The sequence below is a fragment of the Prionailurus bengalensis genome, chromosome A3, assembly GCF_016509475.1.
Source record: "Prionailurus bengalensis isolate Pbe53 chromosome A3, Fcat_Pben_1.1_paternal_pri, whole genome shotgun sequence".
Taxonomy (NCBI): domain Eukaryota; kingdom Metazoa; phylum Chordata; class Mammalia; order Carnivora; family Felidae; genus Prionailurus; species Prionailurus bengalensis.
In genome coordinates, this window is record NC_057354.1 from 34942108 (window position 1) to 35468625 (window position 526518).

Consider the following 526518-nt stretch of genomic DNA (forward strand, 5'->3'; position numbering starts at 1 on the left):
GGACACTGGGAAAGGAGACCTGGCTATGTGGCAGGATGTAAACAGAAAAGATCTTTGTCAACCCATAGCAGTCTACATATCCCACTCACAGTGATTGGTTCAAGTTGTGGACATGTGACCCGAGGCAGCAAATCAGAGTTCTTCCCTGAGATTTACATATACTGAAATGGAGTATAAGAAGTCTTGTTTTATTTATTTTTTTTAAGATTTTTATTTTTTAAGTAATATCTACACCCAATGCAGGGCTTGAACCCACAACATGAGATCAAGAGTTTTATACCCCATGGGGCACCTGGGTGGCTCAGTCAGTTAAGCGTCTGACTTTAGCTCAGGTCATGATCTTGCAGTTTGTGAGTTCAAGATCCACTTTGGGCTCTGTGCTGACAGCTAGGAGCTATAGCTTGCTTTGTATTCTGTGTCTCCCTCTTTCTCTGCCCCTCCCCCCCTCTAAAATAAATAAAAATTAGAAACAATTTTTTCTAATTAAAAAAAAAAAGAGTTGCATACTCCAGTGACTGAGACAGCCAGGCACCCAAGAAGTCTTGTTTTAATTCAAGGTCATTAGTTTGGATAAGCCTAAAGTTGTATGTCCAATACTGTTCCTTTCCATCCTACCCACAGAGTAAGAAAAAGATCCCAATGCACAAAGAAAATCTGTGCCAAACAACTAAGTGAGTCTTGAGTTTGTCTGGAATCCTGCATCAGTTGCCCTACAGATCAGTTCCAAACTCATCCTTTCTAGTGACTTGAGCCAGTAAGGTCTCTCTTCTCTCAAGCAAGTTTGAATTGAGTCTTGATATATACAACCTTGATGAAATGCTTGACTGTTCTCCTGATGTAGCTTATCATCAAGTCATAGAAATTCATCTATAATATCTCCACTAGAGTGGAAAGGGAGAGAAAAGGCATCTTTAGTTGAGTTTGAAGCAAGTAAGTCTTTTTCACTCTTTTTTTTTCCTGTATATTTCTTTATAGCTTTAAAACACATATATTTGTTGTATATATAAATAAAAACAGAAAATGTAAACACAAGAAGCTCATTTTACAAAAACCACTAAGTTTAGTGGTATGCCACTAAGTCTTATCAAAATTCTTCTGCTATTAGTGATTTTTAGTGCCCCATCCAGATGCCCAACTGTTGCAAGTGTTAGCTGCTTACAGTTCATAGGTACACCCTTCTCTGGAGACTTGCCCTTGGCCTGTGGGAGTCACTTTATCTGGAATAGCTTGGGAAGCTGTGCCTTTTTCTGGAGGAGTCTCCAGTAAGTTCCTGAGAAGGTGGTAGGAAAGGTGCTTTAAAGAACAACTCTGGGGTGTCTGGGTGGCTCAGTTGGTTGAGTGTCCAACTTCAGCTTGGGTCATATTTCATGGTTTGTGGGTTCAAACCCCACACTGGGCTCCTTGTTGACAAGTGCAAAGCCTTCTTGGCATTCTCTCTCTCTCCCTCTCTACCCCTCCCACATGCACTCTCTCAAAATAAATAAATAAACTTAAAAAAAAAAGAAAGAAAGAAAAGAACACCTGTGTGGTTGTATTCATGCCCCAGAGTTCCCCATTAGATCAGGCTGAGTCTAGACTTTCAGTGAAGCTAATCCTATCTAGCTACTTTCTTGGTGCTATCCTGAAGGTTTCTCATGAGAACATCTCATATTCTGCTTCTAGGGAATCTGAGCTAAGACATCATCTTTAGACCCTTCATATTTCATATCCACCTCTTCCTTTTCATTCCAATTGAAACTACCTTCATCCTACCTCTCAAGGTGCACAACCCAAGTCTTCCCTGTACAGAATAATTGACTTTAGTGCATTGTATTCCCACTAAAACGCTTTGAAGAACCTGGTTGAGTTTAAGGGATTTTATACTGTCCATCCGAATACTCCCTCCCACGCCTACACCCTCTAGGTTTCTAAAGTATTCTGTGTTGACCCTTAGAATATTCTGTTATTATATTTATGTGTGAGCATGCATGTCCTATTTGAGAAGTGAGTTTATTTTTCATTCATGTCTCATCTCATGCATCTCAGGATGCAACCCAATAGTATGCACTGGTAAGGATGGCTCTGCTATAGCTTTAAGGTCCTTTACATTCCCCTAGCTTATAGCAGAGCTGGCCAGAAGAAAAGCCCAGAGAAGAGCAGAAGAATCAGGTGACATGAACTCACCTAAAGTGTCCATGGAGATCCTGATGGTAAAGGGGACAGAATAAGGGGGAGACGAGAGGGAAGGCTGATTTGCAAGAGCCTAACAATATGTTCATGGACAGAGAAGGCTTTTACCATATAGGAAGATGGGATCTAAGTCTTCTCCTGTGTCAATCACATGATAGGAAAATGGTGGCACTAGGTGGCTATACTCACTAGATGGACAGAATGTACTCAGATCCTGATCAGAATTAGGTTCTAGATGAAAGCGACCATAGCTTTAAGGCCGGTGAGGCCAGCTGGGGACAGCAGGCACTGGTATGGCTCCCTGCCTTATTCCCCGATGGGTTTTCAGGGTATAGTATAAAGTAAGAGACAACTATCCATGAGACGATGTCATCCTAAGTTGAGACTCATAAAAGGAAGAATGTGTCATTAGGGTATAAACTATGACTTGTTTCTGGACTTCTCCATGCCTTGTCAACCAGGGACAAGAGGCAAACCAAAGAGGCCTCTGGAAATTCTCCCACAAATACCCAGTACTAATGAATCAGGGCACTGGTATTTGGAGACATGGGCTGGGTAATTTGGTGTCACTTTTTGAAACACTATCTTGACCTGGGTCTAATATTTCTTCAAGGTATGCTTTTGTTTTTAAGATACTTTGTTACATTATTATTTTATATGCCTTTAAGGGGGGAAAATGCTGGCAGGGAGGCTTTAACATGTCACTGGCTGTTAGTTGCATTCTGATTCCAGAGATAATAAAATATAGAAAGATACCTCTTACAACCAACATAATGCAGGAATATCTAGACTTTGGTTCAGAGCTCTGACTTTGGGAGAAATGACTGCTGGAAAGAGTGGCATCAGCCACACAGCAGAATAAGACATCCCACGATTGTGTCTCCATCCCAACAACAAAGATTTGGCATCCATCCATGGACAAAATGGGAGCTGTAGGATCCAGCACAGTATGCCAATATGGGAGGAATCTCGCCCTTCTGTGCATCAGGCAGTAGGCATAGACATGTTGTTCTCAGCTGTGGACCCTGCCGTGACATATGAAGCAGCTCAGCCCCTTTGGCCATAGTATGGGAGACCTCGAAGAACACTGTCCCAGATAATCACCCCAATGACAGAGTCTTTGTGGAAATCCAGGTTTCCAGGGGAGAAATTCCAGTGCACTCTTGGAGAAAAAAAAACATATATGGGTTCAGATTCGCTAGAGAGGGTAAGAGGAATATCTTGCCTTTACCCACATCAGCCCTCCCCCAACGTAGCACAGCTCAGGGTCAAGCGAGATTTTCTCAGCCTGTGATTTCTCCCATGGGGGGAAAGTGAGAGCATAAGAGTGAGTGCCCAGCTTTCCTAGTTATACAGGACATTGCCAAAATGGGCCATTTCTATGTCACCCCATACAGACTACTGAATCATGACTTAGGGGTAGGGAGTGTCTGGGAGGGTAGCAGATAAGACTCTGCATGAGCATTAAAGGGACACAAATACTACTAAATGCACCATGGACTCCATCAAGAGGCCATCCCATGAGCTGCTGGAAGCATCTCACCCTCAGATCCCCTCAGCACAGTGGCCGCCACATAATAAGAGATGGTGACAGGCATTTTGAGTGCCTACCCAACAGCCTTACTTCCCCTTTCTCCCTCATTAACAGACCCCCAATTTTATTTACATGCCTCAGAGCACCATGTGTAATGCCCGAAGTTCTGAAACCTCCCACAAAAAGTCCACCAGAGTCGTAAGTCAAAGCCAAGCGGCAAGGGTCGTTTATTGCAGGTTTGAACCTGGTCCCCCGCGCACTCGTCGCGGGTGATGCAAGAGGCCACGATCAGGGTTGGTACAGCGCTTTTATAGACAGAGACAAGTAGCACAGGGGAGGTTTTAAATTATGAGGTGCCTGATTGGTTGATTTTAAAGTAAGGACATTTGTTGTTCTCTGATTGGGCGTCCTTTGTCTGTCCTTTGGCGGGAAGGCTTTGTCCTTTACTTGTGGTGGGAGGAAAAAGGGGGAAGGGGGAAGGAGGTAGGTGAGGAATGTGTTAAGCAAGCAGGTTTACAGAAGCGAGAAATGCCGGTTAGTTTATGTACAATCACTCATTCCATCACATATCAGACCACATTTAGGAAGGTTTACAACCCATTCTACTACACAGCGGGTTACATTCAGGAAAGGCCTCACAATGCTCGTAGCAAACAGCAAGCAAAACAGACTTCTCAGCAATTGTATTTCTTATCAAAGATCCATAATAAGCAGAAAAGAGAACTTTAGCTTTAAACTAAGGCAGGGCTGTCATTTGGATTTAAAGCTGTTCTTTTCACATGTCCATTAGAAGTCCAGGATTCTCCTGAGTCCGAAGAGTGGTAAGTCATAATTTGCCTAAGTCAATCTGACTTATTTCCCTCTTGTCAGGTGACTGCTTTAAGCATAGGTATAGAATATAATTATGGCTAATGGGATATGAAGGAAAGTGTTTTGTGAGGACTTGAATCATGGGATACATAAGAGGGAGGTTTTGGAAGTTGTCGCCTGCATGTGAAGCCTGGGATTGTTGTGACTATCTTGCTAACAACTGATGAACAATAGGTGCCTGGGGGGCTCAGTTGGTTAAGCATCTGACTTTGGCTCAGGTCATGATCTCACAGTTTGTGAGTTTGAGCCCCACAGAGTCTGGGTTCTGTGCTGATGGCTCAGAGCCTGGAGCCTGCTTCAGATTCTGTGTCTCCTTCTCTCTCTGCTCCTTCCTCACTTGTGCTCTGTCTCTGTCTCTCAAAAATAAGTAAGCGTTAAAAAAAATTTTTTTTTAATTAAAAGAAAAAAAAAAACCTGATGAACAATGTCCAGATTCAGAGAATCATAGGACAGAAACAAAGAGGCCCCTGGGTCTTTGATGATACTGATGAACTACTGAAATAATCAAACCTAGGGTCCCCTACCTCTGGACTTCTTGCACAGTAGTAATTAATGGCATGATTAAATTGAGTTCACTTCAATTTCCCAGTATTTATAGCAGAAAAGTTTCAAAATTGATGTAATGCCTAATCATTACAAACTCATCTTTATGTTTGTTTCTGTTGTTACCAATTTACTTGGCCTCTGTGTTCCGAAGGTGCCTCATTTATCACATGAAGGATAAAAAGACATTTACTTTTGAGATTTGTCAAGAGGATGGATGATGACATAATGCATGCAGTGTGCTTAGCCCAAAGAAGGCATCCAACAAAGGCTTTACCCCCCTCCTCCTCTTTGCCCTTCTCCTTCCCTTCCTCTTAGTATTATTTTCTTAATACTGTATAGGCCAGTGTTGCCGATTGTATTGTTTCTCCACAATTCTATCTTTGCTCTGGGGTCATGCCTTGGTTCACTATGAGGAGACAATACTACTCCACAGCTTACTGACTTTGACCTTGGCCACACTTTGGCCAATGGAATATGAGTAGATATAATCTACACCATGTCTGTTCAAAGGTTTGAAAGGTGCTCATCTTGTTTGGCTTGCTTTCTTGTCCTCCTGTATTTTGCCACAAGAACAATGTGCCTTGAGTCTGCTCTATTCCTCCAACCCGAGTCCTAGAATGATAGACACGTGGAGGAGATCTAAAGCTGTTCTGCTGTCTAAAGCTGGTCCAGCAAGCTCCAGGAGAGAAATTTGACTGCAAAAATGCATATTCCTTCAAGTCACTGAGATTTGGAGACTGTTTGTTATGCAGCATGATGGAGTGAGAAAAAAAAATCAAAAACTAATAGAATTAAAAACCAAACAAAACAAATAGAACCTGAGTCTTCCCCAAGTTTGTTTCAGGGTCCACAAAGACCCATGGCGTCTGGAATAGGCCCTGAGACAGTGACAGATGCTGATTGGACCTGTGGATTTGGGATTCTGCAGCTGATTATCTTCTAAGTGGTGGAAGGTTCATGCTGCTAGACAGACCTCCTCTTCATGTCTGTTAATGGCCAGGCATGGTGCAGATTCTTCCTACGGCAAGTTTTTCTGGGACTCCCAGTAACGGGAATTGAAACAAAGTAGCCTAAGGTTGGCTTGGAAGAAGGTAATAGTTTGGACGCTATCGGAGGCATCTCTTCATTATTCTGTGTGCAACATAAATTACTCCACGGGAAGCAAATTCAAGAAGCTGGAAGCAGTGGCACGTGCGGAACACAGAGAGAAGTCAGCTGGTGAGGAATAGGAATGCGAGGCCAGAACAACAAGAATCAAGATTCGAAAGTGCCGAGCCCAGGAAGCTCAGTCAGAGGAGCAGCAAATGCTCCAAAACCACACACTGGAAAAAAACAGATCCAGAGTTGAGAAGCACATGGAGGTCAGTCCTGGAGAATGGGTGAGGCCTGCATGTGCCAAAGGAGACAGGTAAGGGTCTTTCAGGTCAGAGCCATGGCCCACTTGTTCTAAGCCATTTGGGCTTCAGACCACCTGCTTCTGAGTGAGCCCTGAAGCCAAGAAATTGGGAGAATGTATCACTAAGCTGCCAGGCACTACAAGGACAATGGTGACTCCTGACTCTGGTCTAGAGTCACTAGACCACTAGCCACACTATCCTGGCTAGTGCCCCAATACCTCTGGCATGCGACTTCAGAACTCTTCACCCCGGTCCTCTGGAACACTGAACCTGTCTGAAACCCCAAAGCCCCAGGGAAGTCTGTGCTCCCTGGCACTGCTTTCTCCTTGTCGGGATGTCCGAATATTGCCTGTTCCCAGATTCCCCTCCTGTCTGCCAAGGGCCCCACTGGTGTTGCTTTTGCTGGGCCTCTCCGGTACGGACCCCTTCCAACTGCCACTGAGCCTTCCCATCCTGTGCTCCACCTCCCAGTGTGCCCTGCCTCACCCAGGAACACCCACAATGTTCCACTGCTCTTCAGCCCCTGGCCTGCTCCTCACAGACCTCGCTGGGCTCCACTCTGAAGGATCTCACACATGTAGGTTCAAGAAACGCCTACAGCCACCTTCTCTACTTCACTCTCTGATCTCTGAAATTGTATTTTTATAGATGTGGTCCTCTAGTTTACATGAAAATATAAACTCCCCATGGGAGAGACCCTATTAAACCTTGCAGGCAATTGCTAATTTACATCTCAATGTGAATGAGGTTATTGGACTTTTCCCCCTTACAGCAATCTTTGATGGGGGTCGGGGGAAAAATAAAGAAAGCATGAACACCAGGTGGAAATGTAAGAGGGTCAGACGGATGGCTGTGGAGACAGGGAAAGGACACAAGGGGGGAAATTTTTGTTCACAGTTTTGTCTGGAGCATTTAGCGTGACTAATGATTCCAGGTGCTTCTTTTTTTAGCCTTGGGTTTTTCGTTGTTGTTTTGTTTTGCCTTGCTGTTTGAGATTTAACTCTTACTGAATTATTTCTGTGATGGAGGGATATAAAACATTTGGAAAGCCTAAGAATTAATGAGAAATATGGATGCATCCTTATGATGAAAATCAGTCAGTATGTGGAGGACACTAAGCATACAGGATGATGGATAGCAATGAATAATAAAACTGGCTAATGTGTCAGCTGTAGCTAATGCAACTCAAGAGACTGTGTTTCTCCAGGAAGGTTGATCTCTTCGCTTAATAGTACAGCGAATGTCTTACTTGCTCATTCCATTTTAGGGGCTAGTCCTAAGTGTGCATTTTCCAAAACTCAGTTTGGCTGGTGCATAAAATAGATCAGCCTCAAAAGACTGACTCATAGTTCTCAAACTCAAAAGAGTATGATGAAAGGTAGACCTTTCTAGCGTGTATAATATTTTAGTCACTGTCAGCACACCTGCTTCTTAGAATCAGAATCATTGGGAAGTCAAATCAGTAGCAAGATGATAACCTGGTGGAAATGAGTGGTGAAGAAATCCTTATCTTTACAACTACAATTGAGTTCTCATAGGTGCCAGGAACCCTACTGAGCGCTTTTTTTTTTTTAATGTTTATGTATTTTTGAGAGAGATGGAGACAGAATGTGAGTGGGTTAGGGGCAGAGAGAGAGGGAGACACAGATTCCAAAGCAGGCACCAGGCTCTGGGCTGTCAGAAGCTGTGAGATCATGACCTGAGCTGAAGTCGGATGCTCAACCGACTGAGCTACCCAGGAGTCCCTAGTGCCTTATTTTTCATTTGATTCTCAAAACAATCCACAAACAAGGTGCTTTTTTTATATATATATCTCTGTAACAGATGAGTAAGTTATCAAGAATTAAAGTGTTTCTCCAGGTCAATGCACTAGAAAGAGCCTGAGCCAAATTCAAACTCAGGTAAGTCTGTAAACCCTCTCTGGCTGCATGGAAGACCTGGAGGTGGATCTAGACATGTGAAGATGGGCAAGATGTGAGCAAACAAAGGGAAGGGAAGGCAGCCAGACACACGTCCAGGAGGAGTAAACCAAATAGTCAAGTGTGGATCTGAAGGCTGAGTTGACTGTATAAAATTGGTGGGTTAAGAAATGCTCGGGGCGCCTGGATGGCTCAGTCAATTAAGCATCTGACTTTGGCTCAGGTCAGGATCTCGTAGCTCTTGAGTTCAAGCCCCACATCAGGCTCTATGCTGACAGCTCAAGACCTGGAGCCTGCTTCGGATTCTGTGTCTCCCTCTGTCTTTGCCCCTCCCCCGCTCACACTCTGTCTCTCCAGGTCTCTCAAAAATAAATAAATGTAAAAAAAAAAAATTAAATAAAAAAATAAAGAAATGCTCTTGGTCTGCACTGATGTCAAAAGAACCATATTTCATTTTACTTATACATGTGTTGTGTTCTGCCTATGCTCAAGAAAATTATTTGGGTGAATTGGAAAAAATAAATAATAAAAATAATAATGATATTAGCAAAAGAAAAAAAGAAAGGGAAAGAAACAAAGCCTCTCCCAACACCCACGTCCTGCTCCACCTCACAGCTTAAAACAAACGGGAAAGAGAAGATAATTTGGGAGTTCTCTAGAAGTGAATCTCTACTCTCAATTGTTAGTTTTGATATTGTTGTTGTTATCTGTATTTATTTTGTAAATTTTAAGTTGAGCTTCTTAAAAATGTATGAAAAACTATAAAAATATAATTTTAATAAAATGGAATAATCAAGGATTGAATTATCATGGTATTCTTTTATGTCTAAGGATATTTTAGGTTTTGGGGGGAAAGATACTTCACACACACACACACACACACACACACACACAAACCCTATAAGGTATGTGTCAATCACATGGAAGAAAGCATCTAAAATCTTAGATACACCAAATATCCTTATTATTTAAAAATCTTTCCCATTCTATCTATTCTATTCACTGAGGTGACATGAAAATTCTATATTAATTGGGGAACCAAATTCATAGAATTGTTCAAGCAGAGCAATATGTCCAATAAGAAGTAAGGGAGATTATTTCAAGCTAAGTTGATTGTGACTAATTCAGTGATAACTTCTTTGTTTTTTCTTTTTAAACAACTTGTTTCTCTCTTTCTCTTTTTTTTTTTTTTTTGTTTATTTTTGAGAGAGAGAGAAACAGAACATGTGCAGGGGAGGGGCAGAGAGAGAGAGAGAGAGTGAGACACAGAAGGTGAAGCAGGCTCCAGGCTCTGAGCTCTCAGTGCAGAACCCCATTCAGGGCTGGAACCCACAGACCGCAAGATCATGACCTGAGCCAAAGTTGGATACTCAACCGACTGAGGCACCCAGGTGCCCCCAGCAATAACTTCTTCAAGAATTGACTGAAAATTGGAAGAATCAAGAGGTGACTCTGTCTAATATAACTTAAGAAAAATGAGGAAACCCAAGTAAGAAGCAATGAAAGTTTTATAATCACACATATGGCTTGGTGGTTGTAATGTGATCATTCTTCTGCTATAGTTGAACTTACAATTTTTCCTAAATGAATTTCAGGAATAATTTTTAGAAGTCAAAGTATATTGTCAAAATATAGATGCCTAAAAAGGGTGCACAAGTTTTATTTTTTATCTACATTAGAAGCATTCTTGCCATTTACTACTATATTCTCCTGTCTTAGTGTTTTCAGTGGGCTTTTCTAGTTTAAACACAGAAAGACTCTGGAATAGTGGTATCTAAAAGAAACTACTGAGATAACAAAATGTTCTATATCCACACTGTGTCCAGTATGGTAACCACCATCAAGATATGGCTACTGAGAGTTTGGAATGTGGCTAGGGCAACTAAGGAATTAAATTTTAAATTATATTTACTTTTAATAAATTTAATCTAAATAGCTATATGTGGCTAGTGACTACTGTATTGGAGAGCGTAGCTCCAGAACATTGAAATTTGTCAGCTTAGAGAAAAGCAAAGTGGAGAAAGTTTTTTTGAAACCTTTGTCATACAATTTCCATGAATCTTAGGTATTATCGTTCCCATTTTTCAGATAAGAAACTGTGGCGTTCAGAGAGACTGTTATGCCCAAGGTTTTATAGCTGGGAAGCGAATCAAGGCCTAGCCTTTTCAAAGAATCCATGCTGCTCTAATTGTGTGAAACCACACTTCTATGGTTGGACATTTATATTCATTTCAGTTTTGTTTTGTTTTGTTTTGTTTTTCAGAAATCATTATTCATTGAAATGACTATTTTAATGCATAAGTCATTGTCCTCAGAACTAATGATATTTTTGGAAGAGACTACTATAAGTGAACTTACAGTGACAGAGTATATAATTATTGCAAAGTATTGTCAGGAACATTTATACTCCCACCAGCCAGGTTACAGTCTTTCATCTGCATTCAGTATGGTCATTGAAGAGCGTCTTTGCTGAGGCACCTGGGTGCTTAGTCTGTTAAGCATCAGACTCTTGATTTTGACTCTGGTCATGATCTTCTGGTTTGCAGGATGGAGCCTCACATTGGGCTCTATGCTGATAGCGCAGATCCTGCTTGGGATTCTATCTGTCCCTCTCTCTCTGCCCCGCCAGTGTATATGCTTGTATGCACTCTCTCTCAAAATAAATAAATAAACTGAAAAAAAAAAAAAGAATGCTTTTGCTGATTCAATGATTAAAGGATACTATCTTGCTTTAAATTTTAATATTTATTTAATTACCACAAGTGAGGCTGAACATTTTTTCTTTGTTTATTTCTTCTTTAAACTGTCTGTCCTTGTCTTTTTTTTTTTAAACAATAACATTTGTTTTTCATGAGGCCTTCTAAGTTATAGATCTTCCAAGGCTACAAACAACTGGAAAAGCATATTCAAGAGAAGCCAGCCCTTTAAAGAGGCTTTTTCTCTTTTGAATTCAGAGACATGCTTTTAAAAAAGGTACTGTTTGGATAATTGCATGGGCAACTTCCCAGATCTTTAGGGACTGCCCCCCAGTTTTTCTGTTCCTGGGTTTCTAAGTGCTAAAAGGTTCTTAAGAGGTTTGTGGGTATACATGGGGTGCCTGGGTGGCTCAGTCATTTGAGCATCCAACCCTTGATTTCAGCTCAGGTCATGATCCCTGGGTCATGGGATCAAGTCCCAAGTCAGACTGAGTGTACTGAGTGTGGAGCCTATTTAGGATTCTCTCTCTCTCTGCTTCTGCTCCTCTCCCCACCCCACCCCCCACCTTGCACACACACTCTCTCTCTAAAATAAAAAAAAAAAGTTTGCAGGTATACAAAAACTAAAACTAAAACTAATAATAATGATAAATAAATCAGCAGTGATCAGTGATTGAATTACATAGATGAATTATCCTAGTATATCTAAATGTTGATTTAGATCCTTAAACTTTTAGCAGATTAACCAGGATCCAGAGAAATTTATTAGCTTAAAAGATACTACCACTTGAAGATTATTAGTAGGAGAAGATAAAACAGCTCCAAAACATAAATAAATGTAATTTGACAGTAAAAAAATCACATTTGATAAAACTTCAGCACTATATCACTGAGTAATGTGAGTTACACCTACGAACTGAAATTCAGTAATGAAGATTGGGGTTAATTTTGCACTGAGGTTAATAACAAATTATTGAATCAAAAGTGATAATTACCTATAAAATGAAAAGTGATTTAAAAAAGTAAAATTAACCTTTCTCCACTTGCTTCTCAATCATCTCAATATGAAGCAATACGTTGGGCCATTCTGGCCATCACCTTGTTCAAACCAAGATTCTTTAAGAGGGTAGTTCATTTAATAACTAATTAAAAGGCTGATATTTGGCAAGACGTCGATTGATTTATTCGCAAAGAAACTTGACTCTGTTTGAGTCCTGAGGTTCACAAGGAACACATTCCATTTGTTCGTCAGCACCATTGTATTTCTTAAACATTATGTAATAAATCCAAATGTTCATTTTTATGGTTTTTCCTCCAAGTCCCTTAAAAATATATACATGTAGCTAAACAGTCTCAAATAGGAGTACAAATATGAAATTATTTTTATTTTTCCCCATTGCAACCCCAACTGTTCTGGGTTGGGTTGCTACCCCTACTCCTAGTGATATCCTGGAAATTCTCGAAAGCTTACTGCCCACTTTCTGCTTAGGGTAGACTTGGTTAGGCCAAGGTGATAAATTAACCTTAAAATCTCAGCAGTGTAGCACCTCAAGGACATATCCTTACTCGCTCAAACTGTATTACGAATCTGATGGCTCTTCAGGGCAACAGAGGTCCAAGTGGCGATTGGGGAATCTATGTGCCTCCGCACTGTGCTTCTCAGCAGAAGCTCCCAACAGGGGAGAGAGGCTTGCCCTTGCACAGCTCCCCGAGTGAGGGTTTCACGGACCACACCCTCATCTCAGTCCATGGATAGTGTTTTAATTAAAAATGGTGATGTTTTCAGTTTGTGGGTTCAAGCCCCTCGTTGGGCTCTGTGCTGACAGCGCAGAGCTTGGAGCCTGCTTCGGGTTCTGTGTTTCCCTCTCTCTCTCTGCCCCTCCCTTGCTCACACTCTTTCTCTCTCTCAAAAATAAATAAACATTAATTTTTTTTTAAAAAAATGGTGATGTTTTGGGGTGCCTGGGTGGCTCAGTTGGCTAAGTGGCCAACTCTCGATTTCAGCTCAGGTCATGATCTCACCATTCATTAGATCAAGCCCCACATCAGGCTTGACACTGACAGCACAGAGCTCACTTGGGATTCTCTCTCTCCCTCTCTTTCTCTCTTTCAAAACTAAATAAACTTAAAAAGAATGGTGATATTTTATTATTGGTTTCTTTACATTAATTTTCATTTTTAAAAATGTTTTAAAAATTTGAAATACTTCAGAGGCACCTAGGTGGCTCAGTTGGTTGAGCGTCCAACTTTGGTTCAGGTAACGATCTCACAGTTCATGAGTTCGAGCCCCACATTGGGCTTGCTGCTGTCAGTCTGTCAGAGCAGAGCCCACTTCAGATCCTCTGTCCCCTTCCCTCTCTGCCTCTCCCCCACTTGCACTCACTCTCTTACAAAAAATAAATAAAACATTTAAAAATTTTTTAAATACTTCAAATTTTAAATATTAAATTTTAATAATAAAATATAAATTTTACATACTTTAAAAATGTTTTAAAGCATTAGTCATCCTGATTACCGAGTTTGTTGACATCTCTCTAAATTTGGTGTCGGAGGCAAGTGCACCACTTGCCTTGCCTTAGCCCCAGCCTTGTCCTGGGTGGAGAACGTTCTTAGATAGGCAACATGTCCGTGAGAACTGTGGCCATGGGCTCTGACCTCTAAAGCTTCTTATTCTAGCAACCTTTTCAGCCACATTTGAGACTGACATTTGAGAAAACTGTCCTTAGGGGCTCAAAGGTTGCTTAATATCTAAAGATTTATGTTTTCTTGGCAACACATTTCTCTCAAAAACCTAGCAGGCTTATGATCTATTTGCCTGCCATCAAGTTCCATGTGACAGAAGACCACAATGGAGGTTTTCTTGGTTATGATTCCAAAGCCTATTTCACTTCACTGACTCATCATCAGCTCAACAGGGCCTATCTTTTTTTTAATTTTTTTTTTAAGTTTATTTATTTTTGAGACAGAGAGAGACAGAGCATTAACGGGGGAGGGGCAGAGAGAGAGGGAGACACAGAATCGGAAGCAGGCTCCAGGCTCTGAGCCAACAGCCCAGAGCCCGACGCGGGGCTCAAACTCACGGACCGCGAGATCATGACCTGAGCTGAAGTCGGACGCTCAACCGACTGAGCCACCCAGGCGCCCCTCAACAGGGCCTATCTTGAAGGTATAGGGCTTCAGTAAGAAGGCTATCCACTTACTCTTATCTTTGCCTTCAGTCATTTTAATCAACTGAAAAGCTTTACTGGGTGCCATACTCTTAGAGTCTTCATTGCCTTGAGGCAAAACAACTGGAAGTTTATCCTAATATTTTGTTGCATAACATCTCTTTCTTAGATCCCATCTTTTTCTTTGGGGAGTGGAAGCAGAAGCATTTTCCAAATCATCAAAGTCCTGAATTTTTAGAATCATTTTCTCTAATTTCTAGTTGCAAATTGCCAATTGTTTTCTGAGCTCATGTCTTTCTTGTAACATCTTTGCCAGATGCAACCAATAGCAATCAACTCCTAGGGTTCTGTTTTCCAATCTCTACCTCTGGAGCACAAGTCCATTAGGCTCATATGCCACCTGGTTAAGCAGACCAATGACTACAAAAGATGTCCACATCCTAATTCCAGGAAGCTGTGAATATGTTCTTTTACATGACAAAAGGGAATCGAGGTTGCAGATGGAATAAAATTGTTAATCCTGGACCTTACATTAGGGAAATTATCCTGAATTACCTAGTGGTCCCAATCTAATCACGAGTTCTTAAAGGGGGAAGAGGGAGGCAAAAGACTGAATCAGAGACCTTCAGTATGAGGATTATACCTACCCTTGCTGACTTTGGTGATGGAGGGAGGGGGCCACAAGTCAAGAAAGGTAGGGGCCTCCAGATGCTGAGAACAACTCTTAGTTCACAGCCAGCAAGGAAATATAAAACTCAATCCCACAACTGCAAGGAACTGGATTCTGCCAACAACCCACTGGGCAAGGAAATAGATTTTCCCCTAGAGCCTCCAGAAAGAAATGCAGCCTGCTGCCATCTTGATTATAACCTGGCAAGATTTGTGTGGGACTTTTGATCTATAGAACTTTGAAATAATACATTTGACTTGTTTTAAGCCTAAGTTTGTGGTAATTTGTTACAGCACTAATAGAAATCTAATATATCCCCCAAGTTACCTCTGATAAATGTTTTAACAAACATTTTGCTCTTACATGCATGCTTTACTATCTTTCTAGTGAAACATGTTAACTTATTGTCCACCACTTGACTAACAAGCCTTTACCAAATATTTTAAGTTTTTTGTTATGGTGGCACCCCATTTCTAGTATCAATAGGTTGTCATCTCACGGTTACAGATTGATTAGGAATCCCAGTGACTCCAATAAAAGCTTATTTCTTGTTCATTAAAAACCTGCTGTAAGCCCAGAACTCTACGTATCTCCCTTCCATGAGGTGATGGAGAGATCCAGCCTGCTTACTTCTTAGGACTTTTTTAAAAAAATTTTTTAATGTTTTTATTTATTTTTGAGACAGAGAGAGACAGAGCATGAGCAGGGGAGGAGCAGAGAGAGAGGGAGACACAGAATCTGAAGCAGGCTCCAGGCTCTGAGCTGTCAGCACACAGCCCGGCGCGGGGCTCGAACTCACAAGTTGTGAGATCATGACCTGAGCCAAAGTCGGACACTTAACGAACTGAGCCACCCAGGCACCCCACTTCTTAGGACTTTTTAATCTAATATGTATGTTTCAGGGAGCCACAGCCCAGGAAGAAGACATTAGAGGGGCTCCAAGGAATTTCACTTTCTCAGTCTGGAAACAATGCTTGTAACTTTTGCTTATAATGAACTGGCCAAATTAAAGCACTGCTCTGCATAATTCCTGGATGAATGAGAAATGCAGTTTTATTGTGTACTCAGAAGGAGAAAACTCAGTACTAGTGGTACACTAGTGATATCCTACTATACTTTATTATTTAAAAATAATTCAGACTGGTCCAATGTAAAGCTCTATTTGAAATTGTTTTTAATTTAAACCTAATTTATAGAGTATCTTCTTACTTCCTGATTTGGAGATTTGGAGAGAGAGAAGCATCATGGTAAGCTTTAATTTCTCTTCCCAAACTAGCACCCTAAAGTGGAGGAAAGGAAATAATTTTGGGGGGAATGTTTCCTTTTCCTCCTTCTAGGTTCCAAATCCTTCAGTTTATAGGGAAGATGAGGAAAAAGGAGAAATGGAATACAGACTTGGCTGTCTTGATGGTGGAATGTGGCCCAGTCTTACTCAGGTTGGGTATGCTGCTGACAGTCTACACTGAGGGGATCTCCACTAGGATGGTGCTGTGTTGTTTTTTGGGATGATATCTAGCATCCTTTTGTCTCTGACCCACTGAGGTCCCTTTGGAGAGTAGCAAGTCTCCCTCTGTCCCTAGCCACTTCACTCAGTCAGGCATTGCAATGCTTAAAGCAGCCACATGATTTGCTTCCTTTTCTGTCCATGCTTCAAGTAGAGCCCTGGGTATTGCTGAGGGCTTTCTGGGTGCCCTCTAAGGGTCTCAGAGAACAGGATATGCTGACGATTGCCCCACTTTCATATCACTGTACTACATCACAGTCCCTTCCTACTTGGCTCCCTTCTCCTGTGCCCTTGGTTCTCGTCATTGATATCTATCTGCTTGTGAGAAGCAGAAAATACACTTAATATCCATTCAGTCTCCCAAACCCTGGGGCTACATCTCAAGCTTGCATGAACTTCCTCCCCAAACCCTACTTAACTGTAAATAGCTCAAAGTGAGTGTTCCCTTCTAATGGTCAAACCCAAATCTTTCATCATGGGTTGTTCAGAGCATTTTCCTTTCCTTGGTTTGATGTGGGGTAAGGTCCCCTCTCCATTCTCTCATGGGCAGGGAAGGAAAAGCCCCAGTTCTCTTCACTCATTCGGCAGCTGAAGATGCCGATGATTTCTTTTTTTTCCTCCCCAGCATATCTAGGAAAATAAAATGGACATAAACAGTCAATAAAAAGTATTACTGTGCTACATGTACTATGTAGCATAATTCCTTCACAGTACTCCCACCAAAATGTTATAGTGAAAGTGACATCTCAGAGGAGGAAAGAGATCATGAGAACTAGCAGTACAAAGGCTCCTGAGTAGTACTCACTGGATTCTTACGGGTGTCAGGTACTGTGCTAAGCACTTACAATGGTCAATGTTATGTGTCAACTCGACTGGGCCATGGAACACCCAGACATTTGGCCAAACATTATTCTGGATGTTCCTGTGAGGGTGTTTCTGGATGAATGGGTAGAGGGAATATAACAGATTGCCCTCCTGAATGTGGGTGGGACTCATCCCCTCACTTGAAGACCTATTCAGGACAAAAAGGCTGGGTAAGAGGCAGCTCCTCCTGCCTGATCCATTGAGCTAGGTGTTTTCTGGCCTTCAGGCTCAAACTGAAACATGAGCTTGGGTCTCAAAAGCCTGCTGAACTTCCAGACTGGCTTCTAGACACCATCAGCTCTCCTGGTTCTCAGGCCTTGCGAATTAGACTGAAACTACACATTGGCTCTCCTCGGTGTCCAGCTTGCTGCCTGCAGACTGTGAGGCTTCTCAGTCTCTATAATCATGTGAGTCAATTCCTTAGAATAAATCTCTTTACATATCTCTACCTATCTCCCTCTTTCTCTGTATATCTACTGTTTCTCTGGATAACCCTACTAAAACAGCATTTTATTTCATTTAAACCTCAAACCAACCTGATGAGTAAGGTGATTTCATTATCCCCCTGTTACAGATGAGTGAGCTACATATGATTCAGGTCACCCAGCTAGAAAGAGGTCCAGGTGAGCTTGTCTCTAGCACCAGCCAGCCAGCAGCCTCTGGTTTTATGGAAGAAGAAATACCTACAAGAATGTGAAAAGGCAGTTTGGAGGGAAAAGGGCATTTCCTCGAGAGGACCTCAGCAGAATGGGGAGGGGGGGAATGCTGTGGGTCAAGGATTCCAGCAGACTGCCCTGCCTGAGGTCCCTAGGAAGCTTACAGGGAGGTGCAAAAGCAGGAATTCTTGTGTAAATGGAAAAAAAGACACTGTGGTCTTTTGCAGATTATAAAAAAAAATAATAATAATAATAATAAATCAAGCAATGTTATATGTAGATGAAGTTTCTCTTGAGGATAAAATCTTTTTGAGGCATGCTTTGCACTGTCTAGATAATGGGGTGTCTGTCCCCATCAGATGTGGGCCCCCAAATGTGGGGTGATGATTGGGTGGAAGCCTGTGGCACAAGAGGTGAAAGGATTCACCTGAGGCAGAACAAAGGAGATAGAAGTTTGGTAAATACACGCCAAGGGAGCAGGGGGCAGGACTGCAAAGGAGAGGCTGTCTGCCAGGAGGCAGTGGGTGGGGCTGTATTTTAAAGAGGGAAGATGAGAAGTTATGGCCACTCATGGAATTCTCCCTTTCTTGGTAACTGTGCCTGGTTGTAAGTAGCCCATTGGTCAGTTAGGGCCTCTGGATTATTTTTTATTTATTTATTTATTTATTTATTTACTTACTTACTTACTTATTTATTTATTTATTTATTTACATCCAAGTTAGTTAGCATATAGTGCAATAATGATTTCAGGAGTAGATTCCAATGATTCAGCCCCTATGCATAACACCCAGTGCTCATCCCAACAGTGTCTTCCTTAATGCCCCTTGCCCATTTTGCCCATCCCCCCACCCACAACCCCTCCAGCAACCAACCCTCAGTTTGTTCTTTGTATTTAAGAGTCTCTTATGTTTTGTCCCCCTCCCTTTTACATTATTTTTGCTTCCCTTCCCTTATGTTCATCTCTTTTGTATCTTAAATTCTTCTTGTGAGTAAAGTCATATGATATTTGTCCATCCACATAGTTGCAAATGGCAAGATTTCATTCTTTTTGATTGGTGAGTAATACTCCATTGTATCATATACCAACCACATCTTCTTTATCCATTCATCTGTTGATGGACATTTGGATTCTTTCCATACTTTGGCTATTGTTGATAGAGCTGCTAGAAACATTAGGGTGCACTTAGGGCCTCTGGATATTTTGGGGTGGGTCGCCGGATGGGTCTGTCTGTATTCAGCCAGGTGGTCATTGTGGTCCTTTTTTACATTCCATCACTCAAGCCTGTTTGCCTAAAAGCTGCCTCTACACCATAGAGCTCAACATCAGTCCGAGCATCTAATAAAGAACCAACATTTTTCCTGATATCGACAAAACTGTGGAGTGTATAGCTGAAACTAATATAATACTGTATGTTCACTATACTGGAATCAAAATTTTAAAAACAAAAAAAATTAACAAAAATAGTGCTTTATAAACAACTTATGTATACATGTTTTTTAAGCATTTTTGAAAGATTATTTATTATTTTGAGAGAGAGAGAGAGAGCAAGGGAAGCGCAGAGAGAGAGGGAGAGAAAGGATCTCAAGCAGGCTCCCCATTGTTAGCACAGAGCCCAATGCAGGGCTCAAATCCACGAACCTCTAGATCATGACCTGAGCCAAAATCAAGACACCTAACCGACTGAGCCACCCAGGCACCCCTGTGTGTGTATGTTTTTTTAAGAAAACTGACTGGAATATGATACACCAAAGTGTGTATTTATTCATGTAAAAAAAATTTATTAAGCCAATACTTATTTACTGGGTCTTGTTTTGGTGCTCAGGGAGATAAACTCCCTGCCTTCATGGACTTTATGTTCAATTGAGGTGGTCAGACAATAAGTAATAGTAGCAGTAGTAGTAGTAATGAAATAAGAGGACTATAAACAAATATAAGACAGGATAAGAGTATAGAGGGCATTGGAGAAAGGATGGTGGGTATCTCAAGATGGCAGGATCACAGACGATTTGTGTTGTTTTTCTTTGTGTTTTTCTCTATTTTGCAAACTATTCGCAGTAATCACGCATTCCTTCTGTAATTAGGGAAGAAAAGTGATTTGGAGAAGTGTTCTATTAAAAAAGAGAGAGAGAGAGAGAGAGAGAAACTGGAGAGAAGCTACCTTGATGGTCATTACCAATATTCACCAAAAGGGCACCTGGAAAACTCCATTGCGCTAGTGAGTCCCTTGTCTGTACGTACTTAAATCTACTTAACTCATTTCTGCTTCTATTTATTGTTATTTTTCTAAATTTAGCCCAAGGGCTGAATCTACTCAGCCTTAATGTTCATAATCAGTTGGGTCTGGCTCACTGAAAAAGTGTAGCTGTGCCCTCATGGAAATGACATTGAAGTAGGCAAAAGAAAAATGTGCCCAGAGCTGTTCTGGATATTCAACAGATGAAAGTAGAGTCATACTTCCTTATAAAAGCATCGGTGCAGGGGCACCTGGGTGGCTCAGTGAGTTAAGCATCTGAGTCTTGGTTTTGGCTTATGTCATGATCTAGGGTTCTTGAGATCAAGCCCCACGTCAGGCTCTGCACTGGGCGTGAAGCCTACTTGGGATTCGCTCTCTCCCCCTCTCTCTGCCCCTCTCCTGCTCATATGTGATCTTTTCTTTCAAGTAAATAAACTTAAAAAAAGCATCAGTGCAGTATTGAAAATAGTGAGGAGCAATGCGCAAGCTGTGTGTCACCCCAAGCTTCTAGATCTGTATTCTTCAAGCAAGCAGGCACAGCACAGAAGCTACTCGCATTTCAAATAGAATCTAAACAAAACTAAGAACCTTTTCCACATGCTATATGCAACTTCAGAGAAATGATTTGCCTTGGGATTTTCAGTAATCTACATGGAGATTCTCAGAACTATTCCTCATTCCCTTTTTTAGAAGAATAAATTTATCTATTTCAATAACATGCCAGGGAGTTAATCCAAGTTGTAATCGGTAGTTTACTTCTTTCAATATATTTTATAGCTAGGTTCTAGATGTTTTCATTTGCGTAATTTCTGACTGTCACTTTTGTTAATATTTTTGTACAGTTTCCCATATGTTTCATCTTATTCCCAATGATAAATTCAGATGTCAAAAGGTACAGTTAGGAATGCCTCTTATCTTCATAAATTTGAAATATTTCCTCATTTATTCTCAAGGTTTATTGTTTATCATTTTCTTTTATATCTATCTGCCTTTCTACCTGTTTTATGATATATTTTAATTTATATATCATATTTATATATAAACTAAATACACTACTTTCTATTTAAGGTCAATTTTACATTTATATTTGACCTCTTATCCTGTTTACTACGTTGGCAACCAAGACATCTAGGAAATGCTTTAACAGACTTTTCAAATAATATGTTTTAAATCATATATTTTATTTCTCCTAAAAACAAGATTAATCAAGGCATATATTTGTTTATACGAATCACAATATAATTTTCAACTTCCCTCAGGAAAGTACAAGATGTTTTCACTTACCTCACATATAGGCCAGGTGCTTGAACACTATGAAAATTTAAAGCCTTGTTAATGTCAAATAGAACCTCACTATTACAATATAGAATTAAATTTGTGTAAGAACAGGGAACTTACTTACCTTTTCTTTCACTCCCTTTTTCCCTTTGTGGTAGACAGAATAATGCCCTTCCCCCCAAAGGGGCCCATGTTTTAGTCCTTAGAACCTATGAATGTGTTTCCTTACATGGCAAAAAAGACTTTGCCTTATGTAATAAATTGAAGGATTTTGAGAAATGGGAGAATATTCTAGATTACCTAAGCGGGCCCAACGTAATCACAAAGTTCCTTAAAAGTGGAAAAGGGAGAAGGAAAAGGAAGTACTAGTGATGCCATATGAAAGTGCTTGACCCTGTCCTAGGCTTTGGAAATGGAAGAAAGGGTTCAGAAGCCCAGGAATGAGCCCAGGAATGCCAGCTGCCTCTAGGAGCTAGAACAGGAAGGGGAATGGATTCCTGCCCCCACCCTCACCACCGCCAAGCCTCTGGAGGGTATGGCAGCCTGCTGGTATCTGGGTTTTAACCCAGTGAGACCCATTTCAAACTTTTTTTTTTTATGTTTATTTATTTTTGAGACAGACAGAGAGACAGACCACAAGTGGGAGAGGGGCAGAGAGAGTGGGAGACAACAGAATCCGAAGCAGGCTCCAGGCTCTGAGCTGTCAGCACAGAGCTCTTTGGGGAACTTGAACTCCTGAACTAAGAGATTATGACCTGAGCCAAAGTCAGACGCTTAACCGACTGAGCCACCCAGGCACCGGACCCATTTCAAACTTCTAACCTACAGAACTGTGAGATAATAAATAAATGTTTAAAACCACTACATTTATAAGTTGTTACAACAGCAAGAGAAAACTAATATAACTCTCTCTCTTCCTTTTCTTTTAGCAAGTATTTATTAAATACAAAATAGAAGAAAAATGAGTTACAAGATTGGAAGTGTTACCTGGGTGGATTGTGGAATTCCTCAGTGGTTCTTGTCTTGCTGAGACACCCAGGGGAGATTTAAAGTAGCAAAGAGTTTTCATTTAGCAACAAGTCACAGGACACTCTAGAGGCAGAGGAGCAGGCTGACCCCAGGATGGGGAAGCCGGATGAGTTTCTCCCTGGATCCTTTTATGAGGGTTTATTTGGTCTCCTCCTTCCCATTCTTGGACCCACCTTGGTTTCCTCCCCTCCAATCTTTTGTGCAAGTTTGTGTTAGTCACCTTCCCACAAGTGCTTAAGTGCAACCCACGGTGGAGGGGCCCAAACCACAGCACAAATGGTATTATAAGGACATTATAATCGCCTCAAGGGTTACTAGCCAGCGCGGTCTTAGGTGCGCATGCTCCAGAGTTGGGGCTGTCCCCGCCTCCTGTTCTGTCCCAAACCGGTAGGGGGCCGGTCTAAGGGAGAAGGGGCCTCTCTGGGTGGAAACTGGGTGGACCCTGGCAATTGTCCATTTGTCCTCCTCCTTTCTCCCTTCCTGCTCATGTCTATCTAACTGCCTACTCTAACAGAAGTATTGCTGTTCTTTTCCTGTTTTAAAATGTCCTAGTAAAGAAAATGCTATGTCCCTTTCCTGTTCAAAATCACCCTAAAACAAAAGAAAATTAGAAAAAGAAACACGACTCCATAACTCTTTATAAATATGTAACTAAGGGTTGCCACATCCAATGAAGATCAAATAGGGGTACAGGAAAATTCTGAGAGAAGACCCCTCCAACCTCCCCCAGCCCCTTTCACCTTCCCCCACCCTCCACCTTCCCCCACCCTCCCCCTCCACCCCAGCAATAGATCTGAGACAGGCAGTAGAGGACAGCTCTCCAAAGCAGATTGGCCCACACTGGGGGCGGGGTGGGGTGGGGGGAGTGTTTGTTTGTTTGTTTTGTTTTTCTTTTGATGTAATTTACATATAATTTTTGTTTTGAACAACAGGAAGGCGGATTATCAACTGGCGGTGAGGGCTTTACTGGGCCAAGTTTGTTACCAGAGAGTCAAGGCTGATGAAGATTCACACAGACACAACACAGCTGGAGGAAGCAGTTTCTTATAGCAGACAGGAGAGAGACCCTGCCTCAGGAATAGCCCTGAAGCTGCCTTTTTCGTGGGCTGAAAAGGGGAGAATGTAAACTTATTTCACAAAGATCTCAGAGAAGATGTGAGACATAACAAGAAGAGCAGATATGAGAAAAAATGAAAGAGAATGTTAACAAAGAAGATGGAATTAAGACACAGCGAGCAGAATAGAACATAAAAGAACAAAGAATTAAAAAGGAATAGAAAAGTGATAAATGGGGGGTGCCTGGGTTGCTCAGTTGGTTAAGCTTCCAACTCTTGATCTCAGTTCAGGTCATGATCTCAGGGTTCCTGAGGTTGAGCTTCACATGCCTCTCTGTGCTGATGGCAATGGTGTGGAGCCTGCTTAGCATTCTGTCTCTCCTTCTCTCTGCCCCTCCTATGCTTATGCTCTCTCTCTCACTCACTCCCTCTCTCTCTCAAAATAAATAAATAAACTTTTAAAAAATATTTTAAAAAGATTAATGGAAGACCAGGCAAGGCAATCAAATGCATATATATCTCATCTCTGAAATAGTGAACTAAAACAATAGAACATAAAATATTTAAAGATATAATCCAGGAAAATCTTGCAGACGTAATAAGTTTAAATTCACACCTTGAAAAGGCATACTATCTCTCACATTTAAATATAACCATTGATGCAAAAATATTCTGGTAATGTTTTACTTCAAAGATCAAGATTCCTTTGGGAATGTGTGTACAAAAATTAACCACCTGAAGGGAGGAAATCATCAAGCTGGCCTGAGACTCCCTCCCAGAAACATCAGATGCTAGAAGCAAGACCTACAAAGTCTTAAGGAAGGAAAAGATAACTAAGAATTTTATACAAAGCAAACAATCATTTAAGTATACAGTGAACAGACAGACATCCTGACATGCAATCATTAGGGAATATGGATCCTATAATCCCTTTAAAAAGAAATTCTTCAAGGCCAAATGTCAGCAAACTTGAAAGGAAAAGAAAAATAGAGCAAATAGACCACTGGTGAATCCATTTATTCCTAAGGATAGGACTAAATCAAATGCCAATCAATCCCTGAAAATGTAGGAATAATGGAAATAGCATTCAGGAAAGGAAGGGAGGAGGTAAAAAGTGGTATAAGTCTACCGATAACCTTATCAGTCAGATGTCCAAGATATTATTATACACCGAATAAAGCAAGCCAAGGAAGTGAAGATATATTTAAAAGCTATAAACATAAATACTACAAAAATAATGCAAACAACTAAAATGTTGGATGGAAAAGAGGCGTAAGAGGAGTGGGAAGGAAGTGCAAACTTACTGCTTTCATTATTGCTTCTAGCAAGGGGGAGTAACTAATCCCACAGATCCAATAAATTTTGGCACATCCATACAATGAAATGACATGAAGCTATTCAAAAGATTAAGACTGCTTTACATGTGTAGATATAATTTCCAAAATAGAATAAGTTTAAAAAACAGAGTAGTGTGTGAGAAAAGGGAAGAACCCGTGTTGTAAGTTGGTATGGTAAACTCACAGGCAGAATAAATAAGGCATGGGAATATGAGTTCCTCTCTGTACTCCAAGGTTTGGTGGTGGGAGGCAGCCTTGCTTTTCACTACATGCCCTTTTTTACGCCTTTGGAATTTTGAATCTTGTGCGCGTACCCCCTATTTTAAAATATATACCGTTATTTCTCTGGCAAGAAAAAGAAAAAGAGTTTGAATCCTGATTTTGCCCTCCAGAGTTTCACACTTCTTTCAGGTGAAACAGACAAACGGAGAAGTCTACAACAATGAGGCAAGTGCTATAAAATAGAAATGTACAAGGTGCTTTGGGGAGCTATAAGAGGTTTAATTTCTCCTGGAGGGTTTGGTCTTTAGTCCTGTGTCTTGAATGGAAAAAGGAATGATTTAAGAGATATTTTTTAAATGGAGTCAATCAATAGTACTTAATGGCTGCTGTAGGTATAACATGAGGCTGCGGAAGAAGTAAAAACTGACACTGGTTCTGGTTTCAGCCACTCAGTGGATTGCAGGGCCATTCATTTTTAGTTCCCAAAACATTTGTTACTACCTCACTATGTTCCAAGCACCGGGTTGAGCCCTGGGGATTAAAAGCTAAAAAAGAAATGGTCCGTGTCCTTAAGGAATGCAAAAATTTGGATAATGCAAGGTGGTAGATGGCAATGATGGCCTCAGTTATTCACCTTTCCCTTTGCCACACCCTTCTACCATGTTCAGGTCACCCTCCTCTGTCCCTAACACTGGGCCCCACCCCGTGACTTGCTTGGGGCACTGAGATGTTAGCAGACATGGCACTAGCCGAAGTGTGAAATGGACTTGTGCATTGGTACTTGCTCTGTTACTCTGTCATCACCATGAAGTTGAGATGGAATAATATGTGATCCACCAAGATGGACACAGTCATTTCTGGTTGCATTGACATTATTTTGAAATAGGAGTGGGGCAGAGGGAAGCACAAATATTACACAGATCCTTTGTTGTTAATTATTTGCCTGCAAATCTGCTTTAATTAGCAGAATATTATACATATAAGGGGAGTCTGGTGGCTGCGTGTGCCCTATAGGGTCTGGCCTATGCCATGACTTTCTGCAAATTAGAAAAATGTATCCCTTCTCTGATGGGTAAAGACAGCCCTGTGTCAGGGAGAAGGCATGGAAAAGGGAGCACCTCAGCTGCCACTTGGCCCTCTGCCCGTGCATTATTGTGCAGTGGACAACCTGGCCTACCATAGTGGTGGCCCTAAATCCGAGGTAGTACTTTCTTTACTGTCAGAAGCTCATGTTGGGGCCAGAAACTCAGTCTTCTCATTAATTCTATGCTAATGCATTTGTCACCTTATTTTATAAAGTTTAGAAAGGGAAACTTCTTTGAGGAAACACAAAATACAAGGAGAGGGGAAACACTTATAAAATACAAGGAGAGGGGCTCTTGGGTGGCTAAGTTGCTTAAGCATCCAATTTTGGCTCAGCTCATGATCTTGCAAGTTCACAAGTTCAGTTCGTCAAGCATCTGACTTTGGCTCAGGTCACGATCTCATGGCGCATGGGTTCGAGCCCCATGTCGGGCTGTGTGCTGACAGCTCAGAGCCTGGAGCCTGCTTTGGATTCTGTGTCTCCCTTTCTCTCTGTCCCTCCCCTGCTCGTACTCTGTCGCTCTCTCAAAAATAAATAAAACATTTAAAAATTTTTAAAAAATACAAGGAGGAAAAAAATTGATCAAGAGGTAAATTCTAGGCTTTATAGATTTCTGTCAATATTCAATTAAACTTGTCTTTGTTATGTGATTGGATTTTGTTGAACTGATGTTCCTACAACTTCTGAAATGGAAGTTGGGGACTGAACACGTCACCAGCTGGGCATTTAACCTGAACAAAAGCCACACAGCATCTCTGAGACTTAACACAATCATCAATTAGTAGAAGTGACTGGATCCAGAAGTGACTGGATCAGTGCACATGATCCTCTAAGTCACTTCTAGGTGGAAATTGTAAGAATCCATTGTTTTAATCTCAACCTGCATGAATCACAATGGCAGACGTGACTGAAAAAATCAGAGAAATTCATTCTTGTGAATGGATGAAAATGTTGAGCTTCCTGAGACATAGAGGAGCAGTAAATTTAACTGAATTATACTTTTGTTTTGATTCCAACCACATGGAGTCAGTGAAGGAAAGAAAAGAACATTGAGTCTTGCTGAATGTGCGATTGATATTTATATTGTAAATTAATGTATTTTTTCTAATCTTGCTGCAGCATAACAGAGATGGTAAGAACAAATCATTGTATTTACAAAACTGATCTGTTCACATTTAAAGAGTGGAGAGAAATATAAAGCCATGCAATTAGGCCAGCAGTGTGGCAGCCTCATTAAGCAGTGTGTATATTTTCCATACGCTCTCATTTCAGTTTATGTAATCTTGCCATAAACATCAGGTAAGTAGGAACAGTGTTCTCATTTGTAAATCACATCCTGTAGGTTACATGCTGACATCCATGTGTGAGGCTTTTTAATTTACATCTAACAGCACGAATTCATCACACTTGAAGGAAATGATTACAAATGTTTGGGCATCAGAAAAAAATAATTTGCCTTTTGAATTATTTGGGGAAAAATCCTTTATTTTTTTTATCCAGTAATAGGACACAATTTTACTGTGTTTCATGCATGAAACACTTAGAAATTCACACGACAAAGAATAACCTTTATTTTCACAGAACAACCCATTAACACAAGTACTGAGTACTTAATATACTATATTGTATTAGTAATGGGAAATACAAAGAAGTAGTATGGGAATATAGGGCCAATTTTCAAGGACCCTCCAGTGCACTTTTTAAAAACTGCAAAATTTTACCCTCATCATAGATCAGATGAATATATTTTGATATATTCATGCAGTGTATGTACAACAATAGAAAGGTATAAACACTAGATACAAACCACAAATGGATGAATCTCACACACATAATAATGAATGAAAGAAACCAGACACAGAAGAGTACGTTGTACCTGATTCCATTTATATGAAGTTCAAAAACAGAGAAGACAATTCTATGGTGTTAGAATAGTGATTACCCGTGGTGGAGTTAGTGGTGGTGGCAGTGTGTGTGTGTGTGTGTGTGTGTGGCACTGACTGGGAAAGAGCATGAGAGAAAATTTTGGAAATTGAAAATATCTTGATGCAAGTGGTGATCACATAGGAGTTTATGGAAGTAAAAATTCCTTGCACTCTCACTTGGAATTTTCATATTTTATTGCATATATGTTATATCTTTATAATATCAATCATCATCACCATCACACCAGTGCTTTTGAACTTTTGCAGTCTAGTCATATTCTAGGCCTAGCTCACAGGTAGAAAACTCCATTTTTTTCAGAAAAAAAATTATTTTAGAAAGAGAGCGAGAGAGCGCGAGCAGAAGCGGGAAAAAGGGTAGAGGGAGAAAGAGTCCCAAGCAAGCTCCACTCTCAGTGTGGAGTCCAATGGAGCCTGACTCGGGGCTCAATTCCATGACCCTGGGATCATGACCTGAGCTGAAATCAAGAGTTCCACATTCCATAGACTGATCCATCCAGGCGCCCTGACAATCCCATTCTTTTTTTTTTTTTTTTAAATCTAATTTTTTAAAATGTTTACTTTTACGAGACAGGGAGACAGAGTGCGAGTGGGGGAGGGGCAGAAAGAGAGGGAGACACAGAATCCAAAGCAGGCTCCAGGCTCTGAGCTGTCAGCACAGAGCCTGAAGTAGGGCTCAAATTCAGGAACTGTGAGATCCTGACCTGAGCCACCCAGGCGCCCCGCCCCCCCCCCCATTCCATTCTTAAGCTAAATTGTTTGGAATGGAATTAAACTGTCCTCTTTATTTTGCTTTTGTTGCTATTCTCTCTTTAGACCCCAATCAACAATTGATTTAACAGAAACTTTACTAGGTTTTTTGGTGACGTCATATTCTACATAAACCTAATCCTTGGGCGATTTTACCCATTATCTTTTTCTTTGGTTTTCAATGCCTCTAAACAAGTTGTTTTTTCCTTCAGTACACAGTGGAACAGGATGCAGGTTAGGGAGGAGATACCCTGGGGCTAAGACCGCTTATGTCAGGCTGGTCCTGCGCTGCCCACTTTCAAAGCTGTATGTCCCTAATTAACGCAAACTGGACAAATGGGCCAGTGGTGATCTTTTCATTTACAAAGGACAGCATGTAAAAAGCTAAGAGGAAGCAGTGATTAATGTATCACTTTAAATCAGGACAAGAGATGTGCTGCCCTTTCTCTAAAAAGAATACAATGTGATCTTTTGCTAGCACAGTTGTGGCTATTAACCTGAAGGTCCTGATTATCTACTGTCCTCCTTTCATATAAAGCAACAATAACAAGTAAGACTTTATGAAAATGGTGAGGAACTGGTGACATTGACAGTTTGCTTGGGCCTTTCTTGTGGTGAATGTTAATTCTCATAACAAGATGTGGCCCTGAAACTGATAACTAGAACCTGCAGTTGAACACAAAGAGGTGCTCAGGGTCTCCTACTCTGGAGAAAGCCCCATAATTTCTGCCTCCTCAGGGCAGAAATAACTCCATTTTACCCACATTCTTTCTTACCAGCCTTTCAATCTGGTGCTTCCAGTGGGCACTGTGGAAGGCTGCTCGGCTTAACTTTCTTGTGGGTGGCCCACCCAGTAGGCGCACCCAGTAGGATGGCATGTGAGTCCTGGCAGTAAGATGCACTGGGCTGGGCCACCGTGGACAGCGTTGTGGGCTTGGACTAAAAGGAACAGTGCTGGGGGTGGGGTCCAGAAGGACCCTCCAAGGGCCTTATGTCCTTTATAGCAGAGTACTGGCAATGGGGCACTGCCCCAGTGTCACTGGTGTCTTAGAGAAGCAGCTACAGTGAACTGAGAGAGGACCACAGTGGCCACAGGTCAAGAGTAGATACATTCATTCATTTCCTTCTTCTTCCTTCCTGCCCAACATGCTGGCTGAGCTAGACCTTGAAGGGCAGGTGGCATGAGAGAAAGTGTTTAAGGACTAGATCCTGTAGCACCAGCCTTCTGGTTCAAGGAGCAGTGGACCCAGCTAGAGTGTGCAAGGCCTAAAGAGAAGACTGGACTTAAACTGAGTTTAAAGTTGAAGATTTAACATAGTCTGAGGTTTTTTTATTATTATTATTATTTTTAATGTTTATTTTTGAGAGAGGCAGAGACAGAATGTGAGTGGGTTAAGGGCAGAGAGAGAGAGGGAGACACAGAAGCAGAAGCAGGCTCCAGGCTCTGAGCTGTCAGCACAGAGCCTGCCGTGGGGCTTGAACTCACGAGCTGTGAGATCATCATGACCTGAGCCGAAGTTGGATGCTCAACCCACTGAGCCACCCAGGCGCCCCAGCATAGTCTGAGTTTTAATCCTGAAAGTGATAAACTCTGTCCAAGTGGAACCACTGCTGTGTCCTTTTACTCAGCTCCCCTTTTGAATTTTTGTCTCTACAGGCAATCTCAACGTGAGCTGGCTAAACCACTGATAAGAATATGTCCTGACCTTGCTCAAAATACTTCAATGGGTTTATATCACACTCGGACTGAAGCTCAAAGTCCTTTCTGTGGTCTTCCAGGTCATGGCCCCTGCTGCCTCTGTGACCCCAATACCACTCATTCTATCCCTTGCTCTGCCAGTCTGGCCTCCTTTCTGTTTCCTGAATATGCCAATCACATTCTCATCTCAGAGATTTTGCTGTTCCCTCTGCTGAAAATGCTGTTCCCCAGATATTCAGATCTCTGTCTTCATTTAGGTCTCTATTCAATGCTGCATCCTCAGAGAAGCTGTCTGTGACCCCTATCTAAAAAAGCGGCCAGGCACCTTGGTGACTCAGTTAAGCGTCTGACTTCGGCTTAGGTCATGATTTCATGGTGTGTGGGTTCGAGTTCCACATCAGGCTCTGTGCTGACAATCAGAGCCTGGAGCCTGCTTTGCGTTCTATATCTCCCTCTGTCTCCGCCCCTCCCCCATTCCTGGTCTGTCTCTGTCTCTGTCTCTGTCTCTGTCTCTCTCTCAAAGTTAAATAAACATTAAAAAAATAATAAGATAAAATAGCTGCCATTGCTAGTCACCTCATGCAGCTTTTGCTTATCCTTTCTACCCTCTCAATACTACTAGATGTTATACACTTTTATTGATTGATTGATTGATTGATACTTTTTAAGTTTACTTATTTATTTTGAGAGAGAGCACATGCACAAGTTGGGGAGGGGCAGAGAGAGAGGGAGAGAGAGAGAATCCAACCAGGCTCCACAATATTAGCACAGTGCCTGATGCGGGGCTCCAACTCAGGAACCGTGAGATCAGGGCTTGAACTCATGAACCGTGATATCAAGAATTGGACACTTAACCTACTGCACCACCTAGGCTCTTAACATACTTTTAATATAATATGCTACTTCTTGTCTTTCTCCTCCAATAGTATCTAAACTTCATAGGGGCAATGATTTTGCCTCTTGTTTACCTTGGTATCCTGGGCAAAGAACAGTACGTGGCACATTTAAAAGTTTCAAAAAATGTTTGTTGAGTGAATGGCTATCTAAGATGGCATTAAAGGGAGGGAAAGAGAATTTAGAATTGAATTGAACTCAGTACTTTGTGCTAAGTACAACTGAGTTAAGTAAGATTCCTTAATAAACTCACTATTAGATTGAAGGCCTAAGCATAACAACAAATTATTGCTATGGCATGGTTTAGCAATATGTAAAATTAAAGATAAACTTAATCTATGCAACCTTCAGTGAACTCTAGGGCAAAAGGGCAAGTTTTATGGAAGTTGGTGTGTGTGGTAGATTGGAAAAACAAACAAACCCTTTCATCATGCATCTCCTTTCATCAAAGAATGAAGTTTATTATTATTTTTTTTTCATGCTTTGCATCTGGACATAGCCATGCGGCTTTCTTTGGTGAATAGGACATCAGCCAAAGGAAGTATGAAATGCTATTTTAAGTTGAGGCTTGCCCTGCCTTGCTGCTGAAAACCAGAGGTTCTCCATGTGAAGAAGCCATATAGAGAGAACACTCTTTCCTCCCAGCCATCTGATGAGGCTCCAAGCTTTCCATGTCTGCAACAGAGTGAGTGGGCCCAGCAGAAAACAGTGTAACTGATCTGTTGATTCCAGCCCAAACTGCTGATTCACAGAATTGCGAGCTAATAAATAGTTGTTTCAGGCTACTACATTTTGGTGTGGCTTTATACAGCAGAGGCTAAGTGATGCTATATGTTTAAGTGCACTACATACTCAATGAAATTCCACTGTAAAAATGGTCAAGACACATAGATGATAGCTTGTAGCTCATCTGTGTATGAGTGAAACTGGGGGAATACAGGAACACCAACAGGATGTCCTGGAGGCACTGGGTTTGACACCAGCTACACTACTTATTGGCTGTGTGACCCAGGGCAACTTGCTTAGCCTTTCTAAACCTTAGTTTTCATAAATATAAATAGAGAACAGGCCTAAAAATACTGCCCTAACCTTTTGCTACTCAGAGTCTGATCTGAAAACTAGTAAGATCAGCGTGACATGGGTGCTAGTTAGAAATGCAGAATCTCAGGTCCCACCCCAGAACTGCTGAATCGAAATCTGCTCTTTAACAAGAGGATCTGTGTGCACATTACAGTTTGAGTAGAGCTGCTGGAGTACCCTGGCTTCACTCAACATCACCACATCTTGAAGACCCCTGCACAGTGAAGAGCCACCCAGCTTTTCCCCGGGATCTGTCTTCCCTTCCTTTCCAGACTGGCTGGGAAACTTGGTTTAGGCTATTTTTCTTGGCTTGTGCACAAGCAGACGGGCTCAGCTCACTTAGGCGCTTGTTTCAGGGCTCAGCTAAAATTCCAGCTTAGCCGCTCAGCTGGGGAGTTGTCAGTGGGCGCTCAGCCCCCTCCCACTTAAGAATACCCAGCTGGTAAACTTTTGATCACCCCCCGCCCCCCCCCCCCCCCCCCCAGCTGCCAGCCCCCTTTTAGCCCTGCCTGGAAAAGGCCAGGATGTGCCGGAGGAAGGAGACTTTGGTATCTACAACTGCTTCTGCCCATCAAGAGCCTGGACACACACCGCACCCCCCCTTCATTCCCCACACTGCACGGGTGGTCAGACTCGCTCTCTCCTCCTAGCCAGCCGGACCTGCTTAGGCGGCTGAGCATGCCCAGTTTAGCTGCGAGCGTGGCCCCAGTCCCCAATGCGCAGGTGCCACGTCTCCGGGTTTTGGTGCCCGCCGGCCGGGAGGAGGAGGTGGAGTGGCCTGCGGGAGGAGGGAGCCCTCCCGGGAGTTCTGGAGCAACGCGTTGAGGGTCCACACAAAGAGTGATGCGAGACTCTGCTCTGTTAGGGTTTGAGTGCGAAGGGGACCCGGATCCACTGCGTGCCGTCGTAGGACAGAGGCAAGCCAAGAACTGGCTGGAGCAGAGCCCCGGCGTTCCAGGGACCAAAGTCTGGGGGTTTTGCGTCTCTGAGGTTGCACTTGGGGGAGGACTTTTTGGAACCACTTACTCTGTGGCTCAGTTTAAACCTCGAGAAAAAAAAAGGGGGGGAATAATAGCACTTGCTTTGTAAGATTGTTTTAAGGATTACTTGAATAAAAAGCGTTTAGAATAGAGCCTGAAGCCCTGTAAGCGCTTTATGTGTTTATAAAACAAAATGTAATCAAATAAACACCTCCCCCACCTCTCGCCAGCCGCTTTGGGGTACCAGTTGCCGCCAGTCCTGACCCCCCTCCACTTTTCACCGCCACTCCTGCCCCGGGGCCCACGCTGCTGGTCTCCTAGCGGAGCAGGGTGCCACTCCCCCCTACCCCCAAGGTTCTGCGCCCCGCGCCACTCAGCGCGCACCCCGACCCCCAGACACTGGGCACGTGCCGCGGGGTTGGGGCTGCGGTGGACAGCCGGGAAGACCCCCGAGGAGTGCGCTGCAAGGCGGCTTTCCCGGATGCCCCACCCACCTCCTCCCAGCGCGGCCCGCGACCCTCCAAGAGTCGCCCGCCCCAGGCCGAGAGGCTGCGCCCCCGGCCCGCCGGGCGCCCCCTCCCCGCCCGCCGGCTCGCGGCAGCCGGGCGGCCAGCCCTGCCCCTGCCCACCCCCAGCCCAGCCCGGGCGCGCCGCACTGGGCATGCTCCGTAGCCTGGGCAGGTTGGGGCTGCGAGGCGACAGCTTGGGCTCTGGAGCCGGGAGGCGAACCGGGAGGGAGACTCGGGGCTGGGGCGGAGGGAGCGGCCGGCCACGAAGCGGCGGCAGGGCCCGGGGCCGGGAACACGCCGAGCCCCGCGGGCGGGCGGGCGGGCGGAGCGGGCCGGCGCTACCCCTCGGGTTCGGCTAGGAGCGCCCGCGGAGACCCCCCGCCCTCGGCAGAGGTGAGGATCGCGCGCGGGGAGGCGGGGAGGCGGGGAGGCAGGGAGGCGGGGAGGCTGGGGGCGGGCGGGGGCCGGCGGGAGGGCGGGACCGGACGCGCCGGGAGGGGGCTCGGCGGCCCGCTCTCTAGGGGGGGAGGGGGCTGGTGGCGCGGGGAGCAGTAAGTGAGCCGCACCGCAAACAAGATCTCACACACATACGCGCGCACACACGCGCGCGCACACACTGGGTCTCCAGGCGGCGGCCGTGGCCGCATCCCCGGCAGCAGCTCCCGGCCAAGTGACAGGTAGGAGAAGGCATTTCGGGTCCCGCCCGAGGATGCTCCCGCCCGCCCGGGCCCGCCGGGCTTGTTTGCTCCCGGCGGGTGCGTCCCGGACGCGCGCGCGCGCACCCGGATGCCCTGCCGGGGAGCCGGTGCAGGTGCGGGGTGCGAGGCGCCGAGCGCGCGGGAGGCAGGGGTCCTCGCGCCACCCCCTCCTCTATAATCATCGCCCACTGGGTTTCCTCAGACTCGGTGCAGACGTTCACCGCTTCTGGCTAGAAATAGCTCGGCCCGACGTGTATATGATTATTTTGGTTGGAAATAGTTGGCACTGTGCAAAGCATGTAAATGTGTATGCATGGGGATCTTCTTACCTCTTCTGGAGAGGTAATAGAAATGATTGAGTATTTCCACTTAAAACAACACTGACAGGCCAGCATTCGGTGGGGGGCAGTGTTCCTGCCTCCTAAAGGCATATAAGTGATGGAGATTAAAGGCTGTCTTATTTTCAGAATTTTAAAGTTGCCTTTTCCTTAACTAATTAGACCCTGTGTATATAGTACAGTACTTCTGACTGTAGACTTTATAGGCAGGACAGTATAGAAATACGGAAATACAGAATTCAATTTCCAGTTGTTTCTAAATGTACCTTAATCTAGAATCATAAAACTCTCATAAAGTATCATTTTTCTACAGAAAATACAAATGTCCATTATATTTTTAAACACTTGCATGTATTTGAGAGATCACTTCCTACTCCTCTTTTTTTTTTATACTCTTGCAGTGAGTCTGTTGTTATAAACACAGATGTTTTAAGTTTAATTTCGTTCAAACCATTAATGGCAGGTCACTTTTTTTTTTTTTACCATAAATATGATACATGGTGGTCTATAAGTTAAGTTATGAGTGTGTGGAAATAGATGCTTAATAATTGTTTGGCTGGCAATAATATCATTCCAACATAGCTCTGTGATACCTAAAATTGTATTGAGTTTCCTCTTTAAAGGGAAATAAGATTCATACAGTAAACATGACTAGGAAAAGCAACTGGTGAATTTACCTGGGCCATCTACAAAGAGGGTAAGAAAGTGTCTAAGGAACTGTGTTCTTCAGGACAAACTGTGTGTGTGTGTGTGTGTGTGTGTGTGTGTGTGTGTGTGTGTAAAATTTAACTTTATCCTTTTAGTTTTTTCAGGACTCTTGGTTTCAAAAACATGTGGTTGAACTGAGAACCTAATGTTATGTACTCTTCAAACTTCAGTGGCCTAAGTTGTAGAGTCCTCTAGAAGCACAGAAATCCAGCTAGGTAGGGGCGAGTGGTTTAATCTGCCATTATCCATGTTATGTAATCTAGAATGCTGTGTTTTTCATAGGACAGTCTTGCATAGTTTTCAGCTGGTGTTTCAATCTATTATGTCATCTTCATTTTGAACTGTTGAAGTTTAATAAATGATTGCCATCTTGGGAGAACACCTGTTTTCATAGAATATACTTCTTAAGAGCATTTTTTATTGGCATTTTTATATTACGAGACTTGCTGCCAGAGCTAGTAACCCTTTGCATATAACATAGCAGAGCTAACGGCACCCTCTATTAGATTAATTGTGTTATTACTCAACCATCCGAACTTCGTTGTGATTTAGCTTTGATGATATCACCACCCAGCTTTGAATTAATGGCTGTTGAAAATGCTATTCTACAAGTAACTGTCAAAACAGAATTTCTAAGACTCTGTTTGATCACTGGATACACATTTCTATCTGTCGGAATAATTCTACCTTTATTTTACAAATGCACACCCACACAGAAGAGCTTTGTTCTCAAATACTGTCTTCTGAGTTTTATATTTGTGTGCCTAAAAATGTGAATGACATTAAACTGCTTATGTCCCCGGAATCTTGAGGTGGTATGTTTTTGCTTATGAGATAGCGAAAACTGGAGGTTTCAAGAGTGGTAGGGTTACCAAAAAGCTTTTGCAGAAGTGGACGTTGAAAATCTTTAAAATCTGTCACTTTGAGCTATTTCATGTCCAGCAGAGACCTAGCCAGTGCCTTTGACCCTGCTCTTTTGTCTTTCCCAAGAGTGCATCCAATTGTCTTTGCCTTCGTGTGTACTGCTGATTTTGGTAACATGGGCCAGTTATACTTATTAAGAATTGAAATGTGTTTACCTAGTAGTTATTCCAACCCCTTGAAGTTAAAATTGGGGTGAAAGTGACTTTTCTTGCTGCTGTATTTTCCTTAAACGGATCAAACTGGTGTGCTAATTTGTGAACGGATGTGATAGGAGTGAAGTTAGCTTCTGGATTTTGTGTTGCATTTCCATCCTAAAACTTTCAGATGTGGTCAGCAAACTCAAATATCACAATTAAGTAATACGTTTTATGGATTATGTATTTATTTGTTTAGTGTTTATTTTTATTTTTGAGAGAGAGACAGAGTGTGAGTGGGGGAGGGGCAGAGAGAGAGGGAGACACAGAATCTGAAGCAGGCTGCAGGCTCTGAGCAAGCTGTCAGTACAGAGCCCGATGCAGGGCTTGAACTCACGAACCATGAGATCATGACCTGAGCTGAAGTCGGACACTTACCAACTGAGCCACCCAGACGCCCCCTCCCGTTTTATGGATTATTTTAAAAAATTGTTAGTAATTAGCTGCTGAGTTTGATTGTTGACGTTTTTTTAAAGTCTTGTATTGAGAATAAATTTTTATCTTTTTGAATCACAGCATTTAATGTAGTCATAGAAAAGAAAGATTATTTCTCATATTCTCCACAAATGCCCTTAATAGTGAACTCAAATATTTTTGGAGAAGCAAAGATATTCTTTGAAACTTAAAATTATTTACCAGATTGCAGCTAAGTTGTCGTCCTTTGTGACCACTTGTAAAGTAGGGATGAAACCGTGTGTTTATTGGCATTCATGACCTAGGCTTTTAATAAACTGGCTATCACAGTAGGTCTTGTCAAACCAAGAACTTCTGCGTTTTATATGCAGAATGAGGTCAAGGACTAATGGAGACGCTTTAATGATCACACTTAGTATTTCATGTCCAGACTGAAGTTTCTAAAATAGGTGATTTTCCCCTCGTAATGTGAACTTGTAGGCCATTAGTGTCAGCCGAAAAGACCCACCGCCTATCGAGAAATAAATACAGCTTTTCATTGCTGACGGTGGGCAGCAGCGACTTTCTGTGGTTTTGCTGGTGGCGTTCAGGTGTTAACTGTGTCGGCAGGGACACTGCTTAGCTTTCATTACTGTCCATTCTGTGTTCTTTGTCTCCCCCGTGGTGTTTAGGAAATACAATAACCTTACATAGGTCTTCCCCCCATTCCTTGTTATTTGTTTTTCTGTGTCATAGTTTCTTTTTTGATAAAGCCTTCCCCTTTAAAGTAGAAATACTTCCGCAAGGTGTAGTATTGTTTGTGTAGTTATACCTTAGAATAATAGAAAGGTCTGGCACATTCAGAGGCTGTGATTCTTTAGCTAACCAAATATAAAAATGGGTAGTTTACTTCTACTCCCCCAGTGGAAGTAGAGCTGGGTGATAATGCATTACTGAGTAGGTGAGTGAAAAGTTTGCATTGCCCTCATGGGAATTAAGCCTGCTTTCAAAAAAAAAAAAAAAAAAAAAAAAAAAAAAAAAAAAGAAAAAAGAAATCACCCAGAGTCGCTTTTTATTCTGAAGGCCAATTTCACTTAATTGCAACAACCGCCCCCAAATCCCACTTTGTAAAAGTCTCTGTGGAAGCTCATGCCTTTGGATGCTTTTCATATGCTCAAGGTGTAATCCCAAGTTCATAGAGGAAGTGGAATCACTAAAACCCTACCTTCCAGGTCTTAGCTGGGAGATCCTTCTGTGCAAGGGGATGAATGGTCAGCAGTTTTTATTTTTCTCTGCATGAACTCTATCCACTTTTTCTTTTCTGTTCTTTGAGGAATCAAAATAGTTGAAAGATACATAAATCAAAAGAAAGTTTTTCTCTGAACACCTCTGTAGCCTACTACCTATAAATCCTTCAATGAGAAGGTCGCATACCAAGCGAAGGCCAGATAGCCTTATCTTATCCTGTTGACTGGGAGTCTCCTTCAGGGCTCCTCTCCCATGATCCTTTGGTATGCTGAGGGTTGGGAAATTCTACCTCTAGCTACCACACCACCCTTGGGCCAGGCAAATCACTGCTCTAAGATCCATTGCCCTTAAAGCATTCTTTTCCTCCTGAACAATTAAAGGATGTTTTTGGCTCCCTGACATGGCTGAAGTAGCCATTTCTTTAGAACCAGAGGAAGAAGGTCACTTGAAGTAATTAGTGATAAGCGGCTCATCCAGAGAGAAGAGACCACACAGACCATTAGATTTACACTTGACAGCTTGTGCTCACTTCTAGAACAGGAGTTCTTCGTCTTGGGTCTACCTCGTAATGGTTTCAGGATGGACTTTGGTGGGTCTGTGAGTATAGCTGGCAAATGAATTACATCTTTATTTGCACTTACTTCCAAGTGACAGACTAAGTATTATTGTCGCTCTGAATCTTGATGTTTAATGGGTTGCAAATATATTACTAGGTATGTCCAGTTTGTTTTTCTTTAATTATTTCGATAAGTATATTCCAATGTAGTTTCCTTTGCACTTGATTTTTTTAAAGTTTATCTATTTAGGGGCACCTGAGTGGCTCAGTCGGTTAAGCGTCCGACTTCAGCTCAGGTCACGATCTCAAGGTCCATGAGTTCGAGCCCTGCGTGGGACTCTGGGCTGATGGCTCAGAGCCTGGAGCCTGCTTCCAATTCTGTGTCTCCCTCTCTCTCTGCCCCTCCCCCGTTAATGCTCTGTCTCTCTCTGTCTCAAAAATAAATAAACGTTAAAAAAAAATTAAAAAAAAAAGTTTATCTATTTATATTTTTGAGAAACAGAGAGAGAGTACAAGTGGGGGAGGGGAAGAATGAGAGGGATAGAGCACAGAGCCCGACGTGGGACTAGATCCCATGAACTGCAAGATCATGACCTGAGCCAAAATAAAAAGTTGGACACTTTATCAACTGAGCCACCTAGGTGCCCCATTTTTTTTAAAAAAAAATTTTAATGTTTATTTTATTTTACTTTTTTTTTTGAGAGAGAGACAGAGTGCAAGTGGGGGAAGAGCAGAGAGAGAGGGAGACACAGAATCAAAAGCAGGCTCCAGGCTCTGAGCTGTCAGCACAGAACCCAATGTGGGGTTTGAACTCATAGATCACGAGATTATGACCTGAGCCAAAGCCACCCAGGTACCCCCTTCCTATTTTTTTTTTAAGTTTATTTGTTTTGAGAGACAGTGTGAGTGGGGGAGGGGCAGAGAGCCAGGGAGAGGGAGAGAATCCCAAGCAGGCTCCGTGCTGTCAGCACAAGCTTGACACGTGGCTGGATCTCACATATGGTGAGATCATGACTGAGCCGAAACCAAGAGTTGGATGCTTAACCAACTGAGCCACCCATGCAACTGTGCACTTAATTTTATGCGTTTAAAAATATTATGGGTGGCTCAGTCAGTCAAGTGTCCAACTCTTGATTTCGGCTCAGGTCATGATCTCGTGGTTCGTGAGTTCGAGCCTGGCATTGAGGTCCGTGCTGACGGTGTGGAGCCTGCTTGTGATTCTCCTTCTGTCTCTCTCTTTCTCTGCCCTTCCCCTTTTCATGCTTCCTCTCTCTCTCTCTCCCCCAAAATAAATAAATACACTTAAAAAAATATTATGCTCATAAGGGTCTATACAATTCACTAGATTTTGAGGGTGGGGTCTGTGACCCCACTGAAGGTAAAGAACAACTGCTCTAGAAACACTTCGTCTTAGAGACAGGTGGAGGGTAAGCACGGGGTGGCAGGGGTGGCAGGGGTTGCACACTTTCAGCAGTGTGATGTTGCTAAGACCCTGAGGTGTTGGAATCAGGCAGACCCGAGTTCAAATCTTGACTGTGTTATCTATTAGCTGTGTGACCCTGGGCATCTACTCAGTTCCCCCGTCTGTAACACGGGGAGAATGACTCCACAGGACAAAAGTGCCCGGCACTGTACTGTGCATGATACTGGGTATTGTGTTACTGTTGCTGTTGCTGCTACTGTTATCAGTCCTTCTGATGCTGCTAGGGTTACTGCTCACCCTCTCGTTCTCCTCCTCTGTAGGAGCAGATGTTGGACCTATCCTTACAAAGCAGGCTGAGTCAGTTCCTGTAGAACTTAGGACGCTTGCTCTGCTCTCCCTGCAAGTTACAGAAAGTTCTGGGCACCTTTTTTGGGCTGCTGTGAGGTTCTAGATCTTCCTCTGGATTCTCTGTGACTGCGGTTGGACAGGGGCATGTGACATTAATTCACCCCTAACTGCCTCAAATTTGGTGACTGTCACTCAGTGAGTCAGATGCTGTCACCAGGTCATCTGTGCCTCCCACCAGGCTTGTACAAGAGACCATAGTAAGCCACCGGGGCCTGGAAGGAGAGAGGTATCCACGAGAGCAGTTTGGAGATCGCTGGTGTTAGGAGGCTTGGTGGCTCCTGTTTTCCCACTGGGGCTTCAGTGGGTGCACTCAGCGTCTCCACTTTACATGGTAACAGCAACAGCGGCAACAAAACAATAGACATTTGTTGAGCAATTAAAGTGTGCCCTGTCACTTAATCCTTTTTTGGGTGGTTACTGGTAGTCTCTCCATTTTACACTTGGAGGCTTGGGAAGGTGAAGTGACTTCGTGGGGTTCAGTTTAGAGGTAGGATGCAAACCCAGGGAGACTGATGCTGGAACACCGACTTCTAACCATTGGGCTGTTATCTGCAGCTGAGGTACATGCTGCCGAAGGATTTGTTGCCATAAAAACTTTTGTGACCTGGGGCGCCTGGGTGGCTCGGTGGGTTAAGCATCTGGCTCTTGATTTGGGCTCAGGTCATGATCTCAAGGTTTGTGAGATCAAGCCCCACATCGGGCTCTGCACTGACAGTGTGGAGCCTGCTTGGGATTGTCTCCCTCTCTCTCTGTCCCTCTCCTGCTTGTGTGCTCTCTCTCTCTCTCTCTCTCTCTCTCTCTCTCTCTCTCTCAAAATAAATAAACATGGGGAAACAAAAGCTTTGTGACCATTATTTTAAGTGACTGGGGTGAGGGATGACAGAGAAGCTTCTGGCAACCCTGCTGCTGTAAACATGGCATTGAAATAGGAAGTTGAGCATCACACCATGGGTCTTCATGTAATCCTACATAGTTTTGTTTCTGCAGGTGCATGGGCCAGAGTCTGAGAGAAGGAGATTACTAACTACTACTCTGGGGTAGCCTAAAAAAGAATTTTAGATTTCTGCAGGGCCAACTTTTACCTGGTAAGGTCCCTCCTGGTGCCATCCAGGGTGTGGCACACTCTTATTTTTCTGAGGGCCAGGTAAACAACAGGTAGCTGGCTGGGTGTTAGAGACCTTAGGGAGTGGTAGGGGTCTCATGTATCCAGGAGGCCCGTAGTGCCCCTTCCTAGGGAACAGCTGCCATGCAGGGCTGACACGTTTGCGCCAGGTAGGCATGGAAATTCTCTACAATCTTAAGAGAAGCATGAAATCCAGATTTATTTTTAAGTGTGTGATCTCATTTAAAAATGTTTAGAAATGAATTAAAGAAAAACAAGCATGTCAACCCCTGGGGTGGCCAAACAAAACCCATTTGTGGAACGAATTCTGCCCATCAGGTCCCATTTTGGTCCTTTTGTCAACTGCACTGGGAAACACTGAGTACTAGAAAGGGTCAGTACTGTACTTTCATCTTTAAGTAAGCATGGCATCTTCTTTATTCATGAATGTTTTTTTTTTTCCTGTTAAATTTCTTACAAAGGTTGCTATGGCCATTTATTTTCAGTGCGTATAGATCTTAGATTCTGAATTTCTGCCTGTTTTTCCTCACCCTCATTATTCTAAGACGTTAGCAAATTTACAAAGTTAAGGGAGGCAGGACATGGTTTTCTCTCCGATTACATGGTGCTGCTTTAAATAAGAACACCTTGGGGTGCCTGGGTGGCTCAGTTAAGTGTCCAACTTTGGCTCAGGTCATGATCTCATGGTTCATGAGTTCGAGCCCCGCATTGGGCTCTGTGCTCAGAGCCTGGAGCCTGCTTCAGATTCTTTGTCTCCCTCTCTCTCTTTCCCTCCCCTGCTTGTGCTCTGTGTGTGTGTGTCTCTTTCTCTCAAAAATAAGTAAACGTTAAAAAAATTAAAAAAAAATAAAACAAGAACACCTTAAGTGTGGAGAATTAGGTAACTTCATTTATGGGGACATGCAGGTTTTTGCATACGTCACAGTCTCAAACTCAAACCAGTCCCCCACAACCCCCCAGCTATTTGGTGTTTGCTGTACCTGTCCTGGACATAGAGAATGTAGATCTGTTTCTGCAGGTTAGCTTTGCAAGGTGCAATCTACTTAACAGCCCTCATTTTCCTTTTGGTTCTTAAATGAGTGATCACAAGTGATCAAATCAGAGTAAAGTCCCTTTGAGATGGATTTCTCCCATATCTGCTGATGCATTATCATTGGGCAAATCACCAAACCCCTTCTAGGATATCTGTTAATTTTTTATTTTCACTGGTTTTGAAGATGATGAATGTGATGCATTAATACGTACCAATCCAAATGACAATATAGAAATACAGAAACAAAATGTAAAATACTCTTACCCACCTGCACTTATCCCCAAATATGATCATTGGCAACAGCTTAGAGTGCCTGTTTCTTCTCCCTTTTCTGTGCATTTATGTGTGTAAGTATATATTCATCTTTTTCTTATTATATAAGTACCATTATTCTGTCTACATTTTTTTGTGACTTGCTTTTGTCCAATTAAGGTATGTCATGAAGCTCTTCCCATGTCACTGTACTGGTTATCTTTTTCCTTCTAACATTACAGAAACTTTGGTAGTGCGGGTACACCATATTTTATTTAACCATTCACCTGTTTTCACTGTTGCACACTGGAAGATTGGAAGATCATTGTACATAGGTCTTTGTGCACAAGTGCAAGATTTTCTTGTAGCTAAGTTCCTAGAAATAGAACTAATTGGTCAAAGGGGTATGCATATTTTACATTTTGAGAGAACAATGCCAAATTGCCTTTAAGAAAGGCCTCCAAGGGATTTCTATCTCATGGAACCTCAAATTATGAACATATCCTCTAACTGAAGCCTGTCTCACATTGTTACATTGTTTCACTAATTCAGTGGGATTTCATTTATATATGTGCACCAGGAAATGACTTGAGAAATAGCCTATGTCCTTAAATTTCTTGAAAATGCAATACTTAATCAAAATGAATTTCTCAGTTCAGAGGCCGGTTTAAAAACTCCTTAGTAAAAAGATACCTTGCAGACTCTGAATTGAAAATCTGTATTCTGACCAGTTTGGTTAGCTGTGACATTCTAGATTTCTCACACCAGGGACATGTCATAAGCGCCCTTGAATATGTGGTCAGAGAAGTGAGGCACTGGAAAGGCAACAAAGGTTGATTTTGACCTGAGAAAATCAAGTTAATTTCATTGCTAAAAATTCTGTCCAGGCGTATTTATAGCTTTTGACTTTCAAATACTTACTTATTTAAGAATCTCATTTACTTTCTACTTAGAGAATTATAAAGTTCAGAGGTAATGCTATTTTATTGAGATTTATTATTTAATAGATACCTGAAGGTAATTTTCGTAATATTTAGAAATGATATATAGACAAATGATATATATACATTAGAAACCACTATTTATTTTCATTTAAAAGAGAGATACTGGGAAAATGCAGAAAATCCAGGTCACCGATTCTCAATTTTTTTCAGAAGTCACAACTTCAACAACTATAGTTGTGACCAATAACACGAAGTGAATTAGTACTTTTTAGAATTTTGTGCCATCCCTTGAAAGACTGACTTGCTTGACCTTAAAGTATCGTGGGATCAGGTTTAGTAATCTTGATCTGGGTAAAGTGTAGGAAAGTGAAATATTTCTGTTTTTAAAGATGGCTTTGGTTCTCTCATGTCTCTCCAGATATCCATTTAAAAAAATTTCTGGTTAGGTTGGCAGTGACATTCGGATTCTGATTGTGTGCCTTCTGCATGTTTATTTTTACAGCACGCTGAATTGTAGAAATATGGTAGGATTCATTTATATTTCCTTGGCATCGAAACCTTGCTATTCAAGAAAGTGTGTACTAGGTTTTGCTCATGGAAATGTTGCAATGATTTACAGTTTACAGACAATTTCCTTTGATAATGTCTGTGAGAGCCACAGTGGAGGGCCCCAGCTGGTCACTCTTTAACTCTGTGTCATTCAGGGCCTGCCAAGGAACAGATGGCATGTGTAAACTGAGTCCTGCAGAGGGTTTAATAAAGGGACCCTTTGGAAGGTATGGGCAGGTGTAGGGAACACAACCAGGTGGGTGCTGCAAAGGGACTTAGCAACGGTGGGGAGCTGTTCTTGTTCTGATTGAAGGGGCAAGAAGGGCTGTCTGGCATGAGCTGTGTCCTTTCGTAGGGGGACACAGTCGACCTGGAATGTGCCTGCAGGGACACTGTGGGGGAATAAATATGCCTGCCTCACGCTTCCCTTGCCCCCCAAGCTTCTGTCTGGTGCCATCCATTAGCTGAATCCAGTCAGAAACCAAATGGCACAGGGGAGGAGGATAAGGCTGGAGAAGGATGGCAAATGGGTCTGGGGAGTCAAATGTGGACTCCACCCACCTGCCATTCCATAGCAGAGGTATCAGAGGTCAGGCCAGGGTGGAAAGCCCATGACCTGGTTTGGTGGGCAAAAAAGAGCAAACAGCTACAATGATTACATTTAAATTGAAGATGGGAGTGTTCTACCATGCCACATGGCTAACATCAGTAAGATTTGTGTGGTGGGCCTTAGAGAAACCTTTTGTTTTTTTTTTTTTTTGGTAATTTTTGGTTCATTTGAAATGGATTCTGTTTCTTGGCATATGCATAGAATGGAAAACTTTATGGGTTTATCTGAAGAACCAAAAGTATAGGCTGTAGACAGCTAAGACAGAAGAGATTCATAAAGTCTGTCAATATGGAGTTGGATACCTAACATATAATTCTTTTGCTTTTAATATTTTATGAAAATATTTTACTTAAAATGTCAGGTACCTGGGGGAAGAGACGAGGAGGAAATTAAGGTTATTAGCAGTAATTTCCCTTCAAAGAAGTCAATTTAACTGAATCATTAGCATCACTGAATGGAAACGAACAAGCTTTATTTTTCCATTTGTTCAACATGGCAGTAAGACTCTGAGATTTTGGGCTCATTTATTTCCTCGTTTCCGTGGCCCTGTTGTTTGAAAAGGTAGACTGCTCTGTTTGGTTTGTGTACTTGTTCTGAATGAACAAGCAGTGAAACTTGATTAGAATCATAAAATCTTACTGCTGTAAGGAATATCAGAGTTCATCTCTTCTTACCTCCACATGTTATGGTGTAAGAAAGCAAGGCACTAGCTGTTAGCAGCTACCACTGTGCAAATTCCCTGAGTTGGTGACTCTGGGGAAGTCACGTCACTTTGCCAACCTGAGGGATTGTAGATTAGTTCACTTTTGCTGTTACCTTACACACTCCCGAAGTCCCTGACTGCAAGCGCTTGCTTGTTCAACTTCTACAATTTTATGTATTAGAGACAGAGCTTGCTGAACCTCTTGTCCACCAGCTCTTAAAATGGTATTCTCTGGAGGTCTCTTCCTGACTCCTCTTGCTCTATGTACTTTCTGTACAACATAATCGTCCACTTCTACCATTTTTACAACCTATTTGCTGATGACTCCTATATCCCCGACCTCTTGTCTGAGCTCCCCTTGTAGCCTGTTGTCTGCTGGATAGCTTAACATTCAAATCCTATGGATACTGTCACATCATTGTGTCCAAAAGAGAAGTCCTCAGCTTCACTTCAAATCCATGTCTCATCCTGGGTTTTAAATCTTCGTGATACAAGTCACTGATCTGTGGAGTCTGTCTCATTAGTACCTTGCAGTTCTGTCTGCTTCTCTCCATTCGTGTGCCTGAGTTTTGTTCTTAACATTCTGTGCATTGATTCTGCCTGTAATTTAAAAAAAATTTTTTTTTTCAACGTTTATTTATTTTTGGGACAGAGAGAGACAGAGCATGAACGGGGGAGGGGCAGAGAGAGAGGGAGACACAGAATCAGAAACAGGCTCCAGGCTCTGAGCCATCAGCCCAGAGCCCGACGCGGGGCTCGAACTCCTGGACCGCGAGATCGTGACCTGGCTGAAGTCGGACGCTTAACCGACTGCGCCACCGAGGCGCCCCTAAAAAATTTTTTTAATGTTTATTTTTGAGAGAACTGGCAGCACGGAGCCCGATGTGGGGCTTGAACTCACGAACTGAGAGATCACGACCTGAGCCGAAGTCTGACACTTACCCAGGTGCCCCTATTCTACCTGTAATGTTTTAATCTGCCTCCCTGTTGTTCTCTCATTCATTCCTTATCCTTGTGTTGTGCTGGCTATTAAGTGAGTATCAGGTACTGTGACAGCAAGTGAGTTGCAGCTCTTGCCCTCAGGGCTTTACAGTTTACTGGAGGAGGTGGATAAAAGGCTACTTTATAAATTTACATCTCTGCCGCTTTACCCCATTCTCTTTACTCAGCCAAAGTAATTTGCACAAAACAAATCTTTCCATAGTGTTACTTCTGAAATGCGTCAACAGCTCCTTATTGTTTTCAGGACTGAATTCTGTTTCTCTGATTTGCCAAATATAAGCCATCCCCAGCCAGACCGCAACCGTGAAGTTTTAATGCTTTAATTTGCATCACCTGTACTAAGCTACATTAAAATTCTAAGAACACGAGGTCGGTGGCCATAGTGCCTTTGCTGACTTTGCACTCGACCCCCTTCTGCAACTGGCCGAATCCTGCACACCTCCCACAGTTGTCTCCTTCCCTGACTGGATTTCAGCTCCAGGTTGGATGTCCCCACCTTAGTCCTCCTGTTGAATGGTTTGCCAATTTTAGCCACAGTACGACTTTCTTGGGGGAAAGGAAAAATCTGGCGCATATTGGAAGACTAAATCATCGTCTCTTAAGTGATTGAATAACTAAATGCCATTATCGCAGAGTCTGCAGATTGGGCAAATTAAGGAAGCAGTCTGATGAGTCAGCAGAAGAGGTGCCATGTTACATAAATTGAAACCATCTGCAGACTTACAACGGAGGGAAAGCATATTCCCTGATTATTTACACTGGCCTCTGAGAAGTAGCACAGTGATCAGTTTGGAAAGATGATCAGTAGTTTGAAAACTCTACATTCATTAATTTTGCTGGCAGAAGTTCTGATATTGATAGTATCCCAGAACCAGAGGAGACATTTCCCTGAAGATAGCTTATCATTCATTCCTGCTGGGCACACTCTCACATTGTTTTTTCTATGTTATGAGTTCGATTTTAATCAAGTTCTGCTTATTTTTCTTACGGTGTGTTAGATCTCCTAATCAGAGAAGCTTTTTTTTTTCCTACTTGACTAGAAACTCACAGGAAAAATGTATTTATTTAATCAGATTATTTTTATTAAGTGGGACTCTTGGTAATCTAAAATGCTTTGTATTTATTTTCTTGTAGCATTTTATTTTCAAAATGGCCTGTGAACATATCAGTGCCAGAGAGAGAGAGAGAGAGAGAGAGCGAGCAGGAGAGCTATTAATTAATTGAAGGAAAATACGCTGCTGAATATTGTTTTTAAGAGAGCATCTTTTGTAGTTCCCAAATCAGGAGGAGCATTTTATTTATGATGTTGGTTTGAATCCTATGATGATAGTGACTGTGATGGTGTTAACCTTGCTGCCCGTCCCACCAAGCTTACGGTGTCAGTTGTGGCTTAAGAGGTAGAGTTCCTGGGGTGCCTGGGTGGCTCAGTCAGTTAAGCGTCAGACTTCAGCTCAGGTCACGATCTCCCTGGTCTGTGAGTTTGAGCCCTGCGTCGGGCTCTGTGCTGGCAGCTCAGACCTAGAGCCTGCTTTGGATTCTGTGTCTCCTTCTCTCTGCCCCTCCCCACTCTCTCCCTCTCCCTCTCTCTCTCTCTTTCAAAAGTAAATAAGCATTAAAAAAAAGAAAGAGGTATAGGTTCCTTCTTTGTAATTGGCATCTTTTTGATTTAGCAAATTTCTTTTAGCTTTGTGTTGAAAAAGGTGCTGGTGAAGTATGTTAATTATTGGATATATCATTCTGATTTGAATGGAGATAACATTTAGAAGGATGGTAGGTTAGCTACTGTAGGTTTCACAACAGCACCATGAAAATTCAGATAGGGAATATTTCCTTTCATTTAGCCTTTTTTTGGACCTGTGAGGCCCTCTGAGAACCTTAAGGCTGGCCTCATTCTGTCCATTCTTCATTCCCTTTGAAAGAACTTCAAAGTAACTAGTTAGAAGTTCCTCTCCCCTCTGTATTCAGCAGCATACAGAGATCTCTTGTGCCGCTACCAGAGGGAAAGGAGTGCATTTGGAAGCGCAGATGATTTGGGTGTGAACCTTTCATGAAAGCGACCGCCCTTGAAGCCAGCTGTCCTGCACCCTTCTGCTACTTGTTAATTTTTATTTCCTCAGCTTGGATTGATAAATGTGGCAAACCAACAGCTTTTACATCAAGATTGATAACCAGGAAGAAGCCACTCCTCGATTAAGAGCAACAATGCGGTTTAAAAACCTTCTGGAAATGTTGCACTTTTTACCCAACCAAGGCTCTTCCAGGCTTTGTCAGAGAGGTGAAGGCATAAATTACCTGAAAGATACACCTCACTGCTGAATAGGGACAGTGGTTTGGAATATCTCAAGAAAAATTCCCGAGAGCAGCTGTTTGATTGCAGAAGGGGTATGATGCAAGGAACAGAGAGCTAGTGAATCAGTGCTTCCTCCCCTCACTCGAGCTGCGAAGACCATCAGAAAGGAGTTGTTACGCATGTGTACACACACATGCACAGTTGGGGACCGTAGGCTCGTAGGCCATGCTGTGGACCGGGATGTGTCAAAAGGCACCCTATAAAGAAATGGAGTCAGTTCTTTGATTATTTTGAGTCATTACAGGGTGGCTTTGTGATTTTTCAGAATGTTGTCATTTCCCAGGATACTTGAAGACCAGGCCCCAAATCCACTGTCCCTTTAGGGCTTAGACAGTGTGCCCTGGGCTTGACAAAGGAATGCAACCCTATTTAATTCTCTGAGTAATTCTGCAGGTTAGGTGTAATTACCACCTTTGAAAACTGAGTGATTAGAGCACTTACTCAAGGTTGCAAGGTTGATCAGTATAGTACAGACACACAGGCTTCCAACTAAGGGCATCCCTACAGCTACATCTGTGGTCAGCCAGCTGCGCAGGACGCAGTTCTTCCCTGTTGTCTGATGAACTTGTGGTTCTGATTCAGGGTAGCAGTGTGTCCACTTGAAAATATTCCCCTCCTTGGCCTCCTCTGCAGCCGAGACTGCTTACCCAGTTCTGGCCAGCAAGATATGGATAGACATCTTTGGGTAGACTTTTCCTTCCTGATTTCTTCCTTTCCTTCCTGGCACCTGGACGTGATGCCTAGACTTGCAGATGCCATCTTGTGGTTGTGACAGTGAGCACAGGAAGTAGGAGTCCAGTTTCCTGATGACTTATTTGAGTGGCTTTACCAGCTCTAATCAACTTACCTGTGAGTTTCTTGTGAATTGAGAAGGATAAGTGACTGATTAAGTCGCTTTGATGGGTATTATAGACTGAATTGTGTCCCTCCACAATTCATACATTGAAGCCCTAACCACTAACTCAGAATGTGACTGTATTTGGAGATAAAGGCCTTTAAAGAGATAAGTTTAAAATGAGGCTATTAGGTTGGGACTTAATCCAATCTGACTGGTGTCCGTATAAGAAGAGGCTATTAGGACTCTGGAGAGAAACCAGGGAGGTGCGTGCACGCACAGGAAAGGCCATGTGAGGACACAGTGAGAAAGTAGCTATCTTTACGCCAAGGAGAGTTTCCAGAAAACAACTGTGTTGGCACCTTGATTTTGGACTCACAGCCTCCAGAACTATAAGAAAAAACATCTCTGTATTAATTAATTAATTAATTAATTATCGCAAGCAGGCTTCGTGCTGTCAGCAAAGAGCCCCATGCAGGGGTGGTGGGGGGCGGGGGATGGGGTTCCATCTCACAGACTGTGAGACCATGACCTGAGCCAAAATCAAGAGTCAGACGCTCAACCGACTGAGCATCCAGGTGCCCCCAACATTTCTGTTATTTTATTTTATTTTTAATTTTTTAACATTTATTTATTTTTGAGAGAGAGACAGAGACAGAGACAAGAGTGTGAGTGAGGGAGGGGCAGAGAGAGAGGGAGACAGAATCTGAAGCAGGTTCCAGGCTCTGAGCTGCCAGCATAGAGCCTGACATGGGGCTTGAACTCATGAACCATGAGATCATGACCTGAGCCAAAGTCAGACACTTAACCAACTGAGCCACCCAGGTGTCCCCAACGTCTCTGTTATTTAAACCACCCAGTCTGTGGTATCTCATGTGGCAGCCAAAGCCCTTAATACTGGGCGGGGGGGAGGGGTTCTTATACATGCAGCTGAAAGCAATCCTATGAATAGAGTAACCAAAACAAATGGAAGTATACCAGAACAAAATAATTTAGATGATTTATTAGTTCTACTATTTATTTTTTAACAAATGCTGTCCCCATAGTATTCATGACACTATGTGTACTTTAACTGCCACTATTCTGTCTCAACACAGCCACGCATGTATGCACATGCACACCCACACGTGCGCGCGCGGGCGCACACACACACACACACACACACACACACACACACACACACTCTCTGAGCTCCCTTAGGCTGAGGTTGCCTGTTTCTGTTTCCTCATTCATAGCACAATATTTGCAGATAGCAGGTACCTTTTACTTGTTTGTAGAATAAAGTATTTAAAAGAATGTGCAGTTGACCCTTGAACAACATGGGGCTTTAAGGCACCAACTGGCTGAGCAGTCGAAAATTTGCCTGTAATTTTGATTCCCAGGAAACTTTACTAATTAATAGACTACTGTTGATCAGATGCCTTCTTTTTTTTTTTTTAAAAATTTTTTTTTCAACGTTTATTTATTTTTGGGACAGAGAGAGACAGAGCATGAACGGAGAAGGGGCAGAGAGAGAGGGAGACACAGAATCAGAAACAGGCTCCAGGCTCCGAGCCATCAGCCCAGAGCCTGACGCGGGGCTCGAACTCCCGGACCGCGAGATCGTGACCTGGCTGAAGTCGGACACTTAACCGACTGCGCCACCCAGGCGCCCCTATCAGATGCCTTCTTGATAACACAGACCGTTAAGATGTAGTTTGTGTGTTAATATATATTATATACTGTATTCTTACAATAAAGTGAGCTAGAGAAGAAAATATGTTATTAAATCATAAGGAAGAGAAAATACAGTCCTATACTGTAGAACTTTTTTTTGAAAAAAAATTTTGAAAAAAAAATTTTTTTTGAAAAAAATTTACACATAAGTGGACCTGCACAATTCAAACTCCTGTTATTCAAGGATCAACGGTACTTGGCAATATTTAGGAAAACAGAATGGTCAGATCAGAATAATGATACAAAACATGTGTGCTCTTTTTATCATTTCTAAATAAGAATTTTGGTGTTTGAACAGATATTCCTAATTTCAAAAGGTGATTTTTGTCTTAAATTGATTTAGTTTACAGGGGATTTGTTTCCCTTGAACTTTCCTGTCAATTCATTGGTAGGCAGGGATTTAGATAAATCATATATTGCCTTTAGTCTGTTTCTCTTATTTTTTTCTGTATGAATTTAACATGCTTCTTTAAGGAGTCATAGAGTTGAAACATTTCATGTTAAATGAGCTTAAATCATTTCCCATAATTAGGAACTTGAAGCACTGCCTGATTTGCAATTTGATAAGTAATGTGCACTTATTGAATTTTGCTGCTATCAATCTAAGTCCTGGGGTTAGTTTTTTAAAACAAAATAAAAATGCTTTTGGTTCTTCTTTCTTTGCTTTTAACTTCTAACTGAGCTTTTAAGTAGTTCAGGAGATACTTTAATTTCTTTTTAGGTAGTTGGTGCTTTTAATATTCTTTTGTGTGAAGGATAAATACTTTTGCACATGAGGCGCAGTATAATGCTTTGCCTGACTTGGTGCTGTTTAGACTGTATAGTACTATTAGTTAAGTCATGCAGAAACTTGACAGCTTAGATATGATATATTTTGTTTAGAATACTCTACCCAGAACCTGACAGAGCTACAGTATTGAATGGGGTCAAGGTAATAATGTGTCTTGACTCCTTTTATATGTGTATGGAATTTCCGTGACCACATGAATTCATCTGAACTTATTTGAATACACTAATTATGAGTCCTTTGGCTCTTTCAAGCAATCATAACTCATTCGTAATTTTTAAATTAGATTTGTGCAGTAGCTAACACACAGATTCTTAAATGTATCGTAAGATGAATTTGTAAGATGGGGACACTGACCATATGCTGTCATAATACTTCTCTTTATTTCACGGGTTTGTATGTCCTGTTTTAGATTTGTATTCATTCTGCTGTTTCTAAAATTGGTAGCTAAGCAATGCATTTTTTAACATTAATTATCAAGTTTGGTCTTACTCTTAAATTTCTTGTGGTTGCATGAGGCAGCACAGTGAGCATCTACCTTGGTGATCCCCACTTTCCTGGGTTCAAATTATATTGACCTTGACTATAACCTTGACATTTAGGAGAGTTGCCTAGACCCTGAAAATATAAAGTCCAATATGATCGTAAATGCCTGTTTCTATAATGTCCTCAATTACGCAACAAAAATAATCCAGAAAAATTGTCAGGATACATGAACATTTTATATAGGTATTGGCCTTGTATAGCCCAGACTTACCCACAAGAAAGAGTTCATTTTCTGAAGAATCCTTCACCAAACCAAGGGTTAGGTTTACAGTCCTGAGGCTGTGACTCTTTGGTTATTATAATCACAACATCTGGAGGAATCTGTTTCTTCCTTTGAACATAATGGTATGCTTATGCTTTTTTTTTTTTTTTTTTGCTTTGTTTGGTATTTTTTGGAGGGATGTTATCAAATGTGTCTATCACATGACTCATTTTATGGTATAAGAGGTTATTTGGATTAAATTGTCATTGCAATTTTTACCCTGTCTGCTTTACTCACTTAGACTATACAACCTTATGAAGAGTCAGGCGAAGCCAACATGACAGAAGAAAAAGTGATTATCTGAAACTCATCTTATCTAAATCAAAAAGGATGTATTTTATAGCTTAGGACATCACATAGAAAATATCTTTGCAGAGTTACTCTCTCAAGTGTGGCGTCAACGTATGGGAAGAAAACCAGCATTTTTCAAGTGCCTAGTGAAGGTTAGGTATTCCACCAGGGGCTTCTGGATGTAACTCATCGGGGAGACGGTTTCACAGAATGGTTGTGCCTGGAGTATTGTGGGGTCCCAGCTTTGTCAGAGTATCCTTGGGCAAGTTCCTGACCTCCTTCTCATTGTCACTTTTTACATGAATCCTTTGAGATAGGCAGTGATATCCCCATTCTATAGAAAAGAAAACAGGCTCATTGAAGTAAATTTGTTCAGAGCCACATAGCTAGCAAGTTGCAGTGCTTGAATCTGGTGCCAAACCCTGCTTAAGATCCAACTCCCTCTCTCCCATTCCATGTCATCTCCTTTCCAAAGCTGTGTCTCAAAGTTCAGTATGGCTACTGAGTTGAATGTTTCAACTAAGTAGGCTGGTCGCTTTCATGTTGAATGAGCCAGATTAGAAGTACTGGTTATAAGAAGAAGGCTCGGAAAAGGGGACTGGGAGAAGGGACTTGGAGCTGGTCATTCCCCTAGCTTGACTAAGTGGCCTTGAGGAAGTCACCTGTCCCACTTACCTCATAAGTGAACTGTTTAGGCTTACAGAACTTTCAGATCAACCCTTTTATCATTGTGAACTATTCCTCTTTGTCTCTGGTAAAACTTCTTGTGTTAAAGTGTGTTTGTCTTAATATAGCCAGTTCAGCGGTCTTTTGCTTACTCTTTGAATGCATGGTGTAACTTTTCCCTTTCTTCTGACCTATTTGTGTGTTTCTATTTAAAGCGTTTCTCTCTCTTGGGTGAGTATAGTTGATTCTTGCTTTATTATTGTTAATATCATTATCATTATTACTACTATTTTTATCCGTTCTGACAGTCTGCCATTTGAACGGAGTGTTTAGTCCATTATGTTAAAAAAAATTTTTTTTAACGTTTATTTATTCTTGAGACAGAGGGAGACAGAGCGTGAGTGGGGGAGGGGCAGAGAGAGAGGGAGACACAATCTGAAACAGGCTACAGGCTCTGAGCTGTCAGCACAGAGCCTGATGCGGGGCTCAAACCCACGAACTGTGAGATCATGACCTGAGCCGAAGTCGGACGCTTAAACAACTGAACCACCCAGGTGCCCCTAGTCCATTATGTTTAAAGGAGCTGTTGATATAGTTCTGTATTCTGGAGATAAAGTTTTAAGAGGTATATTACATTTGCATCTTGATTTTCTGTATCTTCTCAGTTTCTCATTTCTAATTAGAAGTTTCTCTTTCTAATTTAACTTTATGAAAAAAAGTCTTGTATAGGTTGGATGCTTATTAATGTAACTGGTTTGTTGTGTGGGTCACACTTAGTGAGACACAAGCAGAAAGCAGTTTTATTCTTTTCCCACCTTGATGTTGGGTGATATTTTTGGCAGATTCCATAGCTGTTGAGTCATTTTGTTTGAAGTATTGAAACCACCTAATTTTCAAAAATTAGAAAAATGTGTTTATAATATGAATCAAAACTTCCTTTTTCCCATCCAGGGTATAGCTTCTCCCATTTTCTGTCCTTGAGTCTGACCAGTGGCTTGGTGATCATGAGTGAGGAAGAAAGGTCATTTCTGGTCTTATTCTCCTCTCTGTTCTTCTCTCTATCCAGGGTCTCTGGCTCCTCCATAGTTGGCAGGGGGCAGAAAAAAGGTTTAAGACTGTTTTACTTAGCTGGTGCTGTTTGTTTTCATGGCCAGTTCATCCTCATACACATCCTGATGGGTTTTTGTGGAGGTTCCACACAAGTTCATTGACACCATGCCATTACTGGATGTGGGCATTGCAGCTCCTGGGTAACCATGGATAATCTTCAGCTCCTATCCTTCACTGGTGTATCACTGGAGCATCTCTGAGCCCTTGTCCAGGCTGCCTATTTGGGTGGAGATTTTTTAAGATCACTCAAACCTTACTACAATGTGTGGTATGCATTTGGTCTATAGGAAGACTCACATGTCAGCACCATCAAGCTCTGTAGCATAGCCCATTTCCCCTTTCACTGAGACTCTGTTGCCTTGCTCTAATATTGAAGGCAGCATCTGCCAGGCTTCTGTGCTCCAGCCTCACGCATGGCCCACAGAACAGGCGAGGAGTTTCTGTGCAGAGGCAAGCATTCAGCCAAGGGAGAGAATATCAGCCTCCCTCCTGGCAAGTTGCTCCAGCGTGTGAGGGGTTGTTGTAGGCAGTTGGTCTGAGCTGATGGGGAAGGAAAGGGAACCAACTCTTTGTTCTTGAGAATTCTTTCTGAAGAAGTGTCTTCTCATATGGAGACTCTGGGGGTGACCTCTGGACTGGTTTGGCATATGTAGCAAGTTCTGTGGTCACATGAAGGGAAATCCTCACTTACTGTCTTTAGCATTGAGACTTTAGCTGAAAATTTGAAACAGTAAGAGACTTCATCTTCTACTTCTATTTAAAAGAATTTAGAAATTACTGTCTCTACAGCAGAATGCACAGATAAGTGTTATACTTTCAGTTACATTTATAACTACCTACCACACTTTATAATCTGCTCCCTTCACAGTAATGAGAAATGGTAAGTATAAAATAAATGCTTAATGAATTTACTCATGGTGATTACAGGATATTGGTCTCTGGGGAAAGTAAGGATGACCAATACAATAAGAGGAATGAGGTTTCTAATCTGTAACACTTTCTGCTAATTTGATTAGCAAATTTGGTCACTTAAATGGAAAAAAATGTAATTTAAAACTATTGTTACCTTTTGGTTTTGTTGATGGTTTCCTTTGCTGTGCGAAAGCTTTTTTGTTTGGTGTAGTCTCAACAGTTTATTTCTGCTTTTCTCCTGGCCTGAGGGGACATATCCATAAATACATTGCTAAGAGTGATGTTTAACAGATTACTGCCTATGTTTTCTTTCAGGAGTTTTATGGTTTCAGGTCTCGTATTTAAGTCTTTAATTGATTTTGAGTTTATTTTTGTGTATGGTGTGAGAAAGTGGTCCAGTTTCATTCTTCTGCATGCAGCTGTCCTGTTTTCCCAGCACCATTTATTGAAAAGACTTGTCTTTCCCCCCATTGTATATTCTTGCCATAGATTAATGTCATAGATTGTCATAGATTAATTGATCATATATGTGTGGGTTTATTTCTGGGCTCTCTATTTTGATCCATTGATCGATGTGTCTGTTTTTATGTCAGTATATTGTTTTGATTACTACAGATTTGTAGTATATCATGAAATCTGGGATTGTGATACCTCCAGCTTTGTTCTTCTTTCCGAGGATTGCTTTAGCTATTCGAGGTCTTTTGTGGTTCCATACAAATTTTAGGATTATTTTTTCTAGTTATGTGAAAAATGCTGTTGGTATTTTGATAGGGGTTGCATTGACTCTGTAGATTGCTTTGAGTAGTATGAACATTTTAATGATATTCTTCTAGTCAATGAGCATGATATACCTTTCATTTGTTTGTTTCATCTTCAATTTCTTTTATCAATGTCTTGTTGGTCAGGTTGGCCAAGGCAGGTGGAACCTGAAACTGGGTTGAAGGCATCTGTGGTGGAAATCTCTAAACAGTTTAGATCATATATGTGTATTTATATATTTTATATATGTATTATATGTACACATCATACATATGTATATGTACTATATGTATAAGTATATACGTGTAGGTGAATGTTTATTTAATGTATATGTACACATACACATAAATGTATGTATTTATAGTTCTGATATAGCTGTCAGAGAAAGCAATGACATATGATGATGTTAACTCAAATATATTTTAAGAGTTGGCAATGAATGAATAGCATAAATAAAGCAGAAAGATTTGGAACAGGAAACAGGTAATTCTCCTAATTTATGGAGCAGATACAGATAAATATAAAATGTATTTATCAGTCTTTTGGTCAGTTTATCTTGAAGTAGAAAATAATCTCAAAATATTTAATATGCTTTTGTACTAGAGTCTATAGGTGACAGCATGATGAATTCATTTTAACGGTATAGATTTAATCCTGATTGGAGTTGATTACCAATATCCTTTCAAAATATATTAACATGTATCATTTATTACACAATAATGATTTATCTGAATAAAAAGTTCTAAATAGGTACTGTCTAATGCTTAAAAATAACCTTGAAGCTTATGAAAGTTATGCATGATCAATCTAAAAAGAGAGTAACTGAAAAGCACAAAGAAGGCAGGAAAGTGCTCTTAATCTAATCATAAACAGGTAACCATTAGAGGCCAGAATGAGAAACCCCAGATTGCTTTTGCTTATTGATACATTTTTTTTGCCATGACTTAGAAAAATTGGTCTTTTCATAGTAGAACTTCCTTTGATCTATATTTAATTTGCTCACTTTATTTTTCTGTTAAAGACTAATAAGAATTCCCTTTCATGGCATGACTTTATATGTGGGAAGCTATACCAGGATTGTATCCAATATAATCAGAAATCTGCTAAATATAACTTTCAAACATTATTTGTAGAGTAGAGTTTGATGTAATTTTCTGAGCCTTAGTCAGTTGTTAAGAATTACTTTAAGGTGCAGAAAAAGAAATAAGGAAAGTGAGCTGGTGCATAAGAAAAGAGGGATTTTAACATTTAAGACTGTTTTTAGTTCTAGCACTGGAAACTACTTTTGGCAGTTAATTTAATGTGGACCTCAGTATTTCATTTTGTAGATGGGGCAGTGCCTGATTGTGGGGTGAAATGCAAGGGGGAATATAAATGCTTTTGGCCTGTTTTGGGGGGTTTGCTTTAAGTAAGATAAGCATTCACGAAGGAGTCCTAATGTGATAGAAAGCTTGGAGTTTTAAGCAAGATATTTAAAAGAAGTTGTGTACAGAGTTATACTTTATTACCAGACACTGTCTTTGTAAAAGTGACTTCATTATCTTTTTTCTTTCATAATGAAGCTTGTCTATTAAAATCATTAGCCTTTGGTGAAGAGTGAATACTTAAAGTTTTTTTTAACATTTATTTTTCTTTGGGAGAGAGAAAGAGAGATAGAGAGTGCCTGAGTGGGGGAGAGTGGGGGGTGGGCAGAGAGAGGGAGGGAGACAGACCCAAGCAGGCTTGGCATTGTGAACACAGAACCCGATTTGGGGCTCGAACCCAGAAACTGTGAGATTGTGAACTGAGCTGAAATCAACAGTCAGCTGCCCGACTGAGCCATCCACGTGCCCCAGGAGTGAATACTTCAAAAAATAACTTTACAGAAGAAAAATTGAGTGCTATAGAGTTATTTAATTGAGAATACTATTTTTTTTTTTCTGTGTCAGGGGAAAGTATTGAAAGGGGTTAGCTTAAAAAAAGAGTATGTCCTTTTTTTTAAATTTTATTTTTTAAAAATTTACATCCCAATTAGCTAGCATACAGTGCAACAGTGATTTCAGGAGTAGATTCCTTAATGCCTCTTACCCATTTAGCCCATCCCCCCTCCCACAACCCCTCCAGTAACCCTCTGTTTGTTCTCCATACTTAAGAGTCTTTTATGTTTTGCTCCCCTCCCTGTTTTTATATTATTTTTATTTCCCTTCCCTTATGTTCATCTGTTTTGTCTCTTAAAGTCCTCATATGAGTGAAGTCATATGATATTTGTCTTTCTCTGACTGACTAATTTCACTTAGCATAATACCCTCTAGTTCCATCCACGTAGTTGCAAATGGCAAGATTTCATTCTTTTTGACTGCCGAGTAATACTCCATTGTATATGTATATACCACATCTTCTTTTTTTTTTATTTTTTTTTATTTTTAAAAAATTTTTTTTTCAACGTTTATTTATTTTTGGGACAGAGAGAGACAGAGCATGAACGGGGGAGGGGCAGAGAGAGAGGGAGACACAGAATCAGAAACAGGTTCCAGGCTCTGAGCCATCAGCCCAGAGCCTGACGTGGGGCTCGAACTCCCGGACCGCGAGATTGTGACCTGGCTGAAGTCGGATGCTCAACCAACTGCGCCACCCAGGTGCCCCTACCACATCTTCTTTATCCATTCATCCATCGATGGACATTTGGGCTCTTTCCATACTTTGACTATTGTTGATAGTGCTGCTATAAACATTGGGTTGCATATGTCCCTTTGAAACAGCACACCTGTGTCCCTTGGACAAATACCTAGTAGTGCAATTGCTGGGTCATAGGGTAGTTCTATTTTTAATTTTTTGAGGAGCGTCCATGCTGTTTTCCAGAGTGGCTGCACCAGCTTGCATTCCCAAAAGAGTATGTCCTCTTAAAGATAATCCAGCCATTATTTGGAAAAAGATTCAGCATCCTTATACTAAATTATGATTTTTTCCCCCAAAGATCTACGTACGGGAAAAATTTCAAATATACCTAATAACTAATGAAAAAGGAGAGGAAAAATTGGAAATGTGTTTTATCACATAATAACTATCCCAATTGACGTTTTTAAAAAAATGGGTAGAGGGGCACCTGGGTGGCTCAGTCGGTTAAGCGTCCCACTTCAGCTCAGGTCACGATCTCGCGGTCCGTGAGTTCGAGCCCCACGTCGGGCTCTGGGCTGATGGCTCAGAGCCTGGAGCCTGCTTCAGATTCTGTGTCTCCCTCTCTCTCTGCCCCTCCCCCATTCATGCTCTGTCTCTCTCTGTCTCATAAATAAATAAACTTTAAAAAAATGGGTAGAATCCATTTCTAGCTGTCCTGATGAAAATCATGACTTACAAAATACTCTGTATTGTTTAAAAATCAGTAGAAATGTTAACCTGAAATGGCAGAACAGAGAAGCTCATGTTTAGTCTAATCCACTGTGGTTCACTTTTCCATCTATGCACGTATATCATAGACTGTGCACATATTGTGTAAAAATAATTACCAAATGTTTCGGGGGTGGTGAGTCTATTTCTCCATCAGAATTTATGAAGTTGTTAAATTGGAGTCATAACAGTTTATTTCATTAAGATGTTTACTGGATAAATATTTTCACCAAATTTTCATCAACTTCGAGGAGGAATTATTTATTCAGTGAAAAGTGTTAGTAGTCTATTGCAAAATTTACCTATTTTAAAAATTCTTTCTGCAGTAGATTTTTTTCCTCTTTTGGTTCAAATGAGCCTATTATTTTAACTGCTTCAGTATATCTGATATCTTGTATGCTTAGAAACGATAGGTGTTATGCCCACCTGCCAACCAGTCTCTAAGATCTTGGGGCCATATGATCTATTAATGTGCCCTGGAAAGAGTAGCTCATGTGTGTCCCTATGTGGGTGGGGGTGTGGGGGCTATTGATTTCTGAGAGAAACTGAAGCCATCGACTCATGGGTTTATTTTGCATCATTTCTATGTCATATAAGTACATAGTACCTTGTTTTTAATATGCCATGTGTATAGAAATTTGGTAATTCCTTACAGCTGTAAGATGAGCTAGAGAAGGTCACTATCTGTGTCATGCCAAACCACGTCAGATTTCTGACATGGACAAGAAATAATTGTGCTTGAGGTTACAGTGGACCCTTACTTACCCTGCGTGTGCTTTTGAGGCCACGAACTGAAGGTTCTTGTGACTGTTACCTCGGCTAATGTGTACATTTTATGAACAATATTTGAGTAAAGATCAGAAAGAGGAAGCAGCATGGTACAGCAGAAAAGTGAGAGCTGACCTTTTTGGGTTTGAATATCAAGTCTGCCTTTTACTAGATAGATACGTGGCCTTAGGTGAGCTCCTTAGCTCCTTATGAACTTGTCCCCGTCTGAAAGGGGAGCCCCCAGTAACTAACTGGTGGGTCGTGAAGGTTACGAAATAGTGGCTGCAAAGTGCCTAACACATTGTCTGGCTTATCTAGCTACTTCTTGAGTGTAGTTCTTTCATTTCTCTAGACATTTGACAGTTGAATATGTCATGTTGGGTCAGTTGAACAGTTCATACCATCATTGTATTTCTAGATATGATGCTCACAAATATTTTTTTAATAAGGATTGCATGAGGGGAAAGTGGGTGATGGGCATTGAGGAGGGCATCTGGTGGGATGAGCACTGGGTGTTGTATGGAAACCAATTTGACAATAAATTATATTTAATAAAAAAAAGAAAAAATATATTTAAAAAATACTGTAAAAAATTCATACAGTAGTACATTTTACAGTAGTACCATCCCCATGCTTACTTCTATTCTGTCTGGAAGCGATCACTGTTATTAATTTCAAAAAATGTTTAAATATACACAAAATCTTAACTTCTTTTCTTTTCTGGTTTTTCTTCATGTCCTTCCTCCTTTTCTTCCTCTGGCTATTGCCCTCTGACTGTCTCCAGGTTATTCATGTTAATTACGTAAGAAGTAGCCTTTGCTGTTATCCCAGAGAAAAACAAATATATTTACTCATGAACTCTCATACAGACAATATATTAAAAAATCATGTTCAGGGTGTTTTAAGTTATTATCTTACAAAATTACGGCCATGTTATGTGCATTTTTCTGCATTTTTTTTGCTCATTCAGCAATATCACAGGAAAACATCTCCAAACCATTTGTCAAAGCCATCATTGTTTATTTTACATGGGTGAATATTTCCCATTCTGTGACTATATTAATTATTTAGTGAGTTTACTGTTAAAGTACTCTGTATTTTTCCCCGTCTTTGGCCATTAAGACATTTCTACATCAAAAAAAAAAAAAGGATTGCATACTTTTCATAAAGTCTCTTGGTAATGTGTAGTTTTACCCATTCATTCATTCGGTACTTGTCAGTACTTGTTACATGCCAGCTTTCCTCAGCTCTAGGAGTTTATGTTTTATCAAGAGAGGTCAATCTAAGAGAAATGACTAGAATTTTAAGTTCCACAGAAAGTACATCGCTAAGGCTCTGTGGAAGCACAGAATAAAGGCATCTGAACTAGGATGCAGGGCAGCCCTTCAGCCCTCAAGATGTATCCTCCTGTTCCTGTTTTCTGTTTTTTAGAAATGTTTCCTTTTTTTAAAAAATTTTTTAATGTTTATTTTGTTTTAGAGAGACAGAGAGAGAGAGAGACATTGTGTGAGTCGGGGACGGCCAGAGAGAGAGGGAGACACAGAATCCAAAGCAGGCTCCAGGTTCTGAGCTGTCAGCACAGAGCTAGATGCGGGACCCGAACCCAGCAACCGCGAGATCATGACCTGAGCCAAAGTCAGCACGTAACCCACTGAGCCAGCCAGGTGCTCCTGAGATGTTTCCTTTCTGATGTTGAATTTAGTTAGCCATACCTCTAAATATTTCCTTTTCTTTGTTGAGACATACAGATTTTGTAGATAGTCTTTAGGTAGAGCATGTTCCATTTCTTGATCACTGGAATAACATTGCTCTCTTTTTTGGCATCTTTTAATTTTATGTATTTTTTTAAATTTTTGTATCCCTGACAGAGTGAGGTGGTCCACAGGAGGGTGCCGTGTGGCTTGGTAGAATGACATGGCCTGTTGTTTGCTGATGGTTTTCCTTGTGACTGCTCACCCTCAAGCTTGTTGCCTTTTAGTATGAGGCGTGCTCTTAATGAGTGGAAACTGTTGATGAGTCAGCAATAGTTCCGTGACTGTGTTATTGGATAGTTCTGTGGAGCATCAGTCAGTGGAAATAGGAGGGGCTTTGAGAACATAGCATGGGGTGGGGGGGATGAATCGTATCTCGTGTTAGAATATTTTTGGCTGTGAGTTACAGAAAATGGCAACTTGAACCAGCAGAGGTTTGTCATTCCTAACATGAGATGCCAGTTTAGGAACCTAAGCATTTTGGGCAGGTGTAGCATCTCAGCAAAGCCACAAGAGAACCGGGTTCGTTCTGCTTTCTTTCTACTCATTTTTTTGTCTGCCTTTTGTTCTTGTGGTTGTGAGATGGCTCTACACCTCCCAGTAGCTATTCCCAGGAAAGAGGGAAGGGAATGGATTCATGTAATGAGAACAGACTTTGTTAGAGCCCTTTCTTTCGCATCTCATTGGTCAAAACTGTGTCACGTGCCTACTCCTAGCTGCAAGGGAGTCTGGGGCACAAACCATTTTAGCCTGGCATATTGCCGCCTACAAGAAAATTAAGGTTATGCATGTTGGTTAGACAAATAACCATAACTGCTATACCTGAGGATTTTATTTCCAAAAAAATTCTAATTTTATTTCTAATGACCTTAGGTTGAGATTTCATGATTGGTAGGTATTAGTTGCCACCTCATTAATGCATTTATTTGACAAATATCTATTAAATGCATAATTAAATGCCATTCCTAATTGAATAAAATATGAAAAATTTCTGAGTATGGATGTAAGCTAGTGAAAGTTTTTCTTAGCCTATATGTAGTAAACCACTGGAACTGTGATGTTTCAAATTGAAAACAAGTGAATTTTGTTTAGCTGACCTCCATCATGCAACTTGTTAATAATTATTACCCACACACTCCCTTCTCTAACCCTTGATCATTTTGCTGATAAATTTGGAAGCCTGCCCCATAAGGCCAGTTGCTCTGGTTTTCCCATAATACTCCCTTTTCCAGCTTTTATGTGCTTACCCATTAAGTCAGACAAATTTCCTTTTCAGAATTTGGCATTGTTTCTTCATTGGAAAGGAAACAGATTGTTTTAGGCCAGGAAAACTTAAAAAGGAAAATAGAAAACTATCAGCTTCTTTAAAAAAAAAAAAAAAAGATCAAATCTCGTGTTAGGACTTAGTGTTGGTCTTGTGCTGTTCTGTTCAGAAGGAGCCAAAGTTTGTTATTGCCCCTGGTTCATCTTTGGAGAAAACTTGGTAAAGCTTTACACATGTTCTTTTCCCAAACTATGATATAAATCCTGCTTTTTAATTTATGTCCAGTGTCAGATTTTCAATAGTGGTGTCTGGCAGGGTCAGTAAGTCAAATTCTGAGGCTGTAACGATGATTTTACTTGGCATGTGAGTTTCCCTGCTTATTGTGAAAGCTGCGACTACCCTCATATGACCCCTCCTAGTCTCTTTCAAATTCTAGCCGCATGAGTAGTGAGTCGTATGAGTGCCCATCTTTTGGCTGTTCCCCAGGAACAGATCATTCAGCTACATCAGTGGTTTGCAGATCTGATAGTTTATATCTGCAAACCCAAAATTTATACCAATAGAATCCCTCTGTCTCTCTCTCTCTTTCTCTTTTAATGATCCCCTCTTGGATCTTAGTTACAAAGATTTTTAGTTCATGGAACAGATCGCATTGATATTAATTATAGGTCATCCATTTTCCTACTTCTTTTAATCAAAGTCATACTTAATGAGCAACAATGTCTGACAATCCTGAGAAAAGCCATGCTTCTATGTTTCTGTCACTTAATTAAAAGCAGAGATACTTGAAATAATAATAAAAAAATAAGTTTATGATAGGTAAGTACATGCTTGTTATTTGGCTTTTAAAATATTTAAAGAAAGATTCAAGGCCATTATTACTTCATTGTAAAATTGTAACTGAAGGCTTTTCATCTTTTCTAGTGTGTTATTTAATTTAAAATTTTTAAATTTATTTCCCCTTTTTGATGAAGGGTGTTTGGAAAACAGGAAGATTGTGATATTTATGCTCTGTGCATTTCTTTCTTTGTCATATTTTCACACATAACTTTAATTGGATGACCATCATTTAATATTTTGTTATGGAAAATTTAATTATAATGTAAAAGTAGAGCAAATATTACAATGAACCTTCATGTATCCTTCATTGAACTACCACAAACTCACTGATGCTTTTTTGATTTGTTAGCTCTCCTTGTCCAAACCCTGACTGGATTCTTTCAAAGCAAATCCTAGATATCTTCTTGTTTCTGGGTGGCCAGTTTTATTATTTATTTATTTATTTATTTATTTATTTATTTATTTATTTGATAGAGTGCGTGTGAGCAGGGGGCGGGGCAGAGAGAGAGAGAGAGAGAGAGAGAGAGAGAGAGAATCTCAAGTTGGCTCCTTGCCCAGCACGGAGCCCGACGCGGGGCTTGATCTCATAACCATGAGATCATGCCCTAAGCTGAAATCGAGAGTTGGATGCTTAACTGACTAAGCCACGCGGGTACCTCTGGATGTCCAGTTATGAACTGAAGATCTATGAGGACCTCCATACAGTTGTTACTGGGCCGGAGATTATGATTTGGCTCAGCCTGTGCATGTTGAACCATGTTTCTGAATCAATCGTGATTTGTCCTGGCTTTTTGTTGTTGTTGCCAGCAGAGTTTACCTGCACCTATAAGACCTTAGGTAATTTCAGAAAACAGAATAGGCAGCTGTTACCCTAACTGTCCTGTGTTGGTAGTGAGAGAGCCAAAGTAATGCTGTTTCTAAAGTGAAGAGAAGCAGGAGAGACAAGGCCCCCGATGCTGGCAGACTTTGGGAGTCCATGTAGGGATTTGGTATTGCTTCTAAGGAGAGATGTTCTGGTTGTACCAAGATGGTCATACTCAGGAAGGGCATATGCAGGTATGGATGTGGTTACAGGATTCACATGCCTTTCAGCAAGATTTCTTACTTTAAAGGGGGTTTTTATTGTCTGAAAAAAGGGTGACAACTGGAATGAGCACAGGCTAATCTAGGGAGTCCCCATCCAAAGAGTGTGTATGAGTGATTCCATTTACTCTGGAGCGTGATCTCCGTGAATTAAATGCATTGGCAGTCATTCCAATTTTTGGAGTTCTTTTGGGTTAGAAATTGTGGTCATTGTTTTTCAAAAACTCTCCATATCATTATCCCCACTGGGAGTTACATTGCTTTACACATGGAATCTAATGTATCAGGGTCAGAGTCACAATTACATTCGTGTGGACGTGATTCCATTGGCTGTTTTAATTAGATTTGGTTGAAACAGTTTAAGGAGTAGATGATTAACTTAGGCTATAAACCTTTTACTTATTTGGACTTCAGTATATAAAGTTAAAATATTGGAATACTTTAATCTTTGCCAACAAGTAATTTTGAAGAGAAAAATCATATTTAGTATTTATTAGGGACTAGCAGGTTTTCTATGTCAATTATTTATTGAAAATAATAAATGTAAAATGAAACCACAGCAATCTTATTTTGATTTAGTTTCCTTTATATATTTTTCTTGATCCAAAAGTCTTAGCTAAGAAATACAGAGCCTGTAAATATGGCTTATTAGCTTGGAAAATAAAAAGTATACAACAGAAGGAAACAGCTGCTTATAATTCTGTTACCTTCTGTTACCTATGCAGGCTATTACAACTTCTTCACCTCATTTCCCCCTTGGAAAAATAGAAACAGGAGTGGAATTTTATACATTTACTTCATGGAATGAAAGTATTGAGTATATGTCATTGGGATAGATGGGAAGTAAATACTTTAATTCTAATTTTGAAAAAATCCTATTTTTTCTATATCCATTTGATTTTATTCATTTGCTCCTCAGAAATCAAATCATTGGAATCAGAATCTTTAAAATATTTCATTTAGAGAGAAATGAAGAAATATTTTAAGTCTAACTTGAAAGATTTCCTTTTGTTTAATATTATAAATGAAGGCATAACATAAGGAAATTATAGCGTTACGGTCTTAAAAGTTCACCTTTGCTACTTTCTGTTATTAGTGGATGGTCTTTCTTCTTTTCCACCCCCACAGGAAGAGATGGTTACTATATGATACGGAACCGTGAAACGTGATCTTTCTTAAAAAGGTAGGCGTGTGTGCTTTTTAAAATTAATTTGTGACATTTAAAAAAATGTGTTATCTTGAGTAAATTACCACCCAAGACTACTTAATCAAGAAGCAATTTTTATGCTGCTAATGCATGCCATTGTGAATTGAATTAAAACCTCAGATTCAGCTTTCTAAATTCAATACTGTGTTTCCCAGTCTTTTAAAAGCATGACCGTTTTGAATGAATTGTTGATGTCTATAGCAGTCAATGCACGTGAAGTGTAGTAAGTGAATGTCTTTCAGTAGATCCATTTTAAAAATTGAAATAGATTAATTTCAGCCTATCTTGATGAACTATGTTCCTCTTTTTTCAGTGGGTGACTTCATTGTAGGAAGCCCAGAGTTTGGAAGTATAAAATGGTCTGTGGCTCAATCTGTCATAGCTTATGTTTTCTTCTGTGAGACTTCTTTTTCAGAGTGCGGATTGTGATTTGCGTGATACTATGTTAGACCTTGATCTTCTTTGAAGCTAGAATAATAATTGGACTTAACTGCTACATAAATAATTTCTATTATACATCTTGATACTTTACAGCTGTAATGAAATTGTGGGCATTCTTAGGTTTATGGAGCTTTTTGTAAACTATGGAGTCTCCAAGAGGTGTCTAGATTTCATGGGCTGAGCTCCAAAACTAGCAGTTGCTTTTGTTTTCATCCGGTACCTTTTACTCTGTAATGTGAACCAACATCGGCCAGCTCCCCTGTTCTAAAAGGTTCTCAGGAAAGTGGCATGTCCTGAGAGGTCCTTGGAGACATGGGTTATGGTGGGGTCTGATGGGGCTGTCACCCAAACCACAGGATCTCCTCATAGGTTTTGGGATGTTCCAAGATCACAGAAGTCAAACCTGACTTTGTGCCATTATCCTTCTATGTCAGTTTCCTCTCCAACTGTAAGATTTTAGTTCTTTGGTCATTTCTGAGCAGAGAGGTTATAGTGTGGAAACATTTCTCCCCATTTTACAATCACAGACTTGTGGTGTTAATGGCATCTTCTTCATTCTTCCATCTGCTTCACAGAAGTGACTTTTCATCTTCAGGGGCACCTGGGTGGCTCAGTCAGTTAAGCATCTCTTCTCTTGATTTTGGCTCGGGTCATGACCTCACAGTTTGTGAATTCAAGGCCCACATCAGGTTCTGAGCTGTCAACTTGGGTTTCTCTCTCTCTCCCTCTCTCTCTGCCCTTCCCCTGCTTGCTCTCTTACTCTCTCTCTCTCAAAGATAAATAAATAAGGGTGCCTGGTAGCTCAGTTGGTTAAGCATCCAGCTTCAGCTCAGGTCATGATTTAATGGTTTATGAGTTCGAGCCCCTCGTCGGGCTGTGTGTGGGCTCTGTGCTGACAGCTTGGAACCTGGAGCCTGCTTCCAATTCTGTGTCTCCCTCTCTCTCTGCCCCTCCCCCACTCCTGCTCTGTCTTTCTCTCAAAAATAAAGAAAAACATTATAAAAAAATAAATAAACTTAAAAAACAAAAGTCACTTTTCACCTCCAGCTTAAAATGAACTTGTCCAGAACATGGCCAGCTCCAGTCTGGGAACCACTCAGTAAATGTTTGCTTTAAATTTTTTTCCTCAAATTATTTCTTTAGATTTTGGTTTCCAAGTTGACACAGAGAAATGAGTTAATCAGAGAGTGAGTGTATTTTTGACAAAATGATGATAGGAAGAGAGCTGAATAACATCATATAACTGTTGAGTTATAACAGTACACTTTTAGGAAACCCAAATTGTAAGACCTTGATCTTCTTTGAAGCTAACAGGATGATAGAGCTTAAGTACAGCATAAATAATCTATATTGTACATATGCTATCAGATAGATGTTGAAAATATTTGACTGCCATGCATTAGGAAAGTTACTTTTTCTCATTCTCCATTACTAATCCAAAGCCCCTCTTGTGAACAGAGACCCTCATTTGTGCCACATATCGTCACAGATCTGCTGACCACTTAGGGATGTGTCTTTAGAAGAGGTCTCCTAACCTGTGTGGGTCATGGAGCCCAGGATGCTGTGGGATATTGTAAGATGTCCTAGAATCTATGGTAATATCAAGGATTGCTCATGTATTCAATAAATTACCATCTCCTGTGTTTTCTATCTACAAAGCTGCTATCATGATGAAGAAATATGCATGAATATAAAGTATTACTGACTTACGAGGAGCTTTTTTTTACTCTAATGGGTTTTCTTAATAGGAGTTAAAGCACCACTCTTATAAATGGTTAATAATGTGTTTTGACATGAAAAATGGGTCACTGTAATCAGAGACATTGAGAAACATTGTTCTAGAACATAGTGAAGGTACCTAAATCAAGGTAGGGTTGAACCCATGATCTAACCAAAATGGAGCCAGAATGAATGTTCTTCAATAGTTATGGGAAAGAAATATCCACATTTTTAAAAAAAGATACTAGATAAGGTTACTTGGGGCAGTGGATTGGTTAGACACCACCAGAAAGGCTAGTCTGCACTGTCAGGTATGGATAGCCCGAAGCCACGTGTGGTTATTGAAACCTAAATTTGTATCTATCTATCTATCTATCTATCTATCTATCTATCTATCTATCTATCTATCTATCTATCTTCAACGAGGGCTTGAACTTATGCTCCTGAACTGAGATCAAGAGTTGGATTCCCAACCAAGTGAGCCATCCAGGTGCCCCTAAATGTAAATTTTAATGAAGAAAATTAATTGAGTTCATCATTGACACTAGTCACAGTTCAGATGCTCAGTGGCCACATGTGGCAAGAGGCTACATCCTGGACAGCGCATAGATAGAACCTTTCCATCATCACAGGAAGTTTTTTAGGCAGTGTTGGGGATGATGGTCCATACTTTTGTAGCTTCGCCCATGAGGTCCTGCCACTGAGTGGACATAAAGCCTGGCTTGCCTTATAGAATCTTGGGGGATTTTATGGACATGAATTCCCTAGTGCACGACTGGAAAAGAAAATTGTTCTCCCCATATTCTTTTTCCAGTTTTCTCTCTTATGACCGCTCCCATTCCATGACAACCAACAGGGGTCTGTGTGCATTTGATTTGTTAATATTTTATTGTGTCTGTAATAGACCTTTGTCACTACTGGGGCTGCCTGGCATCTGAATCCTTTTCCTGAATTTAGGGGAATCCATCATTGTGTGAAGCTGGGTGGGTGAGAGTACCCTGTTCTTAATTTCCCAAACAGAAACTCCCGTGTTTGTGTTTTTTCGGACTTCTGCCAGCTAGAGGAAGCACAGGACTTAAGGTCTGCCAAACCTGGGACTGTACCCCCTGGCTTGAGTGATAACTCAGTGAGGCAGAAGGTGCTTTAGAATTCTCCCCATCCCTGATGCAGTCAGCAGCCCTAGTGGCTGTGGACAGAGCCAGCTGTGGTGACCAGGGCCAGTGGCCTTGGTGGTAGGTGTGACAGAATCGATTGTGGAGAATGAAAGAGAAATGAGGAAAACAGCTTTTCTGCATATGTAAATAGTTTCACCTGTTCCAGCGGCCATCCCCCTCTGCGTGGAATAATGATAACAAGGTAACTAAAGAGCATCCAGAGAACCAGAAATCGGTGATTCCATAAATTAGCCAGGACACAAGTAAGATATTCTGATCTTCTTTTATGGAAAGAAATACTTTCATTATCCTTACCTGAAAGAATACATATATAAGAATTATGGACACCTCACTTTGTGTTAGTAGTGGGACAACTCTTTTTTATTATTTTTGGTAGAGATTGGTGTTTGTAATTCTGTTTCTTTACACTGAGAATCTAATCAAAACTGTTGCCTGTGAAAATCACATTTTTGATTCTTGCCAGCTAGGTCGATTGGCCTGTTTTACTTGTTTCCCAGAATAAGTAGACTGTGGCATGTTGTTTTACGTTGTGTTTGAGCATATAGTCTGTTCCTCTTGTGTGCTGCTTCCTCACTTTGAGGCACACAGCAGCTGTGTGACCATCTGTGTCAACATGGGTGTCAGAACTGGGACAAGGCTTCTAAACCCCATGTTCTACCTTCGTTCTTCCTCTGCTTGGATGGAGATGACCATGGACTGTAGTGGGTGGTGAGGGAGACAGGACTGAAGAAATCAGGTCTATATTGTTGTGTGAAGAAGCACTCTTCCCTAGCCAGGAACACCCACATATTCTTGAATAGAAAATCGCTGATGGCAATATTTGCAGTCTTTCGCAGTAACAACCGTATGCAGTGGAAGAAGGAGCATAAATTATGTGAGCATGAGAGAGAGAGAGAGAGAGAGAGAGAGAGAGAGAGAGAGAAAATTAAACTTCTTTTGTGTTGAGAGTTTGTTTATTTTTGGATCTATTTGTTACAAAAGCTGACATTACTCTTGTATGCCCTCATTCAGCACATAAATATCATTATTTCTTATCAGTTAATTAACTGACATTTTTCCTTGTTAGTTGCCCTTTATCTGCCTCTCCACTGAATTATTAGCATAGGTTATGTACGTAGTTATGACGAGGGTGTGGAAGAAGGTAGGGAACGTATTTCCCCACATTGCCTCATATTGCTTACAGATAGACCTAAGAGCCAGAAGACAGCTTAATTCTTCATTGGAAAAACAATTTGCCAGTTTTATAAAATGTAGATTCAGCATTTTGAGTGTGTTTTTTAGCCATGAGGATTGTAGTGCCCAAGTATCCAAGTTCAGTGACTAATTTTTGCTTCATTAACGTGTAGAAAATCTTTTATTCGTTTATTTGAGAGAGAGTATGTGTGAGTGGGGGCAGAGAGAGATAGATAGAGAGAAAGCATCTCAAGCAGGCTCCATGCTGTCAGCACAGAGCCTGACGTGGGGCTTGAACCCACAAACTGTGAGATCATGACCTGAGCCAAAATCAAAATTTGGACATTAACCGACCGAACCACCCAGGCACCCCTGTAGAAGATTTCTGACAGTCTTATTAGGAAGCATTTTTCCAGGCTTAAGGGTTTCAGGTAGGCTGTAGAGATAGTGAAGGTGGAAAGGATGCTCTGAAATTATCTCAGTTTAATGTGATGCTCATTCAAAAGCTTCAAATGTGGTGGTTCAAGAGATTATCCATTTTGTGTTTGGCATGATGTGTGAATGATTGGTGGGCAGAGATGAGGCATTAGGGATTTAATGTTTCTGTATTGTAGTTTACCGTGTATTAACTAATAAAAATTTCCTCTTCTAAAATGTGGAAACAGGAACTGTGTACTTTGTGAGGTTATTAGTGGAGGTTTTATGCATGCTAATACATTTGAAATGTTTGAGTCCTTTGGGGGAAAAGTGCTTAATAAACACGAATAACTACTTATATCAACAGTTCATTTCTGTTGACTTAAGTACACGGACATTTTTTTTTTTCTCTTAATAATGCCGGAGCATCTTAGAAGCAGTATGTAGCAGCTTGAATAAAGTAGAAGACGTTTTTAGTGTCAGCACTGTGTAACCTGTCACAGTTGATTCAGTCTCTCCTGCCATATTCTTTACTGTTTAAAGGCACTATTCAGCAGGATTATTATGAACAAAGTAAAAAGTTTGAATGGAAAAAGCCACATGGCTGTCACTTCTACCTAAATTATGAAGGTGATGATATTTAAGTCTAAGACCGTTCCTGTAGGAACCCCACAAACTCATGCCTATTGCTTCCACTCTCCTTAAGGTATGCTCCCCCATTGTACTTTTGAACGCATTGACACATACTCTGTGCCATAGTATGGAGTGTATCTCAAACTTTTTGGTCTTAGATCCCTTTATACTCTTAAAAATCAAGAGGGTCTCGAACAGCTTTACTTTATGTGCCTTAATATCATAATTATTTGCCATATGAGAAAGGAAAAAGGGGACACAAAACTATTTCTGTATCAATTAATTTTAAGTAAGTAATAAACCCATCACATAACATAAAAAATTTAAAAAAAAATTTTTAATGTTTATTTATTTTTGAGAGAGAGAGACAGAGCACGAGTGTGGGAGGGTCAGAGAGAGAGGGAAACACAGAGTCTGAAGCAGGCTCCAGGCTCTGAGCTGTCAGCACAGAGCCTGATGTGGGTCTCGAACTCACAGACCGTGAGATCATGACCTGAGCTAAAGTCGGACGCTTAGCCAACTGAGCCACACAGGTACCCCTAAAAAATATTTTAAAATGGAAAATTAACTATATTTTTCTAAAACAAGATACGTTTCGTAAGAAGCATGGCACTGTTTATATTTTCGTAAACCTCTCATTTCTGGCTTAATGGAAGATACTTGGATTCTCTTACTTGCTTCTGCAGTCCGTCAATGGAGATTTCAAACATGATGAGGCCTCTGTAAACCTCCACCTTGTGAGATAATGGGAATGCAAAAAGGCAAATAATGTCATAGGACCATTATGAAAATAGTTTTGACCTCCTGGCTTCCCTGAGGTGGCAGTAGGCGCCATACTTTGAGAGCTGCTGCTGTGCAATGAATCCCAAAAGCCTGTCTTTAGATATCTCCTGTTTTGTCACATTTGCTGCTTTGTACCAGAAACATCCCCCCCCCCCCGCCCCCCATCCAGTGAATGAGTAAGAAAGCAACGATGAGGACAAAAACATTGTGTAATTTACTAAAACATTCTCTTTTGGTTTCATGGACAGAATGGTGCCTCACCTAATAACCCAAATGGAAGCATTTGAATTATCAGTACATGTATCTACCCATATTTCTTCAACTAAGCGGTGTCCCTAAGTAATGATAACTAGGATTATGATCATTTACGTTTGTGATGAGATGGTGGGCCATTCTCAAGTATTAGTAAATGTATTTGTCAGACACCGTGACATCTATATAGGAAATCAGTGGCATACGACCAGAAGTAATTATTTATTTATTTATTGCAATGACTTATCACTTGTATTCTGTTGTTTATTACAAAAAGTATTTCTGGCCTGCGTGTTTGGAGGTTGGCTGGGGTTTGAATGACCTATGCTAGGCTCCACTGGGCTCAGCTCCAAGCTGTGGGTTGGATTGAGGATTGCTCCTGGTGTCTTTCTCCTGAGACTTGAATGTCGCATGGTCTTCTGCCATAGCAGAAGTGTAAAGAGACCAAGTAGAAACTTGCAGTGTCTCTTAGGGCCTGTCCTTGGAGTTGACCCAGTATCATGTCAAGCTCACATACCATTGATATAGCAAATTGCATGGCTAAGCTCAATATTGATGTGGCAGGAAAATACACTCTTCCAGTGGAGAGTGTGGGGGTGGGTAGGGAGAAGAAATTGCTAACTGTGGCTTTCACATATTCTAATTCACTACAATGTGCAATTCTAAATTATTAGTAAATACGTGTTTTTACCCAGTTAATTCTTTTTAAAAAAAGGTTTTGTTTGTTTGTTTTGTTTTGTATTTTATTTTAGAGAGCACAAGCAGGGGAGAGAGGCAGAAAGAGAGAATACAGAATCCCAGGCAGGCTCAATGCTCAGTGCAGAGCCAATGTGGGGCTCGAACCCATGACCCTGGGATCATGACCTGAGCCAAAATCAACTGACAGAGTCACTCAGGTGCCCCTACCTGGTTAATTCTTTTTTAAAAAGGTTTATTTATTTTGGAGAGAGAGAGTGTGAGTGGGAGAGGGTCAGAGAGAGAGGGGGACAGAAGATCTGAAGTGGGTTCTGCACTGACAGCAGCGAGCCCTATGTGGGTCTCGAACTCATGAACCACAAGATCAGGACCTGAGTTGAAGTTGAACACTCAACCAACTGAGCCACCCAGGCGCCCCCCAACCCCTGCCCCTGGTTAATTCTTAATCAGAAAAATAACTCAGGGGCTAAATTTTAATTTTAGGCTGCCATCTTCCTATTGACTGTGTCTTCAAAGTAGCACTGGTGTCTAGCCCTTACCCCCTTGTCACAGTTAACTGTTCAAGTTGTTCTTCATGCTATTGATCCGAACTATTGTGAGAACCTCTAAATTGGTCTCTATGCTAGTTACTATTGCTGTGCAACAAACCACCCTAAACTAAGTGCTTAAAACGACAGCAACCTTGAATCTGCAATTAGGGCAGGGATCAGCAGAGAAGTTTTGTCTCTGCTCCTTGTGGCAAATGCTGGGTCTTTGCTAGGTGCTGGAGGATCCACTTCTGAGATGATTCAGTCACATACCTGGCAAGTGGAGCTAGCTGTAGGCTGGGAGCTAAGAACCAGGAACCTCAGATTATCTCCAGGTAGGCTTTCCACAGACTGCTTGACTTCCTTAGAGCATGGTGGCTAAGTTGCAAGTGTGAGTGTCCCAAGAGATAGGATGTGAAAAATGTCAGTTTCTTTTTTTTAAGTTTTTATTTAAATTCTAATTAGTTAACATACAGTGTAATATTAGTTTCAGGTGTACAATATAGTGATTCAACACTTCCATACAACACTGGTGCTTATCTCAAGTGCATGCCTTGATCCTTATCATCCTCATCACTTCTGTAACCCATCCTCCCACCCACCTCCTCTTTGGTAACCATCAGCTTGCTTTCTATAGTTAAGAGTCTGTTTCTTGGTTTGTCTGTTTTGTTTTGTTTTGTTTTTTTCTTTGCTCATTTGTTTTGTTTGTTAAATTCCACATATGAGTGAAATCCTATGGTATTTGTCTTTCTCTGACTGACTTATTTCTCTTAGCATAATACTCTCTAGCTCTATCCATATAATTGCAAGTGGCAAGATTTCATTCTTTTTTATGGCTCAGTAATATTCCATTGTGTACTTCTTATCTATGTATTAGTTGATGGACACTTGGGTTATTTCTATATTATTGTAGGTAATGCTGCTATAAACATCGGGGTGCATGTATCCCTTTGAATTATTATTTCTGTATTCTTTGGGTAAATACCTAGTAGTGCCATTGCTGGATTGTAGGGTAATTCTGTTTTTAACTGAGGAACCCCCATACTGTTTTTTAGAGTAACTGCACCAATTTGCATTCCCACTACCAGTGCACGAGGTTCCTCAGAAAGGTGTCAGTTTCTTAAGGTTTGCCTGAGAACAGGTCCAGTGTCACTTCTGCTGGATTTTATCAGTCAAGCAGTCACAAAGTCCAAGTTCAAGGGGAGGGGACATAGACCCCTGTGTTTTAAAACTGTTACACTCTCTGCCTCAGTTCTTCTCAGCTCCAAATTGCCCTGCATTTGCATCCTGCCTCCAGATTCTTCTTCCTAAAGCATAGCTTTATTTGCGCCATAGCTCACCATTTTCTACCAAACAAGAAGCAAATTAATCTTATATTCAAAATGATCCACTTATCAACCTTTAGCATTCTCTGTGCTCCAGCCAAACTTTGTCTGTTTTTTTTATCCTCTTGCCTTTGATCATATGGGTTTTTTTTTTCTCTCTTTCTAGAATATTATCCCTCTGATCTTTTCACATCCTGACATTCTGTGCTTAAAATAAATGCTACTTTCTCATGAAGATTTCCTTAAGCTCTCCATTATTCTGCAATATGTCTTTCTGCATTCTTCCACAGTATATTTTAACTTTTAGAGACCTCTCAGTTTCTATCTTATACAAGAATATATGCATGTGTATGTGTTTTATTAAAAATTTTTTTAATATTTATTTTTGAGAGAGAGACGATGTGAGCGGGCAAAGGACAGAGAGAGAGAGAGGGAGACAGAGAATCTGAAGCAGTCTCCAGGCTCTGAGCTGTCAGGACAGAGCCTGACATGGGGTTTGAACTCACGAACCATGAGATCACAACCTGAGCCAGAGTTGGACACCTAACTAACTGAGCCACCCAGGCACCCCTATGCAATTTATATACACTAGTAGATTTTATGTACCTCAGAGGAGCTTCATGTTTTTATATATTAATTTTCAGTTGTACCAGTATTTTGAGATGTATGTAACTGCTTGCTTTTCTTTTTTAAATGAATGGATTGAAAGTATGAATGGAATTAACAGACCATGTTTAGACTCATATGAAAATCTGCTAAAAGCACTATGATTGTTGATTAAGGTTGCTGATTGGCTACAAAATAAGTAAAAAATAGATTGTTGAGTTAATTATGACATCAATGTTAGAAAAGATTTTTGAAGAAAAGATTCCACTTACAATTACAGTGTCATGGTATAGAAGTTGGGAGCAACTTACCTAGGCATCTGAGGGACTAAGTGAAGAGAGGTAGAAAAGTCAATTGTAGGACATAAAATCAGTTTCAAATAAGTGGAGAAGGATAGTTTGTTCTTGGAAAGTAAGTTTCAGTACAATATAAAAATATCAATTTTGCTTAATTAAAGCACAAACATGATGCAATCAATCCCTATCAAAACTGGGGAACCTGCCAAAATGATTCTGAATACGATCTGGAAGAATGAACCAATAAAACTCTCCCAGAATTATAAGAAATATTAAACAGGGTACTTGCCATCTCAAATATTAAAGAATAGTATAAGTCAGTAATGATTGAACAGAAGTATTGGCACAAGAATATATCAATGAATAAAATACAGAGAGTCTATAGGTAAGTATATATGGTAACTTAGTAAGTGATAGGGTTGGCATTTCAGATCGGAAGAAAAAAGATAAATTATTCAGCAAAAGGTGTTGGGACACCTACCTAGTCATCTGGGAAAATGAAACAGAGTCCCTACCAGACAACTCATTTGAAAATAATTCTAGAGGAAAGAAATTATAAATGTAAAAGGTAAGATATAAATGGATGTGCATAATATATTAGTCAATATTTTTACAATCTTATGGTGGGAAGGGCATCTGTAAGTAGAAAATATGAAGGAAAGTTTCAAAAAAAGAAACTATATACACATTTTAAGTCTTTAATATTTTAGTGTAGTGGAAAACCATCTAAACCATGAAACTTGTTTGCATAACACAGGATCAACAAAAGGCTGGTATCCCTAATATACAAAGTGCTCTTACCATAAGCTCTTACAATTTCATCAGTAAGATGAACGTCTTGGGGTGCCTGGGTGGGGTGGCTCAGTTGGTTGAGTGTCTGACTTCAGCTCAGATCATGATCTCACAGTTCGTGGGTTTGAGCCCCATGTTGGGCTCTGTGCTGACAACTCAGAGCCTGGACCCTGCTTCAGATTCTGTGTCTTCCTCTCTCTCTGCCCCTCTCCTGCTCACACTCTGTCTCTCTCTCTCAAAAATAAACATTAAAAAAAAGATGAACATCTTATAGAACTGTGGGGAAAAATATAAACAGGTAATTCATAGGGGCACCTGGGTGACTCGGTTGAGCATCTAACTCTTGATTTCAGCCCAGGTCATGATTCCAGGGTTGTGGGATCAAGCCCCACATGCTAAAGGTGGAGTCTGCCTAAGATTCTCTCTCTCCAACCCCCTAACCACCCTCCCAATCGCACACTTTTTCTCTCTCTCTAAAACAACAAAACAAAACAAAAAGCGGGTAATTCGTCAAATAATGGGTATAGGGCCAGCAAACATGAAAAGGTGTGCAAACCTGCTAGCTATCAAAAGTGTAGATTAAGTCAACACTGGCATATCTCTGTGACCAAAATGATGAAAAAAAAAAAACCCAAAGAAAATATGTCTGCAATTGGTAATGGTGTGGAGAAGCAAGTACTATAATTTAGTTTTTCTCAAACTGAGGTGAGGGACCATATGCCTCCACTCTGTTTTTGGCTGATATATTTGTAAAATACATTAAAAATAAATAGTCAAAAAAAGAAAATGAAAAGTTTACAAAATAAACTCTCAAATATATTTCTAGATATAAAATGTTTATCAGATATAAAATTATTCTGTCAAATACCTATACAAGTTTCTAAGTGTTTACTCTCAATTTCTGAACCTACCTGGTGGGCCAGAACTGTTTGCAGTCTGGTACCATTTTGTAGACCATGCTTTGAGAAGTGCTGCTTTCTTGTACTAATGGGAGCATATTTTGGTTCAGAATTTCTGAAGGGAAGATTGGCATTATGTATAATATTTTAAGTGTGCAAACTGTTCTGTTTCTAGAAATTTATTGTAATGTTATAATTAGATAGTTGTGTGAGATTTTTCTATCACTTCCTGTTACATAAAGAAAGGTGGAACACAAATATTTTTCAGTATAGTAGTGGTTACCTAATCATGGTATAATCAAGACTGTGGAATACCATATAGTCATTATAAATAATTAAGCAAATGTTGTGTATTAAATTTTTTTACTGTAGGAAATTCAAATATATGTAGGAAGAATAGTATAAAGAATCCCCATACAGGGGCACCTGGGTGACTCAGTTGGTTAAGCGTCCGACTTCGGCTTAGGTCATGATTTCATGGTTCGGGAGTTCAAGCCTCTTGTCAGGCTCTGTGAGGACAGCTCAGATTTTGGAACTTGCTTCAGATTCTGTGTCTCCCTGTCTCTCTGCCCCTCCCCTGCTTGTACTCTCTCTCTCGAAAATAAATAAAACACTAAAAAAAAAAAAAAAGAATCCCCATACAACCATTACCCAGCTTCAACTATTACCCACTCATGACCAAATTTGTTCCTAGCCCTTTGCATTAGATATGTATTTATTTATATGGAAAGATGATCATGACCTTTGTAAATAAAAAATAATAGGTTATAGAGGAGTATTTTTTCCACTCATTTAACAATTACTGATTGCATCCCTACCTCAGGAATGGCACTGTTCTAGGAACTGGAGCTTCACAAGTGGACAAAAAGAAGTAAAAACTCAGCTTGATGCTTACATTCTCGTAATGAAGACAGGACAATAAACTAATAAAATTACAGTATGTAGTTAGCAATCATCGTTCGGAGAAAGATCAAGCAATGAAAAGGGAATAAGGAGCATACAGGTGCTATAGTCTTAGGAAGGATGGACAGAGAATGCCTCCCTGAGAAGGTGGTCTTTGAGTCAAGACCCTGAGCTGCTAAGATAGGGACATGCGACTGTCTTCAGGAAGAGATCCCTGGCTTTTGGGGATGGGGATGGCAAATGCTAACACCCTAAGGCAAAAGTGAGCCTCATGTACATGAGGAAGAGCAGGGAGGCCCCTGTGACTAAGGCAGAAGTGGGCCTTGTGTGTGTGTGTGTGTGTGTGAGAGAGAGAGAGAGAGAGAGAGAGAGGGAGGAAGAGAGAGAGGGAGGAAGAGCAGTTGGGGCCCTCGGACTAAGGTGCAAGTGGGCCTCCTGTATGTGAGGAAGAGCGGGGTGGGGGGGTTCCTGGGACTAAGGCAGAAGTGAGCCTCCTGTACATGAGGAAGAGCAGGATGGGTGGGACTAAGGAGGAAGTGGGCCTGGTGTATGTGAGGAAGAATAGGGGGGCGGGGGCCTGTGACTAAGGCAGAAGTGGTCTTTGTCTATGTGAGGAGGAGCAGGGGGGCCCCTGGGACAAAGGAGGAAGCGGGCCTCATGTACATGAGGAAGAAATGAGAAGGCCCGGGACTAAGGTGGAAGTAACAGGCTCCTGTTACTCGTGTACGTGAGGAAGAGCAGGGGGGGTTCCTGGGACTAAGGTGGAAGTGAGCTTTGTGTACATGAGGAAGAGCAGGAGGGGTGGCCCTGGGGCTAAGGCAGAAGTGGGCCTCGTGTGTACCTGAGGAAGGGGGGGAAGTGCTGGGACTAAGGAGGAAGTGGGTCTCATGTACATGAGCAAGAGGAGATGGGCCCCTGGGACTAAGGCGGAAGCGGGCCTCATGTACATGAGGAAGAAATGGGAGGGCAGTCCTGGGACTAAGGAGGAAGTGGATCTCGTGTACATGAGGAAGAATGGAGGGAAGGCCCAGGACTAAGGCGGAAGTAACAGGCTCCTGTTACTCATGTATGTGAGGAAGAGCAGGGGGGGTTCCTGGGACTAAGGCAGAAGTGGGCCTCGTGTGTACCTGAGGAAGGTGGGGAGGTGCTGGGACTAAGGAGGAAGTGGGTTTCACATACATGAGCAAGAGCAGAGGGGCCCCTGGGACTAAGGGGGAAATGGGCCTCCTGTACATGAGGAAGAGCGGGGGGGGGGGGGCCCTGTGACTGGATTGAGCTGGGGTGTGGGGACTCCAGTGCAGAAGCAGTGGGGGAGACTGTCAAGGACCTCTGTGAACACTTTGGCTCCCACTCTGAGTGAAATTGGGAGCCACTGGAGAGATCTGAACCCAGGAGTGGCATGATGTTGCTTCTATTTTCAAGCATTCACTTTGCTGAATTGAGAATAGAGTGTAAGGGGGCAATCCAGAAGGAGGAAAATCAGGTAGCAGGTTATTGTGACAGGCAGGAAGGACATGGATGATACTAATTTGGACAAAGGTGCGAAGGGTAGAAATGGTTCGAAGGGGTCAGACTTTGATCCATTTTGGAGGGAGGGTCATTCAGTCGGATGGATCTGCTCAGGGATTCCACATAGGTTATGAGAAAGGGAGAGGTGGTAAGGGTATTTCTAAGGTTTGGGGCCTGGGTACCTGGGAGGGTGGAGTTGCTGTTTACTAGAAGGGGGAAGACCGCATCACCAGGGGTTTGAAAATGGGGACGATCAGGAGTTGGTTTTGGGTGTGTTAGATTTGAGACTTTCGTTAGACATCCAAATGAAGATGTCCTGCAGACAGTTGGATGTTAGGGTCTGGAATTCAGGGAGAGGCCTGGGCTGAAGGTGTGTATACGTGGGAGGTGTGAGTCTGGGTGAGGTCACTAAAGATGCAAATGCTTGTGGAAAGCTGAGAGGTCTGAGGGCTGAGCCCAAGGCCATTCACCCTAAAGGGCAGAGACATGAGGAGGAATCAATATTAGCAATCAGGGAGAGAGCCAAGGAAGTTGGAGGAAAGGCAAGGGCGTGGGGGTATCTTGGAAGCCAGCTGACAAGTGTTGCAAGGCAAGAGGAGTAAACAGAGGGCTGTCAAAGAGGAGACTGAGATTTGAGCGAACAGAGAGCTCAGAGGAAAGTCTGACCAATGGGATATGCAGGCTTGGATTCCTTAGTGGTGTGTGAATTGTGAAGCAGGGAGATGATGAGGATGAAGATACTAATTATTGTCATTTTAAGAATTGAAAGGGAACAGTGTCTTCTCATTTCTTTGTCAGGAATGTCAGACATCTACCCTGCCATTAAAATGGAATATAGCAGCCAAAAAAGGAAAGCAAGAAAAAGAAACTAAAATTACTGAAAGACAGTTTTTCCGTGTCCTGTCAGATAGTTTAAATTAATTATAAAGCTGGTTGATGCAGATGCAGCTGCCCAATCTTGGATGACGCTTTAGCAGGGAACATCCGTGGGGAAAAGCCCAGTGAGAAAGTGAAGTCAATTGAGTGAAAGAGAGAGAATAGCAAAAACCCGGAAAACCTGAGAGGATCGGGAGTGCTTGAAGCAGATACAGTTTGTTGAGTCTCCAGGAATAAAATACCAGACTCGTAGTAGCTGCTTTTAACACCAGCTTTAGCCTGAATAGACTTGAAAATGTATATACATTCTTTAGGGATGAATCATTTTCTTGACCCTTAAAACGATATACCGTGATCCCCTTCAAGGCAAAGGACCTGTGGACCTGTGTCTCCGAGGCCCTATTACCATGAGTGTGTGTAAGATGCCACCCCTAAATGAGTGACAGTAGTTGTGCCAGAGTATCTTCTCTAGGCGTTGATTTGATAAAAAGCTATCACATTTTTGGTAACTTGCTCTAGAGAATATTGATATAAATATTAAAGCATTAAAATATAATTTTAGTAGTTGCCCTATTTAGAAAGGAAATCTCAAGATTTCCACTTGTGGGGAATTCATGTGGAGTCTGAATACACAAGTTTGGGAAATAAAAAGATTTTTTTTTTTTTTTTGCAGTGGGCTAAAATGATTGCTGCTTGATTTAATAGACATTTTGAACTCCTCCTCCCCCTGCCCACCCTCCCCCCCCCCGAAAACCACACACAATACACATATTCCAGTGCTTATCAAATTATGAAAGCTGTGTTCAGGTAAAATAACAGGGTTTTTTTTCCCCCAGCATCAGCCAAGAGTTATTTCAAAAACAGGCAGAACAGGTTAAAGTGTAAGCCTGATAGAGCAAAGGGAAAGATGTGTGTACCAGGCACAGATGGAGTGAGTTCATTCTCACATAAATATGATCTCCTTGTTCCTCAGGGCCGAGATACCAGTCACTGTCTTAATTGACTCAGGGAGTTTTCAGTTAATGCCTCCAAAACCTTAGTCTACTGGAAACTGCCAGGGGATTGATGTTACCCTAGCTAGCAATGACCCTCAGTGGTCTCCATGATGGGTGGGGAGGGGCAGGTTCACTGCTTTCTTCCAGGTTTTAGATTCTGGGCATCCATTGTTCACATTTATGGACAAATTTCAACAGAGAAGCTTAGCAGTGTTTCTATTATTAATGAACGGATATGTTACTCACCAGAATTCAACTCTTGTCATGATGTGTTAATTTCTAGAACATTCTGAAACCCACATAGAAAGTGAAGGCACTGTCAAGGCTAATATATGGTCTTTCAACTATTTTGTTTGCAATTGTATTTTTTAAATTTGCAATAAAAATTACAATTGAAAATATGGAAAATATATATTTGATTGAAAAAATTTATACTGATTAGCATTTATTTCAACAAAATTCGGATTTTTAAAAAAAAGTTATTTATTTATTTATTTATTTATTTATTTATTTATTTATTTATTTTAAGTAATCTCTACACCCAGTGTGGGGCTCACACTCAAAACCGCAAGATTTAGAGTCACATACTCTTCCAACTGAGCCAGCTGGGTGTCCCAAAACTTGGATCTTTAAAACAAAGGATTTAAATATCTTTTCATTCATATGGGCTTTATGGTCTCAGATACATAGAAATATCTCTCAAGCTATGATTTCTCTTCTATTTACACTGCCTTTTGTGAGGGAAAATAAAGAGACTGAACAGTGTTTAGATTATCTCTACACGTTTAACATTTCTCGCAGAGCTTGCATGTAATGGTTGGCATCTGAGAAAATAAACAGGAAATTAGAGAGGCAGAGGTTCTCCTTCATCTTTTGCCAGGGCTGGACTCCTTGCTTCATTTATTTTCATAGGACACCCGAAATCCGAGAACGGTATTTAAGCTGACCGCATTTCTTTTATAGCTGGTCTACACGTGGCAATCCACAGATTGCCAGATCTTTCTACTTTCCTCCACATTAGCACATTGACATTTGAAGTACCAAATGTACTTTTTATCAATGAGTAGTTTTTCTTTTAATTTTTAAAAAAGTTTTTTATTTTGAGAGAGTGAGTGAGAGAATGCGCACAAGTGGGGAAGGGGTAGAGAGAGAGGGAGAGAGAGAGAAACCGCACTGTCAGCGCAGAGCCAGATGTGGGGTTCGAACCCATGAACTGTGAGATCATGATCTGAGCTGAAACCAAGAGTTGGATGCTTAACCGACTGAGCTACCCAGGTGCCCATTGAATAGCTTAAAATAAAGAAAGTTGAACAGTGTGGCACTTTAATTGTCCTAAAACTACATTTTATTTTCAAGTGATGAAAGTTGTAGATGTTGTTACAGAAAATTTGGAAAATTATTATAATCTGAAATTCTGCAACCCATAGATCCCCACTGTTAGTATTTTACTGTCATTCTCTTTACATCTATCCATATTCTTTTTTTTTAAGTTTCATTTATTTAAGCAGTCTCTATACCCCACACGGGGCTCGAATTTATGATCCCAAGATCAAGAGTTACATGCTCTTCTGACTGAGCCAGCCAGGTGCCCCCACATCTACCTGTGTTCTTTAAGTTTTTAGCTTAACACACTGTTTCCACCTGGAGCTGGTTAAGAACATTAATGGGTTTTCTGGGTGGGAAATAAAACATTTCCATGGTCACATATGTTGGGTGAATGCCAGGTTGAATATTGTTAGACTCAGCTTTGTCACAGACGCCCTCCTCAGAGTTAGATCTCCTCAGGACTCCCGTCTACCTGGAACGAGCATCTGGTATACCCCTGGACATATAGCGCACCTACTAACATGGTGCTGGAGTTGTCCTATAGACAGCAGTGCAGACTGGGCTTTGTTTTTGTTTGTTTTATAAGATTGAGTTCTCATGCTTTTGCAACCTGCTTTTTCCACTTAACGTATTATGAATGTTTTTGCACTTTACAAAAGATTGTTCTAAAAATTCCTTTCTCTGTTATTTTGCACAGTGTTCCATTTATAAAAGTTCTGTGTATAAAGCTGGTGCCTGAGCCAGGTGACAGATGATTTCAACCCTTGGTGATCATCTTGAATGATTCTGAGGTGTAAAATGTTTATACTCATTTCCGCCTTTTGCCCACCTGTTCCCATAAACCTTTAATTTTGGTCAACTGCTGTTGAAGCTTGTGGATTCACAGTCCCCAAAGTCACTGCTAACTGTTAGCTTTGGAAAGACCTGACAAAAATAGGCTGCCTCTAATGCAAAGGGCTCATTTTCTCCTGTTGGTGGGCAATTCATTTAGGAATAGAGTGTTTTATTTATTGTTATTGCAAAAATAGCCTCTTCGAGAAGAATAGCCTGCTCCAAGTAACTCCCACATAATAGATTTTCTTCCGTACAATAATGATTACGTTGATCTAGAATATTTATTGCCTTCCCAAAGTATTTTTTCCACGATGAAGTAGAAATGTACATTTAGTGTTTCTTAAAGCCTGCTAATGGGGAGTGTTACTAGTACCCTTCTTTCATGGTTGATTATCTAAAGTATTTTTCTACAATTAAAGGCAGACATGTATTTGTCTAGAATTTAGATCAAATGAAAAGTGGGTCTTCATTCTGGAGGTTCCCTTCATCTATTTCTTGTTTCCTTTATCACAAAAATATCCTTGAATCTGAGCTGAGTCCTTATGACTGTTTTTTATTGTCTAGTTGGAAATTTAAGAATCTAAGGAGAAACATGTTTCTCTGTCAAGACGTGTTTATCTTATGAACAAGAGTTTAGTTAAGTTTTGGAGACCTGTTGACACAGATGCCTTACTCTTTATTCAGTCTGATTGATAACCATCAGTTCGTTCACCATAGACAGTGCACCATTTAAATATTATAAATTACGTTGTGAAGCCCTTTCTTTTAGAAACAGTGTATCTGGGCCAGCCCTGGAACACATTCATGGACTGTTCCCCTATGCAATTCCTGGGCAAGTGCATCGCTTTTAAAGACTGGAGCTGAAAAGCATAATGTGTACTTTTGGCATGGGGACTCCTTATAGAGAGTATGCAAATTTCCCCAAGGAAAACTGAATTTGTATGCAAAAGCTCTCACCATAATTATAACGATTTCCTCCCCCCCCCCTTTTTTTTTAATTCAGCTTCTCAACATGCTCAGGATAAGGTTTTCTCCTTCCCACCAAGACAAGCCTTGCCAGAGAAATTGACTACTGAAAAACTTCCTTCCAGTTCCCTAAAGCAGTTAATGTGAGACATTGTAAGGTTTGAAATACAGTGTTGTCAGGGGCAGGCCTTGGTGGTCCCATGTGCCTTGAACATGATTTATGTGAGCGTCAAGCTATTATCCAGTGGTCCAAAGGCTTATACTTAGAGGAAAAACTAATGGATTCGTTAAAGGGGGGGGGGGGGGGAAAGTTTGATAATCAAGTCTTCTTTTTTCTGAGGGCTGTGCTCACATAGTTTAAATTGTAATAAAAATTAAAATGCCTGAAATGTTTCAGAGTTGCAGTCCTCTGCTGCTTTAGCTCATGGGCACCTCCCAAAATGTTTCCTCAGATAGCAACACAAAACGCTGGCAGCCCCCCAAGAGAACATTCTTTGAGGACCTCATGGCAGCTGGGAAATGGAACTTTGCGTTCTGGTTGTGCAGGCAGGATGTAGTCTCCATTCTAAGGTTGCTTTCTGTCTTCCGGGTAAAGTGTATAATTTTATTATTTTTTTCACATAATGTTATAGGTGGGACATTCAAATACACAGCTTTATCTTGGTCGGGAAATACAGGGGATGGGTATATTGGAGGAAGGTCACATATTACTAGAGACACTTCCCTTTTGTGGATTATTAGTTCACTAATAACCAAAATCATTAACATACATTTTGTTTTCTAATAACTCGTTACTAAATTGCTAAATGAGCTAATACACCAAGTTGCTATAATACTATAATCATTCCAAACATAATTAAGCTTCCATTTGTTTCTGAACATTTGATTCAGTGTCCCTGGGTCATTACCTATATGGTATTAATGGGAAATTCTAGTTGTACTGTATTCCCGTTAATAGAACAGCAAACAAACTTGGTCCGGCAGATATACCCAGCATTGTGTGGCATGCGGCAGGATAGAAAGGGCAGGACCTGAACCAAACTCACAGCGTGACTTCTGAAGAGGTGATGTATGATCTGGAGGGACACAGTCCTGTCGGAGGCGCACATTTCTAGCAAGATCATTTGGGCTCGACACAGGGCCATGCTGAAAAAGGTGTTCAGAGGGGTATTGCAGATGCAAGGAGCGGAGAATAAAGAGGGTAACTATGGCTGGGCTTTGAGCTAGGCAGTGGCCGATATGTGGAGCATTTGAAGGAGAAGTTAGAAAAGGTGGTTAGAAGTGAGAGGAGAGGAGGATGAGAGGAGAGGATTAGAGGTGAGAATGAGTATTGAGCATGTCGAGAGGGTAGCGATAGTTCGCCTCAGCTCATTCATTACACTAAGAGTTAAGTGCGAAATACCAAAATTGAAGCTCCTTTCCAGCTCTGAGCCTTCCCCCTTCTTCTATTCGGCAAGGAATTGAGCGATGATAATTCAAGATTGGTTAGAGGAGGAAGAATATCAAGTTCTGTTTGTGCGTCACAGGGAGAAGCAGCTTAGAGCAGTGGCCAGTGAGATTTTCACAGCCCTGGCTGGTGAAGGCCTCACTGCGGTGGGGTACTTTGCCTTATGTCACCTGGAATCCTCCCAGTTTGTTTTAACCGCCTGCTTCCCCAATTAAAGGCAGCCTTCTGGAACCCTTGTGTGGCACCCGGGGAGAATTAACACAGCTTCTGAGATGCCTGAGGAATGACAGTTCTTCCCCTCCAAGCACACTGCTGTACCAGGACAACCTTCTTTCTTAGGGCATTGACCAGCCTTACATTTAAGGGCCTGTGCTTACTGAGTTCTGCTGCCTGGAAAAGGGGAGCCGTGACACCAGCCTTTGGAAGTTGCTGATCCGCAGGAGTCCATGCTGGGGCTGAACTTCACACAGTACCTGGCTGCCAGGTCTCCCTTCCTTACTCTCCTGTCTCTGAGGCAGTTGTTGTGCACATAGTATCCTTTGTTGACCTGTGTTGCTTGACCAAAGGTCAAGGACTTTTTCTATTTTTCTCCTCCAGTTACTTCCTTATTTTAAGTAGTGAACCTTATTCCAAGGCTTAGTTCCTTTTCTAAGACAATGAATCTACATACTGTTTTAAAATTTCCATATATCTCATCTTAGCCATTTTTGAGTCCCCAAGTAATCATTTGAAACCACAGGAGTGCCAATGGTTCTCAAAGAAATTAAAGTGAAATATGAACAATTTTTAAATTGAGGTAAATAAGATATTTCCAGGTATAATACATATACGACTCTCCTCAAACTGTCTGCTTTAGTAATAACCATGCCTCCACACTGCAGGGCTCTATGAATAATAGGAGACTTAAACAATTTCTTATAGTATAATTAAAATGTAAATTTGGTACAGTTAACATGAATTTATTCAGTTATGTGATTTATTGACAGGCTGGATTCTCTTTAATCCTAGTGAATACTTCTAGGCAACATGGTGCTGTTCAGTATTGATAAAATTTATTCTAAATGACACATTGTAAGTATAACTGTAGGCTTTAAATTCAGTCTTTTTCTGGTTTATACTATGCTTTCTTTACTAAATATTAAAGACCACTTTAGAAGTAATGGAACAGGAGGTCGGAACATAATAACCAGTATCATTTTTGGGCATTTTCAGTCTGCCGTATTGACCACATATATTTATAGTTAAAAAAAGATAATATATAAACAATTTTGTCTCATTCTTCACTTATAAAATTAGCATTTCTGATGTTGTGTTCCACTTGTATGTATGTGTATTTATGTATGGCTTCAAATCTGTGAAATTGTGAGTTTATTATTAAATGAACTCACTAAATATACTCCTATTAAAAACTGTGAGTATGTTAGTGGCCTAATCCCCTCACTATACTCTGTTTCTCTCACTCTCAAGACGTAGCTCTTCTCCTGAGGGTGCTGTTTTTCTTTTCCATTTATATTTTGTATTCTCGCTTCATGTATGTGTCCTTTATATGTGTGTATATACACACATTTACACACATGCACACATTTACACACACAAGTGTGTGTACACATACATGTACGCAACATGCATGCACACACACATATTCACACACATACGGGCATATACGTTGCATACACACATATACACACACATGCATTGTGTGTGTGTATATATATATGTATGTATAATTAGAATCTTTCTATGTATAGGTATACACACACACACACCTACACACAAAGCTGTGTATTCTGAGACTTTACCTGGCTGGAACCATTTTGGCTGCCCACTTCTACTTTAGTAGTTTTGTTTCATCTATCCTTAGGTCAGTCCCACATTGCTAAGATTAGGGAACAGCAGGAGAGGTGCTCAGAACACCGAATTTAGGGAGTGCTTACTCTTAGGTGCTAAGAGCCTCACTCGCCTCACCCTCGTCTTAGCCCTGGCTATAGCTTCATGGTAACTTTTGGCATTTCATCGGTCAAAATCTTGGCTATTTTTCGCCCCTTTACTTGACACATGAATTTAAAGAAACAGCTTGTCAAGTTCCATGAGATATCCTAAAGGAGTTTTGAGTTGAATTACATGGAATTTATAGGTTCAGTGGACTTAAGCTTTCCATCAGTACTTCTGTACCCTGGCTCCTTTCTGCCTGCTAACCTCCTCCACCACTGTTCCTGCTGTGCCCCAGCCACACTGGCCTTCTTGCTGTTGTTCAAACTTGCAGACTTCATTTCACCTCAGGCCCTTTGCACATGCAGCTCCCCCTGCCTACATCCCTCCCCAGATCTTTATATGATCTTCTTATCATTCATGTTTCCTGTTCACATTTCACCTCCCCAGGGAAGACTTCCAAGGCCACCCTACCCCCTACCCAAGATATCCTATCTTGGTCACTCTGTCCTCTTACCCTGCCTTATTTTCATCATCCACTATTTAGTATCTGAAATTCCATAATATTGCTTACTATTTCTTTCTTTCTTTACCATGAGCGGCTTCTACGAAAATGTCAGGTCCTTGAAAACAAGGCTTTGTCTCAAGTCTTGGTCATCATCATATACTAAATTTTCTAGTTGCATATTAAAAAGCAGAATGAATATCTCTCTGTCCCTCTCTCTCTCTAAATAAATAAATACATTTTTAAAAAAGCAGGATGAGGGGCGCCTAGGGGCTCAGTCGGTTGGGTGTCCGACTTTGGCTCAGGTCATGATCTCATGGTTCATGAGTTCAAGCCCCACATTGGGCTCTGTGGCGACAGCTTGGAGCCTGGAGCCTGCTTCAGATTCTGTCTCCCTCTCTCTCTGCCCCTCCCCCACTCACACTCTGTTTCTCAAAAATGAATAGATGTTAAAATTTTTTTTTAAAAAGGCAGAATGAGAAAGGTCAAATTAATATTAATAAGGCTTTTTAACCCAGCATATCTAAAATAGTATTATTTCCACATGTAATCAAGATAAAAATTATTGAGATATTTTATGTTCCTTTTTTTTTTCAGATTAAGCCTTGAAAATTTGGTGTGTAATTGACACGTAACACATGTCAGTTTGGAGTACCCACATTTCAAGTGCTCGCTAGCCGCATGTGGCTGCTAGCTGCCATGTGGGATAGTGGAGGGCTAAGAAAATGCCTGACCTAAGAAGAAATCGATACATATTTGCTGAGTGGATGAACAGGTGAATGAATGAATGAATTTGACCTTTGTGTGTATAGGCAATGAAAGGCTGAGTCAGAGGAAGAGTGAAATCAAGTTCCCCTAAAGGGTGATTTATTGTTAGAGAAAAGCATGGAGGTAGCACTCGTCCTTTCTCCAAAGGCTGTTGTATCCTGGTGGTTTCAGTTTCAACTGTCACCTTACTCAAGAACCTCGTGTGTGGAGCCTCCAGACTTGGCACTGAGGGCATGAGAAAAATAAGAGTCCTCACGATGTCTGATGTCTGGTGAGTTGGTAAGCCCTTGCTGCTTCTCTGTGCTATGGGTTGTGTGTGTTACTGAAACAGCTTTGTGTGCTGTGGATTACATTTCTTGAATTTTTTTTTTAACATTTATTTTTGAGAGACAGAGAAAGCATGAGTGGGGGAGGGGCAGAGAGAGCGGGAGACACAGAATCCTAAGCAGGCTCCAGGCTCTGAGCTGTCAGCACAGAGCTTGACGTGGGGCTTGAACTCACAAATGGTGAGATCATGACCTGAGCCAAAGTCAGATGCTTAACCGACTGAGCCACCCAGGCACCCCTTTCATTTAAAAAAAAAAAAATTTTTTTTTTTTTTAGTGTTTACTTATTTTTGAGAGACACAGAGAGAGACAGGGATTACATTTCTTCGCTCAAACTGTTATTAATCTTTAAAAACTTAGACTACTAGTTGTAGATGCAGTTGCCGACCATCCACTTTCGATTAAACACATTTTACGGGCACCTAGCGTTATACGAAGGTGCTAAGGGGAGTAGATAATTGCCCTGGCGCTGGTTTTAATATGTATTTCCCCAGATTAGATTCTTAACTTGCCTGAACTATCCTCTAAGCAGGATTCTTAAGTATTTCAGCTATATTTTAGGTGCATTGAGATTCTAAACGTATATCCAGTGTGGTCTTTCCTTCTTTTTCAACTTCTAATTGGCAAGTTCCCATAGGAAAAAATCATTATTGGTGCTATAAAAGCACTTCTTATCTGTCACATTTGGGAAATGAAAGTTTTGTAAAGGTCAAAAGAAAGTGTGCCCCCAATTATGATGATGAGTTGTACATCACAAATAGTTTAATAGCTTGGAACCTATCTTGGTCTCCCTTACAGAGTAAAAGAGAGAAAGGGGTGGGGGGAGAAACCCTTGTCACTTGATAGCTATTTTACCATTTAGATTTAAGGATGAAAAAGGAGCCTATTTAAATGCTTTTATCGGCGTTTATTTATATACATTCTCTGATTTGGAACTACTTAAATTATGTAAGCCCTCAAGTTTATGAGTTCACCTTTATTAATTTGTCAAGGTTAATGAGTTGAAGATAATTAAGCATTCGTGGGCACCCATCTGCTAGTGTTTACTCCGTGTAGTAGGTTTTACAGCTCATCTTGGAATGTTTCCTGAGGAGGGTTCTTTGCCACGGAACCCATTTTTAAAACACAAACCACGCTGCTGCCTTAGGCGATGTCAGAATTCTTTTCCTCAGTTTTTCAGCGCATGACAGCCTGTTAGGGGCATCAGATGATGTACCTCCAAGAAGCGCAGGGCGTGTGTGCGATCCTGTTGAGAACGCAGTCATGCCAGCCGGTCAGACACATGATCGGGCGGCTCCGCTTTCCTCCGGCAGATGGTCTGCTGTGGAAGGCTGGCTGCAGCCGGCAGTGGAGCTCTAGGAGCTGCCCAAGGACGGAAGCCCCCTGTGCTCTTCTTCCGGGAAGGCTGATGTGCATCACTGAAGCCAGGGAGCGGACTGAGCGCGGTGCTTTCCTGAGGGCCTACTGTGTGCATCCTCCATGATGGATCCACAGTGCAGCGAGCCACCTTGGAGTGAAAAAATAGGAGGGTTTGGGGCACCTGGGTGACGCAGTCGGTTAAGGTTTGACTTCAGCTCAGTTCATGATCTCACCGTTCATGTGTTCAAGCCCCGTGTCGGGCTCTGTGCTGCTGAAAGCTCAGAGCCTGGAGCCTGCTTCGGATGCTGTGTCTCCCTCTCTCTGCCCCTCTCCCACTCATGCTCTCTTTCCCTCTCTCAAAAATGAATAAGCATTAAAAAAAATATGAAAAAGGAGGGTTTGGGGGAATTCAAGGCTGTCTGTGCATATCTCATTCACATTTCATTTCATCTGTATGGCCTTGATAAGGCTATTTTTCTAAGACTTTGTCTCTCCCTCTTTTCCTCTCTCCCAGCACCCACTGGCCGTCTCTTTTTCTCTTTCCTCATAGCCAGTAATTTTCAGTTGCTCTCCATTCCAGTTCCAAAATCTTTCTCACCCCCATCCTCTGACCATTTTCAGGGTCAGTATTACCCATCTCCTGCATGGATGATTTCATTTGCCTCTTGGCTGGTTTCCTGCATTCCTCTGCCCCCTTGTCCCCAGCTCACCTGCACTCACCCATCCTCTCTGGGCACTGGTCTGGCCTCCCAGCCCTCTGCTGACATTGCCCCTGATTCCCCAGAGCCTGGGGAATAAAGTCAGGCTTCCTCCCACGTGCTAGGCCTCTACCTTAGCTGCCTTCCCCAAATGGTGCGGTCCCTGAACGAACAGCTGCCCTGTCACTGTGTACTTCCCCATACACCTGTGCTCCCCTGACCTGAGCAGCACTGGGCCTCACCTGCGCAGACCCATCATGCCCCAGGTCCAGTGCTGCCTCCCTGGAGCCTGGCTCACAGTCGACCCCAGCCCGCCCTCGCCCCGTGATCTCACCTGTCTTAACAGTCTCCTGGCTCTTTAGGCCTCTCTGGAAGTCCTCTCAGCTTTTCCCTTTATGGTCATTCACCCACTATCACGGAGACCCTGCCAATCAAATTCTAGAAGGCAGCGTGGCACCAGCCTGCTTCTGTGTCCCCCACAGTTCCAGCGAGCCCTTGAGCGCTTGCCATTCTCTCGGCGAGGGCACAGATGCTTCTTTAAACTTCCACGCTCCCTGGCGTGGCGCATTTCCAGCTCTCTATTTTTCCCCCTTCGTTCTTTAACTGCCCTTTGCTGTTTGTTGGTTTGTTTGTTGGTTTGTTTATTTATTTATTTGCTCGGTAACCACCACTCACAATGATCAGACTCTTCTGTCTTGGCTTCTGGCTTCTCCGCAAGGTGCTGGGCTCCTGTTCTGTGTTAGTCCACCTGCTCCCTAGTTTTTGCCCTAGTTTCTCATCACTCCCGTGAACGGTTTCTCTGAGATGCTCGTTCTCTTTCCTGCAGACTTAAACAGTGCCAGTCAGGATGCTAGTTCCCAAGGCCTGGACCAGCTTCTGTCTGGTCTAAAAGCAGGAACTGGCTTGTTTGTAATTTCTTAAGACAAGCAGGCCAGTTATTGAACACTGTTATAAAGTGTTTGCTGGAATATTATGAAATTGTTCAGGGAGAGTTGTTTGCTTTTCCTGTGAGAGGCAAAGATGAGTCTTCAGCGGAAACAGCACTTTGCCGCAGTTTTGAATAAAATGTGTCCAACACAGGCAGCCCTGACAAATATGGGTAAGGGACATCAGTCTTAGGAAAGCAATGTTTGCAATCATGTTATTTCCATTTTTTCCCAGTTACTTATATTAAGTTGACCATCTTTAAGGTTTATTTCTGACACTGGATTTGTCTGTTCTAAACTCTGAAAATGATAGATAACATTACAGCGTTAATTTTAATTATTACCCGCAGTATTCCTGCCTACGTTGTTTTTTCCTCAGGCCTTTGTGTAGAAATGTTACTTGTTTAAGTATTTCTCTTTTTTTGGTGAATGTTTGCTCTTAAAGATAAACTTAATCCTGAAGGGGCGCCTGGGTGGCTCAGTCAGTTGAGTGTCCTCCTCTTGATTTTGGCTCAGGTCATGATCTCATGGTTTGTGAGAGATTGAACCCTCTGTGTATCGCTGTGTTGACAGCGTGGAGCCTGCTTGGTATTCTCTCTCTCCCTCTGTCTCTGCGCCCCCTGCTCTCTCTCTCAAAATAAATATATAAACATTAAAAAAACCACTTAATCCTGAAATACATTTTTGGGTCTTCCCAATTGTGGAGACACTACCACTAGTTTAGTGGTGATTTTTGATGTATGTATATGTACATATACACACACAATACACATATGTATGCCATATGTATATTTGTGTGTGTGTGTGTGTATATATTTACATATATATGTATATGCCAACAGGAATAAAGACAGAAGAACATTACTTTCATGACAATTTTGTTTCTAATTGTAAAAATTGGTTCTTATTGTAGATAACTTGGAATATTCAAGAAAACATAAAAGTGAAAACCACTCTTGCTCCATCACCCATGCACACACACACACAAACACACACACACACACACACAAACACACACACAAATCACTATAACTTAATGTTATCTGTATCACATAGGACATAGATTGTATTTTTTATAAAATTAGGATTATATTGGGCATATAATTCTTACCCTGCGTTTATCTCTTAACATTGTATTGTGATTACTTCTACATAATTGTGTTTTAAATGTGGCTTTTAATGGTTGCATACTTCTAAATAATGAGGAACTATAACGTTTCAGGAATGTTCTATTATTGGATATTTAGATGGTTTTACTCCATTGCTTTAAAGTCATTTCTACCCCTCTTCAAGATGTGGGTTCTTAGAAATTGTCATATTACAGTGTATTTCATAAGAAAACAGATTAATTAGGTGTGCACTCTTGATTTAAATACTCAGCATTTCGGACATTAGAAATAGGAAGATTAATTTTGAGTAATGTTGTGTCATACAGGCATTTAAAATCAAATGCATTTAAGGAAAAGCCCAGTTTTGCTTGCCTCAGTGTTGGCCCAAGTTTGGAGACGAAAGCATTTACAGACCATTAGCTATAATACTTCACTCTTGAGACCACTTGTCGTAATGAGCTGTCAATTATTGTGCATCTAAGTGTAGTTAAAGGGGCCATTGGGCTTGCAATTTAAAAGCCAGCATTTATAAATGTGCAGGAATTGAATTATAAATGTGGTGGTTCACTGAAACTGTACCGCATCATGCCCCTGTCTGGATGCACTGTCTGGCCTCTGGAAGATTTTAGTGTCCACTTAAAATTAAGAAATAGTAAAAATGTTGTGCACTTGAACATATGGCTTAATGATTTTTATGTTCCTTTTGGGGAAAATGTTTTTTTTTTTAAACCAAGAGTTATGAGCAGTATTTCTTTATTCAGCATGTAATGAATTAATTTCAACCAAAGCTATGGAGTGAAGACAATGGATATTGGAGATACTGAAATGTCCTTCGTCTCTATAGGTGATTCACTGAAGCTACAGTCCCTCGGAATATATAGCCTGCATTACCTGTTTATCATTAGTTTCTGAACAGTGTTTCACTCCTCGAAGTCTGTGTACTTTTCAGATTCCTTACTATGGCTTTTCTTCTTCTTAATGTGACATAACTGGGTAACATTTCACATTTTTTCCATGGTTAAAGATGCGCTTCACTGTGAAGGCACCAGTTCGAAATGATCATGCTGCTAAACTCTTAGAAATCCATTTTTTCCCCCTCTGTTTTCACATTTCAACTGTTTAATTTTATCTTCTTTTGAAAGGTCAATATTTGGTAAAGTTCCCCTTGAATTTTATTTCTTTTTAAAATCATTTTTAACACAAAAGTGGTACCTGTTTGCCAGGATAAAATGACATATGTCAGTAAAAAGTGAACATTTTATTTAATTTCACGCTGTCTTTAGTATCACTAAAGACATTTTGCTTGAAAGTATGTTGCTCTAGAGGTAACATCATTAGCACTTTGCTGAGTTCTCTTTCAGATCTTTCATCCCAGTTTGTACGAAATAGGTGGGTGAATAGGTAGGTAGGTAGATGATATGTAGATATTCCTATGCAAATTACCTCATTTCTTTCAAATAGGATACATAAAGCAGTAAAACCCAGGGACCTACCATCTGTATTATATGTTGCTATTGTGTAAACCAGAGCAGGAGTTGGGAACCTTTTCCTGAAACAGGCCAGAGAATATTTTTGACTTTGCAGGCTCTGTTTGTTCGTTTGTTCTTTCTTTCTTTCTTTTAAAAATTTTTCAACGTTTATTTATTATTGAGAGACAGAGAGAGATAGAGTATGAGCAGGGAAGGGGCAGAGAGAGGGAGACACAGAATCCAATGCAGGCTCCAGGCTCTGAGCTGTCAGCACAGAGCCCGACGTGGGGCTTGAACTCACGAACTGCGAGATCATCACCTGAGCCGAAGTCGGATGCTCTATCAACTGAGCCACCCAGGTGCCCTTGCGGGCTCTGTACTTTCTATTGCCGCTCTTAAGTGCTGCAGCACCAGACAGCCATAAGCAATAGATTAATGAAGGGGTGTGGCTGTGCTCCAAGAAAACCGTATTCATGAACACCGAAATTTGAATTCCTATAATGACCATGTGTTATGAAATAGTATTCTCCTTTTGATTTTTTCCACCATTTTAATATGTAGACACCAATCTTAGCTCATGGGTGCTATAAAAGCAGTTGGATGGCAGTCTGGATTGAGCCCGTGGGCTAGAGTTTGCCAACCACTGGCTATTGTTTGCCAACTTGTCTATAGTAAAAAAAAAAATACGCAATTAAATTATACTTTTTTCAGAGTTAAATATCACAGTGTGATGAATTAAGGCAAAGAAACAAAGAAATCTGGTTGAACAGTTATTTGACACTTTACCAGATGAAAGGAAATATTTGGGAAGCAAGCAAAGGTAAGAGAAAAAAGGCTGAGAGTGAGCTTGCGTGGGGTCTCAAGTACTGATGCGTCAAAGGGGTTTTTGGTGTTTTGACCAATTCACAAACTCCCTTAACACTTCCCCAGTGGGAAGTATTCCTGATCCTGTTTTTGAAGCACAGCGTTAATACAGCATTCTGCTTCACATGGAGACCTTTATTTGCACGTATCATCTTTTTATATGAACTTTGTTTTGCAGTGTTAGTTGACAAGTATCATCATTATAATGGACAATTTTTTGTATACCCTGAATCGGATTTTTAAAAGTTTATTGAGTATGAAGTTTTATATTGCTTGTTAGAATATAAAAGAGACACATTGAAGATTGCCTAGGAAATCCGTTTGTTACATTTTAAACCTCTCTGATGAGGCGCTTTCTAATGTTAAGGCTGGCCAGTTTAATTTATTTCAGGGGATGCTGTCTGAATACTTCTGATGCTCTTGATTTTATTCATTTGCCAGGTGTGTCTCTTGATGGCAATTCTGCTTTCAGACCAGTGAGAACACTGTGATCCAGTTTTGCTGCCTTCTAGAGAAATTGCTGGTTCTATTATAATAAAAATAAAACAATAGGACACCATTGTGATACCTGTGAAATTGTCATTTTCCACCATAATTGCAAAAACAACATATAATTTATAAAACCAAAAAATGTATTTTTTATTAAATAGCAACAGTTAATTAAGGATTATCATATCACACTTTATATGCTTGTATGGGACTTAGTGAAAGTGTGCAAAAATGGATTCATTGTGTTGATGTTTACTTTTTTTATTAAAAAATTTTTTAAATGTTTATTTTTGAGAGAGAGGGACGCGTGAGTGGGGGAGGGGCAGAGAGAGAGGGAGACACAGAATCTGAAGCAGGCTCCAGGCTCCCAACTGTCAGCACAGAGCCTGACGTGGGGCTTGAACCCACGAACTGTAAGATCATGCCCTGAGCCTAAGTCGGATGCTTAACTGACTGAGCCACCCAAGTGCCCCCATGTTGATTTTTTAAAACTACTTGTCCCATATTTAATTTTATTCACCTGAAGTGGAGAGTTAGTGTTTCATTTTTTTTCCCCTTTTGTATAACTTGACAGTTTGGGGAGTAAATGATATTCTTATTAGGTAGCCAAAAAACATGTGAAAATACATACATATACACACATATGCACACAAATGCACACATGCATATAAGAAAAGGGTTTATATCTTTTATCCTTTTGTTTAAGTATATTTATTTATTTTGAGAGAGAGAGCATGAGAGCTTATGAGCAGGGGAGGGACAGAGAGAGAGGGAAAGAGAATCCCAAACAGGCTCTGCACTGTCAGTGTGAGATCATGACCTGAGCTGAAGTCCAGAGGCAGACACTCAACCGACTGAGCCATGCAAGCATCCCTTTTATTCTTTTTAGAAGATGTTCTAAGATGTAGAAACAATAGATCAGCATCAAGGAGAAAATAAAAGCATGTGTGTTTTCACCACCCAGCCATAACCCTGTTAGTGATTTTGGGAATGTCTTCCATGGTCTTGTGTCTGTTTCTGTATGCCTAAGCTCCTATGCTTATATTTGGTCTTTCATTTATTTCTCAGTTCATATTTGTTGGGTGGCTACTACTTGACGGGCACCATGTGAGGCACTGGGGACCCAGAAGTGAATGCAACAATCCTCTTTGCCTGAAGTTTACTTTGTTTTAGTTGGGGCACATAGGCAGCAACCAACAGGTCACTATGTATCGGATGGTGGTGAGCGCTGTGAAGAAAGTTTAGAACAGGAAACAGGGCAGAGGGTCTGTGGTGTGTGTGTGTGTGTGTGTGTGTGTGTGTGTCTGTACTATTAAACATATTTTTAAAGCTTATTTCATTATTTATTTTGAGAAAAAGAGGGCATGGGAGGGGCAGAGGGAGAGAGGGAGAGAGAGAATCTCAAGCAGGCTCTGTGCTGTCAGCACAGAACCTGACACAGGGCTTGAACCCACACTGTGGGATCATGACCTGAGCCAAAGTCAAGAGTCAGATGGTTAACCAACTGAGCCTCAGGCACCCCTATTAAACATATTTTTTCAAAAACATTATTCTGAATGGTATACTCTACTTTTATGTGAGTGACAGTTTTATTTTTATTTAACTAGTCCATCAACTATTTTTTTTTCTTTTTTTTTTAAATTGCTGTTATAATCAAGTCTATGAGGAATATTATTCACTGAAGATAAAACATTTTTTTGCCCAATTTTAGGATAAAATCCTAGAAGCAGAATTAGTGAGCAGAGAATAATTATGTGTCAAGACTTTTGATATGTGCCTTAAGATTTAAAATGTTATATGGCTAATTCATAGCTCAGTCTGTTTTCCTTTCCCCATATACCTTCGCCCTTCCTTCCGTATTTTCAGTGTTTCAAATCCAAGCAAAAGTAGATAGTATTCCCCCAATTTAAACAACTCTACTATGATAGCCTATTACTTTAGTGGTGAATTTTATTTTTTGTTCCTGATATCAGATTCTTTTTGTGGGTGAGAGGGCTAATGCACTTATAATTGCATCACTGCACAAGCTAACAAAGTCCTGTTTGTTGCTTACAAAGAAGAAAAAAAAGACATTAAGCATAGCAGAGCAGCAGCCTTGGAAATGCGAGAGGGTCAGTGCAAGTTTCAACATGTCATTTCATTTACTTTTTTTTTTTTTCAGGTCTGAAAAAAGTCTAAGAATAGTGAACTGTATTACAAAAGAAGCATTCAGTTTTGGGAGAAAACCATTTTATTGTTTTTAGCTTGCCTGAGGATAAGTTGTTTTCTATTCCAGCAAAATAAAATAGAATTTGTTATTTCAGGTGGAAATTTTTAAATTTGCTGTCACCTTCCATGGGTTTTCTTTCAGGTGACATTGTATGTAATATTAATGCTAGCAATATTGGCCCACATTGGCCTGGCATCTCCTCTGTGCCAGATCCTGGATTACCTCATTTGAAAGCTAGACAGGGAGGTTGTTTTCCGCAAGAGAAGGTGGAAATTTTAACACCGAGGCGCTAGAGGTTCAGCGGCTCTGGCGCTTTTCGGAAATCATAGGTAGAAGTAGAAGGCCTGTGTTAGAGCAGCACTTAAACTCCAGAGCACACCTGAATCACCTGCTTTTTAACCCAAATGTTAAAATGCAGATTCTGATTCATCAGGTTTGGGTGGAGCCTGAGACTCTTCCTTTCTAACAAGCTCCCAGGAAAAGTGGATGCTGCTGGGCCATTGACCTTGAGTAGTGAGGTGTTCAAAGACGTTGGCACAGAGTCTGGTGTTTACGGGTGGGCAGAGCGGGATCCAGAGGAGTCAGCAGCCCAGCTCTGCCAGCCACAAGAGCCCGCTGGCGGCTGAGGTTGGGAGCTGCCTGATTTCCAGGTCTGTTCTTTCTGTACATGGGTCTCCATGTTGCACATCCAGGGAGAGCCACCCTTGTGATGAGATTACAGATTAGATTTTCTTCTTTTTACCTGTCTGCTGAGTTTTTAGCCGTGATCATGTATAATCAGAAAAAAATGAATAAATTTATTTTTTTACCTAGGATAGTCCCATTCCCCAAATCTCTTGATGGTTGTCCTCAGGCATCTTTTGCTTTATCAGATCCCTTTAATAGTAGGTTTGAGTACCTATCTTTGAAGTAGGTTTTTGAGTGGGGTTATTAGAATAAACCTACTTTGGGGGCTCTACCCATAGCACCCTGCGCACTTTAAAAAAAAATTGTAAAATACAAATAAGACGAAATTTACCATTTAGCCATTTTTAATGTACAGTTCAGTGGCACTAAGTATATTCACGCGTTGTGCAACCATCCCTACCATCCATCTTCAGAACCTTTACATTTGCAAAACTGAAACTCTGTACCTGTGAAATAATTAGTCCCCATTTCCCCCTCTCTCCAGCCCCTGGCAACTACCATTCTATTTTCTGTCTCTACAAAGTTGGTTACTCTAGGTTTCTCATGTAAGTGGAATCATACAGTATTAGTCATTTTGTGGCTGACCTATTTCACTTGGCATGGCGTCCTCAAGGTTCGTCCACATTGTAGTCTGTCAGAATTTCCTTCCTTTTTAAGGCTGCATAAAATTGCATTGTGTGTCTGTACCATATTTGGTTTATCCATTTATCCATTGATGCACATGTGGATCAAGAAGGAATCCGTGTACAAATACTCCAGCTCCCTTGCCTCTTGAATGGGATAACTGGAGAATGTGTCTATATCATCTTCCAGAGTTCCCCATGGGGTTAGACCCCAGTTGCCCACAATGATAACTTGCTTGATGTCATACCCTGTACTGGCTTTCCTGTGTCATTTCTCCATTCTACTACTGGCTTCCTGTGGTCACCTCCCCAAATAAACTACTCGTTCTCAAATCCTTGATTTAAGGTATGCCTAAGAACGAACCCAAACTGGACAATGTGGAGAAGGCACCCTGTGACTACCTCTTTATACCTAGAAATATTCAGTTGGTGGAAAGCCACACAGTTTTGGATATTTGACGTAGATTCTTAGTTGTATATGTTTGCTTTCTCACACCTTCCTGCTAGAGGTTCCAGAAGAAAATCGAACCTGTTCATGCCAGCATTTGAACCTTGTTGTAGTCACATCTTAAACATGAAATATATTTTTCAAAGCTCCCTTTTTGCCTCTTTACTATCTTAACAACATAGTCTCTTAATTTAATTGCCATACATGGAGCTAGATCCCAAAGAAAGAAGAAAAAGATTTCTTGTTGGTTAAGATAGTCCTTTTCTATATATAGATACTTGTTTCTTGCTTTTACTACCATGTTTAGCCTCTGGGACTCTTCTTGGTTGTATCTAGTTTGTTGTTTTTGGCTCATTTTGACATTCTCTGTGTATTGTATTTTTAATATTAAATTGTGTATTTAGCAACAAGCTTGAAAACAGATTAACTTTCTTGTACCAGAAATTGCTGCTCAGAATGCAAATGCAGCCAGAGGTCTAAGCTAGAGCTTTGCTTCAGTGTCTTTGGGGAGCCTGACTTCTAGCCAGGTGTGAACTTTCTCTGATGTTGGGAGCTGTTAATGTCATACCTCGTTGGTGCATTTGAGGACCAACCCTACTTAGGGCTGCTGCTGAAGAACCACAGAGTGAGTCCTAGGCTTGCCATGACAAAAAGAAAAAGGGTAGGTCTCTGAAGATTGCAGTTCACCAGCACCACCTCAAACCAGTGATGAATCTTCACCCATCTAGGTGACAACTCAGTAGATTTGGTGGGAGGAGGATGCATACGTACTTTGGAATGTCTGCTTACATCTTCCCGTCTCGAGTTTAAAAGATAATTACCTTAACCGATGTGCTATCTAGCCAGTTTACAGCAAATGAATAACTTTCAAAGTAGAAAGCAGTTTCCGCCATACAAAATAGTAATGTCACCACAAGTGTTTCCTCCTTACAGCAGTTGAAAGAGTATCTATCACAGCAGATGTTTCTTGTGTTTGAATTGTTTTCCCATCAAACCTGTGAATGATGTTTGCAAGTTATTGTTTAGTTCTCTAGGTCAGGAGCAAACTAAGCTGGTCTCACATGTTGGAGGTCGGAAATCTTTGTTGATTTTGCACCAGGGCCACTATCCGGAAAGAAATAATCTTTTTCTTAGTAGGATCAATTGCAGTTGTGATCAGGTCAGCAAGAAATTAACATAAAAGCCAGGCAAAGCAAATTTCGCCCTTGTTACTCTGTGTTAACACAGAACATCGTATTCATTATGCCTGTCGAAATACAGGAGGGCTAAATTAGACTGAAAAATAAAGTCATCTCTTCTTTGTGAAGGGAGTCTCTAAGGGTTTCCTGGGAAGGAAGCTCATCTTTTCTAAGCCTCTTGCCTTTCCTTCAACTGTGGGCCTCCTGGCCAGCACACAGTGTCCTGTGGAATTACATTAAATTAGAGGACACTCAGGGGTGGTACTAGTTGCATGTCTTGATATCTCTTCATGGCTCAAGGAGCAATCAGTAACATTATCTACTGTGAGTCAGGTCTGCTTTGTGCTGGTGATACCTGAAAGTGATCAGTTCCTTCTACTTGTCTGATAATCTCCCTATCCGTCTATTGACCAGTCATTTGATTTATAAACCCATTGACTAACTGATCTATGAATGTGATTCCCTCCTCCCTCCCTTTCATTTGGTTCTCTCTTATTCCAAACAAAAATCCAAAGTAAACTAAGAGGCAGCCTCCTGGAAGTTGAGCTCTGGATTCTAATCTTACCTCCTGTCCTCTGTAATAAGATATTGCCTAATCTCTGAGACCTGTAACTTCCTCACCTATTGAATGAAGGGACTAGATCTGCTCCTTATGATGCAGGCACTGGTTAAAGGCCTACTTAGCCTCTGGATCAGAGTGCCTCCTTTAGATCCCTGCTGTACGTTCCTGTCAGTGCGACCTTAGGCAACTTACTTAACCTCACTATGCCTCAGTTTCCTCATCTGTGAAATTAGGATTATAATTGTACCTACCGGCTGTTTGGAAGATCAGATGACACAATATATGTAAATTACCTAGAACAGTGTGTGGTGGATATTAAATGTTCAATAAATGTTAACATTGTTAGTACTGTCATCATCTATCTTGTCTGCCCACAATAGATGCTGGACCTCCTTTCCTCTAGCCCAGTTACCTTCCTTGCCCATCTTCACAAAGCTCACAGTCTAGTGTTGAGACAAGGATGATTACCTGGCAAAGATAGAGGAGGAAAATGATGCATAACTGAGTATCAAAGGACCAGAATGGTTTGTCAGGGAGAAAAGGGCCATTGTAAGCAGAGGGAAGTGTGTTAGGAGGCAGGAAAGAGCTCTGCATGCTTGGTCTACAGCAGTTAATGTGTTGTGGCTGGTGCCTAGGATGCTTGTGAGGTGATTGGGTGATGGCGGGAAATGTGATCCTGCACCTCTGCTCTGTGCCACCCAGCTGAGTGACACACAGTCCCATCAGAGACATTGGCTTCCCACCATGGTGATTCTGCTCCCTGTGGGGTAGGGCAGCATTGATTCTCCAGGAGATGGGATCTGAATCTTGGATAGGCTGGGAGGGACTCCTGTGCATTGTAAAATCCTTCCCATTCCCCTCTTGAGGTGCATGTTTCTGCCTTCATATTGATGCTTAATCTTAGGGCTCACGTAGCCACTGGCCACACTTTGGGGGATAAAGTGCCCCAGGTTTTATACTTAGGATGAATAGCTGAGCAGCTCATAGAGCCTCATCCATGTTGGGTATTGAGAGGCCTCAGGCCTGGGTTTGTGTCTAACCAGTGATGGGAGCATCAAAGCCTGTTTTCTTTTACTACCTCACCTTTCTTTATCTGTGGGATGGGAGAGGTGCTTCAGAGTTCTTATGGGCCTTTTTGGCAGTCTGGTGAAGACTCCATCGGCCCCTTCTCTAAATAGCTTTTTTCTTTTTCTTTTTTTTTTTTTCAACATTTATTTATTTTTGGGACAGAGAGAGACAGAGCATGAACGGGGGAGGGGCAGAGAGAGAGGGAGACACAGAATCGGAAACAGGCTCCAGGCTCTGAGCCATCAGCCCAGAGCCTGACGCGGGGCTCGAACTCACGGACCGCGAGAGCGTGACCTGGCTGAAGTCGGACGCTTAACCGACTGCGCCACCCAGGCGCCCCTCTAAATAGCTTTTTAAATGCATAAAACAAAATACCTAGAACTACAAAGGAAACCATTATATTTGAAATACAGATGTAAAAATAGTAAATAAATGTGTGGCATAATAATATATGTACATCTTATTAACACTTTAAATGAACAGTTACTATTGTAACTTGGAATTATTGGTGAGTACAATTATATTTTGCAAGATCTGCAATAATTTGATATGATAAAGTATCTGGAATTTCTGTCAAAAACCAAATCACAAGTACAATCAATACTGTGATTTGTGATGTATATTTTTGTTTGTTTATTTTACAGAGAGAGAGTGAGCAGGGCGGGAGAGGAGCGGGGAGAAGGGCGGGGTGGGGGGGGGCGGGGAATGAATCCCAAGCAGGTTCCATGCTCAGTGCTGTCCCCGATGCAAGGTTCAATCCTATGACCCTGGGATCATGACCTGAGCTGAAATCAAGAGATGGACACTCAACCCACTGAGCTACCCAGGCACCCCAATTTATATTTTTAATCACAGGAAATGCCACATTTCAGTTAGAGCTTAGTGAAAATACCCATGTAATTGTTTTTTCCTATCCCAGTTTATGGCACATTGGATTTTATCTATGAACCTCTCTGGTGGTCATGGAACTCAGGTTAGTAGCCTTTGGACTAGATATCTTCTAGGATGGTTCTTTTGCTGTTCTATTTTTATCAAATTAGGTAACAGGTCTCATAATACTAAAAGATTTCCAAACAAATGAGTAAAAATTTAAATCCCCATAGAATCGTGAGGCTCATGGCACTGGTTATGAGAAAAACCAAGGTGCTCAGTGAATATGGGAGTCCCTTTTAAGGTATTTACTGATATCTGGTTCAAGAGTACTAGTACCCAGTTTTCAAGGTCCTCAATAAGAACAACTATAGAGGTATAAGTTATGTACAGTTGATCTCATTGTTCCCAGTGGTTATGTTCTATAAAGCCTTCATGAACACACTGGGTTAGTGAACCCTGAGCCATTGCTCCTATTGGAAATACAGGGATAGGTTCCTCTGAACCTCTGGTCACAACATTTACATCAACTCATCAATATATAATCTTGTTTCATGAATGTTTCTTTTTTTTTTTTAATCTTATTTAATGTGTATTGTTGATTCATTCCCATTGAACTCACAGCCAACAGCACTATGACTCATGCCCGAATGATGCTTATCTAACACATGTATTTGCTCTGCAAGGCACATCACAGCCTTCTTGTGCTTAGGAACATTACATAGCACTTCAGCGCTATGCTGGGAGGCCCTTATTTTAAACAGTGAAATAACTAACAAAAATCACAAACTTGTGGTAAATGTGTCACTAAATAGATTGTGAAAAGGATGCTTGTTTACAGCATGAGAGCTGAAACCAGAAGGCAGAGCCTTGTACGACATCAGCTGGTATTGTGTGCATGGGAGCTGACATTTTTGTCTCTCTGTGCATGTCTAGCAAAGACCACCGAAGTGATGCCTGTATTGCTTTTGTAGTCACGATAAATTTTGGTGAGTAGGTGAATTTGCAAATATTGAGGATTGACTGTATAGGCGAGTATTTCTCTATGGACCTGAGGTCTGGTTGTGACACTGCCATTCTTTGTGTTTGACTTTGGTTGAGTTGTTCATTGCTTTGGGTCTCTGTTTTCTTATTCATAGAACATGAATGTTGGGATATATTAGTAGCAGTGGATTTTTTTAAATAGCAGAAGTAGCTTTTATTCATGTGAAAACCCAAGGTATAAAGCAGTAGTCTCCTCCCTGCCACTCCTGCATCTCCTGCCATCCCTCAGTTTTACCAAGAACTTATGGAAAACCATTGAGCTAGTTTCCAATGCCATTTTCCTGGTAGGTTATGTTTGATTCATTTGACCAGTATTTATTGAGCCAAACAGAATTGTAGGTGCTGTTCTTGTACCAGATTCCCCCAAAATGTTGCTTAGAACTGTTTGAAAGTGGCCTACAGATACTTTTTATTTGTAGTTTTTATTAAAAGGATTTTCATATTCTGAACTCTCTCTGAAGATTGAGTGGCCCAGATTCATCTTGCAACCTCATTGTTGTTTTCTACATGTCAGATTCATTTAGGAGCTCACCCAGGCTTAGTTTATCCTGGTCTGGGCATCCTTTATTTATGACATTGGGGCCAGGAAGCACCTCCTAAATGGTCCTGTCTGAAGGCACCCACCTATAATATAAACCCATCAGATGGATACTCAGTATTTTCCCAGGCATCCCTGCCATTTTGGGGGTTATGTTTATTGCTCTACTTTAGGGTTGTCACGTGGAGATGACTTTCTCCTCTAGAGAATGCATTTTTATAATACACATGGGTAAAAATAGTAAAATAATAAATTATATGCATTAGAACACTCTTGATGTAAATTACTCGTTTAACTAAAGCACATTATTATTTTACATATGAGAATTGGTAGGTGACTTTACATTCCAATTTCAGTGCATGAAAACCTAAAGCATGATTTGTTAGGATTGTACTTAGTTCTTCAAAGGAGGTTCATTCCCCTAAGAAGAAAACTGGGAAGAAGGGATTTGACAATAGATTTGGATGTTTGTTTTAATTCAGTGAGTGTCTTTTCATCATGGAATCTTCAAAATTATCCAAACAACTGCATCTAATCTTTAGTGAGGGAATCTTTCATCATTGGTATTTCTGTCCTTCAGGGAAAAATAGGGATTTTTCTCTGACATGCCTTTTCCATTAGGAAATATGAGATTGAATGATTTCTACTTCTGTACTAAGAGCTGGCCTAAGGAAGTCATGAAGATGTGTGGTAGCTTCAGTTGTAATTTGGTATGGATTGTTTCATATCTATAATCTCTGTGTTTTAATCTGTTGATATTTAGTTTAAGAGGTCTGGGTAAAAGAACATGATCTATAAGGAAACCCTGTTCCAACTGTGATTATCTTGGTGGTTCCAGTGGACTCGCCTCCCATCACTCATGCCTTTATGTATTCTTATTGACTCTAGACTGGGCCAAAATGCTTTGGTCAATGGGATATTAGCAAGCATGATACAGAGGCTTGATAAGCATATTAGGGCTTGTCCTCTGGGAATGCTCCTTCTTAGGAGCCAACCTTGGTTCTTTTTTTTTTTTAATTTTTTAATGTTTATTTATTTTTGAGAGAGAGAGAGAGACAGAGCACAAGAGCGGGAGGGGCAGGGAGAGAGGGTGACACAGAATCCAAAGCAGGCTCCAGGCTCTGAGCTGTCAGTACAGAGCCCGGCACGGAGCTTGAACCCATGAAGTGTGAGATCACTACCTGAGCCGAAGTTGGACGCTTAACTGACTGAGCCACCCAGGTGCACCAACCTTGGTTCTTTATAAAAGCTTAGACTAGATCAGCCATGTGGAGAAAGACCCCAAAGGATGTGAGGCCATCTTGAATGTTCTAGCCCCAATCAAGGTCCCAGCTGAATGTAGCCTATTGAGTGACCTCAGTTATACCACATGGAATAGAATCACCCATGAGCCCAGCCAACCCAGTGAATTGTGAGAAATAATAAATGATCATTGCTTTTGTCACTAAGTCTTACAGTAGTTAGTTACACAGCAGTAGACAACTGAAACCATGCCTTACTTCAAAAGGTCTGTGAAAAAAAGGAATGTTCTGTAAAGATACCCTTGTGCATGTTTTGGTTCATGGAAAACTGCATCTCATACTGCCATAATACCATTGAAAGCACAGGCAGGAAGAGTGGGAGAGAGAGCGTGTGTATGCAGATTGGGGGTCATTGCTTCTGTCTTTGCAACTGATTGTCATGCATGCAGTATTTTATTTTCATAGAGGAATTACCTAAGAAAGGTATCTTGAGAAGTAATTGTTCTTTTATTTGTTCAGGTCATGGAAGATACAGATAAATATAAAGAGAAGAACAGTTACCCAGAATCTTACCACCTAGAGGCCAACTTTGGCAAGTTTTTGCATTGTAAAGATAGCATAATAAAAAAAACTTTACTTGATTCTTCTTTGAAAGCCTAGTGTAAAAATTAGTAAATCAGAGCTAATTGTGAGTGTAGACTCTCTGACACTCTTATGAAAGTGGTTCTTTTTTAAAATTTATTTATTTATTTTTTTATTTTAGAGAGAGACAGCATGAACAGGGGAGAGGGACGGAGGGAGGTAGAGAGAAAGAGAGAGGGAGAGGGAGAGGGAGAGAGAGAGAGAGAGAGAGAGAGAGAGAGAGAGAAGAAAGGAAGGAAGGAAGGAAGAAAGAAAAAAGAATTCTAAGTAGGCTCCACACTCAGCATGGAGCTCAGTGTGGGGCTTAACATGGGCTCAATCCCATGACCCTGGAATTATGACCTGAGCCAAAATCCAGAGTCGGACGCTCAACCAACCTAGCCACCCAGGTGCCCCAAAGTGGTTCTACACGTGTACACAGATATACAGGTTCTTGTGCTGGATTGATGGTTCATGATGTCTCACCACCCCACTGTATCGTCCATACTACTATCAGATTCTGACTTAGTTCTGCCTACACAACAGTTCTAGACTGCCCCTAGGATGTGGTTCTCAAGAAGGGTGACTTTTCTCCTGAGAAACATCTGGCCATGTCTGGAGAATCACTGACTGTATTAGGGGTGTGAGGTGCTGCTCTTATCTAGTGAAAGGAAGCCAAGGATCCTGCCAGACATCCTACAGTGCACAGACCGCCCCCCCCCCCCAATAAAGAATTATCCAGCTCAAGATGTCAGTAAGTGCTGTGGTTGAGAAACCTGGCTCTGGGGTAAGGCCCAAGCTCTTGGCTGTTTTGCCCTTACTGACCTTTCATTTCTGACTTCAGACCTCAGACCTCTCATGCGTTTTCCATATGCAGTTTGAAACAGCCTCCCGTTTTCTTATTGTCTCATCTTTGTGGCTCTTTGCTTATGCTATGCCTGTAGTCTGGAAAACACTTTCCCCCGAGGTAATTATTTTCTGTGTATTTTATCATTGTGCCTGTACCTACTTCCACTTTTCTAATTATACTGAGTGGCAGTTACTTCTTCAGATCTGTTTTCCCTATAAGCTGGGAGTTAGGGTGAGCTTAGGACCCAGCCACCTGGCTAGTAAATATTTGAGTAAACAAATGGATGTTTGAATAAGACCAGGGAAGAAGGAGCTGAAGCTGCCTGTTTCGGTAGCATTGCTTGACCTACTCTCAGTGAGTTTTCTTTGCCATTGGGTGATTCCTAACTGCAAAGGCACTGCAGACACCAGTTCTCCCTGCTGCACACAATTTTGATGCCCCTGTACTTCCTGGTGTTCTGGTGCTCCTGAGCCCTGTAACTGGCATCAATGTCTGGTTCCAGGTAGGCTTGAAAGAGTAGAGAGGCAGCCTCAGGCAGGTGAGAAGTGGAGAGATGAAGCTTTGTGCTCCAGATGTCCCCCTGTAAGGACCAGGTCGGGGGGGGGGGCGGTTGAGAATTGAAGCACTCATTCAAGACACTGTCTTTTGCCTCAAGCCACATTAACATTAACTTAGTATAACATAGGTCACTTGTTCTGCACTGTTGTGCACATCACTGTCACCTAGGCAGGTTAAAAAACACTGTTGTTGGGGGTACCTGGGTGGCTCTGTTGGTTAAGCATCTGACTTCAGCTTAGGTCATGATCTCATGGTTTGTGAGTTTGAGCCCTGCATTGGGCTCTGCACTGGTGGTGTGGAGTCTGCTTGGGATTCTCCCTCTCTCTCTCAATCTCTCTCTCTCTCTTTCTCTCTCTGCCACTTCCTGTAACTTTCTCTCTCTCTCTCTCTCTCTCTCTCTCTCTCTCTCTCTCTCTCTCCCTCTCAAAAGAAATGTTGTTGGTTGTCCAGCCCCTAGTGATGTTGATGTAATTAGCCTTGGATATGCCCTGGGCTTCAGAACTTTAAAAAATTTCCCAGGTAATTTTATTATGCACCCAACTTTGAGAACCACTGATGAAGACAATTAGGTCCATTATAATTACTTGTGCTGACATTTCCAAAGTCCTGTAATAGTTTACTTCTTGGTAATTTTATATTTCTTAACAATTTTGCATTTCAGTATAAATAATAAATTAGTACTTATAACTTTGTTGAAATTTGTAACTGCTATATGGTAATTTAATATCTTGCTTTTTAGTGACATTGTATAGCCTTGTTTTCTTCCTTCTTCCTCCCTCTTGACCTTGAAACTCAGATGAAATATCATAGAGAAGCAGTTGCCATTCTTCATGTTGGAGGAAACTGGAAGGAAGCCATGTTTTTGATAGTTTGCCCACAACGATACAAATTTAGAACTTTTCTCTTGGTTCTTGCTGTGCTTCTCCTGTTTCCAAGATGCACATACTTTGAATTCTTTGTGCCCAAGAGAAAAAGTAGCAAGAGTGTCCACAGTCCCAGATAGTCCTTTCAAGAGGTTCATGGTTACTTTCAGGTTTTTCATTTCATTACAGATGTAATAGTATATTTGTTATGAATATGTTGGTTAAGAAAGAGAAGTAAACGAGGTTTTGAATACCTTCTTACCATGTTCCCTTCCCATGTCCTCTGCTTCCTCCCCCATTCCTTCCACAAGCTTTTTGTTTGCTTGTCCTATGTTTCCAGATAGTTCTGAGATGAGGTCTTGGTCACCAGTCAGAATGGCCTTGCTCATGACTGGTGGTTGGAATGACTTTTGCCATTATTTTAAATATGGAGGCTAGGAACATGGGCCTCATTCATTCCATGGCACTGCATGTCCAGCACTGAATTTTTGTTTTGTTTTGTTTTGTTTTGTTTTGTTTTGTTTTGTTTTGTTTTTGTTTTGATAACCAGTTTGTGAAAGTTCAGGATCCAGTGACTTCTGCCACTGATTAAGTAAGCTCTGCTCTAGGATGGACATGCTGGGCTGAGGCAATAGCTCTCAAGAGAGGGATCCAATCATTCGGAGCCACAGAATTTTAGGTCACTATATTCTGTTTCGTTTCAAGAGGGAATGTAGGGGCAAGAAGACATTGTCAAGATGATATAGATAGCACAGCCATCCCATTCCTGTTTTTCTGTTTAATAAAACTAAAGCTGAGAGCCATTTCTTAATTCAACAGTTGATTATTGTGTGTGGAATGCCCTAGGTCTGTCTCCCTCTCGTGGAGGTGCCGCTGGGTGTAGGGAATGAGGAAGTGAAATGATTTGCCCGAGGAGACACATGAAGTTACAGCAGGAGCAGAACTACAAAGCCAGTCCCTATTTATTTTCTGAGGTATTACTTTATAAAAAATTTCCAGTCTTGGTGTTTTTGTAGGTGTATCCTATAATAGACATTTATACACGATTTATGAGTTTGACAATAATTGATTATACGTATGCTGTCAAATCTAGGAAATTTGATTTAAAATAGGTATCTAATAGCCACTTGGTTGATAGATTAAATTCTTAGTTTCTGAAAGTTATTTTCTTTATGATGACGCAAAATTCCTTTGGCTTTTTGTGAAAATACTCCAAAGAATGGAATTTAGTGTCCATTCAAGTAATGGGCCTCATTATTTATATCCCTTTTACTGCTGCAAATCCTTAGCAAACTTTAAAATTGGACAAGAAACTTAAAGGACTTTATCTGAGTTCATTTGACAGATGAGGATATTGGAGGCCTGGGAAGGTGGTTATTTCCGAGGTTCACAGAGCTAGTTCAAAGCCAAGTCGGAGACTTGCAAGTCATGTTTTTTACTTCAAGTTCAGTATGTTTTTTTCTTTGGTGCAGAGTAAAGTAGGCAGAGTCTGTATCACACACATGCACGTGCGCATAACTCTTACACGTTCTTTGTGGCGAGTCTGTTCCAAGAGGGGTGGGTTATGACTCACGCATTGTCTTAGGTGCTTCTCCCAAAGCTGGCCTGAGACAGGGATTGGAGCCCAAGTAGCAGTCTCCGGAAGTAGTCCCTGGAGGCAGGAGTGGGGGAGTGGGGCAGTGAGATAAGGAAGGAAATGCAGCCAGTGTCGGATGTGCTGACAGGCTGATTCCACTGAAGGCAACTAAGAAGACTGCTGTTTGCTGGAGACTGTAGAATATACTTCACAGTAGTCCTCTGGAGGGGGTGGGGGGGGGAGGATCTGGGCTATTTATTTACCAATTCTTATGTCACACTCTGCGGGTTATTCCTGGAGGTCTTAACTCCCAGCCACTTCCTGCTGTAAGGTCTCTTTGATGTGCTTGGGGACTAACACACACGGAATGTAGAGAGGTGACTCCTGCATGCCCAGAAAGAAATGGGAATGGATGTAAGTGGAGCGTTTGCACATGCCATGTGATTCTATCAAACACCATGTCTTGGCTCTTTGTTCTTTCCATCTATACTCCTAGTGCTGTAGTCTGGGAAGGATGGGGCTGAGAAGTAAGTACCGATGAGGATTCTGGCTGTGTTGGCTTTACTGTTTGCCCTTCCAGGTCCACTCTCCATTTTCTCTGGCCTGCTGTTGTCCCTCAGGGGGAATGTCGTGTGCTGCCTTGGTGGGTTACCCTGCCCTCTGGCTTCTGGTCGCATTCATGCAGCTGGTGGCTGTTGCAGGAGATTGGAGGGCGAGGACCATGAGGTTGGCCTGTTCATTCCTCCAGGTCTCTTCTTGCCATTGGGCTGATGGCTGTCTCTATGGCCCTTCTGGAAGCCACAGTCCGTCAGATGGCCCTCTCCTATAGTTCCTCTACTTTCTCTGGGTCCCTATAGCTCTGTCCTCATACCCCTTCAGGCTTAGGGCACTTCACATTCCCTGGTTGTCTTCCCTCCACCCCACCCTCAAATAATCCCTTATTAAATGCCATCAGTTGTGTCCTGTGAGTGTTCCATCTGTTTCCAGCTAGGACCCTGACTGAGATACCATCTTTGAAGACTTTGCTCTCTAGACAGAATTGGATGAGATGAAACAGCCAGAGATGTTATGAAGATATAACATAATGAAGTGTAAATTGTACTTGAGCCCTAAGGACACTCAGCATGTAGGATGCATTAACAAAAGAAGGGGTACTTATTAAAGAAGACATTTTTGGAGGGGTGCCTTAGGTTGTAATTAATCATCTTTTTTTTTGTCTGCTCTATGGGTAGCTCTGTTTGAGTAGTGAATTGAAAATTAGAAGTTCTACCTTATTATGACCATGTGTGCAGTTAATTATAATGTATTTGACTCTATAAGGTGGAATAATATGTAATTCACACAAACAGAAGGGTGAAATGGATCTGTCCATCTGGAAATTTCAGAATTCTCTCATGTATTCTAATTTTAAATAAGTACATCTTTCCCTCTTAATTCCTTATATTTCTTATCCCTCTAATGGGTTATAATCCATTTTTTGGAGAGTTTTTAAAAAACCTCATGTGAAAGGCATTTCAGGCTGCTTCGAATAAGGCACTATAATGGCAGAAAGCACTCACTCCGTACATATTTACATAGGGCCCCTTGTGATTTAGGCACTTTGCTAAGCACCATGGAGTTAATAATGAATAGTATTTGATCACCGCTTTCAAGGAAATCACAATGTAGTTGGAAAAATAGAAGTTCAACCAAATAATTATGATAACTATTTTAAGTATTATAGGCATATCAGAAGATTGTGTGTACCTAAATGAGGGTGTAGTTGAGTCAGGCAGGAAAAGGCAGAGAGGTTGGTGAGTGTTGGATAATGCTTCATAGAGCAGGTGACATTGAGCTGGGTCTTAAAGGATGATAGTGGGCTTACCAGGGAGAGAAGGGGAGGAATGGTATGAAAAGAGGTGTGAAATTTCCTGGTGGGTTGGAGAATTAGTGATGCATAGGATTATTTGGCCAAGTGCTGGTGGCCTTTGGAGAGGTGCCTGGACTCGAGGCCAAGGGACAGAATAGTTATCTAATCCTTACCACTCATCACTTAAAATAATAGACAGCACATACGTTTTAAAAACATAAGGAATGAAGGCAAAACAAAACAAAAATAATGACTTTAAGAACCTTAACATATTGCTAGACCTCAAGGAGCACATGTTCTAAATACGGAGCAATGCGTGTTTTTAATTTGTGAGTGTCTCAGAGTCAGGGGACAGACCCATTGATACCTTCTCTCAGTGTGTGCCTTTACTCAGATTTGTAGGCACTTACACCAAATTTATCACTATAGACTCTCCTTGCATCGCTTTAGAATTACCTGAAATATGGAAATATGAGGGGTTATTTGGAAATATCATGGATTACCTTTTCAATTACTAATGATTATATTACCATCTGTAGTCTACAGTCACCTGTTCAGTAGAACATATCTGACACCTTTATTTACCGTAAGAGATACTTGAACCTTATTCCTTCTAATTATTCTAGTCTCTAAAATTTTAGGAGTAAGTAAACTTGATACCCTAAGGCAGATAGTTGGTGAAGACTTACCAGTTCTACACAATGAATTTCTGAGTGCTGCTTACTAAGTCAGACACAGATCAACAAGAATTCCTTTGCAGAGCATGAGCAAAATGGTGACTAAAATACATGGGTGTGAGGGTAGAAACCTTTGTGGATAGAAATCCTTTAAACTGGTTATGTTAAAGGTCATTTTATTGTCAAGAAATTGAGCTTCATGAATTACAAAGAGAGGAACAAAGTCCAGTGAAGTGTCAGGAATGCAGGTGGGAAGGTCCAGAATGAAGCTTGATCTCCCTGTCAGACAGGGGCTGTGTCTCTGCTTTTCTTTGTATATCTGCTTTACTCTTTCTTACTCTTACTCGCTACCTTGCTGTATATCTGTTTTAGTTATCTCTTGCTTTGTAACAATTACGCCTGAACTTACTGGCTTCAAACAACAACCACTGTTTGGTATCCCTCAGAAGTCTGGGCTGAATGGGCTCTCCTGAGCAGTTCTTCTGCTTTGTGTGGTATTGGATGGGGCTGCAGTTATCCAAGGGCTCAGATGAACTGGAATCCTCGGGGTGACTCTCTCCCAGGGCAGGCAGAGGATGTTGGCTCTAGGATGGGAGTTCAGCCAGCATGCCAGCTGGAGTACCTCAGTTCTCTTCTGTGTAGCGCAAGCCAGTGGGGCTTGGGTTTCCCACAGCATGGAGGCTGGCTCTGAGGAAGGAGTGTTACAAATGTGCAAAAGCAGAAATTGCCAGGGCCCTTAAGGCCAGGCCGCAGAAATCCCAGCTGACTGCTCCCACTGCATTCTATTGGGCAAAGCAGTCATGGGGCCAGCTTCCCGGAGAGGGGAAATAGACTTGACCTGTAAATGGGAAGAGTGACAATTTACACTCAGGGTTTTTGTTTGTTTGTTTGTTTTTGTTTTTCACATAGTTCAACATGACTAACATGTCCCTCCACTCTCACTATTCATGGAAACTTTTTAGTTCCATGTTTATCATCATTTGGCTGTAGTGTCATCTGTGTCTTAAGAACTCCCAAGTTCAAATGCTCTAAAGTTCACATGCTCCAAGAAAACATTCATATTGGTTGTTAGTGGTCCAGTCATCTGAGAGGGCCAATGGCCTTATGTTACTAAGTCTTTTCTTTGAGGGACTGGGGGTGGGGGGTGGGTTTTCACTAAGGAACTGTGGTCAGAGTAGGCAGTGGCAGGTGAGTAGAGAACATTTGGACACCAAGAATTATTTTATTTTATTTTTTAACGTTTATTCATTTTTGAGAAAAAGAGAGAGACAGAGCATGAGTGGGGGAGGGGCAGAGAGACAGGGAGACAGAATCCGAAGGAGGCTCTAGGCTGAGCTGTCAGCACAGAGCCTGACACAGGGCTCGAACTCACGAATGGTGAGATCATTACCTGAGCCAAAGTCAGATGCTTAACTTACTGAGCCACCTAGGCATCCCATTGGACACCGAGGATTTGAAGGAAGTCTTGGGGACTGCTCATTTCTCTGAGGCTAGAGATTTCTTTCCGTGTTCCACAAAGCTTTATTTGACCTACCTCTGCCTTCTAACTTCTTGAGCCATTCTCTCCCTGCTTTGCTCCCCCTCCACCTTTTTTCTTTTTTTTTTTGAAGTTATTCCAGTACACCACTCTCCCTCCTGCCGTGGTGTCCTTCCATGTCCCCGTGACAAGAAGTCTGTCTTCTTTCCTCCCATCTGTCATTTAACGTTTAGTTTACTCTTCAGATCTCAGCTCAAGTATCACTTCCTCAGGGGAGCGTGGAACCCTTTGGATTAAGTCTCATCCTCTGTTCCATCTCTGTTTCCTTCGTTGCACTAATTCTAGTTTGTGATTTTATGCCTGTGTGGCTACTTGATCACCATCTGCCTCCCACTGTAGATGCCAGAAGGTAAAGGAATGTGTCTGTCTTCCTCAGGGCCACAGTGGCTGCACATGGCTCACATTAGGTCCTGGCAAGTTATTTGTTGTTTGCATGCATTAAAAATGGGAGGTGGTTACCTTGAAGAAGTAAGGATTAAAAAGGGAGAGAATCTTTATCTTGATGAGAGAAGTTAAGAGTAGCCTGTTTTGGGGACTAAAAGGATGTAATTTCTCAGGGAGTCCCCCTGCAGTAGTGATTTATGAGTCAGTGAAGCCCTGTCATTAAGAACATACTGGTGGAGGCTACATGGTAGTTTCTGAGATGCAGCAGGAATTCCTGCCCAGAAATAGACCCTACGTGTCTGACTACACGCCAGCTTCATTTTCTTTTTGCTTCTGCCACCACGTGGCCCTAGTTCTATACCCAGAGAGCTCAGTGATGGCCATATTTTGTGACTGGGACCAGAACTGCTCATTCCATTCCTATTTACTCTCCCATGAAGCCAGGATCTCATTTGATTATAAGTCAGAGATCGGTGTGATTATCACTTGGGATATGATGTGCCTATGAGCGTAATCTCCACAAGATAACCCCAGCCATACTTCTCGTCCAGTTCTTCGGGGGCACAGTATCTAAGAACAAGTTAGTAGAATGATCAACATGGCGGAAGAAAAACAGAGAGAGTAAGAAATAACAGACCCTTTTAGTCAAAGATTCTGTCCTTTGAATTCTAGGGCTTTTCAATTCCCCACGTTCAGAGATTGAGATAAAGAGTAGGAGAATATTGTCTCAGCTAATTTATTTCACTCGAATAATTGAATTCAGTAAATACACATTGAACACTATGCATATGTATCAATAGAGGTGTGAAAACAGATACAAGTTGGTGTATGACCTTGAAGTTTACTCCTAGCCAGGAGATAGGGCATGTATCTGAGACATGAGGTCCTAATAAAAGGGTTGTGATAGGACCTGGATGGGGGCTGGATTAGTTAGGGGCATTTTTATAGAGGGGGGCAGAATTTGAGCTAGTGTCCACAGACGAGAAGATTTAAGAAAGGTTGCACAGAAAAGGGAGAGAGAGGGCATTATTGGCTGGGAAAATGCACGTATGAAAGTTAAAAGTGCAAGAAGGAGGGGTGTTTGGGTGGCTCAGTTGGTTAAGTGTCTGACTTTGGCTCAGGTCATGATCTCGCGGTTTGTGAGTTCAAGCCCCACGTCAGGCTGTGTGCCGAGAGCTCAGAGCCTGGAGCCTGCTTTGGATTCTGTGTCTCCCTTTCTCTGCACCCCCCCTTCAAATATATTTTTTTTTAAAGTGCAAGAATGAGCAAGAATGTCTCTTCACACTCCAGAGGCAGTCGAATTCCTGTTGGTAGGGACCAGAGATCAGAGAACAGAGGAGTATGGCAAGATCTATAGCCATTGGGTGAGACCCTTAGAGGCCAGGGTGCAGGGATTGAACCCTTGTAGTCAGGGTAAGTCACATCATAAAACCTGTACTTTCGGAATATTATTTTGACGACAGCCAGCAGGGTGGTTTTGGTGAGAGAGAGCTTGGAACCAGCAAGGCTACCTGCAAGATCGTAGGGGTTGGCACCCGAGGGCTGGCAATAGGAACTGAGAGGGAGGGAAGTGCACAAAATAGGGTCAGAGGAAGAACTGGTAGAGTTTCATATCTGGATTCACAGTGGGGAAGACAAAAGAGGGAAGAAACAAAGGGACGCCAACCCTGAATGAATGGAACCAAGACCACGGCTGGGAGTAGATGGTCATGCTGAGGTTGAGTGGACCAGAGGAATGCAGTGTCCTGGAAGCTGGGGCAGGTAACTGTGGGTCAGTTGAAAGATAAAGACTGGAGATAGCAATTAGTGCATCATCAGACCTGTTGGAGTAAATAAACGCAGTGAACACAGATTTGGGCTTTGGGCATTTTAACTCAGAAAATATAAAACTTTACCTTCAAATACTGAAATCCAGTTCATCAGTAAATTGTTTGTTCTGAATTCAAAACATATCTCAAATAAAATCCGATTCTGTTCCCTTCATCACTACCTCTGGTGCCATCATCATCCTCCTTCACCTGGATTGTGCCGTAGACTCCAAGCTGGTCTCCTTGCTTATGTCCTTGCCCACCTGCAGTCCATTCTCAAGACCGCAACCCAAGTAAGTGATCCTCTTAATAGAAGTCAGGTCCCGTTGCTCTGCTTCTAGCCTACAGTGGCTTCCTACATCATTCGAAGCATAGGCTACAGCCCTTATAATGGCCTTCAAGGCCTGGCATGACCCCTTCCATTTTATCTGTGACATCATCCATTACTACTCTCCCTTATCCACTCCATGCTGGCCACCCTTGCCAGCTGCCGTTCCTCACACACCCCCAGACACATCTCCCGCAGGACCTCTGTGCTCTCCCTTTGCCTGGGAAGCTCTTCTCCGTATCTGTAGGTCTGTAGGACATGTTCCCTTACTTCCTTCAAATCTTTGCTGACCTGGCCCTTCCTTTATCCTCCTGTTTAATGGTAGGGTTTTAATGGTAGGGCCCTTCCTTTACCCTCCTGTTTAATGGGGACTCTGGTCCCCTTTCTCTACTTTTGCCTCTTTCCTCTGTAGGCTTCAGTATTTCCTGGTGTCCAGACTGTGTACTTATTTGGGTATTGTTGGTCTACCCCAGAATGGAAGTTGCATGGGAATAGGGATTTCTGTCCATATTGTTCACTGTGGCGTCCTCAGTGCTTGGTACCCAGTAATCCTTTGTTAAGTGAATGAACAAATTTTGCTAGCAGTTTCTGTTTTTGGATCTTGAGATTGGTTGTCAGTCACTTTTATCTCTATATCCAGGGATATCAATAAATGTTGACCAAGTGCATGGAACCAGAAATAGGAAATCTTAATGTTTTGCATTATCTAGTTTCAGAAATTTCCTCTGCTAGATGGGTTTTTTGAAAAGTAAAGGGGGGAGGGGTGTAGAAGAATAGTTTTGCTTCATTTAGCTGAGCTTCCACTTTAGGCTTCAGAAGTCACATGGCAGTTTGGCATTTCTTTCATTATTACTACAATTATTAATTGGATGCTATTTAAAAAGTTGGCCCTTAAATGCTCTGCTGATGTTTTAGGAGATTATGCTATACAGGGCGCAGAAATTGCTGGGGCTGACCGTATTCATGGCCAATTAAGGAACAGCATTGGCAAGAAGCTCAGGGTGGATTTGGTTGTGCCTTGTGGGAGTCCTGGTGGCAGTGGTTCGTGGTCTCTGGGAAGCAGCTGCCTGACCTCCCTTCTGCAAAGGGGGTCTGGATTTGGTTACCTGGTTGGTGCTTTTTATTAAAAAAAGAGAGAGTAAAAAAAAACCTTGAGTGGTTTAAAGTTAGGGGGCGGTTAAAGAGAGAAAGGGAAGAATAAAGTAACGAAATGACTCTTTATTTGGGAGCACTTGCTTGAAAAGTGCCTCTGAAGTTCGCTTTTGGTTTATTTGATATCACTTTCATCTCTTCCCAGGGGATGCAGATGTCTTTTGAAAGAATGCATGCAGAAAAACAGGGTGTAGGAGGCAGAAATGAATTCTTGAAAGTTTAACAGGCTTCCAAAGGACAGAGCTGCTCCAAGAAGCTGGGCTGTTAACACATCTTTAATGTTGAGATTTGGGAGAATCCACTAGGGTGTTCCTTACTGCCACCATTGACTCAGTTTATGACAGAACTAAATGGCCAGGTTCTTATTTATATTTTTAGGTGGGACTATTTAAGAGTTCAGACAGTAGGGAAAATAGCACAAAGGAACTTGATAAACAGCAACAGCAGATTATGACTTTGCCTAACTTGAGGGTTAAAACAATCCATGGAAAATTGTTTTGGATATTTCTAGCTCGTGACAATACTGTACATCCCTTGTTTTCAAATATAGGGTCTATAAGGAGTCAAAAGAAAGTTCAAATAAAATGAAAGCCCAGAGAACAAGGCTGTATACACACACAGCCAAAAGATCATCCATGTGACATTCCCTAAGATTACTGAATGGTGTCAGTTGGCAGGATGTTTAAATCAATGGCAGAGCTATTTTCCAAGCTCTGCCTAAAAGTGCCAGAGGAATAGTGGGTATTTGGTCTGGAGTAGAAAGCCATGTGAGAAGAATCATCAGAGACAAGACTTTTTTATTGACTTCAAAGTTTCTTATCTGTGTCTGCATTAATTTCTGCCCCCATTGAAGAGGACAACTCATGGAGTAACAAAGCTCATGAACTTGGTGTCCAAGGTGAAAGTGAATGAGAAACAAAATATCTGGAGAGTTTTGTGATGGGAAGCAGGAGATCTGACCCAATGAAAGCTCTCTCCTGCATCTTCGTTTGCTACATCAGAGAAGTCACATTCATTATATAGTGCAGTTCTTGGAATGAGTCCTTCACTTTCAACAAATGGGTTAATAAACTGTTTATCTTCAAAAAGTGAAAGTTACATCTTCAGATGTTCTGTGAGTAGGAAGAGAAAGGCACTACTGCATCCTACTTTTTTTTTTCTTCTGATTATTTATATTTTTGACAAATGCCTTCACTTCAAACAATGTAGGTCTGTATTAATTCTAGATTCATAGTGATCAGTCTTATCCAGCTGATGATGGTTATCAATGTTCTTTTTTACCTTCTTTCCTCAGCTATTGCCTAGTGTTTGTAATTATCTTTCCTTGATGTTGGGCAGAGGAGAGGATGAGAGAGGATACAGCAAAAATCAGCCTTTTGTATTCAGTGGCTCATCCTGCTTGTTCATTTCTCCACTCATGCATCCACACATGAGCCCATGCGATATTCATTGGCATTATATTGGGCTCTGGATCGAAGATGGAATAAGCTAGGATCTTTTCCACGAAGCAATCTAGATCCAGTGATAGGCATTTGTATATTATCACGTAAATTCTATTATGGTAGGGTCTTGCCATCTGTTCTTGGGTGTTTCGGCGAAATTTTCCAGGCAGAAGTGCTGTCTCCATTGATGCATGAAGGATGAATTGAAGTTAGCTGGATTAATTCTGTGTGTTTGGCCTAGGGTGTGGTGAAGAGATAAGGAGGAGTCTCTAGCAGAAGAAACTCCACCTTCTAGAGGTCATGTTTTATGTGAGGGTTGTGTTTCTGAAGTCTTTGCAAATTCAGAACTCTCATAATTCAAGAATAATCCTGGCAAAAGATGGTGGGTATTTCTGGTTATCAGCTAATGTGGCGCCACCCTGTGGCCACTCTGTAAACAGAGTTTAGTGTTCCCTAGGTCCAGCCAGCTTCGAAATGATAAATCTCCAAGAATGTTAATGTTTTGTGTGGATTTAACATTAATTCAAATTAATGAGAGACCATATGATTGCTATTATAGCATATTATTTCAAAGCTGCACAGTTCAAGTTCACATCAAATAACACCAAATTCTGGAGACTTTCAGAGCACTGGCTCATGGCCCATGTGATGGAATTGAAAGTAGTTCATGGATAATATGTACACCTGAGAGTAGGGGTAAGAAATAAAAGTGATAGAGGGGAGGAAGACATTATCAAAGGCTTGTGAACCATGATAGGGGAGCCTCTGAAGAATGTTCAATGGCAGGTCAGCATTAGGCTTTTGTTAAAGTTTGAATCATGAGAAAGTTGATATTAGACTAAGGATATGTGGGTTTCAGATATTTTTGGAACATTCCCCTCATTTCTCATTAGACTTTGGATGTAAACAATAAAAGCTTTCATGATTTCGAAGTGCCTTTAGGTTCTTGTTTTGTTTATTGTTTTGTTTTTGAAGTGTTCGTTAACTGTCTTGGAAGAGAACCATAAAATATGTGGCCTAATAACTAGCAAGAAGGGTGGATAGAAGCTCAGTCCAGATGTGGGATCTGAGACTGGGGTGGGGGGGATTTTCTTAGCACAGCACACTTGTGGTAAAATACGTTGGGGAAAACATGAATTAGATGAAGTTAAATACATTTATTTGCTGTGGGACCACTTAGAGCCTTAAAGGCATTAATTGCGTGTTATGAACCGCTAATATAAATTTTAGGTACGCAGTGTATCCCAGACTTGTTTCATCACTAAAGAACTTTCGATCTGGAAACAGTCATTCAATTCCATCTGGTATCCAAAGAATGTGTATCAGTTATCTACTGCCACAATAATGCTGTGTAACAAGGAACTACAAAATATAAAACCTCAGTAGAACACAATAGTAAAAATGCATTTAGCTTACACGTTGGGGGTTCAGCTAATCTCACATGTCTGTGGTCAGCTGTGGGTTGGGCATGTAGCTCCTCTGATATTAGCTGTCTTTGCTCCCATGTCTGGAGGCTCAGCTGGCTGTTGACTGATCTAGGATGGCTTTAGGGAGACTCAGATGACTCATCTCTGCTACATAGGTCTCTCATCATCAAGCACACTAGACTTAGCATGTTCTCCTGGCCATGACAAAGGAGCAAGAATGAGAAATAGCCCAGTAGTATATGCACTTTTCAAGCATTTGCTTGTATGATGTTTGCTGATATCTTGTTGACCAGAAAAGGTCACATGACCAGTCCCAGAGTGGGAGGGCACTACAAGGTTACATGGCAGAAGGTGTAGATACAGGAAGGGAGAATAATCACACTCTTTTGGCAATCAGACTACCTGAGAACCCAACTTGAGAATTGCTGGGTGAGATCACAGTCAACTGAGAGTAAGGAATGAGGTCAGATTGTTTCTCAATGCCATGACCACAGATTGTACTTTTAATTTTGATAAGCAGTCTCCCCAGCAGATGTCCAGGCCATGTCAAGTGAGAGTTCATCTGGTTCTGCACAGGACTTTTATTATCTTTCTGTGGAATCATTTCAGGGCTGAAAGGATTGTGGACATTATTAGCTCCTTCTGGTTGCATCATGTTGGAAATGAGGAAACAGAGGCCCAGAGAGGTTAATTGACCAAACTAAATACACACAGCTACCTAGAAGCAAAGCTGAGCCTTGAACCCAGATCCTCCCTCAAGCTATTTGGGTTTTAATTACCTCAAAGTAGCTTTTTTTATTGGAGGGGAAGGGGCAAGACAAAATGGGGTTGGAAGGGACCAACATTTCTTCACAATCTCTATGAACAAATAACATTCCTTCAGGAGGGACTAGAGCATAAATAATTTTTAAAATAGATGTTAGAGGTCTTCAGAGGGGCAAAGTGGATACTTAAACCCTGAGTGGTTGCTGACTGTTGTGACTGGGGATCCATGTTTTTGGAGGAAAAGTTGGAGATGGAAGAAAAATTTGAAGTGGGAAGGGGCCCTCGACTGGATAAGTCATTTCACTTATCAGAGCCTGTTTCCCACCTGTGAACATTAGAAAAGAAGAGCAAAATATGGAATGCTTCAGAAGTTTGCACAGGGTCCATGCTAATCTTTGTATCACTCCTGTGTTACTATCTGTGCTGCCGAAGAGTCTTGGAGATTCCTGGTAGTGTGTTTTCATTTTAGGAGTTTTTTCTCTCTTCCGCCTCCCTCCCTCCCCCCAAGAATTTCTGCTGCATCAGACAGAAGTCAGCAGAGGACTTCTGAGAAGAGAGGAAAGAATTTGTGTTCTGGCTCCTACTTTGTCAGACAGCAGATAAAATCGTGAAGGCATATCTAGCCTTCCAGAATAGAGCTACATTAACACCTAATTTAGCTCACAGTGGTGGGGAACAATTCATTCTACGTTAAGTAAAATCTTGATCATGAAATTCTACCCATTTAAGCATTGTCCAGTAAACTTGCTATTTTTATGATGGAAATGCTTTCAGAATGTTGCATCTATTTCCCAGATTTACTGAACAGAATCACTGAAACTTCTCAGCATCATTTTTTTCAGACCACAGTGATTGAACTGTGCAGTAATTAAGCAGTGCGCCTTGTAAAGGGCCGTGTAAGTGAGTCATTATTGCTGTTTGCTTGGGGGCTGCTGAGGATGTAGGGCTGCCATGAAAGTAGGTTTTGACAGATCTGCTTTGTATTTTATTTTCAGAGTGTTTCTCTATACTACCTCATTGCCAGTTGATGTTTAGGCTGTATTTTCGGGCTGCTCAAACACAAGAGTTGTTCTTAGATCTACTCCTTGACCATCTCCTGTTCTCCATGCTACAGGGCACCATGTTTCCCGAGCTCCCTGGCTGCCTGGTGTGCAAGGGGAGACAAAAGGGTATCTCTCCTTGTTTCTCTCTGTTTATTTGGTATCTCTAGGAACAGCTGTGTGTCTCTTGCCCAGCTTCTGCCCCCACCAGACTGCCCTCCGGCTCTTCCACAGCAACCTATGCTGCTGTTCTAGTCTTGGCCAGTTGGGCCCAGTCTCCTGGCTTTCAAAACCCCACTTCCTTCCCTTATCCCTCTGGCCTACACAAGCTAGCAGCACCCCATGGTTGCTGATGTCCAGGCTGCCTCTCTGTTCCCTCTGTGTCCTGTCAGCCATTCTGTCACTCTGAAACCCATCCCTTGGTTTGAAAAATGTAAAGTAGCTTGTGTTACCTGGTTGTCTTGGAGAAGTTCATGGAGGTTGTTTTCTGTCACAGCTCTCTCATTCTAAATCACTTATTGAGGTCTACTGTGAGGACAAAGAAATACAGACTCCAGCGACCAGTAGAGCAGAATGATTTATAGCCTGGGCTCATGGCATCAGAATGCTTGGGTTCAAATACCAAGGCTGTGTAACTCTGGGCAAGTTTCTCAACCTCTCTGAGACTCACTTTTTTTTCATCTGAAGAATGAAAGTAATTAAAGTCCCTGTGCCGGGGCACCTGGCTGGCTCTGTCAGCAGACCATGCAACTCTTGATCTTAGAGTCGTGAGTTCAAGCCCTACGTTGGGCATGGATCCTGCCTAAAAAAGAGAGAGAGAAAAAATAAAGTCCTTATGCTTTCTCCTTAGATCAACACCTAAGAAGGAGAAAGGAAGGATCTGGGACTGGGGAAGAGGGAGAAGTTGAGTTGCAAGGCCATCTCAACAGAAGCCTTAGACCCCAGAGTAGCTCAGAGTAGTGCTTGAGCTTGGATGGAACAGCTTTCTTCAGCTGAGGGCTGTTGTCTGTGTTGTGCCTGCAGGATTGGCAGCAGCGGGGAAATCAGCTCTTTAGTCCCAAGACATTGCAGTGTCTATGGCACATCTCCGGGTGTGTAATTGTGAAAGAGAAGTAATTAATCCACAATGAGTGTATTGCCCGGTGCCCAGGGCGTGGTGAACGCTCAATCTTATCATTATTAATAAGTTAAATATAGCCAGTAAATGGACTTTACGATGTCTAGTTTAGCTATTCAGAGTTTTTAGTGACTTCCTTGCTGTGACTCTATCCTAGAGGGTCCCGACGAGCTAGGTAAGTGGTCTGTGGATAATAGTGTTCTATGGCTTCTACATACACACAGTTACCACCATTAGACTTTTATATTAATGGTGGTAAGATTTTAAACCATGGCTTATGTGTAGGTCCTTAAATCTTTTTTTTTTTTCTTTCTTTCTTTCTTTCTTTCTTTCTTTCTTTCTTTCTTTCTTTCTTTCTTTCTTTCTTTCTTTCCTACTGTCACATACTTTTATTTTTTTAATTTAAATCCAAGTTAGTTAACATATAGTTTAATAATAATTTCAGGAATAGAATTTAGTGATTCGCCACCTACATACAATACCCAGTGCTCATCCCAACACGTTTCCTCCTTAATACTCCTGACCCCTTTAGCCCTTCCCTACTAACACCCACCAGCAACCCTCATTTTGTTCTCTGTATTTAAGAGTCTCTTATGATTTGTCTCCCTCTCTGTTATTATATTATTTTTGCGTCCATTGTGTTCATCTGTGTTGTATCTTAAATTCCACATGTGAGTGAAATAACATGGTATTTGTCTTTTTCTGACTTATTTCACTTAGCATAATACACTCTAGTTCCAGCCACGTTATTGTAAACAGCAAGACTTCATTCTTTTTTTTATCACTGAGTAATATTCTATTCTATATATATATATACACACACACACACACACACACACACACACACATACACACACACACACACCATATCTTCTTCATCCATTCATCAGTTGGTGGATATTTGGGCTCTTTCCATACTTTGCCTGTTGTCAGTAGTGCTGCTATAAACATTGGGGTTCATGTGCCTCTTCGAATCAGCACTCCTGTATCCTCTGGATAAATACCTAGTAGTGTAATTTCTGGGTCATAGGGTAATTCTATTTTTAATTTTTTTATATATGAAATTTATTGTAAAATTGGTTTCCATACAACACCCAGTGCTCATCCCAGCAGGTGCCCTCCTCAATGCCCATCACCCACCTTTCCCTCCCTCCCCCCCCCCCATCAACCCTCAGTTTATTCTCAGTTTTTAAGAGTCTCTTATGGTTTGGCTCCCTCCCTCTCTAACTTTTTTTTTTTCCCCTTCCGCTCCCCATGGTCTTCTGTTAAGTTTCTCAGGATCCACATAAGAGTGAAAACATATGGTATCTGTCTTTCTCTGTATGACTTATTTCACTTAGCATAACATTCTCCAGTTCCATCCATGTTACTACAAAAGGCCATATTTCATTCTTTCTCATTGCCAAGTAGTATTCCATTGTGTATATAAACCACAGTTTCTTTATCCATTCATCAGTTGATGGACATTTAGGCTCTTTCCATAATTTGGCTATTGTTGAAAGTGCTGCTAGAAACATTGGGGTACAAGTGCCCCTATGCATCAGCACTCCTGCATCCCTTGGGTAAATTCTAGGCAGTGCTATTGCTGGGTCATAGGGTAGATCTACTTTAAATTTTTTGAGGAAACTTTATACCATTTTCTAGGGTGGTTGTACCAGTTTGCATTCCCACCAGCAATGCAAAAGGGTTTCTCTTTCTCCACATCCTCGCCAACATCTGTTATTGCCTGAGTTGTTAATTTTAGCCATGCTGACAGGTGAAGGTGATATCTCATTGTGGTTTTGATTTGTATTTCCCTGATGATGAGTGATGTTGAGCATTTTTTCATGTGCCTGTTAACCATCAGGATGTCTTTTTTGGAAAAAGTGTCTTTTTATGTCTTTTGCCCATTTCTTCACTGGATTATTTATTTTTGGGTTTTGAGTTTGATAAGTTCTTTCTAGATTTTGGATACTAACCCTCTATCTGATATGTCATTTGCAAATATCTTCTTCCATTCCATCAGTTGCCTTTTAGTTTTGCTGATTGTTTCCTTCACTGTGCAGAAGCTTTTTATCTTGATGAGATCCCAATAGTTCATTTTTGCTTTTGTTTCTCTTGCCTCCAGAGACATGTCAAGTAAGAAGTTGCCGTAGCTGAGGTCAAATAAGTTGTTGCCTATTTTCTCCTCTAGGATTTTGATGGCTTCCTGTCTTAAGTTTAGGTCTTTCATCCATTTTGAGTTTATTTTTGTGGATGGTGTAAGAAAGTGGTCCAGGTTCATTTTTCTGCATGTCACTGTCCAGTTTTCCCAACACCATTTGCTGAAGACACTGTCTTTTTTCCATTGGGTATTCTTCTCTGCTTTGTCAAAGATTAGTCGGCCATATGTTTGTGGGTCCATTTCTGGGTTCTCTATTCTGTTCCATTGATCTGAGTGTCTGTTTTTGTGCCAGTACCATACTGTCTTGATGATTACAGCTTTGTAATGCATCTTGAAGTCCCAGATTGTGATGCCTCCAGCTTTGGTTTTCTTTTTCAGAATTGCTTTGGTTATTCGGGGTCTTTTCTGGTTCCATGCAAATTTTAGGATTGTTTGTTCTAGCTCTGTGAAGAATGCTGGTGTTCTTTTAATAGGGATTGCATTGAATATGTAGATTGCTTTGGGTAGCATTAACATTTTAACAATATTTGTTCTTCCAATCCATAAGCATGGAATGTTTTTCCATTTTTTTGTGTCTTCTTCAATTTCTTTCATAAGCTTTCTATAGTTTTCAGTGTATAGATTTTTCACCGCTTTGGTCAGCTTTATTCCTTGGTTTTTATGGTTTTTAGTGTAATTGTAAATGGGATTTATTCCTTGATTTCTCTTCCCGTTGTTTCATTATTCATATATAGAAATGCAACCGATTTCTGTACATTGATTTTATATCCTGCGACTTTGCTGAATTCATGGATCAGTTCTAGCAGTTTTTTGGTGGAGTCTTTTGGGTTTTCCACATAGAATATCATGTCATCTGTGAAGAGTAAATGTTTGACTTCCTCGTTGCCAATTTGGATGCCTTTTATTTGTTTGTGTTGTCTGGTTGCTGAGGCTAGGACTTCCAGTACCATGTTGAATAACAGCGGTGAGAGTGGACATCCCTGTCGTGTTCCTGACCTTAGGGCAAAAGCTCTCTGTTTTTCCCCATTGAGGATGATATTAGCTGTGGGTCTTTTATATATGGCCTTTATGATCTTGAGGTATGATCTTTCTATCCCTACTTTATTGAGTGTTTTTATCAAGAAAGGATGCTGTATTTTGTCAAATGCTTTCTCTGCATCTATTGAGAGGATCATGTGGTTCTTATCCTTTAATGTCTTTACCCACATTAATAAAATTCCCCAAGGTATTCAAGGAATTTACATCAAATTTGATAAGAAAGAATACAGCTTTAATTTTTGGAGCACTCATTAGGTAGCCACTGTGCTAAGCATGTATTACCTCATCATTACTGGATGACTCTCTAGGGTCCACAGATTCCCACTTTCTGTGGAGGACCTGAGGTCAGTGAGGTTAAGTCATCTGCCCTAGGTTACCCAGCCACAAAGTGGCAGCTAAATTCCCTCTTGGGGCTGCAGCCTCAGACTCCTGCAAACCGACGCTTTTAACTAAACATTTCAACAATTTAAACAGCAGTAGGGGAAACCTACTCTTCTGAAAATAACTCTAGCAAAGTGTAGGTGTTGTTTTGGTAGAAACATTTCAGCTGCTGCCATAAAAATCTTCTCCCAAATGGCTTTGTGAGAGCAAAGCTGTGCAGCCTCTGCTTGTGTTTATGATGTGAGCCTTATGGCTCAGCCACAACACAAATGATTTGTTTTCCTGGCCTTGTTGGCGAAGCAATTTGATTTCTGGATTTCCCCGAGGAAGAAGCCTACACAAATAAATTTCTTTATAATTGCATGTTTAAAGAGGGGCCATGAGGAACAGTTAAGATGGGGAGCCAGATATGTTTTCATTTGCTAAGTGATACAGTAAGGGAGGTACCTGAGCATGGATGGAATTCATCTGGTAGTTTCACTTCCCGATATTTGACTCTCTGCTCTTTATTAGGAAATGATCAGATAATCAACTAAAGCCCCACAAGCAAAATGGGTGTTTACGTAAGTGGGTGTTCATCATTGTTGGGGAATAGCAAAGTAGGTTGCTTGCTTTCTTTCTTTCTTTCTTTCTTTCTTTCTTTCTTTCTTAAATTCAAATCCAAGTTAGTTCATATATACTGTAGGTTGCTGTTTCTTTTTATGTAAAATAAAGCAATGCCTCCTTTTCTTTGTAAAAGGTAATTTTTCAAAATAGGGTTGATGGTGTTGAGAAGTCTGGAAAGATATAAGGTAAGGGATTTCTAAAAGTGTGTTCTGTGGAGCCCTATTTGGTGTCGCAGTTAGGATTCATTTTGACTGTTTATAACAGGAAATGTAAAATAGCAATGACTTAAGATGGAAAGTTCACAGCAAATTCAGTTAGACACGCTAACGTGTCCTGCAGTGATCAGGAGCCCAGATTCCTACCTTTGTGTCCTACCATTCTAGCCATGTGGCTCCCTTTTCAGGGTCCCTCGGGGCCAGGTTAGTTCAGGCCCTCGTGTCCACAGCCCAGATGTGCAGCAAAAGGGAAGTAGTGAGAAGAAAGGAGCCTTCTCAGTTGAGAGGCAGCCCCCTCAAATTCTGCAGCCTTCCTGGAAGTTCCTTATGGCACTTTCATTTGTGCTTTGTTGGCCAGCATTCACGTACATAGTCACACCTACCTGCAAGACAGCCTGAAAATCTAGTCTTTCGTTGAGCACACTTGAGGTTGTCTTACTGACGGAGAAGAGAATGGACATGGAGTAATCATTAGCAGTTGTGCCACATTTGGGATGGTAATAATAATGCCTTGGCCAGAACTTTTGACATGTTGGAGTTACAAACAAACAGGTGAATTTTGTTGGCGTGGTGTCCGAATAAGCCACGGGGTCTTCAGTGGGCTGATGTTCATCAGAATATAGACTTCCTGAATGTGGCCCCCTTACTAGAGGAAATAATGTCTGGCCCCCTTTACTGGAGGAAATAATGTCAAGTAAGCACACTTACTTCATGTCATTCAACAAATATTGATCAACTACTATGTGCCATGTATTGTGCCAGATCTTAGCAGCATGTGGGAACTAGAGTGACATTTCACGCATATATTTGATTACCCAGCTGGAGATAAGACTTTTGTGTAGGTGGGTCTGTGACATCACTTGTTGCTCTTTGGGACAATGGTATTGCTCCATTTCCTGTGAAACTATCAGGGAGTAAGACACATGACACAAATAGGCTATAGCTCAGTCATGCCCACTTACTCTTCCTCACTTTTGTCAAGACTAATAAAAACCCTATGGACAAGCAGTCACACGTAAGGAGAGAGTGGTTTGAGCCAGCCAATAGCAAACATAATAACTGGTGACTGTTTATTGGTTGATTCCCCTTATCTTAGTCTGTAAAAGTGTTCTATTCATAGGTACTGTGGAATGTCAGAATAAATTATCAACACTTTAAAACATGATGACAGTCATTAGAAAGAAGTTTCTGTATGTGTTTTCAGTGCCCCTTCAGTCATCTGCTGTAGGTGCTTTTGCTTTTAATCTTCAGTTTGCTTCAGGTGGGGCAAAGGGTAGAAATGATGCTATTTCTTGGCTGATAGACTCTGAAACATTGCCCTTGTTACGGCCCTCTGAAATCAGTCTCCTTATCCTAAAATGGGCATGTGGTGATACCCATGTCAGTGCGTTGCAGAAGTCATGTAAAGGTCACATATGACTATGACTCATAACATCTAACATTGACATGGCACTAGCCCTGAGTACAGTTTTCAACAAACCTATGAGGTAGGGCACTGTTAATCCCATTTGTAAATGATGTAACTAAGGGACAAAAAGGTTAAGTAACATGCCAAGGTTTCACAGACCTGAGGTTTTGCACACACATACCTGGCCCCATGGTCCTGTTTGAAGAACTGCCTCAGAGGTGTGAGTGTGTAGTCATTTAAAAAACGAGAGAAGTAAAGGTCTAATTTGACAGAATTGAGAGGGATGGGAACAATGACTTAGATTTTAAAAATTAGCTTTGGACTCTTCATACAGAGCCTGCCCTGGAAATTTACATAGCTATTTCTTGCAGGTACATTTGACATTCAGAAGCAATCAGATTGTATTATCTGTTCTTGGAGGGATTACTGGCTCTGTGCATCTTGAAGGTTACATTTGCAATCATCATTAATTTCATTGTTAACCATTTTCCTTCACATTAGATACAGGGTCATTTCTTCTTCTTTTCTAGTTGGGTTCCAGCAGAGATGATAATTTGTGGGATTCAATGGGACAATTAAAGTTTATTGTTCAGGAAGCCACATTAGGCACAGACAGTGAAGTCGCCTTTAGGAGCTTGGCCAAACCCTGTGGAGAGCTAAACCAGTATCACAGAGCAGTATTGTCTGTCCTTCCTCATTTTATTCCAAAATGCCCATTAAACTGGAGTGGGGTGAAGAATAGGGAGTGGCTTCCCGACTACATTCTGTGATTCACTCAAGGGAGTCACACTAAGCTACATGAACATAGGGAGGAAATTCCCCTGGAGCCCAGGTGAGGGAAAATCATATGAAGAAGAAGATAAATAAGGGAGGCTCATTTGCTTTTATATTTGTCTTCATCCATTTGGGTGATAACAAAATACCACAGACTTATGGCATGTTTATAAATGTGGCTTATAAACAACAGACACGTACTTCTCACAGTTCTGGAGGCTGAGAGTCTGAGATCAGGGTGCCTGCTTCGTGGGGTGAAGGCCCACTTCTGGATCGCATACATCTGCTTGTGTCCTCCCATGGTAGAAGGGTCTAGGGAGCTCTCTGGAGCCTCTTTTATAAGGCACTAATCCCATCCATTAAGGCTCCAGCCTCCTGAGCCAGGCACCTCCCAAAGGTTCCACCTCCTAATCCCATCATTTTTGGGGGTTAGGATTTTATGAGTATTGGGGGACACAAAGATTCAGACCATAGCAATATTCAAGCAGATTTTTTATTTAAAAATTTTTAAATATTTTTTAAAATTTATTTTTGAGAGACAGAGAGAGAGAGAGAGAGAGAGCAGGAAAGTGGCAGAGAGAGAGAGGGAGACACAGAATCTGAAGCAGGCTCCAGGCTCTGAGCTGCCAGCACAGAGCCTGACACGGGGCTTGAACTCATGAGCAACAAGATCATGACTTGAGCCGAAGTCAGATGCTTAACTGACTGAGCTACCCAGGTGCCCCTCAAGCAGATTTTTTAAAAGCCATTGTGTGTAAGTGGCTCTGATTTAAGCAAAAAGTCATTTACTGGAGCCATATCAAGAAAACAGCCATTTTGGGGATGCTACATGGATCGGGCAGAATGTTAAAATGTTGGAGGAGCCATATGCCTGGTTGTAAATACATTTTGGTTGGTGTCATATGGAAAAGGAATGGCATCCTCATTTTAAACTCTTAGTAATTAAAATATTGGGATCTTTTAAGTAGAGAGGGAAGGAATAGATAATGGAATTCAAGACAGTGCACTTGACTTTCTGGCTTCCAGAGGATCACATGGGTTTAAAACACTTTTCAATTGGCTACATTTTTAAATAAACAAAACAAAACAGAAGGAGCATTTCTTTTTCCCTATACAGGAGCCCATGAAGAAATCTTTTTACCTTATAATTCACAGGCCAGAGGATCAAGTTTGAATATATCATTATTTATATCATTAATCCCTACACTATGGTATTTCCCAAGTATCAGTCATTTATGCTTTGTACCATGAATATATTCCACCTGTATTATTTAATGCTTTTCACTTTTTTGGTCACAAATAAATGTACTTAAAAAGAAAACATTAAATCACTACCTTTTTTTTTTTTTACATTCATTTATTTTTGATAGAGTGAGACAGAGCGTGAGCAGGGGAGGGGCAGAGAGAGGGAGACACAGAATCTGAAGCAGGCTCCAGGCTTTGAGCTGTCAGCACAGAACCTGACATGGGGCTCAAACCCACAAACCGTGAGATCATGACCTGAGCTGAAGTCAGACACAACTGACTGAGCCACCCAGGCACCCCTAAATCACTACCTTAAATGGAAAACTCTAGGTGCCAGAAATAGTAGAGACATCCAATAAAAGGTAAAAAATGAAAACCAAATAGTGTCATTCAATCCTAAGTAGATGCCAGTGTTTGCCCCAAACCCCTGAGTCAAAGTCCTGCCCTTGCTTTATTGAGAGACAGTGAGAGACAGAGAGATACAGAGAGAGAGAGAGAGAGAGAGAGAGAGAGAGAGAGAGAGAGAGAAGGGGAGGGGAGGGGAGGGGAGAGAAGGGAGGGGAAGGCAAGGCAAGGCAGAGGCAGAGGCAGAGGCGAGGGGAGGGGAGGGAAGGGAAGAGAAGGGAAGGGAGAGATAGTCACTTTTCCTGCTGGGAGATTCTGTGTTATTTTAGGTTCAATCCTTATACTACCTCAAATCATCCTGCAGTTTACCCGTGGCAGTGGCTCCTACAGCCTGGGAATCTCTTGTCTAAAATATGAAGATGTTGTGCTGCCTTCAGAATTATCTTGGGGAAAGTGAAGCAGAGGAATGTTGAAATGAATTCAGGCTTGTATTAGTTCAGCCAATCCAAGTAAAGCTATTGTCTGAATTATTAACCCTAAAGTATTCATCTGGTCCTTAGAAAACCTTTCAGATTGCTCTGTGGAAAGGACCATGGGTAATTTTTACCTAAGTTGTTATCTTTAGAGGAAGGTGTGGTTATCCCTGGACTTTAAAACAGACTACTTAGAAAATGGCCCTAAATGAGCCTTGCTTCATCCTTGACACATACCCGTTGGTTTGAAATATCAGACAGCTTTGGACCTCTTTCAAACACCCGTTATAGGATCATTGGGACTAATGTCCCTTTCTCGGTTACCAAGATGACATTTCCTTATATATGCACTCTCCATGATTAATATAGGATTATTATATTTTTTATTCTGTTGGGAAAAGTAAAAGGTATCTTTTCTTCTCCCAGTTTAACATAAATAAGGAGACTTAGTGTGTTTTCATGTAACGAAAAGGGATCTTCCAATTCACAGACATAATTAGTTATCAATGTGAACAATAAATTAATCTGCATCAGGTTTTGCTGATTATCTGATTGCATAATTTCCACATATTCTGATTACGTTTTTCTGATGTTCTTTATATGAATTCTTAATCAAGATGATTCTATTAGCAGTGTCTCTTCTGTGTACAATGAGTCTTGTAATAGAGCTCAGCTTGATGAAAGTTTTAATAGACTTGAATATGGGGGGAAAAAACTGGCTTCCTCTTTTTTAAAATATTATAGTTAAATGTTAAAATCAAGCATTATAGCTGCAAATAGGCATCAAGATCCTAAACGTGGCTTGTGTGGCTGGAGAAATGTCACCACTGTTTGCTGTTCACTGTGCTGGTGAACTTCAGAAAACTTCTGGTAAGATTTTAGCCTGGTTAGGTGCTCACGGTCAGGCAGAAGTTGGGGCAGATTGTGGGAACCGCTGTTCACACTAACGTTACTGTGGGGTCTGGGTCTCTGAGGGGCTGCCATGCCATTCCAGCCAGGACCGTGTTGTGGGCAGGATCGGCCACTATTTGGTGGCTTAGAGAAAACCACCTTTATTTGCAGATTTCATCGCGTGGTGCCCTGATGCATTGCATTAGTAGATTGTGGCCAGGGCTGATCACTAACAGTTTTGCCGTGGCTTATTTAGATGCAGTCTGTAGTTGTCCTACTCTGTCCCGGGCTCTGTTTTGGAAACCAGATCTAGCTTTAGAAGTGTGGCCTGGTTTTAGGAATAAGATTAGTGAAGGTCAGGATAGTTAGATCCTCAAGGGTGTGGGTCATGTCTGTTTACACATCAGGATACACTTGGCAGGCACTCAGTAAGTAATATGGCAGATCAATGAGGGAACGGAGTTAAACTGGGCAACTGATATTTTTGGCATCATATCATTGTTGCTTGGTGACAGGAAACCACAACAAGATGGGGGGAGGGCAGCGAATGTGTGTGTGTGTGTGTGTGCGCACGCGCATGCACGTGTGTGTTTTATACCTTACTTAAGTAATAGAATCAATGCCAGTTTTTGGAACTAGAAGAGAATACAGAGAGTTATCTTGGAGTGACTGGTTTCTCACAATAAGTTTCCCTGACTGAAAAAGATAGTTACAGTCTCTTGAGAGACAGAAAAAAAGATGTCCAGGACTTCTGTTCCTTTCCTTTTTGTGTCTGGCAAGAAAAAAGAGCCTGTGAGACTTAGAATAAAGGGAAGCCATGTGGAAAACAGATAGTTTTCTTCCAGACTTCAGTCTCAAGGATTAGTAGAACATACTAGGAAATAAGGTTCTTTCTCTTGGGAAATTACTAATACTGGCAGCTTGAAATAGCATGAAAAAGACTTTTAGTAGCAGCAGGTCTTCAGATAGTTTGCTAGAGAGTCAAAGGGCCCAAGTTGAGTGAAAGCAGAAAGAAAGCCAGAATTATATCGGAAAGTGATTAAAACAGTGCAGTTCGGAACAGAAAGGCAGCCGACACGTTCTTAGCACCTACTATGTGTCAGGCCGTGGGATATGCATATAAATAGTAAGCACTTTTGAGACAACTGTTATTTGAGATGTCTTATATTTTATAGATACCATTATCCCCATTTTACAAATAAGGAAATTGAAGTTTATAAGGAGTCTGTAATTAATCCAAAACCACTCTAAGAGCTCGTATGTGCAGTGCATCTAGAGTTTGAACCCAGGCCTGATTTCCCCAGGTTAAGCAGTCCCTTGCCTTTCTTATAATTGTATTCTATATTTAGCAATTATCCCGAGTGGTTCATAGCTTTTACCATTTTTAAGGAAAGAGTTCTATTTTTATAGGGAAGGTAACGTTGGATTGTGGATTCAGTGTTTTGCATTTTAGCTAAGCTGTACCCGGGTGTGTCTGTGTGTTTTCATGGAGGTGGGGAGTGCTGGGGCAGGGGGATATCCAGGTGGTCCACATCCTTAATATTTGAAGTGTGGTTCCCAGACCAGCTTCATTGGCATCACCTGGGAGTTGGCTAGAACCATAGAGTTCGGGCTCCACTGCAAACTTCCTGAATGACTGTCTGCATTTTTAACAGAATCCTTAGGTACTGTGTGTGCAGGTGAAAGTTTCAGAAACTCTGGCCCCAACCACTGTACTTTTGAGGCAGCTGTCTGAGTGGTTGGCATGCTGTGCAAAAGCAGTAATATTAGTGATGGTAATAATTTATTATCCCAGTTTGTTGAGTGCCTCCTATATACCAGATGATATGCTGAGTATTTGTCGTAGATTTTCTTATTTTAAAATTTTCAGTGACCCTGTGAGGTGGGTATTTCTGTTCCTATTTTAGAGACGAGAAAGCAGAGCTGTAGAGAGGTTAATAAGTAACTTGGACAAAATCAGAGAGCTCCGATGTGAACCCAGGTGTATCCAATTCCAGGCTGATACCCTTAACCACCATTTGATGCTGTCCAGCTTACCTTAAAAGCCAGGCTCTGTTAGTTACCAACATCAGGACGGTGATGGTAGGGAGGTCTGACTCACGGCGTAGAGCACTGCTAGTTCACAACCTCTGTTCTGCGAAGTGAATCGTGTTTTATTGACTCTAAAGAGTGGGACAAAAATGAAGTTCTCTGTCTTGAATAATATCTGGCAGTGTTTCTGCTATGCTTTGTGTATTTTTTTCTTGAAGCAGGATAAAATATATAAACAAAAGAACTTAGGAAGCATTTTTGTTTGTGGATTCCATTCTAACTTTAAACATAACTATTTCAATTTTTACTGATAATTAGCTATGATTTAGTGATACTGATAATATTGAAAGAGGACATTTATAGGGATAACCAGTGATGCCATGAAAGACGTTGATTGCAGCTAACAAAGAGGGGAACATTGGTGAGTATATAAGTTCATATGATCTTTTTAAAAAAATTGTTTTAATATTTATCTTAGAGGGCAGGAGTAGGGGAGGAACAGAGAGAGAGCGCGCACAGGAGTAGGGGAGGGACAGAGAGAGAGAGAGAGAGAGAGAGAGAGAGAGAGAGAATTTGAAGCAGGCTCCAGACTCCAGGCTGTCAGCACTGAGCCTGACGCGGGGCTTAAACCCATGAACCGTGAGATCATGACCTGAGCCAAAGTTAGACGCTTAACCGACTGAGCCACCCAGGTGCCCCAAAGTTCATATCTTTAATTTTAGTTTATTTCTTCAAAGACTTTTTTTCTTGCTTTTGTCCTTTTTTTCATGATTCAGTAGGTGGTTGGTCTAGGCAGACGGAGTTGGCAGTGTTTGTTAGGATGTCCTTACCATGCTTTAAAATAATCCTCTCTGCTAAGTTATCTTTTGTTCCCTAGAACAATGCATTGACTTTACCTTGAGTATACAGAGTCCTTGGCTTTCCATTCCATCTTTACGGAGGTTGAAAGGATCAAGGGTGCTATTATATAATTGTTTTTTTTTTAAATTGTTTTACTTTTTAATCAATAGACTTTTGGGGGAGAAAGGAGGTAGAAGTGTGACGTGTGTGTGTGTGTGTGTGTGTGTGTGTGTGTGTGTGTTGGGATTTTGGGGAGAGGGAGGAGAAAGGAAAGAGGCAGATCTGCCTGAACCTAAAAGTTTTCTTCTTCGTTATGTCCCAGGATATGAACATGCTGATACTTCCTTAAAGTCCTTAGTACTGAGAGTCAAAAAATAGGCTTAATGTACAGTTTAGAGCTACTACGGGGAAAGATGCTGTATAATATATACTAAAGGGAATTGGTAAAGAGTGCTGTTTACCCTGGAAACACAGCCTTCATTCATGTTCACTGGTTTTATGGTATTCCAGTAACACTGTTCTGTTTTGTTGAGGCTGCTTACCTGGCCGTGTCAAATAGGTAAAGCTGTCTCTCTATCAACTCATTAAGAAAAGCCAAAATAGAAGTCTTGTTCTCATTAAACATTCTTACGTTCTTCCTTTCCACACAGTTCTAAAAAAAAACCTGTTTTTTAAGTTCCCAGGCATTTCTGGTGGTGTGCTAGTTAACACTTAACACCTGGCTCTGGGGAGGGGGCAGGAAACTTGGTTCGCACTGTCTGCAGACTGCCATGGTGAGGTGCTCCCACCAGCACTGGACGTGGGAAGAGAGGCCCACCCTTGTTTTTTGCTGGCAGTGTAGCCTAGCTCAGCACACTGCTGATTTTGGCACTGAGAGATTTGAAAGGGAAGAGGCAGTTAGAGGGAGGCAGGAAAACTAAAGAATGGAGAAAGCAATTAGAAACTTCAAGCAAGTTGGGAGGTGGGGGTTTCTGGTTCAAGGGAATTTGAGTGAACGTGTCCATTCTTTTCCCTGGAACTGCAGAGATGAAAACCTTCACGGAAAAGTGGAGAGGGGGTAATCTTCACTGAGAGAAGGAAATGGCTAACCCCTAATTGTTCAGACTCTAAAGCATGTCTGCCAAATTTGGTGATGTTTGGAGCAACTCCAAGGAAGGTTCAAGCACAGTGCCCCGACTGGCGGGGGCTCTGCAAAGCTGAGGCAGAAAGCCCTTACTTGGAACAGAGAGCTTGAAGGCACAGGTGGGTCTCCCCAGAAGCTGGGCTTGCTCCGAGAGTTTGAGGTTTTCTTTGTGTCTTGGGTTATCCGCGCTTTTTTTCTTTCTATAATTTAAGTGTATAAAACTGTCTTTTTGTGTGTGTGATAATTATCACAGTTGTGAGTAATAACAAACCTTATATTCATTGATTTACTAACTTTATACAGTATCTGTTGACTCCTAGATATGAAAATTAAAAAAAAAATGAACAGTCCTACTTCTTCTCATCTTTTCATCCAATCTCTTGGTTATATTGTTGTTTTTATATTAAGATCTATAATTTTCTTTTTGCATAGTTACTATACCTGTATTGACTTTATTTTCTAGATTTATTGAGATAGAAGTGACATATAACATTGTGTAAGTTTAAAATGTACACCTTTAGGGGTGCCTGGGTGACTCAGTCGGTTAAATGTCTTTTTTTTTTAAATATTTATTTTTGAGAGAGCACATGCATGAGTGGGGGGAAGGGCAGAGAGAGGGGGACTACAGGATCAGGATCCCTGACAACAGGGAGCCAGCTCCTTAAGGGGCTGAACTCAGGAACCCGAACCATGAGATCATGCCCTGAGGCGAAGTCAGAGGCTTACTGAGCCACTCAGGCGCCCAAGCATTTGAATCTTGATCTCAGCTCAGGTCTTGATCCTGGGGTTGTTAGTTCAAGCCCTGCATTGGGCTCCTTGCTGGGTGTGGAGCGTACTTAAACAAAATTGAATATAAAGTGTACACCTTCCCCTCCCCTCTTTCTTGAATGTTTTTATTATTGCACTGGTCAATTGAACGTAAAAGGAGAAAATGGAGAGGTTAAAGGTATCAGAGGGCTGTGGTCCTTTTACACACTTCACATGTGTAGTCACAATTTTGTTTATGGCTGTATTTATTGAGTAGGGCTGTATTTATTTTCCAGCTTTAATGAGTCATAATTGGTGTATATTGTGTAGGTTTAAGGTCTACGTGATGATTTGAATACGTGTCTTGTCGAATGACTTTTAAAATAAGGGTCGTTAACATCTTCATCACTTCAAATACTATTTTTGTGTGTGTGTGTGTGTGTGTGTGTGTGTTGTGAGATTTATAACCTTTTCATAACATGCTGTACACCATCATTGCCTGGCTCCATTTCATATTTAAAGTATATTCCAAAAAGGAACAGCAAAGGAAAATATCAAACCAGGAAGCCTGAAAAAATGAAATGATAGGATTTAGATCACCTGGTTATTAGAAACCATAATTGAAATGGGATAGATTCATTCATTAGAAGGAAACTGTTTTGAATATGAGCCACCTAAAAGTGATTACAGGTGAATGCATGCTAAAACTCAGCAGTGGTGGTAATTAATATGAAAGATGGAGTTTTTACTTTTAATTTTGTCTTCTGTGGGCTGAACTGTTTAATTAAACAAACCTGTGTTACTTTCACAATGGTTAAGACATCTCAGCCTATATCCATTTATTATAATGAGACACAGATGGGTGTTCCTCATGGTAAACAGGGACTCTGGTTAGCTCCCTGGTTTTTGCTAAACAGTGGCTAAAAGAACGTGTTGAGATACTGTAATAGCATGATATGTGTCTTGAATTTGTCCAGAGCTTTGGAGTTTGTATTTTTCTTTTTTTAAAGTTATTTGTTTGAGGGAGGGAGGGGCAGAGAGAGGGGGAGACCATCTCAAGCAGGCTCTACACTGTCAGTGAGGAGCCCAATGTGGGGCTCGAACTCACGAACCGTGAGATCGTGACCTGAGCAGAAATCAAGAGTCAGATGCTCAATCGACCGAGCCACCCAGGTGCTGCTGTATTTTTCTTTTGATTCTCATGCAGCCTCATGATATTATTTTATGTGATTTTTATTGCTTGTTTTACAGATGAAGAAAATAAGGCTCAGGGAAATTAAGCTCCTTGCTAAACATCACACCATCCTGTATTCTTTGAATCATTTTTTAAGTAAAATAATTGTTTCTCAATGTATTAGTCTCTTTAATAGAGAATTCTATACGGTAGAATCTATATGAATTAAGGCAATTTAAAAATCATATTCAATATCTTACTGGAAGGATTAGAGGAATGTAACTCATTTTAGGAAGATTTTCGCCTTTAAAATGACATAGTTGGGAAAAATTGCTTGTGTGGAGTAGTGTGCTCTGGAGTAGCTGGGGCGGTTGGACAACAGTTCGGAGTTCACTTAATTATCTCGGTGCAACAGCTGTGAACCACCAGTCTGTTTTGGTTCTATCCTGAAATCCTGCTTCTTCATACAAATGAGGGCGGTAGACTGTGGGGATCTGTGGGGATTACAGGACCCTAAGATTCAAGATAAATGGAAGTGTTTGAAGTGGGAGTCAGGTGTTTACACATGGTCTGCTGGTGGCAGATGACTCCGTTTTCCTCTTTGTGAGTCTGTGTGTCAAAGTGGCTGACCTATGCACATATGGATGCAATTGGTATTGCATTTGGGTGATTTTAATGCTTACACCTGGCTAGATGTTAGTATTTTTGCCTGGGGTGCCCTCCCTGTAGTATACATTGGCTGGATGTTAATATCTGAGGTCTGACATTCGACTTTTGAAGACAAATGGGTAACCATGGTGTAGCCACGTGCCCCCTATCATAACTGTCGAGGTCTAAAGCAACATGTCCAGCTTCTTAAGGATAGATGCCATCCTCTACCTCCTATTTTCCCGTGTAACTTGAATATAGTAGTATGCTTCCATTCCACATGCTTTCATTGAGAAAGGTTTAGCCTGATGATGATGAGTAATATGGAAATGGATCACATTGTAATTTCAGAGCTATAGTGCAAGTTGAGATAGATGGGAAGCCTGATAATAGCTTTTCTAAGTGCTTTGGAAACTAATCACGATGTGAGGTTTGTTGCTTAAAAACTGGCAAGTGGAATTTAGTTATTAGCATTTCCCAAATTAGTCTCCTGAGATACAGTTCTCTCTGAATGGCCCTCGAAGGGTTTCGTGATTAAGTAAGTTTGGGAAGCAATGCAGAAAACTTAATAGATTGAATATGAACATATTAAAAATTCAGAAATCCTGCAGTATAGGATTCTAGTGATGTTCATGTAGGTTGACCATCCTAAAACTTTACCCTGGAATGTTGTTTTGTGAAACGTTTTATGTTCTCTGGCACATGTTGGCAAAAGCTGATTTTTTTTTTTCATTGCCATGCTAGTGCTGATGGGTGGATAAATCCCGTATGTATAAGTATGTGTTAGCATCTTAACATGATGTAGAATTAAAATCCTCTTGATCTATTTAGAGGACAAAAGTCTATTTCACTATCTAGGCAAGGGAGATGATCTCCAGATCTCACTTTGGATATTCTTTTCTTTATATCCACATGACTAGTAACCTGAAAGTTCAAAAAGTTTGATTTCCTTTCTTGAACCCCGTGGGATTATAAAGGAGGAAAACAGGCAAAGGTGGCAGCCAGATGGGGAAGTGGAAACAAAGGTTCTCAGCAACATGTAAGTTACTACATTTCCTCAATTGTGGGCATTGGGTTCTGCTTTCCTTAACGTTTGTATCTTGAATCTTTTGTGGCCTTCCTTATAGAAAAAAACCTAAAGGTTTGTTTTCGGGGAGAGTTCGAGGGTAGGTTGCACATTTTACCCTGCCTGTTGATAAACCCCAATGTCTGATCAAGTGGTACTTCTGGTGTGCAGGGCCTCTTACTCATTCCTGGGCAGCTCCTCGGCAAGATGCCTGTAAAAAGCATTTGCTTGCATTTGTTGTTCTGCTTGGAAGGGTGAACAGCGTCTCTCTTAGCCGCTCTGTCTGGATATTTTGTTGTGGCTGTGGGCACTGTTCGCCTGGCCTCTCACTTTGTGGCCAAGGGGTGGGACTCTGCGGAGAGGACCAGTCTTGTTAACGTTCGTTTGCTGGTGCGGGAGCTTGCTCATCCCCAGCGTCTTGCCCCCCTTCTTCCCTTCTGGAAAGAGTGAGCTTATCCTAAAAAGAGTGGTCGTCCCTGCACTTCTCAGCCTGCATCAGGCATACTCTCGAGAGCCTGCTTCTGACTGGGTGAAGTCTAAATCCTACTCTCTCCTTTTCAGGTAAGAGAACATACTGAAAAATGGCTGTATGAGTGGCAGTTAAGATTTACAAAGGGGGGTAGTTTTGGGTAAGTTTGCTTTTTTTTTTTTTTAAATAGCTTGTAGAAGGGCTACCACAATTTTGCTTTCATGGTCCCTGAAGGGGTAGTGGTAGAAAAGAAAATACTGTTGTCTTTAAATTTCTCACGCCACTCAAACTTTTTTATGAAGATTGTTTTATTTATTATTTTTTTTCTTCAGACTTTCTAATAACGGAGAAACCCAAGACAAAATTAAGACAAAGTGTATTAGACACTGTCTTGCGGTAATTCTGGCATTAGATACGGATTTATTGTCTCTTTAAAAAAAATTCCCTAAATCTAACTGTAACTCAAGTAGGTTTTTCAGTAGGGCATTTCTCATATGATTTGATTGGTAGTATTTTTCTGTGTCATTCAGCATTTTGCAAATCTGTTTTAAAAATTACGTATGTGGGGGCAGGAGGAATATGGGAAATCTCTGTACCTTTCATCCAGTTTTACCTCGAATCTAAAACTACTCTAAAAAATAAAGTCTAGCAAAAAAATTTTTTTAACCAGTCTCTTAAATATTTTCTGTGAATACTTCAGTATGATGCAATAAAGCACAGAGTGTGAACACTGAATATTTTTTCCATCATGCATAAATTGCTACAAAGTTAATTGATTTTTATTTTTTGTAATTAGCAATAAAACTATAGAACCTATTACAATACTATGTTTGGATTTCTACTTTTTTTGTTCAACTGTATTAAGGTAGGCAGAATGATTGTTTTTGAAAGTCTCTTCTTAAATAAGCGAGGATGAAAATTTACTTTGTATCTACTGGAAATGTACTGATCCATTGTCTTGGAAGGTTAATCAGACACTATGTAAAATTCCTTCCTGAAGTAATAGAATGGAAATTAATAACTTCAGATTTGGTTTATGTGTTTGGTGACGGTCTTTTTAAAAACCATTTTCCTGTGATGACCCGTATTCAGGGACAAAGGAGTGATGGTGAAGTATAAAACTTGCAGTTAGCACAGAAGAACTGGCTTCTGATAGCTTTAGAAAAATACTTCATGTTTGTGTACTTTATTTTGTCAGGGATGTTTTAGTACCTTTAAAGACATGTCACAATGAAAAAAGGTGAAACCTTTAGCTTTGCGTGAACCATGACGAGCCACAGATATGAGCATTAAACAGTCTTTATTGTAATGATTGAAATAAACAAAACATCATTAAAATCAATTTTAGACAGATGTGTACATGAATAAAATGTGACCTTCTGTGGCTATTTTTAAGGGGATTGAAGAACTTTCACAGCTGGCTCTTACTGTTGGAACAGACAGCTGCCTGAACTCTTGATTGTTACCTGTTGGAGAAAACCCTTTATACGCTTCTTCTATTGAACAGCAATTACATGCAAAGTGATCCACTCTCCAGAGACAGGCAGAATATTGCAGGATATGAAACCTGGCCAGATGTTCAAAACTGGTTCAACTGTGTTTCATTTTGATAGACTCAGTGGGGGCGGGTGGGGGGGGGCATGCTTTGGGGCTGGAGGTGGTTGTGCTGCACAGGTGGAGGCTAGGACTGAAGCCTCCCAAAGAGGGGCCGTTGTCGGAGGAAGGTGCTTACAGGAGACCAGTGTCCAGGGTTTACTACTCACCTATTTGCCTGTACCTGTCTTCTGTGTCTGAAGTTAAAGCTCTGCTATTGAGGGGTGCCTGGGTGGCTCAGTCAGTTAAGTGTCGGGACTCTTGATTTCAGGTCTTGTCATGATCCCAGGGTCATGGGGTCGGGCCCATGCTGTGTGTGGAGGCTGCTTAAGATTCTCTCTCTCCCTTGCCCTGTGCCGTCCCCTGCGTGCATGTCCTCTCTCCCCTCTCCCCTCCCATCCCCGCAAAACAAAAACTATTGAGAAGCTTTGAGTTATCAAGGCTTGGTCTGCAGGCTTGTAAGCTCGCTCCCTGCGTCTCACACTTGAATGTGAATATGAATCACCTGTGATTGGGTTAAATGGTAAATTCTAACAGCAGGTGTGGGATGAGGCCTGAGATTTTGTAGTTCTAACAAGCCCCCAGGTGTTGCTAATGCTCTGGGTTCAGCGACCACACTTTGCCTGGTGAGGAGCCTCAGTATCAATACCTACTCAGATGGTTATTTTTAACATATTAGACATGGTCTAGTCAGCACCAGCTGATCAGTTTGCAAAGCCAATAACTGAGCATGTGATGGAGGTGAATTGACGAACTGTAGACACTGGCCCCTTCATAGATGATGTAAGTGATGTGTGACCTGCTGGTTTCTCTGGAAGGAACGTGGGGCATTGTAACCTGCGATGAGCTGCTGTAGCAGTTCCTTCCTGGGACTCCTGGTCGCCTGCAGCCCTGCCCCTTGCCCCTTCAGTACAAACCTCATTCTCTGCTGCCACTACCCACACCTCCTCTGCTGCTTCTGCTGTCACTTCCCACCCATTAGGAGCCTTTTACTGCCTTGGGTTTGACTCATGTCTTGGACCTGGGTCTTCTGACAGCATCTTCTGCACAGCCTGGCTTGCAGCTGCCCTACTTCAGCTCACTGATTTTCTTTTTTAATTTTTAAGATTTTATTTTATTAAAAAAATTTTAATGCTTATTTTTGGGAGAGAGAGAGACAGAGTGTGAGTCAGGGAGGGGCAGAGAGGGAGACAGAATCTGAAGCAGGCTCTAGGTTCTGACCTGTCAGCACAGAGCCCAATGTGGGACTTGAACCCACGAACCGTGAGATCATGAGCCAAGGTCAGATGCTGAACCTACTGAGCCTCCCGGGTGCCTTGATTTTTTTTTTTTTTTTTTCAATAATCCCCCACACTCAGCTCGGGGTATGAACTCACAAGCCTGGAATCCGCATTCTCCACTGACTGAGCCAGCCAGATGCGCCTTGCTGATTTTAGATCTAGAAACTGCGGGTAGCTACTTCTCTTGCACTCAACACACAATTTTCCCATGTAATCAACCAGTTTCAGGCAGGTGTGTGTGTATGTGTATGTTTAAAACAGCTTCCATGTCTCAGCTTGTTATATTTGTGCTTTGAATTTTCAACTTAAATGTTCTTCCTGTGTCCTAGATACCATGTAAACTCTTGAAGAGAGTGGGCAGTGGGGTGGCAGTGTGATAGTTTGTATTCTTCAGTAATTCCTTTCCCATTTTCTTCAGTGTTTTAAAGGAGAATGTCACACATTTGGTAATTGGAGTTTTACAATGTAGAACTCTGTTCACCTATATTCCACCATTAATATTTTATATCCTCACATATCCATCTACCTTTCCCTGATCCATCTCACTGTCTTAATTTTGATGCCTTTAAAAACAAACTATAGGCATCAGTTTGCATATTTCAACATGTTTATTTCAACTAGAGCTCAATATTTTTATGTGAAATTAACTTATGATGAAATGCACATATTCTTAATTGTATATAAGTTGAGCTTTTATAAATGCATACACCTGTATAAATCAACCCCTGGCAGGATACAGAACATTACTGTCACTGAGAAAGTTCCTCATGTGCTTTCTCAGCTTGTTTGTGCTTTTGTGACGCTTCCCCCACAAAAGAACTCCTTGATCAAATAAGTGATTGTTGATCAGTTTATTTTTTTCAGACTACACTTTGATCAATTTTACTTCATACACATTTACTCTTACTTTGAAATATAGATTGTATAACACTTTCTAATAAGTTAATATTTAGCTTATTTAGACTAACTCATGGTGCTATTTCTGATAAAAAAAATTAAAGTTTTAACAACAGTAAATTAGAGTATCCAGTTTTTACTTGGCACGAATTATTTCCCAATGACTTGGTTGATTCTTCTAACATTATACAACATGGTTGGTGAGAATATATAAATTGAGATGTGGAAATCTGGAGGTAACCATATTCTAAGATTCTTTGGGTCAACACACCTAATTTCTCTGGCCAGCTGTTTGCTGTGAAGATTTTATTTGAGGATGTATTTACCTCCTCACTAAGCCTGATAGATGTTGGTTCACTTTTTTTTTCCCTCCCAAATCTAGAGGCATTTTTATTTTACCTTTTTGAGTATAGTTGACATACAATGTTGCATTAATTTCAGGTGCACAACATAGCGGTTCACCTCTGTACATGACGCTGTGCTCCCCACAAGTGAAGCTACTATTGGTCACCATGCAACACTACTACAGTCTCTGACCATATTCCCTACGTTTCCTGTACCTTTCATCTCCATGACTTACTCATTCCATAACTGGAAGCCTGTATCTGGAACAGAAAGCTTTGTTCCCAGGACTGTCTTAACTCCTGATGTTCCATTTTTGTATGCTGTTGTGTCTGCTTCACCCCCAATACTTCACGAAGGACAGGATTGATCTGGATCCATGCTGATGTGGATACACAGAGCTGTGTAAAACCTCCACTGTCCAGATGGCAACTTGCTTGAAATGCCAGGTTCTCAGAATGACCTGTAACTAGGAAGCAAAAAAACACCCCACAGTGTCTTTGGTGACAAAGAAGTGGTGTTTTAATATGTACCCGAAAGTAGCCTAGCAGAAAGGGTATGGTCAAAATGAATGAGTTCATAAAGTTGTTCAGGGGCTATAAAGTACTCAAATGGAATTCTTTTAAAGTGCCTTAAAACTTCCATTTTTTACTTTTTCATTCACATTAATCACTGTAACACACTTTAATGGAGCATGTGACTCATGTTCTGAAAGGCCATGTAGCTTCTTCAACTGTTACTTACATTTAGGCATATTTTGCTTTTTCAGTGAATAGTGAACTATAAGCAATGGGTTTATTTGACTGTTTTTGGCTATAAAAACCCAGAGTAAAACTGAGTTAGAGATATGATATGGTAGGTGCTCAGAAGCTTTTTTTTTTTTTTTTTTTTTTTTTTTTTTTTTTTTACAGTCTTGCCCCAGAATACTCGATAGAAATTTATAGTGATTTTTTTAAAGGTACATCATTTAATAGGAAATTTAATAGGAAGTTTGTTTTCTTGCTTGTAAAGGAATGCAATAAAATATCCCAGCAGTTTTTAAAAGCACAATATATGACCCTTAGAACCAAATTGAACAAATACTCAACAGTTATCTACTCAAAAATTTAAACCAGGGGCACCTGGGTGGCCCAGTCAGTTAAGCATCTGACTTTGGCTCAGGTCATGATCTCCCGGTTCAGGAGTTTGAGCCCCATGTTGGGCTCAGTGCAGACAGCTCAGAGCCTGGAGTCTCAGTGGGTCTGTCTCTATCTCTCCCCTCCCCTCTCGCCTCTTCCCACCATCTCTCCCTCTCTCCTCTTGCTCAGTTTTTCCCTTTCTCTCTCAAAATAAGCATTACAAAAACTGAAAAAAAACAAACTTAAACCAGAGATTGGCTATATATCATTAGGGAGAATACAGAAAGTTAACTATCTATGTAAAGTTAACTAGGCCAGAAAAAAACAATCCCTATACACATGCTTACTCTATTGTTTTCCAAGCTACTTAATTTATTGTTGCTCCTTTCAGAGATGAAAGGACAGGAGTAATTTTGGCAAACACTTGCTCAAGTTAGTACTGATAAATTAACTCAGAGCCATGTTTTAAGAAAAATAAATTCAGCTTCTAAATCTAAGCAACTTTCCCCCAGTAGGAGACTTCAATTATATTGTAAGATGAAATACCTAAGTAAGAGGTGGGTGGGGGGTGGGGGTGGAGTGTGTGTGTGTGTGTGTGTGTGTGTGTGTGTGTGTGTAACTCGTACAAACGTGTGACAAGGTAGAGAATTGTGGGAAATGGTGGGGGAAGTTTCCCCTTCTAATAATACCCTTCCCTCTGAAATAGAAAGAAATATCAGTGATCATGTCTCCAATCCTGCAGAACTCCTGCATTTATGATATGCTCATCCTCCCAAAAAAGGCTGCCATTTATGCAAGTTTTTATTATATTTTAACCTTCAATTAAAAGTTTAAGCTTCTAGGACAGGAGAGCAGTCAACAAACTCCTTTCTGTTGAGTGGGGTATCTTCCCCTTTTTCTCTGTGCGTCCTACCTGTTCTTGAAGGGTCCGCATGAAGCCCAACCATCTTGAAGCTTTTCTCACGTCAAATGTCTGCCTGTTCCTCCATTTTGTGAGGACCTATTGTATTGACTTAAAAACCTTTTGGCATCATTCTTCAGGGCAGATAATTGCTCACTAATTATGGTATATATTAGCCTTGTCTTAATGATGTAAATTCCTCTGTGCAAGAGCCCTCTCTTAACGTTTCTTTTACATTTTCTACCTTTTCACCTTTTCTTGTTTAGTGTTTTGGAGAGCCTTCACTCAATAAGTATTGTTGGCTGATTGTCTGAATATTGAGAGGCCACTTGTCTCCATGAATGTGATGAACTTCATTTTTCCTCTTTCCTATCAACTTAGAATTAATAGAAGGATTATTTTGAGGCAAAATCATTTGGCATTTTGTTTCTTTTTATCTTCATTTTTAAGTTACCATGCAGTTGGCCATATTTTAGTAATAGTTTCAACATTCACCCCTTTTGGGGTGCATATTATTTGGGGTGCATGGGTGTCCCCATTAAGCATCTGAGTCTTGATTTCGGCCCAGGTCATGATCACATGGTTTGCGAGTTTGAACCCCGTGTTGGGCTCCATGCTGACCGTGTGGAGCCTACATGTGATTCTCTCTCCCTCTCTCTCTGCCCCTCTGCCCTGCTCACTTGTGCACATGTGCTCTATTTCAAAATAAATACATTTAAAAATATATTAAACATTCACCTCTTTAATAATTCCTTTCATCTGCGAAGAACAAATTATTTTACTAAGATAATTTTCCAGAATGACTCTGTAGAGCAGTTAGGCCCTATTGAATCTAGAATGTAAGAAAAATCGAACTCTGAAGTTCAGCTTCTGAATGACTTGGGAGCAGAGAATGTTATACACTTTGCTTTGTGTATTCTGGTCCGAAATGTAGGGGTTCTATCAGCAGCTGAGCTCTTTGTGTGGACATGCTTTGATGTGGTTGGGGTCTGAAGAGAAGCACTGAGCCAGAGAAGACTTACTGGCTTATCCATCTTCTTAGTCTTTTGTCTAGCTGTGTCACATGATTGGATGTATCTCCCTGCCTCAAAAACCAATGACAATCAATGTCGAGGTCACAGTTTTTCCTACACAGTGTTACTAGTTGTAACTTTATGCCAACAAATTTTCCACATGTCCTAACAAATTAGGGAACCTGTCAAAACTGGGACTTGTGTTCCCTCCATTAGAGGAGGCATGTACTCTTGGGGAGGCTGGGTTGAACTCAAGATTTTTGTATTAGTTTCTTGTTGCTGCTGTAACAAATCGCCATGAATTAGTGGCTTAAAACAACACTGATGTATCATCTTAGAGTTCTAGAGACCAGAAGTCTAAAACTGGCCTGCAGGGCTGTGTTGTTTATGGAGACTCTAGGGGAGAATTCATTACCTTCTCCAGCTTCTGGAAGCTACTCACATTCCACAGTAGCTCAAGACCATGTCACTCTGGCCTCTGCTTCCATTGTCCTATCTCCTTTGATTCTCCTGCTTCCCTCTACCATTTGTAAGAGCCCTTGTGATGACATTGGGCCCACTCACCTCAAGACCCTTAACTTAATCATGTTTTTGAGGTCCTTGTTGCCATGTAAGTAACATATTCATAGGTTCCAAGAATTAGGATGTGGGCTTCTTCACAGAGCCATCATTCTGCCTACCATACCCTAAGTCTACCCCTTCCTCCCAGTGACACAGCTGTCACCCTTCAGGCTGTCACCTCTAAAGTGTTGGACAACTGCAATTGATTTCTGTTAACCTGGAATTTGATTTTTATCCAACAAATAAGATGGAAGTATTTTCCCTGATATTGGTATATCTTAATTTATAAATGTTGAATAATTTTTAAAAATAGCTCTTCTTTCTCTCTTCGCTTGACTTTTCTTCTGTTTTTATTTCAAGTGTATTTCAAGTGCTTTTCACATTGTGGTTTTCTTTTCATCTGTAGAACAAACTTCACACTCATTAAGCTGTTTCTCCCCTCCCTGGTCCCTTGACTATTAATCTCTCAAACTCTAGTCTTTTTCCCTTGGGGAATTTCTCGTTCTGTTGTGATTTGTGGTCCCCCCCCCCCCACCTTTTCATGTGGTTTCTTCTTTTCACCCTCTGGTCCCTCCCTCACAATTCTTGTATCTTTGTCTTTTTCATCTGACAATAGAAAGTGATGTACATTTTGAACTTGCAACACTGCCATTTATCAGCAGAACATAGTATAATATCCGCTTTTGCTGATAAGAGAGTGGCAAAATTAATGTCAGAAATAAGCTGCTTAGTAACCTAAGAATTGAGGAAAAACCCATTCATATACAAAGGTATCTGAAGCAGGAACAATTTGTCCATCTTTTCCAAGAATTGTGAACATTTTCCTTTTTGACCTTTCTTATTGTTGTTGGTGCTGATAGCACAGCTAGTGAAATAAATTAGACCCCTTTTTGCTTTATTCATGGGTAAGGCTGTTCCAGAATTTTCACTGGTCCAAAAGACTAGAGCATTTAGCAGTGGTTTTCAAGTGTGGTTCTCAGGCCAGCGGCATTAGAATCACCTGGGAACTTGCCAGAAATGCAAATTATCAGGCTCCACTCCAGACCTACTGGATCAGAAGCTCTTGGGGTGGGGTTCAGAAGTCTTTGTTCTAACAAGGTCTCCAAGAGATTCTGATATACAGTCAAGTCGAAGAGCCCTTAACTGTATTGTTTGGTCACCCTAGTGGGTGGGGGGTGGGGGAAGGGTGAACTCTTTTTGATCTCTTTCTAGATCATTTTATGTGTTTACTAGTCCCAGTGTCCAGGGATGTTGCTTCCTATAAACTATGTTTACTGAGAATATTTACAATTTCAGTACACCATCCAAAGTCCCTTTATTTTGCCTTGGAATTAGTAATCTGTGGGTTGGCATCAGGAAGAAATAGTTCTTACTTGGAGCACCTACCTACGGGGCGTAAAGCTTAGGGGGTATCAAAGTAAACACAACTCTCATTCCTGGAACCCCCTGATTTGTTCCTATCTCTGATAGCCCTACTTCCCATCTTTAAAAATGTGACAGTTATCATAAGTGTTAATGTTTCAACTCCTTGAAATCTTTAAAATGAATCACCAAGTTATTGCATATGGAAAGAGGAACTCTCTCTCCCCTTGCTGCTTCTGCAAAGTCCTTCAAAGTAAAATTTATATCTACCACATAAGCATGTGTTTATGGAAAATCAGGTCATCCATAGGCTTATCTCCAAATGTGGTGAAAAGTCCATGGGGCCACTTAATTATATTGAACTGTAATTCACATGCAATAGTGTGCATCCATTATTAGTGTCCATTTTGCATTTCAAGGAGTCTTGACAAATGTGTATACCAGTGTAACCATGACCACAGTCATACAGAAAACTTGTTCAAGCCCTTTTGGAACCCATCCCTCCCAACCACTTGATTTCAGGCAACCACTAGTCTTTTTTGGTTTTTAGTCTTTTTTGCTTTGGTCGTCTTTATGCTTTTTCTAGGATTTCTTACAAATGAAAGGATGGAATGACTAGGCCCTGTGCATGTTCAGCTGCATAAGAAACTGGCTTCCCAAAGGGTTGAACTATTTTACATGCCCACCAGCAATGCCTCAGAGTTTCCACTGAGCTGCTTTGACGTGCTGTGATAGCAGACAGATAGAAATTCCGTGTTGATATCTAATGTGTATATATTCCCATTACACACGTGTGTATAACTGCCTGTGTGCATAAATGTGTAGAGAAATATGGATCAGTTTTATTGTATGAAGAACACCAATTTTGCTAGTAAATATAAGATCTTTCTATAGAACATAAAATTCTAACCCATGAGCATATACACAAACCGTTACACTACGTGTAAGTGATTTCTGTGTCTTTCCCTTAATATGTATTTACTTTTATCATTTGCTGGCTATTACTAACAGGCAAGTGGCAAACTTCAGAAAAAGAATAGCAACCCTAACACAAGAAAATTGTTATTTTTTTCCCCTCCAGCTTGGGAAAAGGTAAATGTTCTATGAGTGTGGTATTCGTTTAGTTGGGTATAGCTGAAGCCTCCAGTACTGCATGATGCAAGGTGCAAGAACCTAGTAGATACACAGTGGGCAATGGGGTGCAGATGAAGGAAACTGAGGAAGAATGATCCTGCAGGGAACAGGAGGAATAGACTGGCAGCAGGGAAAAAATTCTCAAGGAGGCATGTTCAGGACCCAGGGGTCAAATGAGGATGGAATGAACGGATGCAGCCGCCATGGAGACAAGGAGACTAGATTTACACACATGTCGTCATGACACTGAGAAGAATGTGCAGAATATCCAACAGAAGTAAAAGCAGCATGCTAAAAGGGAAGACGGTGACTCATTCTGTAGCTGAGGTGGAGAGGAGAAAATTGAGGAAAGCTTCAGGAAGAGCAGTTAGCAGTGGAACAGAAGAATAGAGTAGTAAAATGAATTCCATCTGTATGTGTGAAATGCTGGTATTGTTGAATACTGTTCCTAGAGGGTGGGAATAAAAAATAATGGTGGGGTGGTCAGATTAGACAGGACTGCGTCCTAAAGGTATGATGGCTAGTTAAGCTGCTGCTGTTAATTTATGTCCCCCAGTGAGCAGAGTCCCTGGAAACGGCCTGAGCCAGGGGCAAGGTGCCGGTATAAATTTCAGTGACTCATCTCTTGGGTCTAAAATAGCAGGCTAGAGGTCAAAGTGTAGTAAAGGAAGGAAGTCTTTGTGACACATGTTCCTCTCAAAAGCAAACTCAGACCCAGCATACGTAATGCAATTTCTCAAACGGGTGTAGAGAGATTGAGGTGGGCGATGGGACTTGAGCCTACATCAAATCTGTGTTTTCTATACAGGGACACTTTGACTTTTTTCCCCACTGGGCTGCCATTTTCCAAAAGACTTTAGGTATACCTTTGGGCATAAATATATTCTGTTGGGATACATGCAAGGGCTCAGAGACTCTTAAGGGAATAGCTGTCGAAGTTTTAACTTCATATGTGCTCTTTGCTAAAGTTGATCTTCCTTAGAATGCATTTGCTTTCTTTTCTCCCTTTTTACTGAAGGAAGGCATTCCCCTTGTTTTCCTGGAATTTTAATATGGTATGTAGTCCTGTAATGTGAAACATCCCAAGTGCTAACCCTGAGGGTGCTTTGCTTATGCAGAATTCAAGACCTATTCATCAGTTGATGGGTAATTAAAAATAAACTTTGGGGCACCTGAGTGGCTCAGTTGGTTGAACATCTGACTCTTGGTTTTAGCTCAGGTCATAGTCTCATGGGTTTGTGAGATCAAGCCCCTCATCGGGCTCTGACCTTACAGAGCATAACCTTCTTGGGATTCTCTCTCTTGCTCTCTCTCTGTCTGTCCCTCCCTCTCACACACTTTCTCTCAAAATTAATAAATAAAAACTTAGAAAAACGAATTTGATGATGGACCACAGTCTTTGGCTTGAAGCTCCAAAGGAGTTTAGAGATTTCAGTGCTGTGGCTGCAGCTACTCTTCTACACTCCTCTGCTTATTTAGGCTAAAAGGATTTATCAGCATTTGTGTATAGAAATAAAAATTGGAATAAAATTGATGCTATACCTTTGTTATCTTAGCATTGGGGAATATTTGCCCATGGATGTGTGAGTTAATTTTTTAAAGCTCTATGTATCTTGTCAAGAGGTACATTTCAAGTCCAGTTTTACTCTTTATATTTAATAATTGACCAAAATGTTGTAATAGTTATGTGATTTTTTTCAGCTGTTTACTGGTAACTGTATAACTCCAAAGAAATTACTTCATTCGTAGGGGCTAAATTCAAATTAACCCAAAACTTAAAATTCTAAATGATAAGCCAATTTTTGGTGGGTGTAGGGATGTATAATAAATAGTTCAGTCAATAAAATACTTGGAATAAAGATCAATTCATTAGGATAAAACTTGCAGAAGTAGAATGGAAATGTGAAAAGGAAATGATAAAACGTGAATGTTAAAGAACTTATTTTTAAATTATTTTTAAATAACCTTTTAACGATAAGTACCAGTTCACTATAGGATTTAGATTCTTATGGCTTTGAGTGATATAATAGCTATTTTACTTAAAAGTCGACACTTACAACATCCATTGTTGTAATTGCATTGTTAACTCTTTTGATTATACGATGAAAAAAATTAAGGTATTAACTTAAAATTGACTTTTAGTTGCATAGTTATTTCTAGGCTGTTCTAGAGGGATAGAAGTACAGATTTTTGAGAACCAATGTTATGGGTAATGGGACATCACTGAAACATTTTGAATAGGGGAACACCTGACAAGATTGATGGCTATGAAGAGGTATTCTTCTAAGTAGACGATGGGGAGGGTGCATCTCAAAGGTTGGAGGTGATGAGAGACTAGGAGCAATAAAATAATGAGTAGGATTTAACATAATTTCAATGAGTGATGTACCATTTAGAATGTTTCTCACAGCAAAGAAACTTCAGTTTGGCTCAAATAACAAAATAATTATGTTCCCTAACAAGAAATCTCAAGGTAGAGTGACATCTGTGTTGGTTAACTCCATGAATTACGGTTTCTATGTTATGCTTGTGTCAAAAAATGGCAAAGGTCTTAGGGGCCACCATGAATAGCTTAGACCAATCAAGACTTATATCCTGGACCTGGGGCTGGAGCACACCTTGCCCTGAAGCACATGGCCTTAGAAGGACAGTGTAGTTAAGTGAAAACCAAATTGAGGTTTGTGGGCAGAAGAAAAAGAAGTAAAGAATTCAGGGGAAATCCCAACCTTTTTAATTTTTTTTATTTTTTATTTTTGAGACAGAGACAGAGCATGAGCAAGGGAGGGGCAGAGAGGGAGGGAGACACAGAATCCGAAGCAGGCTCTGGGCTCTGAGCTGTCAGCACAGAGCCTGACGCGGGGCTTGAACTCACGAACTGTGAGATCATGACCTGAGCTGAAGTCAGATGCTTAACCGACTGAGCCACCCAGGCACCCCCGGGGAAATCCCAATCTTGGGCACAGCAGAGAGTATAGACAGTGGGCACCAGTACCTGACCCAGGATTCGGAGTCCATAGAATTTAGCTACTAACTGCATGTGGAATATAAATTGGTGGGATTAAGTTAGGCATGCCCTTTAGGTTTCTGACCTGGTCATCAGATAGATTATGGGTCCATTTAATGATGAGAGTCAGAAGGGTGGGCAGATATGGTAGGCAGAGTAGTGCCCCCCCCACCACCAAGATGTCTGAGTCTTAATTTCTAGAATTTGTAAATTTTACCTTACTTAGCAAAAAGGGTGTTGCAGATGTGATCAAGGTTAAGGACCACCTTGATGGCTGGATTAGCCTGGATAATACAGGTGGTCACAATCTCATCATTAGTCCTTGAAAGCAGAGAACCTTAACTGATTGTTGTCAGAATAAGAACATGAATGAGAGCAAGAGAGTGAACTGGAATGTTAGAAGACATGACAGGAGAAATCCAAAGTATGAAAGGAACTTGGACTTGATTTAGGATTGCTGGCTTTGAAGATGGAGGAAGGGAGCCAGGAACCAAGAAATGTGCATGGCCTCTAGTTGCTGGGAATAGTAAGGAAACAGATTTTTCCCCTAGGCCCTCCAGAAAGGAACACAGCCCTGTGGGCACCTTGATTTTAGCTCATTGAGACCTCTGTGACACTTCTGGCTTTAAGATAACAGATTCGTGTTTTAAGCTACTAGGTTTGTGCTTTTCATTATGGGAGTAATAGAAAACAAATGCAGCTGGTTTGCCCAGGTTTTCCACTGAGGAATGCATATTTCTTCAGTAGATCCTGAATTAGATGTGCCAGAGGTTAGCAGTCTAGGGCTGTGGGCATCTAGTCTCTTGATATACATGCTTGCTTTAGCAAAGGAGAAAACAGAGTTATGCAGGAGCACTTTATTTGAAGCTTTCTTGTTTTCAGTGTTCTATACTTTGTCATCTTCCTCGAAATTAGGATTTGGCATGGATAACCTCAGGTTCCCTTCACCTTGAAAATTTTGAAGATCTTTGCCTTAGATAAAACAGAACACTTCCCTACCCAGTATAGTCTACTCTCTGTTTAACATTAGGAAAAGAGGGAGAAGTACATACAAGAATTATTGGGGAACATAGGAACATAACATTCATTATAAAATCTGAGTGTGGGCCTCCAGTGCCTTGTTTAGAAATGTAGTATTCCTAAATGTTAGACATTAATCAACATGGGCCCTGGAATTTTTGTGTTGAAATCACTCCTTTTACATCAAGGTAAGTGAAACATAAGGTTCTGAATAGAAACCTGTGTTGTCCTAACTAGCTAAGGGGCCACATACCCACCATCATGAAAATCTGTGTGTTGGCATCATTGTGGATTATTCCATCACATGATCCGGGGGAGGTGTCGAAAGTGTTCCCCTTCATGAGCACTGGTATTCCTTGTTCAGAGATTTTCAATATCATAAGGAGAATCTACCACTTGACAGAGAACTGTTGCCTTATAAAGCTGATGCTATGGTCTGAATTCCCCAAGTGGGGCAATTTGTTAGGTATAGGATAGGATCAGATTGTAGAGGATAGCAGTGGGGAAGAATGCACACCAAAGTCCGTCCTTTAGGGCCACCCCTTGCCTTATACCTGTTTAGCATGAGTACTGCTCTGACCGAAAATCCCATTCTGCACAAGGTTTTGAAAAGGTAGAATGTCTAATACAATGTCTGTCTTGAACACAGAGATGGACACTCTTGCTAGTCTGAGGGGTGGACTGTAGTTACTGGGAACATGAGGGTCCTACTTCATTGTTGTCAACTCCCCTGGCTGAAGATCCCATTCATACCCATCCTCACCCATTCAAGGACTCCCAGATGCAGATTCTGCAGGGGGAAAAAGGGCCATAGATTTCCTAACAATTCTCTCATTGACAGGGAGTCTGTAATGTGATTCCATCTGGATTAGCTTTTGCTCTTGTACCCTGGAAAACTTTGTTTAATAGTTATCTAAGCATTTGAGCAATAATTGAACAAATGTCTTTGAACTTGTCCAGACCTGGGCTTGCCAAATGCTGTGGTGAGACTTGAAGTGGTTAAGTCCACCATGAATGAACCCCTTAAGCTGCAAGGCCTGTATGTTTGTGCCTGATTGTGTTGCTGGGAAAAGTTCTTTGGAAATTATGACCTTGACCAGACTTTGAATAGCTGATCAACATGAGGCCATGAGAGGGGCACTTGGGTAGCTTAGTAGGTTAATAGCCTGATTCTTGGTTTTGGCTCCAGTCATGATCTCTTCATTTGTGAGATCAAGCCCCGAAATGGGCTCTGTGCTGACAGTGTGGAGTCTGCCTGAGATTCTCTCCTCCTCTCTCTGCCCCTCCCCTGTGTGTGTGTGCACACATGCATGTGTTCACATGCTCTCTCAAAAGATGTGGCTGCAGGAGGAAGATCCACTTAATGTCTCTAAACAGACTTACAGTGTCATAGGGCATTGGTCATAGGGGACTCTGTGGTAAGCCTTGTCTTCTCTTGCTCTGCCAATCACTATTCAAGGTGTACCACCATCAAAAATGTATCCTTGAAGACTGTTTAGTAATATGTTTTCCCCTACACTTTCTGGGTCTCTGTTTTAGTCATTTCTGGCTGTTTTAAAAAGATAGATTGGGTGGCTTAACAAACATTTCATATCCTTCTGGAGTTTGGGAAGTCCAAGACCAAGGTGCTGGCAGGTTCAATGTCTGATAATGTTCCTCCTCCTGGTTTGTACATAGCCATCTTCTCTCTGTGTCTTCATATGGCCTCCCATATCATGTGGGGAGGAACAGATCTTGTGTTTCTTCTTTATAAGGTCACTAATCCCATTAGGAGGCCCTAGCCTCATGACCTAATCTAACCCTGACTCTCTCCCAAAAGTCCCACTTCGAAATACCATCACCTTGGGGACTAGGACTTCAGCATATGAATTGTAGGGAACACAAACATTCAGTCTATAACCATCTCAGTAGAACAAGAAAATGAGACAGATTGTTCTGTAATTTTTTTTAAGCATAACACTAATACACTATCCGACAAGGATAGCCATTTTGGGGGGTTTTGGTTGCTATAGGAAGGAGGTTAATATTAATAGTAGTGGGACTTGGGAATTACTTTCAGATCTTGAGCCCATATCCTGAAGTGATTTTGAAGAAAAGAAAAGCAGAATAAGTCAGATTTTTTTTTTTTATTAAAAAAATTTTGGGGCGCCTGGGTGGCGCAGTCGGTTAAGCGTCCGACTTCAGCCAGGTCACGATCTCGCGGTCCATGAGTTCGAGCCCCGCGTCAGGCTCTGGGCTGATGGCTCAGAGCCTGGAGCCTGTTTCCGATTCTGTGTCTCCTTCTCTCTCTGCCCCTCCCCCGTTCATGCTCTGTCTCTCTCTGTCCCAAAAATAAACGTTGAAAAAAAATTTAAAAAAAAATTTTTTTTAATGTTTATTTATTTTTGAGATAGAGACAGAGCATGAACGGGGGAGGGGCAGAGAGAGAAGGAGACACAGAATTGGAAACAGGCTCCAGGCTCTGAGCTGTCAGCACAGAGCCCGACACGGGGCTCGAACTCACAGGGCTTGAGATCGTGACCTGAGCCGAAGTCGGAGGCTCAACCGACTGAGCCACCCAGGTGCCCCCCCCGCTTTTTTTTAAGAACAGTCCTGAAAATGGTGAGGGGCATATGTGGGGTGCCTTTGTTTTGTTCTTTTTTCATAGCATCTCCCTTCTAGCCTGGCCCACGGTAAATGTTCAACAAACACATTTTGTTTGAATGAATCGATCATAAGTGGGAGTGGTTTACAGCAATAACTGGTCGAAGAGCTATTTCTTTAAATGCCATTCAGCTTTGGGCACCATGCTTGGAGCTCACTGCATGAAAGTAATGGGTTAAAGGTTCTTTCTCATCCTGATATCAGTCACTTGGGACTCTAACAGTTAAGAAACTCTTTAAAGCTGGCTGGTCTGGAAACAACATTAGGTCGTGCAGAAGTACTTAAGGGAGGCTTGTTTTTCCTTTTTTGTCTAAAAGTGAAGGCTGGTGGGGACTTAGTCATCCGTGAGTCTACCCTCAGATTGTACCTCTGCACCCCGTGGGTTATTACAGAAGATGTGTTTGTGGTATTTATTGAGTACATACTTGGGCGGTTTACCGACTTGACTCTAATAACCAGTGACAGGAAGCTTCTGGCTGAGGTTGAGATGAACAGACAATGGAGTTGGCCTGTCATACCCCATGAAATGAGGTTTTCAGGGACTGGGACTGGGGTTTTCAGTTTTCAAAGCAGGACCAGTTGGTCACCTGGGACTGAAATCGCTGCCCTTTGCTGGCAGGCCATAACGGGCTGATCTGTATACTTCTTCCCACCCTGCCATCTCCCCTGAGTCCTGTCTCTGCTCTGAGGCATGGTTGGGGGGAACAGTTTGAGGGTACATGTGAAGGGAAAGAAAAATGGGACTCAGTTTGAGTCACATGTAATTGCTCATTTCAAATTGTGTTAATAAGGAAGAGTATGTTTACTGAAACTTGAAGCTTTCACTCCGTGGGGACATCAGAACCCATCACCTCATTCCTCAGGGGCCAGGGAGTCAAACTGCTTCTCTGCCTCACAGCAAAACCAAGATGAATCTGTGTGTCTATTAAACTGCAGTGAGAATAGGGTTCAGAACCCCTCCTGCCCCTGGAGGTGGTTGTTCAAACACAGGTGGTTTCTACTTGCCAGTCTAAGTACCTCTTACAGCGCAGTGAGGCTGGGGACTTGCCCATTCCATGAAAATATGCTATGTTATTTGTGCCTTGACCAGGATGCCCCTGAGTTTGATGGGGTGACTCCAGATTGGCTCATGGAGCCCATCTCTGACGATGCAGTGGCAGGAAGTCTTCTTGGCCACATTTCTTTCCTTCAGTTAGTGCTGTGAGGGATAGAAAAATGAAGGGACTGGTGGGGCCCCTCCAGAATAAGATCAGGGAGGCAACTCTAAAATAAGGTAGAACAGGTAGCATGGGCTGTGATATCCCAGAGGAGGTAGAAATTCTTTCCCATGACCACAGGTAAGGTAAGAGAAAGCTCTTCCAGATTTTTTTCTGATGTGTGTGTGTGTGTGTGTGTGTGTGTATTTTTTTTTTTTTTTGAGAGAGAGAGTGCAAGCTGGGGAGGGGCAGAGAGAGAGAGAAAGGGAGACACAGAATCTGAAGCAGGCTCCAGGCTTTGAGCTGTCAGCACAGAGCCTGACACGGGGCTCAAACTCATGAACTATGAGATCATGACCTGAGCTGAAGTCAGATGCTTAACCAACTGAGCCACCCAGGTGCCCTTCTGCCAGATTTTTAAAGTTAAGTTTTGGAGCAGTAGCAAAAAGGACCATCAAACTGGAGATACTTATTTTGATAAGAATGCTGGTCTAGTCTAAATGATTATTTTTTTTAACGTTTTATTTATTTTTGAGACAGAGAGAGACAGAGCATGAACGGGGGAGGGGCAGAGAGAGAGGGAGACACAGAATCGGAAGCAGGCTCCAGGCTCTGAGCCATCAGCCCAGAGTCTGACGCGGGGCTCGAACTCACGGACCGCAAGATCATGACCTGAGCTGAAGTCGGCCGCTTAACCGACTGAGCCACCCAGGCGCCCCCTAAATGATTATTTTTAAGCTTTCTTGTTTGTAATTGCAATTGGAGAGTGATGAATAATGTTTGAAATGTTTTCTATGGTTTTTGGAAATACTATATGTAAATGTTTAAAGTTGTATGCAAATTAAGGAAAATGGAATCTCACTTTCTTGTTCATGTGCACTTTTGAGAAACATTATCTTAATTTTGAATTGGATATCTTGATCTATCACTGGTGAGTCTTAGGCTGAGCCACATGAAATTGATATTTTTGTTGATCAAAATGACTGAGTAATAATTTCATATGACTCATCCTAATATATTTATGCCTTTGGTCTTTCTAGATACGTGTAGATTAATCTATGAAGCTATTACTCTGTAGCGAATGTATTAATAAACCAAACAGTCTGCTTCGACCCCTCCCTGCTCTGTAATTTTTGCCCATTCAGATTTTTCTTTTCCTGGGTTTTAAAAGGGACAAAGTTAATTTCAAACCTCTGATGCAGCTGGAATGTACTAGAAGATGGGAACTTTCAATGAAGGGATGACATTGATGGTAGAAGGCATCCTTTTCCACACCATGACTGAAATTCCAACACCTACTGTGAGGATTTTGAGGGCAATCCTTGGTCATGGATGTTCACATTGATACTGTAGCAATGGGCAAACAATGGAAAAGGGATCAGACTTCCTTTATTTCAGTTCAGTCTTTCCTATTTGGGTATATTGCCTTATTTGGCTCAGAATGAGCCTCAAGGTGTGTGTGTGTGTGTGTGTGTGTGTGTGTGTGTGTGTGTGTGAGAGAGAGAGAGAGAGAGAGAGAGAGAGAGAGAGAGAGAGAGAGATGCTTTCTTCACCTTAGAAAGCACTTCCTTTGAAATTCTAGGTGAAACACTCCCGGTGTGGTGGATACCATGTCGTGATGTCCTTGATGAATGTGCTGTGTTTGGGAAGCCATCCGTAGTTTTAATTCTAAAAATAATTCAGATTGGTGACCTTACTAGGATTGTGGGTTTTATGTTGTTTTGAAATTTAGTATCAAAAGAAAGCATTTGAGGGTTATCCTGTTTCAAAAAAAACATTGCCATCATGGACTGCTTTATGGGCTGTAAGGCACTTTTCTGAATTATTGCATACACGTGACACATGCTTGTATGTGCTTGCCTTTATTAGCAGAAACAGTACCTTGGTGGTCACATGTGTTAATTTATGTAATGCTTACTCTAGTACAGACCACTCTCGTTTTGTTGGAACAGAGCCATATGTAGGTGAAACTTGCTGACCATAAATACTTTGCTTCTGTGACTACACACTTCCTGGACTGGAATCCCTTATTTTTTAATTTTTTTTCAACGTTTTTTATTTATTTTTGGGACAGAGAGAGACAGAGCATGAACGGGGGAGGGGCAGAGAGAGAGGGAGACACAGAATCGGAAACAGGCTCCAGGCTCCGAGCCATCAGCCCAGAGCCTGACGCGGGGCTCGAACTCACGGACCGCGAGATCGTGACCTGGCTGAAGTCGGACGCTTAACCGACTGTGCCACCCAGGCGCCCCTGGAATCCCTTATTAAGTAAATAGCAGGTGCTAAATGGAAACCTAGAGTTTGAATGGCAACCTTGTCAAGAGATTTTGGGGGTAGTTATGCTGAAATTTAACAAGGGCGTGTTACTCAGTCTTGCTCCTAGAATCATCCTTCACTCCTTCCTTTCTCTAATCCACATGTAGTATGTTGTATGTTGTTGAATGCTGTCTGCTTTACCTTCCAAATGTACCTTTTTTTTTTTTTTTTTTTTTAATACCATTTCCATTGCTGTCACCCTGGTCTGGGCCTTATTCTCCTTCACCTGGATGACTGGCCTCTCTTCTTCCAGGCTCACTTCCTGCATCCCCACTCCTGCTGATCTGTTCTCACCTTAGCCAGAGTGACCTGTTAAGTATATGTCAGACCCAGTCCCCCTCTTCCTAGAATCCTCCAGTGAGTCTTCCTCTTATTCCTAGTACAAGTCAGGATCTTGACCATGGCCTTCTAGGCCTGCATGGTCTGACCTCTTGTCATCACCATTACCTCATCCCTAGCACCCTCAGCTCAGCCACACTGGCCTCCAGGCTGTTCCTTGAACACACAGGCATGCCCTCATCGGAGGGTCTTTGTGTTGGCTGCTACTCTGTCACTAATGGGCTTCCTTCCCCTCTCATCTCCTTCGCTAATTCCTTCACCTCCTTCAAGTCTACGTACCTTCTTATTTTTTCTTAATTTATTTTTTAATGTTTATTTTTGAGAGAGAGCATGAGCGGGGGAGGGGCAGAGAGAGAGGGAGACGCAGAATCCGAAGCAGGCTCCAGGCTCCGAGCTGTCAGCACAGAGCCTGAAGTGGGGCTCAAACCGAGGATCCATGAGATCATGACCTGAGCTAACGTCGGCGACTTAACCGACTAAGCCACCCAGGCACCCCTATGTACGTTCTTATTAACCTCCATCCTGTTCTCTACCTTTCTTTCTTCCATAGCACTTTGCATTTTTCAGATTGCATAATTTAACTATTTATTGGGTTTAGTGTTTACTTTCTCTCCCTTCTCTAGAATGTATGTGCCACCCTGGGGGCAGATTTTGTTCAGTGAAGTGGCCTTAGGATCTTGATAGCTCAGCCTGACCCCCACCAGAGGTTCAGTAAACATCTGTCAAATAAATGAATGCTCGCACAGGGTGATGGATGGGCCCTTCTCATCCCTTCACCATGAGTACTTCTTTTTAAAAATCCGATTTAACAGATCTTAAAGCCATTTCATATTGTTTTAGCTTCAGACTTCGTATTTTACATATCCAGTAATGAGATGGGTCAAAAGAAAGTTTAAAAAAAATAGTATTTGTTCTAACCCATTCTTGATTACTCTGTTAATGAGAGATTAGCCTCTGCCAACACAATCTAGGAACTTCCATTTGGTTTTTAGAGGTTTTGATTGGGGTGAGGCTCTTTTCGGGAAGGGACTGTTCTAACATCTGTGGAAAATAATCCCACACCTTTGATTCTACTTCTCTGAAACCAACTGATAAACCGAATAAAAACGTTGGACATTGTAATTTTATAAAATGGCTTGAATAGTCCCCGAGGTCATGGTGTCATTTGAACTCACTTTCTCCCCTTCCTATTTGTGCCTCCTGGGTGTGGGAAGACTTGGGTGGTTTAATAGCTGCTTCTCTCCTGCTTTCCGTGGGATGGTCCAGGCCCTCTTTGCACAGACCCGCTGTCTTTTCTCTCTGCCAGGTTCCTTCTACGTCCAGCTAGGAGTATTTAGTTATCTTCAGCTTCCTTTACCAACCCACGTATGTAGGTCAGTTCCTTCCCCTCCAGCTAGGCTGCCTCCTGGGAAGGTACAGGGAAACCCAGGAAATGAAGCCATCACAGCTGCCTCTGAGCTTGCTGTTTTAGCCATCTGCTGGTCCTTTCAAAGTGGACGGGAGCCACTTGCCCCCAGGTCTTCAGCCTTCTGTGCTCTGGCCTCAGTGACCCTTTACTTCCTGCCACTTCCTTACAGGTGGCCTGTGTTCCCACCAAATGGGAAACTTGCCACTTCAAAGACACAGGCATGCCTGTGTGGGTGTGCTCACCCTCCAGGAAACATCAGGGCCACCTTCCACTCCACACGTTCCTTGCTTCCCGCCCACCCCCTCTCTGGAGGACCCCATTACATTTTGTGTTTCTCTAATAACGCCCAAAGTAGCAGCCTACTGTGGTCATGGTGTGCTTCAGTCCACCAACACAACTGTCTTAACTTCCATTCCAGACTGGAGACGCTTTGAGGGCAAGGACTGTGTGTGCTCGATTCTGTGTGGCCCCATGTGTAATGCCTTGCTGTATTTGGTAAGTATTTCATGGAATCTTGGAATGTTACTGATTGGAGATAGTATACTGAACATAAAAACATTGTTCAGGCTGGGATTTCTGGAACTGTCCTGATGTATAAATTTTCGGTCCCTTTATCTTCCATAAATATAATTGTATTTTTCCAACAACATGCACTGATGTTTAATTTGGAGAACTACAGTTGCCATAGACCCCAACTAGCAATTTAATCCTTCATATCTGTCTATTGTGACTGAAGGAAGTTTCAAGGTGGATGAGCTAGGCTCCCTTTTTTACCTTCTGTGCCTTTGTCATGACAGCATTAGGGAGTCCATTTGGGAATTATTCTTAAAGCTCTGTTTTCATACAAAATGGGTTATGAATACAGCCTTGGTAATAAATCTAAATACATACTTTTCCCCACTCAGACTAGAAGCTATCTCTCAGCCAAGATGCAGCACCTCTACTGGGTAATATCCATACATCCAGTCATTCATTTCAGCAAATATTTGAATGCCTACTATGTGCCAAGTACCTAATATGGATAAATCAGTCAAAAGTTCCCACCTTCAAGAAGCTTGCACTCCAGGAGGTAGAAGGTGGCAAAAAAAAACCCCCGAAGTACAATGACCGGTGTGCTGGATAGTATGTGCTGTGGAGAAGAGGGGGAGGACAGTGCTGAGCGGGAGTGAGGGGAGCTGCAAATTAAAATAAGATGATTGGCGGAGGCCTGAAGGCAGTAGAATAATGAGCCCTGAGGATATCTGTAGGAAGAACATTCTAGGCTGAGGGAACAGTGGCTGTGTGTGGGAGTGGCTCATCTAGTGCAGGAATGGCAAGGATACAGCTCTGTGGTAGGGGGTGTGGGGGAAGGGGACTACCTGTATTGGTGCAGGTGGAGGGAATTGAGACCACTTCAGTGCCCTGCTTGTCCACTTCACTACTGACATTCTGAGCTGGATAATTCATTGTGGGTGCTGTCCTGTGCACTGCAGACTGTTCAACAGCATCCCTGGACTCGACCTGTTAGATTTTAGTGGCGTACCCCCGCCCTCCAAGGGTGATAACTAAAAAGGTCTCTAGACGTTGTCAAATGTCCTCTGAGGTGCAAAGTCACACCTGAGTTGAGAACCAATGCTTTAGACCAAAGTAAGGAACTTAGTTATTTGGAAGAGTTCTTTTGTTTTACTTATTTTTGAAAGCTTATTTATTTTTGGGAGAGAGGGAGCAGGGGAGGGACAGAGAGAGGGCATCCCAAGCAGGGTCCATGCTGATAGCACAGAGTCTGATGTGGAGCTTGAACCCACGAACTGTGAGATGATGACCTGAGCCAAAATCAGGAGTTGGATGCTTAACTGACTGGACCACCCAGGTGCCCCAGTTCTTTCATCTTAACAAGACTTTTCTGGTTGCCATGATGAGAATAAATGGATTAGGGACACAGCCAGGAGGGGGAAACAGGGGAGGAAATTCGCAAAAGTCCAGGAGGGAGGTGAGCACACCTAGAACCAAGACTAAGGTGGGCTAGGGTTGGTGAGGAGTGATCAGATTTGGGATATTTTGAATGAAGAGCCATCTGGATTTGTGACAGACTGGATATCAGGTGTCAAAGAGGAGTCAAAATTAGCTACAAGGATGTGGGCCTGAGCACAGAGCTTGCAGGTGAGACCCTGGATTCTGGGGGACATCTTGAGTTTGGTTTGAACATAAGGCATTTGAGAACATTGATCATCCGGATTTCTCCCTCACAAATACCCGTGACATGGGTATTCTCTCCTTTTACAGGACGCTGAAGTACACAAAGGTTATTGTTGACTATACAAAGTCACATAATCTCTATAGAACAAGAGAATTTTAATCCTGAAATGTCTACTTACCCCATAGCTCCTTGATACACTTTAAAGTGCTTCTTTATGGTTCCAGAAGTCCCCAACATGAGATCATAATATCGTATACCCCATAGAAAGTAACTCAGCAATTGTTCATGGAATGAAGTTCTGCTTAAATGCTAACATTTCAAATGGAGACCACCATTTCTTTTGCATTTTGTAGGCAGGATTGAAAGCAAACTTTAGAAATGATTTTGTGTAGTAAAACAAGCCACCTGGCATATTAGGAAATAGGGTTTGTGGGTTAATTGGCTCTAAGTCACCATTTCTCAGTTTATCCTGTTGAGCCCTATCAGTTAGTTTCCTGGCCCATCGAGGGTCCTGTGGCCATTTGTGTTTGGCAGCATGTCCTGGGTCCTTCTTTTGGTGATCTACAGTGCACATTAGGGGACTGCTTCTCTTCCTCCCCTAAGATGTATTAAGCATCCCCTAGGCCCAGGTTGCTGTTACACCATTTTTCTACCTTGGACGTATTTCTACAGGTCTGCCCTAATCATGGCTGTGTCCCAGCATCACCTCAGTCTGTATGTTCTCTCAAATAGACACATCCCTGGAGCTTAGATATGGTACTAGCAGGCTGTTTAAACCCCTTTAATTTTTCTCCCAAACTCTTCTGACCTGTTAGCTATGTGCCCATCTGACCCCTGAGTGATGAACCTGAATGGATTTCTTGAACTAGATTCTGAGGTCTTTTGCATCCTCTGGCATCTAAAAGAAGGTTCTTTTTCTCTTTAGTTATATATTGTGCATTTAAACTATGGGACCCAACAGGGTAATTACAACACTGGAGTTGTCAGCAGTTTGAATCATGGAGCAGGCGGTGGGGAGCTGTGCGCCATGATTGATTCCTTGGGTGTTTGTAAAGTCTTGAAGGTGATGTGAACTGAACTGCTTTAAGAGGTGCCCCCAGGCCTCTCTGCTATAATAAGTTATGCAGTCTTGTGGTGGCTTAACCTAAAACAAGCTGCTGCTGTTTCTCTTTTCTTTGAGAATCATCACTGCCAAGGGAGCAGTGTTAGGGGGTGTCTGATAGTTTATCTTTGATGAGTTCTTGGTAGGGCCAACTTCATGGGCATAGGACCAGTGCAGTTATACAGAGCCCAGACTCAGAAAGGCTCTGTGTTTGGTTTAACACTCTCTTGTCACCATCTTGAAATTCCTACTAACAAAGGGCATCATGTTTTCCTTTGGCAGTGGGTCCTGCAAATTATGCAGCTGGTCCTGATCCTAAGAGCTAGCCCCAGTTCTTCACTTCAGAGCTTCCAGGGCTCACAGAGGTTTAAGGATTTTGCATCTGGAGGGCATTTAAGACTGACTTTCAGTGCTAATCTGCTGCTTTTTACACACTATAGTTTAGGGTTCGAGAGTTGCCATATCCATTAACTTTGGAGAAAGAACATCTTTCTAGATGGTGGACCTATTCAGAGGAATGGCTGTCATAAATGGCACTGGTGTTCAAAAGGAAGCTATGTGGATCCTATGCCGTTCTCAGAGTCAATGTTCTGGCTGAAACAAGGGCTAATCATCTATATATAAAACCAGCTTTTTAGATGGGATACAGGATGCTTCCTGATCAGCAGTATCACCAAGGTAAAAGTTAGCCATGGCAGTTCATTCATTCCATAAATTCTTATGAAGCACCTATTATGTGCTTGGCACTGTGCTAGCAGGAGGGGATGGGTGGGATCTTGAATTTGAGTTCCCTCCAAGGCTAATCCTGTGACAAAACATTTGAGTGCAAGTCATTTATTGGAAAAGCGATCCCAGGAAATTCTGGCAGGAGAATGAGGAGGTGAGACAAAGAAATGAAGGGATTCAATAAAGGGTGTGTCATCAGATTGGTTATCTCTGTGGGCAACTGGGACACAATCCCACAGCAGACCCCTGGAAGACTGTGAAGAACAGGCCTTGGAATTGTCCTGTAGAAGGACTTGGAGGTTGGGTATTTACCCGCTAACCGCCACTTGTCTTTGGCTGAGGGCTGCCCCCAAAGGCATTTTTGGCCTGCCTGTCTGTACAAGGATGAACACAGCTCTTGGCCAAAGAAAGGTTTTAGGCAAAGAATCATAAGCACTTGGAGGAGGCAGCTGTGAGTGAGTACAAGATGGGTGGGTGCTGGGGGCGAGGGAGTAAAGCATGACAGAGGTGAGACTGCCATTTTGGATAGGTTTGTAGAGGAGGCCTTCCTGAAGAAGTGACATTTGACCAGAGACCTGAATGAAGTTTAGGAGCCATGTGGATATCCTAGGCAGAGGGACTAGCAAGTGTGAGGACCCTATGCAGCAGCGTATGAGGGGGGTTGAGGAAGAGTGTGGAAGCCATTTTGGATGGAGTGGGATAATCAAAGGGGAAGAGGGGTAGGAAGTGAGGTAAATAGGGTATCCAGGGACTTTGGATTGTATTCAGATTATATTGGGAATCCATTGGAGAATTCTGAGCAGAGAAAGGACATGATCACATTTAAGTCTTAAAGAATGGTTATGCCTTCTGGGTAAAGAACATACTGGGGAGGGGATGGGGAGAAGCAGGACGATGCTGCTTCTTGATTGGAATTCAGAGTTCAGGGGTCTAGAGTCTCTTGGGAGGACAGATGACTATGGTCTGCTAGGACAATGGTATATACATGCGGCCCAAGCAGTTGCATCCAGACTTACTTCCATGTTCCTGCTGTAGGCCACAGCTCTGGATTTTTGTTGGCTCTGAGAAGCCCTGCCACTCTGCCCCTTTCGTGGTCCTGGGTCTCCTTCTCACCTCAGTCTGCTCTGCCCTTTTCCAGCACTGCTGCCCTTAAGTGCTTCCCTGATATGCACTCTTACCCTTGCTGTGCTCTGGCATACGGTTTCTACAGGATCTGAAGATCTTACCAGAGCATTTATGTTTGAGCTGCTTTTCTCACTTTTGTAATTCAGTGTATTGCAGCTGAGCTTTTGGGTTTTTGTTTGTAGCAAAAGGATTCATGCAACCAAATTCCTCACCTTCTTAAGGAAGGTTGGCTCTATTGGCTTGCTGCATCACACACTATGGAGGCTCTGAGTTACCAACATCTGACTTAGGAGCAGCAGCAAAGGTGCTACCATGGCTTTGCCACTCTGCCAACCTTGGCTCATCATGAACACTTGGGCTGGGAAGGAGATAGTGCTCTTGCCTAGGCCATGGTAGAGCAGAGTTGTAGGAGACACCACCAGGGGAGGGGCTGGGAAGTTCCATAAACAGGGCTTGAGTGGCCATGCCAGGGATTCCTCAGGTGTGGTCCCCATCTTTGTGGAGTTCACACTCTGGACACCCTTCATGATGCTGCTCACTGAGGCCAGCTTGGTAGATCTGAAGGGCCCCACGGCCCATCATTCTGTTTCCTCTCCCCCATGGAGAGAGAAAGGAAGGGTGGGGGGCCAGTTGACCTGCTCATAGCAGCCATAACATGAGGTACTTTCCACTTAGTTTATCCAGGGTGATAAAATGGCAGCCGCTGGAAAGGAGATGGTGGTTTTCAACAGGAAGTTCAAGAGACCAAAGAGAAAGTAGAACCAGCATATGTTTGGAATTTTTGGCCTTGTGCAATTTTTTTTTCTTAAACAAAAAGGAATGGAGAATGTCTTTTTTTGTTTGTTTTTTCAAGAATGAGAGGCATCTATCAAGGAAAAACAGAATTCTAGGATCATAAGGAATACCTACTAGACAAGAGGTGAAAATATATTGTGATTTTTGGGAGTTTGGTTTTCTGAAAACTTGGTAACTTTGAGATAGTATTTGGCCATTTGGTTGCTGGGGTTCTTGATGATTTCTTAAATAATGTGGCTTCTTTTCATTTATGTCCTGGGTTTTTGCTGACATAGACCTTTAATCAGAATACTAAAATTTTCAAAAGCAAAATTATTTTTTTCTGTAAAGTGTGGAAAAAGTATCCTTAAGCATGAATTTTTTTTTAAAAAAGTTTTATATTACTCTTATGTACGTTCATTTTTAACTTGGTATTTCTTTGTGTTTTTAAACAGATAAGTGAAGACATAACTGCCTTTAGTAAGATTGTGAAGTAAAATGTAAATTTTCACATTAGAAAAAATGATTTTTACTCGTCTGCTGGAACAACAAGGTGAAGGGTGTTGATCATGATAAAATGTTTGATAAAAGGACTCCAAAATCACTTGTCTCAATACCATATAGGCATTCTTATCAAAATATACATTGTAAATGTACCCCTACTGCAAAACCACTGAAGGGTGAACTCAGGAAGGTTTAGCTACATTTTTCTGTAAAACATGGTTTTGCATACCTTAAAATCTACATGTTTTCCCATTTCCTTCCATTCAAATCCATCATTGTTTAAAAAAACTGAATCTCCCAAATCATCCTAATGGAATTTGCAGTGTTCGTAGAAGGAAAATGTGTCAAAGGCTTGAGAATTATGAGACCACGTTTGCTGGCTTGTTTGGCGATTATTCCATGCGTTGTCCTCAAGTTCATTAGGAAAAATATTTTGTTGGTGTCTCTCTGTGCACATATGGAGTGTAAACTTTGACTTTCAAGGGATGGCAGGATCCTAGGACCACAGGAAAAAAGTTGGGTTTCTCTCTGGGAGCTATTTTATTTTCAGTTCAGTTTTAGGTTCGAAAAATAGGTTGAAAACAAAACCCAGCAATTCCTAGCCTAATGAGAATTCAGTTGACAATTGCAATTTGTATCAACTGTCCAGTTATTTATAAAATCAGAAATCAGATTCTTTTCAGCGGTGTCTTGGACCGGGCTTCTCACACTTTAATATGGATACGAATCACCTGGCACTGTTAGAATACGGATCGTGCTTTTCATAAAGCTTCCAGATGGTGCTGATGCTGCTGGTCCGTGGGAATCCTTAGAGGAGCAGAGTCTTAGGACAACTTGATTTGGGACCCATCTTGCTTGACTGTGGGGCCTGGATCTACGTGGGGGAGGGCCTGGCTGCTTTGGAAAAAAGATTTCAGAGGTAAGTCAGCCTGAAAAATTTTCCAGTGCAGAAAACCCTTTTCATACAGACATCACTGTGGAGTGCCTGTCTTCCCAGAAGCAGTTGAAATGGAGAGATGTGGTAAAGGGGGAAATGCTTCGTTTTGGTTTGTTTTGTTTGGTTTTGGTTTTCTGTTTGAAGTCTGGTTTTGGAACCTCTAAACTGCTTCTCTGCCCAAACCCACAGTTATCCAGGGAGGGTTCCTCAAAGCTTGGAGGTCCCTGAAGTAACTGATTTGCACTCGCAGTAGAGGGCATCAATTGTTTATGACCTCAATTGGAAGCCCCTGAGACATGATCAGGAATGCCAAAAGCAGAGGTTACCCTGTTGATCAGTGCGAGGCCCTTGATGTTAAGAAAAGTACTGGTTGAGATTACAGAGGAATTTCAGGTAGTAATTACAAAGGCAGCAGTCTCTTCTCCTTAGCAACCATCTAAGCAAAGGGAGCAGAAGCTTGGAATAGCAGCGGTCCCTACAGAGAAATCTGTGTGCAGACAGAATCAAAAGCAATTGGATCAAGTTTGCACTAATGACTTTGGGGACCAGAATGCCCTGAGAATGGAAGAGGAGGGCCTTATTATCAGGGGTGACCTCAAATTTGCAATTACAATGACTGTTGAGCATATAAATGGACACCTGGGTGGGAGGATTGTGTAGTGTGGGTGGTACTCAGTGAATTTCTTTATCTTGGACTTTGGATGGAGAAAAGTTTTTCCTCTGCTTCTCACAAGCTCAGTAGTGACAGATGGTTCTTATTTTCTTGCTGGTTTCTGTTCCCAGAGGAATAAAGTGGGAATTGATGTTCAGAATTCAGCCTATATGAAGATTCTTGCATTAGGGTGGGCAATTTAGGAATACAGGACATTGACTGTGATTATTAAACCAAGACAAAGAAGGGCTGTAGAAGGTTGTGGACTGGTCCTGTGACCTTGAGCAGGCTGTTATCTTTCTAGCATTGTTTTACTGTAGTGAGGGTAATAATTCCTGCCCTCAGTGGGCTGGAGACCGTGTTCACAAAGTGTCTAGCAGCATATTTGTTATAGAGCTTTTCAGTAGGTGGAAGAGTTCTCTGAGGTACCTTAAGCTATAGCTTATGATTGCATTTCAAGATGAGAGCTGGAGTTCTGATTTGAATGTAAACTTGAGTTTCATCAATTGGGTATAGCAACAACTAACAGATGGTAGAGAATACAAGATATCAAGAAAGTAAGATCTCCGAGTAGGAGGACAACCAATAAGTATTTTTCACAAATGTGACTAACTTCTGAGCCCTTTGCACATTGAGGTAACCAGTGAAATGCCTGGGGCTCTAATGATAAGAGGAGAGTTAAGTTCTGGTTATTCTAAGAACTTACAGAATCTTGGGTGCTTCGAGACCAAGGACTATATGAGTCTCTTCAATTCTTTCTCTTCCAGTCACCTTGTAACAGAGTGACTGTGATTACCACTCAAAACCCATTGACTATGCATTGATCAATTCCAGATTCTCTCTAGGACCTGCTCTAGCATTCACGCTGTCTGGTGCAAGAGCCACTCATACATAGCATGTGGCTTTGAGCACTCAGCATATGGCCAGTTCAAGCTGAGATGTGCTTACAAGTATAAAACACACATTGTATTTCAAAGACTTAATATAGAAAAAGTAACAGTATATATAAAAGTATATTACTAATTTTTGTATGTGGAATACTTGTTAAAATATTTTGGGTACATTGGCTTAAAGAAAACATTAAAATTTGACCCATGTTTACTTTTTTTTTTTTTTTTTTTTGAGAGAGAGACAGAGTACAAACAGGGAAGGGGCAGAGAAAGAGGGAGACACAGAATCTGAAGCAGGCTGCCAGGCTCTGAGCTGTCAGCACAGGGCTGGGCACGGGGCTCGCACCTGTGAACCATGAGATCATGACCTGAGCTGAAGTTGGATGTTTAATCGACTGAGCCACCCAGGTGCCCCTGTGTTTGCTTTTTGTTAACATGGCAACTAGGGGATTTAAAATCACACTTGTGCTCGCATTTTATTTCTGTTGGACAGTGCTAGTCTAGACTGCACTGAGACCCATATAGGAATTAACTGGAGAGGCTTACCTCCTCAAACTCCCATCTCAAAAAGTTAACAAAACAAAACTTTGTAGTGGCTTATGGGAGCTTCCTGATCTGAGTTCTCTTGTCCTTTCTCAGCAAAAGAAACACTCTGATGGTGCAAGTTAATCATATTTCTGTGGCAAACACAGTAAGTCTTTCCAGATACAGTCTCAAAGTTTTTACATCATTTATATTCAGATTTTTCTTAATAATGTTTTAAGTCCACATTTGACAGTTGTTCCCTAAGGGGCAGTGTTTATGTGAGGGTGTCTGTTTCTAAAACACATAGAAACAAATAGGCAAAAGAATCTTTAAACAACAGAAAAACTACACAGTGCACTTTTAGTCAACATTGATCTTACTGTAAAAATAGTAGAAGAAAGAAAATAAGGTAGTTTTGCATCAATTTAATGGTATCATAATTACTGCTTCTCTTTCTTCATAGAATGCAGGGAATCAGCAAAGAAAATTTATTCTTCCTGCTTCTGAGTTGTCAGGGAGTTATTGAAAGCGAACCGCAATGCCATTTCTGCAGCAGAACGAATGTGAGAGGAGAATGGTAAATTAAATAAGGGCGAGATGATTTAGCCAGCTGCTTCAGTCTCCTGACTGATGGCTCATAAGATGCAAATACATGTAGGGCTTTGTGCTATTAAATAGAGTTATGGTTCTCAATTTGAAATGAATACGGTGATGTGGCTGAATAGCCATATTAATGGGATATTTTTGGTCACCCATTTGTCCTTCGATTATCTCAGCTCCAGAGATGGGAGTGATCAACACTGCGCCTTAATCACGGGGAGTGGAGGGATGGCCTGTCGATAAATTGGGATTGAAGAACGGCCCGTGAATTCTTTTACCATATCACTGTGTTCCCCAATTTTGATTTAACATACCATTTCTCTTTCTTGAAGGCTATCTAGGGATATAAAGGAATTTTTAAAACCTCATTCAACCCTTGGTGAATCCTCAAAGTTGAGAGGGACATCCTGTGGCTGGTAATTATATGGGAGAGCTCTTAGTATTTCAAAGGTGTTTAGGTGTAGTTGGTCTATACTGTTTGTTGTATTGGGGGGGGGGGTGCGAAACATACATTACCAGTGAGACCCTACTAATAAATTGTTACTAAATGTTTTTTCTTTTCTTTATAACTTTTTTTTTTAATTTAAATTCCAGTTAGTTGGGGCACCTGGGTGGCTCAGTCTGTTAAGCATCTGACTCTTGATTTCAGCTTAGGTCATGAACTCACAGTTTGTGGGATCCGGTCCTGCATTGGGCTCAGTGCTGATAGCACAGAGCCTGCTTGGGATTCTGTCTTTCTCTCTCTCTCTCTCTCTCTCTCTCTCTCTCTCTCTCTCTCTCTGCCCCTTCCCTCCTTGTGTTCTCTCTCTCAGAATAAACAAACATAGAAAATAAATTCCACTTAGTGAATGTAGTATAATATTAGTTTTAGGTGCACAGTTTAATGATTCAAGTGTCACTAAATGGTGAAGTACTTTAACTTCCTTAAGAGATTCCAAAATAGTTTCTACTCTTTTTGTCTTTTAATGCTGGAGTTTCTGGATTATAACACCAAGTCACCTTGACAAAACCCCCAGAATCCTAACTAGGGAAATACACTGGGCCAGCCTCGGGAAAAGGATTGTAAAAATGGAGGAGTTTCTGTATTAGTCACTATCCTATGGTTTTCTCTAGGTAATGGTGGTAGAAAGTTTCATTCATTCAGTAAGCATTTATTAAACACTATAAGGCTTGTAAACACAATGTAAGATCAGGAGAATAACCCTAATGGACAGCATGGTGGGTACTTGGCTCCCCTTTGGCTTTTTCAGTGTCCCCTGTCCCCTGTCTCCTGAAGGACCAGGTTAGCATAGCACTTGACTGCTTCTCACCCTTGAATCTCAGGTGGTGGAGATCATGAAATCTAAGGGGAAGTTGTCCAATGCCATTTGTAACTTGTCTGTCTACTCCTTCAAAACCATGTTGAATTTCTTCAAAATCATTACTCCAAGTCTTGAAACATTAGGTTATCTTCATAACAAATGGTTTTAATCTTAACAGTATCCTTCACTTTCTGAGAGAAATGAAAATTTTCTTTTTTTAAAAAAAAAATTTTAACGTTTATTTTTGAGAGAGAGAGAGTGTGAGTGGGAGAGGGTCACAGAGAGGGAGACACAGAATCCGAAGCAGGCTCCAGGCTCTGAGCTGTCAGCACAGTCCCTGATGCGGGGCTTGAACTCAGGTGAGATCAGACCTAAGCCGATGTCAGACATGTAACCGACTGAGCCACCCAGGTGCCCCAGAAATGAAAATTTTCTATTCTAAACTCCAGGTTATCCAGATTTTTATGAATTCAGTTGATGGATAGAGTATATGAAACTTCTGGAATTATGTTTTTTAAAATTTTTTTAAATGTTTTTTTTTTTTTTAATTTATTTTTGAGACAGAGACAGAGCATGAGCAGGGAAGGGGCAGAGAGAGAGGGAGACCCAGAATCTGAAGCAGGCTCCAGGCTCTGAGCTGTTAGCACGGAGCCCAACACGGGGCTCGAACCCTTACACTGTGAGATCATGACCTGAACCGAAGTCGGATGCTCAACCTACTGAGCCACCCAGGCGCCCCTGGAATTATTATTTACTATTTTGAGTTTTAGCTCTTCCTGCATGGCGGTTCATATGCTCCACTGCATTAATCCTCATCTATTTATATTTCAATCACCTTGTTCATCTGTTAATCTATTCATCTGCAAAATTCCTGCCAAACTCCGCTATAATAGCTGATATGCAATATATTACACAAGAGTCATTAAGGGCAAATGAAAAAGAATGGTATTCTGACTTTGATCTATATCTGGAATTCTCCATGACTCTCCTGTAGTGTCTGATGGCAGCAAATGTTCCAAAAGTTAGCTGTTGGATAGTCTCAGCTTTTTATCTTCATTCTTGGCATTTTAAAAATTGGATGCCAGCTAGTCAGTACAGTTTACTGTGTTGCAGTTTCTTAAATATCATTGTTGAAATGAAACTATTCATTGTTTTCCAGAGCAAGCAATTTTAACAGTTTTGATGCTAGTTTTCAACTTCCAAGTCATCTCCTGTTTTGTTTTGTTTTGTTTTGTTTTGTTTTTACACTCTGCATGTAACCCAGCAGCCAATCCTATTGCCTCTACATTCAGAATATATACTGAATTGACAACTTTTCATAATGTCAGGTGTCACCAGCATTGACCAAGCCATGGTCCTCACTACTCTCGACTTTTGTAGCAGGCTGTTAACTGGGTTCTCTGCTTCACCCTTGGCTTGCTACAGTCGTCCAAATAGCAAAGTATGGATCCTTTAAAACTTAAGTCAAACTATGTAACTCTGCTCCTTAAAACTCTCTAGTTGCTTCACATTTAATGGAGAATCAGATTCAATCCATATCTTTGAATGATCCCTTTTTCCGATTTCATTGCCTTCTAGTATCCCCTTGCTCACTCTGCTTTGCTCACACACATCAATCTTATAAAACACACACTCCCCTCAGGGCCTTTGCACCTGCTACCTTTTCTTACTAGTTTCCTCTTCTTCCAGTTCTTTACAAGGTTTACTCTGTTATTTCTCTCATTTCTTTGCTCAAATACCACTTAAGAGCCCCTTCTGAAGTCCCTGTTTAAAAGAGAACACCCCCTGCCCCGCCCCGCTTGCTAGAAATGCAATAAATAGTTGTTGAATGGGTAAAGCAACTATTTTTCATGGAAGACATTTAATTTCCTGTTCCATTTATGGGAATAGATAAGGAATGTATAATATTCTTAGCAGAAGATGACACGTAAATACTACAACAAAGTAAAAATAAGACATGGTAAAAATTCTAAACCATATATTTAGTTAATTTAAAGTACAAACTGTAACAGAACAAAGACTCAAATTTTTGAAAAATGGAGATCTTTTTTGGAACAGCCAACATTTGTAATGAGCTCATTAATTTATGCAAATGTGTAGTGTTGTTGGTATAGTTTTAAGTATCCTTTTTCTAAATTAGTAAATACTCCTTTTGTGATCAAATTTAAACTATCCATGTACTTGACACAATACCCTTTTATATCTCTGTGTATATGGTATATATACAATTCTATATGACACATGTTTAATTGTCAGTAATTCATGATTTTTTACACTAATGGAAGTTATGAATTAGATTGTTATTTCCTGTTGTTACTTGGGAATCTGTTATTTTTTAAGACTTAATTTTTTTTAAGTAATGGCTACAGCCAACGTGGGACTTGAATTTACAACCCCAAGATCATCAAGTCACATACTCTATCAACTGAGCCAGTGAGGTGTCCTGGGAATCTGTTATTATCGATGAATTATTATTTGTAGATATTAGATATACACATGCAAACTTATAGAAAGAACATTTCTTCTGTAATGAGAAGATCATCTTCATTTGTAACCGTGTGAATTTACTAAATTGTTTGGCTTGTTGTTTTAGTTCCAAAAGGAATGTTGTATATTACAGACTTAAAGGTAGAAATATATGGTACTGTGAAATCTGATCTTGAAGATTCACAATTTTAAAATCACAGTAAGCTCTCATGAACCACCTCCCCCTTAGAAAGGCTGAAATAATCAGGCAAAAAATGAATAGTACCACGTCGATGAGGATACAGAGCAATTGGAATTCTCCTACATACAGTGCTGGTAGGAATTTAGAATCATTCACCCGCTTGGTGAGAAAAATTGGCCGTTTCTTACTCTGTTACACATATATTTAAATATGACCCAGCAATCCCACTCCCAAGTGAAATGAAAACTTTGCTCACACCAAAATTCGTATGCTAATATTTATGGTAGCTTTATTTGTAATTGTCAGAAACTAGAAACAGCCCAGACATGCTTCAGTTGGGGAATGAAAGAACAGACTGGTACATCCATACGATGAAATCCTACTCAGCAGTTAAGAGGAACAAGCTATTGATGGAAACCTCAACATCGATGGATCACAAAATGCATTATGCTATGTGAAAGGAGTCAGACTCAGAAGGCTACAGAATGTAGGATTCCATACACTAAAGGTGACATGAGAACAGAAAACAGATCCATGGTTTGGAGGAGGGGCTGACTACAAAGGGGCAACAGGAAAGAGTTTTGGGGGGTAACAGAACTGTTTTATGTCTTGATTGTGGGGTGGTCACGTGACTATGCATTTGTCAAAACTCCTAGATCTATACACCAGAACAAGGGAATTTTAATGTATGTGACTAATAAGGATTTTTAAAAACTTCTATTGAGGTATCATGGGCACACAACATTAGTTTCAGGTATATAAGGTAATTATTCAGTATTCGTATATATTGCAAAATGATCACGATAAGTCAACATCTGTTACATAATTTTTTTCTTATGCAAACTTGTAACATTTACTCTTAGCAACTTTCAAATATGTAATATAGTGTCAGCTATACTCTCTGTGCTGTACATTATATTACTGTGACCTACTTATAATTGGAAGTTGGTACCTTTTGACTTCCTACACCCCTTCACCCATCCCTCATCCCTGCTTCTGGCAACCATCCATCTGTATCCATGAACTTAATTTTTTTTTTATTTTTAGATTCCACCTAGAAGTAACATATTGTGGTGTTTGTCTTTTTCTTAAAGAGAAACTTTTTTTTTTAATTTTTTTTTCAATGTTTATTTTTGGGACAGAGAGAGACAGAGCATGAACGGGGGAGGGGCAGAGAGAGAGGGAGACACAGAATCGGAAACAGGCTCCAGGCTCCGAGCCATCAGCCCAGAGCCCGATGCGGGGCTCGAACTCACGGACCGCGAGATCGTGACCTGGCTGAAGTCGGATGCTTAACCGACTGCGCCACCCAGGCGCCCCCATCTTTTTCTGACTTATTTAATATAGCATAATGCCTTCAGGGTCCATCAATGTTGTTGCAATTGGCAAGATTTCATTCTTTCTTGTGGCTGAATATTCTATTTTATATAAATACCACATTTTCTTTAGTCATCCCTGAATGGACACTTGTTTCTATAGCTTGGCTATTATATACACTCCCATGTTCATAGCATCATTATTTATATCTTTTTGAGTTAGTGTTTTTATTTTCTTCAGATAAATACGAAGCAGTGGAATTGCTGGATCGTATAGTAGTTACATTTCTTTTTTTTTTGAGGAGCCACCATACTATTACCCGTAGTGGCTGTACTGATTTATATTCCCACCGACAGAGAATGTAATCTTAGAGTTGAGTAGGATATTAGTTGTGGGCTTTTTCATACATGGCCTTTATTATGTTGAGGTATGTTTCCTCTGCGCTCACTCTGAGAGTTTTTCCTTCTTTTTTGTTTTTTGAGAGAGAGCGTGCATGAGCCAGGGTGGGGGTAAGGGGAGAAAGAGAGAGAATCTTAAGCAGTCTCCATGCCTGGCGTGGGGCTTGATCTCCCAACCCTGAGATCATGACCTGAGCCGAAATCAAGAGTTGGACACTTAACCAATTGAGCCACCGAGTTGCCCCAGAGAGTTTTTATCATAAATGGAAGTTATTTTTTGTCAAGTGCTTTTTCTGCATCTATTGAGATCATCATAGGATTTATATCCTTCTTTCCGTTAACGTGGTATATCATGTTGATGGACTTGTGGGTACTGAAGCATCCTTGCATACCTGGAATAAATCCTACTGGATTGTGGTGTATGATCCTTATAATTTATTGCTGAATTCAGTTTGCTAATATTTTGAGGATTTTGCATCTGTGTTCATCAGGGCTAATGGTCTGTCATTTTCCTTTCTTATGGTGTCCATATCTGGTTTTGCTGTCAGGGTAATGTGGGGCTTACAATGACTTTAGAAGTGTTCCTCTTTATTTTTTTTGGAAGACTTTGAGAAGGATTGGTATTTTTCTTTGAATATTAGGTAAATTCACCAATGAAGCTGTCTGGTCCTGGGCTTTTGTTTGTAGGGAGTTTTAACATTACTAGTTCCAATTACCAGTAATTGGTCTGTTCAGATTTTCTATTTCATCCTGATTCAATCTTGGTAGGTTGTATGCTTCTAGGAATGTACCCATTTATCCTAAGTTGTCCAGTTTGTTAGTGTATAATTGTTTGTAGTCACCTTTTATGGTCCATAATATGCTATAGTATTAAGATATTAGTAGTGTCTCTACTTTCATTTCTGATTTTATTTGAGTCCTCTATTTTTTCTTGGAGAGTCTAGCTAAAGGTTTATCAGTTTTGTCGATCTTTTCAAAGAATCAGCTTTTTTTTTTTTCTGGTCTTTTCTATTGTCTTTTTAGTCTTTGTTTCATTTATTTCTGTGCTGATCGTTTTTTTTCCTGCTAATTTTGAGGGTTTTTTTGTTTTTTTTGTTTGTTTGTTTTTTTTTGTTTGTTTGTTTTTAGTTCCTTCAGGTATACAGTTAGGCTGTTTGAGATTGTTTTGTGCTTCCTGAGGAAGGCATTTATTTCTATGTACTTCGCTCTTAGCAATGTTTTTGCTGTATCCCATAAGCTTTGGTATGTTGTACTTTGATCTTTGTCTTAAGATATTTTTTATTTCACTTTGATTTCATTTTTGACCTGTTGTTTGGTAGCATGTGTTAGTCTCCACATACTTGTGAATTTTTTAGTTTCCTTGTGGTTGATTTCTAGTATCATACCATTATGGTGAAAAAAGATGCTTGATGGATTTTCAGTCTTCTTAAATTTCTTATTACCTGTTCTGTAGCCTAACAAATGATCTGGTTTGTGAATGTTGATGGGCACTTGAGAAGAAATGTGTACTCTGTTGCTTTTGGATACAATATCCTGTATATATCTGTTAAGGCCATCTAGTCTCACATGTTATTTAAAGCTGATGTTTCCTTATTGATTTTCTATTTGGATTATCTGTCCATTAATGTGAGTGGGGTATTAAAGTCTCCTGTTATCTTATTGCACTCTTTTTCTTCCTTTATGTCTGTTAATATTTGCTTTATATTTTTAGGTGCTTCTGTATTAGGTACATAAATATTTACAAATGTTATATCTTCTTGGATTGACCCTTTTGTCATTATGCAATGCCCTTATTACATAATGACATACATAATACATAATGACATTACATAATGTCTCTTCTTACAGTCTTTGTTTTAAAGTATATTTTGTCTGCTATAATTATGGTTACCCCAACTTTCTTTTGGTTTCCATTTGCATGGAAATACCTTCATTTTCATTCTCTGTGTGCTCTTATATCTAAAGTGAGTCTCTTATAGGCAGCATATAGATGGGCCTTGTTTTTTCTATCCATTCAGTTACTCTGCCTTTTGATTGGAGAATTTAGTCTATTTATATTTAAAGTAATTATTGATAGGTGTGTACTTAAGTTAATTGTTGTTTGGCTGTTTTGTACAAAACACTGTTCCATTTGTCTTTTGCTATCTTCCTTCATGGTTTGATGACTTTGTTAGTGGTGTGCATAGATTCCTTTCTTATTTTTTTGTGTATCTACTATAGGTTTTGCTTGGTCATTACCTTGAGACTTACATGTAACAAGTTATATTTATGACAGTCTGTTTTAAGTTGGTAACACATTCTAAAGCTTACATTTGTACTCTCCCCTAGTCATGTTTGTTTTTGATATCACATTTTACAGTTTTTTATCTTGTGTATACCTCAGCTCATTATTGTATTTATAATTATTTTTACTACCTTTGTCTTTTAATCTTTATACTACCTTTATAAGTGATTAACCCACTGCCTTTGCTATATATTTCTTGTGAGATTTAGACTTTGCTATATGCTTGTTACTAATTAGTACCCTCTTTTCAGCTTGCAGAATTCCATTTAGCAACATTTGTAATGCTGATTTAGTGGTGAAGAACTTTTAAAAGAAGTTTTTAACTTTTGCTTGTCTGGAAAACTCTCTCTCTCCTTCAAGCCTCAATGATAACTTTGTTGAGTAGAGTATGCTTAGGTGGTTTCTTCCAGCACTTTGAATATATTGTATCATTGTCTTCTGTCCTGCAACATTTCTTCAGAGAAATTCACTGATGAACTTGTGGGGTTTCCCTTGTACGGAACAGGTTGTTTTCCTTTTGCTACTTTTAAGATTCTCTCCTTGTCTTTGACATTTTAATTATAATATATCTTGGTGATGGTCTCTTTAACTTTATCGTATTTCGAATCTGTGGGCTTTCTGGATCTGGATATCTGTTTTCTTACCAAAGTTGGGAGTTTTCAGTCTTCCTATTTCTTTAGTCTGTCTTATTTCTTCAAATAGGTTTTCTGCCCCTTTCTCTCTCCTCTTTCTGAGATGCCTGTAACGCAAATGTTGGCCTGTTCCAGAAGTCCCGTAAAGTCCCTTCTTTTTTTCCTGCTCACATTGGGTGACTTTCTCTGGCCTGTCTTACTGATCCTTTCTTCTGCTTTTTCTTTTTTTCTTTTTAAAAAAAATTTAAGTTTATTGTTGAGAGAGAGCACATGAGCAGGGGAGGAGCAGAGAGAGAGGGAGACACAGAATCCAAAGCAGGCTTCATGCTCTGAACTGTCAGCACAGAGCCCAACATGGGGCTCGAACTCACAAACCATGAGATCATGACCTGAGTTGAAGTCAGATGCTTAACCAACTGAGCCACCCAGGCACCTCTCTGCTTTTTCTGATCTGCTATTGAACTACTTTAGTGTATTTTTCAGTGTAGTTAGTGTATTCTTCAGTTCTGTGGTTTGTGTTTGGAACTTTCTCGTGTATTGTCTGTTATATTGTCAGTGTGTTTTATCTCCTTTTCTCCCCAGCATGGTGAGCATCCTTAAGATTGTTACTTTGAATTCTTTACCAAGCAAATTACTTATCTCCACTTAATGAAGTCCCCCCCCCCCCGAGGTTTTATGTTGTTCTTTTATTGGGAACATAGTCCATTGCTGCTTCATTTTGCTTGACTCTCTGTGTTGGTTCTATACAGTAGATGATACAGCCACCTCTCCCATTCTTGAAGATTTGGCCTTGTGAACTTTATTGTTCAATCTTGCTTTAGTTCTTGGTGGTCTCTCAAATGTTTGTGATTGTCCAGGGAACCTATTTTATTTTTAATTGATGTCAGTAGTTGAGGGTGTGGCAAGATCAGTCAGTGTCCCAAAGGTGAGAATGTCAGCACCTGAAACCAGACCCTCAGGCCACAACATTTTAAGGAATGCTGTGAAACTGTCAGCATAAGTCCTACTGGCCCCCAGAGCCAGGCAATTGGAAGGTGTACCCTGGGCATCAGTTGCAAAAATCAGGGCTCCAGATGTGTACATAAAACTCCTTTCTGGGAGGTACCAGAAAGCTGTAGTGAGGTGGAAGGAGAGTATCTAGAGATGGTGTCTCCTAGCCTGTGTTCCCTGAGAGTACTTCTGTAGCCTCTAGATATACGCCAAACATGAATCCTGCTGTTAAGGCTGGGGGTCCAGGACTAGCAAGTAGGCCTTTCACAGAGATGCTGGGGGTATTGCAGTCTGTTTTCTGTGTGTTTCCCTGTGGGTGATTACCTGCTAAGAACGGTCTCTCTTATGGTTATTGCCCCATGAGACCCAGAAACATGGGCACCTGGCTACCAAAGCTAGGTGATCAAGGGGTATCCTCTGGGCAGCAGTTGTAAAAACCAGGGCACCAGGCTTAAAACTGGGGTACCAGGTATGTAATGTACAAGAGCTCCCATCCTAGAGGTGCTGGTGTTCTGGAGCACGGCAGAGGGAGAGTGCAAGAATAGTGCCTGTCCTCCAAAACCTCAGGAAAGGTTGCAGTCACCCCTTAGATGTATGTTTTATTAGAAGCCTATCTGTCAGGCTGCAGCTATGATGGTAAGCTAATAGTCCTCTTTCACAGAAAGACTGAGCTCCTGGATCTGTTGTCCTTTGCTGTGCCCTGGGTGCAGTAGCTATTTAAGAACTCATTCTTTCTTGGGTTGCAGCCCTGTGGGACCCGTGAATAGAAGCCTGTTGGTCACCAGAGCCAAGAGATCTAGAGGTGTCCCCTGGTAGCAGCTGCTGAAATCGGGGCACTAGACAAGGACATAAGCTCCTTTCTGGAAGGTACCAACGAACTGGAGCAAGGTAGAGATCACAAAGGTGGCATCCACCAGCCTGTGTTTGTGGGAGCACTTCTGTGGGCTCCTCTGAGTGCACCAGACCAGAAGCCTGACCCTCAAGCCAAGCTCCAGGACAAGCAGATAGGCCTCTTTGGCAGGAAGGTCGGACTGTGTTTTGGTCTGCTGTCTGTGCAGTGCCCCAGTACTAGTAGTCAGTAAAGAATGGTTTTTCTGATTGTTACATTCCCATGGGACTCATGTATGTAAGCCCCTCCACTGGTCTCCAGAGCCGGGCAATTGAGGGGCATTCCCTGGGCAGCAGCTGCAAAAACCAGGTCACTAGACATGAAAACCGGGACATGAGATGTGTGTAGAAGCTCCCCTCTGGGTGCTACTGGCACTCTGTGTGCAGTGGAGATAGAGCATGAAGAGGACACTGACAGGTGCAGTGAGGCAGGGGGGATTCCAAAGGTAGCACCTGCTAAAAAGGGGGAAAAGAATAAAGAGGAGAAAAAGGAAAACCTGCTGCAGAGAGAGATTATACAAGAAGGCCCCCATTGAACCATAAAGATGGGACTGGCTGGAAAGGAAACAAAACAAGTATGATGGTTTCTCTTGGCTTCAGCACAGCAGGAGAGTAGAGTACTTTAAACTTAGGAAACGAGTCTCTGTCACGTGAAGTCTAGGCACTTTTCTATGGACTGCTTCTGTGCTGGGCCCTAGTGGGTGAGTTTGCAGTCTGCCTACAGGCCTTCTAAGAACTCTTCCTTAGTTCCTCATCCTCCTGGGGTTCTTGTGAGTATGAGCCCTATTCTCAAATCCAGATGTATTGGCAGCTCATGTCTCAGGTGCTGGTCTTAAAAGTTAGGTTGCTTGATGTGGGGTACGAACCCTTTGCTGCAGGTTTTGGGTTCACCCCTGATTGTGCGTTGCCACATTGGGGGTGGGATGCATGACAAGGTTATATTTGGTTGTATTTCAGCCTGTCCTACCCACTTCAGTATGGTCTTCCTCTCATTTGCCCAATGTTGAAGGGGTCACTCTGCCAGTTCTTAGGGTTTTTGTTTTGTTTTGTTTTTTCAGAGGAAACTGTTCCATGTATAGCTGTAGAAATGATATCTATGGGAGGTAATGAGTTCAGGATCTTCCTATATCAACATCTTATACTAGAACTTGGAATTTTTTTGATTATTAAAACCGGTTATGGGTGGCTCAGTTGGTTAAGTGTCTCACTCTTGATTCCGGCTCAGCTCATGATCTCATGGTTTGTGGGATTGAGCTGCACTGACAGCATAGAGCCTGCTTAGGATTCCTCCCCCGCCCTCTCTCTCTGTCTCTGTCTCTCTCTGTCTCTGTCTCTGCCCATTCTTGTTCTCTCAAAATAAATATTTAAAACAATCAGTTCTGCCTCTGAACCCAGGCATTGATAAAGCCTGAATGTCCTAGGTGGGTGTGCACATCTAAGTCTTAGTAACTCATCTCATTTTACTTCAGGTGCTATGGTTTTCTAGAGAGACTCTTTCCTGATTCAAGTGGCATTTGTAGCTTGATGGACTTTGATTCTGATGTCAAAAGTAGTAATGGCAGAAACCCTCCCCATAATCTCTTAGCAGCTGTTTCATATCCTCAGAGGGACCCTCCTGACACAGTAGTGACAATACTATAAAAACTGGGATTTTGTCCCGAATATTAGAGGTGTAGATAAACTGTCTGCTTTAGTTTCCTCATAAAACCAAATAGACATGAACAGGAAACAGCATGGTATTGTCCATACAAATTACTCCCAAGTTGTGCATTTGGAGCCCTTCTATTGACTAGGGTACCCATCTTAGGGCTCTGACATTGCAATTATGTGTTCTGAGTCTTGGAGAGTTTGCAGAATTCAGTCTTATCAATAAAAACCAAGTTACTGCTGCACTGCTATATATCGGGTGTTAGTGGGCCAGCTCACAATGTGATTTCTCCTGAAACAGATGGTTGATCAGTTGTCTGTTGCCAAAAACTATGTGACAAACATAAATACCAGTCTGAAAATTCTGTCATTCGTAACAAGAGAACATCAAGCGTTGAGTGGTTCTTCTGAGCCTTACCATATTCTCTTTCCTATTCTCACTTGCTGACTGGAAGATACAGTTTATGTTTGTGAAGAATATGAATATATAAAGGTTCTTCAGGTCTTGATTCTCTGTTGAAATCAGGTCAGTTGCCAGTTTTTAGATTATTTGGGGGCCTCTACCTTAGGTGTATCTGCTCCTCTACGGCTGTCTCATGAGTGCTATAAACCTAGATTGATTATGAAATCACCTTCCTACCAACAGATTAGAAGTGAATCAGAACAGGGGTGCCTGGTGGCTCAGTTGGTTGAGTGTCCAACTCTTGATTTTTGGCTCAGGTCACGATCCCAGGGTTGTGGGATCGAGTCCTACACTCAGTGGAGAGCCTAAGATTCTCTTTCTTCCTCTGCCCCTCTCCCCTGTTCATGTGCTCTCTTTCTCTCTCTTTCTCTCTCTCTCAAAAAAAAAAAAAAATAATAAAAGCGAATCACAATGGATTAAAATGACGTTTTTCTCCTTGGCATTACTCTAGAGCATCAGTTCTTGAGTTTCTGATGTTACTATTCTTGGTTTACTTTGCACAGGATTATTTTCTCTCATGGGTAGTTATTTGAGTATAGAAACGAGTGGGAAAGGACTGTAATTGAACGCCCACTCGGGACTGCAGGAATGTGATAGGCACTTTTCGTGTATTCTTCCATTTAACTTTACAACAGTGAGTGAGGTAGATAATTTTGCTGCTTTACAACCAGGGAACTAGGTCCAGGAGAGGTTAATTGTCTTGTATTCTCAAAGATCCGTTTCTCTCATTCCATAACCCGCTCTCTTTATACTCTCCAAGTCTCCATTTGGGAATAGTGTTTTCTCATTGCATTCCCACTTTCTGTAGTGGATGGAGATTGCACTGGTCTTTTGAGATTGAGCCCTGAGCTTTCTGTCAGACCTGGTCTGAGAACCAGGTCTGCACCTTGTTTTACTTTTCAGAGTCCCAAGAGATTTGGCCTAATTTTATGTATTTTACAAAGCTGCCATTACACACTTATCCCTTGTTTCTTTCTCCTCTGTGGCTACCGGTAAAAGAAGATTGAGTCTCACCGTTTCATGGCTCTGAAGAGCAAACCCACAAGACCTTCTCATTTTAATAATTTTAATCACCAAGGAGAAATAAGAGAGAGAAAACAACAGAAAAAAAATAAGAGTTTCAAAAATAGTTAAAAGTCTTAGTTCTTGAGACTAGTCAATATACCATAGCTCTTGAAATTCTTCTTAGGCATTATTTTTTTTTAATTTCTTTTTTTTTAATGTTTATTTTTGAGAGACCGAGCATGAGCTCTGGAGGAGCATGAGGGGAAGAGAAAGAGAGGGAAACACAGAATCTGAAGCACACTCTAGGCTCTGAGATGTCAGTACAGAGCCCAACGTGGAGCTCGAAATCATGAACTGTGAGATCATGACCTGAGCTGAAGTTGAATGCTCAACCTACTGAGCAACCCAGGCACCCCAGGCATTATTTCTTAGAAGCTACTAGATGTCTCTTTTACAGGGATTATTTTTGTTGAGGAACTGTGGTCCAAACCATATTCAGGTTGGTACCACTGATGAAATTTTCTCTGCCAGTTAGGTCACGTTTCCAGTGATTGTTCAAGCACCAAGGGTTTCATTACAAACCGGCTATGTAAGAGACTTTCAGAAAGCAAAGATATTTCATGTTAGAATGTGCCACTTGACTGGGAAATGATATTAGGCTTAGTTTAAAGTATTTTTGCTGCCCAGGACTGGGACCCATAGCCACATGTGTCCATTGAACACTTGAAATGTGGCTACTTTGAGTTGAAATGTGCCATCAGTGTGAATGACTTACTGAATTCCAAAGACTTAGAAGGGGGTGGGGGTGGGGAATCTCCATTTTTATATTGATTACATGTACATGAATTTTGTAATTCTTAATTTTGAGCTTACTGTAGATTCATATGCAGTTATAAAATATAATACAGAGAGATCCCCTGTTCCCTTCACCCAGTTTTCCCCGTGGTACCATCTTTTGAAACTATAGTATAATAGCCCAACTGCGACATTGACATTCATGCAATTCACTAACCTTATTCAGATTTCATCATTTTATGCATGCATGTGTGTAATTCTTTGCAATTTAATCACCTGTGTAGATGCATATGACCAGTACCACAGTCAAAATACAGAATTGCGTTGAAAGGATTCCCTGTGCTAAGCTTCCGTAGCTATAGCAACCCGCCTCTCCCCATTCTCCCCCCTACCCCCAATTCCTAGGAATCCCTAATCTGTTCTCCATCTGTGTACTTTTGTCATTTCAAGATTGTCATATAAAGGGAATCTCCTATAGTATGGAGCCTTTTGAGATTAGCTTTTCTCACTCAGCAAAATTCTCTTGAGATCCAACCAAGTTGTTGTTATCAGTTCTTTCCTTTTACTGCTGAGTAGTAGTCTTTGTTTCTTCTTACTTTTTAAATGTTGCTATTAGAAAGTTCAAAATTACACTTGTAACTCACCTTTGTGGCTTTCATTGTATTTCTATTAGCACTGATGTAAGTTCATGTTTGTCTGAAGTAATCAAAAAGCATATTTCCATTGCATTTTCATTGAGTTTCAGGCATTCCTGTGTTAAATGGTGTATTTTGTTCTGCTGATTGTAAATCAGCTTATTTGGAAATGAACAAAAGGACAGTGCCTTTTGAAACAGACAGGGCACCTGGGTGGCTCAGTCAGTTAAGTGTCCTACTGTGGCTCAGGCCGTGATCTCCTGGTTCGTAAGTTCGAGCCCTGCATTGGGCTCTGTGCTGACAGCTCAGAGCCTGGAACCTGCCTCAAATTCTGTGTCTTCCTCTTCTCTCTGCCCCTCCCCCACTCACACTGTCTCTTTCTTTTTCTCTCTTTTTCGCTCTGTCTCTTGCTCTGTCTCTTTCTCGCTCTCTCTCTCTCAAAAATATTAAAATTTTTTTAATAAAAAATAAAATCATTTCAGGAGAGTGAAATCATCTCAGGGTCTCTCCCTTTCTCCTCCCCCAGTTTTTTGGGGGTTTTTTTTGGTCAGTTTTTCAGTAAGAAACCCTTTGTATTTCTGTCTATAAAAGAGACTTTTCATAAGGTTAGGCAGCAAGAAGGGGTGTCTTACAACTGCTGCCAATGCTATTCAGTACACTGGTTTGAGACTAATTAAATGGCTCCTATTTATCTGATATTTTCCCCCTAGAGAGATTCAGAAATATATTTTTTTTCAACTTAAGCTTCAAAAAGAAACCAGCTCAGTTAGCTTATAGTGGAGGGAAGAAGCAGGACACAGGGACACTTCAGAGCAGATTAGAACTGAGGTGACGGATAATACCATTTTCAATTAAATTGCCTGGGGAAATTAGGTAGGCAGAGAATAATTACCTGAGTTGGCATATATCCAGGTTTCTGAAACTAAGACCCTGCTCGAATGTTCTGAGGATCACTGATGACCACAGGCAGCCAGGGACCTTGAGGGCTGTCTGATCTCAAACATATTTAAATCTTCCGGCTGCAGTGCATGGCAATTTTAAGTCAAATTAGGTAGCATGAGAAACTCTGTCAAATAAAACCTTGTAAAAAAAAAAAAATCAAGACCTCCCACCCCAGCAAGCCACACTGCAAAGCATCATATTAAAGGGAGGCTTCTCTGACAAAATTTCTATTTATACATAACATAGAAAATACATCTGTAAATATGTTAAATATACTACAAATTAGAGATTACATGTAATTTTTGAATACCTAGTAGTCATAGTTAAACTTATATTTTCGTAACTTCTGCTGTGTGACTACCACCAGGACACTGGAGCTGAGATGGGAACCATAGGAGATACCTAGAGAGGGCTGAGTGAAGTATCATGGTAGTCTTTCCCTCGCGCAGAAGGCCCTGGCAAGGTGACAGCCCTTGGTCATGCCTTGCGAGGACCAGGAAAGAACGCTGAGTAAATGTCACCTGATTTGTGAGTTCATCCAACCTAGTTGTGGAAATGAGCCTTGAATGTAACCGTACCTTTAATGCAGAAGTCAAGATGCAGTATTGTGTTCCCCACCCCAGCTCTGCCTCCAGTGACCTATTACTGTGACTGCTAAGCATGGGTTTCTTGGGGTCCGTGCCACTGGTAGCGCCTGGTGCCATGCTGCCCCTGCTTTGTCTGGGTGGGGTTGATGGAAGAGAAACGAGGTTGTTCAAGTATAGATTTTGTCTTTTATCTTTACCTAGAGAAAAGCTCGCTTTGCTTTCTACAAAAGGAAATGGAGCCAGTGGTTTTTCTTTGCTTCTAGTGTTCGCTTTTGCTTTGTTCCTATCTTTTCATAATCTCTGAATTTCAGAATGCAGGTATAGGAAAATGGGTGTGGAAGGTGTAAAAAAGGAACCAGTTACATTTTTCTTCCTCTCCGCCCCCCCCCCCCCATACAGCTATAAGGGGATAGCAGAATGCTTGGATTGTTTCATAGCCTTCCTTGAATAAGGCGGTTACTGGTACATGGGGGGGAGGGGGAGGGAGGGCTTTATGCAAATTACAGAAACACACTCCTTGGCGAGGCTGCAGCCCCCATTTGCCCCCAGCCATGGCCATGAGCCAGATCTGAGTGCAGTGCATGTGTACTCAGCCCTCACCTGTGCTGTATGGTAGGTGCAGAAAGCACCCCTGTCTCCCAGCACTGGGAGCACAGATGGGTGCACAGCCAGATGCAGCTCTTAAGAGTAAGTGTACAGAGGGGCCTGGGCAGCTCAGTCGGTTGAGCATGCAACTTCCGCTCAGGTAGTGATCTCACACCTCGTGGGTTTGAGCCCAGCCTCAGGCTCAATGCTGACAGCTCAGAGCGTGGAGCCTGCTTCAGGTTCTGTGTTTCCCTTTCTCTCTGCCCCTCCCCTGCTCGTGCTCTGTCTCTGTCTCTCAAAAATAAACATTAAAAAAATTTTTTTTTAAGTGTACTAGGCCAGATCATCAGGGTTTGAAGTCCTGCTTCTGTGCTTCCTTGCCATGCGCCCCTGGATAAATGATGTAACCACTTTGTGCCTCAGTTTCTTCTTCCGTAAAAAGTGTCTACCATAGGGTTTGGTGTGAGTTAATGACTTCATACACATAAAACAGTGAGTTAATACCTGGATGTAGTAATTTCTCAGTAATTGGTAATTATTGCTATTGTTATTCTCCTAAATCGGTCAGTTTTGCTCTCTAACCTGTTTTTAAAAGGATATTTCTTAAAAGCTGCTTTTTTCTGTAAAAAAAAAAATCTAATAGGCATTGTGCTTGTAGATGTATGAAGCATCCTTTGAATTTTCTATATCCTTTCCCTGTAAATATTGTAGAAAATATAACATGTAGGAAATGTAATTTAACTTAAGCAATTTCAGCCCATGGCGTGTGCTTGCTTTTCATTTTGTTACCTCATCATCCTACTCAAATGTTAATATTCTAGATGTTTAGTTTCATGATGGTTCAGTTTAACTGAAAGGGGAGAAACTTCTGCTCTGGATTTGGAATTTGGAAAGTACATGCATTCTTGGGTTGGCTAATGGGATCCTAAGAACATTAACTACTCCCAGTGACCAAAGTGAGAGTTGTTAAAAACAACAACAAGGGGCGCCTGGGTGGCGCAGTCGGTTTAAGCGTCTGACTTCAGCCAGGTCACGATCTCGCAGTCCATGAGTTCGAGCCCTGCGTCAGGCTCTGGGCTGATGGCTCAGAGCCTGGAGCCTGTTTCCGATTCTGTGTCTCCCTCTCTCTCTGCCCCTGCCCCGTTCATGCTCTGTCTCTCTCTGTCCCAAAAATAAATAAACGTTGAAAAAAAAATAAAAATGGTTATCTATTAAAAACAACAACAACAACAACAACAAAAACCCATACTCTCCGGTTTTAACTTTAATGTATTCTCTCCACTGGCCAGTTAGCTTTCTTGTGACATGACCTCAGTTCATGTCACAGTTTCTTCTGTGGAAGAAAACCACACGCAGAAACAAACGTATGCTCACAGTTACTAGGTGTAGTAGGCAGAATTTGGGGATGGCTCCAAGGCGCCCATGCACTGGTATATGCACCCTGAATAATCTGTAGTACTAGGATTATATCACTCCCGTGATTCAGTTATGTTGCATAGTACAGTTGGCTTTAAGAGTGAGAGATTATCCTTGGTGGGCTTGCCCTAATCAGGAAAGCCCTTATAAAGGACTGAAGATTCAAAGAGAAGTATTCCACACAAGGAAGGTTCTTCGTCTCTGGCTTTGAAGATGGTGGGTGTGATGCGGCAAGGAATATAGGTGGCATCTAGGACCTGACAGTGGCCCCCAGCTGATAGCAAGGAAACACAAGTCCTCAGTCCTATGGCTCCAAGGAAGTAAAATTAGCCAACAACCTGACTGAGCTTGGAAACAGATTGTACCTCAGCCTCCAGAAAGGAAGCCTGGAAGACACCTTGATTTTAGCCTTGTGAGACACTGAGTGGAGAACCGAGCAACTGCGCCAGACTTCTGACCTTTAGGACTAAGAGCCAGTAAATGTGTGTTGTTTAAAGCCACGAAGTTTGTGGCAGTTTGTAATGCGATCATAGAAAACCAATACATAGGGGAAACTAGGGGAAAGAATGTAGGTGGGTCATTGCAAAACCATTACCATTATTTAGGGGGCAAAAAATCCCCCAAACACCTCATGATCTCCTACAGAGAGCCCTCAGTTACACATTTTAAAGCTGATTAGCCACAGTAAATGACAGATACAGAAGCTCTAAGTTTCCTGGGCCAAGTTTAGAGCTGTTTCTCAAACTGGCAGTTGGAGACCCAGAGAGGGGCAAAGGGATGGCTGAACTGCTCTCGGGCAGGATGTTTACTGAATAGTGGTACAGGGTGAATATGCAGAGCAGGGAGGCGGAATCCTCTTCACTCCATGCTTATAAATGTTTCTGACTACGTCTTTAATTTAGGGCTCACTAACTTGGAGAGGGTGAACAGGAAGGCGTAGGAGAGGGGGCTGTCTGGGTGGCAGTGATGGAGCAGCTGGGGGGCTGTGGGGAACTAGAAGGTGATCATTTAAACATGTATGTAGCCAGATAAGGCCCATGGAAGCCTCTCCAGTATAGCCTGGTGGGGAGAGAGTACATGTCGGGCAGACAGAATCGGAGGGTGTGAACTCGGGACCTGGAGTTTTGTTTTTGTCCACTGGCCTGTCTTCAGAGCTGGGAACAGGGTCTGGCACACAGTGAGTGCTCCATAAATGTTTGTTGAGTGACTGAAGAGACAAACATACTAATACAATATGCAGAAATAGCAAATGTGATTGCATTGGTGAGAAATGCTTCTAAAATCCAGTTACTTTTAGTGTTGTGACTAGGTACCACTCTGGGCTATCCTTTTGGCCTGCTGTTTACCTTTCTTAACCTACGGCTCCATTTGAGGACTGTTTTGGAAGTCATTAACTATGGAAGAAGACCAAGCCAGTGTTGAGCGCTTCTGGCTGGCTGGCACTGCCCCAGGTACCTGGTGTGTGTTTCTTCTCCTTTTATCCTGACCCAGACTTCCAAGGTGGGTCTTAGTATGACCTGCCTTTGACAGAGGGGGAGACGGTTTCAGAGAGGCAAGGTCCGTTGCTCACGACCACATGGCCGGTAAAGGTTGCCCTCAGCTTTATCTGATTGTCAGGCCCCTGCCATTGCTTGCTACTCCGAGCGTGTTCTGCAACCAGCATTGGCATCACCTGACAGCCTGTTAGGGCTGCAGAATCTCTGGTCCCACCTAAGACCTATCCCAGACAGAATCTGCATTTCATTCAGATATGTGGGTGGTTTGTATCCATATGAATGTCTTGGAAAGGACATTAAATGCCAGTCCTCCTGTGTTCAATATATAGATGTGCAGAAACAGGCCGGGCGTTGTCACCCTCAAATACTGGGTTCTAAACTTGGGTTATTCATGGGCCACTTGTATGGATTTGGCCAAATTCTTCATCTGAATTTGTTACTCTTTTCCATATAAATGTATTTGCTTAAAAAGAAAATATAATTGGTAACAAACAAACCCTACAACTATATGGCAATATAGTAATATTACTGTGGTAAATAGCTGTGAAACTGTATTTATAGTAATATACTTATGTTCGATAGAAAAGTGACATTTTCTTTTTTTTTCAATTTTTTTAACTTTTTTTTTTTTAATTTTTGAGACAGAGAGAGACAGAGCATGAATGGGGGAGGGTCAGAGAGAGGGAGACACAGAATCTGAAACAGGCTCCAGGCTCTGAGCTGTCAGCACAGAGCCTGATGTGGGGCTCGAACTCACAGACCATGAGATCATGACCTGAGCCGAAGTCGGACGCTTAACCGACCAAGCCACCCAGGCGCCCCGAAAAATGACATTTTCCACAAAGAGAAGATAAGTCTTAATATACGTGCAGTTGTACATTAGCTCTCCACGTACCATTGTAAGTTAACTGTATTTTACATGTAAGCTACGCCATTAATAACTGTAATCTATTGTAAGATATTTCTCTATGGACCCTTAATGGCAATGTGTTTCATGTTATGACACACTGCTGTGATAGATTGTAAAAAATGGCCACCAAGTTTTCCCTTCCCTGCACCTATGCCCTTGTTATGTGCAGTGTCCCACTAATGGATGAGACTTTCTCCATCCTTTATAGCTGGGCTTGACCATGTGACTAGCTTTGCCCAAAGCCACGTTAGTGCATATGATGCAGCAGAGGCTGGCGTGTTGGGTTCTGACCTCTTGTCATTCTTGCAAACTTGAGATCACTATGTGAACCAAAATAGTTACATGTTTTAAGCAACAAAGGTTTGAGGTGGTTTGTGATGCTGTACGCTTGCTGACATGAGTATTCTCAAATGCTGTTTACAAAACAATTTCCGTGTTCGAGAGCAGATCAAAGAGCAATGATTCTGTTTTGATTCAGTCTTGCCAAGTTATTCTTCATTTGAAAACAAAATCCTGATATTGAATGTCTCGGAAAGGGCATTAAATGCCAGTCCTTCTGTGTTCAATATATAGATGTACAAAAACAGGCCTGGCATTGTCACCCTCAAATACTTGTACATTTTTATCCCCATTTACTGAGAAATCAAAACTTGACCCTCGGCTACAGCTTCCCTGTCGCCTTGAAATAAGACTCTAATGCTAATAAGTCTAAATGCTGTGGCCTGTCATTACTGGTGGTTTGCGGTAAGATGTTGGTGCTTTGTTACGGTTTGGAAGTAGTTCCGTGCATGTGCTTCTCTTTGGTGAGAGTGAAATGCAATTGTGTTTCCCATCACAAGGTATCCGTGGAGAACTGTGATAGCAAATCTTGTAGAAGTGTAAATATTCACCACTTACTGGGTTTCCTTGAGCAGTGTGAAGAAGTGTTCTGTCGTTTTTGAAAGAAGCCAACGAGTATTCATGGGTAGACTCACTGAAATGCAATCTTTAAAAAGACAGCTTTAATGAAATACAATTTACGTACCATAAAGTTCACCCATTAAAATGTACGATTGGATTTTTTTTTGTATATTTAGAGTTGTGCAACCACTACCATGGTGTAACGTAAGAACACTTGGATTGCTTGTGTCCAGGAGCATTGACTGTCTTCCCTGCCCCTTCAGTCCTACACAACCGCCAATCTGTCTTCTATGGATTTGCCTAGAATAGGATATTTCATATACACAGAATCCTACAACATGTGGTCTTTTGTAACTGGCTTCTCTCATTTAGTATACTGCTTTCTAAAGTTTACCCATGATATGTATGTATGATATATGTATCCCTGTTGCCTTCTTTTACTGCTGAATAACATTCTGTTGTATTCCATCTGCATTTTGTGTATCCATTGATCAGTAAATGGGCTTTGGGATTGTTTCTACTTTTTGGCCATTATGAATAATGCTGCTATGAAAAAGTACATGTAATCTTTTTATATGGACATATGTTTTTATTACTCTTGGGTACCGGCCTAGGGTGGAGTTACTGGGCCATATGGTAATTTTATGTTTAACCATTTGAAGAACTGCTAGACTACTTTCGAAAGTGGCTACACCATTTTATTCCCGCAAGTAATGTACAAGCATTCTGATTTTTCTGAATTCTCATTAACGCTTGTAATCTGTCTTCCAATTATAATTATCCTAGTGGGGGTGAAGTAATAGCTTATTGTGGTTTTTAACTTGGATTTTTCTGATGATTTGTGTATTTGTGTATCTTTTTTTGAGAGATATCTATTTAGATCACTTACCATTTCTAAATTATTTTTTGTCTTTTTATTGTTGATTTGAAATAGTTCTTAACATACTCTGGATACAAGTCCTGTATTAGATAAGTGATTTGCAAAAATCTTTTCCCATTGTGTGGGTTGTCTTTTCACTTTTTTGAGAGTGATCTTTTAAGCACAAAAGTTTTTAATTTGATGAAGTCAAATATTTTCTTTCATTGTTTGTGCTTTTGGTCCCAGATCTGTGAAACTTTTGCCTAACTCAAGGTCACAAAGATTTACTCCTGTATTATATTTACTCCTTAGTTTTATAGTTTGGGTTCTGATATTTACATGTGTGATCCATTTTGAGCTGATTTTTGTGTATAATGTGAGGTAGGGATCCATCTTCATTCCTTTGCATGTAGATGTCCAGTTGTCCCAGCACCATTTGTTGAGTCGATTCTTTCCACATGGAATAATGCTGCCACCCTTATTGAATGAAAACCAGCTTTTGTTTACCAGCACCAATAGGTTTCTAATATTTGGGAATTTTGTCTATTTATTAGGTTTCTTTCTGTGTTACAGAAGAATAGACCAAAAGCATATGCAAAGACACACATAAACACAGACATCCAGAGACTTCTACACACACAGTCTCTCTTTTACCAAGGACTCATTTGTACTCTTTAACACCTGGAGTAATAATGTTAGAATGAAAAAGGCGGTAAGTTGAGGCCTTGATTCATATATGACTATGACACTAAGTCAGTTATAAAAGTTCATCTGCCATATGCCAATAGCTAGTTCATGACAAACTGTTTAGACCATTTCACTCCTTTGTGGTTAAGTATTTCATCACTGACTTCCTCAAATGTTGCAGTATCCCAGCCACGCACAGAATTAGAAAGGTGTATGGAACGATGGGTTGTACCTAGGGAATTAGAGAAGGCAGAGGAAAAACACATCTTGTCTTTAAGTCTTTTGTTACAGAAGGACTTGGGTGGCAAGTAGTTTCTCAAAATGAGGAGCATGGTACAGCAGGGTCCTTAATCAGTGTTTCTGGAACTCTGCTTTGTTTCATAGTCCCAAGAGGCATAACATAGTTATGTAGTTGAAGTTCCTGGCTATCGGCAGGCCACCTAATTATTCACCTGTTCAATGAAGATTTCCTGAGCACACTAATATGCTAGACACTGAGCAAGGTGCTAGGGATAGCTGTGATGGTTTTCAATACTTTCTTACAATACTTCATTACAAATATAAATTTAATATGAAAACAGGGTGCGTGCCATGGAGGAGGCAGTTCCATAGAGGCTAAATATGTGTCAAGGTGCCTGGGGTTGAATGCCAGCTCTGTGTGATTTCTGAAGAGTCATTTCTGAGTTTTCTCTCCTATAAAATGTGAATAATCACAGTATATACATTTTAGAGTGTTTATGTGGATTATATATGATATAATTCATGCCTAGAGCCTGGGTCAGAGTAAATATTTGCTAAATCAATAAACAAATGCACATGATACTAGATATTCTCTATTTCTGTATTTTTAAAATGGAATATTTTGTTCTTCTAGAAAATTTGGGATGAATTGGATTGTTTTTCACTTTCAATTATAAAAGTAACAGGTTTCGTGGTAAAATAGCACACAATGGTAAAATGTTAGGTTAAAATGCAAAGGTCCTTTTTTTTCCCTCTTATGTCCTTCAGCACCAGTTCTCCTGGGACAGCTACACTCAAGTTTCTTGTTATCCCTCCAGATACATTCTCTGCCTCTAATAGGATTTACACATAGGTTAGCGAGGTTTGTTTTAACACATTGGGGTCATAGTACGCATATTACTCAACTACTTGAGTTTTTAAAAATTAATACTGTGACCTGATTTTTTTTAAATCTGTACATATAGATCCAACTGTTTTTTTTTTTAATGTGTTTTTATTTTTAGTTTTGGGGGGGGGGGGCGGGGGGTGTAGATACAGAGGATCTGAAGTGGGCTCTGTGCTGACAGCAACAAGCCCGATATGGGACTTGATCTTTTGAACCCTGAGATCATGACCTGAACCAAAGTCGGGCGTCCAACCAACTCAGCCACCCAGGTGCCCTGCTTCTTTCTTTTTAATGGCATATAGTCTTGCATCATGGATGAACCATCCTACCTAGAACCTTACTGTAGACATCTCTATACATCGATGATGACTTTCTCAATAACGCAGTTCACATTTTACAGACGTCGTTTTCCCATGTTTCAATTGCCAGTTTTCTTTAAAAAATTTTTTTTAATGTTTATTTTTGAGAGGCAGAGACAAGGAATGAGTGGGGAGGGGCATAGAGAGAGGGAGAGACAGAGCATGAGTCAGGGAGGGGGCAGGGAGAGGGAGACAGAGAATCTAAACCAGGCGCCAGGCTCCAAGCTCTCAGCATAGAGCCCAACGCAGGGTTTGAACTCATGAACCACAAGATCATGAGCTGAGCTGAAGTCGGATGCTTAACTGACTGAGCCACTCAGGTGCCCCTCAGTTGCCAAATTTTCCACCTCTGCTCCTCCCAAATGCGAATGGATTTGCTTTTAACTTCTGTGTACTTCTGATACCACCTGGAACTTCCCACCCCTCCCAACCCCACCTTGGAAAGATCTCAAAACCTAAATTTCCACCAAACCAGAAATCTAATGTCAAATCCAGAATCTACATCACCAACTTGTTAACAAAGACAACAAAAAACATGTAGCAAAAATATACTTTTTGTAGAAAGATGCAAATCTGTTATAAATCTTAGGTGTTCAGCACTGTTCTTCATTGAAGTGGAAAACTTTTTCTTACAGTTCATCTCAGGACGTTTGACTGTTAATCAGGAAAAGATTTATATTCTAAAAGATCTTAGATGGTCTTGTTCAACTGTTCCTTAATTATCACGATAAGAGGTTGAACAGTAGATCAGCACAGCGAAGAGGATCTATAAACCCTGTAGGCTGGCGTAGCGGTAACATTTCTGATTTGATGACTGTGCGTCTTTGTTCATTTGGAAAGTAATGTCACTGATGTATTAATGTGCCTTTCTAATGTGTGTGTGTGTGTTTAATATTATAGATTCTGATTTTGAAGTGCACAAAGCTGTTTCTTACATGAGAATCCTAAAGGTTCCTCTCATTGATTTTTCACCGCTCTGTGTCTGCTTGCTTCACAGAGGACGGCGCTGTGAGTTGAACTAAGTGGACATCACTTGCAGTCCCTTCCACATCTGCCTGGTGAGTATTCTGCATGCTGTGGTAGAGTTTCTAGTTGTGGGGTTCTAGAACTTAGCATCTGTAAGGTGAATCCCCCTTCATTTATACTGATGTCCACCCTGAAGTGCCCCTCAAAACTGATTGACAGCTACTTTCCTTCGTGCAATGGAGCATCAGTCCCCTGGAATTTTCCAGATTCCAGTTCATTCATTCCACCAACCTAGGGCACTTCACCCTTCACTAGCTTTTCTCCTCGCTGTCTGTGGTAGTATTGCCTGCATTTAGTGAGCCATTAGATATCATTTAAGTTCCTGTTCTCTGCAGTTATTTCTGAGGGAAAATGTAGGACTTGTATTCAGTCCTATGCAGATAATGTTTAGGAAGATTCCCACAAATGTGGAAAAAAAATCACAATTACGCTCATTGTCAGCTAGAATCCACCATCCATTCTGTGGGAACTACCTGTGGAAATGACAGAAATAAATTCTCCCAGTGCCTCTCTAAAGTTCCATTTTATAAATCTCTAAAGAAATGCTGAAATGGGGGCCAGTAATAGCTCTATGTGGCCAATTATTTTTATTTATAAACCAGAAGTTGCCAATGCTTTATTCTAGAGCCAGGATCTTGATGAATATGAGTTTTTTTCTGACTTCTTAATCAAATTCCTATTTTTATAACTTCTGTAGGAACTTATGTAGGACTTTTTGTAGAGAGTCCTATGTTATAAGGGAAACGCTTGGACTATGTATCATTTCTTCAACAGGCAAGAAGTCATTTTATAGTGATGCATGATAAAAAATAACTAACAACTTCACTGTTCATCCTGAGAGGTGAACCCCAGCTTACAGGCATTTTAAATCAATGTTACTTTTTTCACCACCTTGCAAGTCCTGTCACACACTCTGTTACCTTCCAGCAGGGTCTGTGGCTGATTTTTTTCCAGCCTTTCTGTGAGGGGAGAGAAGAATCACACTTCTCTAAGTGATCAGTATTTAATGGTGACACAAGACTATCAAGAGAGTAGATTTATTATTGAGTGTCCCTACCTATTTTTAGTTGAGTGCACTGTGTTTTACTGCTTCCCATGGATCATTCATAAACTATATTTTAGCAGGAAAACCAGAGTTGGGGTAGGAGTTTCTAAATAATTCTCTAGGGATTTTAAATCAGGATAGGCATGACATCTGCTTTTTAGCCTTTATTACATTCTTTTTGGACTGTTTGCTTTTGCTGTGCAATAGTTGTTATTCTTAAATAAGAGATCATTTTCATCGGCTTATTATAAATGAATTATGTGTGTGGTGAAAATAAACACTTGATTCAGAAGTTTAAAAACATAGCTTAGAAGTTGTTTGTTAAACATTTTAAGTTCCAAGAAGAAGTTTTTCCATATGAAGTGGTATAAATGCCAGGCACTGGATTTTACAAAGACTTTGGATGGGCTTGGGTCCCAAGACAGCTAATAGAGTATGTGGGCTCTTTTTCCATTCCCTCTTCAAATAGGACCTGATTGGACCCAGTGCCCCACATGTCACCAGGTGGTGGTTACCCTTACCTTAGTCTTGCCTTCCTCCCAAAGAGAGAATTTACTTTCCTCCATCCTCTATTAAAAAAGCTCGGGGCGCCTGGGTGGCTCAGTCGGTTAAGCGGCCGACTTCGGCTCAGGTCATGATCTCGCGGTCCGTGAGTTCAAGCCCCGCGTTGGGCTCTGTGCTGACAGCTCAGAGCCTGGAGCCTGTTTCAGATTTGGTGTCTCCCTCTCTCTGACCCTCCCCCATTCATGCTCTGTCTCTCTCTGTCTCAAAAATAAATAAAAAAATTTTTAAATTGAAAAAAAATTTTAAAAAATGAAAAGGCTCAACTCTAGCAACATTCAGTTGTTGAGTATCTTGTATTATGAGGCATTTCATTTTCACATTGAATTGAAATCTTGTTCTTTTATAATGTCTTCCCAATTCAAAATTGGAAACCTCTAAACCTGGGAGCTGGAAGTCTTCTGGTTTTATCTTGAACACCTGCTTTCTCTGTGATTCCCATCATGAGTACCTATGACAGTACATTAGTTCTAAGCATTTGTGTTAAGCCTGTTGCTTGCACCATAGGTATTCATAATATATTTTAATTCTTGTAATGGTACAAAGTTATATTCTTATTTATGTCCCATTCAACTTGGCTTTTTAGCAGTGTTAGGCTTAAACTCCTAAAATAGAAAATATTTACATAGAGAGCAAAATGACTATTTTTGGATTATTCTTGACATTATATTTCTAGCTTCACAATGACTCTTGGTAAAGAGGAATTTATAAGTCAAACCAAAGGTGGTCTTCAAATATCATGGAAAGAAAGAAAACAACCCTTGATACCTTCTTTCCTGCAGTATTGAAATTTGGAAGATTTACCTAAATTTGGGGCTCCTTGCTTTCTGAATGATTTTAAATTGTTTTTTATTAAATATTGATTATATACGGAATGTACACTGTTATTGTCAGGTATGAAGCTCCCCAAACTTTAACGTTGACTTCTCTTTCCTTTTGCTTCTACTTTGGAGCCTTCCAGGCTGTCCTAATGTGTCTTGCAGCTGGAGGTATAGGCATAGATATGTGACATCCGTATGTTTATATGTATGGTACCAGCTATTAGGATCTTTTATTTATTTATTTATTTATTTATTTATATTTTATTTTTTAATTAATTAATTAATTTATTAGATCTAAGACCTGTGTTCTAGGGTTGCTGCAGTGCTCTTCGGGAACAAAGATGATTCTTCGTAAATTGTGGATAGTGCAGTTATTTTAAACTCTTAAGTATTATAGATAGAAGCTCTTATTTGTCGTACAACAAGAATCTGGTTTCATGTTTTCTTAGAGCCCATTCATGCATGACAAGAGTCTGGCTGAGCTCCCCAGAAGCAGACTTGAGATGAGGGATTTTTGCACGAGTGTCTTATTAAGGGAGTGCTCCCAGGAGAAACAAGTGAGTTGGAGAGGGACAGGGAAGAAAGAAGCAGGGGGATTTTTCCGAGCAAAGTCCCTGCCTCAGCCGTGATCCTGGAGGAGCTCTGGAGCATACTTGATCCTGAGAACCACTTCCTTCTGCCCCAGAGCAAGGGGCCAAGCTTTCCCATCCTTGCAGCAACCATTGGCTGTGGACTGGTTTGGGGGGAGGCTGTGAATTTGAGAGCATTTGGGGTCTTTGCATCTGCTGAGGAAGCAGCTCCAATAGTTAAGGGGTATTCCTCTTAAAAAATCTGCAAGTGCCGGGGTACCTGCGTGGCTCAGTTGGTTAAGCCCCCGACTTTGGCTCAGGTCATGATCTCATGGTTTGTGGGTTCCAGCCCCACATCTGACTGTGCTCCTGCTTCAGATTCTGTGTCTCCTCTCTTTCTGCTCCTCCCCCTCTTGCACAGGTGCACACATACACACTCTCTCTCAAAAATTAAAAAAAAATTGCAAGTGTCATCTCTTAGAAGCAAAGCACATACAAGCCAGGAGATGGGCACACAGGACAGCTAAAAGGGACCCAGTGGTGACAGGACATGGGAGTGTCTGTTCTACCTAGCAGCAGCCATGTCATTGAATGCCATGTCATTCCTTCACTCCTACAGACCTACTTGTCATCCCTTAGACTTTCAGCCATATATTTCCTGGTACAAGTTTTCTGCATTTCGAGAAGCACCTTAAATTCACTTTCTTCCCCAGGGAAGTTAATAAGCTACTGCTTCAAATATTTTTAAGTCCAAAAGAGATTACAGTGCAGAGAGATACCTAGGTAATTTGCAGTGAGTAAAATTTCTACATATATTTGACTTAAAAAAATAATAAAATCTGAAATCTCAAAGCTTTCCTTAGATGCATGTCAGCTTGAATAATGATTTCAGTGCCCTGAACCGGGAGGCAAGGATATTGTCTGATTGTATGATTGTAACTTATTCTTGCTAGCAGCATTTCTGAGCATACACACTAATTGTTATTTTTCATTCTCTCTTAACCATCCTTTTAAATTGTATTCCTTAATATTTCACCTGTGCCTTTAAGAGTTTTTTTTTCCTATGGAGTTTTTAGGGAAATATATATGGTGTTTCCTTGGGTACCTTTAATTCAGTAGAGCACAAAAGTGTGATCCAATAGAAATATGTGAGCAGCATATGAGATTCCAATTTTTCTTGTGGCCTCATTAAAAAAGTAAAAAGGAATTGGTTGTTATAGCAGCCTGAGCTGGAGGCTGGAAAGTCCAGGATCACAGCTGAAATTAATTTTAATCTATTTAGCCTAGTACATCCTAATTATTATTTTAACATTTAATTAATATAAACAGTATTGAGATTTTACATTTCTTTCATCTGGTGTATATTTTGTACTTGAATCTCAGTTCAGACCAGCCATATTTCAAGTCCTCAGAAGCCACATTTGGCTAGTGGCACTGAGCAACTTCAGAATGTTCTAGAAAAACTCTGGTAACAGGCTTACTTCCTTTGAGATAAGACTTTGTTAGGGCTCCTGAACCGCCCTGGTAACCCTGTTCAATAAAGAAATGAGGCAGTACTGTTTTCCAGAGAAAGTGAGCTGACTTTCCCTTAATGAGCCAATGTCCTATAGCCGTGGATTATGGTTAAAACGATTGGGTTTGGCAGGTAAGCTGTCACTAATAACCTGCAGGAGTGTGGAATTCTAGTATCACTTTTTAGAGGAAAAAGGATCATGAATGAACAGTAGTATGTGGAAGGATTCTAAAGAGGAAAGGATGGAGTCTTGGGTAATGGAAAGATGTGTATATGTACATAATGTGTGTTAGGGAAGAAGGTTCTAAAAAATTTGGGGTACTTGCATGGAAACCGATGAGGCTGGAGTACTAAATACACAGTAAGAATGGAAGGTAGTGGCTAGATTATGACCCAGTTCAAACCTTACATTTTCCAGTGTATGGAGTAAGGTATCTGATGATGCAGTTTATATGCTGGGGTCTGTTATAGTTATTTATCGTTGTGTAAGAAATCACTTCAGAATGTAGCAGCTTGAAACAGCAGCACTCACTCACTTCTGTGGGTCAGGGGTTTGGGTGGGTTCTGTTGTGCACTTCTGGCTTGGGGTCACTCCAGCGGTTGTATTCAGATGGCCTCTGAAGCTGAAAGAGCAAGAGGCTGGAGTAGCTGATGGCTGACTTGCCCCCCTCTCTCTCAATATAGATTCAGGATTTCTCCAGATGGTCTTTCTTCACGGGCAGCTGTGGGCCTCCTCACAGCATGGCGGCTTCAGGGCAGCCAGAAGGCTTGCGTGGGCTCTGGCAAGATGATTCCAGCTGACAAGCTGGAAGCAGCATCACTTTATGACTTGACCTTGGAAGTCATGCTGCATCATTTCCGTCATATTATTTGGTTATAGGTGAATCACAAACTTGCCCAGTTTTAAGGGGGAGGAGACTTAAAAGCCCACCTCTCAGTGGAAGGAGTGTTAAAGTCCCATTGTGTGAAGAGAATGTTAGAAATACCATCTGCCACAGGGACCCTCTCCTACTATACTATACACATCTCGACCTCTTTGCCATGATCTGGGAATGCTCTAGGATGAACGGACCACTCATTACTGGGCACGTTTCTGCACAGTGGCTCTCTCCCTTTCCCTTCCCTGGTCAGCTAGACTGGGCTGCTCTTAAGAAGACTCTGAAGTCTTCTGCTTAGGCAATGAATGGCCAGCTGGCCATTTCATGGATTGGGCTTTTCACATGTAGCTCATGAGAATGCTGCTGTTGAAGTCATTATGACATTAAAATTGTTTCTTTGTGTCATTTCCCAAAAACCCCTGAGTGGTCATGACAGCAAGAACTTCTCCCCTCAGTGTTACAGGCACCCATTTTGAGTTGGGCATACAGAGGCTTTTCCAGATGTGAAATATGGATTTTCCCCCTGCCAAATGTAAATATTTGCTTTGTTTGGTTTGTTTCTGTAAAAGGGAGGGGAGAAAATAAATTCAGTAGAGCTCCCCAGTCTTTGTACATTTTTGTGCTATATCAACAAAATGGCAAAAGCCCAGTGGAAATGGCTGCATTTAAAAACTCCTTACCTACTTTTCTGAAATGAAAACAGGAGCAAGGCATCTGGTCTGCTGTCCTCAGGTGGGAAAGGGCAATTTACTGAGGCCTGAGGACTAAAATAAACACTCCCAGGAGAGGAACCAGCTTGTGACCTTGGGCCATAACCACCTCACAGATCAACTGCTTCATTTCTTGCTGTATTTTGTGGCCCCTGTTGGGGGTGGGGGCAGATTCAGTGTCACAAAAGCAGGAGGAGAGCAGTTGGAAGAGGACCCCAGTGGCTCGGTTGGTGAAAATGCTAACAGGATCTGCTGACCCTTCTTCCTGTGTGGCCAGAGGACCTGCGGTTTAACAGTGAGCATTCAGGTAGCTGGGAGAAGGCAGTACTCAGAAAAAGTTAGCAGCAAGAAGCTCCTGTGATGGTAGTGGTGTTCCTACTCCTTGAGTAATGATATAGCAGTCTAGAATTTGGGTAGGTGCAGCCCATTTTCTCATCGGAGATATGTCAAAGAGTCCCTGCAGGACTGATAGAAAAATAGAAGTCAAACCCACATCCCTAAGCAATTAGAAGTTTACTTGTTCCTGGTGACCTCTGTACTTTCTCACCTGGGTGGACACATGGTGGTGTTGGAGTCAGAATGGGAACTCTGAAACCTGGGGCCTTGGTTTTCCCATCTGGAAAATGAGCAAGCAGACTGTTGCCCAATTCATGGGTTTTGGAAGTCTTTATGGGAGATGATCCTGTAAGCTCTCCTGAGGACGAGATGGTGCGTGTATGGGACCTGTCTTATACTCCGTATGTTCTTCGTGTTTTCCTTTCCTGTGGATGTTGCTGAGGCTTCAGACTGGTTGCTAGTTAACTGGCTGGCCTCTTTCTGTGCCTCTGTAGCCCTATGCTCTTTGTTCAGTACAAAACTAAAGGAATAAACAGTCTGCAAAGGACCAGCCTTGAGGAACTCAGATACCATTTTGTCCTTACTTTAAGGACCTCCTACCCAGGGGTGCTGTGCCCTCTGGCACTCTACAAAGTGACTTTTCTGTGGATTCCAGACTATGCACAGATGCTGCTCTTCTGTGAGGAAGACCATCCCTATATTGAACCATCTTCTTTTCATGTGTTGGCAGTATTTCTGCTGCTTCTTCCATCCACATTTGCCAATACCACTGTCTCTTCTGGTGCTCCTTTCTGCCATCCTCAGGGACTTCGGTCTTAAAGACCTGGCTACTTTGCCTCTCTTGTCATCGTCGTCTTCTTTCTTCTTCTTTCTTCTTCTTTCTTCTTCTTTCTTCTTCTTTCTTCTTCTTTCTTCTTCTTTCTTTCTTCTTCTCCTCCCTCTCCTCCTTCTCCCCCTCCTCCTCCTCCTTTTCCTCCTCCTCTTCCTCCTAAATTAAATTCACACAACCAAAATTAACCATTTGAAAGGGAACAATCCTTTGTCCTTTAGTGCATTCACAGTCTTGTGCAACTACCACCACCTTTATCTAGTTCCAAGATATTTTCATCACCCCCAAAAAATTCCACAGTCATTAAACAGTTGCTCCCCACTTTCCCCTTCCGCAGTGCCTGGCAACCACCATTCTGCTATTGGATATTTCATATGAATGGAATCATATATGAGACCTTTTATGTCTGGCTTTTTTTCCACTGGATGCAATGTTTTAAAAATTCACCTATGTTATATTACATATGTCGGTACGTCGTTCTTGTCATAGCTGAACAATGACATCTGTTGTATGTGTGTACCATAATTTGTTCATTCATCCATTAATGGGAAATTGGGCTGTTTTCATCTTTGGCTATTGTGAATAGTGCTGCTTTGCACATGTGTGTATGTATTTGAGTCCTTTCAGTTGCTTTGGGTATCAAATGGAATTTCTGAGTCCTGTTTTAATTCTGAATTTAATGTTTTGAAGAATTATAACACTCTTCTGTACAGTAGCTGTGCCATTTTGCATTCCCACCAGCAATGTAAGAGAGTTATGATTTCTCCACATCCTCGCCAACACCTATTTTCCTTTTCTTTTTATTACAGCCATCTTAATGGGTGTGGAATTATACCACATGTGGTTTTGATTTGCATTCCCTGATGACTAATCATGTGCATCTTTTCATGAGGTGGTTGGCTATTTGTTTACCTTCTTTGGGGATTTGTTCAAGTCCTTTACCCATTTTTTAAGTAGGTTGATTGCCCTTTGATAAAAGTTCTTTATACGTGATTCATATCAGATCTATGGCTTACAGATACTCTCTCCCATACTGTAGGTTGTCTTTTTACTTTCTTGACAGTGTCTTTTGATGCACAGATTTTTTTAATTTTGATGAGGTTGAATTCACTTTTTTGTTGTTGCTCTTGCTCTCATTGTTGTATATAAGAATCCATCACCAAATTCAAGATTATGAAGATTTACTCCTATGTTTTCTTCAGAGAATTTTGTGGTTTAAAGCTATTATAACCATGTCATTGATCCATTTTGAGTGAATATTTTTTAATGTCAAGTCAGGGTCCAGCCTCATTCTTGTACATGTGGATATCCAGTTGTCTTGGCACCGTTTATTGAAGAAACTGTTTTTTATCCATTGAAAGATCTTGGCATTCTTTTTTTTTTAAATTTTTACTGACTTTAAAAATGTTGATTTCAGTAGAGTTAACATCCAGTGTTCTATTAGTTTTGGGTGTATAATACAGTAATTAAACAATTCCATACATTACTCACTGCTCATTACCATAAGTGTACTCTTAATCACCATTACCTCTTTCACGCATCCCCCACCCACCTCTGCAATGGTAACTATCAGTTTGTTCTTTGTAGTTAAGTGTCTGTTTTTTGGTTTGTCTCTCTTTTTTCTTTGTTCGTTTGTTTTGTTTCTTTAATTCCACATGTGAGTGAAATCATACGGCATTCTTGACAATCAGTGGGCTGTGATGTATAAATTTATTTTTTGAGTCTCAAATGTGTGAATTTATTTATTGAGTCTCAAGAGTTTATTTATTGAGTCTATTGTTCTGTATGCCTATTCTTATGCCAGTATCACATTGTTGGGATTTCTGTGTCCTTGTTGTTGTCAGTTTTGAAATCACAAAGTGTGAGTCTTTCAGCCTTTTTTTTCCCCCCAATGTTGTTTTGTCCACTCAGGACTCCTCCTCCTCTTTTATTACTGTTTTGACCTGTAGTGATTCTTGAATTGTGGTACTGCACCTCAGGACAAAGGAGCAACCCAGTGAATAGTCATGTATTTGCATGGGGGGTTATTATAGGCCTGGTAGAATCCAAAGGCTTTTCTTGCTTAAGATCATTCCTTAGGAACATTGACAAGAGCTGCATTGGTGGTATTCAAAGCAAACCCAGTATGCAGGCTATTGGGTTAAAGGGGCTCATTAGAATTCTAAGGGGCCCTTTGGATAAAAGCAAATGTACAACCTCCTGTTTGCTGTGATAACTAGATACTGTTTTCTGGTTTGTGCATATGTTCAATTGTATTAGTCATGGTCTTCAATTATATAAACAATTAAAAAAAAACAACAAACCTCTCCTATAAAGGAAAACTCTGACCTAAGCATCAAAATCATGAAGAAGTCAGAAGGTAGAAAGAATGAGGAGGTGGGAGAGTGATTTTGTGACTCTACCGGGATCAGTTGCTGGGGTGACTCACATTTGTTTCCAGTGTGTTTGACCTCTGGTCCATTCCTTTGAGAATATGTGGGATTCTCCTTTTGGAAATAAGTCTTATCTGTGAATCCTCGGCAACTGCTTTTTAAGCATTTCCAGATGGCCCTCAAAGTCCTCATCTAATAGAAGCTGAGAGATTGCTCCTGGAGGGGGTCGGGGTGGGTGCTGGAGAAATCAGCTTTAACCCCTAGACACTCCACACTAGGAAACTATGAGAAACAGAGATGTGTTTTCTGTTTGACCCTCATTAGAATAAGAGTTTGGAAGCAGACTGCATTGTGTGTGGGTTATATACATGTATGTGTATTAATAAAATCATTTAAAGCACTCAGTGGAAAACCCAAATAAGTGTACAGGAACAAGTATAGACTAATAAAACAAGGTAGAAAGAAAGGGATTTTGGGCAAAAGACCCAGGCCATCTATGAGAGTGTGGGGGGTAACTTCTTTCCCAAAAACTGATGGGCTTTTTTTTGTACTTTATTTGGTAGCTTTAGTATGCATTAAAAATCTTTTTTACAATAATTCTTTGTGTTTAAGATTTTCATTGAAGCTTAAGAAAGGAATTATAAGAGTGACTACAAGGGAAAAAAATGGGAAACTTCACATCCCTCCCCCCACCCCCAGACTGTGTTATTAGTCATCCAGGGCACTCATAACAAAATGTCACTGCCTGGGTGGCTTAAACAACAAAAATTTATTGTCTCACAATTCTAGAGGCTAGAAGGTATCATCAGGAGTAGTTTCTCCTGAGGCTTTTGTTTTTGGCCTGCAGATGGCCACCATCTTGCTGTATCTTCACATGGACTTTTCTCCATACTTGCACATCCTTGGTGTCTGTGTCCATGTTTCTTCTCTCTAGAAGAGCAGCAGCCAGATTGGATTAGGTAAGCTTACCCTAATGACCACATTCCAGTTGAATCACCTCTTTGAAGGCCCTGTCTCCAAATCCAATCACATTCTTAGGTAATTGGCAGTTAATGCTTCAACATAAGAATTTTTGAGGAGACACTGTTCAGCGCATTACAGGCAGTGTAGGTAAAGGCAGGCATAGGTTAAGTAGGACGCCAGAACTTCGTGACTCAGGGCCGTGAGGGATAAGGAAAAGTTGTGGGAGTAGAGTCTATGCACTGCTAATGGGAAAGAAGCTATTTCCCTTAGTGATCAGTGTGTCACTTAGCCTTTGCTGTAACAGACTACTACTCCCCCCGCCCCACCAAAATGTAGTGGCTTAAACCAGTGACCATTTATTTAACTCACAATTGAGTAGATTGGCAATGTCGACTGGCCTTGGCAGGGAAGTTCTACTGATCTCCATTGGGCTCACTTAAGAATCTGTGGTCAACTTCTGGGTATACTGAGGATTGGCTGGTTTAAGATGGCATTAGCTGGAATGGCTCATTTCTCCTCCTTTGGCTCTTGCCTTCCAGCAGGCTGACTTGGGCTTGTTCACATGGCAGTAGCAAAGTACATGGAGTGAGAGCAAGGGGGAGAGAGTGAGTGTGTGCAAAAACATCCCAATTATTTCTGCCACATTCTGTTCACCAAGGCAAGTCACAGTCTAGCCCAGATTGAAGAGGTGGGGAAGTAGACCCTTTCAGGTGAATGGCTCTTGGACTAGGATTATCTGACTGTAAAATTTCTGTGGCCTCTTTTACTTTATATTCATAATACACTTGGCCTGTCCTCACAAATCATTAAATAGCAATCTGGAAAGGAATTGCAAGTGCATTTATTTATGAGTGAGCAGTAATTCTTCCCAATTTGGGATGAATAGTTTAATCAGAACATTTATTTCAACCATGGGTATCTGTCTTTCCTGCATGGCTTGGTCTAGACAAATCACTGGGAGAGATCCTAATTGGGAAAATGCTAAGTGAGAGCTCAGTTTTCTTCCCTTATGCTACTTAGAATATTGGATACTCTGGAAATAAGGTAGTCTAGTGGAAACCTTCAGCTTTTTCTCATGGATACCAGCCTCATGAAACTGGAGCAGGAGAAATGGGATCTCTGAGGTCTTCTGTAGGAGGATATTGAGCAAATTCAATTCTAATGCCTTATATGGGAGAATATGATTCATATAAACTCTCTTAGAAGAGAGTTATTTCCAGGGTGCCTGGGTGGCTCAGTCGGTTGAGCATTCGACTTCAGCTCAGGTCATGATCTCCCAGTTCTTGAGTTCAGGCCCCACGTCGGGCTCTGTGCTGACAGCTCAGAACCTGGAGCCTGCTTCAGATTCTGTGTCTCCCTCTCTCTCTCTGACCCTCCCCCCACTCGTTCTCTCTCTCCACCCCCCTCTCAAAAATAAACATTAAAAAAAAATCGCCAGATTTACTAGTCATACCCACATGGGAGTCTGTTAAGGGAACCCTCCCCAATTCACTCAGTATCTCATATTAAAAAAAACAAAAGCAATGCTGTGTGTAACAGTTGTTCCTTACAGGCTGTATGTAACAGCCTCCCGTTGTGGGGTGACTCCAGCACGCTGAACTTTCATGGAGATTGAGAACACGTGAGCATCTTACAGGGCAGAGAAAGGAAAACTGATGTGTAGGGTCTGAAAGTTCCAATATTAAAATGTAAATCTGGAAAGCAAAAAGAAACCTATTTTTAGTGCATTTCCACAGAAAAATCATTTGGCAGATTCTTAGAAAGTTATTCACTTACAGTATGACTCCTTCAATTTCACTCCTAGGTTTCCTTCCCAAGAGAATGAAAACTTCTGTCCTTACAAAGACTTGTAAATGAATGTTCATAGCAGCTTTAGTCATAACACAAAAGTTGGAAAGAACCAAATATCCAGCAACAGGTGATGGATAAACATATTATGATGTATGCATACAATGGAATACTGCTTAGCAGTGAAAAAGGACCAAGTTATTGGTGCAAACCGTAACTGGGGTGAACCTCAAAAACACCCTGTTGGGTGAAAGATATGATATGTAAAACGGTACATATGCTGTTATTTATAGGATATTCTAGACCGGAAAAATAATCTGTAGTGACAGAAAGCAGGTTGGTGTTTATGGCTGGTGTGTATATAGGGAAGGGTGTGGGGGTGGGGATATCAGGGGGGCCTGAAGAAACTTTTGGGTTGATATAAAAGCTTCCAGTATCTTGGTTGTGGTACTGGTGACATGGGTGCATTTGATTATATATAACCTTTACCTCAATCAATTTAGCTCTCCTAGAGGAGTTACTCCTGTTTCTCATACAATAGATCTATAGTAGGGCAATGTGAGATTTTTATGATCATTAAGAGGGGACATAGGTTTGTAGAAGCTAATACTAGATGAGGCTTATTTGTTAGGCTCATTTTTCTCTAAATTGTACGTTGTTGGAAAGACTAAGCAAGAACAAGCCCATTGTAGACCTGGCTCAAGTGACTAAGCCAACATCTTTTTAATTAAGACCAAATTTGGGAAATTCTTTAATTGAATTGGGGACACTTCACTTATATAGCTGAACTATGGGAGGGACAGCTGGGTAAAGTTAAAAGATCATTTTCAATATTTGATATAGCACAAAGGAGTAAAGATTGGGTTTATGGTTCATAGATAATATACTCGCATCAATCAAATCTTATTCTTTGAAAATCAGAGTGTTTTAATAGTAGGTGTATGTTGTATGTGTACTATCCAAGTTCTGGAGGGGACAAAAGTACATAAGAACAGGAGAAAAATAGTCCCTTAAAATTATTTGGAAGTGTCCAATCCAGTCATGCAGAACTGGCTGCTAAGATCCTGTTTTGGTCTGTTCTGTCTCTGATTGTTTAAAAGATAAAGCTGTGAGGAAAATGTTTGTCATGTGTTTATTTAGATTCAATAGTTGGATGTAACTTAGTAAGAGCAACTTTTCTTTTAGCATCAAAGGGTTTATTAATTCACAGATGTCATTCATGCCCCAGAGTGCTAGAGACAGTGATTTATGTTGTCAAAGGCTGGTAATGCTAAAATGAAAGCAGATTTTGTTTTGCTTCTTAGCCAAATTACAGTCTGCTTGGAGTGACTAAAATGTATCTCATTTTTGTTTTGTTTGGGTAATTCAGAAATGAGTTTCAGATTTTGTCTTTTTAATGTTTTAATAGTAAATGATAATGATGCTGACTCAGAAAAAAACTATAGTTCCTTCTTCATTAGTGTTTTCTGAATGGTCTTTTTATTTTTGTATTTTGTGTCTATGATTTATTCATTCAGCAAATATTTACCTAGTGTCTACAGTGTACCAGCACCAAACACTTAGAAGAAAGCAGTGAACAACACCTGTCCCTGATCTTACAGAGGGCTATTTTCTAGTAGAGGGAAGTAGATAATAAGGGAATAAACAGTGGGGCACCTGGGTGACTCATTTGGTTAAGCATCTGACTCTTGATTTAGGCTCAGGTCATGATCCCATGATTTGTGAGTTTGAGCCCCCATGTCAGGGTCTGCGCTGGCAGCTTGGAGCCTGCTCCGGATTGTCTGTTTCCCTCTCCGTCTGTTTATTTATTTTAAATAAATAAACATTAAATAAGTGAACAAATGAAAGGGCAGGCAAATTTCATATAGTGATAAGCATCAAGAAAATAAAATGAGATTGTATGATAGAGGCTGACTTAGGGTGGGGTACATGATTCATTTGGATTTACAGACAAGGATTCATTTGGGTTTATGGTATGGAATTTACTCATACGGGAAAGACTAGAGAAAAAATATGGGTTTTATTTTGAAAAAATCAAGTGTTCTGCTTTAAACTTTAACATGCTTCGTATTGGAGTGGAAATGTCAAGCAAGTCATTGGATATAGGAGTCTGGAGCAATTGGATGTATGAGAGTTAGAGACGGAAAGGTGAGTGAAGAACGTAGATGGCATTTGGAGCTCTGGGACCATCTGAGATCACCTAGGAAGAGAGAATATAGAGAGAAGAGCCCTGGGTCACCGAAATGTGTGAAGGTTAAGCAGAGCAAAAGAGGTCATTATTGAGAACAAATGGCTGGTGAGCACAAGAATAAATAGGAGAGTATGGAATTGCTGTCACTAAGAGAAGAGAATGTTTCAAGGAAAGAGTGGCTAATTGGGTCAAAGCTGTTGAGATGGTTGATGAGGACAGAAAAAAGCCCATTGAATTTCACAATAGGGAAGTCACTGAGGATGTTGACAGGAGGTGAGAATTCTCATTGGAGTGGTCTGAGGAAAGAGAGAGGGGTGAGGAACCAAAGTTGGTTTATGTTTTTTTTTTTTTTTTAATTTTTTTTTTCAACGTTCATTTATTTATTTTGGGACAGAGAGAGACAGAGCATACACGGGGGTGGGGCAGAGAGAGAGGGAGACACAGAATCGGAAACAGGCTCCAGGCTCCGAGCCATCAGCCCAGAGCCTGACGCGGGGCTCGAACTCCCGGACCGCGAGATCGTGACCTGGCTGAAGTCGGACGCCCAGCCGACTGCGCCACCCAGGCGCCCCCAAAGTTGGTTTATGTTGACATATTTAAGAAGTTGAGTTTGAGTCAATATTATCATTGAGAAGGGGTGCAGGGAGGGGAGATTAGAGGTTTTGAGGAGAGTGTATTCTAAGAGAGTAGAAGAGTAAACATGCTAAAGAAAGCGTTAGACAATCTTTTAGTGTTCATTTAAGGGTCTTGATCTTAAGTTGAAAGTGAAGATTGATCAGTGTTGCTGTGCCTTTTTCTCCACCTAAGTTCAACTCCATGACCACAGTTGCTTGGTAGACCAAGAATTCGCTGTAACCATGTTGGGGAATTGGCAAAGGGAGTATGATGGAGGGAAAGTTGGGAGGTGGGGGAAGAAAGAGTAAGTAAGATATGATAGGCAGTGGGGTTTGGGGGTGGGTAAGAAAGGAGAGAGGCATGAGAACTGTGATCGGTAATGAAAGAGTGATAGAGTCCTTGAGTCACAGGTCTCCATGAGATTGGGAATTGTTGGGCTTGAGAATTATAACTGTAGAGCAGATTACCAATGATTGTACAGGGGAATGGGTACTTGCATGTGATTTTTATAAGGTCAGCCAAATGCTTATGAGCATGGGTGACTGCAGTTGGGTGGATAAAGATACCATTGGATGAAACAAAGATACCTTTGGAGGTTAGCAAGTCAAGCATCTTGACTTCACCGTTGCTTCTGTTAAGCCATAAATGATAAAATACATTGATGCCGATTTTATAGAAAAATATATAACAGCGTCTAAGACCCCCTTGACTGCAATACTGATGTAAATGTACTGTATTTATATAGACCAGACTTCTACTCCCTTTAGTGGAAAATGTGACTTCCAATAGCCAACGAACTATACATATTAGAGTCTCAGGAATCCAGGAGGACAATTTTCCAATTCTGTTTTCGAAAATCCCTGGAGGGGCGCCTGGGTGGCACAGTCGGTTAAGCGTCCGACTTCAGCCAGGTCACGATCTCGCGGTCCGTGAGTTCGAGTCCCGCGTCGGGCTCTGGGCTGATGGCTCAGAGCCTGGAGCCTGTTTCTGATTCTGTGTCTCCCTCTCTCTCTGCCCCTCCCCCGTTCATGCTCTGTCTCTCTGTCCCAAAAATAAATAAATGTTGAAAAAAAAAAAAAAAAAGAAAAGAAAATCCCTGGGAATACCAGGAAGGGCTTAACAACTGATCCCGAGGGTTACACAGAACCACTTGTCCATGGCTGGCCAAGTTCCCAGCTATAGAGGCAGGTTGTTGGGCAGATAATCCCATAAATGCCTCCTATAAACACCAGTTGTTTTACATCATCTAGTGGGTAAGAATAAGGCTTGGTGTAGACACACTTAGTGGACAAACTCTTATTGAAGAAGAATGAATGTGATTTAGACTCCACAGTCACTGTTTTTGGCATCTTTCATGTGTAATCTGGATCTTGTTATTAACTTACCTTTCCAGTTTAGTTCAGCAGGAAACTTAGCAGACTGTGATTGCCTTTATCTATTCCAGGCCAGATATCTCCATTGCCTAGATGCCTTGCTTTGTCTGTTACTTGTTTGTTTATAAAATCTCTTCATTGAAGTGTAACTAACACACAATTAGAAAAGCGCACAAACCATAAGTGTACAACTCATTGGATTTTAATGAAGTGGATGCACCCAGGTACCCTGATACTGAAATAAGATATCCACCAGGAGCCTCCCTTCATGACCTCTTCCAGTCACTAGCCCTTCCCTAAGGGTAACAACTTTCCTGACTTCTTACACTGCAGATTAACTTTGTCTCTTGTTTGCACAGGTGAACCTGGTTACGGTGAGCAGGTATGCTAGATAAATCTAAGAGTGTTTAAAAAAATGTATTTAACATTTATTCATTTTTGAGATGGGGAAGACAGGACAAGTAGGGGAGGGGGAGAGAGAGAGAGGGAGACACAGTATCTGAAGCAGTCTCCAGGTTCTGAGCTGTCAGCACAGACCCTGATGCGGGGCTCTAACCCACAAACTGCAAGATCATGACCTGAGCTGGAGTAGGACATTTAACCGACTGAGCCACCCAGGTCCTCCAAAACTAAGACAGTTTAAATGATCTTCCTTCCAAGGCCTAAAATTCTTGCTGCTACTCCCCTCCTCCTCCCACAGCAAAAAAGAATAACCTTCCAGCATAAAGACATTACCCTCAAAGTCTACTGGTAATTATGTAATGATATAAATCGATAGGACACAGGGTTCCTTTTGTAGTATCCAGGCTCTTTCCTTTTGGTTTTGCTTTTTGTTTATTTTTTTCAAATATGAACCTCAGGAACATTTTTTTTTATGAGACTCCTGCAGGGAACAGCCTATTTAGACCAAGGCTAATTGGACAAGGCAATGTTTAATCTTTCATTTTGTGTGTCCGTAATGGAGACAGCTCTTCTGATAAGGGTAACAGATGCTGACTTAAGTGCTCTCTGTTCTTCTGCAACAGAGCAGGGCTGGGAGATGTCAGGCACCAAGGCAGAGTTTTCCTGGACTCATTTTGAATTGATGGGAGAGGCACTTAGTCCAGACAAGCAGGAGCATCCTACAAGAGTTTCTATGGAAACCGGCAATGTCTGATGAGATCAACTGCTGAATGCCATTTCCTCCAATGGGGGCTTAGGTTATGTGATTTTGGATAAAACTTGGCCTGGAAGAAACCAGAAGTTATTTCCTGGGAAAGGACAACAGGAATACTTCTATTTAACCAACAGCACACAGCTTGCTCTTGTTATGTATTACCCCACACAAGGCATTATGATACCTATGTGTTAGTTTTCATTCTAGTTACTTCCCTAAATATTTTTTTTCCTGATCTATTTACTATGTCACAAATAAACAGATTGTGGAGCGATGGGTCAGTCTCTCACGGGTCTTGAGCGAGTGGATGAAAAAAGACAAAGTAAGAACTTCAGAGTATGGTCTTTCCTGTATTATATACTTTATTTATCCTCACTTTTATCCACTGTGTTTTATTTATTTATTATGTTTATGTACTACGAAATGTGTAAGTCTTAGTTCATGACTTTATGTGTGTGTGTATATATCCATATTACCACTTCCCAGATCAAGGGGTGCATGTGTGTGTATTTAAGTGACTCCATAGCCTTTATTCTGTGAGTTTAGGGATCATTTTCTCACATTTCTAACCTGGGCCACCATACACAACTGCTCATGTTGTGCCATAAATACGTTGTACAAAACCGTTTGGGGAAGCCTCATTTCAAAGCCCTAATTTCGAAGAGGTGCTTAGTGTATTTTCACTGAATTGAATTTGAATGTAGCAGAGTTCACTTAACCAGGGTGGGTTTGCACACCCATCTTGCAGTTTAGAGTTACTAAGAATCTCCTCTAATTCAAATCAGCTGCTTTTGCTAGCCATGCATTCATTTACTTATCAAGTGCTTTTTGAGCCCTTACAATCTATAAAGCATTCTGCCAGATATGATCTAGACATAAGTCAGACACAGAATATGCCTTCCTACAGCTTCTAGACTACAGTAGAAGTTAAGCAATTACAGATCAGGACAGGAAGTTGTAAACTGTAAAGAAGGTCAAGCCAAGCCCACCAAGCATCTGTTTGTCCTGGATCTTGAAGATAAAAGCGTTTGAGCAGAGGGAGATAATGGAGGCAGGAAAGGACAATTAGGATAGAGGAGGTATTTCTTTGGGCTACAGCATAAGATAACCAAAGGGAAGTAATTGGAGAAAAACAAAGTGAAGAAGGTCTGATTAAAATAAGAAGGAACTTTAAGAAGGAACTTGGGGTGTCTGAATGGCTCATTTAGTTAAGCATTCAACTCCAAAAAAAATTTGTTTCAATGTTTGTTTATTTTTGAGAGACAGAGCCGGAACATGAGCAGGCGAGGGACAGACAGGGAGACAGAATCCAAAGCAGGCTCCAGGCTCTGAGCTGTCAGCACAGAGCCTGACATGGGGCTCAAACTTACAAACCATGAGATCATGACCTGAGCTACAGTCAGACACTTAACTGACTGAGCCATCCAGATTCCCCAAGCATCTACCTCTTGATTTCAGCTCAGGTCATGATCTCAGGGTCGTGGGATTGAGCCCTGCATTGGGCTCTGTGCTGTGCATTGAGCCTGCTTATGAATCCCTCCCTTCCTCCCTCCAACTCTCTCTCTCTCTCTCTCTCTCTCTCTCTCTCTCTCTCTCTCTCAAAATAAAAGAGGAGGAGGAACTTGAATGTTGTGCTAAGGAGTTTGGATTTGTTTCCTAGAAACTCTGGTTCTCATGGTATTGTTAAGGCCAGCAGCATTACTCAGGAGCACCATGTGGACTCTGGGGTTCCACCGATTTACTTGCCTCAGAATCTTTGGGATGAGCCTCAACAACCTAGGTTTTTCACAAGCCTTCCAGCTGATCCTCATGCATGTTCAGGTTTGATAACACTACCCACCACCACCCGACTCCTGAGATCACAAACCAGTGGTATTGCCAAAGTTTGCTAAACAAGAGAGGAATTCCAAGTGGTGTTGATGGTTTTGTGCAGAATGAAATGCTGATTAAACAAAGTTAGACACTTTTCTTTACCACAGGATTCCCAGAACCCAACGTATTCTAATGTTAGTTGTGAATCTCCCAGTGGGAGTTCTGGTATGTGGTGTTTTGCAAATTGTTTTTCCATGGTATCTTTTTTCCCCCTCTTTATTAGCATTTTAATAAGAACTAATAGGGGCATTAGTGTTGCTCCTAACACTCTTGGGCACATACTAAGGTGTGCAGTGATGAGCCAAAGAAAGCTTTTCATCAGAAAGGAATGGAGTAGCATAAAGGGAGCAAGACTCTGTATCATGTAGACGTCTACTGTGGGTTGAGACAGTTGGGTTGGTTGGGGAGCTGCAAGCAGGGGCTGGTGGTTTGGGAAGAAGGAAATGACCTTGCCCTGGTGTGAGGAGGCTCCTGGAGTGGTCCAGGTGGGAGCTGGCATTGGAATCATGGTGCTGGGAAGAAGTATGGGGTGGGGGGTCAGGATATTGCAGGATGGGCTTGGAGTCTGTGGATGCAGCACTTGAATATACTTCTTTCACATTCAGCCGTGAAGATGGTCTGCTGTCACTTCCCCACAAGCACAACCCCTCATGGCCCACAAAGATGGTTTCTGAAAATGGGTATAGTTCTGTATTGACAACCGGAGGGACTGGCTGGTTGATGAATACAGGCTGCTGCGTGTGCGCTGCGTTGGAGGAGGTGGGCTGGACACTCCAGGGTGTCCTCTGTATGTAGGCATAGTTGTCCTTCAGCCCGGAGCAGGAGTGCTGGGAAATAGCCCAGCCTTTGATTTCCAAATCTGATCTTACCATTCCAGTCCTTTCTGCAATGACACTGTCTCCCCGCAACACCACATTTCCAGGCAGCTGCTGCCTCAACTGATTTTGATACTACAAGACCTGTCTGATTTTCTGGGGCATGAGGGGAAAACGGAGTTGTCAGCAGTTCCTCATTACTGAGGCTCTTAGTGCAGTTTTCCTTGCTATAATGATGGTGCTCAAAGATAGATCATGTTTGACGGACGTTCTGACTTACCTCAAAAAATGGCCTTCTGGTGCCTATGGATTGACAACTGGGTCATCTATGTTGAATTATTCAATAGGAAGAGTGTAAGATTTAAATTTCATTTTTAGTAACAGTAATGTATGCATGTGTAAAAAGAAAACATAGTGAAGATGGACAAAATGGTCCAATTCCTGAACACCCCCCCACCCCCACCCCAGGTTCTTTGCAATCAATCCCTGTAACCATCTCTGTTTTTAAATCTTCTGTTGGTCATAGCTATAATCTAGATTATATTCTCATCCTCCAGTATTTAATCAGTTTTGGACATTAGCTGTTGATGTAATAAATAAGGATTTAACTCCTATAAGTGACAACCTTGGTTTTTTTTTTTTTTTTTTATAATTACATTACTGTGTATCCTTCTTCTGTTAGTGGCCTGTGTTAGTTTACATAGCTTTCTTGAGCCTCTGTTTCTTTTTCCTCCAACATTTGAAGGTCTCTTGACTTGTCCACCAGGTAAGGTGGTGGTGGTGGTGGTGTTTGATCCACTGTCCTTTCCTGGAACTTTCTGTCATTTCCACTTGTCTGAATAGTGTCCTCTTCCACATTGTCAAACATTAGAGCATTTTCTCTGTTCTGTTTTCACATCTTGGATCATGATCATTTTCCCATGTCATTATGTATTCATTACAAACTTGATTTTAATTAGGGGCATAGTATGGAATGTTAAGTATATCTCTTTATTTCCTTAACCATGTTGTTTCCTTCTGTTCCCCTTCTGCCCAGTTTTCTGCTCTCTCTGCAATATCAGTTCATTGTAAATAACTTTATATCCTTAGCCTTCTAGAATTTATTTTTTATGCAACCATTTTCAAGTCTTCTGTGCTATGTCTAAGCTTAATTCTTCCTATTTATTAGCTTCTGCACCAGCCAAGCTCAAGCCATGCCCATTGTGACCCCTTCCCACCATATTCTAGGCTGCAACTTTCCCTGCTCTGATCTCAGCACACTTTTGCGTCCTTTTTTTTTTTTTTTAAGTGTTGTTTTTTTTTTTTTTTATGTTTGTTTATTTTGAGAGGCAGAGACAGAGCATGAGCGGGGAGGGGCAGACAGGGAGAGAGAGAATCCCAACCAGGCTCTGCACTGTTAATGCAGATTTGGGGCTCTAACCTGGGAACTGTGAGGTCATGATCTGAACTGAAATCAAGAGTTGGACGCTTAACTACCTGAGCCACCCAGGCGCCCCTGTCTCCTTTATCTCTGCCTTCTAATCCTGTTTACTCTGGACTCTTTCTCTTCTCTTCAGTTATCAATTATCTTCTTTATTCCTTTACTTTCACTTGGGGGCTGGGGAGAATCTCTGAGTTCAAGAGGGAGAGAGGGGTGACAAGCCGGTGAGTTCAGCCCAACAGCCCCGGCTGCTTAGGTTATACTTTTGTTGCCTGCTCTCATGTCCTGTGGCCCCCATCAGAACTTTGTTACTGTGTTTCCCTGTGGTGGCAAAGAATTGAATGATTTGAGTCACAGAAATCTTATCAAGTGCATTGAATCAGTTACATTCCTTCTTCTATATCCATTCTTTTCTCAAGGTTATAGCATGATGGATGATTACTGTGGAAGAAATATTTAGGCTTAGTTTTCTTTGAAATACGAGCAAAATAGTAAATAAAAAACAGGTAGAAAAAATTTTCGGTGGAATTAGTTTTATTGTTTGACTACAAAAGAATTACCCTTAACGGGAAGGCTTCTCTGATTTCTTGATACAAATAAAAACTTTATGGGTGGGGTAAATTTCTTGCCCGAGAAGCAGGGATTGGTGAATCAGTGTGTCATTGTTTTAGTTCTCTCATGGCAAACAACTAAGGGCATGCATATGTGTGCAGGAGTGTGCGTCTGTATGCACGCCCTCCTCTAAAACTCCATAAGAGAAACCAGTAAACCAGAGACAGAATGGGAAACAAAGTTGGTCAAGCATAAAAGAAATGGAAATGAAAGAACTGTGATTAATGTTGACCAATGCTGAATATGATTGCGCAGTTCAAGATAGTTGTATGATGAATCCGCAGATACGTTCATGGGCTTATGCCCAAGGTACCAATGGAAATGGGAGGCTTTAAGGGCATGACCTGAAGAGGCCCAAATGAGGACTCCTTTCCTAGAGAGCTAGTCTTAGTAGGAATCAGGCAGGAAGGAATCTTGACAAAGTCCTCAGAATCAGAATTGAGCTGAGGCATGACCAGATTATCAGGCATTTTGTCAGTTACCCATGTCCCTGATAATGCTGCATAATTGTCACCCCGGAATCTCCATTCATAACAATAACAAATTTATTAACTTGTTATTAGTAACTATAAACTTATTTTTGGTCACGAGTTAATGGGCCAGCTGGGCATTTTAGCTGGTTTGGGCTAGGCTCATTGGGCTTTCTCCTGCATTTGTGGTCAGCTAGTGGGTCAGTTGGGGGCTGACCCAGTCTTGGGCCCAATCTTGTCTGACTTCAGTTGAGATGACTTAGCTCTATTCAGTGTGGTCTCTCTTGCTCTGTCAGGTTCGCCTGGCCTTGTTTATGATGGCTGAGTGAAGTTCCAGGAGGGGGAGCCGAAGCGTGTAAGGCCTCTTGTAGGGCCAGACTTAGAACTGGCACATGTCATTTCTGCATTCTGTTGGCCAAAACAAGTCCCAAGGCCAACTTCAGAGTCAGAATTATAAAAGACTTCTGAGTTACAGGAAGATGGAAGAGGATACAGGGAGACTATTAATATAAGGCTTCAAAGCAATCTAGGAACCCAAAAAGAAGCCTAGAAAAATTGTAGGGGGTTCAAAGACGAACAATCAAGATCATTAGCAGGATAGACATTCTAGAAAGAAAGGCTACAGAAATTGACTTGGTGAAGCCAGAGAGCAGAACATTGGTGGGATTATGAGTTCGGAGGATTTTATATGAAGGGAAGACTGCTAAGCTTGTTCTTTATGGCTGCTCACATTAACGCAGAAGAAATTTCTCTAAGGAAGAGGCAAGACTTGCTGTCGAAGAATGACTTCCGTGGGGGTTCTCAGTGACTCTGTGATTCTCAGTGGTGGTCAGGTGCATTTGGAAATCTCCTGTGATGGTGGCGCAGCCATTTTTCCAAACCTGTGTTTGAGAAGGAGTCGTTGAGAGAAGCATTTGCCAACAGGGGACTGGAGCAGATTACTTCTCAAGGTCCTTTTTGACTTCTCTTAAGATTGTTTGAGGTGGCAATTTTGTGTCCTTTTTAAAAAATTTGGTCTTTTCATTGTTTTTGTTTTTTAAACTCTTAGAGTTTATCTGGGAGGTCAGTTCTTCAGAACATGGCATGAAGGAGAGGTAGTAAGACAGTTATTAAGAGGATGCTTTAGAACCAGACTGCATGGGTTCAAATCCCAGCCATGCTGTTTCTTAGCTGTGTGAACTTAGGTTACTTTGTGCCTCATCTTTCTCATCTGTAAAATGGGAACTATTTATTATTAATTAGTGTTTCATGGGTTGTTACGAAGCTTCCTTGAGCTTATTTATGTAAAACATAAGAACTGTGTCTGGAACATAGTAAGCCCTCATTACATGTCACTTTACATTAGTAAGGACTTAAATGTCTCTCTACTGGGCACTCAGAGGTCTCTCTACTGGGCATTCAGAGGTCCTCTCAGCCAAATGCTGGCATTGAATTGTCAGTTCATTGTCATGTTTGAGAGAGAAGTTGTCCCTTATGAGCAGTGATCTTGCCCCTCTCTGTGATGCTTCATCATGAAGTGTCTGCTTTAAACTCTCAGGGATGGCATTCTGCAACATCACTGCATCTAAGTCCTAAATCATTTCCCTTTCTTTCCCACATCTTCCAGAAACCCCTCAAGAGAGTTAGGTTTCATTTCCCATTACAAATTGAATTCAATTAAAAAGCTGTAAAAGAATGCCATATAATGTCACAGAGAACATAATGACATTTCCAAAATATTTTTGAGAAACTTGAACTCTAAATCAGTTTAGTTCTGCTAGTAAGGAGGCAGATTTAGTCATGGAAAGATTTTAATCTGGCGGCTAGCTTTTATCAGAATTATGGATCCAATTGGGGTTAGTTACTTTTAGCAATTGAATTTTGAAGATGAAAATCAGATGATCTTCTTTCTGAACTCCTGAAGAGGAAAAAAATAGGTAATAATGGCTACAATCCTGGAGGTAATATCAGTCTGCACATGGCTGAAGCCTGTCATGGCCTTGTTAGGAAAGCAGTTTCGTCTGTCTATTCAGGAGTCCACTGTGTTTACTTGATGGTCCATAAAGTTTGTATTTAGGTAAATTTAAACTCTTGTGTTTTTGTTCTTTTGAAAAGTTTAAACTTGTTAAGTGAAGCCCCCTTTTGAATTTACAAAATAACATTCAGTTTTGCAGGACTCAAATTCTGACAGTAAGTGGTAGTGGTTACTTTTCTTTCAATAACGACAATACTTATGGTACCTAGGTCAATAGATGAAAAAATTAAGGATTTATTATTCTTGAGTCTGAGTGCATTGGCCAGTTCTGAGTAAGTGGATATGGTTTGATCTCAGCTGGGCTTGCTCATGGGTCTGCCTCAGCTGATGTGTTATCTGGGAGCTGTCTGGTCAAGGATGGCCCCTCTCAGACCCCTGGGAGTTTGCCAACTGTAAGCTGAGGATGTGCTGGCTAGACCCACATGCCTCTCATCATCCAGAAGGCCCATTTACGTGGTGGAGACAGGTTTGGTTTTTTTTTTGCACGCTAATACATAATGTAAATTAAGTCTAGCTAAACATTTCCATGTTATTGACAGAGACTAGAAGTTGGTAAAGTCTGTTGAGATCTAGGTAGGAATTGGTACAAGATTATTTCAGCTGTGTTCTATTGGCCAATGCAAATCCCAAGGTCAGTTCAGATTTAGGGATGAGGCAACTGACTCTACCTCTTGCTGGGAGGAGCTACAGAATCACATGACAAAGGACATTATGGTTGGCCGCTAAATGACCCCAGAAGTCCATGTTAAATCCCTGGAACTGTTGATGTTACGTCGTGGAGCAAAATGTATAATTAAGGATCTTGACAGGAAGTGCTTATCCTGGACTTTTATCCAGGTGGGCTCTAAATGCAATCATAAGCATCTTTATAAGAGAGAGGCAGAGTTTGCAAGAGACCCCCAGAAGAGGAGGTGATGTGAAGACAGAAGCAGAGATTATGCAGATACGGCTTCAAGCCAATCAACCAACCCCAACCGACCAAAGTGGGAATTGAATCTTCCCCCAGAGCCTTTGTAGGAAATATAGCCCTGCCAGTTTCAGACTTCTGACCTCCAGAACTGTGAGAGAATAAATTTCTCTTGTTTTAAGTTACATGTGGTAATTTGTCACGGCAGACACACACAGTAGACTAACACAGGTATCGGGTATAGGGAGAGAGAGAACTGAAGATATTTTTTTTTGCAATAATCCACATACACTTCTAAATTTATATAATTTTGTGTAGTGCTTTTTCACTTAGCATGACAAAACATCTTCCCATGTTACAGAGCTCTTGAAAACACTATCTTAAATAATTGCATGATCCAATATGCATTTATGCATGCATGATACAATGCATAAGTAATTGTATGACAATACATAATGTATATTAAGTTAGTCTGACTAAACATTACCTTGTTATTGACAGTTAAGTTCTTTGGGCTTTTCAGATGAAGCCATGTGCATGAAGCAACATAGCTCTGTGCTGTGAATCACCAGTGAGTTTTCCTTTTGCCACTTTACTCCATCACCCATGGTATCTCTTGTTGGGGTTACTATAATCCTCTCCTTGATAATCTCAACCTCCCTCCAGACCACTGTACAGATTGCTCTACCAGATGAGTTTTCTTAAAAATCTCCATTCAAGTCACTTCTGGCTAAACACTCCTGGTGATGTTCAATTGCACATGTTCTTTAATCCAATGTTTAATACCCTTGTAGAAAAGTTGTCTGTGTACAGTTACCTGTGTCGTTTTTTTTCTGCAAGGCTTTGGGCTCCCTGAGGACAGTGTTACCTTCCCTACCTTGGTATCTCCCCCATCACCTGCCATGGTATTTTGAAGGTATATGCTATCTGCTTGCATGAGTGAATACATGGGTTAAAAGGGAAAATACTTCTAATTGCCTTGTCTTTTCATGTAGGATCCCATTCAATTTGCCTGAATTTGAAATTGATTGGGTGAATTGACTGGTTCTAGCTCAGGGAAGTCTTAACATTTTAATGTCATGAACTCGTTGGGCATTTGGGGAAGCCTGTGGATCCTTTGCAGAATAATGCTTATAATAACCCAGGATTATCAAAAATCAGTTATATTGCACTGTAGCTGTGAATTGTGATATTGTAATAGGTATTCATCTTTAATGCATAAAATAATATTTAGTAGTAGGCCTATTAGCCACTATAATTTCAAGGTAGTTATGAGGGTACACAGAATTTCAAGATATTTCAACAACCATAATGTGATACTCAAATATCTGTGGTTCTGTTGGTGACAGAATCACAGATCCTGCTAAGACTCTTAGGGTTTGTTGCCTACATCCATAATTAAAGAAGACTAGATTTTAATGACAAGCTAGTGTAAGTTAAGATGAACCTTTGTTCCCATCTTAGTTCATGGACTCCTTGCCACCTTGAATTCTCTAGGCCCCAGGTTAAGAGCCTGGGAAGCTTGTTTTAGAAATAGTTCTAAACCAAGTCTCTGCCTAGCTTAATTGTCTTGTCACTTAGAGCCTACACTAAATGTTTTTGAAGTACTTTGTGGGGTTATGGGTCAGCAAGAAATTTCAGAACATTAGCATGTATACCAGAGCACCTGAGATATTGTAGGCACTGTGTAAAACCTTTTTGAATAATGACACAACCTTCTTTAAGGACAGATGGAAAATCACTTTTGTGCATCCCCTCCAGTAGGGTGGGAACTGAGGCCTTTAAAATAGTTGTAACTTGGCCCATGCTCCCACTGCTCACACCCCTGTTTCTCATTTTCCTGGGCAGTTTCTCAGTTGAATTGAGTTGTTGAGTTGAATGTCTCCCTAATGGGACTGGGTTATCCAGTTGCTTGCATATTGTGTGCTCTAAGAATATGTACCTTTCATATTTATTTGGGAAGCTTGTTTCTTCTACTTCCAAAGGGGCTTGGGGCTGCTTGTCATCTGAAACAAACTGCAGAACAGAGTGATTATGGTAGGATACATCCTGGGCCTCCCGAAGTTGGTGGGGAGACAGATGTTCCAGGCCCCCAGGTGATCAGATTTCCCCTCCTGGACACTGCACTGTAGTCCGAGATCTGTGGGCTTACATAAACCGGGAAGCACGGTGTTCCTGCAGTTTCCATTCCCTCTCAATAGAAACTATACAAAAATATTTTCTATTCATTTCTTAAAGGAAGCCTCTTTACAAAAAGCCTGTAATGCATTCCTTCATTGTATGAGTCCCTGGCTTATAGCAACAAGGTATTTATGTAGTCAAGTCAGATCAGTGCAGGGGTTCTTTTAACAATGAAAATTGCAGTACTGTAGATGATGTTTCTAATTGTATCAGCCACCTGTTAGCTATATTAATTATGAATATAAGATGAATGTATTGTATATATTACATATCTCTGTATCTCTATCCGTTACTGTGTCTATATTATATATGTACATCTATACCATATACACACACACAATATGTGTTACATAGAATCACATACACAGAACATCTGTATGTAGGTATATACACAATATACACAATGAGTAAAACTCACGCAGAATGGTGTTTACCCCAGAGCTGGAACTTCTTTATGTGATGGACATTTTTCTTTCAAGCCATCTAAATCCTCTTGACTTTGAGGCTAATACCAAGTTTGGTTGAGACTAATACCAAATTCGAAAGTCTTCTACTACACCATGTTAACTTGAATGTTTGCTGATATGGTGGGATAAAAAGATAGTCTGTAAAATTAAGCATAAATGCATGCAGTAACCACTTGAAGTTCTCCAAGCATAGCTCTTTGTTAATTTTGGCACCTCTTGTGCATATCACTAGAGTGTGTAAGAAGGGCTGCCTTTTATGTGAGATTTAGTAAAAATGATGTGAAGAGTGTGTTATTTTTGCTTTTTGTTTCGTTGGATGAAAAACTTAAATCTGACCTAGTGAATCCTTCAACACATCAAGAGCTATATATCTATTTTAAATTTGAGTATCATAGCTATGTCTTCAAATTCCTTAAGGCCCAGCTCGAGGCTGGTTCCTTCACAACTTTTGCTCTGATCTCCTATAGTTGATTTCTCAACGTTAGTGGCTTAAAACAACACAAATTTATTATAAGTCTGGAGGTCAGAAGTCCAAAATGAGTCTCACTGGGCTAAAATCAGGGTGCCACCCATGCCGCATTCCCATCTGAAGGCTCTAGGGGATGATCTGTTTCCTTGTTGCCTTTTGGAGTTTCTAGAGGCCACCCGGGCTTGTGGTCCCTTTTATCTTCAAAACCATCAGCGGTCTGTGAGATCTTTCTCACAGTGTCATTTCTTACTTCTTACTCCTCGGCTTCCTTCTTCCCCTTTGAAGGACTTTTGTGATGACGTTGGGTCCACCAGGATAAGCCAGGATAATCTTTGTTTTAAGGTCAGCTGACTGGCAGTCTTCATGCCATCTGCAATCTTAATTCTCCTCTGCCATGTAGCACAACATATTCACAAGGCTGGGCATTAGCAAGTGGGCATCTTTAGGGAGCTATTATTCTGCCTGCTGTGTTCCCTAAGCCAGAAATGATTCATATGCTTTTCATGAGGTTTTAGTGACAATGGTCTCAACTTACTATTATTCACATGCATTTATATATAAATGCATAAATTATTATTATTTTTGGTCTTTAACCTACAGACAAGACATGATCACGTCTGTGTCATATCCGTGCTTTCTGCAGCCTATAGCAACACTGAAAGAACCAGGTGAATATATTCCAAGCAAATGGATGATTCCATATAAAGCTTTATCCAAAGACACATTAGTTAGAAGGGAAGGAAAGTCAATTACAAAAGTATAGAAAATGGAAACAGGCAAAAATGGGCAGATTATCATCAGTACTGCTACCCACAGGAGAATAGTTTCATGTGTGTCATTGCGTCTAAACAACAATTTTACTGGTCAAGGAATATCATCCACTTAATAGAGTTATTACAGTTGTCCTCAGTGTATATTGTATTTCAGCATTAAACATTTCGTCAATGTCTTGGCTTTTTTAACGTGAATCGGTTCTTTGAAGCCTTCCTTATGAACTGTGGGCATCCTAGCCTCTCATATCTGAATCTGGAAACTGGAAAGTGGTGACCACACCGGGGGTTAGATTCCCTGTGGGAAGACCTGCTGAGTAGTTCACCTGCACTTGCCAAGTGGTACCCACAAGCCATCCTCAAACTCAGAGCTTTTTGGCTTTAAAGCACTTCCAAACACATGCAGCTTTTCTATGAAGTACACGTAAGAGCAGAGGGAAGTGAATAATTTCCCACAAGAGGTTCTGAAAGCCAAGATTTTTTTTCTCCCAGGTGTTATCTTTAGACTGCATATGAGTTACTCTACTCCATGATGTGTTTATGTAGTTCTAAATACATACTTAAAAAGTTTAAACTCTGTTCCAAATATAAGAATTGTCATTTTGAGAAGTATGAGCCCATATTATCTTTACCATAGTTTGGTGATGTGGGCAGGTGTTATTTTCCTGTCTTAGGTGTGAGGAATTCAGCTCACAGAGTGTAAGTGGCTTTTCCATCCATCACACAGTGTATATGGATGCAGCACAATGAGTAATTTGAATCTAGATGACTTCACTTCAAACCCCATGGTTCTTAAACATTTTAAGACTACACAAGCTACATTTTCCTGCCTTGATGTTTTCTAAGTCAGGATCTAAATAACACACCATTTCACAATATGTGTTCCATGCCACATTAATCCAGTGATACTCCCTGTGAAAAGAAAGTATTTAGTAATCAAGTCTGTAGTTAACAATACTTGAAAAATTAAAGCATGTACCAGCTTAGTAGTGATTTGCATGCATGGAAAATCCAATAGTAGAGAAATGTGTTTTAACTTTTTATCCCAGCATCTTCCAAATTCATAAGACCACAGAACCCTTGCCTTCTGCCTCCTTGCTCCCATAATAGCTATTAGTATCTTTTGAGAAAGGGACAGATTCCTCGGTCCTGGGTTCCTAGTTGGTCAATCCTGATCATGCTGTCAGCCACAGTTTGCAAATGGAGGAGCTACTGGGCAGAAGTCGGCTTGGCCTTCTGTTTCTACTAGAAATGTTTTTAGCAGCAAGTACTAAAGAACCTAAGTGCTTTTGGTTTGAACCCTGCTAATGACAGTATGGTGCTTGTACCAGCTACACAGATAGCACCTGAGAGCTTGTTACAAATTAAAAATTCCAGGCCCCACCCTTGATTTGCTGAAAGGGTGTCTGCATTATAAGAAGATCCCCAGGTAATCCATATGCATAGTAACATTTAAAAAGCATTTATTTGAATGATTAGGACATTTTTTTTTATCTAAGAAGAAATTCAAAGGAAGAGGATCCTATTTTGATTGGCACTCTAAGGGCCATCCAGAACTCAGAGTCCTGTTTCTTCATGGTGGTAAAATGGCTGCCAAAGCTCTATGTGTTTTGTCTTCTTCTAACTGCATTTAAATACAACTGGAAGAAGGCAGGTGCAAAGGGATTTTTTCTTTTGTGGACTTCTCATTCTCTCTCTGTCTCTGTCTCTGTGTCTTTCTCTGTCTATATTTGTTTATTTTTGAGCTAGGCAGGCTCCAGGCTCTGAGCTGTCAGCACAGAGCCCGATGTGGGGCTCAAACTCATGAGCCATGAGATCATGACCTGAGCCGAAGTTGGAATGAGCCACCCAGGTGCTCCTGTGGCCTTCTCTTTTATTAAGTCCTCTAACAGGCTTTCTAGAAGGCCCCTCGCTGACTTCCTCTTAGTTCTCAATCAGCTTGCTGTGGGTCACATAGACCGATTAACCAATTAGACCACCCATTAGACCATTACTGGCAACATGCAATAGGAAAGCCTTGATTGATTTCAATCTTGACCAGTACTGTCTAAAGGAAATAAAAATGGTAGCCTCATAGAGAATTTAAAATTTTATGGTAGCCATGTTTAAAAAAGAAAAGCAGCTAAAGTTAATTTTGAGAGTGTATCCTATGCAACCCAGTATATCTGGACTATTATTGTAACAACCAATATACAAAAATTGCCAATGAGATACTTTATTTTCTTGGTTTCATATTAAGCCTTTGAAATCAAGTCTATATTTTATGCTTCTACTACATCTCAACTCAGACGCGAATTTTTGTAAGAAGTACTTGATCTGGATGTGGATCTCAAAAAAGTCACAAGTATTCACATACCCAAATTGCTTCCATGTATAATTATTTTCCAGTAATTAAGTTTCAGGTTTTAAATTTAGAGTAAAAATGTGGTTCCTCAGTCACACCAGTCACATTTCAAGGGTTTGCAGCCACAAGTGGCTGGTTGGTGTCACGCTGGACAGTGCAGGACGAGGCCCTCACTACTACTCAAAGTGTGCTCCAAGGACCAGTGTAACAGCATCATCTGAGAATTTGTTAGAACTATTGAATTTCGGGTCCCACCCTAGATCTATTCAATAAATGCCTGTATTTTAATTTAATGTGTATAAAGTTTGGTCAACATTAGTCTGTGATGTTCCCAATTTTGGCTATGATTGAAATGAACATGGGAACTTTAGAAAATACTGATACTGGGGCGCCTGGGTGGCTCAGTCACTTAAATATCCGACTCTTGACTTCAGCTTAGGTAATGATCTTGTGGTTCGTGAGTTTGAGCCCTGCATCAGGCTCTTTGCTGTCAGCATGGAGCCTGCTTCGGATTCTCTCTCCCTCTCTCTGCCCTTCCCCTGCTCATGTGCCCCCTCTCTCTAAAAAATAAACATTAAAAAAATAAAAAGAAATACTGATATACCCAACCTTAGAACCTTAGGATCAGATTCTCTGCCGTGGGGTCCATGCATAAATATTATATTGAAGCTTTCCAGGTTATTCCAATATGCAGCCAAGTTTGAGAACCACCAGTCTAGACTAATCCTGATGGTTCTTAAGATTCAGACACCCTGCGACCCAAGTAATACTGTAGTAGAAGCTCTGGGGTAAGTAACCAGCAGTGGTTCCTTACTTGATCCCCTCTGTTCCATGGCTATTTCCAGCACGGAGAAGAGTCTGTCTGGGATCTACTACACCTGTTTAGACTATGCTTTCTTTGTCTCCTTTCTGTTTTCAGTCACTGACTCTTTCCTCTGTTTCCCTGTCAACATTTTCCTCATTATCTTCTTTGTTTTCCTGGGTAGGCAACAGGTTAGGGGTCCTGCTCTTGCTAATACACACTTGCGTCTGACCCAGAGGGCTATTGGTGACTGCCAGTTTGTTCCAGCCGCTCATCCCTGCCCTAGCTCCAGCGAAAATACATCTTGCCTCTTTGTTGTCTTGTTATTCATCGACTCTTCATCCATGTTTCATAGACACTGCCATTTTCTTAGTTCTCACACTTCCTGATGGCATTTTCAGAATTAATTTCCTTCAGCTGTTTGTAATTCTGCCTTTGTTTTGCATGTCATATTTTTTTTCTTTTTCTTTGATGATAAGCTCAAATGAGGTGGGCATGAAGTCTGATCCTTTAAAGCAGCTATGAATCTATGAGCTCAAACTGAGATGTGAGTTTTATGACCACATTTGGGTGCTTTGGAAGCTGCCCATGTACACTTCTCTGGGTTCCTGGAGACTCAGAATGTGTGTATACCTCAAAACCTAGGCTTGCACATATATGCCTCTGTTGCAAACTATACCTCCTGAGGAGGGGGCTTTAGCAGCACATATTTAGGAAAAACAGGTGCTCCCTTACTAGGAATCTTCCCCTGGGAGGCTCTTACCAGCACAAACAGAGCCACATTAAAACAAAAGTGTTCAGTCTGCCCAGCTCTCAGAGATGCTGTCTGTGGTCCCTTGGGCTCAAGAACAGCCTTTTGAAACCTAAGCTGTTCCTTGCTAGAGCAACTTCTGGGCAGGATACAGTTCTATGATGAATAATTGCTGTCAAATTTAATAAAAGGACCCCTCTAAGATTTAGGTGTGTGACATCTAGGCTATGTCATAAATAAAACAACTACATATTCGTTTGTATTTATTAGAGAACTAGATTTTAAGCAAAGTCTGTCAGTTTGTGGAAATCATTAAAATATACATGTTTTTAGTCTAAATTGTATAAGCAAGTGTGTGGACTGAGCACTGTGAAATATATAGGAGCCAACAAAATCAATTTTCATCTTAACTCTGAAAATTAAATCAGTATTTTCACTATGTAGATTGTATGATAAAAGAAGTCTTAGATTAAGGGCACCTGGGTGGCTCAGTTGGTTAAGCATCCGACTTCAGCTCAGGTCATGATTTCATAGCTCGTGAGTTCGAGCCACACATCGGGCTCTTGCTGATGGCTCAGAGCCTGAAGACTGCTTCGGATTCTGTGTGTGTGTGTGTGTGTGTGTGTGTGTGCGCGCGCGCGCCCCTCTCCTGCTCTTTCTCTCTCAAAAATAAATAAACTTTAAAAAGAAGTCTTAGAAAAATCTTATTTTTGACATTTAAGCTTGTAATGTAGGACTAAAAACGTTTAAGTCTTATTTTGAAATTGATCACATTTACAGAAATGTTCTGTAATACTTACATTGCAGTAAAAATGAATATAGTAAAGTCCTCCTGAAATTTTTAGATATTTGTTAGAGATGGTCCAATGGGTATTCAGAGAAACTCTCTGATAAATAGGGTGCACGTGACTCAAATTATGTGTAGAATAGCAAAAAGCTAAAAATATAATGTCCACTTGCTAGAATTTAGAATTAAGTAATATAAGGAACCACCTAAATTGTGGAGAGCCAGAGAAATTTGATGCTTCTGCAATGAAATGCTATTTAGTAAAAGGAGAAAAGCTATTAATCAAAGACACCCATCTAGTGAAATACATATTTATGCCTACATATGTAATGAAGTAGATCTCATTTATGCAAGAATATACCTAACAGATGGGTGTGTTGTGCCTTGCCTCATTCATAGCGTTGTCACAATCTCACCTTCCTCTGTGCCTGTGGCAGAGTCTGTAATATTTTGGTCCCACTTGACAGATTTGAAAACAGAGACTCAGAGAAGAGCAGTGGATACCCAAAGTCAGCAGAATATAAGATTAGGAATCGTTCTTACTCATCAGCTAATGGGTTCTTCACTGCGGTGTGCACTGTATCTTTATTTCCTAGGGCCTTCAGTGACCATTCTGGGCTTTTAGACATTAAAGGACTAGCCAGTGAGCTGGAACCACCCCCATGTGGGTTAGACCAGCCTGAGGAACCACCCCTCTCTCCTCTGACTACAGAACCTTGGTCCCTTTCTCTGTAATTCTGAAAATATTACAGCTTTCAAAACTTAGTTTTCCTATAAATTTGGCAGAAACTTCGTGGCAAAACGATGCCTGAACCAACAGAAGGTTATAGATAATCTTTATTTGGCCCACTTAGGGTGAATAGCCGTAGGTTTTACTGCATAAAGAGCCAATGGATTGGGGATCAGCAAACTTTTTCTGTTTCAATGGACCGTACTGTCTTTGTGGCCGCCACTCAGCCCCACCACTGTCGTTAGCGCAAAAGCAGCCAGATACCATACGTAATTGAAGGAATCACTGTGTTCCAACAAAACTTTATTTAAACCATAGGTAGCAGGGCAGGCTTGGCTCTCTGGCTATAATTTGTCAACCGCTGGACTAAGTGCATAGATTTGTTGGGGCTAATGCATAATGTATGATACAGGCGCCATATTACCTTTATGAATTTGAAACCTATCAGACCTCAAGTGTTTTTGGTAAGGGATCATGGGCCTGTATCAAAAATTTAGAGGTTTTGTAGAAGAGAAAGTCCTCGCCATTTTAGTCAAGCATTCAAACCTTGTATACAGGCGACTAGAGGGAAATTACAATTCAGGTATTGCCAGTACATTCATCAGGAATGAGTTCTATGATCCAGAAAGCATCTCAGCACATAGGTTCATGTTTTTCCCACATCACAAGAAGTTCAGAGGTCGGTAGTTGAGGGCTGCAGGTTGAGGAGCTAAGTCATTCCCTCAGGGATCCAGCCTCTGTCCAGATCTATTCTCCACCATCTTTAGTTGATAAGTCTTCATCCTGAACTCATTGCCTCATGGTTACAAGATGCCTGCTGCACCTTCAGGTGTCACATGCATATTCTGAGCAGAAAGCAAAAGAAGTAAGCAGGGGGCAATTGTATATATGTTAGAAAAGCAGAAATTTAGCCACCTACCCTTTTCCCCTCCAGCCGGCAAATCTCAACATACTTTCATGGTAGTAAACAGGGTCACAAGGCTACCACTCATTGTAAGGAAACCTCAGCAAGCAAGTATTTTTTATTGGGTTCATTTTCATCACCCACTGAAATCAGGAGAAAGGATGTTGGGAGGTCAAGTTGTACCATCTGCTGAGGCATCTGGTCTTGTTTGGTGGCTGTTACATTTCATTACAGATATTTAACATTGTATAGTCTTCTCCCCCCAGGCAGCGTATCTTAAGTATCCCCAGTGTTAGCAGTATTTTCCATCTGAGTTGGAAAATTAAATCTCATTATTCACATTCTTATGTAAAGGTTATGTAACTTGCATGTGTAATCACTTTAGAATGGACTTTTTCAGAAGTACATTTTCCTAAGGAAAGGAGAGGACTTTTAGATGTGACCCTTGGTGGGTTAGCAAGGTTGAGGGGAGAGTGAAGTTGAAATAAATGGAAGGCAACTTGAACATTCAGCTTTGTAAGCAAGTCTTTGTTCTGATGGGGGATGAATGCACATTAGAGCAAGGTTTCATGGCAGGGCGCTGGTGAACTCAGAGTACCTGAAGAGAGAACAGTTAGTAAGTAAGTTTTTTAAGAGATGACTCTGCTACAAGTTTGAGAGAAAAGTAATTAAATAGCTGACAGAGGCCATTTTAATTTTTACTTGGGTATTTTGCGATTCTCGTCCTCTCTGAGGTGGTACTTATTCTCTTCCCTGTTGGGCACTTACTTGTCCTATCTTTGGTATAGATTACCGTAATAAGAAAGGATAGAGGTGCCTACACAATTTTAAATGCGTCTTTTTGCTTTAGTAGGACATCCTAAAATGGTGCACATGGGAATAGTATGGAATGAATAGATTCACTTACTGATTTGTTGGGACTTTAAATTTAAGGGAAATTATTTTTTTCTTCAACTAAGCTCTGTGATACTGAATTAATTTTAGAATCTCTTTTAATGTAGCTTTTATGACTAAGTTATAATCATGACCCTTTATCTGTCAGATGAAGCCTAACCCCAAAATAATGTCCATTAGACCTCTACCTGCCATACTCTTAAAAATTGCAATAAGAAAACCCAGTTTTTAATCCAAATGTTAATGGTTCTTAGAGGCGCCAGGATTAAAGGGTCACCAACAACTATTTCAGAAATGGAATGGGTCTGTATTTTGATGAATAGAAATGAAGAAGCCATGAAGATAAGTATTTGGATCTGAATTCCTCTTTGGCTTCTAGATCATTCATTAACAAACTAGGATCAAACAAACTAGAATCAACAGATACTGGGAAGAAACCGTATAAAGAGAAGGATCAACATGAATAAATCTGTCAACAGAATCAGAAGAAACAAGTCAGAAGAGTAAACACTTAAAATAATTCTACATTTTATCGTCAGGATAGTAAAGAACAGATTCCTGTGGAAGAAAAATAGTTTAAGAATAAGAAGGAGTTCTTGGAAACTAAAGTATAATGCTTGCCGTTCAAACAGTAGTATAGTGGTGAAAGGTGAAGAAACATTCAAGAAAAACAGCAAAGGAACGAACAGCTAGAAAATACGAGTGAAAAGTTGAAATGTTAGAGAATCAATCCAGTGTTCCCACATCTTCTAATACAGGACCTGGAAAGAGAAAATTGAAAAAGTGGAAGAAATACATACACTTTAAATTCTCCAAATCTTTAGACCACGAGGGTCCTCAGAATGCAAAGTAGGATAGGTAAAAAGCACATGAATGGACTAAACATATTTTCATGATGTTTCAGAACACCAAGGAAAAGGAGGCGATGCTAAAAGATTCCAGAAAAAGGAGTGGGATAGGAAACTGACCACAAAGGTGATCCTAGAAGCAAGAGCACTATGCTTTTGTGGTTTTCAGGGAAACTCATTTTAAACCTGTGATTCTATTCTCAGCCAAACTTCAAATTCAGTATGAAGGGGACATAAAAGCATTCTAAGACCTGTAAGAACTAAAACATTTACCACATCAGTCCTAAAAGAATTAATGCAGCAAAGCCAGAGGGAAATGTGGGTTCCAAGGACCCCACATGTGGGTCCCCAAATGTGGGTTCCAAGTAGATAAACCATGGAGTGCAATGAAAAAAAAATTCCAAGGCAGTATTTCTTTGGGAAATCTTTCTTTGGAAAAAAGCTGTCAAAGTCAGAATAGGATTGTTAGAGAATTCTAAAATCCTAAAAGCAAATGAAATTCTATAATGGAAAGCTTGTTCTCAGAGAACAGATTAGGTTCCAGTGTTGAAGGAGGGCCCTCCTCTCCCCAGTTTTCTTTATTATAGTTCTTTGAGCTGCACAAGACTAGTGACAGTGTTATATGGCCTTTCTTTGTGTTCATATACACTACTGGTTTCTGCGGACAGTAATTACTATGTAATTTTCATACTGCAAACGTTATTCATTTTCCAATTGACAAAATCAATGTGTAAAAAAAGTTCTAGTACCGAGCATGGTATAGATGATAAAACTTTGACAATGTAATAGTTTTGCTGGGGAAAGGTTGGGAGACAAAAAAGGGAGGAGAGCAGAAGGGAAATAGACCCTAACCTCTCATTTTACAGAGGTGGGGGGAGAAGATTGCCTCATTTAATGAATTAAGAGAAGTTTAGGGGTGCCTGGGTGGCTCAATCGGTTAAGTGTCGGACTTTGGCTCAGGTCATGATCTCATAGCTCATGGGTTCAAGCCTCACATCGGGCTCTGTGCTGACAGCTCAGAGCCTGTAGCTTGCTTCAGATTCTGTGTCTCCTTCTCTCTCTGTCCCTCCCCTGCTCACATTCTCTGTCTCAAAAATAAATAAATACTAAAAAAAAAAAAAAAGGAAATTTAAAAGCATTTAAAAATAAATAAATTTTCCACTTACAGTCATAATGGAGTAACAGAGTCTAGTTTACTCCTCCCTAAATAAAGAGAAAACCAGATAGAAGGAGGTGTGGAAAGGTTTAAATAAGGGTCTAAAAGTGAGTTGAGAAGTGATTATTGAAACAACAGTAGCTGTGATGGAAAGAGAAAGAAAGGCATACATAGGGTCAAATGATAATTTCTAAGTTGACAAGGAATCAGGATTTGAACATATTATCTGAAGGCGCAGTCTCCAATTCAGTAACTACTGGTCATGTGGGGTTATTGAGCCCCTGACCTGTGCACATCTAGATGTGAGTATAAATATGTGTCAGATTTCAAACACTTAGCGTGAAATAACAAAGAATGGAAAATAGCTCTATAATTTTTGTATTGATTATCTGTTGAACTGATAATTTTGGATATATTTCGTAAAATATATCACTAAAATTAATTTTACTATTTTTCAGTGTAGTTTCTACAAATTATTTTCAGTCGTCTCCATGCCCAACGTGGGGTTTGAACCTAGGACTCTGAGACTGAGTCGCATGCTCTACCAACTGAGCCAGCCAGGTGTCCCTAATTTTACCATTTAAAAATATTTTAATGTGACTACTAGAAAATTTTGAATTACACGTGTGGCTCACGCCATACTTGCACTGAACAGTCCCTGCTTTACAGGTATGGAGGTACACTAGAGGAACTGAAATCAAAAATGGTCAACTTATTTATACATGTTGTGGGAATGGGTACAGTGGGAAAGGAAGACTTTTGTTTTATACTGGCACATATTTAAAATTTTTTTAAATGTTTATTTTTGAGAGACAGAGATAGAGCCTGAGTGGGGGAGGGGCAGAGAGAGAGGGAGACACAGAATCTGAAGCAGGCTCCAGGCTCCGAGCTGTCAGCACAGAGCCCTATGCAGGGCTCGAACCCACATACTGTGCGATCATGACCTGAGCCGAAGTCGGACACTCAACCGACTGAGCCAACCCAGGCACCCCCGTATATTTGCACATATTTTAGAGAATTGTTTTTATTAAATACTGAGCAATTTCAAAAGAATATTTGTAAAACATATGAAAAGCATGAGGGAATACCAAGATAATACTCTTAGTTTAAGGAAGAAAACAAAAACAACAACCCACCATTTACTTTGAAGGCACTTTTACCTCCCACTCCAGGCTCCTGGACTGTTTTAATTTTAATTTTTATTTTTATTACTTTTATAATGTTAAAAATAATCACAATCACTTTTATTTTACTTTATTTTTTTAAATTTTAATGTTTAGTTTTTTGAGAGAGAGAGAGAGAGAGAGAGAGAAAACATGAGCGGGGGAGGGGCAGAGAGAGAGGGAGACACAGAATTCGAAGCAGGCTCCAGGCTCTGAGCTGTCAGCATAGAGCCTGATGCGGGGCTCGAAGCTACAAACCATGAGATCATGACCTGAGCCAAAGTTGGACGCTTAACCAACTGAGCCACCCAGGCGCCCTGATCACAATCACTTTTAAAGAAAGTTTTTAAGCAGAGCATATAGTATGTCGGTTTTTTATTTGCATAATTTGACAGTATTAAATTTTAAAACGTGTATGCCATTCAAGTCAGTGACTCCCTTTACGAAATATGTTTTATGTTCTTTTTTTTTTAATATTTTTTTTCAACGTTTATTTATTTTTGGGACAGAGAGAGACAGAGCATGAACAGGGGAGGGGCAGAGAGAGAGGGAGACACAGAATCGGAAACAGGCTCCAGGCTCTGAGCCATCAGCCCAGAGCCCGACGCGGGGCTCGAACTCACGGACTGTGAGATCGTGACCTGGCTGAAGTCGGACACTTTACCGACTGCGCCACCCAGGCGCCCCAAATGTTCTTAAAATGCATACTGCAAAGAACTATCTAAAGCTGATGTCGGTTTTTTAAAAGCATGTATTTTTGTATATCTATTTTATAATTATGCATATGAATATACATATGCTGCCACACATATATACACGGTGTTTGTACATATACACACGAATATGTGCATATATAATTACTAGTAACATTGCTTCTCCCAAGTCTGACTGGAAGACAAAAGGAGGGGACTTGATATTCTTGTTTTATAAATTTTCAGGGAAAGATGATCATAGAAGTGTATTATTCTTGTCTTTTTCCAAATGAAAATATTAAAGAAGTAAAATAAATATAAGTATGCTCTAACAGTCAGGGCTTTCTTAAAGCAGAACACTTTGCCTTAGCAGGTAGGAAGCAATATAGTTAAAATTTAAAAAAATATGGAAGGAAGGAATATAAAAATTAATAAGGAAGCAATATATTTAGAAATAAAAAAAGGATAAGTACACAAAAAGTGTTAAAGCCATCATTTTTCTTCTCTCCCATCCCAAATATATATGTCCAAGAGGCAAGTGTTCCCACTCTCATACTAATCCTAAAATCAGTTCCCTTCCTCATCAGGAACTTGGAAACCACCAAGTCTTTGGCCAGTGCTCATTGGTTCATTTTCTACACATAGTTAAAGAAGCATCTGAGCAAATCACACTAATGCAGTGAACTATATTTGCAGTGGGACAATCGAACAAAGGAGAAACAGGAATCATTTTAATTTGCTGAATGTAGACCATAGACATATAAGTAATATTTACTTTTTTCTAGTTAAAAATGCCCATGTGTATTGAAAAGTTTTCATAAAATTACAAAGAAGAAATGTATTTACTGCAGTCCTAACATTCAGATATAAATAATAATATTTTGTTGTATTTCTAGTATTTCCAGACCTATACATATATTGTTTTTAAAACTTTGGACATACACTGTATGCTGTTTTATTTTTTCTGAAGAACATTGTATCGTGAGTGCTTTTTCATGGCATTGAATATTCTTTGTAAGCATAGTTTTAATGACTTTGAAATAGATCATTTTAGAGAAATCAAAATATTCTGAGAGCTTAAATTGCAAATGAATAGGTTGCATTTTTATTGTGCTTGGGATTGAACATAGTTATTCCTTCACTCGAGTTGAGCATGTAATTGATAGCATAAGTAAAAAGAATGAAATATTTACCTTCTCATAATCAATAGCGGTTTTATAACCTGTTAATATTAGGCAAATGGAAGTCTTCCCTGTGGATGTCGAAGACCTGTCCAGGAACACATCTTTTAATGAAAAATGCCTGGTTATGCACTTCTGTACCCCCCAGTAGTTGAAGAAGCAGTGACATGGAGCTATAACCTTGCATCTTAGTACAAAAATGAATCTGGATTCTGTTCTTGCCTCAAGGAGGCAGAATTTACAGGTCCACCTTTGCCGCACTGTTTACCTTTAATGACTCATTTGGCATAAAGTAGCATTATCTAGGTGAACTCCACCTGTGCCAAGTCTAACACCTGTCGTGAAGATGGGATGTGGTGGTATTTGTGGAAACGGGGGGTAGGATATAGAACTCTGTCTTCTGAGGTCAAGTAGGTGAATGGGGTTGGGCGGGCGGGAGAAGGAACAGTCTTTATGGTATAGGGATCCAGGAGCTGGTGCCATCTGAGGAGAGCCACATTTAAAGTGGAAGAGCAGAGACATTTGCAAGGATTTATACTAAGAGTGTGGTAAGGCAACATGGGAGGCTCAGACAGTAATTAGGTTAGTGGGAGAGTGGAGGAATTTATAAAACTTTGTAGCTCCCACCTCTTGATGCCTTCTGTGGGCCAGCCACTTGTCTCCCATGGGGTGGGATAGGAGTCACCTGCCTGGGGAGGAGTGACGGAAGACTGGGCAAGGGTTTCTTTTCGTTTGGCCTGTAAGCGTAACAAGGTTGAAGGAGATGGGAAGGAAGAAGTAGATTGAAGTGAACAGAATCTTAACTATTAAAGGAGTTTGAAGAGTTGACACTCCCTGACATTCCATGAGGACATAAAGGCTCTTTTTTTTCCTTAAATATGAAATTTATTGCCAAATTGGTTTCCATAAGTGACTTGCAGAAGGTCACAGGTTGTTCACAGGTAGCCCCAGGAAGCTGCCAACCACGGTTGGATATGGACCTTTTCAAGATGTTTCTGCTAGAAATTCAAGGTCCAGGACGAGGATGGAGAGAGATGCTTATGTCTGATGCAGGGATCATAATGCATCCTTTTCTAGGTTGGCACCGAGGGGTGATTGGTGGGATGATAAAAGAGGAAAGAGAGAGCAACAAAAATGTTAAAATCATTGCCAAACAGAAGTACCACCAAACTTGCTTTTAATTACATAGTCATTATCTTGAGGTTAGTAACTGTCCTATAGATTAAATCACTATATTACTTGTTTTTATGTCCAGCTTTGTAAGTTTTTAAAATCTTTAGAAAGGCATCTTTTTATAAAGCTTAAGTTCTTTGGGAGCTAAACCAACAACTTTTGATTATGGAGGGGTCAGTAGATTGTTTGTTTAGAACACAGACACCCTCAAGAAACCCACTGGGTGAAACACTTTGACAGCAATTCAGAAATCCATGCTGTTAGTATTTTGGACTTTGAAATCGGGAAAGAGAAATGGCAGACACTCTGCTTGGCAGAAATTCCATCCTCCTGTAGTTTCTCTCATTTGCTCCGTAAAGAGCCCTGGGAACTAATGTGGGTCACTAGAACCTGCCATTACTATTAAATCCATCTTCTCATTTGTAGGGGAGCATTTATTATGTAGCTTGACCAGAAAATCCATACAAATTATTTTCTTGTAAAACTCCGGACTTTGTAACTGCCGAAAGTGACCACCACATGGAAATAATAAGGATTTCTAATTCTCTGGGCAGCTAGAAAGCCTGGCCACACTGAGACCCTTCTGACATGAGTTCAGATCTTAGTGCTTATTTTGTTGGAATAAAAACGTGTTCTCTGAATCAGAGAACTCTAGGCCACCAGCTTTCTATATTCATTAGAACCAAGGGATCATTTTCCCTGGATATTTAACATCTTTTCTTTGGATAGAATATGGGAGTATTTGGCATCTTTGAAGTACTGTTTCTCATCCTTGGCTGCGCACTGCAATCACTGGGGAGCTGTGGCCATTGCCGAGGCCTGAGCATCCTCCAGAGATTCCGGCGTAATTGTTTGCATGCAGCCCAGGCACAGGGATTTGTAAACCCTCTCCTCTCCTCAGGATTCTAACGTGTAACCAGATTGAGAACCATCATCTTATTGATCTGTTTATCAAACAGTCTCATAAGGTGGGTGTTTGTAGGTTTGCCTGTCAAAATGCAGATTCCCAGGTACCAGCAGGGAGAATCAAATTCAGTAGTTTTAGGACAGCCCAAAGAATCCAAATCCTTAAGCAGGCCCATTTGTAATTCCAATAGAGGACACCCTTAGGCCACACTTTAAATCACTTTCTAGGGACTCTTTTTTTGTTTATTTTTGAGAAAGAGAGAGAGAAAGAGCAAGAGCAGGGGAAGGGCAGAGAGAGAGGGAGACAGAATCTGAAACAGGCTCCAGGCTCCAGGCTCCAAGCTGTCAGCACAGAGCCTGATGCAAGGCTCGAACTCACAGACTGTGACATCATGACCTCAGCTGAAGTTGGATGCTTACCTGACTGAGCCACTCAGGCACCCCTCTAGGGATTATTGCTAAAAAGAAAATAATTAGTAGGACTAAAATGTATGTTCAGTGGTGGGTCATCAGGGATCCAGAAGTAAGTGATTCAGGCATATTTGGAAAAGATGAGAAAGTACTAGTCTGTTATAGGGGCAAGACTTCTAAGGTAGCAATAAAAGAGTTGAGTTTACGTCCTCATTCTGCTTCTCCAACCAGCTTTGTTCTAGGTAAGGCACACAATCTCTCCGGGAAGGCAAGCACTTTGCCTTTCAAATGGGGACTTTGGGAAATAATCTCAGGTCTTCTGAAGCCCTAATACTTAATGATTCTCTGATGCTAAAAATTTTCTGTTGGCATCAATTCTTGCAGACATTTCCAGCAGGATTCTAGATGGATGTATTAAGACGGTGAGTCCATATACCTGGTTCCTGGGCCAGCAGCATCTCCATTATCAGGGCACTTGTTAGAAATGCAGACTCTGAGCACTGTCCCAGACTTTACTGAAGCTGAGGGAATGGGGCCACTATTCTAAAATATACTTGGAAAAAAGTTGAAAAATGTTCTTTTTACTACCCACAGTGAAGAAAATCGCCTCTATGACTATGAACTTTTTACCCTGTTTTAAAATAAGACCATATTATATATGTTGGCCTGCTGATTCAAATTGAAGGGGAATCTGCAAAAGCTACTGAAACATAGAGCCTTGCTACACAAAATGTGGTCTCCTGACCATCAATATTCTATTGCCTGAGAATTTGTGTGATTTATAATATCTTTGGCTCTGCCCTTGTACTGGATCAGAATCTCCTTTTTTTTTTTTTTTTTTTTTTTTTTTTTTTTTTTTTTTGCGCTTTTTTGCTTAAGATCTCTTGGTAATTTATTTACGGGTTAAAGTCTGAGAAGCGCTGCTCTGGATGAAGATGTTAAGACCATATGTCAACTTTCCCTTACCTTCATAATATTAATTATATAACTTTCAATAATCTCTTCCACGCATATCTGTAGTCAAATCCAGAAAAAAATTTGCTCGTATTTCAGTTAAATACTTGGTAGCTATCACTTTCATTGTATTTTACCTATTTGATGCCTTTCAGCATTTTTCCCCCACTCTTCCTTGAAGAAAATTACACTTTTACTCATTTCTTCCTGTTTTCCCCTCTTTTGAAACTACTGTCTCAGTCTGAACCCCTGTGCTACTTGAAAGTAATTTTTTAACTTATTTTTTCTAGTATCTGGCCTAATTCTTTCTTTAAAATAGATGGGTGGGAGCAGAGTGTTGGTGGGTTATTTGGGGGGTTTTGTTTTGATTCATTGCTATGTCTGTTACCAGTCTCAATAAAAGGATAAATTAGAAGATGAACATGGCAGAATTTCCTTTAAAAGGGAAAAACATGTTAAAGGATCCATTAATTCCAGCAGTAGAACCTTCTCCACTAGCAATGAAGGGAGACAGCCCTCTGCAGTGGCCACCTTAGGTAGGCATGAGCAACTTAGGATTTCACAGTTCGAACAAGGCAAATTTAGGATGAAATAGATGGAAATGGAACACAGCACACTTTGTGCATACTCTTGTGTAACAACTTTAAAAAATAATCCTTTAAATCATTTTAACTTTTAGGTACTCTGGTCACAGTTCCTGGGTTCCCAAGGCCCATTTTCAGCCTTGTCAAAAAATGTGTGTGTTCTAGGGGCTCCTGGGTGCCTCAGTCAGTTGAGCATCTGACTCTTGGTTTTGGCTCAGGTCATGATCTCACAGTTCCTGGGTTTAATCCCCGCATTGGGCTCCACGCTGGTAGTGTTGAGCCTGCTTGGGGTTCCCTGACTGACTCTCTCTGCCCCTTCTGTATGTGTGCTCACTCTCAAAATAAATACACTTAATATGTGTGAGTTCTGAAAAACTTTTACTGGCTCCTTAATAGGAGATGAAAACTACAATATTAAAATTACGAAGTGTTTCATTAAATACCTCCCAAATAGGTAGTTCATGAACTATTTAATCAACTATGACATTGTATCAACTTCATGAGTACCTAAAAGTTAAAATGATTTAAAGGATTATTTTTTAAATACTTCATGTACTTGTATATAAACACTTGCTGTGGGTAACCCTCCTGGAGTTCGTATTACTGGAACTTCAGGAACTGAGAAGAAGAGAGGGGAGGATTTCAAGAAGAACGTCAGACACTCTTAACAACACAAAGGGAAAAGGTGTTAAGGGGCAAAGAACCAAAATCCACTGCCCACGAGGAACCTGTGCTATAGAAAAAACATGTAATGAGCTCAAGCCAAATTTGTCTACTGCCATAGAACCCAAAATACCTACCTTAATTCATTCCTCTAATAAAAACGTACTGTGCATCTTCTGTGCAAGGCGTTTTCAACCATGCATCCATGACTCTTCCCCTCAGTGAGGAATTTCTTCTTTGAACCTTGTCACATACGTTGCCCAAAATGCTATGCTTGTTTTAGCATGTGAGCAAGGTGGATAGGCATGTGGAATTTGCTCAAGTATCTTCCCTAGAATGTAAAGTGTATGTAGTTCAGTCCCCAGGCATCTGAAAATGAGGCTTATTCCTAATGCTTCAGGCTCTGGTTGCCAAGCCTCATGGGAAGTTTCTCTTAAGACAAGTCTATAGCACTTACTTTAGGCTTAACTAATGTGTTTAGATGTTAACAGAGAAATAAAGATGCATTTAAACTCCCCAAGGGATGCACAACAGAAAACCCTTGAAGAGCATGAGTTGTTCAGTAGTCAGAAGGTTCATGTTCTGTCTTCATTTGTCAGGAATGGTAGTGACCTGGGCTGTGACCTCCCCTAGCTAGGGATTGAATGGTCTTGGTTCAGGAACGGACAGAAAACCTGGATCTGACCAACCAGAATTAAACTCAGTTCTGAGAGTTAGGTATATGTGGAAAGCAGAGTCTCATTCCGCTAGCTTTGCTACAGTGGATTATCAGCCTGGTGCTGTTGCCAATACGAAATAATTTGTTAAATTAATATGTCATCATTCCGACACAGTAAGCAAGGACTGAGTGGTACTGAAAAATCTAGAAAACAGAAGATAGCTAGCTGTACTTTGGCCATGGATTGCTGAATTTCAAAGGAATTTTTCTGGAACTTCCAAATAACCCTGTCTTAAGAGATCATGACATGAGGCCATTTTATAAATCAAGTTTGTATCAACAGAGATCATGGCAGGAAAAACAAACAAAGCACCCACTCCAGGTGTTTCAAGCATAAAAGATTTAGAGCAAGCATTTAGGTGCTTCCAGAATGGCCTGAACAGCTAGAGAATGAGGAACTATAGGCCACCACTGGACTTTTGAGTACAAGGGCATGCCACTTGTTACTGTTGGTGCTGCAACTCTCTCTAAACCTCTTTTAAACCTTGCTTGCCAGGAGCACCAGCAACAGGAGGGTGGCCACTGCCCTTCAGATATTTAAGTTGTTTCTAATTGTTTCCAATTCTAATTGGAACCAACTGCAGAGGAGTCTTGGACGTTTAGCAATGAGCTGGCCTCCCCTGCTGGGAAAGGTAGAATGGAGATCTACAGAGACCATCCACAATTATCCTGCAGTTTTGAGAAGTGGGTTCTCTTCTTCCTCAAAAAATTAAAAATAGGTCTACCGTATGGTTCTGCAGTCCTACTTCTGGGCATATAATCCAAAGGAAATGAAATCAGTACCTCAGTGATCTGCACTCCCATGTTCATTGTAGTCTTATTTATGCTCGTCAAGATGTGGAAAAAACCCTGTGTCAATGAATGAATGGGTAAAGAAAACGTGGTGGGTATATATGTGTTTACAGACATGTGCCTGCACACATGCAAGTATTATTCAGCCTTGAAAAAGGAAATCCTACCATTTGTGACAACCTGGAAAGATCTATACTGCCTGATGTCACTTATACGTGGAATCCAAAAAAGCTGAACTCATAAAAGCAGAGAGTAGAATGGTGGTTGCCAGGCACTGGGGGAAATGAAGACATGCTGGCCAGTCTTGTGGGATGAATAAATTTTGGAGATTGAACATACTGCATGGCAAATATCCTTAATAACTTGAAAGTTGCTGAACATATATTGTAAATCTTCTCACCACACACAAGAAATGTTAACTAGGTGAAGGGATAATGTTAATTAGCTTGATTGTGGTAATCATTTCACCGTATATACCTATATCCAAACATCATTCTTTACATCTTAACTTTACACAGTCTTCATTTTTATTTTGTTTTTTAACATTTATTTATTTTTGAGAGAGAGAAAGAGAGAGTTGGGAAGGGGGCAGAGAGAGATGGAGACATAGAATCTGAAGCAGGCTCCAGGCTCTGAGCTGTCAGCACAGAGCTCACACAGAGCTCAAACTCCTAAACTGTGAGATCATGACCTGAGCTGAAGTCGGATGCTTAACCTACTGAGCCACCCAGGCACCGCACAATTTTTATTGTTAATTAAACCCAGTAAAGCTGGGGGAAGAAGTAGGTTCTTTAAGGATTTTATAAATGAACTCCCTTTTTGTTGGAGAGAAAACCCACCTCTCTACCACAGTTTAAAATAGTGTTAAGTATTAAGCTTCAGTTTTAAAAATTCATGTTTAAATTTATGGATAGTAGAATTTATATTTTTGGTATAAATTGTGTGAGTCTTAACAAATGTATGGAGTCCTACAGCCACTGACATAATCAGGATGCAGAACAGTTCCTGACTCCAAAAAGCTCTTCTCTTGCCTGTTTGTAGTGAAGCCCTTTGTACATCCTTAACCCCTGGCAGCCACTGATCTCTTCTCCATCATTAATAGCTTTGCCTTTTCCAGAGTGACCTAGAATAAAATCACACAGTGTGTAATGAATCGGACATTCGCACAATGCATGTGAGTTTCATCTATGCTGTTGTTTGTACGGATAATACCTTTCTTTCTATTGCTGAGTAGTATTCCGTTGTATGATTGTGCTATTTATGACTTTGGAGAGTATTCCGTATTTCCTTTTATTCAAAATCTCCATGTGTATCCCGTTTTGCCTCTTACTCTTGGTAAAGAAAGGAAGAAGGCAAACATCTTCCCTTTCTTGGGTGACCTCAGACTAAGTTTTCTTTATTGACAATCAGATTATATCATCTAATTATGATTCCTGAATAGGAGCAGGATAATTAGACAAAGCTCAAGAAATGGAACTTTTCCATTCTAATATTTAGACCAAGTACCTAGAATGTAGCAAGTGCCTATTCTTACCACCTCAGTGAGTTTTCTAAAATATTAAATACTTTTTAAATGAATTATTTGTTGATTGGTGCCAGATTAGAACTGCAAGGCCAGTGAAGGCCACCTAAATTTCCATCTCAAAAAAGGGGAAACATTTTTGGCTCTATTCAACAGAGAGCCTTTCCTCTAGACAGATTTCAGCATATTCTGATGATTCATTGTAGAAATTGGTTTATCAGGTGCAGTGGGAGAAAGCACTATTAGCCAACAGCTAAGAAAAAGAGAAAAGATTACATCATCCACTTTCAGGTTCCTGAAGCCTCAGTGGGTAAAGCTTTGGATTCTTCTAGTTTTGAGGATTTTATCCCCCACCTCTTCTCTGAAGGGTTCTGTGACCATTTTTTTTCTCAAGTCTCTTGGTTGTCCATTTGAGATCTTATTTGGACTCTGACTATACTTTCTGAGGCCCAGCTGAGCAGTCAGGGGTGAAGAAACCAAGATGTTTGTTTATGCTTACTGTATCGCAGACCTTGTATTATATTCATTGTCCCCTAACTTTTATCAGGTAGGTGGTAGTAATATCAACATTTAACAGGTAAAAGAGCTGAGGTTGAAATATGTTAGTACTTTCCCAAAATTCATGTAGCTAGCTCATCAACAGCTTGAACCCAGGGCTGCCTGGTAACTAAGTCCATGTTTTTCATGACTATGTTTTGACTTTTCCTTTGCATGTTAGCTTGAGGTCATTTAGAAGACATTGACTCTGTCAGCACTGTTTTGTATACATATAATTATATGTATCTATAATTAAGATGATACTTGCTTATCTGGTTTACTTCTACAAATCATTTCTGAACAATGCGTGGTATGAGTAAATAATACATAAAATGATTGTGGGCCAGTGAGATGGTTAATTAGAAACACTGAGCTGCTCCAAAGAAGGGTTGTCCAAATGCAGACAATAGTGGAATTCTTCATAGCACTTGTGCCTGGAATCAGAAGACACATTTAATGTGCAGGCTGCCTCCATCAGTTGAGGCTTTTAGAGTACATACTTATTAGATTTGAGAGGGACATGTTTTGACCTCCCAATGTATAAAAATCTTAACAGAACTTTTTTTGTGATGGGCTCTGCTATATCATTTGAAAGTAACTTGATGAAACTAAGATCAGGGCCTTGTACCTAAAACTTTATAGGTGCTTTAGTACATTAAAAAAAAAAATAGTCTGTTCATGAGGATGCTGATTGGTGATCAGAAGTCCAGGATGGAGCATTACTGATGCTTTATATGCTGCCATAATTATTATGGTAAAATACTTACAAGGTGCTAACTCTCCAACCTAGTTGGAGTCCCCCACATTAAATGGCATTTTGGACAACATTGTTTGAGCATTTTCTAAGTACATTTCATTTTGACAAGACATATACTTCCTAGGTGGTTCTTTGCAAAGCATATAAGCCACAGGAGCTCTGCCCTTGGGGCTGTTAGTAAAACTGTTTTTTGGGGATGTTCTGGTCCCAAGGGTCAGTAGATGTGATACATTTTAGGGTGAGCATAGCCTTAAAATCAAAAGATGGTCTTGGTTGGTATGAGGCAAGGTCAACTTGCTCTTTGTTCTAATGAAAGGGTAAATCTTCACAGCTTGCTTACTGGCAACAATGAACTTATCTTGTAAGCTTCTGGTGATAAGAGTTGTTTTTCTCATTTGATTTTGCCTTTGCCTCTTTTGGCACCTGGTACAGTGTCCGATACACAGCACATCCTTTCTGTGATTTTTTTTGTGTGTGTGTTTTGTGTTTTTTGTTTGTTTGTTTTTGTTTTTGTTTCGTGGAAAAGATTATAAAGTTATATGGGAGGAAATCTGCACATGTAACTCAGAGGAGGCTGAAAACTCTCCCAGAAGATGGAAATCTTTGATTTGTTTGAATCCTCAGTAGATATTTATTAAAGAATAATGTATTAAGCGCTTGACATGGGTCAAGTAGCACACAGGAAGGATAATTCCTTCTATTTCTGCAAAGCATGCAGTCATCGGTGGAAGACCTGTAGATGGAGCATTATTGTTCTGGTACCACTTTGGTGACGACTTCTGCCTAACATTTATTGAGCAACAATTAGATGTCAGGCTTTCTTTAAGTCATTTCTATATGACCTCACTTAGTCCACAAAAAGGCCCTGTTGAAATAGGCACTGTGATTATCTCCATCTTATAAATGAGGAAACTGAGGCACAGAGAGGTTAAGTAACCTGAAGATCACTCAGCTATAAGAGGTGTGGCTGGGATTTGAATTCAGGCAAGCTGACTCCAGAGCCCATAGTTGTAGTACCGGAGTCTACCGGTAAGATGGGAGAAATGGGGGATCTCCACTGGGGGCCTCCTCTGGAGTTGTGGGTTAAAAAAGCCTTCCCATTCTCTCTCTTTGCCTCTATACCCCTCTCGTGCTCTCTAAAATACAATAATGATAATGATGGTGATAATAATAATAATAATAATAATAATAATAATAGATGCCTGGGTGGCTCAGTTGGTTGAGCATCTGACTCTTGGTTTCAGCTCGGGTCGTGATCCCAGGGTCATGGATCAAGCCCCCACATTGGGCTTCATGTTGAGTGTGGGGCCTGCTTAGGATTCTCTCTCCCTCTCTCTTTCTGCTCCTCTCCCCTATGTGCACGTGCTCGCTCTCTCTTAAAAACAAACAAACAAACAAAAGCTTCCCAGAGTCAGTGGCATCTGTGTTAAGTCTTAGATGATGGGTAGAATTAGCCTAGTAAAGGAGGAGAAAGTGGAGGCTGTAGAAGTATTCTGTTCAGATGGGACATCATACACAGCGTTGGTCATTATAGTTGCGGGGGGGGGGTGGTTCATGTGTGTGTTTGGGGTAGTTAATAAAAGTATGATGTGAGAGCCAGATTCTGTAAATCTTTGTTAAGCCATGCCATTAAATGAATTTTCTTCTTGTAGATGGTGGTGAGCCATTGAAGGGTTTTAATCAGGTGACATGACGCAACTTGGATTTTTAGAATAGTTAGGCTTCTTTGTAGAGCATAATGGGAAGGGTAAGTGAGAAGACTACATGTAGAGAATAACTAGGAGGCTTTGCTGCAGCCCAGAAAAGAAGTGATGGAGACAGCCTGGAGCATGAAAAGGGGGCAGATTTCAGGGAGATCCAAGGGGTAGAACCAGTGGGACTTCATAACTGATTGGGTGGACAACAGAGAGGGCCCAGGGGACAGAGTCACATTTAGAGTATTTTGAAGCATTAAATGTGAATTTCACAGTTTCTGCTTCAGGCCAGCATTTGACTGTTCTCACAGTCCATTTCCCTATAGAAAGGGAAGGGCAAGTTCAATGTCAGAGGAATGATGTGCAAAGTTCCCTATGCACTGCCAGCCCATTTGGCTTTCCTTTAGAATGCTGTGGTTTCTTCAGTTCATATTACTTGTGACACAGTCTTTCAGTAAACTTTGCATGTGTGCAGTCTCTAAAGAACAGCAGTGCCAATCCCTCTAATTTACCATAAAAAGAGAATGAAATGCACCTGCAGGGTGAAAGGGGCTCTGTGAGTCTTCACTAGCATCATGGGTGCCATACTCCTTAGGCGTTAAGACTGAACATGTCTTTTACCTCCAAATAATAAGATTCGGACTCTGTTCTATTTTTATACATGTGAACACACATTTGAAATTGTGTGCATATATGAACCTTCACATGTATGTTTGGGAACACTCATTTCCGTCAACCTTGAGTAATGCATTTTTGTAGCGGAAAGCTATCCTTAAAGGTACCATAACATTAAAGAGAAACGTATCATTTGTCCTATGAAAACCTTGCCGTTTGCTTTTTTCTCTGTGCTTTGTTTCTGGAATATCCAGGCAACAGAAGCTGTTCCTTTGGAGGGTTTCTCTCCTGGCTGATAGGTTTTATCTGTTGCTCCAGTATGAAAATCAATGTATCACGTAAATATCCCTCATTAGCTGACAGTCTTGCAGTTTCTGTACAGTCCGTGTTTTCAAATGGTAAATTCCCTGCCTGTGTAAAAAAATTGTAAATCTGTACTAATTACCTGGTCCTTTTGCTCTTTCCTCCTTTTAGCTTTGTAATATTTGTTCATTCAAGTGTGAAAAAGATATAATCATGCTTAACATGCTTAAATTTTTTCTAGTTTGGAACTCTTCAAATGTAATGGAGGTTCTTTTAGAGTTGTACCATACCATGGGTAATGCTAACATCAACCACATGGACAATGATTTATGAAAGTCCTTATGACATAGCATTACAGGGTGGGGGAAGCAGGTGGCATATTATAAAATGGGACCCTATTCAGATGAGAATAAAAAGAAAAACAGAAGAAAGAATCAAAGAACAGAAGAGAGATAGCTGTTTATGGAGTGCTTACTTTGTCCAAGTAAAGGGCTAACTGCTCTATCTGCATGATCTCATGTGACCTTCCCAAGAGGTAAGCAGTGGTAGGATTACTTCTTCCATAGTTGAGAGTGGGGTTGGGAAATTTATCTAGCCATCCTTGTCCAATTCTGTACAAGGAAAGGATGGAAATGATTTTGGACCTAGTATTTCCATTTCAAAGTTTATGCTTTTATTTATTTATTTTTTAAGTTTATTTAGCAAGCAGGGGAGGGGCAGAGAGAGGGAGAGAGAGAGAATCCCAAGCAGGCTCCACACTGCCAGTATGGAGCCCGATGCAGAGCTCAAAACCATGAACTGTGAGATCATGACCTGAGCTGAAATATAGAGCTGGACGCTTAACACACTGAACTACCCAGTCCCCCCTCAGAGTTTATGCTTTTAACCAAAACACTGTAATTTAGGATATATGAGGGACACTTCCAAGGGAGAGTGCAGTAGGAAGGCAGGGAAGAGGAAGGAAGGAAGGAAAAATATGGGAGAGATACTGCATAGTTAGGCTAGCTGCTTTAACAAAGAGGGCCACAAATATACAATGGCTCATGTATGGTTCATGTTATTGTTTTGCTGCTCATCTAACAGTACAAGGCAGGTGAAATGGTTGGGGCTGCCATGTGTTTGTAGTTATTCAGGGATAGAGGCTGATGAGAGCTCTGACATCTGTATTATCTAGCTTCCACGTTCCTCCTGGGGATAATGTCCACCTACATAGAAGAGGCAAATTGCGTAGAGAATGAATGTGTGGAGGGGGATTTTATGGGCATGCCTAGGTGTGACATTCATCACTGCCACTCTCATGTCACAGACCAGCACTATCGCACTGCTCTACCTAACTGCAAGGGAGGCAGGTGAATGTGGGTATGTATGGGCCTCAGAAGGGGAGGAATACATGGATTTTGCTGATCTGCCAGGAAACAATAGGTCACAAGTTCCTATTAGAGTCAAGCCTCTATATACATATTTGTATTTTCCCTTTTTTTCCCTTATTTTTGAAAGAGTGGGTGAGCAGGGGAGGGGCAGAGGGAGAGAGAGGATCTGAAGCAGGCTCTGTGCTAACAACAGAAAGCCCGATGTGGGGCTCGAACTCACAAACCACGAGATTATGGCCTGAGCCGAAGTCAGACACTTAACTGACTGAGCCACCCAGGCACCCCCGTATTTGTATTTTTCATTCTCTGTGCTTTGTGAAAGAAGGATCATTTGCCTCATTTTACAGAACAAAGAATGGAGATTCAGGGAGTTGCCCAGTGTCATGTAATTAGTAGAGTCAAACCTCCAGCCTGGCTCAATTTTTTCCCTGAGCTTCATTCTTTCTTCCCATCTTAATATACACATTATCCCTGCCACTAGTTAGTTCACTGCCACAGTCTAGTCCTTTGATAAGGAGCAATCCCAGAAAGTAAGATCCAAATCCCAATTCTGTGCTAGTCAAAATATGGCCCATGGACCAGCAGGCAGAATGGAGATCGCCAGGGAGCTTGTAGAAATGTGTATTTTAGTCCTCACCCCAGGCCAGCTGCATGGGACCGGTCATTTTAACAGGCTCACGATCTGGATGCAGTATGCAGCCTGAGAAGCCATGGACTCAGCTCCTAGAAGCCAGCTTCTTCATGGGATCCTATTGTGTGACTGTGCTCTTTCTTCCATGCATGAGAAGAGGTAAATTCACTCTGTTAGTCATGGAATATAGCCAGTTGAGCAAAATTTCAGCCTTTATGCAGGGTAAACATGTTTAACTTAGAAAGGACTACTTAGCAACATAATATTGAATGACCGCTCAGCCCAGTTTTTAAAAAGCATGGGATATTTCCATAGATGAGCTGGAGAGGCCTGAACAAAACAGAAGAGAAGAGAACTTTGCTGTTTTGGTTTGTGAGCAACAATTTGATTTTCTAAAAAGAGCAGCTTTGTTTCTTTTCCTGAGAATGTAGGAGCACTGAGTTCTTAGTCTCAACCCGTGCAGTTTCCCTGCTATGGTTTATCATTAGGGCAAAAACAGATGAAAGACACACACTATGAAACCATCTGCCCTCTGATTCCAGATTTCCCACAGTGGTCCAATTACTAGTGTATCCACTGTTAACCTTGTATTACAGTTACAAAAAGACCACTGCTGGTGAGATTGTTAATAGTTGATGAGTGTCAGGGAGGGTCTTTGGTGTGGTTAGACCAGTTCCCTTGTGAGTCTTCCAATATTTGTTTCCTTTAGAGCACCATTCACTGCAGAGGATGAAGGAAGCTGTCAAGGACCCCAAATGCCATGATAGATGACTGTGGACAGCCTTCCTATGTGGGAGTCCACGGCTTGAGAGGCACGTAGGCCAGGCACTCCTGTTTTGAAACCATAAAACTATTTTCCAGAAGTTCTTTTCTGTTGATAATTTTCTTCCACATATGTGATGTTTTCCTTCAACAAATCAGGAACAGTACCACTGTTCTAGCATATGACTGCATGATTGCCTTAGAAGGCAACCTTATGCTATTTTTATTCAATTAAATCTCACAAGACACTCAGAGCAAATGTTTCCATCTTATTCTCTTGGAAATCTGGACACTGAGAACAGAAACTTGCTTAAGGTCAAGGCAAGCAGAATTCCAGTTGTATGGAATCTCCCATGCAGTTTGAGAGAGCTACATAGGATGATGCAGCCAGCAAAGATGAGAACTGGGGGTCCAGTGTCATCTGATGCAGTCATTGCTATGAGATTTCATTGGCAACTAACATGCAAAATGATCATCGTCCATACATATATGACTGTAGTGGGGCATCTCAGCCAATGATTCTTAGCTCATTCATTCATTTCTTGTCATTTATTTAAGAAGTGTGTATTGAGAATTTACCATGCACCAGGAGGACTCCAAAATGATAAAGGTTCACAGACCCTGCCCCTGCCCTGCCCTATGGAGTTCCCCATCTAGTTAAAAAGTTTGATTGTATTTCCTTCCTTGATGGTTGCATGTAACTAACAGATATGTTGTATGCTAGATATCTTCCCTTAAGCAGGATGGCTGATGACTTTATGAAATTGTGGGCCCCAGAATCTGGAGTTTGGCATTTGGCTAGAGAATGGGAAAATCTCTAAGGATAGATTATAAAATGAAACCTAAAGTTAAATACTTTGCTTAATCATTTTTTTTTCTGTTTATTTCATTTATATTCCTTTGTAAGTATTGAATGCTCCCTATGTGTGAGACTCCATGTGGGGTATGCAAAGATGGATTCAGTTTCCTGTGTGTCCAAAATTTCTTTCAGGCTTAGACATGAGCTAGGAATAATTACAGTGCTAGGTGTAAAGTTTCATTGCCTGGGAGAGGTGCATGTAAAAAGTTGTGGGTTCAAGGGAAGAGAGAATGAGATCTCATTTGGAGGAGGAAGTGACATCTGAGCCAGACAGGATTGTAAAATGGGGAGATAAGTGGACAGGGGGTTTATTTTAGGCAGAGAGACAAATAGGGAAGAAAGTACAGAGATGAGTGACTAGCAAGACATTAAGGTGAACTGTGAGATATGAAAGCTATGTCAGAAGTATCAACAGTTGTCTTACTCAGCAGCTTCTGGGAGCCCATCATCATGTTAGTAATCCCTTAGGGAGGTTGGAGTATTTTTTATGTGTTTTTATTCTATCTACCTACCTACCTACCTACCTACCTATCTATTGAGAGAGCAGGGTGGGGGGGGAAGAAGGAGCGAGGGCTTGGAGGGAGAATCCCAAACAGGCTCCATGCCCAGCACAGAGTCTGACATGGGACTCAGTCTCATAACCCTGGGATCATGACCTGAACCAAAATCAAGAGTTGAACGCTTAACCACCTAAGCCACCCAAGCGCCCCTGGAGGATTTTTTTAAAAATCCAAATAAGATGTGATCATTTAAAAAATATAGAAGGTGCATAAAATTATAAAAAGGAAAAAAAAAAACTTGGCAAGAAACCTTCACCCAAGTGAAACCTCACTCTGGTTGACACTTGAGTATTTTCCTTCAAGTCTTTTGTATTTTGTTTGTGTACATCTTTTTGAGTAGTTGAAACCGTGTGATACATTCTTCCATTTAAACCCCAGCATTTACCTGTGTTATGAAAAGCTCTTTGAAACTGTCATCGTTAATGGCCTTGTAGTGTTCTGTCCTGTGGCTTTGTCATACTTGACTTCACCCTATTGTTGGAGGTCTAAGCTGTTCCACGTTTTCCACTACAAACAGACTGGCTGTTGGCCAGCTAGCACCTTTTGTATTTTGCAGATGGTTAAAGCCAGGATACTTAGAATAGGCTGAGATGGGGACTGACTGACTTGGTTGCTAGGAGCCAGAAGGAACCAAGAGACTCATGTACACAAAAATCAGCCCTCTGGCTAGACCAGGGAGCTATGAAGTTTCTAGGAGTGGGGGTGGGGGTAAAGATTAATTAGCTACTAGGGGATGTCCCCTGAGAAGTTTGATCTGAGTGGGCCCCCAGGAAAGAGATCAGTGATCTTCAGGCCCAGGGGCATTTGGTTACTCCCATTTTCCAGGAGAGTTTGGGCCAACACATTGGCTCTTCACATTGGATTCCCAAGTTGGGACAAGGAGGCAGGGAGACCTGTGAAAAGGCAAGTATGTTCTGCTCCCTTCTTTGACCTGGGGAGGTAGGATGGGTAGGGAGGGGTGTGAGATGCTGCCCTAATTTTTTTTTTGAAAAATGATATTTTTCATCCCATTAGTTGGAGTTAGAAACCAGAAAAGCATTCTCCTCAGAAAGAAAAATGAGGAAAAAACTAATGCCTGCCTTGCTTGGATTTTTAGTGTTACCAAATACCTTTGTGTTTGTGACTTATTCATTGTATACTGTGGGCCTGGCCTGCTCCTCGTTGACCCTCCTTATCTTTGGCCCCAACTTATCTTCATGAAAGTTCACTCTAAGAGAAGAACATTGAAATGGAGGCAGACAAAAGTCCTCACCGAGTGTGGTCCAGTAAATCCAGATGTTAACTCCATTGTAAATCCCAGCAGACACGGGTGTATCAGAAATGTGGTTCCGTATGCTGGATGTGTGTTTGTAATAACTGTGCCTGAAGGCCTGCTCGAGTTACGATTCAGCAAAGGAAGGAGACAGGAAGGAGACTATTAGCTTAGGGCAAAGAAACATCTGTTCCAGGAGACCCAAAAAAAAAAAAAAGTATGCCACATTTTTCATAATAGATGCTGCTTTGAAGGTTTCTTTGGAATTTCCCATATTAAATCATGCTCCAAACTGTCTTAGAAACTACACTTTTTAAAAGAGCCATTCTATTAGGTTTTTTTTGTTTTGTTTTGTTTTGTTTTTGTTTTTGTTTTTGTTTTTTTTTTTGAGAGAAAGCAGAATTCTCCACTCTGAGATGAGGTGGTCTTCATTCAGATATTGGCCTCATGATTTAATAGCTTTGTGACTTTGGAAAAATGATTTCATTGCCCCAGATCTTAGTTTCCCTAGCTGTAAAATGAATGCAATCCTAACATCTGTCACACAAAGTATTGATACAGATTCGATGTGAGAAAACATTTTTGAACACAATGGGAAATAAAGTTAAACCCTTGAAAATGTGACTATTAATAATCTTCAAATTAACCAAGTGATATTCGGCATGTAAAGTAAAATTTTGGAACCATATTTTTCTGTCTATGAGTCATATTTGTAGGCTATGCACATTATCACATTCAAAACAATTCATGGTATATTAGGTTGAAATGATGGAATGAAAATACTCCAGCCTAGGAGAGTCAAAGTAAGTCAGCTGAACTGTGAAGTAACTACATATCTAAACCGAATTCTAAAATGTTTTACGATATTATGTTTATCACATAATAGTGTATTACCTAATTTTGCTCAAAACATGTTGGTTCTTATATTTAAAATGATAGCCTTGTGTTTAGTTGGAAATATGGAACTGAATTATTTTGTAAAATTGAGAAGGAGTTAAATTTAGGGTCCCTGGGAAAACTCTATGGTTAGATGGTTAATATTACTTATTTAGTTTAAAGTATTGAAGCATTAAACACACTCAAAAATTTCAATAAATATTACATAACTATATTATTTGGGTGCCAATTTACAAATATATGCCATATGAGTTAAACAAAAGTAAAACATCCAGAAGTAAAAATATGGCTAAATATTGTAAATGGCTATTTTACAGGCCTTGCTATAAAATGCTATTATAACATCCAGGTGCCCTAACTCAGAACCTTCATGATTCTTACTTATCGTACAACCATTGCCTTACTTATTCCTCTGAATGGAAGGGGAGCCATAAATAAGAACAATTTGGGAGAATGCAAAGGCTGACCTGGAAAGGGATGTGGAGTGAAGTGTAGACACACACTTTGTTATCACATAGCATAACTGAGTCTTTCCTTCCCTCATTCCATATTCATTCCTTATTCAAGAGTCTCTAATCTCGCCTCTTAAAATACCAGTCACTCTGCTAGGTACGGGGTTTGAGAAGCAGGTGGGGAGATTCAAAGATAAGATACAAACTTCTTTTTTTTAATGTTTGTTTATTTTTGAGAGAGAGAGGGAGAGCTTGAGCAAGCGTGAGCAGGGGAGGGGCAGAAAGAGGGAGACACAGAATCCAAAGCAGGCTCCAGGCTGCTGTCAGCACAGAGCCTGATGCAGGGCTCAAACCCACGAACCTTGAGATCATGACCTGAGCTGAAGTAGGATGCCCAGTCAACTGAGCCACTGAGGTGCCCCAAATACAGACTTTACTGTGTCAAGTTGTTTGTGGTAAAATGGACAGATTTGTGCTCCTGATAATTACTGTCATCCAGAAAAATGATGTTGCTAAAGTCCTTTAAGTCCTTGCTAAAGTTTTAAGTCCTTGCTAAATATCATAGGTAACTGACTTTAAATTATTATTCTCCTCTACTCATATCCTGGATGGCTTTGCTAGCTTATTGCTCCCTTATGATTTTTTTCTGAATTCCTTTAACTCTTCCTCAGAACTTCTTAATCCTTTTAAATAGCTTTTTTACATAATATAACTAAAATGTGCACATACTGCCAGAGCCATATAGAGTCAACTCTCACCCCACCCATCCTTGTCTAGCAGGTGTATCAGTTAGCATTTGCTATGTAACAGATTACCCCAGAATTTTGTGGATTTAAAAAACAATTGTGTTCTTTTCCACAATTTTGTGTATTCATTTGGAGGTGTTACTAGTCTTGGCTGGCTCAGCCAGGACTGGATGGTCTAGGATAGCCCCAATCATGTATTTATTTGGAGTGTCAAACAGGATAACTGGTTTGACGGAGGCTTCTCTCCATATGGCCTCTCCTCTTCCAACAGGCTTTCTTAGTCTTTTAACATAATAGTCTCTGAGTTTCAAAGAGAAACAAGAAAGAATACCCCAGTGTGGAAGGGCTGTACGTGCTTTTCATGTGTCTGATTTGCAGCAAAGCTGAGTCATATGCCAAACCCAGATCCAAGATCCGCTTGGAGAAATCTCCACATCTTGTTGGGAGAAGCTGCAGGGTCACCTTGCCAAGGGGCAGGATACAGAGAAGGGAAGACTTTGTGACTGTTTTTGCAAACAGTCTATGGTGGCTCAGGAGGGAGTAATATATGTTTGAGCCAAGAAGGGTCACGCCTCCTCTTCGGTCAAAGCCCATTGGCTGGAACTAGACATGTGGCCCCTTGCATGGATGCAGAAAGAGATGTAGAGTAAAACCTTTTGTGCAATTAGGTGTTAGGTTGTCTCAAATGATAGTTAGACCTCACCCTTTAACTCCATAAAAATCCATTCAGGCCTTTGAGAGTTGGTCATATTCAGAGACACCATCAATTTCCATCTTCAGGCTTTCAGGGATCGGAGGTGGGTCTTCTAATGATATGGATTTGTGGGAGGTCAGAGTTGTATGAAGTGGTTTGTATTTTCAGAAGCAAAATGATGGTAGAGGTTATTTCTCCTGTCTCTAAATTCCTGCAAAATATTGTACAGTTTGTGTTGAATTATCTATCTGCCTCTTCTTCTCTGCTGGATTGGGTTTCTAAGTGTGGAGGCTGTGCCTTACCACTGTCAAGTTCTGGTTAGTGTCTAGCCCAGCAGGGTTACACTGAAATAACTAACACAGTCCCTTGGAGAAGAGGCAGAAGGCTGTAGTTAACCCTAGGACCCTCATTTTTTCCCTTTACATTTTGTTAATGTCCCATTTAATTGTTTGCTCTCCCTCCCCAAGTCACCAACATAGAGTCAACCAACATATTGGACCACCAGATTCCTCTGTTAATTTCTTCATTGCAGCAAAGTCAGAAGAGGAATGCATTTATTTATTCTACACAAGTATATATTGAACACCAACTTCATGTCACACATGTTTTATATGACAGATGCAGCAGAAAATAAAATATATAAAGTTTCTGCTCTTTTGGAAGGATATAACAAAATATATTAAATAATAGATATCAGATGTTGATGTATTTTATGTAGAAGAATAGAACAGGTAGAGGGAAAGAAATCCTGGTGGTGGTAGTGGGTGGTATGCTATTTTGTAAATGAGAGGCATATACAAAAATATAGTGACATGCGAACAGTGATCTGCATGTAAAGAGCCAGGCAGATACTCAGAAGAGCAGTCCAAACTGAGGAACAGTATATGCAAAGGTCCTGAGACAGAATTATGAATGGCCTCTATGAAGAACAGGAAGAAAATCCGTGTGTTTGGAGTCAAGTGAGCATGGGAAAGGAATAGGAGAAGGGAGGAGAGTGGTATAGGGCTTACATAATAGAGGGCCTTATAGCACAGTGCACAGACTGGCTCATATTCTGAGGAAGATGGGGAGTCATATAAGCAAAGGATAGAAAACCAAAGGCTTTGAGAATTCTATGGGCTTGGGGACAGAAATGGCAAAGGGGGAAAATGTGTATTTCTATTCTATGATCTTTTTTTCTCCCTCTCATCCATCACATACCTGTGTAAAAAAATTTACTTTCAAGATTGACTGTGTGCTAGCAAATCATTAATATCTATGAAAATACATATAATGATATTTGGACATATGTTGGAAATACTGTCTTCCACCAGCAATAAATAGATTAAGGACAAATAGACTATGTAGCTTTTGCTATTAATTCTTGAGATACATTCTTTTGCTATTAGTTCTTGAGAAAATTCTATGAGATACATTCCTTCTAAAACTGAGTCCTATGTTAATGTATTGCCTGTATTATAATTTAGGCTCTCGAAAGGATAGTTTTTAGACTAAGTCTAGACTACTTAAATGGTTTTAGTAAAACCCAACTAACTGTATGTTATAAATAAAAATAAGCAATTGTCTAACTTAAAATGGCCTTCCTGTCATATGGCTTCACATGGGATGATGCAGAGGGGTGTAGGCATTGACTTTCTTGGTGAAAAAACAACCCTCATGAAGATACTTTGTTTTTTGCAGACTTATTTTCTATAAAGAAAACCATCAAGCACAAAGAGTGCTTAAGTGTGGTAGAAATACTTAAAAAAATATTAAAACAGTAACAATAAACATAAACAATGGACAACTTTTTAGAAGTATTTAGAAATATAGTTACAGTCAATCTCATGGAATTATTTTAACCAAGCCAAACCAGCCTTGTTATGAACATACTCGTTTCTTTCCAGGGTAATTTGGTTAGAACTGAGTTACTGGTTTCATGTGACTAGCTTTGGGCTGTTGTATGCATTTTTGGTCAAAGAAAAAATTGAATTATCATTTTTACTTGCAGTGGCCCTCAGTACATAAAGCCTGATCTTCGGTCCCTTTGCACAATGTAGTCCTCCTAGTCCTAGAATTCATAGAAAATTTAGGGGTTGGCAGAGGCTAGAATGCTCTGCTAGCAGCTAACGGCTGCTAATAGAATCCATGTCTATTATGAAATAATTCCTTCAATAATATATAAGGAGCTGCATTGTTCCCAGAGTCTTCTATGTATGTCATCTCGTCTACCTTTGGGAACCCCTTCAGAATGACATGCATGACCATCTTCAGACGGGGAAATTTCTTGAAGAGTGATTTGTGGAATTCTCCTTTGGTTTCACAGTAATTGGTTGAATCCGGTCTTAAAATTAGTCTTTTCCTCTCTGAGTGCACTCTTGCCCACTGGACTGAGTCCGTGTGTCTCATGTAATTGTGAACTCCCTTGTGTAGGTGTGTGTATTGAGGCATATCTAAAAATAGGCTGGAGTTTAGGATTTCGAGCTTCTTCCCTCCTCCCACCCCATTTACTATGTATTTTTTGGACGCAGCTGCCTTCATTTGGATTTAATAATTAAGTAGGCTGAAAATATAAGTAACCTATAAACATATTTGGTATGTATCTCTGCCCATAAACGCTCACACTTCAAAAAACTTTTGCAGAAGTGAGTCCTTATTTGGCATATTGGGAGGGTGTTACAGCTATGAGGGAAGAGGCTGATTTAAGTTTGGAAGGTAGCATTTAGGGGAGATTCTTTGGTGTCTGGTTCTGCATCCTTAGCATCCATTTCTGCAGGCTTAAAGCCTTTGTGCTCATTGCCTAAGAATAGCTGAGAACTATTCCATTCTTTTGACCATAAAGGGAAATGTCAGTTCTGTAGTCAATCATTTAAGTTTTGAAATATGATCTACTGCTTTGCAGAGAACTATGAAGGCACCTTGGAGTACTACATCTACTTTAAAACACAGCCACAAAATGCAGTGAGAGTCCCAAGTCTTTAAGACTACGGGAAGGAGGTCATCATGAGTCATGACTTTACAGAGAGAGGATTCAGATCGACTGTTCAAATCTATAGGAAACTAAATAGAAGGGAGGGCCTGAGGTCCAGTGAGAGGTTGTTTTCATGAGCCCTCAGCATCTGTGTATACACTTCCCATCACTAGAATCTGTATATTCATGTAACCAGGAATGCTTCCATAGCATCTTCCTGGGCACAGAGCTGTGGGCCAGGTGATGTCTTCAATCTTATGCCTGGAGTCAAAAAATAACTCTACTTATGGGGCATCTGGTGAAACTGTGGGTGCTCTGTAAATTTCAGGGAGTGCTTTTCACTTACCAGGGAGCATCATCATTCTCCAATGTGTTAGTTACCAATGAATATTTTATTAAAAAAAAAAAACAAAAAACTCTGACAGTAATTTCACACACTGCTGGAGAACAGGCTTATGCTGTTTGATTATATCAGATAAACCTTACACCTTCCCTGAAATATAGGAGTTAAAGAACTTAAGGCAGCAGACTCACCTGACTCAGGTATAGACCTAAAAGACTTTCTCTGATTAATCATCAGGCATTCATAGATGAAAATATTAGGAGACAGAAGGGACTAGGAGGATAACTCACATTATTATTGGCACTTGAATTAGAATTTGTCTTAAAAATACCAATTTACTTTGATAAATGCTACCCAGGCCTTAACTGTGTTTGTGGCTGATTCCTTTGTGAAATGAAAGCGTCAATGCACAATGAACTGTTCTGATAAGCTGCTTCACAGGTTTAGAATATATTTAAAGCTAATCTTCAAGAACTAATATGTAATGATGCTATTTTATTTTTATGAACCATGGTTTTATATCCCACTGTTTATCTGATTTGAAATGGTTGTAATGTTTGGAGAATGTTAATATTGAACCATGCCAAAACCTTAATAAACTTAGTCTTGAACTAATATTTCAGGCTCATGTGGGATTTCTGTATGCTAAAATAGTTTTTAATATTGCAGAAATGCAATAGTGACCTTTCCATAAAACCTTAATAAAATTACTTTGTGATATAAACTGCAGAAGAGAGGGGAACTTTCTTGAATGAGACTATGCACGATTTATCTGCATTTCGTGGTTTATCTTCTATCTCATTTCTTCAGATCCCTTGTGTTTTTCTTTCCCTTTAGCCAAACAGTGATTTGAATAATTTAAACTAGAGAACAGATACAGAATTTTCAAAGACATGTTTTCCCTTTGCACCAGTGTCATTTACCTGTTGCTGATGTACCAGTTGTCTTGATAATTCTAATAGTCTCCATGCTGTTTAAAAGAAGTAAACAAGATAGAAAATTTCACCCATAAGTTTCAGGTATTTAATATTGAAAATACAATTGGGCGTCACACATAGCTGCTGCTTAGCAAAGCAGTGTGCAATGGTTTTATGACAAGTGTTGAGTAAGAATAGCGTACCAGTTTATAAAATTAAAGTGATGGATGTTTGCAAACAAACTGCACCTTCTCAAAATTGAAATGTTGGCCAGTATCCTGAAATTGAAATTCTTTGTTTCCCAGAGACTGGCATACAAATGACCAAAAATGACCAAAATCAGAAGACTGTAGCTTGGGCTTTATAATATATTTTGTTCTAGTTTAGGGTGGAAAAAGTCTTAATTAAGTGTAGTCACTGTGAATCATTGTTTTCTAAACTGCTTTCTGTGGTCTTTTTGATGGCTTGGCTCTTGCAAGAGTCTTTCAAGTTCACAAGTCAAAGACAAGATGATGGCTGTTTAAGTAGAAAGTTGTGTTTTTTATTAGTTCCAAGACTATTTGCAAATACAAAATTGTACAAGCATTTCCCAATCATTCTGTATCTGTTTATCACTTGAATTTTAACCAATATTCGTATACAGAATAAACATCAGAAAGCATTTCACTGCATACTTGCAGTTGAGAGAATGCTCAGACTACTTTGGGTCAGAAGAATCTGGAAAAGGGCTGATAAGATCTAGAGATGGACTAACCCTACTTTATTTTCTGAAAAGTCACTAGAGGGCATTTATTCCCATCTCACTCAGTGCAACAATCCTTTTACAACTTCTAAGAACAGAGGGACATCTCAGTCCTTAGATGATGAGAAGTGTCTACTCTGAAACCTGAAAATTCACACTTTTCATTGTTAAATAATTTTCCTGATACTGATTTAAAGTTACATTCCTTTTTTTCAAAATGTAAGTTATTGTCAAGTTGACTAACATACAGTGTATATAGTGTGCTCTTGGTTTTGGGGGTAGATTCCTGCAATTCATCGCTTACATACAATGCCCAGTGCTCACCCCAACAAGTGCTCTCCTCAATGCCCATCACCCATTTTCCCTTCTCCCCTACCACCCCCCATCAACCCTCAGTTTGTTCTCTGTATTCAAGAATCTCTTAGGGTGTGCCTCTCTCTCTGTAACTATTTTTTCCCCTTCCCTTCCCCCATGGTCTTCTGTTAAATTTCTCAAGTTCCACATATGAATGAAAACATATGATACCTGTCTTCCTCTGACTGACTTATTTCACTTAGCATAACACTGTCCAGTTCCATCCATGTTGCTGAAAATGGCAGAATTTCATTCTTTCTCATTGCCAAGTAGTATTCCATTTTATATATAAACCACATCTTCTTTATCCATTAATCAGTTGATGGACATTTAGGCTCTTTCCATAATTTGGCTATTGTTGAAAGCACTGCTATAAACATTGGGGTTCACGTGCCCCTATGAATCAGCACTCCTGTATCCTTTGGATAAATTCCTAGTAGTGCAATTGCTGGGTCATAGGGTAGTTCTATTTTTAATGTTTTGAGGAACCTCCACACTGTTTTCCAGAATGGCTGCACCAGTTTGCATTCCCACCAACAGTGCAAGAGGGTTCCCATTTCCTAAGACCACTAATCTTTGGTACATAGTTTTTCCTCTGAATGAACACAGAATATCTCTATTACTCCGTCTTCCATATGAGTGAGTTTCAATACATGCCATCTGTCAGAATGGGGATCGCATTGGTATTGGACCAGCAGTTCATGGTCATTGTTCTTTCCCAGCTTCATCAGTAGGGCTGTGGGACTCAGCCCAGTTCACCGGTTCTTGCCTTCTGTTCCCACCCAGTTATAGGAAGAGCTTAGATTGACTCTGAAATCTCTGGAAACTTCTTTTATTAATTGTTGCTTAAATGGCATGACTTCCTTCACCAACTCCTCTGTTTTGCTGATATGCTTCTTAAAATTGTGACATTGAATTTACAAAATAGTGCAAAGCAGTGGCAGGATCTGAGAGAGTTTGCTGAGATTGTTCTAGCCATTCATTGATTTCTTGTCTTTCCCAGATCCCATTAGGGTACAAACAATGACCTCTTTACTATTAGCTCATGAAGACTGTCGTTCACTGAAAGTTCAGATGGTTTTCATATAAAAAAGCCAGTTTTTAGAAGTTTTTAATACATTATTTAATAAAGAGTGTTATGTTAGTTTCAGGTGTACAATAAAGTGATTCAACAACTCCCTACATTACCTAAGTCCTCATCATGACAAGTGCACTCCTTAATCCCCATCACCTATTTAACCCATTCCTCTACCCAACCCCCCCTCTGATGACCATCAGTTCTCTATAGTTAAGAGTCTGTTTCTTGGTATGTCGCTCTTTTTCCCTTTGCTCATTTGTTTTGTCTCTTAAATTCCACATATGAGTGAAATCATATGGTATTTGTCTTTCTTTGACTGACTTATTTTGCTTAATATTTTACTCTGTAGCTCTATCTATGTCACTGCAAAAGGCAAGATTTCATTATTTTTTATGGCTGAATAATATTCCATCTGACACACACACACACACACGCACACACACACACACACACCCCACACATACACATATCCCACACATCTTCTTTATCCACTCATCAATAGATGGACACTTGAGCTGCATTTGGCTATTATAAATAATACTGCTATAAACATAGGGGTGCATGTATCTTTTTGAATTACTGTTTCTGTATTCTTTGAATAAATACCTATAGTGCAGTTACTGGATTGAAGGGTAGTTCTCTTTTTACCCATTTTCCACAATGGCTTCACTGGTTTGCATTTCCACCAACAGTGCATGAGGGTTCTTTTTTCTCTGTATCCTTGCCAAAACCTGTTGTTTCTTATGTCGGCTTTTTTTTTTTATTTGGTCCTGTAGGTTTGTTGTTCTTGTTGTTGTTGTTGTTTAACCAACATGAAGATCTTTGTGTTGATTACTCTTACATGGATCTTGATAGTTTGACTCATTCTTCCAAGCAATCGTTTTGTAGTAGTGAGCTCAGCTGGGACATATCAGGACATCTAAAGTGCTAGGAGTGCTGGTGGAGATGTCGTAGGAGGCAACTGAAAATGAGGAGTGGAATTCTGGAGAGGACCAAAGAACAGTGATCTTGCAGGATCACCACAGGAGGGAGAATGAGAACAAACAAGGATGGAGGACAGAAGTGGGAAACCAGGATGAGTTGACTATAGGGTGATGGTAGAAGTTAAATTCTACAGAGATTGAGAAATCTCAGGAATGAGATAAGGATACTGCATGTAAAGCCTTAAAAGTCCAGCTTCTCAAACGTCATTTCGGACAGAATATTTAACATAGATTTCATATTTTAAAATACTTACAGAGAATTGATAGTTAGGAAATGGTCATATGGAGCACAGCTTATTTTTACTATTTAAAGAAAATTGGCCATGGGAGTGTGTGACATAGATGGCCAACATATGCCTTAATGATAAGTGTTCCTGTCTTTTAAACTTCAGATGTTTTGTCCAAAAAACCTGATTTAACTCATTCATGTAATGGCCATAATTGAATCCTATTTCCTTTCCCGTTTTACCTCGAGGGTTGGTTTCAATTAGGGCAGAAGAAAAATAAAAATATTTATCATGGCTTAGTCACACTTGTGATTTTATTTGAGTAAAGCATAGGCAACCACATAAATTTTATTAAAATGCCCACCACAAATACTCCAAAATAGCGCTGTAGGCCAACTAATGTCATGGACTAAGTGGTTAGATCTTGATGTTTTGATAATACTAAGTTTTCTCTATCACATTTAAAAGATTCTAAAAACAGAGCTAAGCATTAAAGATAACAGTGATCTTTTTAAAGTGGAAATTATGAAAACATTTAAAAATAAATGCAAGAAACTTGAATTCCATTTTCTTTTAGATAACCAAAAATATCTCCTGATTTGGAAGCTGGAGTAACAAGGATCTGTGTGGGGTGAATTTGAAATGAGAAGTTGGATATTGACAGTAATATAGGCATCTCCTTTATGGAGGTAGTCCTTAGTTTTGGTTGAAGTACTTCTTATTAAAATATCTTATTAAATACAATCCCAAGAAGAGATGACTTTCCCTCATTTGGGTTGGAGGCCATATATATGCAAAATGTTTTACTGAATTTAAGGAACTTTCATCATGAGGATCAAGGTCAGACAGTGAGAGTTTAAAATCAAAAGGCTTAAGTGCTAGTTCTTAACCATAATTTGACACAATCTAAGCTTTCTGAGCTCCACTTTCCACACTCTGCATTTCAGTTATGATTTCCAACTTAGAGAGTTTGTGAACATACTTGGTAAAATGTAACTATCACATGGATGTCCAGCGCCCTTATTTTGAGAGCTTTGTGAAGCTTGGCGGGTCAGCACGTTAGCCCCCAGCACCTGCATTCAGAGCTGAGTTGTGACAGGAGCCGCGTTCGTATCTCATTACTTAAGGACGTCCTCTTCTCTTGCCTAATGAGAATGTCATTTCCCTCCTCCATGGGTCAGGCTGTTGACTTCTTCCTGGTGTCTTTAAAAACTTGCCTGAAATCTTGTAGCATTTTAAAATATGCTGGGTCAAACTTTACCCCTTAAGAAACAAAATAATTGATTGCAGACACATGGGCCCAAATGATTTTCAGCAATTTTACTTATTAGTGTGGACACGGGGTGGGGGGAGGGGGTGGAATCCGAGGGTTTGTCTAACAAAGGGGCAGGGAATTTCATTCAAGGAGCTCCGTTTTTGCTCTTTTTCCCAGCCTGCTGATATGGCTTGAATTAGAAGTTGGAGACATTTGCTAAAATAAAATACAACATGAACCCTTGGGAATTGCTTCACATCCTACTTCTCTGACCTCTGATCTCCTTCCCATTGCCTCTGGGCTTTGTGAGAGTGAGGGATGTTTTTCAGTTTCTATATAAGCAATGGAAGCAAACACATTTTAAAATAATCCAGTAAAAGCACACATTGTATGAAAGGAACAATTATTTGAAGGCCGTTGACCTTACCAGAATTGGGCAAGCATTTGGCATCTTTAAAGTCTGCTTTGCTACTGAAGAGCTGTTCTAGAAATGTCACCGTGTCATTACCTTGTCAGTTGCTCTTCAATACACAATAGTAATACATTGTTTTTAATCTTATTTGGAGCCATTTGAATGTGGCTTTAATTTTGGGAAATAAAATCTATTTCAGGAGGACATACAGGGCTTTTAAATAACATCTACATTTATTTGAAGCCCAAGTAATGTTTAATCAAACCAACTGGAGCTAGAAGGGTTCAGAAAAATGACTGCTTCAGCCCCTGAGACTGTTTGAGTCTCCTTACAGGCAAGGAAACGAAGGCTCTGAGAGCTTAGGGGCTTCCTCAAGGACACGCAGCTAGTTGGGGCAGAGACGGGACTGGAATTCAGGTCATCCATGTCTGACCACCCTGCTCTTTCTAGACCCACAGGCTATACAGGTGCTATTAATTTAATATTGATTGTGGAAGTAATGAAATCTATAATTCAAGTCAGACCCAGTTTTTCGGGTGTGGCCAAATTACTTAACCATAAAATTTGGATCATACTAATTAGAAGACCTATTAGAAGACCTGTTTCAAGTGGTGTGAACGTTGGTGCTGGTGAATGGCAGTGAAACATGAAGCGTTCAATCCCTGCTGACCTATCAGACAAAGCCAAAGACAGTGTATGTTCTAATACGTACACGTAGTTTGGTTTTTTGTATTTTTTTGTTTTTCTAAGTAAACTTGACATCCAATGTGGGGCTCGAACTCACGATCCTGAGATCAAGAGTGGCATGATCTACCGACTGAGCCACCCGAGTGCCCCTGAGGAATAGTAGTTTCTATGTGCCCTCTCACTTACAGAAACCAACACACTGTAAGTTTTCTGCCTCATTGGAGATCATGGCTAATTATGACACCACATCTGGAAAAATGGAAACCAAAATCCTGAAAATATGACCGTTCTCTTACAAATGAACTGAGATTAGAGATTTTTGCTTCCTTTTCCTTTCAGACTTCTTATATAAAAATTGCATAAAAAACAAAGAAGAAAGGTTTGTGGGTCTTTGAAAGAATTTGCACAAATAGAAAAAAAATCAACCTTCTAAAACCTTAAATTCCAAGTAACTGTTTTTCTCACTATCTCCAGGAGTTTCATCTCTGTCCTTAGTTTAAGCATTTGAAGAGTGGAGATGGAACAGTTTTGAACATGTAAGTAAGGAGGTCATTGAATTTGTGTGAGATTTGAGTTTATTTGGATTAAATCTCTTTGACCACAGGTTATTTTCAAGTCGGGTAGTACCTCTGTGTGTGTGAATATTATAAAAGCTGTTAAATTTGGATACCTTTTAGCTCAAAACCTAAGGAAACATATTTTCTCCTTTTATGGTCTGGACTCCATTCCAATATACGCAGTCCTAGGCTTTATCCTCTTCTTCTGACTCCTGTGTAATAATAGCAAAGGCCTATTTATAAATTTGCTTGGAGAACACTTAAATATCAGGAATCTTGATTAAATTTAAGAGCTCGTTGTCTCTGTGTGTTTATTTTAATAGGAAAATAGTTTTTAAAATAAAGGATTTCTCAAGCCCTTGAATTGGCACCTGCTCCTAGTCCAAAGCAGTTGCCCTGTTTTTGTGAAGTCCTGTCTTGCAGTCCTCAGACTTATCCCATACACCCTCCTGAGGCAACATTCAGATAGATTATTCAAGCAAGGATAAAATAAAAATCTTTCCTTTGAAACACTCAGATAATCAAGGCAAGGTGAAACCTCTAAAGAGAGCTTTTTTTTTTTCCTCTTGACATGTATGATTCATATCGGTGATGCTTTGCCTAGTAATTATGGCAGAGCCAGTCCAAGGGCAAATGAAGGGCAAAGTATGGAGGACTGGGCATAAGAGAGAGAAGGACCTTATGAGCAGTGGGGTAGGGTTTCCTCTAAAGAGGCAAGCTCTGTGGAAAAGAAAACCACATACCCCCTGAGAACATGTCTAGTGTGCGTCCCCACCTTTGAGGACCCAGGTGCCAATCTGAGCCGTCCTCAAGCTGACCTCAGAGGTCAGAGCTTAAGGATGGGACCCAGCAGAGGTGAGGTTAGGATGTACAGTCAGCCAAGAAGTGATTCATAGGCTCAACCAGCTGCAGAACCAGGTGAAGAATGGAAACTCATTCTACAGACTGAGTTCCAATTGGGCACCAATGGGGGGTCAGGGGAAGAGCAGGGTATGAGTTGGGAACAGGAGCCTGGGAACAGAATTTCAGGATCTTGGAGAAAAGGGCAGGTGCACGCAAAAATGGTACTGACATGTACATTTGGGTAACAGGAAAAGACTTTATTGGCCTTGGCCTTGGTTGTTTTTAGGTTTGTTTGGGAGCTCTCCTCTATGCACCTCCTCTTGCTCACCCATTCTCTCAAAATAAACAAATAAACATAAAAAATGAGGTTCAGCCATGGAAAGGGAAGAGAAAGATGCAAAGGGCTCAGTATATTTGGGGCAATGAGTTAAGTTTCATAAATCCAGTGAAGAATGTAAGTGGCAAACTGATACTTTTTGAGTTTTTTGAAATGACCCTGCTTTTCAGTGCAGCTACAGGCATGTTTATTCTAGAATCCTCAAGTTGTGTTGTTTTGTTGTTGTTGTTCTTGGTTGTTTTCTGTTTTGTTTTTTGTTTTTTTAAGTAGGCTTCACACCCAGCGTGGAGCCTAACATGGGGTTCAAACTCATGACCCTGAGACTGAAATTTGAGCTGAGATCCAGAGTCGGATACTTAACTGACTAAGCCACCCAGGCTTCCCTAGAACCCTCACGTTTCAATGTGATCTTTCTCTTCAGCAGTTTTGTTCATTGCAGCTTCTTAAAGATTGAGTTTTCTGGATGAATATTTCCCCAATATTTTTTAATTTTTTTTTTAACGTTTTTATTTATTTTGGGGACAGAGAGAGACAGAGCATGAACGGGGGAGGGGCAGAGAGAGAGGGAGACACAGAATCGGAAACAGGCTCCAGGCTCCGAGCCATCAGCCCAGAGCCTGACGCGGGGCTCGAACTCACGGACCGCAAGATCGTAACTGACTGAGCCACCCAGGCGCCCCTTTTCTGAGTTTTTAAGAGCAATACTAGCACTTATAGTTTGTAGTTATCAGGGACCATAAAGGTTTGGGCCAGAAGAAGGAAATATTTAAAGTTATTTGGTAGGTGGCTTCACTGTCTATGTTGTATATTAAATAAATAGCTGTATATTAAATAAATAGCTGTAGATTAAATAAATCTACATTGTAAATTAAATAGTTGAGTTTTGGGTTATGTCACCCTTTGTTTGCTTTCTTCACGTCACCTGTCACCCTGAACTGGTTTCTTGAGACTTAACCCTTAAGGATGAAGCTTGAAAGAAATGGTTGTAGAAATTACCCATTTACTTAAGGCCAGCTTGGTATCTACTCTTGAGCTTGGTGGGAATGTGAGTACCGGGACCCAGAATTTCCATATCCTTGATTTGCAAGGCCTTCTGAAGAGAAGTGTGCATTCTAGGAAAATGGACTGTCTTTATTTCTTACCTGAGCTTCATTCCCAAATGCCTAGCAGGTCTCTTTCTCAGTGAGCTAGTCTGGGCCATAGATTAAGATCAAAAGATACTGTTTTCTCCTCTTGTCTTCTCTTTCTTTCTTCACCTTTTTCCTTTTGGTGAAGACTTGATATAAGGCAGTTGTTCTCAAACTTTACCTGACATCAGAATCACCTGGCCTGCTGGACACAGCATGGATTTTTGGGCCCCACCCCAGATTTTCCAATTCAGAAGGTCTGGGTGGAGCCTGAGATTTTGCATTCTAATAAATTCCCAGACGATGTTTACTGACTGGGTACCACACTTTGAGAAACACTGATCTAAGGCAAGTCCATGTGACCTAAGCCTCCTCTGGTCTTTTCACTATGCTCCTGCCTTAGTCCCCAAGACACTTGAGTCCCCACCTTGGCTATCCAGATATTATCATCAGTAGTTTAAAGTGTGTTCTAGTTAAGAAGAAACTAAGCCTGAGGGAAAGGTCAATCCAAACCCCCATTCTCCTAGTTCCCTCCCTGGAGCCCCTGGACTGGAAGCACAAAACTATAGACTACTACCTTAGCTGCACAATCAAGAACACCATGAATAAGATCCAAGAGAGACTGCTGTTTGTAGAATTTATGTTTGAGCTCCATCTAAACGTACCTAAAGTACTTATTCTATCATATTGCTTTTTGTTTGTTTGTTTGTTTTCTATTCCTCAGACCTTATCGGGGCCCTTATTGTACGAGTGAGGAGGGCTGAACTCTTTTGAAACATTGTTGCATGTGACTAATACCTGCTACTAAGGGAGAGGCCGTAAGGGTAAACTCTATACACCACCATATATTCTGTTAGTTCTGGTCTTGAAAAGAGAGACGCATTCTTTCACTTGTGAGAAAGCAAGGGGGATAAAAGCCCAGTCCTTGTTTATAAGTATTTCACATTTGCCTAATTATTTTATTTCTCGGGACTGCTATAATTCTCGGGGCTGATTAGGTTAATTCTGTTTATCTTACATACTCAGTAGTAATAAAAAAAAAAACTTTTGCTGTTTGCTATAACCCCTTAGTCATTAAAAACAGGTACTCTATTTCAGAGGCACAAAAGAAATAAAATGCCTTTACTTCGCAGAATTTTTACAGCATGTATAAAAGATAAGTCTTGCTAAAACAGATTTGAAGTTAATTTATATATTCCTTATCCCAGGTTCCTACCACACACTACATATTTTCATATTATAGAAGGTGATTTATTTTTCTTATCAAACAAAAATTTCTTTTTTAGAAGCCATGTCTATGATTCAACTGTAAATAAATATCATTAATCTGCAAATTATATCTTTTCTTCTGAAAGATCAAAATACTAGTAAGCCAGGGACTCCCTAAACATTTAGAAATAGGACACCACAGTCCCTAGAGCTCTTAGCTTCTGCCACTGAGTCCTTTTCCCCACAAGGTTGCTCCCTAAAGATGGGCATCTTTAAAGGGCTCCCTAAAGTTGAGTCGTTCAATGGGAATTAACTGTGTGGAAAGAGGTGAGTAGCAAGGCATCAACAGGTCAGAGAACCCCAGTCATAGACAACTACTTTTAATACAGTTTGAACACTCACCCTATTCAAGGGCTCTTGGGAGGCTGGCACATGAACTCAGATGTCATTTTCAAGGAAATTGTTGTAGGCAAGCAACCAATATCCAAACAGTCTTTTGAAACCAGTTCTTTTCTTGGAAAACTATATACTTCATCATATGCTGATTTATTTGAAAATTGGTCATTACAGACTGAATTATATGTTAACAATTATTCATTATATTCAAATTAAGCCACTCTTAAATACCCCAGATAAACAAGCATCTTCTAGATTTTTTATAAAATTCTTAAAAATAATGATGCATATAATATTATAAATATCACCTAATACATTTATAAAGGCAGTTCATTTTTGGGGTGCCTGGGTGGTTCAGTCAGTTGAACGTCTGACTCTTGATATTGGCTCAGATCGAGATCTTACAGTTCAGGGGATTGAGCCCCCTGTTAGGCTCTGTGCTGACTGAGTGTGGAGCCTGCTTAAGATTTTCTCTCTCTGTCTCTACCACCTCTGCCCCTCTCCTCAACTTGTACTCTCTCTCTCTAAAATAAAAAACATAAAGGAAATTCATCTTAATATTTTTATTAATCTATTTTATAATTATTAATTTTAAGAAAGTTATGTTTGCCTTTTATGATTAATGTTGAGCAGGGGGAAATAGAGACAAAGACCAGATGTTTACTGTTCTCATTTTATTTCTATTCGGTTTGTGTGTTTTATAAACTCCAGGAATTATTTTGAATCAGGTGGCACTTTATCGATAAACCAATTTATTATATATTTATGATAAATTTTGTAGATTTATGGCAATGGCCTTATGTTTTTATTTTTATAGTTCAGAGTTCATTAAAGACTAAATCCAGCATAACCATAATCTGTTTCACTTCCAAATATAAGTAGAGTAGAAATTTTAGACATAATACCCAAGTTTTAATCAGTATTACTTAACGTAACTCCTTCCTAAGAACCGGTCATAATTGGTGTGTGTGAAGGCTCCCAATGTACAGTCAAGGTTTTAAATGTCGAAAAGAACACTTCACAGTTTTATTTATTAGTTTCTTCCTGCTCTTGGTTCTTACCAGGAATTCTGGTGGAAAACATGGATCTATACGAAGAAAAGACATTTAATGTCTTTTTTTTCTTTAGCAAACATTTTTTTCCTGAATACAAAAATTTATTATCACTATAAGTATTTTAAAACACAGGAAGTATTAAAATATCACCTAAACTTCTATCACCGAGACATAACTACTATTTGTGTTTTGTATATGTTTTGCTAATCTTTTTCTCTTGTTAAAAAATGTGTGTGTGTGTAAGCTGTATATAACACATAAAAATTGGGATCATTCTTGGATACAATTTTGTAACCAGCTTTTTTACCTCCTTAATAATATGTTGAGAGCATTTATATTTGTTTGAGTTGTGACTGTTTTTAGAAACTCTTCTAAACTTGCTGTTCAGCAAACAACTATTCATTCGAAGCATTATTTTTAATGAGTACAGAATATTGAAATACTGTAGTGTATTTAACCAATTGCTTAGTGATATTTATATAAAGAAACTATTTTTCTGCCACTAGCAGCATCACAGTATCTTTGTGCATGGATTTTGTATGCATACTGGTAAGATTACTAGATCAAAGAGTATGGACATTTCAAGCCTATAGAAATGGATTGCAAAATAGTTTTTCACCAAACTATCAAGAATGCCTTTACCCCCAACCCTCAACAGCATTTCCTATTATCATTTTCTTAATCCTGCAGCCTTTACATGCTTTTTGAAAATGCTACCTAATGGCTTGATGAAAACGGAGGTATTTTTAGCAAAAGGGGAAAATTGTCATTAATGATGCAATATATCAGTGTCAGATTCTCATTTTGAGGAAAGCCATTTAATCAAAAACTCTGGGTGATTAGGTCGGTCAGTCAGTTAAGTGTCTGACTTTGGCTCAGGTCATGATCTCACAGTTCGTGTGTTCCAGCCCCGTATTGGGCTCTGTGCTGACAGCTCAGAGCCTGTAGCCTGCTTCAGATTCTGTGCCTCCCTCTCTCTCTGCCCCTCCTCCACTCACACTCTGTCTCTCTTTCTCTCAAGAAATAAACATTGAAAAATTTTAATAAAAAAATAAAGAACAAAAGCTCTGGGTGATCTGATATAGCTTTCCATCTGTTTTTAGAAATATAAGGATATCTTATTTAAAGATTGAAGAGCAAGACATTGACATGTGCTTGATAGTCACTAATTGACTTTATGTCAGTGGAAATTTTATCCTAACCCTCCGTGTTCTGGAAAGCAGCTTTAGTTGTTCTGATCATGGGGTCACTTAAGGTCATGGGTTATTTGGTTTAGTGAGATTTGTATGGTTGGATAGGGAAGCAACCAATTCTTAATAGAATATTTTTGCCATAAGGTTAAAGGTAAAAGTTATACTTCAGGAAGTTCATATCTGAGCCATGGTGCATTTTTGTTTGAGAGCTGTATGTTATGTGAAAGCAAGTGATTCATTGTTGAAGCAATGAATTCATTTGTTCACAAATAGAAACAAAAAAATGGAGACTGACTTGATTGCTTTGGGGGAAGCTGCAAGGTTTATTTCACGTTTGTATTTATTGCGGAGGTGCAAATTTGTTAAAAGACCATTGGATCCTGGGAAAGATGTCTGTAGAAATATCTTTATTCCTTTCCTTGGATTGCTGCAAAAAATTACCACAGACTTGTGATTGAAAACAACAGAAATTTATTCTCTCACAGCTGTGGAGGCCAGAAATCTGAAATGAAGGTGTTTACAGGACCATCTTTCTCCAGGCAAAAGGGGGAATCCATCCCTTGACCCTTTCAACTTCCTGTTGAGACTTCTTCCTTCAACACTCCTTGGCTTGTGGTGGCATCTCTCCAGTCTTTGCCTTTGTGGTCACATTGCTTCATCTTCTGTGTGTTAAATCTCCCTCTTCCTCCCTTTTATGAGGACACTTAAGATTGCATTTAGGGCCCGCTTGGGTGATCCAAGATAATTTCCCCATCTCAAGATCCTTAACTTAATCACATCTACAAAGTCCTTTTTTGCCATGTAAGGAAACACTCAAATTTCAGAGGTTAGGATATTGGGTATCTTTGGGGGGCCATTATTCAGCCTGCCATACCCAGGACCTTAAATAAACCTGATTTCACGTACTTCCCTCTGTTGGCATATGTCCAGAAACAAAAACTCTTTACCAAAATTTTGACCCAACTGTCTGGGGAGGGGGTGGGGGATGGGCAGAGTTGACTTCATAATCGATCCAGCATATCTGGGATAGGTGAGGTCTCATAAGGCTTGAAGACTACCCTGTAGGTCCGGCCAGGGAGACAAGAGAACAGATTTAAAGATTCAGGGAGGAGTAGGCCAACAAATAGAGCTGTTCTTCCTTAGTTCTTGTCACCTGAATGGATGGAGGGTCATCTCCATGTGAAATGCACATGTCTAACTTGAATATTTTGGTCCCCAATAGCCTGCCTGAGCTCCCTTGTTGGCCTCATACTGACGCTTTCAGTTTCTCATCATCTTTAAAAGGAGCTTTTTACCACTTGCTATGAAGCAAGGCCTTCGAGGACTCCCCTCCTTTCTTGTCCCCTCCACGGTCCAGGGAGCTTTTCCTCTGCAGCCAGTGCAATAGCTAATCTTTTCCAGTTGCATAAGAATTGAGAAACAGTGAGACTATTTAAAAGCCCACTGGCCTCCTTCCAGTAGCTGCTCACTCCAGTGTTTACTCTGGAAAAGGTGCCCAGTTATATATCCATTCTTTGTGTAAATTCTCCTTTACTTCCTGTGTCCCTCAAGGAGAAGGAGGACCTTTCCTGGGAGCAGTGTATGGAGACGTGATGCTCTAGGGGGGTGGAGGAGGCAACTGACCCTTGAAGTATCTTGTGAGGCCTTAGATGGCAAGCCAGAGAATGGGAGAAGAGGAGGCTTTGGCACGGCAAAGGGAAAGCATTTCTGTTTTATCAGTTAGCTGGTAGGTGGAGCTTTGAGATGGTTTCAAAAAGGACGTCATTATAGAGTGGCCATTACCTCCCCTTGCCTTTTAAAACAAGTAACTGTCCTTTTAACTTTCTCTGGAGTTGGCTGGACTGCAACATGTACCTTCATTTGTTCCCATTTTAAAATCAATTACCTGTATCAAACTGCTGTTAAAGGCTTGGCCCACTTTTTGAATCTGTAGGTCAGAGTTGTACCATCTACATAAAATAAGCCAGCCGCTCACTGCCCCTAATGCTGAACCCAATGAAGTATTTCAGAGGTAGTGTAAAGTACAGCCCCTGCCTGCCAGTTTGAAGTTGGGAAGATTCAGGGTACTTCAGTGTCATTTTGTGAGAATGCCTCTTACCTTGTTCAGAACCCCAGAGCTCTGAAAAAGTAAGCGATGAAATGAGCTACCAACACCACTGCAGATCTCTTGAGAGATAAAGGTCTAAAGTGCCCTCTTTCCATCAGCCCCCGCTCAAGTCCTTCACATAATGAGACCATTCTGATGAAGCTGGTAACCAAGGTAGAGATGAATATTTTAGTGGTAAAGACAGTAATGAAATCTGAGAAACATCCTGTACTGAGGACTGCATTGTGTGCCCTTTCACTGAAGAGATCCTTGGAGAACCAGTTAAACCAATGAAAGGTGACGAAAGCTGATAGAAGCTTTCTTTTCATTTTTGATATGAGCATTTTATATCAGAAGCCTCTCATTACTATTTTCTTTAAAATAAAACCAAAGGGAAATATTAAAAGAGATGGTTGGCAGGAGTGAAAAGATGATGGAGCGCCTAAAATTTTGCAAAGGGGAGTGTTTTGCCACTGATTTCTGAAGTCTGGTTTACCACCATCATGTTGTTTTTTCATCTTTCTTTAATGCTATTGTTTAGTTCCCTTGATTATCTTGTTGATTATTCTTGTTACAGATTATTCTTGTTATAGATCCCTGAATAACACATCCATGATAGCCTGAGGGGCATCTGCAGGTCTATATTGCTCTGCAGATCTGTTTTATGGCATAGAAAGCATGAATGTACATCACTGTACCAGAAGGTTGCTTCTAAGCCACCTCGAGTGAAGGGGCCCTGTGTGTGTGTGTGTGTGTGTGTGTGTGTGTGTGTGTGTGTGTCTGTCCATCCCCAATACAGACACTGGGAAATAGACATGGAAGACACAGAGAAAAGACAAACTGATAGGAACTGAGAGAAGTAGGAAGAGAGACCCAATTATAGTCATTTTGGGGCAGACAGAGTCATGGACCTGACAAAGCATCTCTGCCTTCTCCCATTGTCTGCTGCCTGGCTCATCTTCGTGACTTTATTTACATGGGAAGCCTTGGTGCTAATTAATGGAGGGCTGCTACCTACCTCAGCTGGGCTGGTTAGCATGACCTTCATGCTTTCAACAGCTTTTAGCCTGGTCACTAATGACTAATGGAATCGTTCCTCCTCCAAACAGCAACGATTGCCATTGTGAGGAAGCTACCTCGAAACATGACCTACTATGTTGTTCTTTCTTCTCCTTTAAATTGTTTGGGACTAAAGAATAACTGCATCTGCCTATATGTGGGCTTTTTTTTGTTTTCCTTTTTTGAAATTTGCATTCTTATTTACGCAAGCGGCACATAAATGCAGGAATATATTCCTGTAATAAAAATGTCCACCACAGAGATCATACTAAAGATACCTTGATTTTCAGCCCCAGTCTTTATGTCCTTCCCAGAAGTAGGTAGAGTCATACATCTCCAGATTTTTTAATTATTTATTTACATACACAAATACGTACGTAGAGAAATATATGGGTTTGTCTTGTGTGTATTTACGTAGGTGGTATTACACTGTTCATATCCTTCTGTAGTTGTGGATTTAGGTAAATGGTATCACACTGTTCATATTTCATATCATTCTGGGACTTGCTATTTTTATTGAATGGTATGTGTTAGAGACCTTTCACACTCAGGTTGATTTCAGCTTGCAAGGTATGCTAAGATATGCACGTACCAGACTTCTCTCCTTAATCTCTTTAGCTATTGAATCACATTGATCTGCTTTCAGTGATGAAATATCCCAAATTCTTCATTTAGCAACATTCTGGGATAGATCTATTCATATTTTAGAATTTTTTCTCTGTGAGAATTGAACTCTAAGGTTGGTTGGTGTTTTGTTAACCTTATGGTGTCATTGTCAGGACCTGATCATGGACTTGTGAAATGAGTCAGGTAGTAATTTACTCTTTTTCTATGTCCTGGGAGAGTGGTAGGTATGTGGGATTTGCGTTTTCCTTGAAAATTTGATAGAACTCATCTGTAAACCTATGTGGGTCTAATCTTTTATGTTTTTCAGTTTTCTTTTCTTTTTTTTTTAAAATTTTTTCAACGTTTACTTATTTTTGGGACAGAGAGAGACAGAGCATGAACGGGGGAGGGGCAGAGAGAGAGGGAGACAGAATCGGAAACAGGCTCCAGGCTCTGAGCCATCAGCTCAGAGCCTGACGCGGGGCTCGAACTCTCGGACCGTGAGATCGTGACCTGGCTGAAGTCGGACGCTTACCCGACTGTGCCACCCAGGCGCCCCTGTTTTTCAGTTTTCCAAGGTCACTGTTCAGTTTCTTCTTTTTTGGGTCGACTTTATTTTAACTTTGAAAAACCCATCCACTTTATATAGGTTTTCAGATATCTGGGTTAAAGATATATGTAGTATTAGTGTTTTCTATCCTCTTTGTAATTACACCTCCTTGTTATCATGAACATTGTGAATTTATACTTCTTCCTCATTCTCTTTCTTCACCCATACTTCTCTCTCCCCGACACTTGCCCCAACACTTGCCAAATGTTTACCTAATATATGACTATTCAGAAAGCAATTAACTTTTTATAAAGTTTATTTTGAAAGCACAAGCACGGGTGGGGGAGGGGGAGAGAGAGAAAATCCCAACCAGGCTCCACATTGATAGTACCTAGCCCACCATGGGGCTCAAATTCATGAACATGAACCATGACATCATGACCTGAGCCGAGATCAAGAGTTGGAGGCTTAACCAACTAAACGACCCAGGCACTGCAGAAAGCAATTAACTTTTACTGATCATTTTAAAATTATTTTTGGCTACATATGACATCCCTAGATTTTGATGTGTAATGCTCCCACCTTTCATTTTTAAGAAAGGTGTAATTTCTGCTTTGACTTTTCCACTTAACTCAATTATTTAGAAGTCTGTGTAAGTTTGTGTTTAATTTGTATGTGTATAGATTTTATGCATGCATTAATTTGTAAGTTGTGGCCTAGTTGTGGCTAGTGAGCATGGCCACCTTAACGTCTGCCTTTTGAAAAATGCTGAGGTTTCCTCTGGCCAATTAAGATTCAATTTTGAGATTTTTATATGTGTGGGGAGTAGCTGCAATATAAAAAGTAAGTGAAGAACATAGATAATAATACTATATAATAATTACATGTTATATATTGAGGACTCAATGTTATATATTTCATATGTATATATAAAGAGGGAAGGTTATATCTAAACTCAGTATCATATTTAAAATATGTTAAGTCATCTAAATTGTTTTGGTTTGGGGGCACCTGTGTGGCTCAGTCAGTTGGGCTTCCAACTTCAGCTCAGGTCATGATCTCATAGTCTGTGAGTTTGAGCCCTGCATGGGGCTCTGTGCTGACAGCTCACAGTCTGGAGCCTGCTTCAGATTCTGTGTCTCCCTCCCTCTCTCTCTGCTCCTCCCCTGCTCATGCTCTGTCTCTCTCTGTCTCAAAAATAAATAAATGTTGAAAAAAAAAATTAAAAAAAAAAAATAAATAAATAAAAACGTTAAAAAAATTTTTTTAAATTGTTTTGGTTAAACTAGTAAGTGTAATATTCAAATCCTCAATATTCTTGCATTTTTGTTTTGTTCCATTAATTTCTGAGAATCATGGTCTCCTAATGTGTTTGTGACTTTGCCAAATTTCTCTGTATTTTACCAATTTTTCAGTATATGTTCTGATGCTGTGTAGTCACATGCTTTAATGTTAATGACTTCAATAATTTTGATCATCCCTTTTCTCAATATGATTTATCAGGGTCTCTTGTTTTCCCTGAATCTATTTTGTCTGATACGTTCCTGTGATACCTGCTTTCTTTCCTTCTGAGCATGTACCTGTGAGATCAATTTTTTTCATCCCTTCATTTTTGAGCTTCCTATATCGTTTTTATTTTGTAAATGTTTCTGGTAAACAACCATAATGCTACCTAATGTAAAAAAGCCTCTGTATTTTTTTTTTTTTTTGGTAAGTGAAGTTAGCCAATTCATATGTATTATAGTTAGAGATATGTTGTCATTTTATTTTGTGTTTTCCATTTATTGTATTATTTTTTAATTTTATTTATTTTTGAGGCAGAGAGACAGAACATGACTGGGGGAAGGGCAGAGAGAGGGAGATACATAATCCGAAGCAGGCTCCAGGCTCTGAGCTGTCAGCACAGAGCCCGATGTGGGGCTCAAACCCCCAAACTGCGAGATCATGACCTAAGCTGACTGAACCACCCAGGCGCCCCATGTTTTCTATTTATAATGTGTTCTTTTTTCTCTCTCCTTCCCACTTATTTTCTTTTTAAAGGGGACTCCTGTTTCTTTGTTCTATTTTCCCCTCTAATAGTGTGCAAGTTTTACTTTCCATTTTTAATTTCTTACAGAAAAATTCTTTTTAAAAAAATTTTTTTTCAACGTTTAATTATTTTTGGGACAGAGAGAGACAGAGCATGAACGGGGGAGGGGCAGAGAAAGAGGGAGACACAGAATCGGAAACAGGCTCCAGGCTCCGAGCCATCAGCCCAGAGCCTGACGCGGGGCTCGAACTCACGGACCGCGAGATCGTGACCTGGCTGAAGTCGGACGCTCAACCGACTGCGCCACCCAGGCGCCCCCAGAAAAATTCTTAAACTTCTATTTTTCTGCCAACGTATAGATTCTTACATACTTACACGCCACTCCTAAAATGGTTTACCTCCCTTTGGTCCATTCTTCCTGCCTTCTGACCACGTCAGCTGCTCCAACCTCTATGCTGATATAATCAGGAATTTGGAAGCTAGATTATGATCATTTCTTTACATTTCTTTTGTATAGTAAGTAAAATTTAAGAGTAAGCTTGCTCTTTTTTTCTTCTTTTTCTCTATTACTTCCCATATACCTTCTCTACATTTATTTTTCTTCTTGACAGAGGACAATACTATCCCAAATCTTTCAGAGTAGGTCATTAAATCTCTCTGATACCTTGCATGTCCATAAATATCTTTATTTTCTCTTAAAAATTAAACTTTTATTTGAATGGATACCGAATTTTAATCCCAAATTCTTGTCCCTCAGACCTTTGAGTTTATAATACTGCAGACCACATGTCCGATTGCTGTCTGCTTATCAGTCATCTCTGGAACTTCGTGTTTTTTGTTCTCCTTGTCACCCAAAGGTATGTCTAGGTGTGTGTATCTTACCCCCACCCCCGCCACCAACCCCACCATTTCTACTTCTTGCATCAGTGGATTTTTTTCAATTGAGGACTCAGATATTCACATTGAGGACTCAAAACTGAACACGTAGATACTCAGATTTCAGAAGTGTTCTTCCACTTTTGCTGTGATTAATCCCATCCTTTTACTGGCTTTCTTTCCTTGTAATAGAAGAATTTATTCTGCTGGGTGGGTGGTCAACCTTTGGTTTTCATTTTCCACCTCTCTAAATTTTTCCATTGTGCTTTCTTTTTGTGTTGAGTTCTATGAGAATCCCTTGGCTCACCACTTCATTTGAGTTCTCTTTATAATTCAGGCTCACCTGTTCAGAGTTTGATTTCAACAATCTTTTTTGAAATTACTAGAATATTAAGTTAATTATGTTTTTGGAACTGAATGCACTTTTCCCTTCCACACTTAGCCGTGCTTAAGTCAAAGTCAGGTTCTGTCCATTTGGTTAGCTCTATTTTTTTGGGTGTAAGTTCTATTTATTATGTTTGGTGTCAGTCCTCCATGTTCTTGGCATTGCTTAAATATTTGGTGATTCCTGGTTGGATGCTGATATTTCATTTAAGATGTCCTGCTCACAGCTAGTACAGGTACAGGATGGTGCCTGATGCTAAGAAGCGTAGGTAGAAGGAGCACTCACTTTTTCCTGAGTGCAGGCAGCCACCCTGAAGAGTGCCTACATTCTCTTTCAATGTCATACATGCTGCCTGTGCTACAAAGCAGACATTCTGTAGTCCCCTCACTGGCCCAAGTGAGGAAGGGATGAAAGGGTTATTGTGAGAACCAAGAGCAATAAAAAATTCCAGCTCTTCCTCCTTGATTCTGTGACCCATCATCCAGGCATCAACTTCTGTCCATGCATCCACCTTCAGGCTCATAGTGTAGGCTTGTGTAACCACCCACCCGTTTTCAACAGGCCTCTCCTATAAATAGGGTCAGGTTCATGATTTCTTTCTTTTATCTGATGCCATCTGATTAAAATATGTATCTTATTATTTTATATGATGTGAAGAGGGAGGGGAAGCTTCCCAAATGATCACCTCTGGTTGATCACCTCTTTGTTGATATCACAGTTGACCCTTGAACAACATGGGGGTTAGAGGGGCTCCAGCTCTCCACGTGTTCAAAACTTCATACATAACTTTTGACTCCACCAAAACTTAACTGCTGATGGCCTACCATTGACCAGAAGCCTTACCAATAACATAAACAATTGGTTAACACGTATTTTGTATGTTATATGTGGTATATACTGTATCCCTACAATAATGTAAGCTAGAGAAAAGAAAATGTTAAGAAAATCTTTAGAGAAAATATGTTTAAGTACTATGCTACAATTTATTTTAAAAAATCCTTGTATAAGTGGATGCATCCAGTTGAAACCCATGTTATTCAAGCGTCAACCATATTTCCCCAGGTTTTGAGACAAGGAGGAGGGAAGATGGAATCAGATGAAATAAAGAAGGAAAAAGAGACATTTTATGGGCTTATTCTGTGTGTATGAAGAAAAGCTTTCACAAACATATAAAGTGATTAACCTTTGATCTTTACTTGTTTTTAAATTTTGTATGCTAATGAGATATTCTTTTTCATTTTTAGGTCTTGAATATAATCATGGCCAAACCTTATGAATTTAACTGGCAAAAGGAAGTTCCTTCCTTTTTGCAAGAAGGAGCCGTTTTTGACAGATATGAAGAGGTAAAGAAGTGTTACTAATTTTTTCTCTCAAAACATTCTTACAATTACTTCATTTTAATTTTAGTATTGAGTAAACAGTCTTTGACATAAGTAAGAGTACCAGTGAGATTTATAAGTTGGAATAGTTGGAAAGAGGCAAGTTTTGAGATATAAGGATAATGATACTGTAATTTATTGAGCACTTACCATGTGCCAGATACAATAATGATAATGATGCTGTAAATTATTGAGTGCTCACTGTGTGCCAGACAGTTTTCTAAGCACTTGTGTATATTATTGTTTAATTCTTCACAACAACCTTTTAAGATTGTTGCTATTATTGTCCTGGTTTTACAGATGGGTTCATGTAGTAACAGTTGTTGCTTAATGAAGTGCTTTTGGCAGACTTTCCATGCAAGACTTTGTATTTGTTGTAAAAGGAATAGTGATTGGACTTTGTGCTAGTCATTTGTTTTGCTCTTTCCATTCATGTAGAACAACTGGACCCAAGCTTTGCTTGCCCCTATTTCTGTCATTTATTGTTTGTGCCCTTGCAAGGTGACAGTGGCTCCAGACCTTCTATAGAGCAGGGGCTTGGGGCCACCAATCTGTTCACAAAGTTTAGGTTAGTAAAGTGAAGCCTCATTAGCAATTGTAAGCACATCTTTTTTTCTTAGATTGTACTTGAATTTGAGGTGAGTTGAGGGAGAGAAGGTGATGAAGTTGTTCCCTCTGAGGCAAAGTGAAACGTGAAACTTGTTAAGACTTCATGTAAAGTCAGGATCGGTTCCTCTTGTGTGGAGAAAGCAACCCTTCTGCCCTGCTGGTGGGAATGCAAATTGGTGCAGCCACTCTGGAAAACAGCACGGAGGTTCGTCAGAAAATTAAAAATGGAACTACCCAGGGCACCTGGGTGGCTCAGTCGGTTAAGCGTCCGACTTCAGCTCAGGTCACGATCTCGCGGTCCGTGAGTTCGAGCCCCGCGTCGGGCTCTGGGCTGATGGCTCAGAGCCTGGAGCCTGCTTCAGAATCTGTGTCTCCCTCTCTCTCTGCCCCTCTGCCGTTCATGCTCTGTCTCTCTCTGTCTCAAAAATAAATAAACATTAAAAGAAATGTTTTTTAAAAAAATGGAACTACCCTATGACCCAGTAACTGTACTACGAGGTATTTGTCCAAAGGATACAAAAATGCTGATTCGAAGGGGCATGTGCGCTCTGGTGTTTATAGCAGTGCTACCCACAATAGCGAAATTATGGGAAGAGCCCAAATGTCCATCCACTGACGAATGGATAAAGGAGATGTGGTTTATGTATACAATGGAGTGTTACTCAAAAAGAATGAAACCTTGCCATTTGCAAAAAGTAGATGGAACTAGCGTGTATTATGCTAAGTGAAATTAGAGAAAGACAAATATCATATGATTTCCCTCATATGTGGAATTTAAGATACAAAACAGATGAACATAGGGGAAGGGAAGCAAAAACAAGATAAAAACGGAGACAAGCCTCTCTTAAATACAGAGAAGAAATTGAGCGTTGCTGGAGGGGAGGTGGATGGGGGGATGGGCTAAATGGGTGATGGGCATTAAGGAGGGCACTTGTTGGGATGAGCACTGGGTGTTACATGTAAGTGATGAATCACTAGATTCTATTCCTGAAATCATTATTACACTATATGTTAACTAACTTGGGTTTAAATTTTTTTTAAGTCAAAAAAAAAAAAAAAGAATTAGTTCCTCTTGAAGTTGGTGAAATGTATGTGGTGGCTAATTGTGCTGGCCCACTCAGCGGTTCAGATTGTCAGGGCTTTTCATAAGGTCTGTGGGCTGGCGTGACTGTACTTGTTGACTTGGTTTTTCCAAACCATGTATCATAATATCCTCTAGATTTATACATGGTTGCTTTGTAAGTAAACAAAATTGAGAAAGGCAAAGGATTGGCCCCAATGTGGTTACTCTTCCTAGTATTGAATTAAAATATTGAAGTGACAGCTATATGTATGACAAAATTTACTCCTTCCCAGAAGGAACAGCTAGCCACATTCTGCTATAAGAAGAAACAAAATATTCTGCCACCTGGAGGCAACCACTACTAATTCTGGGCAGTTTTCTTTGTCTTTTTCCTATTTCTTTCTCTTTAATCTTTTGAAAATATAAATCAGAACTTGTGATTGCTGTGTTTCAGATGCTTCCATGATTCCCTGTTGTGGAATAAAGCGAACTACAAGGCCGTCCTTAATCTGGGTCCCCCTTCATTCTACAGACTTGTTTCCCACCAGTTTCCTTACACTCTCCGTGTTAGCCATAAAAATCCCCCGGCGATTCCAAGATACTTTTCCGTTACATGCTTTGTGCATGCTGTTCCTTTTTCCAAAATGCACTTGTTCCTCCTAGTTTGATTGGTAAACTCCTCCCCATCCTTCAAAACCCAGTTGAGAAATCTCCACCTCTTTGATACCTTCCTTGAGCCATTGAATAAGAATTGGTAACTCCTTTTTGTTACCACTAAACCTACCTACCCTTGCACACTATACAGTGCATTCACATTTTATTTACTGTTTTTATGTCTCCTATTGTACTCTGAGTTTCTTGAGGTCAAAGACCACACTTTACTTATCTTGCTGTCTCTGGGGTCTACTAGGACATGTGCAACTGCCAAACTCACTGTAGATGTAGCGTTACAAAGGATTTGAGTTAGAAGTGGTTCCAGCGCAGTCTGGTTTTGTTGTTTGTTCCTTTTCTTGATAAGTGAAATGGTGAGGGTACTTGATAATCTTGAAGATCTGTGTGGGGACCTGAGCCTCAACAGATTGAAAATATTAGGATAAATCGTATGACATTTTTCATCTTTTAATAATAATAAAAAAAAAATGACCCCTGTCAACAGTTTGATGGAGTTCAAGCTTAATACAAAGTAAGTTACTCCAATTGGCTACTTGTTTCTACTTTATTCAGTGTGGCCAAGGAAACCCAGGACTGGCTTAGACACATTTATAGGTGCTTCTCCCAAGTAAACCACGTCTAGATCGGGGACTAGAGTCACTAAGATAATAGCCAAATTCCTCTCTTTCTTTTTTATTTTTTTAATTTTTTAAAATTTGTTTATTTTCAAAGAGAGTGTGAGTGGGGGAGGGGCAGAGAGCGTCCCAGGCAGGCTCCACACTGCCAGCGCAGCCCAGTTTGAGGCCTAAACTCACAAACTGTGAGATCATGACCTACGCCAAAGTCAAGAGTCAGATGCTTAACCGACTGAGCCACCCAGGCACCCCACCATTGCCCTTTCTTATGAACTGGTAGGACTTCACTCCCTGAATACACCAGAGTGTCCCAAAGATTGGCATTTTCCGAAGGCAGCACCTCAAGCACTGGAAACCTTTAGGATTATTTAAATACACTGCATGGCTTCTAATAATTTAGAGAAGGTCATTTTGAAGAGATTAAATGTAACCACTGGCTGAGTATCTTGACTACTGTCATATAAGCAGAAACATATTGGAGAAAAAAAGTACTATTTTTTACACTTTTTTGACCGAAATGTGGTTTGATGAACTAGAGGTTCATTATCGCTTGAATTATTTTTATTTCTCGGGGTGATTTGCTTTGGTTATTAATCATCACCTCTCACTCATATTTAGGAAATACTGATTACCTGGGCTTCTAAAGGCATTTGCTTTTCACCCGGGTCCCTCTGAAAATCTTGAACACGTATTGAATACAATCTTGCTCAGCTTTCAACGTTAAGTGATATCAATATTTTCAGCAAAAAAAAAAGTTTCAATAAAGCAAATGCCTCTCTTCATAACATATCAAACAAGAAAGCCACAGTACTTCGAGTTGGACTGTAGCCACTTTTTTATTACTGTTTCCCAGTCCTGTAAGATTCAGTTCTTTGGAGCCACGACCACCAAAATATTGAAGGCAACAAAGTGCAAGCAGAAAAGGTTTGTTTCCACAGTGTGTGTGAACAGCAGTGAGAAACAGCAGCTGATAGCAAGTGGGAGGAACAGAAACTGGAGAAAGCACAGCCCAAGCGCCCCAAAGGCGTCATAGCAAAGGGACCGTTTATGAAGGGACATAAATGCCTTTAGCACCATATGACAACTAACATTATCATAATGGCCTGAAGGAGCAGCCAAATATTAAATGACGTTCCACATGCTTGTTTAAAGAAGGCAGGAGAGTCTGTCAAGCTGTGGGTGAACCCTCCCTAGGTCAGAAAAAAAGCAGCGTCAACTGGTGACGATTTTTAAAGTACATGTTATTTTGTCAATAAGTGTAATCAGCGCAACTGCATTTAAGCATTATTGTATTATTTCTGTGTTTCTTTGGAGGTGGGCAAAATTGTTAGAGACACAGCAGCCTGCACGGTAGCCTCTTATTGTATCCCTGTGCCATTTCTACATCTGTTTTTTAAATTTTTTTTTTGCATTTATTTATTTTTGAGAAACAGAGTGAGACAAATTGAGAGTGGAGGAGAGGCAGAGAGGGAGACACAGGCTCCAAAGCAGGCTCCAGGCTCTGAGCTGTCAGCACAGAGCCTGATGCGGGGCTCGAACCCACGAACCATGAGATCACGACCTGAGACGAAGTCGGACGCTCAACCAACTGAGCCACCCAGGCGCCCCTCTACATCTGTTTTTTATGTAACTTTACTTATAAGCTACTTAAATGCAAAATAGATTTTGTGTCCTAAGGGATGCTTATTATTAAATCTTTAAAGCAGATTTCAAAAAAAAAAAGTTAAAAAAAACCAAAGCGGTGATTTTTCTATTGCCAAAGAGAGAAATAGCAATACTTTTTAGAACACATGTGACCCAAATGTCTCTAACTCAGTCTCCTGACTTTCCTTTAATAACCTGTTAAAAGGCTGAAGACCCCCATCCCCCTGGCTATGCCAGGCCCTCCCCAGTCTTTCCTAGAATTCCTACATGCTTGCATACTCTTGGTGATGACTCCTATCCTCAGTGCCTTCTTACCTCTCTGTTCTCAGGACTGTTCCCTGCTCTGGTTTATTTCACTCTCTAAATCCTTTGCATATATCATCAAATCCCAAGAATCTCTCATTTAAGATTTGGTGGTAGCCGAGGAGGACTGGACCCACAGCAGGGCACACTTCAAGATTAAATGTCAGAGATCATGCTCAACAAACTTCATTAGCCAACCTGGCCAGATAGTGTTTCCCATGGTCTTCTCCTTTTGCCCCCCTTTTCCACTAAGATACATGTTCCTGTTTCTCTAATTTTCTTTTTTTTTTCTTTTATTTGAGAGAGTGTGGATGAGCAGGGGAGGGGCGCAGAGAGAGAGAGAGAGAGAGAGAGAGAGAGAGAGAGAATCTCAGGCTCCATGCTCCATGCAAGCCCAATTTGGGACTTGATCCCACAACCCTGGGATCCTGACCTGAACTGGAATCAAGAGTCAGATGCTCAACCGACTAAACTGCCCAGGCACCCCTCTTTTCTTTTTTAATCTCTCCCTCAGAGTCCTTTTCTAATTTATCTACTTCCTCTTTTCCACATGCCTCTTCCCCAAATTAAAAAAAAAAAAAATTTCTCCCTCTCAAGCCAAACAAGCAAAACAGAAAATTTTAGTCCTTTCTCTCCCTGAACAGTTTGGAAGTGAGAGTTTGAGGTAAAAAGGGAACCAGAGTCTTTTGAGACCTTCACGTTTGTATGACTTTGAAGGGCAATGAATGTACTTAAAATTTAAAAGAGTTTTATCCTGAAGAATATCTTGTTGCCCTTCTAGCTGAGTGGTCACCAACAGAGCTTTGCATGACAGACGGGGTCGATATCTGTGTTGCCCATTCCCAAGTGTGGCTGTCCAGCACTTCAGATGTGGCTGGTGAGGGGTGCCTGGGTGGCTGTCGGTTAAGCCTCTAACTTCAGCTCAGGTCATAATCTCACAGCTTGTGGGTTCGAGCCCCGCGTCGGGCTCTGTGCTCACAGCTCAGGGCCTGGAGCCTGCTTTAGATTTTGTGTGTGTCTCTCTCTCTGCCTCTCCCCGGCTTGTGCTCTGTGTCTGTCTCTGTCTCTCAAAAAGTAAACATTAAAAAAAAATTGTTTTTAAATGTGGCTGGTGGGATTGAGAGAACTGGGTTTTTAATTAATTTTAATTAAAACATACTTAACTCCACGTGGCCAGTGCCTATGCTATTGAACAGCATGGTTCTAGACCGCAAGCTCAAACTACAACCAGAGTTTAAAATACCGTCCTCCTTTCCCAACACACAGAAAGAGTTCTGCTCTCACTTCGTTGGAATCTACAGTTTACTTCAGCCATTTCTTCTTGATGGCAGCCAGAGCAGAGATTTAAGTGTTTTATACATGACTCACCTCAGGCCCCACCCTTCCCACATCAGAGATCCCCTGGTGGGGGCCACCCCTTTTTCTCACCCATGGGACTTAATTGTAACTGAAGCAAGGAGCCCTGGTGGAGTGTCTTTTTATGGCAAAACCTTGGTCTTTATACTAGCTCCTTCCCCTTTCTCCCTCCAGCCCCTCCCCTAACACACACACATATGGAATCTGCCAGGATAAGGGAAACCATTGCTGCAGTTATCAGACCCAGTGGAGTATCAAAGTGCAGAATCAGTACCAACCTAAAGTAGGGCTGAGTGGGACAGGCTGACTTTGGCCTCTTTCCAGGACAGCTCTGAAATCACGTCGAGGGCCATGCAGTGAAACTCCAAAAGGCCCAGGCAGCCTACACACCCCAGGCTGTTCATCAGTGAAGTGAAGAATTTTCCAAATATAATTTTAAAAAAAACTAAAACCACAACCCTCATAGAAAGTATTTTGGCTTCAAGATTTATTTAACCCCTCAGTGAGGACACCAGCAGGATGATAAAGCTAGTTCTAAGAGCACTGGAGGTAGAAAATTGTACTGTTAACCCTGAACAACCCGGGGTTTGGGGCAGTGACCCCCATACAGTGAAAAATGCACAACTAACTTTTGCCTCCCCCAAAACTTAACCACTGATAGCCTGCTGCTGACCAGAGCCTTAATGATAATATAAGCAGTTGATTAACGCATATTTTGTATGTTATATGTATTACCTACTGTATTCTGACAATCAACTAAGCTAGAAAAAAAATGTTATTAAGAAAATGCTAGGGGGTGCCTGGATTGCTCCGGCTGAACACCTGGACTCCTGATTTCCACTCAGATCATGATCTCATGGTTTGTGAGTTTGAGTCCTGTCTTGGGCTCCACACTAGGAGGTAGCATCATGGAGCCTACTTGGAATTCTCTGTCTCCTTCTCTCTCTGCCCCTCCCCCACTTGCTCTCAAAAGTGAATATTTTTAAAAACTTGAGGCAAACACATTTATAGTACTGTACTGCATTTATTTAAAAAAAAAAAATCCACACATAAGTGGATCCATGCTGTTCAAGGTCAACTACGTATAGTCAGGAGAGGAAAGTGGACACAAGTTTTGTCAAGTAGATACAGAACTGGTTACTGTCCTGTGCAGCAATAAAACTAAACTGTAGCAGTTGTCTTTTCTACCAGACACAAATCACATGCATCTCTGTGGAACAGAAAACAATGGCAACTTATCTAGCTTACTCTGCAAAGAATCTGGGCCCTAAAAAATAGTAACTAGTAAGTCGAACAAAAGTACACTGTTCTATAGCAATAAATCCTCCTTGGTTAGGCCTCTTAGACAGTGTTGTCTTTAGTGTCCAGAGGATATATAGCCATTTTTTGTCTTATTCCCAGGTTCTGGATCATTTAAAATGAATTGTACCTACAGGGCCAGGGTATTAGCCTCAAAAAGTTGACAGCAGAATTTTGTGTATTACTTGTATTTGCAGTGAGTGATAAAATTGCACTTCTTTAAACTCCACTTCATGCGAATGAATTCCCCGTTCCTAAACATTATGAGGAAATGTTTTTGTTGTTGTTACTGATTTTGGTGGGTTTTTTTTTTTTTTTTTTTTTTGTTATTTTTGAGACAGAGACAGAGTGTGAGTGGGGGAGGGGCAGAGAGAGAGAGAGAGAGGGAGGGAGGGAGGGAGGGAGGGAGAGGGAGACACAGAATCCGAAGCAGGCTCCAGACTCTGAGCTGTCAGCACAGAGCTCAATGTGGGAATTGAACTCACGGACTACGAGATCATGACCTGAGCTAAAGTTGGACACTCAACTAACTAAGCCACCCAGGCATCCCTGATTTTGGTGATTTTTAGGGAGGGTGCTTTTTAGTCCTTACAGTAGAAGTTTCTTCCATGATGAGCATTCACTAGGTGCTCTACAAAGGGTGTTACGGTCTAAACGCTGTTGAACAAACGGTTGTTTCATTTAAGCCCAGAAGAACCCTGTTGTTAGGTCTGTCTCTAGCCTCCTTTTACAGATTGCAGAACCAAGGCTTGCAGTGGTTAAACCTCTCACCCCGGTGCCATAGCCAATCACAGCTGAGCAGAAAGATTCCATGTGCTAGCCTGCAGTGGTTCTCAAAGTGTGGTCCCTGATCAGCAGCACATGGAACCCTTGCTAGAAATGCAAATTATCAGGCCCCACCCCAGACCTACCGAATCAGAAACAGAATCAGACCTACAGAATCAGAGAGTGGGCTCCAGCAATCCTTGTTTTCAGAGCTCTCTGGGGTGATTCTGATGATGTAGCTCAAGTTTGAGAACCATGAGGCATAGCACGTCAAAGAGTTCTAGACTTCCTTGGAAAGAAAAAAAAAATGAATGCATTTAAAGTTGTTTGCAGCTAATCTCCCCCAGCCAAACGATGCAGTTAAAGAGGGGAAACCATTCAGGAAAAGAAACTTTTCTTTTTCCAGAGGAGTTCAACATAATAGATTTTATTTCCCTTTCAGTGTGCCAGGCACAGTGCTAAGCACTTGACCTCAGTCATCTCTTTAAACCCTCAGTTGGTGGTAAGGATTAAGTGGGATTGTTTCTCACATTACACAGATGAGGAAAGAGAAGCCTAAATTAGTTAAGGAGTGGCCTACTATTCAATGTGTAGTGACTGATGGAGCCTGTCCCCAGAACTGATTGATAAAGAGAACACACGTGAATCACAGCTACCTGTCCCATGACTTGGGACCTTGAAATGGCTGCCATGTGCAAATGATGGCATTCAAAATATGGCACGTTAGTGCACTGAGTGTTTTAACCTGAGGGAGTTTGAGAAAATAGCAAGTGCCCTCCTTCGACCTGGAAGAAGGAAGCATCCTTATCTCCAAAGACAAAGGTACTCCGAGAAGAATCTGAACAAACAGGCCTTTCTTAAGATCCCCCAGTTTACTACACTTAACCTCATACTCCTTGACCTATCATATTTCTACATGACCGTCCACACTATTCATCATACCTAATACAGAAATACTCAGATTTAACCGTTTTTTCCGGTCTTCATTTTCTTATGCAGACTCCCATGTCTCGTGTTAAAAAAAAAAAAAAAATCATCTGAGTAAATGTGAAGATCAAATTGGCTTTGTTCAACAATTCATGAATTCATCTAAGCATCCAGCAAACAGGAAGGGGCTCTGTTGATCTGCAGGAAGGGAAAGGTTTTTTTTAAAGCAAAGAGGAAACAGAAAACGGGACTTACTAGTGAAGAATGCATTGTTTTAGGCAAAGTTGCCCTCCTGAGGGGACGGAGGGGATCTATCAGTGGACTACATACTAGTGCTGACCAGAAAACCCCAGGCTGGCTGGTTACAGGTCACATTACTTAGGGAGGTTGAAATTGCAGTAAGGTCAGGCATTAAGTCTTGGTTTTCTGACATGGGGTCTTAATGTAAGTGACTCCACTTGGGGCATATGGTTTTCTTTTTAATCATACATATAACTTATAGTAAATAAATGTGTATGTTCTTCTTTTGCTAATCTGTCTTTTGTCAGTTTAATTTTCAGACCCAGCCAGGGACCCTAAGAGGATTAAGGAAAATTTTTTTCTTCCCCTACACAGTTTTTTGAAGATATGTATGATTTTTAAATATTTATATACACACACACACATATGTATATGTGTGTGTGAATATAGATGTATGTATACGTACATATGTATATACACACACACACACATATATATATATATATATATGAAAGGTACTTAAGTCTTTTAGTAACCTATGTGCTGTATGTATCTCAGACCATAATTATTTACATTACTACATCCAGGAGTTCTTAATTTGATTCTTTTAAGGAGATGAGGATGGAAAGAATTTATTTTTCAGGTATTTGCCCCTCCCAGCAGATAGGTGCCTCATTAGTGCTCCTCAGAACACTAATACCTCTACCTTATAGTCAATAAGTATCCGCCTATAGAAAAGTATTAATCAGGACTTCTTTAGGCTTTAGTTTTTTGGGGAAAAAAAACCAACTAGGTACAATGTACTCTATGGAAGGAACATAATATTTTCTTTCAACCAATGAAAATAGACAAGAAATATCCTCAGTAGGGAAGCCTGTCTCTTAATACTTAATATTGATAGATTAATAAACACATGGTTTTTACACTTAGTCTTAAGGCCATAGATAGCAAATAATTGCTCTGAAATGATAGTGTGTCCGAAACATGTAATGAAGTGTGTGGGTTGAGCTAATATGGCTTTCCCAGGTGGGAGGCCAACGTGCTCTTTCTACTAAGGAATTTCCCTGATGACACTTTGCTGGCTCCTCTCCTGCTCTTCTGTAGATCTTCTTCTCCCAAGTACCTAAAAGGGCGGATGATCCTCTTAACTCTGTGAAATACAAAAAGGAGCCTAGTTTTTGGATACTCCCCCAAGCCAGGTCGCCAGGATATTGTTTGCAAATAAAGAAAGGGTTTGTACTACATGGTATTTAGGGTAAAATCTTTACAAGAGAGCTCTTTCTTGAAAAGTCTGAAATACACATAGTTGGTTAAGGGCATAGGTTTGGAGTTAAACAGAAATTATCTTTAACTTTGGATTTGCTACTCAAAAAAAAAATGGCACTATAAGCCAGTCTTAAAACCACTGAGCATTAAGCCACAGCTTCCTTATCTGAAAAGTGGGGATGATAACACCTACCTTGCAGGGCCATTGTGAGAAATAATTAAGAGGGATATTTTTAGAATGTGAGTGAGTGTATACCTGTCTTCTGGTTAAACCTTCAGTGGCTTCCTACCTCATTTCAAATAATTTCCGAATTCCTTCCATAGCTTATAAGCCCCCTATGTGACCTGCCACTTCACTGAGCCGTGGATGTTCCCTGAAAATACCAGGCACACAATCCTCGGGGCCTTTGCACTTGTAGGTCCCTCTCTGGACTGCTCTTCTGTGAGCTCTTGATGCATGCGCGCACATGTTCACATACACAGACATTAGCCTTTTAGGTTTTGGGGTTTTTTTTCCTTCATATTTATCAGTTTTGATAGATTGTTTTTTGTTCATTGTCAAAATTCCCCCTAGAATATAAGCCATGAGAGCAGATACTTTGTGTTTATTTACTGCTCTATCTCCAGCAGGGAATTCATTCATTAAGCACCTCCAGTGATCCAGTGATCCTTAGCTACACATCTGGGAGTCTTTTTTTTTTCCTATTTTTTTTTTTTAATTTTTTTTTTCAACGTTTATTTATTTTTGGGACAGAGAGAGACAGAGCATGAACGGGGGAGGGGCAGAGAGAGAGGGAGACACAGAATCGGAAACAGGCTCCAGGCTCTGAGCCATCAGCCCAGAGCCTGACGCAGGGCTCGAACTCACGGACCGCGAGATCGTGACCTGGCTGAAGTCGGACGCTTAACCGACTGCGCCACCCAGGCGCCCCTTTTTCCTATTTTAAGTGGTTCCTAATGTTTAAGGAATTCTAAGGGTACCAAGGAGCTGGAACTGGAGGTCCTTCTGTGGGGGGCTCTGGAGAATGGTTAGCAAGAGGTCCTGTCTGTGGCAGCCGTGGAGGTATGCCACTTACGTCTCCTTCCGGGGGACCCTGCCACTAGTTGTGTGTCACCAGACAACCTCTAGCTGCTGCAGCTGCTGATGACATTCATGCTGAGATCCCCAGCCAGTGAGTGACCTGGAAGAGATTCTGGAACCGTTCCTTTTCTGCCCCAGATGAGGCTGGTGGGCAGTCCTTGCTCCAGGGCTTCCATCCACCTGGTGGAGACCCTTCCTCTCTCCCTTCACAGGTCTTAGTTCTGCCTCGTGGTTTGAAGGCTCTCCCTGTCTGCTCCTGCCTCCTCTCCCTTATCCCTGATGCAGTTAGCGCTCCCTTCAGTGTAGAATGATGCTAAGCCTTTGGATCTGCAGTTTCCTACAGCTCTCATCTCACTATAGAATTCTCTGGGTGATAGCAGTGGACTTTGTATACATGTTTCAGTAATTTCTGCACTTTTTGCAGACTGCAAGAAGTGAAAGAGCCAGGATTGGCCCTAAGATCCATTGGGACTGTGTCTTTGAGGCCCAAATATAAGCTGTTTCAGAAGACAAAGTGTAAGGGAGTGATATAGCATGCAACTGGTGTAAAGGCAGGCATTTTTAAAAGCTGAATTACTGAAGTAGGAAATGTGTATATTCAGAGGGAAATTCCATGGAAGTCCTTTGAGGTTCCTTTCCCTTCAATGACTCTGTTCAACTTGGACTACCATCTCCAGATAGCAATAGCTCAAAACATTCTTTCCTCGACCTGCTTCTTCAGATATATGTCTTCTCTGTCACTTTATTTCTAATCATTTGCTCAGTGCGGTTTATAATTCTGGAACAAATTGTGGTTTAATTAGGAGCGTTTTACTGAAAAGGATTTTCCAGCTTATGGTCATGCTTCAAGCCCATCTGCCAAGAGCACATCTCCTGTTGTTCTTAGAATTTTAGGTGGTGGCCAGGGGTGGGGTGGGGGTATTAGAGAAAAAGTTATTTGGGCACTTGTTGAAGAATGATAGGGCAGACTATGGTCAAGAGATGACTGCAGCGGAGGTGATACACTACTCGGGGAGAGGTTGAGCTCCACTCTGAATACAATGAGGAAGGGGGGGATTTATAGCCAAGGAGCAGGTGGAAGTCACCTGGAGACGGTGGAAGTTGAGGCACCTGATCAGATATCAACGGTGATCGCATCCTGATGGTAGGAGATTCTGGCTAAACCAACTTAGCAGGATTCCAACTAAAATCAATCAGTGCAAAGACAGACATGGAAGCCCAAAAGTGGAGGTCTGGCTGGGAAGAAGATGCAGAGGACCCCGCCTAAGGTTTGCTCAAGGAGAGAATCTTTGGTGGCAGGGGAGAGGTATGGGGAGGAAGGGGACATATTTGATTTTAATGTTTGTTGTAAATATTTATTACAAAAGTAGTTCTCTTCCTCCCTGGCTCTGAGTAAGTTTGTCATCTTTAATTTTTCCTTATTTTAATTGCTAAAGTCACCAAGTTTTGACTAACATGACAGTTTTCCTATCCAAGTAAATTACTTTCAGTGACCACCCACTCCTCCTAAAACTGTGTTTCGTTGACCTTGTTCTTCCTTCTGCAAGCTAAGACGTAGTGACTGAATATCCTAGGAATAATTGCTTCAAGTGTTCCATGGCAAGAATCAGGGAGCCTGTCCCAGTGTCCCGCCACAACACAAGAGCTCTCTCAGAATGTGACATTCCAGATTTGGCTTCAGAATACCCACATCAGAGGTTCTTCAGGGAGGGAGAGGGACAGAGACAGACACAGTCTGGCATCTCACACTGGCAGACCTTAAAAATTTAATCCCAGAGCTTTATGTCTGTATCTGGAAGTAAACGGGAAAGTGGAAATTCACAAATACTGATTCCCATACTTTAAGCAATCAGAAACACGGAGTTTGACTCTCTTATGTGGCCCATCCATGCACATCCTCCCCCGACGCCAATTCAAATCCTACTTGAGCTGACTACAAATTACCAAAAATAGGGTCAGAGGCCTTGTTAATAATAAGCACCATCAAGTTAAATTTCAGGGTTTTAAAAGATATAAAACTTGAAAAATCAGGAAAGGTGTTATGCTTTTCCCTTGCTGCTTTTCAGTAGCCTTCATCGACTCTTCTAAGCCAGGTCACTTGGAATGTTGAGGATATTCTCTTTCTTTCTTTCTTTTCTTTCTTTTCTTTCTTTTCTTTCTTTCTTTCTCTACATCCAAGATGGGGCTCGAACTCACAACCCTTAGGTGAAGAGTTGTGTACTTTTCTGACTGAGCCAACCTGGTGCCCCGACATTCTTTGTTTCTGAAGAAAGGAAAAAATGAAATGGTTGGGGGAAAAATGGAAAAAGTGAAATGATTAAAATTTTCCACTTGATATCAGAAAAAGAGTTCACTGTATCTCCATCATTGCTGAAATGAGCAAGTTATATGCTCATGGATGGTTATTGAGGGGGAGACATTTTCATTTCTGTTCCTATAAAATTTAGAACAACAGGTCTGGCACCTTGTGCAGCTTGCCAAATAACTTCCTGGATTGCCCTCTCACCATCTGAGAGCATCATCCACCCCGTCAGGGAGGTGCAGGGCAGGGGCTCCTAACCCCAACAGTATCTCCTTGGGTCACTACTCACCAACTGAAGAGGCTAGAAGCTAAAACTGTGTTCTGAGGGCTGAGCCTGTGTGCCTGATTTAGCCTGAGGCTGGCTTGTGCAGGGAACAAACATGACCTGACCTCCTTGTGCAAAAAACAAAATTTCACTGAGCCGCGTGCAGTAGTAATTTACAAACTCTGGGTTTCCTCCATATTTCAGCTCCCAGATTTGCATTCTGGAGCAGTGGAAGTAAGCACACAGCAGTACTTTTGCTCATTGTGAAGAGATGCTCTCCGTGCCGCCACGGAGATGTGTCTCTGCTGCTTATTATCTGTGTCCTCGTGGGTAACTTGCTAACCTCAGGATCAGTTTACTCATCCATAATGTAGTGATGGTGGTATTTACCTCCTTTGTTCTTGGATGATTAATTGTAACTGATAACTGGCAACATTAGTAATAGTTACTGGTACAATGTTACTAACAGTCAAGAAAAATTTACTGGGTTCAGATTATGCCTGAAGCTCTCAAATGCCCAGAGGTAGCCTGTGAAATGGGCAGTTGTTACTGGTTGTTCTCCCTGCTTTAGGGGATGAAGAAACAGAGCTCAAATAAGCTTGTAACTGTCCAGCCACATCCGGATCTGGTCTGTCTGATCCTGAAACCAGTGTGAAATGCCCAGTGGTTTCTGGTGTCCATGAAATGATTTTTGTGCTATTGACACATGTTTCTACCACATCCCAAAGTAAGCTGTGATGCAGAGATGCGTACCACTAGATAGGATGAATGGAACAGGGGTTTAGCCTAAAGGGAGGGAAAGAAATATGTGAAGGACTTCAAATTACAGGCAAATTTAGCAGTCAGCCACTCTGTGGACAGCAAAAATGTCCCATAAAGTTGACAAAAGTGAGCTTCAGAGCTGCTACTTGTGATCCTAGTGGCCAAAGCAATGCAGGAAAGGCCGTCATGGGACTGTCTGCCGGATTATAAAGGAAGCAACAGATCAGGAAAAAACCATTTTACTTGGTACTAGATCCTAGAAAACACTCTGACATGATGTACGCAGCTGTGAAAAACACCCCTCCGAAATAACCTGTTAATAAGTACCATCTGTGCAGCTTGGGGATTCACAGGGAGGCCTCAAGACATACTGTAATAAAACCTAAAAAGTTTCCAGCGCCTTCTAACCCTAGTGATGGTTACTGGCATTCGGTGACAAGAAGAGCGGAGCCTCCAGATAGGACTGCTGAACAGTTACCTGGGCCTAGCCCTGACAATGGCACCCTCCCTTCTGGGCCTCAGAGCAGGTACGATTCAAATGTGTGCTTTGGTGGAGCCAGCAATCCCAGCTCTGCCCTGTCAGCTATTCTGTACTGGACCAGATGCTTCATTGCTGTGTCTTGACAGCCTCCTTTATAACATAGGAGTAAGAATAGTACCCTCCTCGTAGGAATGGTGGGAGGTGAATAAGGCAATGTGTCTGAAGTGCACGTAGCATCGCCTGGCACTCAGTAAGCATATCTGCTAGTAAAAGCTGGCTCAGGGGCACAGAGGCAGTACTCTGTGTATATGGTGCCACAGACGCCTTGGGGGTTGCTTATCAACATACCAAAACTGTATATATCCATCTTGATTTCTGGTTGAGCATTAGATAGGCGGAGCAAAGGTTTATATTCAATTTAAACAGTTTAACCTAGTAGGGACATCTGTCTAAAGAATCAAAGGCCATGGAAAGGAATCCAAAAGCTGCGGATGCTCTTAATGTTACGTGACCAGTCTCTTCACAAGGTAATAGTGCATAGCAACGGTCTGGGTTGGAACAGCCATGACCAGTGTCTTCCTGCTCCTCTGTAGAATGTGAGCTGAGAAGCCCCAGTGTCTATCATTTCACAGGGTCTATACATTAGAAGGGAGATTAACAAATGCAGTGAACATTCTGGATCCTTCCAGGGGGAAACCATATCCATGAGGGTAAAAAACAACTTCTGGACCCATCTGTTATAGCAGGTCTATAAATCATTTCTGCTGACAGAATGTCATCACCAAGGGCTTTAGTTCTAACTTGAAACCAAGTAAAAAAATTGTGATTCTGAGAGAGGAAGCGTTTGTGCAGAATCAGAAAGGCTCCGCTACCTCTAGCCAATTCCTCTGGAATAAAGAGCTGAAATAAATAGGCCACGTGGCATCACTTGGGCTCTGAAGTTCCAGGATCTTGATAGAAAGCAGTAGCTCCTGGTTAACTATTCCAGACTCCACCTGTGTCCCTAGTCTGTCATCTGTTTTCATGCCAGTGGTTTATAATGTTATTGAAGTTTGATAAGACCTCTAGTGGCATTTCGGTAACTCAGATGTCACTTGTCTCTCTCCAACTTTAACAGAGCCCTTTTCTCTTCCTGTCAGTTCTTATCAAACCAGGAAACAAGGACAGTGAGCCCCAAGTTTCCCCAAAGGTGGAGCCTGCAAACGCAGGGATCGTTTACTGACCGTCCAGAAATCTGCTGGTAATAGGCACAAATTAAAAATCACCTTTGTTGCACAAGACTTGTTGATTTGTTTCCAGTACTTTATAGCCCCATGTGGTTCTCATGGCTACCATGTGTAGCTGTGCCCGCCTGGCACATTTGCATCATCGCTGAAAGTCTATTGGACAGCACTGATCTAGTCTAAAGCCTTGCAGAATTGGCAGCACATTTAAATGAGATGGTATTTGTGAAATGTCTTGCACAATAGGCCCAAATTAAATAGTACTAGCTGTTTTCTAATGACTACTACAATTTATTCAGCACTTAGCTTGTCCCAGGCACTTAGGCTTTCTCAATTGTGAGAGCCCTATAAGGTTGGGATCCATTTTCTTAATTTTACAGATGGGAAAAGTAAAGTTTGGTGAGGTTAGGCAGCACCACCACCCAGATTCTCCAGCAGATGCCTGCTGAGGAGACTGGCACTGGAGCCCAGGAACTGTGAACTACAAAGCCTGGACCCCAGCACCACCTCTAGAAAGAGCGTCCCCTTTCTAGAAAATAAGAGACTCCTGCTATGATGTGAATGTCTCCACCCATTCCACCTCTCTTTATCTCCCCATCCAGTCACAAGCACAAAAGAGCCTCTGCACAGCTGTTTAAGTAAAGTGGTGTTGACATCTTGATTAGCCAGCCCCAAGTCCCTTTCCCTAGCTGGTGGTAAGACTTGACCATTCCCTGTTTGATGATGAGGCTCCACAGTAGAGAGTTGTAGCATTTGTAATGCTGGTGGGTAATGACAGTGGGCAAGAGGGCAGGAGAGCAAAGGTAAGAAAGAGCACAAATTGGGGCATCTGGGTGGAGCAGTGTCCGACTCTTGAGCTCAGCTCAGGTCTTAGGGTTCTGAGCTCAAACCCCGTGTGTGCTCTGCATCGGATGTGGTGCCTACTTAAAACAATAAATAAATAGACACACAAGTAAAATCAACTCAACCACCTGTTACCTGGAAGCCCCACTGAATACCTGCCTCCTCTTCAGAGTATTCAGTCTGCTGAGATTTCTGCCATTCCTCACATGAAGAAATGGGATTAAATTTTGTTTAACCAAAATACTTTTAGAATTGAAACAGGAAAAATATTTTAATGTACGTCATCTTGAAAGTGACCTGAATCTTTGAAAGACAGGTTGTGATATTAAGTAATGTTGAAGTGGCATGTGTTAATAGGGGGAAATATGCTAAAAACAGTGTTGAGACACACAGCTTTTAAATATACTCTAGCCTTGATGAAATGGCAGAAGTGCCTCAGGAAGCCCATCGGAGCACCGAGCAGGGATCCTTGAGGCAGAAAAAGGTTTTTGCCTGTAGTGATTCCAGCCAGAGTGATTCTTCGCACCTCTCAAATAAAATGCCTCACCCTGGTCCCCTGCCTGTTCACAGTTCCACAAAAGGAGTTCTTGTGCCTTTCACCCTGTCTCTCCCAGGGGCCTAAGGAAAGAATGAGGTTGGGCTGGAGGAGTTAACTAGTCCTTGAGCTCTAAAGTGTGGCTGTGTCGAATTTTAGGAGTCCTGTGAGAACTGAAATTCTGAGCTCCCTGGAGGAAGTTCTGTTCTGGTTTGTCTCCTTACCAGAGAATCCCATCGCCATTTGTTAACTGCCAAAAGGATTTGCAAAGGAGAACGAGACCAGCTTCCTTTGATGATCCACCCCCCTGCCATGCTCAAGTCTGGAGGGCGGTTTTCCTGACAAGGAGACGGAGAATATTACTGCCTCAGCTAGGTCACAGGGCCACAACCCTAGTTGTGGTCAGTAACTCTCCTTGTGACTCTGTGTGAAATTTAACACAGCTGGTAGGGGAAAAAAAGAATGGAGATTGTGTACTTAAACTCACCCTGAGGGCCAGGTTCTTCTGCGTGTTCCTGGGAGTGGAGAGAAACCTAAATAGATTAGGTTTCCTTCCATGATTGCTGCATACTCAGATTTGTTCTGATTTTTATGGGGAGTTTGAACACGTTTAGTCCAAGAATCTTGTGGACAGAGTGGACAACATTATTGTGAACTTTGTTGGGAACCTTGTCTTTAGCATGGGTCAGGGCTCCTTGGAGCTCCCACAGAGAATTTCTCTCTGGCAACTGCTTCTCCTAACAACCAATGTGTTTTTATCTGTGAACTGTATGGGTTCCTAGTCAATGGTGTTTTCTCCCTTTTTGCTTTGGTTGCTAGGGAGCCCAGAGCCAAATTAGTATCCTGTTTTAACTGTTTGGGATCTTATGGTAAGCCTTTTTGGAGCTGTCTTTTGTTTTGACCTTACTCTACTTTTCTACCTTATTTTTCTTTTCTTTGTCCAAATTCTTATCCTGGTTTGGAAATGATTTCCTTGTAGTGGCATTCAAACAGCGCTCCTGGTCCAGTGGGTATTCCTGGGAGGTGCCTCAAAGCCACACCCAAACTCTGAGATTAGCTTGTATGAATTATAAAAAGGAGCCTGTCTGCCAGGCAGACAGCCTCATTGCAGTGCCCTTGTATTTGTACATCTGTCTAATGGCAGCCTTCCAAGGACTGACCCTGATGGATTCTGGGCTTGGTACAACCCCCTCAACCTGAGTAATTTCTTGTTTATCTGTTTTATCTGTTGGCCTACTGAAAAATGTTTTATTTGAAACAGGATATCGTGTGTTCATTTATTTTTGAGCGCAGGACTTTAGTTTCAGGGTGCCTTTGATGTGCTAGGCACTCAGAACACAAATGTGAACCAGAATGTCTCAAGGACCCTGCCATGTGGAAGTTTCACACTCTGGTGTGAAAGCCACACGATAAGTCAATAAACAAAGAAATAAAAATAATTGCAGATTGTGATTGGTGCAATCAAGGATATAATCAGGATACTGTAATAGAGAATAAAATGAGAGCCTTTTTTTTTTTTTTAATTTTTTTTCAACATTTATTTATTTTTGGGACAGAGAGAGACAGAGCATGAACGGGGGAGGGGCAGAGAGAGAGGGAGACAGAATCGGAAACAGGCTCCAGGCTCTGAGCCATCAGCCCACAGCCTGACGTGGGGCTCGAACTCACGGGCCGCGAGATCGTGACCTGGCTGAAGTCGGACGCTTAACCGACTGCGCCACCCAGGCGCCCCTGAGAGCCTTTTTTAAGGAGGTGTTAGGGAAATCCCCTCTGAAGACAGGTGAGGCGAGGTCTGCAGGATAAAGAGGCTCTACTTATGCCTAGGGCAGTAGGAAGGGACTTCCTAGGTAGTGGAAGCTGCAAGTGCAAATGCCCTGAGGCTAGAAAGAGCTAGGGAGGAGTTCAAGGAAAAGAGTTCCCATGGATTGAGTGAAGCAGAAGGAAAACAACAGAAAGTGGCATGATAAACAGTCTGAAGGACCCAGATTGTCTAGGAACTTTGAGACCCTGGTAAGGAGTACGATTTTATCCTAAATAATGCAGGAACCCATTGAATGGATTTAACGCACTGATGAAAAGTTTAAAGAGTCAATCTGGCTGCTGTGGGAAGAAAGAAGAGAAGCGGTAAGATCAGACCTTGGGTGCAATAATGACGGTTTGGACCGAAGTGGTGGTAAGATGGAGTAAAATGGATATACATGAAATATGAAGGAGACTCGTTAATGGAAGTGAGAGAGGAAAGTCAAGAATACTCTGGTTCAGTAAATCAGTAGATACTGAACAGGAAGAGGTGAAGAAGTCGAACGAATATAGGAGAATGTGTTCTGTTGTGCTAGGGGCTAGAAGGATCAGGTGAAATGGCCCAAGAGTGGGATATTAGGAATTGAAATTTCAAGGCAGTAATGATAAGCTCTAGGGGTACTTCGTAACTGACAAAGAAAGAAAAAAGAAGTACAGTTACAGAGGCCAAGGAATTGAAAGTTCCACCTCAAAATAAGTTGAAAAACTATTCTTATCATGTGTGTTTCATGGATCGCTTCAGATCCTTATTTAGAATAGGATAGAGTGCACATAAATAATAACTATGGTGGCTGGTTCATTGTGGGTCTACTCTGTAAATACCATTTTAGGACATACTTTTGAATGTTGTGCACCAGAATTCTGTACTACCATAAAGATACTGCTTGGGGAGTATTTGAAAATGTGTGAATTCTCCTATTTTAATTAGTTGCTGATTCTTGTTTCTCAATCAGTAATGACACAAGACTCCCTACCACTTTGTAGGTCAAGTTTAATGCCTTTTGTGTGGCATACAGTACCCTTCTGATCTAGCCTTATTATGTGTCCAGTCTCATCCACTGCTACTCTTGTGAGGTAGTCTAACCACACCAACTCCTCAGAAGTTCCCACTGTCGGATCAAGCCTACATGTCCTTGCAAATGCTGCTCTCTGCTCCTCATGGATAACTTCTACCCATGCTCTAAGACCTATATAAAGTGTAATCTTCTGGGTCAAGCCTTTTCAAAAAGGTCGCACCATTCAAAGTGCTATCATTGTGGGTCATGTATTGGCAATATCATGTTGTTAGTAATTTGCTGCTACAAATGTAAATTTGAACCATATGTTATGGATAGTAGCTACAGCTTGCTGAATTGTAATTGTGTGTCAAGTACTTTACATTTATCAACTCCTTTAATTCCTACAAGCCTGAAAGTTATGTGTAAATACCTCCATTTATTAGATAAGGATTCTGAGACTTAGAAAGGGCTTTTCTAGGAGACAATAAAAAATAAATGGCAGAACTGGGTTTTGAGTCCAAAAGCAAAGGTCATCCCATGCCCTCATTCTTTGTATTTTTCATTGCTATGTGTGCAGTGCTTAGCATGTACCTGGCATGGAATTGAAATGGGTATGATATTCTTCTCCTGTCAGAAGACCACCCAAACAAATTTGAAGTCTGACTTTGTACAAGGCCCCTGGGACTCCAAATTCTGACACTTTATGGTGGCCCAGTATCTTCACATTGGATTTACCTTGATGAATGTCTCTGCTTCCCTAAAATTTAGAGAGCTCTGTTTTGATTGGTGAAATCTGAACTACCCTTAAAGTCTTAATCCTATAATTGCTCTTTATTTGTTTTAAGTCACTGCCCTGATCCATGTTTGGCAGACAGGTTCCCTATTGTTTGCTCTGTGATTATCTAAGAGGACAAGTTCTTCAGATCATGAGAAGGACATGTGGATTTGTTAACACATGGGTGCCAAGGCTTGGTGCAATGCAATCAGAGGGCAGAAGGTATCTGGGTTCATTTCCTGAATATTCTTTTACTTTCATTGTTATAAAATTTTCCTGCCACTCATAAGCACAATGGCACATTCTTGCTAAAGACCAGGGATCCTTTGCCAAGTGTATTGTAGCTGCCCTTGGGCCCCTGCATGTGGCTAACGTTCCTTCTTGATTCAGATTTTGATTCTGTAGGTTTCAAACATAGTTTCTGGTGTCAAAGGCCATAACAGTGCTTCTCAAACTTTAGCGTGCATTAGAATCACCTGGAGGCGTTGTTGGAACACAGATTTCTGAGCTCTACCCCTGGAGACTCTGATTCAATCCATGTGGGCTGGAGCCCTAGACTCTACAGTTGATGCTGTTGGTCCAAGGACTACACTTTGCGTAGCTCAAAACCCTGCTCAAGCTCTGGTTTACTGGACACCAGATGAGGTTGGATGTAAAAGCAAAAATTTCAGCAGTTTTCTGAGTAAGCATCTGAATGCTGAATTGTGTAGACAAAAAGAAAAAAAAACATAGACTAAAAAAATTATCTCCTGGTTTTTTACATTATATTAAATACAGGCAATGGTACCTCTTTTGTGGAGGGAGACCAGTTGGCTAGAATCTGGGAGTCCTCCTTCTCTGAGTTCTTCTTGCAATGTCCTAGAGAAACTTTATTCTCTGTGATCAGTCTTTCAATATAAAAGTGAATGCAAAGAGTTTTCAAGATGAAAATACTCCATGATAAGAAATGTGGTCATTAAGGTTTAGGATGCAAAAGCATGATTTCTTATTTTCCCTATTTAGAGGCTAAAAGGTACTTGCATTTTTATTAGATTCAAAGTGGTATGAGTCATACAGATCAACAAATTTCTTTTTAACAGGAATCCTTTGTGTTTGAACCCAACTGCCTCTTCAAAGTGGATGAATTTGGCTTCTTTCTGACCTGGAGAAGTGAAGGCAAGGTATGGCACAAGAACAGCAAGTTGTTATTTCCTGCTCTCTGGTTTAAACTACTTTATTTCTCAACAAGCAGGCAGAATGCCTCTTGAGAGCATGGACCCTATGCTTATTCATTACTTCAAGATTTTAAAAACGTACTTCCATGTGCTGGGCATTGGGGATACAGTGCTGGTCAAGGACAATATCTTAGACCTCATAGATTCCAGTCTAGGAGAAAAAGCAGGCATTACAAAAAAAAGTAGAAGTCATTGAGTGCTGTGAAAGAGAAGGTCAGGTTGTTACAAGAGTTGAAAACAGGCAGATCTGATTTAATCTTGGGAATTAGGAAGGTTTCCTAGAAGAGATATTCAAGCTGAGTCTCAAAAGCACATTAAGAGGATGGTCATCTTGTTATACCCCAGGACTTCACTCAATACACAGCACAGTGCACACATTTAATGAATCTTTGAACTGAATTTAACACAGTAGAATTGGAATTCTATAAAAGCATTATTACCACTTAATATTTCATGTACACACATATATTTAATGATACACACACACACACACACACCAGTAATATAGTATTATATGCCTAAAGGTAACAGCACTTTTATTATAAAAGTAATAAATAATTATGCAGACTTACGTTCATATATATGAACATATACATATATATGTATATTTGAATGGAATATATTGAAATTGAATGGTCTTGACTATTTCTGATCATTGGATATTGCGATTACTATCCTTTATTTTTCATTCCCCCTCTACCTTACTGTCACTGGTGTTGCCTTCATCATCATGTACCTCATCTGTGCCACAAGTCTGGCAGGATTTTGCCTCACTGCTGTCTTATATTCTCTCTTTTCAGGAAGGACAAGTTCTAGAATGCTCCCTCATCAACAGTATTCGATTGGGAGCCACCCCAAAGGTACCTGTGATTGGTGTTTGCTGTTCTTCTAAACACAGATTTCCTTAGGTTGGAAAAGGTTTCTAGAATGCTATTTTAACCTGTTATTGCCCAAACTCATCAGCTGGGAGTTAAGAGAACACACAGTTCAGAAATCTTTTCATCTATGGAGTGCCTAGGTAGCTCAATGGGTTAAGCATCCAACTTCAGCTCAGGTCATAATCTCCCGGTTTGTGAGTTCCAGCCCCACGTTGGGCTCTGTGCTGACAGCTCAGAGCCTGGAGCCTATTTCAGATTCTGTGTCTCCCTGTCTCTCTGCCCCTCTCCCACTCATGCTCTGTGTCTTTCTCTCTCAAAAATAAATAAACATTTAAAAAAATTTTTAAAGAAATCTTTTTCATCTGTACCTTTTGGGTGGTTTGGATTGCATTACATTTAGTTATATTAGAAACGTTGTTCACCTTTCAAAGAAAAGATGCTTTCATGGTATCAGCATCAAAGACACCATTTCCTTAACTCAGAAATTAATTTGTCAAGGGCCCCCTCCCTCCGCTGCCATTTTTTTTTTCTTTTCAGCAAACAGTGAGTCACTTCTGGTCTGTGGTTGATGTGGAAATTTAAATAGCTTGGGTAGTTTCATATTTGTGCACCTGTGCACGCAGACATTGGCTCACCTTGGAGGTTCAGTTTGCCTCTGAGAGAAAAAGATGACAGAGCATATAAATCAGTCTTCTTCACAGTGATTGATTTGTTTGAATAAGAAGCTGTTTGCATAGTGGTGCTAGGAATTTAAAAGCTGGCTTTTTTCTAGAATATTAAAGCACAGTATTTATTCCCATTTTCATAATAGCCCTGCAGGTTTTTAGATGTTGAAAACAAAATTATGTTCCTCATTTTGTTCCTCTTTGTCTTTTTTAAAGCTGTCCTCTTTTTATGTTAGTTAAAATTTCTGTGTAACTATGTTGGCATTTCCTTCTGAGTTCTCCTGGAGGACAAAACGCTATTTTATTTGCTATTTAGGGTAAAATTACACTGTCATCATTCCAAATGAAGATGCCATGGCTTCTAGAGATGAGCATACTTTTTGTGTCCAGGTTACTTGACAGACTTAATCTTATTTTTTAATGACCCTTGATTGCTGGCCGTGGCAATGCCCATGTTTATTTGCATGAGACCTCAGTCACTGTCCTCTGCTGAGAGACCCCTTTGATCTTTGTGGACACAAGCAGGTCCCAGTCACAACCTTTCCATACCATTTTCATATACCAGGCCCTGTAATAATTACAACCAAGAACCTAAAGATAGACCCTCACACCTAGTTTTCTAAATCAATAGTATTATAATACCTTTCTTACCAAATGAGTTCAAGTAATGTGTAGTGTTATAATTTTTACCTCTACAAGCTTTAGAATAATGCTAGATATCTGGGCATTCTAGGTAAAAAGAAAACATTTGTCCTGTGTATTTTTACATCAGATGAGCAATGTTTCCTCCAGGCTTTGATCTAACAATTTTTTCCTGTGTGTATATATATGTCTATACAGGATCCCAAAATCCTGGCTGCTCTTGAAGCTGTTGGAAAGTCAGAGAATGATCTGGAAGGGCGAATAGTTTGTGTCTGCAGTGGCACAGATCTGGTGAACATCAGTTTCACATACATGGTGGCTGAAAATCCGGAAGTAACTAAGGTAGCCTCAGTGAAAGCACCTCTCTCCCTTTCCCCCCCAGATGTATATGGATGGTGTGCATAATCTTTATGTATAATGTCATTTTGATTTATATATTAAAAGTTGTATAGTAATTTAAGATTTAAAAAAATCTATTTCCATTGCCTAGCTGAACATTGGTGTAGAAAATTCAGCAAGCACCGTGCTTTTAGAGTATCACTTACCTATACCAAGAATCCAAATACCTCTGTGGATATGTTGTAGGGAAAACTAGCCCAGGACCTCTCTCACACTAGAATGTGCACAGGAGTCACCTGGGAATTTGTTAAAATGCACGTTCTGATTCGGTAAGTCTGAGATGGGGACAAAATTCTCCCTAACAGGTTCCCAGCTGATACCGATGATGCTGGTCGGAGAACCACATGAATAGCAGGGGACTAGATCAGCACTGCCCGCTAGAAATGTAAATCAAGCCACAGATATCATTTACATTTTCCTAGCAGCCACATTTAAAGAGTAGGAAGGAACAGGTGAAATTAATTTCAATAAAATAGTTTATTCAGGACAGTATACCCAAAATACCGTCGTTTTAATGTGAAATCAAAATAAAACTTATTAATGACATATTTTACATTTTTTTATACCAGGTCTTCAAAATGTGATGTGTGTTTTCAATTCAGACCAGCTACATCTGAAGTGTTCAATAGCTGCATATGGCTGATGGCTATCATAGTAGATAGTTCAGGTCTAGACGGTAAAGATATTCAAGCTCCAATCCCTGCCCCTATAAGTTATTGAAGTATTGGATCCTGATCCATCTTTTAATACCATACCTAGCATACCATTGCCCTGGCAAGCAAGTCTGAAAGAGATTTTGTCCCAAGTAGAAAGCCTCAAACATAAATCAGTTTGCTGCAAGTCATTTGTCTTCAGGGTGGTTTTACCTCTGAACAGAGAGAGCTCTCATTATCTTTCTGTAGTAGGTGTGAAGAGGCCTTAGCCTTGATTCTCCCATTGCAGAGACCTGAGTTTGGGGGCTAAGGGAGGCGTTTCATTTTCCCACTTAATCCTATAATGTAGGATTGAATAAGAAAGTCATCATTTAGAGCTGGGGGGAAATGTACAGATAAGATCATCTGACAAAACCAGACTTCGAAGACTTAACCCTGCACCCAGAGCTAACTGGTGGCAGAAGTGAGTTCTACAGACTCTGAGAGCCTATAGGCTCTCTACTCCCACTCATAAAGTGTGGTCCACATTCCAGCAACACAGCCTCACCTAGAAGGTCCTTACACTTTAGAGTCGCCAATCCACCCAGACCTGATCCAGAATCTTTGCTTTTTTAACAAGATGCAACCCCCCCCCCCCCCCCAGCCCCAGATGACTCAGATGTGTGGTGAAGTCTGAGGAGCTCCCAGGCTTAGGCTTTGGAGCCAGGAATGGTTGCTCCATGTTACAGGGAAGCCTTTGTTTCTGTCTTGTGGTGGTTTTGTGGGTTTTGTGCTGTTGTTCCAAGTTGCTTCACTTTGGGAGAATAGATATTGCAAAGCCTTCAAGTTCTTTTATTATCTTGCTTAGATCAACACCAGTTTGAATGGTTTCTTGAACCCTGCTGATGTCAACATACATTGTTCCCGCTTTTTGGCATTTACGTCTGCATATTTTCTACAAAGGTCTTTTTTAGTGGCTGTTTGCCATAGCAACATTCAATCCCAGAAGTCCATGTTGACCACCCACAAAGAAAAAGTCTCGTTAATCAGATGCAGGTATTGAGCTGCCGAACATTTTTCAAAAAGACAGCTCTGTAGACCTGTGTTTCCTGGCTTTCATCAACCCGTCACGTTACAAGAAGCAGGGTGGCTCAGTATAAGCTTGGGCTTTGGCATCAGGTTGCCTGGGCTCAAATCCTGGCTTTCCCCCTTAGCAGCTGTGTGATTTAGGCACACAGTTTACCTCTCTGTGCCTCATTATCTTCATCTGTAAAATGGGAATAATACCAAAGTATCTGCCATTAGGATTGTCATGAGGATTGCATGAGTTACTACTTGGAAAGGGCTTAGTGCAGTGTCCCTCACTGAAAGCCTTTGATGAGTGTTAGCTATTAGGATCACAGGGTCACAGAATATTATTAGGACAGGAAATGGAGTTTAGAAAGCACTTCCTAACACTTCATTTTTCAGATGAGGAGAGTGAGGCCAAGGAGTTAGCAGAACTCACCTAAGACTACACAGCGGGCTAGGCCAGAGTCTGGTTTAAAGCCCAGGCCTTCTCACTCCCCATGTGATGCTCTAGCCGTGCCACCCCACCTGATGCCCTGGGCAAGTACAGTCCTGGGAAGATGGCTTAAATCAGTAAATCCCGTAACATTTTTGCTTTCCATGGTTTGATTGCTATCAATCTTAGTCCATTTTGCTTCAGAACCATGTTCGGAGACCCATACTCATGAGTAGGTAGTATATATGTCTATCTTTGAGAATAGAGGGTATGTACTAAAAGTTAAGATTTGGGGTTCTTTTCTTGATAGCATTTCCACTGAAGCTTTGACATGTGGAGGAGAAGAGAGTGAAAAAGCTTGTTATTGAGTATACATTTATGTGGGTAATCTTGCCTACTTCCTGATATCAAAACTTAAAATAACTGCATGGTTCATATCATTATGCTACCTCCAGCACTGACACTATCTTCCCCGTCCCCACCAATTTATTCCTATTCCTATGTATGTGTTACAATCCCTAACAGAACACACAAGCCATCAAGGTGAGAGGATTGATACAGAATACAACAAATGTAATGACCTTGGGTCACAGTGATGGCAGAACTCACAAATTCGATCTGGTTAAGTGAGAAATGTGGAGATGTCCCGTGTGTCTGAAATGGCACTTGTGACTTTGTGATACCACTGAAGCATGATTACAGGCTATAAGCCTGGAATCCTGGTGCCACATGATACGCTAACTGCCTCCTATTCTTGCCCTGTGTTCCTGGTCAGTTTTTCACAAAAGTCCATTAAAACAAGTCAGCATCTTTTAAAATAACACATACATATCTTAGACACTTTCTTTTAACTGGAAGCATATAATGTGATTCGGTTGTTGGCCAAACTCTTAATATCAGGTATGAAGTATCTTCATTCAGTATGGGTCTGTGGATTGGGGTCCATGTCGTTTTTGCCTATATCTCACCCATGAGGCATTCGTTGCCTCAGATATCCAGTTTGGTTTCTTTGAAGTTGAAGTGAGGCTTTTAGAGACATTCATGAAGCAATGGGAGTGCAGAACCCTACAACTTTATGACTCCTTTCTCTAATCCTATTGTTGTCCACACAGTTTGAGAAAAAAACATGTTGAGCAACTCGCCTTTAAAGACATCTTTCCGAAATATCCAACTTAGAGAAGGAACAACTCTCTTTCTTTCCACGAGCTTATTTCATTGGTTCATATGGGTTTTTTATGTTTTTATTTTTGAGAGAGTGCAAGCAGGGGAGGGGCAGAGAGATTGGAGGACAGAGGATCTGAAGTCGGATATGCACTGACGGCAGAGAGCCTGATGGCGGGCTCAAACTCACGAACCATGAGATCATGATCTGAGCCAAATTCAGATGACTAACCAACTGAGCCATCCAGGCACCCCTGGTTCATATAGTTTTTTAATTACAATGGATATGAACAGGTTTGGAAACAAACATAAGTAACTCATAGTAAGCATGCAAGGTTAGAACAAAGGATCCAACATATTGGACATTTGCTTACTAATTGTGAGAGGTTAGCATTCCCTGGGTGGTCAGAGTGTTTTGCTTGTTTTATGAGCATCTGATGAGTGCTGGTCTGACTAGTGAGAGATCAGTCAAGAGACTTTCTAGTATAGAACTTGCTTAGGAGTCTTTATCCTATGAGATTCTTGACTCTGTTCTTAATTCCTGGGCTCTCAGGACACTAATGACCTGACCATTCTGAAAAAACACTTTACCAAACCTTTCATCCAGGCAAATGGGCCAACTTTTCAGTCTCATGTACTGTCCATTGAGGACCAGCTTTCATGTGGAGGAGGAACTTTTCCTGACTTTGAGCCATTTTACTTTCTTCCCAAGAAGTTCTCTGCTCTTTCTTATCTTTTTATTTTAAGTGGGTATCTTTTATTTTATTTTATTTTATTTTATTTTATTTTATTTTATTTTATTTTATTTATTTATTTTGAGAGAGAGAGAGCGAGCAAGCGAACAGGGGAAAGACAGAGAATCCCAAGCAGGCTCCCCAGTGACCGTGCATAGCCCAATGCAGGGCTTGAACTCACGAGCCGTGAGACCATGACCTAAGCCAAGATCAAGAATTGGAAGTTTAACTGACTGAGCCACCCAGGCGCCACTTAAGAGTCCATACTATTGCATGGTATCTGAGTTTCTCAGAGTTGAGGTTTCAAATACAGAATATTTTCCTGTACATGTGACTGGGAAAATATGGTTATGCTTTCCTACAGTAGAAGGAGGTATGGGTATAAAAGACATCTTTGTAGCTTGGCTTGTATTTTCTTCAGCCGTCTTCTCTGCTTAAAGAGCCAAGAGCTTGCCATGCGACTGTACCTCTTTGGAAGATTCGAGCTCAATGCTACATCCTTTCTCCTCTACAGAATAACTGTCTAACAGTATTGTAAACTTATGTCCAAATCTAGACCCTTCACCCACAGTCCTTGCAAGCAGCTGAGACCATCAGTGCCGCCTTTGTCTCCTGCATCAGCCCATTACAAACAGCCTTGTATCAAGAATCTAGCTGCTTCCCATCACCCCATCACTACAGCATGTGCCAGGCCAGTGTCCTGTCTCTCCTGGTTTCTCTGCCTTGGACTTGCTCCTTTAGTCTGTTCTCAAAATAGCAGCTGGAGGGATGCTTTTAAAACGGAATTCAGATCACATCACCGTAAGACTTACAAAGCCCTACATACAGGAAGCCACCCTCACTCTCCCTTTCTGCCCGTGTCTCCCTCTCTCTACTTCAGTATCTCCCTCCAGCTCCAGGGACTTTACATTTGCTATTCCTTTTGCCCGGAACACACTCTTCCGCCAGTTAATGCACTGCTTTCTTGCTCACGTTTTCTCACGCCTCTTCTGGAATATCGCCTTAGCTCCCATTCTTGCCATGCTGCAGCTCTCCCTCCTGTATCCAGCTGGGTTGTTTTCATAGCATTGATCACTATTTACATATCATTTATTCATTTATTCACTTCCTCTCCTGACATCCGGGCAACATCCTGTTCACTGCTGCATCCCCAACATTTAGAATGGCCAGTGCCCAACATTCAGTAGGTGCTCGATAAATGCCCATTTTACTGAGGTCCTTATATTGATGGAATCAATAAATTCTAACCCAGGTGATAAATGTCTAACCCTCATTGCTATACACCTCCAGTTTTGTACAGTGAGCTCCAAGAAAAATTAGGCAAACGCTCTTTACACAAGAAGTCTGAGAAAATGTGATGGAAAGATCTGGGATTCCATGGTGTTATTTTTAGAGTCACTTTGCAAGATGTCATGGGACTGTTGCTGAGAATCAACAAGACTGGAGGTTTTAACCTGGTGTCTTTCCTCTCTCCAATTTAGATCATTAGTTTTCTGCTTGCCTAAATCCTTCCCGTCATTCCAGTTAGAAAATGTAGCTTTTATTTCCTCTCCTTAAAAACCCTCTATTTAAAGGAATGGCTAACAAGATTGCTAGCACTTCTTCCTCAAACACCTGTGCCTTTGGGTAATACGTGAGTATGATATGTAGCTTAGAATGCCCATGAGTAAAAGCAGTCACATGATGGTGGTTTCCAGTTTTTTTCCTAAACTACAATAAAACCCGCCCCTCCCACACTCCCCTGCCCCCTCTCCCTCTCCTCCCCCTACCTCTGCAGATGATTCTCATCTCTGCAAATAATACTATGACAACTGCATTCCTTAGTTAGGAACACAATTCCGGGGCAGGGGGGTGGTGCAGGGGGGGTGGTGATGCCACCTGGGTGGCTCAGTCAGTTAAGCTTCTGACTTTTGATTGCAGCTCAGGTCATGATCTCAGTCATGGGATCAAGCCCTGTGTCAGGCTCCCTGTTCAGCAGGTAGCCTGCTTAAGATTCTCTGTCTCCTTCAGCCTCTCTCCAGCTCACACTCACTCTCTCTCTCTAAAATAAATTAAAAAAAAAAAGAATGCAACCAGCTTGGAAGGATTTTGTCTCTGGCTTGTTGAAGGGAGTTCAGATGTCTTTCATTACGTTACAGCTGGTGCGGCACAGCAAACTGAAATCACAGAGTCACTGTACATAAGATGGAAATGCAGCCCTCATTTAAAATCCCCAAAAATAAGTGTGTTATTTTATACTAAGTTGAATTTTCCTTTGATTACAAAAATAAGCTGTTTTTATGAGGTTCAAAATGCAAAGATTTACACTGAATTTAGACAATTTCCAGACTGATCATTATACTTCACGCAGGTTGTAAATATTTGGCAAACTCTATAAATTAGGCTTTGTAAGTAAGTCCTCAAATAAGCCCATCAGTAAGTACTATAGAAATTAAGTTACAAAACTGTTATGTGTTCTCTTTTGTTTACAAAAAAGGTAAAGTCAGATAATTTATTGCAGGTAATAAAATCTTAGTTTAGTAAATTGGGTTGAATACCAAGACCGCTTTGCTGAACTTGAATAATGTTGAGTGGAAGGCTTACTACAAAGGTTCATGGCAAAGGCCCTGAAGAACCTGTCTCCCCTCAGTTAGCTTTGTTGTTGTTGTTGTTGTTGTTGTTGTTGTTGTTTTTCCTCCCAAACACACAGTTTCTCCTAGGGATCTGACCACTGGCCTCACCTTGGGAGCCTCTTAAAAATGCAAATTCCATGGGGTACCTGGGTGGCTCAGTCCATTAAACCTCTTTGGCTCAGGTCATGATCTGGCAGTTTGTGAGTTCGAGCCCCATGCCAGGCTCTGTGCTGACAGCTCAGATTATTCTGATATTCTCATTCTCTCTCTCTCTCTCAAAAATAAACAAACACTAGGGGCGCCTGGGTGGCGCAGTCGGTTAAGCGTCCGACTTCAGCCAGGTCACGATCTCGCGGTTCGTGAGTTCGAGCCCCGCATCAGGCTCTGGGCTGATGGCTCAGAGCCTGGAGCCTGTTTCCGATTCTGTGTCTCCCTCTCTCTCTGCCCCTCCCCCGTTCATGCTCTGTCTCTCTCTGTCCCAAAAATAAATAAACGTTGAAAAAAAAAATAAAAAATAAACAAACACTTAATTCTCTCAACCCATGGAATCTGAAATTCTGGGAGGCAGAACCCAGTAGTAATCTGTTTTAAACTAAACTGCCAGGTGATTCTGATGCAGGGTGACGTTTCAGTCCTGTTGGTTTAGCATACAAATGGACTTAGTCCAAAAACCACAGTGATTTTGAACTTACACAAGTTTTTATCAAATTGATTGACTACAGCAAACAGGTTAATCTATAGACCTGTGGATTCTACTGACCTAGCCATTGATTAGAATTCACTCAGTAAGAACACAAAAAGCACCATTAAAATGAATTAGTGTCTGTGACCCAAGCAATAGCTTTCTTTCAGAGCACTCCCTGTTAAGATGCTGTTTCTTGACATGCAGGTTTTTTAAAGTTTATTTATTTATTTTTGAGAGAGAAAAATGCATGAGTGAGGGAGGGGCAGAGAACAAGGGAAAGAGAGAATGGCAAGCAGGCTCTAGGCTGTCAGTGCGGAGCCCAATGCGGGGCTCAAATGCAGGAACCATGAAATCATGACCTGAGCCAAAGTCGGACGCTTAACCAACTAAGCCACCCAGGAGCCCCAGTGTACAATTTTAATTGTATTATATATGCCAGTCATTCTCAAACTGTGGTCCCCAGACTAACAGCTCCAGCAGTACCTGGGAACTTAATCAGAGATGCAGATTCTCAGGCCCTGGCCCTACTGAATCTGTAACCAATTTTAGCTCTCCAGGCGGTTCTGGTGCACACTCAAGTGTGAGAAGTACTGCCCTGTGGAGAAGCTTAGCAAGGAGTGTTTATACCCTGCTTCTCTTTAACTCCTTGGTCTGCTACCCAGGCTCACCTGAGCCAATGCCTTTGGAATGCTAAAGTAGCTAAATTATTAATCTCAGCTTCCTGTGTTCTGATTGATTAAAGTTTTTCACCCCTTTGCCTCAGTGTTTTTTGAGGCTCAAGTCTGGGATAGGATGTGTGTGTGTTTGTGTTCTCATGTTTCCAAAACTGAAAGTTGACATGTTCTTGTTTTTACTTTAAACCGTTTTTGAATTCATGTGAAAGAAAGCAGTGATGGCCGGTTAAAAAGCTCTCTTAAGGATAGAGCTGTGAATCAGCCAGTGTGTGGGTGCATGTTGTAAGCTTTAAGTGCCCTGTCCTTCCTAGGTGTTTTCTTCTTGCCAAATGAGGATAATGGAGTTCATTTGGCTTATTGCTGGGTTGAATTTAGAAACCATCATCCTCTCTCTGCCTCAGGAGGGAGGGCTGCCTTCATTGGTTAATCTGTGGAGTGGGTGAAACTTGTCTCCTTGGGCCTCCCACAACCGCCTTCCATCTCTCTTGCTCCCTCGGTTCTCATTGTGCTTGTAAAGACCGTCTGTCCCAGAACTCAGTACTTCAGTGTCTCATCCATGGTGGTGCTCTGTCAGCTCTGAACTTAGTGCTTCATTGCCATATCAACAAAATTTGTAGTTCCTTTAAACCACCAGTTTTAAACTCAGATGCCTACAGAAGCCAGGAAGATGATGTAAATAATGAAAAAATGCCAGGTGATGACAAGGGATAGTATAGATAGCGAGTTGGGGGGTACATACACCCTCTAGGGGGTGGAGGGCAGCATCTGCTTCAACCAGTTTTCCAACTATCTAAGAACATGGGCCTGAAGGTTGCTAGATTGTTGGAGATGCTGATATTTTGTCCGTAAGATACTAGACATCTGGATTTTTTTTTACATGAAATCTGTTGTTAAAATGTTGACAAATATATTCATTTTTAATGATTTTTTAAAATGTATTTATTTTAAGAGAGACAGAGACAGCTCGAGATCAGAAGGGGCAGAGAGAGAGGGGGACAGAGAATCCAAAGCAGGCTCCACACTGTCAGCACAGAGCCTGATGTGGGGCTTGAACTCATGAATCCATGAGATCATGACCTGAGCCAATGCCAAGAGTTGGATGCTCAACCAACTGAGCCACCCAGGTGCCCTATGTTCATTTTTAAGTGCCATGTATGCCAAATGACAGATCTGTCTGTGGCTCATTTAGAACCTTAGGTCTAGACCTCAGCCAACATGCAGCATGAATGTACTTACAGAAAGATGAATGCTGATATTTACCTAATGTGTTCATTTCACTGACATTTTAAATAAAGATGCCTGTTGGGGCGCCTGGGTGGCTCAGTCGGTTAAGTGTCCAACTTCAACTCAGGTCATGATCTCATGACTTACGGGTCCGGGTCCCATGTCAGGCTCTGTGCTGACGGCTCAGAGCCTGGAGACTGCTTCAGATTCTGTGTCTCCCTCTCTCTCTGCCCCTCCCCAGCTCCCACTCTGCCTGTCCCACTCTCTCTCTCAAAAATAAATACACGTTAAAATTTTTTTAAAAAATTAAAAAAAAAAAGATGCTCATTTTTTTTTTTTCCTTTGTACCTTCATTCATCCAGCTATTCATCCAAGAATTTTGTGTGTGTGTGTGTGTGTGTGTGTGTGTGTGATGATTTCTAAGGTTGGACAAATCATTTCTACTACAAGGGCTTTTTTATTCTCACAAACAAAAAAGAGTTGTACCAAGTGACCCTTAAAGTTATTTCCTTCTATAAGAGTTAAGGAATCTCTTTGCAAGAGAAAGTATATTAGATGCCGAGGACAGTATGGATCAGTTGTTTGGAGGGCACTTGTATATACGTGGAAGTCTTTGGTCTAATGTAGGTCACATCCCCATCTCTAAGGCCAGTCTTCAAACTGTTAGGATGGGAGGTTCTGTGGTTAGAGAGGGAGTGGGGGAGAAAAGTATTTCCGTAAAAGAGGCAGGACTTTGTACCCAAAAGAGGGAGGGCCTGCTGGTCCCCTTATGGTGATGTCCTCAGTGTGCAGTCACCCGAAGACAGAAGGCTGTGCATGTGGCAGGGTGAAGACATGAGTAGAGATTCAGAAGCAGAGGAATATTGTACCTGCAGTGGTAGATCCAGGGTGAAGACTGGAGTGAACACTTCTCATTGGGAAATTCGAAGGTCAGGCCAAGCCTGTGACCTGCTGGGAGTGCCAAGCTGAGATGCTTGTGGAATCCATCCTGATGATTCTAGGGAGGCAAGGGAAGGCCATGCATGGTGTCATGGGAGGGATACAACATACTCTACATTCTCAGATCAACACATGGTAGTAACATGTGGCTGAGAGCATCTCTCCTCAGCATCTGGGTCTCAGCAGCAGCACCTGGGAACTCTGAGTGGAATCTCGGGCCCTGCCTCAGCCCTGAGGAATCAGAATCAGCATTTGAGTAAGATTCCGAATGTACTTATGGTTTGAGAAGTCCTGAGATAGAATTCAAGAAAATCAGTTGTACTTGGCTGCAACCAGTTACCCATGGAGGGAGGCCTGAGACACCTCTGAACACAGAATCCAGAGAGCTTGTTCCTGGGTAAGGGGAGAGAAGCTATGGGGGAGACAGATTTTAAGTCTGATTAGCTGGGAGTATGATATACGGATACGGTTATCAGAAAGTGAGGGCCTAGTGACATCGAGACAGAGGGGGGAAAGGACAATAAATTTATTTAAAATAGGTTCTCTGAGAATGTGTATGCCACAGGTCCCGCTGTGGATCCTACAACATAAAGGAGCTCACTTGCTAGTTGGGGGCCCTCGGGCCGTGTCTGTGGACCAGCCAGCCCTGGCCTGCTGTCCCTGTGTTCTGCATCTGTAGCCCCTTGCCATTCTAAAAACACCTATCTTCGTGGGTTTTTTTGTTTTTTGTTTTTTTGGAATTCTCAAATTTCTTTAGTAGTCAATGGTGGATTTTAACTATCGATTCTCATGGCACCAGACTTACTTCAAAGTTAAGCTCCTTGTCTGGGGCACCTGGGTGGATCAGTCGGTTAAGCGTCCAACTTCTCAGGTCATGATCTCATGGTTCCCGAGTATGAGCCCTGGCGTCGGGCTCGCTACCGTCAGCATGGAGCCTACTTGGGATCCTCTGTCTCCCTCTCTCTCTCTGCCCCTCCCTGCCTGTGCACTCTCGCTCTCTCAAAAATAAATAAACCTTTAAAAAGAAAAGAAGGTGCCTGGGTGGCTCAGTTGGTTGAGCGTCCGACTTCAACTGAAGTCATGATCTCACGATTCATGGGTTCGAGCTTGGCATAGGGCTCGGTGCTGACAACTCAGAGCCTGGAGCCTGCTTTGGATTCTGTGTCTCCCTCTCTCTCTGCCCCTCCCCTGCTCATTCTCTGTCTCTTTCTCAAAAATAAACGTTAAAAAAAAAAATAAAGCTCCTTGTCAAAGTTCACATTCAGGAACCGGACACTGGAGCTAGAAGAGATTTTGCTGTCCTTTTAGGAAGTTTTCTCACCTGCATCAGTGAGGTCTGTCTCTTTGGGGTAGTAAGAGGAGGAAAGTGTGGCTTAGAGCCCCAGTCTGCAGCAACCCTGAGCACACCAGCAAATTCATTTTAAACATTTGCACAGACCATGCATTTTTGTATTGTTCACAAGCGTTTTCCGAAGGCAGAGGGAGTATTGCTTATGGTAGAGCGGGTACTTCCAGTACATTCGAGTAGAAAGTGCAGAAGAGGACACAGAGGAAAAGAACCACCCTCCCCCCTCTGCCAGAGTGCATTACCCCGTCTTCTGTGTCTTTTTTTAAATTGAAGGGAAATTCACATAATGCAAAATGTGCCACTTAGAAGTAAGTGGACAATTTAGTGCCATTTAGTAGATCACAGTGTTGTGCAACAGCCCCTTCTGTCTAGTTCTAGAACCTATCGTCCAGCCCCCAAAGGAAACCCCATTCTTGATCCCTCCAATCCCATCCCAGCCACACCAATGTGTCTTTTTAATTCACACAATTTTCTTTCATACACAGTTGGGCTCATACTGTTTATAGAGTTTAATGTACTGTATTTTATCATTTAAAATTTCTATCACGTGCATTTCCTTGGTCTTTAAAATCTTTTCTTGGGCTTCGGTGTAATTGTAAATCCCCATGATCTTTGGGGTAGGTTTTCTTGGTGTTACCAGCTCATCTTTAGAACGAGTACCCTGGGTGCTCCTATACAGAATGTGGGGGCTTTGTGAGGGACAAGTTTTCGTCGCAGGGGCCTTCTCCACCCCCTGTTGTGTTTCATGAACTGGACAGGTTTCCTAAGAGACTCTATGCTCTAGACCCAGCTCAGAGCCGCTCAGTTTGCCCTAAATGAGAGTGTTATCAAATGACTCCACCAAGGGAATGCAAAGTGAGTTACTCTAATTGCTCCAGAAGTATCATGTGACGTTTGGATTTCACCTTTTGGCCCTAGGAGAGAAAAATGTCACCGGCTTTAAACTGCTCCCCTCCTTAACGCATAGCTCCAGTTTTTTTTTTTTTTACTGCTGGCAGAAATTGCCACTGTGAACATAGTGTATGTGTAAAAAGAGCTTACATGTGTTCGTGTGTTTTCTGATCTTTAAAAAAAATAGGATGAACGAGGAGATGGGTGGGACACCTCATCTGAGATGAGACCTTATTGCCTCTGAGCACTATAACCTGGGGCAAGTTTAATAATCAGGCTGGCAGAGGCCCCAGGGTGGTTCAGTCAGTTACGTGTCTGATTCTGATTTTCAGCTCAGGTAATGATTTCGTGGTTTGTGGGATGGAGTCCCACATCGGGCTCTGCGCTGACAGCAAAGAGCCTGCTTGGGATGTGATTCTCTCTCTCTTTCTCTCTCTGCCCCACCCCTGTTCACGCTTTCTCTGTCTCTCAAAGTAAAAATAAAAATAATCAGGAGCTGGGAAAGTGCAGCCTATGGGCCAAACCCAGCCCTCAGCCTTAGTTTTTGTATAGCCAGTGAGCTGAGAATGGCTTTTTACATTTTTAAAAAGTTGTTAACAAAACATAAAAACTAAAACAGAGAATCATATGTGGCCTTCTTAAAGCCTAAACTATGTATATTCTGGCCCTTTACAGAAATGCTGACCAGTGACCCCCAATAATTACAGTAAGAACAGCAGCAATGGAATTTTTTAGTTTATATTGAATACCAGGTAATGTTCAAAGTGCTTTACATATATTATCTCATTTAACTCTCACAGCAGTCCTCTGGGCTGGGCATGATTATCATTTTGCAGAGGAAGAAATAGGCCCAGAGAGGTTGAGTAACTTGCCCAAGGTCACACAGCCAGTAAGTGGCAGAGCTCATGTCTTGAAGCCAGGCATCAGATTCACTCTAGATCCTGTATTCTGTTACTGCCCAACCACTTCTACCTGAACGTTGTATGATTTTACTCTACTGTTGAGGTAAAAGTTAACATCCTTACCTGTAGACGTTGAAATCATAAGGCAGCCCTTCCCAAACTAGTGAACTGCAAAATAGGTTCCTCACAAAAGCCTACATTTAAAGGAGGCTCCCTGGTCAATGAAGCACGAGAAAGCCTTGTTAGGTTTCTTCACTGTAGTGCTCCATAAAGCACTATTATCCTGGTAGGAATCTCAGCCCCAGGGGGGTAGTATTCAGCTATTTACCAAACTAGCATTTTGTTGTTGTTTTTCTGTTGTTGTTGTTGTTGTTGTTGTTTTGTGGGATTTTTTGCCTGTTGAAGGCACACAAATGAAACTCTTCCAGAACTATTGCTTTCCAGTAAACGGTCAACAAGCAAGGTCACAGAGGCATTCTCAGCCCCACATTTTCCCGGAAGTATGAAAGCAACGTAATCTAGGCATTCATTTGTTCATCTCTGTCATAAATATTCTTTTTTTCTTTCCATTTTCCTGCTGTCACATTTCTTCTCTGACCTTCCCTCTTTCTTTCTTTCTTTCTTTCTCTCTTTCTCTCTTTCTTTCTTTCTTTGCATGGGAAGTTTGGGGGAAAGATTTCCATAAAGGATGGAAAGGTAATGAAGGTTGGCCCCTTTTTAGCATCTTCTATAGCAAGTCCCTATTTAGTTTATAGGATTACCTATAGATTTGATTTGCCTGAGCTATGTAGGTTGATGCTACATAGGCAAGAATTGGCCAGCAGCTCCCTGATGGGTTATGTTTATCACAGAGCCTCTGCGTGTAGAGATACCGTTAGTGTTCATTTTGGCATGTCTTGCATGTCTTAATTTGCCACCTCTTTCAGCTGGTCCAGGTCAGGAGGAATGTGACTTCAGAGCTTGACAATACAGGCATCAGCCAGAGAAACCACTTCACGAATACCTTTTAATTCACCAGCCATTTGCTCTTCCTTTACCACCAGGATTTTTGCAGATTTGACAGCTGTGACCAAAAGTGTGCTTTCACAAAACTGGTTTCTGACTGGCATAGGGTAATGCTCTTGGTTTTCTTAATATCTTAAAATTCTTCAGTTAATTTAGAGTTCTCTTTGCAGATGCCAAAAAAAATGTTGCATAAAATAAAGCAAACATCTCATTTTGTTTGTGAATGAGTTCTAGAGTTTGTAAGATTGGAGCTACTTGCTCTGTTAAGTCAGGAAAGAGCATCGTATGTCGTTATAAAGTCTGTAGGCACAAATGAACCTAAGGCCTTAATGTATTCTGAGTGTATAGATGTACCTCCATTTTTAGTTTGTGTTTCTTCAGCTGGGTCTGTGAAATAAACTGACAAAAGACAAATTAACAGAGAAAAGGCATACAAATTTATTAATTTTATGTGCGTGGCGCAACACAGAAGGAATTAAATAGCCAAAGGAGCAGGGATATTTAAGAGTTTGTACCTCCTCTTAGCAGGGGAAAGAAAGGGGCAAAGGCTACTTACAGGAGAACAAATGACTTTTAGGAAAGATAAATGAGCCCTGAGAATAGATGGACATGAGAATTTTATGACCATTTCTGTTAGAGTGTGGTGCCAAGTTTTTGTCTTCCAGAAGGGAAGGTTAGAGCCACTCCTGGATCTAGATTTATGACAGTGGGGTTCTTTCAGGCAGGATCTGCTTTTAGTCACAAAAGGGATTTCAGGAATTCAGATGCCTTCAGCTCAAAATAATTTTTGGACCAAAGCGTCATATTTTGGGGTGGCGTATCTTGATTCCCTTCAACAGTGTATTTATTGGAGTACATATCTGGAATTAGATGTGCTATTTGAGACAAGGTACTATAGATACACTAGGACAGCTTAGGCAATGCAAAAATTGCCTCTTGGAATGATAATGAACAGAATCCAATTGGTAGGGGAATTTGACACTTCAGCTTCTGAATGATGATCCAGAACAGCACGATGTCCTCCCATTTCTTATGACTATTTAGAGGTTCTTTTTGACCTAACTACCCAGTGTTGTCAAGATAACCAGCCAGGCTAAGAGACTGTTTTGACTATCTGTGAGTGCCTACACTAGTTTTGACTAGAAAAGGATAAATATTATCCAGGCCCATCCAAATTTATCTTTCAAACACAGCCACGTATACTCCTTCCTGGCAGCTAATTTCCTGCCCAAATACTCATTTGCCATGCTCTGAAGGTGATTTAAGAATTAGAGGGCTTTGGGGTACCTGGGTGGCTCAGTCAGTGGTTAGGTGACCTACTTTGGCTCAGGTCATGATCTCACAGTTCATGGGTTCGAGCTCTGCTTTGGGCTCTGTCTGATAGCTCAGAGCCTGGAGCCTGGTTCAGATTCTGTATCTCCCTCTCTCTCTGCCCCTCACCAACTTGTGTGCGCACGTGTGTGTGTGTGTGTGTGTGTGTGTGTGTGTGTACTCTCAAAAATAAATTAACAGATGTAAAAAAGAAAAAGCATCAGATGGTACTTAATGCCTTCCTCCTTTTACCTTGATCAGTTTTACTCTGTGGATGGAGAACAGCAGATGAAAAACTTGTATTTTCTGGAAGGTGCTCAGATGATGTCAAGAGAAAAGGACCCAAGTTGTTCTTCCTTTTTTCTTCTCTTGGGTCTTTTAGATTTGAAAAGTTTATCAGAATTATTATTGACTTCCCAAGGGCTTTTGAGATTACCATTTAGCTGTCTCTCTACTGAGCTTTTGTTTTTTCTGCGAAATTCCCAATTGCTGTTTGGATGCCAGTTTCAGTAGTTCACTATTGGTCATTAGTACAGGCTCCTTAATTTCCCCTTTGATCCTGGGTTTTTTCTGCTGAATTGTATCTAGGATTGCCAAATTTAGCTCCTTGATTATGCATGAGAGTCCTCCACTTCTCTGTTATCTTGTACTCCTCTCTCTCAGGGTAGCAACTGTGGTGACTTTCAGGCTCCGATGCCCGATTCATTCTTGCCATCAAGGCTGTCTTTGTCTCCCACTTTGCCTTCTGTCCCAGGCCAGAAGGGAATTTCCAGCACTGTCATGGATATCTCCTATGACTGACACTGAGTGCATTCTGCCTGCATTTTCCTCTCTTTAGGAGAACCTTGAGGAAGTCGCTGATGTGAAAGAGAAAGTTTTATTTTTCCCTCTTAATCTGATGTAGAAGTTGGTCTGTGATATGCAAACATTGGTAGATCTGCTTCTATTTAATTTCCGAATGGATTCAGAATCCTAGATGAGCACATTTGAAGGTTTAAAAATGTGATTTTTTTTTTTGTCAAGTCCTGCCTAAATCACCAGACTCTCTGATGAGGTTTGGGGGTGTTGGTGGGGTTCAGGGCTGACGGCCAAGAAAGAATTCTTGGAGACGTCTTTGATACAGAAAGGTGATTTTATTAAAGCACGGGGACAGGACCCATGGGCAGAAAGAGCTGCACTGGGGTTGTGAGGAGTGACTGGTTATATACTATGGAGTTGGGAAGGTAGAAGCAAATGGGAAGTTTCCAAAGAGATTTCCATATGCTAAAGAAGACTCACAGGATACTGGAGGCCTAGCTATTGTCAAGCTAAGGTTGTTTTCCCTCTAGTAAGGCATTAACATTATGACAGTAGGACCTTCCGGGAGAAATGGTACAATCTGTATTTGCCTCAAGTATTTGTCAATGGGCTGCAGGTTATAAGGAAATTTAATTTTACCTGTCATTTCCTTCTTGCCTTTGTTCCTACATCACTATGGAGGGGTGATGTTAGGGCCCCCAGAAACTGAGTCTACAGATTTCTGAAGATTAGGCTAATTGTTAAGATTGCCTTTCTCTCATAATTTACTAAGATATTTGTAAACTGATGGAGACTCATGTCCTGTATGACTGTGATCTCTATCAATTAACCTTTCCTTTCCTTTCCTTTGTGTTTTGGGCAGCCAGGAGTGCCTGAAGAATATCACACAGGTCCCACCTGGGGATGGGGATGTGCTAGCTTGTGCTTTGTCCTCAGCCTGACTCAAGCTCCCTCATCCACAGGACCAGTGGTGGTGTGGGTTATGTTCTGATCATGTACCCCAGCTCTGGGAAACAGACTTCCGTCTTGCTTCTCTACCAGTTCTCCAATAAGGGTTCTTCGCAAAGCCCAGGCCTGTCCAGATTCTGTGCTTGCCTCTCTCAGAACCTAGGGGAGCTGTCACTTCTAACTGGCATCCGCAGGGCCATCTCTTGCTGCCTCCTGAGATCCTGGAATGTTGCCAGCAGCTGGATTTCCTGTGGAACATCCTTTGAACCAACTTCCTTCTGGCTGCCTGCTCTGCATTTGCAATGCTTGTAACTTTCCTTGCAATGCTTTAGCACAGGGGTGCCTGGGTGGCTCAGTCAGTTAAGTGTCAGACTTCAGGTCATGATCTCACTGTTCGTGAGTTCAAGCCCCACATTGGGCTCTGTGCTGACAGCTCAGAGCCTGGAACCTGCTTTGGATTCTGTGTCTCCCTCTCTCTCTCTGCCCCTCCTCTCTCTCTCTCTCTCTCTCTCTCTCTCTCTCTCTCTCTCTCTGTCTCTCTCAAAAATAAGTAAACATTAAAAAAATTTTTTTTAATATTTTAACACATGTGTGTGTGAATTTAAACCAAAACAGGGCAATGAAGGTTTAAAATTTGAAGTGTCTCAATTGGCAGTCCTCACCCTAAGGGTGGTTAGTTAGCATTTGAAAGACTTGAATCAAAAGCTTCTAGGCCATTCATTATATTTAAATTATACCTCAATAAAATTGTTTAAAAACAAAACTAGACAAGCCTATCCTCCTGTGGCCACCTCCACACCCTCTTCAGTTATCTGTATCTGTGATCAGTAGCAGATGCTCCATTACTAGGACTGCATGATTGTCATCTGGAGGGCCTGTTGAAATGCAGGTTGCTGGGCCCCATTCCCAGAGTGGCTGTGTGGGTAGATTTTGGGTGGGACCTGAGAATTGGCATTTCTTCTTCTTCTTCTTCCTCCTCCTCTTCTTCTTCTTCTTCTTTAATGTTCATTTATTTTTGAGAGAGAGACAGAGAGCAAGCAGGGGAAGGGCAGAGAGAGAGGGAGATACAGAATCCAAAGCAGGCTCCAGGCTCTGAACTGTCAGCACAGAGCCCGACCCGGGACTCAAACCTACAACTATGAGATCATGACCTGAACTAAAGTCGGATGCTTAACTGACTGAGCCACCCAAGCACCCCTCTTTTTTTTAAGTTTGTTTATTTTGAGAGAGAGAGAGTGCAAGTAGGGGAGGGGCAGAGAGACAGGGAGACAGAATCCCAAGTAGGCTTCACACTGTCAGTGCAGAGCCCATCTTGGGGCTCGAACTCATGAACCATGAGATTATGACCTGAGCTGATAGCAAGAGTTGGACATTTAGCTGACTGAGCCACCCAGGTGCCCCACTTCCAGCTTTCTAAACTGTCCTATAAGCTCCCCAGGGGTTCCAATGTACACCCAGCTCTAGAAACTACTAATCTGGTCTCTGAGTGATATCCACGTAGTTTACTTATAACAGTGTACCAGCTGAAAATGTCTTGCTTCCCCTGTCCTCAAAGTTAAATATTGACAATTTAATGGCAACTAATCCTAACTTATCTTAACAACTAAAATTATTCACCTTGCATATAGGGACCCATAAGAGAAAACACGTAGGATTCTACCTACAGTGTCTTTATTTTAGAGTCTGAACCCCTTTAAAGCTCAAATGCCTGTCTGAAACCAAGTTTCTAGTTTAATGTGTAAAGATATAGGTACTCCACTGATTATTCATCTGGAGATATGTGAAACGTTGCAATTTTACATCTTAAGCACCTTATAAAGGGTCTTGTCCTACTGTAACCTTAGACCCTGTGGAGATCTTTACTTGAAAAGCTTCATAGTTTGCCCCTAGTGCATGGTGTAAGGGAGGAAAAATAAATTTCCCTCTACCCTTCTGAGTTCTTGGCTGAGATACCCACCTTTAATAAAAAGAGATTAACGGGAGAAAACCAAATTTAATTATGTGTGTACAAGACCCCCACAAGACAAGAAAGGCTCTCTGATAATCAGATAATTGAGGTTTATATGCCATCCTGAGCCAAGGAGAAGAAGGGGGTAAGGGTCTGGGGTTTCAAAGGCAAGGGACACAATCGGGGGCACCTAAGTGGCTCGCTCAGTCAGTTAAGTGTCCAACTCTTGATTTCAACTCAGGTCATGATTTCACGGTTTGTGAGTTTGAGCCTTGCATAGGGCTCCTTGCTGACTGTGGAGTCTGCCTGGGACTCTTTCTCTCTTCCTTTTTCTATGCCCTTCCCTTGCTTATGTGCATTCTCGCTCCCAAAATAAATAAATGAATTTAAAAAGAAAAAGGCAAAGACAATTCACAGGAAGATGGGAAGGGCAAATGTTTGGTAAACAAATCATTATCATGCTCTTTGGAGAAGACCTTCTTTTTGTATTTTTTTTAATTTGTTTATTTTTGAGAGAGACAGCATGAGCGGGAGAAGGGCAGAGAGAGAGGGAGACACAGAATCCTAAGCAGACTCCAGACCCCGAGCTATCTGCAGAGAGCCTGATGTAGGGCTCGAACTCAGGAACTGTGCCATCGTGACCTGAGCTGAAGTCAGCTACTCAAATGACTGAGCCACCCAGGCGCCCCCGGACAAGACTGTCTTATGTTAAAAAAAAGAAAAACAGAAAAAACTGTTGTCTTTGGTAATAGCTCTCTTCCTTGTACAAGCCCCCTAACTAAATTCTTTTAGGCAGTTAAGAGAGAGGTAAAAAGCTCTTCTTGAGTTCATTGGGCCTTGATTGTCTTCAGCTCAAGGAAATCCACATGCCAGAGTGGCACATTCTGGGGTTGTCTGCCCTGGAAAAGATTAAAAAATGAGAGGACCCAAACAAGAACAGCATGCCAGGGAAGTGCAAAGACTGCCGATTTGGACATCCAAATTGATCCTTCGGGCTGGTTCCCTGCATGCAGGCTGCGCTGGCCCACTTACGAAGGCCAGACCAGAGGGAGGCACCCAGTGTAATAGGAATCATAGGGTGGGTGTGTCATCACTGAGCCAATGAGTGTGCTCAAGGTGTGTCAGGGAATGACCCTTCTAGAAACATGCAGCCCTGGGCTTGAAGGTGCATCTTTTGGGGCATGATGTAGACTGTTAACATATGTGCTTATTTTCAGCAATTCAAGAAAACTTACCTAAGTTGCCTTTTTGTTTTTGTTTTTGTTTTTGGCTTCTTTTAATCTGAAAACATTCAAAGAAGTTCATGTGCCTCTAGCTCACCCCTAGTGCAACTTCCCAACTAAACTCTGGGGTTCTACTGACACCTGCTGGCATCTCATCTATTTTATGTTGAAAACAACAAAACAAAACACTTCACCTATTTCCTTAAGTCTTTTGGCCTTAATATGCTAGGTGTGCATTATCTGGAAGACAGGAGAAAGGAGGAAAGTCCTGATAGGACCTTGTCATGCCAAGGAGGGAGATGTGTGAACAAGCCCCGAAGAGGGGCCGATAACAAAGTTCTTCCTGCCTCTCAGCTCTGCACCAGCTGCTCTGTGATCTTGGGCAAGGCCCTTGACCCTCACTTCTACCATCTCAGAAGAAGCAACAACCTCCCCCATCCCAGCGCCCTTTAGGGCTCGTGAGGATTCTGTTGGCATTTCCCCCTAACTAATGCACGAGTACTCTCACTGGACTGATGACCTCAAAGGTCACACATGGAGACCTTTCGGTCACAACAAACAAGAACCTTCACCAGCATTGTATTTTCAAAAGATGGGTGAAAGTTGTTTCAGCCTCCTCAAAGCCTGGTATCTCTATAATTTATTTTTAGAAACAACTACATCAGAATGCTCAGAAAAAGCCAGTGAACAGTCTCGGATTGTCCACTTTTTTATCCCTGGATACCATGGACTCTGTGTTTTGGAACACGTAACAAGCCTTCAGGTTGAGAAAAATGCCTCCCAGTTAATGCCAACCAAATTATTTGCTTTTCTGTCTTCTCTTGGGAAACTGTGTGTGAGCCTGTAGTTTATTAGCCCAATAACAGGTTATTTGATAGTCCCCAGGGAATTATACTCCCATATTTAATCTGACAGAGAAAGTGAAGGCTGCTGATGAAAATAATTGAGCATTTCTTTAATGCTACTATTGCCTTTCTTCCTCATGCCTCAGGATCCTGGTTTCACCATCAGGAGGCTTTCAATGCTGTTTACGTCCTCAGGAAATAGCCTTTTCTAGTTGTGGAAGGAAATTTACCTCTCATGGCTCCTAAGTCCTTCTTTAGAAAGCCGTTAGGTATGATTGAAGCATAAAGAAGAAAGCCAAAACTCTACTAGATTCACATCCACCAGGATAGCTACTGTCAGCATGAAAACAAAACGGAAAATAACAGGTGCCAACAAGGATGTGGAGAAATTGGAACCCCTGTTCACTGTTGGTGGGAATGTAAAATAACACAGCTGCCATGGGGAACAGAATGGTGGTTCCTCAAAAATTAAAAACAGAGGGGTACCTGAGTGGCTCAGTAGGTCAAGCGTCCAACTCTTGGTCTCTGCTCAGGTCATGATCACGGTTTGTGAGTTTGGGCCGCACGTCAGTCTCTGCACTGACAATGCACAGCCTGGTTGGGATTCTCTGTCCCCTCTTTCTCTGTGTCTATCCCACTTGCACTTGATCTCAAAATAAATAAACTTTAAAATTTTTTTTAATGAAAAATAGAATTACTACTTGGTCCAGTAATTCCACCTCAGAGTATCCAAAAAAACTGAAAGCAGGAACTTGATGAAATATTTGTGCACCCCTGTTCATAGAAGCATCGTTTGCGATAGCCACATTAATCACAATAGCAACCCAAGTGTCCATTAGTAGGTGAATGAATACACCAAATGTGGTCTACACCTACAATGGAATATTATTCAGCCTTAAAAATGAAGGATGTTCTGTCACCTGTTGCAGCCTGCCTGAGCCTTGAGGACATTATGCCAAGTGAAATAGGGCAAATTTGTCAAAGGGCAAATACTGTATGGCTCCATTTGTAAGGAGAACCTAGAATAGGCACATTCATAGGGACAGAAAGTAGAATCGTGGCTGCTAGGGTTGGGGGTGGGGAGAGGAAAACGGGGAGTTGTTTAAGGGGGAGAGAGGTTCAGTTTTGCAAGAAGAAAGAAGTTCTGGAGATGGATGGTGGTGAAGGCTACATAGCAGTGTGAATGTTATTTAATGCCATTGAACTAACTGTTCCTTAAGAATGGTTAAGATGACATTTTTAATGTTGTTATTTTCTCACAGTAGATTAAAACCACACACATTTGATAGAACTCAGTCTTTACCACTGGCCTTTGCAATGACTAAATCACTAGTATTATGTTGTGCTGTCTGGCAGAATGTTCTATAATGATGGGAATGTTCTTTATATGTGCTGTCTGATATGGTAGGCACTAGCCCCACGTTGGCTTTGGAGCACTTGAAATGGGGTTAGTGAAAGGGAAGCACTGAATTTTACTTTTATGCAGTTTAAATAGCCACATGTGGCTAGTGGCTACCATACTGGACAGTGCAGATTGAATATACATCTATATTACTGTCGACTCCAAATTTTTTCCCCTTCCTCAGCACAAAGCTATAGCAGTCACACTATGAACCAAAGAAGGGGAGGTACTGGCTTTTGTGGAGGCCCCAGCTCTGTTTTAACCCCCAATGTCAATTTGTTACAAAGCATGTTGCCAAGAGTGTGATTCTTTATTTTAGCAACTTGGTATGGCATTCATTGGCATCAGTTGTTGGACCCAAGGGCAGAGTTGGCCTTAATTCATAGGCTAGCCTTTTCTAGCAGAATGTCCTTAAGAGACCCAAATTCCTTTATTGCCATGCAGTCTTCCTTCACTTTTCCTTGTAAATCCATGGAGTGATGTTATGAGCTAAAACTGAGGTTCCAAATCCTTAAACAGAAATTATGTAAGCACTTCACTGTTTGCTCTGGATACCCTGGCAATCAGTACATGCTTTACTTTTTAAGGCTTTGCTGGAAAACACAGACAGGTAAGATATGTAAGAAATTCTTAGATTGAAATAGAATCACATGATAAAATTGATGAACCCCAAATGCTCTCATCTTCTAAAATGGGAATAGCTAAATATGTCATAGTGTATTGTATAATGTTGCTTAGAAATAATGAAGATTGCCAGCGGCTGAAAAAGGACTTCTATTTAAACAGGCTACAACTGGAAGGTTTAACAAGTCATTCAGGGGGCAGCGTTCCTTTGTGACAATCCAGCATTTAATGATGCTATAGATGTTACATTTATCTTCATGGAAAGAATGAAAGCTGTTTATTAAAGAATAAAGTATGGCACCAGAATGAAGATTGCTCTGTGGTGGGGAGGAGATAAACAAAGCGTTTACATTATTCTTATGCAAAATGGATACAGGCTATCCAATAAAAACCACCATTTTTAGCTCGTAGTTTTACTCATCAGGAATGCTTTCTCTTTCTCTTTTCAGCAATGGGTAGAAGGACTGAGATCAATCATACACAACTTCAGGGCCAACAATGTCAGTCCAATGACCTGCCTCAAAAAACAGTGAGTTTTGTTATATCACTCTTTGTTCTTGGCTGTTAAAAAGCAAAAGGTCAGATTAGGAGATAAAGGCTTAGTATATGGCCAGGCGGCATCTTACTTGTCTTCCCCTCCATGCTCCTGACCTTGAAGAGGAAGTTCCCAATATATATCTGTACTCTCAGGCCACTTGGCAAGGTGTGTATGATAAACCCGTAGTCCAAAACAGATGTGAAAGGAATGGTTGATGGCAGGAAGATGCTGGAACCTCAGCATCCCCTGCCGTATCCTCTAGGTAGTAGGCACTGACCTTTGTGTCTCCAGACAGAGTGCTGATCGTTAGTTTTCCATGCCTAGGGAGATATGTAGTTGGATGCTGTGGTAGCTGGAGCCTCTATTGTGTGAAACTGAGAATTGGGGAGTGTGGCCAAGAGAAGCACTTACAAGAGCACCCATTGCTAGGGTCAAAAAGAGCACTGGCCCGGGGACTGTTCAGCACACAGTCAGGGATCCAAACATACTGGCCTTACCCCCGTTCACTGTATCCAAAAATGCAGCAGGGGGTGAGTTGGGGGGTGACAATGCACCTCACTGGTAGGTTTGTAACCCTTATGAAGTTATTCCATCGGGGTGACTTGAAAGTTACTCAGGTAGAAATCCTAGCCAAAGCCAAAGTCAGACTGTTGAAAGAGCAGCAATCAGCAGAGGAGTGGGGCCTCCTGCCATTATAGGGCCACTGGTAGGCAGTTGTAGGTGCAGAAGGGAACTACACTGAGAAATTATGGAAATAAGCCTTCACTCTCAACCTGGCCTAGCAGCAAAGGTGTGATTCCTTGGACTGTCAGGCAGGAGGAAGAGAAGTCAGCCCTTGGGGCACTTTCATCCTTACTTTTGGTCCCTTTGGCAGGTGCTTTAAGAATATGTGCTCTTGACTAAGATCCTAGTTGGGCTGCTTAGTTGTTGGGTGACTCTTGGCAAGTTCTTAGCCTTGTGCCTCACTGTGCCAATCTGTGACTGGAGATGGTCACCATAACTCATTTTACAAGATTATCTCACAGGTGCAGTGAGGTCCTGGAAAATGCCCAGCCCAGTGCCTGGCTCCCAGTCCTCCTTCATTCACTATTAGTAGTTTTGATTTATATGCCATCCCTCCTATATTCTTTCCATCATCTTAGTAAGGGGTAGTTAGTCTTGTAAATACCTCTTTGTTGTGCAGCGACTTCTCCTTTTCTTCTGCAGTTGCTGTGGCATATTTTCTTAAAAATAAAGAGCCACGGTGGATATTTGATGTTACAGTTTGGGTATTGATTGAATCCAAAGGATCTGAGACTTAGAGAATGCCCACTTACACCTGAGGGACCCCAATATCCGTATCTGGACATACGATCTTACCTGTCCCCAGTGGTATCATGCTCAAATCCCTTTATAGAGCTGGTGTTCATCCATCCACCAGCCACCATAAGGGTTAGCTCATCAAGAGGTCACACCTGCCCACTTCTACAGAGAATTACACTCTGCTGAAGGGGAGTCGCTGTGCCTGGGAGACTGTACTCCTCCCTCTTCCTGGTGGGAAGCCCATGCCTGATGATGGGCTAGCACAGGATACAAAAGGCTAGCCCCCATGCCACCAAGTCGGATGCACATCACACTCCAGAGCTCCCCATGGCATCAGGCTAAAGCCCCAGCAGAGACCACAGCTTTGTGTGACTGTTCTCCCTGCCCTTTCTGCTTCCCTCACGCTTAGTGTCTTGAAAACATCAGTTGAAAAGGAGTCACTTGTGCTTCTAGGAAACTGACACAGGACAGAAACTTTACCAATTTGTCATATTCTGCTTTTAGCAGAATTTTATTGACTGGAAACAATGAGAATGTGAATTAATAGCTAAGAACAGTCTTCCCATCAATGTACAAATAAACGTTGTGGGTCCCCATGTGTCAGGAAAGCAATGAGTTGCTTCCCGTCAATTTGAGTTAATGAACTTCTCTTACTATTGGAAGTTAGGGAAGATGCCCATTCGATCTGTGCTTTGCTGCACTGGGAGCTGAGAGTGGAGATCCCTATGTGTCCTCAGGATAAGGTTGGCTGGTGTCAGCATGCAGTTGCATTTCCTACCACCTTAACAGAGATTATTTTTCTTTTAATATTTTGCCAGAATTTTTTTTTAACTTTGAGAGAGAGCAAGAGAGTGCAGGGGAGGGGCAGAGAGAGGGAGAGATAGAAACCCAAGTAGGCTCCACGCTGTCAGTGAGGAGCCCAATGCAGGACTGGAACTCATGAACCATGAGATCATGACCTGAGCCGAGATCAGTTGGTTGCTTAACTGACTGAGCCACCCAGGCACACCCTTAGGAGAGATTATTAAGGATGAGGCCAGTCACCAAGTAAGTACCCACAATTTTTTTTGCTCAGTGCAAGCACCCAATTTTCTAATTCATCCAGGGTTGCTGAGAAAAGTACAGAACTCCCAGTTAAATTTAAATTTAAGATAAGTAGGGGCGCCTGGGTGGCGCAGTCGGTTAAGCGTCCGACTTCAGCCAGGTCACGATCTCGCGGTCTGTGAGTTCGAGCCCCGCGTCAGGCTCTGGGCTGATGGCTCAGAGCCTGGAGCCTGTTTCTGATTCTGTGTCTCCCTCTCTCTCTGCCCCTCCCCCATTCATGCTCTGTCTCTCTCTGTCCAAAAATAAATAAACGTTGAAAAAAAATTAAAAAAAAAAAAAAATAATAAATTTAAGATAAGTAATAGTTCTTTAGCATAAGCATATCCTGTGCAGTATTTGGAACATACTTGTAAAAAACATTATTATTTTTCTGAAGTTCTAATTTAACTGAGAGTCTTGTATTTGTATTTGCTAATTGTGACAGCCATAAATTCATCTCACAGTGTATTATTGTCTCTGACCTTCAGAATAAATGTTCTTTGTTTGAATGAACTTTCTTTTAAAGTTCTTACCTGGATTGAAGTATCCCTCTTAAGAAACATTAAAACAGTGTTGTTACCGTTGTTTTCCAGCTGGATGAAATTGGCGTTTATGACCAACACAAATGGTAAAATTCCAGTTAGGAGGTAAGTCGATCATTCCTGTCTGTATTTCATACCCTGGGTTGACCCTCATGATACCAAACCAAAGAGAGAGCCCTTCACAAGTGATTGTTAAATGCTTTCACTAAAGATATTTCTAGAAGCTTATTTTAAATCACTCCATCAAACGCTGTGTTCAGTTTGTAAAAACCATTTGTGGATGTAAACTTGCATTTTTCCTCACAATGGATAGCATTAACTCTGCTTTGATGAAGAACGTCCGAAGATGTATCAGTATTCTTTATATCTTCAAACAAGTGGGCTTTGAGGATTTTAATGTCTTTCGTCTACTTGCCCTAAGCAACCATTCGCTAAAATTAAAGAAGTTGTATTGTGCACCTGTAGCAGAAGTGTATATAGACTGTGTCTTCAGAAGTGTGGTGCCTCTGGACAGTGCTGCTTGTTCTGGGCCTTGCTGTTCCTCTGGTGGCCAGTGGGAAGGGGGAGGTAGACTCCTTTGGCTTCTTGCCACTTAATCTCTAGGTGTACCATTGCTGACACCACACACTCTTCAGAACTGTCACTTTATCCCCTCACTCTGCCCAAGTTAACAGTGGCAGTGAAAAAACAATGGCAGTAAAGCCCGAAAGGAATCAAGAAGGAAGGGGAAAAAAATGAAAACATGAAAAAGATGTGTCTTCCACATGGGTTCTTTAATACTTAAGCTGGTATGTTTCACCCTCTGAGGATTCCTCATGCTTCCGTCTTTTCTGCCTCTCTACTCCCTCTCTGGTGTTAGGATTTGCTAATGGTCTGTGGGTACACCCAGAAGCTCTTGAGATGGCAGCAATAGGGATTATTTGCCAAACTCTCCTGGTATCTTTTTGGCTGGCATTTGTGTAAGCACTTCATGGAAATTTCTGAAGCTGGAGTGGGCATCATCTGTCCCCATGAAACCAGGAGTGTGTTTGGATTCATAAGCCCAAGCCCACAGCCTGAATTAGTCCCGGGTTTCCCGGATACCAACCCATTCTTCCAGGATTCTCCAGACTTAGGTTGATGTTGACTTCCTCTCTGGATACTACTTTAGCAAAGAAGCCAACGGAAACAGCAACAAATAAAACCCAGAGCTACTAGGTAGAATCTTGTCTTAGAACTGCCCTATCTTTCAGAGATGAAGTGAACAGGTCCCCAGCTGCATCGCATTTGAGCAAGCGCATTTGAGCAGTGGCTTGCTGATCACACTTAGCCATTTCTGACTTTTCTCCATCTCCTTCTCTGCCAGGCACTTCATTCTGCCTTGACATTTCCATTCTGTTTCCCCATGAGGTTATCACTATACTCTCTCAAAATCGCTCTTTTCGCATTTAACAGAACTGTCCTAGAAGTCATCATTTTTCTTAATTCTGTGTTCTGTAACAGCCCATGTGACATGACAGAAATATCAATGAGGAAATTAAAAGCATATGAATCATAAGACCATGGACAGTATTTTTACTTAACCTTTTATTGAGGGCTTACCAAGTTGTAGACCTTACACATGTGTTGTGGTCTTTACAAATCGAGATGTAGGATTCTCTGCTTTTTGTTAACTTACTAGCAAATCAATTTTGTGTCTACTCTAGAAAAAAGTAGACCTTAAAACAAAAACAAAAAACCCAGTTAGCACCCTTGATTGATAATTGTTGGCAAAGATACTTTACACTGATCTTTATTTCACTTAAAATTCTTTGCAGGGCACGTGGGTGGCTCAGTCAGTTAAGCATCCAACTTCAGCTTAGGTCATGATCTCATGTCCCGTGTGTTTGAGCCCTGCGTCGGGCTCTGTGCTGACAGCTCAGAGCCTGGAGCCTGCTTCAGATTCTGTGTCTCCCTCTCTGTCTCTGCCCCTCCCCTGCTCACACTCTGTCTCTCACACTCTTAAAAATAAATAAACATAAAACAAAAAATTTAAAATCCTTTGCTCTGTTGAGCAATAGCAGGACAATTATTTTAATGTATCCCAGCATCCTACAGCTAAGTACATTTTTCTTTAAAATTTTTCTTTAAACTTAGCACAGACAGCAGTGTGAATAGAAATGTATATTGGATCTGTTTTTACATGCTTTACTGTCCTGCTTTCTCTTCCAAGATAAGGTTCAGGAAATGGATGAAGTAGAAACACATAGATTGCAATCAAAGCACTTCTAACTAGCAATTCTGGTTTCATTTATATGTATCCTACTAATCAAGCCATTGTTAGACAAGATTGGAAGTCTTTTATGATTTCAAAGATCTTTATCTAGCATGTTCACATGCAAAATTATTACCATCCTTATGTCGTTTTCTTTAGCTCTCTTTGCCATGAACTCTTTGGTGCCTGCCAGTATTAACAGGTGTTTGACACAAGACATCTGTTATTTGGGGGCAATTTGTTAAAGTTGATGGAGAATTGATAGCAAGCCAGAAAAAAGCGGTAAGTCTTCTGGTAGATGAGCTGCCAAGGGCTAGGTGGAAATTGTTCTGAATGTTTTAATGGATATGAAGAGTAAACACTTTTAAAATGTCATTTTATCACTATCATTCTGGAGTTCCTAAAATGGAAACTATTACTATAGTGTGCATGCTGTTAAAAAGGGTCTGGCTTCATAGTCGTTACATAGCTTGGGAATGGCCCCTGCTCTTGAGTATTAACCAAAATATAATATCCAGGAAGTTGCAGGAATGATTAATGAGGAAAGTCTTAACTCTTTATCTCCCTCTTTTCTTTCTATGTACATAAACTTACATAGTCTGCTTTTCTCTCAAACCTACAAACTCCTACTCAGTTTATCTTCTCACCTAGACCAAGGCTTTTGAAAATCACTCTTTTCTTTGCCATTTCTTATTCCTTGTAACCTGGAGTTGTAACCAATGGCTAGAGAGTCGGGAAATAGTAGCCAGACAAAAATTATGGGCTGTGGCAGGAAGTAGTCTTAAAAGAGACCGGTTGTATTAAAAAGGAAGGCTGAGAGCCTCAGGTATGATCATGGTAGCCCAACTCCTATGTAATCTGTACGTGTCCTGAAGTCCTAGTTTTTCAACAAAGTTAGTAGGACTCTGCTGAGGCTTCACTCCATGAGTCTGACCTGAGTGTTTCAAAAAATGGTGTTAAAACCATGGAATAGATTGTAGGCCCATTGAGGACAAAGAAAGAGTGAGACTCCCTTGGTTTTTTCAGGATCATTTCTGTCTTTATCACCTGTAAAGTCTGCTGGAACATGGAATTGAACCAGGACTCTAATAGGACTGGGCTCCACTCAAGGTTGTTTGCTTTTGTAGCATTTCCTTTGGGGAAGGTGGTTTATTATGATTCAACAAAAACTCATTGAGTATCTGTTAGCCATGAAGCACTAACCTGTACTCTGTGGGTGTGAGGCTATATATAAGAGTTGAATAAATCACAGTCCTTTCTAAATACTCTCCTACGAAATGCCTATGATGGTATGTAAAAATGTCCCCACGTTGTGATACATGTGTTTCTTGCAGGACCCTGTTAAAAGGTATTCTGCTGGGCCTCTAATGTAACCGGAAACTCTAAGAATTCACCTTTGTGCCACAACCCCCCCCCCCCAACCTTACCTCTGAGTGAATCCATTTTAAGGCCCAAGGCTGATTCTGATAGCTGCCTGAAGCAAAGGCAATAAAAGCACTTTATTAGATAGATCAGGGGAATGGTCTTTTCAACTTCCTTGCTTCTATTTTCCATCCTGGGTTTGGTCTCCGTCAGAATGAGGTGAGCAAATCCATGGTGACATTGCCCAGCCCAAGCCCCCTCAGAAAAGAAGGCCAGAGAAAGAGCCCCTATGGCCGTAATACCATTTCTCACCTTTATTTCCTGTGCAGTCATGTTGTTGGGCTCTGACTTTGCCCTCACTAGTATATCCCTACATGGATTTCTTTCTCTCCTGGCACTGGACACCCTAATTCCTTCTTTTTCTCTCTCAATCTGTTTACCTGCCCCCTAGCCCCAAGTGCTAATGCATAGACCTCCTCCTCCCATGAGACATTCTTGTTCTACTTCCTGTTCATGTCTTGGTACTTCAACAAGCTCTAGCCAAAAGATTCTATTCCTATAGTCTCTTCCTTTCCTCCCTACCCTCCAACCCACACCCAGAAAGGCTCAGGCCCTGTACCTGCTACATTCATGACCACGTCAATCAGTTTTCATGTCGTTTTTCAGGCCTATCCAACCTAACCAAAGCTCGAGTTCACTGAGATACCCCTGAGGTTGCTGTACAAACAGTTTCTTCCTGTCCCAAATCTGGGGATGCTGGGGCCTGTAGCTCTCATGTTAACACATACTTAAAAAAAAAAGAGATTGAGAACACTGATTAGCTACTTTCCTGTTTTATAAAGGTCAGGTAAATTGCGTCTCACCCCAATTCAGTGCATGAAAATTCCATGAACTAGAGAAGTGGAAAATGTGGACATAACACCCTCTATCCTAGAAACTGGTTTACTTGATGTCAAACACATATGCTCTACCATGTCTGTAGATTTGTTAAAGAGAATCCGTGGGCCTCCCTATACTTGAATACAGCTGTCTCAAGCGCTCTTAAAAATGTACTTCTAAGTATTCTTGGACTGAGTATGAAACAACAAAGCTTTGAATGAACACATAACAACTCCTTTACCTAAAGTTAGATCTTCCCAATCTATTTTGGGAAGTTGTATTCTGCAGTTGAAGAGGTGTGTTTTCCCACTCATCAAGAATACTTGGCGCTTAGTGCTTGCATTTGGAGCTGGCCTCCACTTAATATGAATGGCGGAGTGCATGACAGGGTTGGGGCATGGGGAGGCACTGCTACCAAGCTCCTTGTGCTCACACCAAAGGCATTCCGAAGCCAAGCTTCCCGGGTGAAAGTAAGCTCTGTCCTCAGGTTGGACTTTTGAAATTAAAGTTTCCGTTATGGTGACAGCTTACCTGGGCTTCCAATCACAGAATAACAGAAGTTTCCTTTGGTTGGCTAGGGCATGGCTCAGAGCCAAACATGAATTCTAGGGTGCCAGCATGACACCTCACTGGGTCATTCTGAATGTCACCAATGCATTTCTCATAGGAAATAGGCTCGATGCACACCATCCTAGTTAAAAGGCAGCATCATTATTTAAAATTACCTTGTGTCAGGGGAAAGCCAAGATTCTGTGGAAACATTGAATAAGTGTTCCCCTAACTCCCTTCCCACCACACCTTTGCTTTTTCAATAAACTTCCTAAGCCTTGAGGCAGCTGGCACTTCAGAGTAGTTCAAGCGTACTTAGCTCAAAAAAAATTTTTTTTCAAAATATGTCTGATAATGCATGTCTGCTATAGTACCAAGGCATAAGGGCCATCACCAGCCTAGACTGACTTCTTAAGGGACTACTTTTTTTCCCCAAACCTATATAGTGTCAACATGAGGTTTTATTCTAGACTTACTGTCCTGTCTGCCATATTCCTCTTCCCTGAGAAAGAGGAATTGTTTTTGTCCATTGTCCATTGTCATTGTTTTTGTCCAACAACATGTATCTCCCAGGGCTTTTGGGGGGTGGGGTGGAGGGGTGAGAGAGCGTGAACAGGGGAGGGGCACAGGGGATCTGAAGCAAGCTCTGTGCTGACAGATGTGGGGCTCAAACTCACGAACCCTGAGATCATGACCTGCGCAAATGTCGGATGTTTAACCCACTGAGCCACCCAGGCACTGCTCTCCCAGGGGTTCTTGTGTTCACAATCACCAGGGAGACACCTGTCTTAGAATCAAGTTGCTTCACTAGCAGAACCAGAGGGATATTGCAGAAGAGAGTTAGTGAAGTGAAAAACACCCATAAATGAAAACGAATTGTATTTTCCTTTCCTTTCTCCACCCCCATCCCACATCCCTAGTATTTCTTAGATTTTTGCCTCCACGAAATTAGAATTAACAATAACTTGACTTTTCTTTATTTTCTGCCCTAGTATTACTAGAACCTTTGCATCGGGGAAAACAGAAAAGGTGATCTTTCAAGCACTCAAGGAGTTAGGTCTTCCCAGTGGAAAGGTATTTATTAGTTTAATTATGTGTTTTGTAAAACGATTTTGTCTAGTTATGTTCTCATATGTAATAAGCCAGATTATTTATGTAACACTGATCTCATTTAGATTCAGAACTAGTTTCAGTCACATATAGTACAGGTAATTTTCTCCTTCCTGCCTGCCTTTTGTTCCCTGGGCATTTAACCTAAATGTTTCCAAATTCAAACAGTGTACTTCAAAATGTTTTTCTCAGTTTCATTAAGAAAAAGAAATGTCAGCAAGGCTACTCTTCTACACAGCTGGTGGGAAGCTTATTTTCAAGAAGCCTGGCCACATCGCCTCGACCAAGCACAATGTCAGTGTTCTTCAAGGTGGCTGTGGGGTACTTTGTAAAGCACTCCTCCCTACACAAACCATTTGTGTTCTTGGCCCCTTGGATTTAGAGTATTTGAAATTAATTGATTGACTGCAAGACAGATTTAAGCCTGTTCCTACTTTAACAAATCCTACTTGAAATACAAACTGCAGTATGTGAAGGAAAATTTTATGTGGTTGTCCTGAGCAGCTTCATGTGGTCTTGTGGAAATTCATAAGATAAGCGTAAGTAAACACTGGCTTTGATTTATTCAGCAGCCTTTAGGCAGGCACATGATTTTCTACATCGTGGAGAGAAAGAAGAAATGTTTCTTTATATTTTATGGGGTGTTGCCCAGAGCAAGCCCAGCCGTAGCCAGTGTTTGAACCCACAGATCACGGCCACATGGTAACAAGAGACGCCCATTTACACATGCTGGTGTGCTGGCAGGATGGTCTGGCCACAGTTGGACTTAGCCTTCTGGCTTCTGTCAGTAAGAGTCAGAGATTGAGGCCCTGGGATCCCAGGTGGTCATTGCTTTGCTTCATGATCCTGTGGATTCTTTGCCTTCACGAGAAAAATGTGGCAGGAGTTATGACACCCTCTTGTTCTTTACAGAATGATGAAATCGAGCCTGCAGCATTTACTTATGAAAAGTTCTATGAACTGACACAAAAGATTTGTCCTCGAACAGATATAGAGGATCTTTTTAAAAAAATGTAAGTTCCATTTATGGAGTTCTTGTCCTTTTAGATTTTTAAGACACCTTTTTGTCATAATATTTTAATATACTGTGTTGAGAGTCTGGAGGAGTATCTAGTCAGGGTTACATTTTCAGCCCTTAGTTTATGACCGTAAAAGTTCACTCTGACTTTTTGAGAAACTTTTACAAAAATTAATGGCAGCACCTGGAACTATCCCCCCCACCCCTTGCATTGGCTTTACTAACCACCTACAATTTTAACCTGCTCCTTTAGGTATTAACCCATTATGTGAACTAACTAGATTCAATTATGGAATGTTATTATGTCGTTGAAAAGTTCATTCATTCCAGTTATTTCAAATGGATGACTTACATGTTGTTTTGAAAAATAACATCTTTTGATAATACTAAAGAAGAATTGCAGACATTTTCTGAGCTAATGGGAGTGTTTTCTTTCTCTTGTTGGGTTGTTTTGTTCTTATGAACAGTCTCTGGCCATTTTAAGAGTGCACCACTACCTCAGGGTTAGAAGATAAGTTTAGAATTATCATCAACAAATGTCAACATGTAAATCGTACCTACTTGTAGCATCATATACAAAAACTTACTTTTTCTAATAAATTTCTTTTCAGCAATGGAGACAAAACTGATTATTTAACGGTAGACCAATTAGTGAGCTTTCTAAATGAAGTAAGCTTTTTCATACATTAACTCCATAAAGTCTGTGTGCAGTGGCTTGCCTCCTCCAGTGTCCCCATTGCATGTCCGCATCATATGCCCGCATCATATGCCCTTATTCGCTTTGCTTCTGACCTGCTGATCTTTCCAGATGGCTTTCTTTACCAGGTGCAAAAATCAGCTGCTGCTCCTGTGTGTCCATGTGCTTCCGACACGTTGGCTTTGCACACTGCTTTTTTCTGTTGGTTTTCTCGCTATGGATGTGTAGCTCTGGTTCTTTGTGTGCGTGTGGATTTTATAATATATTCATTTAATTAAATGTGTCTGTGTTTTTGCAAGATGATATTGAAGGTACTTTTTTTTTTCCTATTGATCTCATTAGAGAATGGATTGAGATTACCACACTGTAGTTGGATTCTCCATTGCTAACTTTTTCTCATACCTTTGCATGGACTGGAAAGCTTTATTTTTGTCTTTTAATGGATTGCATGTAAGGACAGTATGTAGGTTCAAATAGAATATTTTGACAACAAGCACAACACTGGAGTTCCTGGGTGAAAATATAGTACATACTAGGCCAACTAGATTGCAGGTTAAATTTTTACATTTTATTTTTATAACAAGCTTAAGGCTCATTTTAGAATATGATTCACTTAACAACCAAAACTGGTTGACAACATTTGCTTAAGCACAAGAGAAAAATATATTTTAGAACACGTAAAAGTTGCAACTTTTCTTACAGCTAAAATTAACTTTTTTTTTCTTTATGAACGTAGAGAAGAATGTTCTGTTCAGTGAAACCCCTTGAAGTTTTTGCTAATCCAAAATGGAAAATTTACTTTTTTTCTACCACATTAATAAGTTTCAGTGAGGAAGGGACAATGTATTTTTGTTTCAAAGCAATTTTTAATATAATTTAACCCTTATACCATATAAAAAGAAAACATTAGAAGAGAGAGTATCATGCCAGACAGGAGGTATTGCCCCAAAGAACAGGCAACAGGCAGGCTGTGATTTGCCAGGATGTAGAGACAAATCACATCTTTGCCAATGGGCTTCTCTTTTCTTGCCTTTTTAGGACTTACTGGCTCCCAATTTGCAGGGTTACCCTTTCAAAGCTCTGATATCGAGAGCCTAAAAGCCCATGTTCAGGAAAGACTAACCACTCCGTTTATCAGCACAGATGCCTCACCTCCACTTTTAAATAAGCCTTTCAGTACAATACAATATTTATTTTACTTGAAAACATTTCAAGTCTTTCCACCCCACTAGTTTTTGGTCATGCGAATACTATGTTTATAATCTTTACCCAGATAATATCCACATTCCTGTGCCACCGTTGCTCAAGTTGCCTTGCTTTGTTTCCTTAACTCCTCCCTCCTCTCCTTTATTTTTAAGATTTATTGTTTTATTTCTCTCAGCTTCTTCATGCACTTGGGGTCACTGATCATCTTAAGTTTTGGTGAGATGGGCAGGAATATCTTGCTTTTTGCTAAAGAAGGAAGACCTTTTAGAGGCATGGACAAAATTTATATCATTAGTTTGCTGCTTCCTAAAAACAAGGTCTCTTGCACACTCTGGGATGAACTGACACCCAGCCATCTATTAAACATGACAGAGACTTTTCTATGTGTGTCACTGTGAAAATAAAGAGTTCTGAAGTCTTTAGGTTAGGTGTGGCGTTCATGGGCTCTTAAGGCTTTCCCCTTAGTTTTTGTAAACCTACCCAGTAATCACTTGCAATTCTTGCAAGTCTAAGATATAACATTAAATATTAAAATATGTGATCATCTGTACATTCTGCCATCCAAACTCTTTCTTAAAATACTATTAGTTGATAAACTTTTATACATTGCTATCACAGGGGCCATTAGCACTCATTGGTTCTTATATTTTCTTCTGTTTGGCTTTTCATTCACAGTAAGGAAGCACCTTTAATTTTGAAATGGGACAGATGGAATCAGTGGGATTCTAGATTTTGTTAGATCATAAAGACTACAAGATGGTCCAGGAAAGTGTGCAACCTTTATTTTTAATCAAAGTGTCTGCCTGAATCTCTTCCTTTTCTGTCCTAGTGAACTGAATTGGAAAGACTAGATAGAAATCTGAATGTGTCCTTGAAGAAGTTTGTGAAACTTAGAGAACAGTCTGCCAGCTCCTTGCAACCTCTCTTTTGAGTCCTACAGTGACCCCCTCTTCTCTCTCCAGAACCAAAAGCACCCTTAAGGTAGAGCACCTTTGAAACCCATAATGAAAGGAGACAACATTGACTCAAGAAGGAAGCAGGCATTGCAGTGTAAGGGTCTATGGCTCCAAAAGCTTAGATCTAAACTTTTTCAAAATTCCTTAGCCATATAGTGTCAACAAGCCATAATTCAACATTGTATTAGAAGCCCCAGATTATGCAATAAGATAGGAAAAATAAATGAGTCTACTGAATAGAGAAAGATGAGGTCCTACTCATTATTTGCAGATAATGATTGGGTACCCTGAATATCAAAAACTGTCAACTAGAAATCTCTTTGAATAAGAGTTCAGCAAAGTAACCAGAGAAATGACTGATAATGCGAAAATCAGTAGACACACACACCAGCATTAGCCAATTAGAATAGGTAATAGGGAAAAAAGTCATGCTGCCTCCCACCACTTTCCAGCTTGTAAATCCTTTTACTCCTTAGATGAAATTTTATGTTCAGTGTGCTAACATGTATCTCCAGGAAGCTGTAATGATAGGAGAGACTACTGGCCACTTATTACCTTGGTCACCATGTAGGGGGGTTTGTACCACCCCCTCCCTATCCATGTCATAAATACCTACTGGCTTTTCATTGGTAGCTTTAGACCTGCTTCTCATCTGCTTCTCAGTATCTCTTTATTCATTGCTCCCCAAAGTGTGATCTGTGGACCAGCAGCAGCAGCATCCTGTAGGAGCTTGTTAGAAATGCAGAATCTTGGGTCCCACCCAGACCTACTGAGTTGGAATCTGCATTTAACAACATCTCCAGGTGATTTGTCTTTACCTTAAAGTTTGTGAAGCACTGTCCTAATAGATTATCTAGATTCCTTCTTGGAATGCTTAGCATGAATGGGAAGAATGTGAGAGCATCGTATACCTTCTGTTACTTCTCCATAATGGATTTAGTCATGGAAATCCACCACTCTGATCTAAAATTTTGCCACAGCTGTGTCTCTTGGTCCCATCAGTGGACCAAGAGAAACTTTTCCTATTTTTTGAAAATAATAAACCAGAGTCTGGGAGAGCTGGTAGAAGAATAAACCACTGTGAGCTGCCATTTGGTTAGATACTGCTCCCAGCTCAGGTCTCTATCTGTGGTGGGGCTGATTCATGTCCCTGAGCTTCAGCTAATTTCACCTCTCTTTGCCTGTTTCCAATAAGAAGCTAAATGGATTTCAGTTATCTTCATTATCTCACAAAGATGATAACTGAGAGGGCAGGACTACAGAATTGGGAGATGCATGGAGGGCTGGAGAGAATAGATCAAAATGAGGAAAAGAGAAAAAAAGTCTTAGATGACAGTAATAATCCAGAATTAGCTTTATTGTTGCTAGTGATCTGCACCCCTTCCCCCACCCCCCACCTCACACCCATTATATGATTGCCTTAGGGCTAAACCTACCTGTTTCTTTGTTTGTTTGTTTTTATTTTGCAGTTGAAAGAATATAGGAAAGGGCATGAGATCTCCTTCCATTGACAATATCTTTATTCTTGAATACATAGACACAGAAAGAGAAGGAAGTATTTCTTAGTCTTATGGGTAAGCCTACCCTTGCAAATTATTCCTTCATCTTCTTTATATCTCTTCTGAATATTTGTTGTCAACATCCATCTCTCCCAATTCTGTTGGGATAAAGCCAATTGATGCCTTTTCTCAATAAGAGTAAAGACATAATAATTGAGTAATGATCACTGTCTCCCCATTCACATGAGCACCGTTCTGTGATCTATTTTCAGAAGCTGTTGACATCACTTAACAAAGCTCTGGATCTCCAGGGGTGAATGTCCTAGGTACACTGCTTCCCCTGAATCCCCACTGAAAACAGATGATCCCTCAGAGTTGTGAAGCATTTTCCACACTGTGCTTATGTCCATGTGGAACTCTTCTGCAACCTTATTACTCTGAGGTCACCTGGAAATTATCTTTTCCCTCTTTGTTTTTTCATATAAAAATTATAGTTTTGTGACTCTAATGCAAATCTTATTATTTGCTTCCTTGTCTCGGATTATCCAGATTCCACCGTGCTTCCTTTTTGAAACATGAAAATTTTAGTGAAGCAGACAGTTACTTTATCTGGTGGAGCAGATGCAAAGACAAAGGCAGTTTCATACTGTCTGCTTTTAATGCTTATTTCCTGCAAATTTACAATTAGGGGCTTATGATACAGCCGTTTTAGGGCTTGGTTTTCCTAGCTTTTGCTTCTGACAGGCAGGATGTTCTAGTGGATATCATGCTTTGGCAATAAATTTTAAGACGGTTTAATAAGAAGGACATCTCAAACATTTAGCATTCTATCCTTGCAGGACTTAGGTGCTTTTTTTTGGGGGGGGAGGGGGTATTGTTGTTGTTTTACTCTTCTGCAAATATGTTAAAATGCATACTTTTACACATTAGAACAGTGTTTCTTAAACTTGAACACGTCAAAATCACCTGGAAAGCTCATTAAAACACAGATTCACAGGTTCCACCCCAGAGAATCAGATCTGGTAGGTCTTCGGTGGGGGCTGAGAGTCTGCATTTTAACTCCCAGGTGCAGGAGATGCCACTGCTGCTGCCATCAACAGATCACACTACAAGTATTAGTCACACAGGGCTCATGTGCACATACACGCATATAAAAAGTACAGAGGAGCATCTGGGTTTCCTCTCCTTTCCCCAACTTAATCTCTTCTCTCCCCTCCAGCTTACTCTGTTCTTTCTCTCACTTTTTTAATTCATATGGATTTGCCCCATTATCTCCATGAGTCCAGAATTCCTACCAATGAGCACATCTTTAAACCAAAAGCTTACTTTGAACAAAGAGAAATCCAGTGGCCAACCATGAGCATAACTGCAATGGAGTCTAAAAAGGACCTTTACCTCCACATCCATCTTCTTCCGTGCTGTTATTTACAGGGACGGGAGAAGAAATGTGCCTAGAAAGAGCTTTTTGTTCGTTCGTTTTTTTGTTTGTTTTGAAAACAATGCATTCTCACCAGAGGGGTGGTGCTTGTCATCTCCTTGAATAGTGGGCTCCAGAGTTGCATGATGCCCATCCGTTTCATAAATAAGATTGTAGCATGCCTTCACGTGCCTGGCATTCCACGGTCCACCTCTTAGTTTCTCTCTGCATACCCCATGAGTTTTGTTTCTTATGGTTTCAAGGCCTGTTGTTACTATAACAGTTTCTGCTCTAGCACATGCATGGATGTGAGCTGTTATGAGCCGTAATTTCTTAGATTACAACAGAAGCATGCTTCATTGGGATAAACTGACCAAAAGATAACAATTCCTTTTGAGTTAACACTCTTAACTGGGTGAAGAGGTGGGAGGACCAGAATAGGCTAGGCCACAAGTGCTTGAAGAAATTACATCACACGTGTTCCGTTGGCCAACAGCATTCATTCTGTGTTGCCCACTTTTTCAAACGTTCATTTCAAAACAAATGGGGAAGGGAAATCCATATGAACTTTGAACAATTGTTTCTTAAATACTTCTCAGTACTGTTTCTCAATGTCTGTGCATATATTTGGGTAAAGAATTATTGTCAAGGTTCTACCTGTTGACCAGGTTTCTTTGCTCACATCTGCTTATCTGCCATTATTTCCACTGAAATTATATATTTAACATATGGCCAGGGTCACAGTGTTTGGTTCTCTGATCCACGGTGAATGATAAGGAAGTTTAATGGACCCACTGTCTCCAGATATAGGCCTGCAGACACAAATACAAAAGATTGTAGCTGAGTCAGTAAATTGGACTTTTTTCACCACTGCTGTGAAAATTTGGATGTCAGAACTCCAGAAATAGTATAGCTCCTGGTGCCCCATGTACTACCATGAGCATCCAGGTGTTGCTTTGAAAAGCATGGTATTACCAGCGTCCTCATTGCCTTAATCATTCATGGACTGCCCCCCGCCCCATCCCCAGAGAGTTTTTTCAGAGCAAACGGAGTTCTAGTTCATAGTGAAAAAGACTTTATGAACTACTGATATTCAAATACAGATTTTCCATATTGTCGATAATGTATACATATCCTTGTGCTGATTGTCATCACTATTATAATTGGTTCGATTTGATAAATATTTACTCAAGAAAATGAAGTCTGCAGACTGCCCAAGAAATCTTTTGTTTATGTAAAAAATATATATATAATGAAAATGAAATACTAACCTTAGGGATTTTAACCTTATGGGTTTTTTTAGCCTTAGGGTTTTTTTTTTCTTTTTGTTACTGTTGCTATTGTTTTTCTTTTTTAGGCACTTAAATTAGTGTGTTAGCTATTTGAGTTATTTGGGTTTTTTTTTTTGTTTTTTGTTTGTTTTTGCTTTTGTTTTTGCTTCCCCACCCCACCCAAAGATTTTTTTATCTCACTTTTTGTAGATATGCCAAATTTTTTATCTGTGGTATGGAAACTAGAAGACCATACAACTGACATGCACACCATTTTATGTATCCTTTAGCTTTTGAAGGGAAAAAAAAAAGTATGTTCTATATTCTCTCTCTAGTTCAGTGAGGGAAACCAACAAAGCACTCCCAAATTTGGACTTTTTTGAAATATATTTTAGGGACAGTGAAATCCTATCTTTGTTAACTATAAATGTGATATTCTAAATATATCTTATTTTAGAAATTCTGTCCTTTAGTGATGTGTCATGCCCAAGGGTGAGAAATGTCAACCTAAATGGAGTTACTTTCTCATCGTAGCATCAGCGAGACCCTCGACTGAATGAAATTTTGTTCCCATTTTATGATGCTAAAAGGGCAATGCAGATCATCGAGATGTATGAGCCTGATGAAGATTTGAAGAAAAAAGGTAACACAAGTAAAAGAAGAGAATTTTCTTTATTAAAGAAGAGTAAGAATATATGCAACTTTAAACATTCTTGGATTTTTAGTTAGACATATCTTTAAATGTTTTGGAGCTCCCTAGAGCCAAGGATTCTTAACAGACTGATTTTATTTTTTTCCTGTTCTGAGTCAGTATAAATTTTACCTTACATCAGAATTTGCTCATGTTGCCTGAGTTATAATGTTAAATTCCCTGTATTAAACACATTATAGTGATGTTCTCCCAGTGTACTCTCTTGTTTTCGATCTTTAATATTGCATAATGCTTAAAATGCAGTAATGCCCATCCAGTCTCTGTTTGCAATCCTGGCAAGAATTTCACTTCCTATAAAATGTATCCCTCCTGTTTTTCCTTTTTTGTTTTGCCAAGCCAAGTGAATTTTAATACATGATTTGGTGAGCCTTCTCATCATTAGGCTTCTGGTAGAGAAGACAAATGCAACCGATATGAAATTAAATAGTCAGAAATTAATTTAGCAAATTATTGGGGTTTCTGAACGTTTGCCTCCTTCAGTGAAACATTGGAAACAGTGTGCTGTCCATTCCAATAATTCGACAAAGAAGAGGCATGGACAGGAAATTTAAGATCCATCTCAGCAGTGGGAAGCACCCTCCAAGGACAGGAGAGATGATGCTAATTTAACTGGACAGGAAGTCCTGAGGCAAGAGATACCTGAGCTAGAGCCTCAGCTTTGTGTCCCAGTAAAGAGTTGAAAAGAGATTCAGATTCAAGTTCTTTCCCTCCCATGTGCCCATGAGTATCATGGCCTCCATTAGTTCTTTTTTTCTTTGTATCTCAGTGAATGTGACTGAAAGGTTTGTATATTCTCTGGACCCACATAAAACCTGTGGATACACTGCTGGCCCACCACACCCCGTGACCCACCCTGGATATTTTTCCAAGTCAATAGAGTTTTCCCTTGATTGAAGATGTACACTTAAACTTTCTGCTAAGGCCCCAAATACCTACTTTCAGCAAGAGTGCTTCATTACTTACCTCTCTGCCAGTTTTCTGAGTATTATCATTTCTGCTATATCACATGGAATTAAAGTAAAATGAGGGGTGCCTTGATAGAAAATACAGCCTTTGCAATTTTGATTTGATTCTTGTTACCCTGTTACTATGTGACCTTGAGCAAGGGACTATATTCCTGGGCCTCAGCTTCTCTGGTTGTAACTTGTCAGGGTTCATTCAGTCATTCAACTAGTATTTAGCCCCTCTGCCTTCATTTCTTAAAGTGTATAGAGGGCTGACTGGGTGCCAAGCACTGTGCCAGATGTTGAGGATTCAAAAGTAAGTAAGGCAGTTGTGATCTGTTGAAGGACAAGGCCCAGCAGTTCCTTGGCAGTGTGATAAATGTTATGCTAGAGATGTGTCTTTCATTATTTCTAAAGTCCTAAAAGTCCATGAAATTACATTGACACATCTAAAACTCATAGCTTCATCATTTCACAAATGACAGAATCTAAGTTTAAAGTCTGTCATTATCAAGTATGATTGAGAATGTGGTGCACAAGGCATTCTTAGATATAAACTTCTGGGAGGAATGTAAATTGGTCCAAATAACCAGCTAGAATAATACTTTGGCAATAATTGTAAAATAGAAGATAGGCTACTCCTACCTCCCAGCCTTTCCACCTCCAGATATGTACAATAGAGAATCACCCATATCTTTCCCAGCCCTGGATGTCAGAGGAAGTGCACTCATCCAAGCCAATAGCTTAACGTTTCTTGTACACACGTAGCTTTCAAATTCTCCACTCATAACCTCTGACTTCAACTACAGACCTATGATGGAAGTCTCCATTCAGATACTAAATGGGCCTTTCAAATGTATATGTACAATGTGTTTTGATTCTCCCTGCCCGAAGACCTGTTCCTTTCTCAGCCTGGAAAATGGTACCATTATTCACCCAAATCTTCAACCCCAAAAAGAAGAAAAACTTCTTTTTTCTTTCACATCACTTCTGATCCATCAGCAAAACCTACAAGATCTAGCCTCAAAATAAGTCCTGAATAAATCACTTCTCACCATCTCTGTCTTCATCAGAGTATCCAAGCCTACATCATGTCCTCTTAGACAATGCCAGTTGACTTTTAACTAGTCTTCTTTCTACTCAGTGGCATAGAGTTTATGCTCCACACAGCAGCCAGACTAAACCTTTAAAAACTCAATCCAATCATATTATTCCATTCTTCAGAACCCGCCAAAGGCTTCCCAACACAGTAAAATCCAAAGTACTTAGCAAAGGGGCACCTGGGTGGCTCAGTCGGTTAAGTGTCTGCTTCGGCTCAGATCATGATCTCCCGGTTCATGGGTTCAAGCCCCGCATCGGGGCTGTGCTTAACACAGCTGTGTTTGCCACAGCTGTGTCAGCTGTGCTGACAGCTCAGAGCCTGGAGCCTACTTCAGATTCTGTCTCACTCTCTCTAATCCTTCCCCTGCTCACACTCTCTCTCTTTCTCTCAAAAATAAATAAACATTAAAAAAAAAATTCAAAGTACTTACCAAAGACTTAAGTCCAACCAATGTAGCTTTTGGCTTCCTCTCCAGCCTCATTCCCAGCTACCTGTCCCCTCAGTCACACACTCCTACATCAAGGTCTTTGCATTTGCTGATCCTTCAACCTGGGATAGCATTCCCCAAGATGTGCATGTGGCTTGCTCCCTACCTGTGAATGTGACCTCACAAGGGCTTTTGCTAGCCATGTATCTAATAGAGCATCCTGGTCACTCTTTATCACCTTCATTCCCTGCTTTCTGTTTCCTTCTAACACTTGCATAACATTATATTATACTTATACTTATTTGTTAATTTATTTCCCATAATATGTTTCATGAAGGCAGGGCTTGTCTGTTTCTCCCATCACTTTGTCTGTCTCAGTGCCTTAAAAAGTATTTGATCTTAGGGGGCACCTGGGTGGCTCAGTCGGTTAAGCCTCCGACTTTGGCTCAGGTCGTGATCTTCCTGTTCGTGAGTTCAAGCCCTGTGTCGGGCTCTGTGCTGACAGTTCAAAAAAGTACTTGCTCTTAGAACAGCTGTGTGCCCAAGGAGGGCTGCACAAATTTTTATTGTAATATGTTTTTATAGTTAGAAATTACCTAAATATCCATCAACAGAATAATGGACAATGAACTAGTATATTCATACACGGACCTACCATGCATTACACGTGCCCACAACAACGTACTACTACTATACACACTACTATGTTATTCAGGGAAAAACAAATCCTCAAGAGCTGAATAAGTTCAAGAAAATATAAAAAGAGCAAGTTGCATATGCAAATAATAAAATGTCTTTTATATAAGTTTTTAAATATTCACAGCTATCCATTGTTAGAATAAATGCATATGTAGTAAAGTTACAAAGCCGTTTTAAGAATGTTAAATACAAAAAGGAAGTGGTTGTCTACAAGGGAGCAGAAAGAGGGACTGGAATGGCCAGCAGGGACACAGGGTGCTGCAAAGGCATCTGTAATTACATATTCCTCTGAGAAACGTAAAGCAAGTAAGGTAAAATGTTACGAAGCTGTGGTGTAAGGGTCCATAGTTATTTATTATTTAATACATTATTATTATGTTCTTTTTTGCAAGCCTGAAATCAGTTCATAACTTGCAAATGCTTAGCTATAAACAAAAAGCTGAGGCAGTTGATAGTTGACAGGGTAAGAGATGGAGAGTTTTGTTTTGTTTTGTTTTTTAAGTTTATTTGAGAGAGAGAGAGTGTGTGTGCACACATGCATGGGCCCAAGTGGGGGAGGGGCAGAGAGAGGGAGAGAGAGAATCCCAAGCAGCCTCCATGCTGTCTGTGCAGAGCCCAATGTGAGGCTTGAACTCAAAAACTCCAAGATCATGAATTCGGACGCTTAATGGACTGAGCCACCCAGGCACCCTGTGATGCAGAAATATAAATTGCTTCTCCTGAGAAGACCACAGGGACCTGCCCTATATCAGAAAAGTGTGACTGAAATGAACAATGGGGCTCTTGGGGCAATATTTCAATGCCTACTGCGTACTCTTCTCATCAGTCCCACACCCTATTTTGTAGGAGAAATGAATTGTTTAAACCCAGAGAGGCCATTAATTTCATCTCCAGTCCAGTGAGAACAGTAGTGCCCTACAGTTGTATATTTTCTACTTTTTTAGGAGCCCCTCTTGTAGGTATTCTCATTTACCATTCAGGACAATCCTGGAAAGCAGGTGTGGTCACTATTTATGCCCATTTGACAGAAGAGGAGGTTGAGACCCAGGAACATAAGGCGTGCATGATAGAAGCAGAACTGACAAAGGTCCCCTTGACCCCTGGTCGCCACACCTGGAGCTGTGCTTCTGTGCTTAGGGAACCGTGTGCTTCTGCCGTCATACCTACAAAAGCCACCTGCCTGTGGAATGCATTAGGTTCCTTGTAGTGTGCAGCTTTGTTCAAGTTCTAAAGGATGAAGGTCCTTGGGGAAGAGACTGAGAAGAAGTTTTTACTCCTGTTCAAGCTGTCTCAACTCTGTATTTCAGAGCCATATGTCTACTAACTCTTGTTTTTTCCCCTAGGCCTCATATCAAGCGATGGGTTTTGCAGATATCTGATGTCAGATGAAAATGCCCCTGTCTTCCTGGATCGTTTAGAACTTTACCAAGAAATGGACCATCCTCTGGCCCACTACTTCATCAGTTCTTCCCATAACACCTATCTCACTGGCCGACAGTTTGGTGGAAAGTCTTCCGTAGAAATGTACAGACAGGTTCTCCTGGCTGGTTGCAGGTCAGAACCTCAGGACGCCTCTTTTTTTTTTTTTTTTTTTAATATGATGGCTTTCCATTTAATTTCTTTTTTCTAAAAAATAGGAAGTATTGTTCAGCGTGAAAATTTCGGACATTTTTCCTTTTCTTTAATAGATTACGTTGGTCGTGTAACCTTGAAAAAGAACAGATAATCTCTGTTCCAGAAAGCTCTGGAATTCTCCTATGGGCCAAAAGATATTTTTTACTATAAATTTTTAAATATCCCCCCTCAAGGAGCACCTGGGTGACTCCGTCAGTTGAGCATCTGACTCTTGACTTCAGCTCAGGTCATGATCCCAGGGTAATGGGATCCAGTCCTGTGTCAGGCTCTCCACTGAGCATGGAGTCTGCTTAAGACTCTATCTACATCTTTCGTTCCCTCTCCCTCTGCTCCTCTCCCCAACTTGTGCACTCTAAATAAATAAATAAATAAATAAATAAATAAATATCCCCCTCAAAATTGAAGGAAAAAAAAAACCTATTTTAAGAAGTCATGCTAAGTTTCTTATGGCCAGAAGCAGTAGCAGATTTAGCTTTACTTAATGTTAAAAGTTCTAAAATGCCATTCTCTGAGAATATTATTGAAAATGGTTTTCCCTTTTATAGAAATTGGCAAATATTTGAGGTTTAAAATACGGCAATAATGCTGAAGGTGAAAAATAAGAAGCGCAGTTACATTATAGTTTTTTTTTGGTTATCAATAGCTAGTACTTTATTTTTAATGACAGTTTTTTGTGTTTGGAAATATTCTACAAGAAATTACCTACATCACCACTTCTATCTCTGAATACCTGACAAAATGAGAACATTTTCTTTCATGGCCAAAGCAGTATCATTTCATCTAACAAAATTTTAAAAATTATTTTTTCACATCATTTAAAACCTAGCCTATACTCAGATGTCCCCAGCTGTTCCCAACTGTCCTTTGTTGTAGCTTTGTCACAACTGGAATTTCATTCCCCCACTGATTGTTGTATCTCAAGTTTGTCTTAATCTCTGACAGTCCCTTTTTAATGACACCAACTCAGTACAGAATACAATGTGATTTTAACCCAAAAACTCCGTGAAATAATCATATTATTTCATTCCATTTTCTACTTACATATTTTTTAAGTTTAGTATTTTGAGAGAGAAAGAGAGCATGCAAGCAGGGGAAGAGCAGAAAGAGAGAGAATCCCAAGCAGGCTCATTCTGTCAGTGCAGAGCCTGATGTGGGGCTGAACCCATGAACCAGGAGATCATGACCTAGGCTGAAACCAAGAGTTAGATGCTTAACTGACTGAGCTATCCAGGTGCCCTCCATTTTCTACTTATATAAGAAAACAACTTATTTTGATGTCTGTTCTTTCAGTTTGCACACATTATTTTATGGTAAGGGTTCAATATTGTAATTTCACTCTGTTGCCCAGGTGTGTTGAACTTGACTGTTGGGATGGAAAAGGTGAAGACCAGGAACCAATAATAACTCATGGAAAAGCAATGTGTACGGATATCCTTTTTAAGGTAAGTTTTAAAATCACATAGCTGTAGTCTTTTCCAGATTATTGTAGAAATAGATGAAGTGGAGAACACAAATTATTCATTTTCTCAAGCATTTTACTTTCATATTCCTTTCCTCTGGTTTTGAAGAGAAAGTCAAGAAGAAATGCTTTCTCTACTTAATAACACCATGAGGGTCCTACATAATGAGTTTTCTCTGCCAGCATCCCCCTGATTCTAATTACTTTAAAAAGTCTTTCATTTTCTTTTCTGTTTTCTTGCTTACTTTGCATTATTTCTGAAGGACTTAAAATTGGCATAAAAAATAAATAGAATACAGAAAATAAAATAGATTCTAAATAGTGCCTATAAGAGTAAGAAAGTAAATGAGGTTAGAGTTTATGAATGCTCAATAATAAGTCTTATAAACTGCCAAACCATACCACAAATGGGCCCCAAACTTTCTAGAATTCAGTGCAAGGAGACAAACATAATTCACAAGATTCAGAAAATAGAAACAGGGCTGTTGGTCCAAAGAAGTTGTTCCCAGTCCTGATGCCAGAGAGAAGACTTTTCCCCATGGACCCTCAAAGAGGAGAATCTACAGTTACATAAACAGGCATTTCAGTATTGGCCTTCTGGTGATTTCTCTGTACAGTTTGGAGGTTGGTTTCTTAGAATGCTCCTTAATATGCTCCATTGATAGCCTGCCAAAGGACAAGTTAAAAAAATAAAATTCCATAGTTGGCCAGTGCTGTGGTTGGCCAATATTCAGGTACATCCATCTCTGTCAGTTTGGTGTAATTTGGAATAGTTATTTCAACATCTGCAGCATTGGTTCTCAACTCTGCTTACGTATGGAAAATCACCAGAGGTATTTATAAAAACAGATGCCTAGTCCCTATACCCATAACTTGATGCACACCATTTCTCTTAGTCAGATGCTGGTGAATTTTGAGCAGCAGTGAATTCAAGATTATGCTCCGTGAGAAGGAATTACACTCCCTGAGAAGTACCAAGGGTATAATCAAGTGGGAAGCCATGAGTTTGCACAGCCAACCAAATTGGGAAGGGTTGATGTCTTCTTTAGAGATTTAAGGAGCCCAGTAAGGAAGCTTAGCTAAAAAGAAGGCTATTTCCTTTCAGTTTGGAGGTGAGCAAAGGAGAACCCATGAAAAGAGCCAAAATTCTCCTCAAGGAGTAATTCTTGCTCAGCTCAAATGGATAATCAAGGTCATAGACATTTTTACCAGGAAGAGACTTTAAGCAAGAATAATTAATGAACCACCTTAGCCATAAGTGATGAGGTTTTGGAGTGGTGGTGGGATTCAGAGCCAATAGTCAAGAAAGAATTCTTGAGACATCTTTGGTGCAAAAAAGGTGATTTTATTCAAGTACATGAACAGGACCCATGGGCAGAAAGAGCTGCCCCCTGGACCATGAAGAGAGAGCGATTACATACTTGGGAGTTGGGGGGAGGTAAAATTAAGGGGAAGATTCCAAAGGATTTTCATTTGCTAAAGAAGACTCATGGGATACTGGAGGCCTAGCTATTGTCAAGCTAAGGTTGTTTTCCTTCTAGCAAAGCATTAACATTAGGACAGTAGGGAGTTCCTGGAGAACTGTTACACTCACCTGCCTCAAGTATTTGTCAATGGGCTGCAGGTTATAAGGAAACGTAATTTTATATGCCATTTCCTCCTGCCTTTGTTTCCCACATCAGTAAGAATGCTCACTAAAATACTCCCTGGTTTATCTAACCTAAGGCATTATTGTTTCAACTGGACTTCCGGAGATTACTATTGTAAAATATTTTCTCATTTAACTGAATGATGCTATTTTCCCTGTGGTTAACTACAAGCCAGTTAGAATGTGGGGAGTTTTACCAAGTATGATGTTCTGGTTGTAGAAACATTAGTTTGAGGGGCGCCTGGGTGGCTCAGTTGGTTAAGTGTCCGACTTCGGCTCAGGTCATGATCTCGCGGTCCGTGAGTTCGAGCCCCGCATCGGGCTCTGTGCTGACAGCTCAGAGCCTGGTGCCTGTTTCTGATTCTGTGTCTCCCTCTCTCTGACCCTCCCCTGTTCATGCTCTGTCTCTCTCTGTCTCAAAAATAAATAAACATTAAAAAAATTTTTTTAAAAAGAAACATTAATTTGAAACCATGCTTTCTAAAGCCGAGAGCAAGGCCAGCCATCTGTGGGAAGGACATGCTCAGCACATTGAAAGGTTATTTCAAATGACCAAGCTTCTAGTTCAGGGAGGGACATCTAGAACACCTGTTTTACCTCACATGTTGCTTGACCATGGAGAACCCCCACTTCCTGGTCACCTACCCCTCCAACCACTTTCATCAGGCTAATAGGAAACAGGGGATGTTGTAAATGTCACATCAGTTCACAGGAATCTTCATCAAATTAATGAAATGTAGCCAAGAACAGACTCCCAAACACAGAAGAAAGCCAATAAAAGCCTCTGTTAATCCTTAGGTTATCACCAATACATTTTTTTTCTAGGCGGGAGAGGTGAAAGAGTGGTCTGCTGTGAAAATCGCTGTACCAAAACCTCACCTGCCCTTCAGCAAGAAAGGGAAACTCTGAACCTGTCTTGCCAGATTATCAAGCAAGAAGCCAGCATGTGATTTAGATGAAATTTCTTGTTCGTTACTAGCCCCATAATTTTAGCAAAGTCAGAGAGAGCTTTGGTGGGGAGGGAAGGGTCATTAACCATAAACTGGTCCCTGGGCTCTAACGAACCACAAGGGGACTCAACGTGTGAAAGTAGCAAGATGAATGGGTTCTCCAGGTCTTATTGCCAGAATTGACTTTCTGAAAAGCTCAAATTAATGGTCTCTGAATGGTTTCAGGTGCCTTAATTGTGTTGTTGTTGTTGTTTGCTCCTCTCTCATTTACACTTTTTATCTTTAAAGGATGTTATTCAAGCCATCAAGGAAACTGCGTTTGTCACATCCGAATATCCTGTAATTCTCTCCTTTGAAAATCACTGCAGGTATAAGGGTGCAATCTCCTCTAAGTATCTACTACCCATTCCCCACTCCTGCTCTACATCTTTTTAAATGCTGTACAGTTTTGTGAAATAGGACACTTGATCTTATGCGAAAAAGAAAGAGGAAAAAAACAGAAGGTCAGAGATCTGGACACCTTGTTCAAGGTTCCATTGAGTTGGAAGATTTGGCAGTGTACTTGATCTCAGACTTCATGAACTTGAAAGCCATTTTTTATTCTGTGTACCAGCTCTTATTTGGGGAGGCAAAATCTACTTGTTAAACTATACCAGTTAATGTTCGTGGTATATAACAGAGCATCTTCCTTAGCTGTAGGAAGACAAGCATGTACTTTGCAGAGTGGGAGTTTTTAATCATCTAGGAATGGATGTCTCTTATTCTTGGACTGTTAATGGATGTTTGAATTTACGAATGCCAGTTCTCTCTCTCCAGCAAATATCAACAGTACAAGATGTCCAAATATTGCGAAGATCTATTTGGGGATCTCCTGTTGAAACAAGCACTTGAATCACATCCAGTATGTATTTTTAGCAAACTGTATTTCTAACCTGAATGGATTTGTTTTGAAATTCATTTCTAAAGGGTCAAGTAGTGCTAGAGGACTAAAGATCTTCATATTTATTTAAATTAATTGATACAGAAAGCTGTTGTGCTTCAGACAGATGTGAAGAGAGAGACATAAAATAAACATGTAGCCCAATTTAATCTGGAAGGTCTCAAGGTCTCTATGGTTTCTGAGATCTCTGTCCTAAAGTTTTATAAAATGCCTCCTGGCAGAGAATCTATACTCAGCAATTGTCCTTTAGTTGGTTGCATGATAGGATCATCTATAAGGAAGATTAAAAATACCTTTGCCTGGGACCCGCTCAGAGATTCTAAGTTAATTGATCTAGGTAAGGCCTGAGCATGGTGTTTTTAAAAAAGCCTCTCCAGGTAAAGCAAATGGAAGACCATTGTGGTGAGAACTCCCTAGATGGAAGAAGTCACAAGAGTCTGAAGTCCAATGTCCCAACTCCACAACAAATACTTGGAAAGTGTTAGACATGCATTTTTGAGTTTCATTTTTACACCTGCTGATTGCTTCATAAAGCAAAGAATTTTTAACCTGTGGCCCGCAGATAGGCTTTGTGAGGTCTGTGAATTCATTCTAAATTGCGTACAGTTTTGCGTTTCTTTTTGTTTGTTTGTTTGCTTTGTTTTCCTTTTTTGGTATATAGTTTGATTCCAGAGAGTTCATCACATTTTTGCAAGGGTCCATAACCTCCAAAGTGGTAAAGATCCACTGTCACAAGATGGTATGAGTAGAAGCAAGCCAACAGGATGAAGAATAAAGTACTCTGCAGTAGTTAAAAAAAAAAACCTGAAAAAAATATAGGACACGAGGATATTTGCATCCTTTGCACCCACCCCTGATTACCTTCAGCCTACTGACTGCAGGCTGCCTGCCCCGCATCCTTGCAACCCTCCCTGTTCCCTGCACACTGGCCTGACTTGCAGCTGCTTGTGCCTGCAGCTTTTTGCTTGAGGTGCAGTCCTCTGCTCACTGGAGCCTGCTCTGCTCCTGTGTGAGAGATGGGCCTGAGGTGCTAGAGACCAGACAGCCCTCCCACTGGGCCCCTCACTCCTCCCTCAGGAGGGACCGCTCAGCAGCACGTTCTTTGTTCTGCACCATCTGCCAGGGCTCCCCAGGGGACCACACTCTGGCCCCCTCAGTGATAAGTCGCCTCATAACACCCCCGTGCCTGCCGGGGCACCCCCATGCCTGCCTCCTTTCTTTCACTTTCCTACTCCTCTGTTGGCCCTTCCTGAGGCTGCCGCCCAAGTAATCTACAGGTATATTCACATCCTTGTCTCTGAGAGTGATTCTGAGGGAACCCAAACTAAGAAACAGCCCTGTTTAGTTTTATTTTATTTTACTTTATTTCATTTTATTTCATTTTATAGTTCATAGTTTATTTATTTTGAGAGAGAGAGAAAGAGCACAAGCGGGGAAGGGGAAGAGAAAGAGGGAGAGAAAGAACCCCAAGCAGGCTCCACACTGCCAGCACAGAGCCCAGTGTGGGACTGAATCTCATGAACCATGAGACCATGACCTGAGCCAAAACCAAGAGTCGGACGCTTAGCCCACTGAGCCACCCAGACACCCCTTATGTTATTTTTGTTTTATGTAGACCCTCTGTTTACTTTTCTGATTGGGCTAAGGTGCTTGCTGCCATGGAAAGACCACCATATTCTTTATGGAACGACATGCACATTCATGAAAGGTGTTGTGGGAAGCGTAGGTAATACACATGGGAGTAAGACCTCCCTGAACTAAATGTCTGTGGGAGACATAGAGCATAAACATAAAACCAAAGCTAAAAAGGAAGATGGCCTACAACCTATTGAATATTTATTAGAGATATTCAGGTTCAAGAGAGATCGCTCGGGAATAGACAAGATTCAGCAGGCTTCTGAAGGAAGCAGAATATGGGCAAAGAGCTTTGAGGCAACACAGGCATGGGAAGACACAGTGCCTTGCATGTAATAAGTAGTAGAAAAATCACTTTTGAAAAAAATGAAAGGATGCATGGAAGACATGGGTGGGTGGATGGGTGGGTAGGTATGTCCATGCATGGATGGGGGAAGGGGGAATGGATGAGTAGATATGGCACAGTTGTGTGGATCAGAGGTAATAAAAGAAAGGACATCTCCTTTGCAGACATAAATCCAAGCAAACGAAACCACAGTAGAGGTTAAGTTTCAGTAATTAAGACCACTCCCTTCTTGATTCTCTTATTGAACCCACACAACCACAATCCCAGGTATTGGGGTTGCATCAGTTTACTGAGCAAACAGGCTTACTAATACAGCCCCAACATTTGAGGGGATCAGGGGAGCCTCTCGACTTCTGCCTGGGAAAGCACTTAGGACCCCAGCTATCACAAGGATCCCGTGTACTTTACCCAATGCATAAAAAGAGCAAGACCTGAGGCTAAACAGGAGCCCTTCCCCCAACAGCACCCCAGGTCAGACCCAGGTCCCACTGGGGAAGGCGGAGTGGCTGTGCATACCTCTGGGAGACTAGATGTCCGGTTTGCAGTCTAGGGCAAAGTTGCATGCAGTAGGCTAATTGGGGCTGGGGAAGGAAAACATAAAAGTGTGATGACTGCCATCTAGTGGACATTGGGCTGTATAACACTGGCTTCCATGCTCATTCTGGGCCGGGAATGAAACTAGTGAAGCACATCGTTAATTCAGCCTTTTCTGTTTATCTCTAGCTCGAACCAGGCAGGCCCTTACCATCCCCCAATGACCTCAAAAGAAAAATACTCATCAAAAATAAACGGCTGAAACCTGAGGTCGAAAAAAGTAAGTCAAAGACACACATCAATAATGAGGCATACACTCATTGTGTTTGGACAATTCAGCTGTCTAGAGTGAAATAAATTTTCAAACCACTGATTTAGGGGACGAAAGGGGCACAGTGGTGTTACATATACTTTTCATAGCAAAGTGTCCACGTGTACGTTTAAGTGCAGTTTCCACATCAACTCGTTCCTGCAGTGGGAAAAGCATATTCATACATTCATAGGATGCAGGATTTGGAGTGATCCCAAGGCAAAACGAGAAGAAAGTGGAAAGAGGCATTTTAGAATTTATCGAGATGGAAGGAACTAGCATTTGTCATTTTATTGCTCTAAAGTCCTCTTCAATAATTACCCTTTGCAGTTTGCCTGTGTGAGGTTTACATATCTAGGGATCCTGAGTGAATGTGTGAATGTATATATGTGTGTGTAGGGAGAGAAATGATTTTATGTAGACATTTTCCCTGGAAATCTTGGAAAATATTTTCTTTTAGCCCATCTCTTAATTGAGTGAAGCATTAACTAATGGTATGATCGCATTGTATTTTTACCCTAGGTATTCTAAATTTTAAATTATAGTACTTACAGTTTATTACAAAAGCAATGATACCATAGGAGAATGAAACGACAAAGGAAAACATAAGGAAACAATAAAATAGCACTAAATTAATATTTTACATATACGTACATGTACTATAGACACATGTATATGTTTAGACGTACGTTTTTCATACCAGTGGGATCATGTTAAATATACTGATTTTTTATTATGTTTAACTCAACCAATTAAGTATATACTTAAGTTCATACTAAAGTTACAACTTGCTAACTATAATTCTAATGTATGAAACACTATACAGAATTTATTATGTGGGATATGGTACCATGTGACCAGTCCCAACTGATGGATGTTCATTACTGTAGAAACGACAGTGACAGACACATGTCGTGTTCATTTTGTACATTTACGCAGCTTCTCATTGGAATCCATTGGTGCAATTAGAGTTGGGTGGCCAAAGCATATACACATTTTATACTGTGATTTACCTTTGTCTTTCAGAAAAATTGTACCAATTTACATTCTCGCTATAATGTAGGAGGATGCCTGCTTTCCAGGGATATTCTTACTGCTGGCTGTTGGCCATCTTGTATGTATATGTGGCTGACTAGGAGAAGGGAAATGAGACTTGAGTTTTTTTGATATTTATGTTTTTGGTAACTAGTTTCTTTGTATATCACCATTTACAATATGCTTCTACACATTTTCTCATTTTTAAAATTACTTCATCTATCTTTACTGACTTATCAGACCTTTATACATGAGGATAATTGTCTCAGATCTGTCACTTGCAGATATTTGTTCCTGAAGTTTTTTCAGTTGCTTGTGCACATCTCTTTTCCGTCGCTTCAATATCACATTCAAATGACGCACCTTTATTACCAAGCCTTAACATCTTTCTTAGTGACTGAGCCTTCCTCTCAAACTTATGACCAGAACTTTGGCATTTCACCCATGCTCCATTAGTTCTTCACCCTGTGTAGACAGTGTGGTTGTTGCAAGTCCCTTGAGACGTCCAAGCAGCGATCTGCGACAGTCTTAGGAATGTAGCCAGTGGGAGCCCAGACAATACATTTCCTTCTCAGTGTCGATCTTCAAGCTCAGGCTTTGCAAGTGATGGAGCACCTGTCACCATCTCCTTCTTGTTTGTTTTTAATGACAGAACAGCTTGAAGCTTTGAAAAGCATGATGGAAGCTGGAGAATCTGCTGCCCCGGTTAACATCTTAGAGGATGATAATGAAGAGGAAATAGAGAGTGGTAAGTTGGTTTTCTTTTAACTTAAGTGTCACAAGAATAGTTTTTTTAAAAAAGTTCATTTTTGGGGTGCCTGGGTGGCGCAGTCGGTTAAGCGTCCGACTTCAGCCAGGTCACGATCTCGCGGTCCGTGAGTTCGAGCCCCACGTCAGGCTCTGGGCTGATGGCTCAGAGCCTGGAGCCTGTTTCCGATTCTGTGTCTCCCTCTCTCTCTGCCCCTCCCCCGTTCATGCTCTGTCTCTCTCTGTCCCAAAAATAAATAAACGTTGAAAAAAAATTTTTTTTTAAAAAGTTCATTTTTAAGCTCTACACCCAACTTGGGGCTCAAATTCACGACCCCAAGATCAAGAGTTGTGTGCTCCTTCAACTGAACCAGCCAGGTGCCCCACATAGAAAATTTTTTTTTTTGAGTTTATTTATTTTGAGAGAGTGAGTGAGTGAGTGTACAAGCGGGGGAGGAACAGAGAGAAGAGAGGGGGAGAGAATTGCAAGGAGGCTCCACAGCATCAGCGCAGAGCCTCATGTGGGGCTCGAACCCATCAACTGGGAGATCATGGCCTGAGCTGAAATCAAGAGTCAGTTGCTTGACTGACTGAGCCATGCAGGTGCCCCCAAATTTTTAAAATAAGAAAGGAAAGAATTTGTCTCTATAGACTCTCTTGGATAATGTGAGGGTTTAATTTCTAGTAGTCAAGGATGTATTTGTGCACCAAGCTTTAATCTTTTTTTTTTTTTTTTTGGTATTTTTCCCAATGTTACTTCCAGTTTACCTAGGCACTAGATTTTCATGGCTGAGTCATCTCCCTTCCTGTTGTGCCTTCAGCTGCTCAGCAGAAATTCACAGCCAAAGAATCCTTGCTGTAGAAGGCAAGGGGTTGGAATAAAAAGAACATTTGGCAATCCCTTCCTGTAAACAAAAACATAAATGTCAGTGTTGTTAATGATGATAATAGAAGGCGAGTTAAAAGGAAGGGAACATGGGTAGAGACCCTCAGGTAGATGATTGGTTTGTATGCACACATGAAATGAACTGGAAATTCAAAGCCAATATTAAAATTTCGAGTTCAAATTCCTTCAAATCACCAGTTCACCAGAATTATGAATAGCAGTAGATAATTTTAGCAAAGGTAACCTTGCTTAAAATAGATGAATATTTGCTACTGGGGCCATATAGCCATAAAACCATAATATAGGGCCATATAACCCTCATGTTTGATTTTAAATGGGTCCTTTGAAATGTTTGGAATATTTTTAGAAAAGTGTTTGTTCATTAGGTGGTATGAAAATTGATTAGCAAAATGCTTTGGCCTTACATTGTGTGTATGTTGATTGGACACTGCCTTGGATTTATGTAGTGGTTTGAGGCTAAATAATTTAGACACATGCAGAAACTCTCTTCAATTACTCTATAAATATCTGAAATAATGAGTAGATTTTAGGAAAGCTTGATATTATAAGTGAAAATCTGAAAACTGTGAGAATTAATCTCGGTAATAAAGACAGCTTAATAAAGATGGCTTCCTGTGGAACTGACTTCATAACGATGGTTTGTGTTGCATGTCCAACCCATGGGTTCCACTCCACTCCCAGAGAACAGTCATGACTTACTTTTCATATGTTGTATATGGCAGGGAGTTTCTAGGAGGACAGAGGTATCTGGAATTATTTAATCGATGACTGCTACAATTATCTGTGAAACAAACCACCCCAAAATCTAGAGGCTTAAAATAACACTTTATTTCTTTAGTTGTGTAGGTCATCTAGGGCTCAGGTTGGTGCTTCTCCCTTAAGTTTCTCATGCATTTTCAGGCAGATGACATCTGGGGCTAGAGTCATCTGAAGGTTCACTTGGGCTGGTTGTCCTAGGTGGCACACTTGTGTGGCTGGCAGTTGTGGTAATGAGCTTAGGGTCTACAGACCAGAGCACCTCCATGTGGACTTTCCATGTGGTTTGGCTTCTCAAAACATGGTGGCCAAGTCTTTTTTTTTTTTTTTAATGTTTATTTATATTTGGAGAGAGAGAGAGAGTGTGTGTGAGCGGGGGAGGGTAAGAGAGAGACGGAGATACAGAATCAGAAGCAGGCTCCAGTCTCTGAGTTGTCAGCACAGAGCCCGACACGGGGCTTGAACTCACTGACTGTGAGGCCATGACCTGAGCTGAAGTCAGATGCTTAACCAACTGAGCCACCCAGGGGCCCCAATGGCCAAATCTTTAGATGAAGCATCCTGAGAGCCAGTGTTCCAAGAGGCAGAAAGCAGAAGCTGCTAAACTTAAGAACTGTGCCCACAACAGGCACATCATCATTTCCTGTATATTTTATTCATCAAAGCAAGATTAAGGCCCACCCAAGTTTGAGGGGGGGTAGGTGAGTGGCAAGATCACATTATACAAGAGCAGATATTCTTGCAGCTGTCTTTGGAAAATGCTATCAACCACAGTGCCTATTCTATTATCTCACTTTTTCTTTTGCAAATAATAAGCCTAATCAAGATTTAAGAATAAAATATTGAATATTATTTCAAAAGGTCAGTAAAATACTTCTAAGATTTGAAAAGATGAAAAATATGTAAAATGAGTTCCTTAACTCAGGTTAAGTTTTATAGATGGTAGTTGAAAGCATGTCAGACATTACTAGATTGCACAATCCAGCAAAACAAACTGCAGAATAATAGACTAAATTAACAAGGAAAGTAATAATAATATGAATAGCAACCACCATTGTTGTGCCAACTGTGACTGTAGCGGTTTACATCACTGCCTTATCTAATCCTTGTATGGTCCAATGAGATTGGTATCATTACACTCCTTTTTCAGATGAGGAAGCTGAAGCTTAGGTAACGGATTCTGCACATGACCCCACAGCTGGTGAGCAATGGCATTATAGTTCAATCTCAGAATTGCCTGACTCCAAGTTCAAGACCTTTTGTACCTTATAATACAGCCCTTCTAACATACAGGAATATGAAGAGAACACCAATATGCAAAATTGTTGTTAAATTGTTTTAAACAAAAAATGTAACTGATGAAAGTCAAAGATGTGAAAATTTCCTGAACACACAAAATAATCCAAACTGAGGGTCCTTTTGATTCCACTTATCATCCATAAGGGTACTTCCCATCTTTTATGCATATGTTAATGATTCCTACAAAATATTTGGCTCTAGGGGCTCCCATGTTATTCCAAAAAATACTTGAGATTTTGATTAAATGTTAACAAATGATATTGGGACATGTGGGGGATAGCATACATGTAGAAAATTGGCTGAGAGGACAAAATCACCCACTTGAATTTCTCTTTCAGGGCAGAGAAGTTTCTGCTGTGCCAGTTATATTTATGATTCTTAGGTTCCCTCAGTGATACCTGGCTTAATTCTGGTCAAGCAGTTGGCTATAATTACCCTGGTGTCACAGTATGATCCTACTATACATGAATGACTAGACTCTCTAATTTAAATACTTCAACACAGCAGGCAAGAGGAAGCCAAGCATAGTTCAAGAGTAACCCTGCCGGGAGGCTGTAAAAAAATAGAAGAGGCTCTTAGTCTGTGAGAGCATTTCCCCAGTTGTTAGGCTGGATTTAGATTCAGAAGGATCCGTGGCTTCCAGGACTGTAAAACGAGCAGTGAGGAATGCCAAAACTGGATGTGGTTGTGGGTATGCCTCTGCATTCTTGCACACTCAGGGAATGGTACCATTCATTCACACACCTCTTTTAAAGTCAAGTCTGTACCACTTGTATGGGCCACATTCCTTGACTTCACGTAGTTTATATCTGGCTATATGAACTGGTTAGACTATGAGATATATGAACTGGAAATTTAATGGTGGGAAGTTTCAAAGTCTTGGTTATAGACTGTAAGTCACGGAAATTCAATGGTCATGGAAACTTAGCATCCTGTTAAAAGCATTGGCTAAGAATCCAGGGAAATATAGGCCCGTATTTTACTCTGTGACCTTGGTTTTATAAATCATATCTCTGAATCTATTTCCCCATCTATAAAGTGGACACACCGGACTAGATTTTTTAAAGACCTATTCCAACTTCTTAAATCCTTTTTTTTTTCTGCCTAAGGCCTCTATGACCTACTTTTTTCTTTTTTTAATCATCTGTCTCCACAGTATCCATGCATCCGAATACCAGTTTCAAAACAGGAAAGTGTGGTGTCTCTCTTGTCTCACTTTTTTCCGTGTCTGAAATAATACTTTGCAAAAAGAAATTCCAAATCTAAGGTATCATCATTTGAAAGACACCATTATTTTATTTACGACTAAGAAAGAGAGATGCTTCCAATTAATTGTAAAATGTCATTTTACAATTGAAAATACATTATAACATCAGAAATATTAATATGTAAAAAAATGCATCTTGCAACTGATGATGAAATAGTTGTTCTTTTATTCTTGTTCTGGAGTTCTTTGCACATTTTAAACATCTAAAAAAAAAAATCTCCAATTATGGGTCTGCTTCCCACTCTGCTCTTGGGAGTCCATTCTCAGAAATCATTTCACTGTTTTTGTCCAGTAGGGGTCCCTCGTGCCCTGTGTTTTGACAGGGTGGATTTGTGTTGGACTTGTCCTGAGGCCTATGGGTGTCTCCTGATTCTGGCTGGTTTTTAGGCAGATTCCTTACATGCGAGCTTTTTGCAGAATGGCGATCATGGGAATCCAGATCTCACACCAGCATGTAGCTCATTTTTCAATGGGTGATTCTTTTTCCACTGACAGCCTTGAGAGGATACCAGAGTTTGTCCCTCTCTGGACTGGTGGACTGAGTGCTTCTGTGCCTCCTTTCACAGCCTGGGCCATGCTCTTGGGGCATCAGCTTCAGTTAGCACCCACTTCCAGCCTCCCTGTTAGCATGAGCTTAAGGAATGATTTTAGAGTCTCCCAAACCTAAGCCAGGTTTGACAAATGGTTTACAGGTGCAGTACAATCCTTCCAAGGTCTTTATATATAAATACATACATACACACACACATACATACCTACATACATACATACATGCAAAATATATATATATGTATGTAATTTATTGTCACATTGGTTTCCATACAACACCCAATGTTCATCCCAACAGGTGCCCTTCTCAATGCCCATCATCCACTTTCCTCTCTCCCCCACTCCCCATCAACCCTCAGTTTGTTCTCAGTATTTAAAAGTCTCTTATGGTTTGCCTCCTTCCCTCTCTGTAACTTTTTTCTCCCCTTACCCTCCTCCCTGGTCTTCTGTTAAGTTTCTCAGGATCCACATGAGTGAAAACATATGGTATCTGTCTTTCTCTGCCTGACTTATTTCCCTTAGCATAATACTCTCCATCCACGTTACTACAAATGGCCAGGTTTCATTCTTTCTCATTGCCAAGTAGTAGTCCGTTGTATATATAAACCACATCTTCTTTATCCATTCGTCAGTTGATGGACATTTAGACTCTTTCCATAATTTGTCTATTGTTGAAAGTGCTGCTAGAAACATTGGGGTACAAGTGCCCCTATGCATCAGCACTCCTGTATCCCTTGGGTAACTTCCTAGCAGTGCTATTGCTGGGTCATAGGGTAGGTCTATTTTTAATTTTTTGAGGAACCTCCACACTGTCTTCCAGAGTGGCTGCACCAGTTTGCATTTCCACCAACAGTGCAAGAGGGTTCCCATTTCTCCACATCCTCTCCAGCATCTATAGTCTCCTGATTTGTTCATTTTAGCCACTCTGACCAGCGTGAGATGGTATCTCAGTGTGGTTTTGATTTGTATTTCCCTGACGAGGAGTCATGTTGAACATCTTTTCATGTGTCTTTTGGCCATCTGGATGTCTTCTTTAGAGAAGTATCTATTCATGTCTTCTGCCCATTTCTTCACTGGATTATTTGTTTTTCAGGTGTGGAGTTCAAGCTCTTTCTTTTTTATGTTACACCACTCCCAGCCGCCAAGTCACTATGCTCGTAACCTATAAGTGGACAGTTAGTCTGTTTTTTTTTTCTTAATTATCAAGTATATTTTCTATTTCTTGTGTCTTCCCATGGAAGATCATAAGACCCTTTGTAAGTTACAGATATTCTTGAGTGATCGAGGCTTTAATTTTTAGGGTTAGTATACTGGGGTGGAAGTGATCAGTCACTTAAGAAAAACGTATTAAGAATCACACATGTCACATATCATGCTAGGCGCAAGAGAAATAACAGCTAACAAGATGTGCTCCTTGGCCTTGAGTAGGTAAGAGTTTAGTAAAAGCTTTATTTGAAAGAATTGCATATTTAAATGTTCCCATTTTCAGTTAGCTTCATTCCCATGTAAAAGAGTTTGTGTTCTACCCAAGATTATGAAGATGATCTGACTGGTAGTAATTTGGCTTCATTGTTTTTCTTTTTTTCTTTGACACAGCTGACCAAGAGGAGGAAGCTCACCCTGAATACAAATTTGGAAGTGAACTTTCTGCTGATGACTTGGGTCACAAGGAGGCTGTTGCAAATAGTGTCAAGAAGGTCGGAGTCTTGGCATCCCTTTTTGTTATGACTCTCAAGAAGAGGTAGCAGCTGTTAGTTAGGAAGTTTTCAAAATGTGACAACCACAGAAAATAAAGTAGCCTATAATTCCCCTTCTGAGTTGGGTGACCAGAGTCCATATGTTAATCCATGCATGAACAATTTTAAGTTAGAAAGGACATTTGAATTGCTTATTAGCTGCGCCTACTGTTGATCACAACTTATTTTGTCCAGTGTCCTTTAGGTAAATCATGTATTACATTATTATAGGTGAATAAGGAGACAACAGCATCCTGGTGGCAAAGGTTAACCTGTTGAAGTCATCAGAAAAATGACTCTAATCATCCCAAGCAAGCCCTCATTAGAAAATCCATCCTTCCAGTTAGGTATCGCATCTCTCACCTAATGTAGGATAAGTATAAAAGTATTTCCGTCCGTCCAGCCATTCAGCCAAGAAAAAGTTATTATGTACCGACTATGTGCCAGGCATAGTTTAGGCCATAACAACCCAAAAAGGTCAAAACATGCTTCGTTTCTGCTCTCATGGAGCTTATACTCTGATGGGAGTTTACCGGGAGGGAATAGGAAACAGGCAACAAATAAACCACCAATTCTATAATTACAATTTGTGATAAGTGCTATTCTGAAACTAAAAATAAGTGCTAAATTGGAGAGTAATGAGGTCGAGGGAATAAGGAAGCCAGATCCCCAAAGGCAAAGGAACCAGCCACACACACAGTAGAGAAAGGGCCCCAGTTGTGGGGTAACAGCAATAAAGACACTGAACAAAGTGGATTGAATGAGGAGCAGAGTGAAACAAGATGAGATGGTACAGGAAGGTAGGAACTAGATGATGCAGGATTTGGGAAGTTACTCTTAGAAACTCAAATGTTAATTTAAGTGAAATCTGAAGGCTTTGAAAATGTTTAAAGAAGGGAGCAATGCAGCCTGATAGTTTTTAAATACCACCGTAGGTACCATATGGAGATTAAAAAGAAGCAAGAGTGAACGCAGGAAGAGCAGTTAGTCCAGGCTGTTGTACTCAGCCAGACTCCGGAGTGTTAAACTGGACAGTTGGAAGCAGGACTGAGTGGATTGAAGATCTGTTGAGGAAGCAAAGATGATTCAACTTGCTGATGGATTGAATGTGGACGAGTGAAGGGGAAAGAGGAAGCAAGATGACTCTCCAGGTCTGAGTTTGAGGAGCTGGGTGGAAAGTAAAGAAGACTGAAAGATAAGGAACTCAATGTTTCAAACAAGACAGGATCTTTGAGGCCTGTGAGCTGTTCCAGAGGCAGCAGCCATCTGGGTGCATGTAGCATTGACATTTCCTGACTGTGTAGCCTCAGGGAAGTTACTTAAGCTCTCAGTGTCTTGGTTTCCTCAACTGCAAAATTAAGATAATAACACCTATTTCATTGGTCCATTATGAAAAGTAGATGGGTTTAGGATATGTAAAGAGCTTAGAGTTGGGCCTAGCATATGGTCATTCCCATGAAAGCATTCATTATTGTTGCTACATTATCATCATTTTCATCTTCGCCATTGTAGTTAGCGTCGTCGTGATGTGTATCTGGAACTAGAGGAGAGGTCAGGCTAGAGATACAAACTAGGAGTTCAGAAGATGATGATCATGGGAAGAGGCAGAGAAGGTGGGTCAGAAAAGAAGACTAAGGTATACCCTGAGAAGTAGGAGGGAAATTATTGAGACCAAGGAAGCCAAGAGAACAGGGATAAGAGAAGAAGTGAAGAGAGTTGGGATTTCTTTTCTCCAGCTTAATTGAAATATAATTGACATAACACTGTGTAAGTTGAAGGTGTACATGTGATAATTTCATACCTGTACACATTATGAAATGATAACCGCAATAAGGTTAGTGAACATATCCATCACCTCACATAATTACGTGTGTGTGTGTGTGTGTGTGTGTGTGTGGTGGGAACATTTAAGATCTGCTCTCTTAGCAACTTTCAAGTATATGATGCAGTGTTATTAACAATAGACACCATGCTATAAACTAAATCCCCAGAACTTACTACTCTTGTAACTGGACGTTTGTCCTCGTTGATCAACATCTCATTCCTCCCACCTCCTAGCCCTTGGCAAAGTGGTTGGTTTTTGACTGCTGTTGATTAAACGAGTAGAGACTCAAGAGTGTCCATTGGACTGGTAGCATGGAGGTCATTGCTGACTTGAAAAGAGAAGTTTCAATAGAGTGGTGGGGGCCAATGAAGCAGATGGATATGAATAAGTGGAGACTATACTTTTTTTTCTAAGTAATCTTTACATCCAACATGAGGCTTGAACTCATGACCCCGAGGTGTGTACCAACTGAGCCAGCCAGGCATCCCAAGTAGAGACTATACTTTCGAGAAGTCTTGTTGTAAAGGGAAGCAAGAAATAGGCTGGTGGCTAAAGGCAATTTGAGAAGTCAAAGGAGTGTTATTTTTAGAATGAATGAATCTGAAGTAGGTTTGCAAATATTGCACATGGCACCATGGGGAAGGAGAGATTAGTCTTGCCAGAGAGAGAGAGGATAGCTGCCTGTTAGTTCCCTGAGGAGGTAAGAATGGAATGGTATGGTGGTGATGTGATGGTGCGGTCTTTGATGGGAGCAGGGATCCCATCATTGAAGACAGTGAAGAATGCATGGGTATATGTATTTTATAGTAGGAAAATGGGAGAGTATTTGAAGAGCAAAGCAAAAGAGACACTTTCATCACACCCACCCTTGTCTGATAGTATTTTAACTACTTGGATACTACTGGATGCTTACCAAGACTCAATGTTTACCTTGATGCTACCTTACCACATAAAGCCTTTACCAATGTCCAGACATGAGTGTTGAATTGCCACAGAGTATCCATTCATGCTTGCCTGCCCTTTACATGTCAGAAGAGTTGGCCACATCAATTATTTCCCAAACCCCATGACTAAATAATTGATTAAACTACTAAAAGGGAAACATCTGAATAGGCAAAGACTATCAACAAAGGAGAGATAGTGTTAGGATTTGCTTTTCTGGTATGTAAGACAGGCTGTTGTATTTTTCCAGTACTTGCTTTCGCCAAGGCCTTATGTCCTCAATAACTTTCCACCTTAACAAATAGAATAACAAGCTTACATATATATATTTAAATATTTGCATACATATGGCTAGTAAATTTGGAATTTTGCCCTTTAGAAAAGTAAACAAATGTTTGTCTTTCTCTAATTTAGGCTTCAGATGACCTTGAACATGAAATCAACAAAAAGGTAAAAAAATTTCCTTGTGCAGTTTGTTTATTATGAAATACCATATGTGGCTCTCTAATATTGAACAGTTTGTACTAAATGTTAACTCTATATCTCCCCCTTCCCAATGGAATATCAGACTTACTATTTATGAGTATAATATTTACATGCTTAATGCATCTAATTATAAGAGTTTTCAAAAGAAAGAATTTTTCACAGTGATGAAATGGTTAAATCCTGATAAAAATCACAAAACCAGAGCAGGTGAATAAGATGATTTCCCTAAAAATAAGTGTTTAGTGCAGTCAGGCACTTAGTTGACATTAGAGATTTCATTCCTATAATAGGAGTACATAATCATCAACACATTGAATCTGAAAATAAAAATGACCTAAGAGGTCATCAGATCTATCTGATAGTATACTAGCAAGGTGACCTTGGTTCTGACTACACTGGCATTTTAAAAGATCATTAGTTAATTTCACACTGCATACATTTTGGACCTGTATTGGATGTTACTACATATCGACTTTATTATAAGGAAAGTAAAGATACATTTTTAGTTTCTTTTGCCCTCTTCAGCATTCTTCAGGATATCACAGTGGTTTTATTGAGTAAATGCACATGGTTTATTATAGTAATGATACTGATGGCAAAGACAAAAATTTGCCTGGTAATTTAATCCCCATACTTGAGAACTTCAGAATATCATGTCTGGCTGTCTGTGGGGCCCTATCTTATTTGGAGTGAGGCTCTATCTTCTTACTGTCTATATAGTAAGTTTGGAGTAGTTATGGACATGTCTGATCTCAGACCCTCCCATGACATTCATGAAATTCTCTTTTAGAATTTCATAAAGTATTGGGGCCAACAAAGCAGGGGTTGATGTTTGGTCCCTGCTGTGTGTTAGCTAAGTGGCTGTGACCAAATTATTTTAATCCTCAAGGCCCTAGTGTTCTCACATGGTCAATGGGTGGGACTCTAATTTTTATTCCACATGATTACTGGCAGTAATGAAGTTGTGTGTGCAGGAATTCAGCCCAGTGCCCAACGTGTTGTCCTGGTGTTACTTATTATCATTAAACACCCAAGAAAGGAATCAGACATGGTCTCTGCTCTTATTTGAGTGGACAAGACATATAAAGAAATGGCTAAAAATAAAAACGAGTTATATTATTTGATTATTTATCTCAGGTTTTTATTGGTGAAATCAGTTTGATGATTTAGAATGCTCAGGTTATTAAGTCATCAGATAAACTCTGAGCATTTAACTAATGAACGGATTCACATAACTGAGCGGTTCGGTTCGTCCTCCTGTATCAGTCTCTGCAGGAAATTTAGGTTTTCAAAGTTCTCAACAAAATGTTGATCATTTGCATTATTTTTTGATGTTATTTTCTGTTCTGACTTACCAAGAAATAAAGTAATTTTTCTTGCTTCCTCTCTGTAAAATGATGCAGTGTTGACATGTCCTATGTAGTGGGTTATCAGATTATTTTCAGAATAAGCTCTTTAAAAAGATACTGTAAACTACGTACGTATGTGGCTTCAATTCTAGACCATTGTTAAGCAAAGTGTGGTCCCCAGACCAGCCACATCATTAACACTTAAAAATGCTGTTAAAATGGAAATACTGGGCCTCACCCCACAGTCACTTCATTGTAAACTCTGAGGATGAGGTCTAGGACTTTATGTTTTAACAAGCCCTCCAGGGATTCTGATACACACTGAAGTTGTTTTTCCACTTTCTGTCACAATTTGTCAAATGAGAAATGACAATATATGCCATATATATTTCATAGATTGTTGTGATCCTCAGTATACATTCTTGAATATTTTAAAGTAGTTTTGAAATCTTAAAAAAATGTAAGATAAGCCTTATATTTTACTATGATCTCCTTTTATGTTATTAGGGACTATGATAGACATGAACTTCTTTTTTTAAGTGGGCTCCACCCCAACATGGGGCTCAAGCTCACAACCCTGAGATCAAGAGTAACATGCTCTACTGACTGAGCCAGCCAAGCTCCCCTGAACATGAGCTTTTATAATGAACCTTTAGCAAAGCTGAGGAAGAAAAGGTCTTTATCTTTCAATTGGTGTGTGCAGATCATCTTTAGTGAGGATGTCTGTAGCATGCATCTGTCCCACTGAAGTCCTCAATGTGCATATTCCTTTCCTTGTGCTTATAGGGCCTGGTTACTGTAGAAGATGAACAGGCATGGATGGCATCTTATAAATATGTAGGTGCTACCACTAATATCCATCCATATTTGTCTACAATGATCAACTATGCACAGCCCGTAAAATTTCAAGGTTTCCATGTGGCTGAAGGTAACCCCAAAGGTTAAATTCTCTTGCCTTAGTTGTCTGCTTTTATTATGCTGATGAGCTGTGATCTGACTTGTCACCATTTTCTTTTCTGGGTATAGGGGCTGTTCTACCTTATTTTTGTGTCACAGACCATGCTCTTACCCACGTGTTTAGCACGCAGTGGCATTGCCTTGTCATTCCCTACATCATCCACAAGGTGGCTCTGAGATACTGTGGATTGGTTAGCATTAGTAGAGCTTAGTATTGCTTTTTGCGTTAAATGTATTTTCATAAGATCTCTCTTAATCAAAAACCTGACCTCCAAAAATGTATATTTTTAAATTTTCATAATCATTTGTGGTCTGGAGAAGCCCCCATTGCCATACAATATAAATATTTCAGGGGTGGCTGTGGAGGACATGTACACATTAATTTGTTTAATGATGCCAAATTTAATCCATCACTATTTAAGTCAGCTGTGTCTATCCACAGGACATTAATGAAAGTAGGAGCTACAGATACAGTAATGGAACATCTGCCTCCAAAGCCTTGTGATTTAGGATGTAATTACATTTATTGCTTGTCTTTCCGTGAGGTTGGATGGGACCATCACTGAGTGCGTCTTTATTTTTCTTTACAGAGCGCAATATTCATTATAACATGTCTTCTTTTAATGAGTCCGTTGGCCTGGGCTACTTGAAGACACACGCGATTGAATTTGTGAAGTATCCTTATGTAGTGAATAGAATGAACGGCTGCTGTGCTTTGGGTTTGGCAGTAGTCTCTAAAGCAGATAAATGCCTAATAGATAATTGTGGTTGTAGAGCTAATAAAATAATATGTGTGAAAGACCTCTGCAACTGTGAAAATCTGCCCAAATGTGAAATGTTTTTATAGTCTACACAGTGGACTATGGTCTTTCTCCTAAGCACCACTTACAAATGTGAAATTTGCTGTTATCTACATTTTGTTATCGTTGGTCTAGACCATTGTTGTTTTAGGTCTTTGTTTATTTATTGCTTCTGGAATACTCTTTTTTTTCCATTCTCCTTAATAAGTTACACAGTTACAACAAACGGCAAATGAGCCGCATTTACCCCAAGGGAGGCCGGGTCGATTCCAGTAATTACATGCCTCAGATTTTCTGGAACGCTGGCTGCCAGATGGTTTCGCTCAACTATCAGACCCCAGGTAGGAACTGATGTCCAGTGACCTCGAATTCCAGGAGAACATTTTGACAGGATGGTGCCAACAGTTGCTATCAGTTGGCCGTGGGCATTTTTTTAAAGGAAGCAGACATATGGCAAAACAATGTGATGTTGGATTTATGTAATGGTGAGATATGAAAAACCCAAAATAGAGCCATAAAAAGGGTAGAAAGCAAAATATTTTGGTTTAAATTGAATTTCTCTTCATAAATACCACAACCAATCTGCCAAACATTGTCCCCTTTTCCAGAATATTTCTAATTTTTCTAGTTTTTGGATCAAACTTATCTTCATTTTCAAAGGCCAAATTAAATGGGAAAAATTTGAGTCTCTCTATACAGTAACGGTGACTCATTTCTCCCTTGGAAAGTACCCTTCCCACTGTTAACATTCAGCAGATATCAACACAGTGGCACCTCACCATAAAAGTACAGAAAAATATTCTAGCATGGACTGCAATTAAAACAGTGTGTAAAGATTCATATATTTGCAGAGGTACTAATCTATAACTTAATCTTCCAAAGTATACCCAAAGGCAAGTTTCCAATATATGATCTTCTTCCCGTCCAGAAGGAAAGGAGTCAATTTTTTAAATGCATAAACAATTTTTAAAAACTTTTTGGAGTTTGCTTCAGAGCCTAGGATCACAATTTTAAGATTAGAGGTAGAGAAACACTGGACTCTAGTTATCTACCTAAAAGAGGTAAGAAATAGGCCACAAAGCCGATTCACGTGCTGTGGTTAATTCCATAGTGTGGTCCTTAAAATTGGTAAAACAAAGCAAAATAAAAACCTTTTCTTGTTCAGTCCTTTGCTATATAAGGAGATGCCTCCCATGTTTCCTGATTTGGGAGTATTTTCCTTTTCTAGTCCATCTACCATACTTTGAAGACTTTTTTTTTTTTAATGTTTATTTTGAGAGAGGGCACACGTGAGCATAAGCGTGAGTAGGGGAGGGACAGAGAGAAAGAGGGAGAGAGAATCCCAAGCAGGTTTCATGCTGTCAGTGCAGAGCCCAACAGGAGGCTCAGTATTACAAACCATGAGATTATTACCTGAGCTGAAATCTAGAGTCAGACGCTCAACAGACTGGGCCACCCAGGTACCCCCATACTTTGAGAATTTCTATCCTCCTTGTTCCCTATTATCTGGACTGATTGAAGGGTCTTTTGACTTTCATCCCTTTGCCATAAGTGTGGCCTGACTGTATTTCCTTCTCCTCAGTGGGGGTTAAATGGAGTTAAATGTCTGTACAGCATCCCTATCAATCCTTGCTATGTTAAACTATGACCAGGTACCAGTATAATCCCATAGTGTTTATAGCAGAGACAAAAGGGTACAGATGATTTTACTTTAAAAAAAAAAAAAAAGGAGGGGGGAGGTCAAGTTGTATTTTCAGTTTTAGTGAGTCAGTCCATTATATGGGTTAAATGATCCTAGATCCTAAACCAGTTGATTCACTTGGTCACCTTAGGTTTTGTTTTATAATGTTAGGATTAACCACAACATGTTGAAAAAGAAAAAAATATCCATCAGCTTATTACTTTTCTTTTCTAATGAAAAAAGAAAAGATTGTATCTACTTGCAAGAGAAAAATCATAAGCCATGCCCTGCCAGCATAGGCCCCACTGGAAGAATTCTCCCTAAATCTAAAAGTAGGAACAAGCCACCAATTTTTACATGATGCTATCTATTTTGGGTTTTTTTTATTGTTTTTAACCAAATTTTGTACTCCTGTGACCCTACTGGATATCTCCAGCATACCTTTCCTCTGTGATCATGAGGCACATTCTCCCCAGCTATATCAAATTGGACATCTGTACTTTCAACACTCATGGAACTGACTCGTATATTGAATCCAATATATGGAATATATACAGAATATATTATATTGAATCTGACTCATATATTGAATCCAATTTTTAAAGCAATTGTACCATGATCTTTGTGAAAACACATTTGATGTTTAACTTAAACATGAGATGATTTCAACATGGAAGAGAGTTGTGTGCTCTAAACAGACCCAAAAGTACCTTGCCACGTTAAAAAGGACATTTCGGCCTAGGATCAGTATCTGATTTCCATTGTTTAAAATCACCCAGCGTGATCTTCTTTGTCCACAAGATGAGATGCTAAATTATTTTTGTCTCTTGACAGATTTAGCGATGCAATTGAATCAGGGAAAATTTGAGTATAATGGATCATGCGGGTGAGTAATGTGATTTAAACTGCTGTCACCATGTTCCTGAACTCTATACTATAGCTATGATGAAACTGCGTCATTTTTAACTAGGGGCTGCTCAATTTAAGCTGGGTTTGTGGGATGGGATAGATACAAATGAAATCCCTAAATACATTCTATTTGCAAGTATACATGCTTCATCTACCTAACTTACTAAGCTGATTTGCAAAAAGTTTTTTGAAAAAAAAATTGAACCATAAGTTAAGTGGTTTATCATACACACTCTAGAATTTAATTCTCTCTTTTGAGGTCAATAGTGGAGGTTTTTACAGCTATGACAGATAATGATCCCTGCTCACTTGGACATTACCTGGAAATATGAATATTAGCTATATGTATTTTGCCTAGGACCCATAGAGGAATGAAGGTGATTTAGTATGTAATGAAGTCATGGGTGTCAATATGAATTTAACACACCTAGGCAGAAAGCTTTGTCCTATCTTGATCCTTTTGCATGTCTTGTAAATACCAGTTGTCAAAAAAATCATGCTACATATATTGTCTAGTTTACTTCACTGGCATTCTTTAAAATGTGTGAACCACAGGGGCGCCTGGGTGGCGCAGTCGGTTAAGCGTCCGACTTCAGCCAGGTCACGATCTCGCGGTCCGTGGGTTCGAGCCCTGCGTCAGGCTCTGGGCTGATGGCTCAGAGCCTGGAGCCTGTTTCCGATTCTGTGTCTCCCTCTCTGTCTGCCCCTCCCCCGTTCATGCTCTGTCTCTCTCTGTCCCAAAAATAAATAAACGTTGAAAAAAAATAAAAAAAAATGTGTGAACCACAGAGTGAAATAGGAAATGTTAATTCCACTGAAACACTGAAAGGTTAAATGAAAATGTGAAGTTAAATTCTGTAGAGATGAAAAAACACCCATGTCGCCATTTTTTTTCCCTCCATGCATCTGTCCCAGAGCCTCTAAATTAATCCAGCAAGGTACCACCCCATCCATAATACTCCTGGCAGGAAGTTCTTGCCCTCCTTGGTTGAATACCTCATTTTTATCACAAAAAAACATCCAGTCAAGATAAAATTTTTCAGCAGTTATGGGTTCGAAGTGCACACTCACACCTCTTCCTGCTTACCAGATGGCTCTCTGCCAGCGTACCTATGCCCCTGAGTGATGGTCCTATTCTCCAAATCACCTGGGACACATGTATCTGGGAAATACATTATATTTTCCTCTGCTGTGTGCTTTGAAAGAAATTAAAATTGTACACCTTGAACTAGTACGTTCTAGGTCAATGATAAAAGGAAATAAAAACTATGTAGTTCAAAAGAAAATCACTAAATACGCATTCCAGAGTTTTTTTAAAGCTGTTTTGTTGCTTTAATGCAAAATGCTCATAACCAGGAGATTGTGCAGATAAATTGATGGATGGACCCCCAGTGGCCGACTGAGGCAGTGAGGCTGCAAGGGACAGGTGCAGCCTGGGGGTTAAAGCTCAAGTCTAAAGCCCAGCTTTGAGCCCCAGCTCCTGGGCATGCTAGTTGCATTGCCCTGGCAGGTGTGTGAAACTCTGGGCCTCGATTTTCTGCTCCATAAAATGAAGACAGTAATACCTACCTCGCCAGGTTTGTTGCAGTGGCTTGGTAAGGATGAATGGGAGTGTGTATGAATGTACTTTGTGAACTGCAAGTTTCTGTGCAAAGGGAGGCTTAAGAAAAGCTTAAGACCTTATGGCTGATCACAAAACTGAGGCCAGAAAAGAGTAAATAAGAGCTGTGTCCAAATTGGGCCTTTACAGAGTCCAGGGAGGCATCCACAGCCCTTGCGGTTCACACCATACACCTCAGTCAGCCCTGGTGGGGCTCCCTCCTTGGAACCTTCCCTGGGGCCTAGTAACACTAAAGTTTTCCCCTTTTGCCTCAGCTGTCCCAGGGCTAGTACTTAAGGAGGGGAATTGTTTCCAGATAAAGAGGTCCCAACAGGAGTTGTATAGTTACCCTCCATTTCTTTACAGGAGTTTCTGTTTCACCGTGGTTATGGTCTGTGTCTTGTTTTTATGCACCATTGTTGATTTTAAAGTGTGTTCACAAACAAGGACAGTGCTCCCATAGCCTGAATTCTGTGATGAAGTGCCTGAGATGATGTGACCAAAAGCCAAAGTCCCACCAGAGGGGCTAGAAAATTAGGATCCTTCAGCAAGACAGCCCAACTTGAAGAGGCATTGATGATAATGATCAGTCACATGTCACCACCCCCAACCTTTCCCTTTTCCCTACACTCAACCTGGAGGCAAAGATTGTCGCCCACAGGAAAAAGGGAAGAAATCTTTCTCAGTTGTGTGTTTCTCTGCTCCTCCATGATGGAATCATCATGGCTGGTAGACACAGGGCTGGCCACACAGGGTGCATTTCCACGGAGCGAGGGCATCAAAGGCACTCTGGCTTTGACTACATTTCCCCTGTAATTCTCCCACCCCCCTGCAGGGTCTTTTTAAAACCTCCTTGTTGGGTTGGCTGAGGGATGGGTTTCTGTAAAGAGGCTTTTGGTGCCTTTTTAGACTTATGGTAGCAAACAGTAGCTGTTTTATATAGAACATTGGCATGGAAGCAAACGTGTATAATTTCTGAATCTATCAACATTAACAAAACATTGGGAGCCTGTCTCGGGATCCCTGTCTGCTCTGTGGGCTGATGTTTTGGGAAGCCATGCCACTGGGCTCAGTAAGTGTGATTTTTAGTAGGAAAGTGAGCAGTAGTTTATAACAGACTCATTTTTAAAGGTGTAGACATGGGATGCATTTCTGTAATTCCTAATAAAACAAAATAGAGCAAATTAATTTCTCAAGCCTGCAGGCGTTCACAGAAAATTGGATGATGGGGTCGGCCAGGCAGAGTCAGAGCCCTGCGAGGTGGCATCCATGCCAGCACAGTCACCACCACGGTCCTTTAACCACCTGGGAGAGATGACCGGGAGATTGTGATCTAAAACCTGAGAGACGACTCTGCCTGGTGCACCTGCCCCTGGTCTCTGCAAAATCAAAACAACTCCTGTGGCTTTTACAGTGCAAATGTTTCTTCCCATACAAACTGTATCACTCGTTCTCTGAGCAGAAGCTCCTTGAAAATAAGAAACGGAGGAGCCAAGATGGCGGAACACTGGAAGTTTTTGTGTATCTCGCGTCCATGAAATACAGCCAGACCAACACTAAACCATCCTACACACCTAGAAAACTGATTGGAGGATTAACACAACAATCTGCACAACCTGAACCACAAAATTCAGAAGGAGAAAAAATTCATTTTTATTTTCAATTTTTATTGAAAATATTTTTCTTTAATTTTTATTACTATGAAACAGGGAGGGTGCTGTCGAAAAAAACCACCAGATGCCGAATAGAAGCGAGGCAAGATTTTATTCACGGCCAGGCCAAACCTGATCTCCTGATCTTACGGAGAAAAGTGCAGAGAATGGCCCCGAACAAAGGCAGCAGTGGGCTTATATGGATTTTAGCAAGTCAGAATACATCATTATTTGGTTAACCAATTACAATTTACAGCATTTCATGGTAGCCAATTATATTGTGACACACAGACATCAGTTTTGGCGGGAACCTATCAATTTAAAGATCTTTGTCCTAAGAGGGTTTAAAATGACCAATCATAGTTAGACACCTGAGATGCTGTAGGGCAGTGAGTATGTGACTTTTTACATGTTGGTCTTGCCTAGGCCAGATCTTGGTAGAGGGGGTGGGGGAGCGTTTTGCATCCTAAGTTATCTATTTAGCAAGCAGGCGAGGTCACAGAAGTGAGATAGGGTGGTTAGCAATTTCCAATAACCCTAATAGGGAACTACATAAGGCTTTTATCTCAACTATTCATGAAAGATGAGTTTAAGCCGAACTTACATACAATAAGCTTTCTGATATCTTATAAGTTGACCTATTAAAACTATATTTTTTACTTTTGTGTAAATTTTTTCAAATTCTTTTATTTCCATCATTTTATTTTAGTCTACTTCAGTGTATTAACCTTTTCAAATTTTCAAACAATTTCCTTTTTTTTCTTGTTTTCTCTTTTCGTTTCTTTTTCTTGAATGCAGAAACAGAAAAACTTCACTTTTACTTTGAATATATATTAAAAATATTTTTATTTAACTTTTTTACTATATTTTTTGCTTTTATGTAAATTTTTTCAAATTCTATTTTACTTCCATCATTTTATTCTAGTCTACTACAGTATAATTCTTCAAATTTTCAAATGATTTCCTTTTTTTATCTTTTTTCTCTTTTTCATTTCTTTTTTCTTAAATACAGAAAGAAAAAAATCATTTATTTTTAATTTTTATTAAAAATACTTTAATTTTTTTCTACTATATCCTTTACTTTTGTGTATATTTTTTAAGTTCTATTTTACCCCCATCATCTCATTTTAGTCTACCTTAGTGTATTCATTTTTTCACATTCTCAAATGATTTCCTTTCCCCCCCTCACTTTTTTTTCTCTAATCTGTCAAACCACTTTCAACACCCAGACCAAAACACACCTAGGGTCTAGCATCATCTATTCCATTTGCGTGTGTGTGTGTTTAACTTTTAATTTTAATATTTTTTTAATTTTAATTTTTTTAATTTCAATTTTTCTACCTCATTAATTCCTTTTCTCCCTTCAAAATGACAAAATGAAGGAAATCACCCCAAAAGAAAGAGCACAAAGAAATGACAGCCAGAGATTTAACCAACACAAATACAAGCAAGATGTCTGAACTAGAATTTAGAATCACAATAATAAGAATACCAGCTGGAGTTGAAAATAGATTAAAATCCCTTTCTACAGAGATAAAAGAAGTAAAAAATAGAATAAAATTAAAAATGCTATAACTGAGCTGCAATCACGGATGGATGCAGTGGCAGCAAGGATGGATGAGCCAGAACAGAGAATCAGTGATGTAGAGGACAAACTTATAGAGAATAATGAAGCAGGAAAAAAGAGGGAGATTTAAGAGCAAAAGAGCATGATTTAAGAATTAGAGAAATCAGTGACTCATTAAAAAGGAATAACATCAGAATCATAGAGGTCCCAGAAGAGGAAGAGAGAGAAATAGGGGTAGAAGGGTTATGTGAGCAAATCAGAGCAGAAAACTTTCATAACCTGGGGGAAGGCACAGACATCAAAATCCAGGAAGCACAGAGGACCCCCCCATTAGATTCAACAAAAACTGACCATCAACAAGGCCTATCATAGTCAAATTCATGAAATACTCAGGTAAGGAGAGAATCATGAAAGCAGCAAGGGGAAAAAAAGTCCCTAACCTACAAGGGAAGACAGATAAGGTTTGCAGCAGACCTATCCATGGAAACTTCGCAGGCCAGAAGGGAGTGGTAGGATATATTCAGTGTGCTGAATCAGAAAAATATGCAGCCAAGAATTCTTTATCCAGCAAGATAGAATTCAAAATAGAAGGAGAGATAAAAAGTAAGTTTTCCAGACAAACAAAAAGGAGTTTGTGACCACTAAACCAACCCTGCAAGAAATTTTAAGGGGGACTCTCTGAGGGGAGAAAAGATGAAAAAAAAAAAAAATATATATATATATATATGTGTGTGTATATATATATACACGCATATATAAATACCAAAAGCAACAAAGATTAGAAAGGACCAGAGAACACCACCAGAAACTCCAACTCTACAAGCATCATAATGGTAATAAATTCATATCTTTCAGTATTCACTCTAAGCGTCAATGGATTCAATGCTCCAATCAAAAGACATAGGGTAATAGAATGGATAAGAAAACAAGACCCATCTATATGCTGTTTACAAGAGACCCACTTTAGACCTAAAGACACCTTCAGATTGAAAATAAGGGGATGGAGAACCATCTATCATGCTAATGGTCAACAAAAGAAAGCCAGAGTAGCCATACTTATATCAGACAATCTAGACTTTAAAATAAAGACTGTATCAAGAGATGCAGAAGGGGATTATATCATAATTAAGGGGTCTGTCCACCAAGAAGACCTAACAGTTGTAAACATTAATGTGCCAAATGTGGCAACACCCAAATATATAAATCAATTAATCACAAACATAAACTCATCGATAGTAATACCATAATAGTAGGAGACTTCACCCCACTCACAGCAATGGACAGATCATCTAATCAAAAAATCAAGGAAACAATGGCTTTGAATGACACACTGGACCAGATGGGCTTAACAGATGCATTCAGAACATTTCATCCTAAAGCAACAGAATATACATTCTTCTCCAGTGCACATGGAACATTCTCCAAAATAGACCATATACTGGGACACAAATCTGCCCTAGTAAGTACAAAAAGATCGAGATCATACTGTGCATATTTTCAGACCACAATGCTATGAAACTGGAAATCAACCACAAGAAAAAATTTGGAAAGGTAACAAATACTTGGAGACTGAAGAACATCCTACTAAAGAATGAATGGGCTAACCAAGCAGTTAAAGATGAAATTAAAAAGTATATGGAAGTCAATGAAAATGATAACACCACAACCCAAAACCTCTGGGACTCAGCAAAGTTGGTCATAAGAGGAAAGTATATAGCAATCCAGGCCTTCCTAAAGAAGAAGAAAGATCTCAGATACACAACCTAACCTTACGCCATCAGGAGCTGGAAAAAGAACAGCAAATAAAACCCCAAACCAGCAGAAGACAGGAAATAATAAGGATTAGAGCAGAAATTAATGCCATCGAAACCAAAACCAAAAACAAAAACAGATCAACGAAACCAGAAGCTGATTCTTTGAAAGAATTAACAAAATTGATAAACCACTAACCAGTTTGATCAAAAAGAAAAAGAAAAAGGGCCTAAATAAATAAAATCAAGAATGAAAGAGGATAAATCACAACCAACACAACAGAAATAAAAACAATAATAAGAGAATATCATGAGCAATTATATGCCAATAAAATGGGTAATCTGGGAGAAATGGACAAATTCCTAGAAACATATACACTACGAAAACGGAAATAGGAAGAAATAGAAAATTTGAACAGACCCATAACTAGTAAGGAAATCGAATTAGTAATCAAAAATCTGCCAAAGAACAAGAGTCCAGGGCCAGATGGCTTTCCAGGGGAATTCTACCAGACATTTAAGAGTTAATACCTATTCTCTTGAAGCTGTTCCAAAAAGTAGAAACAGAAGGAAAACTTCCAAACTCTTTCTATGAAGCCAGCATTACCTTGATTCCAAAACCAGACAGACCCCACTAAAAAGGAGAACTATAGACCAATTTTCCTGATGAACATGGATGCAGAAATCCTCAACAAGATATTAGCCAACCGGATCCAACAATGCATTAAAAAAATTATTCACCACAATCAAGCAGAGTTTATACCTGGGATGCAGGGCTGGTTCAATATCTGCAAAACAATCAACATGATTCATCACATCAATAAAAGAAAGGGCAAGAACCATATGATCCTCTCAATAGATGCAGAGAAAGCATTTGACAAAATACAGCATCCTTTCTTGATAAAAACCCTCAGCAAAGTAGGGATAGAGGGAGCATGCCTCGAGATCATAAAAGCCATATATGAAAAACCCAATGCTAATATCATCCTCAATGGGGAAAAACTAAGAGCTTTCCCCCTAAGGTCAGGAACACGACAGGGATTTCCACTCTCACCACTGTTATTCAACATGGTATTGGAAGTCTTAGCCTCTGCAGTCAGACAACACAAAGAAATAAAAGGCATCCAAATTGGCCAGGATGAGGTCAAACTTTCAATCTTCGCAGATGAAATGATACGCTATGTGGAAAACCCAAAAGATTCCACCAAAAAACTGCTAGAATTGATTCATGAATTCAGCAAAGTTGCAGGATATAAAATCAATGCACAGAAATTGGTTGCATTCCTATACACCAACAATGAAGCTACAGAAAGAGAAATCAAGGAATCAATCCCATTTACAGTTGCACCAAAAAAACCATAAAATACCTAGGAATAAATCTAACCAAAGAGGTGAAAAATCTATATACTGAAAACTGTAGAAAGCTTATGAAAGAAATTGAGGAGGACAAAAAAAAAAATGGAAAAAGATTCCATGCTCCTGGATAGGAAGAACAAATATTGCTAAAATGTCAATACTACCCAAAACAATCTACATATTCCATGCAATCCCTATCAAAGTAACACCAACATTCTTCACAGAATTAGAACAAATAATCCTAAAATTTGAATGGAACCAGAAAAGACCCCAAATAGCCAAAGCAATCTTGGAAAAGAAAACCAAACCAGTAGGCATCACAATCCCAGTCTTCAAGCTATACTACAAAGCTGTAATCATCAAGGCAGTATGGTACTGGCATAAGAAGAGACACTCAGATCAATGGAACAGAATAGAGAATCAGAAATGGACCCACAAACGTATGGCCAGCTAATCTTTGACAAAGCAGGAAAGAATATCCAATGAAATAAAGACAGTCTCTTCAGCAGGTGGTGCTGGGAAAACTGGACAGCGACATGCAGAAGAGAACCTGGACCACTTTCTTACACCATCCACAAAAATAAACTCAAAATGGATGAAAGACCTAAATGTAAGACAGGAAGCCATCAAAACTGTAGAGGAGAAAGCAGGCAAAAACCTCTTTGATCTTGGCCACAGCAACTTCTTACTCAACATGTCTCCAGAGGCAAGGGAAACAAAAGCAAAAATGAACTCCTGCCACCTCATCAAAATAAAAAGCTTCTGCACAGTGAAGGAAACAATTAGCAAAACTAAAAGGCAGCCGACAGAATGGGAGAAGATATTTGTAAATGATGTATCAGATAAAGGGTTAGTATCCAAAATCTGTAAAGAACTTATCAAACTCAACACCCCCCAAAAAAAAATGCAGTGAAGAAATGGGCAAAAGACATGAATAGACACTTCTCCAAAGAAGACATCCAGATGGTGAACAGACACATGAAAAAATGCTCAACATCACTCATGAAATACAAATCAAAACCACAATGAGATACCACCTTACACCTGTCAGAATGGCTAACATTAACAACTCAGGCAACAAGAGATGTTGGCAAGGACGCAGAGAAAGAGGATCTCTTTTGCATTGGTGGTGGGAATGCAAGCTGGTGCAGCCACTCTGGAGAACAGTATGGAGGTTCCTCAAAAAACTAAAAATAGAACTACCCTCTGACCGAACAATTACACTACTAGGTATTTATCCAAGGGATACGGGTCTGTTGTTTCTAAGGGACACATGCACCCCCATGTTTATAGCAGCACTATCAACAATAGCCAAAGTATGGAAAGAGCCCAAATGTCCATCGATGGATGAATGGATAAAGAAAATGTGGTATATATATATGCAGTGGAGTATTACTCAGCAATCAAAAAGAATGAAATCTTGCCATTTGCAACTATGTGGATGGAACAGAGAAAGACAAAAATCATATGACTTCACTCATGTGAGGACTTTAAGAAACAAAACAGATGAACATAAGGGAAGGGAAACAAAAATCATATAAAAACAGGGAGGGGGACAAAACAGAAGAGACTCATAAATATGGAGAACAAACTGAGGGTTACTGGAGGGGTTGTGGGAGGGGGGATGGGCTAAGTGGGTAAGGGGCACTAAGGAATCTACTCCTGAAATCATTGTTGCACTCTATGCTAACTAGTTTGGATGTAAATTTTAAACAATGAAAAAATAAAAAAAAAATTGGATGATGGGTATCAAAATAGCAGGATGTTTTATGATTCAGTGATGCACACTTTTTGTGGAACTTGTGTCTTGAAATCCATGACATCTTATAGTTAAAATCAACCATTTTGCTTTCTTGTTGGTAAAGGAAATAATGGAGTGTTGAACAGTTGATGCTATCTCGGGTGGGTTCAGACAGGTTGTCCTTCCTTATGACCCCATCTTCTGATCCTTACGACTCCTGTCTAACCACCCAGCTGAAGGCCTTTCTTCTCTTCCTCTCTTGCCTTCTGAGTCCCTACAAAAGGCCACAGAAAATCCTTGGATCCCTTCAAATGTCACTGGCTTTGGCCTATCCCCTTGTCTATCACACAGACCTGGATGCTTGGAATGAATTAATTTTCTATACCAAAAAATACCAGGCGGGACCGGCTACCTAGTTTGTGGGGCCCAGGGCAAAATGAAAATGAGGGCCTCCTTGTTCACAAATTATTAAGAATTTCCAGACAGTGGCTGCAGAGCATGAAACTAAGCACAAAACCCTTCTGAGTTCAGAGCCTTGTGGAACTACACAGGTCCCATTGATGCCTGGGGGTCCCTGGCAGTGACTGACAATCTCTGCTGCATCAGCAGGCCACCACAGACCCAGAATCAATACTCCTTCAAGACGAGCTGGCTCAGTGTCAGCCCCAAGCCAAGGCTTACCTTGTGGCCTGTCAAACTTCTACATGCTTTCTTTTATTTTAAAGTATATATACATTACACTGAAGGCTGCCTGCTTTGGAGAATTAGACTTCAGTTTCTTGCCCCTTTCCCCTGGCATTTCTTATTTTGGATCAGTTCATTGTCTGACATATTAGTTTCCTTCTAAGCACATATGGGAGCAGGGAACATAGAAGAATGTTTTTGCCAGCAGGAATTCATCAATACCCCAATTTTGTGTTTCTGGTGAGAAGAGTCCCTTCAGAAATGGCTGCAGGGAGTGCGGAATACTGAATCTCCAGACAGCCATTGCCCACACATCTCTCAGGAGGAAGAATCCCTCATTCCATGCAACTGGAATCCAAATGCTCCCATTATCAGCTAACGACTGATACTTTGCAGAAGCCAGTGGGCTTCGCTTGAAGTAGTGCGTGTGATATTGTAGCTGAGTCTTCAGGTTTTTCTGTGTCATCATAGTTACCAGTGACTAACACTAGCCACAAAAAAGGCCCAAATCTAAATCTCTGTGAATATAGAAAACAGTATCTTTTTTGTGAGTGAGAGCTTTTAAAGTAAGGTTTTGGGTTGCATTCCCTTGGGGACAGGTAAAAGTTCAAAATCATCATTTATGTTTGAATGATTCTGAAGACTTTTTATATCCCTGATTTAAAAATCAGTGTTGTCCCCTGGAGGTTCTTTATTGAAGATAACATCGAAGTTGAATGTGGGGTTATTTTCTTTAACATTTATTCAAACTTAGAAGATAGCAATGAATGGCAGCTGTCTCAAAGCCAAAAAATAAAATGTGACTTGGAATTTTTCTTTAAGGAGAAATGTCACACCTCAGAATCCTTTTTGGTTATATTTTAAAAGATAATAAATTTGACATCATCTAGAGTTAAAATTAGTAAATGTTATGCTCCTAAAGAATGGGAAAGATTTGATCCCTCTAATTATGATTCTTTTACACTTAAAAGTAAATGCATTGTTTTGGGGAAAGTGCTTTTATTGCCCTTTGTCTACAGCTTGTCTGAGTATGGAATTTTTCTATCTTCAGCTATAGGCCTTTCTAACAAAAAAATTTTTTTTTAGAGAGATGACGTTGTCTGATACTAGTTCAGGGTGGTTATGGAATCTGGCTGCGGTATGATTATGTGACTGTAACCAAAGGGCATGAGGGGCAGACATTGTGTAGTTAGGTCAATTTCAAAACATTTTCCTTACCTCAAAAAGAAAACTCATACCCTTGAGCTATTACCTCCCAATATCCCCTGCTCCCTATCCCCAGCCTTAAGCAACCACGATCGACTCTCTGTCTCTGCATTTGTCTCTACAGCACATTTTATATAAATGGATTCTTATAATACATGGTGTTTTGTGACCAGCTTCTTTCACTTAGCCTCATGCTTTCAGGGTTCATCTGTGCTGTAGCCGGTATCAGTACTTTATTTCTTTTTATTGTTGAATAATTTCCCATTGTGTGGATATACCACATATTTGTATATCCATTCATCTACTGATGAACTTTTGGACTGTTTCCATCTTCTGGTTATTCTGAATGATGCTCCTACAATATTCACAAAGAAGTTTTTGTATAGGTATGTTTTTATTTTTCTTGGGTGTATACTAAGAGTGGAATTGCTGAGTCATATGGCAACTTTATATTTAACTGTTGGAGGAACTGCCAGACTGTCTTCCAAAAGCACTGTGTCACTTTACATTCCCACCAACAATGTAGGAGGGTTCTAGTCCTGATCAACACTTCTATGTCGTTGTCAACACTTACTGTTATCTGACTCGTTTACTATAGCCATCCTAATGTGTGTATTTAGTGACATATCGTTTTGATTTGCATTTTTCTGATAATCAGTGATACTAAGCATCTTTTAATCTCCTTTTTGACCATTTGTTTCTCTTATTTGGAGAAATGTGTACACAGATCACTTGCCCATTTTTTAACTGGGTTATTCTTTACATTTTCTAGACACGAACCTCTTATCAGATAATATATGATTTGTGAATTTTTCTCCCATTCTGTAGCTTGTTTATTCACTGTCTTGATAGTGTCCTTTGAAGAGCAAAAGTTTTTATGATAAGGCTGAGTTTATTATTATTTTATTGTTGTTGTTGGTGCTTTTTGGTGTTATATCTAAGATCCATTGCCAAGTCCTAAAGATTTATCCCTATGTTTCTTCTAACGATTTTATCATTTTGGCTCTTATATTTTTGTCTTTGATCCACCTTGAATTAATTTTGGTACATGATGTTAGAAGGGCCAATTTTATTGTTTTGCGTGTGGTGGTTAGAGTTGTCCCAGCAACATTTGTTTAAAAGAATATTCCTTCCCCCGTTGACTAGTGTGAGCATCTTTGTCAATAACCAATTGACCGTAGATATATGAATTTATTTCTGGATTCCCAGTTCTGTCTCATTGATTTATATGTGCATCCTTATGCCAGTACTACACTATCTTGATTACTGTTGCTTTGTAATAAGTTTTGAGAATTAGGAGACCTTCAAGTTTGTTTTTCTTGTTCCAGGTTCCTTGGCTATTCTGAGTCCTTAAGTTTCCATATTAATTTTAGGATCACCTGTTAATTTCTAAAGAAGTCAGTTGGGATCTGGATAGGGATCAAATCTGTATATTAGTCTGGTGAAATAGTGCCATCTTAGCCATAGTAAGTCTGGTGGTCCATGAACACAAGATGTTTTCCCATTTACTTAGGCCTTCTTTATATCTTTCAACAATATTTTGTAGTTTTCAAAGTACATGTACTTATTTTCTTAAAATGTATTCCCAAGTAATTCTTTTTTGGTGCTATTATAAATAGAATCTTCCTAACTCATTTTTGGATTGTTCATCGCTGGTGTGTAGAAATAAAATTGATTTTTGTATATTGATTTTGTATCCCGCAGCCTTGCTGAACTCATTTACTGGTTCTAATCATTTTTTAGTCGATTCCTTAGGTAGATTCCTTTAGTAGATTCTATATGCAAGATCATGTCATCTGTGAATAGAAGTTGTTTTACTTCCTTTTTTCTGTCTAGGTAACTTTTATTTCATTTTCTTGCCTAATTGCGCTGCCCAGAAATGGGGAGGTAATTACATCTTTATGTTCACCTGCCTCTAACTGAAATTGCATGGTTCTTTTCACTGTGAACATAGACAACAATTTACAGTAATACTAATGGTACCTGTGACTCTGACACCAAATGTAAACCAAATATTTTCATATCTCATTACTGTTGGTATAGATCTCACAAAATATTTTTATGCATATCGGTACTTTGAAATTATATTTATTAACTTGGCATTATATCTCATAATTTAATGTAGTAACTAAAACACAGAGAAGTAGAATATCATGTACTCTTCATATTTTAATAACTATAGCTCATATAGTTGGTTTTTCATTGTTGTTCTTTGAGTTTTATTTTGTGCATATAAGAGTAAATATCTAAAGAGTTCCATGACAAAAAAAGTTCAAGAGAATGTAATAGTATCAGGAAGTCCTAGTAGATGTCAAGGAGCCTGGAATCTAAAAATCATTCCTTCTTTCCTGCTTCTCTTTAGGATTATCCCTAGGACAGGAATAGTTTCTTCAGTCCTTAGAATCATCTGCCTAAAAGTCTAGCTCCTAATTTAGATATGGGGAAAAGGAAGTACTTAGTGGTATTACAATCTTTGTAAGCACAACTAATAAACTCTTTCTATGCTTTTGTCCCACCAGGTACCTTCTCAAACCAGATTTCATGAGACGGCCCGATCGAACATTTGATCCCTTCTCTGAAACTCCTGTCGATGGGGTTATTGCAGCCACTTGCTCAGTGCAGGTAAGGCCCCTGCTGTTCACAGTATTCTATAAATGTGTATGCAGATGGCCCTGGAAAAGACTTAAAATATCACAGTAAAATATTTTATGTCAAGATGTAGGATCCATGTGTTGCTCTCAGCTTTGACTCAAAATGCCCCCTTCTTAAGAGATACATTTTGGTCACTAGTAAAACTATTAGCTACTTTTAGGAAGACATCAGATCAAAAAAGTACCTAGTGGAAGATGTGAAGCAATAGGAACTGTCATTCGTTGCTTTCGAGAATGCAAAGTGGCGCTGCTTACCCTACAATCCAGCAGTCATGCTCCTTGGTATTTACCCAAATGAATTGAAAACTTACATCTACACCAAAACCCATGCAGAGATGTTTGTAGTGCTTTGTTCATAATTGCCAAAAACTGGAGGCAACCAAGACATCCTTCAGTAGGTAAATGGATACGTAAGCTGTGGTACAGCCAGATGATGGGATATTATTCAATGCTGACAAGAAATGAGCCAGCAAGTCATGAAAATAAATAGAGGAAACTTAAATGCTTATTACTAAGTGAAAGAAACAAATGGAAAGACTATATACTGTATGATTCCAACTACATGACATTCTGAAAAAGTCAAAACCATCAGTTTCTCATATGTGCACGTAAGTCCAAACTGATCTTATTATACACTTTAAATATGTACAGTTTATTGTGTGCTAGTTTTACCTCAAAAAACTTTCAAAATTATCAGGTACTCAGTACTATGGAAATGATAAATGGCTGTAGTCCTTTGGAAAGTAAATGAAAAATAGTCTCTCCATGGCATTACAATAGATGGAATTTAATGCTGGTCTTTATAAATCTGTAACACTGACCATTGTCAATATTGGTAAAGGATAAGGGGCAAATTTTAGCATTCCTTTTTTTCTTCAGTGTGTCTCTTTCCCAGACTTATAAAAGAATTCAGTAAGGTATGAAATGGCAGAATTTCAGAGCTATGATGGGATCCTAGGACATATTTGAACCCTTAACTTCATTTCATACATGTGGGCACTTAGGTGGAATTAAGCTGCTGTAGACATTTTTTTTTTTTATTATATGGTTCATTATTTTTTTTCTTCTTTCTTTCTATAGATGGTTCTCAAAGTCAGAACCTCTGTCTTGAGTTTTTTTGCATATACTACTTGCTCAATAGTGTTTTAATTTAGTAAGCAATGAACATATTATTTTCATAGATAACTAAAATTTCTAAAGATGGACAGAAAATTTCTTCTAGATTACTCTTTGCTCTTGATAATTACACAGACTTGTCTCTTATCCTATTTCTGTGTTGCTGCAGGTCATATCAGGTCAGTTTTTATCAGATAAGAAAATTGGTACATATGTAGAAGTGGATATGTATGGTTTACCCACTGACACCATACGTAAGGAATTCCGAACTCGCATGGTGATGAACAATGGACTCAATCCAGTTTACAATGAAGAATCATTTGTGTTTCGGAAGGTAGGGCATTTCCAATGTGTCAGACTCACTCTGCTAAGTTAGGGGCCACAGTTTAGTGTATAGACACTATATGACATAGGGGCAGTTAGGCAACCCAAAATGTCTCCTTTTTCTCTTCTTTCAGTGGATGAGTTCTAGAGATGACATGTGATTGTTGTTATGTTTGTCCTTGTCCTTTCGGCTCCCCTTTCCTCCTCCAAGGAGCCCACCTTCTGTGTGGCAATGCTCACTGTCCAGGTTTGCAATCTCCTTAGAATGTGTCCTCATGGATGGACATCATCCTACACTGGAGAGTTCTGTTCTGCCAAGGCAGCAGCTGGTAACTTGCAGTGCTCCTTTAGCCAAGAGGACAGGTAGGGTGGTGAACCCAAAAGGCCAATAACTGTCCTTAACTAGGCCAGTTGGTATTGTCCTATGCTTCCAGAAAGCATGTCACCTGTTGCCACCCCCACAGTCTGTTTTGGGTTTGGGGGAGGTTTCCTAATTGTATATCTTGATCCTAAGACCAATCACAGCCATTCTCTATAATGATTCAGTTTTTAATCTTGTAATAATTTTTCCCTTTGTTTCTCTTTTGTCAGTGTAAGATGTATTGAAAACCCCATGCATTGGTTGTGTTGTCTCCAAGAATATCTGGTTTTCTTTCTCACTTGCTTTATTATCCTATCCAAAATAGTTTCTCACTGGAAACTAATTTGACAATAAATTTCATATATTAAAAAAAACTTAACAGAAATCCATGGGGGAGGGGAAGGAAAAAAAAAAGAGGTTGAAGTGGGAGAGAGAGCCAAAGCATAAGAGACTCTTAAAAACTGAGAACAAACTGAGGGTTGACAGGGGGGTGGGAGGGAGGGGGAGGGTGGGTGATGGGCGTTGAAGAGGGCATCTTTTGGATGAGCACTGGGTGTTGTATGGAAATTAATTTCACAATAAATTTCATATATTTAAAAAAAATAGTTTCTCACTTCTTCTTTAGGCAGAGATTTTCCAGGTGTTTCTGCTCCATTTGTATGTCCCACAACACAGATAACTGGCTTCTTATCTTAACAAAAGTGAGGATTAGCAGCTTCAGAATAAGCTAACTGGTTTACAGAAACGAGGTTACAGAAGATCAGTAGTTCAATGAAACAAGCCATTGTGAGATCCACGCCCTCCACCATTATCCGTGCAACCCCCACTATGACCTTCTCTTCTATAGTCAAACTGTAGTGTAGATTGCATACACACCTGTCATGAGCCTTTTTTTTCCCCCCTGGTTTTTTATACTTTGTTGTAGCTGGATCTGTTGTCAGTATAGCCAGTGTGCTTTGGCAGAATGAATAATCCCTACACACATTTCTAGAGATTCAGAAATTTGACTTCAGGCATTCTTTATTTTTGATGAGTAAGGAAATATCAAACTTGGTTTTTACATATAGCATTACTGGCCCCAGAAATGAGATGCCAGGTCTGTATCCTTCTCTGTTCTTTAGAAGTTAAAGAAGGCAACCAGTCCATTGTCTAGCTTCAGGCACAGTGCTTAAACTAGCCAAGATGTCTTGGTTGTTCTTAACCAATGAAAAGTCATTCCTGATTAAAAACATTTGATTTCCTTTTGTCATGTTGCTATTTTATACGTGAATTAGGATTCTGCTATCTGAGCTTAGATTTTATGTCCATTTATTCATTTTGGAGATGGTTGAGAGTAAATGTCTTGGATCATTAATGTTTTTCGCTGCCACATATCACTGTATTTAGTATCCCAAAATCTACTAAAAACTGAGAAGTGCAAGAGAAAGGGAAAATTCAAATTTCTACATACATTGTCCTTTATATGCAAAGCGTTTCTTCAGAGATACTTTCCATAATCTTAAAAACAGAGCTGGATGTCAGAAGCAGCCCAGGTAGGAGACAAACCACAGGATTCAAAGTCAAAAGCCCCAATTCCGGGCCCAGATGTTACAGTCTCTGACATCAAGGAAAGTCACTTGATCTCTCAGGGTCTCCCTTTAAAAACAAAACAAAACAAGCTTTATTTATTTTGAAAGAAAAAGCACAAGTGGGAAAGGGGCAGAGAGAGAGGGAGGGAGAGAATCCCAAGCAGGCCCCATTCTGTCAGTGCAGAGCCCAGTGCACAGCTCCGTCTCATGAACGGTGAGATCGTGACCTGAGCTGAAATCAAGAGTCTGATGCTTAACCGACTGAGCCACCCAGGTGCCCCTCTCAAGGTCTCCTTTTTCTTGTCCACTACATGCATGGAGATTGGGAAAGATGACAAGGGTTGGACTAATAATTTTTCACAACCATTTCATCTAAAAATTTCAATGAGATGATTTCCAGGAAACCTGTTCAATTGCTTTTTCAATGGCTTGGACACTACAGTTTGTACAGTGTACTTCAGGAATGCAAATTGATCACGGGCATCGTTTCACCATAAAGGCACATTTAAGAGCAGTGTGGATATGGTCCAAATTCCTAGAGTCAGGGCTCTTGGGAGCTGCTTTCCAAAAAAATCCATGAAAGGTATCATTCTTTGTTTGCAGGTGATCCTCCCTGACCTGGCAGTCTTGAGAATAGCTGTGTATGATGACAACAATAGGCTGATAGGCCAGAGGATTCTTCCGCTGGATGGCCTCCAAGCAGGTTATCGACACATTTCTCTTCGAAATGAGGGAAATAAACCATTATCACTGCCAACAATTTTCTGCAATATTGTTCTTAAAACATATGTGCCTGATGGATTTGGAGGTAAGTTAAGAAGTCCAGATTATAGGATCATAAAAAATTTCACCAGTGGTTAAAAATATATATAACTGTTCCTACCAGTGCAGCCAACCCTTATACCCTCAAAGAAATCAAGGATAGATAATAACTTCAGGTTTCCTAGTAATAAATTAAAGGGCAAGGCTGGATTATCTTTAAAGTTCTTTCTTATTTTAAAATACTGCAGTTTTATATGGTTTATCCATTTTTACGAATATGTTTGTGAGGGATTTTCTTACATCATCATTCAAAGGGAGAAAAAGACATAAGTCATATGGAACCATAGATCTCAATTGGTATCACTAAAAAATTTAAATTGAACTCAAATATCCACATGATTGGATTTTCTTCCACATTCACCAGAGTGTTCAGTTCCACAAAAATTCCCAGTCTTCCCACAGAAGACTTGTGGTTTTACTAAGCTAAATCAATGGGAGAAATCAAAACCTGAACCAAACCTAGGATTTTGCTTACACCCAAACATATTAGCTTGTTATTACCCTAAGTTAAGCCAAGAACATTAAAAGATAACAAAGATCTTCTCTACTCCCAGTGCATTGAATTCTAAGGGAATGGTACAGCAGAGTGATTGTATCAAATTAACCAAGGGTGCAAATTCTCACTCTCTACTCCTGGCTGGGTGACCTTGGGACAATGACATAACCTTTCAAACATTCATTTCCTGGCCTGTAAAGATACTCCTCCTGCCTCCCTCTTAGCATTCTTGTGAAGTGCTTATCATTACGGTATATCCTATAGCAAGGCTCAAAAATGTGTGCACACAACGTATGTGTGGCTAACAGTACAATAAAATCAATAATTTCTATAGTAAGCTGGAACACATCCCAGCTTTGGGGATTGGGAGTTATTTTGTGGGTTGTTTTTGTTTGTTTGTTTTTGTTTTGTTTTTTAATAATGCTTGAGTCTCTGGTGGGAATATTTTCTCTAATCCTCAGCTTTAACAACCCAATTGCAGATTCAAGAGTGATGTGAGCCATGAGGGTTTTTTCAGTCACAAAATAAAGACTCCTTCTTCCTCCTCCTTTGTTTTTTATTTAAAAAGGAAGCCTGTATCAGAAGCCAGAACATACTGTAGCTGATTTAAGAGCACAGAAAAGAGGGGTGTTGTGGGGCTAGTAAGTGGATGAGAAAAGAGACGGGGGACCTAAAGAGTATCTTTAAGAGGCTGTGATGTCCATAAGCATCAGCAGATGAGTTACATCATGTTCCAAATACTTGAGCTTAGACAGCAGGTGGTGTATACCACCTAATACATTTTAGAAATGGTTGTATAAACAAATATGGTGGAATACTTAAGGATTTTCCTTCTGCATGGCTTATTTTTCAAATGGAACTCTCTAATTCATACCAGGGAAAGGGGAAATTGGACTAGAAAAGGGAAAGCATGATGTGTTGAGTTCCTACTTTGTGTCAAGAACTCTCCATAGAGTCCAGAAGTTGTTGAGAAGGGATGTGGACACATGTAGTTCTGTGCTAAAGAAACATCTGTATTTATAGTGCAGCTCATTACCAGTGTCAATATTTGTGTACGTACTGATTCAGAATAATCCCTTTAAAAAATAGTCTCACATATTTTCTTTCCCAACACATCATTATAGTCACTTCCTTTTTATCAGAAGCATTTGAAATTTCTGTACTATGTTATCATGTGTGGGATTCCACAGTTGATGTCTGAATCTCAGATTTGACATTCAAAGACTTTATTCAGAATTCTCTGGTCATTTCTCTTATAGGTTAAGAAATTGAGGGCAGACACCCTGAGGACTTACTTAAGGGACTTACCTGAGGATAACAACATAAGAATATGAGAACCATCTTTTTCTAAATTTTTTATTTTCTTTATGGCCTCTTGATTTAAACAGTGTGTTTTTATTTCATCTGCTTAACTAAGCTCCCACATTCAGATATGAACATTTATGTGCTGAGCCACGACAATAGGAAATCTATCGATTCCCTGTTCTCTAGAACATTGAAATTCTATGTTGATTCCATAGGAAAAGGTTCAAAATGAAACCGTATCCTTGCACACTAGCATTTTCTAGGGGAAAAAAAAAACTTTTTTATGGCTAAAGAAAGATAATATGGATTTATTCATTCCACAAATATGTTTAGTAGGTCTTATTCTGTAAAAGGCAAAGTAGGTAAAATATGTATCAGAAAAGAGATTCTGACAGCGCAAAGAGTGAAGGAAGGGTCATCCACTAAATCCACTGCCTAGAGACAGCTCTGTTGCCATATTGGTCCCTTCACTTTCAATCTCATGTCTTCTGTTTTAATTAAATAGATCTTACTGTATATACTCATTTGGACCCATTACTTCAGAGAGTTCATTTTTTTCACTTAATAGACCATATTTTTCCATGTCATGAAATCTGTATTATCCATAATTTAGTTATTGATAAACATTGAAGCCATTTCCATTTTTTCTTATAAATAATAATGTGTAAAGCTCTGGAAATATTCATGATTGTTTCCTGAAGATAAATTCTTTGAAGTGGAAGGAGTTGTATGTGTATTTAAAACTTCAGATACAGATTGCCGGATAACCCATCAGCAGGGTGTAAGCTGGAACTTTTGTTTTTTGTTTTTGTTTTTTTATTGTTTATTTTTTTTTTGAGAGAAAAAGCAAGCGAATGGTGGGAGGGGCAGAGAGATGGCGGGGAGACCAAGAATCCTAAGCAGGCTCTGCACTGTCAATGCAGAGCCCAGTGTGGGGCTAGAACTCACAAACCGTGAGATCATTACCTGAGCCAAAGTCAAGAGTCGGATGCTTAACTGACTGAGCCACCCAGGCACCCCAGAGCTGGAACTTTTGTTAACATTTACTAGTTTCATCAGTAAAAACAATTTCTTAGTGTATTCACTTAAAATGTTTTTCTCAAAGGAAAAGATGTAGTCAACAATTATTAATTCATACCTACTATATGGGTCAGAGATATAAAGTTGGAAAAGTCACGTACACTTATCCTCAGTTTTCCAGCCTTGTACACATATACATGTGCACATATATAAATAAGTATAATCTGTTATACTTATCCGTTATGGACCTTGAAAGATTGGACTAATCCGTTTGGACCTTGAAAGATTAATCACAGCAAGAAGGTAAACTAACTTTCCAGACAGAGAAGCAGCCCAGGCCAAGGCCTTCATAAGTAAAGTGATGGACTTATTTATGCATTCTGAGGAAGCTGAAATACAGGGTACATGGTGCTAAAACCAAAGTTCTGTTCCATGTTTGAGGATGTGTCCTCAAAAGCCAGTGTTACTTGGCAAGAGGAGTGTGCTCTTCTTGTTGAAATAATTTTGACCCCTCAAGGAGAATATGCACATTTTCAGGACACTAAGTAATTTGATAAATTATATTTTCTCAGCTTTTAGGTGAGGTCAGTTTGTCCAAAACCACTCTACTAGTTTAAATTAGAAAAGTAAGACTTTATTTATGCCTGACCAAGCTAATGCAATCCCAACTTTTATAATTCACCAAATATTTAGCCTAGGAATTATGTATTTCTTTAATCAGATAGCTAAAAACAGACAAATTTTTATGCTATAATTTCATGCAGCATTATTTGCATAAAAAAAGATCAAAAACAGCTATATCCATCAGTAGAGACTGGTTAAATGTGGATGGCCATTCTGTAGAAAACCATACATCTATTGAAAATAATGAGTTAGATCTCAGTGTTCAGGATAGAAAGATGACAGTGATTTAGTACCAAGAGAAAAAGTATATTGCAAAATGATCCCATTATTATTTGCTAAGAACCTTTACCATCTTTATACATATGCTTAAAGTGCACAGAAAAAATTCTGAAAGGATATACACCCAACTTTAAGAGTAGTGATCTCTTTGAGAGTGGGGGTAAGAGATTAGTGGCGCTGGCCCACTGCATTGGGTAACGTCCAGGCACATCACAGAGAACACACTATCCAGTGTGGTGGGACTTCACTTATTACTTCTGGGTCATTTAAGTGAGCATATGTAACCTCTGTAAATTTTTAAAAATTGTATTTTGCCCTATTTTTCTATAAAAGCAAGGTAATATGAAAATGGCGCAAGGAGAGTTTAAAATATGTACATATTTATTTTGAATTGAGAAAAAAGAAATAAAACCAAAGCACCCTATTATCCTCCTACCTAAATAGTTCTTGATAACATTTTTAAATAAAAGACATGAATTTCTTCAAAAAGTATAAGAATATAAAACACAAAGCATATCTGTGTATATGTTAATATGTATATACATAAATGTAAGGTTTGTGTGTATATATGTATGTATGTATCACAAACATACATGTCCCTTTTAACCCAAAAAGATAATCCAATATACCATGTTCTGCGCTTTGCTTTCTTTATGTAATATATCATGGAGCATATTCCTGCCAATGCATATAAGGCTTTTGAGTTATTTTTTAAAGGTTATATAATATTCCATTATATGTATATAGCACTATCTCTCTCTCTCTCTTTTTTTTTAAAGGAGGCTCCATGCCAAACATGGGGCTTGAACTCATGACCCTGAGATTGAGAGTCCCATGCTGTACTCAGTATGGCCAATTCTGGGTTCTAAGAAAAATTTTATTTTTCAGTAATGGTAGTAAAATTGGCATCTCATCATTTTTCAATTTGCTAGTTTAAAATTATGAATCAGACTAAGTGTATCTCGTGTGTTTCTTGCTCACTTGTATTTCTTTTCCCTTAAAATACCTCTCTAGTACCCTTCGTGGGCTTGTTTAAATTGGGTTTCTCTTTTTTTGAAGTAATTTTTCAAAGTAAATTTTAATTACAAGTTCTCTCATAATTTCCAAAGCGGTCTCAAATACATCTCAATGTCTAGATAAACTTCTATGAAGGTAATGGTTGGGGATTCAAATACTGTCTATCGTTCTTGGCCTGCTGTTTCATGGAGGCCGCTTAGCAGGTACGTGAGGATGCTGGCTGGAGCCCCCACGGCTCATTGGCTGTGTGACCCGGAATGAGCTCTGCAGAACATTTTACCCTGTCGTGTCCTCATTGAGGCTCGGGGATAACAGCAGTCCCCAGCTCATAGGTGAAGATCTAGTGAGTTCTTGTTACAGTGCCCAACCATAGCAACCCTTCCATTAATTTCTTTTCATTTCTGTTTATTTCTAACAAGCTAAAGAAAAATCCACCAGTTACATTTTCTTCTTCCTAACTTTACCCTTTACTTTGTTGCAGTAGACTGTTTTGTCATAAGCAGTTCACCATCATAAGGAAAATCTTTTAATTCCATGCCTACTACAAAATTTCAGAATTCTAACGCATTAGTAATGTGACCATGATTTTCTTTAAGCACCAGCAACTCCATGTTCTATATAGTTTTTAAATGTATTTTAAGTCTCAGTAATGTTGGGTGGGTGGCATCATTTTATAGAAACAAGAAAAATGTTCCTTAAAAGGCTTTTCTAAGTTAAGACATTCCTTAGGGGGAGGGCTTGGGCATTGACAGGAGCTTCCAGTCACTTACTTATTGGAGTTCTGTGCTGTGAGGTCACCAGGGGATGAAGAATCCCTCCTTACAGAGACAATTTGGTACTTCTGCGATTGCCCATAATTCCTTCTGCCTTCATGCATATGGTGATCTTTAGACACCTTGAACTCTGGGCTGCTCCAGTTCCCTCCCAAAATGATTTGAGTCTTGACCCAGTATTTCCCCCTGACCCTTTTCTTCTCCTGTCAGTTTCCGGTTTTCTTTCCTTGCCCTGTCAGACGACAGAGACAGGGAATTTAGTGCAACTGCTTCTCCTCCTTGCTGTAGCAAGAACTCCCATGACACACAGGAAAAACACAGAGCAAATATGGCTGCTCCAACTTCGGAGCTCTCTCCACAGATGGTTCTGTTCCTAAGCTGCATGGATGTAAAATGTCCCTGGGCTGAAGAAGAGAGATGACATCTCTTAACTATCAGAAACTGAAATTTGATGTGAAAACAGGCAGTAACATTTAAGACAGGGATGACTAGGAATGAATCAAAAAGGCTCCATTTAATTTCTTTAGTATTATTTTTCTACTAAACATAGAGTAAAATAGCCCTCTTGTTTACTCCCACACTCACACACAATAGGAAAGTGCTAGGCTGGGTGCTAAGGTCAGTTTTCCTTTGTCAAATCCAGTGAGCCTTGGAGACGTGGGGTTGTCTTTGCTGCCTTATCTGTAAGTGCAAATGCCATGGACCTCAGCGCTTAGCCATTGCAGCGGCCTTATCACTGCGAGCCACTGCTGTTTGTGATGGGAAGCAGTTCCAAAGCAGATGGCAATTAAATGAGCATTAGTATTTCTCTCACCCACTGTTGTTTTTGATCATTTGTATGTCTTATTACTGAGTGGTAAGGGGAACAAATAAGAGAGTTGATGCCATGCTTCCAGAATATATGGCACATCAGCATTATATTTAAATGTCACTCTGAGATGTGTTGGGTGAGCCGCTCGCCGCCAGTTCCTTGAGCAGCGCCTATCACTGCTCCTAGAGCTGTAGGTTTTGTCTTCTCTTCTGCACCTAGGCCCTTTTGTGCAAGGAAAGATGAAGTAGCCCTTTTGTTTATTTGCCTGTTCCTCCTTTCTGCCTGCCCTGTGATTAAAGAGCCATCATGGGGCCTGGGGGTGGGTGTTTCTTGCTGTCTCTGCCCAGCATCTTACAGGGTTGTTTTCCAAACCTTCTGCAAAGATAGTGGGCCGCTTCTTACATCACATGGTTCAAAAGGAGGAAAGTTGTTAATCAAGATGCCATTGCTGGGCCATGATCTCAGGATTTTCTGATAGAGTGAAAGGTCGCTCCATTTCCTCCTCTCCCTTGTGGATGCTAAAACACTTTTTTTCTATCAAACATTTGTTGGAAAATTGATTCGCGTTGCAGTGGTATCCATTATTATGGCTTCCTCTGAACTACAGAATATGTTGGTAAGAACACCAAGAAGAAAAGCTCCAGAGAAGGGGGCAGGATGGATTATGGAGAACTGGCTCAGGAGTTGCCAGGTGAGGTGAATTTAAACAGGCTCCTTATTACATCATTCCTAGAAATGTACTGTGGAGCCCAAGAAGAGGGGGACACGTAGGCATCTCCCAGTGTTACTTAACCACAAAGTCTTCCCCCACCCCCACCTACACCTAACATATCACTATGCATTCTAGAAATGGAATTTGGTCAATGATTAATCATTTGCTAGAAGGTAAGAAACCTCATCTAAAATCATAGTTATGGGATTTGTTGATCTTTTTTAGCATTGCTTTGCAGAGATCCGGGGAATGTATATTTTTTCTGCTGCCTTTACCTCTTGATAAGATAGAAACTGTTGAGGGGAAAACAGGAGAGGATCTGAGCCAAGAGGGGGCCATCTAGGTGCCATGGTTGGTGTTCACCACCAAGGCACTCAAATTAAATGCCTTGAGAAACAACAGTTAAACAAGCAAACACAAAGATGGACCTCCCTTATAAAGACTGCAAGTATCTGGAAGTCTGTGCTGAGGAATTGCTACCTTCTTTTCAGTTCTTGGGGATGCTTAAATTGATGTTTTCAACTCTGGAAGTGAGGAAGGGTGGGTGGGAGGGAAGGAGGAGTGAAAAAACGATTATACATGGAAAGTCTTCACCATGAGCGACCAGACTTTTGGAAATGGCACTCAACCTAGAAATAGTGGGCTTTTTTCCTTAAGTATAAATAAGTAAGTATAAATAAGTAAAACTTCTGTTAAGTTCGGAAGAAAGAAGCAAATGAGAAAAAGCAGACTGGTTCTTTATTATTTTTTTTATTTTATTTGTTTTAAGTTTGTTCATTGATTTTGAGAGAGAAAGAGCATGAGCAGGGTAGGGGCGAAGAGAGTGGGGAGAGAGAGAATCCCAAGCAGGCCCTACTCTGCCAGTGCTGAGCCCAACACAGGGCTCGAAACCCACGAACCACAAGATCATGGCCTGAGCCGAAATCAAGAGGTGGATGCTTAACCAGCTGAGCCACCCAGGTGCCCCAGACTGGTTCCTTTTTGAAAAGAAAGGTTCCAGAGCCTGTGCCTTGGCTTCCAGGCATCTGGGAAATTTCAGCTTGCCCTTGTGGGTTCTGTAGGGTCAGACTCTTGCATGCGCAGGTCTGTACCCTGTTAGAAGGTCAGTGTGCCCTGTCCCTGGACACGCCTAGCACATAGGTCAATGTTGATCAGCATTTCAACTTCATTCTTGCCACAGGGGATTGTCCTGTGGAATAGAGAACTACGTAACCAGCCACAGTGCTCCCCCAGTACAAGGGGAAGATGCCCATGAAATGCCACATTGGCACCAAAGAGAGATAACAGGTCTACTTGAATATGCAAATCTTTGGCCAAGAATATGCTCTCCTGAGCTGAAGGAAGGAAAAATAACATTTTCCAATAGAGTTATACAAGCATATTAGAGGTATGAGATATTTGAGGGACAGCTTCTCATTCTCTGGTTATAAATTATTTTAAATGTTAATAAAAAGTGGTTTCCCTTTTTGATATGTAGCATATTTATATATAAATGTATATATAATATGTGCATGTATAATGTGTGTGTAAATCATTCTTTAAATGTCAGGTATATATATGGCTTTAGTCAGAGGAGAAACTAAGTTACAAAAGGAAAATTACCTTAAAGAGGCCTCGTCAGGTCTTTGACTCTCTAATCCTGAGCCCTTTTGCTGAAAAATTTTGGTGGAACTATCCCACTGGCTGCCCTCTGCGTGGATGTATTACTCTAGCTGCAGAATGAGCACCTGCCACCACGTGGCAAAATCCCGTGTCCTAGAAGTATCTGATTTATTCAAAATTGCGAAGAATGAAGTGCTTGTCTCAAGTAACCTGCTAACCTAAGCCTTGTTCCAGGTATTTTATCTTTTTGACATCATCTTTTTGTCCGCAGTTATGAGAAAGGGAAAATTTCATGTGATTCAGTTTGAACAAGCCTTATTTCTACTTTGCGTATTTTTGTTGCCATTTGATCAAGAACACTATTGAGTTGTATATTATAAAAATTTTAAAGGCATATGTAACTGAAAAAGGCATCTCGTTTAAACTCAAATAATAAGGCACGATTTCAGAATCCGGGAACATAACTCCCCAGTGGCTTCTAGAATTGTTAATATTGGTAATTGAAGATAGGTTTAAGTAATGATATTTATCCAACTAATGGATAAATCAGCATCTTATTTTGATGTATAATTTAGGCTATATCTACATAATCCTACAGCAGATGGCTGATCAGAAATCTCAGCCAGTTTGTCCTTGTAATACAAAGCAGTATATAGCCTAGTTTATTGTGTCATGTTATAAAATATAGCACCTGTATTCAAGATCAGAATTGTACACAATCGACCCTCAAGGCTGGGATCATGACATAGCTGCAAGAAACAGGAAGAACACTCTGGGATTCAAAATATTCTTTCATCAAACCATGACAGGACGTTGGGGTGGTCTCTAGGGGCTGATGGATGGATGCTCTCTGTTAACAATGATAAAGCCTGTTTTATTTGAAAGATACACCCAAGAACAGAAGATTCCTTCACTGCCATAACTCCAAGCTGAAGACGATTCACATATGTTGTCCACCTTGGATTCGGCTGCCTCTGCCTTTTGTAATTCCTGCATAGAAATTCCCAACTGACCAATGTTGACCCATAGGTAGGGACATCTCTACGCCCCTCACGCAGCAGGAAGAAGTTACTGAAGCTGAGACTTGTGCCCAAATGCCAAAGATTTGCCACTGTCGATCTGTCAGGGGGAAGTATAGAGTCCACTTTTAGGCAACAGGCTTGAGCAATGAAAACTTGAGCAAGGCAGAAGGGCCCACAGCGACCATCAACAAGCCGATGCGAACGGGCTCATTAAGTGAGCCTCCTCAAAATAGCTATAGGCCCTAACTAACCAATGGGCTACTTAAAAACAAGCACAGTTATGAGAAAGGGAAAATTTCATGCTTTCCTATAAGCCCTCACTCTGCTCTATAACTGTGGCTCCTCACCATCACCTCCTCCTCGCAGGCAGTCTCCTTTTTGCTGTCCTGCCCACTGCTCCCTTGCAGCATATTCAATAAATTTCTATCTCCTTAAAAGATTTTTTTTTATCAGTTACCATTGGTAATCAAATTTGCCACATGATGGGAGACTTAAAACAACAGAAGTTTATTCTCTGACAGTTCTGGAGACTAGAAATTTAGCATCAAAGACTTGGCTCTTAGGGAAATCCTTCCTTGCCTCTTTTGAGCTCCTGGCAGGCCTTAGCATCCCTTGGCCTGTAGCTCCATTTCTCCATTCTCTGACTTCATCATACCCTAGCCTTTTTTCTCTTTGTCTTTGTGTGTCCTCTTCTCATCTTATAATGTCACCAATCATTGGATTTAGAGCCTATCCTAATCCTATCTCAGTCCTTAACTAATTACATACCCAAAGACCCTACTCGGAAATAAGGGGACATTCTGAAGTTCCAGACAGTCATGAATTTTGAAGGGCATTTTTGAACCTACTGAACCCTCTTAATTCTGCTGTACTTGCTTAGTACTTGTTCCTCCCATTAATTATTCTTAAATAACTATTTTAAAGCTTATTAGGAACATATCTTGTTATCAAGTATATAAGTTGTATCTTATATAGAGATACATATCTCTTATGTATCTGAATCACTAATTTTCTGATAAAAGAAAATGCTAAATCTGTTTTTGTACTAACCTATTTCTTGCAAAGTCATCTTTCATAAAAAGAAAAAAACTTGTGGGGCGCCTGGGTGGCTCAGTCAGGTAAGTGTCCGACTTCGACTCAGGTCATGATCTCCTGTTTTGTGGGTTTTAGTCCTGTGTCGGGCTCTTTGCTGACAGCTCGGAGCCTGGATCCTACTTCAGATTCTGTGTCTCCCTCTCTCTCTCTCTTGTTCTCGCTCACTCTCGCTCTCTCAACAATAAACATTAAAAAAAGAAAAAACTTGAAAGTCCATCTAAATATCTAGCAGTAGAGAATAGTTTAGTACATAAACTCAATGGGACATTATTCATTCACTAAAAGTAATTTTTAAAACTATACAGGTATAACCTAATAAATGAGAAAAGACAGATTGGGTAATTTCAAGTAAACCATACAAGATATGTATTCATGTGGAAAAAATTACACAAGAATATACAAAAATGAAAGTAGCTTGGTTAGTTTGGATGGGTTATGGATCATTTCACACTCTAAGGTCTTCATTGGTTTTATAATGGGCTTTAAGTGATTAAAGCCCTATCTGTTATTCCTACTGGAAGGACTACTAGTAACCTCTCAGAAATGCCATAAACACCCCAGGCCCTCAAACTAATGGTATACCATTAAGGATAAGCAAGTACTTGTTTCCTAACAAGCCAGCCCTATGGATCATCTACTGAGATGTGCCAGTGGGAAACCAAGGCAAAGTATATCCAATGTGGGCACGTGCAGGGAGGCCTACACCAGGTAGGTTTTCTCCAAGTGAAGGGCAGGGGGTTAGGTGGGCATGGTTTGAGTTTCACCTTGCCCCATAACAGTGTAGACAGGTGGAAGGAGGAGGCATTTTGGAGTCAGACACAGATGGACTAAAAGCCCTGAGCCAATTCAATGAGTTGACCCAACAACTGGGATCACTGAGTAGACCACAACAAGTGGGGCAGTCAGGCTTTATCTGCGCTCACGTGACCCATAAGCAGTCACAGTACCTCCTCTGGAGTATTCTTAGAAGAAGAGAAAGTCAAGCCTAAATGACACATCAGGGAAACATTGATATTCAGAATGTGGGACATTTCATAGGACACCTGGTCAGTCTCCTCAACAAATCTATGCGTTGTGAAAAATAAATAGTAGCAGAGACTAGTCTAGATGAAAGTAAATTTAAGAGACATAGTTATCAGAGACCTAGAATGGACTCTATCTTGATTCAAAAAAATTAATTGTAAATAGGGAACATATTAAGATGGGCCATTTATTATAGTAAGGAATTCCTGCCAACTTTGTTGGATAAAGTGTTGGTATGGTTGGTTCTGAAAGAAAACACCCCTTTTTAGAGATGTGTAGAGAAGTAATTAGGAATCAAATGCTATAATGTCTGGAATTTGCCTTAAAATGTGTCAGCAGAGAGGAAAAAGAAAGAAAAAAGGAAGGATGATAGATGAAGGAAATGTAGTAGACTGTTTATAACTGTTAGGTCTTCATCAGTATGTGAGGGGTTATTTTACCTTTCTCTCCACTTTTATGTATCTTTGAAAATGTTCATAATAATAAGGACTTAAAAAGGTAAATATTTTTCTGGAATATTAACTTCCAAGAAAATGATTATCTCTTATTTTTTCCTAAGCAAGATTTAAGAGCTAATTTGTTCACATTCCCCATTAGGAGAAAAAAGAGTTCTTAAGGACATAAGTGATAACTGGATTTAGACCTTCTCATATACCCTTGGTAGGAGAAAATAAATTGATGCAACGTCTTTGGAGGTCAATTTGTCAGTAACTACCAAAAGAACAAATACCCTTACCCATCATTCTAACCTCTAGTCATTTATGCTATGGACATTGCAAATGTATGCTCGGAAATGTTCAAGGATGTTACTGCAATACATATAAGAAATAGATAACAATATACACTGGCTGTAGGAGTGTCAGGGAAGGAGATTTTTATATTTTATATGTTTGTTTATCATGCACATGTACTTTCTATTACAAAAAGGAAAAAATTAAACAAAAATTATCTTAAGAATGTTATAAGGAGCCTGATTTTACTGGAAGATATTGACACACATACAATTTTTGAAATTGGTAAATTATGTACTGTTTTAAGGTAATGAGAATAATTATTACTTCTATAGTATTGGTAAATAATGCAAAATTACATGAGATTCTGCTAGAAAGTACTTGAAACTCTTCAAATGACATTATATAAAAAATGAAGTTTTACTGTTTTTAAGTGCCAGGTGTATCTGAGAAAATGCTGGGGAAATACTTCATTTTAACTACCATGGAACCAAAATTGGCTTTAAATACGTATTAGCCTTCTTATCTAAAATTAAGACTTAGATACTGGAGGTACCTACTGTGTGCCAAGTTCTTTTTACATTTATCATTTCACTGAATGCTCCTAGTACACCTTCAGAGTGGGTGGTATCAGCCCTGATTTTCGAATGAAGAAACACAGTTGAGGACATGAATCAACCCACTCAGAGTCACACAAACTAGTCAATAACCCAGGGCAATTGACTTGCCCTGCCACACTGTCATCGTTATTTGGGGGGAAACCCAAAAAGAGAAAGTCATCTGGTCTTTGATCCTTGCCTTGCCTTCTTTCTTGTTTCCTGTAACTGGCTGTGTTTTCCAAACTTTGTCTTATTTCCTAGGAGAAGGTACTTAACAGAAGACATAACCTGGGTCCAGGATTATGAATTGTTTATTAGCTTAATTTTCTTGGATGTTTATAGTAAGACAGAATCAACAGCTCATTGGCTTTTTCCCCCCCCCCCAGATATTGTGGATGCTTTATCAGATCCAAAGAAATTTCTTTCCATTACGGAAAAGAGAGCAGACCAAATGAGAGCTATGGGCATTGAAACTGTAAGTAGCAGTTGACTAAAGACAGCCAAGTTGGGGAATTTTGGTGGTCAGTGATGATAACAGCAAGAGAAAGTTATAAGTTAATATAGCAAACTTGAGTGTTTTTAAAACTGAAGTCATCAAGTCAACAAAATAGTTTCAAGGGACTGTAAAAGTGTAGCCTATTTAATAAATGGAAATCGATGATGCTTTGAGGAATGTTTAAAATACAGGATGCTTTTATGATACACTACAATACCCGTTAACCCAACTCAACAAATTAATGAAATTGACATTTACATTTCTTTGTTGTTTATGAAAGTCTTGCATCCCACCTTCTCCCATTTCAGTGCACTTGTGTTGTTTGTTCTTTTGTTTTTAAAGCTCCCTTTACCATACCCTGTTTGTAAAAGAGTTGCACCTTTTCTCCTGCCAGGCAAAGATCCATTAAGAGAGTTGTAGGAAGTTGTTGAGTGGTTCAGACTGGATTAAGTAAGATAGAGAAAGCGCCAGACAGTTGAACGTGAGGTGGCTTACATCCGGCTTAACACAAACATTTCTGTTCCAGAGTGACATAGCAGATGTGCCCAGTGATACTTCTAAGAATGACAAGAAAGGAAAGGCCAACACTGCCAAAGCAAACGTGACCCCGCAGAGCAGCTCTGAGCTCAGACCAACCACCACGGCGGCCCTGGGGTCTGGAGTGGAAGCCAAGAAAGGTAAAAGGGAGGTGTTTGAGCTCCTTGTGTGTTCTGGAAATTTTAGAGTCTTTTTGAAGGGTCTTTATGAAGATCATTAGAGTTGCTAGTACTGCTCATTTTATTGCCCTATAAAACCCCAGAGCAGCAAGCTTTCTTGCAGATTGGACCAACTGCTTAATCTTCCTGAGTGTTTAACAGAGAGTCAACATTTGGATTTCATCTGCTAGATTCCTACACCTTAGGGCACTGGGTACAATATCTGTAGTTTTGGGAAATGTTTGAATTCAGTCTCCTTGATGAAAAGAATTCCACACAATGAACTTCACTAATTCATCCCTGTGCTCTTCTGCCTACCAGACAGGCAGTGGGCTCATGAACCAACAGAATCATCATTGTTCTGATATTTCCAGATTCCCTTATTGGCAGTTTGCCCGCATGGGTAGATATTGAGCATCCATGATTATTTGTGAAATTGTCAGATGGACATTTGAAGACCAATTCGATATGGTTACCTGTGGGTGAAATAAGATATCCTAAGAAGTGTCACCACAAAGAATTATGTGCCCCAAGTGCTAATATTCAGCTGGTATGTAGGGACACAACCATATTGGTTATTTAAAGTTGACTTCCATGCTTACTGGCTGGGCTTTCATTCTGATTGGATGGTGCCCATCCCACACTGTTAATTATACATTTTGAATGTCCTCCTTGATCATGAATCATTTACTAAACTCATTCTTCTTACTGTGATAAGAATTTTTTTGAGTGGTTTTTTACTCAGTATGTATATTTCCCCACTTACATGTGAATTCAGTGCCCTCCATGTTAGAGAATCAAGTTGTACCCTTAACTACACACAGTGCTACAGTTTAAGGTAAGAAATGACAGGCTTTTCCAAACCATGGCAGCATAGTAATTTAGCAGGAAACTAAGAGTGCGTGAAGCTTTGTATAACAAATTAGAAAATGAGACTGCACAAAAGTAGCCCAAATTGTGCTTTGCCTGCAGCTGTTTGTCTGTTCTTCCCTGGAGATATAAGCAAGCCCATGATACAGGCTTTAGGCATTCCATTCCAGTACTGGTCGTTATTAACATTAGCTGTTCAAACAGAGAGAGACAGTAGGAAATGGGAGAGTTTTTGTTTAAAGTGCTTGTATCATGCCCCCTAGTACATAAAGACATTAGTAATTTTAGTAAGTCAAGTGGCCTGAAAAATTGCAGTATGACCAGTTTACAGAAGGCAAAAGCAATCCTAGTTCTAGAAGGAACATGTTTGTATTTAGAACTGTCTCACCCCTGGTTTCAAACAAGATACGAAGGAGCCAAGCATTTCTCATCTCCAGTCCAGTCTCTTCAACAGGCGCCCTGAGAAAGAGGGTCTACATGCTGTTTCCTTCTGGCCTTTTATTTAGGAAAATTGGAAATCTACTGTATGTGACAAGACCAGATTCTGTGAGAAATGCCTTCACACCTTCAGGGACCTCATGTGGCTGGAGGGGTAATGTAGATGGGGTCCCACACAACAGCCAGGCCAGGCAGTGGTCAGTGAGAGCTGACCCTTAGAAACAGGAGGGGAGAGGGTGTCCCTTCCAGCAAGTGTCCCAGAGAAACTTATAAATGAGATCCCAATTGAGCTGGGCCTTGAAACTTAGATCTGACTTGAATAGAAAGTAATGAAATGCATTCTTCTCATGGATATATTGAATCACTATACTGGATGTTTGGGAATGCCTACATAGGAAAACCATGAGCTAGATGAAGTTCATGGAGAAGATTAATGTACAGTTTTGAAGGACACGTGTGGAGGTAACCATGCTCAGCAGAACCTGGTCTCAGTGAAGGGCTTATTTATTTTATTTTATTTTATTTTATTTTATTTTATTTTATTTTATTTTATTTTAATTTTATTTTATTTTACATGGTGGCTTTTAGAAGAATGGCATAGAAGTGAAAGAGGGAAGTTTGTGGGTTTTCTTCCTACTCCTATCTATGAATGGGGGAGTCAAGAAATAAAATACTCCAGTGACCTTTGTAAGAAGAGGTGTCATTTGTGAAAGCAACCTTCTTCCATAAGATGGAGAACTGTCTTAGAGTGCCTGGGTGGCTCAATCAGTTAAACGTCCAACTCGGTTTCCATTCAGGTCATGATCTCATGGTTCATGGGTTCGAGCCCCGCATCAGGCTCTATGCTGACAGTGCAGAGTCAGCTTGGGAATCATTCATTCATATTCCTCTCTCTCTCTTTCTCTCTCTCTCTTTCAAAATAAATAAACTTTTAAAAAAAGACAGAGAGCTGTCTTAATTTGGGTCATCCCAAAGCAGACCCAAGGTTTCAAATGCAAGTAATTTATTGGGGGGGAGGCAGGGTACAGTGTACACAGGTAGGGGCTTGAGGAGGTGACACAAGGTAGAGAAGGTAGCCGGTAGTCAGAGTGTGTTCAGGCTCCACAGAGGCACCTGGAACTCAGTGCCCCTGGGAACATTCTGAGGGTTAGTGTTGGACACTAACCTCAGAGGCATCCTCCTGGATGAGCAGGGGAACATATACTTTGACTACAGTCAGCCTTTTGTTGAGAGCTCCCATAGGAGGGATCAGTTCCCTAATGATTTTAGGTTGACCAAAGGGTGCATCCTCCTGGATGAGCAGGGGAACATATACTTTGACTACAGTCAGCCTTTTGTTGAGAGCTCCCATAGGAGGGATCAGTTCCCTAATGATTTTAGGTTGACCAAAGGGTGGTAAAGCATGTTTTGGAGGGAGAGTCCTCAGGTAACTTCCTCAGGCAGGAAAATGCAGGTGCTGGCAGTTGAAAGTCAACTAGAGTGGCCTGATGTAGAGAGAGCAAGGTGTACAGGTCCAAGCCAAGCAGCATTTGCTGTCCACATCTGTGGAGGTGAGAAAGTTCTAATGGTTTCTCTTAGACACACAGCCAGACAGCAATAACTGCACCAATGCTGCTTGATTTTCTCTTTAAGAATAAGGAATCAATAAAACTAAACTCCTAGTTGATCTACCAATTACAGCTTAGGAGAAAACGAGTTATTTTTGAGCTTTGTTGAGAAGAAAAAAAACTTTATGTAGTAAACCTCCATTTAGCCAAAATCTTTGGTGCCCAAAGTGTAGTGCTTAACCCCACTTGCACACCAGGGAAGCTCGTAGAACTGCACTGGCCAGTGTAGTAGCCACCTGCCACATGTAGCTATCTAAATTTAAACTTAAAAATTAACCCTTGAACACCTCAGCTGCACTAGCCACATTTCAGGTGCCCAACAGCCACATGTAGCTAGTGGCTCTCCATTGTTGGACAGCTCACATATGGAACACGGCCCCTGTTGCCAAAAGTTCTATTAGACCCACTTCTGTAGGCCAACAGAGGGAACTGAGCATGTACCAATCCTGGTTCTGTGGAGTGTGAGTTTTTCCTGGCTAAATCCTTTATAGGAAATATAATTTTTACAAGTTGTTTCTGTCTCAAAAAATGCGGAAACCAAGTTCGTGTTCCCATAGGTTCCTGTCCATAATGATTTACTTTAACCAAGACCGAAAAAGAAGTCTCACTGGACTGGGTCAACTCTTTATATAGCCCCTCCAGGGATCTTGCATGCACCCCAATACTCTGTTCATTTTATAGAAGAGAAGACAAAGCTGGGGAGCCAGGATTCACGGCCTCTCACTCTTGGCAGTAAAGCCGGGAGTTAGCTTGTATGTCAGACTTAAGAGGTCAAAGAGCAACCCTGTGGTCCCTGGACACCCTTATCATAAATGTTCTAGATCACAAGACTGATTCCTCTTAGCCATGACTCCTTTTCCCACTTCCTCGCCCTCACATGGGCTGTGTGCATCTTCTTAAAATAAGTAAAACTGAAAAACAAGAGCCTGGGACTCAATCCTACCTTTCTTGATTGAATATCTCATACCTAATTTTTTGGGATTCTAATGGAAATCAGTTATAGTACAGAGCACACATTCATTTTGTTTGTCTAAGATGAAAATCTGCAGTCAAACAGAAAATGTTTGGGGATCCTTCTACCACTGTGGTTGCCATGACGACACCTGGCCTAGCATCCTTCACTAGCAGGATAATTTAGTATGTTATTCCGGGTCCTTATGACAGCATCCTGTGAAGAATTCACTGGTCTATCACACAGAATAATAGCTGTTATAAAACAGTTTGAATTCAGGATTTCCTGTATGTTGAAGGCATGGCTGTGCTCAATAGCATATTGCTTAAAAATTAAATTTGGTGAAAGAAGCTGGGAAAAAAAATATTTTGTTCTTTGACGATGAGGTGAGAAAAGAGCTGGGAGGTAGTTGACTGGTATGATATACAAAGATAAAAGTAGTATTAATAGATGCTGTAGTTTGGCACTCCATTGCCCCAGCTGCTATGTGTATTGGCTGATTTTTAATTTTTTTAATGTTTATTTTTGAGAGAGAGAGACAGAGTGTGAGTGGGGGAGGGAGAGGGAGACACAGAATCTGAAGCAGACTCCAGGCTCCGAGCTGTCAGCACAGAGCCTGATGTGGGGCTTGAACTCACGAATCATGAGATCATGACCTGAGCTGAAGTTGGACACTTAACCAACTGAGCCACCCAGGTGCCCCTGTATTGGCTGATTTCAAATCACAGCTGCAACTCTCTCAGAGGACTGCCCTCCCAGACTGTGGCGGTGCCCTTGTCTGGAAACACCTGGAAGGTTTTGTGCAACCTCTGAAGCCAGTGGCTGACTATTACGGGGTTACAAAAGTCCAGTCTTCTTACCTCGAGGTAGAACAACTCCAGAGGGCTATGTACTCTAAAGAGCTCTCTGAAAGGGTCAGGCTGAGGTTGGATTTCCCCTAGAAATACACCGTACCTTCTTCCTCTGCCCTGTTCTGCTTCTCTCACTGCCCTGAGGGTTTCTCCTGAGCACCTTTCCCTAGTAAGTCATGTGCACAAGGAATTCCAACTCAGGCTCTGCTCGTAAGTAACCTGAATGAAGATGATAAGCATGCCAACTGTCTATTTAATTGCTTTGTAATAAGAAATTAAGATGCTTATATCCATAACCATCCACATAAAGCTGCTTCACTGTCTTTAGATGAGATTTCAAAGTGATGAATTTTGTATTATCAGTTATTCTCTTTAATTTTTAATACACACAGTGCTTTAATTTTTTTTAAGGTATCGAACTTATCCCTCAAGTGAGGATAGAAGACTTAAAGCAGATGAAGGTAAAATTGCTCATTTTTCAAGCACTCTTCCATTACCTATATTGGTGAAACCAATATATTTTTGTTTCTCACCAGATGTATTCATTGTGGCTACAAAAAAATTGATTTTGGGCCCTCTTTGCTTCTTCCACAGGCTTACTTGAAGCATTTAAAGAAACAACAGAAGGAGCTAAATTCTTTAAAGAAGAAACATGCTAAGGTACATCGTGCTGAGCGTGTGTGCATACATGTGTGTGATTTTGTTTGCTGGTTTGTCTTTTAGCTCTCAGATGAAAACCTCAAGCTGTTGTTCTGTGTGATGGACCAGTGAATTCTTCACAGGCAAAAACATGGCTTAGAAACTGACACCAACCAACTGGGCAGTAGTACCTTGATCTTAAGTGGTAGGAAATGAGGTTTAAAAATAGAATCCATTTGGGATTGGTTGTCACTGATTTATAATCTGCATTTCTGACATTTACCTCAAAAGCATAACAGAGCTTCACCCATTTAAAAATTGTTTAATAATCATGGGGCGCCTGGGTGGCATAGTCAGTTAAGCATCCAGACTCCTCTCTACCCCTCCCCCAGCTTGTGTGCTCTTTCCCTCCCCCTGCCCCCGCTCAAAATAAGTAAGTAAACTTTAAAACTATTTAATAATCAGACTTTATCCAAGAGTCTGGCTAGGTCCCACTATTTTAAAGACCAGCTCAGTCTCCGGCTAGAAGCACCCAAATCCCCTGGGTTACTGGCAAGTCATTTGCCACACACAGGGCATGGAGGGAGGTGCTAGCCAGCCCTGACTCTCTCACCCATGGCTCCTAGAGAGAGGGCTTTTCTCACTTGTCCCATTATGTAAACTCTGCTCAGTGACCTACTTCCGAAATAGAGTTGTTTTTTCTCTTCACCCATAAGAAGAGGTTTTTTTGACAGTGATCATGAGAAATTCTAAGAGCTGGTTGCAAATTTAAGAGAAGAGCAGCAGCTGGTCTCAGGAGTTCTCGTGTGGGCTGAACACTTCACAGCACTCCATCATCCTGCTCCCAGTCCCTCCTCACAGAGAAAGGAGGAAAACACGATACCTCTTTCCTTCCCAAGATGGAGCATGACAGCCACTAGGGCTGGAAGGGTAATGTGTGTGTTCCTCCGTTACGGGCAGCTGGAGCAAGAGAAACTTAATTTCTTGAAAGGACTTCTGAGTTCTTTTAAACTTGTCATGAGTTCTACTTTGTACTGTGACTCAGAACTCAAACCGAGGCATGTCTCTAGAGCTGGACTTGAATGGCCTATCTCCTAATCACTCTGGATATTAAAAGCACAAAGATCGTGGGGCACCTGGGTGGCTCAGGCAGTTAAGCATCTGACTCTTGATTTCAGCTCAGGTCATGATCTTGCGGTTCGTGAGTTTGAGCCCTGCATTGGGCTCTGCACCAGCAGTATGGAACCTGCTTTGGATTCTTTCTCTCCTTTCCTCACCCCCCCGCCTCTCTCTCAAATAAATAATCATTTTAAAAATGTTTTTCAAATTCAAAGCTCGTGGCCCCAATTTAAGTTTGTGCTGCTTTGAGAAATTCATCCTATTCTTGGCCTAGTAATATTCCCTGTATTATTGAATGGATGGTTTAGTGCATTTGCTCCACAGACTATTTGCTCCTAATTTCATGAATAAGTCCACTGAGTAGAATTCCTTCTTATTGCCCATAGGGGAGACTTGCCACAGATTTTCAGAAGTGTAGGAGACAAAGCTGCTTAAAGCAGTGTTTTCAATTTTGTTGGTCATTGGCAACAACCTAGAGTATGGAAAGGCAGCAGAAGAGAAGGAGAAAAGGAAATAAGGAAGAATGCAACGTACCTTTGATTATTAGGGATGGAGTTGGTAGCCATATAGTAAGGCATCATCCCCCAGATTTTCTTTCCATTTAACTTGGATCTCTGTCATTGATGCTGACATCTCAGGGGCCTGTGGGCTCTTTGGAAACTTCTACTTTTAACCTCACCCTCATTAAATATTTCCTTGAGGCATGACGAGGAGACATATACTGTGACATAATAAAAAAATCATGGCAGCTAGAATTTTTGCATGCAAAGTATTTTCCAGATGCTGTGCACAGAACTTTATATATATCGTCTCATTTAATACTCTCCACCCTATAAGGCAAATTCTGTTTAAGTCTCCATTTTACATGTGAAATTAAGAAATTAAGGATTAGGCAGGTTAAGGAATTGAACTAATGTCCCAGCATTGGAGAGCAGCAGAGCCAGAATTTGAACCCAAGCCATCTGACTCTAGAACCCATACTCTTACCTCATTATTCTGTGAGGGATGTTAGATGCTTTGACAAGTAAACAAGTTCCCCTCGCTGCAGCAAATGCAATGGCAGCACACAGCTTGTTATGAAAATCCCCATCTAGTTTGGACAATGTCAGTACACTGGTTACCTGTACAGCTACTGAGGAAAGATGATCCTCAATTTTTTAGAACTTGACCTACATACTACTGAGAAGGATTATCTGTTGATATCCTTCTTTGAACCTTTGAGTCCAGACTGACTCAGGTTGGCAAACATGCCCATCTGCTTCATCAGAAAAGTGCCCAAGATGGTGTCTTCGTCAAATTGGCGTAGACTGGGTGGCTTAAGCAACAAGCATTTATTTCTTAAAGTATGGAGGCTGGATGTCCAAGGTCAAGTTGCAGCAGATTCAGAGCCCCCTTTCTGGATTTGGGATAGCCTCCTTGCTATGTCCTCACATGGTGGAAAGGGCTAACATTTCTCTCATGTCTCTTATAAGGGCACTAATTACATTCATGAGGGCTCTGCCCTCATGACCTAGTCACTTCCCAAAGACCCCCTCTCCAGATTCCACCACGTTGGAAATTAGGGCTTCAACATAGGAATTTGGAGGGGAGACAGAACATTCAGTCCATTAATAGGTGGAAAATTACTTTTCTGTGAGACAGTTTAGAGCTGACCTTGGTGGATCTTCCCCTCAGACAACACTGCACTTAATTCAGCCAAATCCATTTCTTCACTCTTGTTGGCAGGGACGCCTCCATGTTGTGTTATAACCAGTAGATCCCAGATGGCTGAAAGACTGTACGTTGCCTTCATTTGTAGAAAACAGAGGAGCTTCTTGGAGCCCCATATTATAATGGAACCAACACCTAAAAGAAGATTTTTAAATCTCCCTAAATCCGCAAATCTGAATTGTGTGGACCTTCATAACTGCGTTAGGGAGCATTTTTTGGAGGAAGCATTCAAAATTCCTTAGGTTGAGCAACAGAGTAAATTGACATGGCAAAATATTCCATGCTTGCCTATTGCTTTTCAGAGTGCTTTTCAGAAGTATTTCTGAGCAGGGCAATGCATTTCACAGCTTGTTTTCATATCCTTATGCACCACAGAAGTCCATGTTACAAGTGTGTGATTATAAGCTTATGAATGAATCCCTTCTCCTACATTCGGTACACAGGGGACCCACTTTTTTATTCAGACTGCTTCGGCAGCATAATTTATGAATTCTGAATTCTGTAGTGTTTTTATATAAAACTAATAAGGCTAACATTTATTTAATGCCAGTTTTGTATTACACATTTTATATACATTCTCAAATCCTCACAGTATCCCCAAAACCCAATTGACACTGCCCACATTCTAGACATGAATAAAATGAGGGAGGTGAGTCCCTTGCCTAGAGTAATATAACTAGTTAATGCTGGTAACGAGCCTCATTTGCTTACTTTGAATGCACACCTTTTACAACTCACCACATTATCCACATTTATTAAAAATGCACTCCAGGGTGGCTCAGTTTGTTGAGCGTTTCACTCTTGATTTCGGCTCAGGTCATGATTCCAGAGTCGTGGGATCGAGCCCTGTGTCGGGCTTTGTGTTGAGTGTGGAGCCTGCTTGGGATTCTCTCTCTCCCTTTGCCCCAGGATGTGAACTAAAATTCTGACTCCAGAACTCATGCCCCCCCCCCTTTTTTTTCCAAGTTTTTGGAGTATCATTAACATGCAATGTTAAATTAGTTGCAGCAGTGCAAGGTAGGGACTTGGTAAGTTTATATACTCTTTTGTGCTCACAACAAGTATAGCTACATCTGTCACCATACAAGGCTATTATGGTACCATTGAGTATATTCCTTATGCTGTACTTTTTATTCCTGTGACCTATCATTCTATAACTAGAATCTATCTCTCACTTCCATTCACCCATTTTGCCCATCCCCCCAACCCTGTCCTCTCTGGCAACCATCAGTCTGTATTTATAGGTCTGATTCTGCTTTTTGTTTAATTATTCATTTGGTTTGGCTTATTTTTTTTCATGTTTGTTTATTTTTGAGAGACAGAGTACAAGTGAGGGAGGGGAAGAGAGAGAGAGAGAGACACAGAATCTGAAATAGGCTCCAGGCTTCGAGCTATCAGCACAGAGCCCAGTGCGGGACTTGAACTCATCAACCATGAGACTGTGACCCAAGTCAAAGTTGGACGCTTAACTGACTGAACCATCCAGGCGCCCCTGTTTTTGGTGTTTTTAGATCCCACATATGAGTGAAATCATATGGTATTTGTCTTTCTCTGACTTATTTCACTTAGCATAATATCCTCTAGGTCCATCCATGTTGTTGCAAATGGCATGATCTCATCTTTTTTATGGCTGCATAATATTCCATCTTACATATATGTTTATGTACACACACACACACACACAGTAACTCACCCTACATCTTCCTTATCTGTTTGTCTACCAATGGACACCTGCATTGCTGCCACATCTTGGTTGTTGTAACTATAGAGATGCGTATATGTTTCTTAATTAGTGTTTTCTTTGAGTAAATACCCAGTAGTGGAATTCCATTACCCCTGAATTTTCACACATTGATTTTTCTTTCTCACATATTCTTGGTGGTCTTAGTAAAAGGTTTTTAAGAGCCATCATGATCCTATCAGGACACAAATATCTTGGCTTCCTTTGGAACTGTTTTTTTCAACATATGATCCTTGGGCCAGGAGCTGGAGGCTTTGTAAAAAATGCATATGCTTGCATCTGCGACTTAGTTATAATCACCAAGAAGAGGCCTAGGAAATAAATAAGCTCCTCTCCTTCACACATTAAAATTAAATTTTGAGAATTGTTTCTTTAGGAATATTATTTGGCACTCTTCATTGTCCCTTGACCCCTAGTGGAAACCCCCCCCCCACTTGCCTTCAAGCTGTAGACCAGTCCTCCTTAAAAAAACAGATTTTAACCTGTTGTCAAACGAGAAAAAATACCCCCAGCCTTTTTGTGAAACATCTATAAACCTTTTTAACTGTTTTGAAGCAACCTAAGATGGGGCTGAGATTTGCTACTGTAAGGCCTTGGGTTATAAAGTAACTATTGAGGAGGGAACCTGGCCCAGGCTGTACCCTGCCAACCAGAGCATCCATGCATCAACCTTAGCAGTTGGCAGCTAAGAACAGAGGCTCTTACCTAGTCCATATTATTACTGCAGGGACTCTCCACTCTTATACATCAGCTGAGGTAAATAATGCCACTTCTTAGACCTACAGGGAAGCAGAGAATCCATGAGCTAAATCCCAGTGGCTTAAGACACAAATGTAATATGCAAAAGAAATCTTGTTTTCAAACTTGAAGGTTAGCCACAGGATGGAAGAGGAATTCTGGTGTAGGAGGATCTATCACTTGCAGGAGAGCCACAGAAATAGGCATGTGAGCTGCTTGTAGGATACTAAGAGAAAAATCAGGGATAATGACCATTTGAGCCTCAAATGAGATCAGGATGCTAGCTAACATGCCTAGATTTTAGAAAATGGCAGGGGTCAATGGCCATTGTTTTTGACCCTGTGAGTGCAGCTGGCAATCAGACTTATATGTGTCTCTCACTTTCTAGAACCACCTCTCCATTTGAAATGGAAACTAGGGAAATGGTTTTCAAGTGTCCATTAGATGAGACACAGCAAAAACAGAATTAAGCAACAGTCATCTCCCCTAATGCATGTCTCACTGGAGTCCAGAAATAGGGTTTCTTTCATTAAGAAATGGGCGTACGTTTCAATTGTCTGATGTGGTCAAATTCTTAGAGCCAATAAAACCCAAAGTTGGTTAACTAGCCCCAATAACATGTTAGAGGAATAATTACAATGTAAATGCCTATAGGGACCAAATAAGAAGGAAGTTGGCCAGATACAGAAAGCAGAAGAACATTCATTCCCATTCAAGAGGCACGTCAGACTTAGCTCCTGCCATTGGTGCCTTGAGAGTCCATGGGCCAGCTTCATTCTCAAAAGGGGACTCATAATATCTGGACTCTTAGATGAACTTCCATATCTTTAAATATTGGCCCCTAATTCAGTTTTCTTTCAAAGCACATGTGAGTTTGAGGAGTGGACTTAACATTTATAGACTGGATGCATCCGCTGCGATAGCAGTTTGCAACATCACCATCAGATGAGTCAAATGAAATGCCTGAGAAACTAACATTTGGCATTTCAGTAAAGCTACTAATGGAAAATTTGTTCTTTGCTATACAAGCAATTTAGCTGATAACATCAAGAGTGCTGTTAAACTCGTCAATTGTAATTCATAATAAGACCTCAATGCCAGACCCATAAGTCTGTTATGAAGTTGAAAGGGCCTGAGACACAGCAACACCCACGGAGGCAGCTTACTGCTGACCTCAGAGTCACATGCTGAGCAAACATGATTTACTCCAATTTTCCAGCAGGATCTGTGGTGCAGTCGTTCACGCCCACTGCCCCATCAGTCACAAGAATGAATTGTAGCAAAAGTTTCTCCCTAAAGAAGCTGAGTGTACTCTTCACTCCAATGAGAAATGTACAAATCCTGCTAAAAGCTGTGCATGCATTCTCCCCAAAGTGTCCCAATTGAGATTGACGTTTCAATGAACACATTTAATTTTGATACTCTTGACCTGAATGAATGAAAAAATATGTATGCCTCTTCCATGGCATGTCATGATTTAATTAATGACCAAAGAATAAAGTCAATGATAGATTTGTTCTGCATGAAAATGGACTGAGAGATTATTTCCTGGTTCCTCTATTTTATACTTTGGGAAGCTGAATCTTGACCCCCAATCAGACAATAATCAGTAATTAGAACCCCATTCCTTTGTAAAAGAAGTTGGTATTTGGAAAGCTAATTATCCCCAAACACTTCTGTGATCACTGCATACCACAAAGGAATCATTTTGAGCACATAGAGAAACACAGAGATCATTTTTCCAGACCAAGTTTCTTGTTATTTGTATTACCTGTAATCATTGCAATTCAATATGCTTCTAAACTTTCATATTATTTATGCATACATTAGGTAATTTTGCAGCTCATAACCAACCCACAAATTAGGTTGTGCAAGTGGATCTTGTTTAGTTTTCTAATAAAGTGAGGCCTGGAAAGATTAGTGTGTGTTTCACAAAGCCACTTGGCTACTGATTGGCTGAGCTAAGACCAGATTCCAAGTCCTCTTGCTGTCTTCCCTTGCTATTTTTTTTCATTCATACAACAAACATTTATTGAGCATCTGCTATGTACCAACCTTTGTGCCATGTACAAAGACTTGCCCTACCCTTGTAGAGCATAATCTTACCTACTGGAATCCATCATGAACACCTTTCTGGCACAAACAGCCTCATTCATATCTAATTGGGTGAATAAGATTCACCAGAATATTTCCTTAAGAAATAGTCTGTCAACTTCCAAGCTTCAAAGCCTCTCCTTTTCTTGTGCTGTGCTAGGATATTTAAAGGAACAACCTTCTCCACCCTCCCTTCGATACTTGCAAGAAACAGGAAAGCAGAAAGATTACATAGGAAAGATTCTTAACATGTTTGAATCCACACTTGCAGAGAGCCTCTTATTTATTTGCCCAGGAAGATTAACACATGTACAGAGCAGGCATAATGCCTTTAAATCTTAAAAGGAAGACTAATAGGGCGTTTTGGTAGGCTTGTTTTTGTCCACAGCAACGCAAGCTTAGTTAAATCCATTCAAATAAGGATACGTTAACATGTTGATTCCTGAGGCAGTTGATTCATCATGGAGGGAAGGTTTACTGATTTAATTATTCTAATTGCTGTCCCTTATCCCAAGTCACTCTATATTATCATGGATATTGAATAATATAAACAAGTTATTATAGTTTGAATAAGATATAGCAGACATTTGAAATAGGATTGATACTATATTTACTTTTAGTCCTAACATCCCTGTGAACTAGGTATTGCTCTCCCAATTACAAAGATGAACAGATCAAGAGGCCCAGTGACTTGCCCCAGGATTTGAGACTGAAGATCCCATGTCCTGAACTCAATGCCACATTGCAAAAACCCTGGCTGAAATGTGTTTATAACACCAAGTGCACATACATTGAGAATGTTAGATTTATGAGGTGTTTCAACCACAGCTTAAGCAAGATGCTGTTTCATACAATTCCCTAACACCAAATCCACAGCAAGATAGCATCACCCTGGACCACCCTTTGTCCCCGTTGTCAATTTCTGTTCTGAGAACCTCCCCACCCAGCACTACCCTCCTCCACGACTTCTCCCAAAGATATTTATCCAAATGGACAAAAATTCCAGGAACATGTGCACTAACGTGTTTCCGAAAAATACATGTATAACCAAATTGTAGTTCAAGTCCTATGTTAATTGACTAACAGTGCTGGGAAACTTAGGAAATCTTGGAAAAGTTAAAAATCACTTCTCTTATATTTTATGAAATCTTTTTTTTCATTTCATTTTATTTTTTTTCAATATATGAAGTTTATTGTCAAATTGGTTTCCATACAACACCCAGTGCTCATCCCAAAAGGTGCCCTCCTCAATACCCATCACCCACCCTCCCCTCCCTCTCACCCCCATCAACCCTCAGTTCTCAGTTTTTAAGAGTCTCTTACGTTTTGGCTCTCTCCCACTCTAACCTCTTTTTTTTTCCTTCCCCTCCCCCATGGGTTTCTGTTAAGTTTCTACGGAAAGAGCCTAAATGTCCATCAACTGATGAATGGATAAAGAAATTATGAAATCTTTTAAAGGCATTCATAAATTAGGTTTCCTTCAAGTCTAGCCTAATTTAGGAAAAAATTTTTTTTAATTAAGTCAATTTAAAAAATAAGTAAAAGGAGGGGTGCCTGTGTGGTTCAGTCAGTTGAGCATCCAACTCTTTTTTTTTTAATGTTTATTTAATTTTGAGAGAGAGAGAGAATGTGAGCAGGGGAGTGGGGCGCAGAAACTGAAGCAGGCTCCAGCCTCTGAGCTGTTAGCACAGAGCCCAATGCAGGACTCAAACCCACGAACCATGAGATCATGACCTGAGCCGAAGTCCAGTGCCCAACCGACTGAGCCACCAGGTGAGCGTCCAACTCTTGATTTTGACTCAGGTCATGATCCCAGGGTCTTGGAATCTAGCCCCATGATGGGCTCCGTGCTGAACATAGAGTCTGCTTAAGATTCTCTCTCTCTGCCCCTCCCCCACTAATGCAGGCATGCTCACTCGTGCGTGCACTGGCTTGTGCTCTCTCTCTCTAAAATAGTAAAAGGAAATAGGACTGTGAGGGAGGTTACATAACCTGAGCAACGTTTGTCCCTTCCAGTCTTCAGTACCATCCCATCTGCCTAGTTTCTTAAGAGTAAGACTAGGATATAACATCAAGTATCACTTAGAGTTAGGTATTACTGATTGTGCTGGTTTCCTCTCTGTTTGGCTTGCTGAGAAGCTAAGGATATCTGACTTCAGAGAAGTCACTGACTGTGGCCAAGTTATCAGGAGGAAAGAATGTTTATGGAAAAACTCTTATTTTCTAAGTGTTGCAGCCCCAACTTCAATGATGACAGGAAGCAGATGGGGAAATATTTGAAATATCTGTAAAACTTATGGCCACAGCTCCTGGACACTATGTCCTCCTTGTGAATGCACCTAGGTGAGGAAGCCAGTGGAAGATCCCAGTGATGAGGATTTGCAGTCAGATAACAGTGACAACCCCACTGGCAATTCTCACTATTGAGTGATGGTATTTAAGACCTTCCAAAATGTGCTGGGTGTTTAGAAGCCATGTCACATGTGAATAGTTAGCATGTGAAAGAGAGAAAATATGGGAGCTGAACTTGGGTATTTGAGGACCAATGTGTGAAAGGGGCTGTGGACTCATTAGGTGTCTCAGCACAACAAAGATGAACCGTAGAAGTCCTATGAAGAACATGGATATGTAGAAGACAGGACTTGAGGCCAATTGGTGCTGCCCTGTAGTACGCAGGGATGCCCTTTGAGGGGGGCACATTCATTAGGCTGAGGCTATGGACTCCCTTGTTGGAATATCCCTGTTCAAGAAACTCTTGTGTTGGGTGGGAGGTTGGAAATCCTTCCAGTTCTCAGAATTGGTTACTCCTTGATTTCTAAACCAAGATTCTGGGAAAGCTGGTGAAAATCATGCCAGCCCAACATAGGTGAAGTTTACTAACCATCAGGAAGAGTCCTTGTAACTACAGATTCAGCTTGTAACTACAGATTCTTCTTCTTCAGGAGCACAGCACCATGCAGAAGCTGCATTGCACACAAGTTGACAAAATTGTGGCACAGTATGACAAAGAGAAGTCGACGCATGAGAAAATCCTAGAGAAGGCAATGAAGAAGAAGGGGTAATGGCTCTTTATTTCCTTCTGGAGGCTTTTCACCTTTTTATATTTTATCTTTTCGCACAGTGAAGCTGACTGTTTAGGCCAAGGAAGAACTTGGTCTTGACTGTGTGTTCTTTAAAAGTTTTTCCTGGGAATTAAGAGATTCATTCAGCTGAAGGCAGGGATTGAGGTGGAAAAGAAGAGCTTTATTCATGTTCGACAGCCATTGGTAGATGACACAGTAACTAATGTCTCTCCTGTGTTTTCCACCCAGGTGGAAAACTCAGGTGTTTTTAAGATGAATGGAGGGGAAAGGAAGGACAAGCTGAAGTTAGGAAATTTTGAAATTACAGAAACCATTTTGCATCACCATAAAATAAATATTAAGGTTGATCTACTCTTGGAGACAAAAATACAATCTTAGTTTTTAATGTTACAAGGATCTTTAGCCCATGTTCCCAGATAAGACTGTTAAAGAAAACCTATCATTGCATTTAGTATAAAAGATTTTGTCTAGAATTTAGCCCAGGGGATATTTCTGCGATGCTACAAGCTCACCAAATAGGAGACTGAAGAGAAAGCATACTCAGTGCCAGCCCTTGAGAGGTAACAGTTTTGATGAAGTCCTAGCATTTTTAGAATAATGCTTCTCTCGGAGACATTCTCAGTAATATCGCGAAGCATTCCGACTTAGGGCATAATACATCAGAGCATATATGCTGAAGACAAGCTCAGAACCTGTTCTGGTTTCAGCAGTGCTATAGATATTACAAAAGGAAAAAATAATCACTGAAATAAGCAGTAATGGTTGCTGGGAAATTGCCTTGTATATTTCCTCCTCACAATAGAATAAGAAGCAAAAATTGCCCTATGATGCCAAGAAACGCTATTTTCTGCCTTGCTGGCATGTGTAAAAGACAAAAATCTGGCTTTACAACCAGAAAGAGCTTAAAAATTCACTTCAAGGCTGAGGACCTATTTTCTAGTTTTTATCTCAAATAATATTTTATTGAATAAATGAAAAATAGCCTAAAGAAAAGCAGGAACCAAAATGGAAACTCTGACAACATACCCTTAACAATGAAATCATTGTTAGGTCTGGAGTGTCTCTTTGTGTAGTGGTTGAATTGAGTAATCACGATACAGATATTTTGTAAGGTATACATCTGTTGCTAGAAATACTGATGTTGCCCAATGAGCCATGGCCTCCCATGTTTGATGAACAAATTGTCTTCATTAGAAAGCTTTGAAGCAAAGGCTCATGGGATGGGAAGATATCTAACATTGGCACACATTTGTGATTTTTCCATTTGCAGGGGAAGTAATTGTCTCGAAATGAAAAAAGAAACAGAAATTAAAATTCAGACACTGACATCAGATCACAAATCTAAGGTAAGAAAATGCCTAGATTTGCAGAAGATACTTTGTAATTTTTTACAAGCCCTACCTAATATAAATCAGAAGTAACAATAACTTGGGGCTTGTCTGGGAAGTCAAGGGATCTCAGCATTCACCTTTGTTCCAGACTCAGTGGCTTTGAGAAGAGCCCTTTCATGGAATACCTTTTCCTTCATCTGTTGAAATATGCATTTCTATGTATCTATGTTGTCTGCTTCAGGGGCATCAAGCGAAACAGTACATTGACTAAAAGGAAATATTGTATAAAATACAGAACATGCTTCCCTATAAAAGTAACATTAAACATATGACAAGAAACCCACCCAACTTAGGGACTGAGTTACTCTTTGATACTTATTCCATTCTAACTTTGCTGTGGAAGTTTAGGATGGGGGAACAAATGAAAAGCTGATATTCTAAGAGATGATTTCAACTGTTCATATTGCATAAGAAAATGGGAGCTTGGGAGACTCATTAGTTTGCAGATTATTTGGGGAACTGAGCACTAAGTTCCAGTCAAGAACACAAATAACTCCTCCAGCATTAATAGTTATAAAGGAGGGTAGGGGGACTCTTAAAGCTCCCAGCTCTAGCTTTTGGTCAAACCAGTCTACACGCAGCTCTCATCCAGCCCAGTGGCCCTGCTGCCTGCGTGGAGCAGCGCCACTGTTCAAGCTGAGCTTCTCGGTGCTATGCATTTTGTGTCCATTCTACCCTGAAGTGACATAGGCAGTAAGCCATGTGTCTTGGAGAATCGTTCTTCACTCTCTTTCTCTCTTCTTAACTGGAATGTTTGAGAATTAATGTCTCTGCAGCATGTCATGATTTTCAGAAGCTTTGCACAAATAGGAAAGTAAAAGTTTTTGCATTGATATCAGTTAGCTTTTGCTGCATAATAAGCCATGTCAAAATGTAGCGGCTGAAGACCACTACCAGTTATTAGTTTAAAACTCAGTGGGTCAGAATTTGGGCTGTACTCAGTTGGGTAGTTCTACTGATTTTGACTAGGCTCACTCATGTGTCTGCAGACAGCTGGGCTTGATGGCTCTACTCAGATATCTGGCGGCTAGCTGGCTGCTGGTTGCGTTTTCCAACATGACTTCTCGTCCTCCATCAGGCTAGCACAGGCTCTGTCACAGGGTAGCCTCAGAGTTCCAGACAGCAGAACGGGGAGCGTTTTCCAAGCTTCCTCTTGCACCACATTTGCTACTGTCTCCTTGCTGAATCCACTCACAAGGTCAGCCAGGTTCCAGGAGGTGGGGAAATGGATTCTAGCTCTTGATATGAGGGAAGGTACAAAACCACATTACAAAGAGCATGGATGTGGGGAGGGGAAGACTTTCTACCCCAGCATCTCTTAGAGTGGACACAGTGAGTCATGATCCAGGAATAAGAGAATACAGAGCTCTTCATTCAGATCTGTGGCCTTGTGGACATGAAGCTGGAAAGGCATGAGGAGCTGGGGAGAATCTGATCAAATCAGTAAAGGAGCCCAAGGTCTGGACAAAAGGGAACATGGACAAGTTAGGCAGTGAAATCACAGTCCACGGCTGAATATTTAGACCCAAAGTGATCGATTATTTTAATAAGCTGTGACCTCCTGATTCCCATGGATTAGTACCTGTTTTTGTTTTTTTTGTGTGTTTTTTTTTTTATTGTTGTAGTATCTACTGATTCACCAACCAAATTGGTAGGTGAGATTTGAAATACAGGACTGATGCTGTGTTTTCAGTTCATACCGATCTGTGACAGTTCCAAATGGCACCATCCCCTTTTCCCCACACAGGTCAAAGAGATAGTGGCCCAGCACACAAAGGAGTGGTCAGAAATGATTAATACCCACAGTGCTGAGGAGCAAGAAATCCGGGACCTGCACCTCAGCCAGCAGTGCGAGCTCCTGAGAAAGCTACTGATCAGCGCCCACGAGCAGCAAACCCAGCAGCTAAAACTGTCCCATGACAGGTAGGCAAGTGAGCCTTCTCCAGAGCGAACTCCTAATTTTGTAATAGGATTGAGTGTATGTATGAGCCAAGGTAGGAAACAAGATCAACTTGACATAGGATACTGAGCTGTTACACATATCACATCATACAGTTGAGATAAGAAATATGAGCTATAAGAAATTGCCTCTGCCATCAAAGTGCTTACAAGTGTTAGCAAGGTTGGGGCACCTGGGTGGCTCAGTTGGCTAGGTGTCCAGCCTTGGCTCAAGTCATGATCTTAGGGTTCATGGGTTCGAGCCCTGCGTCGGGCTCGCTGATGGCTCAAAGCCTGGAGCCTGCTTTGTTCGGATTCTGTATCTCCCTCTCTCTCTGTCTCTCTCTCTCTCTCTCTCTCTCTCTCTCTCTCTCTCTCAAAGATGAATGAACATTAAAATTTTTTTTAAGTGTTGGCAAGGTATTAACGCTCACATGAACAATTAAGTTGAATTCCAAATAGTATAGGATGCACACTAAAAAGCAGCACAGCACAAAGGAGCTCGGCTGCTTCCAGAGGGGTCATGGAGGCTCCACTGGGTGGTAGGACTAACAATGGGCTTTGGAAAGTGGCCTGGAGCCTCGTAGGAAAGGAAGACACAGCAGGAGACAGAAACCAACCAGTTCAGCTCCTACCTCAGATTGGATCTGGTCACTCCCTGGCTAAATGTGGTGAGACCCTTTACATTATTAGGAATTCTGGGAATTTTAGAAAGAGAGGCCTAATCAAGAAACAGCAAAGAAGTATCAATTTATATGGGTTTCTTCCAGCTTCAGCAAATGGAATATCACATTTAAAATACCGCAAATAATGAACTGGACTTTCACCCGGGGCAGAAGAGTGTTGATGTCAATTACGTCTTTTTATCCCAGCTTTGTTACAGCTTGTTAGCTTCTCCCTTCATGCCTGCTGTATGCCACTGTTAGGATCTATTGATATATACAAAAGAGTAGAGAATAGAAAAGCATTATACAAACAAAGCAAACAAAAAATTTTAAACGCTAACTGCATAAATTATCTGGGTGCATTCATGAATTCCCAGCCTCATTTTGGAGTGACAGATGCAGCCCTGAGAATGTGAAGCATTTTGCCATAGTTCCCAATTTTCTCTTTCAAAGCAAGAAAATGAGGTATACCATGCTAAGTTTGCTGTAGGTTCATGTCCTATACCCTATCAATCTTAAAGCATTCTATTAAGTTGTATAGGATTAGAAGTTGTCTTTCTTTTTTCCCTTAGAGATGCTGTTGATTTGGTATACAAAAAGGTCTGTTCAGTACCCTGCCTTTGACCCCTGCTGCAATACCAGATTGTAGGTATCTTACCCTCACTCAATGATACTTCACAGGCTGAGGCACTCCATTCTAATCTCTCTTGTAGTTGAGTAAAGAAAAGAAGTTAGCCTCAACAGTAGGCATTGTCCAAAAGAAAAAAGGTAACTAATTCTTGCATTGCTTAGGAAGTTATTTGAAGAGAGCGTAAGCTATTTACTAATTTACCTTAAAAAAACAAATGCACGGCAGGGGCATTTTCCCAAGTAACAGCAGTGTTTAAGCTTTTCTTAAGCACCCTGTGGTTGTGTGCATTCTTCACCATCACAGCTGTGGCTCTTGGTTAAAAAATCTGGCCTTCTTGGGGCTCAGTTGGTTAAGCGTATGACTCTTGATTTCAGCTCAGGTCATGATCCCAGAGTCGTGGGATCAAGCTCCATGTTGGGCTGCATGCTGACAGTGCGGAGCCTGCTTGGGATTCTCTCTCCCTCTGTCTACCCCTCCCCTGCTCGCTCACTCGCTCTCTCTCTTTCAAAATAAAAATACTGCCTTTTTAATACTGGTCAGCAACATTCGGTCATTGAGAAATGCTTGTCGAATGAATGAATAAAGAAATGGTTGATTTACTAACACTAAACTGAGGAAGAATTTGAGAGTCATTTTCTTGGGCCTAGGAGTTTCTATGCATATTCCTGCATCTGGGGGATCAGTGTTATCTATCCCTTTTGATATAGTACAGATACTACTTAGAACACCTGATTCCTTGGTCACTCATTTCCAGCCAGGGTTTCAAGGAGACCCCCCTAGGTTCCAGAAAAAACTCTCTGTTAATAATACTCATTTCAGTGTTCTAAATTGTATACCTTTAATACACACATAAGTAACCCAGGAGTCTTTGTCATGTGCACACAGACATTCTGGCACACGCGGTCATCAGTGGCCTTATGTCAACAACCTTTTTTTCTTACTTCCTGTGCTTATTTGAAATCATTTAGTCTCCTTCATTCCCATGAGCCGTCAGAAAACATGAAGGTCATTTGTGAGGGTCACAACATCCTCTGTCTCTCTTCCAGACCATCTGGTCCCAAGAAATGTAGGGCAAAGCTCAAAAATCTTTATATTTTTATGGGCAAACATAATGTCTCTTCATCCCATTTCATCACTGTTACTTTCTGAGTAGGTAACCCACTTCCACATCTCATGGATTCAGGCTCTTTCCTGCCTTTTCACAGGATGCAAAATAACTTGATGAGCTCAATAATGGGGGAAAAAAGTGAGAATGGGGAAATGAGCTCGATAATGGGGAAAAAACAACAGTGGGACTGTTGTTATATGTAGAATGAATGAATGGTTGGATGAATTTATTTATTTTTTTATTTTAGATAGAGCACGAGTGGGGGAGAGGGAGAGAATCTTTTAAGCAGGCTCCATGCTGTCAGCCCTGACCCCCATGCAGGACACAATCCCATGACCTGATCTGAAATCCAGAGTCAGACGCTCAACCAAATGAGCCACCCAGATGCCCCTATTTATTATTTTCTTATAGTTCCATGTCCATAACATAAAATTTGCCAGTTTAACTGTTTTTAACTGTGTGGCATCAGGTACATTCACACTGTTACGCAGCCATCACCACCATCCATCTCTAGAACTTTTTCATCTTCCCTAACTGAAACTCTGAATCTGATAAACACTAACTTCCCATTTCCCCCACCCCACCCCTGTTTGTTTTCTTTTTAATACTTAGGGAAAGCAAGGAAATGCGAGCACACCAGGCTAAGATTTCTATGGAAAATAGCAAAGCCATCAGCCAAGATAAATCTATCAAGAATAAAGCAGAACGGGAAAGGTAAGTCTGAGAACATTCACTGTGGGCATGTAGCATTGACTAGGAGGCATAGACTCAGTAATGTGTATGTGTGTGCATGCACACATACTCACATTTGAAATACAAAATCCTTGTGAGTTTTGACTAAGGATTCGGCTATTATAACTGCTGTGAAGATTTACCATTACTATAGAATGGTTGTCTTCTGATTGCTTACTACCACCAGTAAAACAGTCAATTGAATTTACATTCAGTATATGTGTGCTCATATACAAACAAAATTGTATAAAATATGGCAAAATATCCTTCCCACATTCCATTGGGTCATCCATCCCACAAGCATCTCACCTGCTCAGGTATAAGCCCAGTCTGGTTGGGTGGTTCTGAATAGCGGGTGTAGGAGGAAGGTCTTCCTTTGATTTGCCCTGTGTTGTCCTTGATATCAGGGATCATCTCCAAGGTCCCTAGTCAGATTTTCTGGCTTGACCTTATCTTGGTTGGTATTTTTTAGAAATAGAAACCAAGACAAGAATTTAGGTGCATGTCATTTACTGAGAAAGGGATCTTCAGAAAAGAGTAGGAAAAGTAGGAAGGGTCAAAGGCAGGGACTAAGCAAGGATATGTTGTTCTCAGCGACAGTCCCTCTTTAGGCTGATCCTAAGCTCTGTAGTAAGATCTGTACCACACATCTCTTTAACACAGAAGTACAAAAGCCAGACCCCCCTGGTTTAGTCAGTCATTGGCCTCCTGGAGCTGGGGAAGATTTATGTGACCTCCAGAGAAGGTCCCAGATGCAAGCCCTTTAGGCAAAGGCAGTGTAGGGGATTTGAGAGGACATCAATAGTCATGTTATCCAAGAGAGGGAATTAACAGCACTTGATTCCCAGTGATCGCAAAATACAGAGTAAAGTGAAGATTATCTCTTGGGACTGAGACATGAGCATGTTTAGGACTTCAAGTCACTTAACTCTCCCTTAGCTGAGTTGTTGGAGAACTTTGCAGCTGCAGAGGAAAGCACCCGTGTTTCACTTACATGGACTTTTGTGGGTACCTGATGTTTCCTCTTTGTTTTGAACAGGGCAAGAACTGCTGTTCAACTTCCTCAATTTCATTGATTTTTTCGCCATTATTAATAATGATATTAAACTTGAAATACAATCAGGTATAAAGTGTAATACCATCCAGTGATTTTCATACTGAAGTTTTGTTGAATTAAGTACAATTGAGAATGGGTCATCAATAGGACATGGAATTTCACAGTAGCATGACCTGGGAATGAATTGACTTTTTAAAATGTTGGCCTCAGAAATTTCCCAATCAATGTGGAGTATCTAGGGAAATTATTACTCAGCTTAATCAATACTTATTTGCAACATCCTATTGTGGGTCTAGTTTATGTATTCTCAGAAAAGGAGTTTTTAAGAGCCTTAGATACATGGGAATGACATTGTCTACTTTAGCTCAAAAACAGAATATTCCAGCCATTATAAAACCTCATCAATTTGAATTATTTTCGACTGTCCAAAGTGAAATACAGAATTCAGTAGGGTAAATGTGCTAATTATTAAACAGCTCTTTTTCATTTTTTTCAAGTATGTTACAAAGTGGACTTCCGTCCACTTTGTTTTTAATTTTTTTACTTTGATGTAATATACTTTTTTATTATAACTCTGTCTCCAGTGATAAGGTGGTTCGAGAACATCTACAAATGGCTGGTTTTTTAAATAATTTCTGGGTGCAAAATGGTTGTCTTCTAAACACACGCATTGTGTGTCCACTTTAAGAAAGAACTTAGAAATGAAATTAAAAATTTATAAGCAGATAGCTATGAAAGATATATAGAAACTGAAAAAACAAAAAACAACAAAAAAAAGAAACTGAAAAACACCATTTCTGAGTTGAAGACAACATTTCAACAGAAATTAGGCAATATTTATAACTGAATGACAATACAAGTACTCTCTATCAATGTGTGGAAGGTAGCTAAACAATATAGCAAAAGAAACAATCAACAAAATCAAGAGGGAACCTACAGAATGGGAAAAATATTTATAAACCATGTATCAGGGATTATATATAAGGAACTCCTACAACTCACAACAAAACAACCTGATTTTAAAATGACAGAGGACCTGAATAGCATTTTTCCAAAGAAAACATACAAATGCCCAACAGATACATGAAAAGGGGTCAAGATCACTAATCATCAGGGAGATGCAAATCAAAACTACAGTGAAATAAAACCTCATACCTGTTAGTATGGCTATTTATCAAAAAGACAAGAGAGAACAACTGTTGGTGACAATGTAGAGAAAAGAGAACATTTCTGCTCTGTTGGCACCACGTAAATTGGTGCAGCCACTATTAAAAAAATATGGAGCTTCCTTAAAAATAGAAATACCATATGATCTCACAACCCTACTTCTCAGTATCTATCTGAAGGAACTGAAATCACTATATCAAAGAGATATCTGCACCCCTATGTTCATTGCAGCATTATTCAAATAGCCAAGACATGGAAAGAACCCAAGTGCTGATGAATGGATAAAGAAAAAATGATTTTCCATGCACATGTGTGCATGAATGTTATCCAGCCATTAAAAAAAAAAAGGAAATCTTGGCATTTGTGACAACGGACCTTGAGGGCATAATGTTAAGTGAAATAAGTCAGAGAAAGACAAATACTGTATGATTTCACTTATGTATGAAATCTAAAAAAAATCAAGCTCATAACAGCAGATAAAATGTTGGTTTCCAGGAATTAACGGGGTGGAGAAATGGGAAAATGTTGGTTAAAAGGTACAAGCTTCTAGTTATAAGAGGATTAAGTTCTGGGGATCTAATATCCAGCATGGTGACTATAGCTAAGAGTACTGTATTATTTATTTGAAAGTTGCTATACTATTTTCACCTTTTTTTAAAAAAATTTTAATGATTATTTTTGAGAGAGAGAATGCAAGCAGGGGAGGGGCAGAGAGAGAGGGAGACACGGGATCTGAAGCAGGCCTTGAGCTGTCAGCACAGAGCCCAACACAGGTCCCAAACCAATGAACCATGGGATTATGACCTGAGCGAAAGTCGGATGCTTAACCAGCTGAGCCACCCAGGTGCCCCTATCTTGTTTTCACCTTAAGAAAAGCAGGTAGCTTGAGTGAAAATTATAGCCTAGCTGTATAGAATTTTTTAAATAAATGCAAACTAATGAGTTACATACCCAAGAGAGTATAAAATTAGAAATGCCCAAATTAGAGTAATAAAATTAGAGTAAACCCAAAGATTGCAGGTGGGGAGAAATAAAAGAGTATCAGAGTAGAAAACAAAAAGCAATGGGGATGGTCAGCAAAAACAAAGGCTTACTTTTTGAAAAAACAAACCCCACGAGATCAGTGAACCTCCAGCAGGACTGCACAAGAAGAAAAAAGAGCACAAGTTAGTAATCTTAGGTCTAAAAAGGAGGCATAACTGCAGAAATAATATTGTTGAAAATGAAGACTACTATAGAGAATACTACCAGTGAGTCTGAAAACTTGAATGGACAATTGCCCAGGAAAATATAAATGTCCAAAATTGACTGAAAAAGAACAAGATAACCACAATAGACCTCTAGCTATTAGAGAAATTCACTCAGAGGTCTATTCAGTCATGAAGATCACTCCCTGGTAATGATGCCATTTCACAAAACTAACTGACACAAAAGTAAATGCCTGGTAGTACCAAGAGCAGGCAAAGACATGCAGAAAAGTAGCATTCAGACCCTGGTTGTGAGTGCAAATAAGGACAAGTGCTTTGGAGTAAAGGTGAAGCCATTCATTCCCTACCAACCTGCAAATCTAGGTCTATACCATAGAGAAATCCTTGCTCATATGCACAAGAAGATACTTGTGCATACTTATTTATCACTATGCTTATTTAATCAATAGCCCCTGTGCCACACATCACAGGATCCTGTGCACCAGATCATTACCATTTGTCATTGATGGCCAACTAAAAATATTCTAGTCTCTTCATAAATGGAAAAACCCATATGGCATATGAAAATAATGAAGTGCTTTTAAACACAGCCGTATCTCTAAATTCTAGGTTAAGTAGTAAGTTACATGAATAAACCCAGAATATGTTACCATTTCGGTAAATTTGGAAAATACACACAACAATACAGACCTGCAGCATCACTTGTGAGCTGGTTACAAATACAGAGTCTCAGGCCCCACCCCAAAGCCACTAAATCAGACCCCTGGGGGTGGGCCCAGCAATCAGTGGTTTTGACAATATCTCCACTAGATTTGTAGGTGCATGAAAATTTGAGAAACACCTGTATGTGTTATTAAAAATTTTTTTTAACGTTTATTTATTTTTTTGAGACAGAGAAAGAGCATGAATGGGGGAGGGTCAGAGAGAGAAGGAGACACAGAATCTGAAACAGGCTCCAGGCTCTGAGCTGTCGGCACAGAGCCCGACACAGGGCTCCAACTCACAGACCGTGAGATCATGACCTGAGCCGAGGTTGGATGCTCAACCGACTTAGCCACCCAGGTGCCCTTGGAATAAAAATATTAAAACATAGATGGGAAGGTCCACACCAAATTCAAAATAGTGGTTATGTCCAGAGAGAAAGAAACTGGAATCAGGAAAAATACAAAAGGGGCTTTAATTATATCTCTAACACTTTGTTTCCTTTAAAAATACAAGGCAAATATGGCAAAACATTAATATTGAGTAATCTGACTGGATACAAAGATGTTTGTATTTTCCACTGTACAGTATAGGTTTCAAAATTCCACAAAAATTAGGAGAAGTGGTAATTCCATCCATATAATTAAATGGAATAGGACTTTAATATTATGTCAATTCTATTCAATGTCAGCTGCCAACTGATATTTGTACCTATTACTTTTAGGAGAGTCAGGGAGTTAAATAGCAGCAACACCAAAAAGTTTCTGGAAGAAAGAAAGAGAGTAAGTATTTTATAATTCTCTTGGCACTGTAAACAATAACTCACGCTTAGATATCAGACTTCTGGCTAATTTGTTTAATTTGATTTTTCTGTAAACATTCTAGCCTCTCTTGTCTGCTCCCTGAGAACTAAATAATCTATTACTAAAATCTTTAAGATATTAATTTGGCATTATTTTATATGGAAAAGGGAGCCAAGTTTTAATTGCACCTAAGTACTCTATTATTTTAGCAGGAAATATCTTCCCAGTAAGAATTAGGGGGTTATACTCTTCCAGTTGTCAGACTACTTTTCATGATTTTTTTAAATAATTATCTCCCTGGGTTAAATTGTAAACTTAACGGTCATACCTCTTCCATCCAAAGTTTATCCAAATTTTTTTTTTTTTTTTTTGCAGCTCGCCATGAAACAGTCCAAAGAAATGGATCAGTTGAAAAAAGTCCAGCTTGAACACCTGGAGTTCCTAGAGAAACAGAATGAGCAGGTATTTTACCTAAAGGGCATAAAAAGACATAGACAGCCAGCCAGGTTTGGGGGTGGATGCCGTACCTGCAGATAGTGACCCTTCTGCTAAAACCCATAGCCTGAGTAGCAGCATGGAAGGGTGGCTAGGATGTGATCCCTTTTACTGTATTTTCCCCATTGCATCAAACAAGAAAATACCCTTTTCTGAAATGGGAGAGGAATGTAGCCATGGGAGGAAGAGACTCTGAAGTCGTCTTTGGAATAGATTGTGATGATTCTAATAGTGATGTCCCTGAGAGGAGAAAACAGAGGTTACAAATTATGTCTCCATTTTCATTTAGAGCTTTGTAATTTGCAACCTAGGCACATGTGATAGTCTATTTAAAAGCAGATGAGAGAAACCACCTGGTTTCAACTTCAGTCTTAAAAGTCATAAAACCATCTTAGGGCTTACTAGTGGGACCCAAGGAAAGGAGCTGCCCAAAACTCTACAAGCCACCTAACGTGAGTGGATACCATATTCTTGGTATTTTGTTTTTGTTTTTGTTTTTTTCCAGCAAGGCACATAGTTACCCCAAACCCAACTCTTTAGTTAGCCATCGGGCATATACCAACACCAAGATATATATGTATGTTTACCCGAAGAATAGTGCAGGTGGGGTCCTTCCCAAATGGGCTACAGTCCACTGACCATCCAGTCTCAATTTCAGTATGATGGCACTACCACCAGCTTATAAGACAAAATGACCCTCCATGGCAGGTTAAATTTGAGTCTATCTTAGTTCAAATTTCAGTTTTTAGGTATGCTGGTTTGGAAGTTTTTTTATCTAGATAATTTACTTCTGTCTAGGAACTGTCAAGAGGTTTTGATGAAACGTGTACTACATTGTTCTTTCCTATTTCCTCATCTACAAAGCAATCCTCTTTAAGATGTATTTCTCAGAGTAAATGGCTCCTTTTGAAAAACACTTCGATTGGAATTATGCTAAAATGTATCTTTTAGAAAGTAAAACAAAACCCTTAAATCTTCTCTTTTTGTATTGCAGTTGGGTAACAAGTAAATCCAACTTCTGGTTTCAGATTTGTTACTTTTTGGTGGACAGAAGTTTTATTCATCAACATACTTCTGAGTTATGTTTCACATTTCCTTTTCAGCTAAATGCTTCTATTCATGAATAGTCCACAGATCCTCAAGGGGGACAATAAATGTTTTATTGTCCTGTGGGTCCAATTCATTTGACCATCTCATAGATACATCACGTTGTGGTACGAGTTACCTAGCTTATGTTGTTGGTCTTAAAGCACTTCTCAGGAAGTGTTCCCATGGGCAAAATGGGAATATGAATAAAGGTAAAGCCACCATCTCCAAAATGTTAGAACCTACTTCTGTGATTCAGGGCTGGGTGGGGATAACGATACCTCTCAGAAGGCAAAATGAAGGTAAGGCAGTTAACTAAATTAAGAAACTCCTTGGAAATCACTGTGTTGCTTAGCAACAAGTTTGACTAAAGAATGTAAATGTGCTAAAAATTACTCATTACTACAATAGTGGTGAATATCAGAGCTAGAGAATATGCTTACCTAGTGTTTTTTATTTCAGAGCCAAGGTACATAATAAAAAAAAAAAATCACTTGGAGCTTTTATCCTAATACATGGGTAATTCAAACCACCCCAGAGTTCTTGCATTAAAATATAATGGATTAGTGATAACTGGCTTGATAATATTGGGAGGATAGTGGCTTTTTGATCCAAAAATTGATATAATGCATTTCAATATGTTGTAAGCAGTGTCTACCACCCACAACTGATACTTTGAGTCACAGAAGCTTAGGAAAGCATAGAATATGAGAAAGCTTGAGATTTGATGAAGATTCAGTGAGATTCTATGACAAGAAATTCACAGTATCCTATTGATGCTTCCAGAAAAGGTAGAATTTGGACTTGAATTTCTGTGTTAAGCTTTGCTTTACCAAAACATGCCCTGTTCAGTAAAAAATCCAGTCCCAGATCTTTCTAGTGTGGTTTTGTTTGGAACTTAACAGAGAGCTCTCAGTTACTCTGTGTGTTACAACACTGTCCCAGGCATAGTCCAAAAGATAGAGTGAGTGACTCCATTTCTTCCCTCATAATAGGCATGGGCTGGAGCCAGGTAGGTGAGCTCCCTTCATAACCAATTAAACACTTCATTGGCAGAAAAGTTCCCTTATTTCCAGACATCCTAAATTTTTAGAACAGTCTCCCAAACCTTTGTTAAACCCAAAGACTACTTTCTGCTTCTAAGCCAAAGATAAAATAATTTTAACATTCATCCCTTATATCTCCCTTTAAGGCTTCTTACTGCTTCCTTATGACCCAACTCCCAGAGGTTCACCCCATCCCTGCAAAGCAGAGTGTGGAATGGATCTCCTTAATTAGCTACACCAGCGTTGAGGGCACTGGCGGAAACAAGTCAAGTTTTAATATATTTTGGCCCTGATTCTAGATCCTAACCTCCTGTGTTCTTTTTAAGCCATCTAATGGCCTTGCCTACTTGGTCAGCCAATGCTTCATTTAAAAGTCCAAAGGTCAGGGACTCGTTTTCTACTAAGTTTTCCCAAGTATCTCATCATCCTCACATGTACCATTCCAAACATCAACAGCTCCATTACTTTCACACCCAAGCTTTAAAAATTGATTTTTGTCATCAACCCTACCATTTAATAAAGTGAGGGTTCTTGCTAAAAGGTGGGTTCTCCCCCCTCCAATCACTGCTGAGGAAGAGAAGCACAGTCTGGGCTCTTAGGCATCGGTTGTTTGTTTTGTTCTTTTTTTTTTCTGTTGAGATCAATTTGGGGAGAGTTTGTCACTGATGGGTGTATACATGTTTTATTCTTAGCTTTTTTGCTTTTCTGTATATGGTTTTACATTCATTTTTCAAGTTCACTTCAGTATTCATTTATTTTGTTTTATATGTATGACTCAATTTTGACATTACTATTTTTGTACAAACAGCTATTGAAATCCTGCCATGCAGTGTCCCAAACGCAAGGTAGGACTGAAACTCTAATCAGCAAGACATTGCTTTCCTTCTCAGCTATGCTAGTGTTCTCGGGGCGATCTCCATTTATGATTCATATCTGCTCATAGCTAAGTAGTATCTCAAGGTTTTGGATGTAAAAGTTTGATCATGTCATGCTTGGACTTCTGATGTAATATACAAACTGACATGCCCAAAATCTTTAGAGAATGATTTCTGAGGGAGTTGGAACCAACGTTTCCTACTACAGACCTAGGAAACTCAAGTCATGCTAATAACAATATACCTACACATCAAGAACAGTGATATATGACTGTCATTTGGACTGACCACAGCTAACTCTGGGTCACAAGGTCAGATCTCTCCCAAACATTAATATGACTGCAATTAATTTTAAAGCACCCTACTAGAAAGTTCATTGGTGCTTTTTTAATGACAGAGTTATGGTCTGTGTGCAGAAACATTATAGAGTGTTATGACCCTTGTCATGCTTTCTGCTAGATCTGGTCTGCCAAGGACCCTAATCACCTCTTATAAGTAAGGTGACCGTATAATTTATTATCTGAACCAGGATCATTTTGAGAGGGAAAGAGGGTGATGTTCATAATTGCCAGGACTACAGGCATAAACTGGAACTGTCCAAATGGAAATGCATGGTCACCCTGCTTCGATGAGAACTTAGCTCTGAGAATAGTCCTTTATTGTCATATGATTCTTCGTTCTATGACCGTGTTCAGTAGTGCCTTTAAATGCTAAATGGGGAAAAGCACAGGGAATCTTTTGTTACTATTTATTGAACATAAAAGTATTTAATTTCTAGTGCTGATAATGTTTCACTGTCCTCTCTTATGAATACCGTTTGTGTCATGGTTTCATGTTTGTATATTTTTCTCCATTTCTTCATTTCTCTATTAGAGTATTAGTATACTTCAGGCATAGAAGAATATCTAGGTAGAGGGAACCGTCCATCCCATATTTGAGCAGAAAGATAAAATTCTTTGGTACTACTCTATCCTCTTTGCCAAAAGAAAACTTGAAGCCACAATATAAAAATAATAAGAAAATTACTGTATGGTCCATGGGTCATACTGGTTTTGTAACAGGGCCTCTTTGGGACCTCTAGATGCTTATTGGATGATGTTCAGATTTGACCAACCTCCCCCCCCCCCCATTGACCTTCTATTTAGTTGGAATACCTAAGCAGACCTGAGTAGTAACATCAACACACTTCAGAGTCCTCTGAGTTATGTCTTTACCATGTTTCCATTCTGAAATGTCCTTTATTTCAAAGTGGCATGTCACACAAAGAGGAAAGGGATGCTTTCTTATTCCCTCAAAAATTACATGGGTTGGCTTGGGCATAAGCATCCAGGAACCAGCTGGAAAGTAAATGTTGAAATAAGCCAATTAATGTTCCCTATACTGCCAAACACAGAATCTGCCCCCATCTGACTCCTTTCTACCTCCCAAACCCCCTGGTTGTCTTAGTGACAGTCTTAATTCAGGAGACCAAGTTCACCATGGCTTACTTCCTGGGGAAGCCCATAAAAACTTCCCTTGAAGTGAGAGCCCAGAGGGATAATTTTTAGACAATAGGATTCCAGGAACCCTACACATTCCTGTGATGTTGTATTTGCAAGGCACTCCAGCCAAATCAATGTGATATGCTCCCAACTAAATTTCTCCATCAGATTCTTAGGGAGTTAACTAAATTTCAGGCTATTTGGGGAAAATACTGTGCATAAGAAACACCTGTTCTAAAAGTTCAAATTATACACAGCCAAGGCAACATGTCCATCTGTAGAATCTAAATCAAATGGTTTGATGTGAGGTAGTCTATTGAAGGCCTGGCTTAGCCTCTTTTCAAATGGTTTTCCTGGTGCTATGGAGAACTAGTTCTTCACAAGCTTTAATGTGCATCCAGATATCCTAAAGATCTTGTCAAAATGCACATTCTGATCCAGTAGGTGTGGGATGGAGTCCCAATAGTCCAAGGTTGTGCATTTCGCACAAGGTCCTGGTCCACAGACCTCACTTTGAGTAGCAAGGGACATAGTGACAGCATGGAATTTACGGGAGAAGAGAGGCCGGGGCGGCTACATGCCTTTGAGAGAGAATTTCAACACGTAAGGCCATGTTTCTGATGTTACAGGCGAAGGAGATGCAGCAGATGGTGAAGTTGGAAGCCGAGATGGACCGCAGACCAGCAACAGTAGTGTGAAACTCCAGAACGCAAACTGAAGCCCCAAAACCACACAGCATCAAAAGATCACCCCCAAGCTTCCCAACACAGAGTTCACGCAAGAAGGCTGCTGTCTGTGGGTTTCCTTTACGCCCAGCCAAGATGTTACCTGAAACCACCGAGACTTACATATTTCTATTTAACATTTTGAGTATTGGATCTCCTTGGCCAACCATAAGTAGCTCCCAACCCACCCAAATTACTAGCCCAATAAGGCAGAGTTTCACCCTTGATATTATAACTTAAACATGTTTGCTATAAAATACCATCACAAGTGAATGAGCTTGGTGTCCACAACTCTGCTCTGTGATGCATTAGGACATGTTTGAGCTGCAGCAAAAATAGTGCATTAGCGATTGAATATCAAGTGCATGCACTAGGGGGAAAAAAACCAACTCTGTCTACAAATTCATCAGCAGAAGTGGCAGTCTGCTAGACAAATTTTGCAGAATTTTTCTACATCTGAGTTACCTCATCAGTAAGTGCCATGTCTCTGCCATGCCGTAAGAAGCTAAGTTCCTGTAAAAGTTGTGGAAATTATTAGAATAAAAAACAGTAGAACAGTGTACCTGTGCCAAAACTCATCAGTGCTCAAGGGAGAACTCTGTTAGGCACATGTTAAGAAAGTTTACATCTGATATTGCTTTATAGGAATTGCTTCTGCCGATTCCAGACATTATAATACACTATTACACCATAAAGATCGTGAAGTGGTAATTGGCAAACGTTTGTAAATGTGACCATGTATAAAATATTTATACTCCTACTTCACACTGTTAGAGCAAAATCATCTACGTATTGCCACATGATGAGATTAGTAACCAGGAATACCAGAACTATGTTTGCATGATACACAAGCACCAGTTAAGACTAATCCATACAGATACAGTTAACCTAATGCCAAATAAATACTGGTTTAATAAAATGTATGGCACAGAATATAATTTGACTATGAAGACTTTTAGCATAATGAAAAAGTCTATATATATGTGTATATGAATTATGTGGGCATTCTTGATACTTCAAGTTCTAGTTTCAAAAAAATACATAACTAATTTAATTTTACACAAAAATATTTATGCAGATTTTCAGAATTTCATATCAGGAAATAACCTTTTTACGTCTGTTAAATATCAAAACAATTTGCTACAGTGTTAATCTGCATGGTCTTTAAGCCTGCCATAGTTGTGTCGCAGACAGTGCATGAAAAAGTATTCTGCGGGGAATCAAGCCATGCTGCCCAAGCCGGGAGGAGCGCATGGAAACTTGGTAGTCTAGAACTAATCAGATTACTGATTTTAGGACACAAAACACCAACTGAATTGTTGTATATGCTTGTACAAATTGATTCTGTGTGTTCCCCTGAACAAAGCAGAGAAAACGATGTTACCATCAATATTGAAATTAAACTTCCAACTTCTCTAATAAAAAATGAAAACACATTTACCATCCGTCAGAGTATATACTTTCCAGCAGACTTTTTGCCTTTTTCATAAATGAGCCCTTCGTTATTTCTAAAGGAGGCTTATTCGTGCCCCCACACATTTCCCCTGCCTCCAAATGACAACGAAACAGGCTCATTCTGGTTGATACCCAAATGTGATGCATTTGTTGACGTACGTGTTTTTCTTTTTCTCCTATGTATCATTTGAACTGGTTTCTGTGGAATTTCTCTGGTTCCCTGTTTGCTGGTCTGGAAGACAATGGAGTTAGACCATATGTCTTTCAGCACTAATATCCCATGGAAAATTATGGCTATTAATGTAGCACCACATTGGGATGGCCAATTCTCAAGAATTCCAAATGGCTCCTCATCCGATCAAAGGACATTTTTTTTTAATTTTTGAAAGAAAACGAGCTAGTGTGAGTGGGGGAGGGGCAGAGAGAGAGGGAGACAGAGGATCCAAGCAGCCTCCACGCTCTCATTGGCACAGAGCCTGATGCAGGGCTCAAGTTTCAACCAGACGCTTAAAAGACTGAGCCACCTAGGTGCCCTCCTCCCCCCATCAAGACTTCTAACAAGAGCTTAGCACACCATTCTGTGGCACTTGGGTGAATTCAGCAATTGCTTCTCTTTCCCTTGCTCCCAGTTTTCCCTTTGTCTGATCTGATCTTCTCTGCCTTTTCATCCTTTTACACTGCCATAAATATTTCCATTTCCCAGTGTTCTATCCAGAGCTGCTTTTTTCTTTAACTTAGACTACTCCCAGTATTTGAGACATTTTGCCCCAACCTCAAAAAAGATTCCCCTGTAGGATTAAGATGTACAACAAAACGTGTTTTACTTTCAATTAGAAGGTCAGATTGCACTCATTCTGCATTCTCACTTATGAAGGAAAAAAAAATCTTGCCAGTTAAAGTAACTCAACCTTTTCCAGATTAAAAAAACAAGTTATTTCAGAGGCATATTCAATTATTTCAAAGCCAAACCCCCTGTTAGAGTCCCAGCCCCATGCAGGCCTTTCTCCCAGATGGCAGTGGGGAGGAGCATCTGGTCTCCTAACTGCCCTGTGCTGCAGCCCTGAAAAATGGATCCTTCCATCCAGTGGTTCAAGGTCTCTTCTCAGTCAAGTGTTCACCCTGAACTCAGTTTATATTAGCATTCTTCGGGGATGCACAGGAACTTCTGGATTCTTGTGAGCTGTTGGAATACCAGAGGTGCTAACACCAGTCCATTTAAATACCTGCTTTGCCCATTGGTCAGCTACTAGTGCCATGTTCCAGTGTCGTGATATTTCTCCAGGAGGCTTGCAGTTTGTCAGAGCAGTGCCCCAAGAAGCAAGAGGCGATCCTGATTTATATTGGGCCCCAGGCCAACCTGGGTTTCTACTACGTCTTGATTCTCCCACCCAGCAGGACTTCCTGTTTCAATCTGGGAGTCAGGACCCTTGAGTCCATTCTCTGTCTCCTCAGTCCAGAAAGGATATAGAACTGCCTATACCTGACTGGAATGTCCATACAAGACTATTCCCACTTCATAAGCAGACTGTTCTTACCCTTTTGTGAGGATAAAAGGCTTGGTGGGGAAAAAAAGAAACAGATTGCCAAAATAAATTCATTGGGAAGTATAGTTCATCAGATCTAAGATACCATTGGTTATAAGATGCACCATTATTCTATATACCACGAAGAATGAAAACATGTTGCCAATTAAACTTGGACACATCATCCTGTGATTATAAGACATCTCAATTTCAGAGATGTTAAAATGTGAAAATATGTGTATCTTGGAATCCAAGAAATAGTATTTCAAAAATATTGTACAAGCTAATCAAATCCCAAGACTTAAGGGGCTGGCAGGGGTGGGGGGGGAGGTGTAGGTAAGGGAAAGCAAGTATTAAAGATAGGCTACAAGTGGTACATTGTACCTGCTGTCAGCACAGAGCCTGCTTCACATCCTCTGTGCCCCTCCTCTCTCTCTGCCCCTCCCCCACTCTCTTGCTCTCAAAAATAAACATTAAAAAAACGCCAATCAAAAGACATCAGGTAATGGAATGGGTAAAAAAAATAATCATCTATATGCTGCCTATAAGAGATTCATTTCAGACCTAGAGATACAGAAAGCTTGAAAGTGAAGGGATGGAAAAGCATTTATCATGCAAATAGAAGTGAAAATTAACCTGAGATAGCAATACTTATATCATTCAAAATAGACTTTAAAACAAAGTCTGTAACAAGAGATAACGATGGACACTATAACCCAATAAGAAGATATAACAATTGTAAATATTTATGCACCCAACATGGAGCACACGCAAATACATAAAACAGCTAATAGTAAAGGAAGTAATCAATAGTAATACAATAATAGTAGGGGACTTACATCAATGGATAGATCATCCAAATAATATTCAGATTACTCCATCCTAAAACAGAATATATATTCTTTTCAAGTTCACATGGTATGTTCTTCAGGATAGATCACATATTAGGCCACAAAAACAAGTCTCAGCAAATTGGAAACTGAAGTCATACCACATATCTTTTCTGACAACACTACAAAACTAGAAATCAACCACAAGAAAAATCTGGAAAGAACACAAATACATGAAGGTTACATAACATGCAACCAATGAATGAGTTCCCAAGAAATCAATGAGGAAATGAAAAAACATGGAGGCAAATGAAAATGAAAATACAATAGTCCAGAATCTTGGGGATGCAGCAAAAGTTGTTCCAAGTGGCAAGTTTATAGCAACAAGAGCCTAACCTCAAGAAGCAAGAAAAATCTCAAATGACATAATCTCACACTTAGAGGAACGAGAAGAAAAAACCCAAACCCAGTAGAAAGAAGGAGATAATAAAGATTAGAGCAGAAATAAGGAAACTAAAAAAAATACAACAGATTAATGAATCCAGGAGATGGTTCTTTGAAAAGATCAACAATATTGACAAACCTTTAGCCAGGCTCATCCAGAGAAAGAGAGAGACAGAGAGAGACAGACAAATAAATAAATAAATATTTTAAAAAAGCAACTCAAATTCAGAAATGAAAGAGAAATAACATCATAGAAACACAAGTATTATAAAATAATTATAAAAGAATTATAAAGGATTATAAGATTATAAAAGGATTATAAAAGAATATTATGAAAAATTATATGCCAACAGACTGAACAACCTAGAAGAAATTGATCAATTCCTAGACCTTCCTGAATCAGGAAGAAATAGAAAATTTGAATAGACTGCTTAACAGCAATGAAACTGAATCAGTAAAAAAAATACTCCCAATAAACAAAAGTCCAGGACCAGACAACTTCACTGGTGAATTCTACCAAACATTAAAGAAGAGTTAATAACTATTTTTCTTAAACTATTCCAAAAAGTAGAAGAGGAAGGAAAGCTTCCAAAATTATTCTATGAAGCCAGAATTATTGTGATACCAAAACCAGATAAAGATACCATACACAACAAAAAAAGAGAGAAATACAGGCCAATAACTCTGATGAATATAGATACAAAAATCCTCAATAAAATACTAGTAAATAGAATCCAACAGTACATTAAAAAATAATTCACATGACCAAGTGGTATTTATTCCCTATGCAAAGGTGGTTCAATATTTGCAAATCAACATGATACATCACAATAAGACAAAGGATAAAAAGAATATGATCATTTCAGTAGATGCAGAAAAAAACATTTGACAAAGTACAACATCTAAGCATGATAAAAACCTTCAACAAAGTAGGTTCAGAGGGAACATAACCTCAACGTAATTAAGGCCATATATGAAAAACCCACAGCTAGCATCATAGTCAATAGTGAAAACCTGAGAGCTTTCCCCCTATGATCAAGAACAAGACAAGGATGTCCACTCTCATCATTTTTATTCAACACAGTACTGGAAGTCCTAGCCACAGCCATCAGACAAGAAAGAAAAATAAAAGGCATCCAAATTGGTAAAGAAGAAGTACAACTTTCACTCTTTGCAGATGACATGATACCGTATATAGGAAACCCCAAAAATTCCACTAAAAGACTACTGGAACTGATAAATGAATTTAGGTAACAGAATACAAAATCAACGTGCAGAAATCTGTTGCATTTCTATACACCAATAATGAAGCAGCACAAAGAGAAATTAAGAAAACAAATCCATTTACAATTGCACCAAAAATAATAAAATACCTGGGAATAAACAACCAAGGAGATGAAAGACCTGTACTCCAAAAACCATAAAAGATTGATGAAAGAAATTGAAGACGACACAAACAAATGGGAAGATACCTCATCCCATGCTCATGGGTTGGAAGAACAAATATTGTTAAAATGTCCATACTCTCCAAAGCAATCTAAAGATTTAATGCAACCCCTATCAAAATACTAACAGTATTCTGCATAGAACTAGAACAAATAATCTTAACATTTGTATGGAACCACAAAACATCCTGAATACCTAAAACATTCTTGGAAAAGAAAAGCCGGAGGTATCACAATTCCAGATTTCAAGTTGCACTACAAAATTGTAGTAAACAGTATGGTATTGGCATAAAAATAGACATGTAGTCCAACAGAACAGAAAAGAGAACCCAGAAATAAAACCATGATTAAATGGTCAATTAATCTTTGACAGAGGATATGCAATGGGAAAAAGTTTCTTCAACAAATAACGTTGGGAAAACTGGACCACTTTCTTTTACCATACACAAGAATGAACTCAAAGTAGATTAAAGACCTAAATGTAAGACCTAAAACCATAAAAATCCTAGAAGAGAGCACAGGCATTACTTTCTCTTATATCAGCTGCAGTAACATTTTTCTAGATATATCTCCTGAGGCAAGGGAAACAAACCAAAAATAAACTATTGGGACAACATCAAAATAAAATCTTCTGCACAGCAAAGGAAACAACAAACAAAAACTAAAGTGGGAGAAGATATTTGCAAATGACATCCAATAAAAGGTTAGTATCCAAAATATATAAAGAACTTACACAACTCAACACACACACACACACACATACACACACACACACACACACACATCCAAATAATTCCATTAAGCAATTGGCAGAAAACATAAACAGACATTTCTCCAGAGACATACAGATGGCAAACATACACATGAAAAGATGCTCAGCATCACTCATCATCAGGTAAGTGCAAATCAAATCCACAATGAGATATCATCTTACACCTGTCAGAATGGCTAAAACCCAAAAAACACAAGAAACAAGTGTTGGCGAGGATGTGGAGGGAAAAAAACAACCTTCATGCACTATTGGTGGTAATGCAAACTGGTGCAGCTACTGTGCAAACCAGGATGGAGCTTTCTCAAAAAATTAAAAATAGAATTACCATATGATCCAGTAATTCCACTACTGGGTATTTACCTGAAGAATACAAGAACATGAATTCAGAAAGGTGCATGCACCCCTATGTTTATCATAGCATTATTTACAATAGGCAAATTATAGAAGCAGCCCAAGTGTCCTCAATAGATGAATGGAATAAAGAAGATGTGGTATATATATATATATATATATATATATATATATATATCCATGAAAAGGAATGAAATCTTGCCACTTGCAACAACATTAATGGATCTAAGAGGTAGAATGCTAAGTGAAATAAGTCAGAGAAGGGCAAATACCATACGATTTCACTCATAGGTAGAATATAAGAAACAAAACAAATGAACAGAGGAAAAAAGAGACAAAACAGAAAACAGACTCGTAACTATAGAGAATAACCATCTGCTTATGGGAGGTGGGGGCGGGGGAGCTGGATGAAACAGATGAAGGAGATTAAGAAAACACTTATGATGAGCACCAAGTAATGTACAGAATTGTTGAATCACTATATTGTACATCTGAAACTAATATGATACTGTATGTTAACTATATTGGAATTAAAACATATATATTGTGTATATATGTATATATACATATTCTATGTATGTATATGGTCTACATATGTAGTATATAATATATATGGTATATGTATGTACTGTATATCTATATGGTATGTGTATGTACCATATAATATAGTACATTTAGTATAAATATATATGTAGTATATATATTACTATTGCATAGTATGTAATATATATATATATATATATATATATATACATATGGCTATAATTAATACCTAAGAAACAAAGTAATTTAATTTAATTAATTTAATTTAATTTAAAGAGGCAAAATTCTTCAGCCAGGTCAGTTCTGTTGGAGTAAATTTGACACTGAAAAAATACCTCCATTTAATTTTGTCAGCCCAAAACTAGAACCAAGAAAAAACTGACCCAATAAGACTTTTCTGACATAGATATGGTTAAGAATTCCTGGAATTACTATATAAGTGAAATGAAATATATTTATTTTTAATAACACAAGTGAAAATTACATACACAAATATGTAGTATTGTTTCATGTTTTTTTGGATGAGATGTTTATATAAATGGGTTCATACTGTAGATATTGTTTTGCAATTTACTTTTGGACTTTACACTATGTCTTGGAAATATTTATATGTAAATATATAGAGATATACTTCCATTATAAAGTTCATAATGTAAAATTTAATAATCTTAAAATTAAAGTTTCAGAAATTAAAATGTATGTGAAACCAACCCATTATTGTTCAATATCAAAATATTACCAGCATCCCTCACCCCCAACAAAAAGGAAAGAAATCTTTTTCACCATCTCTTCAGAGAATCTTGTCTATATGTATTTTCCCTTAGTTGTTTCATGTGATCTTATGCCTTCAACCTCTACTTCTCTGTATAAAATCTCAAATCCATAACTTGAGCCTTGACTTTTCTTCTACTAAGCACTGGTCCTTCCTCTCGGATTTTCAGAATTTAAAAAATGGCCCACATGCACACTGTGTGTAATTAATAAGAAACAGTGACCATTCCTCTACCTGTCCTTCCTATTTTAAAAACCCATAACAGGAGCTAACCCATGGGTCCATCTTGTTCTGCCCCATCTCATTTGTTCTCACATCCAATCTGTTGATGAAATCTAGGAATTCTACCCTGTCTTGGAAGCTTCCCTCTCTTCCCTTAAAATTTCTCTTCTTCCTTAATTTTGGTAACTTCCTATTGAATTTCTTTGGCCTTCAAATCTCTCTACACATAGACTAATCTCCCCAAATGACAGATCTGATTATATTACCCTTCTGCTTATAAATGTTGAATTCCTCTCCACTACCTAAAGAATAATGTTGAAATTACTGATATCAGCAGTTTCTGACCCCAACCTACCTATTCACCTAGTCAATCTGCATTTATCACTGTTCCCTATTCACACACACATAGCACACATCTTTTCCAGCCACATAACATAATGATGCTCTATCAATCCTTAAGAAGCCATCTCCAAAAATGTCACTTCCAAAAGCTCCCTCATTCCCCCCAAGGAAGAAAGAATCTCCCTTTCTGAATCTATCCATTTATACTTTAAAATCTATTTAAACATATAGCATTTCCACCAGCCCAGACTAAACTCTTTTCAGGCTTTATTTGCAAAGAACAGGTAGTAAATAACTATAAAATGACTGTTTAAATTATTTTCTGTGAGGTATAATGAAGGATTTGTAACTGTCTCTGTGTGGCCTCTTAGACGGGCAATGTCTTTGAAAACCTGAACGAAGGTCTAAAATAAATTTTCTTGTGCGTTGTCATCTCAATTTCAAGAAAACAATTTTCCTCAAGTGGTACTGTTAGCATCCTTTCAAAACAACATGACTATCACAATGGCCAACGGGCACTCAACAGACACAACAACATTAAGTGTGATTGTGGAGAGTGAAAAGAAAATGTCTCATGTTATTTCAGTGTTGAGCTTATCTTAGGGATCCCTCATTCCAAACCCTCAATAGCCTCTCCCCCACCATCATTTCTGTATATCTGAGAGAAACCATACTTTCCTACAACTTGTTCTTGATGCTTGGCATTTAACAGCATCCCAAACACAAACTTTAATAATTGCATCTTTAATGTCATAATAAATCCTAGGTAATGCCTCTGGGATGAATTTTTATGAGCCATTTCTTTAATAATATTTCATGAAAACTGTTCTGCTCCATAGGTTAGAATAATGAAAAAATATTAGGGAAGGGAGCAGGGAGATGGTTAAAAATAGCAGCATCATTTTTTTTTCACATCATAAGAAAAAAAATAGGTGGCTGTGTTTATCTTCATAAGTGATAATGATTCCTCCTCTTCTCCTTTCCTCCTAACTTTTTTGGAAATTTGGGGTGAGTAACAGTCCCAAAGCTACTTCATCCTGGAAAATTTTGAGACCCTTTGAAGTCTTCACCAAGATTAAAATATAGAAATATTTTCCTAAGGAGGCCAATTTAATGTTGTTTACCTAATTAGTCACACCTTGACCAAAGCTTTAGGGGAATCAGAATGTACCAAAAGAAAAACGGGGGGTAAAAGTCTTTGACCTTTGGTTGTTTTTGAGCTTTGATATCATAAAATTTGAATAAGGAATTGTCATATTGGTCCATCAAAATAATTATTACTTATCCCTTTCAAGCAATGTATGCATTTATGTTTCTCAAAATTCACACACAACTTTTTACAATTTACCTTTGCTTTTCCTTAGAACAAAATTGATAGGGACACCTGGGTGGCTCGGTCAGTTGAGCATCAGACTTCGGCACAGGTAATGATCTCACAGTGTGTGTTTGAGCCCTGCATTAGGCTCTCTCTTCTGTCAACACAGGACCCGGCTTCACATCTTGTCTCCCTCTCTCTCTGCCCCTCCCCTGCTCACTCTCTCTCTAACACTCTCAAAACTAAACATTAAAAAAAAGAAAAAGTTTGGTATACGTGTTAGATGTAGTGTGTATAATACAGCATATTAAACTCTACAGGCTGTAACACTATTATAAATTGATCTACAAGTCTTGACTACTACATGAAGGGTTATTCTGGTCACAACTTTGGCAATGAAGTAATCTTATTCGTTGATCAAATATTTATTGGAATCTGGGGGAAGATGGCAGAGCTGGAGGATCCTAGGCTCACCTCATCTACACATACACCTAGAAAACACCCACATCAATATAAATAACCCAGAAAATGACCCAAAGACTGGAAGAATAGATCATCCAAAGATAAGGGTAGAGAAGGAGCCACATTAAAGAGTAGAAAGGGCAGAGATGCAATAGGGAGCTAACTGGAGCCACAAGACTGTCTACAAGAGGGAAAGATACTGCAGATGCAAAGAGGTGGGAAAGGAGAAAACCCTCAAGCCAAGCGCCTCAGGCACAGGGGACCCACACTGGGAAGATGAATCCTCATAAAATTTGAAAACAGGAGGGAATGAACTTTAAGAGTTCTTAAAATAAGTAGGAATTACCACTGGGAGCTTTAAAAATCAGTGGGCCCAGGTCTGAGAGAGTTGGAGGAAGATAGTCAACTGAGTCTCTGCCCTTAAAGAGACAGCAGAACAAACAGCCCTGCTGAGATACAGCATAGAAACAGCACTTTACAAAAATGCCTAGGGTGTACAGGAAGAAGATTTACTTACTAATCTCAGAGCATATGCTGGAGGGGCAGGATCTTTGAAAGACTTCTCTAAGAGCAAAAGAGCTGGCAGGTGCCATTTCCCTTCCCAGTCCCTAGCCTAGGTACACAGATACCTGTGGGAACCAAGCAGCAGGAACACTATCATCTAGCTTTCTAAAAAACTCCTCTGCACTCCTCTGGGGATCTGTTCCCTCCATCCTGGCCTTGGCAGTTTTCCCAGGGCTGCAGGTTCCTCCTGCAGCCAAACACTGTGGATCTTGCTAGCATTGTGCACCCTGCCCCTTCAAACACCTCTGTGGCAGGTGTCTATTCAAAGTGGTACCATAAGCATGGCAATATGCCAATAGCACCAACAGGGGCAAGTGTCACCACAAAGTGACTCCTTCCCAGAAAGACAGGGAGAAAACAATACATACGAGTCTGACTGCAGTCTCAGCATCCAGCTAAGGGCTGACATCTGGTCTGAATACAGGCCCCACCCACCAAGAAAAGCTTCTCAGAGGAAGGAAAGTGCCCTGCAGTTTGCTGCTTCCTCAGCTGTGACAAATGTCTGGTCTGACTCAACTCAAGCCCAAGGTGGTCCCAGACTGGCCCACTAACACAGGGAGCAAATGGTGCCCAAAACAGGCAATGAGAGCCATTTCAGAGGACTGGACTGAAGGCTAACCCAGCTCAACTACAACATTATGGAGCATACAACACACACAGGAGCTCCGAGGTCTGATGAACACGGGACATTGTACTACAGGATTTCTTCTTCATAGGACCATTACTTTCAAGAGTAAGAGCAATATCTGACTTTCCAAACACATAGAAACAGACACAGAGTTAGATAAAATGAGGACGCAGAGAAATATGGTCCAAAATGAAAGAACAAGCACAAAGTCACAGCAAGAGAGCTAGACAAAACAGAGATGAGTAATATGCTTGGTAGAAAATTTAGGGTGATGGTACTCAAGTCCTTTCACTAGACTTGAAAAAAGAGTGGAGGACCCAAAAAAAGGAGAAAAAACATAGAAAAAGGAGAAAGAAAACAAAAATCAATGAGAGATGAAGAACTCATTAACTGAAAAGAAAAATGCTCTAGAGGGAACAAATAGATTAGAGGATGCCAAAGAACAGATCAGCAACCTGGAGGACAGGGTAATGGAATGCAGTCAAGCTATACAGGAGAGAGAGAAACAAATAATAAAATATGAAAATGGATTAAGAGAAGTCAGTGACACCATCAAGTGTAATAACATTCAAATTATAGGTATCCCAGAAGGAGAAGAGAGAAGTAGGCATGGGAAATTTATTTGAAGAAATAATTCCTGGAAACTTCTCAAATCTGGAAGGAAATAGGAACTCAGATCCAGGAGGCAAAGAGAGCCCCCAACAAAACAAACCCAAAGGGTTCATGCCAAAACACAGAGTAATTAAAATGGCAAAAAGCAGTGATAAAGAGAGACTTTAAAAAGTTACAAGAATAAAGAAAACATTACACAGAAGAGAAACCATCAGGCTATCAGCTAATTTTTCAGCAGAAACCTTGCAGGCCAGAAGGGAATGGCATGATATGTTCAAAGGGCTGAAAGAAAAAAAAAAAAAACCTGCAATCAAGATTACTCTATCTAGCAAGGTTATCGTTCAGAATAGAAGGAGAAATAAAGAATTTCCCAGACCAACAAAACTTAAAGGAATTCATCACCAATAAGCCAGCCTTGCAAGAAATGCTCAAAGAGGACACTTTGAGTGGAAAGGAAAGACCATAAACAGGAGTGAGAAAAGTAGAAAGCACAAAAGCACTAAAATTAAGTATATCTATAAAAATCAGTCACGGGCTTCACAAAATAATAAGATAGAAAGTATGACACCATATATCTAAAATGTGTGTGGGGGGGGCGGTAGGTAGAGGAATAAAAATGCAGCACTTTCAGAATGGGTTCACATTGAAGTGACCATCAAGTCAATATAGACTTCTATATGCAGAAGATGCTATAAATAAACCTAATAGTAACCCCAAATCAAAAACCAGTGCTAGATATGCAAAAAAATAGAAAGGAATCCAAGTATATCACTAAAGAAAGCCAGCAAACTGTGGGAGAAGAGAACTAGGGAAGGAACAGAGAAGAACTACAAAAACAACCATAAAATAATCAACAGAATGGCAATATGCACATAGCTATCAGTAATTACTTTGAAAATAAATGGACTAAACACTCCAATCAAAAGACATGGTGTGATGGAATTGATAAAAAATAAGAACCATCCATACACTGTCTATAAAAGACTCATTTCAGACCCAAAGATACATGAAGACTGAAAGTGAAGAGATGAAAAAACATTTATCATGCAAATGGAAGTGAAAAGAAAGCCAGGGTAGCAATACTTATATCTGAAAAATAGACTTCAAAAAAAAAAAAAAGACTGTAATAAGAGACAAAGAAGGACACTATATAATCATAAAGGGAAAATTCCAACAAGAAGATACAATAATTGTAAATATTTATGCACCCAACATGAAGGCACACATATATAGAGCAGCTAATAGCAAACATAATGGAAGTAGTCAATAGTAATACACTAATGGTAGGGTACTTTAACACCCCACTTACATCAGTGGATCATTCATCTGAACAGAAAATCAATAAGGAAACAGTGGCTTTGAATGCACATTAGACCAGATAGATCTAATAGGATTATTATTTTAGGATTATTCTATCCTAAAACAGCAGAATATACATTCTTTTCAAGTGCATATGGAACATCCTCCAGAATAGATCACATGTTAGGCCACAAAACAAGTCTCAACAAATTCAAAAAGATTGAAGTCATACAATGAATCTTTTCTGTCCACAACACTATGAAATTAGAAATCAGCCACAAGAAATATCTGGAAAGAACACAAATACATGGAGGTTAAACACAATACTACCAAACAATGAATGGGTCAACCGAGAAATCAAAGAGGAAATGAAAAAAATACATGGAGACAAATGAAAATGAAAACACAAAATTCCAGTATCTTTGGGATGCACTAAAAGTTGTTCTAAGTGGCAAGTTTACAGTAATATGGGCCTAACCTCAAAAAGCAAGAAAAATCTCAGGACACCTGGATGGCTCAGTCAGTTGAGCATCTGACTTTGGCTCAGGTCATGATCTCGCACTCCGTGATTCGAGCCCCACGTCAGGCTCTGTGCTCACAGCTCAGAGCCTGGAGCCTGCTTCAGATTCTGTGTCTCCCTCTCTCCCTGCCCCTCCCCTACTCTCTCTCTCTCTCTCTCTCAAAAACAAATAAACATTAAAAAATGTTTTTTTTAAGAAAAGCAAGAAAAATCTCAAACAAGATAAATTCACACCTAAAGGAGCTAGAAAAAGAAGAACAAACAAAACCCAAACCCAGCAGAAGAAAGGAAGTAATAAATATTAGAGCAGAAATAAAGCAAACAGAAACTTTAAAAAATAGGACAGATCAGTGAAACCAGGAACTGGTTCTTTGAAAAAATTAACAATATTGATAAACATTTAGCCAGACTCATAAAGAGGGAGGGAGGGGGAGGGAGACATAGAGAAAGAGATCTCAAATAAATTCAGAAAAGAAAGAAGAGAAATAGCAACCAATACTACAGAAATACAAGGATTATAGGAGTCAATTATGAAAAATTATATGCCATCATGCCAGCAAATTAGACAATTTAGAAGAAATGGTTGAATTCCTAGATACACATAACCTCTGAAAACTGAATCAGGAAGAAAACAGAAAATCCAAATAGACTGATTACCAGCAATGAAATTAAATCAGTAATCAAAAAACTCCAACAAACAGAAGTCCAAGACCAGGTGACATCATGGGTGAATTCTACTAAACATTTAAAGAAGAGTTAATAACTATTTTTCTGAAACTATTACAAAAAATAGAAGAGGAAGGAAACCTTCCAAACTCATTCTATGAGGCCAGCATTGTCCTAATACCAAAGCCAGATAAAGATACCACAAAAAAAGAGAAGTACAGGCCAATATCCCTGATGAACATAGATGCAAAAATCCTCAACAAAATACTAGCAAACAAAATCCAACAGTACATTAAAAAAATCATTCACACAATCAAGTGGGATTTATTCCTGGGATGCAAAGGTAGTTCAATATTCGCAAATCAATCAACATGATACATCACATCAATGAGAAAAAGGATAAAAAAGGGTGCCTGGGTGGCTCAGTCAGTTAAGTGTGTGACTCCTGGGTGTGGCTCAGGTCATGATCCTGTGGTTTGTGGGTTTGAGCCCTTCATTGGGCTCTGTACTGACAGTGTGGAGCCTGCTTGGGATTCTCTCTCTCTCTCTCTCTCTCTCTCTCTCTGTTCCTCTCCCACTTGTACTCTCTCTCTCTCTCTCAAAATAAATAAATAAACTTAAAAAAAAAAAGAGGTTAGAGAGGGAGGGAGCCAAAGCATAAGAGACTCTTAAAAACTGAGAATAAACTGAGGGGAGGTGGGAGGTGGGAGGGCGGGGAGGGTGGGTGATGGGCATTGAGAAGGGCGCCTTTTGGAATGAGCACTGGGTGTTGTATGGAAACCAATTTGACAATAAAGCTCGTATTTTAAAAAATTAATAAAAAATAAAAAAATAAAATAAAGAAATAAAAACGATAAAAAAGCATATGATCATTTTAATAGATGCAGAAAAAGCATTTGACAAAATACAACATCCAGTCATGATAAAAGCCGTAGGTTTAGAAGGAATATACCTCAACATAATAAAGGCCATCTATGACAAACCCACACCGAATATCATACTCTTATAGGAAAAGCTGAGAGCTTCCGCCTAAGGTCAGGAATAAGACAAGGATATCCACTCTTACCACTTTTATTCAACATAGTACTGGAAGTCCTAGCCACAGCCATCAGACCAAGAAAAATGAAAGGCATCCAAATTAGAAAGGAAGAAGTAAACTTGGGACGCCTGGGTGGCTCAGTCAGTTAAGTTTCCGACTTCAGCTCAGGTCATGATCTTGCGGGTCGTAGGTTAGAGTCCCGCGTCCGGCTCTGTGCTGACAGCTCAGAGCCTGGAGCCTGTTTCCAATTCTGTGTCTCCCTCTCTCTGCCCCTCCCCCACTTGTGCGCGCGCGCTCTCTCTCTCAAAAATAAATAAATGTAAAAAAAAAAAAAAAAAAGAAGTAAAATTTTCACTATTTGCAGATAACATTATATCTTGTATAGAAAACCCCAAAGACTCCACCAAAAACATCCTAGAACTGAGAAATGAATTCAGTAAAGTTGCAGGATACAAAACCAATGTGCAGAAATCTGTTGCATTCCTATGCATTAATAATGGAACAGCAGAAAGAGAAATTAAGAAAACAATCCCATTTGCAATTGCACCAAAAAAATCATAAAATACCTAGGAATAAACTTAAGGAAATGAAAAATCTGTACTCTGAAAACTATAAACATTAATGTAAGAAACTGAAGATGACACAAAGAAATGGAATGACATTTCATGCTTATGGATTGGAAGAACAAACATTGTTAAAATTTCCATACTACTCAAAGCAGTATGCATATTTAATGCAATCCCTATCAAAATACCAACACTATTTTTCACAGAACTAGAATGAAAAAAATCCTAAACTTTATTTGGAATCACAAAAGACCCCAAATAGCCAAAACAATTTTGAAAAAGAAAAGCAAAACTGGAGATATGACAATCACAGGCTTAAAGTTATACTACAAAGGAGTAATAATCAAAACAGTATGATACTGGCACAGAAATAGATGCATAGATCAATGGAACAGAGTAGAAAACCAAGCAAAAAAACCCCGCAATTATATGGTCAATTAATCTTCAACAAAGCAAGAAAGAATATGACAGTCTCTTCAACAAATGGTGTTGGGAAAACTGGACAGCTACATGCATAAGAATTAAATTGGACTGCTTTCTTACACCATACACAAAAACAAATTCAAAATGGATTAAAGACCAAAATGTGAGACCTAAAGCCATGAAAATCCCAGAAAAGAACACAGGCAGTAATTCCTCTGACATCAGCCATTGCAACATTTTTCTAGCTATGTCTCCCAAGGCAAGGGAAACAAAAGCAAAAATAAACTATTGGGACCACATCAAATTAAAAACCTGCACAGTGAAGGAAATGATCAACAAAAATAAAAGGCAACACACTGCGTGGGAGAAGACATTTGCAAGTGATATCTGACAAAGGATTAGTATTCAAAATATGTAAAGAAATTCCACAATTCGACACCCAGAAAAAAATCCAATTAAAAAATGGGCAGAAGGCATGAACAGATATTTATCTAAAAAAGACATACAGATGGCCAATACACAAGCAAAAAGATCCTCAACATTACTCATCATCAGGGACATGCAAAACTACAATGAGATATCATCTCATACCTGTCAGAATGGCTAAAATCAAAAGTACAAGAAACAACAAGTGTTGGCAAAGATGTGGAGAAGCAAGAACTCTCATGCGCTGTAGGTAGGAATGCAAACTGGTGCAGCCACTGTGGAAAACAGTATGGACATTCCTCAAAAAATTAAAAATAGAACTACTCTAGGATCCAGTAATCGCACTGTTGGGTATTTATCCCCAAAACACAAAAACACTAACTCAAAGGGATGCATGCACCCCTATGTTTATAGCAGCAGTATTTACAATAGTCAGACTATGGAAGCCATAAAAAAGAATGAAGTCATGCCATTTGCAACAAGGATGGATCTGGAGAGTATAATGCTAACCAAATAAGTCAGAGGAAGACAAATACCTTATGATTTTACTCATATATGGAATTTAAAAAACAAACCAAAAAAATGGGCAAAGAAAAAAAAACCAAGAGATTCTTTTTTTTTTAAATTTTTTTTTAACATTTATTTATTTTTGAGAGACAGAGTGCAAACAGGGGAGTGGCAGAGAGAGAGGAAGACACAGAATCTGAAGCAGGCTCCAGGCTCTGAGCTGTCAGCACAGAGCCCGACGCGGGGCTTGAACTCATTGAGTGCAAGATCATGACCTGAGCCAAAGTCAGATGCTTAACTGACTGAGCCACCCAGGTGCCCCAAAACAGATTCTTATCTATAGAGGTGGGCAGGGGGATGGGTGAAACAGGTGATGGCGACTTAGGAGTGCACTTGGGATGAACACTGGGTGATGTATGAATGTGTTGAATCACTATATAATATACCTGAAAATAATATAACACTGTATGTTAATTATACTGGAATTTAAAATAAAAGAAAAAATGACTTAAAATGATAGTTGATTTTGTCTGTCTCAAAGCTTTCATGGATAATTATTAAGAACAAGTAGGTTAAATAAATAAAATAGACGAAAAGGTTTGTAGATTAACTTTTGAATAGCTTCCAAATTCTTTCTTTTCTTTTTTTTTTAAGAGAGAGAGAGCAAAAGCAGGGAGGGGCAGAGAGAGGGAGGGGGAGAGAGACAATCTCAAGCAGCCTCCACACTCAGCGCAGAGATGACGCTGGGCTCATGACCATGAGAGAATGACCTGAGAGGAAATCAAGAGTTGGATGCTTAAACCGACTAAGCCACCCAGGTGCCCCACTTTCAAAATCTTTAGTAACCCAAAACTTTGATGTTTTGCTAGGTTAAATGATAAATTAGGTTGAATTCATCAGATGTCTAAGTCTTTCTGAAATAAGATAAAGCACTGAAACATTAATTAATTAACCATAGGCTTATCTGCTTTGGACTTCTTATTACAGAGAAACTGAAGATACTCGGGTCTGTTACTAAACATGTTTTATGCTTTATTGGCCATTCTACTATGAAAAATACATTTCTACAAATTGTGAAATATATTAATAAATTTGCCATTTTAAAAAATTCTGGCGTAACAGATCACGATTGGTTACTAATTAGTTTTCACTGCAGACTAAAATTTCTAAGAGCTAAAATTCTGCCATATGTAATTGAGGCTGCCAGAAAATGATAAAGAGAGCCAACCTGTATTTGTTTTTTAATCAGGTCTTTAATTACTTAGAAAACTGAAACTTTTCAATATTAAAGGAGCTAGCTAAGTTTTGCTAACAACTATAGAATGTTCCATAGAATCTCTGCTGGCCACCTTGGGTTAAACTGACAATTAAGTTTTAAGTTTTGTAATGATCTGTAATCCTTTTTAGGCATGTGCTTTAAAACATTCTAAAGATTTTTAACAAACTTCTCCAAAATTCAAATTCTAAATGAAGTCTTTTTGACTAATTGGGCTTGTTTATTTGATACGTTAAGTTATAAGGGAAGCATTATCAAACAAATGTTTTAATAGATCTTCTTAGGTTCTATTATGTAGGTCAATGCTATCACTGTTCCAAAAATTATTAAATTAAATTATTAAATTATTAAATTAAATAAAATTTTAATAAACCCTGGTATAATGTCATCACAACATTCTAATTATTAAAATATTGTGTGTCACAGAAATAACCAAATTTCCTTGTCAACTGCATTGTAATGCACTCTCATCAGGTCTTTAACCATGGCCAATTTTTTAGTCTTGCCATTTACACTTATTGTTCTGATGCTCTTGCAAAATGTGTTTCAGCGTCAAGGAGATTTGTGGAAAGGACTTTTGACAAATACATTCTTCTGATACCCTTAATATCTTAAAACTATGAATTTCCAGAACTAGTAAGAAAACTACACTCAGAGTAAGAATTAATAATGAGACTAAATAAATTAAGGAAGATGATTATGGTTTTCATGATTCTCGTTTGAAACATGGCTGGTTCTCTAATGTTTGCTCTTCCAGACTCAAGGAAACTTTTTCTCTTAAGATATCTATGACTTATAGAAATTTGATAAAGTATTTCTTTGTGAACAAATTGGAACATTTATCTTTCTCTATATCTGAACTTGCCAGAATTCAGAAACTCTCAATGAGTATTCTTTCTTTCATGGCAATTGTAATTATTTACATAGGTTCAGTGAGAATCTGTTCTCCTTGTAACAGGACACCATTGGAAATATTGGTTATATTACCAAGGCTCTGACTGAAATGTCATATTTAAAAGATACATGCATAAACTCAGATATGAACAGAGAGTTTTAAGGAACTAAGGTTGACTTTATGGTGCCAATAGAGCCCCTTGGAAATGTTGGCTGATGCCTTGCTTACAGGGTTCCCAGTAACCTTACAACCTGAATAAAGAATGCCATTTCTGGGGTGCCTGCGTGGCTCAGTTCATGAAGCAGTTAAGCATTTGAATCTTGGTTTTGACTCAGGTCACGATCTCACGGTTCCTGGGATTCGGGCTCTATGCTGACAGCTTGGGATTCTCTCTATTCCTCTCTTTCTCTCTCTCTGCCCCTCCCCTGTTTGCATGCTCTCTCTCTCTCTCTCTCTCTCTCTCTCTCTCTCTCTCTCTCAAAATAAATAAATAAACTTAAAAAAATAGAATGTCACTTCCTAGCAGGTGCATGAATCTCAAAATGTTTTAGGGAACTGGAGAAGAAAGGAATTCACCCAACTCTGCAAGTATTGAAGACAAGTCTGATGCAAATATTTGGGTTAGCTTCTGGCCTTAAAAAGCTGTTAAAGGCTCAATTTGAGATTCCTTATAAAAAGTTCCAACAAGGGGCGCCGGGGTGGCTCAGTCAGTTGAGCATCAGACTTTGACTCAGGTCATGATCTCGTGGTTCGTGGGTTCAAGCCCCATGTCAGGCTCTCTGCTGTCAATGCAGAGCCTGATTCAGATTCTCTGTCTCCCTCACTCTAGTCTTCCTCCAGTCTGTCTCTCAAAAATAAATAAACATAAAGTTTTTTTTTAAAGTTTCAACAATGCAGATTTAAAAGAACCTATATGGTCAATCAGTATTTTTGATGTGCTTATGTAAATGATTAGGCCAAGTTTGTTAAAACTAGCCTTATTTCACAAACAAATTAGTCCTAATTTGGTTGTCTTTGACAGGAAATGAAGATGATCTTGGAGTGAAATTAAGTTTCAATAACACATGTTCGTAGATGTTAGATTCTAGTTCTGATTGTCTTTGAGTGTTTGTTGTTTGCCCGTAAAACTCGGCTGGATCCTGAGTTCTTCTGGTTTCCTTGAATATCTGGCTGTGACTCTACAAACTAAGGTTTCCCATCTTTTCCCATTGTCTTGTCTTAAAGTCATTAAGAACGAAAACTGCCTTTTTCCTGAGGCCCTGCATACTGAAGCTGGAGATAAACTTCAGAACTTGAGATAAACTTCCGAAAAATTAAAAAAAAAAAAAAGAAAACAAACTTTGGAGAAACTGCCACAATAGCTTTTATATAGACAATCCTAGTGCCTGTCGCTTTATGAGCCACTCAAGGATCACCAGAGACATTTGAACTACATACCAGAGAAATCCATCTGATTGCCACTGCCTGCTCCCAGTCCACCTAAGGATACCTCAAGACTGACACCTAAAAACCTTCTTACTGGCAGCACTAGAGACTCAGACACTGGGTTTATAATCTGGTCCAACCATTAACTTGGGTTTTCCTTTTGTTTCCATTGAAATACCTCTTATTAATTACCTAATTGCTTGCTGAATAAGGCAGAATCTATATGATGACTGATACCACTTAATGCACCTGTATTAACTCCTCCTGGGAAATAAGAATCCATATGAATACAATCAGGCAGCAAGCCATTTGGCTACAAGAAGCCCTTGACTACCACACCCTCCTTTTCCAAGGTGGCTGGGACCAGTTTACTGATCTATTCTTTTGAATACCCCTCAACAGATTAATTTGGGCACACCTGGGTGGCTCAGTTGGTTGAGCATCCAACTTTGGCTCAGGTCTTGATCCCCACACATTGGGCTCTCTGCTGTCAGCGCAGAGCCCGCTTCAGATCCTCTGTTCCCCCCCCTCTCTCTCTGCCCCTCCCCCACTGTGCTCTTTCAAAAATAAATTAAAACATTAAGAAAATAACAGGTCAATTTAGAGGGAATGATAAAATTGGGTTTGACTATACTGTTACTATCCCTTAGAATATACTGGGGATAACTTTAATGGTGTCAGATAGTTCCAAACTATATTAGAAAATATCCAAGTTCGGGGCATCTGGGTGGCTCAGTTGGTTGAGTTACTGACTTTGGCTCAGGTCATGATCTCCTGGATTGTGAGTTCGAGCCCTGCATCGGGCTCTGTGCTGACAGCTCAGAGCCTGGAGCCTGCTTCGGATTCTGTGTCTCCCTCTCTCTCTGCCCCTCACCTGCTCATGCTCTGTCTCTCTCTCTGTCTCTCTCAATAATAAATAAACATTAAAAAAATTAAAAAAAAAAGAAAGTATCCAAGTCCTCAAATAAATATCTCTGAATACTCCTTTCATTAGAAAAAGAGACCAAATTTGCATCCTGCACCATGTCAAACCCTTCCATTCCAAAGCCCCTACTGCACTCTAATTCATCTTGAAGCAGTTATAGAAGCCAGATCTCTGACCGTGTTCCAGAGAAATGGAATAATGGATTGACAATGGGAAATTAGAACAGAAATTATAACAGAAAAAAATATCAGCATGTCTGACTCCATGTTGCTTTTATTTCCCTTGCTGCTGTGACCTATGGTTAAAAACTTCTGCTTAGCCCTGCATATAGGCATGTTACAGCTAAGATTTACAAAAACTGCTCTTTACCCAAAACCTACCTCACCCAAGGAAATAAGGAAGTAGTTAGAGTGGTCATCATCCCAATTCTTCAAGACTGAGGAATGATCATAACTCAGAGGGGAATTAAAACCATGCCCCATAAATTTGAAACTAGCAAAAAACTTAAAGCTTGTTTTTCCAAGAACTATTTCTCCCATTCAGCTATAGTGTCTTTTCAGACCCCACTAACACACTCACTAGCTGTCTCTGCAAAAGCTTGCACTCAAGGTCAACTGATACTGATCCAGCCTATGAACAAGCAAGGCCCTGCATTCCTTAATTGAGACAACAAGACTGAGACACCATCCAGGTTATACCAGCTCTTAAAGCATGCCCATAGCCCCTTCTCCTTGTCCTAAGATAACCTCCTGATGTCAGGGACTGAATTTAGCCTTGTTCCAACACTAAGTCTCCACTCAAAATGAATGTGTGATACATAGTGCTTCTATGCTTGCTCAGTGTACATGTTTCATCTTTTCTCATTAATAATCATACATTTCCTTAGTCTGTTGTCAAGATGTATGTAAAGGATTCTTGGGATTTTTCTTCTCCTGAGTCTATTCCAACATCACATTGATTCCTGAAAATTGGACTTATTTGAATTCTTTTACTGTCCATGTATCTCTGTTATAATTACTGTACCAAATGCAAAAACAATCTAAACCAAGCACACATACTATACTTACTCAGCAATTGGACTTAATAGAAAACATATATCACTTTTAAACTTCCCCCCATTTATGTTACAATAAGTTCCCCACCCACCCACACAACGAGGAACCCTAGAATGGTATATATATTCATACCTAGCAACAAGGGAACTTGATTGACCCAGAGTAGATAAGCCAGGCATCTTGGCACTGAGGGACATAAAAACAAAAGGTTGATCATCAATGCTCTTTGAGGAAAGATTATTGATCAAAAGGGGGAAATGATAAAGGAAATTTTCAACTTTTAATGTTTGTGGGCCCTCCTCCTAGGGCTTCCATGGAAGCTATACTTTAACTTTTGCCAAGGTCAGAGTGACTTAACCAAACTTCAAAGCATTTCTGCCCCCAAGCACACATTGTCTATCTGCTTCATTAGCAAATAACCCAAAAGAAACATTTCAAACTAAAGATAAGAGTAAAAAAAATCCCTAAGTTCCCATACCTCTGAATCTTGCAAACTTACATATACTAAAAGCATAAGATAAAGTTTATTCTCTGGTATGTTTTATGTCATGATTTGTAACTTTTTATGTAAAAACATATATAATCCAGTGCCAAATGTTCCTTCTCTAGAGCACTTTCTTTTTTGTGAAGATTGTGTATCCTGAATAGCTATGCTAACTTTGGCTGGAATAAAACTCTTTTCCTTTCTCTTTAAAAGTGTTTATTATTAAATTGTTTTAAGTTTATTTGTTTTGATAGAGAACATGAGTGGGGATGGGGCATAGACAGAGGGCAAAACAGAAGGCAAGAGAGAATCTCAGGCAGGATTTGTGCTGTCAGTGCAGAGGGCAATGAGTGGTTCCATCTTACAAACCATGAGATCCTGACCTGAGCCGAAACCAAGAGTCAGAAGCTTAACCAGTGAGCCACCCAGATGCCTCTCACTTTAAAATTTTAAAAAAGGTTTATTTTGCATTGGCAATTTGCAAATGACATATCTAATAAAGGGTTAGTATCCAAAGTATATAACTTCTACAACTCAACCCCCAAAAAAGCAAATAATCCATTAAAAAAAACAGGCAGAAAACATGAACAGACATTTCTCCAAAGATATACAGATGGCCAACAACAAGTGAAAAAGTGCTCAACATCACTAATCATCAAAGAAATGCAAATCAACACCATGATGAGCTATCACCTCACACCTGTCAGAATGGCTAAAACCCAAAACACAAGAAACAACAAGTGTTGGCAAGGATGTGAAGAAAAAGGAAACTGTGTGCACTGTAGGTGGGGATGCAAACTAATACAGCCACTGTGGAAAACAGTATGGGGAGGTTCCTCAAAAACAGAATTCTCAAAAATAAAATTCTCAAAAATAGAATTACCATATGATCTAGTACTTCCACTACTAGGTATTTACCCAAAGAATGTGAAAACATGAATTCAAAAAGATATATGCACCCCTATGTTTATAGCATTATCTATAATATTTACAATAACCAATTACATTATTTACAATAACCAAATTACAAAAGCAGTCCAAGTGTCCATCATTAGATGAATGGATAAAGAAGATGTGGTTATACACACACACACACACACACACACACACACACACACACACAATGGAATAAACTCATCCATAGAAAGGAATGAAATCTTACCATTGGCAACAACATGGATGGATCTAAGGGGTAGAATGCTAAGTGAAATAAGTCAGTCAGAGAAATATAAATAGCATATGATTTAACTCATAGGTGGAATTTAAGAAATAAAACAAATGAGCAAAGAAAAAAAGAGACAGACCCAAAACAGGCCCTTAACAATAGGGAACAAACAGATGGGTACCAGAGGGTAGGGGTGTGGGGGAATGGTTGAAATAGGTGAAGGGGATAAAGAGTACATTTATCATGATGAGCACTGAGTAATGTATAGACTTGTTGAATCACTATACTGTACACCTGAAACTAACAAAACACAGTATGTTAATTACCCTGGAATTTAAATTTTTAAAAAGCAGAATTGGTACATACATCCCAAAAGAAAAAATGAGAAGGCTACTATTGTGCTCTACATTTTCAATTAGTTTTTTACTAATAATACATACATTTGAAAAATGATCTAAGATTATACTTTTAGGCCCTGCCAGTATGGTAGGTGGACTGCATTAGTAGCCCCAATTTTTCATGCCTTTCTGTGCCCATGTCCTTTGGCAGTGCTCTCCTGCACTTACTCTGGACTTAGCAATGTCATTCGCTTTGGCCAATAGAATAGCAGCAAACTTCACACAAGCAGAGGCATATTTTTCTCCTTCTCCTGGATCTCTGCCACTGCCATGAGAAAAAGTGCAGGGTGGCTCTGATGGACAGGGAAAACTCATGGAAAGTCATCATCTCCTCCATCCCACCAGCTGACAACTGACGCATAAGCATGCATCTGAGACTGGCCAAGACTTTCTCACACTGGTGGACCCACCCAAACAGCCCATCAACTTCATGGGAAATGGTAAATGAATATTATTTTGAGTCATTGAGTTTTAGCATGGTCTGTTATTTAGTGATAGCTAGCTGATATAGCCAAGCCTTGGGAATATGAGGATTAAGAAAAGATAATGCTGATCTTGAAGGGGGAGGTCAGAATAGTGGTTTCTTCAATGCGAAGGGGAATCATCTATAGAACTAGTTCTCAAAGCATGCACCAAGCACTCCTTTGTGCACCAACGTGTCTCCAAGAGTCTTTCAGAGAGACTCTGAAGTCTTCTTGTCCCAAGTATGTCTCTGTGGGAAGCCAGATTTTCTTCATATACTTCAATGAAAATCACATCTCACAACAGACTGAAGAAAGATACCAGAATTCAGATGACCTCTATGAAACCAGACATTAAAGAGATTTGTGACAATGTAAAACAATACCACACTTCTCACAAGTTTTTAGAAAATAGTTATTTTTAATAAAAATGTGCTAACTTAATACACTAGTCGATGTTAATATGATGGATTTATCATTGTTATTTTTACTGAATTGATCAACATTTAGTAATTTCTGTTTTAAGTTTCTAACATAGCAATACAGAAAGAATTCACCTATGCAAAACTCTTTCAGTTTCTTAACAATTTAAGAGTGTGAAAGGGTCCTAAGACCAAGATTTTAAGAACTTCTGGTCTATAACTATGAGCTAGGTCATGGGTGTGTGGGTGTTTACCTAAGTAAACACTTATCAAGTTATACACTTAAACTTTGTGTACTTTGCTGCATGTATGTATCTTAATGAAAACCACGCTTTAAAAAAATACCTAGGGCAGTAGATATAAGTTAATGGTATACAGCAAATTGGGAAAAATTAAAATATAACTTAGTATAAAAAAATTGCATATATATATATTCAGAATATCAGAAGGAATTGTGCCAAAATAACAAAGCTTACCTCTGAAGCCTATTGCTAAGAGGGAACCAGCTAAGTGGCAGCATTATCTAGGAGAGTTTTGAGTTTAAATTTCAAACAGGCCTTTCTCCACACCTCTCACAAAAGGAAAAGAAAGTCTGAATGAGAGGAGACAGAGAGTTTGATGCAGAAGATCCCCTCTTCTTCCTCCCTTCCAGCTTTGTCCAAGCCAACTCTCCAAGTTAGCAACAGAAAATTATTTGAACAAACACAAGAGTCAATAAGAGAAAAACTCTGACAAGGATCAGAAAAGACACACCTAGGGAAAAGAGTAAAAAGATCCACCTAGAGGCAGTGTCGGACTGAAAAGAGACGGTAAGATAAATAAATTGGACATGAATAGTCCCAAGCAATTTTATAATAAAGTTGAATAATAGTGTCAAGCAAAGTGGAAATGGGTGAAACTGCAGTCAACTAAGAGATACAGAACTTTCTGCTTGTAGAGGTCAGTGTGACAAAGACCAGCGTAATGTGGGATCACAATGACTAGGGTTTAAATTCTAACTCCAGTATTTACCCAACTGCGGACTTCAAGCACGCTACTTAATTAACCTCACTGAATTTACGCCTCCATCTATAGAAAGGGCATAACATCACCTACCTCATAGGGCTGCTGTCAGAATTAAATGAGATTTTATTTTATTTTTGTTTTTATTATTTATTTTTGAGACAGAGAGAGAGAGAGAGACAGAAAGTGAGCAGGGTGGAGGTGAGGGGAGCATAGAGAGAGGGAGACACAAAATCTGAAACAGGCTCCAGGCTCTGAGCTGTCAGCACAGAGCCCAATGTGGGGCTTGAACCCATGAACCATGAGATCATGACCTGAGCTGAAGTCAGACACTCAACTGACTGAACCACCCAGGCACCCCTTAAATGAGATTTTAAGTGCAAAGAACATCCAGTTCTGGACATATCATGAGTGTTCAATGAGTGATATTCTTTTAAGTGTGGATTGCTTTTTTGACTGCAACTTGTCAGGAATACATAATGTCTATAACCCCTTTTAGAAATGTTTAAATCCTATCACTTCATTATGTTTGCATGGCATATGAAGACATAATTTTTAAATTCTGAAAAAAATGTACTAGGCTGATATACTATTAATGATTTACTAACAAAGTTTATTTCAGTATGATGTTTAATAATATACATTAGATATGTTCAGAAAGGTAATTGCATTTTTTTTCAATATACCAAACTTTAAAGGAAGATACCCTATTTTATTTACCTATTCACCAGTTGACAGGCATTTGAGTTGCTTCCAGTTTGAGATGATTATGAATGATGCTGCTATGGACATTCAGGTACACTTTTTGTGTGGACATATGGTTGCATTTCTCTTGGGTACATACATGAGGTTAGAATAGCTGAGTCATATGGCAACTCTGTGTTTAACCCTTGTGAACTGGCAGACTGTTTCTCAAAGTGGCTGTATCATTTTACATTCCAACCAGCAATGCATTAGGGCCCTGATTTCTTTGGGGACACTTGTTATTACCTGTATTTAAAAATTTTTATTTAAATTTTAGTTAACATGCAGTACAATATTGGTTTCAGGAGAATTCAGAGCTTCATCACTTGCATACAACACCCAGTGCTCATCACAAGAGGCACAATTCCATGATGTGGAATATATATATATTCATTCCACATCTTTATCCATTCATCAGTCAATGGACATTTGGGCTCTTTCCATAATTTGGCTATTGTTGTTAATTCTGCTATAAGTATCAGGGTGAATTAACAACACAGGAAACAAGAGGTGTTGGCAAGGATGTGGAGAACAGGGAACCCTCTTTTTGATCATAGCCATTCTAGCACGCATGGGATTTTGATTTGCATTTCCCTGATGGTTAATATTGATTATCCTATCATGGGCTTATTTACCACTTGTATACCTTCTTGGCAGAAATATCTACTCAGAGACTTTGCCCATTTTTAAAGTGGATGTTTTGTCTTTTTATCATTGAGTTATTAGAATTTGTATACGTTTGAAATACTAATCTCTTATCAGCTATAGGATTTACAAAACTATCTTCCCTTTCAGAGTTGTCTTTTAGCATTTTTGATGGGATCTTTGAAGCACCAAAGTAATTAATCCTGATGAAGTCCAATTTATTTCTTTTGTTGTTTGTGCACATCAGAAGAAACCATTGCTTAATCCAAGGTCACTAAGATTTAGACCTCTTTTCTTCTAAGAGTTGTGTAGTTGTAGTGCTTAAATTTAGGTTCTTGCTCCATTCTCAGTTCATTTTTTTATGTTTATTTATTTTTGAGAGAGTGAGAGAGAGTGTGCACACAAGCAGGGGAAGAGCAGAGAGAGAGGTGGATCGGAAGCGGACCCTGTACTAAGAGCAGAGTCCAATGCTCTTGCAGGGCTCAAACCTGCAAACCGTTGAGATCATGACCTCAGCCAAAGTTGGACACTTAATTGACTGAACCACCTAGGCGTCCCAAATTCATTTTTGTATGTGACATGAAACGTGGGTCTAACTCCATTGTTTTCCATGTAGATATCCAGTTGTACCAGCACCATTTGTGGAAAAGACTATTCTTTCTTGGTTGAATTGTCTTGGTACGCTTGTTGAATATCAGTTTGCCCTTAATGTGAAGGTAAACTCCCTTTTGAATCTCCCATCATGCCCAATGACATTGCTCAAAATATGGACGACCTCCACCTAGCCAAGCGGTCTCCTCTAATGTGCTCATTGGAAACTTTCAGCAGTGTTTGACAGAGTCAGTGAGGCATTACCTCATTCTTGAAGCTCTCTCCTTTGTGTTTCTGGCCTCACACTACACGGAGGCAAAAAATTCCCATGTTCTAGTCCCACACTCCCCAAGGAAACTCCTCCTCTTCTTCCTTCCATGCTGCGAAGGCTGATCTCAGGAATCTTCTGTCCATGAAGTCCCCATCCCACCACACCCTCCCTCATTCTTCCCTTCTAAGAATGGATACCTAACCTATGACCCAGACCACGTCTGTTAGACTTTTGTCTTTTACTCTTACATGCTTTACTTTCATTGCCTCATTTAGACAGGAAGTTCATGTTGTGTTAGTCTACTACTGGAACATAACAAATTGCCACAAATTTATTGCAAACCCACTTATTTTTTTCCTCAGTGTCCCTGAAGACACTGAGTAGAAACCATTGTTTCATTCTTTTTTTTTTATTATGAAATTTATTGTCAAATTGGTTTCCATACAACACCCAGTGCTCATCCCAACAGGTGCCCTCCTCTATGCCCATCATTCACTTTCCCCTCTCTCCCACCCCCCCCATCAGCCCTCAGTTTATTCTCAGTTTTTAAGAGTCTCTTATGGTTTGCCTCCCTCCCTCTCTAATTTTTTTCCTTCCCCTCCCCCATGGTCTTCTGTTAAGTTTCTCAGGATCCATATAAGAATGAAAACATATGGTATCTGTCTTTCTCTCCCTGACTTATTTCACTTAGCATAACACTCTCCAGTTCCATCCGCATTACTACAAAAGGCCATATTTCATCCTTTCTCATTGCCAAGTAGTATTCCATTGTATATATAAACCACAACTTCTTTATCCATTCATCAGTTGATGACATTTAGGCTCTTTCCATAATTTGGCTATTGTTGAAAGTGCTGCTAGAAACATTGGGGCACAAGTGCCCCTATGCATCAGCACTCCTGTATCCCTTGGGTTAATTCCTAGCAGTGCTACTGCTGGGTCATAGGGTAGATCTATTTTTAAATTTTTTGAGGAACCTCCACACTGCTTTCCAGAGTGGCTGCACCAGTTTGCATTCCCACAAACAGTGCAAGAGGTGCAAACCCACTTATTACCCCACAGTTATGTAAGTCGGAAGTCTAGGCAGAGTGACTGTATTCTCTGCTCTGTGTCTAACCTGGCTGAAATCAAGGGTCATTTGGGCGATGTTCTCATCTGAGACTCAGGATACCCTTCCAAATTCAAGGGGTTGTTTTCAGAATTCAGTTCCTTGCAGTTACAGGACTGAGTTCCCCCTTTGTGGCTGCCTATTGTTCAGGGGGGGGTTCTCAGCTCCTAGAAGCTGCCTATAGCTCCTTGCCACAGATGATCTATGGATCCTCTTTCAACATGGCAGCTTCCTTTTGCAAGGCCAGCAGCACAATCTCTCTGTTGTATCCCTCCTCTTCCAGGAAGGGCCCAGTCCCTGTTAGGGGCTCATTTGACTAGGTCAGATGAGCCTGGAATAGTCTCCATTTTGATGAACTCAAAGTCCATTGGTTTGGTACCTTAATTAGATCTGCAAAATTCTTTCAAGTTTGTAATGTAATATAACCTAATCAATGCAGTGAAATTCATCATATGCAGCCCTCTCCACACTCAAGAGGAAGAGATTACACAAAGTATATACACAAGGGGCAGGAATATTGGTTGCCAATCTTAGATTTCTGCCTAACCACCTTTAAACACACACACCCTCTTAGCACAGACCCCAAATGTTAAAGTTAAATCTTACATGGTTATAGCATTTAGCAATCTCTCTCATTTAAACCCCATGTTACAGGCAAGTCGAGAACATTATCACCATTGTACAGATGGAGAAATTATTGAATCCAAGGTCACAAAACTATACAGTGGGAGATTAAAGAATAGAATCCATTTATCGCTCAGCCTCCAAATTTCTCTTTGCTACAGAACCACCACCCTGTGAGAGATCATTCCATCTTATAACTATAAACCGCAATCACAATACCACCTGACATTTTATAATAGTAACTGACAAAGCATTTCCACAGACACAATGTCATTTAATTGTCATGGCAACCTATTAGTGTGGGTTTTATCACTTCTTCTTTAAATGAGGAAACTATTGAGTCCCACAGCACAAAGTACAATAAAGAATAATAAGCTCCCTGTTTTTGGTGCTATTATAAATCAACTTATGCAGACCATCAAGCAAGGTACTATAGGAAAAATGCAAAAAGGATATTATTCCTGCCCTAAAAGGATTTATTTGTTGGTAATATATCAGGAATTGATAAATTCAACACGTTCCTAACATTAATTAAATTTTAAAAATACCAATAAAAAAGAAGTTCAGCAGCATAATAAAATCTAAACAGGACTTTGCTTTTGAAAGTCTAGCCTACAAATCAGCCAACTATGCCCCACTGGACAAATCCTGGCTACTACCTGCTTTGGTATGGCCCATGAGCTAAAAATAGTTTTTACATTCCTAAGGAAATAGAAAAAAGTTTAAAGAAAATCTGTTTTTGACTTGTAAAAATTATATGAAATTCAAATTTCAATGTCCATAAATAAAGTTGTATTGGAACACAGCCACACTCATCCATTTCTGTATGACCTATGTTTGTCATGTTACAATAGCAGGGCTAAATAGTTGTCACAGACTGTATGCCCCACAAAGTCTGAAATATTTACTATCTTGCCCTTTATGGAGAAGGTTTGCTGGGCCCTTGTTTTAGCCCACTTAAGCTGAGTGGACAAGAGGTAAGGGGATGGAGGTGCTCCCAGCGTTGAGGAGTGGAGTGGCAAGAACCCACCTCTCCAGCTTTTGGAGAAGGGAAGCCATAACAGGCTGTTGGCGCCCTCAGACACACTGGCTTTCTGAAACCCAGGGCCTGGGCAGAAGCAGAACTTCAGATGGGCAGGCCACCCAGCTGCTTCCAAGCCTTTAGAAGGAAGGGAGCTGCCAAGAGATAAGACTGCCTTGGACATGGAGCCCAGTCCATGCTGGCTGAAACAAGTAACATTGGTAGCAGTAGACTCTGGGTCTGAGGAGTGGCCACCTCCCCAATCCCCCAGTGCCTCACAGTGTCATTGTATCATTCTAAACAAGGGGAGGAAGACAATCAAGTGACGCTGGGTGTCTATGTGTTCTGCAAACTAGACCCTCAGACAAGAATTCAGGTACAAGTATTTTTGGGGAGGTGACCCCAGGAAACATAGTGAGGCATTGGGGTAGGGGTGTTGATCAATAACAGCATAATTCTGGGGGCTGTGAATGCTACAGAAAACTGGGACTCAATTCTGGGGGACTTTGTGAAGAAAATTAGCACTCACCTCAGAATTGTCCCACCAGGGGCGAAGACAAGGGGTATGTGGCCTCCAGTCTTCTCCTCTCACTGAAAGAGAGTTGTTCACAGGAGTAGTAACCTTAGAGCACTTCTGCCTTCCCCTTATGAGTTGAGCAAACTTCTGGGGCTGGAGAAAGCCCATGGGAAGAGGCTACAGGTGCTCAAGGCACGAGGCATTAACAAGCTTCTCCATGCTGCGGGAAAACCACACGTGTAGGAGAGCAGCACCAGGAGTGTCTGCCACACTGGGCTGGTCCTCAGCCTTGAAGAGTTAGTGGGATTAGTGGAGTGGATCCAAACTAGATTTATTTTGATTAGAAAAGAAATAAAGGTACTTCCAGTGGCCAGAGTGTGTTGCATGTCTGTGTCTGTGTCTTAACTTCCCTATTAGAGAACAAACTCCTCAATGCCGTGCAAAAAGATGAGTCTTGACTTCTGCTTAATAGATTAGTCAATCAGGAAAAAGCATAAAGAAGGTTTTGCTCCCTCTTTTCTCATTCACTGCCTATTACTGAGACATGTAAACAACAAAAGCCATGAATATTCCTTAATAAGTTATTCTTGAATGATCAAAATTGATCACCAAAACCAATGAGAGCTATTTAACTTTGAATCATGATTCCCCATCATGAATCTTTTTTAAAATTTTTAACTGTTTATTTATGTTTGAGAGAGAGAAAGAGAGAGAGAGAGAGAGAGAGAGAGAGAGAGAGAGAGAGTCAGATGAGTGGGGCAGGGGCAGAGAGAGAGAGGGAGACACAGAATCTAAAGCAGGCTCCAGGCTTCAAGCTGTTAGCACAGAGCCTGATGCGGGTCTCAAACTCATGATCCGTGAGGTCATGACCTGAGCCAAAGTTGGATGCTTTACCAGCTGAGACACCCAGGCGCCCCTCCATCACAAATTTAACTCAGGCTCCCCTCCATATAAATATTTCAACAAATATGGCAGGTACACAGATGCTATAGTATGCACTATATTTGAATAACAAAACAGCTAGAGATATGACTAGATCATGGGGTTTAAGGGAAGGGTTATTTGGTTTTGTTTTATAATAAAAAAAAAAGACAAAGGATGGTAGTATTTCCAACTGAAATAAAATCCAGCCAGCCTTACAGATTTTGAAGGGTTTATAATGGAAGAAATAGCCCAGAAGTGGGTCATGAACAATCTTGTCCATTAATCATCCCAGGCCCACTGCATGTGCATGCCAGTTGCCAAGAAAGTCGTGAAACTATGTCTCAAGGACAATGTGCTTTGTAAAATTCACTTCCCAATGTGGAAGTCTAATATTTGGGTTCACCAATATTTTGCACACATGTATGAGAAAGCGAACCCTAAACTAAGGGGCAGGGCAAAGCAACACAGCCCTACCTTGAAATAGCAAGAAAGATCCTTAGTCATCAGTGTCATTAGTTCACATGTTCAGTAGTTCCTCCTTGTTGATCCTCACTTAGAGCCATCATTGGATAAATAACTGGCCTTTCAAACTTACCTTACTCAAAACAGAATTCCTAATTGTTGGGTTTGTTGTTGTTGTTGTTGTTTTACCTGCTCTTCCATGTTTTAGTTATTAATGGTATTACTGTCTTCCCAACCTCAGGTCAAAAATCTAAGAACAATTTTTCTTACTTTCTTTCTGTTGTCCCTTGGTCTAATCAATAAATAAGTATTCTTGGCTCTTCCTCTAAAATATTTGTGGGATGGAACCATTTCTCAGCCCTACTGGTTTAATTGCCCTGGTCATAGCCACCATCACCTGCCATCTCTCACTTTGACAACTGTAGCAGCTTCCTGGCTTCATTTCTGTCCACTCTTGAGCCCCTACAACCCTTTCTCCACGCAATAGCAGAGTAACCTTCTTAGAGTATAAATCAGATCATGTAACTGATCTATTTAAAGTCCTCTAATGCTTCCCTCTGCACTAAAAATAAAAGCCAAACACCTTTCTTGAGAATATAAACCTTTGCATGATCTGACCCCTGCTATTTCAGTTATCTATTGTTGCATAACAAACCATCCTAAAACTTAGTGCTTGAAGCAGTAACAGTTTATTATATTTCATGATGTTCAACAAAAGAACAGCTGGTCCATTCTCTGCTCCATTTGGTATAGGCTAGGATCATCTGTATGGCTGTGTTTGGTTGGGAACCCATCTGGGACTGAAATGTCCAACACAGATTTCATGCCTAGTGCCTCAGCCAGGATGGCTGGCTTGGCCTCTCCCTCTCCACAGGGTCTCTCAGTATTAGTGAGCAAGTTCGAGTGTCTTTTTCTGGCAGCTGAATCTCAAGAGGGCAGAAAAGGAAGCTACCAGTATTCTTAAAGCCCAAGCCAAAACACATAACATCAATTCTACCGCATTCTATTGGTCAAAGCAAGTCACAAGGTCAGCCCAGACTCAAGGGGTGGGGGACGGTGAAGATAGATATGCCTCTTGATTAGAGGAGTGACATAAATGTTCAAGAATGGGAGGAATATTTGGCAGCTGTCATTAGAAATAATCTTCCACATCTACCTGTCTCTCCAATCTAATTTCATACCACTTTCTCCAAGCCCCACTGGGCATCTTTCCCTTGTTAATAGATGCTGAGATAGAGATTGCTGGCATTTCTCTCAATATCCTTCTGTCCATCTTATTTAGGAATAGAACTTCTGAGTTTCCATTAGATTCATGTCTCCCCAGAATAAATACCACACTTCCCAGGCTCCCTTAAAGCAAGGTATGACCATGTGATTACATTCTAGGCAATGGAATGTCCAAGGAAGTATACAGAGGAAGTTTTAGTAAACCTTCCTTAAAAGATTATCAGTTGTCTCTCTTTTGACCCATTTCTTCCTGTACCTTTTGCTCCTTCATGGTGGCCCGACCATTAGGAGGTCTGAGAATGAAATCCTTTCTAGGTTGGAGAAAACTGAGTCTCTGAGACCACAGAATAGCCTACCGGCCTTAGAGCTATGATCCCTGGATTTTTCTTTGACAGAAATACACTGCTATCAGAGTGCCTGGGTGGCTCAGTCCATTAAGTGTCGGACTCTTAAATCTCAGCTCAGAGCTCAGGTCTTGATCTCAGGGTTTAATCCCCACATTGGGCTCCATACTGAGCATGAAGACTACTTAATTAAAAAAAAAAGAAAAGAAATACACTGCTATCTTGTCTAAGCCACAGTTATTTGGGGTTTTCCATCTTTTACAGCCAAACTTCATCATTAGTGATGAGCATTTCTTTTTTTTTTTAACTCTTTTTTTTAAATTTTTTTTCAACGTTTATTTATTTTTGGGACAGAGAGAGACAGAGCATGAACGGGGGAGGGGCAGAGACAGAGGGAGACACAGAATTGGAAACAGGCTCCAGGCTCTGAGCCATCAGCCCAGAGCCCGACGCGGGGCTCGAACTCACCGACAGTGAGATCGTGACCTGGCTGAAGTCGGACGCTTAACCGACTGCGCCACCCAGGCGCCCCATGTGATGAGCATTTCTAACAGAGGGATCAGTAAGAGCAAAGGGCCTGAGGCAGGAGAATGTCCAGAATGTGAACAGAATGAGGAGGTTGAGAGATTGTAGAAGAGGCAATAGTGGCCACGTCATATAGAGCCGTATAGACTTGGTTTTTTCATCTGAATGAAACAGGAAGCCACTTCAGAGTTTTGAAAAGAGAGTGACATGGTCTTACCTACACCGTGGAGTCATTCTTGAGTCCATGTAAAGAAAAGCTATGAGAGGAGCAAGACACAAACAGGGGGTTAACTAGGTTTTTATCCAGGTAAGTGGTGATGGTGGCAGAGACCAGGGAGATAGCAATAAAGATGATGAGAAGTGGTCAGATCATGGATCTAGTTTGAAAGGAGAGATGGCAGGATTTGCTGATGAATTGAATGTGGTATCTGAATAACTGGAGTTGCTGCTAACTGTAGTGGGGAAAGTTGGGAGGAAGCAGGGATTTAGGAAGTAGGGGCAGGTGGAAATTAGAAGTTTGGTTTGAGACACTGTATTAGTCTGGGTTCTCCAAAGAAAGAGAACAAGTAGAGCGTGTGTGTGTGTGTGTGTGTGTGTGTGTGTGTGTTTTGAAGGTAGTCTGGAGGCAGAACCCCTGCTTCCTCAGGGGATTTCAGGCTTTTCTTTTATGGCCTTCGAGTGATTGAATGAAGCCCAGTCACATTATGAGAATAATCTGCTTTGTTTCGAGTCTAGTGGTTTAAATGTTGATCACATGTTTAAAACATACCTTTACTACAACCTCTAATCTGGCGTTTGACCAAACATCTGGACAGCACAGCCTAGCCAAGTTGACATATAAAATTAACTATCATGAACATGTTAAGTTGGAAATGCCTTTGTATATCCCAGTGGAGATGCTGAGTAGGCATTTGATTTACTTGAGGTGAACATTTGGGTCCATCGATATACACATTTCGTTTAAAGAAACAAGATGGAATGATATAACTAAGTGTAGGAAGAGAAGAGAATAGATTTGAGGACTGAGCGTTCCAATATTAACAGTTAGGACAGATGAGGAGTAACCACCAGAGGAAATTGTGAAGAAACCAGAGATGCGCTGGACTCACCAGGACAGGGCAGTGCTCTGGAGGCCAAGGCAAAAATGCTTCGAGGATGAGGAAATGATCACTGTGTCAAATTTTGCTGATAGGTCAGGTAAAACCCAAGAATGTGTGATTGGATTTGGCAACTTGGAAATCGTGAACAACCTCATACATCAGTTAGGATTCAACCAGAAAAGAGGAAATAGTAGAAGATACACATTAAGAGACTTCTTGCAAAGAATTGGCTTATGCAATCGTGAGGGTTGTCTAGGCAAGTTTGAACTCCATCGGGCAGGTCATCAGGAAAGATAGTCTGGAAATCTCAGGCATGGGATGAAGCTTGTGTTCACAGACAAAGTTTTTTTTTTTCCTTCTGAGAAGACTTGAGTCCTTCACCTGATTAGATGAGGCCCACCAGATTACCTCAACTATCTCCCTGACTTAAAATCAACTGATTATGATCATGGGCTTTAATCACATCTACAAAATATCTTCACAGCAACACCTAGATTGCTATTGGATTGAATAATCTAGCCTAACCTAGCTGACACATCAAAAGACCATCACACCTCAACAAGACCAGCCTCAGTGGATTATGGGAATAAGAGCCCAGCTGAAGCAGGTTCAAGAGAATGGGAAGAGTGAATGTGGAGATGGTGTCGGCAATTATTTCAAAGAGCTGTGCTATGAAGAGAAGCATAAAAATGGAGCAGGGACTGGAATAAAATAGGAATGTGGGTTAAGTGGTTGAGGGAAGACATGGCAAGACCATTGGTAGACAGGAGCTTGAGGAACTAGAGGCTTTGCTGTTAGAAAGTCATTTCAATGGACACCAAAACCACCAAGAAGATGTAGGAATGACAGAGGGTGATAGTGAGTCAATAGCTAACATATCCAGGGAATGAGAACATGCCCCAGGTTTGGGTCAGGGGGTGACAGTGCATGGTGGTACGAGAAAAAGTACTGGAGTTACAATCTGATAACATCAAATTCAAAGTTGGGGGAATAAGGAAGTTAGAAAAAAAGAAGAGAAGCATCTGGGAAGACAGCAAGGAGGAGTAAAGAAGACACACATCCATATTCAAACACAGCATGAGGAGTTTGGGGGTACAGCCCTCTCTTGAGAGGGATGTACAGAGAGTGGTGTCCTCATATGAGATCCAGATCTGAGCTAAAGCAAGCAGGTGAGGGGAATTTTCAGAGAAATTAAGGATTTATGGGAAATGCTGATAGTGAGTTTCAGAATATGGGGGTGGAGAGGGGAAATGACATCAGTAAGGGGGTTTTCAGAGCCATATTAGAAGCAGCTGGGGTGGGGGGCTAGTGCCCTGGGGTGTCTGACCTTGAGAATAGTCTTAGTGGTTTCCAGGAAGATGGTGATCATGAGGCTGTGAGTGTTGAGGAGTATGTAAGGATGAGGGAGTCTGGCCAAGAGCACAAGTTCTGGGGCCCTGTTTTCACTCTTACTGAAGGGGATATCAAAGCTGGAAGCAGGGGAGTTGTATCCCAGCACTTTATCTCCATGGGTCTTGGGTTCCTCATTGGAACAATAATTTGGTTGCAGAAATTCTCTGCAGCAACTTCCAGCTAACCTGTGATTTTTTTTTTTTTTTGAGAGTAGAAAGAAGGGGAGGAGGCAGAGAGAGGGTGAAAGAGAATCTCTTGAACCAATGTGAGAAATCAAGAGTCGGATCAACAGTTGGATGCTTAGCCAACTGAGCCACCCAGGCACCCCAACCTGTGATTCTTTAAAATTGTTCTGTATCTCGTGTTTGGTATAAACATTCAATTCCCAGAATGTTCACTTTTCACAACTTTTAGCCTCAAAATCACTTTTAATGCCTTCTGGGCCTGTCCCATGACAACATTGAAAGAGAACAAATACACTACATGTCATTTGTACCAGGCTCCTCTAAAGAACAAGAGGGCAAACTAATCCACAAAAAAGCTGTTGACTTTCCCCTGAACTTATGAAACTATATAAGAGTTCCTGCACACACTTTCACTGACATCTCAGAAAGCTGTATTCAGAAATAAAAGAGCCCCTTACTTTCCTCCACCCCTCAATCATTTCCACACCACAGGTCAGCTTATGGCAGCCTTCAAGCCATGGTACCCAAGTTGAAATGACTGATCCCTTCTCTAACCTTCCAGCCCCACCCCCTACTCCATCAGTTCTTAAAATGGGGTCCCTGTACCTGCAGCATCAGCATTACCTAGGAATCTAGTAAACATGCAAATTCTCTTGCTGCACCACACACCTACTGAATCAGAATCTCTGGGGGTGGGACCCAACAATCTGTGTGTTAACAAGCCCTTCAGGTGATTCTGATGCATGCTCAAGTTTAGGAACCGCAGCTTTAGACACAACACACACTTTGGTCGTATGGAATACCCCCTGGTTCTCCTAACTTTTGTACTCATTTATATCCTGGGCCTTGACCCTATTCCTTCTGCTTGGGAAATCCTCCCCTATAGTATGTGCCTCTCATACCCTTCTAGACTAGCTTGACCATCACCTCCCCTGGGAAGCCTCCCCACTGCCAGGCTAACGGAGACACATTTCTCTCAGCTTCCAAAGAAAATTTCCTGCCGTCTTCCACTTAAGCATTTATTATATTGTTTCCTATTTTCTTTTTCTTTTTCTTTTTTTTAATGTTTATCTGTTTTTGAGAGAGACAGACAGACAGATGGTGAGCAGGGGAGGGGCAGAGAGAGGCAGAGACACAGGATCTGAAGCAGGCTCCAGGCTCTGAGCTGTCGGCACAGCTCAAACTCTCGAGATCATGACCTGAGCCATGAACTGAGCCAAAGTCGGACGTCTAACCAACTGAGCCACTCAAGTGCCTCCTAACTATTTTCTTGATCTCTGGTCTCACTTCTAAAGAAACAGGCTTTATCTTTCCACATTCAACAAAGTTTTAAATGATTATTATGTTTTAGTGAGTATTTAAGGCATTAAGAAATTAGAAGTTTAAAAAAAAAAGATCAAAACACTTTTTCTACTGAAAGTGGCCAGACAATAATGCAAATGGCTGTACTTCATAGTACTGTATTTTATTGATTTAAAACCACATGTTTTTCCCTCACTTTTAGGATCTGAAGTCAAAATAAGTCTTAACTGATGGCATACCATGGCTTAATTGGCATCTTTTCTTAGTGGTGCATAAAATAATAGTGTGTTTCTACAATAACATGACAACCTTAGATTCGATGAAATACAGAAAGGTTAAAAAAAAGTGATATGTTATATGGGTAAAAATTAAGCTACCAAGTAGGATGAGGGGTATAGCTGTCAGGAGAGACAGGGTGTCTTTGGAAACAGGATGTCCGGGGAAGCCCTTTCTGAGACGGGGACATTTGAAGACAGATGTGAGGGAGGTGAGTGACAGATTCATGGACAAACGGAGGGGGTGACCAGAGCATTCCAGGTTGAAGGAATAGTAGGGGAAAAGTCTAAAGACAGGAAAATGCCTAGTGTCTTGGTCTGTTTAGAATAGAGCTTAGAACAGTCTGATAAATACCCACAAATGTTTGTTTGTATAATGGACATCAACCATTGGTAATGTACAGATACTTGCAGAATATGATGATTTCCAAGTATTTTACTTCCATGTACCTGTGGGCAGTGTGACTCTGGGAAATAACAAAGCCTTGACAGAACTGTGTAAATCAGAAAACCTTACTTTGCATCCGTGGGGTTCCAGACCTTATTGTAGGTGTTGAGAATACAGAGATGTATTAAATGTGATCCTTGCCCTCAGGGAATTCTTGTCTCGCAGAGAAAATAGAAAAATAACCACAATATAATGCTATTCAGCTATAGTCAGAGGTGTGTGAAATGTATTATTATAGCCACTTAACAAGGAACAATACCTGTGTTCATCCATACTCCTGTGAAGGTCTATTTCAAAGGGAAAGTGAAGAGCAGCCTTTTGGACCACATCAGATCCTGATCTCTTATCAAGCCTCCTAGTGTCAAGGCACAATAGATTGCAGCTCATACACAGAACATTCTTAAGAAAAAGGACTCCCAAAATGGGCTGCTACCTTAAAAGTTACATTCCTGCTAATGTTGTTTAGAAAATAATAATGCATCAAAGGGCTTAAATGATAGAGTAAGCTGTCCGACAAATGCAAATTGCCACTCTAGCCCAGCTTGTGATACCTACAATCTTCTAAAATGAATCCCTCCTTATCTTTTAAAAGGTAGAATAGATAGGCTGAATCACAGCTGGCTTTTAAGTAGGGCAGAGTTAAGGAATCAAGTCCCATGGGCTGGTTTCTCTCACTCACTTTCTCAGTTCTGATCTTCCCTATGTTACTAGAAAGTTTGTTTCTTCATGACAGAAGTTCAAATTGTCACCTTTAGCAGCTCCAGACCTTATATTCTCTTAACTAAGTCCAGAGGAGAACAAGAATACCTTTCCCAAGAAGACCTGCGAAATACCTCATCCTCCTTTGTAAAGTCAGATATTGATCCCTAAATCAGAAATCAATAGCAGATTCAAGAGTGCCAGGATTGGGGCGTCTGGGTGGCTCAGTCGGTTAAGCATCCGACTTCAGCTCAGGTCATGATCTCGCAGTCCATGAGTTCGAGCCCCGCCGTCAGGCTCTGTGCTGATCGCTCAGAGCCTGGAGCCTGTTTCAGATTCTGTCTCTCTCTCTCTCTCTCTCTGACCCTCCCCTGTTCATGCTCTGTCTCTCTCTGTCTCAAAAATAAATAAATGTAAAAAAAAAAAAAAAAAAAAAAAAAAGAGTGCCAGGATCCCATGGGCTGAGTTAGAGATAGGGTTTCCTTCTAGCAAAGTAGGATATAGTTAAAGAACGTGGATGCCGGAGCTTGGGGAAGCAAAACAAGAGATGTCCCCTAAACATCCTTTCAGAAAATGAACATGATTGATCATCACACCAGTAATATCATGGCCTGGAAGAATGAAATTCATGTCCATCTCTTTCCGGTTGAAAGAATTCTCTAGACATGCCTGTCTCCTAGAGAAACCACCAGACTTGTGTGACTGTTGAGTACTTGAAATGTGGCTATTCCAGATTAGAAATACCAGATTTAAAACATTTAATACAAAAATACAAAGTACATTTACATTTAATACAAAATATAAAATAGCTCATCATGGGGCGTCTGAGTGGCTCAGTAGGTTAAGTGTCTAGCTTCGGCTCAGGTCTGATCTCACCATTTGTGAGTTTGAGACCCACTTAGGGCTCTGTGGTGGCACTTTGGAGCCTGGAGCCTGCTTCAGATTCTGTTTCTCCCTCTTTCTCTGACCCTCCCCACTAGCACTCTGTGTGTGTCTCTCTCTCAAAAATAAACATTTAAAAAGTTAAAAAAAAAAAAACAAAATAAAATGGCTCATCAGTGTTTGTTATTAGTTCAATGGTGAAATGTTAATTCTGGATATATTCCATTAAATAAAATCTATTCTCAAAATTGATTCTACCCTTTTCTTTTCTACTTTTTAAAACGTGGCTACGAGACTCATAGAAACAGAGAGTAGAATGGTGATTTATTACCAGTGAGTAGGAATAGAAGAGATATTGTTTAAGGGTACAAACTTTCAACTAGTCAATATATAAGTCCTGGAGATCCAGACCACACATATAGACAACAATATTGTATCATCATGAAACTTGCTAAGGGACTAGATCTTCATTATTCCCACCACATAAAAAGAAACGATAATTATATGGCGTGACAGAAATGCTAACTATTGCTACAACCGCAGTCATATTACGATATAAATGTATCACATTAACATATCTACCCCTTGAATTTATACAAGGTTATATGTCAAATATATTTCAATAGAAAATAAATACATAACAATTTAAGAATGAAATGTGGCTCCCAGAACGTTTCAAGTTAGAATTGTAGTTTGCATTATATTTCTATGGACCGTGCTGCTGTAAGATTTCCATCAGGCTTGGAGCAGACCGTTCCTTTGGCACTGTGATTCACAGAGTGTGGTTCCCTCTGACCAGAAGCATCAGCATTACTTGGGGGCTTGTTAGATACGTAATTACTCAGCCCCTTCCCAGACTCACAGAATCAGCAACTCTGGGTGGAGCCCAGCCATCTGTTCCTAACAAGCCCTCCAGGTATTTTTCTTCAGCAGCTTCCCTGGTGAGCCACACAGCTAAAAGCATACTTTACTAGCGCTTCTGGAAGTGGCAAAATCAACTTTGCAGAAAATCAGGTTGAGTAAGTTGCTAAGCGATTTAAAATGTTAGTTTTCATGTTTAAAATGTTGAGAAATAGACGTGAATATTGAAGCCAAAACAAGCCTTTGAGCCCTGGAAGAAAGCCCCTTGGGGTGGGGGAGGGGAGAGGTAAATAAGTAGCCTGTGATTGGGGCTTAAAATGAGAGATTGAGCTATTTGGCATTATAAACTAAGATTTATTGAAATTGATTCTAAATGTTTGGTTCTAAACCTGAACCCCGCTCTTTGTGGTAGAGCATTATTATCAACTCCATTTTACAGGTAAGGAAACGGAGGCACAGCAAGGCTCATTAGCCGGCTCAAGGCCACATCTGCTGGGGCCAGAGTGAATCTGGCTATGGAGCCCAGGGTTCTGAAGCATTGTACTCACAGTATTGTGTAGGCTCCAGGGCATATCTCAGCTGATCTGCAAAGGGAGTTAATTCTCTACTAGTTCTTCCTGGCTATTAGAATCATTTGGGGACACTTAAAACTGCATTCCTGCCAGGCTCCACTAACTAGCGATTTTCATTTCCTTGGGGTGGAGTGGTTTCAGGGGTTGCTGCAGAGCTGCCCTGGGACCTCAGAAACACCTCTCACTGGACAGATGATGAAGATGAAGCGGGAGACACACTGTGTGGAGTCAGCAGGAGTCAACTCGGGCTCTGGAAATTAGGCCAGGGCTTCTCCAGCTGCAGAGGTGTACAAGTCCCCTAGGTAACCTTTTCACACGCAGGTTCTGCTGCAGTGCGGTGGGTGAGGCCGGAGCTTGTGCAGCAGCCAGGTGGGGGAGATGCTAAGGGTCCACAGACCACACTTTAGTATTGGGGCAGTGCACTAGCTGGATGCCCTGACCCTTGTGGCAGGTTCCTGGCCAGAGGGGCCTTCAGAGTGGTCCACTGTCCAGCAGGAGGGGAGTAGGGCAGGTTACCGAACCCAAATGCACGCCCAGAACGGGGATTCCTCATGGCAGGCCTGAGGCCCTGGGATGAACACCTGGAGCACAGCCGGGAGTTCCTGCTCCTGAGACCTGGGGGAAATTCTGGCAAGCTGAAAGGAAAACACCCCACAGTTACGGCCCTGAAGCAGGAACCCCAGTGATGCCACCCATCTCCCCTTCAGTTGTCCTCACCTCGCCTAAGCGCAGCCTCGCGTTCTCCCCTCGCTCCTTGCTTCCTCACGCGCCTGGCCTGTCTGAACCTTGGAAGAGGTGCGCGGACAGGGACCGCCGACTTTGTCTCTCCCCGAGGCTCCTGTCTTTCTAGGTCTCCCTGGAGGGTAGGACAGCCGGGATGCAAGCTGCTCGGTGTGCATTTTCCCTTCTACAACACCCCTCGCCGCTACCCTGACTCTCCACCCCTGCCCCTCTGTCTCTCTCCAAAATTCCCAGTCCGAGGCCAGAATTGGACTTTAGATGGACCCGAAATGAAAGCTTTCCCTCACCCCCTGCGGCTTTCACACCCTCCCCCCACAGGGTCCTTCCTGAGTCCTGCCCTCCTGCAGCCACCCGCAGGAAAGGATGCCAACAGCGCGGTGCAGGCGGACGCGGACGCCCAAGGAAGGAGGCGGGGCCCGGCGCCCCGGAGAGCCGCCACCGCACTCACAGTCACGCTGTCCCCGGAGACCCGGGACGCGGCGCCTGTGCCCAAAACAGAAAAAGGAGGAAGGGATAACTTCGTGTTGGGGACGGAGACAGAGGGGGCGGGGCGGGGGGGGGGGATTCGAGGTTTTTCTCTAAGATCTGTTTGTCGCACACTCATCCCCCAACCCAAATCCGGCGGCCAGAGCCTCCCACCCGGCCCACGCGGCCATCCGGCTGGGTCCCGACGCGGACGGCCCCCTCCCCCAGCCCCGCCACCCCAGGTTCCGGCCCATCAAGTCGGGAAATGAGACGATCCATCAGCCGGCCCTGCGTGCCGGGCCGGAGGCGTCCCCATCTGTGCGTTTCGCAAAGTCACCCGGGAGTAACGGCGCGGCAGGCTCCCGACCTCCGGGTGACAGAGGTTGGCGAACGTTGTTTTTGGTGGCTTTGGTCCTTTGGGCTCCAAGGCCCATTGGTTTGGCTTGGGATTCCCGAAGCTGTGGCCGAGGCCGTGGCTACAACCTCCATAGATCTGACTCTTTCTCTGACACTGAAAGAAAAAAAAAAAAAAAATGGCCCGGGAGAATTAGAAACACAAAGAACGTCCCGGGGAGGACACAGATTTGGGCCTAGAGACAGCACGTGCGGGTTCCACCTGGGCTGCTGGGCGGGGGGATACCTCAGACCGCCAGACCTGGGGTGGCAGGGGCCTGGGGCATTTCACAGGCAGGGGAAAGCTGAGGCACCCGCAAATTTGCTTTTGAATTAAAAGATAACCATAGGTTCGCCATACAGAAATATCCGAAGGTTAATGTTATTTTTCGTGTTACTATAGGGGATTTAATGTTGTTTTTATTTTGAGGGGACTAAGAGGAGGGTATCCACGGTGCTCTTCTGGTGTGGGGCCTCCCAGAGTTCTTACCCGGCCCTGTCCACCGAAGAGGAGAGAGGTGTTGACAGGACGCTCTCTGGAGCCTCCAGAAAGCCGGTCCTGCGTCCTGCTGGCAGACTGGACCTGCACCCCAGGCGGGATCCGCGGAAGGGGCACAGGAGCATCGTCTGGGCGCGAGATTTGCTGCTGAGAGGCTGCCCCCTCCCCATTGTCCCTGGGGACTCCCGTTAAGGCAGAAGCCTGGGCTTTTTTTGCAGTTGCAGCCTGGGGTGGGGAATGCCCTCTGCTCCCCACCCCTTACCCAGGTTGATTGATTGATTGATTTAAAAAAAAATTTTTTTTTAAGTCGAACCTAACCTCACAGCCCTGGCCATATGAGCCAGTCCACCTACTGACCTTCTCGTCCCGGTCCGGAACCTGCGGGTCCAGGGCGGCCGCCAGTCCCGCCCGCAGAAACCGCTTGCTCCCGGGTGCTCGCCCCGAGCTGTCTGCGCGCCACTTGGGCCTCGTGTGCTGTCTCAGCTTCGATCTCCTCTCAGCAGAATCCCTTCTCCGTCTGGGAAACCTCGCGCGGGTCCCAGAATTGTCCGAGGACCGAGCTGCGGCGTGATACCCCGTGCACCCCTGGCCCTGCAGCGCGCATCCTCACGACTTCTCTTCTGGAATCCAGACCGCTGGGGCACTTCGGGGCATTTTCCTCCGGTGCGGATACAGCGCTGGCGGTTTGGTCAGGAAGAAAAGAAAGGGATGCCTGTGTAAACAGGTCTCCTCTCTCCCCAAGTTCAGCATCCTACACCCCCCTCAGAGTCTCCCGACTTTTCTCGGGATGGAGGAAGGACCCGAGAGGCCCAAGGATCGGAGAGCGCCTGGGTCTCACAGCCCACCTACCTCGCTCCAACACCGGGTTTGGCAAGACTTCCTGTGCGGCGCAGGAGCTGCGAAGAAGGTCTCCGGAGAGGCAGGGACACGCTCTCTGCTAGGAACTTTCTTCCTCCTTTTTCTAGTCCTAATGACCCTCCACGCCCAGACACAAAAGACCCCGCAGGTTCGGTCGCTGTGGCCGAATTTGCTCAGCCCCAGCACCCTTGTAATTGATCCCCCTATCCCGGCTTTGGAGCCGGTGTGGACTTGACCTTTGCATCTGGACCGGGTTTTTCTGTCCCATGTCTAGACCTGGAGCAGCTGCGCCAATGTGTCAGAAGTCCAACCCAGGTGCCAGGCTCCAGTGTCTTTCTCAGGTTGAGGTCCTTGCGAGCTCTGGGCGCAGGCAGCTAGACGCCCGAAGTGGCGCGCATCTCCCTTTGCTCGGGCAGAAGCTCCCAGGTCTGGAGTCTGCAGCCTGGGCGCCGAAGCTCCAAACCCGGAGCAACCGGGCTCTCCTGCATCGGTGCCATCCCAAGGTACTGACACAGGCACAGGCCATGTGCCCTGACCAGCGCACACTTCTTCCATGCTGAGACAGTACGCTTTAATAATGGAATTCACAGCATGTTTTTCCCTGAAGGAATTGCTCAGATCACTTCTCAACTAAGGTCACTAAGAGACGCATTGTGTTTCGTCCTGGAGGGATTCCTTTAGGAAAGGCATTTTCGGAGCTACTGCCCTGAAATTGTCGCTCTTCATAACTAGCATATTGCTTTCTAGATTGCCATTCCAGGCACCTTTGCAATACACCGAAGACTCCTTCCTCTTCCTCTTTCTTGGTTACTGGAGCATCTTTGCAGTGTTTTCACAAAAAAGTCACAGACATATCCCAAACCTACAACATCAGAACACCTGAGGGCATTCCAGAATTCCAGCTCTGTCCAGCAATGCTTCCTTCAAAGCACAACAGACTGGCCACCCCACTCTCACCCTCCCCTCCCAGAGGCAATTAATATAAATTGTCCTTAGTCCCAACACATCTTCAAGTGATAACTTCAAATAGGCAATTAAAAGAGTAGTTAACTAGGGGACCAGAGATGCCGGTAACATGATTTTAAGGAATTGCAGCATCTGAGAATTCAGGCAGAAAACTATTTTAAATGAGCTTGCCTAATCCTGAGACACATGGAGGTAGTTGTTTTTCTTGCAGAGAAACACTCTTTAAAGAATTTTAAAACTTCTCCATTGACTCTTGTTTTTCTTTGTTTGTTTTTTGTTTTGTTTTGTTTTGCAGAGAAGTTCCCTGCTCCCACATTAAGCTTTTCCTCTCTGCTAGGAAAGCAGAGAGGGCTGTACTCCAAGGCCTAAATCTTACACATTGAAACTTAGTGGTAACTAACTTAAAACGAGTTTAAAAATGGTTAACTAATTACTGCCTCATTTGCTACTGAACTTTTCAGGAATGACTACCAAGCCTTACCATCTGCTTATTCAGGGTTTGCTTTATGGACTTTGTCTTCCCCTCCCCCCTCGCATTTTCTCCTCTGTGAAGGCATTTATTCTAAATGAACCCATAAAAGGACTTTTCCTAAGGACTTAGCATAAACATACTTTGCCAATGAAAGAGCCATTATTCTGGTGCCTTGTCTCCTCCACTGGTTACCCTCATTGCAGAAACAGCTCTTGCTTCATTAAAGTAGGTGCAGGAGAGACCAATGAAAAGAAAGGATGAGGGAAATTTTACCAAGGTCATGCAAGCTGAGTGCATCAGAGGCACGCTTCACTTTCTCATTCTTTGCAAATATTCTAGGGTTTGGAAACTTCTGCACAAAATATTCGTGTGTACACTTACTTTTCAGTTCTTATCCAAAAGGGTTTCTATCCTAGAAAGGGTTTGAAAGGCAGTAAATAAATTAAATTAACTAAGTGTTCAGTGATATGCTGAATACAAGAAAAGGTTTTGGTACGTAGTAATTCCAGCTTGACATCTCTGTGCACCTTGTCCAGGTTAGTTAAATTATCCCTGCTTCTTTAATCCTTGTGTGCTCCCAGTGTGTGTGTGTGGGGGGGGGGGGAAGAGTTGGGGGATAATAGGGCCAGAGTACATTTTTACATTTCACTGTAAAGTGGACTGAAACATCAACAAGCCAAATTTCAGCTGTAACAAAGCCTAGCTTTCCCCTTTTGAAGTTCACAAATATGGTTTCTAATCAGCATTTTTTCTGATTTTTGCAATTTTTTGCTTGGTTCTACAAATCCAAGTCAATTATTTGTGTGACTAAGAGATACACCTAACAATTTGAATATTTAATTTTTTTAGAATAAGGTTTGCATATGCATACCATATGTAGGGCATATTATCACATAAAGACATTAAATAGAGACTATGTAGTCTATAAACGATTGTGAACTTCTGGGTCTAACTTCTTCTTTAATGCAAATTGATAAACATGGAAGGATGAAGAGTTACATCTTTGTACTGGCTTTCCTATTTAATATATATTTCTTACATTAGCAGTGCCAAGGGCAATTGTCTTCCTTGTCTTCCTTGATACCAGGTCAATCTGTCCACGTTTTTCAAAACCCACCTTCTCCAAGAGGCCTCCTTTGGTCAGTTCTACCCCACCCTGGGGATGGCTGTCTTACTTTACCTTTTTCTGTGTGTCTATCCCCACCTTGTGCCACACAAGTCTACGTCTTCATGTATCTTCTTCTATTCTCCCATCCAAACTGAAAGGTCTAGACATACAGGAGCCTCTTCTTCCACTACTGTGAAATAGTAACCACCCAATGGCATGTGATTCATTAAGGCCAATCCAAATAAGTAAGTACACAAATTGAAAAGAATCCTTTGAAGGACATAGAGGATCTAGAGAAGATTCCAAGGGCAACATGCATGGGTTACACTTACCACTGACATTTTGTTTTGACCACCAGCAGCAATCATGAAAATTGACACAACCATTATCCACAAGAGTATACTTGTTTATGTTAGCTTCTCCTACTTTCTCTCCCATTCAATAAATGAAGAATGGAACAAATTTTGGAAAACTTTGTTACTATCTTAAAATATGATTTAATGATGAGTTTTACTTGCTCTTTGCTGATTTCAGAGAAGTGAAGATTTTTTTAAAGCTTGATTAGAAAGTTATTTAATTAATGTAGGTGAAAGTTGTAGGAAAAATGATCCAATTGTTATTGCAACATAAGAATCACTGAGGACAGATAGATAAGTTAATGGATCTTTGTAAGCTATCTTTAAGATTAAACACCTAAAAGGAAATTTAATTATGTTTTGAGGATGATCCTTCCAGGAAGAAAGAGTTAAAACTGCTTCCTTTTTTCTTTTAACTCTTGAAGTACTCTCTGGTATTAACAAAGAGATCATGTATGTCAGGTATGGAAAGAAACCATTTCAAAGGAACGACCATTTGATTTATAATGAAATCAATAATCAACTACAACAACTTAAGATTAATGACCCATGCTACTTCCCATCTATGTTTTCTTATTAAAGCAGATAATCATCAATTAATTCAGTTGATCTTTTAATAATCTATAAATGAGGACATCTGCAATAATGTATCACAAGAAAAATTGTCATAATCTTTCACAGACATCTCTTCTACTTCTATAATGGTATTTGTTTATCTTTGGGTTCCCAGAGCACCAAACATAGTGCAAGTAATAGGTATTCAGTTAATGTTTATGATGAAATTAATTTGTCTTTGTTTTGAATGATGTTCTACTCATTAGTTCACTTGGCCTAACCAGCCATCCCCTGAGGTATTATTCCAGTTTTTCAGTTGAGGAAAATGATAATCTGTACAAGGTCATGAAGGTAATAAATTGTGAACACTAAACTAAAATCTATCCATTTCTTTCCTCATTAAAGTACTAGAGGGAAAGATGGAGGGAAAGAGAATATAAATGCTTCATTACATATGTCTCATTGTTTTCAAAGTTTTTATGATACTACAGGAAAATGTGTAATAGCAATTGCTAAGGTGACAAATTGCAAGGCATGTAAATTTTGCAAATTGCAATCATAATAATTGACTTTTATCAATCACAAAGGCCTCAGTCCTTCTGTATATAAACATTTATGCAAAGTTCTTGAAAAATGCTTGAATGAAATATACCAGATAAAAATGAAGATATAAAATATAGTATTGATTTAAATATTACTTCATAATTTGAATTGCTATTGATCTTATTAGAGACTTTGGGTTTCAGCTTGTTATTTGGTCATTGAATAAAGATTTTATGGAAATGAAAATATAGTATATTTTGGAGTCAAAGTATTATATAAGGAAAAATGAAGATGGTCCCTATGAAGTTAAAGCATGTGATTTTCCTATTTTAATTCTAACTGACCATGTGACACTAGGCAAGGTCATTTAATTTTCTGAGTCTCAGTTTTGGGAGTGTACAACCACCATAAGGCAAATGTTCCCTTGTCTTCCTTCTAAGGTGGTAAGGAGGATAAAATTTGAGAGTGCATGTTAAAATACTTTGCAATTTCCCCCTTAATATGATATTGTTTATTTTATGACGTTATATTACTGATTATTCACATAATTAAATATCCTGTAAGACATGAAATATTTGGACATCAATACAATTGATGAGGACAGCATGTTCATTGCTGAAAAAGCTGTATTCTGATTTATGAAGCAAGAAATTTTTTAAAAAACAAGCTACCAAAAATGTAAATATAGGAATTAGTCCAGTAGTATTTTTTTGTCCCACTGGATGCCATAGAGCAATATGTGTGTAATGTCTATGTTTACAAAAGTAGGTGACATTACTGTCCTAAGAGACCCTAGACAACCCTCACAAACTTCGGGTTCACTTACATTCTCCTTGGCAGAAAAGTCGCAATATAATGAGTGAGGGTAGATGACCCCAGAGTTTAGAGCCCTCACGCAGTCAGAGAGCAGAACTCACAGAAAATAAGCCAGAATACTGCACTGACTGACGGCCTCATTTAGGGAGGCATCAATTTAACTTTAAATCCATTAGCTCATTGAGAGCAGAGGAGAGAAGGGGATGTCTCCAAATGCAGGAAACTGTTGCCATAGCATTTCCCTTCTCTATTTCTGCCTACTCCTCCTCCCCCAAAGCAGCAACAATTTGTGTTCTACCGTTTTCTTTCAGGAACCAGAGGCATTTTCAGCAACCAGGACTCCAAGGATGTGATGTCTACACCACCTAATAACTGTACCTAGTAGGGATATCGAATAGGTCTGAGAGTGCTGTTAAGTTTCTCAGGACACAATCATCTCTGCGGATGCAATTGCAGAACAGGAAACAGACTCAGGGAGAATTTTAGCCCCCCCAAATCTCATTGGCTAGCTGCACTAGCCAAGCCACAACAATCACTCCTGCAACACAACCGATCCCTTTCAGTACTCGCAGCCGTGGACAGCTCCCTCACCTCTCGGTCGGTTCCTCCGCAGTGAGCCTACTCGCGTTCAGCCTGCACGGGTCGGTGCGGCACCCGCCACCAAGTCTTCGGCAGCGCGCAGAGAACACGCGCTTCCCCCCGCCTCCCTCTCGGTGCCCCCGCCCCTCGCTCACCCCGGCTCACTCCAGCGGCGACTTTGAGGGATTCCCTCTCAGGCGGCCTCTGCAGCAGCACATCTGGCCTCATTCGCTGCACAGCGAGCATGGATCTCCGAGGAAGAGCCTTTTCCAGCGTCTATAGACTTCGAGTTCTCCTGATGCTGTTCCGTGAGTAGCTTTTGGGCCACAGCGAGGGCAGGGTCCACTATTTGCAGAGAATAGAACGAGCAGAGCAAAACCAGTAGCTTAAGGTCAAAATGTGGCCCTTACGTTTTATTTTCTTTCTTCTTTGCGGGCGGGGTGGAGGGCCTTCCCGCCAGAGGCAGGGAATTCCCCAGAGGGCCACACACCTGTACCGCACATCCCAGACAGAATGCTATACGAGCCTGCTTCGTGGGGTCTGAGCATTGGCAAGAAAGATTTGGTTTTAAAAGCCTAAGATGAAGGAAAAGACCAGTCGGCTTACAAAATAGTAAGGATTTAAATTTTAAAATTTTATTTTTATCATAAATTAACAGCAACGGAGTTGAAATTGTCGGCGCTAGGTTAGGGAAATGGCTTGCAGAGCGCACAGCAGCCGGCAAGGAACTTTATCACCCCAAAGCCTGCAGACCACGATCTCTCCACCCCTGTGCCTGCGACGCGTGGGCTCACTGAGCCTGGAACCGAGAGGATTTTTTTTTTTTTTTTTTTGGTTTGTTTTTCCGCAGATACAACGGCTGGAATCATGGCAGAACAAGAAGTGGAAAATCTCTCAGGCCTTTCCACTAACCCTGAAAAAGATATATTTGTGGTGCGGGAAAATGGGACGACGTGTCTCATGGCCGAGTTCGCAGCCAAATTTATTGTCCCTTATGATGTGTGGGCCAGCAATTATGTAGATGTAAGGAACCTTTTCCCTCCGGGCTTACTCCTAGGGCTCCAGGGGCGAAGGGCATCCCCCTTCAAGGCCCCAGGAAGACCTGGGTCGCCCGCCTTCCCCCTCTGTGCCCCTGCAGGCTTCTCCCGAATGCTGCATGGGGGTTCCGGCTTGTAACGCCTTCTGCTCGCCCTGCCTGCTTTGAAAGTAATCCCCCTTTCTCTGCTTCCCTAACGGCCGGGTCTGCACGCAGAGCAAGCATCTAACCGCATGTTCCGGGACCTGCGAGCGCGCGCGCAAAGGAGCGCTCAGGCGTGCCACCCCGAGTTTGAATGCACTGCCCTTTACAGCCCCGGCGGAGGCCGGGTGCGCTGAGGGGGTGCGGGGCGTATGTGTTCCCAGCTGATCACCGAACAGGCCGACATCTCCCTGACCCGAGGAGCTGAGGTGAAGGGCCGCTGTGGCCACAACGAGTCGGAGCTGCAGGTGTTCTGGGTGGATCGCGCGTATGCGCTCAAAATGCTGTTTGTAAAGGTAAGCCCGAGGGGGACGCGCAGAGGAGGCTCTGCCCACCTCTGGGTGGATGTGGGCGGGGGCCGCCCCCAGGATTTCCTCACCTAAAAGCCGCGAGGACGAGTGACGCGCGCCTCCCTCTTGGCAGGAAAGTCATAATGCGTCCAAAGGACCCGAGGCGACGTGGAGGTTGAGCAAGGTCCAGTTTGTCTATGACTCCTTAGAGAAGACCCATTTTAAAGACGCAGTCAGTGGTGAGTAGAGGCCCCAAAGCTGGGGAGGAAGCCTGGGAAAGCCTGGGCACTGCAGAGAGCCCAGGCATGAAGACCAAATTCCTCAGGAAATTTATGGAAACAGATACTGACTTTGCGCTCCCAGGCCACGTCCGCCCTGGGCTTTCTCTCCAAGCTAGAGGAAGCGGGAGCACCTGCGTGTCCTCTGGACTTTAGGCCTTGTAGATGAGCAAGGAACCACGGGCCTAAGGATCAGCCGGTAGGTCACCGTAGCCTGATCCTCTATGAGACATCTCTTGAGGGCCTGTCTTCCCCCTGGCTGCTTCAGGAGGCTCTCTTATGATTTGTCCTTTAAAGGAGCACGGAGAAGCTAAATTTTTTCCCCCCTGCACCCTGGTTTTTCTTCTTATGCGCAGAAACTTGAAAGGGGCAGTGTGACTCCTTTTCTCGGTTAGCCTGCAGTATCTTTTTGTTCATGGCCCTATGGCTCACACTCGGTCTTCAGTCATTGACTGCAGTCACCCCAGAGCAGATTCTGAACCGTGTCCTAATTTATTAGCTTTTCCTGCCCATCGCCCCAACTCTCCCAGAGCCTCCAAAAATATTGTGGCAAGAGCAACAGCCATTCCCCAAATAAGAATGTTCACATGTGCAAGAGCCATCAAAGACCACATTCAAATTAATTAATTAACCAACCTATTTATTTAGTAAACTGTGTAATCTCCTAATGAGGCCTTCCATCACCTGGGCACTGGTGTTGGGAAAAGATTTTTATTGAGCACATGAAAGAATGTACGGATCATGTCTCCCTTTCCACCCCTCTTTATCACTGCAGTAAAAAGAGCATTTTCTTCTCTTCATCAAAATCCATATTCAAACACTTCTCCCAGTTAAATTAGATACCTTCCCCTCCAAAAAAGGGAAAGAGGGGGAAAAACAACAAACATGTACCTGAAAAGGAGAAAAAGGGGCAGCCCTGCAAAGAGTATATATGTATGTTAAGTCTGCCCAGGGCACCAGCAACCAGCCCGGCTTTGCTGAAGATCTTCAATTCTGTGTGGGCCAGTGTGAAATGTGGAAAACCACATCACTGTTCTGTTTCTTTGAAATCTCCATTTTCAGGTTGCATATAGTAAACAGAGTTGGGTTTTTAGGTATCACTCTCCTTTTCCAGAAAAGAAATTTCAAATCAATGTTTAAGGAACCCCTGCTCCTGAAAGAAGGGGAGTGCCTGTCCTTTGTCACCACTTGATGCCCTCTGCAGAGCTCCAGCCCCAGCCCATCAACACAGAGGATCAGAGAGGTTTCTGGAGCTGAGAGAGAGAGAGGCACAGGAGGTTAGGAGGTTAGGATTCTTCCAGAAGTAGGGGCCTAACCATTGCTTTGGGCCTTCCCTGCAGCCGGGAAGCACACGGCCAACTCACATCACCTCTCTGCCTTGGTCACCCCAGCTGGGAAGTCCTACCAGTGTCAAGCTCAGCAGACCATTTCACTAGCCTCCAGCGATCCACAGAAGACAGTTACCATGATTCTGTCTGCAGTACACATCCAGCCTTTTGACATCATCTCTGATTTTGTCTTCAGTGAAGGTAGGTTGGTGGGGATCAGTGTGGGAGGAGGAGACAGGATGGAGGGAAGGGAAGGCTGACTTCAGGGTGGATGGGGAAAGGGACCTGCCAGGGTTTCAGGCTGTTACTACTTGTATTTTCTTCAGGCTGACATGACACTTCCTCTCACTATAATATTTTAGACTGTGAACTGATCAACCTTCCTCAATGGTTCTTTCTTCTCCCTTCCTCCTTCACTTCATTCTTTCCTCTCCCACTTTCCCTTCTTTGGTCCTTCCCTTCTTTTTATTTCTTTCCTCACTTCCTTTTTGTTTGCCAAGAGAGGAACCTTGATAGGGAAAGAGGTAACAAAGACCGTTTGGAAAAATATATATATAATTTTGATGCAAATTTCCCAATGAAAAATCAGCGAAAAATCTCAAACAACATTACATAGAGAGCCATGGATTACAGAAGGGCCTCTGCTTCCATGGGCCTTCACTTCTCCATGTTATTTCAGGTAGTTTCAGCTGTAGTTTGTACCACTGTGAGTCTAAGTTTTTGTGTGGCTAGAATGCAATAGGCGTGTGTGTGTGTGTGTGTGTGTGTGTGTGTGTGTGTGTGTGTGTATGCTACAGAGAGACTCATGGAGATCTGCCTCCCCCTAGCACTCACCTTTGTTAGGAGGGCTACCCTTGAGGCTTCAGAAAAGCAGGGGCCCCTGATCTTTTCCTCCTGGGGTGTGGAGAAAGGCTTCTTCTCAGTCTGTGCTAGTCTCTGAAAGGGGGTCAGGCAGGATATAGCTGAGGCAGATTCAGGACATCCACATTCTCTTGGTTCTCTGCATCCCAGAAGAAGTTGGGCACAAGGGGAGTCCACATTTCTGCAATTATCTGAGTCTAGCAACAATTTTTACCAGGCAAACGTAGGGTGAATCAATTTTTCAATTCATCTGGAGAAGGTTGTTAAAGATGGTTTGATATTCTGTTTATTCCTTGTGGCTAAGAAATGGGGAGAGATTCTCATTGCTTTATGGATGCCTTCTTTTGGAGTGGGGATCCCCAGATGAATACGACTATTAGAACATACAGGATATCAGGGAATCCCCATCTGTGTCATACACAAATCATTTGATCATTTCCCAGGGAATCCAGCTTTCATAAAATTCCCCTCCCAATTCAAACTATACTGAGTAGAATATATGCTCCCCTCCCCCAATACCATGATCATTTAAAGACCATTTGAACATTCTTTTTTTTTTTTTTTTTTTTTTTTTTTTTTAACATTTATTTATTTTTGGGACAGAGAGAGACAGAGCATGAACGGGGGAGGGGCAGAGAGAGAGGGAGTCACAGAATCGGAAACAGGCTCCAGGCTCTGAGCCATCAGCCCAGAGCCCGACGCGGGGCTCGAACTCACGGACCGCGAGATCGTGACCTGGCTGAAGTCGGACGCTCAACCGACTGCGCCACCCAGGCGCCCCATTTGAACATTCTTAAGTTAAACTGTCTTTGACAGAAGACCCTACTTCTTTTTTCATCTTTGCATTTTTAGTGCCTAACACAGTGCTTGGTACACCGTAGATGCCCAGTTAACTTTGGCTGAATTGATATCCTGAAGCTGTGGACACAATTAACAGAGACTTCCAAATGCTTGAATACCAGATGAATCAGGATTTCATATGTTTAGTAAGTCAGTGCAGTACTTACCTCAACACACTTGGGGAAGGATGGGCTAACTGCATTTTCATGGATCTTCACAAAATTGAAATTAAACTCACAAGCGTCAAGACCTTAGTGTTTTAAAAATATCTGTTTGATTACATAAGTGTTTATAAAATATAACAGTCAGTGTCTTTCTTCAACTGAAAATATTAACTATAATTAAATGTGATTGGACTTATGATTACTGATGACCAGGAATTCATTATGAACATCCTGGACTGTGTAGAATCAGCCCCCAGGGTTCCTACCACAGATACATTTGAGTTTATGCGGGTACTTTTCATAGTCTCTAATTACTCTTTGTTTTTTACTGGTCAGCTGTTCTTAGGCACTTCTTTACTGGTTGGTGCTATCTGTGCTGTGATGGCTGCTTTTACTAGGTCCTTACTTCAACCTCACCCCAGTCGTTCTGGGTTATTTCTACACTGTTGCTGATAGTCATTGATGAGTTGAGAAATCAAATCTCATCAGTGTTTAGAATGGTATACAAAATAAGAGTAAATGAGCACTGAATCAGGACCAGAGCTGGTTTCCTGAAAATCAGTGAAATTCATAGCATGGACGTCTTGGCCTTCTTTGTTTGAAAACCAGGTTTTATTCACTTACAGGTCCTAGAGGGGCACGGTTGCTGGATAGACTTAGAGAGTTTGTAGGCATGTAGAACTTTCTAAATGCAGATGTATTATTAAGCACAAGCAAACTGCACTTGTCTCAGGCTTTTCTGGGTAATAATTAGGATGTCCCCTCCTATATGGTGCCCTGGAGCTCAAAGCTCCTGCTCCTGGGAGGAGGCAAGCCTCATTCAGAATCACTCACTGGATCCGTTTGCCTTTGTGTGGCAGGGGTTCCTTTGTTCCTGGCTCCTCCCATTTGTGCCTCTCAGCACCTGCCCCCCACTGTGTTTTGCAAGGGATCATTTGATTTATTTGGTAGAATCCAAAAGATTCCTTTGAAGTGCCTTTTGGGGACCTGGGGCTTGCCCCCGCCCCTGCTTTCCCAGAAAAGAAGCTCAGGAGGCTCTGGATGAGTAGCCTGCACCCGCGTAGGGAAGCGGGGGGAGTGGGGGAGGGGGCCATATCTGGTATTATAACTGCACGCCTACTGCAGGGTATATATGTGGGTTTGGCACGTGTGTGTAGGACCTATAGCCACAGGGTTTCCAATGAAGAAACCATTCCCTGTGTAAGGGGGCCATACTGGCTGTCTGAAGTTTCACATCTGCCTGTTTAATAGACTCTAAAGCAAGAAAGGGTCAGTGAAATGGATTACTGGATACTCACAGCATTGAGAGCAGCTCAAATGGGGGTTGACGTCTTTATCACTTAAATCCCTTTAGTGCATTGAGCTCGGCTACTACGCTTATCCTCAACAGAAGTCTCTTAGCCCAGCACGTCTCCAACTGCAGTGTGCACAGGAATCTGTAGCTGCATTGTGCATGACTGTGGTAATCTTGTTAACATGCAGAGTCTGGTTCAGTAGGTCTGGGGGCGGGGCCCAAGATGCTCCATTTCTAGCAAGCTCCCTGGTGATGCTGCTGGTCTGTGGAATACTCTGTGTGTGGGGGGGTGGTTGAGGAATCGTGAGCTGATCAAGGAAAAGATATGACCTTGAGAGGCAATAATACACAAGTTTTATTGGGTGGTGCTTGGACAGGGTTGCATGAGAGCGGAAGCTGCTCAGAGCATGAGACTATCCAGAGAGAGGCATATGGGGACCACCAGCCAGAAGGGAGGAGGGCAAAGGACCTCCTGGCAGGGAGAGGGGTACTGGGGAGGGGGCTTACGTGTCTAGGCAATATGGCTCAGCAGCACGGTAAGGAGTCTCTGGGTCAGAGAGCTCTGAGGGGCAGCAGAGGCCAAGGCCTATCTTATCAATGGGTAACAGCTGTTGGGTGAGGTTTGGTATGCAAAGCAGGCAGGCTGTAAATAGCTAAAAATGTGCTTCTTTGGGCTGGTTTTTAAATAATTAGATGTGTAAAAATTTGAGTTTGGCATGATAGGCTTTAGAGCTAATGGTCTCAGCCTGCAGTGAAGAAATAAACCACCTAGGGGCCGATACACAGAGGCTACTTTGGCTCATTTCTATAACCAATACACTTGTATGGTAACGACCACACTGCAGTTCAAAGCACCTCATGTCTCTCAGTTGGGGTTGATTAACGTGTCCTTCCACAATTAAGTCCTTAAAGTGTGTCCCTTTGTGGGCCTCCTGGAGATTCCTGGCTGTGATGGATGAGGATTGCATCACTGATAAGCAACAGATCAGCCTGAGAATTTTAACAGCTTGAATTAAAGGCAAATTTTATGCATAATTTCAAAAGAAACATAACAGAATGCAAAGGGTATCTCTGTTCCCCTTTGTTTTAAAATTTTTAAAGTTTATTTATTTTGAGAGAAAAAGAGAGAGAGAAGGAGAAGGAGCAGGGGAGGGGAAGAGAGGGAAGGAGACAGAGTCTCTGCACTGCACTGTCAGCTCAGAGCCTGATGCAGGGCTTGAACCCACAAACCTTAGGGTCATGACCTGAGCTGAAATCAAGAGTCAGACACTCAATCGACTGAGCCACTCAGGCACCCAGTCTCTGTTTCCCTTTGTTAAAGATTCAGGTTTAAAAGCATAAGAGACTCTTAAAAACTGAGAACAAACTGAGGGTTGATGGGGGGTGGGAGGGAGGGGAGGGTGGGTGATGGGTATTGAGGAGGGCACCTTTTGGGATGAGCATTGGGTGTTGTATGGAAACCAATTTGACAATAAATTTCATATATTGAAAAAAAAATTCGGGTTTAAAAGGCATTTAAAAGTGACCACATATAGGCTGGTCCCTTTTTAATTCTCAAGGGGGAAAAACAAGCAAACAAACAAACCTGTAAAGAAGGTGCTGAGATCCCAGATGACTGCAGAGAAACTGAGGCTCAGAGAAGTGAAGTTATTGGTGAAGCCTGCCCTTATAGTGGCTGCCAGGGCTGGGGCAAGAGCCTGTCTTTGGGTGTCAGATCCTGAGTGCTTACTCAGAGCCTCAGCTGCTCCTAATAAACATGTGAGCACAGGAGGCACCTTTACACAGGTTGTTGAGTACCCTGAATTCATGAGCCTTTTATTAGTGTTCCTAACAGCATGATTGGAAGATGCCACCTCATCTTTGTTTTAACCACATCTGTGTTATAGTGGAAATGATCGTGCCTTACCATTCTCTGTACACCAGCCCTCGGTAGGGCACCCTGTGGCTGGCTGCCACGTGCACGAAGGCTTAGCTGATGCTGATCCACAGCATTGTGTAGACCTGTGACTTACATAGCACCTCCCAGCATGCATAGTTGCTCCTCAGGGTCTCCTGGGTATGCTTCTAGGGGGAGATAATCCTGTTATGAACACTGCTGAGAACTGTGTCAAGGGCAGGAATGTGGAGCCCCAGTGTAGGGCTATGTAACTAGCCAATTGTAGAATTCAGTGTTCCTGGTACTTTCCTGGAACATAGTGTTTTAGGCTGGGTTCCCCAAGGAGCAGATCCTAGGCAAGCATGTAAGTGCAAGTAGTTTATTTAGGAAGTGGTTCTAGAAAGCACTGGGAAGGGCTTGGGGAAGTGAGATAGTAAGACAACCAGTACCCGTGCATTAGTGAGCAGGTTTCCACTGTGGGCACCTGGGGCTGACACTGCTGGAACCCCCCAAGAATGTAGAACCCATGTCAGAGTTATCCAGCCTGAGAGGTGGGAACAATGCATTTACCCATCAACTTTTATCCACCACTGATGGCTGCTGGGGTGGGGGAAGAGCATTGACTCTCTGGGACTTCTAAGCTGCCTTGTAGGCAAAACCCACTGCAATGTGTGAGAAAGTGACTGCCAAGGACACTGTCTGGATGGGTCTGTTACACGTAGGTTCTGGGGTGTATGAAATTTCCTGCCCTGGCAGAGCTTATAGGATTGTAAGAAGGATTTATACAACTCTTTCTTGTGCATGCCACGTGCCTGGTGCACAGTGGCATCAATCAACAACTGCTTTTATTATCTTATTTTAATTGCTACTGCTTACATCTTGGTAAAAGTATCTGCTTGTCTCCAGCCAAAGGTCTCCAAGGCCCATTTATGCTCTTTATCAAAATACAAAACACATTTTGCTGCGGTTACAGGAGTCCAGAACCAGCCCAGAGACAATGGGAAGAGGGGCAAACTCCTCCCTCCAGCTGTCCTATCAGAGAGTGGAAGAAGCCCAATCAGCCCCTTCCTTGAACAGGAATAGTCTGGGGTGTTAGCAGACCTTGAGAAAGCAGGTAGCTTGCCTTTTCGCCTACTGCCCATCTCAGTGTTTTCATTTGGGGAACAATGAAGAGTTCTTGTGGTTGGTTCGCCTCAGGGAATAAATACACCATTGGGATGGACATAAAACCATCAAACACACAAAAAATGGTGGTCATCAAACAAACAAGTGACCAAAAAAACCCAAAAAACAAAACCATGGACTAAAAATGAGAACTGAAGATGGATCAGAATTTCAGCAGCATTGGATTTATGGTTGAGGTACCTTATTCAGCAATTGGCAGCTGGCAATAGATTAACCCTCTGTTGTCCGATTTGTCTTTATCTGGTTCTTTCCAATGGCTAGACTGGTTGTTGTCTTTCCCAGCCATATGCCATCGTCTTCAGGATCTTTGTGCACTTGAGAACCCTGAGCCCAGCCAGGGCAGAGGCACGAGGGACCCCACGCCCTGTGGAGGTGAACAGGGAATTATGGACCTCTGAGCATCCAAAGCCAGATTTAGTGTGGTCTAAGCCAAAAGATGTTCTTCTCCTAGTCAGAGCCTAGAGCCTTCCTGTTTTATAATTTGTGGGTTACATAATCAGTTTATGGCAAAGGATCTTAACCTTGGGGTCCGTAAGGGTTGTGGATAGAATTCTGGGAATGTGTGAATTTCAGTGGGAAAAATTTACATCTTTCTTTTCGCAAATTTCTAATTTTTGACATTCCCTTCAGTCATAAATGAAGATAACAACCCACAGTAGTAATAGTGGTGATAATTAATGAATAATTAGTGGTGGAGAAATAATAATTTCTCACCAATAGAAATCACAGATATTGTCATCCCTCATTTGCTTATGTAGATCTTGCAAAGTAACAATGATGCTTCTTGTTACTTTGCAAGCCCAGCCAGTATGTGTACTAATAAAGGGGTACATGTATTGCTTTCTCCCAACTTATTTAAACATATTTTGATAGCTGAATTTCAGTGTAATATCTTTCCTTCATAATTGTGTGTGTTTTATCTTTATGCATTTGTCAGCATGATTCTGAGAAGGGTTTTCAACTGGTTTGCACCGGTTTCATCATTACTGGTGCAAAAAAAGATGGCATCTCCTGCCTTAGTAGGTCATGGCCAGCACTGTTTTAAGTTAAAGAGAATAGACTGGAGTGGAAATTATTAGATGCATAGGGTCAGGATAAGTATTGTTTTGTGAAAACTTGGTTTTGGTTATGTTTGTCTACCTATGTTCTGAGTTGCAATGTAAAACACTATTTCCCCTCGGGGTCAGAGGCAGAGTTTGAAACCACTGGCTTGAGCCTGAATGCGGAATGTGCGACCCTCTTGTGTGAGCTCCCCGTCTCTCATTTAAAACCCTTGGGGATAGATGGATTTCAGAGTTCAGGATTTTTGAGACTTTAGGAAGATAATTTAGTGCATAGTCCATATATTATGGAAAACCCCAGAAGAGTCCAGGCAGCCCCCTGTAATCAAATATATTAATATATCTGTTTCTTGCAGTGAAACACGTGAACCTTCATGCTAAGTAGGATGCATGAAATCACGGGCATCCTACATTAGTTCAGGTGTTGCTGCCAAATGCACGATACAAAGTGCTCTGGATTTCCAGAGCTCTGTGGATTTTGAAAGGGTGGGTAAGGGATGGCAGACTTGGGAATGTCCCCTTATTTGACCACTTAGTGGATGTGGATGGATGAGGATGGGGATTCAGTATTTTTCATGATAATTTTTGACATCCCCTTATTTCTCCATGATTATTTTTGACATGTCTGTAGTTTAATGCTCCCTTTATATACCCCTTTCTGTGGTGAGTTTAGTTCAGGTTTTTTCCTAAGGCACAAAAAATAATTTTTAAGAAGTAACCCACAATTATAATGCTAAGTGAAATAAGTCAGAGAAAGATAAATATCATGTGATTTCTCTCATATGTGGAATTTAAGAAATAAAACAAATGAGCAAAGAAAAAAGGAGACAAACCAAAACAGACTCGTAACTATAGAGAACAAACTGGTGGTTACCAGAGGGGAGGTGGGTAGGGGATGGGTGAAATAGGTGATGGGGATTAAGAGTACACTTGTCATGAGGAGCACTGAGTGATGTATAGAATTTTTGAATCGCTATATTGTACACCTGAAACTAATATAACACTGTATGTTAACTATACTGGAATTAAAATTAAAAAAAAAAAAACCACGAAACTAAACCACAATGGTATTTTAACCATAACTTTTTTGGTCAGAATATATTGTGCTTTTCCCTTCTGCCTTCCTTGAAGAATGGGATATGAGATGTTATTCTCCCATAACTATACTAAAGTTATTATCTATTTAAAGATAATACTCTGGGGAGCACCTGGGGGGCTCAGTCGGTTAAGTGTCATGGCACAGGCCATGGTCTCGCAGCTCATGGGTTCGAGGCCCACATTGGGCTCTGTGCTGACAGCTCAAAGCCTGGAGCCTGCTTCGGATTCTGTGTCTCTCCCTCTCTCTCTGCCTCTCCCTTGCTGGAGCTCTGTCTCTCTCGCAAAAATAAACAAGCACTTTTAAAACATTTTTTAAAAAGTTAAAAAAAAATAATACTTTGGGCAGTATGATTCTGATACCAATTCAGATGTGTGGGTGTTTTTCCCAACCACTGGGCAATTCTCTGACAGCAGCTGGGTGTTCTGCAATTCAACTCACTGCTGACACTACCTGAAAATACCATCAAATCCCATGGGTTAAGGGCTCTCTCCTACAAGACTGCTCCCCATCTCCATTTCAGATATCAACTGCAAGTCCAGACTGTTACCTAGGCTTCCGATCAACTTACAATCAGAGGTTTCCATGATCTTCTCCTTGAATTCTAGAGAGGCTCACAGAACTCAGAGATATATTTTACTCACTAAGTTACCAGTTTATTATAAAAGGATATAACTCAGGAACAGCTATATGTAGGAGATGCATAGGGTAAGACACAGGGAAAGATGGTGGAGGTTCCAGGCTCTTTCCAAGCCCACCACTTGTCCCAAATCTCCATGTGTTCACTGACCAGAAGCTCTCTGAATCCCATCCTTTGGTGTTTTTATTGAGGCTTCATTACATAGGCACAGTTGGTTAAATAATTGGCCATTGGTGGTTGAACTCAAGCTCTAGCCACTTTCCCCTCCCTGGAAATCAAGGGGGTGGGGGCTGAAAGTTCCAACTTTCTGGTCACAAGTTTCGTTCTCCTGGCAACCAGCCCCTATCCTTAGGTGACCTAGGGGCTTTCCCAAAGTTACCTCATTAGCTACAGTCAGGTGTGCTTGAAAGGGGCATGTTATGAATATCAATGTGTAAGTTTGCGACTAGTACATAGAAAATGAGCAAAGCCGACAATCTACGTTGACATTTCACAGGCAACAGCCTGTTGGGGAAAACAAATAGTTTTTGTTGTTAATAAAATCCCTACCCCAAGAAACCCCATTTCTACTCATTTTTCTCTTCAAAGGGGCAGTGTGGTATCATGGGGGAAAAAGCAACCATCTGGGTATGGAGCTCTGGGCCCATAGCTGTTCCTGGTGCTGCTGTAACAACCTAAGACTTTTCCCCGGGGAAATGGGTATGTTGGGCTGCAGGCCGACACTCAAAGTGTGGAACTCATTAGAATTTAATCAAATAGTCAAAAATAAAAGTCCCCTACTGATTCTTTTTAGTCCTTCTGATTGTAATAAAGAGAAATGCTCAATTTAGTGCTAATAATAGGTCCTTAGCCCTTCCTTAACATTTGCCAAAATGTCTTTTTAAAAAATCTTCCCTGTAAAAAAATCTCTTCTTTTTTCAATCAGGAAATGTATGTATGTATGTGTATGTTTACTTATTTATTTTAAACACTTTTGTTCAGGTTGTAATTGAAATACAATAAACTTCACACATTTAAGTGTATGATATGAGAAATTCTGACTTAGGAATACACCTATGAAGTCATCACTACAATCCAGAAAAAACAACATATCCATCCCCCCTGAAAGTACCCTCATACCTCTTGGTAATAAGTATGACCCTCACTGAATTTTCAGAAATTGAACGTACCTCTGTGACCAGTACACACAGCCCCAGAGCCCGGAAGCCCTCTTCCTGCCCCCTCTTCTGATTCTGTAGCCTCTAAATGCCAGTAGGTTAGGTCTGCTACTGACCTGACCCTAAATCTACCCCTAGCTCATGTCTGCTAACTGCCCCCCTGATTGTGCTGTTGAGTTAGGCTGTTGGAATTCAAGTTGGGGCTTCATTTCCCCTGGGAAAATTAGCTTCATTCTACCTTCTAGGTAATGGGTATAAACAGTATTTCTCTCATAAGGTTGTCATGGGGATTAAATGAGAAAATCTTTGTGCTTAGAACTGAAAGTTAATTTAGGAACCATGTGTATTAAGTATACAGCCTTTATTTTATTTTTATTTTGAGAGAGAGTGAGAGAGAGAGAGAGAGAGAGTGTGCACAAGTGGGGAGAGAGGCAGAGGGAATGGGAGAGAGAATCTTAAGCAGGCTCCACTTGAACTCAGAGCCTGACTTGGGGCTCGATCTCATGACAGTGAGATCGTTACCTGAGCCAAAATCAAGAGTTGTATGCTCACCCCAGGTGCCCCAAGTATACAGCTTTTCAAAAGCCATATGTTTGTCCATAATCTTCCAGACTCTAATTACTAGAATAAGCTCAGGCCTTATTTTCCTTTCTGCTGGCCTCAGGAGAGGTGAGACAAAGGACTGTGTCAACATGGAGGAGCCTGGCACACAGTTGGTGCTCAGTGAATGTTTACTGGGTCACCCTGACTTAAAAACTTAGTCTTTATGAACAGATATCTTAAGCCTGTTTTCTCCGGTTGTAGCTCATGAGCTTGGTGAAGAGGCCATCAGTTACCCACAAGGAGCAAAGGAGCCTGAGCAAACATGTCCTGGTTTCTAGGAATGTAGTTCTGCTCAGATCTACAAACTATGTGACCAACACGTTGCCCCAAATTGTTTTTCTGGTTCTAGTTAAAAATTGAGGCAAAGGGCTATTAAACTGTCTTGGGGGTAAGAGAGTAAAATGGAGTCAACACCAACGTGCTGGTAACATTTTCTTTCTTGATCTAGGTGCTGGTTACATGGGATGTTCATTTGTGAAAACTCATGAAGTTCTGCACTCTCTTTTTTAAAATTGTAGTATAATTTACACATATCAAAATGCAAAAATCTAAAAAATTTAGCTTGACACATTTTTTTAATGTTTATTTATTTTTGAGAGAGAGAGAGACAGGGAGAGAATGAGTGGGGGAGGGGAAGAGAGAGAGGGAGACACAGACTCTGAAGCAAGCTCCAGGCTCTGAGCTGTCAACACAGAGCCCAACGTGGGGCTCAAACTCATGGACCATGAGATCATGACCTGAGCCGAAGTTGGATGCTTAACCAATTGAGCCACCCAGGCACCCCATAGCTTGATGCATGTTTACCTGTACTTGCAACCATGTAACCCTTACCTAGATCAAAATACAGGATATTTCCATCACACTTGGATGTTCCCTGTCCTGCTCCCCATATATAAGCACTTTTCTGATTTCAATCACCATAGACTTAGTTTTACCTGCTCTTGAACTTCATGTAAATGGAATCATATATATGTACTCTTCATGTCTTAGAGTTTTCACTGAACATAGTATTTTTGAGATTCATCCATTTTGTTATGTGTTCATTCCTTTTTATTCATCTCTTTTTATTATTAATATTCCATTGTTTGTTTTTCCACTCCACTTTGATGGACATTTGGATTGTTTCCAGTTTTAAGCTATTGTGAATAAAGTTTCTGCGAACATTTATGCTCAAGCCTTTTTGTGTCCATATGTTTTCATTATTCTTAAGTAAAAACCTAGGAATGGAATGCTGTGTTAGTAGGTAGGTAGGTGTATACTTCCCTTTATTAGAAACTACTGGACAGTTTTACAAAGTGGTTGTACCATCTTCCACTAACAATATATGAGTTCTAACTGCTCCATATCATTACCAACACTTGATATTTTCAGTCTTTTTGAAAGCTCTATATTGTGTGAAATTCTCTGTGTGTACATATACTTCAATAAAAAGTTAAAAAATTAAACCAACAATAAAAATGATGGTGGCTGTGTTTAATGCTGAAACTGAAAATTGAAATCAATTGTCTGGATGTTTTATTGGCACCTGCCAGGAATCCAATGACCGACTGTTGCCCTGTTTAACTGATACATTTTATTTTTACCTTGTGCAGAAATATTAAGTGGTTCATCCTTATGGTTGGTTGGGGAAACATTATTTCTAAATAAAAGAGTCTCCCCAAATGTTCCTTGAGAAATCTTTTCACCTCCATTTCTCTTTTTATTTTGATAGGAGAGCTTATGATTTAAAATGTTTTGACAGGAGCTGATTTCTTTTCTTCTTCTTTCCCATTTCAGAACATAAGTGTCCGGTGGATGAGCGGGAGCAGTTGGAGGAAACCTTGCCCCTGATTTTGGGGCTCATCCTAGGCCTCGTCATTGTGGTAACACTGGCGATTTACCACATCCACCACAAAATGACTGCCAACCAGGTGCAGATCCCTAGGGACCAATCCCAATATAAGCACATGGGCTAGGGGCCATTAGGTAGGGAGCCCCCAAATCCCCTATCCCGGCTGGGTCAGGTAGAGAAACAAAAGCACTTTTCCACCTTGTACATGGGATACACCAACATAGCTACAATGCAACAGGCCTGGGTGTCCAAGGCTTGCTTGGCCTGCGTCCATGCTTAAACCCAGGGATGGGCGGGGGGGATTCTTTTGGATTCATGGGGTAAGTGGCAGACATTCTCTCCACTCTGGGGAACGAGGAGGGAGGGGTCAGCCAGGCTTCATGCTCATGGTGGCTTGGCTTTGACTCTCCAAGGAGCAACACATACAACTCAGAGGAGTATCTGGCTCGAAGTTTAGGGATTGAAAGACACTTCTTTTGGAAAGACACCCCTTTGGGTTCAGAGAAATGGGGGTGCTTCGCTCCCTTGGCCTACCTTATACAGTTGTCAATGCACACAAAATACAGCATCATGCTCCCTACAGCAAGACCCCTGAAAGTGATCCTTGCTTCTGGCTGGCATTCTGCATGTCTAGTGATTGTCTTGGGAATGTTTCACTGCTACCTGCACCCAGTGACTTTGCAGCACAAGAACCTGTTTAATGTAACTATGCAGAGCTGTTCGGACTTCATAATGTGTCAGGTCCAAGTAAGGGGACCTGAAGAATCAATCATGTGAGTTTGTTTTTCAAAATGAATTAAAACACACTACTGTCTAACATTTGGCTGCTTTCTTGAAACAAGAAAACAAAACTAAAATGGTTTCTTTGGCATTCAGAGAAGAGAGAGGAATGTTGAAGATGGGCTTTCATTTCTGCAAGATGAGAGCAAAGAAAGGGCAGGGAAGCTGAAAGATGGAGGTTGGTTTTTCCAGGTGAACAAACATGGAATTATTTTGACAAAGATAGTTTTAATAATGGTGCCTTTTGAATAATTGGTCTACTATTGTTTTTGATGTTTCCTGGTCTTGAATTTGGCATTTAACTTCAGATTAAAAAGCTGGTCTGAACATGGTAGCCTAGGATGATTTGTATTTGAAGTAAAATATAATTTGCTGAAACTTTCTAGAGAAATGGACATAGTTTGAATTTCACTCACTTTCTAAATAAGCATTTTTTGAAAAATCTGAGCAAGGGTACGAGAAATTCTTTTCTCCGGTGTTAGGTGGGAATCTCTCCATAACCCATACCAGGTCCATCGTATGAGAGCAACTCATGTGTTCATCTCCCCAAGTCTTCAACTGCTAAAAGTAGTGTATCCTTGGAAGTCCATTATCCCAGCAAATCTTGATAAATATCAGTCAATTGCTGTTTCATTACTTGTTTGTTTGCTGCTCTGTCAATCTGCTAGTTTCTTCCCCTGCACTCTCTCTCTTCAGTGCTCAGTTCCAGTGAGGAAGAAGCCCTGGTTCCTCATAACAGTTGGACATTGCACAAGGAAAAGGAGATACTTCTATCATCTGCCATCTTGTCACTCCGTGCCCCGAACTTGACATTGCCCTTTCCTTTTTAGCATCTCATGTATTTTTTAAAAACTTCCCATTTATTTGGAGCCACCCCAAAATCTGGGGAGAAATGGTCACTTAGATGTATCAGTGAGTTACCCTTGCACTCTGTAACCCCTTCAGAAAAAAAAATTTAGACCTGACTCACACTTCTCAATACTCTGTATCTCTTTACTTTCACAAAAGGAAATTTGTGTCTTTTAAAAATTTTACTTTCACAAAACATAGGATTCATGATTAGTTTTTGGTATTGTCATTCATTCATTTGTTCAACAAACAGGTTTTGAGCACCTACTGAGCAGTCTCTTGTGTTGAACATCCAGGGGTAAACTGACAACTTTGAGTCTATGGGGGAGGGCTGACATACATACACAGGTTGTTCTAAAAAGGACAAGTGCCCTGGCTCTTTTTACAGTGTTGTCACATGGCCACATCCCTGTGTTTAAGCTGATTCATTAAATCTTTCAAGATTCCAACTTTATTAATTCTCAAATTCCAGTGGCTTTTTTACCTGCAATATGCAGTATGTATATAAAGCCACATTACCATGCCTATAGTTGCTATAATCACAGCATCTTTATCTAGTTGTCCTAAAACTAGCTCAGCTCAAACTGAGCCTAATTTAGCCTAATTTCTTTGATCCTCTCCTTATTTCTCTCAGTCCTGCATTTTTCTTAACTCAGTAGAATAAAGGGGAGCCTCCTGGTGAGGGCAGGTGCAGTGGTCTCTGGGTGGATAACACAAGGTGTCCAGAGGAACTGACTCAGCCCTGGATCTCAGCCTGGGCTCCGTTCATGGCCATTCCCATTGTCCTGCATTTCACGGCAGCTCCTGTACCTGAGTATAGCAAGCTGAGATGGTGGCTCATGTGTCTGCATTGCTTCTCAAGCTCAGAGATAAGAGAGAAAACAGACAAACCACAGATGCTCAATTACCTGTAACTGTCATTTTTTTTTTACTGCAGTTTTAAACACAACTGCCTCAGGGCACAAAAGGATGCTGTGTCTGGTTGCTGGTCTGCCTGCCTGGAAAAGCCAGGCCAGATGAACCATATGCAGGTTTCTATGGGGGGGGGGGGGGGGACTGAGTTTGAATTAAATTTTGAATGTGCTTCTTTGCAAGATTCCCCCATTATGGGGAAATAGCTCCCAGTGAAGCTGCCTCAGGGAGCAGGGGAGACTGTTCTCCAGCCTGAGAAGGCCTTCTAATCTATAACCACTCGCTTCTCACCAATTGTCCAATCTTTCTGTTAACAAAGACTTGGCAAAGCCGCATAGGTGTGGGAGACACCTGAGAAACAGGAAGGGAGAAATGGGTGGGAGAGGGGAGAGGTGGTAGGAAAGCCCAGCAGTGTCTGTTGGAGGCAGCAAGCTGTGTGCTCAGGAAGGGGTGTTTCACCGGGGAGGTGGTCCCAGCTGGCATTGGGCGCAGTCACTTCCCGGGAACAAACACCAGAGTGACCAGAACCAGGCAGATGTAGCTTTAAATCAGCGTGTCTCCAAGAGCAGTTTGCAAGCAGCTTTGGCATCAGTCATCCCAGGGGGCCAGTTTAAAACATCAGTTCTACTGGTGCAGCCACTCTGGAAAACAGTGTGGACGTTCCTCAAAAAATTAAAAATCGATCTACCCTATGATCCAGCAATAGCACTGCTAGGAACTTACCCAAGGGATACAGGAGTGCTGATGCATAGGGGCACTTGTACCCCAATGTTTCTAGCAACACTTTCAACAATAGCCAAATTATGGAAAGAGCCCAAATGTCCATCAACTGATGAATGGATAAAGAAGTTGTGGTTTATATATACAATGGAATACTACTCGGCAATGAGAAAGAATGAAATATGGCCTTTTGTAGCAATGTGGATGGAACTGGAGAGTGTTATGCTAAGTGAAATAAGTCAGGCAGAGAAAGACAGATACCATATGTTTTCACTCTTATGTGGATCCTGAGAAACTTAACAGAAGACCATGGGGGAGTGAAGGAAAAAAAATGAGGGAGGGAGGCAAACCATAAGAGACTCTTAAAAACTGAGAATAAACTGAGGGTTGATGGGGAGTGGGAGGGAGGAGAGGGTGGATGATGGGCAATGAGGAGGGCACCTGTTGGAAGGAGTACTGGAAACCAATCTGACAATAAATTTCATATTAAAGAAAAATAAAACATCAGTTCTAGAGAATCATCCCAGACCGATAGAGAATCTCTGTGGTGAGACCTGGACTCTGCAGTTTTACTCTGCTTCCCAGTTCATTTTGATGCAGGGTATGAAAACTGGTGAAAAAGCCTTTGCTCTCAGCCTACCTGCAACATTATCCACATTATCGGGCTTCTCTCTGTTTTCTCTCCTGAAAATGGAGCTTACTCCCTAATCTTTGCAAAGCTATTTGAGGATTCATGACAGTATATTTAAGTCCCTAGAACAATGGCTGGCATGCTGGAAATGCTCCATAAAAGCTAGTTTTACTGACATGCTTTCTGGCACAATTCTTAACATGCACGTTCAAATGTCACCTGCCATCTGAGTTCAGGAAAGGTCCAAAGGGACTGATGTGGGGGGGGGGGGGTTTAACCTAGCACCCACAGTTTTCCATGTCAATTTATTTTGAATTCAGTGTATGTTTCTATGCAGGGATTCCCTGCTCCCCCAGCCCAGGAAACCACTGGGGGAGGGTGTCAATTGATAGGGGTTGGGGAGACCATCAGAGTCCATGAACTTGTAAGAGAAAAAATTATACCTTTAGCCTTTACCAACTTGAAAAGAAAGGTAGCATTTGCTTTAGTTATGAACATAGGCACCGAAGCACTACAGCATAACCAGGAACTGTGTGTCATCAGTAGAAATCAACGCATTGCACCTGTTGGAGATATCTTTAAAAATCACATATATTATGCTAAGTGAAATAAGTCAGAGAAAGACAAACACTGTATGATCTCACTCATATGTGGAATTAAAAAAAACCAAGTTGACAGATACGGAGAACAGATCAGTGGTTGCCAGAGGCAAGAGATAGGGGGTGGGTGAAATGGATGAAGGGAGTCCAAGTTACAACTTTAAAAATTTTTATAACATAAGTAAGTCCTGCAAGATAATGTATACCTTGGTGACTATAATTAATAATACTTATTAATTATTAAGTATAATTAATAATACAATATGGATCAATAATACTTATTAAGTATAATTATATACTACGATACAGATTAATATACCATATTGTATAGTTGAAAGTTGCTAAGAATAAATCTTGCAAGTGTTCCTAAGAAAAAAAATTGTAACTATGTGTGTTGATATATGTTACCTAGAATTATCATTTCATAACATATACATATAGCAAATTATGAAACTAATATGTCAATTACCTCAAAAGAAAAAAGTGACTGAACTTGTCAGGTTGTCTGCTGGGGAAGGATTCACAAACACTCATATGACAAATGAGATAATAAGTATGCGTCAGCATTGACTGACCATATGTTTTCTGGATCTTGGTCTGGGTGCTGAAGACACATCAGTGAACAAACTGAGTAAAAATTCCTGCCCTAACAGAACCGAAGTCTGTGTGTGTGTGTGTGTGTGTGTGTTCCATTCAGGTAGTAAGATTAATGTACTGACATTACCTAAC

The 526518-nt window shown here is 40.7% G+C and overlaps 2 protein-coding genes and 1 long non-coding RNA gene across 12 annotated transcripts; 2 read left to right on the top strand and 1 right to left on the bottom strand.

Moving 5' to 3' along the window:
• Positions 1 to 34368: 34368 nt before the first annotated feature.
• Positions 34369 to 454689, top strand: PLCB4 (phospholipase C beta 4). 10 transcript variants are annotated; one of them, XM_043602877.1, is made up of 42 exons: positions 34382 to 34479; positions 67624 to 67678; positions 167359 to 167435; positions 202839 to 202899; positions 275111 to 275172; positions 290189 to 290287; positions 313226 to 313306; positions 314161 to 314220; positions 315744 to 315887; positions 339804 to 339883; positions 342871 to 342924; positions 348835 to 348916; positions 349865 to 349965; positions 350582 to 350639; positions 357551 to 357659; positions 362244 to 362454; positions 363884 to 363977; positions 366881 to 366960; positions 367409 to 367493; positions 370237 to 370327; positions 372045 to 372140; positions 378514 to 378614; positions 381835 to 381870; positions 384042 to 384183; positions 384803 to 384887; positions 385229 to 385353; positions 387528 to 387579; positions 401679 to 401781; positions 403096 to 403260; positions 405783 to 405987; positions 419497 to 419585; positions 420133 to 420283; positions 425431 to 425480; positions 425614 to 425679; positions 436003 to 436118; positions 437414 to 437489; positions 439282 to 439457; positions 442489 to 442590; positions 447467 to 447524; positions 447921 to 448007; positions 450981 to 451017; positions 453158 to 454689. In XM_043602877.1, exons 6-42 carry the CDS (start codon positions 290204 to 290206, stop codon positions 453244 to 453246), a joined length of 3621 nt encoding a protein of 1206 aa, XP_043458812.1. In that variant the 5' UTR covers positions 34382 to 34479; positions 67624 to 67678; positions 167359 to 167435; positions 202839 to 202899; positions 275111 to 275172; positions 290189 to 290203; the 3' UTR covers positions 453247 to 454689. The 10 variants fall into 10 exon arrangements, with proteins under 10 accessions (XP_043458807.1, XP_043458811.1, XP_043458814.1 ...); XM_043602870.1 differs by lacking the exon at positions 275111 to 275172; XM_043602872.1 differs by lacking the exons at positions 67624 to 67678; positions 275111 to 275172 and having other exon boundaries at positions 34369 to 34479.
• A 42278-nt stretch (positions 454690 to 496967) lies between these two features.
• Positions 496968 to 501105, bottom strand: LOC122496565. The gene is made up of 2 exons (XR_006300861.1): positions 499662 to 501105; positions 496968 to 498923 (listed from the first exon to the last, which is right to left on the bottom strand). It is a non-coding gene; the product is annotated as an uncharacterized LOC122496565 (long non-coding RNA).
• Positions 501106 to 505193: 4088 nt separating this feature from the next.
• On the top strand, positions 505194 to 522111 carry LAMP5 (lysosomal associated membrane protein family member 5). Its single transcript, XM_043602880.1, has 6 exons — positions 505194 to 505865; positions 506408 to 506580; positions 506959 to 507090; positions 507218 to 507323; positions 508703 to 508891; positions 521244 to 522111. Exons 1-6 carry the CDS (start codon positions 505802 to 505804, stop codon positions 521420 to 521422), a joined length of 843 nt encoding a protein of 280 aa, XP_043458815.1. The 5' UTR covers positions 505194 to 505801; the 3' UTR covers positions 521423 to 522111.
• Positions 522112 to 526518: the final 4407 nt, after the last annotated feature.

Excerpts from the sequence above, each read along its gene's own strand:
- PLCB4 (XM_043602872.1), top strand. The coding sequence starts at position 290,204 with ATGGCCAAACCTTATGAATTTAACTGGCAAAAGGAAGTTCCTTCCTTT. Across the intron at positions 378,615-381,834 it reads TTGCAAATAGTGTCAAGAAG|GCTTCAGATGACCTTGAACA; the intron begins GTCGGAGTCTTG and ends TCTCTAATTTAG. Across the intron at positions 437,490-439,281 it reads CATCAGATCACAAATCTAAG|GTCAAAGAGATAGTGGCCCA; the intron begins GTAAGAAAATGC and ends TTCCCCACACAG.
- LAMP5 (XM_043602880.1), top strand. The coding sequence starts at position 505,802 with ATGGATCTCCGAGGAAGAGCCTTTTCCAGCGTCTATAGACTTCGAGTT. Across the intron at positions 505,866-506,407 it reads AGTTCTCCTGATGCTGTTCC|ATACAACGGCTGGAATCATG; the intron begins GTGAGTAGCTTT and ends GTTTTTCCGCAG. Across the intron at positions 506,581-506,958 it reads GGGCCAGCAATTATGTAGAT|CTGATCACCGAACAGGCCGA; the intron begins GTAAGGAACCTT and ends ATGTGTTCCCAG.